Raw genomic sequence first — 546,428 nt, forward strand, 5'->3', positions numbered from 1 at the left:
CGTTTTTAATTGTTGATCTTCTCCACATAGCACAAACAACATAATAAAATCCATTCAAAATGAATATTATGCTGTATCATTGGTCACATATATTATACAGACTCATTGGAAACTGCAGCTGTTTTGGTATTTGATAAATCACCCGAGTTTATGAAATTTAAAGCTACCAGGTTCCTGAACTCCAGCCAATAAATAGAACTTAAACAAGAAAAAAGTGCTGATTATGTTTTTGATCAATCATTTTAATCAGTTTATTAAATGTTATAAAAATAAAGAAAATATTCCTCAATGTCTCCATGGTCTGATTTTACTGTCCAAACACTCCAAAAGCCACAAAAGGACGAGTTTGCTGACAGTAACAGAGCTTCAGTAATATTTCAGCTGATGCAGAAAGACGCTCCACAGTGTAAATGGATCATCTCCACAAACAAACAACAAAACAAACAAACAAACAAACCCAACCCTGTAGAGTGTGTACATTTTCTTCTTTAGCTATCGAGTTCATTTGAGAAAAAAAAAAAATCAATTTTCTTCCAGTCAGCACATTAATTAGCATTTTTATTTTTTTAATGTCAGCATTTTGTCTCTGTGTACTTTATAATCATATCAATTTGAACTTAGCTTGCAAAGGGAAGGAGATCAGTTTTCCCTCATTAATATGAAAATATATGCAGAACGATGCTTCACCATCTCCAAATAAAGAAGCTGTGGTGTGCGGGGTGTGATGTATGCTTTATATCATTTATGAGTTACTACAAGCATCAGGATGAGTCAGTTCATCAGTTTTAGTGATAGTTTATTTATTTAGTTTTCAATTTTTTTAATAGATAGTTTGGATAAAGAGCCCATGGCGGTGTCCTCCGAGGTTTATTTTACCAACCGAATACTTCAAAAATAAGAATGTGCACAAGAGGAACTCAGTCTTCTGGCTTATAGATTAACTAGAACTGTTGTGGCTTTCATTTTGGATGAAACCCCCAAAAGACATTTGTACCACTTGTCCTTCTGCACCAAAGCTTCCTTCTGTAGTCACCTATAGTCTTTCCAAATTGTAGGCTATCTGTTTCCGAGAGCTGCCTGTCTGGTGGGCATCGAGCCACTGAAGACATCCAGGGGAAATATGTGGAGTGAAGCTGGGGCTAATAAATGTAATTAATGAAGAAAAATGAGATAAACTTTTTATTTTATTAAAAATTTAATTTGGAACCTTGTCTTATTAGCAATGATTAGAAATGGGCTGTGGCAAAAAAAGAAGACAGAAAACAGCTCAAATTATTTTTAAAGTACTGAATGAATCTGTGACTGAAAGCACTTTAAAAGCTCCACATGAATGTGGTTCATTTACAGTTTAAAATCCCGCAGCTTCACTCTGTGCACAAAGCCATGAGTAAACAATATCTTCAAAGACTAAAGCGGGTCATTTTGCATGACTTACAGCTTCAAACAAGGTCAAGTCTCCATCCGTGTGCATGGAATATTTGACTCGGAAATCAGTGTGTTTGTTTAATTGTGCGCTGGGGGTGACTGGTGCCTGCCTCTACCTGCTGTAAGAGTTTGTTGCGAAATCAAACAAAGCTGACCTGAGCAATATAGGTTAGTCTTTAAAAAAAAATAGCCTGCCACACCTCTGAGCCAATCAGTCTGACTCTGATTGTAAAACACAGGCTGTGTACTGGAAGAGGGACTCAACAGGCTGAGTTTCTGATGGTGGAGGTGTCAGAAGAAAAGAGTGAAACGACACCGGCGAGGTTTTGATGAGCTGTCTGCAAAGCTTTGGGAGAAAAGCCGTCTACAGACACTGCAGGTTGTTTATTAACTTCACAAAGGATTGGTGCCTCCTGATCCTGTGTGAAGTTTCATCTTTAAGACAAAGTTCTTTACATTTCTAGTGACACAGTTTCAGCTTCAGTATCTGGTCTAAAGAAAAGAAAGAAAGAAAAACAGTGTTTAGGTGTAACATATTTACAGTGTCAAACTCTGAGATCTTTAATTAAGGCCATGGATGAGGGAGATGAATTAATCCAGTAAACATGTAAACATGCATCCAGACTGGGATTCTCTTTATTAATCCATAAATTAATCAATCTATGAATTACTATGAATAACTGCAATAATCAGTATCTGTTTACTACTCTTGACTTGAACGATATCAGCCTATGATCAGCTCAGATACACAACTGTGAGAACAAAAGTCCCGCCCACCTGAGTTTTAACAGTTCTGTTAGTGAGGGGCAGCCAATCAGGGCAAAATTGGTTCAAAAGAGGAGGAGCTAAAAGAGACCAGATCAACTAAGGGGCAGCACCAAGGCCAAGTATTAGATACGAAGGATTATTTTGAGCTTTACAACAGCAGCTTTGCATGATTCAGAGTCCAGGTTTTTAAGGTGGAAATGAGCAGAATATGTCCACTTTGATGTTCTTGAAACCAAAGCCACAATCTCTTTTTCAAACTCACAAATAACAACCCAGAAAACAATTGGATGCTGAATAAACTGTTGACTGGAAGTCTTTTCTTGACATCTAATTGCAATAATTCCACAATGAAAAGTTGTATCAAAAGTTTGGGTCAGATTTGATCTCCAGATGTCAAAGGTTGTTTTCCCCCAATGGTACAAAAGGTAAAGGAAAAACATGCAGCTCCACATGGAAATTCAGCGTCACTGGAAATTTAAAGGGAAAACGATGGTCACTTCTCATAAACAAAGACTGCTGCTGAGGTGTGATGAGGTGTGATGGGGTGTGATGAGGGGCTTCATCAGACTCGCCGCCTTGCTGAGCATCTCTGTTTGCTTAAGAAAAGCAATCAGCGCGTTATGAATAATAATGACCTCTTTCTGACCAGGAATAATGGGAAGGCTGCATGCCGAGCGCCTCGAGGTCAGAGCTTAGCCAGCGATGCTGTGTTTGGACAAGGAGCGTTTACCACCCATACACACACATGCATACATATAAGGGATGTCCTAACGTAAGCTCTGTATGCACAATTATTCCTACAGTCCTGAGCAAACGCTCCAAGACATAAACGCCGGGGCTTTTTTGTTACCAAATATTATACTCATTTACAAAAAATAGCAAATATTTAATGAATAAAATATGAAAGTTTAGTAACATTGCACTACTTAGCTCATTTGACCTTTATTTTCAAATATTTTAAGCTTCTGCTTTTGACAAACAAATCTGTGGGACGGCATTTATTGGGAGGGATTGTGTTCACATTGACGGACAGGTGACAGCTGCCTGTCACCTGTCAGTATCTGCTTGTAACAGCAATGTCTTTCTTTATATTTAGTTCCCGAGGATCCAATCTTTCTTGTAATTTAAAAAAAAAAAACAGTTTGGAGGAAGAGTCCTTCAGATTTTCTGAAGGTCAGTGAAAGATTTTCTCTGTCAGGCTGCTTCTTCACTCATTTTCATTCTAGTCCTCATACCTTTCAGATCAACGCTTTTTTGGTTGTTAAGCCACTTAACATTGACCTGTGAATCATTCAAGCATAACAAAAGCACCAAACTCACTGGACCAACCAGTCTTGTGTCGACACATAGCAGAAAACTTAACAAAGAATATTAAATCATTTAAAATGCTTCTTTAGACACATAACTGAGATAACATAATGAGAAATGTCAAAGTTGACTCAATTTGACAGCATAAAAAATATATTTTTGTACCTGCAGGAAAAGGAGGAGGTCAGGAAAGAGGTCCGACAGTGAGAGTCTGCAGTCATCTGTAAAAAAACAGTGGAGGCTCTGTGACGGTTTGAGCTGTATTTTGGTGGTGTTGGAGATCTAGTCAAAATTGATGGAATTATGAACACAGAAATGTGCATTTATGTGCAACACAGTGCCAACGCAGTAAAAGCATACCTGGATAGAAAAACACAATGTTTCAATGAATTGCTGCCCATATTTCCAATTTTCTCTCTAAAATGTAAAGATGTGAAGGGTGGCTCAGCACTTTTGCACAGTACTGTATTAATTTATGGCTTTCTGTGAGGTACAGACCTTTTAAGTATTTAGCACTCCACTTCTGGCTCAGGAAAAAAAAAAAAAGGGTGATGACCAAAACATGCAGAAATCAGTGGTCACAGTGGCTTTGTGCATCTTTTATATACAGTATCTGATTTCTTAGAGTGTGTGGAGTCCGTTTGCAGCACTTTAAGGCTGTTAATCCACTAAAGGGATTAGCTTGTGTGAACAACCCCTTAACTTCATTTAAAGTGGAACACCTTGTTTCAGAACAAAATTGTTTTATATTTGTTTTTTCTTGGTCCCTTTAAATCCATTAATCTTCTTTTTTCAGTCTTACGAAGCACTCCTGCAGAAGTCATTCCTCTACATCCTGACAGTTTTCAGCATTGATGGCGATCTGGAGGGAAATTTAAAGACTCGTGTGCTGCTTCTTTGTTTCTGAGTTTGGGTTCATTTGCCCAAATTCAGAGCCTGGTTTCATCTCTTTGTCTCCTTTGCCACCTCGGACCGCTGCTTCTCGGCCGAGCCTCTTCTGCTGTTGTCTGAGCATGTGTACACTGAGCAAACCTCCACATCTTCCTCATATTTGCGCTCAGCTTTATCGGGCCTGCGACCGGCTTCCAAAACACACTCAGGAGAAAAACACTACAGACGGGGTGAAGACCAGCAGACACGTCTCTTCTATAAGTTCGGGGACAGATTTTTTTGGTTTATTAAGGGTGTCTGAGCATGTGAGGTGGAGGGACATGATGCTGTGCTGCTGGCGGTCAGTGTGAGGTCGTATGGTGTCAGTTGTTTAGTTAGATATCAAATAAAAACAGTGAAAATGCATGACTTAATGCAAAATCTGATATCTCTGTGTTTGAAACCTTGAGCAGCAATGCAGCAGATGCACTGTGTATGGGATAATCTTCACCAAGCATATGAGACTTTTATCTTTACAATATTTTTGTGTAACATCCATAAAATTCAAACCAAACTGCAAATTATATAACATTAAAATAATTATATAAGTAAACCAAGTCTAGAAATAACAAATCAGAACTGACTTTTGGCTTTGTGCAGGACACAAACCTCAGTCTTCCATGTGAAATTGAGCTATATGTCCCATAATCTGCTCCTTATACTGATTATTTCAGCAAACCTGCCAGAAAGTCTAAAAGCCAAACTTTTCCAACAGTGGTGGTGCAGGTCAGAAGTGTGCAGGGGTGGACTAAAGTGAGCAAGAAAAATTAGATTTTACTGGCAAATAGAAAGAACACCAACAAAAGCTAAAGCTGTAAAACTAAACAGAAAGTCCAGCTGCAGAGCATGAGTCTGTGACATCACATCACAGTTAGTTGCTCTGATGGAACAAAACTAACATGGCGATATCACATTAGGTGTCGGACCACAAGTGAACGAGAGAGCAAAAAGACTGTATATAAAAGATGGACCAAGCTTTCAGGTTTGAAAAGTGAGCACAGCGTGGAAGCTGAGTTTTTGAAAAACATACTTTAAATGGTTGCCACACACCAAACTAAAACCAGGAGTGCAGGAGTGAAGTGTCAAATAAAGGACTTGAAGAAACAAAGGACACTTTTCAACAAGAAAAGACAGATCTCAGTTTTGTCCACCGTCCCCGACTTCCAGCCACCTGTATTTGCTCGGCGGGTTCCTCTCGCCTCAGCAGAGAGCACGGCAACAGCCGGATCATCCGAGGCTGCGTCCGTCTACAAAAGGCAGCAGGTTTTTAAGACGGTTAATCGTGATCTTTGCTCTGCTTTGCTCAGCGGCTCAACATAGGCGACGAGGATCTGCAGGGTCTCATGTTGGCTTCAGGGGTCAAAAGCCCAAAGCTGTCATGTTGACTGTGATCTGATGCGATGTATGCGGTGGCCTTCCAGGACAAAGCACATACAAGACTGAAAGACGTTACAGGAAATGCTCCAAATGCTGCGTGAAAACACAGAGAGCTGCAGGCCAATTTATGCTTCCTGCACACGCTTCAACAACCGAAAACCCACGTTTCTTCTTTGCAGTTTAAAACAGACTTTGTTATTTTATTTTTGGATATTTTTTTACTTGGCTTATTTATTTTATGTGTTTTATTTTTAACTATCATCTGTTGTTTCAGCCTTACAGAAAGTACTGGAATCACGGGTGTAGTGCAGTTCCTCGAATGTCCACTGGCTCCAACAGTGACTCGCGAGGCATTCCCCACAGACGCCCGTGTTAAAATGTCAAATAAATATGTTTACAGCCTGCCATAAAAACTAATCAAAAACAAAATGAAGCATATTTCTTGGCTTTCCGTGGGCAGCTTTGTCTTCACCCAACAGGATTTTGTTAAGGCTTAAAATTTTGGGGTCAAGGCTGCTTGGACTAGTTCACCCCAACGCTGGAGTTTCTTCGAGTGCCTTTTGGAACATTTTAACATAATTATCTGACAGATAATGTGCGTGTTGTGCAGTAATAAATATCAAAAAGTCTTTGGTGCAGCTTTGATGTTTTATTAGACTTTTACTTTGGTCTAATTAGCAGGAATCTGTGTCTGCGGGTGCAAACTTAGTAGCCCACCTGCCACCATCCAAATGTCGTGAACAACAGCAAAAAAGTCTGAAGACGGTGGAAGGTGTGTGAACATGTGGGCCAGCCTTTAAAGGCTTAAATGTCAGGTGATCTGCTTAACTACCACACCTCCCATGACAGTCAGAGTATGAGATGATAACAGGAATGAGAGACGCCCACTGTCTCCTGTAGTCAGTCACTAGCTGTAGATGGCTAAGAGAGTATATTTGAAAATTAAAATATACTAAAATATAAAAAAATATTTTTTATTGTTAACCATCAGCTTTATGAAGGCATTCTTCCCGCTTTGAGAAGTTTATAAGACAGAGCTACTGACTGTAGTTTATTTGCATCAATTTGTTAAGCTTGTTTCTAATGTTAGGAACAATTGAAATCAGATTTATCAAAAATTTGTCTTTATTACATTTTGTTTGTTTCAGCTCTGCAGAATGACTCAAAGGGTAAGGAGAAATCAGATTTATTGATCAGATTAAAATAAACTCGGGGGATATGTTCACATATGAACTGGACTTGAAGCAGTTTCAGCTGCCCGAGCTCTCCTGAAGCCAGACACTCAGGTCAGACTGCTGGATGCTGTCCGTAAAGTTTTGCCAAGTGCTGCTTTAAAGGGCCATTTCTCATCTTTGATCTCAGTATGAAAATAGTCGCCTGCTCTGATGAGAACTGTGAATTTGTGGTCTTGCGTTGGTGGAACGTCTTTGAAAAAAAAGGGTCCATCTTAGATAAACAGCAGTTTGCCATTCATGGAGATCTACAATGACGCTTTCTTAAGGCGAAAAAGAGCTTAAGCGTCAATCTGGGTGCCTTTCAGACCTCCAGCACGGCCACCCAGAGAGCTCCGAGTCTGGGCGTTTGGGTTGGGGATGGAAATTGGCAGGGCAACGGTCAACTATGGCTAAACGTCAGAGTTATTGGTCTAAACGTCATCTTCATTCTCACAACTTTGAAGTGCGAAAACACTCGATGAGAGACGAATATTTAGAGCTGAACTGCGGTGCCACGTGCAGCGCAGAGCTCAGCCAACCGCCTGGATGCCGACCAGCCTGATAAAGCAAGCGAGAGCAGGTCACCTGATGGTACAGTTTCACTGAGAAAAGGCTTTAAGTGACATGAAACCAGTTATATGTAGTGCTGTTTAATAGCTGGCGACGGAGACCCGCCACAACAAAAAGGCGCCTGAGACGGCGCCTTGATTCATGGGAACGCTGTGGCTCTGCCTTTGTGGCGGCTCCTCCACTAAGCAAATACTCCAAACTGTTCATTCCCCGCCGGCCCTTTCTCTACTCCGGCACATTGTTTGTGCCCTCGCATTTCATTCAGGCTGGGGGGAAGATTGCTCTCAGAGCCACTGAGCAAACAGTGGAGAAAAGAGCCTGCCATCTTTACTCTGTTCCCAGGAGAACTTGGCTTTTTTATTTTTTTATTTGAGCTCCAAGCTGTCACGCTGAGCCCGGAGTTTGATGTCAGAAAGCTGAATTAATTGCTTTAAGCCAAAGGGGCGGGCCACCCATCACCAAACGCTCCCTGAAATGTTTTATTGGAGATTATTAAAGCTTTCTCGATACACAAGGTGCACAAATATTGGGCAGCAGGGAGAGTCCAACTCTGTTTTCAGCCCTTTGTTTCTAGTTTTGAATCATTTCAAAGTAAAAATGTGAATGCTTTGCTCGCTCACAGTCAACAGTTTTTAAGGATTATGTCTAAAGATTATTTTAGCTGTGCCTTTTCCTCCAGAGACCGCCAGGTACACGAGGAGCTGAATATAGCTGGCAAAGGAGTCTAAGCATGGAGGAGCAACAAATCAGTGGCTCCCAGATTAAAGTTTCACAGCATTTCAGAACTTTTACTAGATTGCTTTTGTTTAACCACATAGACAACTTCTAAAGTTTGAAAATCTCTTTTTCAGGAACCTGATTTTACAGAAAATCACTAAAAGAAAAGTTTAATAACTTGGTAAAAGAAATTACATACAGGGCGGAGTCAAAGGTAATCCATACAAACAAAGACCTGTACTACTAACCAGTAACTATTTTTCTAGCAGATCTTTTCTCCACAGCTCTGCTCCCACAAACACATTTTAACACCACAGCCACCAATTTAAACAATACTTAGCCTATTTAGTTACTTTAATTTATCTAATAATTCAGGGTTACATAGAAAGTATATTGTTTATGTCTCAAATCAGCACCATTTTATTTCAGTATATAGTAAAATCCATATTAACATGTCTTATACCTACATTCTTTGCATTGGACAGCAGGGGGTGAGTTGTCAGGAAGCCTATAGGAAAAAAACACACTCTGCTGCTTTGCTCTGTGGCCTCTACTTTTGGGCCTTATTGAATACAAGTTAATTTTGTAGATTATGATCATGACAAAAACTAGAAAGTTGGATTACCTGGAGTAAACTGATCCGTGTGGTCACAGTCCACCCCTCGCCAGTCATCATGTCTTACTTTAAACACCAAGATGGTTGTAAAAGTGCTCAGCTTGAGGCTATGCTAACTTCACTAACCAAAAGGAGCATGGTACGGTGGCTATGTCCATCTTTTAAATACAGTCTATGATTTCACCCTACAACATCATGTTTTTCAAAACAAACAAGTAGTAAGTAAAAACGAAATGAATCTCAGGTGTGAATGGTGGACACATCCCACCTCTAAATTGGGACTACTCTCCCTTCACTTTGTGTACATGGCTATCAGTCAGTACATGATCATTATTTTATATCAGACTGATGTAAAATACATAGGTTAAGTCTCGTATATCAAATAAAAAGTAAATCAGGCAGGTTCGTTGTATTTTCTTGGTGTCTAGGTTGCCTGTCAGAGACCAGACAGAGACCACACATTTATATATTTTATACAGCTTTTTCTTTAAGGTCATTGAACCTTAGCTCATTCTTCCAGTGAAGACGAAAGTCCTCTAAAGGTCAGGAACCACAAAGTTTTAGGTTACCGTTGTAGATTTATCTACACAGAGCAATCAGATCAAAAAATGCTTCAATGCATTTTAATTTGGAGAACAAAACTAATAAAGTGGATTTTTTCCCCCTAAACGGTACTCGGAACAAAAAAAGAGCTCAAATTTCCAACAGCCACAAATAAAGAGCTCGTTTTGCATACAAAGATCTATCTTGCTCTAAACTCCCTGCTGCCTTGTTCCTGACCTCCACTTAAAACCCACGAGCAGGTCATTCAAAGTAAAGTACACAGTGGAGTGATAAACACATCTGGTGCTCTGTGCTATCAGCACATTAGTGGCTCTTTGTTAAGGAGGCCACAAACGCAGAGCAAGCTATGAAAAGCCTTGAACAAAGAATGCCAGAGCACAGAGGATAAAGCTGCGTCCTCTGGGGTTAAATATTAAAGAAACCCATTTGTTTGTGTCCTTAAAGAACAGGAAAAATAATATTTGATTGACATTCAAGAATATAAGTTTTGTGTAGCTGATAAATCAGTTTTAAAAGGACTGTGTTGCACTGTTTTCTATAAATGAGCTACTTTTGCTAAGATAAACAAAAAACGACCGTCTTTTAAATGGAGTCTGGTGGCGATTTTGCATGCGGGTTCTTCAAGGCAAAACCTAAAGAGAAAAATGACGCCTTTGTGTTTAAGCTCACAGGATGATCATGGAAATAAAAAGCTTGTTCTGCATCTTCTCAAGTTTAACCTGGAAAATCTTAAAATCTTCTGAGGATCATGGAGGGAAGATTCCTTCCAGCTGTGGCTTTAAATGACAGGAAGCCAGCTGTGGCTGCAGAATATCCCAAAAGATATCAATAATTCAAGCAGATTACACATCTATAAGATTCCAGATGATGCTTTGCTAACTATAAGGTTGGTTGTGGGAGAGCAGGGGCTAATATCATCAGCCTGTTTTGGTTATCTTTGCAATGCAGGAAACAAAATAAATATATCAAACTCTCCTGCAGTTAGTTCAAGTTCAATTTGAGAGACGAAGAGGAAGAGGAGTGAATGTCCAGATGAGCGGCGGCTCGTTGAGCCACAACAAACAGTCTGTTTATCTGCTGCTGCTGGAACTCATTCAGAGCTAACAGAGCTCAAATGTGACTCAGATATGTTCACTTTATTTCATTTCAGGGACATTTGGAGTTTTTGTTATATCAACTTGGATCCTTTTGGTTGTGATTGATAGAAATTGCGATGTTCATAGTGTGGTGTGGAGCATGTTGGATAAAGTTTTAGAAACACTGCCGCTTAACCCTTCCAGTCTAAAGCTCCCTGAATCTTAGACCAAGTCTTTGCCCAAAGGTTTAATGATTTAAATTATAGAGATTTGTTTTCGTGACGGTGCAAACCCCGTTTGTCAGAAGTAAGGCAGGCCAAATCCAGCTTGGTTGGTCTGATGATGAATTGTGGTCAGCTCAGTTTAAGCTGTGGTCTGTAAAGCAGTGCACGGCATGTAAAGCCATACTGAACAGACAGGTGTAAGCTGATGCTGAAGGCAGACAGTCTCAGGTGACAGAATGAGCAGTCCATGTGTGATTTCAGCTTTTAAATAACATATTCTGTGTCATAATGATGATCATGTTTGCATTCACACACACACACATTCACATGAACAGAGTACACTATAAAGAGGCATGTAACTGCACTAAAATATGTTTCTGTAATACAAATCTCAACATGACGGAGCTGTAAAGGCAGCTTTTGTTTTTATGTCGAGCCAGTTTGATTGCAAAAGGTCAGATTGTGTGTTAGAGGTAAACTGTCTACACAAACGCTGATTTATCTGATTTATTATGCTCAGGCCTGTAAAAACAGGTTGAGCAAGACTGACAGAGACACACGTGGTTAAGGAGCAGAACTAATTCTTTACTTGAATTTTACATTTTGACCCTGAGTTCACGAGCAGCCTTCATGGAGATCTGGAAAAAAAGAGTTTTTGTTGTTGTTGCTGTGTTTACAAACCGACATCGTAACATATTAATAACTTAGATTTAGCTGGTGTTGTTGTGCATATTAAAAATCAGTCATCAGGGAGTCTCAGCTGGTTTTATTTAAATTGTGGGGACAGAGGAGTCTTAACTTATATATCTGTAGCGTTTACAAGAATTCTTGTTTTTACGGTCAATGTCATCAAATTGCTTGAATTACATTAAATATTATACAATATACAGGTCATTTAAAAAGGACAGGATGACTGGTGGAAATAAAGAAGTACTTGTTTTATTTTCTCCTCTCTATTTCTAAACTGAAACATATTCAGGTGCATTAATTATTTATTCTCTTTATTATAGTTTCCTGTTATGCTGTCAGCTTCTTTTATGAATATTTAATGCTACTGTGTAACTTTCTTATAGATATAATTAATATAATAAATTTAACAGATATGAGCTAATGGGATTTAAAAAAAAAAAAAAAAGCTGCAGTGGATTGAGGAGCAGCGCAGTGGCACCATCTTCAGGCCAAAGTGCAGAAACACAGGTGAACAGCTGTGTTTCTGCAGAAATCACCACTGAAGTTCTGTTTAGTTGTTTTTGTTTTAACCCTGACATTACTGGAGACATGCTGCTTTAGTCGGTTTTTTATTAGACATTAATAAGAACTGCTGAGCAGAAACTGTTTCATGTTTTGACATCTTTGGATAAAGAGAATGGATGTGACAGAAAGAATGAATGGACAGAACCGGAGCATTTGCTGGGGGCTGGAGCATCCTCTAGCTACCAGTCATCAGATACAAAGTGATGTGTGACAAGAGGTCCATATGTGGACGAGCTTCAGGCTTTACATTCAGCCCAGCTTGCTGTTTAAGCTTCTCATGGTATAAATTCATCCACACATGCCGGACTCCTTCAGCTTAATGAAGGAACCTCTGTAAGCTTTAATGAGATGACACATTTTAGGGTTTTCACTTTAAAACAGTGAAAATAATCCATGTTAGGAAGCACACGAGGACTCTGGTGGGAGAAAGTATTAGGCTTAGTATGTGATTGCTGTCCTGATGGAGCTGTGCATTTTTGCTAATGTCCTGATTTCACTAAATGTGTACAACAAAAGTGAAAAATGCAAAATTATCCCAGCCAGTAAAGCTGCTTGTAGAGTTTACCAAATTTATTGTTCCACTGAAGTCAAGCAAAATTGGGAGAATGTTTTTGGTGCCATTTGTTTGGTGTGTTGTTGAGATTTTGCAAAAAGTTCCAGGGTAAATTTCAGAAGTTCAAAAGTCAGATCACTAGGGAATTATATGCCAGGACACTGGCCTTGGTGGGGAAACTTCAGGGAAACTTGGAGGTCTCCAAGGGATTACATGTGGCTCAAGAAGTAGACTGGGTTGTCTACTGATTGGAAGGTTGGTGATTTGATCCCCAGCTCCTCCAATCTGCAGGTCAAAGTATCCTTGGGCAAGATACTGAATCCCAGGTTGCCCTTGATGCATCCATCAGTGCATCCATCCAACATAGCGTGTTTAGTTAAAAATACATGTATGAGTAAATGAGGCTAGCAGTAAAAAAGGACTTCGCTCAAATTCATTAGAAAAGTGGTCCAAACACACCACAGCTGCCCTTTAGTTCCTCTCTTGCAGTTTTATAATGAACCTTTTCTCATTTGAAAGGGAAAAAAAGATCTTGTCATCATTCTGAGGTTTCCTGTCGTCTCATTCTGCATTCAGCAGCACGATGCAGCTGTCTGCCTTCCAAATGGGAATCTGGGGGAGAAATCCCTTTAAGTCAGAAACCCTGAGAAGTGATCGTGGGTGAGATGGCTCGTTACGGCGACCAGCTGCTGTGTCAGACTTCCAAATCGAGTCTTAATGTTCAAAAGCCTGAGAGTCATTTTCTGCCAGGGAGCGCAAAGCTTCTGTAAAGCCGTCAGCCTCGGCTCCGCTCGCCACAATAAGCTGCCGTGACCATATGTGCAGCGCCGACATACTAAAGATGGAAAGATGGAGGCTGACATCAGCAGCACTGGCACGTTTTTTACCTGAGTCACCTGTAAAGTTTAGATTAGGTTCTTCAGACAGGAAAAACAAACTATCAAAGCTATTGCTAACAGACGATAACTTCACAAAGATCATTAGAAAGACAATTTTGTATAATTAACAGTTTTATACGTGTCTGGAAAACATTTGTTCTTTTGGGTGCGACATTCAAGCAAGAGGTCAAAGATGATGATGAACACGCCAACGAGCGGTGATGGTTTGCTTGTGATCAGGAGCAGGACCATGACACTCAACTGAATATCACTTTTACAGTCCCATACAAACCTCAGGATCGATTACACTAATGTTAATGTGAGTTTGTTTATTGTGCTTCCTAAGCAGGTTTTGTTTGGTGGTGTCAAGTCAAACGTACGTTTGTTTTAAGGGGAAACGAGCAGACAGTTCACTCGTTAAGTTAAAAGAATGGTAATTTATTCACAGGGGCGTTTGGCCAGTGTAGTAACTTAACTTTAAACTCAGCCCTCATTTCATTTAGTACCCCTAATAACACAAATACTTGCACAAACAGGAAATACTCCTTGTGCTCTTTTTGTAGTAGTGTATGCCCTCTGAGTCTGTCACCTTTCTGTCTGTCCTGCACATTTCCCTTCTCTTGTTTTCTTTGTCTGTGATTGTAAAATAAAAGTATAACATGTATTTATAAAATAACTTGTGTTTTAATCCTGCAGCTTATCACACATTTGATTTCCATGCTTGAGAAATGCAAGTGTCCAGAGTCAGGACTGACTGAGAAACTCACTGCTGCAGATCATCTGTGATAATCTCTGTGGGAGAGCTGATGAGACAAAGGCCTTCCACCTGTGATGATCAGACAGGACAAACTCAGCAGTGTGTGAGGAAAAGGAATCATTCTTTTTAGCTAATGTTAAAATAATGTTATCATTAAAGTGTTTTCAGTGTGGGAGAAACTACTCAAGTTCTTCAAGTAAAAACTATATAAGGTAGTAAAAAATTATATATTCAGAAACTTAAAGTATGTAGGTATCAGCAGCAGAATGAAAATAAATGTCAGTATTTTGGATTAATAATACTGCTGTGTTTGTTGCATCATGCATTATATATTCTGAGGTAAGTTGGTCTATAGCAGGGGTGGGCAACTCCAGGCCCCGATGGCCGGTGTCCTGCACGTTTTAGATGTGTCCTTGATCCAACACAGCTGATTTAAATAGCTAAATTACCTCCACAACATGTCTTGTAGTTCAGGACACCGGCCCTCGAGGCCTGGAGTTGCCCACCCCTGGTCTATGTGTTTGTATCATTTCTGCCCAGTTTGACCCATTTAGCAAATGTCAGCCTGATTTTTGCTCTGATATCTATTCTATATGAATTAAGACAGTTATGACTGACAGGCCTGATTTTCTCCCCCAATAAAATAATATTTAATATATTACTCTACTTATTTTATTACATTTTTTACATCTTGGGATTTTTCTTTTTACCCATATCATATAAGTAAGCTTTCATTTTCAGACAAATGTAGTTGTGCCAATATATTAAAAGAACAATATTTATCTATTTGATAGATAATGCATCAATATATACAGTGTAAGATACATTTGTTTTTGAGATAAAAAAAAAAGATATAAAGTGATATGAAATAGAAATAATTGCACCTTCAGTGTTTGCTGAAGCTCAGTATTTAAAACATTTGACAAGTTAAAAGGTCAAAGGTCTACCTCCCCCTCTCTCTGCTTTTCCCTGCTGTGTGTGTCTGTGTCCAGATTCAGGAAAAGACAGTTCTCCCCAAATGTGCCTGCATCACTGCTGATATCACTTAAAGGCTCACACGAATACTAATCAAAAATGTAATTTTGAGTGTCATGTTTTTCAGCAATGTGTTGTTATACTTTTCTCATGTTAGCTGATTTTTGGGATAAAGTCAACTAATCATAATAAAATAATAATAAAAGCACTATGGACTAAATGACATTTTAGTGTCTTTAATTGTCCTTAACAAAAAGCACAACAATAAAAACAAAGGACTGGAGTCTTTAGAATACAGTCTCCAAATTTGATCCTATTACTGAAAATACTTTATTATTATTATTATATAGCTATAGGTGTGGGTGCTTTAGGGGCTACAGGTCCCTAGATATTGCTGCCAGTGCTTTTGATCCTCTTTGGATGATGGCTGTCTTTTGTTAACATTTTCTGTTGGTGTTCCATTGGTTGTCTTGCTTTCCTTTTGAATATAGTGTATACTACTTTTTGTGTCATTGATGTTCCAGTGCTTCTGCCCTATTTTTTGTGTCTGATCATTTATGATGTGTTTTACCACAGCTTTATTTAATGATATCTGAAAATCAAATATTAGCAATTTTACTGATCAATAAATCAGTCGATCAATCTTTATTGACAGACTTTACGTCCATAGTAAAAAAACAACAACCAAACAAACAAAACTAAACAAAAAAACAACACAACATGTAAGACTGCACTTAAAATGAACAGTGATAAGTCTGTGTGTTTGGCAGTTTTTGATCAGCAGGTGGCGAGGGAGGTCTGTGTGCACATGAAGCCTTGAGGAATAAACTCTTCTGCAATCAAATTGGCTGAAAGACTTCATGAAGCTTCATTTAGCTGTCACTAGCTCGAGCTGTTCCTTAAATACTGGATGCTCGATGAGTAACAGGTGTGACAGCTGAAGCGGGAACCTGAGGACTCCACCCAGTGGGTGGGGCTGGACAGGACCTGTCGAACACTTTCAGAAACAGCAGGTGAAGAGAACACAAAAACAGACAACATCCTTAACTATCCTGGCCATTTGTGGCCACTTCACTTTTCTTTTTTCAACCATTTTCGTTCTGTTAATGCAAATGGAATGAAACTTCCCAAAGGTGTGTATTTTTTTTCCAGATTTTTTAATTTTCAACATCAGCTCCTTAATAATGTCAATAATAATCACTATACACCAAATTGTTCCTCTTGGTTCTATCGTGGCCATTTTTGGCCAATTGAAACTCATTATAACCACCTTTTTTGATTCCTTGTTATTGACAGCGCTATATCATGCGATTTAGGTAAAATTGCTTTCATTCTAAACTCAACACATGAAAATTGTAGTTTTTCATGTTTTTTACCAAATTACATCATTTACCCATTTTTGGCCAAGCAAGCAATTTCATGTAATATTCCGAGTTTCTAGTAGCGGCCTTACCACACTCCAGTGGACCAAAATAATGAAACAATTTTGACATAGGTTTGATCTTAAGGATCCAATAGTTTGTGTTTGTGCATGACATTGCAGCACAAACATGTATTTGCAAGATAGACTGGAATAAATGACGCATCAAACATTACATAGGCTGCAGTGAATTTCTGTGGATGCAGGCTATTGAGCTTTGAGGTTCCCAGTCAAACTTAGCTTTGAAGCACATGTTAAAAGCACTTTTACTGATGTATTTTTCATAAAAAGATACCATACCCAAAATATTAACTCTAGAAACAAAAACAAAAATAAAAAAAACCCAATCACAGGACATTTTGCAGAGTTCAAACCTGCAGCTGCAGCGCAAACAACAACAAACACTGTTTGTAAACGTGTCCTGGAGTTTATGCAGGTGCAGACGTTGCTACTGCTGTAAGTAAGCCTAACAGCTTCCAGATCATTTATTCTGGCAATATGGCAATAAAGTAATCACTGCTTCAAGCACTGTCTGTATGATCTGGTCAGAGAGCAAGGACAGCAAGCAGTCCTCTGCCCTTGAAGAAAAGACATCTGCCCAAGATGAAGAAACTTCCTCTCCAGAAGATGAGGGGACAAACTCCAAAGAGGCTGACTGCATTACCACTGATGATGAGTACTAGCCAGTGCCTGAATCCTCTTCTTTGGGGGAGGATTGGGGTTGGGGGGCATGGAGGTGGAGGCCGAGCAACTGATGGAAAAGAACATAGGAGCATTTTCTGAGACCGAGGAGCCGGTGACTGAGTGGATCCCTCATGAAAGGAAAACCATGTGGGTCCCACCACTGAAGAGAGACTGCTCTACAATCCAGTACCCACTGGCATCAAACCAGGGCTCACCCTGTATGCAGTTCCCTGCATTAGCAGCCTGAGATCTACTTTTGACTTTTTTATAACAAAGGAGATCTTTTAGCTGCTGTGCACCCTTACAAACCTGCACGGGAGGCGAAGGTGTGAGAATTGGAGGATTATAGATGAAGTGGAGATAAAGCCTAGACCAGAATAAAGCAATACATAGCATGTTGGATGACAACACTGGAAGTTCTCAGGAAGTAAAAAATGGCATGGGGTTCAGACACCAACTGACGGAGGAGCTCCGAGGACAACGTCTTTACTTCGGTCACCTTGGCAGAGGAACTCCTCAGATGAAAACTGGCACAGGGGAAACCACCCAGAGCTTCCTCCCCAGCTCCTCTAGTTGCAACAGAGGAAGATTTTGTTGTCTGTCTTTGGCTTCACCAAAACTACCACGGCGATATCCCACATGCCAAAGCAACGGAGGAATGTGCTTCTTTTGACAGCAACACACAAGGAACCAGCAGTCAGTGATGGGGAATAAAGGACGCGTGAAAGCAAGAAGCAATCCTGGACTACAATAGGCACAAATATTGCTTGGATAACTTAGAGAGGATGTTGGCACCTCGAGTTGTTGAAGGAAAACTAACTGCTGGCTGCTGGCTCTTTTCTCCAATCTCCTGGATGTCTTGGGATACGATGTCTTTGTCCCGCCCGAAACAAATTCACTGAAGTGGGGGAGTCCTCTACAACCTACAAATGAAGAGTGATCCTGGGAGAGCTGGGGCACATGCTGGTGACCTCAACAACTGCAAGACACCCTTGTCCCTGATTCTCAGCCACTTCTGCCATTGATCTCAAGATACAGTTGTCTGAACCAGAGTTGACCCACACCCCACCAACAAAATGAGAAAAAGGTGCAAAAGGCGCACCTCCAGGATTGGAACAGTAGCCCCTTGCACCAGATGTAGAAAGTGTGCCTACAAAAACCACTCTAATGTGGTTAGTACATCTTGCTGCTAATGGGGATGCACACAGAAGCACACACACTGGAATATAAATTTTGATCATTTTATTGGTCATTTCAGTGGTTATTTGGTCAATAGATTGCCTTTCTGGCCACTAACACACCTTTTGTGATTTTCTTTTTGGCCATTTTTGGCCACCCCCCCCCCCTAAAAAATGTGAACTTTATTGCTATTTTCCCCCAAAAGCGTAGTAATAATACATAATCTGACTGGTATTCAAAGGGTATAATATCTGAATTTGAATTATATTTTGGTTTTCATGACTAGGACTGGTGCTAATTTAAAAAATCAAGTCAATGAAAGTAGAAAAATGTTTTAATATATATTAATTTTATAGTATTTGGTAAACATAAACAGGGGGTGGCCATTTTTGGCCACAAACAAGCTGAGAGGGATTTTTTTTGTTTTTCTGTCACTGCAAAAAACCCCAAAGATGCACAAAACTCATTGATACTTTTAATTATTACTATACATCTAACCTCCATCATGGTTAGAAAATAAATCAGTTTGCATGTATTATTTAGAAAAAAATGGGGATTTTATGCTTTTATCCCCATGTAAATCATTAAAATTATGTGATTTAACTGGTATTTAAAGGGTTAAAATTATGGATTTGATTGAAATTTTGGTCTTGATGAACAGCACTGATGCTAATTTGAAAAATCAAGTCAAAAAAAGTGAAAATATTTCTTAATATATATGAATTTTATAGCATTTTGTAAATGTAAACAAGGGGGCCACGAACAAGCTGAAAGGGAGTTTTGATTTTTTTTTGTCACTGCACAAAAAACCAAATATGCATAATACTCATTGATACTGTTAATTATCGTTATACATCTAACCTCCAGCATGGTTAGAAAATAAATGGCATGTTTTATTTGGAAAAAAATTGGGGTTTTATGATTTTTTCCATTTATGAGTTCCTAGGATTATTTGATTTAACTGGTATTTAAAGGGTTAAAATTCTGAATTTGAATGAAATTTTGATTTTCATGAACAGCGCTGATGCTAATCTAAAAAATCAAGTCAAAAAAAGTGGAAATTTTTCTTAATATATATGAATTTTATAGCATTTTGTAAATGTAAACAAGGGGTGGCCATTTTTGGCCACGAACAAGCTGAGAGAGAGGGGTTTTTTTGTTTTTTTTGTCACGGCACAAAAAAACAAAGATGTATAAAAGTCATTGATACTGTTAATTATTGCTATGCATCTAACCTCCATCATGGTTAGAAAATAAATCAGATGGCATGTTTTATTTGGAAAAAAATTGGGGTTTTATGATTTTTTTCCATTTATGAGTTCCTAGGATTATTTGATTTAACTGGTATTTAAAGGGTTAAAATTCTGAATTTGAATGAAATTTTGATTTTTATGAACAGCACTGATGCTAATCTAAAAAATCAAGTCAAAAAAAGTGGAAATTTTTCTTAATATATATGAATTTTATAGCATTTTGTAAACGTAAACAGGGGGTGGCCATTTTTGGCCACGAACAAGCTGAGAGGGAGTTTTTATGTTTTTGCTCTCCCAGCACAAAAATAACAATGCATTATAATCAATGTTGATGTGAATCAATTACATGCCCCAGACTCTACTATTAATAATACAAGAAATTTCAGTAGCAATGCAGTTATATAAAATTGCGAGATTTGAGGTTGTCTTCCAGCTGGTGCAGTGGACAAACAAACTGGTGTTTAAAGGGTTAAAAATTTAAAAGTAATAATTATTTTATATTTATGAAAAGAACTGCAGTTACTTAAAATCTTTATGCAGAAAAAATGGCAAAAAAACATAAAAATAATAAAAATTACAGACCTAATCTGTTGGTGGCCACTTTTGGCCACGAACAAGCTGAAAGGGTAGTGATTTTGAACAAACCCAGAGGGGTAAAAAGCCGGGGCCCATGAGACACTGTTTTACAGCTACAGCTGTCATACTTTCTGTGCTTTGGATCTTTATTATTGTCTGAGCCAAAACTCCCGCCTTGTCTTTATTACTGACTTCCATTGAAGAAACCCAAAACCCCAAACAGAGGCCAATACTGAAAAATATAAATCAATGACTGAAAACCGCAAAACACACAAACCATGAGAGAGCTGATGGTTAACATAAGGTTGTGGTGCAATCCAGTCTCTTAATACGTAATTTCTCTGCTTCTATGGAATGGAAAAGGGTCTTTCATTGTACTCAGTTTAAAGAAAACCACAAAGGGAGGGGACGCGAGTTTCATTTTACTGTAAACTGAGTGAAGTGTCGTTGTTAAGTCTCAGTCAAATATGACCAAGTGAAAGAATGAAGGGTACATCTGTACTGTGGCTGCTGTGTAAGTACACCACATATTTTTTTGTCAGATTAATGTGAGACTTAAACTAACAGAGTGTTATTCTATTTAGGGTTGATCTCCCTGCTGTGTGGCTCAACAAACCAAGGTTAGTTCACTTTGTTTTATTCTACCAGGAAACCACACTTTATACAATTACATGTTTAAATACAACATGGTGTACAAAAAACAAACGATGGCATTCCTCTTAATGTTTTACGATGTGCTTTCACTTACCAGAACATATAATTTCACAGGCCTCCGTAGCTTTCCCGTAAATTATTTCCATGTAGCTCATAACTAACTGAGCTGAGGCAGAAAAAGGTACAGAGATAAGCTAAAGGTTTAAGTATCAAGGTTAATACAATAAAAATAAATCAAATAAAAGCTAATTTCTGGTGGCAGTGTCAGTGGAAGCTGATTTAGAGACATAAATATAGATATGCATCTAAATCTAAATTCTTTAAAATGAAGGCTTCATAACAAAGATGTAATCAAATGCATAAAAGTTGCTTCCACAAGGTGCTCTTGGTTTATATGCTTACTGTGAGTGTGACTCTTGTTTTGATAACTACAATTCACAGATACAACCAATCATTAATTATTGGTTGAAAAAGCGTAAAGCTAGAAGGATATATGCTCACTGAATGTGCATGCATGATTATGTCTTTTTTTAAATCGTGGTTTGGTGAAGTGACTGATTCACAGGAAACCAAAGACAAAGACGCCTAAATGCAGTCATGTCCAGTTGTCTTTGTACAAACTAGTTTACATTTTAGGAATTCAAAGTGATGAAGGATTTTTTTCCTCTTACACTCTTTCAAAGGCCTATTTAAGGGGTTAAGACTTGGTTTTAGGGGTAACAGGTTTGGCAAAGCATTAATAAGAGTAAATGTCCTCACAAAGGTAGCCAGCCATAGATGCCTGTGTGTGTGTTTGTATAACCCTTCATGTAGACACAGCAGGCAGCAGCTGTCGTGGAGGAAGCAGCGGTAACAGAGGAACCTTTCGTCCAAATAACCTCAAACTCAAAATGGAACTTACTCACATCCACAAAATACCCCGACAGTTTTGTAGTGAATCTGATGAAGGGTTGTTGAGCTGAGCAAAGAAAAGATGTAATTAGAGACAGATTTCTCAAATCATTAGATGATATCCAGCTAAAAGGAGTTATTTAAAAAAGCGTCAGCAATTTTGCCCAATGTAATAATAAAAAATACCTGATGGAAAATTGCCCCCTTCATGATTGTTTCCTGTGAAATCCAGTGGTGTTGATACTGAAGTTTTGTATTTACACATAAAAGTACTGTCTCCACATTCATTTGAATTTCATTTTGAGGCTGAGCTGCTGCTGGGGGGGCAGTGGTGTGCATTGAATGCTTTGCTGTGGCCAAGAAACCCTCTTAAATGCATGCACAAGATCACAGTCACCACATTTCAGTTTGGTTAGCTCCTCACTGATGATATGACCCTGGGATACGAGTTTATAATACACAACCTCGTGAATGTTGAAAAAAAGAGTCACACTCGTCAGCTTCGGACTTCGACTGCAAACTTAAACTTATAGCTACTGTTTGGTCGGTGGGTTGTGGTTAGAGACCCAGCTTTCATCAGCAGTGATTAGCCTTGACAAAAAAGGCCACATTAGATGTGAACGTGGGTCATTCAGTAGTAAAATAACTAAAGCTCTGCAACATTTTACCTTTTATACTATGAATATTTTCTAGTTAAGAGGGCTCTGAAATTCTGCCTCATTTTATTTTTTTTCCAGCATTTCAGAGCCTTCTTAACAATGTCTGCATAAACGGACTGGCAGACTGACTCCATAACAACAAACCATCAAACACCACATAACCTTTTTTGACCTGCAGAAAGAAAGGTGACCACGATTGCACCTTCTGCAACAGCTGTTGCTCACTTACCCACAACATCCTGTTCAGCTTGATGACAGACGCTGTTTCCTGATTTTGAAGCATTTAGATAAGGAAACTGGGCATCTCTCATCTCAGAAAACATCCTGTGTAGATGGTGTTCTCTGCGCCTTGAATCTTGACCTAACCTGCTGCTCACCATCACCACAAACTGTATAGAAAAGTGTAACGTCTCTGATTGGTTTCTTGACTCTTGAAACCTCAAATGTATCAAATTTTCCCATTCCAAATAAGAAGTGAACATATTTAGACTTGACAATTGAGTGATAAATGAATGCTAGCATGCTTGGTTAGAAACCTGCATACACTGCAAAGACACTTATGTTTTAATTAATACTAAGTAACATACCGATACAAATACTACAACTTCAGTTACCAAAATTGAAAAACAACGCTCTGCACCACACAGGAGGCTCGATAACATAATTTAAATGCTTCATAGAGAGCCAGCAGCTCAAACATGCTTCAGAGGTTCAGTTGAGTGACTTTGATTAACTGAGGTAAAGCCATACAGACGTTGGCATCTATAGCAGCTGATATCACCATCGAGCTATCAGTCTAATGTGTCACACGTGGCCAATCGTCAACAAAATCCAAGTGGATTAGTTAAATAAAAGAATTTATAAAAGACAGAGTTATGAAAACAAGGGAAACTACCAAAAAAAACCCAGACATTTTTTGTAGCAGGCTGTAAACGTGTTTATTTCTGCTTTAAAGTTGGACATTTTAACATGTGATTGACCCACTTTTGGAGCCAGTCTCAGGTGGACATTAAAGGAACTGCAGCATTTGGCGGTTTCATTTCTCCGTTCTGAAGGATTCCACTTCAATGACATTCCATTTGGTGTGGATTTTTTTTAAACTCTAGCAACAATCACTCTGCACTATGAAGCTGCTGCAAATAACTGCAGTCACCCGAGTCATAAAGACCATGAAATGCCCCACAATGTCCTCAGGTTTCAACTGTGAAACTAAGGGCTGCACTACTCTATGACAAACCTATTATTCATTATAGCTTTACTACATGTTTTGGTTCTGACAAGTTCAGATATCATATTCAAAGATAATTGGCATACTTCCTCCAGGAGATATTTGAAGAGACTGAGGAGAATCCTTAATGAAAATAATACACTGTTATCCTCAGGAAAAGCTACAGGTTACCAAATTAATAGTTAAATAGGCACAAAATATCTTAAGTCCTTTTATCAATTAAATGACTGAGTAGTAACAGATGAAATTGTGAATGAGCGTTTGTATGTGTGTTATCTCATATGATGAGATTCCGAGACATTTCCCAAGGGAGATAAGAAATTCCAATCTAACCTAATGTAATCTAATGTAATCTAATCCTGAATAACTGTGGTGGAGCTTAACCATACCCTAGATAAACCTGGATAAATGGGAGTGATCCCAAACAACTACTGCCCTTAAAAAACACCTTCCAAACTTAAATGTTGGTGTTTGCAGATGGTTCTGTGTGCATTAATTGTTTCACTGTAATTCTCAGAGACAATCTGATGGCTGCCTCAGGGTTTTGTAAATGTGCATAATTCATATCTTCCCCACAGCTCGTCTGACTGTGAGCCCCAGCAGCTCTCAGCTGTTTGAAGGTGACCGTTTGTCTCTGAGCTGTGAGGGGGAGGACAGCGCTGCTGGATGGACTGTGAAGAGGAACACGCCCAAACGACAGAGGAGTCGGTGTGGAGATGGGTGGGGAAAACAAGTCGGTTCTTCTTGTACCATCACCTACATCTTCAAAAGGGACAGTGGTGTTTACTGGTGTGAGTGCAGAGAGGGAATAACCAGTAACACCGTCAACATCACTGTGACTGGTAAGAAGATTGTGTGTAGTTAGTGTTGATGAAGCTGTGTGTCAGTGGATGAAATGCTGTAGTTTGTGTCTGTGTTGAGGTGGCCCAGTGATCCTGCAGAGTCCTGTGCTTCCTGTGATGGAGGGAGAGACCATCACGCTGCTCTGTAAAGCAAAGTCCACACATTCAAACCTCCCAGCTGCTTTCTATAAAGATGGCTCCGTCATCAGGACTGAGTCGACAGGTCACATGACCATTCCTGATGTTTCCATGTCTGATGAAGGCCTCTACAAATGTCACATCAGTCATCATGGAGAGTCTCCACCCAGCTGGATCACTGTCACAGGTAATTTTCAGTATGATCAACATTTATTTCATCCATAGATGGACATAGATAGCACGAGGTCACCCATTAGTCAGTGAAGTCCCAATATGAGACCTCAAGCTTTTTAGCTATCACCACTTTGGTGTTTTCAAACCTGCAGGTCGGATCCAACCAAATACTTTAACTGGCTAAAGACTTCTAATGTGTTCTGTTTAACCTGAAACTACTCAGTAAAGTAATCAGGAAGGTGCTTAGTGAGGAAGCTGAGTTTCCCATAGACCTCTACACCATCCAAAGGTTTTTTTTCTGCTACCACAGGAGTTGCCCCCTGGTGGCCACTGGAAAGAATGCAGATTAAAGGCACTTCTCCGTTAGCGTCACTTTTCAGACGAGATCTGAAAGTTGCGTCCATCTAAGATTACCATCTAAGATTTCATCCATGAATCACCTGAACAGTGCCATTCTCTTTACAGGTAAACCAACAACTACAGCTCCGCCTTCCACATTATCCCCACCCTCTACATCAACTTTGCTTTCTGTCTCAACCCTAATGACCACACCGATCCAATCCACTGCCATGGCATCTCCTTCTGCCACAGCTCTGCCTACTGATTCGGCTCCACCCACTGTCTCCATTCACCTATCACTTGTCTTGAGAGTGGTCTGCCACCTGGTGGTGTTCTGTCCATATGTCATCACAACTGTCCTAATGGTGTCTTTATATCGACAAAGACCCTCAGGTAACGTTCACTGTCAGATGATCAATCTAAAGGGGATCTGTTGTGTTTTTGTTTATTTTCTGTCATAACTGTACACATGCAGCTACAGTGGTGGACTTTGCCATATATAAAGACTATTAGAGGCCTGAAACTGCCAAAGTTAGAACAAGTAATGAAGAGGGGACACAAACACAGGACAGAGAAGACCTGTTAAAAACAATACAAAATCTAAATCTTTATTTAAAAATTGGAAGCAGTTTGGCACAGGTAGGCAGACCGCATAGTTAGTAAAAAGAAAACAAACTGAGAAACAAGCATGGGATCATACATGGAAACACTGAAACTAGCTAACACACTGGGAATGCCGGGAGAGCCTCAAAATCCGAGATACTGTAAGAACAAAGACAATCTGATCTATCAATCTAATTCTCAGGTGTAAGTCAGACAAATTGAGCACAGGTGAAGCTGTTGATTATTTTGAAGTGTAAATCATGCAAAGCAACTTTAGAAGGGCCTTAGAAGAAAAATGCAGATGTGGAAATAGGTCCCCTTAAATTCTGATTGTTTTTTCTCACTTATTATTACCTGATTATGACTGGACCTGAACTCTTTGTCTTCATAGCAACAGCACCACACCCCTACCCTGAGCAGAAATTGACTGAGGACTTTGACGTCATGGAGGTCACCATCGAGCATCATTTCTAAACTGCACAGAACAGAGAAATATTTTTGTCATGTAAAAGTAATAAATATTAAATTAAATAGATCTGATATTTTATGGCAACACAAAGTCATGTATAATGTTGGAGGTAAACAAAGTGCAGTTTTTTTTACTGCATATTCATATCTGCCGGCACAGCTTATTACCAAAGACTGCTGCCAGTGATTGTACAAATGATAGAAAGAAACATTTAAAAACACTGTATGTGAGACTATAAAAGATTACTTTTACTGGTGTTTTTTTATCTGATGGTGGGTGCACCAGTTTTTGAGAAGTATCTGTCCATCTGTGGTGAGAATTCCACTTTAGAAAACAAGGGTGGATTGCTTGGTCCCTCTTCTCTGCACCAGGAACCTTTTCCTCATGTCCTGAACATTTGGGCTCAGGGTATAAATAAATCCTCATTTGTCTCCATCAGTGTATGAAGAACATGCACCTGTCGTTTGCTCTTTCCTGTCGAACAAAAACCAAAACACATAAGAAAACAGATGATCAGAGAGTCAGAGCCTGTGTCAGAGGTGACAGACTTCTATAGGAGCAAAAGTCATTTCGCAATGTAGTCTCCCCCTAGTGGCCTTCAGAAAGAATGCAGGTTTAAGGAAAACATTTTTCAACAGATTGAAAGATCATGACTACGTCAGGAAATGCCATGAGTGCCATGAAGCACTAAAGGAACCACTGAAGCACCTTTCCTCAGTCTGTGGACACTCTGAACAGCTCTTATTGTTGCTGCCAGTCACATAGATCAGGGTCGTGCCGCTCAGTGAGTATTTAAACACCTGTTCCTGTTGAACATTTCCAACTTCTGTGCTGTGTTTTGATTTTCTAATGAAAAAAAAAATGGCTAAATTAAGCTGCAGGGAAAAATGTTTCACATGTATGAAGCACTTTTCTTCTGTTACAAACTCCTACAAATTTATATATTACAATAAGTCATCTTTTTTCAGTTGAATTAAACTTGCTTTTTTGTGGCTCAAACTTGGCTGGGGGACTGAATTTTTGCCCTTCGATGAACAAAAAAATACTCTGAAACTGACTGAGTTGAGCCTGCCATAAAGAAAACTTGTTAAAAGCACACTCCTGTGCTTCCTTACGGCAGGTAAGAAAAAAATGTGACCATTTTAAATACAATCATTCATCAGATTGTATTTTGCCTATGTTCATAATTATCTATCCCGGGAGCAACGGCAGAGAAGCCCAGACCTCCGTCTCCCGAGCCACCTCCTCTAGCTTACTCAGGGGAACACCGAGGGGTTTCCAGGCCAGCAAACAGAAATAATCTCATTCCTTTGGTCACTACCTCGAGCTCGTGATCATCGGTGAGCTTGGGGAAAAACACTATGTGCCCCATTATTAGGCAAGTGAGTATTTTGACCTCATCAGTATTTCTATGCATATTTTCCAATTCCAAGCTACATAAACTGTAATAGTTGTTGGATTTACGCATTCTCAGATGATATGTATTTAAGGAATAAAGGCGTGACCAGGAGTGATGAACACCTCTATATGAGGTGTTCATCACTCTTGGCCCCACGTAACAGACACTGGTTAAAAAAAAAATTGCAAAAAGTCTTTCAGAAGGACTTTTCAGCACTCTTGAAATAGCTAAGCTATTCATTTTAATTTCCCAATAATTGTGCACACATGTGCTTCCCCCTGAGGATGTCCAGACTAACATTTCCTTTGCCAAACATTCCGGTTTATTAACATTTTGCATTGAGTAAGAACACAGGTTTTGTTCCATATTAAAGTTAATCCTCAAGAATACAACTTGCATAATAATTGTGCGCGTGGTGTAGATTGTCCGATAGATGCCACAGGCTGAGGTATGCCAAATTACACAAGAACTGGACTTCAAATAAATGGTAACACAAATCAAAACTTGAAACTTTTAGTTTGCATTATTGTCAATATGTACAGGGGAGGTCAGGAGAGGTACAACACTGAGGGTATACAGCCATCTGTTAAACATGGTGCTGTTAGAGGTCTTGTCAGAACTGATGGAATTATAAACCTAGAAAAGTCTCATTAGTTTTTCATTCACCATGAAATATCATCTGGAAAATATCTGAATGGCAGCAGCTTCACAATGATCCCAGGCACACAGCCAGTGCAGTGGATTGTCCTCCCCAGAGCCTGGACCTCAGCATTACTGAAGCAGTGTGGGATCATCCTGACAGAGAACTGAACAGAAACATCCAAAGAGGAGCTTGGAATGTCCTTCAAGAACCTGGAGAACTATTCCTGGAGATACTTAAAGAAATGACAGAAAGCTATCTCAGAGAGTTCAGACTGTGCTGAAGAATAAAGGTTTTCATATCAATTATTTACTTTCAAGCATTGCTGCACCTGCTGAATTTCCCATTTTTCCAAGCAAGATATAAAGAATTGATGGGTTGAAAAATAGTCAAGTAAAGCCATTCTGGAAACTACCTGAAACTAAACTTAACCTGGAAACTAAATAAAAAGAGAAACTAATGAAAAATAAAAAAAATACTTAAATCTGCTGTTAACAGATATTTTGAGGATATTGTAAATATAAACTCCGTATTAGCAAGTCTACAGATTAAGATAATTCTTAACTATGAACTAAAGTCAAATGCAAAATCAAACCATGTCTTAAAAAGATCTAATGAATGTATGCTAGCAAAACTAAATATATAGAAAATGTCCTTAACTTTTTTTTTTTTTTAAATCAACGTGATCCATTTTATCATTAGGAGGTTGGTATATATGTGTATCGTCACACCTATCCTGAAATTAGATCTTCCATTTGACAGTCCTCATATACTCAATTAAAAACTAAAACAGACACTGAAACTAACTGAAAGCTAAACATTTAAAGATAAAGTGAAACAAGTAAAAATGCTCTGGAACTTTGAACTGAAAGCAAAAATTTAAAGAGGAAACACAAATGTAAACTAATAAAAAAATAAAACGCTAATTCTGCTCTACATTATCTTTACGTGAACCATAAAGAGTCAACAAGAGCGGCACACTCAAGTGAAAGAATAAATAGATCTTTATTGGTCTCAGGGTCATGATTGTACAGAGCATGTACAGAACACACAAAACAAAGGAAGGCACTTGGAATGTTCCTTTGTAAAAAAAAAAAGCACAGTTCATAGCAATATAGAGACTCACAAAGTAAGAACAAATATTCAAAGTTTGTTTCAAGGCTTTAGTGGTCATCATGTCATCATCACAGTAAAAAGTATGGATGCTTTGTCCTTTGTGAAATACTAAACCCAAACATTTTTGGACCAAGGAATTAAAAACAAAAACAAAACAATGTTAAATAGTGTAACATAGGAAAGCACATTGAAAGACATGAGACTGTCATCATGTGATCATGTACCTGAAAACATCCATTTCAACAGTTAAAGGCCAGTTATTATTGCTACAAAAATGTATACTCTGTATGTGCCTAATGCATTTCTTCATGAGTCACAAAAAACATACAATATGGTCCCATAAATTCACTGTAATCGGGCCATGAAGCAGAAAACGACAGAAGATAAAAACATAAGGCGTGAATCACTTTTCTTTCCTTTAGTGATAAGCAGCTGGTAGCTGGTGACTATGATCCTTCACATTCAACTTTCAACACCTTGATAAAGTATCTAATAAAGTGCCCTAATGCTTAATGGGAACATTGTCTACCATACAGTATTTATCACAAAATACATAACTATATCTGGAATGCTACTCAATCTTAAAGGCTTCTATTATTCAGTATAATGCAGTGCTTTAGTGAAAATACAGTAATGCTTAAATACTTGAACAGCTTGGGGGCGACTGGCAACTTACTTTGTGAACTCTGTAAACATCTCCCAGACGAGTTCATGCTGTCAGTCACCGTTTTCTAGTCTTATGAAATAAACATGATGCTCACTTTGTAAAACATGATCCCCATGAGAGTCATAAGGGAGATGAAGCAGGGTAATACTTAAGCATGTGGGTACCCTGTAAGTAAACTCGGTTTCTCAGAGAGATCCATCCCTCGTTGTCATGTCCAGTTTGAAAACACCAAGACGGTGGCAGCAAAAGTCCCTCATAATCTAAATTTTACTAAACAATTTACAGGACTTTTCCCTCTTAGCACCACAACAGTGTTGTTTTTTGGCAACTAGAACAACCTAAAGACAAAATGGATCTACAAACATGAAAACATTATACTGGCAGAAAGTAACTTCAATAAAAAAAATTTCTCTTTTCAGGAAAGTTGTGCTTGGATGTAAAACACACAAAATTGTGTCTTTTTTTCATTTAGGAGTTTTAAAAGCACCTTTATACTAAAAACCAAATGAATAAATAAATAAGAAAACGTTTCAGTGCATTATAATAAATACTTTTGCACAAGGTTTACACATTTAGTGTATGACTTGTTAAGTTCATATTTTGAAGTAAAGCTTTGAAAGAAACTTAATTTGGACTCGTTCCAAATTTGGTGCATGAACTTGTTGCGCGCCATAATGTTTGCTCTGTCGACTTCGTTATGAAATATAAATTCTTTCGCTAATTTTTTTTTAACCAAAGTTGAAGTTTCATTCTCGATGGGCTCCACAGCGCTCTTAGTGGTAAATAGTGCATAGAAATCTCTTAAAAATCCCACCTCAGCTTTTAACTGTCATTTTAAGTTTTAGATGTTTGGAATAAATTTGAGGGTCTTTCTAATTTAGACATGTTGAGATGTTGATGTCATTTCATATTGGGGTGGAAGCTAAGGATCCATTGCATCTTTGGTACCCAATATAGAGAATACCAACCACCAGAATGATCCCTGCAATAACTGACAGTGACACAATGAGACCAAGATGGTTTCTTCCTGTAGCTGCGCCACTGCTGACTTCATCCCTGCTTCCTTCATCTGTCGAGAAAAAAAAAAATGCATTGGTGTGAATTGTCAGCAGTCAGGGAGGTGAAAACTCTTTTAAAGTGTCATCATTTGACATGAACACAAACTCACCTGACTGACTGGCATTCAGGTTTATGATGCTGAGGACTACACGGCCCATCCCTGATCTTCTCTGGAAGGCTATACACTCGTATGTTCCAATGTCAGCAGTCGTCATGTTCATCAGTATCATTGAGAGATTTCCATTCTGCATGTGGGTATTGGTCAGGTTTACCCGGCCCATATAAGACGGATCCTGGCCATCTGGATCAAGTTGGTCATCACGATAGTGCAGCACGTATTCTTCCAGGCCACGTCTGGACCACTGCATGGCGAGGACTTCCATATTTTCAGGAGCATTACATGGCAGAATGACCTGCTGGCCAAGTGAAGATATGATGTTTTTGTAGTCTGAAGGAGAGAGGAAACAAGACAGAGGTTTAAGAATAAAAATATACATCAGATATGCATGTACTAAACAAGAAGTACTCCAAGAGCGCAAACCTCCACCAAGGCAGCTCACTGTTTAGCCACTATTTACTTTTAAGGGAATAGTATGATATTTTTCATATATGAATGTTGTTTTCTTCTTTTAAAACATACCTTAAGAAGTTTGTAGTGCAGTAAAAGTTGATTATATCAATCGATACATATCATAATATCGCACAGCCATAGCAGGGAATGAGTGAGAGAAGAAGAGAGGTGTGAGGAATATGAGGGTGAAGGAAGAAATGACTTTATAACCTATTAATAAAGTCAGTTATAACTAATCTTGTTCTCAATTATAGCAATCTAATGTAACCGAAGATTTAACAGTAGTTTACAAACTTTTCAACAACACCTACTGTACTTACCCAGAGCGTCAACTATCGGAGTGAGCGCCAAAAAAAGCCATATGCAGATTTGAAGACACATCCTGAAGAAACAATAAAGACAAAGGGATAAATCCTTTAAATCACAAAGTGTTTCCTGGGTAAAGTTATTCGCTAGAAAAGCTGGTTTATTCTGCCACAAAAGAACTTTCAAACTAACAGTTTTAAAAATTTTCAGACATATGACAACTCTAATACTAAGTCTATCACAATAAATAACTTACTTCGAGAGGTTTTTGCACGATCTTTGTGGTGACAGAATTAAACCGCCTGTGAAAATCATCTTCTTCCTCTTGAGTGGCTATTGGCAGCTGAAGTGTGGAAATGGAGCATGGGCACAAGTGTCAGACTGCAGGAAATAAGAGAAAAAACGGTTTCATGTAAAATAATAAAAATACCCGCGGTTTTCAGGAGACAAAACAATGAAAAATCAGAGTGTCTTCCAAATGAGTAAAACAGCTGATTTGTCCGTTTTCTATTTTTTTGGCAGTAGTACAATGTTAAACTCCTTCTTCTTGGCTACTTGCCTGGTTTGTAATTAAAGACTCAGACCTGTCCTCAGATGTTATACCCGTTAACAGTGAAGGGAGGGAAGCAGGAAGTTTAAATGATGGAGCTCACATTACTCTGTGCTTCATACCAGCTCATCCCAAACTCATTAAATTTGATAGATTTGGCAAGTAAAGTCTGCTGTGATGCCGAGTGAATGTCCATAATGCCAAAATCAGCAGGCAACACATCACAAAATGACATTCAAGAAAACGCTCAGCATCTGTACACAGTTCCTAATATAATGACATTGGTGAGTCACAGTAAGCCACTCGTAGTGATTTAGCAGTGATTACTGCCAGTCTTTGATAAATGATCTGTGCTACAAACTCTCCGGCTCGTCAACACAAACACTGCTCGGTGCAGTCAGTTACAAACCTGTCACAGTCTGACTTTAAACGAGGCTACGAACTGCGTCACACAGAAAGGACAGAGCCACTGTCACAGCACATTAATACGCGGCGTGTACTCTTTGATTTACACAGCACATAATGAGTGCACGTTTTCTTTGTACAGTTGCGGAAATCGACACCGCTTAATATAAGTTAGCATCTTGGCTCGCTTCAGCCGGTCAGGTCAGGCGAGCTAACGTGTCTTAGTGTCGCTGGCACAGTCAGCTGTTACCGGTGTTAGAAAAATACTACCCAAAGGCAGGATTCCTGCCCTCATACGGGGTCTGTTTAAGCTAAAACTAGCAGACTACGCAACTGGCTGCTAGAACTTACTACTCTTCAGTGCAGATCCAAGATCCCGGAGTCCTTCAATAAATACAGGAGAAGAACCGGCCACACAGACCACCTCCAACCCGAGTGATGACACTCCGGGCTCAGGTTGCATCACCGAGTTGGTTTCACCCATTGACTGTTTTCTACAGTCCCCCTTCATAGGGGGGACGTGGACGCGGCCATAGGGACGTGATGATTGGTCAGTGGAGTACGCGCGCTCTTTGGGCTCGTACGTCATTGGCTCGTACTCAATCATACGTGTTGGTGACGTTTTCTACAGTCATTGGTGATTAGCAAAGCAGCCGAGAGGTGGCAACCCACCTGCTGGAACGTTCGCGGTGTTTCTTGATGTCTCTCTGTGTTTTTGTTGTTGTTGTTGTTGTTGCTTTTTTTCTTAAATTCCAATATCTTCCCTTATTTTGGCAGAAATCACCTGTTTTGCGAGTATATTTATAACTCATCATTATTGTACCGACACTGTGTTCTACATCCAAATAATAAGTCAAGTCATTTTTAGTCACTTAAAATATTTTTAGAAACTGTGATGTTATATTTGTTGCAATTTCGGCTGCCCCCTCGGGAAACTCTTTCTTTACCTGGATAAATGCCAACACATGTTGCAGCTTCTACCTTATTACCGGAATGCTCTTTCGGTCCCTAAATTACTTGATATAATTCATGATATCAACAGTTTAAAGACTGGCGATCATTTTCTGGCGAGCAGTCACTACATGAACAAATTCAGGTTCCCTTGGGTGCTTACCTATCCTATCAGCTGGAGTGCGATATTAACATGTGTGTCGTAGCCCAAGAAGAGAGATTTCTTCTTTTCCACTCCTGCCCGCCCAAAATCAACATGTTTTGGAATGTTGTATAGATTTCCTGTATCATTGATGTCTCAGCGCTCCTGCCATATTCCTTAGGTTTAAGTTCAGCTTTGCCTAATGGTATCTGTAAATTAAATGATTGTGATTTCACTGACTGTTTTGGCAATATGTGCAAATCCTCATTTCCTTCCACATATACAGGAACCCAAAAATCCAACATTTACATCCCCATTTCATAATCTTTGCAAACTTTGATATATTTCCTATATAATATCTAATCTATGTGATTTACCACATCTAACCCATCAGTGTTTATAAACTATCCAATGACTTCTGCTGCTTTTTGTATGTGTCCAGAGAATGCATGGCAAACACCCAAGCAGGGACTGTCAGACAACACTTTGTATTATATAAGCCTAGATGTTCACTCTTTAGATATGAAACACAACACCCAGCAATGAATGGAATTTGCGTGCATTCACATTCATTTACTCTATTGGAACTGCAGCCACTAGAAAACAGATCAGTCTGCAGGCTAATTATCAGCAACAATATCACTCAATAAAAATAAAAGTTCACTTTGATCTGTTGACAAGCTGCAGTGATTTCCTTTGTCTACTTTATGAAGCTACGGGACAGAATCAGACCTGAACGTTGACTAACATTTAATGTTCAAATGTATCAAAGGCTTCAGAGCTCGAACGAGCAGCTGTGAAATAAATATAACTCAAGATAATATTCTTTTGTGCTTTGATGATCTTTATTTCCCATGATTAATGATTGCATGCAGGATTATACTCTTGTCTTTATATTCTTTATAGAGGTCTCTCCCATTCATCTGATAATGTCTCTGATTTATCAGAAAGGGGTAACAGAGAAAGCTGATAACAACCTTCATGATACTAGTCATCTCTGGCGGGGTTTTAGGTTTATATATTGCTAGCCACTTATAGTATGCCACTCTGGTGGTGCAGGAGTTGTCACAGAGGTCTCTGGCACCCATGTTAGTTTTACCAATGTACAGCCTCGACAAAAATACTGGGATTTAAAGTCCTTTTTACTACTCTTAGCCTGGCATACTTTGCTATAGTGTGGCAACAATATAAAGAAAAAAACAGCTGAGTAAGTTTGCGGTTGACAAATGCTGACAATGATGGCCTTAAATATTAATCATTTGGCAGGAGCCAAAAACTGCAGTTTCTCTTATTGCCCATGAGTCAATCCCCATAGACCCCCATGTTAAAATGACCAAATTTGTGGCAGAATAAACACATTTACAGGCTAGTACAAAACAGTTTTTTTTCAGAAAAATTCATCACATCAAACAGCTCAAAGAATGACCCCCCCCCCAAAAAAAACCCCAAACAAAAAAACCAACACCCCCCCCCCCCCCGTCTCTTTAAAACAAGCATAACAGCACAGTTTGCAAAGTTGCTTCTGAACAAAACTCAGGACCTCTGGAACAATGTGCTTTGGACAGACGAGACCAAAGTGGAAACGTTTGGCTGCAATACACACCATCACAGCATTGCAGCACAAACATCTCCTGCCAGCTGCCAGCACGGTGGTGGAGGGCTGGTGATTTGGGCACCTTGCAGTCACTGAGATGACCATGAACATCTCTGCACACCAAAGTATTCTACAGTCAAATATGAGGCCATCTGCCTGACAGCTAGAGCTTGACCAAAACAGGTCATGAAACAGGACAATGATCCAAAGCACAGCAGCAAATCTCCATAAAAAGAGCTTAAAGAGAATCAAAGTGCTGCAGCGATCCAGTCAAAGTCCAGACCTCAACCCGATTGAAACATGGGATACAGGTTTCTTCAATGTTTGTTGAGTTTTGATCTCTTTTATGGGTTTGCTTTTTTCTTTTGTTTCTTTGTGTTTGTCTCCCTCTCTGGGAACTTCAGAGAGCTGTGCATAAATGAAAGTCTGCAAATCTCAATGAAATGAAGCAAAGCTGCAAAGAATGGGCCAAAACCCCAAACCAAATGTTTTGTTGTTCATCTGAGGTTGTTTTTACCTAATTTTAACACCTGCTGATGACCATCTTTTTAGTATGTGTGGAAACATACAAACAAAATCTTTCGTTTTTCTCTTATAGGAAACATAACAGTTAATATTCAAAGAAGAGGAAACTACATCAGGTCCTCAGTGAGGTGGGCGTAGAGCTTTGCTTGCGTCACTCTGAGACGAACATGCAGCAGAATGGCAGAAACATTTCTACTGTGGTTCTTCTGTGAGTGCGCTTCTGATGTAAAGTACTTCATCTGTCTTATTGTGTGTGAAACTTTAAATGAACCTGAGTGTCCTGTCTCTTTAGATCTGACCTCACTGCTGTGCCACACAACAAATCAAGGTTAGTACTTATTTTGTTGTAGCTACAGAGGCACATGTCTATCAAAATATGAAGTATTTACAGTTAGATTTTTTCTAAGCATCTACAAAAGCGTAGAGGCATTTAGATATGTGTCAGAGAGGGTAACACCGGGCGAACCATTCTTCAGAGCTCTAAATCGTGCTTCTTCAGTCTGAGAGCCACATCACAATCATACTTACTGCTAACTCAAAAGTCGCAGTCATTTCCTTTTTAAGCGCCAATGTGTTCCACAATATTGTTAATTATTGTTATTATTATTAGCTGAAACTGGCTTCAGAACAATAATCATAATTTATGACCCGCTGAAAGCTCGACCGTTTGATGATTTAGTCAAACTTCAAAAACATGAAAGATCCAGTATTATATGGTTAAATGTCACTCACAGTGATCATAGCTGGATATGTGCTGTAAGAGGTGTTGCTCATGTAACAATATTCTGTTCAAGCACCTTTCAGGTCACAGGTGACATTTCCTGTAATAGCGAGTTTGTTCATGTGAAGCTGGCCATCTCTCAACGTACCAAACATCCTGTGCTAACCATGCACCCTTTGTGCTGTGCATCTTACAGCAAATATGAAAATGATTGCATAAACATGATGATAAAAATAAAATTCCACAACAGATTCATCATTTTACATGTAGATATGGAAACTGAAATGGTAAATGGTAAATGGCCTGTATTTATATAGCGCTTTTATGGTCCCTAAGGACCCCAAAGCGCTTTACATATCCAGTCATTCACCCATTCACGCACACATTCACACACTGGTGATGGCCACAGTCACCCTGGGGCGCACTGACAGAGGCATCAATCTGGCCTATTATGTTTCTATTATACAATAATTGTGTTCAAAAGAATTAAAATATTATATTATTATGATTTACACTGCAAAAAAAAGGTGATTTAATTTTTTTTTCAATTATTTTTCCTGACAGTGCAAAAGTGCTGAGTGTTTTCACCCATCATCTCTGTGCTTGCAATGTTCTAGTTTATCCTTTTTTTAACTGGGCATAAGTTACAAACTGAACTTTATCTTGTGTTCAATAAGCCTCTAAAATAGCAACTGAAACTATAACCTCATCAGGAAAGTGTTTAGTGAAATCATAGAGGGCGGAGGGCCAATGTCCCCCAGACCTCTATACTACCAAAGTCAAGTCGCCCTCTGCTAGACGTTAGAAAAAAAGCAGATGCTGTCTCTCACTCTTCCCCACAGCTCGACTGACTGTGAGCCCCAGCAGCTCTCAGCTGTTTGAAGGTGACTTTTTGTCTGTGAGCTGTGAGGGGGAGGACGGCCCTGCTGGATGGACTGTGAGGAGGAACACGTCCAAACGACAGAGGAGTCGGTGTGGAGATGGGTGGGGAAAACAAGTCGGTTCTTCATGTACCATCACCTACATCTTCAGAAGGGACAGTGGTGTTTACTGGTGTGAGTGCGGAGAGGGAATAACCAGTAACACTGTCAACATCACTGTGACTGGTAAGAAGATTGTGTGTAGTTAGTGTTGATGAAGCTGTGTGTCAGTGGATGAAATGCTGTAGTTTGTGTCTGTGTTGAGGTGGCCCAGTGATCCTGCAGAGTCCTGTGCTTCCTGTGATGGAGGGAGACAGCATCACGCTCCTCTGTAAAGCAAAATCCACACATTCAAACCTCCCAGCTGCTTTCTATAAAGATGGCTCCTTCATTGGGACTGAGTTGACAGGTCACATGACCATTCCTCGTGTTTCCATGTCTGATGAAGGCCTCTACAAATGTCACATTAGTCATCATGGAGAGTCTCCACCCAGCTGGATCACTGTCACAGGTAATTTTCAGTATGATCAACATTTATTTCAAATTTTTTCACCCAAAGTCCTGTTTTGTTTTTTCAAACCAGGTGTTACACCTGGAAGGTGAAACCACAGACTGCACACTAATTGGCTAAAGACTTCTGATTTATTCAGTTTAATGTGAAACTACCCAATAAAGTATTTGGGAAGGTGCTGAGTTTCCCATAGACTTCTACTACACCCTCCAGAGGGGTTTTTTTGCAACCACGAGAGTTGCCCCTGGTGGCCACTGGAAAGACTGCAGATTAAAGGCACTTCTGCGTCAGCTTCACTTTTCAGACGAGACCTGAAAGCTGTGTTCTGTGTCTTTTATACCATCTATGATTTCATCCATGATTCACTCAAAAGGTGCCTTTCTCTATACCTAACCCCGCTCACTATATCAACCATGTTTCTTACCTCAGTTCTACTTTCTATCTTAGCCCCACTGACTACGCTGATCCCATCCACTGCTCAGCCTACAGATTCAGCTCCGCCCCCTGTCTTAGCTCACCTGCCACTTGTAGCGACCCCGGTCTTCCACCTGATGGTGTTCTGTTGATATTTTATCTCCACCGTCCTTATGTTGTTGTTACATCGACAAAGACCCTCAGGTAACATTCACTGTCAGATACTCAGCTGATCATTGTATCTGTTGTACTTTTCTTTTTTCTGTCTTATAGATACTGTTCATATGTAAAATAAAATAAAAATCACAAGAGAGTAGAAATCTTTATTGAAAATAGCCAGGGGTCATGTACAGGTAAGCAGTCAGCATGATGGACACACCACGTGAAGGCAGACAAGAGGCAAAAAAATAAGGAAGAGGCAATACACAAGGACATAAGGAAAAATCAGAAGAAATCTGAACCATGACACATTTCATTTCTGCTTTAGTATGCAGCTGCACATGTGCCTTCCTCATATGTTTATTTTTACTACTTCAAATTGAAATTTTTTGTCATTTGTTTCCTTATTTATTTTGCCAGTTTTGGTCCTCCATACAAAAAACAAACTTTTCAGCTCTCTATGATGTCAGTGAGAGTGGATATCCCTAATATGATGATCTCAGGATCAACACTTTCTATTAGCTCCACCAGCCAACTGTTCAAATCTTCTGTTTATGAGGGGCATCCAATCAGAAGAAAGCTGCCTTAAACAAAGAGGAAAAGAAATAAATATACCGATTTTTTTCTTTTTCGCAACGCAAACACTGCACATTATGATTGTGACTTGTTAATAGCTCCATGTTCATATTTTCTTTCTAATGCAGTTTGACTGGCCTCCATTGTAGGTGGGCAGCCAGCTAACAGTAGAGAATACTGGGTAGTCATTTCAGCTTAAGCATGTTTGAAAGAAAAATGCCCCACATTAGGACAGAGTTTTGTAGGATTGCTGCTTTTCTTAATTAGAGTTCTGCTAATTAGAAAACAATGAGTAATAACCTTTAATATGTGTGTTTAATATATGTGTGTGTGTGAGTTTGTGATATGTATCATTACAGAATAAACCGACTGTGTTAAAACCCTTGTTGGCTGTTGTATGTCTTGAATCCACTGTCCCACGAATTTTAGTCCTTCATTATTTATTCATTTTGAAGATCTTACTTCTTTTGTTTTTCTTTCTTAAATTCTGATTCTTTTTATGTAAATGTTTGCAAAAGTTTGGTTTCTGGGTTTGCAAATGATTTTATGTCATAGCTGTAATGGACTGTCTGCAGCAGGCAGGATTGGACCCAAACGCAGACTCTTAGACAGGACTTTAACACATAAACTCAGGTTTATTGCTCAAACAAAACAAAGAACAGAACACAGCTGGTATGAAGGAGAACATGACACTGAACAGAGGGAAACAGAGGGCTTAAATACACAACACAATGACGAGGCAACATAAAACACATGAGGAACACAGCTGAGATAAATTAGACACAACGAGACCAGGGAAGCAAAACTAAACACACTGAACATGGAAAGCAAAACTTTCACAATAAAACAGGAAACAACAGAATGCAGAACTGACACATGAGCTTGGCAGAGGAGTGGAGGAAAGGCAGACGAGAGAGGTAGTGAGGGAGCAGGGGAGAGAGAGGGGACAAGAGAGACATGATGGGCTGGGGAAACATGGATAAACATGATGGGTGGGGGGAACATAGAATGACACACAGGGAAGGGAACATGGGAACAGAAGAGGGAACCAAGACATGAAGACTCACATAAACATATATGAGCACAGACACACAAAGAGAAAGAGACAAAGGGCACAAGAGGGAGCCTAAACGTACAAGAAGCAAACATAGAATAAACTCAGGGTTACAAAAGGAACCTTAAATAATAAACCATAATACTAACTAACAGCAAAACACAGGAACTCAAAAACACTGGATCAAAATGACCCAGAACCATGACAACAGCAGCATGTGTTTTGTAAAAATATCATGGAGTAACTGAAACCAGTCAAAATCACTGTGGTTTACTGGACAGAGCTCTTTAACATACAGCAAAAAGAAAAGTGCAGTGTGGGTTTTCTGCTCTGATTCATGTGTACAATAAACATCAATACATCACATTTTATACTGCAGCTACCTTTTCTATTACATAGCTCATATATATACACACTGTAATATTTGAGTAATATGTGCAAACAAAAGCAAACCTTTAGTTTATTATTAAAAAACACTAAAAGGAATAAAAAAAACATGATGTGTCAAAATAATATTTCTTTCTCCTCAAGTCATTTTTATTTTTCTGAGAATCATGAAAATAACATAAATAAAATGTTATAGCTCCCAAAGGAGCCCTGAAGTTCAAGCAAAGCACTAACAATGCCAACGCTGCGGCTTTGACTCCTGCGAGAATATCTGCAGTCACGTTGGTGGAAACCTGGCAAGCAGTTCTCAGAGATATTTACCTCTGAAACCGCAGCATTATCCTGACCAGAAGCCAAGAAAAAATAAACACCGTCGTACTCAGAGATCTATTTTAGAACTCACTGAGGAGCGAGCTTTTTCAAAGAAACAGAGTTCACACTTTCCGAGACATGTCTGAACATATGACATCGCTTTCCACAAGAGCTTCAACGTGACACAAAAAATGTGCTCCTTTACGTGTTCAGCCTGGTGAAGTCCCTGATTTTTCACTTTTAGGTGTAGAGAAATGGCCCAGTGGCATCTGTAGGGTAGAGTGAATGGTGAAGAAAACAGCATCATAGTAAAGGACATGGCTAATGCCTGGAGGTGGTCTGCACTTTGAGTGCATCCACCTTAAAGTTAAACACACACTAAGTATCCGGGGTTTGTGTTTGGCAACACTAGTGAAATCTTTACAGCCTGATCTTATGTTCTCACCTTTTCTCATTTTTCAGCTCCTGTACTGTCCAGTACTGATCTTTGTATCTATTTAAATTTATAAATTATAAATATAAATAAATTATCTATAAATTAAGCTAACCCACCTTTAAAAACTAATAAGAGTAATCTCCATTAGTCTTAAACCCAGCTCACACTGCTGGGTTTAAAATCTTTTTTTAAAAATTAAAAACTTCACTGAAACAAACTGAGCCCAGTTTTGATGAGGAAAAATTGGGAGTTCATATTAATCATGTTGTGGTCATAAAGTGTTTAATGTGCACCAAGACTCTTAAAGCATTTTTCAGCTGCAAATAACTTCGACTAAGAATAAATGTGAAACTATTTAATGTCAAATAAGAATATTATAACCCACAGTAATAATAACCGTTAAAAAGTCACAATAAGCCATGGTTGTTGTGAATGCTTTGTAATGCCTAGCATGTAATTATGACATGTGGCGCTAGATGGCAGCACTCTGCAGATAATCGCCATCCATACTGTGACATTAAAGCAGGTATTTTTCACGATGCTTACATAAGGCCTATATCCAACCTCACAGGTTCACACCACCTGTGTGTGTGTGTGTGTGTGTGTGTGTGTGTGTGTGTGCGTGTGTGTGTGTGTGTGTTTCACACAGCTGACCATATAACTTTAAGTACATCTATTAATATAAATATATGTTTTTCTTACACTTCTTTTTACGCGACCTCTGTGGCTCCAGCTTTTAAAACCTTCCTTCTTGTTAATTCTTGTTTCATTTCAAACAACATTCGCTTCAGACAAAATTGGGAATGTAATTTGACTTTGTTCATAGATACAAGAATACAAATAGCGACACTGCAGAGTTTGTAGATGCAGATCATAGCTTAGTTATTTTCTCTTTCAGTGCTCTAACCTGCAGGTTTATTTAAAACCTGAGAATTTTTTGTCCTATTTGGCTTCTTTTTAATTTGGTGTGCTGCGAGTAACTGTGTAACCGAGATAAATAATGAACAAAAGTAAAAATTTAAGACCTGTGCAGTCCTATCTTATGTTAGGATGATTAAGCCTCGTCTCAAATATCTTTAACTTGAATTTCAGGTCAGTCGCTGCTGCATGAAGCAACTGTAACAGGAATCTGTGCCGCCCATGGATTCACCTCTGTATAGACAACAGCCCACCACCAGTTTAACTGCACCGCTGAGCGCACGCACACACACACACACACACACACACACACACACACACACACACACACACACACACACACACACACACACACACACAAACTGTTGGCTCACAAAGATAACCCTGTGGGCAAAGCACATTCAAATTCTCCACAGTGACTCAAAACCTCTTCCCAGAACAGTTCACAGCCCAGCAGCAGCCCTCCATATCTGATGTGTATGTTTGCATTGTCGGCTCTGCACCTTTAGCATGAAGAGGAAGAGCGTTTAACTGGGAAATGCACAACAGGTATGCCGGTCACCTGACCTGTCACTCTGTCCCACCTGTCCTCTTGCAGCTGAGCCCAGACCCACACCCCACAGAAATCCATTTTTTTTGTAGTTACATTTTATATTTTAATCTTTTTTTAAAAATGAACCACTATGTTTGTGGAGTTTGCACGTTCTCCCCGTGCCTGCGTGAGTTCTCAGGTACTCTGGGTACTCTGTTTGGTTAATTTTCATTTCTAAATGAACTTAAGTGTGAATCATTGTCTGTTTCTATGTGTCAGTCCTGTGATGGACAGGGTGTATCTCACCTCTCACCTGAAGTGGACTGAGTATCTGAAAACTTAGCTGAAAACTTTCTCAGAACTATTTTGAAGCTAAAACAAATAATCTAGCTGTGAAGGAAGAGCTAGCTAAACTGTAGCTGGAGATCAGGATGAAGACATGGTTCCTGGAATTCTATTCAGTTTCTTTAACAATGACATTGCGGGATATGGCTTGGCGGAGATCTGCGCTCTCTGAGGCTCTTCTAGGTTTGTGTTGTTCTTAGAGGATTGGTTTTTCACTAGTAAACTTAAATTAGCCCATCCATCAAAATAAAATCCAACAAAATGAGGCTACAGCACTTCTGTCTGAGATATTAAACCTTTTCTCTTCTCCTCTTTATGAGCTTCTCCGTTGTTTTCACAGCAGAGCAGAAAAAAAGAGACCGATCCACATGAAGTCACGGAGTCAGATCCACCCATGTGTGTTATTACTTCTGCCTGTTGTGTACAGTGAAGCAGCCCAGCCAACAGCCGGCCGTCTCTGATCTCCGTTATGCCGGTCCTGGAGGCCCGTAACCGCATCCTCGCCCCTCTGACGTCAAACCCCGACCGGTTGGTCCACCGTGACCGAACGCGGAGGGGACCGCAGACAAAACAGAGGCAAGAGAAGTCCCAGACCTCGATGTCTTTCACCATCTGTCCTCCTCCACCTCTAGTCTGGACACAGGTCTCCCAGGGGAGCACAGCCGCCGATGCAATGAGCTCAAGGCGGGCTTGGCAGCCATCTTGTTTTTGCAGCCTCTCCATCTACTGGAGTTCAAACCACATGACCTCAGCTTATAGCCTGACTCAAAACGATAAAACCAGGACCAAAAATGGGCACCGTGGGGTTATAGCTGATGACAACTTAGGCAACATCCCAACGAAAAGACTGGCCACCGAGAACTTTGCTCACGTCGTGTGAAAACGTCACCTGCATGTTGGTGATGATGAGCAACAGGAGGACAAAGATAACATAGTCCTCTTGGTGCCACAAGTAGACTGGTCAATTTCCCATATTTGATATTTTCCATGCACAATAGAACAAGTATCATCCCATCACTGTTCATTACAATCCACCTACTCTTAACTTGTCACTGCAGCACTGGCGGGTCATAAATCAGTCACAGGATTCAGTCTCTAGTAAACATTGTGCATGTTTTTCCAGGTGTGAAAAAAAGGTTTTGTCTAATAAATCAAACCTACAACAACTTTTCTCAGTAACACAGTGATTAGATACTTAGATTATTATTGGTATTTCAGGACACATCACTCAGAATTCTGGAATTACATCTAGTGTAACTGAGCTTTTAACACAACAAACCATAATCAACAAATCACAGACCTACTTACCTTTAATCACTTTTTATACATCACAAACTCATACACGCTTATGAATGCATAGAAACACTTCAAAGTACAGACCGAAGGAGCTAGATATTAAACCGGTGTTGTAGATGTACATTGTAGATTTCACATTGTTGAAAATGCAGCAGCAAGACTTCTTACAAGGACCAAGAAAAGTCAACATATTACTCAGATTTTAATAACACAGCTCTGACTTTCCATTTCTTTGAGATTCTTCTGAGTGCTTTAAAGACCTTCCCTCTTTAAATCACTTTTCTAGACTTATCTATATCTGTTAGCTTTCTTAAAAGTGTGAGTTTTAATTTTTTTGTTTATTTTATTAACATTCCCAGACATCCTCCATCAAACTATTGGCTTATATTATAATTTATCATTAGAGTTTGTAGTTTTGTTTTTGGTGCACTCTTATGTATATGATTTGTATTCTTTGTGCTCTCATAGAGCACTTGTAAAACTAGTTTTGATAAGTGTTATACAAATAAACTGCAGTATACTATTCTAGAAACAGAAGCAAGTAGAATGACGAGAGAAAATAACAGTCCGCAGAGACGCAAACTTAAATCTTCAAGCAAATGATTCACATGACAGCAACAAACTGTGGTGTGCGAGCCATACCTATTTAAAACAATGGAGTTTATTTTAAAGTTTATTCATCATTCAGTGTGTCTGTAAAGTTTCCACTACACTCGTTAAATAATATATTTTGACATGGTCATTGTTATGAAGGTTAGATGTATGAAATGACAGAAGCACAAAGAAAATTCATGTTAATAAAAAATAAAAACAATGAAACAAACTGCAGAGAATAAAGCACAGATCTCACTCAAATCCTTTATTTTATTTATTGGTTTTAAGTCAAATGTTTTCTAATGTTGGCTCATAAGTTTTCCACATTTTGAAGTTTTAGAAAGAGCTATCTTTATGTTTAAACAAAGCTCCTTTTTAAGTGTTTTTGTGTCTAATTAGTAGGAATGTGGCAGATTTTGAATGTTCACACTACATAAGCCTGCCTCTTGCAGGACAAGGATAAAAGAATAAAATCCAGTGCTTCAGACTTCTGCAGGAGAGCTTCTCTCATGAATTCAGACTCATGACAGATGGCTGCAAATGTCAGAAAACCCTCTGTGGGACTATTTCTTTGCGTGGTTGGACATTCTCCATGAGCGATGGCGTGATGATCTTGGCTATTTTCACATGCCTGCCCCTCGTCTGACACACCAAAGCGTCCCCGAGCTGCCGTAACTCATCTCAGAGGAGATTTATGAGCCTGTGCTGTCGGGCCTACGCTCTGCTTTGGAAGCTGAAATTGTTTATGAAGAGTCAGGAAAAGATGCTTTTCTGATCGGAGCTTTAAGTTTTAACTCCGTTTTCCTTTTTGCACAGCAGATGTCTTTGTTCAGCTGTAGCTTGAAGGCTTACACGCTGTCTTCTTCCTGGTTCACAAATTTAACAAGTCGGACATGAGTGACCTGTGGAAACAGAGTAACTGGCCTCTGTGGACCCAGTTTCAGCTCCGGCAGGGTGGGTGGTCCGTCCGCATTTCTCCATTACACATCGCTCTACAACGCCTGCAGAAAGATATCTGCAGAGGAGTCCGGCACAAAGGGGGGAGTGAGAGTTAGTGTGAGGGCAGTTTTATGTGGGTTTTGTGGTGTCACCTACGTCTTTTACATTTTAATAATCGTGTTGAATGACTGTACATGTTAAAGCCACAAAGTCAGCTTTGCGAGGAGGGCGTGGTGGATGGATGGGTCTGCAAAAGTGCTGAACTTCAACGCAGAAGAAGAATTCTGATGTGGCACTTTTTGTTTCAAGTTTTTGTTTTTTACCTAACCGCTCAGGTTAAGCTCAGAATACAACAAGTTGTGGTGTGAGGCTGCTGTTGCTATGCCTGCAGGACGTTATGTCTTTGGTAGTGTTTGCCTACATACCACGCTGTATGAGCATGATAGCTGGAAATGTTTTGAATGTATTCTGATAAAACTTTGTAGGGGTGTAGAGCGGGATCATGTTAACAATCAATTTAAATTTGGCTGACATCCACCGAGGTTTCAATGTCAGCTTTATAATTTGTTGGTCATAAATTGACAAAAAGCCTTATAACTAACTGTGGTGTGCATTATTATCATATAGAAAAGATTTAAAATATGTCACATTTGACCTCTGACCTCTCCTTTGAGGTAAAAATTGATCTGAAGGTCAAACTGATAATAAAGCTATATAGAGCTATTCTTTTAAACAAAATAAACTTGTGATCAAACACTTTTTCACTTCATATTTATTGCTAAACATTTGAATAAACGTACTAGAAACAAAACAAACTTTATTGGTCACATTCACAATCATACAAAGTACAACATGCAGTGAAACGTGTCGTGTCCGAGCTGCGGACAGGCTGCAGATGTAGCCACACCATTCCAGGGTTTGGTGTTTGGCATGGGGGGCCTAGCCAGGACCTTTACTGGATACTGGGAGGGAATTGAACGTGTGACTTTCGCTCCAAAGGTGTGTGGGCTTACCACTACACTATCCAGTTGCCTCAAAACAATGAAATGAATGCAACACATGCACTAAATCCTCATAAATAAAACAACAGTAACAGTACTCAAAACTAAGTACTGTATGCAAAAATGGGTTTCAACTAAAAACTTCTTAAACTATGTTTGAAAAGAGCAAAGAAAACAAAATGAATATACTGTATAGAAATACAACACTATTCCCTTAAATAAACACAATCAGAGCATTTATCCATTGCTCTTGCTCAAAGTTAAGGCAGATGTGTCTGAACAGCAGTTTAATTCCACCAAAGCTACATTTTTTGCTCACTGGTCACTTCCTTCAGTATCCAGTCAGTCATGACAGCGACTCACACAGAGTCTTCTTCACCGTGTCTGCCTGAGCATCACAAATATGGAAGAAATATGTTTTAAGTGACTTTTAACATGGCATCAGTGCCTGATGAGCTGGTCTCAGTATTCCAGGAACTGCTGATGTACTCTGACTTTCACTCACAACTCTCTACAGAGAATTAAAAAGTGAGTGACAGTCTAGCTCTGCTAGCTCTTATATTATGTCGCTTAGTCTTCCAAGTCTAGATGTTTTCATTCTAATGATAAAATCAGTATTTTTAAGTTCAATTTTCACGGCCTTGTTGAAATCAAGCACTTTGATGTTTCTACCTGGTACAATTGAAGGTTTAAGTGCATTTTTTGTACAGCATCAGCAAAGCCTCCATGTGAGTAGGAGCTGCACCTACAGTTTTGGTTCATTAATGAGACAACTTACTGGTTGTTGCACTGGAAACATTTAGTCACAATGATACTGGTACAATGCTTGATCTGGTTGGAAATCCAATATTTAACTTGCGCATTCAGGTGTTTCCACCAAAAGCACCTAAGTCTTTATTTTAAATTCATCTGGAATACAAGATTATCAGAAAACCCTCGGATGTGCTGCACCTACATTTCTGTTTTGTTTTGAGATACCAGCTGCAGTTTTTATTCCCAGTTGCAGCGCATACACTCTGAGCCATTACATCCACCCACAGGTCCAGTGTTTGGTTACTGTCCTGCTGATTTATGAGATAAATGGCGCCGTGTTTCCGGGCTCCACTCACCTTTGTAAAACCGGCTACATGCGACGTCAGATCAGAGCGTCAGCGACCTCATCTGCTGTTGATCAGTCGTCTCCTTTAATGTTGGACCACAGGTTTTACTGCAGGCCTCCATCCTGCAGAGCCTCAAGGAGTCAAGTTCAACAGGACGCTGCCTGTAAGCAGGTAGAGAGCGTATATATGAAGTGCAGAAGGGTTAACAAGGCCTGGCTATAAAAGCTGAACCTCACTGCAAGAGAAACAGAAGCAAAGACTTGAAATATGTCCTACACAAATTGTTTGTCATTATGAAATCTGACTTGTATCATTTGCTTCAGTCGTATCAGTGGGTACATTTAATACTGAGATTAAATGTGAATTAAATGATGGTGTTTGACCTTTGCAACAACAAAATGTGTAAATGTTTTGTTTTTTACAGGAAGAGTCCTATCATGTATTATAGCTATTTTTATATTAGTTATGTATTTTGATAAGTCAGCCATAATTTGGAGGAGTAAATTATTAGTAGAAAGATTTTAAAATAAGTTATTTTGTCTGTAGGCTCTGTTTTGTCATGAGTGCCAAACCCTGTGAAGTCATGAATACACCTTTCCACCTGTTAAGAGTTGATTAAAGTTCGTTTTCTGTCACCAGACATGATGGAAATGTTTGTGTAGAACAAAAAGCTGCCGCGAGTCCAACACACATCAGCATTTCTGCAGCTAATCAATCAGTCAACCTTTATTTATACAGCACCTGTCAAACTAATCAAATGCAATTCAAAAAGTAAATAAAAAAAATTACGCATGAACACACACACTTAAATGAGAAAATTAAGGGCTGCAAAAATAAAAGATATGAAATCAATAAAATTGGCAAACAATAAATATTACATGAAAAACTGAATAATGAAAATGTCAAGTGTTGATAAAACAAAACAGAATGAAGACGAGAAATAAGAAATGTATACTGAAAACATGTCGGTGCATGGTCATTCGAAAAAAGCAAAAAAATAATCAAATGAATGCAAATTGTTTGAAATTTTTGCACAAAATAAAGTATATTAAACAAATACATTTATTCAAAAGAAAGTTAAGAAAAAAAATAAAATTAAGAGTTAAAAATTAATCATCAGTAACTGAAAAACAGAATAAAGAAGATAAAAAAGAAATTACTGAAGTGTTTTATAACTGTCAAACAAGCAAACAATAAGATTAATTCAAAACTGTCTGTAAACATTGCATTAATAAATGATAGCATAACATTATTACACTTATACAACATACATTAAATGAAATGAAAATAAACAACAATCAAGTGCTATAAAACTCAATCAACTAGAATTAATTGTAACCAAAACAGATATATCATTGTTAATATATTTACAGACCAGTTACATTTTTCTTAACATTAATCACTAACAAAAAAATGTATATAATTTTTCTAACCTAAACATCCGAACAATTAATTGGTCAGGGAGTGAGAAACGTAAAAAAGATATAAAAAGGTAGAAAAATGTAAGATTATTGTCATTTTTAAATGTTATAATAAATAAACTGTTGAAATACAAGGTAAATACTGCTCCTCTCGACATGTTCCTCTGACCCCCTCTATAGAAAGCTGCTTCAGCAGTTGGAGCAGATCTGAGGGACCTGAGTGAGAGCTAGTCTGAGGCAGTACAGTGGCTTTTAAAACCAATCCAGAATCTAACAGGTAGCCCCTTTAAAGGCCCAGTGTAGGTGCAATTTGTGCTCCTCTATTGATGTAAGTCAGCATCCATGCAGCATAATTTTGGCTGAATTGCGACTGATTTATTGCACTCTTCAGTAACCCAGAGAGCAGGGCGGGACAGGAGTCTGGCCTCCTGTTATAAAGCGTGTTTCACTCGCTCTGATGCGTGCTATTATAACCTGCAGCAAAGCCACTGCACCGCTTTGGTGCAGGTGAGGAATTTTTACTGTTTTTCCAGACTTTAGATCAAGGTGACAATATTTTCATGCCAAAGAGAGCAGGACGCATTTTGATGTCGGTACCTGAGACGGAGATTTGCTTTAATCTCACAGATATTACAGATTTTCATATATTTTAATTATTTATTAATTATTTCTTTTTTATATTTTTAAGTTCTGAACAGCAGTTATTTTACTCGTGATGCTCTACACATATGTAACAAATCTGCAGTGAAGCTGGATGAGAACGTGTTTCTTTGCCTTTCAGTGTGATTCTAGCTTTCAGCAGCAGATTCAGTGTTTAAAGCTGAAACAGAAGCTTAAAAAGCTTCGTTAGGGAGCTGCTTTCTGTTTTGGTGAGTAAAATTTTACGATTTTATTAGTCTGTTGGACAATGGAGTCCAGAAATCAGTGGGTGAAATCATGGAAACATTAAATAAAAAATCTACTTTTTTTAATTAAATAGCATAACCCTGAATCTCAGTTGTGCAGGTAGTCAGAAGCAATTCGTGGCACAGGAAAAGTTTTTGTTTTGAGTGAGTCCAAAAAGAGATTTCTCTTCTTAAGTGGTTACATATTTACATAGTTACATGGATACACAGAAAGGAGCCCATTGAGGTGTTTTGGGTATGTTCAACTGGGAGGAGACACTGGGGTAGACCCGGGACATTCTTTGTTGTTTCTTGGAAATGAGCTGACCTCGTCTTAGAAGAGTTGGAGAAGTAGGAGGTGGCTGGGACAGGGAAACCTGGGCATTTCTGCTTAGACCAGGGGTGTCCAACTCCAGGTCTCAAGGCCCGGTGTCCTGCAGGTTTTAGATGTGTCCTTGATCCAACGCAGCTGATTTAAATGGCTAAATTGCCTCCTCAACATGTCTTGAAGTTCCCCAGAGGCCTGGCAATGAACTAATCATTTGATTCAGGTGTGTTGACCCAGGGTGAGATCTAAAACCTGCTGGATCCTTGCTCTTGAGGCCTGGAGTTGGACACCCCTGGCTTAGACTGCTGCCCCAACACCCACGTCCAGATAAGCGTCAGAAAATGGATGGATGGATGGATGGATGGATGGATAACCACATGTCAACGACACATCATGGATTGTTTCTGGGTTCGATTCTTGTCCAAGTGGACTTTGGCATGCAGACTTTAGGAGTGGTGTCTCTGAAACCAACAACTGCAACATTTAAGCCTGTTTATTCAGACTGATGCTGATAGATATAGATGATGCATCAGCTCCTGTTAAAAGTATGCACAGGTCAGAAAAAGAAGAAGAAGAAAAGGTTTTGTCTTCTGCACAAAGAGACAAGTGATGGAGGAAATCAGATGTTTTCCAGTATCACAAATGTTTCAGCACCTTCAGCCACTCATTGAAGACACTGATGCTGCATTCGTCTCTAAGCATAAGTCTTTTTCTCAGGTTAGCAGCACAGAAACAAATGCCTCTGAAAACAAACGGCTGATGTTAAATAGGAGCCGAGGGACTCTCCACATTAGAAACTCATAAAGAAACTCTCTGACATCTGTTTCATTCCCCACAGTGACTCCTAGAAGGTCACAGGGGGGTCATGAGCACCAGTAGGGGTCACACGTTGGGGAAACCCCACCAAAGGTATAGACCACCCATCAGAAGGCTGCAGGTTGATGAGAAAACCAGGTTTAAGTGTTAATCTAAATGGTTTTCTATGTGGGGCTTTTTTTCTCTTTTTTTTTAATTTTCAGAGATTGGTTTGTCATTGAGTACAGGCAGAAGTCAACTTCTTAGATTTATCATTCTATATGTTTGTTGCTCCCAGTCTGAGTAAACATCAAGGAGGATGTTCCAGGACAAGGCTGAGCTACACAGGACCCACCCCACAGGACCTTCAGGATCCGATCCCTTGTCCCTGCACGACAGACTAGAGCTATTTTGGGGCAGCATGGTGCCTAAAAAAACATCTGGCAGGTGTTGTGGTTCATCAGTACATGTCTCATAAATGTAACAAAACATTTTCTAAAAGCTTTACTAATGTTTTAAACAGGTGTTCCTATCATCATCTATGCTGCCCAACCTCACTCTTAATATTTCCACAAAATTTATCTAACACATTTTAAGCTAAAAGACTGGAAATAAAAATGCAAATAAATGAATCAATAAAAATCAGGCTTGCTTTATCTTCCTACTGCAATAACAGTAACTTTGTAGCATCATTGCCTAAAAGCTGTTTGTCTTTTCAGCAACGGAGCTTTTTTTAAAAAAATGTTATATTCGAACCAAACTTGCTGCATTGATAAAATGCAATAAAGATGATAACAAGTATCCTCCCCCAGAGGGGTGAAAATGTTTATTGATTCGATCTTTTCTCAGTGATTCCAACCCTGACATGTAAAACTGAAAGCTTGCCATATTATTAACAGTACAAGTTGTATAGCATTATTTTTGAAGAGCTTTCTCAGACTCTTTGATTTTATTTGGAGGAAAATTAAAAGACACTTATGGCTCTCTGGACCTCCAGAAATCAGAGAAAAAACCTATTCGGGGGTTGAAAAGATCCAAAAGACCATGAACCCTGAGAGGAAGGAAGCTGGCATGGCAGGTTTGGATACTGAAAGTGAGAAAGTGCAATTACTTGAAAGACTTTGTAAGTTTAATGCTATAATAAAGAAGAATTTTGAACAATTTTCTGTGTCAAGCTGATTTAACCTTGATGTAACCTTGAGTAAAACCAAAAATTCTCCATGCAGCTGCAGCTGCCTCCTGAATAAACCTAACATCTTATTTTCAGTCGTCTCTTACAAGCATTTTTCTTTTCCTAATTAAAATAAGGCTCACTGGTTAAACTAAGGTCTTACTGTAGATAACAGGAGTGTGTTTGGTTTCTTGAGGCCATTTTTAGTGATGCGCTGCTTCCTGACCTCGTCTTCCTCTGCTGGGAGCATTTAAACACCGGACACGCTGACACGAAGCCCTGTGTGGTCCAGACCTGAGAAGATGTGGGTGAAAGGTTGGGGTTCTCCCAGTGATGAACAGCTTCATTTTTCCGTTTACTACAACTTTCACAGCTAACTTTGCCATGATGTTATCTCTTTATTTAAAAATCTGAACTATTCCTTTAAGCTCCCCATTTGTCACTCGACTGCTTTTTCTTCCATCGCTCCGGCATTTTCTCTCTACACCACCCAGGTGTTTAATCTTTGTATATTTCAATGGACCCACATTCAGATACGCATTGTTTCATCTTGTGGGTTTTCCATTCAGTCCTTTCAGGGCTGCTGAGGCGGGCGGAAGGGCCATGATGTAATCTGCCACGACGTGACCGCAGATCTGTCAGTGCCCATCTCACGGCTTTCTAAACTCCCTGACAAGATCGTTTTATGCAGCCTGCAAGGCACATTTACAGATACATTTACAAAAATAAAGGTGCTAACTGGATCCTTGACATAGAGCAATATAAAAGTGGTGTCAAACATCTGGCATGGGGGTCAAACCCTGGCCACCAAAGGGTCCAGTGAGGTCACAAACGACTCCAAATTTTCATTGAAATATATTCTTCATTTTTATTGGTGATGCTAGTCTCACAGCACATTTATTTTTAGAGCTAGACAAGTTGTTTAAATCATAAAGAAGGAAGATATTGATGATTATTTACAAGAAAAGGGAAAAGACGACTTTTTTGAAAGAAGAAACAGTGGAGTGCTTTTCAACCCTGGGCAATTTTTTTAAACATTTAGTTATTTACACTTGAGATCAGTTTGTGACCCATGGCCTAAAATGAGTTTGACACACCTTCTTTAGTTTCAGCTTTTTGCAAGAGGTTCTTTAAAGATCCCCAGAGGAATAAATAAAGAAAAAAGGTTCCTTAAAGAGTCATTTTCAATAAAGTCCCAGCAAACACTGGCATTTATGTCCCAGGTCAGAAAAACAAAACATTCGATAGATTGATGCTGATTTGTTTCAATTTACAATCCAGTCAAATCATTCCTTACGAAGTAGGAGATATCAATCAAATTATTGCAATAAAGAATTTGATAAAGAATTTAAATTTGTTTTTTATTAACACAGACACTCAACATCCTCTACACACGCTTGTATCACAGGAGCTGTTAAAGAAATGATGAGCAGCACTTGAGTCATCCATAGTTTTCAGGATTTTCTCATTCTTATCTCAGTCAATTCACTTCAGTTTGATTCATACAGCATCAAATCACAACAACAGATTTACATTGTAAACTTACAATGATGCAGAGAAATTGCTGATGAGAGCCAGAGATTCATAATAACTAATGATTAAATGCAGAGTGTTGTCAGAATGTTTCGCAGTGTTTAATTTAATTTAATTTAATTAAATTTTGTTCTAATCCATAAAAAGATTTCATAAAACATGTTTTGAACACAATTCCTCTAATGTTGAACTTTGGAACATAAACAACAAAAAGAATGTCAACTAACTCTTAGCTAACTATTAATTAATTGCTAATAACCTATGAATGTTTGCTGCAACCACAGAACCTCTTCTAAATTATTCTTTAGCATCTTTAAGCATTAAAGCATTAAATCCCAATCTAACTATTATTCCCAGATTTAACTGTAATTTAATTCCAACTGGGTAGATTTGACGCTCCTAGTGGACATTTTGTGTCCTTATGCCAGAGGAGCTTTGGGATGCAGGGCACTGGTTATGTAAAGTTACACCAACGGCGCTCTGTAACTTTGACACTTCCTGGCTGAGTTGCTATGGTTCCTAACACTTCCCCTTTGCAATAATCCCACTTACAGTTGATCGTGGAATCTAGGAAGGAGAAAAACTTCACTCATTGCATCCAGAGTACCAGGCTCAAATTCGGTGAGCTAATTCGAACAACCCGTTCTTTACAAATGTTTCTAAATGCAGACTGCATAGGTGTTGAAAGCACGTGAATTCAAAGATTAAGAGGTGTGACACGGTGCTTTTGTCCATGTAATGTATCTGTGCTTGTGTATTAAACCTTGCCATCTGAGCTAGCAAGTCTAGTAGTCCTCTTTTTGTCCAAATATGCACAAGAAAACCAACATGGTAGTCGCCACGATGCTTTAAAATGTCCAAAACCAGTCGCAACCTCATTCAGCTTTTTCCACAGTCTGTAGTCACCAGTTTCTCACAGAGCTTCACTTGCAGTCACTCCTACTGTAAATCACAGTCAACAATCAACCTGACATATTCAGAAGCTCGTACAGGTTAAACTGGGCCGACCAAACACTGTTAGACCTGACTGGCTTTGAATGCTTCACTAGAAAGACTATATGCTGATCATCGACAACGTTCAGAATCTTAGTCCCTGGTTTCATTTGGCTCTTAATTTGACACTTACCAATCAGATAAAGTAAAGACCCCACAATAATCCAGCGAAAACCCCAACAATCTAAGCACTTTATGACTTCTACCTTGAAAACCACCTGCTGTTACCACCAGGTGTCGCCCAACCAACAAGGAACAACTCTAAACAGATTTTTACCTTTCCATCTGATTCTCTTGGAGATTACAGAATAGATGAGATTGATAGATGCCGTCTTGTGCTTTGAAACTTATAGGATTTTTAATTATACCGGCGTGTTTTTCTTTAAAAAAGAAAAAGAAAAACACAAGACACATAAAAGCAAGCCTGCAAACAACACAAAGTCACCACAAAACTGCTCAGTTATGGAACATAAATGAGCATATTTCACTTTCTTTTCCATGGTGTCCAAACCAGCTGCAACATGCCTGGCGAGCATCGGCGCACAGCAGCAGCTCGGCACGCTTCACTGGACCTTTAAAGAGGAAACCTGTGCAGGTGAAAAAAAGTCTTAACTCTCGTTGGAACAGATGAAAATGTCAGGAACAAGACACAACAATGCAATGTCTCTCAAACTGTACTTACACTAGTTACTAGTTAAACTGGTGAAATAAAGTTTTTACAAACGCAGGTCACAGTTTATGATATGTCAGCAGCATGGCATCTTTAACCAACAGGGGAAAGGTCCGTCACCTCCATTTTACCGTGAAACCCGAGATCTTCATTTAGCCTGAAAAACCGCTTCATCTCCCCCTCCACCCCCTCCCCTCTCCTCAACTATTTTAAAAGCCTTTCGATGTTAACCTAAAGGTCAAATATTGTGAGAGTTTCTGTTGATGTTTCTAAGCCCAGATCCTCCCATTAGATCTAAAGGGGGGATTAACAGATCAGCAGCACAGGTAAAAGATGTGCTGATAGGCAGAGACGCCCTGCAACCCACAGCCCAGGTTATTCTAACACTGACTTTAGACCGACTTTACCTAAAGAAAGAAAAGCATATATTGATTTTTTTTATAACTGGTGCTTGTTTGTTCATAGTTTAGGATATAAATCCTGTGAGGTATGTGAATACTCTTCTCCCCATTTATTTACCATATAACTGTGAACTTCAAGAAGCTGTTAATGGTATAAAAAAGTGTGATTAATTTATGACAAAAAAGTTAACATAATAAATTTATTCGAAGAAAAAAATCTCAAATTTAAGAAATACATTTATGAATTCATGAAAAAAATATGAGAAACAGATTAACATTTTCAGAAAAAATCTCATCTAAATCTGGAAGATAGAATCATACATTAGCAGGCAGCATAAATAGTAACATCAGTTATAATAGAAATAACATACGTTTTTTTAATCTCACAAATTTATGAGGGAAAAAAGTCAAAAATGCATGAGAACAAGTGTAAGGTGTATTGTTTGCTCTAAAGAAAGAGCAACAAAGTGTCAACAATATACAGTTACCAAAACCTTCTAAGGATGGCTTGGTTTAACATCTGTGCCTTCCTGCTGGAGACAAGAATACTCCATTTGATTGGGCAAGGTACACCCTGGACAGGTCGCCAGTCCTTTACAGGGTCAGCGCCAAAGGCTCCATACAAAACTGTCAGGTCACGCATTTGTTAGTGAGGTCTCATTATAAAGATTTGAGTGAAGTGTTTTTATTGTCACCGTGTTGGCATTTTTTAAGCGAAACTGAGCGAGAGGTGGATCTGACTGATCTGCACGTATGCATACGTTAGTGACTTATAGGCCCTCTCTTAGGCATACCAGGCATCATCCTCCTTTATGACTCTGTCAGATCCCAAATTGGCAGTAAAGACAAAAACAAAGTGGACCGACTCAAAGTTCAGTTCATTTATTGAATAATAACGACTATGCACAGGTGGCGATCCCAGCCAGGGGACTGTATGGGTCACTGTCAGAGAGGAGCGATAGATTATTCCAGGTGAGTCCACAGACAGAGGATTATATATGTGGTGAGTGAGGTGGTTAATTTGGTTTGTCTGTGGATGATAGCTGGAATGGAGCCACTGGTCTGTTTTCACAACCAAGAAAAAACAAACATGTTAAATTACAGTAAAGAATTGATTTTGCGAGCACTGAACCATTACTTTATGGCGTGCCAACCAGGTGATGGCTCTATACTGTATAGACTGTATAAAAGCTTCAGGTGTTTGGTTGAAATTATCCATCTACGCTTCATCAATGCAGCGTTACAGGGCAGGTACACCCTGGACAAGTCGCCAGTAGGGAATTGCAGGGCTATGATAATTGCAATTATATTGTTGTTTTAGCATTCCTACTGTAATCTTCATATATTACTTGAAAATAATTACATGTCATCACCCAGTTTTCTTGTCTTGACAGGTTCTTGCCTGCTCTTGGCACTGCCTGGATAAAAAAATGTGCTGTAGTCAACATTTAACTATCATGAACACGAACACTGACCTCTCAGTCATTGTGTGGCCTTTTGCTGCCTTAGATAATCCTTAACACAAGGTACAAAATACAAAATAACTGACACAAACATGCGATTGATGATTTGAACTCCAGCACTGATATTCCCATAAATCTAAAAGACTGTGACTGTGAAGTCTGTTGCCATAAAAGGGCAACAGACTTCACAGTTTTCATCTGTACTCATGACAACAGTTCAATTGCACGGAAAAATTTCTATATTTTGCTGCATTTTTGAAGGCAGTGAGGCTGGTCCCAACCCAAAATTCAATCTCAGCAAAATATCAACCAACCGTTCAACCTCGGTGCTTGGAAAACAAGCACCAAGATACCCACATGGCATTATCTATCACTAGCTGCCATCAGCAACAAATCAAAACGTTCACAGTAACACAAAGACAGGAGAAAAGTGCTGGCCAGAAAAACCTGGGTGGCAGCAGAGAACCACGCTGTGGGAGGGTTCAAGGTGAAAGATGGCACGGCAGCTGGGTGTGAGGAAAAACAGATGACCGTCAGATAGCTAAGATGGATCTGAGATTGCCCATCTGACGCATTTCCTCATCGCTCACAGATTTGTTATGTCTGTCTGCCTGTCAGCACCCTGCTGTACAAGCAGCTATTCATTAGAGATGCTATCAGACTGGAAAAAACAAAAGGTTTTTTGTTTTTTTTTTTCAAGAAGGAAGATGTCCAGGTGAGATCTATGGGAACCATCTCAAATCTGACTCTGTGTGCCAGTTATGTTTGCGATTTTCCAACGTCAATCATTGCATTATCATGCAATGCTTTGTCTACAAAGGGAATGCTTTCTCTTTTGATTCGTTTAAATTTGTAGTGTCATGCGGCTTTGTTCAGAGAACAGAAATTTGGCAAGTTATTTGTAAAGTAATGGTTTTAAAATGGGTTGGGCAGGCCCTTATAACACGCTTTTCTGCAAAATGTGCAAGCAATCAACTACCAAACGTCATTCAAAGTCAAAGATGCATTAAACGAACACTTACTTCTGCACAATGACGTTTGTCAGCCAACATACCGGTAGTCAGATAAGAGAACCAATATAAGTTTAATCTAAATAAATAGCACTGTGATGGACTGGTGACCTGTGTAGCCCCGCCTCTTACCCCAGTGACTGCTGTGATAGGCTCCCTAAACTAGGTAAGTTCATTGATGACTGGATCTCAGTAAGTAGTAATATACCTCTTGGATTAATTTGTTTAATTTGTGTAATTAATGTTTTTTTTAACATATTGGAAAGACTATTATTCCAACTAATAGACTAATATTCCGTTGTTGTCCATAGTTGTGACATCTATGGTTTTATGGATAAGTTTAGACAATTGAAAGAATTTGGATAGCTACATATTAGAAAATATTCAACTTTTTACATATTTTTCTAAAATTAAATAAAGAGTGAAAGAGTTTTAAACTTTATCTACTTTGCAAAGGTCTTGTTGACTTTATGAGGGGAAAATTGATTAAATCACCTGAATTAAGAGACGCAAACAAATCGTTTTTGAAAGCATCTCAAATATTACTATGGCTGAAAATTCCTGGATCCAGAAGGAGCTCTAGATTTCTCTCAGTTGTTGTTTTTCATTTGAATGTGTATTTGTGAAGTTTTCTGCCCTGACATGCAGCATTGAACTCTAACTGGGTCAAGTTCACTGTTGGTATAATTTTCATTCAAATAAATCTTTTTAACCAATCACATGATCTGTTTGATGGGATGTTCTACACATTATTCCAGAGGGGAAATTGAAGGGAGTCACTTCCACTCTAATAAAGATGAAGTCATTTCCTTTGGGCTTTAATAAAGCGTCAGGTTTGGACCAGTTCCAGTCTGGTCTCTGTAGCCTCTCAATACATGTTCATGAGTGCTGTTCAAAACCAGTAAAAAATTGAAGTGCAGCAAGTCTGCACTGACTTTTAGCCACACACTTCTTTCACCCCAACCAGTCGCCGGCAGATGGCTGCCCCTCCCTGAGCCTCCTGCTGCAGGTTTCTTCCTGTTAAAAGGGAGTTTTTCCTTCCCACTGTCGCCAAAGTGCTTGCTCATAAGGGGTCATATGATTGTTGAGTTTTTCTCCGTATGTATTATTGTAGGGTCTGCCTTACAATATAAAGCACCTTGAGGCAACTGTTGTTGTGATTTGGCACTATATAAATAAAATTGAATTGAATTGAATTGAATCTACACCATCCAATTATATAAACAAATAAATAAATAAAAGGAAAATGCCTGGTGGTTTTTTGCCAGCACATCATCCTTTAACAGAAAATCTTTATTTAAAACCAATGGCTGGTTGAAAAATACAGCAACTAAATAAATTAATTAATAACAAATAAATAATTAATCTTTTTTTTAATAAACTGAAAATTACTACAACAAAAATTTTAACAGTCAATTTGACTTTTTGCAGATTTTTTTAGCATAGGTTTATTAACCATAATTTTGTGTGTCATATGGATGAAACTACACTTACCAATTAACTAATTTGAGGACTATCTTAGTAAAAAAAAACATCAAAAATGACTGAAACTGTACAGGCCCATTTACCAGTGACTGATGGATACAATCCTAGTGCATCCATCTGGCAGTGGAATAAATATCAGAAGATGTTGATTCATGTTTCCGTTTACATCTGAGAAATTCAACATGTCCCAAAGCTTGCCAAAGTGTGTCTACTCTCTCTTATTTAGTTAGAGAATTTTCTTCACCAAATGGGAGAAAGGTGTCAAGGTGAAACTGAAACAGGGACTTTGTCACCAAAGGTTGTTTTTAATTGTAGTAAGATCTTATTACCCATCATTACAACTCCAATTTCAACCTCATTTCATTTGAGGCATCATATGCTAGTGTTTTGTCAAGGATGCCAAAAATGCTACAGGTTTTGGGAATGGCATGGTCTTGTCTGCAACAACGACAAAGTCTGCATGAAACTGTCGACCAGTAAACCGCAGTTTGTTCCTCATTTAGTTTAGTTTTGACCAGTTAGAATTGATGCAGGACTCAAGCCCCCAAGAGCAAAGCTGGACTGTACAGCTGTAATGGAAAATGCATCTGAGCTTTATAAAAAATACTCACATGAACCACACTGACCCAAAGACCAAAAGCATTTTTAGACACATGGACTAATTTGAAAATGAGCAGCTGTAAAACAAAACAGACATTTTTTCAAGAGCAAAATGACTTTATATATAATCAAGAGGCAACAGCTCAGCCAATAGGAGTTGGGGTCACATGTATGCTACATGGGTCAGCTGCGAAAATGTTCATGGGTATGGTCAGGGAGCTCTATAGTGTGTGGAATATCCTCACATGTATTAGAATTTTTTTGTTATTGTCATATGCATCGATAATTCTCCACGGCAGTTTCCTAGACCTCATTTTAGTAAGAAACCTATTACAGCATGAGGCCTAACAGTGAGCTGGGTAACCGGTTAAGAAAATGGATGAATGGATGTCCGACAGTAAAGATGAATTAATTCCCTTCACTTTGTGCCACAAAGAAAGCTTGCCTGTCTGGAATTACAGACATAACAAGAATATTAATGCACAGAAAGGTGACAGAAGAAACTCAAACAAAATCACGTAACAAAAGATCTAACACTAAAATAAAAATCTGTTCAGTGAAGGAGAAATCCTCCGCCACCTGAGAGAATAGAGGAGATTCGCCGTCTGACATGCTAAGCCGTCATAATTGATGACTTGACATTCAAAGTGTTGCAACATGAAGCAGACTGTTGTTGTTTTGCAATAATTAGCCCGCGATGGGCTTTGTGAAGGCTACGGTACACTGACAACAAAAGCAGACAGACAGAAGCAAAGCGCGTGGAGTCGCAAATAGGTATGAAAAGTTCAAAAAGCAAAATTCAGCTGCAGTTGCTATCTGCAGTGATGATGTCAGCATTTATGGATGACATGCCACGCGTGCACATTTACTGAAGCCTTTCCACATTCTTCTTAATGATATCTTGATCTTGAAGCTATGGTTAACTTGTAGGATTCATTGGAAAAAAACACCCATGAAATGTTTCCACCCACTTCAATTACGTTCACTATTATTATTTTTTAATCTACGGCTTTTGAAAACCATTAAAACATAACCGCATGTATGACGTGTGATGAAAACGTTCTAAGAACAGGCCGTAAAACTAAAGAATTTGGCCAATCTCGACTTTGAGGTCATCTTCCTGTGCACCGCTGCACCATTCTCCATCTTTCAGTAGTTTTGTTTGTGTCCCTGTGCTTCTGTGAGCGGTGGTGGATCTCCTCCAGTGTGGCTCCTCCAGCTAGATTTTCATTTTGAGGAAGAGAATGAAGTGTCAGGGAGGCAAATCTGACAGTGTGTGACAGCAGATAATGTGTCACGGCATGCACCAAAAATTCAGACAGACGTGGCTAGACATGAAAGATTTATTATTACACAGGAATTTGACATGTGGAATACTGAGCATAAACAGTAAACTATGGCAGGAATCAGGTGTTGCAACTGTGAACAGGAAACGGGCTCTACAAGTGGTTTAGGAAAAAGGGTTGTTGTTCGAGGGCCAGTAGGTTCAGTAGAGTTTATCTTGTCTTACTTGTCCGGAGGCAGGTGACGACATAGGGGGAGGCAGATGGTGAGGTCCGGGTGAATGCTCATTGGTTGTGGGTCCAAACAGAGAGTCCGGTGGGTCCAAGAGGGAAAGGCAGTGAGGAAGGCAGGTGAAGCAAAGAATCAGAATGGCAACGATGGTGGCTGCGAACCGACTGAGAAACCAGCGTCAGGGGAATGTGACAAATTGCAAGGGTGGCTGGATAATCTAAGGAGTACTAAATCACAGGAGACGAACAGTCAATACAACAAGAATACGATGGCTTAACATGAACAGCTTGGCACTAACCAGGGGTAGAGACAATCTAGCGAAGATTCTTTGAGAGCGCTGGACATAAAGAAGATAAGCAACAGGTGTAGACACTTGGGCTGCTGAGGTTCCACCTGTATGCAGAGACCAATCTAGTGGAAAACACACAGCCACTCACCCGGGCCATGATACATATTCTCTCAAGCTGGTTCTGGGTCTATCTTCTCTCAAAATCTCCAAAGACAGGCACCAATGATGCAGCCTAACCACATGCCCAAATCACCTCAACAAACTGAACCTCCTCACATGGACAAGTTGCATGTCCCCTGGCAGGGTTTCCCAAAGCGAATTGTACCCAGATCTCAATTAGGGCAGAGAACCACGCTGGGTTGGCTGGACATAGACTGAAGAAATAAAAGGGCTTGCCTCAGTGGGCCCCACCACCCATTGAGGCAGGCATGGTGGGTGCAGTGTAAGATGGGCGGTAGGCAAAGGTGGAGGGACTGGGTGTGTTGACATGATGATTTGCCATAAACTGTCTAATTCAGAATTGTTACACCTGTCTGTCTCTCTTTCACATACATGTTCTGTCTTGCTTCTACTGACTTTCAAAAAGGCCACTGCCCTGTCTCCTAGACATCTCCATACCTCCACAGGTATGTCATTGGGACCAGCCTCCTTTCCACTCCTAGCTGCCCTTACTTCCCTCCTTCTAATCCTCTGCACTTCCTGGTTTGCTAACTGTCCTCCTCTCTGACAATGTCTACATTCATCAACTCCTCAAAGTACTTCTTCTATCTCCTTATTAGTACATTTCCATCTCAATCCTTCATCACTTTAAGTTGCTGCACAGTCTTTCCAGTTTGATCTCTGCCTAACCAACTTATCCATGTTTTTCCTTCTTCCTTAGTGCCATTTCTCTGTCTACTGTCTAGTTATATCTCCCTGACTATCCTGCTTTTTCTTTTGCTAAACTCTTCTTTTGAATACTTTCCTGTATTTGCTCTTTCCACCACCAAGTCTCCTAGTCTTCTTCCTTGTGTCCAGAGGATACACCAAACACCTTCTTGGTAGTCTACCTTACCACACCAGTCATGTGATAGCTCTTCCCTACCACCCAGCCTGTCTCAACTCCTCCCTGAACTCAACATTCAACATTCTTCCTTCTTCTACTTCAACCATTTAATTCTGGCCTCGACTTTCACTCCGTTGCTCTTCTTGATTTCCAAACTCTTACAAACTACCATCCAGTGCTGCCAAGCTACATTCTCCCCTGCCACCCTCTTGCAGTCTGTCTCTTTCAGTTTGCATCTTCTGCACAACAAATGGTCCACTGTGCACCTTTCTTCACTCTTATATTTCACCCAATTTCCCTCCCCTTTCTTGTCCACAGTATGTGTCCTTCTAAATTTCTTTACCCACCCAACACTTCCTCATCACCCCTGCTCCCTTAACCTACATATCCATTAAATTTCTGATTGTCTGATGTGTCTCTTGGAAGATGTTTCTATAACCTAGGCTCAAAAACAAATTTTATACCATGACCTAAGTCACAAAAGTATGTTAACACAATTAAAACACTCTAAATTGCAGCCCATGTCATCACATTGCACTTCAGACATCCTCCTCTGCCTCCAAACTGACCCTCACTCTTTGAAGTTTTGAAGATTTCTAGTAACACTGCTGATAATCTACTGATCGCTATCTTCAATTGAACTCATTATTTACACTCAAGTTTCACCTGGACACACTCCTGGGAGTCTTTTACACTTCTGTACTGTTCATCAAAGCTGCATGTGTAAATGTGACCTGAAATGCTCGCAACATGAAATGGGCTTAAGATATTAAGTGTTTAATAGAAAAGTGGGTGTATAAACTATCTCTGGTATAATTACTGCCCTGGGTTTGTGATTTTGGCGGCTTACAGCGGTTTCACGCTGAGCTGCCTCTCTTCTTCGTGGCGCCTCCGTTCTGTAGGTGTGAGAGAGATGAGGCAACACGTACTGCGGTGCAACACGTTTGGCATGTCAAAGGTAACCAAAGGGTATGAAATACAATGAAACAAAAAGGTGAAAGCATGTCGCACAATACACGAAAGGGCGAGTTTGAACAGTTAAAGCACAAAAGACAGATTAACAGACAACAATACGCCCACTTTAATGCAAATGAATCCAGCCATAAATGGCCATAATTTTCCATTTCATAATTATTTTTTTTATCTATTTTTTATACGCTTTGGTTTTCTGTGTGAGAAGACAAAAATCGTGAGCAGCCCCACCTGCACAGACAGAAAGCTGCAGACTCAATGAGCAGCTCAAAGCAGATAATGGAAAAGACAAGTGGGACTCAAGTTGCTTCCTAAATGACTCAAAAGCTTCCTAAAGAGTTTTAAACAATGAGCCGCTGTTTGCTCTGTCAGCCTGGGTCTCAGAGGGACTCAGATTGTTCAGGCATTAATGGGCAGCTTCTGTTTACTTTGAGCTGTTTGCTGATGGATCATCTTACTTTTTTTTGTTGCTTACCTGCAGGAAGCTTCTCCTGACTGCAGCAGCAGCTCACGGGAATGAAACTGGACTTCTTTCCTGATTTAGGAGGTTTGTGCTTTTTCAACAAAAAAGAATTTTAGAACCAGTTAAAGATCAGTAATGTTTTGTTTTTTGTTTTTTTGCGAGTGAAGCATCAATTTCACATGAAACATGAGAAATTGAGTTTCACTGACAGCTGAGGTGCATAAAAATCACCCATTGTAATTTCATTACAATTTAGTGTTCAGCTGGGAGCCTCTGGATCCTTACATTCTGGTCAGTGTCACACACACACACCTAAACATGATGCACAACAAGCACAGCAGGGTCTCACAGTAGGACATTACTTCCCAGCAATTGCACCTTTCCTCTGACACACCTGTTAAAAAAAAGAATAGAGAAAAAACGTTTCCATTAATTCTGAGCATCAAACATTCTGACTTTTTGTGACATTTTCCTCTTTGCATCAATTTATAGAGGAAAACCACAAAATTCAGGGAGCAGGTGAGAATTCAAAATAAAATGAAATATAATACACTGAGGCTCCCAGGGATTCTTTATTGCTTTCAAATATTTACTCTCCTTTACTTTTCTCATTTCACGTTCTCCCTGCTGAGTCAACATGCACAGAGGCATGATATCTGTCCTCTTTTGTTTTGGTGGCATCCTCTTAAATGTGCATGTGGCACCTATTCATGCCGGCGATTCATCATTTTATTTTAATTAATATAATACAGATATTTTCAGAAGGTTTTTCGAAGCACTGGAAAGGAGAAAGTCTCAATTCCCCAATAAATACCTCCAGTTAGACGATGGTGCTTTGTGTGTGCCATAGTTTACACATTAATCATTTTAGTAAATAACACTTCACAAAGTAAAGTACAGAAAACTTCAGTAAATGATTTTCAACCTGCTTGATTTTTGAGACTTTTTGAAAGAATGCTCACGGTTAAATAAAACAATATATTACAAAGTTACAAAACATAAGAAATAATACTAATTTTTATATATTAGAGTTCGTTCTTATATTTTGTAACTTTGTAATATTATTGTATTAATTAATTTAGTTCAGTCTGTTACTGTTCTTACTGTCTTGAAGCAACTGTAACCACATAATTTGCTCAGGGATTAATAAAGTATTCTGATTCTGATTGTGGTTATAATCCTGCCTTTTGCCCTGTTATCGGCTAATCATTACTAACAGTTTAGAAAACGGCAGTAAAATGTCCGAAATGTTCACCGTGAGCTGCAGGGTGAGTCCATCTGACAGAAAACACAAATTTAAGCTTCTGGTTTGTAGTTCAGGAAATCCTGGACTGATCGGCAGTTGAAAAGAGGCTGTGTGAGACGTGTGTGAGACGTGTGTGAGACGTGTTTGATGGCAGCAGTGATTCTCGTTTGTTTGTTGCATCTTTCTGGAGAACTGCTCATTGGAACAATATGAGTGAGTCCCAAGAAACCAAAGAGAAAAATGTATAAAACTAATTTTGAAATAAATACAATGAGAAATGACAGAATTTTGCAAAAGTGAGAATTAAAAAAACATATTTCCACTTCTTCAAAGGCCACTTTAAAATTTGTTTTTATGTTTAAAGTTAAAATTTGGTTTATGCACGTTTTATTGTGGCACTCGGTTAGTGTCACTGAGCACAGCCATAGAAACATGCCTGTGAGTACATGCGTGCATGGCCGAGACGCTGATGTTATCTCAGAACTGGTCACAGTACGTAGAAAGAACTGCAGCACTGCTGATGCCGTTTCAACATGTGATGGCGGTTCAGTCAGACCTCTCCTTACACTGCAGTCAAATCACATCCATGTGTTTTTGTAACTTTTATTTCATTTAAATGTATATCTTTTAAATAAAATATGAATGACAGAACATTTGATCAGTAACTACTTGTGAAAAGACAGCCATGTATAATAGCCATAATACAATAAAAATATCAAATATAAAACTATAAATACACATAAATACAGTTCTGCTAAAAAGGATAAAAGGATATTGCACTTGTGCACAGACTAGTATTACCAAAATCTTGTTTTAAAATGATAAACAAAACGGTTTCTGATCTTCATGTCCATTAGATTCTGTGTTATTGTGTCGCACATCTCAGCTCTCAGACATCATCTCTCTGCTTCTCCGTGTCAGAAATATAAATAATATGGTCAGTGAAAAGTTTAACTGAGACTGTTCACTTTTGTTAGAAGGATAATACAAAATAATTATTGTAGAGACTTCCATTCACTATAAAATGCATCGGGACAACTTTCACCGTGAAGCTATTTTTCAAAACCAGCCAAGAGGAAGAAAAAAAGGACGGCCAACGGTTGTTCAGCGATGAAACATTTGCAGCAGGCAGCAGTTACTATGAGATAAGATGAAAAGGCAAGATATATTGTTATTGTCCCAAAGCCAGGGAATTCTACACAGGTGACAACTTTTAACTGAAAAATAAAAAGTGTGGAATTTACTCAGGCTCTCAGACACGCCAGGTATGTCTCAGGTGGGTCAGACGAAGGTATGTTTGGTTGCGTTCAAACAGACAGACGAAGATTTCATCAATTATTGGTGTTAAATGCAGAACTAAATGACATGGAGTAACCTCAGGCTGCATTTACATACATTCGATATTTAAGACAAAGCCAAGAAAAGAACAGACTTATTATCAAGTACTCTTAAATATATGCTGTGCTTAAGGTAAACAACAAAATCTACCTGTTATGTACTTATAAATAGTGTCAATAAACTTCAATTACAGGAGAGCCAAACACATTTAATGCATTTTAAATAAGACAAAACAATTTGGATAATAACACTAATTAATATCTACAGTTTTTTTAATGATAAGATCTTATCTGATCCATTTTAATATAATATGTTTAAAATATTTTCTCCCTAATGCTAAAATAAGCACAGATGCATTTTTTGTTGCATTATTAAATTTTTATTAAGCAAATTTATAGAAAAATATATGTACAGCTTTGCCAAAATACTTTACAAGATAACAGAATTCAAATGCAGCTTAAACTTTCTCTTTTGTGGCAACAACATCAAATTATATGGAAGACAAATTAGTTTTATTCAAGCAAAAAAATTTTTTTTAGGACTTTCTCTCGTGTATTTCCTGTTTTCTTCCTTCACCTTTTCGTCACTAAATAAAAGTCCCGATTCTGACAGATTTGGTTTATAGTTCCAGCACAGTCACAGCTCAGTTTGCCACTAATCTTCTAAAACATGACCCCGTTTAAACATCGCTCCAGTCCCTCTGCGTTTCCTCCACGTCGTCACGAGGCTGAAGATAATCTGTGAGCAGAGTGATGGTGTTTGTTCAGGGGAAGTTTCCCTTCCTCTGCAGAGGAAACACAAGAAATAACCCATTAGCAACATCGTGACCATGTTTCTCTTTTACCAGCATCCAGTTTATTTTATCGAGATTAAACAGCTCTTCTCTAATCAACGATGCACACAGTCGTATCAGCCTTACGAGGATGCCAACTTTATTTGTGGCCCATCAGTTTAGGAAAACCTTTGAATCCCAATTATTTGAAGGATTTTTAATAGACACTTGGTAGTCAAAGACTTCTCCCTAACGGAATTAGAAATCTAATCATAAAGAGATTTGTTGGCATGGATAAAAAGATTATCTATTTCATGTACGTAATCTAGTTTTGTATCAGTTTACATGGGTAACTTGGTGTTATTGTCATGACAACAGAGCTAGCATTGAAGTCCACGTGCAAGATAAATATACTCCTTCTACCATTGAAAGCACAGGTCACAACAGCCTTTAGCATCCACATAGTAGCAGACATAGAAATAATTATCCCACAAATAATTTGACCTGAATTGGGGCACTCATAAAATTGCCCATTAGTTGTGCAAAGTTGACAGAAACATCTAACAGTTGTGTGTTCAATATTTGGCCAGTTTGTTTGTTTTGGTCTAGTTCTTCTTAAAATGTACCACTTACAAAACACATTTTTTCTTAATGTCAGTTTTCATTGTACAAGCTGGGCAGAATAAATACTTTGGTGATGATAAGATGAAGTGTTAGCGTCAGTTCGGCAGCATCAGAAGTCATAAGTAGGACAGTGAAAGCATTAAAATACCCCAAAACTCTCATTAATTGACAAAGAACTTCACCAACTGCAAAAATGAATTATAGTTTGTGCATGGACTTGAACCCTGCACGCACGCCTCTCTATTCTTTGCTATTTTGAAAGCCATTTTAAAGAAACTTCACAGATAGCTCAATGGCTCAATTAAAATCAAGGCCTCAGATCAAAACACACCTTTACTCTAGGTACGAGTGTACAGACAGGAGAGAGAGTATATCTCATCTCCAGCTGATGGACAGAGATGCTACAGAAAGAATGACTGAGTTCTCTGTTTCAGTGATCATAACTATTTTATTCAACCTTCCTTCAAAGGTCGTCTCTGGGTTTTTAAATTCATTTTGAGTGTGTTGTACTGAACCCTGCTGCCCAGCCTGATCCTCCTTTAAAAAACCTAACTTCAAAGGGATATTTTGGTTAAACAAAGGATAAGTAGGAATGATCTGTTTGTTGAACGTTATCAGGAACTGGTTCTGTGGGCTTCGTGTTTTTCAGCAGCTTTAATAAGGCTTGACGCTGCTGGTGGGAAATCAGATTTGGCTTCATTATTTCAGACGTCTGCCCTTAAAATTTCAGAGTTTCATTTTCGTTTGGTTTTGTAGTACATTAATATTTTGTGTGGTTTTTTTATTGGGGTTTTTATTCCCCACTTGATTTGTTGGGCCAAGTCCTGAGGATGAAAAAAGGCAAACAGTTATCGAATTGATTAATTTATATCAAACCTAATCTGTTTTTGTTAGAAATGTACTGCTAACAACAGTTTACACAGAAAATGTGCGCATTATGTCAGTTTTTGAACAGGACAGCCAACTAACTATAAATGAAATGTTATTTATTCTATGAAAACCAGGAGCTATTTCTTCTGTGCAATTTGGGGCTGTTTTAATCTTAACATAACCAGCCGTGTTTCTTAAAAACGCACACACACATTAGTGGTTGTTGAGGAGGAAAATGCAGCTTTTAGCAGAAAATAAATCCTCTCAGATGTGTTTTTATAGCTTAAAACACTGGATAGAAGCACTGCGGCTTTTTAGAGAGACACTTTTATACATCTGTAGTTTTCAGCCAGGCCACAAAAGTCAACTTTCTCTTTAGCTTCCATCCTACAAAAGACTGAAATACTACTGAATATCAACAGTGGGCTGGCAGAGTAATTGGGAATCTGCGGGGCAAAGAAATACAGCACACTTTGAGAAACCAGTCATATTATTCCCCTAAAATAAGGTAGGAAAGAAGGAATAACTAAAGGCCAATTTCCAAATTATCCGGTTTGTCTAAGAGTATAATGTCTTTTCTACATAAAACGCATGCACTGTGGCATGTGTTTCATAAATCCAGATGAAGGCATGTATGCACTGCATTGTTTTGCTGTTATTTAGGTTCTGGATAAAGGCTTGGATAAGAAAAACACAAGGCTGCCAGATTTTTGGGCCAGATGATCATGGTTTGCGTGACAAACTTTTAAAATGGCGCCGGTTACTGTTCAGGAATTACTTGTCTGACCAGCAACAGTTAATAACAACGGAAGGCGTCCCACAAGGTTTTGTTCTAGGTCCACTTATTTTTGCAATTTACTAATAGAGCTAACGATGAGCTAATGATCTATAACTTGCACTAAATGAACATAAAATGTTCTCCAGAGCAGAACACAATGATGATCACATTGCTCAGTGATCTGACACTGAGACCATTCAACTGAACAATTTTGTTAAGATGACTGTTTTTGTTGTTTTGGAATTAGTACAAGTTTGCATGGTTTTCCCATGGTTGCATCGGTTATCTCTGGGTACCTCAGCTTCCTCCCACAGTCCAAATACATGTGGAGATCACATTAGCTGGTGATTTTAAAAATTGGCTGTATGTGTGAATGTGAGAGTGAAAGGTTGGCAGCCCTGCGACAAACCGGTGACCTCTCTAGAGCATACCCTGCCTTGACCTGATGGTCAATTTAAATTAGGGATTATAAACTGTTTGACTCTGTACCCATTTAAACTGTTTTGGTATATTGTCTTGTTTTAATGTGTTCTCTTTTATCTTATCTACATGATTTTTTATGCATCTCTTTACTTTTTTTACAATGGTTTCACTTTAAATTAAAGCCAATAGGTCATTAATATTTAGTCTCATAAATTCCCTTGTTTTTCATCACAGCAGTGGGGATCTGCTAGTTTATCAGTAACAGTAAAAACATCTGGATCTGGTGTTCAGATGTGGTGCTACACAGAACTGGCTCGAAGGCTATGTCTGAGTCAGTCTCACCTTCTCTCTGTGAAAGTTTGAAAGATGTGGAGTGGAAATCTGCAGCTTCCTGCAGTGCAGCTGAGCTGGGATGACTCAGACTCTGAGTCATTCCAGGGCTCAGACTGGGGGTCATTCTGGAATTCAAACTGGGACTTAGACTGGAGGACTGGGGCTGCCAGTGGTGTCCAGAGTTCATGTAGTTGGTTGCAGGTCCTCCATACACACAGTACTGGTTCGGCGGAGAATATGCACAAGCTGAGAGGTAACCAGGCAGGCCGGATGAAGACTGAGGAAAACAAGGAAAAAAGGAATGGCTTTAATCCCACTTGATTTGAAGTAACATTCCGATCAATCCATCATCTTTCAGGATGATTCGCATGCCGACCCTTTCCATCAACTAATCTTTGTTGTCAATTGATGTTTGGATCTGGTCTTACTTTAAATATATTGTCACTGACATTTTCTCTCAAATTACCTTGATGATGGCTTAAACATTCATTTTGCCCTTTAATAAATATTAAAAGGTTTTCTCATACGTGAGTCTTGTCATTACTCATTTTTGGAAAAGCCATTAGGCTAAAACGTATGTTTATTTTTAAAAAATAGTCCTGCATATCTCCCTGATCACAAACACCTTTAAAGCTTTACTTTTTTGAACTGATGTGATTTCTGGAGGACCTTTGAAGATCTTCCACTTCCTAATTTTTTTAAATTGCATAGTCAGAAACTCTCCTTAATTTACAAAAAAGATTAAAACAAAAATAAAATAAAAATACGTGAATAATAATTTACATTTTTTTAGAGAAAGAACTCTTTCTCTAAATGTCCTTGTTTTCCCTTTTGTTCCACAGTAAACAGTAAAATACTTGCTTTTGATTGGTCCACATTACAACAGCTGTTCTATAAGCTCTGTGCACATCAGCAGCTGTTAGAGGTTAACACACAGATGAAATTAATGAGCTAAAGACACTTGAGACAACCTTTTAAGAAAATCCAAGAATTTAGGCTCCTTCTTCAAAACTTCCAATGGAGTATTTCTAAGTCTCAGTTTAACAGCTGGTTCTAGTTTCCCCGAAAGAAACTGGAAAACATGAGAGGGGCTGGTGGATTGTAGCCAATCAGGGCTCTCCTTACAATCAGGACTGACAACTATCATCAGAGCAGAACAAGCAAATGGCAAAATAGCAGCAAGTAAAGCAAAATTCAGACATAGAAGGATTCTGCCTTTAATAAATTCATTTGTGTGCTGCAAATCACACTTTTATTTTCCAGTTCATGTAAAGCCTGTGACATGTTGACCAGTTTAATTTCAAAGTCAGAATTTATTCCTGTTTTACTGCCAAAATAAACATAAAAGTCATATTTTATTTGTACCTTCCTGCAGTTAAAAGTGTTCCTTGTACAAAAACACTTTGTTTACAGGTAATGTTCAGGTTACTTACCTGCTGTGGATATTTGATGTCCAGTTCATTGTTGGTTTTCTCGACTCCGTTGATTCCAGGCGGAAACGATCTGCTGCTCATACTGGTCATGCTGGGAACGCTGGTCCATTCCTCCATTTTGGCTGGATGTCCATCAGATCCAGGCACACCTTTAAAAAAATGTAAAACGATATAGCTCAGAAAAAAATTATACAGTCTTAATGTTTATCATTGCAAACTGATTCAGCAGAGATCAGTGGGACAAATCAAAAACCAATGTTCTAACAGTTATCTCTCTTTTTGTTTGTCAGCAAGTTTGTGCAAAAACTATGAAATCAAATTTCATAAACATGTTAGAGGAACAACACATTAAATATTGATGTAGGTCAATGTTTTTGAAAGTACGTGATAGGTAACTGGCCCGGCAAAGGATATTTGAGAAAGCACTTTCAAAAAGCAAAGTGGCTCATATCAAAAAATAAGATTAAATTAGCCCACTCAGAGTAAATTTAAAAAGTAAATAAAAACATAATAGTATTAAAAAGTTTAAGGTGGAATAAGAAGACAAGACGTGGAGCCACTTCTGGCCTGCTTCAGGTTAACATTAGCAATAATAACACACATTAGGTTTGTTGAAGGACAGCAGTCGAAGGCTTTTTTGTTATTGTTAAGCAAAACTCTTATGCACGATAAAATGGTTAATATTTTTCTGATTTCCACATTATCTCATTTTGGAGCAAAAACAGGAACGCACAGGATAAATATTACAGAAACAGATATAAATAAATATATATATATGTACATATATATATATATCTATAGATATATATATATATAGATATAGATATATAATAAATAAATATAAATAAAAAGAAATTGTGGGGAAAATTATAAAATTAAAAAAAAAAAAGGTGCTGAAAAGGGTGCTGTACAGACAAACGCTTTGATTAACAGCATCTCTGATGGATTTGAGGCAGTTCGTTCCTCTGTGGCTGCAGAACTTTAGCAGCTAAAAACATTTTTCTGTGGCACCTTTCACCCAAAAACAATAACTTCAAACTCTGCAGGAGAGCAACGAGCCCAAACATCCAGGCAGAGTCATAAAGAAGGACCATCATCCTCCAGAAGAACAAGAAGAGCTGCAGCAGATGGTCTGACCCCGCAGAGCCCTGAGCAGCAACATGGAAACAGTCTGGATCACACGCACACAGACTAAACCAACAGACGAGCGCTCTACCTGCCAACCACCTCAGAAACCTCCGTGCACTCCAGACTCCACTCTCTGATCATATCTCCTGGATCTGGTTTACATGCAGACATTGCTGATGTAGAGAGATAGAGTGGCTGGTTTATTGTTAGTTTGTGTGTCTCTAATCAAATGATGGAGGGAGCAAATAAAATAAGGAATAATTTAGTTTTTACTGCATGCTCACTTCTGTTTGTCCAGTGTTAGGTGTGGTAAGGCAAACATTTAAATGTATAATAGCTTGTTGCTTTAACGATAAATGTGCGCTGCGCAGAATTCGACAGGATGGATTTATTTGGCACGACAGTTTGATTGTTGAGGAGCATCACATTGTTTAGGCGCACCTTAAATGAAAGTACTGCGAATGGTTTTTTTAAAATGGCACGGATACATTTAAAATCATTGAGAGAAATAATGTGAAAGCATGAAGCCTCACGATCCAAAGGTTAAGACAGAAGGAGCAAAGACGTAACTGAATACACATGAAAATTGTATTTTTGAGGGTTACATGTGAGAATATTGCTGCTAGTTTGTTTGGCAGGGAACCTTTAATGATAACAATATAGGCCCGGCATAAATAGAAGCACCACTTCAGTCTGAGCCTGTTCAGTCATTATTTGTAAAATAGGCATGGATCTTATATGAATTGTTTCGTTTTTTTCAGTCTGTATAATATGTGATGACTGAATGAATAATATATATCAATACATTAAATCAAATATCAAAATGATCTCTGCGGCCTCGCATGTGTTGAATCAGTACGTGCTGCACATCTTTAGATAATAATACTGAAGAATTAACCTGACAGATAAAAGTGACGTTAACCTGAAACTTATCCACAATATGTTTGCACCCAAATGTTCATATATGCCTTCATATGACTAAAATTTACTTGGTTTAATGTCTGTATGTCTGCTGATATTTACGTCTTGAACTGTGAACAAACAGGAAGTGTTTTCATTTTCATTCTTTAATTTTTGTGCTTTACACAAGTTTAACTTCCTGCTTGAGTTTACCTTTCTTTAGAATTATTTTCCATCATATTAATGTTAAACACTGCACACGGGCTCATATTTAATGAGGTTGGTGGGGTGTGCAAACACCAGTGTCAGTGATGGATGAAGTCTGATATGCTTCACACAGTTTAGCACCCGTCCGTGAGTGCTGTCAGAAAGCTAAACCAAAGTTTTTACTGGGATCCGTTTCCTTAACTACACGTGTGTAGAAAACAGCTCTCAGTACATAATATTCAGCAGTTTTTGATTAGCTTTCAGATGAATCAGGGCGGTTGCTGTTACAGAGGAGCTTTGTGGATCGAGACGTTTCTGTGAGGAAAAATAAAGCAGAGCTGAAGAAGATTAATGATCTAGATCAGATGTGGAGGACGATGAGCTGCTCACAGACTTATTATAGTTTGTTTTTATTTAATAAATCTTTATATTTAGTCATTTCTTAAGTGCTTATTCGCTTCAGGCTGATTATGCCTCAGACAGGTAGGCAACCAACCATTAACGCTCACGTTCACACCTACGGCCAACGTAGAATCCCCGGTTAACCCTAAAGCTCGAGTGCCCAGAGAGAACAAACACACGGCCTACAAACATCACAGTTTGCCACAGAAAGGCCGGTCCACTGGATTCAAACATCAGACCTGGACTTGCTGTGAGACGACAGCATCAACCACTGAACCACTGTGTCACCTGAGAAAATTTGATCTCAAGCTTCGACAGTAGCTGCTGACAAAACACAAAAATATCACCTCATCTATATTCAACTGATTCCAAACCAGATACTTTCAACCAGAAATACGAGTGTTTAATATTTAACGTGTGATTCAGGAACAACACGACAGCACGATTAGATTGCAGTGAATGATGGTCTTTAGACTTTGTTAGTTTATCAAAGGTCACTGAGGTCACAGTGTATGAATAACTTATAATCTGCGCCTCTCATCTGTTGAAATGTACTCTCAGAGTCAAGATGATTTTGGAAATGAATATTTCGCAGTTTCATGTTGACAATTTAAATGTACAAGAATTATCTAGTGAGGAAATAAATAAACAAATTTTTTTTTATTTGTAATAACAATAATAATCTGCTGATTCACTCACCCACCCATTAAAGACATGTTAATTCATTTCACTTTTCCCCACATTTTTTTTTATTTAAACTAACTTTACAGAAAAATTCGTTTTAGTCTACAGTGGACTAAAGCTGTGTTTTCATTTAAAGTTGGGAGAACTTTAAGGTTTAGATTCAGACTTTTAAGGCTAAAATTAACAGGAGGATAACTATTATACTAATCAAACTTATTATTGTTATTATAAGATTATTTAAAAAGGTAAATGTTAATAATTTTCATCATGTAAAATCAAACCTTATCGATTTTTAAATATCTAATTTTACTGTATTAAAGATATAAGTAGAATAATTGGTTTGATTTATTTGAATAAACCAGGAGATCTTTTAAACATTATTTAAATGTTTTAATGCATAAATCCGATTTTTAAAATTACAAAATTAAAAATTAAAATATACTCAGTGTTAAGTGTGAAATATAAAGAGTCTCCACCAACCTCCCGGCTCCATGAAGGCTCTGATGCCCAGGAAGTTGTGCCAGCTCCGGGGCAGGCCGATGTGTCCCGCGGTGCCGCTGCCGGTTCTGGTCCCAGAGGGGCCCCCGGGCCCGCTGTAGGACGGGTACGGGTAAACAGGGCCGTACTGCAGCGGGGCCGGGCCCGCCTTGATGCCGTCGCACGGTCGCGGCTGAGAAAGAGTCCCGATTTTATTCCTGAGGATGCGGCTGATGGAGCTGACGGAGGGCACGTTGTACTTATCGCACACCCCGTCCGACAGCAGCCGGTCCCGGATCTCCCAGGCGAAGATGCCCGGGTCCCCCTGCTTGTAGTCCCGGATGCTCTTCACCACGGCAGGGGTGGTGACCCGAGGCTTGCTGCCGCCGATGGCCCCGGCAGGATGGATCCGGTCTCGTTGTAGCGAGCCAGGATCTTGGACACACAGCCGTGGGAGACTCGCAACTGGCGGCTGATGTCGCAGGGCCGCATACCAAGCTGCGCCAACTCCACGATCCGCAGGCGCACCGGGTTCGGCAGCGGGCGGCCGTTCACGAACACCCCGCCGAGCTGATTCACCTCCCCGTAGCTCTGCTCTGCAACACGGGGGAGAGGTGTGACCAAGCCGCTCGGGTGTAAAGCGGGAGCAGGTTTAAAGGCTTTGGAGGAAGCATCTTATTATTTTTTATTATTATTATTTTAAGAAGGTTATCAACCCTGTTCTCAAAATAAACGTCTCCGTTAAACGAAGTTAAATATGTGACCGTGTTAGTTTTTCCTGATTAAACATATATCAGATTTTAACTGTTATTGAAATAATAAACATTAAATGACTGAAGATGATTTAACCAGAATAATGATTAAATTTATTACGTCATCCACGGCATCAATACGTGTTATTAACATTAATTTAAAAACTTTTAGTATATTTTAATTTAATTCACTTATAAAATATTGAAATAAAACTAATCTTTTAAGCTTCTTTATGTGATATCTACTTGGAAAATAAATCCATAACAATAAACGTTTTATTAAAGTTTATCTCCGAAAAAACGACAAATTTGTAATTTGTTTCTGATCTTCTGTCTCAATCTCCAGCTTTTTTATACTAAACACGTCGATTAAATTAATTTAAGTGACTGAATGTTTAACGCATTAAATGATGCTGAGATTTTACAGCTGATGTGTGTTTGTGTGCACAGATTAAATCCACTCTTCAATTATAGATCAGATTTTCTTGCTAACTCTACACGCAGCTCAGCTGAGGATTCATCTGCGGTGTTAGTGCAGCGCTGCACTTCCTGTTTGTTTCTGCTCATCTGCTGTACTAAAAGAATCTTATAGCTTAAAATTCAGCCTTAAAACTTTTCTGGCTCCATTTGAGGAGATTTCTGAGTGTCAACAGGATAAAAAAGCTTGAGAATCACTGCTGAATGAACCAGTTTGTTCTCTTAATACTTCGTTTATGTTTTGGGGAAGTCGTGTGTTGCTCTGACAGTCGTGCACTGGAGTCTAGACTCTCACTTTGTCCTCACTGTTTGTGCACATTTATCATCAGTCAGAGGCATCTTTTATATCTTATTTTTATTGTTGTTGCTGCCCATCATTAACACGCGCTCTTCATTTCACCTGCAGCTTTCCTGGTTAGATAAATGAAGAAGGAAGGAATAATTTGACTGACTGCAGCAGACTAAAGCTCAGACATGTTTCTGCAAACACTGAGTGATAAATTCATAAACTTGCTTTAAAAAAGCTCATCTTTGGGAACTTCTCATCAACAGTGAAGTGAAGAACATGCTCCTTACTTTTCATGTTGTTAGTCTGTTTTTTATCAAATATAATTCTTGCCTTTACCCTGCATAATCTCCATTCTACTCTGGATTCTTTTATAGGTGTATGCATACTAACAGTTGTTTTTGTAACTCTGAAAACACTTTTAATATTTATTGAAAGTGTTATTAATGCACAACAAAAGTTTCAAGAGGCTGTAGCACACAGATCAGCTCATTTTAGTTTAAAAGCACCTCAGCGTCTTATTTTGTGTTCACTTTACTTGCGGCTGGTATAGCTACACCGTGTCACATTTTAAAAGATACTCAAGCACCAAAAATGCAGCTTTTCTTCAATAAAACACTCCGGAGAAGATGAAATCTCCCTTTCTCTTCTTCAGAGTCACCTTCAGGTTAAATCTGTATCAAACTCACCCATCAGCTGCCGTCCACAACGTCTCACCGTTCCACCATCCAACCCTCCGACTGCAGCCTGCAGCGATCTGAAGAGATTTGAACCACCACCTCCTCCTCCTCGTCCCCTTCCTTCTCCTCATTTCCTGGTTGCAGGCTGTCATCAGAAATACGAGAGTTCCTGAAGGGCTCTGAGAGCTGGATTTCTTTTCTCCCATGTTCACATGTTGACATTGAACTCATCTTGAGACTCAGAGGACAGCAGCAGCCAAAGGATCTGTTTAAAGGACGACACAACACAACAAACTTACGTCACTGGAAAGAGTTTGTTCAAAGCCAATCTGTGTGTGCATGTTAAACAGAACTGGCAAATAAATAATAAGATAATAAGGTTTCACATAGAATTTTAAAAGTCCAGAAATAAACAACAACAACAAAATCAGGCTAATTACAACTTTTATTTTATTTATAGTTTATTTATGATCATTGATTCAACTGCAAAATTAAACCCACCTGTGATGTAGGCAGTCCAAACGTGTAACTGAACACAGCAGGTCAAATTCCCATTGAGTCTCAAAGTGCACAGTAGTGCTAGACTGCTGTGCCACAAAATCAGTTCATTAATGTAATTAAAAACAAAACAAAGAAAAGGTTGTTTGGTACCAATCCTCATCCTCCTGCAAAACTAAACCAGCATCTAGTTAACAAAACGTGCAGTTCCCCTATTGCCCACTTGAGGTTGCCTCTGAAAACGAGTCATTCCCCACAAACTCCCTCATTAAAACACTCATTTACAGCTGAAGTAAACGTGTTTACAGCAGTGACCAGCACTGATTGTTTCCCGTTCGCAAAAAGTGTATAAAGTTTTTTTTAATTCATTTGATCTGAACCTGGTGGGCACTGCAGTGGTTGCTTTGACTGGCAGGTGAGCTGACACAGGCACGTGTAGCTGCAGTCGCCTGGTTGTCCTTCACTCAGTTAATGAGCATGTCAAAGTCTCTCTATGTTTGTGCTCTTGGAGTATTTTTATTGCAGCTGTCTGATTAATATTATGACCTGTGGAGTTTTATTAAACTGTTATTTTGCACTAATTAGCGACTATCTGTGTCTGTGTGCAACACCTGTACAGCTTTGTGAAGCAATTAGCACCTTCTTATTGATACGAGCCAACTTCTGGGTTTATTGAATGCAGCACGGCAGTGGCCAAAACACCAATCTTGAGGCTTCAAAATGCAGAGCCAAAAAACGACCGGTGACACGTTTTATATGAAATATAAAACATGAAAAAACCTTTTTTGGGCACTGCTTCAGTACACAGGCTGCACAGGAGCCTTGAAACCGTTGTTTCTCAGATTTTAAATATTCTGTTTAATCTTGTACTCAGATATATTTAACTACCGCTTTCTTCCTCATCTACACCGCACATTTCACTCACACCGGACTTTTGTTTCTTTGGTTTAGGAGCCAGGGTGCCACACTGAGCAATAAACACTAAATACTGCCTGACTGACTCTGGTTTCTAATGTAGCGGCGCCTCCTTTTGGAAGATTGTCTGCATTACAGCTCCGCTCCCACCTCACTGGAGACGAGATCCAATGTTACTGTCTGAACCTTTCAAACACCCAGTAGGGTTTCACTGGCCAGTTTTGTTTTGCCACATAATTAACAAGTTTTTCTCGTTACAAACCAAGTGTGTCTGCTATTTGGGATTTGTACAAATTTCTTAAACTGATGGTTTGCTGTAATAGTAAAATAGTTCCTACCAAACAGATCTCTTACACAAATCCAGACTTAATCAAGTATCAGATAAAGTTAGTGGAGTTAAAGAGTTCGCTTTGTGTTAGTAAGTTCACTGTAAGCAAAACACAACAAATCAACGCAATATAAACTTCCTATGTTACACTGAACTCAACTGTGCGAGGAGATGGTCCACACCGTGAATTTGCCATATTGAAAATATTCTGTGGTTCAGATCGATCCCTGATCTTCAGTTACTCATGTTAGGAAATGAATCTCTGAGTCTCTGGGAGGGTGTTGTTTGTCCTGAATGTTTTTAAATCCAGCATCAGTGGTACTAGCTGCAGATCCTTCCCTAGACAGCAGGGGGCAGTCTGAATTCATAATTGTGCAGCATTGGGCTGGATATCCATTTAAAGCTTCCAGCAGGAACTTTGGGACTCTCTCCTTCTCTAAAATGTTACATTTTACAGGTTTTAAAATGAATGCAGCTCAATTTGTGATTTACCTTTTTGTGCTTTTTGTATTAGGGAGCATCTGATGTTTTCCCCAGGTGTGTAAAGTCTCTGATATCCATGAGAAATTTTGCCTTCATAAGGAAAACAAAGACATGAAATATGACAGGGCGAAGAACGGTGGATCCAGGGTGAGCTTTAGTGCAAAAAGCCACACTCATTCAGCAGTGCTGCACTCCATATTTTAACCCCTTTTATTAGTGCACTGTGTCCCATCAGGGGCCGACCCACAATTTGAAAGAAAGAAACTAAAGGAAGAAAAAAAATGTATCAAAAAATAAATGTGACCCTCTCCTTTATGGATTTTTTTTTTTAAAATTCTGAATCAGATGCTGATTAAGAGATAAATCTAAAAATATAAATAAATAAATATTATATATAAATATAAGAAATAAATAACAGTTGAACCTGAATTATTGTGTTATCAGCTGACATTTTATTTAATTATATATCTACTTTTTAATTCACTGTTCGAGAAACTGCACTCTCATTTTATATTTTGTTATGATTTAACACTTCATGTTTTATTACCATTTATTTTCTTTTTAAAACAGAATTTCACTGTGAGTGTAATTTTATTCAAATTCATTGTATTTTATTTATTTATTTTAATCCATATGTGTGTGTGTTTTGTATTTTATTGTGATTTTGTTTATGTTTCAATTTGATTTTTTTTAATTTAACAGATTGTTACCAGTTTTTGCCTTTTTTAATTCATTTATTATTATTTTAATACATTTTATTATCACATTAAGATGAGTTTGGTTACCGGTTTTTACTGCAAATTATTTTTTAATCTTTTTTTTACTTTAATATTTTATTTTTTAGTTTAAATAAACAGAGGCTAATTGTAGATATTGACCACGGGAATGGGTTAAACTGCCGGGTGTGTGTGTGTGGTCATGAATAAAGAGGAGAGTCTATTGAAGGGAGCACGATGAATACCATGACAACTCCCAGCAGCCTCACATGTATTCCCAGCAGAAAAAGAGAGAGAGAGAGTGTGTGTGTGTGTGTGTGTGTGTGTGTGTGTGTCCATTATAAAGTGTTCGGGGGGAATAAATGGGATAAATGTGGATGCTGTGCGGTCTTTGTGGCTATGGGCTCGGCGTGTGTTTGTTTGCAGAATTCGACCACCCACCAGGAATTTACACACACACACACACACACACACACACACACACAGACACACACAGCTCATATCTTTGTCACACATCTCACACTCAAAAAACTGAAGACCAGGGCTCAATCAAACTAACAACTTTCAGAAATGATTCGGACAGTACCCTCCCTCATTTTAAATCTTCAATCTGATCCTTCATTTATCCGCTACAACTTGTTTTTAGCCATTTTAAAATACAAGGATTTATAAGGATTTGGATTAATTCCCACTAACACCTGTAGGTTTTCCAGGCCTATTAAAAAGGCAGAGAAAATAAAATCTTTTCATCCTGAAACACAAAAACAAATCAGTTCAAAAATGAAAAGCAAACAGCGCTTTGTGATATTACTGTGGTTACAAATCTTGACAGTGACTTTCCTTTTCAATATTCCCTTCAGCTGAAATTTTTTTTAATCTTTTAATTTTTTTTGTCAGTTTTGTAAAAATGTGTCAGCCTGAGGAGGCATTCAAGCATCTGTGGTTTTCTAACAAATACCACCCATATAAGAATTACTAAAACTAAACTATTAATAAATTATAACTAAATCAAAATAGCAAAACACATTTTGAAAAGGAACAGAAAGTAAACTGTACTAAAAACTAAATTTAAAACTAAATAGACAAATAAAAATAGACTGACTCGTTGGTGATGACATCGCCCTGCTCCCACTCATTAAATTAAATGAATCCACAGATATGTTAATAAACCAGAAATCAAACAGACTCTGAAGCACTCACTCTTTAATGATAAAGGACCTGAAATTATCAGCTAAATCTCCAAGCACCCTTCAGCTAATTAACAGGAAGTGTTTTTTCATTTGAAGCTTTTAATGATCCAAATCGCCACTAAAACCAAACCTAGCGATTAGCTGCATTATGCAACTCAACCACGAACAGACAGGTCAAAGGTTCAGCTGATGCTTCGAGAAGCTACGCAGGCTTCCCTCGGTTCACTCATCCAAACAGATATTCTTAAAGGAAAGAAACTCAGAGAAACTCAGAATTAAACATCTTCAGCCACTATAAGAACAATGGACCCCTCTAAAGATGCCATAGTCCCTGCAGAGATCCCATCTCACCATTACTGAGACAGTCTGAGGTTACACACTTGGTGCAGCAGCTGATGATGGCTCCTTATTGGTTTGTTTAGTGGGCTGTTGTGCATCACATGACATAGTGGATGTTTCATGTTCATCTTCAAGTGAGCGTGCCCTCTATTAGAGCCGTGGTCCACAAAGTCTACAGAGGCAGGAGGTCGGGGTGGATGAATGGGTCAGGTGCTCACTGGGAGATGTTGAACTGCACATTGGGACACTGCAGGGCTGCGGTCAGAATACCATCAGGAACTTTTTCTTTTACACCACTTGAACTTTAATTTCATTTTTTTCACCGGGTTTTTATTTTTGGTCTTACTTTTGGTTTGAGTTTCAGTAAAAAACAGAAATATTCTTTCACAGAGCTACAAAGTCTGTTTTAAGAAGCTGGGCAGGTGGTGCTGGTGATGTACGTCACATGAATATCAGCTAGGAGAAAATGATCAACTTTCACAGTTTTCTTTTTGTTTGTTTTTACTTGCTGTTATGTTTAGGCACTAAAAACTGTTTGTCATGGAGAGGAAAGGATTGTAATTTGGATTTTTGTCCCTAATAAAACCTAGACTCAATGATGAAAAGACCAAAAAAGGCTTTAAATTGACTTCTTAACCATAATGAAAATGATATTTTAAATAGTGAACATCATGTGGGGTTAAACAAAAAAGAATTCAAACACTCAGGAAAGTCTTTAGTGAGGTCACGGATCCAAGCAGCCAAGGGCCATTTTTAATTTAACTTCTACTACCAGACATCTTTTGGCCGTTTAAAAAAATTCAAGTTTAGACAGTTTAATTATTTTAATTTAGTTAATTACATGTATTTAAATTTAAGTTCATAATAATTGAACTTATGGCTGTCACAATATCTGATGACTCTGGTCAAAAAATATTCTCAATAAGACAAGAAATACTTTTTTTTGCCACATTCAAGAAATTCTACTCAAGAGAATATTTTTTAAAGGTCCCTTAAATCCATGTATAACTTCGTTTATTGGCTTTTTAAAAAAATTAAACAATTAAAGGTCCATGAAGGTGATAACAGTCTGCAGCTATAACTGTACAGAAACATACGAGATGGACTATTATAAAAATATTTATCATCTATGCAGTAATATCATTATTTCAATTTATCATCCCTGATTATTATCATGACAGTTACCATGACGCCCCCGACCACACCAAACTGAGTCATCTGAGAGAAACAGAACAGAAACAGTTTATTATTTTTCTAATTCAATCCAAACATCTCCTTAAAGAACCCCTGAAAATATTTAAAATTATTCAGAATAATGAAAGATTTCTCAAACTGCTCATCCAGAAAAAGTTCATTCTGTATTTTTGAATGGCATAAAAATTTAAGCACGTGTCAGTGTGAAATCTCGGGGGGAAAAACCCTCATATGATTGTTTATGCAGTTCTGCTTGTGCAGATGGAGGTGGCTCGGAGCTTCTCTCCGTCTCTGCGCTGGACTTCACTCTCAGCTCATCTCTGTAACATTTCTTTACTTCACTGACGGCACACGGATGATTTCATACAAACAAAATCCAACATGAACACATACACTGGCGCATTTCTATCCCTAAAGACATGATCCACAAGAATGCATCTCCAACGGTCAAATTACTGCACCTCATGGTAGTTATAAGCAGCTTTCTTAGTGCAGATCATGTGGTATCAGGAGACTAATAGAAATAAAGATAACTTATGTTAAAAATTTATTTTAGTCTTAGATTTTCAGCAGTCTGGGGGTGCAGATGCTCGCACTGTCGCCTCACCGGGTTTGACCTCAACTGTGAGCCATTCAGAGCTTTGAGTCTTCGGTAACACTCCATTTCTGGTCATTAATGAATCATAATAAACTCAAAATCATTTAATTGGTCCCAGTTTTGCATTTTTTTTATGACTGATCACAGAAACATCAAAACAAAGAAGAAATTAAATACCCCCTGTTGAGGCTATTTTTTATGCCTTTATTGATACAAATAATCTGACTGAGACTCAGCGTCTCATTTACAAGAGACAGCTTGGCAGATGTCCTACTTAAGGCACGGGTGTAGATTTGAAGAGAGACGTGCATTTCTGTATTTAGACAATACGAAGAAACTATTTAGAAAGCTGCTAAACTCAGTGTGTAACAATGCTGCTGATACAGGAGGGTCTTTTCTATACAACAATGAAGAAAATGTAAAAATAATAATATTATTTGATATAAAATACAAGTTTGGAACTCATTCGAGCGTTTTATGAACTTAATTTTTACAGACACATACATACAGTGCTGTGACCTCCGTCATGCACACAATGTGATAACCACAGAGGAGCCAGAAGAAAGGAGGAGGATGTTTCATATTAACACATTTTTCCCTCAGAAAGTTTGAAAAATGAGTAGGTTGTGAGCCAGTGAGTTGGTCTAAGTTTGATAACTAACACTGAGCAAATATGGTCTCATCTTCTAGATTTCAGTGAGATAGTTGTTCTTTTTCCATCTCAGAATACCGATATGTGTGACTCGTTTTGTTTTGAAAATGCAGAAAGTTTTATTCGTGTTTAAAAGTCGGAGATATTTGAAATTAAAATAACAGGACTTCTCATTAAAGGTGAATAGATGTAGATTAAAACAGCTTCCGACAAAAGACACAAAAACAGGTTAAAGTCTGGACCCGGGCAACACAGAAGAATAAGTCATGTTTATAGGTGTGTGTAGGTGGGTGTGTGTCCACTCAGTGGTCATGATATTAAATGACAAAAGCCGAGGATAAAATGGAAAAAAAGAAAAGTTCATCAAATCAATGGAGATTAAGTGTATTCCCGGTGGAAGACCTCGAGTCTTCTGAGCATTCAAACCAAACCTACAGACACAATAAGGCAATCGGGATAAAAACAGACAATGTTGCACATTTCACTGTATATGCAAGCAATAAAATAAACAGAAAAATATATCAGACATGTCAAAAAGTCATAATAGAGAAATCGTAGAAACTTCAAACCGATTGCATCGATCAGGCTTCAGGCAGAAAACACAGAGAGGATTAAAGCGGCGCAAATAAAGGATTACAAGAATTAAACAATAAGACAGTAACAAGCTGAAGTAATGAGCCTAAATGTGTTTGAATCACTGAGCCAATCAGCGAATGAGTCAACACTGACACAGACTCTTCATCCCAACGACAAACATGCTCGTCTTCCCCTCTGAGGGAATCATCATAAAATTATTCTCAGTGCAATTACTTTTTTATTTGGATTTTTATTACCAAGTTTGAAGACACGTGGTTGTGGAATTTTATTTCATTTTTATTCATTTATTGAAAGAAATTTTGAGTAGGTGGTGGACTGATCACAGTTCAACTTTTAAACACCAGAAAATTTAGAAACCACATTCGGAGGTTTTTAAGTCAATCTGCTCAGATTTGAACAGGTCAAATAAATAAAATGTTTCAACATTTTTGATTTTTTTTAAATGATGATTTACAAATTAACGATGTAAAAAAAAAATGGCAGATATTTTAAAAAATAAACAATATTATTAAAATTAAAGTCACTGTTTACAAAAAACAATACGATATTAAAAAGAATGATTTTGTGGCCAAGGGTTAAATCAATGAATATCAGTAAATCAGAGAAGTTATTAATGTAGTCATTCTGACTATATTTTTTTCTAAGATTCATTTAATCAATCTAAAAACATTTTTAATCTCTTTACTTGAATAAATTATTTATATTTCATACTTTTATAAAGTACAGCCAGCTTCTTTGATGCTTTGTATATTTTATTAGCTATAATGGATTGTTTATAGCTCTAATGTAGAAGGTTTAGGGATTTTTTCAGTTTACCGAGCTGATACTTATGGTCTTGCATATATAAATAAATAATCCCGAAATATTTTTGTTGTGTCTTTCTTCTCGCCGTTTGCTGTTCAGGCACCATGAGCGCATTTTGATGGAAATACTGGAGATTGTCTTTCTGCGGTAAACAGGAAGCGGATCAGTGGCTCTAACATGTGTAAATGCGTCGCTTCTTTCCTTCTAATCCTCCATCATTAATCATTCATCTCCTCCCTGAAGCTCCGACGTCTCTGTTAATGCACTGCTCCGTTTTTTTTCTACACACCCTCATCCACTTGACTCTCGGGACCCGCCTCCATCCTTTTTACCGTCACACACACGTTAAAAGGACGGTGCCACACTCTCTGAACGTCTTCCCTCATGTATTTTTCATGCTGTTAAACCCTCTCCGGTCGGCCCGTGCAGCTCCGGGCTCCCCTCTGACGGCATTCATGGACCTGAACCCTCCGCTGCCTGCTCCTGTTTAACGGCAGCTCTTCACCCTCCTGGATACGAGCCCGGCACTCTCCCCTTCTTCTCGTCTCTCCCGTCCTCCCCGGGTCATGCCGTTTGGCGCCAACACAAAGACGGGGTTCTCCGTGCGGGACATCCTGGACCTTCCCGACTCGACGGGGAGATGCGGGTCCGGGACCGAAGAGACCGAGGAGGACGACACCGAGGAGGCCTCCGCGGAGGTGTCAGGCGGCCGGGGCTTGTGTGAGCGCGCCGGTGAGCGTTTGGGAACGTGGAGCAGCGCATCCGGTAACCTGCACTTTTCACGTGAGAGACTTCTTTGATTTTAATGACTATAAAAGTTCACGCGTTCACACTGACCGCCTTCGTGTTTGGCTGCAGGTGTTTCTGACTGATAAACGAACTTGCTGCTCCAAATCTCAAAAATATGTGAGAATATGCTTAAATATGGATATTTACGTCAAATAATCGTCAAACAGCCTCCTAAAAACTGCGTTAAATATTTATTTATTTACGTTTTTGATCGTAACTGGATCGTTATCGTTTTTGCCTCATTATGTTCTTCTTTCTTATAAATAATGAGCTAAACTTCGAGTTCAGCTTCTGTGTCGGTAATTCAGCTCCTGACATTTTTAATTGCTAAAAGTGGCTTTGCTGGTTCTGGTTGTAAAAAAACACACCTGAGCTCAAACCATTCACGCCATCAATCTGCCACTGGGTCTCAGAGAGTAATCAGATTACTTTACTGTCTCTCTCCCTGCAGTGCATGGGCTGTCCTTGGAGCCTCGCGCCGATCCCAAATCCCCGGAGCTGTCCACGGATGAGTCCCCGGACGCAGAGCGGGACGCGCGGTGCGCTCGGGCGCAGAAGGCGCGCGGCAGGAAGCGGCGCGTGCTCTTCTCCAAGGCGCAGACCTTCGAGCTCGAGCGCCGCTTCCGACAGCAGCGCTACCTGTCCGCCCCGGAGAGGGAACATCTGGCCAGGCTGATCCGCCTCACGCCGAACCAGGTGAAGATCTGGTTCCAGAACCACCGCTACAAGATGAAGCGTGCACGCGCCGAGCGCAGCATGGACGCGCTGCAGCTGCTGCCGGCCCGCCGGGTCGCCATCCCGGTGCTGGTGCGGGACGGAAAGCCGTGCGGCCGGGCTGCAGCCAGCGAGCTGGAGACCACGCTGAGGTCTGGCCTGAGCCTGCCGCTCTGCGCCTACTCCCCCCTGCTGCACCCCGCTTACGGCCCGGAGCAGCACCCGGGGGTGCAGCAGCTGGCGCACGTGTACCACTGGAGCTGGTGAAGCCCGGCGCAAGACTTGTGCGTGCCCTCTTCATGAGCTCGTATTCGGCCTTCTGCCCTCTCAGAATATCCACGCGTAGATCATAAAAACAGCTTCGGCCTCGAAGTGAAATCCGTGTTTTTTGAAAGGAGTTTGGCACAAATTTTAGAGCGTTTAATTCTTGTAACCAAGGAAACGAGTTCACACATGTTCATCTTCTTTGGTGTCTTTGGTGACTTCGCTCAGACGCGCGAGCCGTCTAAAACTACCCCGCCCCCTGTAAGATAGAACTGACCACAGCAAATGTTTTAGCAGTTTTTGTGCGATTTATTCTGATGTCGTTTGCGTTGTTTGCGCTGCAAAAACAACAAAGTCACTTTTTTCTGAGAGATGTTTTTTGTATGTGTTTCATAAATCTATTTATAATGTTGCCCGGTGAGTTGGTTTGTAATAAACTGGTTATTTATGGCGGTAAATAAAAATCTGAACAGAGATGAGTCGTGTGATTTCAGCCTGCACTGGCCCCGCAGGGCGGATCCTTCAGATCTCAAAGGATGAACAGGATTTTTTTTTTTTTTTTTTTTTTTTACATGGGCTGCTGAAGCCGGGATGAGTAATTGCGGACCCCCTGCAAACAAATGAGTCATTTATTTATTTTTATTTTCTTATGTCTGTGATTTATATGCAGGACAAGTGTTCTTTTTATAAAAATGCACATTTTTCGGCCTTCTGGAACATTTTCTAAAATACAAATTACACTGAACTATCCAATTAATCCTTATTATCTTAAAAAAATATCTTATTTTTGAATGGGCTGAAACCGGGCTGACTGGGCCCCTGCAAACAAACGAATCAATCAAAATGAGTCATTTTGGACCATTTGGTCCTAAAGTGCCGCATTTTTTTTTTTTTTTTTTTTTTTAATTTTATTACTTTAAAAAAAAATTTTAATTATTACTTCAGTGATTTATCTGCAGGACAAATCTTGTTGTTGTTTAAAAAAAAAATGCTAATTTCAGCCCTTCTGGAACATTTTCTAAAATACAAATTCCCCTGAAGTATCCAAATTAATGCTCAATTATTTTAAAACACACAAAAAAAAATCCTTTGTACATATTGGAAAAGCTATGATTCAGGTTAATATACTTTGCTCTTTTACATGTTTTAATGACGATGGTGATTTTATAATGACCCAATTTTTTGGGACTTGTGAATCATAAACATCAGAGCAGCCCGAGGATCATAAGGAGTATTTAAGGCAGTGGTTTCCAGGCTGGGGGATTAGGACCCCCCAAGGGGTCCCAAGATAAATGTGATGGGTCACAACACAATCAAAAGGGAAGCAAGAAAAAGACTTATCCTTTTTTTCTTCTTAAGCTTTGCATGATCTTATTTTTAAAAAGATAAACATTTTCATCCCCGTGGTGAAACAATCTGCAAAGGCTGCAATCATTACAGCATTCAGCTCTAAACCATGAGACCCACAGAGGCTTCGTTTAGTCCTTTGAAATTAAAGCTGCATGACCATCTCTGCACAGCAGGCCATTTAAGACCTGCAGAGATTGGCCTCGGCTAATATGAGTAATAATCACTTTCTTTGGGAATATGAGCGACTTAAAAGCTGCTTTAAAGCAGGTCAGGATCTATAGGTCACAATTCAGCCTTAATAACATCACAATTTTAGCTGATATGGAGCTGAATTCTTTTATTAATAAAATCCCCAGCAGCTCATTTTCCAATGTGATCTGGTTCAATTTAAAGGAATGCTTTGGCACTGAGATTTGCAGAGAATTCAATAAGCAAGCGTTCAGTATGAGGGCATGCATACTCTCTGCAGTATTCTCCTGAACAATAGGTGTCACCACTCTGATAAAACCTCCACGTGAGCCCTGGTAAAAGAGGAGAGGAAGTCTAAACTGGAAGAAGAAAAAATTCTTTTTCTTTTTTTTCAAATTTTTTCTCAGAAAATCTCATAATTTCAAACTGTTGTGACATCACTACCTGTCTAACCTATGAAACTCTGAGCTTCTGCACTGACAGATCATTCAAATGGCACTAAAAAAACCCAACACAATCTGACACTCGTGCCTGCAACCCAGAACCTGCTCGAGGTTATGAAAACTGAGGCGCACGCCCGGCTCAAATGACACCAAAGAGCGACACATGCCAGCAGATGTGATTTTACGTCCAGCGACATCACAAGGGTGAGAACAGCGGGCGAGCTTATGGTCACCTCAACCTGACCAGGAAAACACTGGTGCTCTACAACGCTGCATTAGGAGGTTAAAATGGAATGGATGCTCTCTGGAAGAAATGCACTGCAAAGTAGCATGTTACTGTAATCACATTACATTTTTCAGTAATGCAGTAACGTAACACATTACTGTGCTAAATTCAGTAGTCACATCACTCAGGCTCCTCAGTTATCAGATATGAACATCACTTTTATTTTCACTGCATGAAAGAACAGCAGCTTCATGCTGACGTGAAAACTGCGTTCAGGACAGAAACAACTGCACTACTACTGCTAACACGAGCATCTGCACACAAGCTAACATGGAGCTAACCAAGAACACAGAGTGATGCTACAGCAGAGCGTATGCTGATCCCCAGCCCAGCAGTCAGAGCCCGATCCTCAGCCACTGATGTTTTGGCTAAGATGCGATCACATTTGGAAAAAGCAGCAAAAACGTGCCACGTTATTTATTTAATTATTTATTTATAAGGTGCCATTTTAAAAACTTTAGATCCGAAGGAAGTAAAACATTTATTTTAATAAAAGCAGTGTTTCAATCTTTAGAATCACTAAACAGATTCATGAGAAGAACCAACAGTTAGAACATGTAATAATAAACATTTTAAGAATTGAATCATTACCTAGAAACTAATGGTGTGCAGATCTTTCCTTTGCAACATACCATCCTGAGCAGCTGTAAGAACATTTACTCTATTTTAAGCATTTTTTTTGGCTTATTTTAAGCCTCACTACATATTTCTTACAGATTACAGGAGTTCAAATGAAGACGCCGTCTTGTGGTTGAGTGGGAAAGTGCACTTTAAGTGGACGTTGCTAATCTTGCAAATAATGAAAGACTCAAATACGTTTGCGTTTTTCAAGATATCCATCCATGAATATCAACCACCTCAGCTGGCTCCTACTCCTGGAGGAGTAGTGGCTCTACTCTGAGTACCCCCTGAATAACTGTATTATCACAATGGGAGAGCCCAGCCAGCCTTTGGAGGAAGCTCATTTCTTGTCACTACCCAGAGTCTGTGAATCCTTGGGTAGTCCCCCTCTACCCTGTCCCCTGACTCATGAAGAGTCACTGCCAATTGACTCATTTGTATTGGTATGAGGGCGTGCCTCACGAAGCCTTGCAAACTTTGAGCACCTGCATCGTGACACAGGCAGCTGCAGCTCATCAAGGTCTAGACCCACTTCCACCAATCAAAGTCACTGAAATAGCGGGTTTATGCAGTTGGTGAATTTTGGAACATTTTAAATAGATTATTGGAGAAATAATTGTGTGTGTGTTTACTCTATTTTACTAGTCTGTTAAATTGTTCAGAGGATTGGTTCTTGCATAGAGCTTTTCTACTACCCAAGTATGCAGTGCACTTTATACAACATGCCTCATTCACACATTCATACATGCACTTGTTTCTGACTGATAAACACAGACACACATCAGCCTACAGGCTGGATGAGCTAAGGGAGAAACAGCTGACCTTCCAGTCAGCAGACAGCCCACTTTACCAACTGAGCCACATTTGTTTCGACAGGTTATCTTTAATTCATACACGACAAACTATAAAAAGTTTGGAACATGTTTACCACAAAACCTATAAGAGAGGGAACTACTGATTCTGACCAAAGTTTGGATCAAATGATAAAAAGAATCTGGAGTAAAGTGGTGAAGAAATGTATTTCATATCTCAAAAAAGTCAAATGTTTAAATAAACATTTGCTTGAGTTTGTCATGTTTCCCAGTGAAGGAATAACATCTATTGCACCTGTTTTCTCGCCTTAATGTGGATGGCTGTAAGGTAGCGAGTTTATTCTCTAATAACTTAAATCCAATCACACAGTCCTCTTTATTCATTCACAGTTTTTTTTATAGATGTTATAACTTATTCTACACACCACAGACCATCAAAACACTGGTTAAATGGGCTGTGGTGGTTTTGGATTCCAGTTTTTACTTTACAATCAGAGCTAAACACAAAATATTTGAATATTAGGAGAAACTGAATTTTTTTCCCTGGTTTTGAAGTCTTAAGGCTGAACATCTTTGTTTTGACAGGATTACTGCAACAGACGACTTCATTCAGAGCAAGAAAACCAGCTATTTACTGTGTTGTGACAAAGAAAAAAAAGGCCCAACCCCCCCGTGAGAGAGTGTGTGTGTGTGTGTGTCTGTCAGAGGTCAGCTCATCTCACAGGGATGATGTCACGGGGTGGGGGTTTGGCTGGTTAAGCTTTGAGAAAGTTATAATGTGTCACCTGCTGCTATAAAAGGGCAGAAGAAGAGGAAGAAGAGGGGGAGGAACCCACGCTCGGACTTTAAAGGACTAGTCTGGAGGTTTTTTTAGCCCATTAAACAGCGACCGTGTGCTTGTTAGTTTGAGCAACTTTCGTGTGACTTACAAGAAGTCCAGCAAAAAGATCAAAATCAGCACCGTCTGATGTACTGAGCTCTAACATCACCTAGAACTTTTAAAAACAGCAGCGAGGCACAACTGATCAAACAAACTCATCCTGAACATGATTTTAATTAGTGTCCAAACTACACTTTGTTTTTTTCTAAAAACCTTTTGAATATTTATAACACAAAGATAAGCTACATTTATATTTCACTTTCACAAAAGGAAATACATCAAAAAATGTATTAAAAACAAGGCAAAAAATTAGGTTTTTGCATGTAAAATGTTCAAAAAAGCTACAATAATAAAAAATACAATAAAATTGTGATTAATGAAGAAAGGTTAATATGTGGATAAGTAAGAAAAATATGTGGTATGATGTTACTTAAATAGCTTCCTTTCACCTACACTTATAATAACCTTAAAAACTCCGCTTTAAATATTTCCATTTTTATAAGTCACTTTCAAAATTGGCGTAAAGATCTGTTATAATGAGATCTTTACGCCAGGGTTGCTTCTCGTCCCGCAGCCAGCAGGTGGCAGCAGAAGCCTGTTCAAAATATGTCTTTCCATACAGGCAAGTTTTCCCCCTCTCTGTACAAGTTTTCTTCTAAGGTATTAATATGACTTTATGTTAACCAGGTTTAAAAACATGAGCGATCACAACAATTTGCACCTAATATAAAAAGAAAGAAAGAAAAGAAACCCCTTCGGTTCTAAATCTGCTTGAATCATTTGTAACAGGATTTTTTTTTTTTTTTACAAGTTCTCGCCTCCATTAATTCTTGGATGGTTGAATTTCTCCTCTGCTTTCATAAAGGATCCTCCCACTGTGGCTGCTATGCTAAAGGAGGTAATAAAGGAGGCTCCTTTCCTAAATATCTGGAAAACATAACTTTGCAGATATCTCCAGGTGCGAGTTTAATTTCAGTGCATTTTTGATTAATATCTTTCACAGGGGAGATTTGACTCTATTATCTGAGAACAAACATGTAACTTTAGGGGGAAAACACTGACCTGAGTGACTCTGGAGGACTTTCAGTGCTCTGGGCTTCACCACATTAAACACACCAACCCAGCACAGCAAATTAACGATAACAATCAATGCCATAATAACTGTTTATCGCCCCCCTCTGGCCTGGAGGTGCACATTCCCAGAACCCAAAAAATCTTTTCTCCGCAGAGCAACCACCAGGAGAGGCAGGCGACTGCTGGGGGTCACAGACCAGTAGGGGGCGCCAGAAGGCTGACAAACTTTAAACTGCAGCAGTTGCTGTGTGCAAGGTTTGCAAGGACAGTTGAGACCAGGGGAGCTTCATCTGACTCCACCCACTCTCACTGAAAGTGGCGTTTTTGATCCTCTTTAAACAAACCTGATGACAAACAGTGAGGAGTTATGCTCCTGTCAGTGAAAACAGAAGAAAAGGGAAAGCAAGACAGCGGTGAGTTGAGCAGATAATGATGAAGTCTAATGCTGCCAGCCTGAATTATAACTCCCAGCAGCATCACATTATTCCGTTTGTTTACTTTGATATTTAATTTGAGTTAATGTGCCTACCAGAGCAGCCTGCTGTGTCCATGTGTGCTGGCTGTCATGTGAAGTCAGGTCCACACGGATGGGAGTCAAAGTCAGGATACCAGTAATAAGTGGTCCTGGTTGTTTATTCGCCAAAAAATGACATTGTCATACTAATTAATATTTTTATACTCTAACAACACGTAAAACATGTTAAAGTCCAAACATAAATAAAGTAAATAATTAGGTGCACGTGCATATTAAAGGAGATGCAAGGAGACATAAATTCAAAGTGTTGAGATGAATGACATCGAACTCTGCACATTCTTTCGTCTCACTGACTGTATTACACACTGAAGATTTATTACTGGTCTGCAGTACTTGTTCAAAGCTTGACTTTCAACAAAGCCAGGAGTGAAGGATGGTCTGTGACAGTTTGTGCTGAGGCATCTTCCTGGTGATGCAATCTGAAGTTTTCTGTTAAATACATATTTAAGATATTCTATCTGCCTGGATTTCCAAACAGAATTTTGATGTTTAAAGTACATCAGAGACTGTTTAAAGTCATCTGTTCAGTAGACATTCAGATTTATTTGCATTAAGAGACCTCCTGATGGCGCTCTGGAGTCTCAGCAGAGCCCTCTTCTCTCTCCCACACTCTCACACACTTTTTGTACTTCTATCTTTGTGAGGACGCTCACTGACATAATCCATTCCTGAGCCACTTTCCCCAACATGAACATCACATCAGGACGGTGCAGGATCTTAGTCACATCCTCGGGTCCTGCCCTGAGTTACAGACATTAAATAAAAACAAAAAGAAAAAGCTAAAATACACTAACAAATCTCCCATCAGTTAACTGTCTCCAGCTACCAAACAAAAACAATTTTCAGTCTATTTTATTCAGTGAACATTTTGAAAAGCACAAACCTAAAATGCAAATAAAAGCAGAATTCAGTAATGCAAAAACTCTTTAAACCTTCAAAACATTTTTAACAGTTTTTGAAAGATAATTTTGAATGATTTACTTCCTCTGTGGTTTTTATATGTAGCATTTGAGAAATTAATCAAAACAAACTTTTATTTTTTCACAAATCCAGCAAAAAAATACCTTAATAAACCTTCTTTATCAACAGACTCTCCTCTCTAAATCTGCCTTGTGTTGTACTTTTGGAAGCTGATTCTTTCTTTATTCTTGTTTGATAGAGCTGTCCTCTTTATCTTGTCATAAAGCTCCTAATGTTGGCAGGTCTGGACTGGAGGCAGGCCAGTTTAACACGTGAACTCCTTTCCTGTAGATTCCTGTTGCTGAAATAAGACAGATAATTATACTGTATTTAACTATAAAAGCTTAAACCCTAATTCCAAGCCATATTTAACCAAAAATGTGTACAGCCTTTACTCTACACACACTTAACCTAACATACCTGGTGGATGGAGGAAGGTGGCGGGCCTGCAGGAAAACTACGAAGGCACGTGGAGAAAGTGCAAACTGCACACAGAAACGCTCCAGTTTAAATAAAAGCAAATTAATATAGCCTACGACAGTGGAAACATGGGTGGGTAACATCACACCAGACCTGCAGGATTGGGAGATCTGCATCATGAAGCGCAATAAGGAGCAAACACAAAGTAATGATCCAGAGTTTGGTTATCAGTCGATGTGACCACGATAACTAAAGTGAAAGAAAAAGTACTGTTGGCTTCTTGGGAAATAGGGAGCAATAAGGGGAGTAATAAGTGCTAATAAGTATTAATGATATGTGTGATATGAATATATAAATATTAAAAAAGGAGAAAAAACAAAACCTGATTAGACCTGAAGCCTCAATCAGCCCTTCTGTACCGCAGTGACAACCAAATGCAAAAATTCACTCAGGTCCTTACAAAGATGACGCATACACACACGCACGCACACACACACACACACACAGATGTGAGTTTTCCATGTTTCTCATGTTTCTTAATGCGTCTTTAACTGCCAAGTGGTGCAGAGATGGCGCCTTGACCTGCGTCACCCTGCACACAGGCACACTGCATGATTTCTGAAGACCACTTCTGAACGCGTGACCTCTGACCTTTCTCTGTGCACTGTAACCACAGGTCAAGATGAAGCTTTTTTGTTTCCTCTCATGGTAACAGCCTGAAATGTGCGAGTGTGATAAAAGAAGAAACATCTCGGCATGTGTGACATAAAAACACGTTTAATATATGTTCGCCAGTCGTTTCTATCCATGAGTTCGGAAGGTTTACATCTCTGTTTTGATGTGTTTTCTCAGTGCTTATTATATGTAAGGTTTTCATGACACGATAAAGCAACAAAGTATGGATCAAAAAGTATTTTTATTTAAATAATATCCCCCACAAAATAAAGGAGTGAACAGGCATCCTGTTGAAACTGAAAACATTGCCATCGAATAGTCTCGGTACATTTCTAAGCAGTTTAACTAAATGAAACAACAAAACTTCGGATTTAAAGAGAGACTGACTAACACATTTTTTTGTTTAATATTTTCATAAAGTTTGCGAACGAACACGACCGCAGAGCAACATCAGCTTTGAGCTTTAATTCCAGAAAAGAAAGAAAGAGCGTGAGTCCAGACATTGTGCCGTCAAGTCCTCCTCCTCCTCCTCTCAGTGTGGAGTTATTGGCCGGTGGATTTTTCTGTGTCTCAGGAGCCAGGTGGTCTGAAACAGCCCCCCCACCCCACCTCCACCTCCCTCCTCGCCCTCCTGGTTAGAGTGGGCTGCCTTTTCAAGAGGCGTTCAGGGGGCCCCAGCTGCTTGCCCTAATGCTCCTCTGGAGAGCCGAGGATTAAACTGAGGGGAGAGGGACAGAGAGGAAGGCAGAGAACCTGGAGTCTGCAGAGGGGAAATAAAAGGACACGATGAGGCAGGAAATGTAAAGAGGGAAGGGGGGAAAGGATTCAAACAAATAGAGGTTGTAGTTAAGTGTCTCCTCCACCTCCTCCCCCCCACCTCTAGCCTCGGTCAGAGACATGAGTCGACGCCACAGGTGGTTTGGCTCAGAGCGACTCTGGGGGACCAGGTCTGGAGAAAAACAGAGAAATAAAAGAGGAATGATATTTGCTTAACAAGGAGGAAAGACATGTGAATCAGTGGGTTGTATAAATGAAATTCTAGTATTTTGTTTCTTTGCAGCTTTCTTCTTCTGTGACTGCACCTTCACAGTTTATCATGCAGCTGATAACTTGGCACTGCATTATCTCATTCAAATATGGACCAATAAACCAACATGGCAGGGGCCAAAAGACATCTGTGCATCCCTGAAATAAAATTTGAGACATTCTCAAATTTTATTTGAGAATTCTCCGAACAAAACTAAAAACCCCTTGTATGATCTGTACCACACACAGCAAGACATATAATCAATGTAACAATACAGCTAACTGTGAACAGAATGAATAGGATCTAACTTTTATAATAATTTCACGTAGAAAGAAAGAATATAACAAAAACACATTAGATAAATTATGACTTGCATTTCACTGAAGAAAATAAGTATTTGTCACCCTACAACCTGTCCAGAATTCTGGCTTCCACATTAGTGTACAAATCAGGCACACAGATTACCATCAATCAAACAATTATATGAATCACACGTGTCCATAAGCTCACTTTCTTCTATTCCAACCTCTCCACCACCATGAACAAGACCAAAGATGTGTCAGAGGATGTCAGGGACAAGGTTGTAGACCTGCACAAGGCTGTGATTGGGCTTCAAGACAATCAGCAAGAAGCTTTGTGAGAAGGTGACAACTGTTGGTGCGATTATTCGGAAATGGAAGAAATAAAAAAGACCGATGAGAAAGGTAGTGGATCAGCCCAAAATGAAATGATGTGAATGCAGTTGGGACCACACTTACCAAGAACACCATTGCTAACACTATGTTTTAATGCCAAAGGTCCCCTGCTCAAGCAGGCGCTGTACAGGCCTGTCTTAAGTTTCCCAGTGAACATCTAAATAATTCAGAGAAGGCTCGGGTGAAAGTTCTGTGGTCAGATAGAACCAAAATTGGGCTCTTTGGCATCGATTCAACCCGCTGTGTTTGCAGGAAGATAAATGCTGAGTATGACTGAAAGACCACCATCCCCATAGTCAAGGACGAAGGTGGAAACATTATGCTTTGGGGCTGTTTTGCTGATAAGGGTACAGGACGACTTCACCACATTGCAGGGCCAATGGCCATGGTCATGTGGAGTAAAATTTTGGATGAGTACCTCCTTCCCTCAGCCAGAACAGTGAAGGTGGGTCGTGGATGGGTCTTCCAGCGTGACAATGACCCAAAACATACCACCAAGGCAACAAAGTAGTGCCTAAAGAAGAAGCACATTAAGGCCATGAAGTGGTCTAGCCAGTCTCCGGACCTCAATCCTACAGAAAATCTCTGGAGGGAGCTGAAGCTTTGATTAGCCGAGCAGAAGGATTGAGAGAGTTTCTGTAAGGAGTGGGCCAAAGTCCTTCCTGAGATGTGAGCAAACCTGGTGACCAACTACCAGAAATGTCCTACCACTGTGCTTGCCAACAAGAGTTTCTCAACCAAGTACTAAGTCACATTTTTCTTGAGGATCAAACATTTATTTCCTTCAATGACATACAGATCCATTTATAACGTTTATGTAACGTGTTTCTGGATTTGTAGTTGATGTTCTGCTTCTCTCCATTGAAATTAAACTACAATAAAAATTAGAGACTGATCATTTTTGTTTAAGTGAGCCAAAGGAGATTAGATAATTATTTCATATACTATCATTAAAAATACACCAAAAGGCACTGGCATGAAGCCTAACAGCACCTAGAACTTGCTGTATATCATTAGCATTTTGGCTGCCACCATGTTGCTTTCTTCAGAGCCAGTGGCTCAGTCACCCAACACAACAAAGATCCCTCAAGCAGACACAAATCCCACAGTGGGTTGGATATTGGGTACAAAAGGGCACCTGGCGTAAAATGTGCCAAATCAAGCATATAGCTCCGTTGGCTGGGATGATCCATGTGAATAAGAGATCAACTGAAACAAGCTTCATTTGTAATGCACAGACACAAATACCAGCTAAATACTAGAGTAATAACACACTAGATACAAATCCTGAGACACAAACTTCTGGGATAGTATGCACCACACAGCAAGTGCTCAAAATGAAAGGTGAATGAGGCCTAGCAGACATGAAGGGGGAAAACGTTTTTTAGAAGCCAAAATGTTTTTGCATCAGACTGTAAACGTGCAAAGTTGGGCATTTTAACATGAGAGTTTATGGGTCTGACTCATTTTAGAACTGCTCCCAAGTGGCCATTAGAGGTACTACAGTTTTTATCCTTTTCACTGTCAGGGTTGACTTTAACAAAGCCAGACATCAATTTAAGAGACAGAACGATGAGGAGCAAATCAGTTAAAAGAAACCACATTGTTGCTCTTTCCAGCTGTTTTGCTGTTTACCATGCTACTACTGCCTACTCGCTGAGGAGCCGCGGTCTACAATAATGGTCATGTGATGTGATTTCAGCTTTGGTCTATTTTTAACAGTTGCAAATACGAATACGTACGAATACGTACGAATACATATGTACAAATATTCGAATACAAATGCGAACAACCCGGAAAAGTTTTGTTGGCACAACATCGCTGAAATGTTTGGAGAAAGCTGTTTCTTCAGATGTTTGCTGATCCTCCTCAGCTTGTGCCCACATTGGCCCATGAAGAACAGAAAGAAGTCAGGGTTAAAGTAGTGATGGAAGCACAAATTCAACATAATGAGGAGGTCGGGGTGGATCGATTGGTCATTTCGAATTCATAGTGGACATCCTTATCATTTAACAGTCTTAACTACGTGTCTATAACTGCTGCTGTGACGATAAAGGCTCATATTTTAACACAAACTCTGATCTCCACCTAAAAACCTCACCGGGGTGTCTTTTGTGCCTGAATTTAAAACAGTGTCATATTTTTAAAACGCTTGTCATATATTGGTTATGAAAAGTTGCTTAATTTGATGAGATAATCAAGTAAAATCATGAAATTTCCTTTGCAGTTAAGTTTTAGGCTTGCAGCTCACATCTTGCACAGGTTAAAATTGATGTTTATTAGCTTGTTGAATTAGGTGAAAATTAACTCGTTTTTTTTTATTTACTGCTTCTTATTCAGAGATCTCACAGAGGTCAGGGGCACTTCTTCACAGAGAAACAGATTCATGATTCGAAGGAAGATCTATTTTTAATGATCAGACATGAGTTCACTCACCCTCAGAGACCGATGCCATTAATCTCTATAGAGTCGAGTTAAGCAGCTTCAGACTGATGTAAATCAGAAGATGGAGTCTTTGAAAGGAAAGAAAGAAGCAAATGTGTTTCTGCCAGCAGATCTGACTTCTTTGTGTGCAGTCTGTTTATCGTTTTTCTGCCTTTTTATTTCATACATCAAACCAGACTGCAGGCAGAAGTGGTTCCACATGGACCTGTAGTTGTTTATTCTATTCACTGTGCCATCGAGGCTAATGAGAAGCACAGATTAAACACAGCAGGAATAAAATCTAAACTGCAAACCAAAATCTGTCTGTGAAACCCAACATAACCTCCAACCTCAGAGAAACTTCCCCAGGACACAAAAAGGTCTTCACAGGTTTGTGTTTGGTTGATTTAAATGTTCCAGATTGTGGTTTTAAAATCAAATAAATTTAATCTGTTTAGCCCCATTTTCCTCTCTCAAACAACCACGCACATATACAGTCTCCCAGCTTTACAAACCAGTATAATTTTTCCTTAATTCTATATTGAAGGTGGATAACTAAGAGTCCTTGAGTAAAAAGATTTGAATTTCCCAACCCCCTCACCGCCTCTTCTTCCAAGGTGAGGGTTACTGCTGTGGTAAATGAAAGAAGTCTGTCAGCAAGTCCCTTTGGACTGTTATAGAACAGAAGAATCAAATACTTTATTGTCATTATTTATCATCATTTATTAAAATAAATGTGTAAAATTACAGAAAGATTCTGGTACTTCATTGCTCACACTTCCTGTAATTATACTGTGAGTTATAAGTCTTGATTAATTCATATAAAATGTCCTTTTTAAATGTATTTATTTATCTAACTTTTTTTCTGCCACTTAATTGTTTATCTGTTAGTTCATTACTGTTGTACAAGTGGCTGTGGAGGAGGTCGGTGTCTGTAGGACAAGTTCAAATTTATCAAACAGTTAAAAGTTTTTTAAAAAGTAACGCACTCATTCACATTTTCCAACAACATCAGACTGTATATTAAAGATGGCCAGGCGTGCCCGTACAGGTCATTCATTTGTGGGGTCTGTAAACATTTTTTCAGTTGTGTGTTTGTTTGTTTTGCTTTCTGGAGTCTGGAAGGTGCATATTTGGACGAGAGGGGTGGAGTGATAAGTAGTCTGCTAGTACCAGCAAGCTAAGGCTGGCAAGCTGCATCCACAGACAGATACCTGCTAATAAGTGCTAAATAACAGACTAATACATTTAGGATTCATTAACAAAAGCACACTGGAGGTCTGTACTTCACACATAAGCATATTATTTGTCAGCCAGTTCCAGTAAAATTCTCCAGCAGCACAAACAGAGTTGCAGTTGTGTTCAGAGGCTCCGATTAGTGGATATTAGGACTCTGAAAGTGCCAGGAACTACAGTTCAATTCAATTTTATTCAGTTTTATGTATATAGAGCACCTTATATTGTAAGGTAAAGACCCTAAAATAAAAAATTTGCACACAAATAGATTAAAGCAGCTACAACTTTTTAGTGTTAGGGGTTTTTTTTGTTTTGTTTTGTTTTTGATGTCATGAAAAATTAAATTAGGATTAAATTACATCATTTTAAAATAGGAGTCTATGTGGATTGACTCACTTTTGGAGTCAGCCTCAAGTGGACATTAGAGAAGCTGCAGCTATGCTTGAATATCAACCTTTTCCTGGTAAAGAGGCCAAACACATCTTTGCACTTTATTTTTACATTCTTGTTCTTTGTGCAACACATTTGAAGAAATATGGACATACTTTCTCACTTTTACTGCTCACTTTTTGCAACCAGAGTGACATAACATTGGTTATCATTTGTGATGTGTTGAAAACATTTAGAAGCTGTAATAAATTAAAAATATTTCAGTGATTAGTGATCTGTTACCCTCAAACACAGACAATCCTGCAGCCATGCTCACCACACAGTGGTCTCAGGCTGCTTTGTACCTTAATCTGAATTTAGCCAATCAGAGCGATGGCTGATAAAGTGCATAGTTACTTTCATTTAACAGCAAAATTTGACCACCCGTAGCGGGGGCAAAATTATAAGCGTTACAATGTGGGGCTGGTAATTATGCTTTATTTCAGGTCATGATGATTTTATTTGGGCTTAAAAGCACTTTCCACCCTGGTATGAAAACAGTTCACTTAAAAAAACAAAGAAAAAAACAATAAAAGGGTCATCACTTATTTTACATTTTTATAAAAATAAAAGTAGTTGCTCATAGTTTATTAAAGTTTATTAAAAGTTTGTTAACATATCTTTGTACGTTTAAACCCACTGTGTTTCTTAGATATTTATATGTAATTAAACTGGATTAGCAAACACATTTGAAAGGAAAGTCAACTGTTACTAAATTATGTTTTTCCAAAATTGCAAAAGAGAAATATGAATTTATTTCGTTAACTATCATTGTGTTAATGAGTTCATCCTTTGCACAAAGTTGGAAAATAAACATTCACGCCAGTCTTTGCATTTTCCATAGCAGGTGGTGTATGCTTTGAGAAAAGTACAGATTAGCAAATGAAGCAAGTACGCACTACTGCATGCAGCTCCTCAGTATGCAGACAAAAAGCATGGCTAAGGTAGGTAAACCTTATTTACTCGTTTAAATTAAAGTAAGTAAAGACATTCTTTGTATTTACAGCTTACTGAGAAAGAAAAAGAAACTCCTGGTACAAAGCAAAAGATTAATGTTTTTTAAAAAACAGGAATGTTAAAAAATAATGTACATTTGTAGTCATTGTAATTTCAAATATTACAGGACTTTGAAGCAAAAACATTTTGTGCTTTAAAAATCCTGAGCTAAAGTAAAAACAGGAGATACGAGAATATGCTTTAAATATTCGCATAGTTTTGAAATTCCTTGTGATTCCTTATGATAATTCCTTATGATGATTATGATAATTAAAAGAGCAGATCAATCAAAACAGGAGAAAAAACCCCATTGAGTAGCTGACAGTTACCTTCTTTAAATAAAGATAAGTGAATCCGGGCTGTGAGTAAGATCACTGAGGGGCCTCAGCTGCCCCACTGCACCTGCCAGCTTCATAATCTAATTACGCATCCATAAAACAAGCAGGATGCTAAAGCATTAATGATTACTGGATTAATCACTTAGTAGACTGACACTAAAAAAGCAATCACTTTTGTGGAATTCTTTCACTAAACCAAAATCTTTGTATTTCACTTTTAGCGTGCTAAAAATTGAATTTCATTACTTTTCAACATTTTCTGACCTTGAACAAACTCTTATTTAAAAAAAATCTCGTTAATGTCCTTCAGAGAACCACAAACCTCCCTGTACTCTAAAAACGGATTAAACCACATTCATGACATAACTGTGGAGTGATTATAAATCAGGAGCTTGGACAGAGACGGTTCTCTGTGATGACATCGCAGGAGTTTAAAGAAAGAAAAGGGAAACTTCCTCTAAAGGAACACAAACCTCATGGAAATCCTCTCTAAAAACAAAACAAAACAAAACATGAAATAATTAATATTTTATTCACATTGTGGAAGAATTTGTTGTATTTTACATTTTTACTTTTTTTGTCGAAGATATTTTTACTTTACATTAAAAAAATGTTCATTAATATTCAGCAGGATCTCACATTTCAAACATTACTTTATGGTAATAGGTGACATTTTTTACACAATAAAACCCAACACATTGTTCTGAAAAAGGCATCTGATTGGGGCCCGTCGTCGCCGATGAGAGATTTCCCCCTGAAAACCTCGACTGTGGTTTTATTTAAATGACTGTAATTATCCCACATTTCACAACAAAATGAAGCAAAATTCGTGAAGCACTTTTTTTTACAGCATTAATCATCTGACGACCGCTCAGATTCATCTGTGACCTTTCAAAACGCTGTGCATAATAAATCAAACTTTTACTTCTTACGTTTTATATTTTATTTATATAAACTTACATTTATTTAATGCAGGATTTCATCTGTTTTCAAAGTCTGGTATTTTTTATTCCAAGCATAAATGTGAGAAAATAATGAACATTTAGTTTTACTACACAATAAATAAATCATGTGGATTATTACAGATAAACTGCTGTTTTAAATGCCAAAGGAAATATTATAGGATCGTTGTTTAAAAGATTATTTAGCAGAATAAAGAAGTAAACACCCAGTTAATTAGTTATGGGTAACAAACACCTTTCAGTTTAATTAATTCACCATAAAAATCACTTAACGGCAGCACAGATACACTAAATCTCTGCACAGCACTGCAGGGATTTCAATGTTAGAGTACAACACAGAGTCCCTTTTATTGGAAATAAACTGATCCGCATAATCACTGGTAATATATACATCATTTAAGTCCCTGTAGGAATTTAATTTAAAGGAATAAACCCACATTAGCTGGAATCAAAATAACAGAGCAGAGAACATTTGTATTGTGACACTAGATGACCTCTCATCGCATTTAAATGCTTTATATTGATGCATTCAAAGTCCCCGTGGGAATATTATCATATAACATTTTCAAAAGGCCTCTTTGGGTGAAGATTACATCAATAAACAATAAAATAGATCCACTGTACATACAAAGAGCACCAGAGGCCTGTTGTATAATAATTATATCACACTTCCTGTCTTATACTAAAGAGTTAAAGAAAAGCTGCTTTTAAAATTTGCTATAATGTCATTGAGATAGCATAGAATCACTAAACAACTAAATAATAGTCCCTATTATTTGGAAATGACCCGATCAGTATAATTACCTGTAACATTCACTATAAAAGAAATTCAGTTTAAAAACTAAAAACACATATGAGCCATAATGAATTTAAAATAAACTCATTGTAAATCTTACATTAGAGAACATGAGTATGGCGATGTTAGAGGGTGACCTTTTAGGGAATTTACATGAAATGTTTTCACCTTAAACACATCACAAATATCCTTGGACACATTAAAAGTCCCTGTGGGAATACTATACTTTTACAAGGTCTCTTAGGAAATATTAAAGTCAATAAACACCAAACTGGACACATTATGAGAAACCTGAGTACCAGAGGCTCGTAATTTTACCACAACACCACAGAGTATGTAGACTCATTGGGTGTAAACTATTACTATTATTTTAATTTTGTATTAAAAAAAAAGTTTTCATATAAAGTAATTAAAGTAGACTCACCAAGAGTCTGCACATACTGCAGTGATTATATATCTACCAACAAGTAATTGGAGGATTTTAAAGTATCTAACATACATTCATGTATCATGAGCTTAAACACATCATAAAGAGCCACAGACACAATTAAAGTCCATGTGGGAGAAATGAAAGTGTCTCTGAGGAGACCATAAAGTCAATACCCACAAAATCAGGCTGGATACACTATGAGTGGAATAACTAGAGCTCAGAGGCCTGAATGCTTTGGTGAAATCCCAGGATATACATGTTAGGTCATGTAAAATTAAATAAACAGCGAGACAAAAGGAGTCAGAAACCTGCAATGATATAAACATTTTAAAATATTAGCATGTAATATTTTAAAGCCTTGTGTGCCACTTGAAAATCATTAAAGTGGCACAGAGTCACTAAAACTACAATACTGCAGTGATTATACCATAAGACCAAAAGAATCTGATTGTACCAAGTTGACCTTAAACGCATCATAAAAGGTCTCAGACATATTCAGAGTTTCAGCGATGAGAAAAACAACCAACGATTTTAAAAAACTGTTTTAGGAAATAATAAAGTGAGTAAAACCTAAAACAGATTAATTATATGTGACCAGCCAAAGCACTCAAGGTCTGTATGTGACAAGTTTGAACAATTATTAAGATGGTGTGATAGTTTTTTTTTTTTTCTAAAGTCATTAAAGGAACATTAGATCGCTAAGTGCCTGTGATAGTATCAAAAAAGAGCTTTGGCATGTAGTGGTAAGATTTTAAAACGCCTCTCTGCATATTTGTAAGTATTACATTGACCTTAAATGCTTCATAAACAACCTCGGATACATTTAAAGTGTGAAGGTGTGTGAATAAGATTACAATGTAACATTTTAAAAGTTTTTTCTGGGTCACATTAAAGACAATAAATAGCAGAAAAGAAACAGCAGCAAACAGTATTATACTGATATCTAAGAAATTTTATATACCATAGTGTAATACTTCAAAATAGTTTTTCTATTAATTAATTACAGTAACACAGACAGCAGAAAACTCTGTAAAGTACTGCAGTGATTACAGCATAAAACAAAGGCGCCATGAGGAAGAGTAAGCCATTACATTACTTTAAAACGCATCTCTTCATATTCACGTATTTTGACCTTAAATACATCATAAAGTCACAGAGTCTCTGTGACAAAGTATATTAAAAAATATATGTGAGATTATATGTGAGAAACTAAACAGCCAGTATTCAGACAGTATTCAGAGACCCTGTAGGAACTTTATGACACTGCAGCATTTTTAAAAAGTCTCTTTTAGGTAAAAAGTAAATAAAAAGTAGAATAGAAGCATAAATTAAACACTAGACCCGCATCTAGTCTCCACAATATTAGAGTTTATATATAAAGGAGCAGCTGAAAAACCTTTAAGGCATCCTTTAAGTCGGCATAAACACATATCTTTACTGTAGTGATGTCATATTAGAGCACTATCACTCATTAATAATAGCGATAACGTCTCTCGTACAGGGGCTGGAAACATCTGTAGACACCATCAGGTCACTGAGAGCTCCAACTCCTCAAAGTAGAACCTTTCAGGTGGTTCCGGTGCTTCTGCACCCGCCGGGTTACCTCACTTACCGCCAGCAGTAGTTCTGAGCCCGGAGGAAGCTCCGGATCCTGGCCTCGGTCCTGGCCCGGCTGTTTCCCGGTCCCTCCTGCAACGGGGAAGCCTCGATCTGTGAAAACTCCAAAGAGGACGTGGCGTGACGTGGTGCTGCAGGTCAGCAGGTGATTGGCTCCTCGGACTGTTTACAGGATGGCTGAAGGTGCAGGTTTAAAGGTGGATTGTTTTCGGTCAGTGAGAACACTGAAGAGGTTTAAGATCAGGAGAAAAGTCTGGATATCCTCGCAGCTCTAGCGAGAAAAAGTAGAATTAAAGTGAAGGTCAGAGTCTCACTTCTACTGGAAAAAGAATTGAAAATCAACCAAAGCATTTATCTGGATGTAAAAATAAAGATTTTTTTTTTTATTTTTTTTTTAAAATTTGGGTCATTTCTTCTTCTTCGGCTCACACGCATGTAGCTCCATTTCGTGTTAGCGTTTTTCCAAAATAAATTACAAAAGAGCCAAAAGCCTCTCTGTAGTCTCATTTCTCTCATTGATAATTATAATCTTAAATATTTAATCTTAAACTCTTCGAAACTTTCATTTGGATGCATTATGTCATAAAAAAGGAAAAACAAACAAACGTGCAAATTGAGCAAATAAAACAATAAATGGATAAATTATTTACAGGCAAAGACTGTTAGATTAAAGACAGTGAAACAAAGATTTTTACATCATAAACACTTAACAATAAATACAGACTAAATAATTATGATTTGGGTTGATTTAATAGCTTCTTAATATTCTTTTATAGGATACGTTACACATAAAAAAAAATCAAGAAACAAAAGTTTAGCTCGGTTTATTTTTGTGAACTTTTGTAACGCGCAGAGTGAACAAAGAGAGCAGATTAGCTCGTGCGCAAAATTCATGTAGAGAGCGGGAAATACACGGGATTAAAACACGCGCAGATTAAACTCGCAGTGAGATTAAAGCTGTGGTTTGAACACGAAGCGGTAACCGCGCGTGGAAGTCTCACCGACTCTCAGATCCACTCGTGCGTAACTGGAAGATGAAACTGAGATAATAGACCTGCGCACTGTGGCTCGCGCGCAATAACAGAAGAAAACCGCGAAAGAGCTGCAGGTGTCACACGTTGAGGGGAGGGGGAGTGGGGCACATTTATGGTCACTTTAAATGAAAAAACATCAAATTCAGTTCCAATAAAGAGCGATCTGAAGGAAAGCCGCTGTGAGAACTCTGACAGGTGGCCGCTCTTTTTCTTCTTCTCCTCCGGGTAAATATGCGCCGTCGTAAATCAGGTGATGAGTTTGATGTTTGGAGGAATTTGGGCTTTGACTCTATCCAGCCTCGGAAACAGAATCCGCAGCAGCAGCAGGTCTGAACCATTTTCTCTGCTTACCTCTAATGTCAATTACCATTGTTGGCTGCTGTGTCCGCGTCGCTCCGCCCCTCCATGTGGGTCCAGCGGGATAAGGGCAACTGGTCTCCTCCTGCTGCCGATCAGCTGGACTTTTTCCCAGCGACACAGAGGAAGCAAGAAGCCGGAGGGAGGGAGGGGGACGCAGGCAGAGAGCCGCCAGAGAGAACCGAGCACATCCAGCCGCACGCAGCAGGAGGGCACGGGGTGGCCGCACCATGTCCTTGAGCCCAAAGCACTCCACTCCCTTCTCAGTCACAGACATCTTGAGCCCGATGGAGGACAGCTACCGCAGGTTCGGAGTGATGGACCCCGCAGCGGGGAGCCTCGGATCCCCGCTGGGAGCCTACCGGCAGCCGCAGGTCTCGCAGCCCGGTATGCAGCATCAGCAGCAGGCGCACCATCAGCAGCAGCCGCCTCACCTCCACCACCATCACCATCATCACCACCACCACCACCTGTCCTCGTCCTCTTCTTCATCATCCTCCTCCTCTTCATCAGGCTCGGCCAGCGCAGCAGCAGCCGCCGCTCTGGCCCCCGGCGGGCCCTACCACGTGCCCCACGGGGTACCGCAGTTCTCCGGAGCCGTCGGAGGGTTCTGCAACGGCGGCATCGGGAACGTCGGAGACCTGCCGTCCTACCAGGAGACGGTGAGAGGCGGAGGGGCGGCAGCGGCGGCGTGGTACAGCAACCCGGAGCCCCGATACCCGACAAGTAAGAGCGTCCCCGGCCCGGAGAGGCGAGCCTGAGTTAGACTGAAGCAATTGTTAGAGTTAAGTTATTTTATTATGATTTTTAGACATGTTAAAATAATCCGGCTTCCTCTTTCAAACGATTTGAAGGATTTAAAAACATTTATGTTTTATTAAACGTTTGTTTGTTGCTCCTAAACAAATTGAATCCGGATTAACTGCATTTTTAATGCCTTTAAATTAACGTCAACATGTTTGATCTTTTAAACTGAACTCACTGATTTATCCAATTAGACTCTCGCACCTGTCGGTCTGGTTTAAACGATAAAATCTTATAATATGATTAATTATTGAACAACAACAACAACAACAACAACAAACTTTTCCTATTTTTACACAAGACTTTGGGGCAATTTAACATTTTAATTTTTTTTCTACCGTTTTCACTTTTCCTCTCTAAACGAGTTTAGTTAATTATCATTATTTTTTCTTTTTAAAGCCAAACTCTGATTGTGATTTCTCCAAGTTTCCAGATTCATGGGCCCCTCCGCGGGGATGAACATGCCCGGGATGGTGGGCAGTCTGGCCGGGATGGACTCCACCGCCAAGTCTATGGTGACGCTGCACGCGGCACCGCGCAGGAAGCGACGCGTGCTCTTCTCGCAGGCGCAGGTGTACGAGCTGGAGCGGCGCTTTAAGCAGCAGAAGTACCTGTCCGCACCGGAGAGAGAGCACCTGGCCGGACTCATCCACCTCACCCCGAACCAGGTGAAGATCTGGTTTCAGAACCACCGCTACAAGCTGAAGCGGCAGGCCAAGGACAAGGCCGCGCAGCAGCTCCAGCAGGAAGGCGGCGGCGGGGGCGGAAGCTTGTGCGCAGCGACACGCAGGGCTTCGTCTGTGTCCCCGGTCCTCTCCAAGAACTCTAAGGGCTGCCGGACTGACTCGAGTGGGTCGAACCACAGCGGGAACAGGCAGAGCAGCGTGGGGGATGCCATGGCGGAGAGCGCGCAACAGCCGCAGGTGAACCAGCTGTCCTCCACCGAGGAGCTGGAGGATTTGTCCCCCAGCCCGCCGCTGGGACTGCACGGGCAGATCAACATGACGCAGACGGACGCTGCGCTTATTGAGTACACCAACAGCATGATCGGCTCCAACTTACTGTACGGCAGAACTTGGTAGTGATGCCGAGAGGAGGGCATCATTCCGAGTGGAGTTTTCTGCAGGACACGCGCCAATCTTTTTGTTTTCCTTCCGTGCGTAAAGGTGCGGCTCCTTCTGCACACGCAGTGACTCAAAGGCGGTTTTGAGCAATAAAAAGTGCACAAATCAAACTGTAAATTCGAGCCGCGGGCTCGCGCTGACTCTTGATGATGGCGCGTTTTCTTCTCACGTTTCTAAACGAAACATTTAAGTCTTTTCTCTCTCTATCTTTTTTTGGTATTTGCCAGACGTGACAGACTGAACGCAGAGAAACTTTAATTTAAGGAGCTTCAGGACGAGGCTTCCGGCGCCTCTCACATGTTTTTTTTTTTTCCATTTCCAGAACAAACTAAATTATTGCAGGTTCAACAAAGTGGAGCAATAGAAGCCGCTCATACAGACAAAAACGAACTGAGGCACATCATCAGAGATCCTTTGTTAAAGCTGATTTTCGTTTGTTTACAGTATTGAATAAATCATATTTTCATTTTGGACCTTTTTATTTTTCTAACGCATTTCCATCAATACAGCTGTAATTACCAACAGGACGGCATTTACTTGGGCATGGAATGGATTTCTATCAAATTTCCACCTTTAAATATCCCAAAATATTCACCAAAAAGTCTAAATGAACAACAATCTGCAGTGAAACTGGGTAAAATGAACTATTTTGCTTGTAAGACTATCCTGAGTCTATTAGGACAGTTATGTTTTTTTAATAAGTGACTTTACCTTTAATATTTAAACTAAATTTAAATGGGTTTATTTATTTATTTTTATTTTAAAAAAAAGAGATTTCTGCTCAGACAAATATACCAACATCACTGAGAAGAATTTATTTTCATTTTTGAAACACATGAGCCAACTTGGAGAGGTTCCTCTCAAAAACACAGCGGGACACTTTGTCCTTCACTCACTTGCATTTTACAAGTTTAAGAGGCTTCATCATAAAAATCAGAGATTACATAACACACTTTTTTTTTTCCAAAGTAGAACAATAAAGGAAAAAACATCCTTGTACAAGACAATAATATGAAATGTGGAAAAAAAAAGCTAGATGTTGACATTGATCCCCTAAAAACAGTTCCCCGTTCCATAAAATCCCAACATCATTAAGAGTTTAGTTCCAGTTGTATCTTCTGGATGGAGGAGGGAGAGGGTAACCTCTGCCGGAGCTGTAGCCCTGAAATAGACACAGAGGTTTAAAATAAGATTACAGCTTTACAACAATAAATATGGATCAGGTCAAATGAATAACTTTAACTTTAACAAGCACAACACTATTAAAACAGTATTAAAAGATTTAAGTAAGTAAAATGTATTCACAGAACACTTTTCACTGATAAATATCCCAAAGTGTTTCACAATGAAAGTATAGCATATAATATAACAACAGAAAAACTGGTTAATACAAAGATTTTCTCTGTAAAAATTTAATTGTTTTTTGTTTGTATTAAAACAGTCTACATGGTCACTGGTCAGACTTTTTTTTTTTTTTTAAAGTTATAGTGATATAAAGACAAGATGACACTGGGGGTTTTATTCCTAAATAGTCCACCCATTTAGCACGAGCAGTGCAAGTCTTGGCCACAAGCTTAAGAATTTAAACATCCGTCACATTTTTTTCTTGTTTTACTAAATGCTAAAATCAAATGAAATAAAACCTCACTGAAATCATTTTTAACTGAGAAAATAATTTAGATTAACACAGACTTTTAAAATAAGGTCTTGCTGTTTAAAAAAATAACTAAAAATAAATCTAAAACTTTCAATAAAATGAAGCACACTGTTGTTGGAATGTGTGTGATCTGATATTTTAACACATCAGACCCACAGATAAACTGAGCCAAAAAATTCTCTTTACTTTTCCATATTTTACACACTGAACTTTCTCTCGCTCTAGTTTTAAAAGAACGCCAGAAAACTGCAGTCTCCATGCTTTCCTTTCAGAATAAAAGCATGCTGACATGAATAACACTATTATACTGTAAAACAACTCTTTACTGAAACTATTTAAAGTTTCCGGTTAGAATTTCTACTAAACTCTGTTGGCCAATCAGAGGAGAGTTGCTAAAGTGTTCACGTAAAATGCTTCAGAAAGAAACTTTTATTGTCTGATGAGAATCAAAAGTTATCAAAACAGACATTCTGAAATTTCTGTTTTGGTTAAATTCTGATCAGTTATTCTGAATGATTAATATTTCTAGAAAAAACATAATTTCACTCTATAAAATTAAGCATTTTGATAATTTCTTAATTCTTCAAGTTTCAGCTTCTCATAAATTCATATAGAATTTTTATGTTTTGTCTGCTGATATTTGAGTGTTTCTGGGTTTTACAGCTCACACAGTACTTTCTTTCAAAGCACTGAATCAGGCACAAAGACACCAGACTTCTCCAAAGGTATTATGAAGTATTTCACAATTCAAAAGTATATAATTAAAAGGAAAATACTTAAAAATATTATAAAAATTATATATAATTAAATATTTTACAAAAATCCTAAAAAACAAACCCAAAAAGCAAAAAGTTTCCCGATTTCAATCTGAAGCAACTGAGCAACAACCAATCAGACTCTTTCTTCTGCATTTGCTTCACAGATCTGCCCAGAAACCGTTTAAGCCTCACTTTAACTTTTCCAAATAAAAACAAGCCAAAATAAAGTGAAGATAGAAGTTTTAGCCCTGCCCTCCACTTGTTGTAAACAAATCAGCATGCATGGAAACGTCGCATTTACCTGATGGTGCTGCCCCCGGTTGTCTCTGCGATCGTGCCAGTCGTCTCTACGACGATCATAGTGCTGCTGCTGCTGCTGCTGCTGCTGGTGCTGCTGCTGCTGGTGCTGCTGCTGGTAGCCGCCCGGCCCGAGCCTTCGCCACGGTTCCAGTTTTGCTGATACGCCGACTGCTGCGTCTGCATGGCCCGATCCCAGCCGTGACCCCCGCCCCTGTACTGCTGCTGCTGCCTGGAGACACATCAAATCTGCACGTCAAACTTTTAAAGCTCCAACACAATGAGTAAGAGACACCTTAGGTTAGAAAAGTAGAAATACTTTCCCACAGGTAACAACAAGGAGTCCTTTAAAAACACAGATGCACCGATAAACCAAATATCTGCCTCTAACCAGTGTTAGAGGGCAGAAATATTCACCTGACGGTTTAATTATATTTGGAATTTGCTAAAAGTTTAAAAATGACATGAAAGAGATGGAAAACTTTAAAAGTGTTCAGTTTTTTGTTATAATGAAGAGTAATATATTTTCCTGTCACTGTAAAAAATACAAATATACAAGAACTAAAATAAACAGAATGATTGACATAAGATGACATTTAATCACAATTTAAAAATCAGCAATATCATGATCAGTGCATCCCTATTATAAACCCTCACAACACATTTTATATCATTTTTGTTTAATAAGACTTGATAGTTTTTTTCCTAATTTGGACAAAAAGGAGTGAATATAATAATAATAATAATAATAATAATAATAATAATAATAACAACAACAACAACAGCAACAATAATAATAAGTTTTAAGAAAAACTTAAAAAATTTCAAATAGAGTGAACAAACACTCCACTTACTTCATTTGTAAGACCTTCATTAAGCAAGTTTTAGAGCAAGAATTGTTCTCTTTCAGCACCTTCAGCAGAACATTTGTAACATGTTCCTGTATATTAAACACCCCAAACTTCAATATTATAGTAACGCCACACAAAAGAATTTGAACTTATTAACTAGACAAGAATAAGCAATGATAAAGAATTAAACAGACTCATTTTCATTTTTCTTTCCTTTCTTGGGGATTTTAAACACATTATGTCTTTTTTGTTTTTCCATAACAAAAAAGCAGTAAACGTAATACTTAAATACCCTTTAATACCACATTAAATTAAATTTACGACCAAACTTGTGTGATAGACGAAAATATACTATTTTATTATAGTATTTCCAATCAAGATGTGATATGTTTAAAGTACTTTTCAGAATTATTATTTTTTCTTCACATAAGCTTCAAGCACTGGGTTTTATATCATATTAACAAAACAGCCTAAAATGACGAGTTAAATTAAAAAAGAATCCACAGAATTATTACGACTTATTTTCAGGTGTTCTGCTGATAGCCGTCCACTTACGCTCACTAATTACAGCAGTCTAAAATCAGTCACCGCTGTATGTGCACTGGGTTAACGCAGACTCTAATCTGCTGGTTTGGTCTCCTGAATCAGAGCGCCGAGCTGTCCTGTTCCATAAATAGCTGAATGATGCAGTGGCTTTACAATTTACAAAAGTGTGGAGGGAGTAAAAGCAGCATCGCTGTGGGCTTCAAATTCTGCCAAAACCTTCTGAACAGTTTAAAACCTTTTATTAGTAAACGTGTATTTGTGTGAACCTGCAGACAAAAAGACGAGAAGCAGGACATTTTAGTCCATTTTTCACTTACTGATCGAGTACCTGTTTTATCTGCACATTGTTTGATTAAAGCGATAAATGAAAACCACATAAGGACAACCTGTGTATTCTTTGCAGCAGTCTGAATCTTTTATTCATTAAAATGAGGAGAAAAAAATAATTTAGCTTTGACCAACTTCATAAACTTAAGAAGTTAAGATTAATTCATGTTTGGAAAATTTCCACCCGAGTGAGCCAAAAAGTCAGTTTTCAATTCTGCTTTGAAGTGGCCTCCTTAAAATCCCCATCGACTCGAGTTTACCGAGGGATCGAGCTGTCAAAGAGTCAAAACGGCCTCTCCTCAGAGACGACTTAGCATCGATGCACATGAAATGAAATGAACCATATTCCCATATGGCCCGAGTCGCCCTCACTCCTGAATTGAGGTGGCCGGGCTGCGTCCGTGGGACCGAGTGCAGAGCCAGTACGCCGCGGCCCTCCAAACAGCCACCGGACAATGTGCCGATCCAGCGGCGATATTAAATCTCTTCTGAGGAACAATGAAGAGAGCAGAAACTGAGAGCAGCAGCCCCATCCCTCATTACTGAACCATGTCACACTCTGGCCAGCGGCGGACTTAACCGAGCGCTGGAATCCATAATCCCTTCTCTCCAAGTTCCTCCTGCATTTCATTTGGTCCTGTCCTGAGTAGTTAAAGAAACTGTTTTCAGTCGCCGCTAATAACTACTGACCTGAGGTGACACGGAGCCACAATAGGCCTGAAAAGTTGAACGAGAGAACCTGATTAGGACTTTGGAGAGGTCTGGAGCCAGAATCAATAGCCAGTCTGTGCGGGCCAGGCCGAGGCGCAGGGAAACGCCGCGGTCGCCAACAGCATTAGTGATGCCTCATTAAGTTGCACAAACCTCCTCGAGAGAAATTTGTTTTAGAGCGACAAGAAAAAATCTTAATTCGGACGAAGCCCCCCAACGGAGGGAAGGCAGAGCGGACAGGCTGGAAATGTGGAGACCACACAGGCCTGGACATGTTTAATTCACACATGACTCACACCAATAAAACACACAAATCTGAGGAGCATTAGAGACGAGTGGAGGACCAAGTCCAGGACAAACCACCACAAAAAGCTGCTCGTATCCATCGACACAGGTGAAGTTAGCATGTTAAGTGCGAACTTTACTTCCCACGAAAACCAGTTAATGCAGGTTCACAAAGAGCACACTCACCTTGGAAACTGGGGCTGGTGGAAGGAGGGAGGCGCTCCCATCAGACTGTTCTGCCTGGAATCTGCAGGGAACAAAAGACGTGCTTGTGAGTGGTTCTGCTCAAATCTTTTTAAGAAGCACGGAGCTTCACTGAGCTGCATCTGAAGGCCTTTAACTCAACGTACAACTAAGCAGCGAAGAGGTGGTGTTTGGTGTGCTTTTGTGATTCAGTTTAAACGCTAAAATGTGTCAGATTCACATCAACGGGCGACTTTCACTGAGTTAAACTGTCATGAAACCTGAGAGAATCCTCCAGTTTGACTGTTTAAAAGCCAAACGCAGAAGACTTTGACATTAAACGTGGATACTAATTAACCCGCCTCATGCCTGCTTAATCCCCAGAGATTAAAAAAAACAAAATAAAGAAACACAATTAAACCAAAAAAAAAACCCCAACAAAAAAAGGAAAAACACCAACTCCTTCATTTCTGCCCTGCACAGAACGAATCAGTTGCCATGATAAAATTAGGATTTTACAAACGTCAAATCACACTGGGCTCTGGAAGGTGGAGGGTGGAGAGGGGAGACGCATGCGAGGAGGGAGCGGGAGCGCCACATTTGCATTTTTTGTTCAGAAAATGAAATAAGCATTCAGCCGGCAGCATTGTCGACGCCTCAAGTACCCTGGTTCCATCGCTGCAAGCCCTTCACAAAGACACACTTTAAAAAAAAAAAATTTAAAAAAAGGGAACGGCTTCTTCCAGATTCACTGTTGCCAAGGCGATGGCCAGCTGCGAGCCGTGGGGCTGTTTGTTTATAGGGGCAGGCCTGCTGAGTGGCTCAGCCCCGGGGTGGGTGAAGGGTGCTGTGAAAAAGGACCCAGAGGCTCACGTTTACAAACCTGGAAGCTTTAAAGTCGGAGTAAAGAAAAAAAAAAATGAACTGGGATGAGTTCGCAGGAGTGTCTGGGTGGAAGAGTGTGGGTATTAGATGAGAGTGGGGGCATTAATATTTGTTCATAAACAGGCTCAGTGATGTGACCGAACACCTGTATTAATAATTTTACATGCTCAGTCTGCATCGTAAAGTCGGTGAACCTGTGTTAACCTTGTTTGAAAGAAGCTTTCCTGTTTTTCTGAGCACGCAATCAGCACAAAATACCTACTGCATTCGAATAAATGAAGCTAAAATTTAAAAACGTATGGGTTTGTTACAATGTTGCTGATATGAATTTGGCTAAAACCTCATTGGTGGGTGACAAAAACCTGAGCTACTGTTAATACTTCGCACAGGAGGAGGTGGTGTTGGTGGACCCTGACATTTTTTGTGAATGTTTTCTCTGTAGAACCCCTGAAACACTCTGAGCTATGAAAGTGATGTAGTTTATCCCCTAACAGCTGTACATTTCATTTTTGGGCTTTATTAAGGCTATTTTAAAAGGAAATAAAAATGTGTGATGGCAACTATGTCTTAAACTTTGTTTCAAACTGTTTTTCTGTCTTCTTTACACTTCTTGGTACAAGTTACATATAACAAACTAGACAGTAATGTTTCTCTGGTTTACGACATAACAGTAACAACAATAGCAATATCAATAATAACAACAATAACAACAACTTGTAAAACACTTTTGAAAACACATTTACAAAGGGCTTCACAGTTCCAGCATACAGACACAGTCACACCATCATAAACCGATTCCAACATACACACTTTTATACACACTTCAGATGTAAACAATACAAAGACAACTGAGAAAGACGAAGGAAAAGTGAACCTATAAAAATTAGTTTTCAGCAATACAAGCCACATGATGAGCTGACCTGACTTTTCAGATGACCTGAAAGACCAAGTCTAGTTATACGGTCTCATAAGCAGAAGGCATTCCCTCCCATATCTTCTATAAGTTTAGCTTTAATGCTAATTAGCCAATGTCAGCATTCTATAGCGCCATCACTTTGTCCACATTAACATGCTGACATCAGCACGTAGTTTAACAAACCGCCGAGTCAATCGCAGTCTGATAGAGAGATTAACTTAAAATCTTACGTGGACTTGTTCCCACATTAGCATCAGTTTCTGTAGCTCTTTGGCTAAACAGAGAGAGGAATTATGGGAATTCAGCCAATGGAGAGGCTGCACAGGTGCACCTGAGAGCAAGGCATTGACACGGCCATCGGTTTAAAGGTTGGCTTGAAAAATACGGGAGAAGCGAATCAGCGGAGATCAAGACAAAGAGGAAAAAACTCAAAAATCAAACATTGCAAAAAAGATTATGACAGTGCACTGGCGCAAAGCTACATAAGCAACAACTACACCAACAGGCATGTGCGTTACCATCTTCTGCACATATTTTTCCAACATATAGATGTGGGTCTGCAAAGCTCTGAGCAGCACCAAACAACAACCAAACCAGACTCTTTTTGCTAGTTTTAATTATTGTGTTTAAATTTGAACTTCAAAGCGCCTCAGATATTTAAAATGACACTAACTTGTAAACTCTGAACTCCAGACATGTTAGTACCCACTTTAGGATCACAACAGGACACAAATCTGCCACTGAAAACTGAAACTTCCTGTTGGATTAGTAGAATAAATAAAATCTGCCTGACAATACTGGGGGATCAGGCAATCAGATAGAAATCCTGAGTTTGGGATGCTGATAAGATCTCCAGCCAACCGATGCTGATAAAAAAACAAAACAAAAACAACAACAACAAGAAAAAAACCCAAACAAATTAATCAGAATCACCTGATCAACTAAAGGCAAGTGGGAAATACTGCAGCCGTTCTCTGCTGACCACAGCAAAAAGCAGTAAAACACACAATTAGCAGCAAGCAGGCAGACTGCTGCTGACACATTCCCATTTTGTTTTTGTCATTCAGTTTTCATGTTTGATTATCTCCTCCACCAACAAACTTTAAGTGGACCACCCAGTTGGGCTCCAATTATAACTCCACAACCCTCTGGCCTCCCCCCCATCACCAGCGATGATTCAAAAGAGAGAATTACAAGTGGACACCTGTCAATCTCCTTAATTAACAATGATCTGAAAGTGTATAGACTTCCAGTCTGCGCCGGACAAAAGCCAACAAAGGATTACGCTTTAAATCCTTAAAACGCGCTGCGTCCACTGTATTAATGCAGGGATTACAAGCGCGCTAAACAACTAAACGTCTCTCTCCACATCGCTTCAATTAGTTCAGCGACTAGTTGACTCAGATCCCAGAAGCAGGACAGTAACTTTTCTATTAGCTGGACAAAACTTTAGCGACCTGCTCCTGCTGCTGCTCCACAAACTGAGAGGCAATTTCAGAAGAAAAATAAAAGACAAATGACTGCGACATGGCTGGAATCAGAATAAGAGCATTTTACTGGGACAGACATACATGAAGAATCATGAGGACCCGGTAATTTATACATTTACCAATACGTCAAGAAAAGATGCCACAAAATGTTATATTTAAAGATGTTAATCATACATTATCCACCAAAATCTGCCCAAAATAACTGGTTGAAAAATTAGAGTAAAACATGTTACTGACAGTTTCAAGTAGATTTGTGACGCTCTGGTTAAAATCCAGCCAGAACTGCAATCATACCATTAGCTTACTACTACATGAGTAGATGAATTTCAAATGTTCTATATTTTATTTGGTTTGTTTAGGATACGTGATTTTCACTAGTTTGTTTTAAATCCTTTTTGTTTCACGATTATACCACCGGTTGCTCTGGCTATGTCACACAGCCTCTGCAACCTCAGTGGGTTCTTTTTTATTATAGTTCGTGCTTACAAGGAATAACTTACTCAATAAGGAGTAAATGTATTTTTTAGAAAAGCAGCCGTTTCCATCACGGGGGGCAGATTCTGACTGTGGACAGCTGGAGACCGGACGGCTGAGCAGTCATTCTTGTCATATGTCTTTAAAGTCCGCTTGAAGTCAGAAGCCTGGGAGCTTCATGTGGTCGCAAAAAACAGGCAAGAACATGGACGTCATGATGAACTCTCATGCTAACCACCAGATGGCAAATTACGTCACTGGGACCCAAGCAGACCATAGTGGATTTGCCGACATCGAAAGTATAATGGTGATTTAAAAAAGCCTGGGGCTATTTTCCCAATAGACTACCTTGAGTCTTTTCCCAGCCACAGGAGTCACTCCAGCTGGCCATTAGAAACAATGCAAGTTCAGAGAGTTCTTCATTACTATTAGGTCTCAAACCATCAGTGTGAAGTTGCCATCTATCACATGTACCACGGAATTCACCTGACAATAACCTTAATGTCAATTTAGCATCTGGGCCAACGTGCACCGTCTCTTGGAAATGACTACTGAAGTTCATATCCGGAGTGCATGTGTGAAAACGCTTAAGTGTGTGTGACAGGTTTTTACATCTACATTTCAGAGGTTACAGAGTTTACGTTAAAGTGGACATAAAGCTAATCTTCAATAAAAATACTACTACTAATAATAATAATTTTGTTTAAATAAAAATGTTCTCCAACACAACTCGAAAAGCTTTAGAGAAACAAAGAACAAAGATACTCGAGGTCACATAAAATCCAATGACTTTATATTACTGAAGTCGATCGACCAGCCTGTGTGAGCAGCCATTATGTGTAGCTGCTACTCTGAAGTGGACTTTGGGAGGCTTATCGGCCACTGTGGCTGCTGGATCAAACAGTTACTTTGCTGCTCTGGTTAAAATTTGGTGTCACTGCGTGTCAAGACAATAATGGCCACCAGCAGAGACTCCCCTGGCTGGTTATTAAACACCAGCTGGTTTGGCTGTGGCACACAAAGCCCAGCAGCATGTTTCAGAGGCTGCGTGTTGACACATCACCGCAGGAGGTAGTCGCGTTGTCAAAGGGGCAAGTTAACTTTGGTTTCAACCCTCTTCACAGCGCATCACACACCCAATGGCACTGGAGCCTCCCGGATGCTTTTATCAGAGGGGGCCAGTGTCCAGCGGAGCCACTCGACAGTCTCATTATCGGCCCCCGGTCTCCCACAACACTAATCAGCAACCAAGCAAAGCCACCACACAAAAGCCCAGTGCAGCAAAGCCTGCAGTGATTACTGGGCGAGCAGAGGATTGGCCCTGAGAAAGTGTTACCAGGACAAAAGCAAGCCTCTGGCCTCCTGCTGCAGAATAAGGCCTACTTGTGTGGATAATCACATTCCAGGAGTCGCTGATATTAGAACTGGACCACGTTCGGTTTTTACCATAAAAATTAAAAAGAATCAGAAGGGATGAACAAATAATTTAATCACCTCTTATGAAAAAAAATCCACACTTTATATACAAATCTTATTTTGCTCCACACGGATGAAACTCAGAGCACATTTTATGCTGGAATCACTTCAGGTGCTCAATAAACTTTGCAGGTCTAGATATAAGCAAGCCAGTCAACACAGAATAGCACAAAAGGTGAGCTAATGCTGAAGGCAGCATATTTCACCTGAGGCAAGGGACTGAAAACATCTCAATGGAACATAACCAGAGGATCGTCTATCCACTCACAGTCAGTCAACCTCTGTTTTCAAAGAATATCAGCTACACCCTGGCACAGATATTAAATCGTGTCCTTCAAGAATTAACTCTGGCAATTCGGCAATCATGTTGCAACTTAGATCTCTGCGGTCAGGGAAGGGGTCAATCTGACGCATTTTCACAGACATCAAAAAGTCTGCAGACAATGTGGCATTTGTGACATATGCTTGGTGTAAACCTGCTCTAGGCGCCATCGGTGGACCTGCCTGTTCTGGTGTTCTTGAGCAAATGCCAATTGAGCTCCACGGTGCTGGGCTCCGAGTGTCGGCCCCACTAAAGGATGTGAGGCCCTGGTGCCTCGCTCAAGGAGTCTGACTCTGACAGTTTTGTCAGAAAGATGCTGGAGGTCACTTTGTAGAGCTCTGACAGTGTTCCTCTGCTCCTCCTTCCACAAAGGAGCAGATATCGGTCCTGCTGTTGGGTTGATGCTCTTCTACAGCCCTGTCCAGCACTCATCATGTAACGCCCACTTTCCTAGTATCTCCTCAAACATTCTTGAGGCTGTGCTGACAGCAAACCTTCACAAATAGCATTTATGGATGCGCCCCCATCCTGGAGGAGCTGGAGTCTCTCTGCAACCTGAATGGGCTGCAGGTACCGTGTCACACTACCAGCAGTGAGCAGGACACAGAATTTCACTTTGAGGGAGCCAAAGAAGGTGAAATAAATTCACAATGGTTTGTGTTTCATAATGTGACATATCGATACCCCCCTGAAGTTTAGCTGACTCTGTGTGATACCATGATCGAGTGTGCCATTAACTTTTTTTTTTTCATGAGCAGTACATTTGCAGATTGATCTTTAGTGAAACTGAGATTACCACACCGCATTAAATCAAAACTGAGCACAGAAAAGCTTTAAAACTTCAGGAGGAAAAAAAAAAAAAAAAAAAAATCGGCAAAAGTCGAATAAAATATAAATGCTACCTTTGTCAATGACATATTTCTATTTCAGGTACTTCAGCTGATACAATAAAAATCATCCTGTGTCACCAGAACCGGACGAGCAGGATTTAAAATAATTCCTTTTTATTGAAATAATGTCTCCATGAATGATAGGACAAATATAGAGCTGGGGGTGGGGGGCGGTGAACATCCCAGGCTGCTAATTGGCAAGTTTAACACTAAGAACGAGCAGCAGAGGCCAAGGGAGGTGCTGCCGCAATCCGGAGGAGCCAAAAGCCCCCCATTTGCATCAAGTGCCACCAGAATAGCCGAGACTCCCCCGCACACCATCAGTGGGCAGATGAGATTATTCATCTACTTGCAAATTGGCACATCAAAGTCAAACTGGAGGAGAGCTGGCAGAGGACCGCGGGGCCAGGGCCGAGGCCGAGCACAGACCGTGATTAGGAGCTGGGAGACGGATTCTGCCTCCATATGTGACGAGCTGTTCAACTGCATGTGATGAACATAATCATATAACACAATTATTTGTGTCTCCGTTTGGCAGCTGCAGCGCCCAATTTCCTCAGAGTGAAATGGCAACGGTGTCCGTTCCAGATGTGACCTGATTAGTCAATAACTAAATCAGTCCATCGGTGTAAAATTAAGATGTCATTTTTAAGATCAATTACTTTTCCATCACAAACATTCACAGCTGATTCGCTCAAAAACAAACTAGAAAAGATGCATCTTCCTCCTTTTTGTGCCATTTGGTACAAATAACCAATAAACTGCTTAAATAATTGTGACATGAATGGTTCACTGCAGCAGTCGCCTTCTTCTTCTGCCAGTTGAAAAAAGAAATTCAAAATGGCTTCATACACACATTTAATCCACTTTGAGGGACAGATGTTGGCTTAACTATAATGATGGCGATCAAAGATAGTCAGAGACATTACTTGAAGAAGAAAAAGTCACTTAAAATAGACTCAAAACCAAAGAAAGAACCAACCACCAGCTGACCTAGAAAATATCAGAGCCAATCATGCCTGGCATAAAATAGATAATAATGGGAAAAAGAAAGTACAACTTCTTCCACTTCTAAGGTTTAATGTATCAAAATTTATAACAAAGATCATCAATACATCATCAGATTAACACCAACGTACAACACATTACACAGACCTGTTTTTCACTTAACAACTAAACCAAAATGCAGAAGCAGTGTGTGAAAAACGAATTCCACCCCATGATTAAGCAGCTTGTAGAAACACCAAGTGCATGACCTAGTTCCGCCCAAGCTTCAGCTGTCAGGCAGATGGCCTCACATTTGACTCTAAAATAGTTTGGTATACGGAGGGGTTAAAAGTCGCCTCAATAACTGCAAGGTGATCGAATCAACACCTCTGTGCTGACAGCCAGTGTGAGGTATTTGCAGGCCAAAGGACATCAGACCATAAGTCTTGTTTTTTGTTCAGATCAGTCTGCTAAGATTCATGTGCTGTTGTTCATCTAAGGTCTACAGATGAGACGTATGATATATTTAACAGACTGGATATGTAAAACCTTACAACTTAAAGAGGTCACACTTCCTTTTTAACATGACTACAGTTCTTTGAAATCCACCTGAAGAGGCATTTTACCTTTTGCTGAATATTTTAGCTTTTCTTCATTTCTGCTAAAGGGATAAAAATATTTAGAATAACTTGTGAATGTCAAAGCCTCGTGATGAAAGCTTTACGCTCTGTCATGAAAAGCAAGGTCGTCGGGATGTGCAAAGAAAAAGAGCATTCCAGAGAGGAACGCCAAAAGAAAGTTTTTACTGTATTTAATGGAGCAGGTACTGTTGGTGGGGGGTGCAATAAAGCAAAACATCTCACTCCATTTTTTGAGCTCAAGGTTACAGCAGCAAACTCAACAATTCACCCAATTTCAAACGCTCATAGGTGACCTTACAGCAGCAGTTTGATGAGGTCCACTTACTTTTGATCAAACTTTGATCCGAGTGTGTCGTCATATTTACTCAGTGTGTTAAACTCAGATGTAAATACTTTTAATTTTTATATTAGAAAACTGTTTTTGTTTCTTTGTGTAGAGAAGGGATAAAGAAAAGTTTTAAAAACTACACTTGAAAAATATTTGCACTTTCTTAATTAGAATTAATCTAAAATTGATGTAAAAAATAAAAATAAAGACTGAAAATTTTAAAATGCTCCAAGATACTTACTTTTAAAATTACTAAAAAGGACTTTATTCCTTTGGTAAAGTCACATTTGACCAAAATTTCCAGGATGCTTTGGATTTAGTCAAGAATTTTAATAAAGAAAAAACAAAGCGCCATGAAGATTTTTGTCTTTATTTCTAAGTCTAAAATATTGTAATTATTAATTTTTAAGAAGGTCAAATTAATGGTAACAGGACAGGACAAAGCAGGAGTGCTGGACTATGAAACAGCATGTCCCCAATCCATGAACACGTTAGAGTCTGCTTGAGTGTAACGCATCTCCCACTGTTTTACTTAAAAGAGGACTCTTACTGCAGGACTGGCTCTTTCGTCTGCCTACACAGTTGCTTTTTTGAGGCCTTAGATTGTTAAATTGTAAACAGAGTCTTTCTGGCTCCCCAGTATGGAATAAATTTTAAACTCTCATCTATAATTTTATTTGCTTTTATATTGATGCAAACAGCCTTAAATACATCATTCTGAATCAAACTGTGAATTTTGTGAACTATTTATGAACCAGAAATGTTCCATCTTCATACTGAGGACATTTTTTTTTTTTAGATAGTGGCCATTCGAGGGGGCTTTAAAGATGACTCAGAGGGCTTCAGGTTAGGGCAGCGGTTTTCAAACTTGTGAGGCTTTGACAAAAACTGTGTGAGACAAAGTTGAATGGATGTTTGCTGGTGGAGTTGCTAATACTAATGCGCTAACCCTTATTTCTGTAAAATTCATTGTGGATCCTTTTTTTATTGTTAAAGACCACTAAAAAATCTTTACTGGTTTCTGAACAAAGAAAAACGTTCGGTTAAACACCGACTAGGGCAAAAATAAGGCCTTACATTACATCGGTGTGTGTTTGTGTGTGTCTTACGTTGAAAAGACTGGTGGCCACCGCTGTGTGAAGGTCGGTAGCTTCCTTGGTTGTAGCTGCTTGGCGGTGGAGTGTTGCTGTATTGTCCTCCACTGTGTTGGCTTCTGTTCAGATTGTGGCTGAAGAGAAAAGAAGAAGCTATGATGTTAAAAACTAATTTAGAAATAAAGAAAGTTCCACTGTAACCTTTACACACACCCGGTATTAACCTTAATGTCTGGGCAGTGTCTGGAGACTGAAGTGGGTAAAAATGGTCTGAATATGCTGAATATGAAACAAAGGAAGAAGATTGCTGGTTTCAACTTTTTAGTCTTAGCATTACTCATCAATTATGTTTGATAACACTTTTTTTCTTTTAAATGCAGGATAGAAGACAGAAGAGAAGAGCAAATGCCAGAGTAACATTGAATTACTTTTGAATTTTCCACCATACACTCACTGGCCAGCCTACCTGGGTACACTTTTGCTAGTACCAGGTTGGATCCCCTTTTGCTTTCAGAACCATCTTAGTTCTTTGTGGCACAGATTCAACAAGGTGCTGAAAACGTTGCTCAGAGGTTTTGGTCCAGGCAGGATATACCCATGCTTTCATGCTATACCAAAATAAGCATTAAAAGCAGGATTGACTGATTGATTGACTGGTTGATTGGTTGACAGCTGGGTGGACAACGTCGTCTCATGGTGGTAAAATTATCTTTACTCCCTGCACATCCATGAAAAGGCAAAAAAGCCAAAGCACTTAACACATAAGGGTTAAATGATTCAGTGACTTATTCTGCCCGGCCTTTTTCCACACAAGAGCCTGTGTCCTACCAGAAATGTCATATGACCTCTGGCCTCTTCCTAAACTGAACACACACCCATATCTGCACGATTTAAAAATCAAAGCAATAAAAAAAATTCATTTCCTTCAGGTTTTTCTGCTCGCCATCCTGTTCGCACCTGCCCGTGTGGTCCCATCAAGGCACATAACGGGCCGAATCACTGAATTAACAACTTAGTTTAGCAGGAAAAAAAAAAAAAAAAGAGGGAAAAAAAGGAATACATTATGTTTTTTCAAATCTGTGCATAATTAATTCCCACAGTCAGACCGAGCCAGATGTTCAATTATTCACATTTCCTTAATGATAATATCAATGTGTGGAGAAGAGAGCTTAGATCATAATCAAGGATGGCTGGTTAATGGGGGCCACTGTGGGGGGGAGGCAGTAAACATTTAAATACATCTTTGTTTTTAAAAATACTTAAAACTACTGTACTGAGTCACGGCAGACAGACTTGGATGCTGTAAAATGATCTCATCACACAGAGCGAGGAGCTTCAGAGACAGGTGTGTTTACAGAAGTTGATCAAACCACTTATGAACCATCAAAAAAGGTTTCAGGATGCAGTTATATTAAAAAGGCATCACTGTTTGCTGTTCAAAATAAAAGCATGGAAAACTACTCTGTAACAAAGATCTGGTTATGCACTGCTTAAAAAACAAACAAACCACAAAACAAACCCTGTCATTACAGTATGAAACAAAGCCCGTATAACTCCAGTTAAACCATCGACCGATTTTTCTCCAGTTTTGCTTTTTGCTAATGTCCTCATCAGTGCTGGGAGAATCAGGCGGTACCATTCAGGTCGCAGAGACAGTCCAGCTCCAGGTTTGCTTTGGCTCTCAGCACTGTCTCAAGAGTGGGAAGGAAATATCAGGAGAACAGGACTGTATCTTGCTTGTCTCTGTACGGAGGAACAGGAGGAGCCCTGCAACATGAATGCCAGGAACAGACTCCTTCCGGGTGGCATGACTCTCTTTGTAAATGAGAGCAAGTTCACAATGAACACACGTAACACACGGGAAAAAGCCGGGAGATGCCATTGTGAACATTATACCAGCCGCAACATCCCCCAGCATGACCAGTTTGGCAGTGGGTCTGTGGTCTGGGGAGATGTATCCCTGGAGTGTAGAGGACCTCCAGTATCCTGACTGAGATTCTCATCATATATGAATAAGGAATGCAGCACTGTACAACTGTTGTCCACACACCTACCAATTTCTGGACTAACTGGGGCCTGTTAGGAAATGTTAACAAACGACCCAACTCTAACAGCAGTCCTGATTTGCCTGACTGAGGTGAATGTGAAAATGCAAAAAGTCTGAACCACTTTCACTGGAAATTCGGGAAAACAGGAATGTTCTACTTTTTTTTTTTTTTTTTTACTGGTTTTAACATTGATTATATTAAAAATGTAAATATGAACATACCCCAGAGCCCTGAAGCCAGACTGGTCCAGGTGAGCTTGCTGCCTGTTTGGGTTGAAACCCAGCTGAGGCCTCCAAGGTTGTCCGTTCCCTCTCACCCAGTCCTCGGGTTTCAGAACCTTACTGGGAATCCTGGAGGACAGCATTATGATGTGAAAAAGGTTTTTGTTAATTTAATAAATATCATGTGTCATTCATATGAGGTTGTGTTTGTCTTGGCCTTTGTGTTAAAAAAAAAAAAAAAAAGCAAAAGAAATCCAAGCAAATTTTAATTCTTTTATATCTTAGTAGATTTATATTTACGGGGTGTTTGATAAAGGACTCATAATTTTACCCACAAACTTTGTGATTGTGATCTTAGTGCAGTTCTGTATTTTTCAGTAACAAAAAAACATCATTTTTTTTCTCTTTTTCTCCATCTCTGTCACAGCTGAAAATACACTTTTTTACCGCTCTTGTTGACAAACGTAAAGCAGTCTGGAAAGAATCTGTGTCTGTGACACAGTGTTGCTCTGTCATTTTCACAGTTTCAAGTCATGTCGGAGCACTTCAGAAGTGGAGGATTTAGTCTGGAAAGGGTTTTTTTTAAAAAACTTTTTAAAACAGCCTCTGTGCTCTTCCTGGCTCTGACTTCCTGCATCACTCTGGTATATGCTGACTGAGCAAGATCAGCTCCAGCGCCCAGTGTATATCAAAGGTCTCAAAGCACTTGCACAGTCAAGTCCTGCAACATAATTGTGTATTTTCTCCATCGTTTTCTGCAGTGTTAACATCTGCCAGCTTTCTTCCAGGAGCTTCCTTTAATATAAAGACACTGACTAGGCCAGTTAAAGCATAAAGACCTGCTAATAGTGATCATAATTTACAAATCTAATATTCTGTACAGAATAAGCCTTGAAACTGGGGATTGAGATTATAAACCCAATTTAGAAGTTTTTTTTTTAGGTTATAGATTAATGGTGTTCTGAAATCCTTTTTGCATAGACTCCAATAGAACTAACTACCTTTCTGCAAACAGTGCCACCACATGTTGTAACGGTTTATATAATTTCTAGGAACAAACGGACCTGAAGGATGCTGAGAGCCTGAGACAAATCAGACATTCACAACGTATTGAGAAATGAATCAACGCGTACTTGGTCTTGGTCTTTTCATGTAATTGTTACAATTAGAAAAATATATGAATCTAACTGCTGTATTCTTTAGGAATGACAAGGGCAAACGAAAAACTATTTCTGCACCTGAAATGAATAAAGCCTTTAATGTTCAACCAGGAATTCATGAGATAAATGCAAAAAAGGAAGAAAAATCCTCACTTTGCTCCAGGAAGGAGGACTGCCTTGAACACAAAGCCATCTGGATACGGGGGATCCTTGAACTTCACTCTGGAAAGAAAATGAAAATCATTTGCAATTGACCACAACAAGAGTTCCATTACCTCATACTTTTTAAAGCAAGAATTTCAGAGAGGCAAAATAAATCTCCGCCTCAACAGAGATCCTGAGACCATGATGGTTCAAATGTTGTCATTTTCTTCTTAACCTCCCTCGCCTACTTCGCTCAGTCATTTTCAACACGTGCCCAAATGTCTTTTCATCCTTGAAGAATGGCTCATATTACAGTAATGAAAGGGGGGATGGTGCGTACACAGCTCAAAACTATGAGGCAATAATAATGTGCTATCAAACAGCTTTGGAGCACCACTGAAAACGTGACGACGTCAGTGAAGCTTGTAATAAAAACGATGAGAGAAAAAGACTAATCTGGGATAGGTCTGTCATAACGTCCACCAGAATCAGATTTTTTAGCTTATTTTTGGAAGTGGGTGCAACAGTTTGTCATGTTTTTTGTGCGACATCTATGTTAAAGCTGGGATTCAACTCAAAACTGACATTTTTAAAAATAAAATATTTTCTCATCTAAATTTTTCAGGTCACAGTCTCATGCACTGCCGGCCTGCTTCCAGCACGGCTGCTATTGTTAGATCACATCCAATTTGGACTACTTGTAGACAGCAGATATCAACTCTTGTTTCCAAAAGATTTCACCACTGCTGATGAGAATCTGGCCTCCAACTTTGACTCCAAATGACAGTTTTCAGTGGACGAGTCAGCGGTGTTGAAGCCCAAAGGAATTGCATCAGGTCAGCAGTGAGACCAGGAGCGTACTTTTTACGTGTCAGATTATCAGGGATTCCAATTCCAATGCATTGTAACAGAGAAATATTTGCTCTATTTTGGTGCCTTCCATGCTGCACATGCTTACTCCATTTGTCTCAATATGACTTCCCTTTTTTCTGTAAAACTTAATTAAAGGGTTGTGGTTTTGATACCATGAAGGTCAGCATGCACTGCAGATGCACAAATGGAAATGAGCAGAATTGGACTTCCAGAGAGCGAAGTGGAGAAAAAAAAGAAAGAAAGAAAAATAAAAACAGCAGGAATGTTTGCTACAGTCCAGAAGGGCACAAGCAGACAAACCTGAAGCGGACATCAGCCAAATTCAAATCAGGTTTTTGCTTTTTATAAGTGGAGTTGTGGAATTTTCATACAAAAGGATTAAACAGAAAAAAACGACATGACCATCAATGATTAAAGACACCTCATGTGTGAACTATCACCAAGAAATAAGTAAAAAATTAAACAAATCTGAACATTTAACTTGGTGCCAAAAATATCTAATCTGAACATTTGCCTGCAATTGTAAAGGCGTTTCCTGTTCTTTGTTCGCCTCCAGCCATACGTGACATTATTGTCATTGTTGGTGTAATTTTAAGTTAAATCCAATGAGTCTTCCCGACATGTACAGTAAATATTCAATGCTACCAAAAAGTCTGTGTTGACTTACCCGATTGCAGTGTTCTGTGAAACATCTCGCAGCATTGGAACAGGCGACCTCACCGTACTGAAGGATAACCAAAAACAAATACATGAAGCAGATGTCACATTTACCCAGCTCTTCTTCCATTGGCTTAGAGCGGTGGCAACATGGGACAAGAGGCAGAGAAATGAGAATAAAGCCGGTGTTCCTTACTTATCTGGCAGAATAGGGTCGTCATCGAGATTTAATCTACCTTGGATTCCGTGGCACAGCTCTGCAGGGATCTCAGTGCCCTGATGGAGACAAAGCTGCAGTTTGATGGAGGTGGAGGCGTTTTTCACAATTCTCTAGCATCTTTTTAAAGAAGTCGTTTTAAAATACCATCATCTAGAAAATACTTGAGCTCCAAATAAATTCTTGAGGGTAAATATCTGTTACCATGACTCTGTGAATACATTACACACATTTTAAACTAGTGTCACCTGCCTTATATATGAGCAGCAGCAAATAAAACGTCAGTTCTCTACCTGAAAAACTGCTTTCTACGGGTCTCCAAATCTGCCGTTAGAGATCACACATCCAAATATTTCAGGGACTTCAAGCATCCACATTCTATGTTGACTTGAGTCCACACTCAAAGCCATAGTACCAGAAATTTACCCTAAAATGTGAAGGACCTACTTCAAGTAGTTTTATAGATAATGGAATTTTAAAATGGACCCTCAAAAAAGAAAAGGGAAAGAAAAAAAATGAATTTTTGTGGCCAAAACTGTGATGGTCAGGTGGGAAGATTTTCCTTTTAAACTGCATGTCTGCACAGGAGGTTGTTGTCAAATGTTTTTCAGTAGTTCGTCTCATCCTCATCTGACAGTTTTATTTATTTATCAAATCTGTACCTGTCGTCTAGACGGGCTACGTAAAAGCTCAAGTTCATGTAAGTGCAGGAGAAGAGGGTCCTCTGAGGTGAAGGCTTTTCTCTCGTGAAACGCAGCGATAAATAAAACCTGCATTATTCTTGCTGTCAGACTGCGAGGCCTCTGAAACTCTGAATCCTCTAAATGAACTAATTTTCCTTCGCATCAAATTCATTTCCTCGCTGAAAGCAAAGCACACAGAAGCTTGCTTGACTGTTCAGATGCACTCATTAAGAAGTATTTACCCAGCAAGTCTACGCATCGATTGCTTCGGTTTGCAAATGCATAATCAGTGAGACTAAACTCAAAGCAGGCGACACCTGCACAGCTTCAGCGCACATCTGCAGCACAGTGACGCAGCAGCATATCAAAGTTTGAGCCGCAGAAGAAGAAGACTGTTATTACAGACGCAAACCAGCTGACTGTGTGTGTGTGTGTGTGTGTGTGTGTGTGTATAATGATAACACTGAGCTAAAAAGAGTTTCCTTTGGATTGAAGTTAAAGTTAAGTTTTTTTATTTATTTATTTTAATTTTCATTTATTTTCATTTCCTTTTCATTTATTTACTGACACATTTTCACTACATTATTTGTTCACGTTTTTCCTCTTTTATTATATTTATGTCTCTATTCTTTCACATTACCTGCCTTTGTGTTTAACTTTCATTTATTTATTTTTTTATCTCCAGTGTTTCTGTATGATGGCTGGGTGTCTATGTATAGGTCATGGTGCAGGGACGGAGGGGTGATGAGAGGGTGTAGTCAAGGAGATCCATGTGTGTATTTTTGTTTATTTTCTGTTTTTAATGTGTACAGCACTTTGAGTTGAATCTTTATTGTATGAAAACAGGTAAATAAATATAGTTTTGATTGATTGATTTGACTGAAGCAAATGCTTACTGACGGCGTCGGGTTTCTTACCTCGTTAGATTCTGTGCGATACAGTTCATGGATGAAGTCAAAGAGTGGGTGAGACTTCCCCAGAAACAACACATCACTTCCCAGGCTGTTTCTCCTCTCTGAAACAGAGGACAGAAAGCACGTGTGGTCAGAAAGGAGAGAAAAATCAAGTGTTCACTCCACAAACTGCTACCCTGCTCACACAGGTCTGAGGGTAAACGGGAGAGAAGCCCATGATTAGAAAACAGAAAAGTAAAGAGATAAATTACCACATTTATGCCAGAACAATGAAAAGAAGGGCAAATAAGGGTCTTACTGCAAACTGTATGTTGTGAGGATGATGACTGAAAAACAGAATATCTGCATATATATGCAAATACATAAAAAGCACCTTTTGGACTATAAAACAGTTCTTTAGACCATTTAACCCTTTATCCACACATGGAGAGGAGCAGAGATGGCAGCACTGCAACCCTTTAACATTTTAACACTACAGCCAACCCCAGCTATTGGAGTGGTTTGTTACTGCATTATGGTGATAATGTCAGAATTACAAACATAAAGTGAGTTTTACATCAAACACCTTTATCACAGAAGGTAAAGTTCACCGAAAGAAAAATCCAGATGTTACATTTGATACGATGGGCTTTTACTCACTTTCCTCAGAAGTGAGGTCGGGGTAAACATCAGCCAAAGCCGCCCTCAGCCGACGTTCATCCACAAAAGGCAACAAGGCAACACCTATGAAAGTAGCACCATGATATAAAACAAGTGCACTTACAGTAATAAATATGTAATAGTACTGTATTACATTCTCTAAATCTGTTTTTAATGTGTGCTCGAGTTATATCTTCCCCTTTTTAAAACTTTTATTTTGAAGTCACAGCCTTCATATTCCCGCACTGAAACACTTTTAAAGTTTCTGCTGTTTGCACTGGGAATTTGAGCCCTTCATACCAAAATGAGCCGCATAGTTAGTATCAAATAAAAAAGTGTGTCGAATGAAACCTTGGCTTAAAAATATATTTCCATTTATTAACAATAAAGATTAAAGAAAAACAGCTGTAATAAATCTCTCTGTCCAGATTATTTAAATGTCACAGACTCACCCTGCCAGGCGTATTTCTTGCCGTTGAGATCAATGGCAAAGTCATCAGGGTAAAAGTCGATGATCGGGGAATCCTGCATCAAAGGAAGTGATTTATTTAATTATTTTTTCATTTTTCAAGTAAAACCCAAAAAGACACTGGTACAATTACCACAACTAAAAAGATCAGAGAGCAGCAATACTGCTGAGCTGTTTCATTCATGCTCGAAACTTACCGGACTGCTCATGAGATTCCTCCATGTTGGTGGCAGGAAGTTACCGCTGGCGGCAGGAAACACTCCCATCAGTTGCTCCAGCGGCTTGAACTGCACAAAACGCCCAACAAACAAGTCATGTCTGTGCATTAAACCCTGTAGAGTGAATGCTGTAGTGTGCCATGCTGCTGTATGATTTATATTTATGCACTGGTGTGTCTTGCATTGCTTTGACATGATCAGTTGATCATGTTGGATTTAAGATTTTTTTTTTTTGCCTTGTCTGTTGCACACAAAGTTCCAGCCAGAGTGAACGTTATATTATGTACAGCAGATGATAAGATATTTAAATTATTCCAGCACTCTCTTAATACGACTTCCTGTTTTTCAGCCTTTTGTAGCCTCTCCCAACTTTTTTAAGACATATCAAATTCAAAAGGAACTGGTACTGGTTGTATAATTATAGATTTTCTCAGTTTAAACCTTTGATGTGTTTTCTTTGTTCTACTGTGAATAAAATATGGATTTATGAAATTTGCAAATCATTGCGTTATGTTTTAATTTTCATTTTATAACACCAGCTTAATACTTAGAGAAGACGAACAGGTCAACTGAGGTGAACTTTTACAGTGTTTTAGTGAATTTCTTTAGTAACTTGAGCTGCTGTCAGTGGCTTTACAAGCAACAAGCTATAGCAGCATTTAGTTTAAAGGAACATGACTGATTTAACACACTTTCAGATTTCACTGCAGGAAAAACAACATTTCCCACTGAAAAGTCACAGAGAGAAAGACTGAGAATGAGGAGGAGAGAAATAAGTCCATTCTTACTGGTTTGGTGTTCTTCTCAAAGTCTGAGAACATGTCTTTGATGTCTTTGAAGTCAGAGGCGAACGGTGCGTAGTGGAACGGGAAGTACCACTTCCAAGAAGCACAGCCCTGCAAATCAACGCGTAAACAAGTCAAATCAACAACTTAGCTCTGAGCTTAAGATCAGTTAATGGGGCCAATGTTTGACTGAAAAAAAAGAAGCTTGTTGCATATAAAGTAATTAAACCTTTTTTTGTGGATCAGTAAAAAAAACAAACAAAAAAAACTATACACAGCTTAGTACTGAAGCAGTTTTAAACTTACATTTCACATATTTGCCCTAATATCATAAACTGCTTTTAGTGTAATGCTGGTGCACACATGGAAGTTATTCACAAACATGAAGAAGGAGCCACATCTCCCCAGTGTAGTTCTTAGTGGCTTTATCCCTTACCTGGATAATACATTTACTTCATAATAATAAAAATACATGAAAAATCCAAAAAATTAACCCATTTCAGTCACTCACATCAGGCATAACTCTCATAAAATCTGGTGACTCATTTTCTGCTCAGTTTAATCGTTGGTGTTAGTTTATTGTGGTTCCCTTCATTTAGCGTTAGCTCGTTTGGCACGATATCAACTCAAGCACCCAGATGAGGGGAAAAAACAATTAAAAGCAACTTTGAAATTGAAGCAGAAAGCTTTTCTCTGCCCTTTTTCTTTAGCGGCACAAAGCTTAAAATCCAATCTGACCAGTCTAAGGTGGCAGCGCTGACATTTTAAACCCTTCACTGAATCCTCAGACAGCTTTTGCTTTTTATTCAAACTTTCTACACTTTCAGATAAGCCAGATTTTTTTTTTTTAGTTTGTTTTTTGGGGGGGCTTGAAAGAGTGAAAAAAGAAAAGAAAAGAAAAACCTAGACTGTAGTTCAAACCACGATGCCTCTGAGAGAAAGAAAATATATAAATCTCTCCCACACCTGCTGAGAGGCTCTTGCATCTAAAATGTAATCACCTTCCTCTGTTCTGTGTTTCAGAAATGTTTGCTGACAAAGAAGAAGAAGAAAGCTCTGGGGAAAGAAAAAAAGTCGTCACTCTGCAGTTGGACCACTTATCCTTCCTGAGCAAACATGCCTCGCACCAAAGAACAACCTTCACTTCCCACAATCCACCTCTGAGAAAACGAGGTCCTCCGGTAAATCCACCAATCCTTGCATCTCAGCCAATCTCAGCTTTAAAGCCCAGCACTCTATTATTAAAGGTGGTCATTCAAATGATAATACAGCCCTTTACCATGATAAAAGGCAGAGGAGGCTCTGATCGCCACATTCGGACGATCGCACAGATCATTTATGGTAATATGACAAAATGTTTTGTCTCAAGGACTCGGTTCATTTGTGGCGGAGGCTGGCGGGGTCAAAGTTCACGAACCACAACAACAGGGGGGGAAAAAAACAAAAAAAGATACATTTACTGTCCTGATTCAGTGCAGCTGACAACAGGAAGTGAAAGTTGTTACCTCAACATGTTATTAAAGTACATGAAGGAGCCACAGATTCAACATACACAGACCTTTCAGTTTAAATACATAAATAGGTGATTTATTCACACTGTGTTCACATTGGTGAGTCAGATAATCAAAAATTCATTAGCAGACCATTTTTTAGATAAACTGAATTTACTGATTTAAAATCTACATGTTGAAAAGAAAACGATTTTCTGATGCTTAACTAAAATTATTAGGGAGGCACTGAAATATTCACAGAATATCATTTGTTCACTGGTTATTAACATCGACGTTGAGTGATCGATATATGATTTGTTTCTGAAACTGGAAAGTAGACAACTGTAAAATTGTGGGTCATTTATTTATGTAACCATTTTAAAATATGATATTTCATTGGTTCATAATCTGCACATGTTTAACGACTCCAAGTATGAAAGTACGTCTGAATCGGTTGACTTAGGATCCAGTTACTGTCCAGCTTCTCAAATAAGTTGTTTGTAATGTCATAACAAACAAAAAACAATAAAAATACTGAAGAAAAATGACAGATAACTCAAGAAAGATTACAGTAATATTACCCCAGTGATTAACACAGTTTGGAAAACGGGAACATTTTAAACTGATCATCTGCATTTTAAGTTATAAGAACAACAAAAGTCGCCCTGTATAATTATCACCACTGATGAGCAACATCAAATCCTTAAGGAGATTTGAAATGTGTCAGGGCTCACCACAAACATTCTGCTTATATTTATTTTGTAATATGCGCTCATTAGATAACTTTCATATAGTTTGGTTTTTGTACAGCTCAACTAAATCAGAAAAAAGGTCACAACGCTGGGAACACTCGGGTCCATCAGCCATGAAATGCAGAGAAATCAGGAAACAGCTCGACCGTCTTTAAACTGAAGAAATAAAGCTCAGCTTTCATTCAGCCTGAAATAAAATAACATGCTACTTTATTTTGGACACAGGTTTCTCCCTTCGTTGACTTTTACCCCGACAACTTTGCCCTTCAAAAATGCCAGAGTCAGTCCTTTAAATGTAAACCTGTAGAGCCCATTAACACCTGCATGCACCGCCGCAAATTACAATAAAAATACTAAATCACCAGTGTCAACAAAACATGAACATTCAAACTGCCATCAGAGAACAGCCTGCTAGTTGGAAAACTGTCATTTGTGGCCATTCGGTTGAAAAGAAATTAATTATTGGCAGAGGAGACCTTTTCTGTACATCCAACAGATTACTGGAGGAAAAAAAAAAAATCAGTTTTTCGCCCTTGTGATGAAAAGCAGAGAGAGAGCGGGGATAAACTGAGCTCGGTCTTCCCCGATCACTCGGTGAGGTGTGCCTGATGTTAACTCCGTCGGTGGCGAGGAGAAGCGTGAATGTGTGGCAGCGAAGAGCAGACACGTCTCCGTCCGTCGAGGGCCCGCTAATGAATTCACTCAGAGCGGCCCCTGAGACGGGCTTTGGATTGGCGAGCGTGTGGAGTCGACAGAGTGTGCATACGAGGGGAGCACAATCAGCCAGGACAAATCCCCCCCGGCTCAGCCTGAGGCGCCCTGGCTCTCCTGGAGAGGGCCCCCAGCTGATTATTTCATTTCAACATAAAGATCCATATTTTACAACACTACAATGATTAGTGTATAATCACACTGCAAACAACAGCAGCAGATCTCAGTGTGAGCTGAACACGAGTTTATTCCGTGCAAACAAATAAAACAAAAATAAAAACATAGTAAATCATAATAAAAGTGAGAGTCATTCATCTGGGGAAGCATCATCTAAATGCAACGAAACACATATTCATTTTTTTTCTTTTTAAAAAAAATCCCAACAATGGTCATGGACACATTTTTAAACAGTTAAGAGTAGTGCTGGGCGATATGGAAAAAATATTTATCATGATATGAATTATTTTATATCACGATAACAATATATATCACAATATACCACCTGACCTGTGGTCAACTGGAAAGTATGCAGTCTGGAAACAGCGAGTGGAGAGGGTGCAGTCTTTGTTTTGAGTTACCGTAAAGCAGCCGCAAATCCGGGTGCACGTAAAGCAGCACCATGTGTCAAAAACACAAGACAGAGTTTCTTTGCGAAAAATATCTTTTTTTATATACTTTATTTTCTCTTGCATAAAGTTAAGAGTATGTATAGTGAGAAGACAACACTAATATATTTGCCACAGGCTATTTAACCCTTTAAGACCTACCATAGAACCAAGTCCGCCAGAGCTTATCTTTACATTTTACATGCTGTAGTGCCATTTGTGGGTGCATTTCTAGTTGCTATACATCAATACAACCGTTATAGCCCAAATTTTAATAATATGTATGCATTAAGTCCATAGTAACTACATAAATTGCAAAAAAAGTGCAATAAACTACAAAAAAAAAAATTGAAAATCATTTTTGTTTTGTTTTTTACATATATTTCTAGTTAGAGAAATTTAAGAGGCTTATCCCTCAAAACTGTAAATACAAAAAAGTTGCACAAAACAGTTTCCAACCATGAGAAATTTATTTTGAGTGTCTTCATAGTTTTATTTTTGAGATACACTAATTTTTATATACTACAGGAAAAATGAAAATAAATAAATGCAAATTTGCAAGAACACAGCATGTGCATCAAAATAAACTATTTCCAACAGTGTAATTTGACTTCTAAGCATCCCAGAAACGATACAGAAAAGCATAAAGTCAAACATGACTTTTAAAAACACCAAAATAGGCTTTGAAGCTAGAAAACTACATTTTCCGCGAAAATGACGTCACTTCCGGTTTCGGACAGGTAATGGCGGACATGCGATAGTTCGCGCTGAGTTATATTCCAACGTAGGAAGTGTTATGAACAGCTGATCGGATCAGCAAAGCGTGTTTCTGGAATATTGTGTTTTTGTTGCTGGAAGTGCTTTTTATGCAATTTTTGCAAAGCTATATGTGGAAGGAAACCGTGACCTAGGGCAAGCTAATGGAATAAGATGTAAGTACAACTCCTACGGTTTCATATGCAAAAAAAAAAAAAATATTGCGCTACCTTACTTGGTTCCAGTTCTACAGGGTTTAAAAAATAGTTAGGCAAAACACAAAGTGCCTGCTCCGACCGGTTGTAAAGGGTTAATGATATATTTTATGTAATAATTTATAAAATTAGAGTTAGAAACGATAGAAGACAAATGGCACGATAGACACTTTTCTATCGTCCACACGATATATATGGTCATATCACCCAGCACTAGTTAAGAGTCCCTGGGTCAACTTCACTTGTGAGGACTTGTGAGGTGGATTTATCAGAGGACCTTGTTACCTCAGAGGTGAGTTGTGGGAAGTGAAGGTCGCTCTTCTGTCTCGGACATGTTTGCTCAGCAACAATAAGTGTACCGACTCCTCATTAAGGCTTTGGTTTACTTCCTATCAGGTGTGTGGACAGGCGGGATTAAAGATTAAGCTGTAGCGATCTTTTATTTTCATGTTTTCAATCATCACACATTTTTCCTCTGAGTCCTATTCAAATGCAAATCATCTTCAAAAACAACAAGCAAGTGGTTCTGATCTGATTCTGCTCATTTCCATATTTTGATTCTTGGATTCTACTAGAGTAGCTTTGCATAATTCACAGTTCAGAATAGTCCTTATTCTTATCGTTCCAATCAGTTCATCCTCTGACTGAAATAAGCCGTTTTAGTTGCTCTCCCTTAAACGAACTTCTTCTCACTGGCTGCTCCGTATAAACAAAAGGTTTTAACCACATTAAGGACATCCTTTCTCTGACTTCATACAAGACCACAAGTAGTTAAAGAAATGAAACCGAACAGTCAGACCAGTCTAGTTTAGGCTCTCCAACACACTATTAAATCTTTGTAAGGACAAAAGCACTTCCTTGAGGAAGAAATTAGGTTAGAAAAAAAACTTCTTATCAGAGATCATTTAACAGTTTGGTGAAATCAAATCGTCTAAAAATAAATCAGAAGAGCTCAGGGCTATGTTTAATAATAGTAAAAGTAAGAGCATTTCCACAAATACAATACGAATAGACCTCACGGTGTTGGGACTAAACACATGTGTACCCTTAAAACCAGCTATCAGTGAAGCTAACTGTTAAACAGGCTTGAAACTTTTAGGAAGCATAAAGACTGAACCCTGGAACAATTAGAAAAGGTCATGTGGGCTAATAAGCCCAGATATTCCCTGATTTAGAGTGACAGGAACATCACAGTGAAAAGAACATCAAATTAAGTTAAGCACATGCCTAGCAGCAACAATACAAGCATGCGAAAGGCAGTTTTATGAGTTGCTCACATCAAGGCTCAGCAATGTTAATTTCCTAAATAATTATGTCAGGTAAATACCTGAATATACTGAACAACCAGGTTTTACCATCAATGGAAGTTTCACAGGCCATGAAGCTCGTTTCCACACAGACCTGGAGAAGTCTTCACGCACTAGGCTGCCTCTCCCATTATCTCTACAAGCTTGTGGTGAAAAATGAAAGCAACTTATCTTTAATGTCCAGCAGGGGGCAACTCCTTTCACTGCATGAACAACTCCTGTTGTACCCAGATCTACAGGAAAGTCACCCTCCTGCACACTTTGTTTATGACCTCAGCAAAGTCCCTTCTGATTAGCTAACGCGCACAGCTGCTAGTTTAAAGTATATGTGAATACAACATGATGTTCATTTTGTGTATTTAAAGTAAAATCGAGGATACAGCAGAGGAAAAGTGTCAACATGCAGTGCCCTTCTCAGTCAGATCCACCCATTTCCTCTAATTCAGGTTTCAGCAAACAGCAACAAAAGCCAGAACGATCAAATGCTTCAGAAACTAATGAGTGATACTTAACCCTGATGCATCGAGCAGGACAGAGACTCCCAATCTCACTGTATGCTAAACACAATGACAAAGCTTTCTATTCTATTCTATTAATGGCTTTATCCATGTTACTCAGTCGATGTGCCTTACAGGATCACCTTCACCGAGAATGTGAGGTTTCTGAATGTGAGGTTTCTCAGAACACAGGGTTCTGATTAAGGTCGCGAAATGACAAGAAAAAGAAAAAAGCATCCTTATCCTTTAGCTTCACCTCAAAAACTTTAGTGAGTCTTTGTTTGCACTTTTAGCACAAAGTTCTGCTCAGTGCGTCATTCACCTTAAATTTTTCCCCTCAGTGTCTACATGAAAGCTAAAATATCCAAAAGTTAGAATTCACCTTGTGGCAGCCACACTCTTGATTTAATTTTACCAAAGCTATCGTTAACTTTTGTTAGCAAGAACTTAATGTGATTAATCTTTTTACACATGTATAAATAAGACCTTAACTTAAAAAAAAAAAAATGTTACAAAAAACCACTGAAAGACGAGTATGTGGAAGTTCAAGGAGAGAAGCACCGCCCTGAAAAATAAACTCTTAACCTTACCAGCAATATTTGGGAACTTAACATAATTTGATTCTCTAACTCAGAAACAGGATCAGAAAGGTTGATGTCGTGCATAAATTCATTAAAAAAAAGGACTAAATACACCTGCCTCTCCATTTGTAAAGGTGGAAATTTAGCTTGGATCGTGGTATGTAATGAAAGCTTGGGGTTCAAAGTTCAAAGAAAGCTATTAAAAGGTTTCTAAAGCTAGCATCTGGGTGAAGTAAAGGCTTTACAAACCAGTGAGAATATGTTTCTCAGCAGGGGGAAAAAAAAAAGGAGGAAAAAAAAAAGGAAAAAAAAGAGAACACATCGCTGCTGAGGACATGCTCGTTTGTACACAGTACTGAACCCACCGTGTGACTTCAGTGTTACCTGGTAATAGTAGCGCAGTACCCAGCAGAGACCCTCCACGTACGACTGGACCACCTTCCGCCTGAAATCCTCATCTGTCGCGTCCACGTCAAACTTGTTCTTGTAGTACCTCTGCTTCCAGCCTTCCTCCCACAACCTGCAGGACACACAGGGGTGGTCACACTCACTCAGAAGATTGAACTAACTTCTTCACCAACAGCACTAACCAAGAAAGACATTACACACAAGCCCAAACACTCTGAGAGTTAAGTCATCTCTTTGGAAACCACACTGTGGGGTTATTATTAAGTAATTCAGTCATCAGTTTCCTTAAGAATTCAAATGAATAATAATTAACAAGTATCTCTGTCAGTGTGCGTGCACAAATCAGTCTTATTTAGTAGTAGTACAGCCAGAAAATGTGGCACTGTGAAGTTGATGGTAAGTGCTCTGCATTTTGTTTTGCATGTTTTTCTTCCATCTTGAAATTTGTTTTGAGGTCACAGCAGTGCTAGTGTTTATTAGTGTGCCATTCCTCTCAGTTGGTCAGTAGAGAGCCGAATGGAGACACTTTATTTTTCTATTTTTTAATTTATTTTTTAAATACAGCACATTTAGTACAACAGGAAGTGATAAAACAGCAGAAAGACAACGCTTATAGTGAACTTGACAAAACCAGGAGCTCCTTAGACCTGAATAATAGAAAGAGTAATTTAGAAATATTTCCAGATAAAAACGTGCAACTGGGAATGTGCCATTCCACATATTTATATGTGCTTGGGGTAATAACAGTAAAGGACCGATAGCTCTTTAGGTGTTAGGTGAGAGAAGTTATTGTGAGGATAAGGTCAGTGACCTGAAAGCCAAATATGGAATTAAAAGACCCACATATATTGTGGAGCTGATCCATAAAACCAAGCACATGTATAACAGACAGCCAGTGGCACTGAGCCCAGTCGTGGCTATTTCCAGTTCCTTTAGAGACAAATAGAAAACAGAAGAGGACCCATAATGGATCCTTTTCTCTAAGCTGGGGATATTTGAACAGTTTCAGATATGTGGTAAAAAAGTAGGTCTTGACACATCACACCATGAGGTGGTCACCGTAAATCTATGTCACAAACCGCACAGCTCTGAAGTTCTTTCACAATGCAACATAAGACAACTGATTTTGCATCGTGAACAAAGATCTCACAGAAGTCACACAGTGGACTCTGCTAAGCTTAAAGCAGATTGTGACTGGAGATCAAACAGAACAGTGTCAACTACCACAGCCAATCAAATTTCATATTCACCAGTGGACTGTCCAAAAGGCCAGGAGATGACCTTTGGAGTAGTTAATTAGGCATCAACACCCACCTTCCCAATACTGACCTTTAAATAAAATCTCATTTGAGGGAATTCTGCCCAATGCAACATTTTGGGGGTTAAAATGTGGATTAATCTGCACACAGCTCCAGACTACAGACTTCCACTAACATGCTTTCATTCAACATCAGTAACATCTGTCTGAACCCCACCACATCCAACAACTTCACAATGTCTAATTTTTTTTAGACTGCTCCCACCTACTGATGTCCAGACAAAAGACGTCATATCTCAGTTAATAATAAAGATGGGAATATGGGAAATCAATTCCATTGGTACAAATCCTGCCAGTGGCCTAGAATTGTAAATCCATTGTTGATTATTGGCTGACACGAACAAATCTTTACAGTTTAGGTAAATCTGAACAACACATTAAAATAAATGGCTCCTCTATAGGCTGAAAAACCAGCTGGAACAGTTCAACGGCTATGACTTCGCGGTAGATTGGGGCGGCGATGCCGTTCTGCACACATAATCAGGGTCGTCCGGCATCTGCGCGCCGGCTCCTCGGAGCGGCCCGCGGGGAGCTGCCGACTCCTGAGAGAAAAGCCTCCATGAATACCAATTTAGCCCGATGGATTTAGCAGCTCTGACGAGTGCGTCACAGAGGAATTTACTCGAACGCTCCTGCTTTCCATATTAATCACGTGCAGAGGGGAAGTGGGAGCTGTTCAGCAGAGCAGCGAGTGTGTGTACAAATGTGCGTACTAATATGTGTGTGTGTGCGCAGTGGAGATGGCAGAGAGTTAAAGAGCTTGTGGTGCAGCTCGGTGGCATTAATGAGCACGTCTCTCCTCTTCTGTTTGTTAAAGCGACCTTTGCTGACTGAAGTTCATCTGCACAGATTTATTTTTAAGGCGTTTTATTAACTGCCCGCACACGGTTCCCTGGGCATTCAAATTACGGGTTATTTGTGGTTATGAAGGTGCTTCCAGTTATAAACAGCTTTAAGAAAACTCGACAGACAGCAGCCGATTTACAATAATGATGAAATAAATGACTGACCTCATAAACAAATAGTTTTGTTTTGCCTGTTTTCTGGTCACCGTGTGAACCCAGCAGAGACGCTAAATGTGCTGAGAAAGGAGCCAATGAGCAGCCTGTCTGACACGCCAGCTTTGTTACTTGCAGAGTATTATTCGGGTTGTGGTGGTTTTTAAAAGCAGGTTTAATTCAAGCATAGCTCTTTGGTGTGGGCACTTTGAGAGTTTGTTCCTGAGAAGTCAGTGAAAGTTGTGGTATGAAATGTTGTTTTCACTCCATAATTAATTGATTGTGATTAACTTTACTTATAATTAACTTAAACTAAAAAATGTCTTGCTCACAAAAGTTGTATGAGTTATTAAAATGATTAAAATCACATTTCTATGCGCTGTTGGGATACTTTAATCATAAAAAAGAATAAACCCAGTAAGACAGGGAGTCTTGACAGGCCTACAGCTGAGGTTTAAATTATGCCAAGCTTTAAATAAATATCTTTATTAATTCCACTGATAACCACTTTGGCTTTAAAGCCAAACATTCACTGACCTGTGTGCACATTCCTAATTGTAAATAAATACAGGGGGAAAAAAGTATGTTGAGTCAAAAGAGGGGTGCCCAAATACACCATGAGTGTTCATCACGAGTGTTCAGGCTTACTGGAGCTGTAGCCTCGGTTCTTTTTAATCTATATGTTGATGACTTATCAAAGAAGCTGAAAGTGGGTGGATGAATAGCAGCTTTCTAGTGAACCACATTATGTATGCAGATGATTTTGTGGTCTTTAGTCCTCTTTGCAGTGGTCTCCAGCAGCTCCTTCATATATGCTTTGCTTATGATGTGGAAAATGAGCAGAGCATAAGAGCGCTGTCGTGATTAATAGAGCCAAAGAGGAGAAACGGGGGGAAAATATATCCTGAAATTAAACCGTCAGTCTGGAATCTAACTGTCTGCAATAAGATTTAAGACTAAATAAGACTTTGGATCAAATAATGGATGACGAAGATATTTATAGGAAGATAATGTATGCACAAGCTAACATCCTGTTCTAAATGTTTATTGCATATACAGGTAGGATGAAGAAGTCTATCTAGAAGATAGTGTACACCTCTGCATGTTGCATACCTGTGATCAACAAACTACAGGAACATGAGTTTATGGATATAATGAAAACATGAAGTAGTTACAGAAGAGAACAAGATGATTCGGTGCACGTGAGAGGTTTGTTTGCTTGAATCGTCTAAAGGGGAACCAAGAACTCTTGTGGATAATTTATTTGTAGGCTTAATTATTCTAAAAATGAAATTAATGTGGGTTTAGCAAATATAAGAAATTGGGGGGAAGATTCTGTATTCACTTTAGATTAAAACACAGGAATCCCACCCTTTGCTGTGAGCCCGCCCACCTAGTTTGTAAGGATTTACCTGACGTTGTCTTCAGGCTCCGGCTCGCTATCGCTGTCATCAGCTTTCCTCTTCACCCCCCTGCTGTCTGCACCGTCACTGGGACCTGCAGACGACTACCGAGGGTGATTAAACCCCAACACACACGCGCATGCACACACACACAAAAAAAAAAAAAAAAAAAAAACAGAAGAAAATGTACAGATGAGACCGAGACCATGGCAGAAAATAATCAGGAACTTAAATTGCACTTCTCTACATAAAAACCCTGACTGGACTACTTGAGCATGAGTTGAAGCACTTTCAAACACAACAGGTTAGCGGTCTTTCCTTTCACACAGCAGCAGTGTTGTAGTGTTTGCACCGAGCTTTAACAGTTCTGCCTGTGCAGACGAAAACCTTCAAATTCTCCCCAAAGAAACAGTTTCATCAAACCGGGGTGTCGCTGGAAATAGCAGAATATTTTAAAATTTCCTGAACAAGCTTTATGGTCACTGAGCTGTGCTCCACAGCAGTCGGCGTTCATTCTTGATATCTGATGCAATCTAAAGCGATTGCTTTGCATTTTAATATTACTCAAAAACAAAAAAAAAAATCCTGTACAATGTCCGTTTTAGTTAAACACGTCTAAGCTGGTAATATCATTGTTTCATTTAAAGAGAACAGATTCTCAGGTCACTAATGTAATACTTTCAAAAATCTCTTATCCAAGTACTAGTATAGTAGTAAATTTTAAAGTCTATAAAAAATATTAAAATGCAGTAAGACGTCCTTCACAGCTCTGCGAAGCACAAGAAAAACTAAGTGCATCAGTTTTAAAATGTATTATTCAACCAACAGAAGCAACAAAATCTTTGAAAAGAAAAAACAAAAGAAAAAAAGATTGAACTGATCAATATTTCCTGTAGTTCAAATGAAGTGTAATTATTTTTTTAATCGTTTCAAAAAAGGGTATATAAATACTGCCTAATACACTGCTATAATGACAAACATTTTATATGAGAAACAAATATATTACATAGTAAATGCTGAGCATTATAAGACCTTTCTGCTGACAATGAGTCGACTATATGCTTTCACGTCCGGTAAAGCTGCTCCTGCATATACGTGTGTATTGTCTGTGTTTGAAGGACACTGAATCCGCTGCCTTAGCTACAAGCTTTCCTTTTTTTTGCCCCCCTGAAGCCTTTGTACTCTTCTCATTCATGTGCTAATGTATGGTCGCCTATTGACAGCCGATAAAATTTAACGCTGCACGACGGCAGGAAATTTACCAACTTGGGAGACACTTTAGAATACAGACGCTGGCGTTTTGTTCAGTTCAGGGCCGTGCGTCTGGTTTTTTTTTTTTTAAACAGGCTGCCATTTTCTCCAAATATAAATGATGGCAGAGAGGAAACGCATAAACTGACTGACAGAGCAGCATTTAAATCAAATTCATTTTTATATTTTACTGATAGAAGAATCTCTATGGAAAAAAAAAAGCCTTTTTCCCAATAATCTAAACAGCAGAATTAAACTCCCCCCCGAGTCCTTAAGTGGGTGTTTTCCAGCCCCTGCAGGTGTAAACAGACACACACTTGAGAGAAGAAGAGGAGGAGAGAAGATTGTGGAGAGACCATGAGATTATTCAGGGGATCGAAATGGTGAGGACACAAACTCTCCCGCGCATCAGTGGTTTGGTTTCTGTTGGTTATTTATGGCTCGACACACTTTAAAAAGATGCTGAACACATAAAAACCAGCACCACAGATAAAAATTCACAACTCATATTTTGGTCAACTTAGGCACACAGCTCTCAGTGTGACCTCCCACTTATATTCCACTTAAGAGGGGCAACCAATCAGAAGAAAGTTGGGCGTGGAGAAGAGCAAAGACGCTCGTTTCAAAAGAGGATAAACAGAGGGGGCTCCACTGAGGCTCAGTATAAGAGAAATAAGGATTATTTGGAAGCATAAAACATGCACAGCTCGAGTCCAAGAACAAAAAACATGGTGCTGGAAACTAACGCAGCGAGTCAATGTTAACACAGTGATATACATCTGCCAACTTACATTGCCTCCATTCTTCATCATGGCCTTCAAGGACTGAGCGGCATTCTGAGGGGAGAAAAGAAAAGGACTCCATGGCTCATTGCAATAAAATGTCAGGTTTCAAACAAAACAGTACAGGATACAATAATCACATGACTTATGGGTCCGTTATTCCTGCCATTCTCGCCCTCGCAAATGGTGCCACACAGCAGGAGTGACGTCACATCCACTGGCTGCAGTTTTGGTGTTATTTTGGCCGATTGTGCGCCTCTCACTCATTGTAACCTTGCGCGGGTTGAAGAAACTTCCGTCTTGACTTCTTCTCCTGCTACACGAGCACCCATGTGGTGGTTTGGTCTGAGTGGCGACACCCATCACTCAGAGTAATGCAAAGTGTACTCGCTCCCTCAGTGTTGGTATAAATGGCACAGACCCGAGGTCTGACTGTGCCCAACAAAACCAATACTGAGTGTAATGGACCCCTATGAAAAACACAATGCTGGATTGGACCACACCATGTATGGACTGCTGGTCTAGCTCAGTAGTAACTCGGATTTCTTCAGCGAGAAAAATCTCAGAATGACTGATCACGACAACATTACACAAGAATCAGTGAGAGTTTTGCCAAACTGTGACCATCAGTGCTTAAAGATTTTACACAAAACCAAACCAAACTATGTGATAGAAACACCCAGCTTTACCATGTTTGACTGCATCCTCATGTCACAGGCCTGGTGCCGAGCATTCTGGACAGCCTCGGGTCGGTCTCTTCTCCCCAGGGCATGAGGGGCAAACTGACCCGTGGTCAGGTAGGCAGGGCCCTGCTGCTGCGCCTGCAGAAACATGGAGAGAATATCTCAACTCAAGGGCATAACTTTAAGAATGAAACTATCACAACTCAAAACTAAAAAAGCCTGTGTAGTTTCAAATACTTTTAGGGAACATCAGGATGAGTGGAAATGCTAAGAGCAGCAGCTCTCGATGACTGATCAGGAACGTGGCATGCGTAAGTAAAACAGAAACACTGTCACACTTTGACTTCTACTCTAGGCTTTGTTTTTGGGTGAAGTTGATTCACACTGATTAAATCAGCTTCATTTTAATTGCATGCTGTGTTTATAGCTTTATAGTGTCTTTAGTAACCGTGAAAATGAGACTCTTGATATAAACTTCTCCATCTGAGTTCAACTCGAACTAGAAAGTGATACTGCTGATTAGGCAGAAAATGATACATTAAGTTTTCTGCACCTTCGGGGTGACTCTGCATTGAAAATAAAGGCTAAACATTAGCAGCAGAAACACCTGAAAAGTTTACTTGATACAAAGAGGAGAAGAGAAGTTTACAACAAAGATCCTATAAAATGAATTTAAACTATAAAGCCAAAATATCAGCATCATTTTCATCATACTCACTTTCATTCTTTTTCTTTTCTCTTTGTTTCTTCTCTTAAAGTTTTCCTAAAGAAAGAAGAGGACATCGTGAACGATAAAATAGATTCCTAAAGAGCAGAAATAATCGAACATTTCCTCGTCTTCTTCTCAGGTCTAAAAGTCTAAATCTGAGGAGAGAAAGTTATGAAAATCACATCATCGTCTTTGCGTTTCTTGAAGATGTTGTCCTCGGCAACGCCAACAGCTTGCATGATCATCTCAACTCGCTCCAGGTTGACGTATCCGTTCTGTGTCAGGTAGCCCTGCAGAAACACGCATGTACAGGGTGACTCTACACATTAAGTGCAATTGTTCAAAAACAATGATACCTATATCTATATATAACAATGATATCATTTTTCTTCCAGCATTGGTTAAAACCTCTGAGATAAAAGAAAAACCCTGGACACAGCTGCCTGCAGAGCTCAGATAAATGATGACACTCACTCCAGTTTTGTGAACAACGTCTTTGTAGATTCCGACCAGTCGATCTATCGCTCCCTCTCTGAGGAAAACAAAAAAACACCATGAGAAGAAGACGCAAACATAAGCTCCTCAACTTTCATTTCATTAATAGGGAAGGAAGACTGAACATACAAATCTCATTTTTATTTACACAACAGAAAAAAAAACCACCTTCTGTATATTGCACAAACAAATAACAGCATAAAAAGCTTTAAAACAATACGAGTATGAAAAACACGATAAAGATAATAATAGAGATACAGTGGATACAGCACTTAATATAACATTTCTGACAGTTGATTAGCTATGAGATGAACTTGTGGCTTTGTAATTACAGCCTATAATAAATAAATACATAAATAAAATACTCTCTCCAGGACATTTGTTAATTTTAATTTTATTCATTTCAGTTGTTTACATATTTGCCCATTTTTATATTTTAATTATTATTATGTTTTTACATATTTCATTAAATCTATTATTTAAATCACTTGATTTTTTTATATTTATTTGAAATTTATTATTTATTTATCAAGTGAAAAAACATGGATGGATTCTAATAAGATAAGGAATAAAAATATAAAAATCAATTCACCCGAATAAAGTCTTGGAGGAGACAGAAATTTGTGGCTTATTTGTAACCCAATAATTAAATAAGTCAGCCTACTGTTTTCTCTGATTCCCCTTTTACATCATGGTGAGTAACTGTATGTACATTCTGGGTATTATAAAAGTAAACTTATGACAGCGCTTCGTAATAAGTTCTTGAATAACCTTTCACTGCAGACATCCCTGTTACCACTTCCTGAATCGACACCACATTTAAACAGCATGTTTCAGATTGATTCCCTGATGAAAGAACTATATAAAGCAGTTTTTGGACGATGAACTAAGGCTCACCTGATTTCTAAGGACGGAAGATGTGGCAGGAAGTCATTTCCAACAAAGAAACACATAAAGACCCAGTCATCTACACTCCTCTCAAAGTCGAAGGGAAAAGGCAGGCTGGCCATGGTCAGCTCTCTGGCCAGGTACTAAAGAAAACATAAGAATTAATGGAGATGATTGAGAAGGTCATTTTATCAATGAAGCAACACTTTAGCTCCTGCTTTCAAGTTCAAATGCTGTTCATAAGAGATAGAGGCAGAACATTCCTCTACAGTCCGTCTTTGATTACTTCTAAGAAAAAAAGAAAAGCTGATGATTCAAAGAAAATGTTCAAGGTAAGGCTGAAATCTTACAGCAAAGCTGACCTATAAATCACTGAACAGAATATATTAAACACATGTAACTAATTTTCAAAACATTATTTCATATTCTTACTCTTCCTCAAACTTGTTTCACAGGTGCCCGAGGTTAGGAACCATCATTTTAAGCACCACAAAGGCAACACACTGGGTTTGTTTCTGTAAAACTCATTGAACCCTTCCAGTTGGATCACATAAATTTGATCGTTTTAGATCGATTTCATGTTTGCGAACAAAAGGTGAGATTTTGACCCTAAAATAAACAACTAAAAAGAAAGAAAGCTGAGTTTGAGTGACTGACCTCCCGCAGAACACACAGTCTGATGAATATGAACTCCTGCTCAGCCGCCGGCATCGTGTTTGCAAACTCATCATGCTGTAAAACAGACATAGGTTCAGTCCGCTGACAGAGTTTATACTGCGCACTTTAAATGGCAAATGCCAGCAATGGGACATCAAACATCAATTATTTTTCAGCAGTATTTTTTGAGCCAGAAATGACCATATTTGGACAAGAGGTGGAGTCCTAAGTTATTATGAAGTTATTATGAAGTTTTAAAGCTTCACCCGTAAACTGTGCAGGCGTAACAAAGATATAGAAACATGCTAATTGCATAATAACAGACTGATAAAATGTTAAAATCTCATTCAGCAAAACCAAACCACAAACTTCTAGGTCAGCGTGATAGTACAACTATCAGGTAATTTTACTAAAATGCTCCAAAAAGCACCACAAACGCGGTCGAGAGGTGGTTCCAGTTAAAATTCCTGTAGGACAACAAACATGGCCCATTTAAACAGCTCCTACACTGAAACCATGCACAGCTCATTTTGCAATGTGCACAAACAAATGTTCCAGTCAAAGACTTTCACTCAAATCGTGGATCTTCAAACTACGCTTTAAAGCTTTGTTTTTTTCAGACAGCAGTGCTAACAGGGACGTAAACTTGAGAGTCGTGTTTCTCACCTGCCCCTGCTTCTCTCTGGGCATCCCCTGGCAGGCCTTGATCTCGTGGCCCGTCTGTCCGCAGAGACCGCAAGGTCGCGGTTTGTTGGGTTTAAACTCCTCTCTGATGATCGTGAAGTTTGGCTCGTGCGTGGCCAGGCCCAGCATGATCAGGTCAGCTGACATGCAACGAAAACACACGGTCAAAGTGGGGACTACTTGGTTAAAATATAAATTAGTCATTCAGACAGCAAAACAAGATCTCTTGAATATGCTGGGTCAGAGGAGGTAAATGGCTTCTATTAAGAGCACTTATCCTGACTTTAAGAGGGCGAATCTGAAGGCTTACCGTCGGCTCCACACAGGCAGTGATGTGTGTTGGGGTCATGGTTGGGCTGACCTGCAAGAGTCGACCATAAACATCGAGTCAACAGAAGATCAGACAGAGTGTGTGTGTGTGTGTGTGTGTGTGTGTGTGTGTGTGTGCGTGCGTGTGTGTGTGTAGTGAAGACTCGTGCTTGATGTTTGGTCATCAAAGGTCACCTGTCAAATTTGACTTCAAGATAAAAGAGTCAACCTGATAATCAACAGCACTTTAACTTTGAACTGTGAATCTGTCACTACAGTTCAGAGTACTTAAAATGAATCCACTCAGAAGCATCCCATATTTTCGCTTTTTATATTTATGATTCTGCAGTACAGCTGCATTCAAGGGGAATTACTGTGCTTTTTTCTTTTCTTCTATCACAAACACGATCTTACATAAAAAATGGCTTCAAGGATTCAAACAATGAGGTCAACATATGTCAAAGCTCAGCTTCAGACTGCTCCAATCTATCCTGCTGCTGACTTTGTGCAATGTCACCGAGATGAGACATCCCTAATATGGTCATCTCAGACACAAACCTTCAGTTTGGGAGCGACAGCCAATCAGAACAAAGTTGGCTTAAAGAGGGAGGACCTAAAACACTGAGGCACTACACCAAGACCCAGTGAAAGATGAAGATTATTTTGAACATTAAGTATTGCAAAGCTTCTTCATTAAAGCCAACCATAAAAATGTGGAGGTGAAATAATCATAAAAGGTCCCTTTAATTAAATCATTGGAATTGCTCAGAGTGTTAATGCATGTACCTCTCTGTCTCCTGATGAAGTCCATAATCTTGTGTTCACCTTCACCTGGGACGCTGGCATCAGACAGGAAGACCTGGATAACAGAGAAACTGAAGATTAGCGCCTGAAAATGCAAAATACCACGAGCTGAAAACTACAAAAAAGAGGAAAGTAAGGATGATTAAACTGAGTCATTTTATTTTATAAAAGAAATAGTTGTGGACAGGTAACATCTGGCCATAAATTAGACTCACAACAATATTCTTCCATCCTGGATCGTTGGTGAGTCTTTCGGCCACGTAATATCGCAGACACTGAGCCAGGTTGTCCATGAACTCTGTTCCCTGCAGAGAAAAGTCACTGAATCATCCATTCAAGTACAAATCCTGTAACTACGTTGTTACAAGTAAATAAACGTTAGGCAAGATTTCACTGGATGGAGTAAACTTACTGGGGTGATGCAGTTGCTGTCAAACCTTTCTTTAATCTCCTCCGGAGGAAGATAACCTCCTGTAGATGGAAAAAAAAAAAATCTTATTATACTGAGAAGAAACTAGAGGGCGGAGTTACCCCCATGTGGCTGTATTCCCTATCCAAGCTGGGCACAGAGAGAAAGAGAGGGGAAATAAAACTCTGCAGACTTTTACACTGAGCTGAAATTGATCAAATCGGGTTTAAAAAACAACAAACAAAAAAAAAAAAAAAACAGAACTGAGGAGGTTTCACAGTGAGGAAGCCGCCACACTATTTACCAAAATTTTTTTTTAAAAAGGAAAGCTCATCACACAGGATATCACTGCTCCACTACTGTCTGTATAGGGCAAATTTATATTTGCTGCATTATTAATGTTCATCTCAAAGACTGCCTAGAGAATCTTTAATTAAGGACTTCTGCTGCTTCAGGATCTGACTGCAGGACTGTGCTATGACAATCTGTCTCCACGTGTGCCCTGAGAGATGGACACAATTTTAAATATGAACTTCCTGTTTAAAAAAAAAAAGTCTACAGTCTACAGTGTCTACAGTGTTTAATCTTTCCCCTTTAATGCCTGAACTATGAAATAATTGGCAGAAGATTTTTTTTTTCAACTGGAGTGTTTAATAAATCTTCTCATAATTAAAAAAAATCAAACAATCAATTAATCAATTTGCATATGCAAGTTTAATTTTGATCATATTTGGTATATCTGCCATTTCTTTGCAATTTATTGTTTAAAAATCAGTTAATTTAGGTTTTTTGGGGAAAAAATACACACAGATGATGCACAGCCCTCAAAAACCTACAAAAACCCCATGCATCAAATTTGACGCATTTAACATTACAGCGTTTTGAATATGACATTAAAATATATTGCCCATATTTTCAGTCCAGCAGTCAAAGAGGCAAATAAAACACACCTTTCTGGATGACCTCCTCTCTCACGCGACTCTTCTCCTCCACCAACTCGACCCCTTCTTTGGAGGCACGAAACCGTCGAGAGCGCTGCTGGTTCATTTTGGCACGCGGAGCCTGGGCAGAGTTAACTTTAGTTTACATCAAAGCTACTGTCAGATTGGCGTAACACTGAAAACAAGTTTACTTCACTCACAGTAAAACTTGTAAATGCTCATCAGTGAAAAAAGCTGCACGTTTCTGTTAATGGCAGCAGCTTACCACTCCGTCGATGGCCATGTAGAGAACTCTCCTCGGCCGCACGATATTGAACAGGCGGTCAATGTACTCGAAGATGGCAACCATCATTTCGTCCTCGTTTTTGGGAGCCGGTCTGTGGAGGAAGAGACAAAGTGAAGACTTGGTATGGTTTAATTTATGAACTTTTATATATGTATAAATTTGTATAATTATATCAAATTTAAAAAAAGACTGTTTCAATTAAATTATTAATTTCCAAATAAATTACACTGGAAACAAAAACCTCACAGGGAGTATGTTTCTGTTATATCAGAAATGAACTGAGCTGTAAACACAGAAGATCGGTCTTTTATGTCCAGATTAAACTGAGAACGGTTCCTACTTGTCTTCTGGATGCGTGCAGGGGTGAATGATCCCATTCATGTCCAAGTACAAATTGTCAAATTCCACCTCATTGGGGTTTGGCTTTGTTGTATCAACAGGAATACGAACTCCATTACACTCCTTCCCCTGTTAACATGAAAGGAAACAAAAAAATAACCTTATTTGCAACAGAGCTGCAACTCTGGACAAAAATACATCCTCAGCTGTTGTGAGCTGCACTCACACAGAACCTAGCGACATTTCTACAGACATGCATGTCAGGTTACAGCACAGATGTCAGAAAGCTTTGTGATTACGTAGGATATGTATGCTGTAGACAGTTTTTTACTTTTGTACGCAATGTTTATGGCAAATAGCTCTTTGTGAATCAGCTTGTTAGTGCAAAAAATGCCTAGGATATATAACATTTATTTGCAGATTCAGCTAAAGTCATAGGAACAAATGATCTGTTTTTGTAACAGGCTGGAGTAACAAACAGCATACAGATACAATTCAAAATTGGATCTATGCTTAATTGTCCATTATGTGTAGAAAACTCTGCTCCATCCCTTGACTTAGGTTCCTTCTATGCGCGATTGCTTCAGAGTCTTAACGAAGAAAAATTGAAAATGTTCAGGTACAAGGACTGAATTGAAAACAAAGTGCAAAAGCAGCCAATGTCCAAAGATAAACCTTGAAAGACCTTCAGAAAACCTAGAGAACAGCTGCTCAAGAGCACTTTTAAAGAAACTCTGGCTTCCTGGCAACAAAACATAAAGAAACGAGGGGTGGCTCAACGCATTTCAACAGTACTGTTTAACAGCAGACCAGTAAAATAATTATAACTATTGTTAATTTTAACAATACAAAAACAACGAATCCAAACACTTCGTGTGTTTGTTGTCTCAGGTTAAAGTTCCGCGTGCGTTTCAAACATTCACACAGCAGCAGTTTTGTTTACAGTGTCACGTGTAAGTAAACACAGACTGCACGAACTTTGATTTATTTATCGTCTCCGCTCTCGCCAAAACATTTCACATTGCCGTAGTAATTTCACCCGCTGTGTGCAGCGATTAAAACGCAGTCAAATGGGCGAGAAGAGTATTAAAAAGCTTCCCGATAATGTTCCTCGGACAGGCTGCTAGCTTTCAAAGCTAACCACTCACCTTTTCCTCCACACAGTGCACAATAATTGATGGATATTTTCGGCTCAGCCAACGGAAAAACGCCGGAACTCCCATCTCCGGTAAACAGTCGTTTCTATTTCAACGGTTAAAATACGAACAAGTACGAAATGATTAAAACAGCTTAATTAAAACAAGATCGTAACTGTAGATGCGTTGGCTACATGCTGCTGGCCGTAGCCATTGTGTACCTTTTCCGGTTTATGTCGAATATTTCCGGAGCATTCTGAAGAGTCTCGCAACTCCACAGTGACCCCATGGGTCAGAGACGGTACTGCAGGCGTCCAACGGTCCTGATAATGGAAACAACTGATTCACCTGGATTATAAATTAATAAATTAAATATTTATTCCTGGACTATATTCACCACTTATGTAAGTGGAATATAATGTTGAAAACTGGGATCTATATTTCCTCCTTAATACTTTATTTTTGTTATTAGGGATATTAATATGCAGAGCTTCAGGTATTTTAAAATTAACATGAGTATAAATCAACTCCTGAACAATCTTTGCTTCCTGAGAAAGTCTCTGAAGCTTGTCAGCGATAAGTTTCTGTTGCCACACAGATCATAATTTTTTGCTGTTCTTTATCAGTCTATTTGTTATTATTATATTTCTATATTTATTTATTCACATGCTTTTTGTTTTGTTGTTCAAAATGTCTCATTTATTTATTTTTACAAAACAGTTGTAGGATGTTCTCAGTTAATTTATTGAATATTCAGGCAGAAAAGCATCAAAATTCTATAAAATTATTACTTTTTAATTTCATTTACATCAAATCAGTATAAGCCGTTGTTATTTCTTCTCATGTTTATCAGTTTGTTCTTTGTTATACTTTGTAAACTGTCTACACGTTCATATTTTCTAAAGTTCTCTAATGCAGTCAATGAATTAATAATTTACTTTAAAACTTTTAACACAGAGAAAATGACAAATAAGCAACTTTAAGAAACACATTTAATAATTTCTAATATTTCAAAATAAAACATTTAGTTTTGTTCAGTTATCTGTTTTATCTGTTAAATGTGTTTATTGTATTTTATATTGTGTATATTTCACAGCACAAATACATCATCAGATGTGCGATGTAAAATGTTAGAATGTTATTTGTCGTGCATTTGTATTAATGGCTGTGTTTATTTACGATTTGGAGATTAAATGAAATAAGACATGCTTTACTTGGTCATGCTGAAAATCTAACATTTTGTACAACAAATTTTAATAATGACATCCTATGTTTTTATTGATACCTTACAAGACACTGATAAGCTCTTATACGACAGAGTTTATGGATGGTTTAAGGATATCAATAAAAGCTTTTTAAATTTATATTTAAACATTTACTATCAATTTAAATATGTGTACCAACATAAAAATGAAGGAAAACCACAGCCACAAAATACATAACAAATATGACTCATATTTAATTTCTAATGTAAAGTTTAAGACACTGAGCAGACTTATATGTAAATTTATGCATTTTGATATTGCAAATACTACTCTAATATTATTGTCACATATTATGAATTTTAATTTTAATATTGTTATAAACATGTACTTTCACTGAGGGGTATGTGCACTGTCACTCACTGTTTTTGTTCATATAAAATATTACATAATAATAATAATAATAATAACTTCTATAGTTGAGTTTTCATGTTAAAAGTGGGGACTGAAATGTAAACAGTGCTGTGAAGAAACCACCAAAAGCCAACAGGTGTGTGAGAGGTGTGATCCTCGCAGACTCTCACTCGTGTCCATATTCCCTATAATTGCGCTGTGGTTGATCTTACATGATGTTCCTTTAATGGGGACTCTCTGAACAGATGCCCTCTCGCTTCCCAGCCCTGCAGCAGCACATTTAAGGTGAATTAGATTTTTTCTACCCTCCCTCCTCTCCTCACTGGTTCATGCAGCGGGGGAAAGGGGCCATTAGCCTCCCCTCTTCAGGCAGGGTGGGTCTGACATCAACACTGCAGTATTATTACTGCAAAGAGCCGCTGATGGAAAACACTTGGCCTGCTCCGACGAGCCATTTCCATAAACATTTACGCTGGAGCTGCAGGTAATAGGACGGAGGCGTCGTTTTAGTGTTTGTGGAGAGAAATAGAGAAGATAAAGTGAAATCTGATGCAAATGGCAGATGTGAAAGCGCACGGAGGTGAAGCTCGGGAGTATGACACAAGAATACATTCCGGCACCTGCACACGATGAGTTGCTGAATTCATGGACAAATGGTCGCTCGTTCTGGGCTTTGACTGATTTCCATAAAGTTGTTCTGCTGAGATAAAGTGGGAATTTTGGTTTATCAAAACAATCTCACAGCAGAAGTTTTAGTTTAAGCATTTCAGAAGTTAAAAAAATATGTTTCATTCGAAGAGCTGGAAAAAAAATGGAAACGTGAAGGTTCAGTCTTTATCTCATCTCTCTGTGAGCTGATTGTTCAGGGGATTCTCTGGATTGATATTCCACACGCATGCAGGCGACTGAAAGAGGAAGAGCGCCCTCACCTGGTGGATCATCGCCCGAGTTATCTGGATATCACATCTAGATGAAATTCGACTTGATCATGCAGAAAAACCTGTATGTGTCCATGGACAGTAAATTTAATCAAGCTATTTACACTACAGGTTCAACAGTAAAGATTCTATATCCCAATGCATGTTTAAAAAAGGGCATATGTAATTATTTTTTCCAATCTTTTCTTTTGGAGCTTCACAGTAGGGTTCAGCTTTACTTTGTCTTATTCCAGCTGTTCTAGAGGAACAGCTGCTGCTAAATCTCAGAGAGTCTGACAGAGGAGGTCTGGGACATGAAAACATAAAACGAACAGGCTGGAGAGATCACATGTCTCGGAACACCTCGATGGAGGCGGTGGCTGAGTAGAGGGAGGCCTGGACCTCTCAGTTTATACTGCTCCCCACACTACCTGGACTCCAATAAGCATCAGAAAGTGAACGGACAGATGACAGTGTTTCTTTTGCAGAAATCTCAATGCATAAAAATTGTTAATTGAAATAATTGTTCCTTGATGATTTCCAACACATAAATTCAACAACAGAAATTCTGTAAATGAATCCCAGTGCCTTGTAAAAACAAGGTAAAAAGTCCACGTATAATTATTTACCTTTGTTCAACATCTTTTTTTCTTTTCTACATCATATTAAAATTGGAAATTCTACTGTATAACTTATTCTACATCTCCAAATGCAGTCATTAAGAGCTATAAAACTGTACAGTCAAAACAGTGAATGAAATTAGCTTATTATAAGCCAAGAGTGCAGTTTGAAAAACTCCACTGAATATTCACAACTGTACTTCCACCTAATCAAAATGGTAAATAAGAGAGTAAACAACAAGGCAGTGGGAAATTATGTTATTGAACCACTTCTAAAAATCTCAGCTGCAACTAATTTAAGCAACAGAAACAAAGCAAAAACAGTCCTGCATCCGTTTTAGTCGTAGCTGTAAATAGCAGGTGTCTTCTGTGAATGAGCTATGCTCTGCAACCTGAGGCCAGATGGGTTTTTATGCATTGCTGTCACAGGAAGAGTGTAAGCTAGATTGCAGATGTCCCCTAAACGCGTCACATGAAGGCACTCATCAAGATACTGTTTTAAAGAGAGGCTATAAGCATCACTCTGTTTTAATATTCTCCATTACTGACTGCTTTGGAAATGTTAGAACCGAGGACACGATAAACTCGAGCAAAGTCCTACAGATCTCACTACCTGCTGTTTATGAGCAGGAGGAAGTGCAAAAGACCGGCGAAGATGTGACGAGCCAGACCGAACCCCTGCACAGAGAATTTGAACTGTTTGCTTCAGGCTGCAGATACAGAACATGAAGAGTAAAATGTGGCAGGACAAAAAAACTCCTTTATTTTCTATGCAATAGTGTTAAAAAAAAAAAAATCAATTTGTGATAGCTGTACCTTTTTTTAAATTATACTGATATTTACTGGAGGATTATATCTTATGAGTTTTTTGGATGTGGATTTAATTTTCTGTATTTGTTATGTATTGTTTTTTCTTCTTTTTATATTGTTGATGGATTTCATGAGAGCATATCTGCAAACCAAATTTCCCAGTACGGCCATTAAACTGACTGAACTGAACTGAGTGAAGTCATTCATCAGTGGGAACCAAAGACAAAAAATGTGTGAAATTAAATAAAACTTTGTGAGAACAAGTTTATGTCCGATTAATGAATGTTGGAAAAATACCAGTTTGGCAGTTCTCATCTGAGACAGTTTGAGCCTCATTCGGACAAATGTGTTTCTATTTAATTCAATTTTATTTCATTTATGTAGCACCAAATCACAACAACAGTGAACAAGTTACCGGTATTGTGATGTGGTGCAGATTATTGTAAGGTGAACATCATACAGTAATGCAAACAGTTGATCCCCTATGAGTAAGCACTTGGTGACAGTGAGAAGGAAAAACTCCCTTTTAACAGGAAGAAATCCCCACGAGAACCAGGCTCAGCGAGGGGCCACGACTGGCTGGGGGTGAGGGGAGAAAGTCAGGTCAAGAGACGCACTTTAACATGTGCAGGGAACGCGAGTACAAATCAAAGAGATGTTTGTGACAGAGAAACAAACTTTTAACAACAATTAGGAGAGAAAATCACAGTGGTCGGTAAATTTTGCATAAAAACAGCTGATGATTAAAAGTAGAATGTCCTTCAAAGAGCTACGTCTTACTTCTATAAGCTGAATACATTTCAGAGCCTGTACTTTTGTTTTATTTAGGTAAAGGAGTTGGAACAGTACTTCAGTGCTTCAGAGCTTTTCTAACACAAGTATCTGCAGCTGCACTCGAGTGAAGAACGTGTGTCCTTTTGCCAAACAAACACGTGTTTGTGTATGTGAATTTCACTTTCATTCTTTAACTTTTGATTATGACATTACATTATTATATTATAATGCTACATGGCACATTTATAAACTGGGATTAGAGGCAGCTAAAACTTGAAGGATGAATTCAAACCAACTCTGAGACTAATTTCATTCATATGTTTAGACAAGCCCCATTGATGTATTTGGTGTAAAATACTGTTCTCACCAAAGCTCCCCGGGTCCAGAGCTTCTGTCTGATGTGGTGGTTTAAATTTTTTGCTAAAAAATGAAGAAAATTATCAAAAAGATGAAAGAAGTGTTGCAAAAAAAAAGCCACAAAAGAGACATAAACTACTGAAATTTACCACAAACAGCTGCAAAGAGACACAAAAAGAAAACACAGGAAGCAAAGCAGCTAAAAAGAGATGAATAAAGGAATAAAGATGTAAAATCACTGCAAACAGAGGCAGTAAAAGGATGTCTACTTACAAAATTACCAAAACACAAGAGACTTTAAAGAGACCACTATGACACCATGAGCTACACAAGACTTCAGAGAGATGCAAAGTAACTAAAAAGAGACAAAAAAGGAGCAAAGAGATGCAAACAAATCACAAAATCATTTCCACACCAGCACTGGAGTTGTGGACTTTTCTGATGGAGATGTACATACGAACCCAAATATCCAATAGTTCATGTTTAAAAATAGACAAATGCGAAGAAATAACCAATAAAGGCAAAAAAATCACTCAAGGAGATGGAGAATGAAAGGAAAATGCAAAATTATGAAAATAAAATGAAAAAAAAAACAGAGATTGAAACAGCCACAAAGGGCTATTACAAGATCTCAAAAAGACAGAAGGAGGTTAAAAAGAGGTGTAGAAGTAATTTTTAAGACAAAATAATTACAGAATCACAGAAGAACCACTTTTAGGTTGAAAATGGATAAAGAAGATTCAGAAAACCAGGCGGACACACAAAAACAAAGACACTAAAAACTGTTCACAGTCGTTTGTGTGTTTTTCAGACCACGTGTCGGTGTTTTTTTCCACAACTCCCTGCTGGCACCTCGGTTCATTACCAAAGCCTAAAGTGATTTCTGAAGCTGTGTTAACACCTTAAGCACAGACTTTATTTTAGAACAATCACTTCAAAGACAAACAGCTAAAGTGATCACACCACACAAGACCTCTGCTCGTTTAGACTGGAACCTCACTCAGAGTCTGAAGGTACAATCAGCAGTGTCTGAGCATGAACTTCACACCAGGTCGCTGTAGGTCCTACTTACATTCAAATATCATTTTATCTCATTCAGCCTCTGCTTTCAGCGTCTGATCCAGAAGCTGATTTGTGTTTTCATGTGTTAAATTCACACTTTCACTCTCCAGCACACATTAGATATGATCTGATAAACAGAAGCTTAATAAAGGCGCGACAAAAAAAAAGGTCTGTTGCGTTGGTCCAAAGACACTGGCTGGACGTGTTAGTGCGCCTTTGATTAGCTGATTCCTTTAGCCTACTCATGAAAAGCTCAGCAGGAATTCACATCGTACAACGGAGCAATTTGTGTCTCCAAGGTTGTGATGTGTCCTCCGCGGCTCGCACACTTCTTCATATCTGAGCCTCTTTGAGTCTGTTTCTGCCCATTGTGCTGCAGGAATAAAGACCTGCCGGGTTTCCGTTTTTCATCTCCTCTGAAGCGCTCACAGGCAGCTTTATGCATCTTATTTCCTCCTATTTTATCGGAATTTTTACTTTTACTGTTTGATTATTTGTTTGCCTGTTACGGTCATCGGTGGGAAGAACGTTTGAGTTCTTGTACCGCATGGAAATTTTTCATTATTTTAATAGTGAAGATCGTCATAAACAGCCAAAAGTCCGTCTCCAGTTATTTAAAAATACAGCCACCAGAATTTTAAAAGAATCAAAGAGGCTAGACTACATCATTCCCATCCCTGCTACCTGTGGGATATACAAATCTGGACTTCTGTTAAAGCCTGCTTCCTCTTGGCTCCGCCCCACAATTTGTGATGTGTTGATGTGTTGTGATTTAGAACTCACAACACATCAACAAAGGCACAGCCCGCTTTCCTCAGGTTAGACCCTCCTCGTAACATGACATGAAGCGATGACGGGCTGGTCCTGATGTTTCTGAACAGGAAAAGGAAGAAACTGGATTTCAGATTTAGATGTTAGTATTTACTTTAAAAAACGAAGAAGGGAGGGCCGGAAAAATGACGACGGGGAACATAACAAGCTGGACATGTAAGATGGATGTCGAGTCCATAGCTTAAAGGTGAATGGCCAGCAGGGGGCGACTCCTCTGGTAGCAAAAAACATTTGATTGTAAAGAGGTCTAAGGGAAAACAGTTGCTTCTATGACCTCGGTAACACTTTTCTGATGAGTTTATGGGTCAAATTACAAGTTTAAGATCACAGAGAGTAAAACATGATGCTCATTGGACTCAGAGAGGAGGATAATTGCTGTATGTTCATTGGCTACCAACCCGTGGTGTCCTTCGGTTTGCCAGTCAGATTCACCCCACACTCGTGACTTCAGCTTTTAGAAAGGTAAGAACTTCATCTTCACAGCAGGACTTCACAAACCAATCGGTGACCCTCCAGTGTTGTGAATGTTGACATCTTTGGTGTCTATCGCCTTCTGTGGCCAGCTTATTATCCCATCTATGGGTGGACTGGATCCCACTCCTACCACTGAGCTGGTTTCTCAGCACCTATCTTATCCTCTGGAGGCATTTGGCTGTGACTGACCTTCCCTGGCCTGTGGGATACCCAGCTGTGTGTATCCCTTCAGAATCCCTCTCTCTGTCACAGTTTGGTCACACTTGTCCACGTCGGACAATGCCCTGATGTCCTCACCATAAGAAAGAAAAAACAAGGTCACAGGGAAAGATCAAGAGTCAGTCGTGTGACACTTGCTGCTGAAAGTTTCTTACATCATCCTGATTGTGACTGTGGGTGCAGTTGGTCTGCGCGGTTCAGCGGTTTGCCCCATAATCTTTCCACTGAGTGTCTGATTATACCACTTAATACACTGATAAGTGTTTATTATAAAGGAAAATGTGAGTGCATTTCATCCTCTGGGAACCATTAATGTCTGTTAAGAAATTAATGTCAGTTGAGATGTTTCAGTCAGCAGAGCAGCAGTGCCCCGTGAGCGCCAGCCCACTAACATGGTTTAAAACTCACATGTTAATGAGGGGTCCTGAATGCCTGCCAGCACAACCCCACTCTGAAAATTTTGGGTCATTTATCTGCTAATGTATTTGTTTATTTATTCCTTTGTATATCTGTTTGTTTACTCGTGTTATTAAATGAGTTAAAATGTCCTTGAGCTCCATTATGGCCATCCCAGGTCTGCTGACGGAGCAGCAGCAGCAGCAGCAGCAGCAGCAGCAGCGGGTCTGTGACTCCGGCGGGCTCCAGCGCTCTCACAGTCCACACACCCAAACAGTCACAGGATCAGTGGTGAATCTGCTCACGGCAGCTAATTGAAAAGGCCGCTCCGCCGCTCTGAAACGCTCTTGGCAGAGGTAAAGCGGTTTAATTGAGCTAAATTTGTCTCAATTAAGGCGCTCACTTAAAAGCGAGAGACGGCCCTGGCAGCGAGCCTGGTGAGATGCAACGGTGAGGGGTCCTTACCTGCACATTAGAGAGGAAGGCATTTTAATAACAACACACACACACACACTCTCTCTCTCCCTCCTCCTCCCCCTCCTCCCTCTGTTAGTGACTCAGTGGAGTGGGACTCAATTATTGTTAATGGAAGTTCACTGCACATTATCAAAAGGGAACCCTTGTCTGCTGCAGATGGGCTGATCTGTTCACTGAGTTTCAGTTACACAAACAAGTTCAACTTCAGCTGGAGGATCCAAACAAAAAGGCTCTGATGTTGCCTTCAGGGCTCATTTTCTTGTTGTCTTTTCACCTGAGGTGGAAGGAATGTTCACACTTTTTATTTTTCAGGACAGATCTCAGAACTTAATTTTATTGCTATTATTTTAGGAGAGTGACAACAAAGGAATTCTATTATTTTTAATTACACCAGTTTTTAAAGAACAAGTGCGTCCACAGCAAATGACATGTAGTCCAGAAATAAATTCATTTATTTGTGAATCTGCCATCTCTTTTAGAGGCCCAAACCCTAATCTGATAACGTGGGAAACATGTAAGATATGGTGCGCGGAAGACCAGATAAAGGCTGTGTTGGTACCAGGATTAACCTCTTAGATGTGTGCACGTGATACCTATACAAACACATCTGGAATTTAATAATGCAGCACTCTGTTTTTGGCCTAGTTTGGGAAGAGCTGTCCTTGGTTTTGAAAACTAGTTGCAAATGCAAATGCACAAATGCATGCAGGGTTGGCGTTATGATCATTCCCAACATGTATGATTTGTTCACACCTGACTGATTGTTGTCTTAAAGCACAGTGGAAGAATACACAATGCCTTTATCCAGCTAACCCTAAATGACTCTTCCTGAGGAACTAGCCCCCAGTTTGGATACTTTTAAGATTAAGCTACAAACATCCCTTTTTAGCAAAGTTTATCATTAACGTTGGATCAAGTGACCCTGATCTGAACACAGCAAGCCATGCTGCCATGCTCTTTATAGAAAGAAGACGCTTTCTCCTGACACACCACACTAGGTCAGTCTTTTTCTAACTGTGCTGTCATGAACCTTTCAGCCTATAGCGTCCGAGACGGAGCTCACCTGGTTTGTGCGATTGCATGGGAATTAACCCTTTTGAGTGGGACCTTTTGTTTGGGGCTGCTCACAGGATCAGATTTATATGTTTGGCTCGTTATCTGATTTTTATTCATGCCTCTAAAACAGCTGACAGTTTTCCTATTTCAGGCCACTCTGGGATTTTTTCCTAGCATTGTAAAATCAAATTTATTTCAGGGACATTTAAACTTTCACCACTTTGGCCTTGAAAACAGCACAGTCAGCCACTATGGATGTCCTTTTCTCCTCTTTATCTGTTAGTATTGTTAGAAATAACAGGCATAAAATGACGATTTCGAGCTAGGAGCAATTCAACCAACATCCCATTAGACAGAGCTACACAGGCCTGAGGAAAGGCACTTGAGCTGCAGTGCTCCCATAAACTGCATCAAATGATTTGATTATTTGTTTATACCAGCGTTTGGCCCCATTCTGCTCAGGCTGATTGTGCCCGTTTATCTTATTAAAGCTGTGGAAGAGCCCATGTTTCCCGAAAAGGATAAAGAACCAACCTTTATTTTTAGTTTGGTTTGTAATAAACGATTGATTTTCTTTCTCTTTTTTTGTAAAGAAAAAAATTACCAATAGCACGTTGTAAAGGCTCTGGTTCTTTTGTTTGCCTGGTCAGCTGTGGAAAAACCTTCATACATGCTCACAGATGGATAGTATGTGATAGTAACAAAGCCAGAGATAGTTTGTTGCTCCTACAAAAACAGTATAAATGCAACACTGAGTAAAGTATCACAAAAAAGGTTATGTCTCAAATAGTGATTTTGAATAAATAAACCTCTGATTTCATGTTAGCTGCATTCCACGAAAGAGTTTTCCTTTGTGTTTATTTAGGGTGATAAATCATTCACTGAAGGCCTGGTGTGAGGTTTTATGTGTATTGTGTAACACAGTGATGCAATAAGATATAAGATGACCACTCTCAAGGGTCAAAGCCTTGCAGACTCTGGCTCCATAACTGCATCTACTCAGCTGTGTGGACTTCTCAGTGTTTTGTTGAGAAGCAGAATTTATAACAGTGAAGCTGGAAAACTGAAGCCACTTCCAAGAACGAGGCGTCTGACAGTAGGTCTTACTTGGTTCATACTGTAAATGGTTCTGACTGAAGATTCTCTTAAAGAGTGCACCTACTGCAACCTGCGTCTCATCTTGACTCGTGCTGCCTCCTGGTGGTGAAAGTCTGCAACAGCACCGTTTTATCCCCCAAAACGCTAAGGCCCAAGAGGTCTTAGGTTCAAATCCTGAGGAGGATTTGGCGTTACTGATTTGGTTTTTCATTAATAAGCTGCCTGGATGTGACTGAAGCCTGTCTGATCAAGTTTGAAGACTGCAGAGAGAAAAGGGCATGAACTGCGGTTATCATCATCAAAGAGCTTCAGAGCCTACCACTTACTCACATGGGCTTATTTTGCTGTGTGAACAGTTTTAGTGTCAGGATGGGGAACTGAACAGTGAACTTTTAAGTGAATTTCCAAATAATAAACAGCTTTAGCCACTGCCACAACACTCAGTTCAATATTTCTGTTCCAAAAGGTTATTACAGTTAACTAAAAATAACAAACCGAACTGAAACATAAACAGACTAGGACTAACTGCCCTAGAGGATTACATTACCCCTCAGATAATAATAAAAGAAACTTAGAGTGAAACTAATGAAAACTAAAGTAAAACTGAACATTTTAAAAGAGGAAAAAATCAACTGAAATGAAAAAACAAATGATTCAGAGAGTTTATAATGTCCAAGTACATCCATCCAAAGTCATCCTGTGAGCTTTGATCAGGCTGAACAGCGTCCAGGTTGAAAACAACAGCCATGTCTGTACTTTAGCATCAGAAGAGCTAAACATTCAGATATTAGATACATTTTTTATAAAATATTAAAAGAATTTGTATCAGTCTGAACTAGTCCTCAGTACTGGCTTTTTTCCTCTTTCCATTTTTATTTCTGTTTTGCTTTTATCAGACTTCATCCAGCAAAAGGTCTGAACTGCATCTCTCCATCTCGAGAACACTTGAGTACTAATTGTATTGTTACGTGCAGGACTTGTAATTGAGTATTCCTTAGCACTGTTTTCTTAACACTTTTAGTTTTGTGCTCTTCTTTTACCTCTTCAGAAAAACTTTCTCATTTGGATACATTGTTTTTGACTTTCTGAGCCACAAAAATATGAAAAACAGCAAAACATTTGTACATTAGAAACACACCAGCAACTTGTGTCAGCTTCCCTCAGCGGTGACAGCAGCAGCTCGGATGTTTTGATCTGTGTGTGGGATTTGTCCAGGCCTCCGCCTCATGCTGTGACATTCAAACAGAGCTGCGTGTCATTAGCCTGGAAGATCTTTGGCTGCCACATAAAAGCCGAAAGCCGGCTGATCAGCACCAGCTTCCCGGGGAGGGGGATGTCTGCTTGTGCCATAGGCCCGCGACCGCCACCACGGCTTCTCTTGTTTCCCCAAACGGGAGTCTGTTTTTCAGCCGACTTACAAATGACCAGGGTTGGTCTCGTTAGAAATGAGGCGAAGAGGGGGCGGCTTAACAACACCAGAGTCGCCTGTTTTTATTGGGCTCATTACTGATGGATAACACAAGTAGAGGGACAAAAGGCAACAGGGAGGAGAATCCTCTAATGAGAAAAAGAGAGCAGATACTATCATCTGCATTGGCTTTCATCTGCACAAGGAGATTCACCTGAGTAGAGCGAGGTGTGTGTGTGTACCTAGTTACCTAAGATAGTTTTACTACCAGTCACTTCTTTCCACCAGCTACCAAACATGTTTGCTTTTACAAAATGATCGTGCATCATGTTAAGCCAGGCGATCTTTAAAACTGAAATTCTAAACAGCAATCATCTGAACACATTCTGTAAACTTTAGGTGGAATACTGCCCAGACACAAGGTCTAAAAACAAAAGTCATCAAAAAATAAATCAGTAGATTAAAATCTGGCAGCATTCCCCAAATTCCCTGAAAGCCTAAAGTGGGATTTATATTCCCATGCTGATGTCAATTTGTGTATCAAAGAGAGAGAGGTTTGTGTGGGAATTCTGCCAATGCAGACACTATAGAAACAAATTGCAAACTGCGTGCTGACAGTGATGCAACAGTTTACCACAAAGTTCGGGAAGCACAGACAGAGGCCACAGTGGACAGTTTGGACTGTGTTTAACACTTGACTTCACTTCAGTTGACGAACTTCTTCCAATAATCAGACTTCTGTCTTCTCCACAGCTGGAGCTCAGATAAGGAACCAACCACAGTTCAAACAGAGCAGCCTATCCTGCTGGCCGTTCCATGTATCTTCAACACCCCCTCCTAGTGAATAGTTATATATGTATAGGGATTGTTGCACCTTTTACATTGACTTCACTCAAGCTCTACAGGTGCAACCCATTCAATACTATTAATTCATAAAATAACAGTATTGAAATGCTCGTGTTTGTGTGTTTTTAAAAGGTCAGCATGGGGACACATGGAGCCGCAGTGTGGGCACAAACACAGCAACCTGAACTCTGAAGCTGCGCACAGATTAAAGCCATCTCTCGGTCAAGCGAGAGACTCACAGTAGAAAGTAATTGGTGCCTCACAGCAGGATGCCAGACACAAACATTAATAAACAACAACTCTTACTTCTAAACTTGTTAGTCGGTGACATTATAAAGAAGAACAGCAACATTTCTGTGTGTGGACATACAGCGAGGGTACGTGAGAGCGGGTAAAACAACGCTGGTGATGTTTAATCACCTCTGCCACATTAAGATGTGATTTAAAGCAAAGAAAGAACGGATGGAGATCAAAAAGTGATATTTTAAATCCAGAACATCTGCTTTGCACGCCTGCATCGCCTTCTCATTTGTCAGGAAGGAAAACGAAGCTGCTTTAGTTGGATGTGTTAAACGGCCCCCTGCCCCCTTGGGGGCGGGGCACTGGGGCAGACCACCAACGCTTTTTTGGCCACCATGCTGCGTCGGCGCGGACAAACAAAAGCACAAAGCTGCAGCGGGGACCCTTTGTAGCTCGACTTTAATGTGCCCCGCCTCTTTCTCCTGGAAGCGGCGCAGCTATTGCAAAGACCTGCAGAGCACAAGCGTGCTCAGGAGAAATGATCGCTCCTCTGGCCTGACGTCGACCAAACTGCTATGGTTTGCATTTTTTATTATTTGAGCACAAAACAAACAATTTTGAAATGCCTGCTGAGTATTTTACAAATGATCCCTTCAGCCGTCAGTCCGCGTTCATCTCTGTGCAAAAAAACAACTTTAAACTCGTCTAACTTACATCAACTTTTAACCTTGTTTTTATGTGCATCATCAACTCCAGCAAAATGAGATGAAAACCTGCAAAAATACCTTAAATGATATATACAACGCAAAAATTCCTTTCAAGCTTTCTTCAGGATTTAAGCCTTTAATGGTGCTCTTTCAACAAAGTCATCTCATTGTGTCTTTGCAGTAATTTAACAGTCAGTATTTATTGGGATTATTTCTGCTAGATTTGGAAGAAAGTTTAGTTAATGTCACTTTCTTCTAGTTCAACATGAAGCATTGACTGAGTTTCTCAGCACAGTGTTAATCTCAGAGTTAGCTTTAAGGATAGCTCATAATGAAGCTTCACCAGTCCCACAGTTTTGCTTTGTGGACAATAAAAAGCCTACGTAAGACCCGTCTCGATGTATGCTCAATCAACCAGGTAAGTACATTCAAAAAAGTTGATTCTGTTCAACAGAATCAATTTGGGGATTTACATAAGAGCACCAGATATAAGTCCGATGTGTCATCTGTTGGGTACAGGCAGATTCTTGAGGGACGATTGTTGTGTGGAGCTGATCGATGTTCTGTTAGCTAACTGTCCTGCAGGTGTAAATGCTGCTGCTCAATTATTGCTGACAAGTTTTAAATTATTCTCTCGGATTCACAGACTAGATATTAAACGTAAAGATGAACGATTCCTGTACTTTTCATTCAGGCTGACTGGTTGGTCTGTGGTCGTGGTTGAACCACGAGCTCGGGGAAACCCGTTTCCTCGTCCATCTCTCTGGTGAACTCCAGGTCTACCGCTTCACCAATGACCACTTCAGCTGTGGTGAACACCTCCAGATCTCCCAGCACGTGACCTCCCACTGTCTTACCCTCGAAGTCTGACAGGCTGATGTGGACGTGGGCGTCTGGGTTGAGAGTGCCCACCAGGGAGACGATCTCAAAGTGCCCACTGAGGTGCACCACCTGAAGGAAAAGTTTAAAAGCTGACATCATGACGAGCCCACGTGTCTCAGAGCTCTATAAATACAACCCAACAACAGGCTGGTTCAACTACCTCGTTTGTTTTTGTTGCCGTGGCGTTCGCCAGCCGCAGCGTCGCCTTGGTGAGGCTGCCGACACACGTGACTATGAACGGTGCTCGGAGACGCTTCTCCTCCACGAAAGCCTGCAGAGTTCCCAGCAGCTCCTGACCCGGGCGGACCCTGATCGCATGGACCCGGAGGGCCGATCCTGCTCCCGCTGAACTCTGGGAGATAAAGACAGAATTATTTCTGTGGTTTTCATCTTCTTTCATTTAAAAAAAAAGGAGAATTAATTTATTATTTATCTCATGTCCTGTTTTATTTATGTTCTACAAATCAAACCCAGACTTTAAATAAATAAATAAGAAATTCATTAAAAAAAAAGCAACAGAAATGTGCGTTATTCCAGAGCGGACACAAATATCGTTTTTTGGTCTGTGTGTGTGTGAGTGAGTGTGTGTGTGGTCCATTCAGATCTTTAACAGGATCAGTGGGCTTATCCAAACACCAGGCTGACCTCTGACCTCTGCGGGGGTGAAAGAGGGCGTCACGTGCAGCCAACATTAATGGAGCAGCTTTACAAAGAGCCTTTTTTAAGAAAACAGCCAGAGGAGGTGGAGCACACATCACATTACTTTACATTTATTTACCCGACATGTTGACGAGCCAGACAGCGAACAAGCAGCCGTCTCGAACTTTAACAGAAGGTCGGATCTGATTTTGTTTTAAGAACAGGAGAAACTCCAGTTTCATGACAAGCTGCTGTAAAATGTTGAAGCCAGTCAGTCAGCTGAAATGTCAGTATTTAAGTGTGGAGTGACAGCAGCTTTAGACTTTAGCTTTATAGTATTTACTTTTAGCCTTTTCAACATTTATCATGCTACTCTTATTAGCGGACTACAAAACTGGGTTGGCATCACTGGCACTGCTCTCAAATGGTTTTCTTCATACTTATCAAACAGATATTTCAGAATTCATATTAATCAATGTATATCATCATTATTAATTGGATGTATTCTAATTTCCTCCATCTCAGTTCCTGTAGACCTGAGGTTCTAGTGCTCAGCCCAGACAGTTTCTCTAAGGAAGGTAGTCAGTACAACGGCCCCCTCGTCAATAATATACCTTGGTATCACTTTTGATCAGCACCTGAATTTTTAAAATCATATCTCAAAGGTTACCCGGTCTTGTTTCCTTCATCTGGGAAATATTGGGAAAATCAAACTTTTAATGTCAGTAAGTCATCTTAAACTTTTAGCAAACACTTTAATTTTCTCCCATCTTGATTATTGCAATTCACTTTTCATGTGCAACTCTCAGTCTTCCAAAAATCCAATTAGTTTGGAGAGCAGCAGCAATGGAGCTAATGAACACTAGCTGGTGGTGTCATATTACATCTATCCTTGCATCCCTTCACTGGCTTCCAGTGAAATTCAGAGTCTACTGTGAAATTCTGTTATTGACATATTTAGCTGCTTATTTACTTGAGCTTCTAACATCTTATCCATGCAGTCATCTAACCAGGGCCTTCTAACTGTCCCTCGCTATGATTTTAAAACCAGAGGTGATCTGTGCTTTTGAGGTTTTAGCACCCAAACTGTGGAACAGCCTTCCTCAGTCAATCAGGTCGGCCGACTCTGTTATTTGTTTTAAGTGAATGCTGAAAACTCTTTTTTATAGCGTTTCCTTAATCTGTTCCCTTCATTTGTTGCCATAGTTTAAAACCATCTGTGCATGTATGTGTGTATGTTGGAATAAACGTCTGTCGCTATGGCTGATTATGTGTGTATTTATGTGTTTGTATGTTTAAACATGTACATTTATCTTCAGTGTGTGGCTTTTATTTGAACTGTGAAGCATTTTGTAACTGTGTTTTGAAAAGTGCTATATAAATAAAGCTATTATCATTATTATTATTATTATTATCATCTTAGCATTTTATACCTATCATTTCATATCTTTACATAAAAAAAATCTAATATTCAGTGACCTCCTTTTAGTGTTTACACTATCTGACATATTACCTGACAAAATCAGCAATTTATCTTTCAGATTTATCAAAGTGATGGATTTTGGGGGGCATCTGGGCACATGTACATTCATGAAAACAGAACATCACTTAGAAACTAATATGCGATTAAAAAAAACCCCAAATCGTCAGTAAAATGTCAGGTATATGTATGGTTCTTTTTAATGCAGTTCTTTTCCTAAAGCTATCCTTTGTTGTCTCAGTGTCTCTGTGGCGTCTCTTTCAGGGGAAGGAAAACGTTCTCATGAACTGTCATTAGATTGTTAAATGTATACATGTGAATCACGTTTCCACTTATTTTCTGCTTTTAAATTTTAATTAAACTTTTTTTTCATGAAGTTTTGGAGCATCATCGTCCACTTGATGCTCTAAAGCTGAGTCAAGCCCCACAAACTCCCACGTTAAAATATCCAACTTTACAGTAGACATAAACACGTTTACAGCATGCTATAAAATTCTACTTTGGCCTCTGTGGATGGTTTCCTCCTTCACAACATCTTTATGGGAGTTTTTTTTTTTTTAATAACTCATCAATCAGAATAATGCTTAAGGCTTTGGTAAGTTAAGGGCATGGCTAGAATGGGTTAGATTTGAACCTTACAAAAACCCTACCCAGTTCAATGGTAACCTGGTGGTTGATAAAAGGTTAAAGTCCAGCAGGGAGTTGCTGTATCGGACTTTACAGATATCGACTATTACACATCTGTTGGCTTTTAATCAGGCGTGTGCTGAAACGTATTAATTACATATTTTATCTTAAGTAAACAATGGCTGACTTATTAGTAATAACATTTCCCCATATATTTGTGCAGCACTTTATCTGTTTTTTTGTGCTTTATAAATAAACTTGACTTTCTCGAGCGTAAATACATTTTGAAAAAAAAAAGAAAAGAAACAATGATGTGAGATGTGATATGTTGTTAAAGATATTTTGGTTTATTGTTGATCCGGTGATCCGTTTACCCCAGAAAGAAAACACTAAATATTCAGATAACTCGTAACATTTTTTCTCAGAGTCCAGTATCTCCACACACACACACACACACACACACACACACACACACACACACACACACACACACACAAAGAGATTTAACCCCAGTTGTTTCAGAATAAATAACAGAGTAAAAACTGAGATAATTCCACCCTGAGAGAAGTATAGAAATCCTGCTATGACTGTAAATGTAAAAATAAATTACAATGTGGTGTTCAAACTATGGTCTTGGCTTGCCCGTGTTTCCTGTCCCTGAACACAAATCTCCAGATTAAAAACAATCTAATAAACTGTTTCCAGACTGTTACGTGTATTTCTCTGAATGACCTTTTCACTCTTGTTTTTTCTATCTTTTGATTCTTAACAAAATGTTTTGTTTTTTTTACTGAAAATTCTAATTTCTACATGATGCTCCAAAACTGAGCCAATCCCAGCATCCCATGTTTAAATGTCCAACATTACAGTAGCAATAAACATGTTTACAGCCTGATATAAATTCTACTTTGGCCTCTATGAATAGTCTCCTTCATAATTTTTTTACTGGAAATTTATTTATTTATTTTTATTTGAATAATGGTAAGGCTTAAAGTACACCTATCTTACTAATAGTGTCACCGAACTGGACTTTTCCTCCATGTTTGTTGTTTTTGTGCCTTTTTAAAACACATTTAATGAAACTGTCTGACATTCTAGTTTTTATTACTCACAACCTATTAACATGTGTGTTGCACAAACAAAGCTGATAACTTACCTAACGGTAATTTAGCATGGGTGTAGCTGATAATTTAACACTCAACCATCTCACATTACTTCAGTCACCTCTGGCTCACAAACCAACGACTGACGTCACGGTGGCTTCTTCCATTTTGATGTAAAGTCGGTAGCTTTGGCATAACTTTATATGTGGTTTTACAGCAGAGATCAATGACAGGATCTTTACATGTGGTAAGCAGTTAAAAAAAAAAACCCCACACACCCTGTACAAGACAGTTTGGAGCCTAGACTAATATCACAGACTTAATATTTCATGGTTTCAATCCTTGGTTTCAAGTTGCTGGTCCTAAATTTTGAATCACTAATGTGAGCGGTGTGACATCTATGACAGGGGTAAGAAACATACCAGTGATTCACAGGATGTGATTTTCCTCTCACACACATTACTCTAACTTCTGTTAGTTAATATTTGGTTTTAAAACTTTAGTTCTCAGAAGGCACCAAAGCAGAACTGGGCCCAGCAGCGTGCTGACCAACTGATTCTGTCACAGGAGAGGAAAACCTCACAGAAACGAGGAAACTTCTTCCATTCACAGAAACAAAAGCAAAAAGCTAATTCTACCTGTAGTCAAATTTACAGCTGAACAGCTGTCTCTTTTAGAACAATTTAAAGCAATTTTTAATAAATGTTATAAAATGATTAAAATAACAACACAATAAAAACAAATGAAATGACTTTTATAATAATGTACTAATACTTACTTAAATTGTATTTATATAGCACCAAATCAAAACAATAATTGCCTCAAGGCAAATTATAGTGAGTATGATCCTTTATATACATTAATTTGATGAAATGGTGACAATGTTGAGCGACGCACTCACATTTGCTGCAATTTTGCAAGCCGCTTTGCAACACACCGCCATCCCAGCATCTCCATTCATGCAGGTAGAAAGAAAATCTTTTGACTACAGTGGTCTTGACTGAACTCATATTTTTCTAGGAGTACCAAACAACCATAGGAGAGTCAGCAGTCATAAAGCCAGGTTATAAATATCATCAAATACCTTGATAAAAAAATAAAAAAAAAAAAGACCAACAGGGTCTGGTTTTTATACCTTAGGACTATGACTGTGGCTGGCAGAGCTCATCAGAGGGTCATGAGAAGTTTTTAGGCCGAGCTGAGTGTCTGTAGCTGCTGTGTGAGCCACAAAATAACACGAGTATCTTTTCTTTTACAAAATAAGGAGCTGGTGTAATTTTATGTTTTTAACTTTATATTTTTGGAGGAAGACAGAAACAAACCTGTCTGGGACATTTAAAGAAATGCACATGTAAATGCAGCTTTAAAAGGAACCAAAGGTGATGAAGTAGAAGAAACTTACCATTCTGCACTGCGCTGAGGATCCTGAGAGACTAAAGTTCAGGTAAACATTTAAAGCCACACATACGCAGGCCTGTTACGCTGTGGACTGAACTGAGCATGCTCAGCAGCCAGAGAACCCTTCCAAACGTCTCACTTCCTGCTGAGTGTGGAGTTAGGGTTTTACTTTTCTTGTCTTTGACCGCCACCTGCTGGAGAATATGAAGCTCTGCATGGTGAAAATGATGATGATGAAAATGAAATGAGAGCTAAAAGAACACAAATAAACAGACAAATGAATGCACATAATAAAAGAGAAACTCAAATTCTGAACTCAAAATATAAGATATAAGATATACAATGCTTAACGAGTTTATGACGAGGTATATGCCAAAACTTTCCTAAGTTGTATTTAAATTGTAAAAAGTATTGGTAAGTACCAAAAAAGATTTTATATTTCTCTAATGCTTAATTCACCAGTATACAAAAGCTCTGCAATCGAAATTGCATTTTTAATGCTCAAATATAGATATCTTTGTTATCTATGGATTTTCAAATTTACTATTTTACAAACACGCAGAAAAAAATAAAACACATTATCACATTAAGATGCCAGATTACATTTAAACATTTACCCTCAAATTTGGGTATAAAACATAATTTCAATTTTTCATTTACCTAATAAATAATACTTTGTTTTTTGGTGGGGAGTGTTTGTTTTAAACATGTTTTTGACAGATCTGTAAAATATTTGTATAGCTGTCTTTTAATGACAGGTGGTCTAATAAATGTGTTAAATAAATGTGTTTTTCACTGAACTGAAAAATCCCAGCACTAATAATGTCATTTTCTTGATGGAGAAACAAAATCCAGCGTTACCCATCCTGATAAACATGCATATGCAGAATAACTTCAATAATTAAAACGCAGACCAGAAGAACATCATCGTCTCTGTGTAATTGTAATAAACAAAACCATTAGGTTTAAAATAAATAAATAAAATAAAATAAAATAAAATAAAATAAAATAAAATAAAATAAAATAAAATCCACATCCATATTTCTGTAATGACTCTGACTCTGTTTTTATTTTTCCACTGTCTCATTATCAGCCTGTCCACATTAATACACCTGTCAGAGTCATGGCTATGTATACATCTTGATCAGACCAAAAAAAATAAATTAATTAAAAAATAAAACAGGAATATTGTACACGTCATGTGTCAGTATATATATTTTTTATCATCATGCAGTGTGATCTGCTTTAAGTATGTTTTTTAAAATCCCTTATTTGCTTTATTATTTTTCCATTCATACACAGTTCTGTTCTCCTGCAATTAAAACCCGAGCATGCCCCGAACTCTCTATTTAGAAATCTTCAATGTGGAACTTTTTCGTTTGTACCTCTAGATGGCGCTGGAGTTTGTGAAATGACTCCACAGAGACTCCCACATAGCTGCACACACAGGATAATCTGGATACCTTTAACTCTTTGCACTGAAAAGACACACATAAATATTGTTTTTCTTTATAAAAGCGGCATGTGTGGAGATGCTCAGGACAATACTCAGTGTAGGTGTAACTACAGCTGCTAACTGAGCTGTCTTCTACAACAGACTGGATGCAGGATGCTGCTGGGGAATTTAAACTGGTGACAGATTTTTTAAAGAAAAATGAGATCAGAGTTTAATCCTCAGTGATCCTATTAGGCTCTATGCAGTTTTATTTTAAAGTGTGTGTCCTGATTGACTGTTTGCTGGAGCACAAAATGATAAAATGTGCAAACTGATGATAGTTTTGATTCTGTACCTGTATTTGGTCGTGCTAGGCAAGTTGTGTCTTATACTCACGGTGACCAGATCTGCCCGAAAAAACTGAATTTGTATGAAAGAGTATATTCAATAAGTACAGGAAGCCAACTAGAGGACATATTCCTTAACAAAAGGAGGACAAGACTATACACAGCCCACAAATTAACACCGTTGACACAGATGGGTACACGTAATCATCTTAAGTGAAGACAATCAGAGAAGGAGGACGCAAAACCCAAATCAAGACATAAGTGAAAACTTCCTACGTAAAAGAGGAAATGACCAACCAAAGACACAGGGAACACAGAAGGACAGCGTGTGGAGCGGTGGGCGAGGGAAACGCACAAAACCTTATTATCATGTGAACAATAATAAAGTTAAACAGGAACCAAGAGACTGTGACTAGGATAGACTTTGAAGTAAAATAAAATAGGAATCAAATACTCAAGAAATAGAACTCGTGACTTTACACACTACAACAACATTTATATTTATGTGGATATAGTACATATGTACTTTGTTTAGCACACAGCACAGCACACTTTCTGAGTTATAAAGCTTTTTGCCAGTTTTCTACCAATAAATCAAAGTCAAAGTTGACCTTGAAGATGGTGAATGTAAGGCAAATGTTCATGGACTGTTACCGTGACCCCGCTCTACACCCCATTTATTCAAAACAGTTCTATCATGTTTACAGACAGAGCAACACGCAAGCAACACTGCAAAAAACACAACCTCGTAGCGGAAGTAACAAGAAAACACAAACACAAACACAAAGACCTTCACCAAAAATCAAATACACAGAAAACCTCCAAGCCCGTGACACCAGGATCTGCTTTATTCACAGGCTGTCAATGAAAGCCAGACTTTAGGAGTTGAAGTGTTGCCTTTCAAAAATTACAGCCAGACAAAACGGGGCACATTGTCAGAGAGACGAGGGGCAAACAAGGAGCGACCCAAAGAAAGGATATGAGCTCGAACTGAAAAAAGATCTTTGAGACTCAGCTGAATGTGTTATGGATCTGATTTAGTGGAAATGAGTCAAAAAGAGGAACCTGGGGGGGGGGGCTCAGATCCTGTTTATTTTTATTAAAAAGCGACAAAGGGAGCAAAAGAGCAACAGAAGACAAGTTCAAGTGAAAAACACTTTTATTAATATTTGAGCAGGGATGACCAGAGCTGATCAAACTTTAACAACTGAAATACCTCCACAATGATTTTCTAGGTCTCAAACGGCACACAGTGATTACGAGATTACAAACACACGAACCGTGTATTTTTCAATAAAAGGGGGGAGAATGCAAATCACGGGGATAAATCCACGGATGTATTTTGTCTAAATTTTCCGTGTAATAATGAGCAGATTAAATCAGGGCTGTGTCGGGACCCCTGGGAGCCAATGAGGCCACGCTCGGGCGATTATTTCAAGTAGAGGTGCTCACATGTAAATTCCCCCTGCGAGGGCGTGATTACTATCAGGTTACAGCGTCCATGGCAACAACCTGCAGCATACAGAGCAACATAATGAGTATGAGGTCAGAGCAGGACAATCTGTGGAGTCATTTCTCCTCTTTACTTTATTCACTTGTTCAGCATATGATGCAAAATCAGTCAAAGGTAGCTTCACAGAATAGATAGATAGATAGATAGATAGATAGATAGATAGATAGATAGATAGATAGATACCACTTATATCAAAGCTTTACTTCCTATTTTGCAGATTTTATCATATAAACTGACAAATGCAGGATGTTGTGGTATTATAGCTGAAGCTACCCAGCAGTATATGTGTAGCTAAACCCATCAGGCCTTTTTATCAGCTTTGAGAACAAAGTTTTAAACTGCACTAGTGAACCAAACTGCAAACATCTGATAAACTGGGTTTTATTGTTAAAACAAAAACAGTGTTGGTATTTCTTCACAATAGATCAGCAAAAATTCCTTCAAACTGCTGCTTTGTTTATTTGAATCATGCACTGCCCTCTTTGGAGCAAAACTGCACAGCTGCTGGTTCGGTGGCTGTTTGTGCTTTTCACAACTGCACTCCTAGACGCAGAATTAAGAGATAAACCTTCTCTTTAGAGAGCAACAATGGAGCTTCACAAAACTCAACTTTTCATTGTTTTGCCGAGGCTTCCTTTTAATAGGATTTGGGCATTAAATCAGTATTTTTGGCAAATATGTGTGTGTTTACAGGAGTGTGTGTGTGTGTGTGTGTGTGTCCGTGTGTGTGAACTAATTAGGACCAGCAATTACCCCAAACTGTGGCTGCGTCTCCTGCTGAAGGAGGGGGTGAATGGAGGAGGTTTAGGGCAACAATGGCAGACTGTCACTGCCAACGCTGCCATGCATGACAGATGCATGTGGACACGGCAGACAAAGGCACGGCTGGCCGGGCCTGTGTGTGTGTGTAGAGGGTGTGTGTGTAACGAGGGTGTGTGTTGGGGGTGGGGGTCAGCTTGTGTCCGATGCAGAAGCAGTGGAGGAGCGCTACTGGCGGCTCAGGCATCGTTCCACTGCACCAGCAGCTCCCAGCAGCCCCTGCTGCCTCAGCCTTAACCACCTTGCCCACCACACACACACACACACACACAAACACCATAGACCTGTCAAACTCCCAGCAGCCCTTGCTGCAGCTCAGCCTACTAATGAAGGTACAACTCTGTTCATCATAATATCATAAACATGTTTTGTGCAGTGCTTCAGTCCAGATACCATCATACTGTCATTCCATCGATTGTAAACCTGATTCAGTTCAATAAAATGATTTTACATTCAGCAACAGTTCAAAAAAGCATCATCTCAAGGCACTCTCTATTATTATCTCACTATTATTATATATAAGAGAGACAACATCAAAAATGAGATGGTCCCCTATGAGGATCACTTGGAGACAGTGGGAATAAGAAACTCCCTTTTAACAGGACGTTTTCTCCAACAGAACCAGGCTCAAGGATGAGCAGTCATTTGCTTTGACCATTGGAAGTATACAAGTTGAACATAATTCTGAATCAGGAAAAATGAAGCCAATGCAAAAGTGCCTTAAAGCTTCATTCTGTCCAATGACAGCAGGGGGATATAACTCTATAACGACCTCAGTCAACCCTTTCCTGACAATTTTAGGTTAGGTCTTATTGGAAATAAATGATGTTTATTTTGTAAATTATGATCAATCTAAAGTTTAATTTGGACTTCTGGGTTTATGCAGAGTCTGCAACGCAGTGTACACATGTCTAACTTAATTTTGATCCATTCTGTGTCAAACTTATCAGGCCCATTACTATCCGTGTCATCAATCAAGAACACCATAGTGTTTCAGAAGAGTTTGCAATTATGACATATCAACAGTGCCGATTTAATGGAGTTAAAGTAAGCATGAAGCCCACTTCAGGCTGGTGGTGGCACAGCACAGGTGATCAGGGCGAGACCATCAACCAAGACAGGAAGTAAAAGTCACCTCAGTGTAAAGAGACCATAGATTACAAAATAAATCAACAGAAACACAACATTATGGTAAAAACCATCAGGTTAAAATTCAGCTGCTGTCACATTTTCAGAACTCTTTGAAGAGTCTCAACAATGTACAAGCCGCTGACAGTCATGAGAAAACAGGACAGTTTCTTTCTGTGATCCCACAGAAAGAAAGTTCATTTCTTTTTTATACTATTTCGCATTTTGCCATCATACCAAGCCAGAACATGTGTGAAGCTCCAAAGGTCAGAGAAACATATTTCCCCTCCAAACACACACACACACACACACACACACACACACACACACACACACACACACACACACACACACACGCAGAAGCCCTTAATGATGTTGGAGTTTATTCAACGAGCTCATTAGAGCTTTTGGCCACACTTGGTCCCCCCTGCTGCTTCTTGTTAATTCAGCTCGTACTGGCACAGTTCGTCCTCAGTCGTTAACTTTTTACCATGATGTCACATCGCATCCCAATTCTCTAATTAAAAGGAGCAATCCAATATTTTCAAGGTCAAACGCTGCTCTGCTGTCACCCTATCACAGAGTCAGAGAGGTCGCCATCTTGCATAAAAGAGTGCTGAAGGTGAGACGTACAATAAATGACTCATATTACTGCACATCAGCAGTCAAATACGTTGAGGGCTGCACTGGGATATGGAAAGATGCATACCATTTATTGATGTGTTTAACTTCCCAACCAGGCAACAAGCAAAGTTTAACAACCTTAAACCTTCAGAATATCTATTCAAGCAAAATGAAGCTGGAAGGCAACTCACAAGAACCTGAATTTTACCATCAGTGTGTTAAAAGCAAAGTAATGAAGCATTAAGATGGAGGAAGTTTGGCAGGAAAGAAATAAAGAATAAAGGCAGAAATCATCTCAAACACTTTGCCTATTTTTGACTTCCTGAATCCTGTTTGTGACTCCATATCTTTGCTGGTGTGTGATTTAAAACATCATCATCCAAATCATGCTTTTTTTTAAACAAAAGTTATCTCGTGGCAGGTTACTTTCTCTCTCCAGCTTCCCTGAATCAGCTGGTGTGTCAGCTTGCAGGGGCTGTGGGGGAGGTCTGGTGTTTGCTCGCTGTGTGGATCACAGCTACAGCCTGATTGGATCATTTAGTAAGTACCCAGATATATTATGTTTATGTTAGATATATTTATGTTTCTCTTAAACGCAGATAGATGGAAATGTTAAATTCAGCATTAGTAGAGAGAATATTTCTGCTTGTGCTGGTATTCAGCCTTCTTTAAGATCATTTCTATCTATTTTTTTTTTTTGTCTGAACTGATAGTCTGAACAGATGTTGACGCTCTTTGTGCTAAGTTTTTTAATATTAGGCTATAAGAATAAAAAACAGACCCCAGTGCATACACTAAAATACACGAAGAGACACACATACTCACACATGCACGTATATCTAAGGACTTACATATGTCTGCAGATGCTGTTCAGTCATGCTAACACACACACACACACACACACACACAGTCAGTAGCACACTGTGCTGCACAGTGGCTGTAATTACTTCACACATACACACATTTCCCAAGTGGTACCTGACACACACAGCTGCCTGCAGCTCAGACATGTTCATACATGTCATTCCAACATGCTGCAGAACGGGAGCTCAGACAAAAACATCCAAACACACACACACACACACGCACACAGACTCGGAAAGTTAAACCAGTATCAATTTAAACATTAGACCACAGAGATCATTTGACTTTGTGATGTATTTTTTTTTTCAAAACATCAATATTTTTAAGTGTGGACAGTCTCAAACATGAGGACTTTTGAACTGTTAACAGGGTTGATTTTATTTGATGTGAATGCGATTTTTCCCAGGCATTATTTGAAACTAATGTTTTTATGGTCTTATGTGAGCTGCTGGATCATTCCTTATGAAATGAGTCAAGTCTGAGAAACGTTCCCACACGAACAGCCTTAAATCAGCTGTACAATATCATTAGCACATATAAAGAAGCCATGCAAGGTTTAATCTTTATACTACTATTTGTTCCTTCTTACAGACGCTGAAGCTGTAGAGTTGGTTAAATGTAAATATGGCCCCTTTTTAATTCACAGTAAATATTGTCAGACAATCACCTAGGGCTCCAAATTTCTGAGTGTTAGAAAATGACTGTAACACATACAGAATCGTGGCTAGAAGACAAATGTAGATAAAAGGAGACCTTTCATATGCTACAACTTGTTTTGAGCAGCTAAGTGTCCCTACATGATGATATAAACCTTTAAAGTTTGCCAAAAAAACACTATTTAAATTTTTTTTGGTAAAATATCAGAAAAACGAAAGACACATCCAGGGTAGAAAAGCTGGTTTCTGTTCCTCTACATCATACATCATGAAACTGGTATTACTGTTCAAAGTATGATTTATGATGCTCATAGTTTGTCATAGAAGAAGAAAATCTTGCTCCACAGAATTTTTTTTTAAATTTAACTTTGTTTTTCAAGTCTATGATGTTATAAGGAATGGGGTTTCAAACATAAGCCCTGGGGGCCAGAATAGGCCCGGCAAAGCTCCAATCTGGCTCACTGGATGGCGCTGGAAAATGTGAAGGAAGGCATAATCTTTAGCCGCTTTTCTATTAGTACCTACTCGGGTCAACTCGCCACGGATTGACATGACTAGGATCGACTGGTTTTCCATTACAACCCAGTAGTACATTGTTTGCGTGCCTGTCGTTATAGCAACATGTCTGCGCGTCCCACAACGTATGCGACGTGAACGCTACAACAAAGGTGGACGTTGAAGCAAATATATACCTGCTGCTCGCTCTGTAGCATTTTGTCACACTTGGGGAACATGCCGTTGTTTTTTGTAGCTTTTCACGATTTTCAGGAATGAGACGCTCTCATGACTCATCAAGTGACACTACTGATCAGCCAATCGGTGGCATGCAGTCTAACAACGTCAAATTGATTGAAAGCTTAGAACCCCGGCTGAGCAGGTAGTAAAAAAGTGCTTGGTACCAGGAACTATGACCTAATGGAAAATCGTGGACACCGCGGCAAACCATGTCGAGTCAATTTGAGTACGTACTAACGGAAAAGGAGCTTTTGAACATCTAACTTCTCTGTCTATTCATCAGTTTTATCATTTTTCCCACTAATAAAGACCTTTCCCATGGCCATTTATGCTACACCAAAGCAATTCAGTAAAAAATAAACAATGAAATGACAGAAAAGTTCCTGGTTTTTTTTTACTATCTTCTGATTTTACACATTTATTTCGTACAATTGAAGCACAAAGACATGCTGACAGATTTCTTTCATTTACTACAACAGAATTTCTTAATCATGTTGAAAAACTGAGATGTGCTGTTGAAATTTTTAATATTAAGGCCTGGCCTTTTTTAAAAAAAAAAAAAAATCTCCCTTTTATAAGGGCTCCAAAAATGTGACATAAAAAGCACCAGATTTCAATCAAACCACTTTGAGGCTGGGGCAGAGATAACATTACCGTGGAACTTCTGGTCACCCACGTCAATTTATCCATCATGCCACATACAGGCTGATTTTTATCTGCAATCTTTGGGAGTTTGATGACATTTATAGCCAGTAAAAGAAAAATAAACCTTAGATATGAAGACCAAAGCACATAGACACAATTCTTAAAAGACGGACCATTTGTAAAACATTGATTTAGACCCTACTTTTGATGATGACAGCATTTTTGACCACGCAATAACTTTTTTTTTTACTTAAAAAGCATGAAAACTGCAGTTTCCTTTCTTCCACTTGATATCTGCACTGTCTTTGTCATTTCGAGTGTGGAGCTTTCTCCCCCATCCTTGTGAATTTATTGGCCTCACACCTCTGAAAAATCATTCCCCACCCTCCCAACCCCCATTTTTCAGGAGGTTCCACATTCTTTTGAAGAGGACCAGTAGCTGCTGGACGGACCTCTGTTCTGATTAAAGACCGAGATTAAGGAGCAGTGACCTTTTGTTATCATTGGATTCATCCTCCACGCCTCCTGAAATCAATAGACGCCTCTGTAGGCTTTCACACATCCATCTACTCTCACAGATCAATCCCTCTGCAATCCTCTCCAGCCCTCAGCAGGAGCACTGGGGGCTTTTAGGGTGAAATTATGTGGTAGTGCTTCTTGCTGCTGGTGGTAGTAGCCGTGGTGGTTCGGGAGGAAGTAATACGCCGACTTCAGGGCTTTCTATCACACCAAAATTGCTCTTCGTATTGATGCTACTATTAACGCTACCCTCGGCAAAGGCCCAAGCCATTAAAGCTTGCGGCCAGCACAGCACAAGATTGACTATGATAATGGAGCTGCTGTGAGCCTATTAGAGCCCAGTGTGGTTCAACCGCCCTCCACTGCAGGTGAGCTGAAGGGCGGAGAGCAAGCACTGCAAAAAATATCCCTCTCAGAAGCTCATATTGGCTTGAATTGAGAGACAAAGTGTTGCTTTTAACATGTTTCTGCCAGATTGTATATGTTCATTAGCCAAGTATAACCAGAGAGAACGTTTATAGAGAACATGGAAAGGTTATGACTTTAAAAAAATTAACTGCTGGATGTTACAAGCTTTTTTTCCTTTTTTTTTTTTTTTAGCTCCCTGTTCAAGACAGATTAACTGAAGAAATTTGCTTTAACAGGGAAAAATAAGACTGGCATGACTCCTGTGGTTGCAAAAAAAAAGTCAGACTGCATAGAAGTCAATGAGAAAAGTCTCTTCTCTTTACTTGATTCACACTCTCAATGATGAGTTAATGGTCTCAGTTGGAAGGTTTCAGGGTGATTTAATATAACAGGATGTTGATTTTGCAAAAGATCGTCCCATTTATACTGAAATAGAGGATGAACTAGGGTATGTTCTAAACCCTCAATGTAACACCATGATATCACAGTGTGGTTTCAAAGCCTCAAGATGAGCACTATGAAACTTTACGTAGCAAGTCAGGAGTAACTTAGAAAGGTAAAGACACTGTATGCATACCCTGCTTTATCCTGCATTATGACACTAATTGGGACCATAATATACAAAATAAACATCATGTATTCAATAAGACTTGAGATTAGCAACTAAGACCATATAAAAGAAAAGAAGAAAAAAGAGACATTTTTAAAAGTGACAATGAATTTTAAAGAGCACAAACAGACGATTTGAAATAGAAAAGAAACCCATCTTGGCTGTGCTGAAAGCAGCGTTAGGCTGATCCCAGCGTGACCAACTCTCTTTCATTCATCCTCTCAGGCCTGATATGAGGAACCTGGAACCTGGCTGACATACCTGCAGTATCCGAGCACTGCAGAGTGTAGTTATGGGTTTGTGGAGGAGGATTTAGGGGAACGGGGTATTGTGTGCATGGTGGTGATTGTCCTCCCTCCTCTGCCCACTCATCTCCCCACCCTCCCATCCTTCTCTGCTTTCCCTGCTGCCTGGCTTAAGCTAATCCCATTATCAGTGAGGCGGCCTGACGCTGATGTGGCCTGCTAACTGACCAGCTGCTCCGAGTCTGGCCACCACAACACACACTGCAAAAAATGTTGGACAGCTAAAGTCACGCCATCAGCCATGAAGCTGTGTGAAGAATCATAAAATGGCACTGAACTGAGTACTGAGCTCCAGAAGATGCGAAGAAAAGTGTTTGCTTGGAGGAAAAGGAAACCTCAAAGTTAGTCTTCAGAAAGGAAATATCTCAGAAAGGAAAGACAACCCTGTGGTATGAACTCTGATTGCTAATGCCTCACATTAATGCAGGTATGAAACCTGGAGTTCCACAGGGGTCTATTTTGGAGCCTGTTATTTTTTTTTTCTTTTTCATGGTCCCTTTGGGTCAAATTATTAATCAACATAACACCTCTTTTTGCTGCTATGCAGATGATTTACAACTGTATGGACCTTTGAATATTGGAAATCACTGTTCACAATGAGCATTCTTAAGGAACAGCATTTGGGATATGAAAACCGGATGTTGTGGAGTCACCTTGGTCAGTGCTCTTTCTTTTATCTCCCACATCAATAATATTTCATATTCATCCAACTTCCACCTACACATCACAGCACATCACCTCCTGTTTGAGGTAACAGGCTCAAGAAAAGAACCCCTTAAATCACACCCATTCTCATCCAGCTTCAGTGACACCCCCATATCTTTCAGACCTATCCTTACACCCCAGGGGTGAGCTTTCCCTACACTCAGTTTGTTTTATAGGTTTTACAATCATATTAATGGTAAATGGCCTGTATTTGTATAGCGCTTTACTAGTCCCTAAGGACCCCAAAGCGCTTTACACATTCAGTTATCCACCCATTCACACACACATTCACACACTGGTGATGGCAAGCTACATTGTAGCCACAGCTACAACATAGCCACCCTGGGGCGCACTGACAGACACTGGCGCCACCGCTACCACTAGTAGGGAACGGGTGAAGTGTCTTACCCAAGGACACAACGACCGAGACTGTCCAAGCCGGGGCTCGAAACGGCAACCTTCCGATTACATGGTGAACTCCCAACTCTTGAGCCACGATCGCCCCTAGATCATTCCTAGATTTCAAACCTCTTTAAATACGGTTCTGGTTGTTAACTTTTGTTCTAAGCTGACCTTGAGAAAGGTGCCAACAAATGAAATATTACAGTTAAAGGAGTCTAAAAAGGACTCCTTTAACCTAAGAAGGTCATATTGTTTGGCTGTCCACTATTAGCTGAGAGGCTGAAGGATAACTTGGGCTCTTTAAAGCCTTTGGATTATCTATAAAACAATTCTGAAACTCAACAAACAAATCAACACTGTGGTTTAACAATCTCCAGACTAAAATCCAGACTACTGTAATGCACTACATTCTGGAGTTAGTCAGTCATCTATTGTTTGTTACAGTCAGTCCAAAATGCTGCAGCCAAATTACAGACTGTGACACATTACATTAATCTGCATTGGCTCTCTGTGCATTACAGAATCTGGGATAAAATGCCACTTTTTCAGTTTAAAGCCTTAAACGGTCTTCCACCTTCATATGTGGCAGATATGCTGCATCCATAAACTCCCTCAGGATTATTAAGGTCTGCATCCAAGTCATTCTTGACCATCCTGTGGTCGAAGCTTAGTTCAAAAGGGCGTTGGGCCTTTGCTGTTGTTTCACCAAGATTCTGGATTGACCCCCCAAGAGACCTCAGACAAGCATCAGCTGCGAGTGTCTTTAAATCTGAGCTGAAAACATTCCTTTTTGTCAAGCTTTTGGAAGATGCTGATCTCTGGAGCTGTGGTTGGAGAGCAGGTTGTTGTTGTGCTTTTTACAGTTTATCTAAAAAGTGTGAACGTGTGTAGTGTGAAGTTTTAGGAACCCCTTTTTTCATTTATTTCATTTTTAAAGTGCTTTGGTTTTAAATGCGCTATAAAAATAAAACATATTTACTTTTAGTTGCAAATTTTGTTTTAATTATATTATTACAAAGGCATATTGCTGCTTATTAAGCATGACAAAAATGAGTATGGTGCTTCAAAAAGTTGCTACAGTTGCAGCAATTCAGTTTATGACATTTCATCCTGTTTAGATAGTCCATAATCAGCTGTAAGTGATATTATTGCACAGTGAAATCGTTTAGGAACACAGCAACAGTCCCAAAATGGCAGACCACATAAAGTTACAGAGCGGGGCTGTGCTGAGGCCAGAAGTGTCTAAAAATCTGCAGAGCTCCAAACCTCTGGCATTAAAATCAGCAGGAAAACTCTCAGCCGGGAGCTTCATTTCATGTGTTTCCATGGCCAAGGAACTCCTGTAGGTGTAATATGAAGGTGGCCTACTGTTTATGTCCATATAGTCTACTTCAGCTTCAGTTTTATAATGTGAGAAGAAGTATATTTATATCTTTATATTGACACCTTATGAGCTGGGCTATTAACTGAAAACTATTGAAAATGAAAACTATTTGCTTTTCTTTGTTTATCTGAGGTCTTTTCTCTATTACCAGTAAAATTCCTTCAAAATAAAAGCACCAAATAGGTCCGGTCTTATGAAAACAAACATGAAATCAGTATACATGAAAAATAAGACATTTAGGGACTATTTTTTTTTAACTCTTCTTCTTTTGGATGAAGACGCCCTTAAGGGGTCACCACAGCGACCACACCAACCCTCTGCATATCCTCTTTCACTGCATCCCTGAACCTCCCCTGCAGTCTTCCTCTTTGCCTCCTGCCGGTCAGCTCCATATTTAACATCATTTGTTTAGTATATTAATTATCCCTCCTCTGCACATCTCCAAACCATCTCAGACTGAGCTGTCCTTCTGACTTACTAATTTTTAACATTAGTAATCCTGGTCACTCCCAATTAAATTCTTCAGCTCTGCCACAGGTGGCTTAGGGCCACTGCCTGGAAAAAGAAAGTTTTTAAGATTAATCCCTGAGTTGGTGTGTATGGAAATTATCACAGTAGTGGAAGAAAAACATTGTAATACACTTTGTAGCTTTTGTTCTTGAAAAGTGCTATATGAATAAACTTTGCCTTCTTACTGAAACATCAGTGAGAATTATGCGACTGCTTGGATGTAATCCTGCTAAAGTCCTGGGTGATTTTTTGCAGTGTGCTCTGGCTCTGAGACCCAGCAGCCTGCCAGCCTATCAGCCTTGACACTGGCTCTCCTGCCCGCTAGCTAGCGTGCTAGCCTGGACAGCATGCGGCGTGGATCCCCCATGGAAAGGCGGTGTTGGAGTTCCACAACGCAACACAATAATGCAGAGTCACTCAGAGCGTCGCTAATCCAGCTTCCCAAACAATGTGAGAGGCCCGTTGGCTCTGAAGGCAGGTAGAAGCAGATTATTGAAACCTGGAGACAGTTTCTTTGTGTTAAGGCTGACGGGCAGGAAAGGCATCTGTTTTAGCAAGCAATCATCCTAAGTGGCAGTTTTATGAGACGATTGGGATTTCTGATTTCAATTTAATTAGACACATCTATATACAGGAACTATTTTAGGTGGACAATAAAAGGACAGCATACTGACTGACAGACTGACATCATACCTGTCCGCTAAGGTCAGCTTAAAGTTCAGAAGCCCTATTCTCTGAGAAGCTAATGTGACTGATTTATCTGGATCTTTTTCCACTTTCATGATGATAATTCTCTTGGGAAGTCTGTTCTTTACCATCCTCTCAAAATGATACAGAGCCACAAATTTTTATTTTATTCAGATTATTTTCAGCAAACGTTTTAGTTTAAAAAATATTTCAGTGCTCCTGGATACCAAAGAGTCTAACTGAAACCTTTTCCTCTAAATGCAGGCTTTCAGATTTGTGCTGTCAAAGATAATCCACTTTGATCTTGTTGACAGCAGTTGCCCTTTGCCAACTAAAGCAACACTATTTGGCATAAAGCCAACTAGATAGCAGCGTCCACACTTTCCCACACTCGGGACGTGTCACAGCTTGACACCCCTCCACATACATCCAGCCACCTGCAGAGTTGTGCTGCAACATATGTTTGCAAAACATATGTCAAAAGGGCAACAAACTGAAATGTGATTCGTTGTAATTCACAAATTCACTCATGTCAAGGTCAACTAGTAGAATTCCTGTGCCTTCCTTTATTAGGTACATCTGGGTTTGACCCTCCCATTTTGTCTTCAGACCAGCTTTAATTCTTCATGGCACAGATTCATCAAAGTGCTGGAAAAATTGCTCAGAGATTTTAGTCCTTATTGATCAATTGCTCAGTTGATACTAAGCGCTCCCCCCACACCATTACACCAGCAGCCTGAACCAGTGATGCAAGGCAGGATGGATCAACCCTTTCATGTTGTCTATGCCAGATTCTGATTCTACCATCTGAAGGTTGCACCAGAAATCAAGACTCTTCAGACCCAGCAATGTTTTTCCAGTCTTACTCTCTTGGGAATTCTAGCCTCAGTTTCCTGTTCTTAGCTGACAGGAGTGGCATCCTCTCAGCTAAGAAGCTTCTGGGCTCGATGTGTTGTGCATTCAGAGACGCTCTTCTTCACACCTTGGTTGTAACGAGTGTTTATTCGAGCTAAGGTTGCCTTACTATCAGCTTGAAATAGTCTGGCCCATCTCCTCTGACCTCTGACATCAACATTTCTCAGAGAGATGGAGTTACACCCTAGAGATGGTTATCCCGGAAAACTCTGATAGATGAGCGCAGCCTGTCTGGCAACAACAACCACACCACGTTCTTAAATCACCCTTTTCCCCTGCTATTCTTTTTGAAATTCAGCATGTCATCTTCACCATGTCTACATGCCTAAATGAGTTGCTGCCATGTGATTGGCTGATTAGCGATTTGTATTAATGAGCAATTCCTTCAAATAAAAACCTTTGCAAAGACATGCATTTCACTCTGCTGTTAATGTTCAGAGGGCACTACATGTGCATGAGTACATGTTTCACCAAACCCATAAAAATTAACTTTACGAATAAATCAGTAAAGAAAAGACTTGTTAAAGATGAGTCTTTTTTTAATCTGTCCATCTTCAGTTCAGTGTAATTCAGTTAGATTATATAGCGCCAACTCACAACAACAGCTGCCTCAAGGCGCTTTACTTTGAAGGATAAGGACCTGACAATATTTTAAGCAACTTTTTTTCATAGTCTACACCAGAGGTTTTACTTATTTTATTTCATAATCTTTGTTGGGTTTGTGCAGCGGTGATGTCAGCCATCCTCTGGGCTCAGCTCTAAACCCACACTGATTAATAATTTATGGATCATCCCATTATGCCACTTTACACAGTTCAAAGGCTGCGCATTTGCATCCCAATTTGTTCACTCTGGTATAAAGACACGCTCAGCCTTTTTGCATCAGTATTTCTCTTATAAATGGAATTTGGGACGGTCTGTCTTCACATCAGCGGATAAAGAAGATTAAAGTGTGGGCATCCTGCACTGCTTCCCTCCCTCCCTCCCTCCTCCTCCCCCCTTCCTCGCCTCCTTCCATCTCCAGCTCGGCCTCGGGGCTTTGATGTGTCTCGTGATGCCTCTGAGGGAGGCAGACATGAAATACGGCAGAGTTACATTCAGAGAGGACTCAGACATGTAGCATCAGGGTTTCTAAAGAGGGTTTTTATTCTGTCGATGAAACAGAAGCAAACAAAAAACAAATGGAAATCTGCAGCCGCTAGAAACGCTTTTACCGATCATTTCTTATTTTGAACACTGCAGAATCTGAGTGACTGCTTTTTAAATTACCCTCTGTGCTTCTTACATATCAGATAAAAAATATGTTTAAATATGTTATAAATATGTTTTAAAGCTTTAAATCCAAACACAAAATGGCAAAACGTATTTCTGTGCTAAGAGACTTTCACACATGACAAAGTCCGGCTACATACTGCCGATTTACAGTTTCGTACCTATTAAATTTCACAAAACTGTTTTAATATATGAAAAAATACACAATAACTAACAATCAGTTAGTCAATCAGAGTTTTCCTTTATTCCGAAAAGGTGCAGAATAAAGGAAAGCTCCAGTGTCCAAAGGAGAAGGGCACTGTTTGTACATGAGTCCCTTCACAATAAGGGCATTTCCATTAAATATACAATAGAGTGATTTTTAATATTCATGGCTGTAAAAAAATACCTGCTATCACACCTTATTGCTATATGTTCATTTGTGTTTGTCAGATTAGGCTTTACGTTTGTGCTTCATAATATAATGGCGGTGTTACAAGTTCAAATTTGAACTTTACATGTGTTACTTACTTTTTTCTTGCTGGATTGCATTCAACGTGACTGATTTTTTAAAAATTGTATTATTTTTTTAAATTTTATACAGCAAAATCAGCAGCTTTCCAAGTGATAAGCATTAAAAATGAGCAAACACTGACAGAAGTAACAGTGATGCTGATTAGTGGACCTTTAAAATAAAATAAAATAAAATGCTGTTTTAAGAAGTTCATTGGATTAAAAAATAGGTCATAAAATGTGTTTACTTGCAAGAGGACTTAAATTTTAAATGTGTCTCAACATATTTCTCCATCTAGTCAACATTATATGCTTTTTATTACTGCATTTTTAATATCTTAATATTAATCAATAAAAAAGCTGATTTTGACAATTATGCAGTAACCCTGTTTGCTGTAGATGATGCTCGGGAGATTTTCTGTTGCTGCTTTTGCATTTTGGGTTTAAAGATTTCACATTGTCTGACTTTAAGGTTAAAATTACTTTATGTTGCATATGGAATTGTTAAAAACACTCCAAGATATTTTAACTAGATGGTAATTCGAGCTAAAATGACAACAGTTTTCCACTTGTTACTTAAGCATTTATTTCTTTTTCTTTTAATGGAGACATCCTCGAGTGCACAAGATGAAGTTCATGGGATAAAACTTTTTTTCCCCCAAAATAAGAAAATCTACAAGAACAACAAAGCAACAGGAGGTCAGCAGAGAGAAGCACCATTAACATCCTGCTGAAAGGAGGCCGAGCTGCATTAAATGTCACTGCATACATCTGCTTTCTGCGCTTACAAATGACTATTGATTGCGAGCCTGACACATTTGGCCCAAACTCCTTTTATTTGCAGGTTTTGGTTTTCAGGCTGTTTTTACTGTGATAACGCTTCTGACGGCGGGGACGAACAAAAGCTGCCGCTCGCCGCTGCTGCTGGCTCGCCGCTTGTTTTGTTGAATCCCTCCACATCTCCAGTATCCGGGCAGATACGTACAGTCTCCCTGCCTGTCTCATTTCAATTGGCCTCCATCTGTTTTGTCTATCCATGAAAAGGTCTATTATGATCCTCTGCTCTTTGTACAAATGGACTACTAAGCGGATAGGGACCCCTGCCACCCCCCTCCTCCTCCCCACCCTCCTGAAACATTAGCCCTGGATTCCAAGGAGCTCGTCCTGCCTTTGCTTTAATTATCCAGCGCCGGTGGAGGGATCTTAATTTTAACGAGTTTTAAAATGCTCCGTCTCCAGATTCGCTGCAGAAAAGAAGCAGAAAGGGTGGAGGGAGGGCTAGCAGGCTCTTTATTAACCCTACAGTGACTAGCTAATGTGATTGAAGTGGAACCACCTGGCAGGGGGAACTGTATAGTCAGCTGCCACTGAAGGCCAGCGAATGGGGAGGACCAGGTGCTGCGCTCCAGCCTCTTAATTGTTGCCATGTAATAGCTTGCTTCAGTGCACAGTACGGCTTGGGGCTAGGATTAAAAAAAAAAAAAAGCTGTTGCTGCTAGCAAGCACACAGAAGTCCATTTTCTTTTGCCCCCCCCCCCCCCCCCCCCCCAAATGACAGACAGACAGACAGACAGACACTGCTTCAGTTGAAATGAAAGAAAAGGGAAGGGAGGAGGGGAGGAGGGGGTAAAAGGAGGAGAGGAGTGCTGTTTTTATTTAGTTATGTGGCTCGAGGAGGCTATCGAAGGTGAACAGCCGCAGCGTCCGGGGGTTTGGAGGCGTCTCTATCTGCTCCTGGATGACAACAGGGCTTAAAAGCTGCTGGATGGAGCAAAATATCAGCCACAAGCAAATCTGACTCCTGAAACCTCTGAGGCAGCAGTGGGCTGAACCACTGAGGCTGTGGCCAAGTTGTTCTTTGCACTCCTTCATCTAGAAAGGGAAACTAATGATAACTTTCACAGCCTTCAACACTGTACTTTTGTACAACAAACAAGCAGAAAAACCACTTGTTCCCTGAAGGCATCACCCAACACAGTCTTATAGCTCTTTATGAAATAGAGACAACTTTTAAAGTATTGGTTTGTGTTCCTGTGTAAGAGTTTTTCAGCACACTGGTCTCTGATTTATATCCATGCACATTAATTGAAGAATGTCTAATTTTAGGGGGTTCAGAGTCTGGAAGGTTTTTGGGCAAAATGTCTTCACATATCCATCTTTCCTCATGATTCCTTCCACCTTGTTAAGATTCCCAATTCCAGATTCACTGATGCATCTGTTGTGACTGGCTCAGTCTCACTTAAGTTAAAATTGGAATAATTGGTGGCTTCCTGGTGATTGGATGGAATTTTTCCACCATCAGTGGCTGATTGCACGTAGTTGCAGAAGTTAACTGGTCGCCCTGAGGTGGAGCGTGCAGCAGAACCCTTAACTACTTCTGGGTGACCTTTTTCACCTGATGGGAGGCAACCTGTCTCCAAACAGTTGTAGTCTGACTCTAGACAACTGCAATCACTGTCAGACAGATTGGGGAACACTTGCAAATAATCCCCCTCTAATCTGACAGAGTGTGCAGATGAGTAAGTTTGCAGCATCCTTTCCTAGCTAAATCACCATCCTGCAGTAACTACATTACTATTTGTGGAGGAATTTCTGTTTCACATCTGTGAGGTTCTGCCTGGACTCTGAATGCAAGCAGTCAATCTGAATTTTTGTGCATAACAGATTTATTATCATAAACAGATTGCCTGTAATTAGGAGCTTGACGTCATTCAATCACAACCTGATAGCAGACTGAATCCGTCTTGTTGGTGTTTTATTGCTGTCTCGACACAAACCTGCTACTTCAAAGCAGCTATTTTAAAGGCAATGAAGTTGCAGCAACTTTTGTCATGCAGAGGTCTCCAATCGCTGTTTTTCCCAGTGTGACCGTATCTTTAAACAATAAAACTGTGCTTTAGAAAAAGCTCACTGTTGAGGGTGAAATAGTTACAACTTGTGTTACAGTTTGTTTCACGTTCTGCAGATGCAAAACAACCATCCAGCTAAAATGCATACAGGGCAAAGTCATACCGACTGCAGTGATCGTCAGTGGATCGCTTCTTCACGACTACTTCTGGTTTTGGTGTGAAATTCGGCTGCTCTGCAACAATCACTGGCTCAAGTTAATATCTGGTAACTTTTCAAGCAGCTAAAAGACACTTCGGCCTTCATAAAGACAGCACAACTAAATAAGCTGACATTTGTAAGAAAAATGTTTTAAATCATTTATGCAGGTGACAGTATAAAAATAACAGCTTTGCTTAATTTTAAAGCAGACCTTATAGCAGGTCGCTATCTCAAACCACCTTGCTGCATTGTAGTTATGTTCCTATACAAGCTAAGTAGTTTAGTGACTGTAAAGTGCCAAGAAAGATAAAATAACAATAACAAACTTAATTTAAATTTCCTGAAAAAAGTTCTCGGTCGTCACCCAAGTCTTTCACCCAGACCAATCACTTATTGACATTAAATCTCTACTAAGTAATCCTGCTAACAAAAGACAAACATACCACAACCTTCTCAGTGGAGCTAATTAGAGACGTACGGTTTTAAACACTGGCTTCTTTTGTAGATTTCTAAGTGCCTTCATGTTATTTGAATGGCTCTGTTACTTTATCCACTCTTGAACAAGTAAAAAAGCCTCATTACCCACACTCTTATCATACTCCTCATTCAGGTAAAAAAATAAAGATGCATGTTTTCTCACCACATCTGGCATGCTCTGAATTTACTATTTAATTTATTATTGTGTTCATGTGTGAAGCAAAGTGCTCTGACAGTCTGTAGATGAAACATAATCTTCTTGAGTGCGACTGTGGCCGCAGATGGAGCTGATGCAGCGAGGAGGATCAGTGGGAGGAGGCTGAGTGCTGCTGTGTTCGGGGACCTTCAGCCTCCCCCGCTGCGCCGGCTGCCAGGTAACCGTCCACAGGGCCTGACCACCTGATCTCCTCCGGGGCACGAGGGCGGCAGCAGGAGCCCGGCTGGGACTTCAGCAGCAGCAGCAGGATTATTCTACTTACAGAACAACAGTTCTGTAGAGATGTTGATGCTGCAGTCTTATAAGTAAAAAGAGTAAATGATGCCAGTTTTTTGCTTTTTAAAATCCAGGTCTGATAAATATTACAAAGGTTAACATTTGCCAGCACAGTATGCATGACATGTGAGCAGTTAATACAAGTGTTAAAGTGTTAAAGCTGTAAACCTACATAATATAAAGGATTCATCAGCATATTAACTTCACTATTAAATGCTTACTCTGGAAAACATCGATCCAAATTTTATAGAATAATAAGCAATTTTGAGCTATGAGGACCTGAAGCCAGAGATTGATTATCCTTTTTATGGAAAAAAGACAAAAGTTGGCATAAACAAACACTCCTAAATGTGGATAAACCAAATGACCTTGAACAAAGAACCCAAATATACATGTGAGGCACTAAATAGAAAAAAATTAAGGTTTGATTTATTATCTATATGTCCAAATAAAGTACAACGGCAAAACAGACAATGGAAACAGAAGCTCTGTCACTGTACACACACTCAGAGGTGAGTGACAGCAAAACAGGTAGGAAGAATTAAGGCAGTATGATCTACAAAAGGTGTGAAACTACACAAGCTGACTTAACCTGCTGCTACTCCTCCGGCTTCATTACAGGGACTTTGTTGTTCTTTAGCGCAACGTTTGCTCTATTCTGCTCATTTCTTGTATTCTTGAAGTCTCCCAGACCAGTTTTACACGATTTACAGTTCAAAATCATCTTTTTAATCATCAGTTTATCCTTATTCTTGTCATTCTTCTGAACTTTCTTGATTAGCATTCTGTGATTGGCTGCCACCCAAGTTTGAATAGCAGGTGGGTGGGGCTAGAGTTTTATGTCTAGGTTGACCATTTTAATGGTGTTCATTACATTTGAGATCAAAAAGCCATCTAAAAGCTGACTGTTTAGAGCATTTTGTTTCTCAAGCTCTCAGGGATATCCCAAAAACCAAATTAATGCAAAGTGTTGGTGCACCTTCTTAGTCCATCTTGTGTCTGAGGCAAGCTATTTTAGCTCCTCCCCCTTTAAACCAATTTTCTTCTAATTAGCTGCACCTTGTAAAATTTGAAAAGCAGGTGGGTGAAGAAACAGATCCTCTGTTTACAATACTAAGGACATCTCCTCATGGCGATACAGAACCAATAGTACAAAAAACTATCTGAAAATACATTTTCCAAGTTTTTTTAGTCTGGAAGGAAGTGATAGACCAAGACACAAACACTGCAACCATCACAGCCAGCAGATCAGAGATTCCTGAAACCTCTGGGCAGACATGATTAATATGTGAATCTGAATGAATCAGCAAAAAATCTGTCTGCATCTGTAGATGTCCATCTTTCATTCAGAATCAAAACAATTAATATTTGATTCTGAATGAAAGTTGTACATCTACAGATGCAGACAGATTTATTAGGCCCCTGCAAAATGTTTAATTTTTGTCAAAAAAATTTCCCAAGTAACACTTATAAACATCCTAGTTTTTCTCTAGAAAAGCATTTTCACAAAATAACTCAAATGGCCAGGTCAATATTATTAGCCCCTAAAAAACTAAGCTTTTGATTGAGTTGCAGCCATACCTGGTACTGCCCTCTAATGATGTGCTTTAACTTCACTGTGATGCTCAAAGCTTTAAAATGAAGTTAAATCTGAGGATTATCTTCAGATTTACAGAGAATAGAAAAACTTCAGCAAAGGTTTGAGCTGTCATTTGAGAAAACAAAAACAAAAGAAATCAGTTCAGGCTTGTTCACAAAGCAGGAAATCAATATACAAAATTGCATTTGCAAACAGCATTTTTAAGTGTCAGGAAATGGACTGAGAAGTATTATCAAGAAATTCAAAGAAAGCCACAACAGTTCAGAAGAAGTCTGGCAGAGGCAGAAAGACTCTGGAAGGAAAACTAGTGAAAGATGTGTCTACAAAGCAGCTGCTATGTTTGGAGAAACAATGGAGAGATGTACAAACCCAAGAACAGTGAAACACGGAGTATTTGGGAGTATTATCCTGTGTGGATGCTTTAGTGCATCTGGAAGTGAGAATCTCGTCAACGTGGAAGGAATCGTGACAAAAGAAGCATATGTGAAGATTCTGAAAGAAAACAGTGCAGAGCAGTCAGCAGCAAAATTGGATCTTAATCAGTGCTTTGTCTTCCAACACGACAATGATCCAAAACATACGTCTCACTTGACTGGACCGCATAAAGCTCTGACGTCAATCCCACTGAAAATCTGCGGGGTGAACTGAACACCAAGGTCCATGCTAGAAGACCATCAAATCTGAAGAAGCACGAGTGATTCTCAGAAGAAGAATGGGCTGGAATTGCTCAGGAGACGCATGTGAGACTGCAGGCCGTTATCCAACAAGATTCAACTTTATTTATACAGCGCCAAATCACAACAACAGTCGCCTCAAGGCGCTTTATATTGTAAGGTAGACCCTAAAATAATACATACAGAGAAAAACCCAACAATCATATGACCCCTTAAGCACTTTGGTGACAGTGGGAGGGAAAAACTCCCTCTTAACAGGAAGGAACCTCCAGCAGAACCAGGCTCAGGGAGGGGCGGCTATCTTCCAGAAGAAGGAAGACAAGGTAAATGGAAAAAATGGATAAAAGATGAATTTGAACCCTCTAAGTTTTTGTGTTTCTGTATGCAAAATAAAATAAAACCCAAATATTTGGAAAACCGATGTTAAAATGCCTCGCTCTGTCTAACAGCACTTGGGAAACACACAACGTGGTCTGTTTGTCTGGTTCACATGTTAACATGACTTAAATCAATCAACAGAACTTATACATTTTATCAACTTCAACTTATGTGTGTGTGTGTGTGTGTGAATTTAAAATGAACATTTAAGTTGAGGTGAGCGCGCACATGCTGAGCTATATTGACTGATCACTAAAAATATATATTTCAGAGATTTTCAGAGCAGTTCTCTTCTAAAAAAATTATAACAAAAAACAAAACATTTGTTGAACTAAAACTTGAATCTGATGAAATTTTTAGAGCTCTCCAAAGCACTTCTATCATGTTGCTCGGGGTGTAATAAGGAATTAATTTGCTCGCCTGCTGGATCCTCGAACGACACACATGAAAGCATTTAATCAGAAAAAGTGGCAGCAAAAAATAACAACGAAGCTCAATAATAAAAATGAAACTGAACTTCAAATCCTCTCCGATGACCTCTGGGCTGTCTGTCAGTCAGATTTTTATTCATCGTTTACAAATGAACGAATGGAATATTTGCAGCCTTAATACTCTGAGCCTGCTTCATCCTGCCGGTGCTCAGCTGCCTTTGAGGGGAATGTATCTATAAAATGTCTCAGGGAGCCGTCTCTCCATTTGACAGCCCTTCGGGAGAACAAAGGCTCAGCACTAATGCAGCCCAGATCAACCGCCTGCTTTTCTATTGAGCAAGGTGCCAAGATGCACAGGCTTTTAATGCCGGAGCGCTCGACGCCGGCCACGAGGGACCGTCTTCAAAGCCTAATGCAAAGTGAGTCATCCGCCACCCGTCTCATAATACGTCCCCCTTTAATTCAGCTCCCTTTGGTTAATTGTTTGCTATTGTGTTTTACCCATCTGAGCCTGTGTCAACAATCAAAAAATTAGTTGGGGAAAAAAGGCCGGTTTGATGATCGAGGACGACCTAAAAGCACAGCAGCCTGGAAAAATGTGGAAGGGTGCGGGGGCTGTGCAGCCATCTGTGACCCCTGCGCCTCGCCAAACGCTGACAACTAGCAGGTCCCATATGGCGAAACGAGTTCTGCCGGGTGTCACCCTCTTGTTGCTATTTTGTTGTTGTTATTTATTTACAGAAGCAGTCAGATGAGATGAGCGAGACGAGGGTTTTGCCAGGGAGTTGCTGGAGGAGAAGGGTTTTTTTTTTTTTGAGATGATTTGGCACAGTCACGGCGTCCAGCAGAGCGCCGGTCCAGCCCTGCAGACAGAGGGAGAGCGGGGCCGGGCCATCTGTGGGACAGACATGGTAGACGTCGCCCAGCTTGTCTGTTTCTGTCTCGAACGGTGCCAGAAAGTCACGGCACTGTGGCTGATTTCATCTCAACCGGATCCACGTTTAGTCACACGTTTGTTCACACCTATTCATGGTGAAGAAGTCCATCTTTACATGTCGCAATACGTTAATCCCCCCAAAATCAGACCCATAGATCAGAGCCCACAGATATGAAATTGGTACATTAAAAAAAAATGACAAAAGTAAAAGATATTTACACCTCTCACATCACTGAAGAGGAATGTTGGCTCACTCATTTATGCACAGCTCTCTGAAGGTCCCACCACAGCATTTCAGTAGGATTGAAGTCTGAACCGTAACAGGATCATTGCAGCTAGATTTGCTGCCATGATTGGGATCATTGTGCTGCTGCATGACCCAGTTTCAACCAAGCTTCTGTCCAACAGACAGCCTCACATTTGACTCTAGAATACTTTGATGTACAGAGGAGTTCATGGTCAAATTCATAAATGCAGGATGCCCGGGTCCTGTGGTTGCAGAACAAGGCCAAGTAATCACACCTCCACCACCGTGCTGACAGATTTTATGAGGTATTTGTGCTGAAGTCTGGTGCTTTGTTCACATACAACTTTGCAGACTTATGCTGTGCAGCCAGGTGCTTATTTGAGAGAAAATGCCTTCTTCTGGCAACCCTTCCAAACAAGCCATAATCGATCAGTATTCTTCTCATTTTGCTGCCATGAACTTTAAGATTTATTATGATAACTGAAGCCTGTAGACTCTGAAATGTCCTTTTTGGTTTTCTGAAGTTTCTCTGAGCATTACATGGTCTGACCATGTCTTTATTTTGGTCGGATGTCCACTGCCTTGAATGTTTCCCAGGTGTGAATAATCGTTCTCACTGCAGAATGAGAATAAACCTAGCCAGATTCACAGGCAGCAACATTTGGTTCTCTCTGTGTTTTCTCCTCAGTATTCTGTTAACACACCTGAAAGCCACAGATGTGCTGGAAAAATGTTCATAGAGGTGCTCACATGACCTGATGATCAGTTAATCAAGCGCATCTGACTGGCGGTACCTGGTTGCTGCTTACCCTCTTAATTCCAATGGATGCACAAAGAATGAACTTATTTTTTTCACAGTTTCTGCATTTTGGAATAGTTTTAGTTAAATAAAATATAACGCAGTGTAACATGCTGTGGCTTGTAGCTCATCTGCATTTTCAGACCTTCTGATCAGATCACCAGTTTATTTTCAATCATAAAACCGTAGAATTTAAAGATGATGTATGTTTTACAGTATGAAGCATGTTGGTATGGTGAGTGTGAAGCTATTGCTTGCGGTTGGCTTCACATTAAACTGGGAAAAAATAGTCTTATGTTACTTTAGTGCTCCTTTACTTCATCCTTCTTTTTTCAGCTTTATTGTGTGCGGCATGTGGACACTTTAAACTAATTTAAAATCAATAAATAATAGAATAAAAGACTAGCATTTCACACACTAATGAGATATGGGATTGAAAATAAAACTTAAGCATAAAAAAATATGAAAATGTGGGTTTGTAAATGACATAATTATTTCATTATTAAGATTGGATATTTTATTTCTGTGATAAGCGGGCATTTTTTAGAGCCAACCTGCTGCTCAGTCAGAGTTTCATTATCAGAGAAATACCGACAAAGTGAAGTGACCGCTACTCCCATCACAGATGGTATCGAGCTGATGATCACCGGTCTGACTACACTTCAAATTCAGTCAACAAAATCAAGATGATCCCATCCCCCCGAAAAAAAAAACAACACAATGCCACATTAAACAGTCCCCGAGCAGCAGCAGCATGAAACTGAGTGTAACTTCAGGAGAGCAGAATGCTGATGAAGAGTGAGAGAATGTCCCAGAGGTTCAATTACCGAGCTGCCACAGGTCCTCTCAGCCTTCATTAGCTGCCTGCTGGAGCAGACACTCCTTCCACAGACCCGGTGTGGTTGTTGTATTGTGGCAAACCTCAGGGAGATGCCTTTCTCTCCTCTCCACTCTCTAATGATCACACCAAAAGCTTTCTCAGAACTCGGAGGTGCCGCCGTGTGCCGTTATGTGGATTGTTAATACTGCGGGGACGGTCTCGTCAGCCACCTCTGCATCTTCATGTCGCCTCGGCACGCACTGTTCCTGCCGTTCCCACCTGAGCGCCTAACTAGATGCCCAGGTGCTGGCATGCCCAGGCAAGGTGGAGGCTGATCAGTGCTCTGCAGGAAGCACAGAGGCTTACAAAGACTTTGAAAAGAAACTACAGTGCCACATTTACAACTGAATAAGCAAATCCAGTTATGCTGAAGTGAAGTACTTTAAATTGTGTCTTTAAATTTCTAAAAACCTTTGAGAATATACGGCTGACTGGAAAATAAATTAGCTGCTAAAACATCCATAAAACTTGCGGAACATGCGACATATAAAAAATTAGTTTCTTCCATATTATGGAAACAGAAGCGCCTCGTGGGTACCAAAACAATAAAAAAAATACGCCGTAATTTTCGCCGTCACTGAATCTCATCCATGAGAAACGCGGTGCAGACAATCACATTTAGCAGCAATCAGGCCTCATCTCTTTTACAGCACTGTCTTAATTTCCTAAACCCTAGATGCAGATGAAAATTTAATCTGCTCACTTATTTGGGTAATGGAGATGGAAATTAGATTATGCCGTATCTCAGCAGCAGGCCATCTGGGACAAGACTGCCGCCTTTGACTTTCAACACCTCAGTTTTTGCACCGCAGAGTCTTCATGCCGAGGAAACAATGGAAGAAAGAGTGAGAGAATTTTTTACATCCACGGTAGCATCAAGTACTTATTTTAGCATCTGTATGTAAAGCACATGTTGACAACATTATGGCTATGTCTACAATAATCCAGATAAATTTGAAAACTGCATTTTCGTCTAAAAACGCTCCGCATCCACACTATTGTCTTCAATCATTTCTGAACAGTTGTTCATCCACACTGAAACGACTGAAAACGACGTTCCTGTATTGCGCATGCGTGAAACTTAAGATGCGAAAATGGCATTTTCAAATGTATCCGCTTTGGAGAGCGTTTTCAAAAAGCTCAGTTTTCCTTGACCAAAAACTCATCTCAGTGTGGATGGAAGGCCAAAACAGGGAGAAAAAGATGCTTTTTTAAATGAAAACGTATTAGTGTGGACATGGCCTATAGCAGTGTCTACCAAATGGGAAACAGATAAAGTGTCAAATTTCACTCAAATTGAGCAAATCTGGAAATTAAAACGGGCTCCTACTTCATATATTTTAACTGCACTTAAATTATAAATACACATTCTGCTGGCTCTTCCACTCTGTGCTACTTGCTTGCTAATTTTTCACTTCCACCACTTATGGTACCCAAGGAGTTAGCTATCATTAAAATATCAGCAACTGTATATTGAGCCTCCACTTTCTTCTGTATGAAATCTTGCTCTTGCAAAAGACTGAGGCATCAGTTACACAGAGAGCGGTCAGTGATATCCTGGCAAGTATGTATTCCCCAACTGGTTGGCAAGTAGTTGCTGGTTGTTGCTGTGCTAAAAAGGGTGCTGCACAACAACCTTCTTCTGATTGCTTTGGTCACTAGCAGGCTGCTACAGTGGCCCCGAGTTTGCATAGAAGACTCAGACTCATCCGGAAACACTTGCCAAGTAATCACGGAGCGGCACTAAAACTTCATAAGTGTGTAAAGACTGTTCATATTCTTCAAAGTAAAAGTTGCGCCCTACTGCTGGAGCCACTGTGTTCTAACTTGGTCTCCGTTTTTGGGTTGCATCACATTTGCCTTAGTTTCAGAAAACTGCAAGCGTTAGCAGACAGAACTGCAGGTAAATGTAACAATGCACTGTAACCGAACTTAATAACTAACTGTAACTGTTAACGTAACTAAATCCAGAGTTATCAAAGACTTACAAAGTTCAAAAGGATGCAGAGAGTTTGACTCCCCTATCCTAACTTCCTGTCTCTGCCAGACTATCAAAATAAAAGGATACATTTTAAGTACAAGAAATCAAACTAAGAACTTATTCCATTATTCTTAATATGTCAATATGTAAGTATTACTTCCAATATAACACAATTCTAAGCAAGTGAGCCATAACTTTATAGTTTTAATCATTAACCCTAATTATGTTAATTATATAAACTTCCCAAACTGCATATCCACCTTTAACTTCATCATTTGTAGGTTTCCTGACATTGCAGTCAGGCATCAAAGCTTAGCGAGTCCTGCTCTAACACCATAGTCCAGTATTCTTATGTTACGTGGCTTTGTTGGTCTAGCATAATGTTTATATTTTTCTGTCAAAGTGATCATTAAGATCCAGGTGTGCTGATAGAGAGGAAGTAGCGAATGCAGCTGTGCACCTCTACGGCTGCACCATGCTGAGCCTGCTGTGAATGGCTTCATATTTACAGGCCAATTATCTGTCTGAGGGAGGGTCTGCGTGACCGCGGGCCTCTCGAGCGTGTTACAGGAAGGTCAGCGCGGCTGATGGGGGCTAATTAAGCAACTGTCGCTGAAGAGGCAGTCGAGTGCGAGCCACCGGGTGCTTTACCCATCAGAGGAATGTCTTGTTTCTTGAATTCAAGGACATATCTGCTTCTCAGAGTAGAGACAGTTTCCTCAAGCATGCTTGACCTGCTTGGTAACCACTTCAAAATGGCCCTGGTGGAATCGACTTCTTCGTTTCTTCGCACCACTTCTCTTTTACTCACGTTTACCGTTAAAATTGTGCAGGAAGGACTCTGAAGGTTAAAGAAAGCAGAAGCACTGCCCCCTCCATCAGTGACTGTCTCAAACGCCGGTGAAAGATAATGACCTGTCAAGAGCCGGGACTTTCTGTGTCCTTGCAACATCTTTGAGGTGAGGGACTTCTCGTCATGGTCTGCCATCGCAGTAATCCTTTAGCCCGCAGCTCCATTAGGCAATGAAACAAGTTGTCCAACTGTGGGGCTGGAGGGGGTTAATCCTGCAGCAGCTCCTCTGCAAAAGGCCTCAGCTGCCACCATCCAAACCTTTTGAAACCTCTGTCAGTTTATGGGGACTTCAGACGGCCTATTCTCCCTGACCCTTATTGATTCAGGTCTGCACTGTGCCCTCTTCAACTCCCCAGCCGCCCACACCCACTCACACATGCTGTCTCCAAAGAGCCCAGGCCCTCGAGCTACAGCGCCGGGGTGCCGTGATGTTTCAATTACTGATGGCTGTCATTGTTTGGGGGTGACACCAGAGATCCTTTTGAACAGTGCGACTCCTTTTTAGAGAAGAAAAATCATTCAAGGCAAGGCGTCTTACGTTCTAAGGTATGATTTGATCAATGCCCATCAATACTTTTAATATTTAATGACAAAGTAAAGTGAAGCACAAAGTGGCTCTCCAGCTATACTTTTATTGCTTAGAAAACAATAACAAAATACCACTGAAATGTCACAACGAACTTAGGAAGAGTACAATAAAGAGACACAACCACCGATCTGTGTGGAGCCATGAGAAAACTTACACGAGACAAATAAATGTGTGATGCTTTTACTTTAAGATCGATCAGCTGTAAATATTAATTCAATAACCAGTCACTGTTTGCATAATATTATTGAAAATGATGTGAATATTTTTGTATTTTCTTTTTTACTGCAAAGTTTTGAAAAAATGTGCATCATTAGTTGTGACTTTCGTTTTCTGTTTGTTTTCAGCAAAAACAAGAAAGTACCACAGTAGAACACGGAGAAGCTAAAAGCTGCTAATGAGTAGATTTACATGCATTTTAATACCCTGAGGGTGTTTTTTTTTAAATGTGGTCATATCTAACACTGGTGGAAGCACAGTAATCATACTCAGACAAGACGGCCCAGATCGAGACCACCAAAAACCTGCAGGGTTTTGTTTGTGGTGGAAATCTGACCTGACCTCAACTGGACCCAGCTATCAGCTCTATCGGATGCTCAGCTAACTGGCTCCTGTAGCAAAACTGACAATCTGTGGGGACTTTCCTCTTTAAAATAGGAATCTAAAAATTCCTCAAATAGAGAGGGGAAATAACAAAAAATAAACATAAAAACGCTTTTTCTTTTAACTGTCAATAAAATCTTTGGTACACAAGGCTGTCTGGTTTCCATTTGTAGTACTATTAACCAATCAGGTTTGCACAGAGATAAACAGTGTCAGCCTTTTAAAAATGTATCTCCAGTTGTGACTTCAGAGAAAACCAGAACTTTTGGCCAAAAAAGCTGCTGACGATCCTGAAAGTGCTGAAAACTGACCACACTGGTTGAATTACATTCTTGGTTCTGAGCTACAGCAGGCATAAAACTATAGCTTTGAAACAGATTTGATGACCAATAACATCGATCAGTGGTTATATAAATACATTTCTATTATCCTTCTATAGTGTGGAATTTTAAAGCTTGGCTCATTTTCTGTTGATGACTTTTAGACACATCTTTTATTTTAAGCAAACATTTAAAAAAAAAGTACCAGTATACCAACTGGACAATAATCTAGCAGTTCACCATTTTCACTTACATAATATATAATTTTCCTTTTTTCTTACAAACTCTACTTAATTACTAATAATTCAGGTGTTTTTATATAGCACTAAACAGTGGTATATAACAGCTGAACAGCACTAAACACTCACAACAACAGTGGCTTCAAGGTGTTTCGTATTGTAAGGTAAAGACTACAATGAGCGAGCACTAGACAACAGTGGGAAGAAAGAACTCCCTCATAACAGGAAGAAACCTGTTAGGACCAGGTTTAGGGAGGGGCAGCCATCTGCTGCAACCGGTTGGGCTGAGCGGAGTTAAACGACAAAAGACACACTATAGATGGAGGAGAGGTCAAAGTTAAAGAACCAGGTAAATTACTAATAGTTTCTCCATTTCCTTTATAATTTGTACCAAACTGTGTAAATATATTTGCAGTTTGGTATATTATCAGCTATTATCACCTATCAGCAATAAAATATCAACAACTAAGCGGGAAATGAAGAGTTAAATACAAACACCAAAGTACTAGAATTTAGAGATGCATGAACTGACCATCTAAAAACAAGAATTAGATGATTTCCAGCGTGCTTGGCCCTGCGCTGACCGGCCGGTTAGCCTCACATGTGTCTGATGACAAGCCGGTCTCTTTTACAATATGCGGACAGTGGTGCTAGCAAATAGTCATGTGCTCACTTACAGCAACACAATAACATGTTAGTAGCAAGCAAGTGTTTCATTGTGAGTGAAAAGTTCACCAAAGTAAACCATGGCGGGACACCAGGAGAAGGTTTGTAACAATAAACCTAACGGGACACGGAAATCACCCTCACCCAGCTCAACGTGAACATTTTATAGGCTAAAGCTAAAGTTATAAAGAAAATTATGAAGAGAAGTGAAAAGAAAAGGGTGATTCTTCCGTTATCAGGTGAACTTGCTGGAAGAATTATGTAAGAAGTAGAAACTGTTCTTTGTAACTGAGCAAATTTACAAATTCAACAGGAGATCGAATAATTATTTCCCCTACTGTACTGAGCTTTCTGAAACAATCACAGGTCTACTCACGTCTGCAGAGAGGTCAGAGGTCACGGACAGCCATCTGAGCAGGCGGAGGTTTCATCATCTTGCTCTAGGTAGCATTTGCAGAGTGGGATGTTTCTAGACAACATGGGAGTCTTCAGTAAAATATAACTCTGAGCGTAGTCACTTTAACAACTCCTCCAGCTGCTCTGTGAGCTGAGCAAGTTACAAACACGTGTACGTGACTTGAATGCCTCTCACTCTGATCAATGCTCACCCAAGGGACAGGAGCGGATCGTCACACTAATACTAAATCCACGTTACTGGACCTGACGGTCAGTTCAGTGACTCCCTTCTGTGAAATCTGAAAAGCCTCATTCCTATAGAGATAGAGGACCCAGGTTCATTTTGAAGTGAATTACTGCAGCTAGACGGATGCATGTGGGAAAATTGGCTGGCTAATTGGAGCTTGTCCGCCGTTACTTTTATAGCACAGATGGTTCGATGCTGAAAATTGAGGGTTTTTTTAAATACAAAGCTTTTAGGTTGACTCAAAACATAAAAGCAACCCCTTAATGTGTTCCAGTTTAATTCCAGCAACCATTTTGTTTGGAGTGGGTGTCAATTTTGTGAAAATGGTCATTTGTAAAGTTGTCATTCAGGCTTTTAATATAATTGCTGTAAAATGTTGTGGTACTGTATATTGTAAAAACGTGTGATTTGTGATGAGGCTTTGGTTGCATTAGCAGCTCAACTGGTGCTATAGTAATTGATTCATTCTGAAGCATTGGAGCGATGAAACATTAAGTCAGTAATGGACTCCGTTTTACAGAAGAGCTTTGCATTGAGAAATAAGGGGAAAAAACACTTTCCTAATTATGAGCCCAACTATTATTTTTTAATTATTTTGAGTGATAAAAAAGTATAAATAATTTTTATGTCTATTAAAGTCAAAAGGTCAAAGGTCTGGTAAAATTTTATGTGTTTCTTGCAACATATACAGTATGTGTGAAAGAAATTAAAGCAGAAATTTCAAAATAAAAGAGGAAGTAGTAATTCTAAAACAGATTTCATAGAAAACATGGATGTTGCCACAGCAAAGTGCCCCACTCTTTTTGCACTCCATGCTAAAATGCCTCGGTGTTAGCATTTTCAGGTCCACCATGCACGTTTTTAGAGTTCCAAAATGCTTGTTTTCCTCATCAAGCCAAAAGCATTTTTTGGCAATTGCTAGTATGAAATGCACCTGTATTCACAAACCTGACCTGAAATGAGTAACATTTCCAGTTCGGTGACACACAATCCAAGCAGGTGAATGATGAAAAAGATTCACCTACCACATCTACCGCTGCTATGAAGAATGACATTAGCTTTAGAGGCCAGAGCTGATTTGTCTGTAGCAGTAAATGTGTTTATTTCAGCTCTGAAGTTGGACTGTGTGTTGGAGTGTGTCTCACTTTTGGAACCTGCCTCGAGTGGACATTGGAGGAACTGCAATCTTTGGCACTTCCCCACTGCTTTCATGACTCAAGGCCATTATGTCATTACAGCGCTCTATTGCCTGATAAAACAGCGCTGTACAACTTGTCAAACCGCCATCTCTGCCAGTTGTGCACCTCTTGGTTTTTGTAACCTGGCAGCTTGTGGCACACCTGCTGCGGCTGGGTTGAAGGCACAAGTACAGAAGCTTAGAGATTCACAGATCATTCAGAAGGAGTTGGGCACACAGCAACCAATATCACGGGAGTAATAGAGTCCTTTACCCGGTGTTTTGGCTTGAATATGATGGTACTGCAGGATGAGGATTAGACTCCAGGTGTGGTTTGAGAAGTCTTTTGAAGCTTTGAATTCTATACTGACCACAGCCGCTGTTGCTCGGTGGTGAAAATATTAAAGACGTCACATCTCTTGCTAACGTAGGTGTTGTCATTTCTGTGTCCTTCAGTGGAGTGCAGGTCAACATAGATTTTGCTCTGACCAAAAGTTTTTTGTGATCAAACTGGTTTCCATTACTGGAGAAATTGGCGCTAAACCATTTAAACCACAAGCATGCTTGGGAGAAGGACAAAAGCACATTACTGCTTGTTTCTGCTAAATGCTGGCTTCCCATGGGCCTCGTGAATAAATACAAATTTTATTTATGTTGTATTTTTGTACACCTCTGAAGCACCTTTTATCCATGATGACCTTACTGCATAAACTTGCACATTAAAGAGAGGACACTTTCCCATAACTTATTTAAGCTCACGAGTTTCAATTGACAGATAAACTAATAACGAGTCGGTATGAAAAAGACCTTGGCTAAATAATGAATTGATTGGCATCTTTATAGCATACGTATACACTGCAGACTAACAGCACCGGTAGCCCATGTGGAGCAGATGATCTCATTAGAGTTTGGTGCCTCGCTGCATAAGTTTCCATATTAATGAGGTAAAACTGATGTTTTTCCACCTTTGTTAGCATTCTTGATGACAAACCCATCATGAGCACACCTCGCGCCTGTGTCACCAGACTGTTTGGACCTCTCCCTCCACCCTTGACCCTACCCCCCCCTCGCTGGCTCAGGTGTTCCTCTGTGGAGGTTTCTTTCAGCGATTCGTCACGCTCCGGCCGGGCTGCTGCGCCGGCACGTGCCAGCCAGCTCGCCAGACGGTCACTCGGCCCAACAGGCTGCCACTGTCAGCCAGGGGCCGGGAGTCAACGTCGGTTGGCCCTGGCAACCGGTCTTGGGCCCCGCCCCACCCAAGGATAAGAATAGGCAGCAAACACCCCCCGCCTGCTTCCTCCCTCTCACCAAGCTTTAGGACTGAAAGTGGAGGGATTTGAACACTCACAGAGTCAGAGCTAAAAGCTACTGACCAGTGACTGAAGTCAAGTTCTGCTGTTGAGGTTACCTACAAATTCCATTCTTACTTTTGTGTTTGACATTACTCTCACTCTTACTGCATTCTGTCAGTGCAGAATATTCACATGTACTACAAAATCCATTTTTATTCACTATTTAATGCTACCCGTTACTCTTTTTCATGTATATTGTTGCAGTAGTGGAATCTCATTTTAGCATGGCCAAAGTTTCATTGTCCAATTTATCGCAATATCAGACTTATCAGCTATAATATTATCATTATAACTGTTGGATATTAAAAAACTAAAACTTTGCATGTGTCTGACGTGTTTTTTTTAAAATGTAAGTTAAAATCTCAGTAAAGATCCTCAAGTCCATACAGTGAGTGTGGAGCTGCTTCCTGCAGTCGACTGGCTTGGATTAGCATAATAACTGGAAAAAAGTAGCTTTGTATTAGCTTGATTGTTCCTCTACTTCACTGTTCTTTGTGCATCAGGTCATTCAAACTTGACTAAGTGAAGGAAGTAATCCTAAATGATGACAAACTTGGTGTTTGGTTTTTGAAATAAATGATTTAGGAATTGCAAGTCCCAATTATTACTTGATAACCAGTCAGTTTATGATACTCTGATCACACAAATGCTGAGGTAACTCGTGTTACCAAAAGGTGCATGGTATAAAATGTTAGCATGTAAAGATGATGTGCCATGTTCTAAGTATTAAACACAATAAAGCACTGCTATCACTTTGTTTGTGAACAAGTACGGATGGAAAACTAAATACCCGAATGACAGTTTGTGTCCAGCAGTTGTGCAGCAGCAGAGGGCTTCCAGGCTCATTTAAATAATTATGAGGAGAGGAGCTGCTGTGACCTCTGACGACCTTCCATCAGCTGCTCTGGGGCTCAGACATCAGCCAAAAACCGACCCGAGCACCAGCAGCGTCCTGAAAAACAGTCAAAACTAGCTGCACGGCTTTCTGTGAATCTCCTCCATCTCTTAATAATCATGTCCCCATACAACTTTGTGAAAAATGCATTCTGTTATTTGTGTCATTGCAGAAATGCCATTATAATAATCATATAATGTTTTTTTTTCCTACTGTTGCACCTTTTCAAGTAACCTATAGTATATTATATACAATGGGACTTCTGACCTGGGGGTAAAGTTGTGAAGGATCTTTTTTTTAATCATAAATCATCATGTTTAAACCTAATCAAGGAATAACACAAAACTAAGATTAAACAAATTTAGTGGGTATAGAAGTGAGGTTTAGTCATATGGGAATATAATTTTTAGGAGGAAGGACTTTCCTCTATGAATGTTTCCAGTGACCTTGTGAATTTAAGTCCAGTAGTCCAACTTTTAGCTCTTTTTAGTTACATTTAGGCAACTCAGACACAACTATAGAGAAATTTGTTGTTTTGGGGTGTTTTTGGCTCTTGTTACATCATCATTTCATTTTGTTGCAGCACCTGGGTGTAGATCTTGAAGAGCCTGATAAAGAATTAGTTTATGTTCAACACAAATCTAATCAAATTAAGAGCAGAATCAGAGGATGAAAATGACAATGCTAGCTTGGAGATATCTTACTAGTCTCCCCTAGAGTCGTGAGCACTGGTTTCCATTGAACTGCACAGAGTTACCTCTTCTGCTGCCCATAAACACACAAATTATAGTCTGTGACACAAAAAGCAAAAACTTTGATGGAGGCTGTAAAAGTCTGAAATGTGATCAGAATTGGAACCACTTTTACATTTTCTCTACTAACTCATTTGGGTTTCTCATTGGCATTATTAGGCACTCAAAAATGCTAAAAGGAATGGGATCTGATTATATGGCTTAAACTGATATAAGTGACCCCTCTGATCTAAAATAAATAGGCTGAGTGCTGTCCCGTCTGCCTGTTTTTATCCAGTGCCATTGGTTTATCTGCTAATAGTAAACAGGCGCATTTGTTTCATTGCTATGAATCAGGTTTTCTCCTGAACCTGAATCAGGTTTCCAATGCTAAGAGGCTTCAGTGTGCTCATTAGAAATTCATTCTGAACAGCTTGTTATTATCTTTGGCCTCTGGATGTGTGAATAGATTTACAAGCATTAGGGCCAGGGCATTGTGTGGGGCATGTGCGGAGGAGGTCCTGGCCCCTTTGTGTTCACCAGGGCCCTCAAATCAGCTGCCCCCCCTGCAAACACAACCCTCCGGGCCCCACCCTTTTACCTCAACCCTCTGAACAAAAGCTTACAGAACACGCTGATGTTTTGAAGGATTTTAGGAATTACAGAACAGACTGTCCTTTCAACCACTGCAGATGCAAAAAGCTGTTGGCCAGTTTCCACCACAAGCATGTATTTGTAATGTGACGCATGCACATGTACAACGCTGAAGTGCAGGAAAATAAATGGAAAAGTTAACAGATAGTGTGTTAATGTATTTTAAAATAAAATGCCCTTTCCCCCAGTTTTTAATGATGATGCTTTATGCTTTTTTTTTTTTTTTTTTTTTAGTTAATCACTAGTTTTCCAGCAGTAATGGTTTGAAATGGCCGGTTCCATGTCGTGGATTTTGATTTATTCTGCAGCAACAGCAAACCTAAATATTCATCAACAGGACTATCTTAGCCATGAGAAGAATAGCAACAGATGGTATGGCCCGCCACAGAGCCCTGAGTCAGTACAAAACAAAGCTAGAAACAAATTTAAAATCTTTAAAATAAATTCAGATCAAAGTTCAGTCAACAACCAAGACCGAAGCCAAGTCTTAAACAAAGCCCAACATATCAGAATAAACTACCACCTTTGTTAATGTGGTTAAAATCAGAGCAAGACAGAAAATCTGATAGGCACAGAAATGTCTTTGTCACTAATGAAAAAAGCATTTTCTGAGTTTTTTAATCCTGTGTTTTAATGCTGGAATCACCACATCAAGAATAACGTACATTATATGAACAAAACTAATAATAAATGACTTCAGTCCTGTTTTCAAAGCCGTCCAGTGGCCTGAACTGCACTGCAGGATTGACAGCCTCAGTCTACACACCTCAGTGCTTTACACCTTGCAGTTTAAAATGGGAAAATCCAGCAGTGTCTCTCGCAATACTGAAATTGTTTCTTTTAATATTAAATTTAATCATGCATATTTCTCGAGTTTTGACTACAACTACTCTGCTGCCTCTCTGTGTCTGTGCTGTTGGGTCGAGTTAATTAGCTTTCCCACTTTGAGAGCCTTTCAAGTCAACAAGGCGATTAGGGTTTTACTTGAGCTCTGCTAATCAGAGGGGAGATGGGTATCAGAGCCCGCTGTATAGCGGTCTGTAAAGCCGATCAGCACTCATCTGCAGACCCTGACCTTGGAGATGATGTCACATGTCCCATTGGACTGATTATACCGACACAGCAGGAGATCAAGGAGAAAGTGCTTAATGGCACTGCTGTGATAAAGACAAGAGTGAAGAGTGTAACGTTAACACATGTCAGACATGCTGCTTTAGTACTTCAGCCCCCACGTATCTTGACAACAAAAGTCTGCGCAGGCAGCAAACCCTCCACCAGCTTAATCTGCACTTAAACACAATGTTCTGCTGTTTGCATCCGCCTCTTGTTGCTTGCACCACTCCATTTGTTGACTCTCGACGCCACGCTCGCCTGCCTCTGACACCAACACCTGCCAGCCCGGAAAATGCCCCCGAGCTTTGTTTGACTTACCTCGGCCTACGCAGAGACGCACAGAAGGCCTGTTTACACTGTCTGCTCCTGCTTTCCCTTTCTTTCTTCTTCTTTGTTTGAGTGTGCTGAAGATAAGAGGAGGTGTGGTGGCCATGATTGAGGGCAGAGCAGAGGAGGAGGTGGAGGTGGAAACATACAAGGTGATGTAAGACAAGACTTTAAAACCTGGGGCACCTGGTGTGACGTAATCCAGCACATCTCCAAATGAAAATGGAGAATTATTGAAGCTTTTAGATGCATGTAAAGTTGAGCTGTAGGCTCTTTACTCATTTTAATGTGTTGTAATGCAGCTGATTGGTATTTAATATACATTTTCGAATAATCTGCCCATGGATTGTCACAAATACATAAATACATTTGCATTCGCCTGCTACTAAAACGTAGTCTATCATGATAGATAAATTGACCGTGATTTGTGGATAGTTTTTTTGTTTCGTTTTCAGTTTTGAAATTTGGATGCTGGTTTTGTGTCTATGCTGATTTTCCACTGACACAGAAAACAGGCTTTAGCAGGAGTGTCAGATACACTGGGTTAATGCTCTGGTGAGATTAGGCTCTCACTTCCAACTTGTCTTTTTTTAAATGGAGATAATGTTGTGCAGAGGAGTCTTTTAACCTAAACCACAATCCTCATGAGATTGTTTCTTACTGCCTAAACATGTGAGTGAAAGTGGAACTTTAAAAGTCCATGAAAATGGAAGTGGGGAAAAAACACTAAACCTGTAGCTTCTCAACATAGATGCTGCACAGATATAAATCGGGGTCACAGTTGCTCCTAGGAGCAATCTGATTATTGGTTCAGTTCAGTTCAGTTTTATTTATATAGCCCTAAATCACAACAACATTTGCCTCAAGGTACTTTATATTTTGAGGTAAAGACCCTACAATAATGGAAAGAAAACAGAGGAAACCTAATCATATGACTCCCTGTGAGAAAGAGCGAAAGTGGGAAGAAAAAACTCCCTTTTAACAGGAACTTCCGGCAGACCCAGGCTCAGGGAGGAGCGGCCATCTCGGTTGGAGGTGAGGGGAGGAAGACAGGTCTTTATTTCATTATTTGAAACACCTTCATAACTGGTGACTGGTGCTATATGTATTAATTGTCCCGGTGTTTTAAATGCAGAGGCAGTCAGTAGAAACAAATACAATTCTGGAACTTTTCCCAACCAATCCGGTCTTTCAAGTCTGATGTCATTAGCCGTTTTAAACTCGGCTTCTGGTTCCAAAGTCAAACGAACACTACGGCATCAGTGAGAGTTACAAACTGTCTAAATTCTTTCATCTTTAATAAAATGATCAGCGTTGCTGCTTTACCAGGTGTAACAATTAAGTTTAACATCCAGGCATCCATGAAAACAGAATTTATGAAGTTTAACGCAGTTCGAAGTTTGCAGGGAGTTAGCTCGCTAGTGTCCATCTAAACATGATATACCATGTTCTGACTCAGGGATTTCTGAAAAATTAAAACGTACAGCTCTGCTATCACTTCCGACATAAGTGAAGACAGAAAACTAAACAGCAGTGACGTTTGTAGGGTTACTGAAGTTGGGCTAACTGGTCTATAATGCTGTGCTATGTGGTGGCTAGCTACACAGCTATAGTTAGCATAATATAAACACAGTGAAGCTGGAGGGTGAACGCTAACTTTTTTCCACTCGATAAAAGTTAACGTGTGGGTTCCTGATGGTTAGGGACAAATGGAATTGCATGGCAGGATGCTGTAAACGGACCAAACTTCAGTCACAATACGAGGTTAGTCATTAATAGTCATATATATTAGCAGTATATTAGTCATTAATATACTGCTGCATGGGCTGGGCTGTAGTTAAGGTTAAGGTTTTAAAACCTGAGCTTTAAAATGTGCTGCCGATGAATAGTAGTAATAAAAGAAGAGAGAGGCCAACAGTGATCACTGACTTTTTTATGGGCTTGTTCAGATTAAATAGAAAGCATTAAAGCATGTTAAAAACACAACAGCTTTAATAAACGCAGAGAAGCTTGTAACCGGTAGCAGGGTTCATATGTCATCACTTAACAACCGGAAAGGAATTTAATGTACAATAAAGAACAGACACAGACTTGTGCAATATATTTATATCTCTACAAAGCTCTGTATACACTTAGCCTTTGTACAAATGATTTTTTATAGTAATTTTGTTTTGAATACAACTTTTTTGTTTTTTGCACAGTTAGGACCAAGGCAACGCTGCCCTGTAATGTGTAAAACTGAGTGAAAATAATGTATGTTTGTGTGCCCAGTAAGCAGAGATGCCCACACCTCCCTCTCCTCAGCTTCCTCCTCCAGCTCTTCTGGGGTTCAGCAAGACATTCCCATCCAGCTCAGGCATAATCTCTCCAGTGCTTCCTGGGTCTGCATCAGGATCTCCTCCCAGTTGGTCATGCCAGAAATACTCCGAACACACTCAGAAGGCATCGTGTGGAGGAGTAATAGTTCTAACTCTGAGCCCCTCTTGACTGACCAAGCTCCTCACCCTAATCTCTAAGGTTGAGCCCAGACACCTTTCAGAGGAAGCTCATCATCCCTGCTAAACCTACATTCTCTTTTTATAATTATTCATCTTAAAGTAAAACTAAAACAAGACATGTGACCAAAAATAACCTTTGAAAGAAAACAGAAAGTAATCAGAAAACAAATAACCAACTCTAGCCTCGTATGACAGAGATTTGGGAAAAACAACAAAACAAAAAGCAAAACAAAAAACAACCTTCACACATGATTTCAGACACTGTCAGAATCTGATGCCCTAGGAATGATGTCGAGCTGATCTTTCTGAGTCATCATTTTAGATAACATATACATGTAACAGCATTGTCTGACTGCAGTGGTCAGGTTTGAGCCCGTGAGGGTGAGGGACGGGTTAATCCATGGACAGGAAGGACGAACAATTAGATCCACACTTATGGTCAATTTCAAATTACCAAATAACCCAACATTGGACATGCTGTTAAATTTTTTTTCTAGTGTGAGAAAGAAAGTTTTTTTTTTTTTACTTTTTATTTGCTTTTCACACAGGCAACAGCAAAACAGGGAAAAAAAGCTTTAACATTGCCGGTGATCCCACATGTGTACACGCTGCAGGCAAACACAAACACACAGGGTGTAACATTACTCCCCGTCCTCCCCTAACAGCATTACAGAGCTGCGGACGTCTGATTAAACCAGGAAAATCAAATCACGTCGTGTCACTTTCATGTCTGATAGAAAGTCGTCTGACGTGGGGAAGCGAGCGAGGGAGCAGGGCTGACGATGAAAAACACTTTGAGTCTTTTTCTTATTTTACTGATTCAACATATAAAGAAAGTGATGGGAGGAGGATTTCTGTGTCTGTCCTCTTTTACAAATGAGCACTGAATTTTCCAAACATCTTTTATTGATTAAAAATGACTCATTTGTCTTCATAAAGACTGGTCTACTTCAATCTAAACACCTTTGGGATGAGTCAGCGCGCCAATCGCTATCAACACCTGCTGCGAGAGAAAACCCCTGCAACAGGTTCAGCATCTGGATGAAGACACGAGGAAGCTGCTACGGCTACAGACAGATGCTTCTGGTTTTTATTAAAATCAGACTCGGTGTGCAAAACATGAACAAAAACACGATTTTAGTTCCTGAGATTGAGATGATGAAGAGCCGACACTCATCGGTGGGTGATAGGACAGACCGTAATGCACATTAATTCTTATCAGCTGAAACACAACGCTGCATTTGACGTCATTGTTTACATTGTCCAAGTTCTTTCTGATTGGCCGATCCTACCTCACAGTTATTTTACACGTTATTAATAGCTTTACTAAGAAAGGCAGGCGGTACCTCAGGATTTAACAGCTTTCTACTTTGAATCCAGGTTATCAGAGAATTCTTAAATGGGAGCAGTCCCAAGATCTTCTGGCTTCTTGGGGGAGATTTAATGGGGCCTGCAGCTGTAGTTCATGGGCCATCATTTGTTTTGATTCTTTTTCTGGAATTTTCACTATGCCAGACATGTTTATGGGGTATTCTCTAAGTATTAGGGATGTTACACCAGAATAAGCCACTTTACCGCATCCATCATATTTCAGATGCTGAACGAGCAGCAACAGAGAATTTCTACAGAGAATTTCTAGCAGCAGTGTCCTGACAAAGTTATCCTCTACCACCACAAGCAGCTGCTTCTTATACACACATGGAAGTTTCTGCTGTGGTTTAACTATACTTCAAATGTCTGTTGTACTCGTTTGGAAGTGAGTGTTTCTTAATTGAGCAATCTGCTTGCAAAAGCAGATGCTTTCACGTCATATTTTATCAGGCAGATTTGTGGCCTGACACTAACAGACTCTGATCGGGATAAAAAAAAATGCTGAATATAAAGGAACAGTTTTTATTCAGAGTATAGCAAACTTGTAAAATTAACCACAGGTACACTAGGGGGGACAGGAATGGGTTTAGTTGGAGGCCACTGACATTTTTTCCCTCCTCATCATTTCTGAGTGTTTTTTCCCCTAGTTTTGCATTTGGCTAGCGTCAGGATCACTACTGCTACCATGAGGTGATACTTGGACCCTACAGAGGATACATAGGTAGTCCAAATCAAGAAGGTTTGCTGTGTCTCCCTGCACAATCTCAAGAGCATTGAGGAGATTCCAGGACAGGTGATTGAGGGGGACAGGGCTGTAGAAGGCTCTTAACCCATCAGCAGGACTGGTATCTGCTCCTTTTGTTCAAGGAGGAACAGGATGAGCAGTGCCAGAGCTACAAAATGACCTCACGTAGCCAGTGGTGTGAATGTCTCTGACCAAACAATCAGAAACATACTCCGTGAGGGTGGTCTAAGGGTACAACGTCCTCTTGTGGACCCTGTGCTCTCTGCTCTCTCTCTGCACCATGGAGCCTGATTGGCGTTTGCCGTAGAAGGCCATAGCTGACAGGTTCATCACTGGTGCCTTGTGATTTTCAAAGATGAGAGCAGGTTCACTCTGAGCGCATGTGACAGATATGAAAGGGTTTGGAGAAGCTGTGGAAAACGTTCTGTTTCTTGTAACATTGTTCAGCATGACCGGTTTGGTGGTGGGTCAGTGATGGTCTGGGGAGGTAAATCCATGGAGGGACGCACAGACTAGAGGTCTGTGTAGAGGTCTGATACCACCAGAATGAAATGGCGGTTTCAACCATTTCATTCTGATACCACCATTGGGTATCAGAATGAAATGGTTGGATACATTGTCAGACCATTGCAGTGGGTCATGGTTCCTCCTTGTGCACAAGAGTATGAAAGCAGTTCCTGGAGGATGAAGGAATGAATATGACTGACTGCTCTGACTCGACCTCACGCTTGCCTGACCTAAATCCAACAAAACACCTCAGGGACACTATGTTTTGGTCTGTCCAATGGCGCTAAGTTGCACCTCAGACTGTCCAGGAGCTCAGTGATGCTCTGGTCCAGGTCTGGAAGGAGATCCCCCAGGACATCGTCCATAGTTTAATTATGAATTTGCCCAAACGTTGTCAGGCATGCATGCAAGCACGTGGAAGCCCAAAAAAAGTACCGAGTAACATTTTGAGTTGCTGCAATTAACTTTTGGTAAAATATACAAACCTTTTTTTCACTTTGATATTCGGGATGTGTTTGAATTCAGCTCTCTGTAGACTGAAAAATTTCATTTCCATCAAACAATATGGTGTCCCTTCATTCCTAACGCATTCTCCAATACAGATAACTCAGTACAGATAACTGTCACAATGTTTTTTTCCCCTAGTGAGATCTGACGTGTTTTTAAGTGTTCCTGTAATTTTTTAAACAGCGTACATGTATACATACACAGCTGCAGTTCGTGTTCGTATTCACTTACAGTGTGAGTCGTGTGGCTCTGACAGCTGCTGCTTTCAGTTCCGACTCTGGTCTCTTTATTTCTCTGGAAACGCTGCTGTGGTGCTCCATTATGGTTTGTGTGTGTGTTTGTGTGTGTGTGTGTTATCTGTAGCTCTTATCTGCAGTCTGTTCCCCAGCTGGCTTACACCTGTCAGAGCCACACAAGAAGAGACTGACTGATGTAAGTGTGTGTGTGTGTGTGTGACCGAAGGGTTAAGGTGAGGAAAAAGGTTTCCATCCAGATGTTGTGAAAATTCTCAGCACTTTTCCAGAAATGCAGACGAAAGACGAGGTGTTTCATTTTGCTGTTTAACAGAGTCGGGCTTCATTAATCTGTCCTGTCTGTCCGTGAGGCCGTTACACAGACGAACTGGACACTGAACTACAGCAGACACAAATCCTCTGCAGGTCTGCCAGTGGGACTGCGAGTAGCTTTGCAGTCGTCATGCCTCACTTCACCTTTCGTTTCCATCTATTTGTGTTCATATTGCGATTCTTTTTATCTGCTTCTGTCTTTTTCTGGTGTGTTTGCTTCTTGTTCTGGATGTTGTGTCCATTTTTCTGTTTGAACTGCTGGGTTTATCTCAAATTACACTTTAAGGTTCTGATGTTACTACATGAAGTGCATGGATGGCATGGATTTATATTGAATCTCTTCGTGGTTTCATTTGAGGTTATTTCCTTTCTCTCTGGGTCTCTGCTGTCGTTTACATTCTAGCAATTTTTGTGTGGTTTGAATGTCTTCGTGGCTCTTTTTTGGTTGTTTTGTCACTGTTGTTTTTTGTTGTTTAGTGTCTTTTTTATAGCTTGTTCATATTTAGTCTCCGTGTGGTTGTTTTTGGCTGTTTTCAGTCCTTCTGGGCTAGAGCTACAGTTTCTGCGGCCTATAGGTATTTGTGGTTTTTTTTAGATTTTAATTATTTTTGTGGTAAAATAAGCATTTGCTGGCCTAAAAAAATAATAACAGAATTGCAATGTGGTTTATAAGAGTGCGGTGAGGGTTCTTATGGCTTAAAATATATACAAATAATAAAACAAACATATAGTTTCTACTGCATAGATTTCATCTATGTTTTTAATCTTTATGTTATGTTTTTAGTCCTTTGCGCTCATTTTTGATCTCATGTCATGCTTCAGCTGCTATTTCCAGGATCAAAAGGTGCTTTGTCACAATTTTAATGCCAACATTGAGAAGAAGTCCTTTAAATTGAACATCTCCACAGACATCCCCACGTGTTGAGACAAATGAATAATGAGAGGTGCTGAAGCAGTGTTCATTTGTAAGTGAAAGTAAAGTAAAAAGCCTTCGAATAATTTAAAAGCCTTCAGATCAAGAATTAGAGTCCATTATTATCATTAATTTATTCACCACACAACACTCCAAAAAATATTGCCCCGACTTCAGGCAGTTTGATTACATGCCAACTTTCCGTGTAATTTTGTTACATAAGCACCATGTAAAATTCAGTGCAATCTGGATATTTACTTTTTAGTTTACACCAAACACATTTTCCTTTTAGATAAAAAACACTTTGATTCAATATATTTCAGTTCAAAATAACCATTTCATGTCTATAAAGGCCCAGAATAATTTTCTTTAGACACTTCTGGCTTTAGCAAAACCAATATTGTTGGTAAATGGCCTGTATTTGTATAGGGCTTTACTTAGTCCCTAAGGACCCCAAAGTGCTTTACACATCCAGTCATCCACACATTGGTGATGGAAAGCTACATTATAGCCACAGCTACCCTGCGGCGCACTGACAGAGGCAAGGCTGCCGGACACTGGCGCCACCGGGCCCCCTGACCACCACCAGTAGGCAAGAGGTGAAGTGTCTTGCCCAAGGACACAACAACCAAGACTGTCGGAGCCGGGGCTCGAACCGGCAACCTTCCGATTACAAGACGAGCTACCAACTCTTGGGCCACGATCGCCCCTCAAAAGCTCAAATCAAAGTGGTGGGTACAGCCATCTTTTATCTACAGTCTATTGACAAACCTCAAACTGTCACATAATAAAATAATAATCGATAAAAACACGTAGATCAAGGTTAGCTGCTGTACGGTAATTGCAAGCAACACAGATATCCAGCATGCGTGCAGGTTTGGTCTCCGTACGGTGGCGTAAAAGGCTTTTTGATGACACGTGACCAAGAAAACAGGACGGCGAGCAGCTGTATGTCGCCTTTCACAGCGCGTGAAAGAGAAGAAAGAGTTGGAGCGGGAGGAGGAGGAGTGGAACTGCAGGAATGTCTTTCACATGCAGAAATGCTTTGTGTGTGTGTTGCCCTGCAGCTGACCTCTGACCTTTCACCTCTGACACTGTCCTGTAATCAGACTTTTCTGTCCACATGAATGCCATATAAACTGAGCATAATGAAAAGCAAATCTTTGCTCTGTTGTAGTTCTTAAATCAATTTTCTTCTTTCCACTCATGGCCGGATTTACCTCCTGAGGGGCAAAGATTTCTTCTAGGGCCCCTCGTGACCCCCTTTTTATTATTTCCCCAGACGTCCACAAAGAAACCAGTATAGAAAGATTAATTGACGTGTCAATTGACAGAAAATCAATGTGCACCGCTGTGATAAGTGAATTATTGTTTAACCCTGATCATTCATCCCCTATTTCTTACTAACAAAGACCAGAATCTTGGGAGCAGTTTGTTCGTTGGGCTCTTACAGTGAAGACAGTGAACAGCAATCAAGAGGCTTTGTGCTTTCAGGTGATGCATAATTGAGACTGATGCTTGTAAAAATACAGCAGCTGAGTTTTCATCTGGCCTGTATTCAGCTTAGAAGCGTTAATGAATCATTTTTAAGGAGAAATGCCTCAAAATCACAGCTCTCTTCAGCCCCAATGAAGACTGATCTCCTCTCTTTGTTTTCTGTCTTTACACGTTTCCTTTCTGTGATCGTTTGAAGGAATGAATGCACAGAAAACCTGGGGAAACTTGTCCTGCAAAAAAGTATTGTTCAAATGCAAGACATGTCTTACCAACCTGTTTTGTGATAAAGAGAGAGAAGCCTAAAAGAGAAGCTGTCAATTTACCAATCGAACAACGTTACAGCCGTTGGCGATGACCGCGAGCTGCAGGCAGTGACTGAAGGAGTGAGCTCGTGTGTACAAGCAGCAGAAACTAGCTTCCTGTCCAGGTTCTCTCTTAGAGGTAGGGTGAGAAGCACAGACCTGCTCGTCCTCAACATCGACAGGAGCCAGATAAGGGGGATGAGGCATCTTAGATCTCGAGGCCTCCTGAGATCCTCCACGTGAGGGGTTTTGGGCACGTCTGGCTGCGAGGAGATCCCCTGATAGTTGGGTATTGTTCAAATTTAAGATGCATCTTCGGGTGCATCTAATTTTAGCCCTCTCTTGTTCATCTGGATTCTTAAATATTATAAATAGAGAAGCAGGTAGACGTGGGCTTCTGCACAAAGCAACAACAGAGTGAACATTTAGGTTCCTGAGGACACCCCGATGGGCGGGCTGCCACTGCTCTGTTTCTCTCCACGTGCTCAATACCCTTCTGCAAAGGATTAAACATGACTCCCCAGTAGAACGAATGAGAGCCATAATGCTTGTAGAGACAAAAATGTTGCACTTTACCCTCAAATTCTGCAAATGTATTTGCTGATATCTGTTAACTGAGCCACAGAAGAACCATACGCTTTCAATTACTATGTGCCACATGTTGCTTTTTAATTTTTGAAGTCCAGTAAAGAAGATTTTTCCAGGTGCTGGAGTGAGCGTTAACGGGAGAATCCCCAACTGGTTATAAGAAAATATATATTATATCTGAGTAAACACATTCCTGAAGTCAGAGTTTAGTATTATGATTAAAGAATGCAGAAGTATTAAATCTTTCCATTCAGGAAACTGTTTGCAGGCATTGTTTCCCCTGTAAAATAGTTTTTCAGTTAAGTTTCTGTAATTTAATTGCCTGATTACTGATTATTTCAGCTCTTGAGTGTTGATTAGTGTGCTTTTGGTATCTGTGGAAATAATGACATGTACAGTTGGGGTTCACAGGGGCAAACACATCCCTTTGGTGGGTTAATGCGGCTTCTGGTTTCAGGGTCGTAGTGACGTTTGATGAATGACCCTGAAGACTGAATTGAACCTGCAGGGGTGGGAGACTTTAATGCAGTGTAAAAATCCAAAAACTGTAGTTACGTTTTCACAAATTAAGCTGATGTCTGTGTTTTTGGGTGGATATAGTGCAGATGTTGACTTTTTGAGCAGGAGCTCATCTGACTGGCTTATATACTTTTAGGTAGTTTAATCTATAAAATTATATACAAATAATTAAGATTTTGTATATAAGAAACTAAAACTAATCTAGTGGAGTAAAACATTTCCTTTAAACGGTAATAAAATAAACTGTAAGAAATGTAACTTTCAAATTACAGGAGATTAAACTGTTGTTTTACAGGCACTCTAATCTACTGCTTTCTTACTGTTGTATAGTATTATATTGTCAGTGCACTGTAATAATACTGCAAAAATACTGTAAAATGTAAGTGCAATTCATCAGCCAAGTACCAGGAGTGTTCACAGGATTTTTATTTTTTTTTTGTCAGAGCTAAGTCCCAACCCAGAACACATGAGCACACTAGGTGAGAATGTGAGTGAGTTATACAGACCTCTGACTTCCATATGGATATGGTGTTATTGGAACTAAACGTAGTTTGGACACAGCTGTAAATATGTTTGATTTTATTGCACAGTAGAAGTAAAGAGAATTAAAAATGTCAAAATGTGCTGTTTTGTGCTGTAAAATGAGCAAAAAGCTTTCAGTACGTAATGATGTTATGTGCAGCGATTCTTTAACTCTTCATTGTTTCAAACAGAATGACAAAAAAGACATCCGGTTGCGTGAGAAAAAACAGTTTTCAGCTCCTTAATCTGTGACCTGAGAGAAAAACTTCTCAGTGAGTTTATGGTCTTATCTGGTAGTTTTAAGTTTTACTGAATCCAATATGGCATTTATTTTGTAGATTATGGTCCCAGTTAGAGTCAGATGGAAACGTAAAGGCATGTTCTTGCAGGTGTGACTTTTCCTTTGGTTTCACTTTCAGTTAAAGCAGAAATCCATAGTTTCGGGGCTCAGATGGGATTTTACCAACCAAGCTGTGTGCTGTCCCTGTGTGAGTCGTCCCTCGTTGTGCCCCCTTGCTAGCTGAACTAAACACAGCACAAGTGAAATCATAATACCTGTAAAATAGCCACTTAACATCCATGAAGTTATCAATAACCTGTCTGGGATTAAATTAAGGTCAACATAGAGTCTTTTCAGTCATCTTGGACAGAAGACCTTTAAGCCCAAAATGCACAAAAGAGTCATTTGAAAGCTCTGATCTTCCAGTTTCTTAAAAACGACAACCAAAACCTAAAGAGGTCACAGGTGACGTGATAGCAGTGATGTTGTTATTGTACAATTGTTTTTAAAATATTTTTTCTGATTTACGTGTTTAGAAAAATCATCTTAAATTGTGTCTTTAGTAAAAGAGGAGATGGGTAAGCCTGCTGGAAACATGAAAATGTTCGGTTTTCTTTGAAAACCACTGATCCTGGTCTCTAAAATGTAAAGATTTGAATTTACTTTAATGGAAACTTTTCATTTTTCCACGAAAAAAACATGTTAAACCCTTTTTTCTTTGAGGTGTTTAAAGGACTTGAAAAGATTAAATGTGCTTGTTTAAACCCTTTGAATTCAATTATTTGGCATGTAACTGAAGAGGAGACTCGAACCATCATTTAAGGAGATAAGCTGGAGGGATTTTGGTTTCATTTTCTTCAAAAAGCCACAATTTGAGGTGTAAATCGCTGTTACCTGCAGAAAACACACAAGAAGGCAAAGGAAGCTGTTTCTCAGTTTGGTCTTTATTTTTTATTTTTTTGGACATTTAGCAAAATACTGCAGAAACATCCAAAGCAGTATAACAGCTAAGGGTTACAACAAAACCAAAATAAATAATCATTATCATAATAATAAATTAAAACATGATTGCATTCGGTTTGTCTTCAGGAGCGGCTCACTGATTGCTATAATGCCACATGAACATGCCGCCCTCACATAAGTTAAAGGAAATAAAAAGGATTTGGCTACATGATGAAAAAACACAGCGACAGATCACAGGTTCGACCACACAGAGCAGTAACTTACACAAATAATTTAATAAATACATAAATAAATAGAAAAAAAGATTAGATATACTGTATACTGGTAATACAGAAGGCTTTGTAGAAAATAATTATCATCATATGCTCAGCCAGTGATAAATAAAAACAATCAGGTCAGTTTAAGGCAGTTTTACAGCAGGAGTCTCTAATCCAAAGGCATTACCGGCTACACTAGTTTTACTCTCTTTTGTTTTCAGGCGACAGCTACTGATCCACAGATCCACGAGCTATGTTAAAGCTAATCAGAGTGATGAGATAAGGTCTGTTCAGGCCTGCGAAGTCTGCTTTTTATCCTACAGGTCATCCCCTCTCTTAGGTCTAGGAGCTAATAGCACTTGTGCAGAGATGCTAGAAAAATAAATTAACAGTCTAACGTTTTTTTATTTTAAAAAGAGCTTTGAGGATCATTTTAAGTGATGTTGGGGTTTTCGTGGGTGTGGGTTATAGGCCAGGAGGAATCAAACACACACACACCCAGATGTTGCTGAAGTGTCCTCGAGCAAGGCACTGAAACCTTGCAAGCTGTGTGAGTGGATATGTGAGGGCATGCTTGGCTCTCTGTTTTCCACAGAAAATGTGAATTATTTGAAGATAATTTTTACTTGAAAAGACACAAATAAGCAAATTTTTCTCGTGTCTTTGAGGAAGATTGGACTTCGGTGTGGTTTTGTCCTTTAGAGATCTGTAGCTACAGTAAAACAGAATTACTCCCAGAGTTACAACTTCTCACAAACCTCTTTACATCTGTTACTCAGTTTAAGGAAGTGTGCTTTAGTGTACAGATGTTTTTTTTTTTGTTTTAGTTTTTCAGTGGAACTCTGAAATCCTCCTAAAAACAAAAAGAAACACGCGGGTGGACTCTTGATTCCCGGTGTGTGCCAGTCCACAGTCCGGGATCAGCAGGCGGGGCGGAGCGGCATCTGCAGCAGGATCACCTGCCGGTTCTCGGACGGGTGGCATTTGTTGATGTGCCTCGTGAGTCCCGGGGAGCTGTAGAAGACTGCGGGGCAGTATTTGCACGAGTACACCTGTGAGGAATGCAGCAGGCGGATGTGCCGCTCCTGGCTGCCTCTGCTGGTGAAGTTCTCCCCACACACGGGGCACAGGTGGCAGCAGGAGGCGCTCAGGTTGAGCGGCGCCGCGCTCTGCTCGCAGGCCGCCGTGTCCTCTTCCTCCGCCGCTTTTGGGGACCCGTGCTGCGACGCCAGGTGTTTCCGCAGGTAGGCTTGGCGCTTAAACCTCTTCCCGCACTGACTGCAGTCGTACAGTCCGTCCTCTGAACCAGACTCGGACGGCTCGGGGCTGGGTGTGTCCCTGTCACTAGAATCCTTTGCTTCATCCGAGGCCGTCTTCGACGCGGACACCTTGTCGCTCGGCGTATTTTGTGGCTTCGGTTTGTGCCAGCGCCGATGGGAGGCGAGGTTGGCTGGGCAGCTGAACACCTTGTCACACTCGGGACACCGATACTCAACCCGGACTATCCTGGAGCATTTGTGCTGCGCCAAAGCGAACGGGTCTGCGTACGCCTCCCGGCACAGCTGGCACACAAACTCCCCCAGCGGGACGTGGTCTCCTCCGGCCGGTGGCGCTCGGGGAGGTTTCTGGTCCACCGGTGCCTCTTTAATCTTCAGCCCGAGAACCGGAGACGTAGTGACATCATCCTCAAAGTGCAGTTTGCGGATGGCTTTGGTTTTCTTGGACGGCGGCTTGCCTTTGCGCTCGGCGTCGTTGGCGCAGCGCTTGGAGCCGCCGGTTGCAACGGCGGGGAGCGTCCCGGCGGATGACGAGCTGCTCTCGGGGCGGCTGCTGTTGCTGGAGCCGATCTTCAGGTCCACCGGGGCGAAGAGGTGATCCAGGGCGGTGATGGCTGCCGGTGTGGGGAAAGACTCCGCGGAAACCGGCGAGCCGAGGCTGAAGCGGGCCTCGGAGTAGGAGCGTTCGTGCTCGTGGCTGACGGGGCGGGTGGGGCTGTACAGGGCCTGATACACCGCCTCCGGGTTCCCAAACTGCACGGGCTTAGCATCCGGCTCCGGAGCCGTGGCCGCCGCCCCGCAGGTGGGCGTAGGCGTCCGCGCGCGCACCGGGATGGAGACAAGAGGCGCTGAAGAGGAGGAGGAGGAGGGCGGCAGCAGCGGCGGAGCATCTGCCGCCGTTTGCTCCGTTTCTTCGTCCTCAGAGCGGACCCGGTAGGACACCGGGTTGGTTTTCTTGTTCCTTTTTACCAGGAATCCTCTGGGCATGTTTGCGGGGAGCTGAAGGCACTTTGGGCGCTGCGGGAAGAAGAAAAGCACTTTCAGCCGCTCGCGCACAAAATCAAACCATCTGATGCGTCTTTTTTCTCTCTGTTTGTTTGTTTCCTCCTGCTATTGATCCCGTGTTCTCCTCCCGAGGTGCTTTCACCACAACATAGCTGCACTCTTTTTAAGGCGACATGATGACATTGTTCCCGTCCCCCCCTCGTTGCCTCATCCCCGACCAATCAGAAGGAGCCGAGGTCCCCTGTGGATTTGGGGAGTGGGTGTGGGAGGATGGAGAGGCTGATGGAAGCTAGGAGGAGGAGGGCGGATTTGCAGATTGCAAAGCAGATGTACCTGAGGGTTTTATTGTATTTCCCCCACCACACACACACACACACTCACTCTCCCTCCTCCTCGTCTCGACCCGGGCACACGCCAGGAGTCTCCTGCTTTTACGGTCTGATGAGTTTGTATAGAAATCTACACGTGCCTCGGCTTTATGTGTCTCTTTCTGGGGGTGGTGGGGGCTCTGGTTTGGCCACAAAGGGGGCATATCCGTCCACATAACGGCCCAAAATAACAATACAGAAAAATGGAAGGTAGAAGAAGAAACTTCAAGGGGATAAAATGCGCATAATAGGGAAATAAAGTACGAATGCTCAACATCATTTCAAGCAAATGTCAGTGAAAGCAGCTCCAGACTTTAACCGCTTCCATTCAAAACCTTCAGAATGTTTAAGACACTCAAAGACTTTCCGGGGAAACAAACTTCCCCGAGATCAGATCTGCATTCCGGCTTTTACGCACACGAAAGCGAGCTGAAATTCGACCTCAGCGGACAAATAACTAAACATCAACAATAAGAGGGACAGATTTGAAACCACCGTGGCCCTGCAGCATGTGCGCTGGCGTGACAGTTAACTCCGGACATATGAATCCGTCATTTTACGCATACATAATTAATGGCGAGCGGAGGGTGTCCTGCTTTGCATCACAATGGTCGCGCTTGTGCAAGCTGTAGACCCGTCCTGATTGAAAAGGAAATTGCACAGTTGAAAAAAATGGAAGATGGAGAAGAAGTGGGGGTCTACCCCCCCGCACAAAAAAAGCAATCTGGACCCTAGATACTGTCGGCGCGTGCTGCGCGTAATCAGCGCGCTTTTTCTGTCTCCAAATGGGGCAAAGCGAGATTATCTAGCCGTTAAACCACATCAAACCCCGCAGGTCCAGTCTGACCCGGTCAGTCGGATGTGAGTCTGTCCTGCACCGTGAGGGATGATGGGAAGTCTGTCGGTGCAGGGCTCGAGGACATGTTTGACAGGTGCAAGATTCAGGCGTAAAATGGAGATGTGAGTGAGAGATCTCCGGAAAGTATCAGATTTTTTTCACTAACCCATTTAAAATTTTGACTGTTGGCGTGTCCAAACTGAGAGCATCAATAAACACGCGGACACGGGTCGTTTCTTGTGTTCTGGTCTTTTTTATGAAAAAATCTACATCTTATCCGCCAGTCTGTCTTTTACGAATGTTTAAACCCACATTTTCCTAAAACAGCATTCAAAAATAACCAGTTTCAATGTGTTTCCCTTTAAAATCAACGTGTTTCGAGAACTTTCTCAAATCAGATGTTATCGTTTTTAATTTTTAAATGTTCCTCGGGTAGAAACAGGCACATGGCTCCAAATGTTTTAAGAGAACTCGATTTTCTGACAAAAAAGCACAAATCTTTTAAAAGTGAGATTCTTTATCCAGTGTGAGCTGTTTTTAAAAAAAGTATAGTTAAATTTTATTTATAGGTTATTTCACCCATAATGCTCATTTCATGATAACAGGGAGTGCAGGTGGAGAATTGTTTAGCAGTAACAGGTCAGCGCACAAAATGAACTAACATCTATACAAACACTGCAAAAAACTCATTGAGCGCCGTGAAAACCGAGTGTACGGTGCGTGTTTATTACCACGGACAGCGCATTGTGATATCCACGCAGTGAAGCTGACACTTAAAGTCACTCAGCGTTTCATGTCCTACAATCTGACTTCATATTTCCACACAAGCAGCGTGCTGTTTTCTCAGCTTGCGGGTTCAAGCATATGTTCTGTGTGTGCGTTAGTGAGCGTGCGTGTGTGTGTGAGAGTGTGTGTGTTATTTTCCCGACAGGCTTCAGCTCAGCCTCATTAGCATACAGCTGTAGAGTGACGCCCTCCTCCTTTTCCCTCCTCCTCCATCCAAAAAGCCACACATCCACTTTCATGTGCAGCCTCTATAGGGGCCTGTGATTGGTCACACTCCTGCAGAGTCACACTTACAGTTGGCACATTGTATAGAAGAAAAAACAAAACAAAACAGGAATGTAAAAGTATGCCAGACTCTCGTTCTCATCTTGTGTAAAACACCGCTCACACTCTGATTAATGAGAGATCTTAAGGATTAAAAAGGAAATGATCAGATGTCCATGCAAGAAAAATAAATGCAAGCATTAATTTAATGGTAATAACATTAAAAGTTTGCCAGAACTCTTACACAAAGAAAGTTTTACTGGATTACACCGCTCTCTCCCCCTCTCTCTCTGAAAACAATTAAAATAAAATTTATTTGATGGAAACATTTTGGATTATATTGATTAATCAAAGCAATCTAAGAAAACACATATTTTTTAACAATTTGATGGAAAACAAATCAGTAGTGTTAATCAGTGTTTTGGTGTGAGTAATCCAGTTTGGAGACGCTGGCTGTCTGTCTGCTTTCTCTGAACATAACAGGACTAAAAAATGTCATGTGACTCCTGACTGTGTTTTTGTGCTGAGCTGCTGATTTTAAAACTCCTCCAAGACTCTAAAGATCTGATATAATAATATATTTACACATAGCAGACACAGTGTCTCCACAGCATTCCTGAGCCAGCTCAAATGATTGGAGGTATCCAGTGACACACACACAATATAAACCAGTTACCACATCTCAAACAGAGTCTGATTTGTTTTAGTATTTTAACAGGTGTGAGGTCAGAGCTGGCCCGGGCAGGCGAACATGGGTAGCAGGTTTCGGTTGTAACTCAGATACTTCACAGCACTGCTCCTCAGAGCCGTTCGACTCTCCTCGTCTTTCAATTGGTCCGGAGGGCGGAGGTCCTGCAGAGACACACAGGTGGAGGGTAAAATCTCAGCACTGCACTGAGAGAGCTTCTTTTTTTCCACAGACCAGCAGGTTCTGATCGGTGTCCGACTCAAAGTGTGCCGGAGAACTCTCAGCTCGCGCTGAAGGTGTGATCGCTGTGGAGAACTGATCTGAAGAGACATGTAACTGACTCCATCCAACCGAGTACTTAGTGCTTCATTCACTAAGTTTTATTTCTATAGCACATTTAAAATCAAAGTATTTTACACTAAAATAAAATAAACAGGTTCCTAAAAAAGACGCTACAATCTGTCTGAGGACATCTGGGATGTCTTTCCAGGGTTTCAGTGTAACAACAGCAAAGGCACAAGCTCACTCTGACCGCTGGATGATGAGGAGTGACTGAAGAGCAGATCTTAATGATTTTATTCAGACAAAAGAAAGAAAGACTCACATGAGCTCTGACCAAAACACTGGTCCCAGGGTGAACGTCTCAACAGAGAAAACCTCCCTGATGTTACCACAGAGAACTTTAAGAAGTTTAAAACACGCTTCAGTCTGGAAATTTGCAGGAAAACATGAACGACTGTTTCACATGGACAGTAATAACAATCTGATTTCAGCCAGCAGGGCAGCGGGATCTGTCCTCCATGTGGAAGTTCCTGCCTCAGTTTCAAAATTCCTCACCTTCACAAAGGCCACGTAGAAAGCTTTAACCGTGCATCTGAACCAATACAGTTTAACCCTCAGAGGGGCGTAAGTGTGATGTAGGAGATGAGAAGTGGAGCACCAACCTTGAGTTTGAGGGTCTGCTGAAGCTCCTGCTCAAAATCGGAGAATCTGTCGTGGAAAACGGCCAAACAGCTGCTCTGTGTGAAGAAACTGGAGAGAAAACGTTTCAAATCTAGATTATGTCAGAAGCTTAAATCAGAATCTGATTGCATCGCCCTGCGTCTACATAATGTAATAATGTGGTTAATTTCCACCACTGGAAACTTTCTTTGTGTGAACCGACTGTTTACATAAAAGCTCAGTGAAGCTTTGAAATAAACACACACACGCACACTTCCAGAAGCTTCCCTAAGTGTGTCGGCTTAATAAGCCTCAGCCGCCACACGGTCAATCAATTATCTTAACGGCTCCTGATGCTCCGTCAGCCTCCACAATGACTTTACGAGTCAGATGACTGGGGAATCGGCCTCTGTGGTTGCGAGGCTCTAGCTTTGTCTCGTCCTGGATCGACCACAAAGACAGATTGGGGAGCTGCATAAACAGATTAGGAGGTGGTGGTGGTGGGGGGACAATAGACGTCCATGTCTGGGGGTCATTTGTGTTGAAACCTCAGAAGCAGGTCACCCACTGTTTGACAAATACCTACTCACTGGAAAGTCATGCCAACAAACACACACACACACACACACACACACACAAAGTGAGAGGACAAAGGCAGCGGAGGCCCGAATCTTCCTCGTGTGTTGAAGTGATCGGTCAGCGGTTACATGACGTCAAAGCGGCTTGTTTCTGTGCAGAACTCAGTCATGAAAACATGAAAACATCTGTTTTTACACAGCTGCCCACCTGCCGTCTGCCTCGTTTCAGCGCCAAAAATCACACATCAAAAAGTGAAAAGCAGCAGCGTGAGTTCTTCTGCAGTCACTTACATGCATACCTGAAATTATACTCCTGCAGAGGGCTGGACAAAATAACAGAAATGCTGTATAAAACACAATAACCATGTAGGAAACACCAATCTGCCGAAGCTGCTTTGTTATTCCGTCGGCGACAAACTAAAACCAGACATCGGGCTCTTCACCAAACTGCTCATTTCTGCCAGTCTAATCAGAGCGTGCGATGTTTTGCCGTTTGTTCGCCTGCTGCTGCATCAGTCCTGACAAAGACTCGAGCAAAAACACTGGAGAAAAGATCGGATTTTTATTTTTGTCCTCGTGAGGATTTGTTTTTTATAGTGCATAGCGAGCAACTGATTATGCTCCCTCGAATATGTTTGGGCACTATACTTAAAAAGTATAAGAATGAGAGTTAAAGAACAACCGTGGTTCGCTAAAAGAGATTGGCAGCAGAATGTAAACGACCTTCGAGGATAGTGGTGTTTGTTTGGAGGAGGAAATATTTCTTCTTTACTGAAACATAACAACAAATACTCGAAGAGCTCTCGCTTTAAGTTTGACCTCCACCTGCAGTCATGTAGATAATCCCAGCAGCCTTGCTGTGACCACAGTATTACTAAAGCTGCAAAAAGAACTTCAAACTAACAAAGTTTCACATGTAAGCAGGAAAAGAAAGTTGTGAAAGGTTAAACATGCTTCAACCCTGAGGGATGAAAATGAAAATACAGTAAACTGCAGTTCCTCTAATGACCACGAGAGCCTGGCTCCAAACACAAGTCAGTCTAGGTTTCCAGTAGAAATTATACATGTTTACTGCCTGATGTAAAACTGTTTGTATCTATAGACAGGCGGTGCTGGCTCGGCCTCATCTCAGCTGTCTGGAGTCAGTGAACTGGACCTCTGAATGGTGTTGGTTCTGTTGGGGCCTTTTTAGCCATTTTAACAGAATCTTAAAATGACATAATATGACTTCCTGTATTGCACAGACAACCCAGGGAGGTTGTGATTTAGTTTAGGAAAATCTGGAATTTTATTTGTATGTTACTTTGCACTAATCAGCAGGTGTGTGTGTGTGTGTGTGTATACATAGGTGTAGATTTTTGGGGGAGGTGCACGAATCCTGGTGAAAAATGATTTGGGGGTTTGTTTTTATATAAATTCAATGAAAACTGACCTGCTATGCTTTTACTTATTCATCATATATTTCAGGCTAGCGTGTATACAAATATTATGGGCAGATGTTCAGTAAAACAGTATCTGTCAGTGTTTGTCCCACCTGTACAGATCAGGGATCAGGCCCTGCTGGTAGCGGCTCAGCAGCTGGCCCAGCAGCTGCTGATGTTTCATGTAGAGACTCAGGTAATTGGAGACAGGGAGAGGCTTCAGGGACAAGCAGGTGAGCGTCTCCACAAGCTCATAGCAGTCAAGATGCAAGCAGAAGTAGTCGCCTCTCTCCGGCTGTCCCGTCACAATCGCTCTATCCTGTAACTTTGGATGGAGGAACACGAGCACTGATCTCTGGTTCCAAGTTATAATGCAAATCTTCAAAAGCAAATCAAAATCCTTGGATAGTCAATTCAAAATAATATCAGCTAAAAACACTGGAAGCTCATTAATATCGTGAAAAACAAAAGCCGATTAACAGCCACGTTAATTTTTAACCAATGAAAAAGAAAAAAGTGTGTTGTATTCAATAACAGAATTCAATTCAATTTTATTTATATACCACCGAATTACAAAAATGGTCGCCCCACGGTGCTTTGTATTGGATGATAAAGACTAAAATAATTCAGAGAAATCCCCAACAATCAGATGACTCCCTATGAGAAAGTACTTGGTGACACTGGGAAGGAAAAACTCCCTTTTATCAGGAAGAAACCTGTTGCTTTCTTCTTTCATTTTGCTTTTCAGTTTTAAGTTGAAAAAAGCTTCGGAACATGTTGTGTTAATCAGGAATTAAATTTCTTAATAAATATAATCATTCCCAGGTTTAATGTTTGACATGAAACACCCAGAGATTGAACTCCTGGGCAGTGAGTGCTTACCTGTTTAACATGAGGGCCTGTCAGGTCTGTGGGAGATGGTTTGGTCACATGCAGGTAGTGATATCCTCCAGGAAGCTTACCACCTGAGGAGAGAGCAAAACCCATGATAAACGTTAATATATGTCCAGATATTGATTTATTACGCCATTATTCCATGAGTATTACCAAGCTGTAATAACAGTATAAAGTACTCCCAATACCTCAGCTTTACCTCAGAGAACTTCTGATGCACATTTTATAATACGAACATTTAATCATAAAATTGTTTGCAGGATAAATATTATTTATAATCTATCAAAGCAACACTTAGAAAACACTGCAGTGAAAAGCCTGTGGTCTTATCAGCGGGAGATATCCCAGTAAGATTAGTTTCAGTGCTGAAAAATTCTGTGGCTTCGAAAATTGGACAGCAGCAAAAACATCATAACAGGCATTTCACTGTTAGCATCCACCCACTGAGGAAAACACAACTGAGACAATGAACTCAGATAACAGGCGCTGATATGGCGTCTGTGCTCTCCCTGAACGCTGAGATCCCTTTGAAAAGTTCACGTGTGTTTCATCTCTTTGAGGAGGGTGAAGCAGAGAGGCTGTCGTGTTTATGTAACCCGCCGAGTGGCCTTGGTCGCTCGGTGAATGCACCGCGGCACAATGCGGCATTGTTACGCCAGCTATAATTCGAGTGTCCACCACAATAACATCGGCGCTGGGTGGGTGGGTGAAAGATTGGAAAATGTTTCACAAACACATAATGAAAAACATTCTGGCGGTACGAATTCTCTCAGATAAAAGCAGGCGACAACAGGCGTGGACAGGAGGAAGGACAGCGAGGAGAACGTCGAGCTGAAGCGACAAACCCTGAAAGTATATGCAAAGCTGAGATCTGCCCATGAATGTGAAGGAATTTTAAGATGGGTCAGCTCTTCTGGGCCCACTGAGGAACCAGTTCAGTTGTAGTTTCCCAAGAAGATTCATTTCCATAATAAATAAACAGGGTCAGACCGGCAGAGCTGGCTCCTGTTGGGAACCAATAAACAAAACCACAAAAGTGAGAATTTTAACGTCACATTGTCAAGGGACGTGTTACCGATGAAAGTCTTTGAAAAGTATATATATATATGCATATATTGAATAAGTGGAAGAGGATGGATGGCACTAATTGTGGAAGAGCCCAGAGATGTTTCAAGATGGCTGTAGCTCAGGCAGGTAGAGCAGGTCATCTACTGATCGGAAGGTTGGTGGTTCGATTCCTGGCTTCCTAGTCTACATGCCAAATATCCTTGGGCAAGATACTAAACTTTTGAGGGGGCAGGGATAGGTCAGTAGGTGGAGTGGTCGCCCCATGATCGGAAGATCGGGGGTTTGAATCCACAGAACGGTTACCCTGAGGTACCCTTGAGCTAGGTACCGTCCCTACACACTGCTCCCCGGTGCGCTTGCTTAATGGCTGCCCACTGCTTCACTGGGTGAATGGGTCAAATTCAGAGAGAGTAATTTCCCCACGGGGGTCAATAAAGTATACATTATTATTATTATTGTTATTATTATTACTGCAGATGGAAATAAATCTTTTGCTGTCGTTAACTCTTTTCAATTCAAGACTAATTTGACCCATTCTGATTATTTTCAGCCCCATATTTTTACTTTTACTCACCTTTGCATGTTTCATGGGTCAAAATAATCCTCCAAAATTATTTTGCCTTTAAGGCGATTCCCTTAAGCTAAAGCTAAAGCTAAAGCTACTGCTTTCTGAAGCCAGTCTTCAGAAATACTGAGCATATTACAATAAAATTATCCATCAATCAAAACTAAACCTCGGTTCTAATCAGACCTTGAATTTTGGCCTGCTTGTACAGCAGTACCAGACGGTCTGTTTCAGGTGGAGGTGCCTCAGCAGGCTCCACGGTTGGATCAAACAGGGGCAACATCATGGCTGCCAGGTCCTGGCCCACTTCCTTGGAGTTAAAGTTGGCATGTGTCCATTCATCTATGTAGTAACGGCGGGAGAATTTGGTGAGAGGCCCAGCAGCCCAAATGGATGAATCGGCGGTTCTGAAGGTGGAGTTTATGACGAGCCTGCCATCAAATACCAGGAAGGACTTGTTGAAGCTGTTGAAGGCATCGTAGTCGACTCCTTTATTGGAGAGGTTGATGAACACCTGAAAGGACAAAAAGAGCCATCGTGTCTCGAGGTGGAATCTTTATTGGATTCACACTTTACACGATCCAACGTCTACCTGATGTTTTTACCTTTCTTCTTTTATGTATATGTATATGTGATAAATATGAGCTACAGACAGGGAAAAAACTGGGGGCAAGTCTTTGTAAGAACAGAGGAGTCGACCCCTGCTGGCCATTACAAAGAATGCAGGTTTAAAGCCACAGCTTCACTTTGCAAACACAAAACATACACATCCATTTTTTTTACATATTCAGTCTCTGCTTGAAATTAAACGTCCCAAATTAAGATGATAAATATAAGATGACTCTCGAGTGGTGATGCTTTCAGGAAGCTAAATACTGACACAGATGATGATTCATCCTGAAGTCCAAAAGCTGCTCAGAGTCAAGAGGCCTGAGTGATGAAGCTGCGATGATGCCAAAAAAACAAACCCATAATATGTTCTTTGAAAAAACAAAACTCTGGAGGTGGAATAAATAATCAGTTATTAAACTTATAGGCACTTTGGGGTTTTGCATTCATTATTTTCCTAAATACTTGTATGTCTGTCTCAGTGTTCCACAGTATGTGAAATACACACAGACTAATGACAACAGGACCTTGCACACAGCAGAATTTTAACAAGAAAATTCAACACAAACCCAGAAGCAGAATCATCTTCTTTCTGAGACAATGGAAGTGATGGAAATGGGAAACACACCAACATCATTTTGTGCTTGACAAACACAGTTTGCTTCCAGGAGGGAAATTAACATCCAACCAAGAGCCACAATCTGGAGAATTCAGCCGCTCAAGCTTTTCCAGCTCTACCAGGCACCTTGGCCAGTAACCCACCATTGTTTGGATATCATTTCTTTTTGTAAGAATTAATAACCCGTCTGGATGAGCACTGAAAGCATCCGGTGGATTTTGAAAGCATCAGAAATTCTGACTTACTCCACACTGCAGATGGAGAGGCTCTGCATCAGTGGTGAACGATGCCGATGTGAGAGGGTCGGGTTGTTTGCCATTGTTAAACTGGGCCAGCACACAGTTACGGTGGATCTGGACCATGGCGTTCTCCATGGCCATCGCCACGGCTTTTTCTACAGATGAGTCCAAGAAGCTGGAGACGCCTGGCTCAGGAGGGAAGAGGACAAGATGGATACGAGATCCACGAATGCCGAGTTTCAGCAGAGTCTCTACGGTGGTGTAGACGTCGATGTTGTTTCCGTAGACGATGGCATTATCTGAGAAGACGCAAAGAAGGAAAGGTTTCATAGTGAGAGTTCACTCACAAACTCCTATGTCAGGTTTGGCAGAAAAGAGAATTCCTCTTAAAAAACATACATAAACATTCATTGTTTATGTGAGGTGGTTAATGATTAAAGTTACTGGTTAAAGTTACTAAGCCGCATGATACACCTGCATAAATATGAGTACTTGGCCGTTTTCCTACGTGAACTTTGGACGGCTTCAGGACAGTCAGGTCGGGATGTTTTTTATCACATGTAGCACACGGGAGGAAATAACCAACTTCACAAATACTCGCATGATGCAGTAAAAGCACCAAAATATTGGTCAGTATTTTTATTGAAAACTGTGTGAATCGACCCAAAGTGCAAAAAGGACCAACAGAGAAGGCAGTGCAAATGACTGCAAGAGAAACACAAAACATGATGATGACCAAATCATGAAAATCACATAAAAGAGAAATATAATAAACTTATAATATAAAAATAACAAAATAAATAAACACAAAAACAGAATTAGAGAAAAATAAAAGAATAAAACAAAAATCATTGTTGAAATGTTGACAGTGGACTTGACAAATACCCTGAACTAGGTTGGGCATGAAGTGGACTTCACTTAGATGGTAATAACAATAACAGAAGAAGCCCGATCAGCTTCAATTTTTATGCAAGAGGTTGGATGTGGAGGGAGAATATGATGTTAACATATTGTGGAGCAGATCTACGGAGGGCTTTAACAACAAACAGGGACAAACAGCTGAGAGGTTATAAAAACACAGAAAACTTTTTCTACATCTTTAAACTGTCTCAGCGATGGTTTAAATGGTAAAAGCTGCTCTTCACGACATGACAGACCTCACTGTTAAAAGGCAAGAAACTATCCATAAAACACACACTAGCAGCTGTATTCACACTCAACAAAATTTTACCTACAAAGTTTGGGGAGCACAGTTGTTACCTTCCACTCTGAAATTGGTGAAAAATCAGCCGCTGTCATTTCATTAATAACAGACATGAAACGTGATGCATGAGAGGACTCAGATCCAAACAAAAAACTGCAGTAACAGCTTTCTGAAAACAAAAAATGAATTTACATGCATTTTTCTCCATTTAGGAGCTCTTGTATGCTTTTCTGATTGTGAGCACAACAGATGTTATTGTCCAAAGATACAATACAAATAATCTCTCTTTTTCAAACCAATGTTTTCCAGTCTACAGACAATAGCTCAGTCTGCTCAGGTTTTACAAACGGCCTTGAAAACGAAGGGAAAAGCTACACATTGTTCTACAAGAGGCCCTCGGCTTGCTGAACTCTGAACCACAGATGCATGAGGACAAATGAGAGCATCTGAATGAGTTTTCCTTCTACTTCAGCTCCTCGTGCTTTGCTGTTTGTAATGGACAGCACCTCGACCGGCAGGACTTTCATTCCAAATGTCCGACACACAAAGTGAGCACAAACTGAAATTTTATATGTGCGTGAATTCATGCCAACTCATGTAAACAGAGTTTTCCTAGTAATACTAAAACTAAGCTAACCGTGAAAAATCCTTTAATTAAAATAACAATACAATTGTTTTGAAAAGAGATAACAGGTGCTTACAAAATGTGTTTTTGGGGGGGCTTTTATATGATTATCTTCAATTTGCAAATATGTTTTTGCAAATGTAACAAATAAATAAAAGATCAAAATAACTGCCTGCTGTCCAGTGAGCCTGTGCCTGTGTGGATGGACTCAAACTAAGCTAAGACTTCTCAGAGAGTGGACCTGACCAGTGAATTACACGATATGGAAATACAACCTTGGAAGGCATCGGGTTAACCAATGCCTTCCAAATCATGTTCAGTTGAATATTCTTACAGTTGTTGTTCCTGTTTCATGCAGGTCACTGGTGAAAATATAACTTAATTACAGAGGTTAGAACTTTTTAAAAAAAGGGAGCAAAAGTAACAAGTAACAGCTCTGAACCTAACGTGAAAAAAAGGCTGGAAATACAAAAAACCTGAACTACAGCAAACCATAAAAGCACTTTGATCAATACATATTGCTCATAATCTTGACTTACATCTCAAAAAAGCAGATTTTATTACATAAGTGTGATGTTTTGAGTTCAGCTCTGGCTTTACCAGCCTGTTGCTGAAAAATCAAAGCTTATCAGCAGGTTATGGCGTGAAATAAAAAACACAGTGTTAATTAACATTTCGATGATCTGTGTGACTTGTCAGTTTTGTTGATGGTTTCAGTGAATGGTGGAATGATGTGTCAGTATGAATTATGGGATGTTATTATCTCCTTTCCTGTCATGAAAGATGGTTCAGCTGCAGGAGGTAATAAAGGAAGCACAGAAGCACCTTTCCTTAGTAATAAGAGAATTCAAACAGCTCTTATTGTGGCTGCCACACCTCTGGATCACTTCACTCAGTCAGGAACCTTCCAAAGGCTATTCAACTGCACCTGGACTGTGAAGAAAAACAGCTAATGCTACTGTGTGTTATCTGAGGTAGCTTTTTTTCCATCCTTTGTCTCTCTCTTATTAAACCAAAGTAAGGTCACATTGACCCAGTGGTCTTAGCTAATTATAGGCCAATCTGCTCTTGAAGGAGTAGTTGTAAAGCAGCTACCGGAAACCTGACTGAAACTCTTTAAAGAAGCCATTTATCTGCAGAAGATCAGAGCTCATCACAGTACAGAAACAGCTTTAGTCAACGTTACAATCTTCTTATCGCCTCTGACAGTGGACTCATCTCTTTGCTTGTCCTGCTAGACCTTTGCAGCGTTCGATACTGTCAACCATAATATCCTATTAGAACGATTACAGCATGCTGTAGGTATTACAGGTACTGCGCTGCAGTGGTTTGTATCATATCTATCTTATTGATTCCAATTTGTTCATGTAAATGGAGAGTCCTCTTCACACACTAAGGTTAATTATGGAGTTCCACAGGGTTCAGTGCTAGGACCAATTCTGTTTACATTATACATGCTTCCCTTAGGCAATATCATCAGAAGACATAGCATACATTTTCACTGCTGTGCAGATGACACACAACTTTATCTATACATGAAGCCAAATAACACACACCAATTAGTTAAACTGCAGGAATGTCTTAAAGACATAAAGATGTGGATGACCTCTAATTTTCTGATTTTAAATTCAGATAAGACTGAGGTTATTGTACTTGGCCCTATAAAATCTTAGAAACATTGTGTCTTACCAGACACTTAATCTAGATGGCATTACCTTGGCTTCCAGTAACACTGTGAGGAACCTTGGAGTCATTTTTGACCAAGGTATGTCCTTTAATGTACATATTAAACACATATGCAGGACTGCTTTCTTCCATTTGTATAATATCTCTAAAATTAGAAACTCTAAAAAGTCACTCTGTCTCAGAGTGATGCTGAAAAACTAGTTCATACATTAATTACTTGTAGCTCGGACGACTGTAATTCATTTTTTATCAGGATTTCCTAAAAACTCCGTGAAAAGCCTTCAGTTAATCGAAAAATGCTGCAGCAAGAGTACTGACAGGGACTAGAAAGCATATTTCTCTTCTCTATATTGGTTTGTCTTCATTGGCTCTATGTTAAATACAGAATCAAATTGCTGGGGTTATCTCTGTATTACTGTTGAATCTTTATCTAACAATATAAAGTGCCTCGAGGTGACTGTTTTTGTGATTATATTTATATATTTATATTATTATATTGTGATATAATTAAAACTGAATTGAAGTTGCTACATTTAATCTGAAATGTCTTTCTAGTCTAGTTTTATCAGCACAGGAGGAGGTGAAGGCTTTCACAGGTTGCTGTTCATGGCCTCTGTCCATGGTACTGAATGAGAGGAGCAGTATGATGAGTTAGATTTATATAAGCCATGATCACATGCTGCTAATATCATTGCTATTAACGGTAAAGAGCTTACACAAACACAGTAGTTTGTTTTGAAAAATTACCACATACTCTGACCATCTCATACAAATACACAAACAAAATGCAGCCAGGAGCGGTTGGGAGTGTTTTATCAGCTGAGCTCCTTTGGTTGCTATGATACACGATATCCACAAAAGTAAAGTGTTGCATGAACTCCACTCCACCTGACTGCTGCTTAACTGTTACACCCACAGGGAAACAAAATGCCACTTTAATCATGATCTTCCATATAATTACTCTGGTAGTTTGGGGATTTAATTTTGCTACAGGCAGCAATAACATCTTCTCCATTGTTGCTTAGCATTTAATGGTTGGACGGTGTAGTTTTTGTCTTGCCCCTCCTACACTGTGATTGGACAGCTGGGTTTTCCCAGAAGGTCAAAAATTTTCAACTCTCGGTGACCATAAACATTTAAAAACATGAAAAGTTTCCCTGCCCTGGAGAAAAAACCATAACAACACAAAACACAGACCCTCAGTCATCAAACATCGATTAGTATGCACAAAAAATAGACCCCGTTAAATGCAGTCTTTCCCTCTCATTGGATGTGTTTTTCCTAATTTTGTGAACACACTAATACGTTCAGTTAGCATGTCAGCTTTAGAATTTCTGTCATTGCACATGTTCATATGACTTCATGAATTCATAAATATCACCATATGTTTTTTTTTTTACTTGGAAACAGAGGAAACATTATATTTAATAGCTTAGAGCTGCACATGCTCATTTCGTGAATATTAATTGTCATGTTCATGCAGGACACATTAGTTACATAAACAACTGTCCCTGCTGACATCTTTGTGAAGTGCTAATAATCTCTGTGTTGGTGGAAATGAACCGAGCATGTTATATTAAAAATGATACCAAGTCGGTTATTCACCTGTAACACCTCCTGCCTCGGGAGTTGTCATTAAGTGTTTTTACCCCACTTGTTTGTCCGTATACAGTTTAAAAAAAAACTAGATATTTATTTAAATAATTTGCATGAACATTGCTGGAGCAGGATAATAAAATGTTTAAAGATCAACTGTAACATCTTTGTTTTTTATATTTTTGTTGGATTTGTGGCAAATCAGAGAAACTTCCCTGCACTCGAAGGCTGAGATTTACATACACTCTTTGTTTTCCTTCTGCTGTTATTATTAAAATATGGAAATAAACATGGTATCTGCAAAGGTCTGTCTCTGCAATTTGCATGTATTAATGGTTTTCCTTTATGACTGGAATCAGCTAATTAGTATGTATAAAAGCCTCACTCTAGATCACTGCACAATTCCTTCAGAGAGCAGATTAATTTTGCTTAATGACACTGTGCATTTTCCCTGCTCTGAAAAGCCGGCTCTCAGAAAGTGATATGATAATGGAAAATGGATGGAAGAGGCCGACCTGATTCACGGAGATGAAAGATTTCTCTGCAGCTAATTAGCTGCTAATTATACCAGGGCACTTCAGCAGTGACTGGCTGAGTAATGACATACTACTACAGATTAATTTTAGGTGTTCTGTGTATGTGTGTGTGTGTGTGTAGGCGAGGCTTTCCATTTACCCTCCAGCTCCAAAAAGTTGGCACAGAGCCAGCGGCGAGCAGCCATGCAGTCGTGGAGGTCGTTGAGGGTGAAGAGGTTGGAGGGCACGGGCCCAGTGTATCTGCTGTGAGTGGAGTGCAGCTGGCTGTTTGTGACAGGCTGGCTCACATCTACACCAGTGGGACACGGTACCTACACACACACACACACACACACACACACACACACACACACACACACACACACACACACACACACACACACAAAACAAATTAAATTTATTTCTTTAACTTCTCACATTTCAGTCATGTAATAGCAAACAGTTAAAAGGAGACATCATGAAAGGAATGCTGTGCGTCACCATTATGCACAAAGTGTCCTTCAGCACGGACAACAATCATATAACAAGACAGTGTGACAGACGTGTCGTGGTCCGAGGGTGTGGGGATGTTCGTGAGCTTTGGTTCTTTTATATTTATTGATTTGGATCACTGTTTTGATTGTTGTTTTTAATTTCTCATGCTGACAACGCTTTTTAGTTTTTGTGAGCTTTAAATTAAATTATTGAGTTCTGGTCCTTGTTTTTCATTCCGTTGTTGTATTAATCTCCCCAGTCTGTTCTCTCCCCTCTCTCATGAATGTGCCTTCTCGGTTAAACTTTCCCTGTTTATTCTGTCATTTGTATGTTTCCTGTTTTACTTTGACAGTTGGCTTTTTCTTGTGTGTTGTCTATGGTTTTTATTTCTGTGTCTTTTTCCTGCCCATTTCTTAGCCTCAGGTCAGAAACAAACATTTTGTTGTTGCCTGTCTGAGTGCTGCAGCTGTATCCTCTGTGTCAGCTTTAAAGAGATGTAAATAGCTTTTTTCTCCTCTTAAAGTTAGAACTAAATTATAATGCCAAAGGAACATCGGTGACCCGAGGACGTCATATTAAGTTGTTGTTGTTTGTAACTCAGTGTAGTCTGTGAATCCTGCTGATACTTATGCAAACAAAAAACTACTTAAACACTCATTGAGCACTTTATTAGGGACATCTCTGCTATCTAATGCAGTTAAATACAACTGTTCTATGATTAAAAACACTTCTCTAAAGCTCATGCTTCAATTTTCGTTGAATTTTTAAAAAAAGTTGATCATTCTGATTCATGGTTATTATTTAGTGTGTAGTGGGGGTGGTGCAGGTGGATGTGACTGCGTTGTAATGACATGTTTTTCAGCTATTTTCTCTAACCAAACAGCACACATAAGCCGGAAATATTTTTCACCATGTTTACACTGCAGTAACAGCTCTGCTGTCAGAGGGAAGACTTTTTACAACTCAAATTACAAGTACCAATCATCTCACCCGATACTGCAGGCCAGTACAGAGGATGAGGTGGTCGTAGGGCACCTTCTCCCCACTGGACAAAAGGACGTATTTGGACTTCCTTCTGATGCCCACCAACTTCCCCGTCACCACACTGATGAAGGAACGCACTGGGATCTGGGCCAAGTCTCTGCTGCTGTAGGCATGACTGCATGAAGACGAGAAGAAGAAACTTAAACTAGAAGAATTTTATTAATGCTAATTTTCTAATACAAGCCTCCACAATGCAACTGATGATGCACTTTCAGTTAGAAATCTGTATTTCTAATATGCACTGACAATGTCAGTGTCTGTCATCGTTTGTTGGCCGGTCTCCGGCACAGAATTCGGCTCAATTTAAAAAAAAATGTGTACAAATGTTCTTAATGTTTGTGGAAACGTGTACAAGAATCTGCAAATGTGTCTGATTCATTAATGTGAAAGAGGTTGCCTCACACAGTGGCAAATAGCATTGCTTTTAAAGTTTCTTTCATAATATTCTGAAATAATAATAATGTCATGTTGCGTTTACATTTTTCCTTCTAAAACACTGTTTTTAACTAAGTTTAATTACACTTAAAATAATCACACACTCTGGTGTTTTTCCAGCTGTCTGATGGTATGTCGATATATATCCAACATGTTTGGGAATGTGAGATGGCGCCACAAGGTTTTCCATTTTCATGTGCATGTTGTTCTGCTCACTCACCTTGTGGACAGAAATCCAGCGTCCTCGTGGTTATAGTCGCCGGGGAAACCGTGTGTTGAAATGAGGGTCAGGTTGTTGAACCTCAGGTGAGGGCTGTGAGAGAACAAACAGCAGCGAAAAGCATGAGTGCTGTTCCACATAATGCTTTGAACACACAGCGAGAGGAGGACCCTGGGAAGGACTTCACAGCTTTTGGAAATGCAATCACTGAAACATAAAACTCATGTTCCTACTTTAAGTGTGTGAAACTGGAAATTCTAGATAACACTTTGTACATTTTTATACTGTTTGTGTTTTTTATACTGTTTATTTCAGTCATTGGGACTTTATTTACCCCCATCTGATGGTATTTAATCACTAGCTTTTGAATGCCTCACTTAGATATTAGAACATTAAAGAGGTATAAAAGCATGATTTCTGCTGTTTTAAAGGAAAACAGAGGACAGTGGAGACACTGGGAAAACGTGATTTTCCTCCAGGCTGCTCTGGTTCACAATTGATTCATCGGCCAGCCACGATTTATTATTCTTTATTCTGCATGGCTATGGAGGGGTGTGACCCTTGTCTCCACGCGTGCAGGCAGTGGAGGATGCATGCGGAGAAGCATTCTCTCCAGAATATTCTTTCCTGGCTCGTCGGCCACAGTGAGCACTGCTTGTGATGTAGAGAAGGTGGTTTGGCCAGACTGAACAGCAGGCACCATGCTGCCCAGTTATTACAGTCTTACATTTTGCACTGTTGTGTCACATTTATGTATTTTATAGAAAAAAATGAATGCCTTTCTCAATTTTCTCCTGTTATATTTTATGTGAAATGGAAGCAAAAACATCTGTCTCTCTCTCTCTAACATGTATGTATATATATATATATATATATATATATATATATATATATATATATACATATATGTGCAGATATATGTTTCTATATCCATCTACCTTTTGCCACATCATAGAGTGAAAATGCATAAGGCATGAACTTGCTGATCAGTGTGCAGCAGTGTATTGTGTTGAGCAGATCATTGTGTTGTTGGCTGGCAGGGATATAAAAACATTTAGAAAAGCAGACTAAAGCTAGCCACAAAAAGAAGAACAATATTTAATAAAAGTCATAACTCAGTTGATATAGTGATGATTTTGTGTTAAGGGAATATAAGGCCAGGTAAAGACTCATAGATAAGACAACAAAGCCTTTATTGGTCCCACAGTTTGGAAATTCAAGGATACAATGACACAGATGACAGTTTAGATGCCGAGTAGCAGCAAAATGGAAGTGCAGTGGTTGGATAACAATAGCAGCAAGTACTGAGTATTGCATACTGAGCTATGAGCATATGTCTATTAACATGTTTACTTTTGACAAAAGAGAAGCTTTTTTATTTTTTCTCTACTCTTTCGACATTATTTATCCAGAAAGTTTGCATATGTATGAATAATCAAGAACATTACAGCTCCTTGGCAAGGAAAATAACAAAGTTAGTTTACAGCGGTCAAAGCTACCTTTATCGTAATGTTTAAATGTCTTGAACACCTGAGGAATAACAACCTTTCCATATTTTGCTTACTCAGGCTAATCAGTCTTTTTCTCAGGTCTGTGTGGGTGTGTCACCACTGACTGACAGATGTTCCCGACATTCACTTGTGGATACACAAACAGCTAAAGACACCTTGTAGCACACCTCTCGTATACCTTTGTCAAATTTAAGTATCCTCTGTGCTATCTAAGTGTAACAAAACTGCTTAACACTGATTTAACAATAACTAAACTATAACTAAACTTAAGTAACACTGAAACTGGGATGTTGTATAATGGGTCGAGGTTTTTAACCGGTTATTTAAATATGTATGCAGACACAGAAACTGCAACGCCAATATTAGACTGAAAAATGTTGCCTGCGTCTGAACTGTTGCACAAACAGCAGACTGTTATCCACCTTTAACCTGAGAACACAAACATAGCAGAATGGTTTTATGAACTGAAACGGCGGTGCATTGAAACGTTGTCATGATACCCCATCCTGCACCTTTAGCAGCTCATTTACTGTGGACACTGCGTTTTTAATACACTTGAGCTTGATTTAAAGCCGACTCCTGACACCATGATCCAAATGAGAAAACAAGTTCAAAATAGAAAAACTATAACAGATCTGAAAGTACTTGCAGGTTATTTATACCGCTGTCACACTGTCTGGTTTGGTTTTTGTTTTGGGGTTTTTTTTTAATCCTCAGTTTGCTGACAGGTATCCCTTTGTAGAGACTGACAAATGGAAATTACACGGGGTTATGTATTCTTGGCTAAAAAAGCAGGTCAGGAGCTTAGATTTAATCCAAAATTCAGTACACTGTTGAGATATTATGGTGCTTTTACATAAAACATAAACCTTTTAAAATCCCTCAGTTTACCAACGTAGGCATGTTTACAAAGTCTAAACCTTCTCAGGTGCACATTCTCCAGCCCGTTGATGCATTTGTGGTTCCTGAGCATGAAAAACCGGAGCCGTCCAAGCTCTTGTGAGTTTACTGTTGACAGTATAAACCATCTCTTGTGATGCAAATGGCCTCCTTTGTTGTGGCCTACAGGACATTACACAGCTGATAACAGCAGTTCCAGCTCCTACGCTCAGTGAATAGCAAAGTGTGTGTGTGTACCTCGCAGCGTCCAGCCTTATCACCCTGACACTCTGATCACCTCCTGCTCTGTTCTTATCTTTGCTTCCTGCTAAATTAACGCCCACCGATGCACATCGACAACACCAGACACCAAAATGCTGCTAAACCGATTGTACATGGGAAGGCTGTTGTTTCATATTAGTGAGCAGTTATAGCAGTAGATACATGCAGTGAGGCATGTGGTAAACACAGGATGGCTGTGCTTGGTTCCTCATATTGAAGAGGTACTTTAAGGTTATATCTGGTATACAGGATTGTTACAGGACTAGAACTACAGCCAAATAACCAAAAACAGACATTCCTGGGTACTTATTTTACCTGTAAAATATTACAGGTACTATTAAATATACTGCACCACAGCTCCACGGAGATAATAAAGAGAAGCTGATTCCAAAGACACCACCTGGTCAGCTGAATGAAAATCTGCTTAGCACTTTGACGTAAGCCAAAAGTTGCTGGTTTTTAAATAATGCTTTCATTAAATGACTCATTATACTGCACATTTTGTAAAGCTGGTCTCAGATCACACCTGGAGGCTGACTGCAGTATTAGTCATAAACTTTGCTGCTCCATCTTAGTGGGTGGTACTCAAATGCCAACCTATGGGGGTGAAAAAATGAGCGAAATAAGGGAAATTCCAGTTTTTATGAATCAGCATCTACACAAGACCGGCAAGTTGCTCTGTCACTGGCAGTTAGCTGCTAGCAGACGTTCAACCTCCAGCTCACTAAAACTCGAATGTATTTACCACCTTGTCATATGTCGATTATTAGTGTCCATCACTTTCATTTACATTTTTCAGGCTCTCGGTATCTGCCCACTTCACATTGGCAGTGATTATTTTGCCCATCACTGACTTTCTGGTCCTCACATTATTACTGATCCTTTTCTTCGTGGACACCACATTACTTACACTAACGAGCAGGTAATAGTATGATAAAGTAGAAGAGGTCATCTACAAATCAGAAGGTTGGTGGTTTGATCCCTGGCTGCTCCTGTTTGCATGCCAAAGATACTGAACTATGAGTTAGTCCTGACATGTTGATTAAAATGTGAATGTTAGGCTAGGAAGCATTTAGGCATATAAAAAAATGCTTTTGTTATTGAGGTGTTAACGTTACTGCTATAACTGTAATTTGGAATGTGATAACTAGCAAGCTGAGAGACCTTCCAGCTACTGAAGAAAAAAAACAAAGAAACAAAAAGGTAAAAATATAAATGATTTGATGAATTTTCAGTGGGCAGGTGTAAGGACCTCCACCTAAAATAACTTTTCGTTCCTTTAAAAGTTCTACATTGCTGACCTGTAGATATTAGCATAATAAACACATTTCCCAGCAAACAATATTTATAGCTGGATCAGATAAAAATGCCTCCGTGCTTTGTGTCAGCATTGGTTTAAGCGTTGCTTTCTGACATGAACATGCGAATAATAACAACAACACAATAACACAGCAACAATCTGACAGCGACCACAGTCAAACTTTCTTGTCAATCTGTGCCAGAAGATGGATTTTTGTTGCAGCGCTGAGGCATTATGGCCCATTACTGGCGTCTGGATGCGACAAAATCAGCAGCTCTGGATTTGCTCTGTTATCTGCCGGTGACAGACAGCCGTGGTGACCCTGCAGTCTGACCGCGGTGAGCAGAGGGCTGAGCTGCCGCAGAGCTCTTTATCTGCCTGACCCCGTCCCAGCCAGTAATGGAGTCGGGGGGGGGGGGGGGGGGCTGGACTCAATGAGCACAAGGAAATCTGTGTTGGTGTGGAGGCGGGTGGACATTTGGGCAGGGCTGATAAGGGGGGCCCCTCGCGGGCCGAAACTGACCCATCTTTCACCCTCTAAATGCGTTGCCGCCTCACCATTAGTCCAGTAGACACTAACTGCCTCATTAGTCAACTCATTAGTGACAGCAAACACAGATCGCTGCAGCAGATCCTGACAGGGGAAACAGTGGAGTGGCTAATTAAAGGGGGCCGGCTCTGGCCCCGCTGAATGCCAGGCCTCAGACAGCTGCGTGCGCCTGCCCCGGCACCGCCGCCGTGCCAGCCTCACCGGCTCTATGAGTGCTGAGAGATCTCGCTCTCTCAAAACAACAACCCTGGTTGCCTGGCAGCTATCAGCTGGCTCTGAATCAGCAGCCCTCTGCTTCTTATTATTTGCTGGAGCAGTTAATCTCAGAGAGCGAGGACAGAGGCAAACAGAAGACGCCCGAGCTGGAGTCAAGTGACATTTCCAGAGGTTTGGATTCCTGGCATGAAAGGCGATAAAGAAATGAAAGAAGCTCGAGTGAGAGGCTCTGGGCTACTCGGACGCATCAGCCCGTATTTTAACCAAGATTGCCTGAAAACGTTTCATTATAACATCTGCCAGATCTCTATTACAGCACCTGCATCATCACCGTGTTCTTCTTCTTTGCCACATGCAGTGTGACCTGTTTGTGCTTATAGCAGACATCATTGTCTGCAGACAGTTACTGATTCAGAAACATGAGGTGCATGTTTAAGTGTTTGTACTACAGGTTTCGCCACTTGATGATTCTGAGTGCATCGGGCTTTGGTTACACTTGTACGTGGCACATTTACATCCGCCTGTTCACCACAAACTACCTGACAGACAGAAACTCTTGGGAGCACTTTGAGTGTATAGGTGAGATTCTGAGCAGCTAATGAAGCTGTGTGCCGTGTGCAGCAGAGCTGTGTGCTCTGTGCTTGATGGGGACTTGGAGATGACAAGGTACATACACAATGCACAGATGGTGAGAGGTTTCTGCGAGAGGCTTAATAAGGGCTTGAGCAAATTTTTGCCCCGGGACACCAAACAGCTAATCGGATCAGAGTGAAACAGGGAAAACGCTGTCACTCCTGCCACAAATTTAGAAAGTACAGCCGCAATCAATCCTGGAGTTAGTTCAGAGGCAGACTCACCAGGAACAAAGCACCTCGAGGAAAGCTAAACCTGTGTCCGAAGCTCCCACCAGCACAATCCGGGTATTAATGGTGACCTTTGGCTCCATGGTCAACTTTCTGCTGACGAGGCTGAGAGCAAACGGCGCCTAAGAGAAACAAAGAGAGGAGACAGTCTGTCACGTTTACCCCCATCTGGAGGCGACACATCACTCCCAGAACGACTGACACCATTTTCTGGAAATTAAATAAATGCAGCAAATGTACTTATCATTACATAATGACCTGTCCAATTTCTCCCATTCACAGCTCAGCAGATTTCATCAGGGCGCCTCATCAGCCTGCAAGCTTTCAGCTTTTCTCTTTATACTCTGTGACATTCAAGCGCGACTCGTGCTGAATCTTAGGCCCGAAACGTCTGCGCTGGGTGAAACTTAATGGACACGCCATCAATCATGCTTTTCACCGGTTTTCAAAAAAGTTCACAAGTGTTTGAGCAGAAACGACTCAAAGCAAACATTTCACAAATGAGTTCAGCTTACTTAAAGGGATTTTGTTGCGTAAAAGGAAAAAGGAAATTACATTAAATGCTGCAAATTTCCAACAGCATATGAACTTTTTATACGTCTTTTTTCAATGGAAGAAGAATTTCAATGAGCTGACACGCAATCTGCCAAAATATGCAGAGTCCTGCCTCCCTGCATAAGCGTATAATTACAAATAGCATGAATAACATTTCGTGCAAAGCACATTTAATTTTAGCCAACACGGAAAGCCCGCAGGGATGGGATGGGATCAAATGTGTGACCTGAGAGTTAAGGAACCCTTTTCTCCGACAATCACAAAAGCGTCCCGCAGGAATTGGTCGAACACGCCGTTCCAATTTCCCAATTCTCCAAGGCCAATCGTCTCTCTCGCCTCCTCTCACTGTGATCTGAGGCAGCTAATGTCGCCTTCATTTTCTGTAATTAGGCAGATTGGCTCCACAATGCACCTTGTTGGATGAAAACAACACTGAGCAAAAAAAAAAAAAGTCAAAGAAAAAAAAGTGTGTGGGGGGGGCCATGGGTGGAATTAACCTTTGTGTGATATTCAAATAAATTTCCACGAGGGCATGTGAGCCCGACATCTGTCACATACACAGAGGTGTTTTGGCACAGGTTTGACTGTGGGAGGAAAACAAAAGAAGCCTTGGTTATTTTATATGATAAAAATTTGAAGCATCAAAAAGTCACAAAAATTAAACTTTGCGGGTTTGACTTTGACTTGTGTTTGGTAATTTAGTATATACCGAGCTGTTGTTTTGAAGCAACATGTTTCAATAAAGGCTGAGAGGTGTGTAATGCTTAAAAACACTTAATAGAACAACTAATTAAGTTAATTAGTAACATGATTGTGAATGAAAACTATCCCACAGAAGCTAAACCATGTGTATGCAGCCCTCCGGGTAATTTTAATTTTAGCAATACAATGCAAAACCACATTCTGCAATTATTCCAGCTGCATGAGCCTCTGAGTACTGACTATTTATAAAAATGTCTGTGATTACTAAACAATTAATGCCACATTTTGGTCCTCGAATTAAAGCTGAGAGCGTGCACTTTCATGTTATTTGAATGTTTTTGTACAGAGAGTTAAAACCTTAAAAATGTCCTCCAAAATAGATGGGTGTAACTGTATTTTTAAATTTTTTTCATTTGGTCTTTGTACAACATGTTGGAAACAGGGTTTCATCTCAGGAACTTATGTAAGCAGTAAAAGTCAATATGTCTTTATTTTAATTTTGAATGCACAGGCTCAGTATTATTTTTTTGCTTGACTGGAGATAAAGTAGCCTTAGAGTCAATATGTTATGTATATTGTGTGGTTGCTGCAGGTAATACTAGGTTAAATCATGCAGCAACCACTGATGCTGAAAAACAAAATTAATTTCATGCAATAATCTGCAGTTCCACTAACGTCCACATGAGGCAGGCTCCAAAGTAAGTCGATGCCCAGACATCTGGCTTAAACTGACTTACCAGTATTAAAAAAGCATGTTGAAAAACTGGTGCAAAAAGAGTTTTTTGGATAGTTTTATGCATAAAAACTTCACAGCGGGAAGTTTTTCATAACTGGATACTGAAGTTATGCGTATGGAGGTACTATGGTACTAGCTGCTATGACTGATTATATTATATTATGTGATGACTCACTGTGCAATGCAAACTGAGCCTGTGCTTATTTTGCTGAGTGAAACTTCAGTATTTTATAGGTTTGCTATTTTGCACTAATTATCAGACAGGTGTATGTTTGTGTGTTACATCCATGTAGTTTATGAATGCAGACTGATAACAAGTTTGTCAGAATTAGATGATGACTTAGAACTCCACCCTCTGGTCCAAATACGATCACTCAAAAAAACCAACATGGGTCCAACAATTTCCCACATACTACTCCTGAGAAGTTGTCTAAAGCTAATTTAAGCAAGTTTTATTACCTGAAAGATGATTAAGAAAAAGTATCACTTACATATTCAGACATCCTGTTTGAATATGTAAATGAATATGAAATGAGCAGCACACTGGCTCTGATAAGTCTGACAGCTTTTTGGTGATGACACTGACTTGCCAGTATCATGTGCACCCTAATTTTGAAGATAAGATCATGTCATGACCGTTTTCTGCCTTTACCCTGAAGAAAAAAAAACTTCTCATATTATTGTTTGCATGTATATCAAGTTTGTCTGTTCTATTAACTTTTAAAATAGATCAGACAAACAGTGATTTTTAAGCCGATGTCTCACGCAGCTGCTGCAGGTCAACATTTATTGAAACTGAGCTTTACTTTATATGTAAAAACCCTTCATGTGTTATCATATACAGGCAAAATTAAATGCCTAGATGCATCCATCTGAATACTGCAGGAATTAACCAGATGAGGTAATCAGATGAACAAAGCTCCCGTCTCATCTGCATGTGAGGTGGAGCAGGTGCAGCCGCTCTTATCGCCCTGGAGGTGCCTCACCTTTGCCGCACACAATGACCACGGCACTGCGTAACATGATCCCGTATTGACAGAGAGGGAACAGGTGCTTTAAATTTGATTAATCATCCCGGGGCCGACATCGGGAGGAGGCTGGGACAAAGATCTCGGAGGCGAAGCTGTTATCAGTATGGCAGCGTGGAAATCATGACTGGCATGGGGGTGGGGGGAGGGGAGGGGGGTGATGGAGTGAAATGAACATGTTAGTGTACATGGTGACGCCTCAGGTGGAAAGAGCGCTGCTGAACATGGGGTAAATATTTGAAGTGGAGGATGTTAAAATCAATCAGCCAGGCTTTAAGCCCCAAACGTGGCTGACAGCTGAAACCATGCCATTATTCACACAGGCTACTTTCACTGCTTTTCTCCACCTTTTACTGAAGTCATCTTAAGAAGCGGCACTTCATATTTACAGAAAAAAATATGCCTTAAGCAGAGTGACAAACCAAGGTACTAAAACCCAGGCTGTTAGTTTCATTTTGAAGTGACCGATCCTCAAACTTTCTCCTCAGGAAAGTTTGAGCATCACATTTCATTTTCTTTATTCTGTTGCACTTTTTCCCTTTACTGAATCAACTTATAGTGGACATCAGGCAGCAGGTGACAGCTCAGCATACACTGCATGTGGAAGATAATGCTGGTGTTTTCTCTCACTTTCAAATAATTAATCTCAGATTTTTATTATCATCAGTGCTGAGCTGACACAGATACAGGTGAGTATCACTCTTCAAAAAGCATCAAAGCTGATCTGAAGGAAAGTGATGGCCCGACACCTGCCTGAAACACTCTGTGCTGGTTTTCCTTTCATTTGTACGTTTAGTTACAAGAACAGACCTGCGACAGATGGTCTGACTCCCCTCAGGGGCATGGTCTCAACATCATGGAGTCAGTCTGGGATTACATGAACAGACAGAAGACTGAGACTATAAGACTGAAGCCACAGAAGATGCTGGAACAATGAACATACCAAAAACCTTAGTGCCATTCTCGGACCCAAATCACCGATGTCCTCGGCAGAATGTGTCATTCATTCAACAAAACCTTAAACCCTTTGCACTGAGTCAGACACAATCTGTCCTTCCCTAAAATACTCTAAACACATTCTCAAACACTAAAACACAAAAAAGCGAACCACAAAGATAGAATTGGAGGAAAACTACAACACAGAAGTCCGATCTTAAACGGTTCTCTGATGTAAATTAATCAATATATGCCGGTTCGGAGGGTGTCTGAGTTTGATTCTAGCAATGGATGGAAACACTGAGAGGCAGTGAAGTAATCGAAAGGGCAATCTGTGACACGGCATATTTGTTTACATGGAATCACAATGACAAGAAACAAAAGAAATGACCTCATTCCACATTTCTATAACAACAACATAACATTTACTTGATTCATGCTTCTTATAACCATGTTGGGGGAATGTGGAACTGACCACTTATAAAGTCTTATGAGCTATTCAATACAAGCAAATGTAAGTATATGTTCCTTCCACTTATCCAGTTCAGGGTCACAGTGGGGCTGAATGCTGTTTGTTTCATATCTGAATGAGGGAATTAGGACAAAGAAGTAGGAAGAACGACTGCAGCCACAATCTCAGGTCTTTACTGTATCCTGATATTTCATTTAATCTCATCAGTTTGTAAAACTGGAGCACAACTGGAAATACACACTACATTTTTTTGAATGGTGCAACAAATGCTGTAATCTTCACTGGTTCTAGGTGTTATCTGAATGATCATCTGTTATTTTGAGTGGAGGTTTAACAGTTTGGATGTGTTTGTGAGGTTTTACCTGAGAAGCCTTGGTTGTTTTGTGTACACAGCTTTGTGCCTGAGACAGTTAAATCCTCAAAGGATTTTCCTAAAAGTTAAAAGACTAAATCTCATCTTCTGAGCCAAACACTGTGTGCTGATTAGTCCATCGTGCTTTTTTGCACATGAATGTGGGAGGACTTTTGTAGTTAATCCTCAGTAGAGTAGTTTAAAAACATTTGTTTCAAAGTGAATGTGATAAACTGTTGTAGGTGTGGGGAAAAAAGCTGCTCAGAAGCATCTCTAAAACATGAACGTTCATTCCATCAAACTGTGCACTTCATCCTCCAGCAGTGAGTTTCTCCTGCATACCTACAGTTTGTATGAACTCTTTTGAAACAGCACCGCCTGGTGGCCACATGCGCACCCTGCTGTGCTCCCTCCCATCTAAACTCCCTGGCAGGAGGCTTCCTGTCAGCCTGCTGCTGCTGTGCCCACCTGGTCCTCTGTGAGCCGCCTAGACGGGGCGTTGATGCCAAGCTCCTCCAGCGGGTAGATGATCTGGCGTCGTGGGCAGACAGGGACGGCGCAGTTGAGGACATAATGCAGATGGTGGACGCAGGAATTCTGAGTGCAGAGAAAGAGGGCACGGAGTCAGTGAGCACAGAAAGAGAAAATCCCATCGGAGGTTAAACAGCAATCAGTTTGGGGCTTTGGGGGGGAGGGCAACTGGAAAGCTACGTGGTGATAACGAGCTCGGGTGAAGAGTTAGATGATGCAAGCACCACTGACACACACTGCCTGAGCACAGCTAATTCTCTGCTTATCTTCTGCCATTACTCCATTTTCACATCACGATCACCCAATCTGGTGCTTGTTTGTGGAAGGTAATTAGCAGAGGAAGTGGAGGTCTCTACACGTTGAGGAAATGTCTTATTATGGCGTGGAGAGGTTGAGCTGGCAGCGCTGTCGACACCTGCTGCCCCGACCTCAGGGACCGGCAGCCTGCTGTAAAAAATGACCTGCTGACAGGCGCAACACGACCACAAACCCATCTCTCTGATCAAGTTAGACGGCCACGGAGCACAATTCCATATCCAACCTGCTCTCTCCATAAATAAAAGTTTGCTGAATTACAGGAAATCATTAAATGAATAAAACTCAATATAAAAACATTTGGTTTTATTTATGTTTTTACCGGGTTGTGAAAAAATTGTTTCTCCTGGCTTTCAACAGCTTATTTTCCCTTCCTCCTGGAGGGATGATCTATTCTCACTCTGCCTTTATTCAGGGTTTCTGTGACTTAAGTCAAAGTAATCAGTGATAATCCAACACAGAACTAATGCAAACTGAATTACAATGCTTAGCAAATTTATTAGACCACTTGTCATAAAAACAAGAAGGGAAATGTTTTGTAAATCCATTAACATCAGAGAGCATTCAGCCAATGATTATGTCCTACTGTACATTTGCACCATTTTTAAACTCTATAGGTTATATATAACACTACAGGTCTTGGTAGACTTCTACACATTGCTGATAATAAATCTAGATCAGGCATGTCAAACTCATTTTACATTGTGGGTCCAGAGTATTCTCATTCCCAGCGCGTAACATACAGACGATTTGTACTCTTCCGTGTCCTTATGAGTCGATTCTCAATTGAATCCAACAGAATGCCACTCGTGACGGTAACATAAGCTTAGAGCAGAGGCTCCAGCCATCCATTCCATTCCTAACCTTATCCTTAACCCTAACCATAACCCTAATCCTATCAGATAGTGTTTTCCAAAGTGATTCATGATCAGAACGTAAAACACATTTACATGTGTAGTTCATTCCAAAGGGCTCTCATGCCTCTGAACTCGTAACATACCGACGATTTGTTACGTGATGGGATGAGGACATGTTGCGTGGGTCACATACAGCCTACTTTGATCTTAAGTGGGTTGAACCTGTGAAATACATGGTAAATGTCCAAAATTGAGAAAAAATTCTAGTAGTTCAAAGTGTAAAGTTTTCATTAATTTACACAAAATGTTGCACCTTTCTTTTGTTTTTTATTACTGTGGAATTACTGTAAAAAAACCCCCAGACATTTCCTTAGCATTTACTGGAAAAACAGGAACTTTCCTGTGCAGAGTATGAATGACACTGGGGAGGTGGTCTTCAAAAGCTGGCTTATGAAAATACGGTTAAAACCTAAAAATCTCTATGCACTCCTTTTCCAAAGCCAACCTGTGGGCCGGATTCCCAGGCTAAATCTGGCCTCTGGGCCTTATGTTTGACACCCCTCATCTAGACTGATTGTGTGCCTTTACTGACTACCTGTGCATGCACTATCTTGCTACCTAGACTGGGGTTTTATAGTCACATGATCTGTTTTAAATGGATTTATCTTTTTTTTTTTAAGCACTTTTTACAGCGTGCGCTCGTTAGTCTGTTACACTAATGAAAACATGTGTCAGAGCAGCCTTGCACCCCAGCTGGAAGTGGCCCAGTGGTTAAGGGCTAAGCGAGGACCTGGAAGCCCCGTGCACTCACCTCCTGGCTGTGGTAGGAGGGGTAAATTCGGAGGTACAGGCAGGATTTGCGAGCCAGCCGGAGAACCTCCTTAAAGAAGTTCTTGGAGAAGTGTTGGATGGTGGTTTTGAGGACGAAGTGGAGTATCTGAGCGTGCTCATCGTAGCCATGGTGGCTGAAGTAGATGAAGCTCTCGATGTTGTAGTGAGCACGGATGTACTCGATGTCCTGACAAAGACAGATTCATGTGAGCTTGATGACAGAGGAACAAATTTCAGGAGTAATATTTTAGGTTTTTCTCCTTTTATGTTGTACATTTTGCTTATTGCAGTTCTTTTGCCTTTGTTGCCTATTACTGTATTATTACACCATGATAAAGTATTGGTATGCCATGTTATATAATAGGTACATTATTAAGAATTATTTAAAGCTATTAATATAACTTTAATTAATTGTATTTGTACATTGTCTTTTTATTTATTGTTTTATTTCAAATTATTATTTTATTTAATAGAATATTTTCTTAATTATTTAAATTGTTTAACTGTTTTTACTGTTGTTGTTGAAGGTTTGCTTTTTTTGCAAGTATCCCATGTCCACAATGTGTCCTAATTGGCCATTGTGGACATTGGCAAATAATAAATAAAAACAAATAAAAGCAGATCGATGGAGCATAAAAATGAACATGAAGCGCAATTCCTAATGGAAAAAAAATTTCCAGACTTCATATAAAGCGCACCTCTTTAGTCAGAAAAGAAGTGAATAGCCAGGCTAGTGTTCAAAACAGCTCGCTGGCATCTCCATTTACCTTTTATTAGAAGTTTTTTTGCACCTTTAAGGCAGAATGGGGGTTTAAATGGTCAAACACTTCACACTTTTACTAATAAACCAGACTTCTAGTACCTGCTCGTCCCTGATGATGACTATCCCAACTATCTCAGCATCTGCCTGGGTGATGAAGGCCTGCAGTGGAACAGCATCCTGAGGAACAAGTGAACCAAACAAAAACACGTCAAATTTCCGTGATTCCACTGAACTGCACACGAGCAGAGTGCACTTTACTTGTAGCTGAGACCAGTGCCATGAATACACATGAAGTGGCTGCATTCTCATTTGAGAAGTAATTATCAGTGTTGGAGCTGCGGCAGTGACAGCTGGGGTGTCAGTCAGAGAGGAAAATCCGTTCAGCTGAATTCTCACCAATCTGTTCCCTGGCACACGAGCCGATATTCCTCGTTATTCCAAGACAATCATCACACCGCTCCAGTTACACTCGACGGTCCAAATTAATCACCATCTCATTTTTTAAAGTTAAGGGGAGCAAAAAGAGTCTCACCCGCCTTAAATTTACTATATTAACCCTTTGTTGACGTCTCTGGGTTTGGAGTCCTGTTTTGACTTTGTTTATCTCATGATGAGTTTCAGATTTTATGATATTGTTTTTTTAACTCTTGGTTTCTGTGTTGGTGCGCAGGGCGGAGTTTTCTGCCTGCCTGCCTCCACCTGTATTACCCCCTGTCTGCTCCTCTTACCTGTTTCCTGCTATCTGCCAACATTCCCTGTCTAACATCCATGTTTCTTAAATTTTGAAACTGAGGTCAAATAGTCAAGTTAGTTTAAGGAAGGTTTCTAATGGAATGAAACGACCCTGAAGTATCTGCATGGCAGCTGTAATAAGAGCTGTCTGACTTCTTTAAAGAGTAAGGAAAGGTGCTTTTATGCTTCCTTTAGCAGAGGACACACTGGAGCATCTTTAACGAAAGGAAAGCAGATACTACTGCTTCAGGATCATCATTAATTAGTTTTACTTCAGAGAGTTACACGAAGGCTGAAGAAAATCAGGAGAAAAAATTTATTTGATTTCACAGATGAGATGAAGTAGATGTTGCTCTGTGTTTAAAATACAACCGTGATATTTAAACAGAACTTGTTACAAGTTGTTTCAACTTGTAGTTGAAACTCATTTTCAGCAGATATATCTGAATGTGTGAATATTTGTCTGATCTAAAGCACAGCTGAGGTCTGTCTTTGTGAATCTGACTGCAGGTGTGTTAATAACAGTGTTTGTTGGCTGACCCGGTCACAGCCAGTCTCGTAGTAGCGGTCCAGGTCCTGCAGCAAAGACTCGTTCAGACTCAGATCCTTCACCAGAGCAGAGACAGCAGAGCGGTCCATAGCCACGGCCGGCCTCACGCTCAAAGACCTGTGGGGAAAAACACTTAAAGAGTCTGTGGAAATGCTTTGTATAGTGCTCTGAGCCTTCATAAATGATTTCATGGTACAATCACTATAAATGACTGAGCAGTTCATGCTCTGTATCGATGCTGTTTTAAAGAATGTGTTGATCTCTTGGGCTCAGCACTGCAGGAGTACATGGATGAGTTTTCCCACACAACCATTTCTAGGGTTTGCAGAAAATGTCAGAAAAAGAGAAAATATACAGTGAACTTCAGTTTTCTGAGTTAAACTCTCTTGTTGCTGTCAGGTGTCAGACTGGCCAGACTGCTTCGAACTGATTGGAAGGCAACAGTAATTTAATACAATGAGTTCAAATCAATACAAATAACCACTCAATACAACCAAGGTATGCAGCAGAGCGTCTCTGAATGCAAAATATGTTGAACCTTGAAGCAGAAGACGACACTAGTGGATATTAGAGGAACTGTAAATGTTAAAAGTGACAGAGTCATTAGGCTCAAATACACTATCGGTGTTGTTCATTTGTGATTTTGGGAAACACACAAAACTTGAGCTGTGAGATTTACCTGACTCCATCGCGGTGAAAGATATAGAGCTCATGTTGCGACAAGCTGGTGGGAATTGACGGCACCCTGATAAAGTTCTGCAACAGGGGGAACTCAGTGGACAGATTTGGAACTGTGATAACGCAGAAGTTCTGGTCCTGACACAAACAAAGATAACACACATCAACAACTGAACAATAATCCGTATATGGACAAAAACACTGGGCCACCTACAAATTACACCAACAGGAGCTGCTCGGCATAAAGCTCCTGGAGTGCAGTTTTCTGCTGATGTTAATGCCAGAGAAGGTTTGGGATGCAGTGCATTGGTGACTTTTATGCAATATATCGCTCAGCGCTGTAACTTTAGATGGTCCTCCACTTTGTCACTGAATCACTGTGGTTTCTAAACGACTTTGTTCGACTTTGCAATAATGCCACTTACAGCTGATCGTCTAAAATCTAGGAGGGAAGAAATTTCATGAACTGATTTGTTTCAATGGACGCATCCTGTTACAGTGCCTGTCCTACTGTGGAGCACCTATCAGAGCCATGCAGTGATTTCTGTTTGTTTTAGGAACGTAATACAATTTTTATTTATATACAGTTTTTAATGATCAAAAACCCCAAATCAAATTGATTCTTCTTCTCTCTCCAGGCCTCGCCATCAAAACAGCACAACTTCAAGGCAGGTTGGACCGAGCAGCTTAGAGATTTTTGTCTTCTGTTCAGAACAGACATCTAAGAAATTTGTACTTCGCTTTGTTGAGTGAAACTCTAGTATTTTAGTAGCTTGTTTCTAATTAGCACTTATTAGCAGTGCCTGTGGGTTGGACCCATGTGGTTTATGGAAGCTGACAACTAGTGTTAGCGCATAACTGAGGGTTAGCTGGTTACTGGCTGTGGCCAAAATGCTAATGTTAAGTTAGTTGCTACATTCGGTATAGCCACCTCTTAAGTACACTGTGTGAGTGGCTCGGAGTTGTTGACTAGTGGACTCCCAGACAAAGTTTCTCTGATTACCAACTGCAGTTGTTCCCTGCCCCTTTTTCTTGTTTTTCCACATCATCAATTACAAATCAACAGAAAGATTGCTAAAATTAAATAAATAAATAAATAAACGTCTTAATTGCCTGAAACATTTGGAAAGTTAATTTTCACTTGTTAAAAAAAAGCTTTAATGTACTTAAAAAAAAAAACATTTTCAGGCATGTGAACCACTCTCAGGTCTAGTGAAAAACCAGGGGTCACTGACATAATGTAGAGAACATCTGACAGAGCTTTAAACTTGCAAAGATGATACTCACGGGGAAAACCTGGAACAGAAAAGGAATAAAGTCCGCTGATCTGGAAGAGAAGAGGAAGAGGAAGGGGAAGTTAAGTGAAACTATGAGTCTGTGCCAAACTGGTGATCACTGTGGTGGAACAACTGTCCGACCAATCTGCCCGCTGCTTCCAGCTCGACTTCTCGCCTTCAGCTCTCTGTCACTTTAAGCGACGCTCTCATTAATAACGTGCTCACTCTCGGCAGGAAGCGACTCGACTCCATATTCAGTAACAGCTGGGAGGTAAGGCGGCGGTGAGGGGGGCTCAGCGGGAGCCAACTAACAGTCACTGTCCCTGCTTTAACGCGGCATATGACTGATGTAGCTCTGGACGGCTGCCACCAGCGCTGCCGAGTCACAGCCTCCAAAAAGCGAGAAACATATTTTAATTAAAAACATGGAATATTTCTGAATATTTTCCCCATTTTTAAACAGTGATATCTGACAGTCGACATCTGTGAATTTTGCAGAAGTTGCCTCATACCTTTTAATAACTTTAGCTGCCGTATTTACTTTACTTTTCTATGGCCTGCACATTACTTACATATCCAATATTCTTTACTAAACATTTTATTATATCTGGATTATGAATTAAAGTGTTTTATACTACAATTTCAGGTATTTACTTAAATGTACATAAATTTAGATGCTAATGATGAAAGCAAACACAAAAGGAATTGCAGTGACGCAAAATGTCTAAAATCCAAAAATGAACACAAGAAAATCAGAAAGCAGTGTTGGGAAAAATAAAGCAGGCAACACAACAAGCTGACAAAAAGTCAGGTGCGATGCACAGAACACAGCAGGGAGGATAACTTATGTAAATTAAATAAGTCAGTATAATAATTTATTTATAAAGTACAGTTTTCACACACCAAAGTGCTGTACAGGGTATGTACATCTATATGCACATGCACACATGCATACATGTAATTACACTACATATAAAAGGCTAATTAGGTCCACATCATGCGGACGTCTATGACAGGTGCAGGAAATTGACATAGTTAATAAATGTAATATTTTTTTATTTACAAATATCAACATTGTTGTTATCAATATGATACATATGAATATGGATTATGTATAAACAAACACAATTTATTATGTGTTAGCCTATCGATGTAGTCAGTGCATGTGGGTTTTTAAAAATATTTTTTTATTTATTTTACATTTGCCTGTTTTTCTTTAACTGCTTTATTTATTTTAATTAATCAACTTATTTGTTTGTAACCAGGTTAAAATGGTCATTTATTAAAATGAAATCCTAAAATTATTGAAATCCATGTTCAAAGGTGAAATTTACGGAAGAGGATTAGGGCCATTGGGGGGAAAAATTTTTTTGTTTGTTATACTGCAACACACGATACATATGGTGATATGGATTGTCTCTTTGTTTTGCAAGTTACCGCATTTTGTTCGACATCCTAACACTATCGCCATATTTTTCCCTATGTGGTAGTATATAAACCATACAAACATGCATGCTCAGCGCAGTGTGCTGGATAGAAAATGTTGCATTCGCACCATGTGGGAGGAAAAAAGGTCACAGTCAATCATGTGCAGACAGCTTAATATTTCCATGACAACCTATCCTCAATGGTTACGATAAAGCCATTTTAACCTTCTTACATGGAAAAACATGCGATATATCGAGTATACTCGATGTATCGCCCACCCCTAACTTTAAGTATTTATTTTATTCTGTGTTCTTACTGTGAATAAATTCACTGGCAGTGTGTGATCTCTCACTTTTCCTTCCCCATCTATGAAACTCAGGTTTAAATCCATTACACAAATTCACTGCAGATGTCCGCAGTGTCACAGCGGGGTACTTAAACAGGGTGGGAATGTGAATGTTGGGGATCATAGGTATACAATTTCAGCAACTACTTTTTAGAGAACATTGCTCAAATAGAAAGAAACAGTTGGGGACTATGTCAGCTGTGGACTAATCCACATTTGGTGGAACAGTGAGGATCTGTGATGGTAATACAGAAATGGATCGCTTAATCACAAGGTTGTTAAGTGTTTTTAAAGATTAGTTCTGAAGGCTTTGTGCCTTCATTGAAAAGAACCAGCGCAGGGAAATGGGGCACTTTCCTGGAGAGGAAGAAAGGGAATGAGGTGAGGATTCAAACGCAACTCAGCCACACTGATGTGGAGCTCAGAGTAATGATGTAATACATCAGGTTTTAAATACACACAGGACACTTATCTGAAGTATTTGCTGTCGGTTTTAAGGTTTTAACTGTCAGGTTCATTCTGAAAGCTTACCTCAGTTCATAATTCTTGTTAATAACAAAGATCTGAATACAGAAGGTGTTGGATTTTTCTGAAGCTGGCTGAGCTTCCTCCTGCTGAGATGTGAGTGACAACAAACACAAACAGACTTCAGACTGTACAGTACGACTGTGTTCACCTGTTCTCAAATGATCTGAGCAATACAAAAAAAAGGAAGGATTAGATAGACAGACAGAGAAGGGTGCTTCTTTCATTTCATCTTAATTTCCACATCTTTATATTGTTTTGAGCAGTGATCACATTTTGCTGTCCAACATCTTAGGAGTGTTTTGGAGCAATAGGAAAAGTTTAATCATTTCTCAGATATGAGATAGGTTTGGTTTATTTACCTGCTCTGCAGACCGCCTGTGTTCATCTTCATCAGACTGAGCAGGAACTTTATGATGTTTTGTTTTCTGCTCTCTGATCAAACCGTCAAACTCACTCAGCTCGAATCTGCCAAGGAGCAACTTCAGGTTGACCTCAGCACTGGCACAGATGAAGCCAACAGCGACTCCATTAATCTACAGAAGAATCACATGCTGTGTGATCATACTAATGTAGCACTGCTTTCTTATTCTCTCGGTGGTTTATCACTTCCTGTTTTATTCTGGTTTCTTTGTTCCCTCTGTTTTTCCTCCTTTTTTTCCTGCCAACACAAAAAGTCTGCATCTGAGGCTTGATTTACCTCTATCAAATGACCAGAAGAATGCTCAACCTTACATTTAATAAGATAACACAGACTCATAGCTTAACCTTTCTGTCTTGACCCCAAAGACCAGTTGTGAGCCAGGAGAAACCCTGATGTGTGTAAATAATCTCTGGAAGGTGCAGCGCAGAAACAGAAATTTCATCAGGTTTTTAAATTTTTTTACTTGTGTTCCTGAATGCACTCACCAGGCACTCAATAAATGAGACGTGCTTCATACTTAGGTTTAGAAATAATTCTGAGGTTCCTGACTTTACAAATAGCGTCTGAAAAAAACACCTAAAACTTCACGGAATAACTACTTTCAGATTTCCTGTTCTCAGCTTCAACGGGCCTGAAGATAAATTGCCTTTTTTCTGTGCACATCTGCATCAGCTACCGAGTTTGTCTTGCTGGTTTTGGTTGCTGATCAAAAGTAGACAAGCTTTTATCACTAACAGACTATCTAAACAGGATGTAAGCTGGAAATAACTGAACGACACATTCTGCAGCTTCACAAACAGCTTCTGGCGTGCGGTGGACTGAAGAGAAAAAAACCCTCTGGGACAATGTTGGATTGTGCTGAACATAATCAGACAAAAAGCCCAAAATGCTTCAGATGTCTGGACACAATATGTTCAGTGAGAGCATGCTTTGGCCGGGTATCAGCTCATATCTGCCATATGCTGCCACGAACACATGTCGGCCCAACGGGCAGGGAGGGGAGAGGAGGATCTGTCGTCTCCCAGGTCCCGAGGGAACGAACCCCAGCGGGGTTTCTGACAGTCACTCGTCATCACAAAGCTGCTATTACAATATTTTTAGACACACATGAAACACATGAGACACTTAGAACCACACACACAGGAGGGGATGAACTTAGTATTATCTCAAGTTAGATCAAGGATTAACCCAAAATTAAGAGTAGAAAAAAAATCTTTAACTTGGAACAAACCTCACAAACAGCGGTGTGATGCTCCTCGTCCTCGGCCTCAATGAGTGCTGCGAGGAAGAACGGCTGGTGACTGATAGACAGCAGGTTTGTCTGCTCATCTAACAGAGGTATAATGTCATTGTGATCCTCAACCCTGAAAAAGGGAAAAACGGAGACGCCTACACTTGAAAGGACCATCAGTCAATGTACTATTTCTATTATTCTATTTCTGCTGTGCAGTGTGAACGTGCTCACTGATGCCTGACAGTTATCGTCACCCCTGCAGCTGTACAAACACTCTTTATCCACTTTTAGATCATAGAGAGATTTTACATTTAGATTTAGCTTTGAGTTCACGTTATTCATTTGCACCTGTAGGCAGACCTGATTACTCATGCATTCACATATGTACATTTTTCAAAACGACACAGAAAACAGATAAAGATAACACAACACAGGGAAAAAACAACCGTAAAATATCATGTAAGATTGTAAAAGGTACAATTCATCAGGTAGACACAAATAAGAAGGTAATATCTTGTGGAAGTTTGATAAAGCAGTTCATTGCTAACATTTCAGTGCAGCTATGTAGTGTAGTGGTTTACACATTCAACTGACAGGCAAAAGACCTACAGCCCCAGATCCCTTTAGGATGTCTCAGGAAGGGTATCTGGTGCAAAAAGTCTACCAAAAAAACATGTGGAGCTGCCCTCTGTAGCTTCCTACTACTGAGAGAAAGTTCTTCTGCCACCTGGTGGCCAAAAAGAAAAGAAATTCAGCTTTAACTTTACCAGGTGTGCTGTCGAATGATCGCTTTTGCTCAGGGAGGTTCCCAATATATATATATATATATATATATATATATATATATATATATATATATATATATATATATATATATATATATATATGTTCACATATTGCATCAGTGAGTCCACTGGTGTCTGATGTAAATTTCATCGTCAGACAGTGAGTGTGAGCCTCTGGGCAAACATCCAGGTGCCTTTACAATATACAAACTACGCAAGTGCCCTTCAGGCAGACTTCAAGGAAGTGTAACAAGAAGGAATACTCTGCTGTGTTTGCCCGTGTCCATGCCCACAACCTTGTATAAGCCCTGCTTAACCACAGCCATGAAAAATTAAACATGCTTCAGGGCTTCCTTTATTACGTCCTTCAGTAGAGGATAGTTTATGAAAAATGGAGATAATACCATCCCTCAGTTCAAAGTGATGCACCATCAGAACAGTCACAATTCTCATATGCACATTTTTCAAAACTAAATTCATTGTAATTACTGTTGAATTTTCCATCACAGCTTGCTAATATGTCAAAGTGCTCTAAAGGTATATCAGCTTTATCAACTTATAAAGTTGTTTCCTTGTTAGAAGCACTTTATGACAGGTTTAGAAAAATCCTTATCAAAGGCAAGAATTAGGGGATCAGGAAAGCTATTTCATTTCCCCTTGTGACTGGAAAAGGTAACGAGCTGCCTCCACTGTTCTCCTGGAGTTCCTTCTTTCTGGGTTTTGCATTTTCTCTGTTTTCTCTGGCAGTTCTACGTTTAACACCACTAAAAACATCCTTGGTCCTTGCATCTTCTGTGGCATAACTCTTATGCATTATTTAATAGCCTATTGTAATTTCAATCATGAAATAAACTGTTGTGCTCATAGAATCTTAGTTCTTATGAGTTCTTCGTCACATCTTACATCAAAATTGATGTGAATAAATGTTTATTTATAGTACATCCATCTACACTCTTTTATTCACTCTACTGTTTAGTAGCCTGGGGAGGAATCAGTAGAAATCACCTGGCTGCGCGCACATGAGGCCGGGGACAGTGAGCTTTTCTGTGGCAGATCAATGCCAAGCACTGAGGCCCGGGGTCGGTCAGACGCTCCAACGGCTCAAATATTTCATCCAGTGCCGGCTCTGCAAGCACAAAAAACATCTGTCTGAGTCTCTTGGAAATTAATGCTTAAGTGAATTATAGACTTTAACTTGCTAAATCTAAATCACCTAAACCACCAACGTGTGGGCTGAGCAGACAGACGTATTCAAGCTCAGGAATGGCGTTAAAGATGGACCTGCGAAACAAAGCGCATCAAGAAAAATGATAATTTTACACATACTGCATTCACCTTTCAGGACACCTGCATACTGTGCTTGCTTCTAATCAAAGTGCATTGTAGTATCTACCTTGCACTGATATATGAATCTTATCGAATGATACAAGAATTTTTAAAAAAGGGGTCTTTGTTTGTTCATACCTCATTATCTCTTTCACACTTGCTGTGGTGAAATCCGTCCGTGCCACAAAAAGGTGGAGGAAAAGTGTGTTGAGAGGCTGCAGAAAGACAACAGTTTAATCCACTGCAGGTGTGAGCTCACTTCATTTCATTTCATCTAAGCAGAGTATGGGCACTTGGCCACATTCATTCCAGGTGATGTTAATTGCCTCTACTTAACGAAAACCTTATGTTAAAATCAGTAAATGAAAGGTACAGACTGTGCATTGTCCAGCACTGAAGTGTTCCTGCAGGAAAGCTTCCCACTGCGTCTGATCCACCAGATCTCCAATAGGGTGATCAAAGAAGGAAGCGTGGCCTAGGATGTCGCCCTTTTCATTGGTCAGAGTCACAGCCAGGTTAGCTTTCTCTCTGAATGAACATGACAAGAAAGCTCAGTGATGGTCTCTGTAAGTGTTTGAAATTAACTGAGAGCACAGACGTCTACATCAATCACCACATAATTGTGATGAGAGTTGCATCCACCACACGTTTTCAGAGGCAACTTGGTCCTCTTAGATCCTCCAAAGGAAAACTGAAAGAAGCAGTTTGAAGCAGTTGCTATGACCGTCAGGTGGAAGTGGGAGAGCTGAGAGAAGAGCACCAGTTAAGGTGGTTAAAGCATGTGAATCCCTCCTAGTTGAGGTGTTTTGGGGATGTATAAGCCCCCATAACAGAGACCACACTGCCCTTAGAACTAGAGGTGGGGAAAAAATCAGCATACTATCTTATTGCTAAATTTTCTGTGGCAATATTGTTTTGATAGAGGGAACCAAATATTGATATTTTATTAAATAAATTAAAATATTCTTTGAATACTATGAACAACAGGCGTAAGCCCACACACCACCATTCTCTCATAATGTTACATTTCAACTGCGTAATAAAAATAGAAACAAAATCTAACACAAAGTTACCTCCTAATTCACAGCAAGCTAATTCCTCATCACAAAGCATATGATCTACAAAACATAACAAACAAACAAACCATCTACAAAACACACACACACACACACCCTCCAAAGGAAAAAAACAAAACAAAACTAGATGGCTGTCTTATGATTGAATTTTTTTCACAAATGATTGCCTGGAGCTCTTACAATCACTTTTGATCACCAGGCGATTGCACAGGTCGCCTGATGGGAGGCAACCTTCCTGCAAACAGTTGTAGTCTGACTTTGACTGACTGCAATCATTCTCAGAGAGATTTTCGAGAGCTAACTCCCATCCCCTCCAACACTATAATTCTCCTACAGTTCTCAGCATGAAAACTGATGTGAGCAAATAAACAAGAATAGATACTGTGAAAACAATATAACCATTACACTTAAGACAAGAATAAACCACCATACAGTCGGTGGAGAACAAAAGTAATATTATAGCATAGCTATATATTAAAGAGATGATAGAATTCTTGCGTTTTCATGGAAGTTTATAATTATTTTTGACGTTTTAGAGACTACATAATTCAAACAAATTATCTAACAGTGATTAAAACAACTTATCCAGCTTGTAGGTGTGTTTGTGTTCAGAGAGCATCTAGTTTACGGTCTAAACTCTGCCGCTGAGATGTTTAAGAAGAAAAACTTTTCTCACAGCAGATGAATAACATTGACTCTTCCAAACACCGCCTGCGCAGAGGGACTAATGAGGCCGTCGATCTCTTCAGCGTCCGCGGACTCGCTTCTCCTCACGGTCACCGTTACCTCCCGGGCGCTGTCTGAGGTTACAGTCCGCATCGTCACCCGTATTATATGGACAAATAGTACTAATAAAACTACAGCAGACGAAAGACTGCCTTTTTGTAATAAACTGTAATATCAGGCTGGTGGATAGAAGAAGGTGAAATTTAATATAAATTTATTTAACTGAATTCAGCTCACTGTTTTCACCTATGAAGAGCTCAAACCCAGTTGCCATAGTAACGTGACGCCAGAACTCCCGCGGTTTAACCGGAAGTCATGAAGCAACTGTTTAAAGCACTAAAATCAGTCTAGAAACGAGTTTTTAGTCTTCATCAAAACTTCCTCAGACTGGACAAATGGACTCAACTGAAGTCTGTTATAGTGAATATATTCTCTATATCGGACAACGTATATATAAATTATTCAAATGGCATTGGCGAACAAACGGTAGATGGCAGCAACACGTCTGCGTTTTGAAGAAAAAGAAAAAGAAGAAGAAGACGCGGGGCATTGTGGTTACTGTCACGGTGGCTGGCGCTCGGTGAGACGGAAACGTTTCGCTGCCTGTTTGCGCCGTTTGGTAGTTGTCGTGACAGTTTAAGTGAGGTTTTTAACGTTGTTTGTTGGTTAAACCGGCCATCAAAATGGCGTCTACGGCAGCAGGCAAACAGCGGATACCGAAGGTGGCGAAGGTAAGTGAACAGAGCAGTATCAGCGCTCCAGGCTAATGCTAACATAGAACTCGGGCTAACGGAGCAAAATTAAAATCTAATCTCATCTTTTCACTGCCAAAGTTACTCACAAAAACGTGCTACACTGTAGTACATTTAGGGCTATTTTACCTGATGAACAGGTAGCTCTGTGGTCTGAGTTTCACACAAGTTACATTAGCTGTAAACTTTCACCACGCTCTGCTTTGTTTTGGCTTCCATGTGTTTTACGTGTCCTTAATTTAGTCTTGTTTATATTAGGATTTAAAATCTGGTACATTTGAGTTTCTTTGTGTCTTTAAAGTTAGAAGTGTGTTTAAAAATGACTATTATAGTAATAGTATGTGAAGGAGGAGTGGACTGTGATTGTGTTTACAGGCGACAATGTGATCTGTATTGAGAGTAGGGAGCTTCTGGAGGTATATGGAAGCAAGACAGAATACATGTGTGTAAATGAGAGGGAGGCGGGTGTACCAGTGAAGCTGAAAGGAGTAGAGGAATTGATGGTGGATGAGTTTAAGTATCCGAAGTGAACCATCCAAAGCAACGGACAGTGTGCGAGAGTGGTAAAGAAGAGAGTGCAAGCAGGTGGAGACGAATGTCAGGGGTGATTTCTGACATGATAGAGGCAACTGAGAAAGCTTACAAGATGGTAGTGAGACCTGCAGTGATGCATGGTTTGGAGACTGAAACTTACAGGAGGCCGAGCTGAAGGTCAGGGACAGCTCTCACCAGTTGCTTTGGAGACAAAGTTAGAGGCAGAGATGGTTCCAACATGTGCAGAGGAGGGCTAATGGATATACTGGTCAAAGGATGTTGAAGGTGGACCTGGCAAGCAGGAGGAAAAGAGAAAGACCTCAAAAGATTGATGGATGCAGTGAAGAAGGACATACAGAGGGTTGGTATGACAGAGGATGATGCTGGCATAGGGTGAAGTGGGGATAAATTTTGGTGACTCCTAAAGGGGGGAATCAAAAGAAGAATAAGATGATGATCAGTCACCTCAAGGTGCTTTATATTGTAAGGTAACATAAGCGATTAAAAACTCCAACAATCAGGAGAACTTGGTGTCTCTGGGGAGGAAGAACTCTATTTTAACAGGAAGCAGGTTCAGGGAGAGGCTGTCTGCTGTGACCAGTTGAGGGGAAGAGAGGAAAGACTAATTTTGTGCTCACGCTAATTGTATTTTGTGCTGTGTTTTAGGTGAAGAATAAAGCTCCGGCAGAGGTTCAGATTACTGCAGAGCAGCTGCTAAGGGAAGCCAAAGAGAGAGAGCTCGAACTCCTGCCACCACCACCGAAACAGAAGATCACCGATCAGGAGGAGCTCAATGACTACAAACTGAGGAAGAGGAAGGTAAGCACTTCCATCATATTTTCTCTCCTGGTAGTGTTCACATTGCTCTTACTCATACTGCCATTTTTGCAAGAATTTTTTCCCCCACTTTATTTATGTTTAAAAAGCCAGCATAAAATATATTTGAGGTGTGATGCTCTCTGGCTTTACTTCTGCTCTAATAGTTATGTTTAGTTAAACAAATGTGTTTGTAGTTTTAATCTAACAGGAAAATTTGAGATGTTTCCAGCACACAAAAATATGTTTTTATAGTTTTTGGACATGATGAATGTCTTTTTCTTTCAGAGCTTTGAGGACAACATCAGGAAGAACCGGACTGTCATCAGTAACTGGATTAAATACGCACAATGGGAGGAAAGTCTGAAGGAGATCCAGAGGTACTGAAGCAAAAACAGCTGAAAGTCAGAATATTAAATGGCTACAACTTCGCACGGGGTCAATCACAAACAACTTAGTCTTGGTTGTACTGAAATAAGTAGAATCGGTCTTCACATCTTTTAACATTTTAGTAAATGTTTTAGAATTTTTTCTCATGCCCATGTGTCTGCACTGTCCACTTTTACCTCACCAACGGTTACCCTCGTTTCAGAGCTCGTTCCATTTACGAGCGGGCGCTAGATGTCGATCATCGCAACATCACTCTGTGGCTAAAGTACGCCGAGATGGAGATGAAAAGCCGCCAGGTGAACCACGCCCGCAACATCTGGGACAGAGCCATCACCATCCTCCCACGAGTCAACCAGTTCTGGTAGGACTTAAAAATCATTTAATCGCCATATTTATTTCTTGATTGTTTTGTCTGTAAAATATCAGCAGGCTTTGGCAAGTGGCACAAGTCACAATTTTCAGTCCTTTTCTGTAGTTAAAAATTGAATAAATGTATTTGTTGGCTGATACTTTATTGACACTTATCTAACAATAGAGTAGCTGAAATGTAACCTGATGTAAATGATGTGTTTTAAACTTTGAAAAGTGCATCGTGTGTGAGTGTGAGTCTGCTTGTGATTGTACAGTTCTTATGGAGAGTCTTTGCTGTGCATTTGTTGTCTGTTTTTCTTAAATCTTCTGTGTTTCTTCATTAAGTGTGTAATATTTTGAATGCTGTTCCTTTGCACAGGTACAAGTACACCTACATGGAGGAGATGCTGGGAAACATCGCCGGCTGCAGGCAGGTCTTTGAGCGATGGATGGAATGGGAGCCTGAAGAGCAGGCCTGGCACTCTTACATCAACTTTGAGCTGCGCTACAAGGAGGTGGAGAAAGCCCGCACCATTTATGAGCGATATATCCTTTTGTTGCTTTTACTAACATGCAGGGAACTATGTGTTTCCCCACAGTTAAATTCAAACAATATAATAAAACTTTAAAATAAAGAAACAAAAAGCACGATCAGGGTGATGGTCTGAGTCGTCCCACAGAGCTTGAGTTCATTATTGTCAGGGCTGTTTTTGTCTCAAAGCTACAAATTATGTTCTCTGAAGGACAACAAAGGTTGCTGTCAGACTTCCTCTTTATACTTTTATGTAAACTATAACATCACTTTTTATCAACTCACCTTCAAGATCGCTGGGGTTAATTAACTGCTACTTTGAAACAATGTGCTTTGGGGCTTATTCTTCCAGATTATGTAACAAAAATAAGTCTGCAAAAATAAACGCTAAAACACTGATTAACCTTGAGGAATGCCTTTCCCTTGCCTCACCTGGTTCCCCGTCTCTGTGTGGTCGGGGCTTCTCAAGCCACACAGAACCATCTCTTCTGTTGGAGCATTTCTCCTCAGTTTTCTTCATCCTCCACCTCCATCTACCCGTCTTTACTGTTGCTGAACACTTTATTCATTCTAATATTTTATTCTGATTGTTTTATCTCACGACCTTTGGGATGGTGCGTTTGCCTTAACTCCGCTGCACTTGTCATCGTTCACCCTGAGGTGAAAAACTGGATCAAGTACGCTCGCTTCGAAGAGAAGCACGGCTACATCGCCCACGGCAGGAAGGTGTACGAGCGGGCGGTGGAGTTCTTTGGGGAGGAACATGTAGACGAAAACCTCTTCGTGGCCTTCGCCAGGTTTGAGGAGACTCAGAAGGAGGTGAATGCAGCTCAGACGTCTCAAATTTCTTTCTGGCATTCGTTTTGTTGGAGATCATATTGTGTAATGTATTTATTTACTTTTGTTCTCTACCTTTACAGTTCGAGCGAGTTCGGGTGATCTATAAGTACGCTTTGGACAGAATCCCTAAACATCAGGCACAGGAGCTCTTCAAAAACTACACCATGTTTGAGAAGAAGTTTGGAGACCGCAGAGGAATCGAGGATGTCATCGTCAGCAAGCGAAGGTTCCAGTACGAAGAGGAAGTTAAGGTATCAGTTTTAAGGAATTATGTCTGGAAATCTGTAGAAAGTGGAACAAAGGAGGAAGATGGGTTCATTTTCCTTTGTGCAGATACATTTCTGGCATATGTCTACAGATTTAACGCCCTGATTGGTTTGTTTTCTCTGTACTGGTGTAAGAAACAAAATAGGCTTCGTATTTGGGTTTTTTGCTTAATTGTTAACTTGCAGGTTTTATGTCACCTACTCTGCTTTTTGGGAAAGTTATGGGGAAAATGAAATGCTAAAAAAAAATACCATACACTCATAATCCCAGGCGAATCCACACAACTACGATGCCTGGTTCGATTACCTCCGTCTGGTGGAGAGCGACGCCGACGCAGATACAGTGAGAGATGTCTATGAAAGAGCCATCGCCAACATCCCGCCCATCCAGGAGAAGAGACACTGGAGGCGATACATCTACCTGTGGATCAACTACGGTCTGTATGAGGAGCTCGAGGTCAAGGTAGGTCCATCATTCGGCATCTTGTTAACCTCCAACAAAGTAAAGGATACAGATCTGAATCATGTTCTCAAGCAACAGGCATAACCAGGCTGTAAAGAAATGTAAAACCAGAAGTCTGACAGTGATGTGTGTGATTAAACAAAACTCTCTGATGGCAGGATCCCGAGAGAACGAGGCAAGTTTATCAGGCCTGTCTGGAACTCATCCCCCACAAGAAGGTAATTTACACTTTAAAGGCCGCATCTCTTCAGTGAAACCACTCATGCATTACAGTAAAGATGTTCTTGCTATTCTCACCTGATCGTGACTGTGGTTGTTTTGTTTCAGTTCACATTTGCTAAGATTTGGCTGCTCTTCGCTCAGTTTGAGATCCGACAGAAGAACCTGCAGGCAGCCAGAAAGATCATGGTAAGATTCCCCAGATGCACATGCAAAAGCACTGCATGTTGTGCAGTCAGATGTAAACTGAATGCACAGAGTGCTGTATTATGTTACATTTTGGGTGACTTAATAAGTAGTTTTAAAAAACGAGCTTCTGTTCATGCTTTCTTGTATCAGTCTTTTTGCAGAGGATGGGGATAGAGCAAAAAGTGTCTTTTAACGTAATAAAAGCAAAACTTAAAATCAGGCGAAAGAAAACGGAACGAGTCTGTAAAAAGAAAACTCTGGAGCTGCCGACACACAGCTCAGACTTTTCCAGAATAAAGGCCTCTGCTCTTTCTTGCCTTCAGTGCTCCTCGTGCTCTATGCCAAGTTCAGTCAGATGAGTGTAACTCACTGGCTCCACAGGAAGAATGGCACCAGTGTCTGTGTATGCTTTCTTCTTATCAGTATTTCTCTCCTTAGGGCACGGCGATCGGGAAATGCCCGAAGAACAAACTGCTGAAGGGCTACATCGAGCTGGAGCTGCAGCTGCGAGAGTTCGACCGCTGTAGAAAGCTGTACGAGAAATACCTCGAGTTCACCCCCGAAAACTGCACCACCTGGATCAAGTTTGCTGAGCTGGAGACCATTCTGGGAGACATCGAGCGGGCTCGGGCCATCTTCGAACTCGCCATCGGGCAGCCACGGCTGGACATGCCAGAGGTAACCGGAAACCTCTCGCACAAACGCTGCCCTCTGGTGGTGAAAGTTAAATAGCATTTTAATGATGGGAGGAAAAGAAATGCCTTCTTACCTATTTTTGGTATACTTTTAAATCGGGGGTCATGTGAAGGAAGAGGAGAAGAAGCCTGGTGAGTGAGATATAGTCTGTGCGTCACAGTGACGCACTCAAGTGTGGTGTTCAGGTTTTGAACTTATTCGACTGTTTTTAAAGCTTCTTATTGTGATTTTTGTGAACACCACATTTCATCATAAGTTTTTACTGTCACAGTAATTCATCTCCTACAGTGTAGTACATTCATAGCACAGGAAACCAGACTAAACCGTTGATAAGCAGCTTCACGTAATCCTGGATTAGTGTTCATGAAGCAAAGTGAGACCAAGGTCAAGCTAGGTTTCTGTTTAAAAATCTTAACATTTTGTAAAAGGATCCTTTATTTTAATTTCTTTTAAAAACCTTCCTGTAGCTTCATTTTCACTAAAATATGTTTGACTTCTTATGTCACGCTTCACATTGTTGCCCTGCTGATGAATTCAGTGCACTCAAGTCTGTTATGCCCTCAGGTTCTGTGGAAGTCCTACATCGACTTTGAGATTGAGCAGGAAGAGTTTGAAAACACCAGAAACCTTTACAAAAGGCTACTGCAGCGCACTCAGCACGTCAAGGTGAGAGCTGCACTCCACAAACCTGATCCTAGATCTAACGAACTGTCTATAGTAAAAATATTTCACGTCTTTCATGTGACCTGCCAGCCATCGAGCTCTGTGCTTACCATCTTCTTCTCCTGCAGGTTTGGATCAGCTACGCCAAGTTCGAGCTGTCGGTGGACGGCCCCGACCGACTGCAGAAGTGCCGGCAGATCTATGAGGAGGCCAACAGAAGCATGAGGAACTGCGAGGAGAAGGAGGAGCGGCTGATGCTGCTCGAGTCCTGGAGAGACTTCGAGAAGGAGTTCGGCACCGACAGCACCGGGGAGCGGGTGAGGAAGCTGCTGCCGGAGAAGGTGAAGAAGAGGAGGAAGCTGACGGCCGAGGATGGGGTAAGAGATGGACAATGTCACAGCTGGATGGTGACAGCCACCAGAAATGTTTTCTCAATTACTGAATTTTTTATACACAAAAATAACTAAATGATTAATCAAAAACCTGATTTACAATAATTGGATAATTCTTATTTGTCCTGAAATAATCAGTTATTCATCATCTGATAATCAGTTTAGTCACACGGAGGAAATATGCTGAACATTTTCTGCTTATTAATGAAAACATTACACTGAAATAGTGATGAGTTCTTTTCTCCATCCACTAATTAACCGTAGGTTTAGAAACTGCTCATTTTAAATTTCATAAAAATAGATTTTAGTTCAGCAGTTTGTTTGTTTTTCTATTGTAGTAAGTTCAGCCATTTTTATTTAAATTTAACATCAGTTAATCTAAAAAAAATCGAAGCAGTGTTTTGTTTTGTTTTTTTATCCAATGAGCCAGAAAAATGTGGACAATGTTCCTGGGCACGGTGATGGACACTGAGACTGTGTGGGACTGATAAGTCCAGTTATATTGATCAATAGTCAGATATGAATTAACTTGATGACATGAAAACGTCATGAAAAAATTTGCATTAATTGAAATGTTTTTTTTTTAATGGAGAACTTATCCTTTTAATTGAGTGGATATTCTTCAACATTTATTTTGACTTTTTTTTTTTAAATTGAATTAAACTTTAATGAAGTCAAACATAAATGACTAAAAACGTGAAGGTCCTGAAATCACATCCACCTAATTTTACCTAATTAAATTGGTTTAATAGCACATCTTGAATAGACAATAGCCTTTGAACAAATGCCAAAATATATTTTTTTAATCTTAGAATTTCTGATACTCAAAACCTGCACTTTATCATTCTTGATGTTATTTTAAGTCATTTATAATTATGTGATGTCTGTCTGGCTCCAGTTTTTGGTTTTCTTTGTAAACTGTCATCGTTAGAACTTTTCCACTGAGTTGGGATGATACCGACTCGCAGACAGTTTGGTTCAGTGATTTAAATAATCTCGTCTCTTCCATTCCGTCAGTCGGACGCTGGCTGGGAGGAGTACTACGATTACATCTTTCCAGAGGACGCCGCCAATCAGCCCAACCTCAAGCTGCTCGCCATGGCCAAGATGTGGAAGAAGCAGCAGGTCATCAAGGAAGACGACGAGACTCTTCCAGAAAACAGTCCGCCGGCAGCCGAAGAGACGACGAAACAGTCTGTGGAAGCAGCAGCTTCTCCCGAGAATCGGCCGACGACTGCGTCCAGCAGAGAAACTGTGGCTGAGACGGAACAGGAGAGCACGTACGACGACCGAGATGACGACAGCAGCAGCAGCAGCGAGAGTGAGGAGGAGGAGGAGGAGAAGAAGAAGAAAGGTGGAGAGAGGAAGGAGAGCAGGAGCAGCGAGGAAGATAAAGAATAAATTCCCCGCTCAGGGACTCGAGGGGAGGGGACAGTCTGGATTTTTCTAGTATTTTTTTTTAAAACACAAAAGCTGGAGGCTCAGGACGAGTCTTTATTGTATGTTTTCTTTGTGCGATTACACAAACATCAGCTCAAAGTCACGTGTGTTGTGTGTTCTTTTTCTAAATGTTCATTTAATATTTACAGTAGATGAAACTCTTTGTAGGACCAGTGGCTCTCTGAGGAATGACAGTTTATCAATGTACGTCATCAGAGTATCACAGAGTCAGAGAGCCACAGTCTGCTGTTATTCGATGTCCTCGGGTCTGACGGGGTGCGGCAGTGGGATGATCGACTTCTTCTCCGTGTCTCTGGACAGAGCTTTCCTCATGTCTGCAGGAGAAAGGCAGCAGGTTTTGTCCTTTAGTTACACACTTCGTAAATTAATAAAAAACATGTAAATTTATTTTAAGTTAATAGCAGAAGGCACAGAGCTGGCGGTGAGCTGAACAGGGCTGTATTAGAGTCTCTCACTGTTGTTTCAGCTATTTCAAGACTAACATCAGCAGTTAAATTAAAAGTTCAAGTATTCTGTCAGTGCACCAACATTTATGATCCACATCTGTGACACCGGTCACAGACTGACAGCAATCGGAAAACGATAAAACATCTGATGACGGAACACGGTACAGCACACCGGGGCTAAAGATGAACCTGAACGAGTGTCAAATGGTCTAATTTCTCAAGAGAGGCTGAACTTGAGACAGACCCCCATGTGGAACATCTGTCACATAAAAGATATTCAAGTCCTTACCAATTTGAAAACACAAATTTGGGTGGCTATGGCTCGGGAGGTAGAGCAGGTCATCTACTATCTCCAAGGTTAGTAGATAACCTGTAGTTGGTTGGTGATTTGAGGCACTTTTGGGGGTCAAATGCACTCTAATACAGATCAGATACATGCTGCTTCATGCAGATCATAAAAATCAGTCGTCTGCATCCTGCTGCAGAGGTGATCAGAATAATTCATGATGATGCTAAAAGCTTCAGTATATCTGTGCACCAATGCAAGTCTCCTGGATCGTTTTAATATTGTTCATTGCTATGGTAATGTCTCTGTGCAAATCACATCAGCTGTGAGTTTAACGGCTGGGGGAGGCAATAAAGGAAGCTCCTTTCTGATTGGCTGCAGATGCAGTTAGAAACCTTCCTGAGATAAAATGACTCTGCTGTGATCTTACCATAAGCATCTTCATCTGGCTCTCCATTGCTGGCAGAGTAATACTCTATGACTGTCCTGTACACGCTGTAGCCCAGACGTTTGTACATGTTCACTGCCACCTGGTTGGACACTCGTACGAACAGATCCACGAAGAATCCGCCTTTCCTACAACAGGGTCAAAGTCAAAAACGTCAAAAAATAAAGAGATTTTTAAAATGTGAGGGATAGGCTCGCACAGTTTTCCTCCCAGTCCTGATACGAACCTCTCTGAGATCTCCTCCAGCATTTCCATGAGTTTGGCAGCCAGGCCAAGCCGTCTAAACTCCGGGGCCACGGACAGAGCGGTGACATGGCCGTGCCACTCCTCGCGAGCCACAGATCCCTCCGCCTTCCCCATAACTGCAAGAAAGTTGCACACAAGCTCAGAGTCGGGCGAGAGTCATGGGATTTATTTTAAACCGTCCAGGATCTGTTCTAAATCTGCACCCTCTGTTCAAACAGGCCTGCGTATAGCTGCAGGTCTGCTTGAGCGTGCCACCTTCAGTGTCTAAATCATGTCAGAATCAAATGGTACCACATGCTGTACACCAAATAAATGAATCAATGCATAAACATCTTTAGTCCTCCATAACACACTTCCTTTGGAGGAGGCATCTGTAGCCTGTCTCCAAACCTTTGAAAAGGTAAGGAGGCGGTCTTTGGACGTTTAAAGCTCAATAAATGTGTGAGAAGGTTTCACAGCATCACAGAGCAGTCAGGTTAGGGCTCATCTTTCCATGGATCAGCCCTCTGTTATTCTAGGCTTTTTGAAGGCCTCCCTGTAAGATGACCTGCTGCTCTGACCTTTCTTTTTTTGTGTGGTACATGGAAAAGCTGCGCATGAATCAGGGTGGATATGGAACAAAACAGGATCAGAATCATGCCCCGCCCTTGTGGTGTCATCTCTGCACAGAAGTTTTGTTCTCATTTTAGTTTGAGGGGGAATGGACACATTTTGGACGCATCAGGGATAAAAAAGAAATGAATAAGGCAGAACCTATGTAGACCGACACCCCCATCCTTCTCCGCAAACTACACCCAGATGAGGTAAATACAAATATATGCATTTTCCTGTATGACTTATCATTATGTCATTTTAGAGGCTAGCATAGTTTCTCGAGGGTTAAAAGATGACCTTAGCCCCTGTGGAGGCAGGAGGACTTACTGTAGCCCATCAGTTCTCCTCCAGGAGCCTCAGCAACAATAAAGTACTCCGGCCAGTGAGCGAGGTACTGCAGGTAAAACGGGATCCCATACTGGAGGTCAAAGGTTAAAGAAAAATATCCAGAATAAGAGGAAACACACTTAAAATACGCTTTATATAATGTCAGGTATTCGTTATTATTACTGCATCGGTGTAATTAAATGTGGATGCCATCCACGGGTGGGCCCTGAAGCTTAAATAAGCAGAGCACAGTTAAAGGATACAGTCTCTGTGAGAGGATCCAGGTTTCTGATGGACAAAACACACAAAAACATCAGTGAGCCGTTAAAATTCAATCCAATTATCCATTTCCTACCAAGCCCTTTCGTTTTTCTAACATGGAGACAAACGAACAAAACTCAATACAAATAACGGCAAAAAATTTAGTTTTTAACATCACATAAGGGCATCTAAGTTACGTAAATAGCCTAAATGTTTCCTTTGTGTGAAAATTCGTCATGTCTTTGCTCGACTTACACCCACAGACTTTGTTTAATTCCACATATATATGTATACAGCTTCTTCTTAATCCTGCGTGGTCTCGGTGTGCCGAGTATGTAGCAGCTTTGCTAACAAACCTATAATTTTCAGTTATTAAACGTAGAAGGTTGTTTAACAACATGCTGAAAGTGTTGAGGTCTGCCAGTATGACCCGAGTCGCTAAATGATGTGATTTTTGCATGAAGTTTGGTCAGGAATGGCGCAGCCGCACACCGAACACACACAAGCTGCATCCATCCCCATCAGTCACCATCAGTCACACCGGAAACAGCGTTAAATTACAGCTTATGTGCTAAAAGAACGAAACCCTACTCACATATTGTTGAATTTAAACAAATCATCGCATGTGAACGGCCGCAGAGCTGTCATCTTTGCTCACTGTAGCGTGACCTTTCACCTCACAGAGACAACGAGACATCGGCTACTTTTAGGAGGTGATAAAAAAGGAGCAGCGTCCCCAAAGGGATAAGGCAGGTACTACACTATTGACGAAAACTATAGATTTTTAAGGGTTTGCAATTTTACCGTCGCAGAATCAGCTGATAATTTCAGAATATTTAAGGTTTGCCTTCATGCTATAAAAACTGTATTTGAAAAGTATTTTTACCCATGGCAGCTTATACGATGGGCCTGGTGTCAGAATGTATGTAAAAAAAAAAAAATCCTTTCATATGCTTTAACTTGTTTTGTTCAGCCAGCTATCCCACATGGTGATATGACCCTCAAACGTTTGTCCAAAATGCCCTTTTTAGACAAACGTTTTCTGCAGTGAATTGGCGAGCAGGTCAAACATCCAGAGTACCAGTTCCTCTGCACCACAGATGTTAAACGGGTGCAGTTCAGCTGTTAAACTATGACACTGATGATTAATGATACTCATATAAAAACAAATTGCAAAATTAAGTCTTTGCTTTGTGACTCTTGGGTTGCGTGTAGCATTTATTTGCAGTTTTTAACGGAGCATAAAGTTATTTTCAGTTGTTTTTAATTGTCCTTATGCATTTCAGCCCACTCCTATGTACTTTGAGGGCATGTAACTCAGAAAATCTTCATAATATGAATGTAAACTTTTGCATTAAATAAACTTCAGTAAAGTTATTATTCTTATTTATTCTGGGGGTGGTCACGTGGGAGCTTTTCTCATATTTGACTGATTTGAAAACTTCGAACAAAAGCAACAAAAAAATTATTTTCTTTCTTCTGCCAGGAGAGGGCGCCATATCCAAAGAAATCAACAGAGACTTGAGGACAGACAGACAGTGAACTCTCTGTAATCTATGTGCAAGGATTAATGAGACATTTAATCTTCTTAATAATGAGATATTGTTTGGAGCGCTTGTGTATCTGTGCAAAAATAAGAGGAAGGAGAATCCAGCAGGGAGCACTCTGAGAAACCTTCTGAGAATACATGTTTCTCTTGGCACAGACCTCCCGTTCATCTGCAGTTTCTGTTGGGTGGGTTCTTCTCTGTTGTCTGTTTTAATTCACCCAAGCGTGTCAAGGGACTCAGCCCCGGGCCAGTTCTGCTATCAGCCCACACCCACCACAGATCATTTAACACTTTAAAGTACCCAGATGAGCTGCAGCTCCCATCTGAATGAAAACCAACAGAAAAGAATCTGCTGTGTAAGATAACATGCTGCTTCTGTGATTAAACAGTGCTGAAAACCACAGAGAGAGAAAGAGAGAGAGTCACTGCTACCTGTCTGCATAAAATAACACGGATGCTGGAGAAATATTTAAGTAATAAGCAGCGGAGATAATGTGTCTGTGCTGCAGTGCTCCTGAGCTGATGAGAGCTTCTCAGCCTCCAGGAGGTGCTAAATAGTGCATTCTTCATTTCGTTGAACATGATGTAACAGCTGATTTTGTTGTAAAAATGGTGGTATGACAGACTTTAAGGTTATAACACAATACAATTTATTTCAAAACAACGTTGCTGCACTCCATTCCTGTACTTAAAGTACTTTTTGTTTAAAAGTAAAGTAACCAAATGTAATAAAATCTACCTTCGGCTGCTCCTGTGTCAAAAGAGGCCACCACAGTGGAACCGAACAAAAGCTAGACACCGAATGTGTAAAAATAACCACTTAACCTTTGAGTCAAAAAAATACCAAATGAAGGTAAACTAGGGCTGGACTGTACTTTTGTGTAATACCAATTTGCTCCACAAGATGGAGCAAGCAGGCGGTTGACACCCACTGGTCAAACATTGACCCCTCCTGGTGAAGGTTTTACTTCAGTTCTTATAAAAAGGTCCTTTAAATAACGTAGCAGCATTTTTGTTTTGTTACATATGCTAAATACAACACATGCCTGTCAATGTGACATGTAAATGTAACAGATTTTCTCACTACTATATATTGCCTTTTTGTCATATTGTTTATTGGTTTGAGACAAAAGTTTTTTGTAACATGTTAATCCTATTTTTCATCAGGTAGGGTTGTTACAAGCTCACATGTATACATTTGAGGGCTCTACAACTACCTTTAGATTAGTTGCGAGTTAAGATTTACTTTATCTTAAAGTTACAGTCAGTCTTTTTCGGGGTTTTTTTTTTTTTTGGTTATTTAACAGGAAAAAGCTTGTATACTCATAAATATTCAATTATTAGTGTGTATTTACATTTTTTGAAAAACTGATGTGCAGTTGTAGAATTAATCTATTAAAAATACATGCAGGCACTGGTTTGTGGAAGTCGCCACGTTGCCGCGGCTTCCACGTGGAGAAAATGAATACCATCATTCCGTCTAATTACGTTTTGGGTAGTTGCCTAGAGATGGACCACATATGTAGTACACCTTACAAGTTACTTTAAATATCAAGACCATAAATAGCTCCTTCCAACTATATATCCCCTGAACTGAAGCCAAGTCTCTACCACAAACATAAAATAAATAAATAGATAAATAAATAAATAATAACAATGATGTTATTTATATAGCACTCTTCAAAACACAGAGTTACAAAGTGCTTCACAGTTCAAATAAAAGCCACACACTGAAGATAAATGTACATGTTAAAACATACAAAAACATAAATACACACATAATCAGCCATACCGACAAACATTTATTCCAACATACACACATACATGCACACATGGTTTCAAATTATGTCAACAAATGAAGGGAGCAGATTAATGAAACGCTATAAAAAAGAGTTTTCAGCATTCGCTTAAAACAAATAACAGAGTCGGCCGACCTGATTGACTGAGGAAGGCTGTTCCACAGTTTGAGCGGTACAACCTCAAAAGCACAGATCACCTCTGGTATTAAAATCACAGCGAGGGACATAAGGTCCCGGTTAGACGATTGAGAGGTCGGCTGCATGGATAAGATGTTAGAAGCTCAGCTAAACAAGCAGCTAAATATGTTAATACCAGAATTTTATAGTAGATCCTGAATTACACTGAAAGCCAGTGAAGGGATGCAAGGATAGGTGTAATATGATACTGCCAGCTAGCTTTTGTTAGCAGCCTTGCTGCTGCCTATTGAAGATGAGTTTTGGAGGACTGAGAGACACTTGTGAAAAGTAAATTGCAATAATCAAAGTGTTTACTAAAAGTTTAGGATGAGTGACTGACACTAAAAGTTTGAATTTCACAATATTTCTCAAATGAAGGAAACAAGACTGGGTAACCTTTGAGATATGATTTTCAAAATGCAGGTGCTGATCAAAAGTGATACCAAGGTTTTTAGCAGATGATTGTATATTTTTGGTGAGGGGGCCGTTGTACTGACTACCTGCCTTAGAGAAACTGTCTGGGCTGAGAACTGGAACCTCAGGTCTACAGGAACTGAGATGGAGGAAATTAGAATAGATCCAATTAATAATGGCAAAAAACCCAAAACAAAACAGGAGGCAGGAGACATTGTTGGGCTCGACAGAAAAATATAACTGTGTGTCATCTGCATAGTAGTGGTAGGAGATTCCAATAAAACCATTAATTTGTTGGCTCACGGGTAACATATATATGAAACAGAACTGGTCCATGGATTGAGCCCTGGGGCACTCCACATACGAGCATTACAGATGACAATATACATCGATTAATATGAATTCTTAAATATCTGTTTGATAAGTATGAAGAAAACCATTTGAGAGCAGTGCCAGTGATGCCAACCCAGTTTTGTAGCCTGCTAATAAGAGTAGCATGATCAAAAGTACCAAAGGCTGCAGATAAGCCGAGCAGGACTAAACGGGAATGTTCACCCTCATCCGAGCGCATAAGGTTGTCGTTAGTAATTTTCAATAATGTCTGTAACCGGATTGGAATTTATCAAAGATGTTGTTTCCTTCAACAATCTGAAGGAACTGACAAGCATCAGCTTTCTCAAGGATTTTAGAAATAAACGATAGTTTGGAAATTTGCCTTTAATTATTTAAAACAGTGGGATCTAAGGAGGGTTTTTTTAGTAGAGGAAAGATGCCGGCTGTTTTAAAGTAATCTGGAACTGACAGATGAAAGGGACTGATTGACAATAGAGAGAAGCTGGAGGAGATGACAGGGAGAAACTCTTTAATGAATTTAGGAGTGATAATGTCCGTTTGGCAGGGTAAAGTGTGGATGTGTGAGACTATATCCAAAAGAGCTATTGAAGAAATGGTTTGAACTCAGACAACAGAAATGGGTGAGCGACTTGGGTGGTTAACGGGGTACAGACTCGAGCTGTGATCTGATACTGTTGATCTTGCCAGTGAATTTTTTCGCAGTCATTAGAAGATATTGGAGTGATAGCAGATTGAGGAGGATGAAGAAGTTTGTTGATGGTATCAAATAAAAACTTTAGATTATGTCTGTTATCGTTAATCAAACTAGAAAAATATATTACTACTACTACTACTACTAATAATAATAATACATTTTATTTATAGGCGCCTTTAAGACCCTCAAGGTCACCTTACAATAATACAATAACAGTAGCAATAGCAAAATAACATTTAGACATAAGGTAAAATATGCTGTCCTCACGTATTTTGTGAGTTGGTGGGTGTAAATAATAACTCTTTCATATGGAAATAGTGAACATGGAGATTAGTCTTTTTCCATCAACATTCAGCTCATGCTCATTTATTGCCAACATAATCAAAAGTACTTATTGTCAGGAGAATAGACATTCAACCCTGCCATCTGCAGACAGCTATGGGCCGGCTAAGCAACAACAACAACAACAACAGCTGGTTGTAAGCTAACATTTTGCCAGCTAATATTTTTTATTAAATCACACTTTTCCTCTCATATACAGTTTCACTGCATTCTTACATTATATAAGAGTTAATTCAGTGTGTCAGAGCCCAACAATTTTAGAGCCACTTTAAAGAAAGTTTTGTGTATAGGAGCTAACAGAGGCTAACAGAGGCTAAAACTGCAGCTGTTACCACCAGAAAAGTTCAGGACATCCCCACTCTCCTCCAATGACACCTTATTGCTATCACTGGACAGAACTGAGCTTTTCTTAATCATCTACTCCTATTCAAAGTTTAAAAGACCACTCCAGAGTAAATTGATGTGGAAACCCAGCATAATGACAGCTGAGGTAAACAGTGTGCTGATAGCCTACACTCACTATAGATGAACAGTGGCCAGACTAGTTTGACCCACAGCAACCACTGTAGTTAGGATTCTGTTGTTGTTGAAATGGGAGGAGTAAGAAAACAGAACTCAGTTGATTGCAATTTTTTGTCCATTGGTGAGGTTTTACACACTTTACCTTTGAAATCGTGAAAACTGGGATATTTTTGGAGGAGATATAACAAAAAATAATTTCATTGATACCCTTAAAAGTTGGAAAATATCAAAGTTCACAAAATCATTACTCAGGTTGCTGCGTTGAAAGTTTTGACAGACAGAAGTATTCTGTTGGGTTTAAAAAAAAAAAACTAATTAAAGAAGCACCATAAAAAAGGATAATGACAGCCAAGCAATTTCAGAGTTACTTTAACAAATTTTGGGAGTAAAAATGTTAGAAATAAGGGTGGAAATTTTGATGTGCTTTGACAAATTGTCAGTTACAGTATTTTGTGGTATCTACTGTACCAAATTATAGGTTCAATTGGAAATATTGGTGGCACCATCCCTCAGTGCCCTAATATTTTAGGACTCATAGAGTGCCGTATAAGACTAAAATCAATGATGGTCTAAGTGGAGTGTATGAACATGTAATAATGTGGGGGCAGTTAATAATTTTTCTGCACACCAGGACAGTGGATCAATATATAAAATGAAGTGCATTATTATTATTATTATTATTATTATTATTATTATTATTGTTATTATTATTATTATTATTATTATTATTATCATCATCATCATTATCCAAAAACGTACAGACCTCACCGTAGGATCACTGAACAATGTCAACTGCTGCCAGTATCATACAGTGGAGCTCATATGTTATACATTCCTGTACCAGCAGTTATTGTTGTAAAGTACAGCGAGTACACTATAAAATAGCACTTATAAGCTTTGACAGATTTTGGAGTGCCTCTAAAATCGAATTCTTGGATCTGGGGGAATGTGTTTTGATAATGTAACAATTTCTTTTGGATACCTTAAAAACAGATGAATGCTGGAAGCCCCAGATCAACTTTGGAGCTATTATAGTAAAATCTACATCCAATCCTTTTAAAAAATATAATAAATATCTGGACCTCCTTGAAGACACTGCATGTATATTCTTTATATTATGAGTAACTTTTCAGATCACAGAGTGGAACTGAGTTGAAGCAGCTGTTCCAGCTTAGTGAGCTCCTGCCGGGACCCCAGAAACTTCAGTTCCGGCCCTGGACTCCAGATTAAAAAGGAAAAGACTGACGCGAGGTTTCGTTTACTAGACTGTGTAATATTTTCCCGTTGATTCACAAAATTTAAACAGGGTAAAAACCTTTGACAGTTTCCCCCCACTAATCCCCGCGACCCCGCTCTGCTGCTGTCTCCTTGCGGCCGAGACGCACAGAAGCCCTCCATCACCGGAAAGGAATGCAGAAAACTATGTAAAAGTTTCCGAGTGTGTGAGTCCCTCCGTGCTGTGTGTGTGTGTCTCCCTGCATTTTCAGAGGTTACACATCACTTTTGGCACGGCTGGATGTCGTAAGAGCTCGCGGCGGGGCAGGCAGAGCTGGGAGCAGCCCCCCTGTTAAGTAGCAGATTGTGTGGAGACTCTTCCCACTTGGAAGGAGGCTCGCCGACGCGCCTGGGAAGCAGAAATCCGCGGAGCGCTCTGACTTCAACTCCGTACCACCTCACTCTCCCTTGTGTCGGGCTGGGGGTCTACAGCGAAGCCTTTATCCTTTTATTTTTCTTTTTTCTTTTAAAGCAAAACTAAAATTCAGCCAATCACCTCTATAGGTCAGTCCTGCATGGTTTTTACATTTTTGGTACCATCTGTGGGGGATTATTTTTTGTCACGACTTATTACAGACTCATTTCAGGTTTAAAAGTTGAGCTATCTGAATTCAATAATATTCCATTCATTTCTATATTTGTTTGGACTATTTTGTGAATGCGTGGATTATTTCTCGACATTGCGTGCGTAATTGCGCACGGCGCCACGGCTTAACTCGCCAATAAGATAAAGTGGAAAGACTTTGTGCCCGTTAGAGTGGGTAATTTTCATCAGGAGGAGATATTAAATACTTGATTGGAGTCTGCAGAGTTAATGCAACATAATTCGAGCTCCTTTAGACAGTGGAAAAACGGAATTTGACGGGGAAAGATGGGCTAATGATTTGCTTTTGTGGGACTCGTAAAAGTTTTAAAAGTTTCAATATGTAGATTTTGGCGAGTTTTAGACATTTATACATATGAAGTCTGTCAAGTCTTTTGTCGCTGCTTGTGGAACTTTTTCAATCGTCAGGATGATTTTCAGACTCATTCCTCTCTCCAAAGCTGCGTTTTCTAATAATTTTTCAGCCTGCTGTAGATTTGAATGAAGATTAATGAGCTCCGAGGTTTTCGTTCAGATAGGATTAACAGTTTTATGAAGCCCTGAGGGAGTTTAACCGCCTCCTTGGTTCCTCTCGCAGTTTCATTCATGCGCTGCTGAGACGAGCGGAGCTGAAGATGAAGAGTAGGCTCTCTCTGGCAGCGGTTGCTGCCGTCCTGGCACTGCTGCTGTCCTCCTCTCAGGCCCAGGAGCAAGGTAAAGCCGCTCCTCCTCCTCCACTTCTTTTAATTCAACACATCTGACTTCTTTCATCTCCTCTCACCTCTGTCTCTCCTCTGCCTGCTGTGTGTAGCTGCACTTTTAGTCTAAATGAATAAAAAAAATCACTGAAGCAAATGTGTGCCTGTGGATTGATTTGTTTGAACTTCTGATTTTAACTTCTGTTTGATGATTTTTTGTGATCCAGTGATTCACTTTTCCATCAGGAATTTCTGCTTGAAGAGAAAAACGACCTGAGCTTGAAATATATTGAGTTTGAGTTTCTAGACGGGAGGATTTTTTAATTCTTACTTTTGTTTTTAAAGCAGTTTAAACCGTGAAATTCAACTTAATGACAGCATGAATGCAGCTCAGATTTAATTGTGTAGTTAGATGTGGCTTCATGTTGGTGATTAACAAAAAAAAACAAACAAATCAGATATACGGTGAGAATATCATCACCTTTTTCCTGTAATTGAAAACCAAAACAGTCTTGTTCTTCAATGTTGAAAGACAGAAAAATGTGATTAAAATTAAATGCAGTCTAAGTTTTTAACGCCAGGAGGCACCATTGCTCGAAATCCCCGACTGCCTGTTACAACAGATTACATTCCTCCAGTTTCAAAGAAGTAAGAGAGAAAAAAGGAAAAAGCCCAGGCGACACATGGCCAAGTTTCCTCCCTACGTCTTTTCTCCTGATGGAACGGAAAGACAAAATATGAGTTTCACGTTATTTTCCAGAGGTTTCAGAGGTTAGGACAGGAGACAACTGGCTGCACTGAAGTCTGGATCATCTCAGAATTAAAGCAGAAGAAAGCACAGTTAAAAAAGAAAGAAGGAAAGTTTCTTTTTCTCTCCTTTCCAAGAGACTTTCTGACCTCCTGAGACTCCCTCTCTGTCTTTAATGTCTCAGTGGGGGCCCCTGGCTGCCTTTCCAGGGGTCACAGCACAGTAATGGGTCACATATATTCCACAATAGCTTGATGCTAGGGCCGGACTTAAAGGCTGAAACACCTTGAGCACGAAGAAGCCTCCAAACAGGAAGGGCTCGGCTCCAGTCACATTTCAGAGCAAGAACTGCAGAATAAAAGCAGTTTAGAGCCGAGCCCTGGATGTGTTTAAAATGTGGATGAATGTGCGTGTGGATGGTGACAGTGTGTGTCTGGATTAAAAGCTGAAGTTTGTCGGGTAGTTTTTGGCTCTCATACCCCGTTCGGAAACAGAAGCAGTGGCCCCCTCCCCCACACGGCCCTTGAATTGATTCACCAGGTTGGTGGTTCCTCCATTTTTAACGTCCTGTAACCTTCCCCGGTCAAGCCTTGACCCCCCAGTCTTGGCTTCACGACAATATTTTACAATGATATTCTTCACCCCTCCCCCACACTAACATGAAAACAACTGGTTGGTGGTCTAGAAATCCCGGCTAATCTATAAACTGTTGCTAGATCATCTGTATTTAGATTTATTTAATCCGTGCAGCTGCAAAGGTTGACGAGATGATTACAAACTCCGGAGCTCAGGTTACCCGCTGCGAACATGTGCTGATAAACTTCCTCCAGCATGAAAAGATTAAGAACTAGACAGAGTTTTTCCACCTGTTTGTTACATGCAGAGGTTTATCATGCATTTTTCTTTACAGTCAACCAATCCCACAAAAAAAGCCAAACTAACAGCGGACGTTTCCTTCTGGTAATAAGTCACCTTCTTTAATATTTCTATTTGCCATAGAACTCCACTGTAGACCTCGGAACACTGATGGACTCAGTTTTTGATTCTGGCAAATGTGGGCACCATATTTCTGTTAATCCGCCTCTAAATATAGTCCCAAATGTGTGCTCTCCTGTATGTTTGCCAAAATCTTCAGCTTTGAGCAGCTGTTTTTGGAAATTACTCAATCACTTTGAAAAATATAAACCACTTGGGAGCTTTGTGTGGGATTTATTGACAAGAAGGAAATAACTGAAAACCGTTATTCTCATTTGTCAGGAACAAAGTTACACTTCCTGTTATAGAAACAGATTTGTCTCTGCTTTTGTGCCTGAGCCAGACAGACAGTTGTGTTTATATTCAGCTATTTAAAGCCGTATCGTGACTGAATGCCTTTTTTGTAGCACCAAGTTAGAGTCAACATCTTTGTGTATTATCTTGATAGCAAGCTAGAGCGTCATAAATAAGCACCCCAACCTGAAGAATATCATTTTAAAATATTTCTTTAAAAACAGTCTGTGGTCCCTCGTGTACATGGAAACTTTTTGTCCATTGTCCTAAGTTGTTGTCAACAACTTTTCATGTACACATGCATGATCTGCTTGTTTTGTTGCTTGTGGAAAGAACTTGATAACATACGTTTAGAGACATGCTCTGTGAATAAATATAATTATTATCCTCCATGTCAGTTTGGTTTGCTGGTTAACATGACAAAGACCAGTGGTTCTTAAACTATGATCCGAATCCTAGAAGTATTCTTGGAGTCTTAACTGTATGGTAAATTTCCAACAAAGGTAGATTATGGATGCTTTTTTTTTTTAGACTTAAATAGTTTAAGAACCTCTGGTGTAGATTCTTTGGAAACATAAGAAAAAGATGTACACATGTCTGCACTGACATTGTGTATTCTTTTATGAGGTTTGCAATGGAGACAATGAGAGTGATGACTCCGGTCTTTATCCATTGTATAATCAGCACTTTCTTGGTCAATTCAACATCCTGTGTTGGATTGAGGTCATGGACAGACTGCTGGATGTCCGTCAGTCCATGTTGGAGTTAGCTGACAGGAGGAGATCGTGGCTGGTGATTTTCAAAATAAAAAAAAACCTTTCACCACGACATCACCAGCCACAAACATTTCAGGATTCAAAATGTTTAAAAGGCGTTGTTATCTATATCCATGAGAGGTACGGAAGCAAACACAGGCCAAAACAATTGAATGTTTTTTAAATATAATTATATTTTATCATTATTACTATTATTATCATTATTATTGTGGCTGTTCCCTGTAGGGATTGCTATGTAATTATGTAGTTAGGAAATACTGTGTGTTGACTTGTTAATGTTCAAATTTAAACACCAGGTAATAGCAGTGAAATCTTAATCAGAAAACAGTCATCATTCAAATTTTAATTCCTTAAAGGTTTTGTTCCTTAGGACCCCCATTTAAACTGAATCAATGCAATATTTTAAAAAATGAAGTTCATTTAATAAGATTGAATTAGCGATGTCAGGATATAAAAACAATAAAGCTATGTGGCTGAACAGAGGTGTCAGTAATACCATTTATGACTGATTATACTTCATGTCTTAGGTGTTTGATGTTGAATTTTCTATTTTAGATGCTGTTGTCTTAATTTTATAAATCTGGTTTTACCAATCAACAAAGATTTTAAAATGTTGTATAAAAGCTGGGAGGGTAAATCCCACACGAGGAGAATAAAGACTCAAGACTAAAAGACGTCAAACGCATTTTTTAAATACATGCCATCGCTTGTTGTTCTTAAAATTCATTTGACCTCTGTTTTTTGCTTCCGTATTCGTGATCACGCCTGAAATTCACCAGGTCTCATATATGAACCCTTTGTGTGTCCTTCCCAAGTGTTAGATACCGTTGTGTTGTGTTTGTTGTCTTGGTCTGTTGCCTGAGTTGTTGATTGTAGCCACACGAGCCAAACGGAGGTCATTTTTTTGTCTTCAAAATGGCTTTCCTCTCATTTGTAGTTTGGTGCGTCTCGTGTTGTTTGCGCCAACAGTGAACTTGTCTAACTTCACCTTGGAAGTGTTGACTGTTGGTCCTTTTATATAATGATCACTACAATACACTTGTCTCTTAAAGATAAAGCGCTAACTGCATTGATGTTTTTTTCTTCACAGTGGACCCTCCATCAGACTTAAGATTTAGGATTTTAAGTGAGAACTCAGTGGAAATGATGTGGAGGAGACCACGGTCGAGGATACAGGGTTACAGAATAGAAGTGACCTCAGACACAGGTTGGTGCTCATTAAACCTGCGGGTTCTGTCGTGCCATGCCCGTAACATTAAAAGTATCATAAAGATTTCACTCGACCTGACAGGACTCAGCACTTACCGCAATTATCTAAAGGTTTCTGCAGACACAAGTTTAGCTCCAGGAGCTTCTAATGATAAAAAAAGAAAAACGTTATGAATGGAGAAATCTTATCATCGGTTGCCAGCGTTGAACTTTGCCAGCACTGACATTGCAAACTGCAATCTGTGTTACTTTAGCTCAGGCATGCACATGTAAGACCTTTTATTTAATAGCTGAGATATTTATGCATAGATTTAAAAAGAAGAGCTATTATTTCAAATGATCCAAGACTTTATCCAAAATAACTCACCACTTTCAGAAAGACCATGTGCTGTTTCAACATGTTCACGAAGCACAGCCTTAGAGTATATATACTTGTACTATATTGTACTAACTTACTGATAGAACTAACATTAATTTGTATGCTGATAGTCACCAACTCATACTTCAGAATCATCATTCAGAACCCAGTAAAATGTCCTCAACTAAGACTTCTGTATTCTATTTAATTTCAAAAATTGTTAGTAAAAATTACGGGAGAACAAGTTTCTTCTTATGCATGGAAAAATAGCACTAACATATAGTCATACACTGACTAATAGAACTAACTTTAGCTTATATATATTTAAATGTTGCCAGGTGTAAGTGACTTATTGTTGCTAACTAAAATTAACATCAACTTATATACAATCAAACACAGACATACTTTTAATAGCTGACAGAGCTAACATCAGCTTACACAAAGTCAAATGTAGATAGTAAAAATATGTCATTTACACTTAACTAACATTCAAACATTCACAGGTGTATGCGATGTGCTGTTACTAACTAAAAGAATTAACGTCCACTTACATACAATCAAACGCAGATACTAATTAACAGAACTATTAAATCATTGACAGGTAAGGGACATACTGTTGCTAATTAACAAAACTAGCATCAGTTTAAATACAAACATGTAAGTAAAAGTAAGCGAAATAATTTTTTTATTAAACAGAGCTAATGTTGAGTTATTTATGGGCAATTGCTATTGAAAAGCCAACTTAAGAAAGTGTACTAAGTTAGTACCATATTACTTTCAAACAGATCTTTTCTGACAAGAAACAGGTACTGAGATTATTAGCTTTTCAACATGAAGGCTTTACAAGGACTAAATTGATGAGGCTATGATGTGAATGTGACATATCATTGCTATTGCTGAACGAGCTAACTAACAGAACTAATATTAGCTTTAATATGTATATTCATCAACAAAAAGTTGTAACAGCTACATACTATTAGCTAGCTGACCAAACTCCAAAACTGTAGCTTGCACTTCTATATTGACTAAGAATTAAGGGTAACAGTTACATACCTTGGCTGCCTGCCCATATAGCTAACTTTAACATTAGCCTTTCTATTCATGTCAATTAGTAAATAGATTAGCCAGTTAGCTTTTGGTTTTTTTTTGCTGAGATAGCAAAGGGATAGTCATTTTTGTTAAAAAGAAAAAAAAGGTCAACCTACAAAAAGGTCAACCTAGAAAAGTTTCAAACGATGTTAAAAATATACTAAATAAATAAGCTAGGATGGGTAAGTGATAAACACCAAGGTTGATATGTTTTGTCAAGAAATAGACCTAATATACAACAGTAAATATTTTTACATTTCTGTTTTTGGTTAAATAAAAAAGTAACTGATAATTAGTTTGTAAGCTTTACAGTTCGAGTTTCAGTAATTAGAGGAGAATTAGAGAAATTTTTGACATTAAATATAATCTGTTAATATTGTTCCTTTCTATTAACTGATGCTAAGATATTTTTTAACAAATAATTACCATTCATCTTATGGAACATTCAGGGGCATTAAAGGGTTAAAATAATGTGTGTTTTGGTTTATAGTAACACAGAAAGTTTTTTTTTATCAAATCGAATTATACTATTGTGTGTTTACATGGCTATTCCAGTCCCCGGGTCAGCAGTCGAAATCAGGTTTTTCTGAAGCCCTGTTTTGACTCTTGGAGAAATCAAGTCATGTAATAGTTTCCTAATGACTTCCCTCTGACTTTCTGCATTCTTGTAGAAGAACCAACAAAAGAATTTACTCTGCCTGCATCTGCCACTAAGACCTCCATTTCAGACCTGACTCCAGATGTGGATTATGTCGTAATGATAACTGCATATTCTGGATCAGAGCAGAGTCTGCCCATCTCCGGCCAGATCACACGTGAGTCACCGTGTCTCTGAATTTGTGTGCTTGTGGAAATCAATGCCGGATGTCCCGTAAAAAGCTTGTGAGGTTAATCTGCAGCTGGTCAGTTTCTGGCAGGAAGTCAGGATGGCCCACAAACTAACACCGAGTGTGGAAGATAACAGAGAGACACATAAGATTGCCAGGTGTTGCTCTTTTACCAGTATATGTTAATAACATTGCTCGGTTTCTACATTAGTTTCAGTATTTTGGTGTTTCAGTACAGCAGACTGTTCGTCATTCAAGGAAACAACCTCAAATTTATTTCTTTATTTAAATTGCTTTAATTTGACTTAAAAATAGGTTTGTATTTAATTCTTTATCCTGGAAACAGTAAATCACAAAGCAATCTCACCACAAGGTCCATTTAGCATGACATTTGGAGACAATTTTTAGCTTTGCCAAAGTTTAAAAACTGTAGACTAAAAGTCTGACTTGACAGATTTAAGCAAATCTGCAGCACAGGGAGCCACCCAGGACAGATTCCAGTTGTATACATTTTCCATTCTGCTGGTGAACACCATGTGATATGGTCAGAAGTTCTAGAAAAAAAACACCAAACAATCGTGCTTGTGAGCCTTTTTTCTCAACTGCTGCTTTTACTGGTTAGTAGTCTGACAGTTACTTAGGAGAGAGAGAAAACTGTCTTTGGCTTATTCATTGATACCATAAATTCAAAAGCAAAAACAAGACAATTGAAAACAGTCACGAGGAACAACACGAACAACACGACTTCAAAGGTGTTTTTTTTTAATGCAGAAGGGAGGGGTTTTACTATTTACAGAATTTTTTTAACAGTTTACCACTACCTAATTACAGAAAAAAGACACAAGGGCAGCTCAAATTGTATTGTACAAAAATAATGGCTACATTAAGTTGTGCAATGAGAATTTATAAGTAAACTTTTGACCCTTTTGCAATTCAAAAATAATTTGTTCCTAAGCACTTGGAAAACAGCAACCTGTAGCGTGTCTACCACAGATTTCCATCAACATTTTCCCTCTATATTACTTTACCATAATCAACAGTTCCAGCACCAAAAGATAAAATTTCATTATCCACTTTGGTCACTTGGCTGAAGACATTTTTGAATTATTACAGCCTGTTATTATTAAGGTAAAGGTCTCAGTGAGATTAAAAACCTATTTTGAAGCGTTACCTGGCCTAAAAGATAACAGATATAAGCATAAACACACAAATACAACTGTCAAATGCTACAGTCAGTGGACGCAACATCTACCAGTATTATTGTCTCAGTTCTGTAACACTGACTTAAATCCCCACATAGTAATCAGCTCAGATTTTTCCAGGAGATAGGGACAGCATAATTAAAGGTACTTTTTGCAATCACCCTTACAAACATGTTACTAAAATGTTCACCACTAGGGGGCAGATACCAAAGGATAACAGCAGCACACATTTCAACACATTGCTCCTGTTGGTGAAAGATTTATGCACATTTTGCAGAATGTAATTTTTGAAAAAGTACCTTCAAATAAAGTTAATGTATTAACATACTGCACCATCTTATTGCACTAAGAGGTATTAGATAATTTCTTTTTAGCCTGATTGTAGTTCAGACTCATTCAACACCGGATAAAGACACGTTTTATATTTTGGATCATTAAAAAAAGAAAGAAAGAAAGAAAGAAAGAAAGAAAGAAAGAAAGAATTTACAAAAAGTACCTTTTTACCTAATTCTGTTTCGAAACAAACAATTGTAAAATACAATGAGGATTAAAGTCATACTGGTTATGGTTTTTACTCATACATGAACAGCACTTAGAGGAAACCACTCCAAGGAGAGGTTTGTAGGTAAAAATCAACCAATAGAAAAGACTGAAGGCATTCAAAGATAACAACTTGTAAATAAAATGTAAAGCACTTTGGTGTTCAGAGGAAGGAAGGAAAGGTTTGGTATTGTCAAAACCAGGAATAGGCCTAATCCATGTTTATGATGTTTACATCATAAAGTATGAAATGGGACACTGACCCAGATTTCAAGCTTTCACTGACATCATGGCAGCAGTTTTTGGTGGGGACAACTGATGATCTGAGAAGCCCTCTGAGCTTGAGCTATGCTGGAAATCCTACACAAACTATGACATCAACCTGACAGTTTCTCCATTTGGGAGCTCATTTGGAAGTTTGTTGCATCGAGAAAAAGGAAAAATTGCTCAAGAAACCCTCTGATGAGAGGATAAATCCTACGTAGGGAAATTTAAAACACAAGACTTGGGCTGATTTCAGAGGTCTGCCTTCAGATGAAGAAAAACAGTGACAGAAAATGATTCATAACATGTCATCACTGTAAAGATATTGGGTTTCCTGAGGATAATTTCAGCACAATAGATGATATGAACCGTCTCAGACTTTTGTAATTACGCGATTGTTTCATTGTCTTTCAGTTGAATCTAGTGGAAGCACGAGAGGAACTTCCAGGAAACCAGACTCTTCAGATTCAGTCAGTGAGTACTTTTGTTCACTTATTACACGCCTTAGTTTGACCAGGGGTTTTACTTCCTACTCAGATAATGAGTCATAAATCCACTGCCGTACCTCCTCGACTTTTTGTTCGTGGGTTTTCTTCTGGGTGGCGTTCATCAGTGTGAGCTTAGCAGTGAAGGAAGGCTCTACAAACACCCCATTGTATAGCAATAATCAAAATTAGGCCCCCATAAATCTCTGAAGGATTTGGTCATCGATTTGGTTCCCTGCCGAGCAGTTATGCCAATACAGAGGAAGCTGCACATGCTCAGTGCGGCGGGGGTCGTAGGTGGGGTGGGAGGTTGCTGCTGTTGGAGCTGTGGGAGTGAGCTGAACCCAGCCCTGAAGTGCTGAGAGAAGTGGAAACCATTACAGATGCTGATTTACAAGAGCGCTGCTGCTGCCGCTGCTGCCCTGGCCCCCGTTCTGCACACGATGACGAGGTTGTGCAGATTTTTCCTTCTCTTCATGAGGGGAAAGTCACGAGGAAACTCCCAGAAAGCAGGGCAGAGGACAGACAATGAAGTCTGGTTGAACAAACAGTGTCTAAATTAACAAAAAATAATGCATCATGACTTTAAAACATGCTGAGTTGAGAAAAGTGAATGCGAGTAAATCCAACATCTTAACACCCCCAAGTAAAATTTTAGTGGTTAAGGTCTGTTTAAAAGTTTTGGATTAGGCAACTAAAAGTATGCCACGTTATACTGTAAGCTGAAGGTTCTACTGTTCTAATGTTAGAGAGAGGAACCCAAAAATCAGATGACACATCCACATTCAGGTCTACACAGTGGCAGGACTTGAACACCAGCACCGCTGAGCTGTTTGGCGTGATGATCCTTGACGTAGCCAACAACTTCTGAAGCCTCGTTGAGCCACTTGTTAGCAAATGCTTTTTCTGGCATATGTACAGGATTCAACTTCATGAGTGGGATATTTACTGACATCTTAGTTTAACCCCCAGGCCTTAATTTCAAGCATCAACCAAACAAATCCACTCAAATTGACTTTCAGACGACAGAGCCAAAAGTGGAACAATGCAAATCAGTTTTGGCTTTAGAACTCATTATTTAATTTAAAATAAGACTGAGTGGGTTTTTTTAGTCTCAACAAAGAACATTAACGTCATCGAGGAAGTACTGTCACTGAATAAGCCTAAAGTCCAAGGCTATTACTCACATACGGCAGCAGAAAAATGACATTTTTCGGATAAATCACCATCTTTAAAATGTGCAGCGCGTTCTTCCTTTTCACTCTTGAACTTTTTTTCCAGGATGCTCTGCCAGCATCATCGGCGATGTGGTGTTCTTGGTGGATGGCTCCTGGAGCGTGGGCAGGCCGAACTTCAAATACATACGCTCCTTCATCTCTGCGGCGGCCGGAGCCTTTCATATTGGCGAGGAAAAAACCCGGGTAGGCGTGGTCCAGTACAGTGATGACGCCAGGACTGAGTTCAACCTGAACGAACACCACACCAGACCGGCGCTTCTGCGGGCCATTGGCTCAATGCCGTACAAAGGAGGCAACACGAACACAGGTGACCTGTTGATGCTATTCAGTTCTTTGGGTTTTCTGTGGAGTTAAATTGACCTGGGACATTTTCAATCAGTACAGAAACACCCTTTTTAAGAGGGATGTTTATCTTTGGTAGCAAGCATAATTGTTTTTTAATACACGGCTATTAAAGAGTGATTTGTTTTTGTGAGGTGAGTGCTCATTTCACGTGTGCCTCGCTTGGCTCACTTGACAAATATGCAGGCAAATCTCTGGGATGTAAGGGAATTAAAAACACATCCATTAATGTACAGGGAAATAAAATTATAATCACATTACACACAGTTTAACTTGCTGAGAAAGTAATAAACGCAACCTTGTCAGGGACACTTGAGTCAAAACGGGATTGTTATTGCAAGTGAAGTCATTTAAATTTGGCGAGATCGCTCTGATCTGGGACCTCCACGCCCTTCCATGGGTGTACATGGAAAGAGAGCAGCAGCAGGACCCTCTGACAAAACAGAGCAGGCATTGATAATAAGAGAAATGACAATGATTAAGTCAGATACAGCATGAAATGAAAGAGCTGGATTAGAGTTGAGCTGCAAAGTATCTCACAGAGGTAGCGGTAACTGTATGCAGAGTGAAGTAGTGCCTGAATAGTGCATGCAAGATGAAATCAGAAATGCCAGGAGTGCCGCTGAATTTGAACCATATGCTGCTAAGACCATGCTCATTTTATATCCTCAAATTTTGAAACAGACCACATATGAAATGTTCAGAAGGCAGATCAAAAAAATTACAAGTAATATAAAATTTCATCAAGAAAAGAAAAAAAACAGCGTTTATATCAAACTTGAAGGAGAGCATGATCAATGAAGGTACCTCAGAGAGTTAAATGTCAAAAAGTTTGCTGGTGGATTTCTCATCATGATTTTGTGCTGTGTTTCATCCTTCTGTGATATCTGTGATTTTGCTGCTCGGTTTATTGCTGAGTTTGAGTTTTGGTCTACAAAAAGATTTCCTGAATCAAATAGTTGTTTTTCTCCTCATCATCCTACAATTTAAATCTAAGAACACCCAATGAAGTAAAACTTTTCTCCCTCTCATTGGTCCAGGTGATGCTCTGGACTACGTTCTGAGAAATGCTTTCAGTGAGGCGGCCGGCGCCAGAAACGGTCTTCCCAAAGTGCTGGTGATCATCACAGATGGCAAATCTGAGGATCCAGTGGCGAGTTATGCCAAGCAGCTCCGGAGCACGGGGGTGGAGATCTTTGTCCTCGGTACGCAGCCAGAGCAATTTTATTGCACTCCACATTACATTTTCCATTCGTATTTAATGCTTTTAGCAGGGGTTTGTAACAAAAGCAACCTGTGGTGACGTAGTAATGGAACAAGGTTAAATTCCTACATCGTTAACCTACAAGCAAGTGATAGCAGGTTTTATGTGTGTTTATGCTCCAGTTTCACTCAGACTTTCCACAAACTCAGATGAAGAAACACCACTGGGATGTTGCTATGGAGTTAAAGAGGCCTGGTGGTTCAGGAATAATAGCCCATCTTTTGCAGTCAGTGGAAACAGATCACTGATAGAAAACTGCTTAGCGAGACACGAATGGCTTTTAGTTTTTGTCAGAGGACTTCTGTAAACTTCCCGGTACGTTCCCTAAAGACAACTTATCTGGCTAGCCATCATGTTTCTGGAGGTTATCCCAGCTTTAAAAGGATTCTTAAAGGTGGAGTTTGGTGGAGTTGTCTTAAGGCTAAGCTTACAGTGACATGGCTTCTTTTGGCAAATATGACTTCTTAACTTTTGTGGGTCTACAGTCACGTGTTTTATAGAAACACTGAAAGGTGCAGGAAGTAATGGTAATTGCTCAGTGCCTCTTATCAAAAAGGTTGTTGGGTTTAAACCCCAGCCCCACCAAATAGGCACTTATGAAAGACCTTTAACCCATATCATAGCTAACCCTGTTTAAAAGCAATACAAATATTTATTAGTAAGTACCTCTCTCAATAAGAAAGTTCACAGGATACCAGCTTTCTTAGTCAAACTTAAATCTATGCATGGGTACAACTCTTCCAACAGTGTCAAAGTTTTACAGAGGAATATAGCATCATAAAGCCTTTTCATATTTACTGCCCATGTTGTCAGACTTTCCAACCAATGTGGAACAGAAAAGCTAGAGAGCATTTAATATGCAAACGTGGAAAATAAATGCTCACTTAACTTTGTTACAGATTGCTCATTTCATCCAGTATTTACAGACCTGGAGCAAATGCACCCGTTACCTCGTCAACAAATGCCAGTGAGTTTACAAGGATGGCTAAGAATTCACTGGTGTCGCCTCAGCTTAGCTCAAAATGAGGAATCATCTCTAAATTTGGCGGGCATTGAAAACCACAACAATTTCCACATGTTCATGAAGAACCATCCACTCTGCTTTTACCACAACTTTGAGTTTGTGGTTTGTCTTTTTTCCCCATAGGTATCCAACAGGCAGATGAAGAGGAGATGAGGCTAATGGCCTCTACCCCGTACAGCAGTCACATCCACAGTGTGGCCACCTTCGACATGATAAAGAACGTGCAAAAACAGCTCATTACTCGGATGTGCGCTGGTGTAGAAGATCAGCTCAATGTATTCGTCAGTGGAGATGAATGTGAGACATCTTTAAAACTACTACTTTTATGCCTAGTCTGAGTTGTAAAAAAAACATTCTCCTGAAGTTGCCATTTGTACCTTTGTTTTTACCCTTTAATATGGTTGAAACTGTAGCTTGATATAGATTGCAGTATACACTCTTATTTTTTGTCTCTTATCTTTTATTTAATTTTTCCAAATATATGACATTATAATTATGATTCCATCTCTGATTTTTGCAGTTGTTGAGCCAGCCTCCAATCTCCAGGTCCTGGAAGTAATCTCAAAGTCCATGCGGTTGACGTGGGACCCCTCTATCGGAGATGTTTCCGGATACAAGATTCAGTTGATCCCCATGATGACTGGCAGCATGCGTCAGGAACTGTATGTGGGCGCAGGCCAGACCTCGGTGGTGGTCCGAGGTCTCTCGGCAGATACAGAGTACCAAATCGTTCTGTTTGCCTTGAAGGGACTGACACCCAGTGAGCCCATCACGGCCATGCAGAAGACTCTGCCAGTTAGAGTCTCACTGGGTGAGTACCAAACAATGAAAGTAAAAGTTTATAGAGAGACTTCTCTTTGACTACCAGCATAGATTAATGAATAAAATGTCTGTAAGTGTATCAGTGGTTTAATTGTCATGCTCTGGCAAACTGTACTGACTCAACACTCTGCTGTAAATAATGCAAAGAAACCTGGAAACATTGTATCAGCTCACATGTCAGACTAAAAAAATTGCAGGTGACAATCAAAAAGTTCTGGGAACAGGTCCGTAAAAAAGCTTACCAAATTTAAACCAGCGATGTCTGAGTCATCACCTCTAGCTCTAGTCCTGAACACTAATTTTATATCTTAAAAACAAAAAAAATGTGATTCTTGGAATAAATGTTCATAGATTTCAATGCTTGTTAGTTAGAATACTTCCTTATTTTCTCCAATGATTGCCAAGACTTTGGATAGCAATTAAAAAAACAAAACAAATTCTGATAGCAGAGGGATAGAATTAGAGCTAGTATTATGCCTGATTAGACCTCAGGGGGCCTCAGAGTGGCTGATCTCAGTTTAATGGTCATCTGTTCTGGCATGTCCAATCACTCAAATGGCTCCCTGGATGTTCAGTTCTTCAAAAATTTGGAGTTTTCAGTCATGCTAGCAGCAAGTTGGGTAAGGAGCAAGACCAAGAGCATGGTCTTTCATGAGTTATGCACAGTAAATTTGTCCCCAGGGTGAGTGCATTAGCATAGAGTTGTACTGCAATGACCTGATTCTTCTGAGGTCGAACATTAAGACAAAGTGATCTGAGCTGTGGTATATACCACCTGGACTGAAGGATCACTGTTTTGACACAACTGAGGAGAATGAGCGTACATCGCATTTGGAGGTTGACACGCTGATTAAATAATACACTGTGGACTTGCAGCCACACTGGAAACTGTGCACTGCTGCCAATTTGACTAGAAAAACCAGCCAAATTCTAATCAATTATAGTTTTCACTTGTCTATGAGCGCCCTTGTAACATGTTGTTCAAATGTTGTATTATCTTTAGAGGACTAGCACATGCTATTAAATCTTTCTCAACACCACCATTCTTTAGCTCATTATCAACTTTCTACGAGAATAAACACCTTTAGATATCATATTCACTGAACAGTAAAGAATTTAACAGTCAACTTTGTACTTTTTTTCTTTCTATCCAGAGTGTTCCCTTGGTGTGGATGTGCAGGCTGATGTTGTCCTTCTGGTTGACGGATCCTATAGCATTGGTCTGGCAAATTTTGCCAAAGTAAAAGCCTTCCTAGAGGTGTTGGTCAATACTTTTGACATTGGGCCTGACAAAGTTCAGATCAGCTTGGTCCAGTACAGCAGGGATCCTCACCCTGAGTTCTACCTGAACACTCACCACGATCTAAATGCCGTGGTCAAGGCTGTGCGAAATTTCCCATACCGTGGCGGCTCCACCAACACTGGCAGGGCCATGGCTTATGTCAAGGAGAAGATATTCCAGGCTGCCAGAGGAGCGCGTGCCAATGTTCCTCGTGTCACCATCCTCATCACTGATGGAAAGTCATCCGATGCCTTCCAAGAGCCGGCCACCAAGCTGAGAAATGCTGATGTGGAGATCTTTGCTGTGGGTGTTAAGGATGCTGTGCGAAGTGAGCTTGAGGCCATTGCTAATTCACCTGCAGAGACCCATGTGTACACTGTAGAAGACTTTGATGCCTTCCAGAGGATTTCCAAAGAACTCATTCAGTCCATCTGCCTTCGGATTGAACAGGAACTCCGCAACATCCTCCAGAGACGTAAGTAATGTGGTTATAATCCTCTATGCAGATGACATTGTGCTATGCTGGGCTTTGTTTGACCAGTGTGCTTGTCTTTTGTGTTTAGGGTTATAGAGTTGCATAAGATTTAATTTTTTCTTTTGATGGATACATATATTATGTTTCTGCTTTTTGATTTTTTTTATGCAGTCTTTATTTGGACTGTATTATTTATGTAAGAAAAGAAAGCAATGCTCATTTTAATCTAATTCAGGTTGCTTTATGTAGTTGCGTACATCCTAGCTTTAACTGTAAAGCTGGATGTTAATCAGTTTTACACACTGAATCCCTATCAAACATGATCATGGTTGAAACAACAAACAACAACAAAATATCACAGAAGTCTATGTAATTTAATTAATTTGGCAACTGATTACTTTTAAACTAATGTGAACATTTGTCCTCTTTTATCTACATTATAAACTTGCAGATTAGAATAAATTCAGAAAGTTAATTGGAATGGGAAACAGTCAGAAATTGGAGGTTTGACATTCTTACTCTTCTTTTGATTGCGGATATCTGCTTTATGTCATTTTTTATAATCTATAATAATTGATTGTATAAAACAGTGACTGAACACAGTCTGAAAAGGACATCTAGGCAATGTCCAAGACGTATATCGTGAAGTCAGGGAACTTACTTTTGTTTCTTTTTTCAATTACAGCCAGAAATCAAGAGCATATTAAGGCTATTCAGTGTCATAATTATAGGATTTCTTTTAATGCCAAGCTGTAGTATACACTATGAATTGTATACCAATACTCCAGCATCAACATTATAATTCTGTAAAAACTAAGTTTGAAGGTTTGAACCATTCACTGTTGATCTTGAAATCACCAGTCTGCAACAAATGTACTGCTTTATGATTGATTTCAGCACATTTTTACCTCTTTGGCTTTTAATTCTGAGGCTTCCCAGTTACACTGGAGGATTCAGTTCACAGGATTCATGAGCTGAACACCTTCATTCAGATCAGATCAGCCCCTGTTACATTTGAGTACAGTGCAAAAGCTAAATAGCTCAGTGCTAAATATACAAAAATATATTTTTTTAAAACCTTGAAAACTTTTTTCACACAATTTTTATGCTGTTTTAGATGAATTCTGAATTCTGATTTCCTTTGCAGACAATGATATTCTTTATGTTGATGGATAGAAACAGATCTTTATCCTTCCGTTTCACATTTGCTAAATTACATTCAAAGGACATTATGAATAAACTTTGCTTAATTGTTGGCACAAGGTAGCTCAACAGAACCAACCATGGAGTATGAAACAGCCCACAGTTTATTAGTTTTATATATATATATATATATTATAAAATTTGCTTTCAAGCATTTCCATTTGTTCAGCAAGTATAGTTTTCAGTGTTCACACAATAATGAAAAAGAAGTACAACATCAAAAACTATAAACAAGTCCAGCATCCTGTTGGTCTCTATTTTGGGGTTAATTTTGGAGATTTATCTTGCTTTCTTTCTTTATTTGTTTTAAACAAGTTCAACACATGTTGTTAGTTTTTCAAGATTTTCCACACCAAACAACAGTTTCCTCCTCCTAACCACCAAACAGCTGAAGCTGCTTTCATTTATTTGCATACAGTGCTAAGAACAATGCCAATTCTTTTGATGAATCCATGGGTTTAGTACAATAATTAGAAATGTTTTTATTTTTTAAACTTTAGTTCTAAACCTACCAGTTAACTAATGTTATTGTTACACGTGCAGTCAAGAAATCAACATTTTAACAATTAACCACAGCAGCAGTCGATTGCAACTCTACCACCCTGTGAGGTCGATGAGAGTACACAACTGTACCATCAGCCATCCACATGGACATGATTACTTTCATGTCCCTTTTCTGAGCATGTCTTTATTAGCTAAAACCTTTTTTTTGCCTCAATGTGTAAAACATATGTCCACCTTTTGATCTTTCAAGGACAGGGAGAGTTTCTGCATGTGCAAATAGGGTCAAATAGTCCTTTGCAGAGATGTATTTGCATTTGTTTAAACTGAGCCAGAGCAGCAGATGACTCAGTGTGTTACCACACAAAGTCTATGCAGGCTGTCAGGTGTGTTGTCTGTCACATAAACAAAACTTTGAAGTGCAGTTCTTTGCACTGAAGTCATCACCCACCCCGAAACGTCTGGTAGTCGGGTTTAAACACCAAACATGTTAAATCACAAATGCTGTTTCATCCTCTTAGAAAAGGGCAATAATGATCGCTCAGCGTTTGCCAAAACGAGCTTCCACGTCTGGCGGTTTTAAATGTGACTCACACCAGCTTTGATTGCTGATTATATAATCCTTATATAATAATGACTTTATGTCAACAAAGAGAATGTGCAGGAGCCCAACTTAAAGAGCTCTGGTGGCGGGCTTCGGCCCTCCTGATGCTGAATGATGGCACTGTCAGATATTATCGGCCTTGTAGGTCAGCCATTTTTCTTCTACTTTTGTCTATTTCAGATGATGGTTTATGTGCGTGAACAACCATTTTAAACCGTGATAAAGCTCAGAGATCTGTGTTTGTGCCATCTGTCTCTAATGCTCTATGGATAACAGCCTTAGACAGGAAAAAAAGAGAGCTTCCAGAAAATACGAATTGTAGAACTGCTTTAGTTTTTCCACTAGAAAGACTGAGCTGATTGATGATGCAAGTCTGAGCCTGTTCGCCAGCTGCTTGAAGTAATGTGTTCATTGTGTCTGAAAAATCAATACCAGGGAGATAAGTTGCAAACTTCCATGAATAAATTAGTCAGGGTTGCTTGTGGTGGGTCTAATCTCAAATGACCTAGTGGGAAAACAAAATCTCGAGCAGCTCACCAAGTGTGGACTTTGAAATCTGCAACAACAGGACTCCTAAGGGACCCTTTTCACGACAGGGGACACTCATAGGTAATCACATCTGGGGCTGATTTAACAGATGCAGCATGTGACTATGAATCACCTTTAACTAACAGCCAGATTTGGAGAAAGATGCTGTTTTCCCCACTATATCAAAGATGTCAGACACATATTTTGGGCTACATACAGCCCAGTTTAATGTCAGAGCCAGACCAGGAATGTATTTCTTCTGATGACCGATCCATTTTGAAAACAGATGTCAAACCACCTGTAAATATCTCAGTTGTTCCACATTTAGTCAGTCAGTTTAGTTTGTGGAATTAAACACAAAATTGTATTTTAACTTCTGATAAAACACAAATCATGATAAAAAAAAAAGTTATCAAGATTTAAAAATGCTATAAAGAATTTCCACAGAGATGGATACCATACAAACAGTTTTGTATGATGATTTGAATACTTTACATTTTCATTCTAATAACCTAAGATAACATCTTTACCCTGACTTTGATGTAACATTTTACTATTTCTATTAAAATGAATTGTTGTTCTGTAACATGATCATCATTTCAGAACTGCTCAGCAATCCTGCAAACTTACCAAAATGTAATCTAATGCAATGCTGGCATTACTTAATATGGTTATTTTGAAAAGACTTTATATAAAATATTGGCTTACCTTCCAGGTCTGAAAACCTTAAACTTGCATTCTTCTCAATTACCAGCAGGGAGCAGCTCCTCTGGTTAAAGAAAGAAGTCAGATTATATAGAAGTCTAGTTCACAGTCTCAGTCACTAGTCTATTTAATAGAATGAAACATTAATGGGACCGACATGAAAAGAAAATCCACCTCCCAGTGCGAGGATAGCCTCAGAATTGGGGTGATGTTACCAGCCTTAACCTCAAATGTTAAGGTTGAGGTTAAGGCTAGTAACGCGTGATTACAGTTTATTGATGATTTTACCATTCACATCTGAGTTTATACGCACAATAATTTTCTTTCAGAGAATAATCATCTTTTATCTCAGAGCAATGTGCTGTATTGTTTTATTTTAATTATTTAACCATCTTCTTCTTCTCCTTAATTCGTAATGAAGACACTCTTTATGCCAAAAAAGGAACTAGCTGGTGAACCCTGTTAAGTTAAAAAAAATCTTCTTCCTCCTCCAGAACTGATCTCGCCGAAGGACCTGACCTTCTCAGAGATTGGCTCCAGAAGCTTTAGGACCTCATGGAAGACGGACGCCATCAATGTCGAGTCCTACCTGGTTCAGTTCAGGCCGGCGGATGACCCCGACGGGCATTTTGTGTCCATGTCTGTGCCCGGGGACTCCCTCACTGCCTTCCTGCCCTACCTCAACCCTTACACTCGCTACGAAGTCAACATCTACGCCCACTACGAGAAAGGGGAAAGCTTGCCTGTGACTGGCTATCAGACCACGTTAGAAGGTATTTAAACTGGCATAAAAAATTTATTTATGCTTTTCTTTTTCCACACTGCTAAGATATTTTGTTAATCAACATAAAAGTGTAGTACAGATATAAACAAGTTAAATGTAACTTTTGAAAACCTGTTTTTAATACCAAGACCAAACTTGTGATAGAAAAAGTTAAGTGATTAAGTGTAATATTGAACTGGAAGGTGTATTGATTGCTTCGCAACGTTGCTTGCTGCAGGTTACTGCAGAACAATAGGCTCAGGTTTTTAGACAGTGGCAGCATGAATGAGTAAAGATATGCAGTTAAAGCTGAGGGTGTCTGATTCACTTGTGCCGCAGAACAAGGCCCAGTTAGCAACCTCAGAGTATCTGAAGAGACCACAGACAGCTTCAGAGTGTCATGGGTAGCAGCTCCTGGACCGGTCATTCGCTACCGACTCAACTATGAACCGGTTGACGATGAGAGCCCGAGGATGGAGACGACCACCACTGGCACGGAGATAACCACCGTGCTCCACGAGCTTCGGCCTCAAACCACCTACCGCGTCACCGTCACTCCCGAATACCCGTCCGGTCCCGGAGCGCCGCTGCAGACTGTGGGCACTACCAAAGAAGGCAAGTCTGGTTATCGACATATGCAACAAAAACATAAAGAAGCATAAACTATAGTTAATAAAAAGTTAATGGACAATAACCTTTTTTATATCAGTTGTACACTTTTAGACTCTGCCGCATCAAAGGAAGAGTAGATTGTAGGGGGTTTAAAAGTTGGGCACCAAAGAAAAAAGATCATTAGCCCCATTTAATATCGGGTCTATGTACCCACAGACTGCAGAGGTAAATTAGCTAGCAGCTAAATCTGGTATATGGCATCTTTTTCACTATGGGATGAACGTCATTGTGTGTGCTTCCTGATAAAAACCAAATGAAAACAAATATGAACACAAGAGGAACCAGCAATTACTAAAAACTCTGTGGTAGCATTACACTTCCTGTCTGCCTTAGCCAAAGCATCTTGGGAACTGTAGTACCAAAGCTAAAGCTGAACAGTAAACGGTTCGGTTAGCTCAGCCTGATGCTGTGCCATAGATCTCCATGTAACAGTGTGAAAACTGAAAAAAACAAACAAACAAACAAAAAAACGGATAAAGGCTTCAAAGGGTTAACAGTTAATGGGCAACAGATGTTCTTATAAATAAGAGCTACATGAGTGAAGCTTCAGTTGAAGGAGATTTTTGTTGTTTTCGGGACAAACTGAGCCCAGAAGTCCAAGTAGTTGGCTCAGTGGCTCGTTGAGTCACCGGTTCTGATCCCTGGCAGGTGCCTGCAGACATCGTGTGATCATTTACTTGGTGCTAGGGGACTTTAAAAACTATGAAAATCTAATTGCACCTTTAAATCACAAAGGATTTGGGGATGATTAAAACTTAATGGGTCCAAGCTGTCGTTCCGGCTTAAAGAATGGGAATAAATCAGACTTTATTCTGATAGCATTAAGTGTCTTTTTAAAGTCATTGTGGTGCCTTGGAGTGTGGGGAGTGCGCACAGTTTTTGACCCCTGCGAGCCCTGCGAAGTTAGCGCAGCCTGCCTCCTGTTGAACTCCTCGTCAGATCTGTCCAGCCTTACAGGGAAAGGAATGAAAAACAGACATAAGCTCAGAGATAGAAATGGACCATGGTGTACTCAGAGGCGATAAACAACAAAGACAGGAAGCAAACCGAAGATGTTTTTCTCAAGTTTTGTAGATTCGAGCACAGGCGGATTTACTGCTTTTAGAGAGGAATGACGAATCTTCCAAAGACGCTTAAGATTATAATCTTTTATCCAAAACTGAAGACGGAGGCTGGAAATAAACAAATCATACTCCTTGGTGCCATGGAAACAGCTTTTCTTAGCGTTTACCTTTCACCTCCATCTCCTTTCAGCTCCTTCACATAGTGCAGCTGCGAGTCGACTCTATTTTTTGTTAGTTTTTTTGGAATTTGACAGTTTATAAAATGGGACAGGATTAATCCCAGCCTGCACCTCTTTGACATGAAACGCCCAGCTGGCCCTCAGATGGATTTATTCTCCCCCTCATTTGGCTTATAATATTGTTCCTATTAGAACATGACTTTACCTCAAAACTATAAATTGATGCAGAGCCTTGAGGTTTTGCATGCATTCTTCCTTTTTTGCTAGCAGTTTTCCCACCTCCCATAACACACAGTTACATAGGAGTCAGTTAACTCTTTGTCCCAGTTTTCCTGACTGATATCAGGGGGAAAGTTTTTGCTTAAAATACATCTACAGTAAGAAAAATGCACGCGCAGGAAGCTCTGCCCATGACTCACGGTTTATTTTAACAGTTATTTTTCAAAGAGGAAATTTTGAAACATACTTCACTTTTAGAGTCTCGTTGACTAATTGACATGCTGGTAGCTGCCCAGTAAAAACAATTTTCTTCTGCGCTGCTCCAGTGGAGCAACTGGGAGTTCGGTGTCTTAGTCAAGCAGTCCTCCAGCTCAGAGAGTGTTTCCCATCCAGTTTTTTTCTCCTCCAGTCACATGACGCATGATTAATGGGCCACAACACATTAATGATTAATGCGTCACATGACGCATGATTAATGGGCCACAACACATGCACCTTTTTGTCTGTTTGTTTGTCTCTTTCATCTGTTTCCATGAGAAAAGCTGTTTTTCTTTGTTTTTCAGACAAAAAAACCCCTCAAACACAGAGTGTAGACACTATTTTTTTAATTAAACCACACAGGTAGCAACGAGACGTCAGACTGTAAAGAAGTCTATGGGAAAATGTTCTCTGTTGATTTATGACCTCAGTAAATACTTTCCTTGTGAGTGTATAGTCTCAATTACTAGCTTCAAGTCTCATTTAATAAAACACGATGTTCGTTTAGTAAATTATGGTCTCCATTAGAGTCAAAAAGGACAATAAAGCTGTGTGTGCTTTAGGGTAGGTCTGTGTCGTGATTGACAGGTCTCTACCCCCAGACCTATCCCTCGTTTGTTACACATAGTTTAAAAACACCAAGACAGTGGCAGCAAAAATCCTCAGAGAGATTTCACCAACCAATGGGGGACATCATGGTGCATGGAGGTAGAGTAACCATTAGAGATGAAAAATTGAGCATGATCTGTGTAATTAAAGCAATTGCCAGTGTGAGTGACGGATACCATGCGATAGGGTAAACACATTGATGGGTTAGCTGTGTAACTGGAGCCTGAATCGCTGAGGTATATAATGGCAGCATAAACTATCACATGTCAGACACAAAGAGCAGTCTGTGGTGTATCATCAGCATTGTTTTGCTTCTGCTGGTGGTTAGGCTTATGCAGGCAGCCATCAAGGTAAAAAAAAAATCAACTAAAACAGAGAATTAGCATCAAGTCTACTGAGCATTTTAGCCTGACTTATCATTTTACACAAACTTGGATCATAAATATCTGAAGCATTTATTATTTTAAGTTCCTTTGGCTGAAAAGCAAAACTTAATCTCTAAATTAAAAGTGACTTTTGGTGGTAAAACATCAGATTCACCTGACAAAATATTTAATTTTCAGGTTAATTAGCATTTATTAATGCTCATTTGTATTCCATCTTCATTCTGGTCTGTATAGCTAACGTAGAGTCTGTAAAATAAACTGCAAGGATGTTTAAAGGTGCACACGATTTCTGTGTCAGCTTTTGCACACAGCTGCCGATCCCCCGTGATTAACCGATAATGCTTTTTTTATTACCGCCCAACAGCCACTGTTAATGTTTGAGGTTTTCCGTAATTGCTGTGACTAAACGCTGGAAGAGAACCAGATCATAACAAGGACTCTTAAAAAAAACATTTAATGGAAGTCTGTGTTTAACATGAGGCTCTTTTGCTCCAAAATATTGTAAATGATCTGATTTTCAATACCCGGCGAGGCTTGGAGGTCAGAATTATTGTTACTGGAGAGAAATAATAAACACTCAGAGCATAAGAGAGGGGAGAGGAGGAAACCTTCCAGTTTTCATAGAGGGTTATTGTTAGTGTTAAAAAATGGCTTCTTTTACCTCTTGGGTATTATTTTCGTGACTTTACCCATCACTTCTGATATCACTTAGGTTAATTGTTAAGAATATGTTAAGTCAAAACAACCTTAAATCTTAATGTAGGTAATGTTTTTGGCATTATTTGACAAAAAAGTCATAATAAGCTTTCAGCATTGCATTACATTGGAGCGAAAGTGGGAGGTAAACCTCTGTACCTCCTCTGGAGTCAGATTTTAGTCTTTAGGGAATCTAGCCAGTGAAGAGAGAGAGTGAGAGAGAGTTTAGCTAATCACATGGTTTTTTTTAGACTAGATCAGGTGGTTGCTCTGCTGTGTTATGAATACAATGAATGTCGGGTGAATTTGAGCATAGCATTAGTTCTGGTGTGTCACTGAGTAGAGCTGATCTCATTTAAAGCTCATTTCAGTTGTTTTGTCTGATGACTTATGAGACGCTTCAGTTCGGTAAACCTGATATATCAGGGTGCACTATTTAAGCTGCCTAAGCTGCCGGTGCTGCAAACCTCTTTGCAACCCACATGTGCTAAATAACATGCTTCATATTGTTCATGTGTGCTCTGACCTTTGAGAGGGTCCTGCTCTCCATGTTTGAACTATAATATTCAGCTTTGAATCTTACGTGAAACCATAGTATCAGAACAGCCTGCTTGTTTGAAGCACATGGATATGCCTGACTTAACTGGAGATTATGTATCGGAATTTCAGGAGCAGGACCACGTCTCCAAACATGCTCCTTCCGGTTCTCATCTATACAGGTTCCCTCAGTTCTGCAAGCTGTTCATTCTCGTTTATGTGCCCCACCTTTCCTCCCCTGGGGATCTGCCAGGCCTGTGACCCGTCGCCAGTCCCCTTCGAGGCCTTCCCGAAATCGCAGCTCAGTTCATGTCCAAGCATTCACCTTTACCTACTAAAACGCTCTCGAACCTAAAATGAGGACGTGGGCCCTAGTGAATCTGGTTTTAAGGGCATATGAGGTGTTCAAACCAAATACAAAGTATAGATTTTACAAGCTACAGTGGCAGACAAGTCTATTTAAAGATGTGAACAGAAGAAATTTGAAAATATTTTGTTAAAAATCTGGTCTTAGGCTGTCTTGCAAAAACCTATAAGACTGTGGAGAGATTAAAGAGCATTTTATTATCATCATCATGTAAAAAGGTTCTGCAAAAATGTGAATAGACACAATGCTGTGCTGGGCGACACGTATTTATTTATTTATTTAAATAAACTGCATCACTCTGTGTTGTGAAAACAGAATCACCAGCTGAAATTATTCCACTAGCTTCTCCTGACCCTCCTGACAAGTTTTTTTTCCACTTAATGGAATATTTTTGTACTTTAACATTAGTTATGAAACCTGCCTGCACGCAGGTCTGCTTACACATTCTCAGTTTTTGCATGTTTGTGCATGTTTGTCGGCACATATACGTTGGGGCTGCATGCAGATGGCCCTCTCAGAGCCTTGCAAGCATGGTCAGAGTTTACGGACGAGTTTTACTTTAGGCACACTCCTGTAGAGGCTTAACGCCATAGAAGTGAGCTACATCCTGGTGAACCAAAGGTTAAAGCACATAGCGTTTAACTGCAATGACCTCACTTTGATTACAGCTTGAAACATTTTTCCTAGAGGCAAAAATTCCCTCAATTCATACTCTGTGTGAGCCATTTAGTCAAGTTAGTTTATTAATATAGCAAATTTACACACATCAGCAAGCACCTGACATATCTTTCAAACCAATAAAATAAATTAAAAACAGATAAAATACTTAAAAAATTGCAGGGACTGTGCACTGAAATTCAAATCCAATCTTTTTTTATTGAGTCATAAAAAATGTTAGCATAAAACTTCTTCTTAAATTTTCTAAGTAGGACACAGCCTCTGATTGGTTGTCCCTGGCAAACAGAAGATTTTTTAAAGCATATGGGAGGAGCTTCTGTACTTTTTTATGACATCATACAGAGCCAAGAGTAGAAAAAATCAGAGTAATTTGAGTAGTTTGAGGCCTAATTTTTGCCTTATGAGTATTACTTGTTCATATACTGACATTATATTTCCAAACTTTGGGCATTTTTAACGTGAACACCTACCTGTGGAGCAGAACACAAGACTGAACATTAGGAGAAGTTGAACATGTCCACTTTAAGCCATGTTTGGACTCTTGGAGTGGAGTAGCTGCTCTCCAAAGCACTTACAGTAACACAGCAGTGGACAGAGCAGCAGACAGCCAGAGTGAGAGGTGGAGATGTGGAGATGAGGAGCAGCAAGACCAGACAGGAATGTAAGCCAGCTGAGAGCAAGGCTGGAAGGTTAGGAGGAGCAGGGAAGACTGACTCATGCCTGTCTCTCTGTCTGTCTTCACCGTTTCTCTCCCATTCTGTCTAGCTCCACTCGTCTGTCTCTCTCCTTCTCAACCTTTCGTGTTATTTCCCTCCTGCCTCGCGCTGTTGCTCTCTCTCTTTCTTTCTCTGCACCTTGTGAGGGCTTGCCTGGAATTTAATAGTGTTGTCCAAAGGCTCCAGATGCCTCCCCAGTTGCTGTGCCATGCCTTTTTTTCCAATGCTTCAGGTTGTTGGGTGCTTACTGGCGCAGTGTGGTGTAGAGTCCAAAAATTCCCTATGATGTCTTTTCTTAAACACGTTTCCTAGACCTTGATGGAAAAAGTCATGGGGTCAAGTTAAGATGTAAGATGTAAAGGAGAGTTCAGCGCTCACAGAGTCCAACTAAGATTTTTAATAATGTAATACAACCCTGCTTGATTACGTCAAAAATAATGATTACATTTATTTTGAACTGACAGCTATTTAACAAGATAAACTGAACTTTAAATCATCCTGATAAAGCTCGTATTATTTCATTCAGTTAAGAACACAGCCAAGGTCTTGGTCTGCTGGACTGTGAGGTAAAAACATTTCTTCTTTCTAAGTGATGGATGACTTTGGTTATTTTCTCTGTATAGAAAGTATATCAGCACAAATCCTCTATTTATTTGTTCTTATTTCAGTACTTTAAACCCTGGATATCTTCCAATACAACCATAGACTCCATGGAGGAGGGTGATCATTACCTTTGCGTCCTTTGCACTTGTAGGCTTAATGTTCTCAGATCAGCAGCGATCCTTTACCCACATTAAAACCACGTTAAAACTATAACTGTACAGTTACAGCCCGTGTTGGGTTTCATCAGGACCTTGTTTTCTGCACCGGAGATTTCCGTTTATGGATGCTAAAATGGAAAACTCGTCTCCAAGCCAGATTCAGCACAATGTTTTCTGCGATCCATCAAACCGAACTACTGCCTACTGCATGAATGCTGCACAGAGGCTTTGTTTTCATTGTTTCGAACTTGTTCAAACACTCACACAGCAGATCTCGGGATAAAGTCTAAAGACGTTTGCATAAGTGTGGCCCATCTCGCTCAGCTGTGTGACGCAAGCCTGTCCACAGCTGATATTTAAAAGAAGCTGCAGCTGCTTTCTGCTTCACTCCTGCATTTGGAAGAACTCCAGCGCGCTGACATTAACCAGGACTTCCTGATTGTGGAACTGGGGGAGCGTGATGCTGCTGTGGGATGGAAAACGGTTTTAATATGAAGGGAACATGTCACTTTTTTGTCAGATTGATGACTGTGCATATCCAGAGTTATATAATTCAATTTGAATGGTTTCCACAGAGCACTGAAAAAAAAGCTCCAAACTAGTAAAAACAAATGTCAGTAAAAGCTGCAAGAATGGGGATGATGAGGTGTATTTAAAGAGATTTTCCAGACAGTTTTTGTTTTATGCTTTTATGTTAATGCCTTTTAAGGATGATCTTTTATATTTTCACAACTTGGACTTCCATAAAACTCTAAATTTCAGCCTCATAAGATCTAAAAATACATATATAGAGGTTTAATTCTTGTAATGAGTTCTTTTCTTTGGCAGTTGCATCAGCTTGGGACACTAAATGTGTCGTAACCTTTGAAAATGACCTCAGCTTTCAGCAGGGGACTGGTTTCTTTGCAGCTTTTACACCTCAGGTGAGATTAAGTTGTGGTCTAGTCTACCAGCGTGTCCTTTGTTCAGTGAGTTTGGCTGACAATTGCTATAAAAGAGTGAACAAACATCTTTAGCCAAAGAAATTGAGGTGATAAAGTTTGAAAAGGGGGAAAAACCTGCTGTGGTTTGCTGTGGTCACACTGGCTGTGAACAAATATTTCCCTCTGAGTGTTTCATGAAAGTTTGGAAGCTACTGATCCAAAAACAAAAGTTTCCAGACGTTAAAATTAATCAGTTGATCAGTAAAACTTTATTTGGATAGCACATTTCATGCAGGTTAGTGCAGTTCAAAGTCCTTCACAGATGAATGACCAGCTGATAGTAATTAGAAAAAAAATATGTCGCAAGTATCAACTTGATAGAAATCAAAAAGACAACTAGGGAAAGAAATAAATACAAAATACAACTGCCTGTAAGTAAAATGAAAGTGTCTGGCAACAGATAGAAAAGAGATTTGGTAATATTAAACTAAAAATATACAAATAAAATAAATATTAAATAAAGTAGTGCTAGATAATCTATATTAGAAGAACCTACAAAAAGAACAGATGCATTTAAATATTTTAACTGTAATTGAATGTTAATGATGATTCGGGTTCTGACTTATTTTCCTGTTTTATCAGATTCTATTAGACTTGTTGTACAGGAGACTGACACAGCCAAAAATAAATAAAGACATAAATGTGACATGTGACAGTGTGGCAGACAGGATAAAGGACCCAAATGCAGGACTCACGAGAAATCAAGGAGTGAACTCAGGGAGGAAGCTTTAAAGCTGTGCCAACAAACTCAAATAATACAAACAGGAAAGGAAAGAAAACCTAAAAACTAGAAACTAAGAAAAAACTCAAAAGTAACCTGGGTAACAAGGAGCTCAGCAAAACATGCACAGTACACAGGGTAAACAGCAACAGCCAAAGGAAAACACAAGGCTTAAATACACCAGGGGGTAACAAGGGGATGAGAAACAGGAGGGAACCACAGCTGGGACTAATCTGACATAACAAGACGGGGAGGAAGCAAAACTGAAAACACAGGACACAGGAGGCAAGACTGTCAAAGTAAAATAGGAAATACAAAACAGGCACGGAGATGTAGACTTGACAGGGAGACCGGCTGACAGGGAAGACAGAGCGAACATGGAGCACAGAGACAAAAGTAACTAAACATGAGACGTGGTGCATGGAAAGGCAAGGTAACACAAACCTAAGGACTAGAATTAGGAATATAACATAAGCAGAAAACAATAATGAGAATCAAAACCACAAAAACCAACAAATCCAAACATATAACTAATCAAAAACACATCACACTGGGTCCCTGACAATAAATAAACATACAGATAAATTAATTAAAATTAAAAATTAAAAAAAGAGGAAATCAATAAATAACAAATTGAAATTGAAATGGGAATGTAAATAATGAGAAAATAAAAAGGGGGATAAATTTTAAAAAGCAAAATAAGAAATACATTTGTGTCAGATTTTGAAAATGAATGAATTCAGTGATGATGAGGCCTGATCACATTCTCATTTTAAGATTTCCAAAACTTCCTTTTGTCTTTTAGAGATCTGCAGATATCCTCGGTGCAGCTGCAATCCTTTCCTTTATAGTCTGTCAGAGACACACTGGGTCTTTTCACAGTCTTTGCTCCAAAAAAAGAAAAAAAAGTGGCTTGGACCCTGCAGGGTTAAATTAGATCCAGGATTTAACAGAGAGCCAATAAAGAAAAGCTAATATTGGAGAAATATGACCTCCCTGTCAGTTACTCTCTTTGTGGTGTTTTGAATCAGCTTCATGTACATGTCGTGTGACAGCACGAGCCCTTTAATGTGAACCCAGACACTCGGAGTGGAGACTCGGTTTCAGGGCAGTTCTTCTCTTATTCACTGAGCTAGACAGACTTTTTCTTGTGATATGAAACAGCACCAGCAACACCACCAGAATGAAGTTTTTATCTTCATCTAGGCCGCCCTGATGAAACTGCAGTGACTCTGCACACTTTGGTGGCTGATGGTCGATGGAACATGTCAAATAGCCAAGTTTATACAAGGCAGCGATCCAAGAGACTTTCCATTGTGACTGCAGGGAGTCCCAGACACAGCACAAAGAGGCCAGACCTGAGAGCACCTCAGACCCGCCTCAGTCACATGGCCTTTAGGTGCTGTTTCTGTTCACACTATGAGTGACGAAGGTGCTAGAAAACTAGCCCAAAACTCGGAACTTCCCTGGAAAAAGCTCAAAGCAGCTTGATTTTGATTTATATATAGTTAATAGATAGACAGTGGTAGAAATCAGCAATACTGTCTTTAATGTGGTTTTATTCCGATTTGCTTTGATGGACTGTGGAAAAAGACGTCTGAGAGTTTTCAGATATTCCACACTACATGTGACGGCTGTTATTTTCCAATTTTTCGAGCCAGAGCTCCTCCGGGAAGATAAAACAAATGGCAGCATTGGTAGCTTCCTGCTGATGGCAGAGGTGCAGTGCATTGAAAATGGGGTGACTGAAGCTGAGCACCAGTGACAGTTAAAAATAAACTAAGAAATACACGCTTGACAGTTTTTCCTGAATTCCTTTGGCACATTTCACATTCTTGAAGATTCTCCAAAAGCGAACCTGCAAAAGCCAAAGCCACTGAGAAATGCTTCAAAACCCAGAGCATTGAAAATTAAGCTTTGTAGTAACAGAAGATTAACCTTTTTCTTCTCAGAAATAAAAATTGATTGAAATGAGATGCAGACTGTCAAAATAAAAGCCTTAATTTGGGTAATCTGTACCTTGTACATCTTTCCTATGCTTTTGTGAGCACAGAACAATCTGCTGGTTCAGTCTTGTTTGTCCTGACATGCCGGAGAACTTGTTAGCGACTTAATTCACTAATAGAGCTTGTCTTTCTGTTTGGCCACATGTTTTGCACATTTAAAAAGACGATAAAAATGATATTTCCGCCATCATTTTGGCAGGAAATCAGTGGCCTGCTCTCAGTAACATTCAGGCTCCCTTTTAATTTGAGTTATTTCTCATTTTTTCTAATTATTTTGAGTTTGCACATACACGTTTTCAACATTAGATTTAAAAATATGCATTCTGAATTTTCTTCTTCTTTTGAATAGAGACCAGAAACATTTTTTCCTACTATAAATATTGTTGAGCAGGGAGTTTTCCTTTTTTTCCCTCCCTTCTCTCCAAAAATCTGTATCGACTGGCAAAAAAGCTTGAATGTGATTTATTTCACGCTCATCGCGCTGATTATATAGCTGGATTTAATATTTGGTGATAATTATCCTGTTGTGGAAACTTCATCGCCACAGACGAAGAGTTATAATTCAATATTGGCCCTCCCTCTTTCACTTTTCTATCCAGACACAGCAGATTGCTGGAAATATTTGTGAATGATGGAAGAAGAGGAGATTGTATGTCAGTAAGAGGCAACAGGCAACCCAACAGTGAGACGCAACACAAAGTAGATTTGTGGGGTTTGTGTATATCCGTCTGTATTATATGTGCCTGAGCTGTCATGAAGTTGAGTTAAGGTCCTAAAACATCTGAAAACTCTTTAACATGAACCAGTTTTACAGTCCGTGTCACTTCTACCATCACTGAGTTTATTAGCACTGTGCCAAAACATATTTGATCCCCAAAGTTCAGTTTGTTTAACTGGTGGGATCGGTCTATGCCTTGCCCTGGCTTGGTTGAAGAGGTGCTCGGCAGTCGAACTCAGACATGGTACACAAATATTCTGATCGCTGACCGCGCCCACACATGGAATCCAACGTTTCCTCAATGACTGCTGCCTCTTTGGAAATCCTATAAAACAATGAACCTCACTGCGCTGTGCAAGAGCGCTTTTCATGAGCAAATTAGTGTAAAGCAGAGAGGGTGTAGAGAGTTGAGCTGAGACAAAAGCACGCATGGGCCCAGGTATGCGTAGGTCAGCAGGGGGAGTGGGGAAGAAGGACAGTTTTATTTGTATAGTACAACATCACAGCAAAAGTTGCCTCAAGCCAAGTTGCCTTTATATTGTAAACTAAAGACCCTACAATAACACAGAGATATTCCCAAAAATCCGAAGCACAGAAGCACTTGGCATCAGTGGGAAGGAAAAACTCCCCTTTAACAGGAAGAACAAGGCTCAGGGAGGGGAAGCCATCTGCCACGATGTAAGGACAACGATGCTTAGTGTGACGATGCAATCAGAGTAAAAGGTTAACGTAACTCTATAAACCTCCCTTTATGTTTATTTATCTGCCTTTTTCATAGTTTTAGGACAGAATTGGTGTCTTATAACCTCAGGCTTTAAACGATCTCTGTAAAAACTCACTGCAGACATATTCACCCACACGTGTTTTATTTTGGTCATTTCAGTCACAGTCCTCTGGCAATGAGACACACCCATTTGTTGTTCAAACCTTCTGTTTGACAGATAAATAAGGTAATTTTGAAACGTGACTGATGCGAAGCCCCTCCAGGAAAGTCCAAGACCAAAAATCTGGAAAAATCCCGAAACTGTTTTGTTATTTCTGACAAATTTCCACGAAAAAAGACCAAAAACAAAGTTTACGAAGAAATCCCAGTAACAAGACAAATCTTATTCCTGTGCATCTCGAGCTCCACTGTTGGCACCCAGAAGCGGATCTGAAGCATTGCTGCCATGTTCCCTGGTTAAGGACTTCTACATTTATTGCAGTTGCATTTAAATATTTGTGAAAAAGAAAATGTGCTGTAGTTCAGGTTGCAGTATTATTTTTAACCCCACAGGTCTGGAAACAGGCAATAAAAAAAAAAAATTATGACTTCAACATTCAAGTTAGTCCGTGAGTATCCACAACAAATCTCCAGGTATCCAGTAATTAAAACTATGCTTGTAATGTTCCACAGTTCCACAATTAGCAAAGCAGAATTTGGACAGCTTTAATTACTGGAAAATTTCCCTTTATTGGTTGATTAATTTTATTGCTAAAAATAATATTGAACTCACTCAGGACTCAGGACATAAACAGTGGTCATTGATCAGCAGAGGAAAAGGAACTGTGAATGTGCCAGCGTTAATCAGAAGGGTTGATTTTCATCTGGATCTGATGTTTAAAGGCTTCCAAAAATATAATATAACTGATTTATATTCAATACGTAATAATTAATAGAAATTTAATCCACTCAGAGAGGGCTAGAAATAATAATAAGATATGTTACACATGGGAACAAGGCAAAATATGGAGTGAAAAAGGACTTTGCTGTTTGATAAATTGTTATAAAGGTTCATAAAACCCACAAGAGAGACATTCACGAACCATTAACTCTAGAGTAGCCAGCAAAAAGCTGAAAAAAGTGAGCTATCAAAGTGTTCAGCAGAAGATCTTCCAATAAAAGGAGAACTATAGTGATGATTTGATGAAGCAAAGACATCCAGTGAATTACATTAAAGAGATTTCCTGTTGGTGCTTGGACACTTTGAGGTCATGCGGTTCCCGACATGTTTTATGTCTTTCTTCTTTCCCCTATCCAATGCTCTGCACTCACTAATGATGCCGAAAAATCTCAAAATATCCCCAAAAACATGAACAAAAAGCACTGGACAGCTCTTCACATGTGTTTATGCCGTCCTCTCAGGCCTTTATGGCTGTGGTGATCGGTCCACTCGATTGCCTTTTAATAGTTTCCATTTTGAAAAATAATTTGATCTGGCAGCGCGTCCAATATGGTCCCTTTGTTTAAAAGGGAGGATGGTTTTAAATAATAGAAGTCACAAATACTGGAAAGAACATTAAAACATGTCTGCCAATGTGACTGTATGGTATAAAAAATGCTCACAGTCAAGTCTGAAAACATCTGCTATGATTTGAAAGGAAATTTAAGAGCTATGGTGTCCAAAACTAAAACTGTGGAATCAACAATCGCCATTTATATTTTATACACAGTATAAGTTATTGTGTCACGTTCCTTTGATTAATTCACTGCTTAACTGTTATTTCCAGAGGGGGGTCCTCCTAAAAACTTGGTCACCAGCGATGTAACTGACACCAGCTTCATGGCGTCTTGGACAGCGGCGCCTGGGAATGTGAATACGTATCGTGTTCAGTGGAAGTCGATGTTTTCCCAGGAGATCCAAGAAAAAACAGTGCCAGGAGATGAAACCAGCACCGTGCTGGAAGGTCTGACTCCAGAGACACTTTACCAGGTCTCTGTGGTTGCCGCCTACCCCCACAAAGAGAGCGAGCCACTCACGGGATCAGAAATCACAGATGGTAAGACCTTTAATAGACTCTTCAGTCTTTCATCTTTAGCAGTAAGAGAAAATGCATGCATGCACAAAAGGATGAACGCTGAAAAAATAAAGAAATTCATATATAATCAATGACAGTTACAGGAAATATTTATGAAAGAACAGACAAAATAATTGTTAACCGTGAGCAAACATATGTTTCTATTTGATCTGACTCTCATAACAAAAACCAGATCACAGATTGGACCAACCGGTAGTAAACAGAAAGCAAACCTTCCCGTGTGGTCTCACTTGTCATGGTGGAATAGGTCTTGATAGAGTGCTGGACGTAAGTGCTGTGACCTTGCCTGAACATCATGGTGTTACCCAACTTCTAATAGGAAGGTGGGACCTACAGTCAGCAGTGCCCTTTCTACTGACACCAAGATGGTCTGACATCTGACAACTGACATCCTGACATTAGGTAGTGACCAGAGTGTGATTTGAAAGTGTCCCACTCAGAGAAGACCATGCTAAACTTTAGGAGAGGGCATATCATACTGTCCCAACCATTATCTCCACTGACACCTCCGGTGCCGACAAACATGTTGTTAGTTACAGCTTCTCAGAACCCAAAAAAAGCAAATCTTGGTGATAGTTAAACCTTTAATTTTAGCTGCGAGGGGGGCGTTGGCCCACTTGGAGATAGAGGTGGGACTTGAGCATATTCTGTACATAAAAGGTGGATGCAGCAAAATGAGACCACCTGTTGGATTCTAGTTTCTTTGGTAGCCTCAAGTGGACGTTAGAGGAATTGCAGTTATTGGCGCTTCCACATTAGCTTTATGTCTTGATGATTGCAGCTTCACTTTCCGCAGTCACACAAGTAAATATTTGGCCCTTCTGTTACAAGCCACAAACATACAAAAGGCATTTTGGGGGGGGATCAGCTTTTTTTTCTGGAGCTGTCCGTTTGTCAGCGGCACATACTCACAAAATCTGGCAGCAGAGTTATGAAAAAAAGGATCATTAGTGCAGCTTGTAATGTGTCTTCTTTCTGGGTTAGAGCATCTTTGGGCCCAAGTTCCTCAGTCCAATATTCTGTTAACACACATTAACCCTCCAATTGTTTTAATGTCGAGTCCACCCTAACACCTCACCCTAACCCATGTCACACTAAACAAATACGGAGCTGGGAAACACTGGGAAATCGCTTCAGAGCATTGTTTTCCCTGTAAAACTTATTTTGTGCAAAAGGAGCCAGACTTGTCAACTGTTTGAATAGAGTTCAATATTAAATGACTTGATTTAATAAGTTATGAAATTGCCATAAAGGTCGTGGTAAACAAGATCAGCAGCTTTTGGCACATCACAGTGTGTCTGCTTCTTGGGCAGTGACCATCAGCTGGACTTCATTACTTTTCCTAGTATGTTGTGGGATACTTTAAGTAAAGCTTAACTCTAAACATATATAGGGTGAAAACGACAATGGCACACTCACTATTTAGGGTAATCTGTATAATAGGGTGAGTAATGAGTTACTTCAGATGTAGTTCATGTTTTATTTGGTCCCAAAAAAGTTATCTTTGCTCAACATGAGGGCTGCTCGGCGATGTCAGTCGTGTTTAACAATTTATACATTTTTAAAAAGGAGTCCAGAAATTTTTCTTCTCTCTGGCTGAAGCAGATCTAATTTTGAGATCAGTTCTTATCACCTGAAATTTACCCTCACCTGTGTATCCTCCTGTCTTTGAATGAATAAATAATCTTTATTTGGGGGTTAAAGTGCTTTGCTTGAGATCACAGTGATTAGTCACTCTGAGATCATCCGGTTAGCATCAGTCCAGATGTTTAAAAGGTAGCTTTCAGGCCACGAACCCGTGTTTTTAACCCTCAGAGGGGAAGTCAATGACATCCTCACTATTCTCAGACATTTGGCTGAAACTCGCTGTTCTGATTGCAAGCTCATGAACGTGAGCCAGAACAGATTCAATGCTTCCTTTTGTCAGGAAAAACAAAATCTATTTCTTACATAATCATACAGCTGGCACTCTCCAACGGGTTTCTGGTTCCTGGTTGGTGGAAGCTGTCCAAATTTAAATTAAAAATTTCAGTGTAGATTATTTTCAGGCCGAGATTTAAAGCGAAGCTGCAGTTCGGTGACAGAATTGCTTGTGCTGCGTTCTCAGTAATAACACGACTACAGCGTGGGTGTCCTGTGAACTGCATGCTCACTTATTGTGTCCGAGTTGAGGCACTCTCTAAAAATGTCAACGCGTCCCTCATTTCATTTGCACACATGGGAAATTAAACACACACACACACACACACACTTGCATACACACACACATGGGCCACCCAAAACAAAGAAGGCACAGATAAACTATCGCATCTTACTTCATGCTCTCCCTCTGCATCTTTCCAGCAGAAAATTTGAATCTCCTGTTTTAGATTTGTTTAAATCCATCAACACATGGAGAAGTTGGATTCAGTATTTTTTTCCACCTATAAAAATCCTCCAGAGTGAAATCAAGTAGTTTGAAAAACTTTCCCCGGGATCATTAAATATACATATTATTTCCTCGCAGAGTTTTTGTAATCGCTAGCAGTATTGTCAGAATGACTTAATTTTAATTCACAGGGCTTCTCTGTTGTTTCGGGGCAAAAAGGAAAATGTGGTTACCATTTCCTCCCAACCGATCACTTCTGGGTGAAAGCCTAATTTACAGCCAATTACATCTGGCAGGTAGCTGATAGTATTACTCAACATTTAGGCCCGCGGTTATGAATGCTAACGACGACTGAGGGAATACAGAGGGATATTTCACGTGGCCGAAAGAAGAGATGATTGCTGGAAAGGTTCAGATAAAGAAATATTGAATGAGCTTTATGGCAGCAATGCTGAGTGTTTTTGGAGGACATGAAATGTGGCAAAAAGTACATTTTACATGAAAAGAGCTTCAGGATGAAAGTGAACCTATGCTTCTCACGTCCAGTTTTTATTTTTTGGACTCTGCTAGAGTGGCTGTGCATTATTATTTATATTAAGCTGGGTCTGGGTTCTGAAACAAGCCTGGTTGGAAGTCCAGCTGAGACCAAAATTTTAGCTATACAGACTCAAAGAATGATCCTTCACCCAATTATTTTGAGTAAAATGAAGCTAAAATGTATAAAATCACAGGTTAATTTAATAATTAATCATTAAGGAAAATATGATTGGTATAAAGTGAATGTATACCAATCAAGTAAATTTCATTTGATCAGATTCTATTAAATTCAATTTTTCAATTCAGTTCAGTTTTTTTTAATATAGTGCCAAATCCTCAAGGCCCTTTATATTGTAAGATAGGCCCTACAATACTGCAAAGAAAACTGAGAAAACCCTAATAATCGCATGATCCCCTAAGAGCAAGTTCTTTGATGACAGTGAGAAGGAAAAGCTCCCTTTTAACAGGACAAAATCTCTAGCAGGTAAAAATCCTGAATCCAGGTTTTAGTAAATAGAACAGAGGTCGGACACCAAGGAGCAGCTGGAGCAGACTGAGGACAGGCAGTAAGACAAAGAGCAGAAACTATCCAGCGTTCCAAAAATAAAGAAAGCACAGAGACTTACAAGCAGTTTGGCAACAGCAGAGGTCAAAGATCACACACGAGAGGCGAGGAATGAACACTGGGAATATGACAGAGTCACATTATCTAATGATCAGACACAGGTGGAAAAGATAATAGTGGGAACATAAAGTAAGGAGAAAGCAGAAATAACTAAGGGGCATGACAAATCAAATGAAATAATTAAAAACACCATATGGAATTGCCCTTTCAGTGTGTGTGCTGTGATTGGCAGCCTTTAAAACAGAGCCTGGCTCCGTGCAGAGACTTCCTGGATGAAAAGGCCTGAGTCTAAAAATACTGACATCAAAGTGGACGTATCCACCTTGATGTCACCCACTAATTTGTGGGATCCTTTATGAACCCTCGATTTTAAGATAATGGCATTGCCAGCTGAGTTTTTGTGAAGCCACAAGTGACCATGTTTAGAAGAGATGGTGGAGTGAAAGCTGTGTTCATAGACTTAAACTAATTATTGCTAAGTAGCATGAATAAAACACTAGAAACACAAGAATTTCACTCAAACAAAACTAAAACACAGACTTAGTAGAAGGGCTGTTAGTTCAGTTAATGCCACAATAAGCCACATTATTTGTGATTATGCAAAGGCATGTTGCAAAAGGCAGTGATACCATAACCATGAGCCATTTACCATTTTGCACAACTTTAAACATCGATAAAATATAAACTGGGGAACTATAGAAAAAATAATCCTCAATACGTGTGTCATAAAGAGGGAAAGGCAAAAACTGTTTTTGGAGCAGCCTGTAAATGTGTTTATTTCAGCTGTTGGAGATTTTAACATGGGAGTCTGAGGGGACTGACTCGTTTTTGGAGCCAACCCCAAGTGGGCATCGGGGGAACTGCAGATTTTAGCATTTTTCAGCCCTGCAGGTTTCTGCTTTAAAACAAACCCTGGATAAGTCAAATATACTTTGATTACGTTTCCCCAGAACATATTTAAATGGGAACCGGTATAACTAGTTTTTCTTTAACGATACTGAATTGTGTTGTTGCAGTATTAAAAGTGCATTCTATGTTTTCAGCGTCTGCTGATGGGAAAAGACTGAGAGTGTCAGACGAGACAGAAAAAACCATGAGAGTCACGTGGACGCCGGCACCGGGCAAGTTGCTCAACTACCGGCTGAAGTACGTTCCCCACAATGGAGGCAAAGAAGTGGTCCAGAAAATCCCTGCAAAGGCCACTTCTACTGTCATGAAGAATCTGAAGCCCGCGACCACATACAATATCACCGTTCTACCCATCTACAAGCGCAGGGAAGGAAAAGCAAGGCAAGGAGTAGGAACGACACGTACGTTGGTCCATAATTCAACCCTCTGAGAGACAGCACACTGCAGAAACATGTCCATCTTAGCCAAGACGTTTAAACCTGTGCTCAGTCTAAAAATATGATCGCTGGTGGAACTGAACGATTAAAAAATCTGCTGCTGAGTGGCTCCTTACATTACACTTAAAAATGTAGTAGCTTAAAAAGTTCAAATCTACTGAGTTCAGACGAGTTTAGCTCAGGTGCTGGATGCAATGGGCACATAGTTACTCATTCAGTCATTTTTATAAGAAGAAATACTCCTGTAAGAAAGTTTTAATGTTATATTGCTCTAATTTTAAAGGAGCTTTTACATAATGAGAAAAAGTAAATTTGAGGCCCACTCTAAGGATGTGTGAGGATGTGTAGCCTCCAGGGTTTAATCCTCAGTACTGAAGTTAACTAGAGAATTGTCCATATTTTCCAGGCAGCGGATAAACCTGGTATATTTAAAGATTTATTCACATTTTTTCAGAGAAACCTCACACCAAGTCACGGTGCCTTGGAAAAAAATATGTTTCTTTGTTCCAAGTTGCAGATTTTTTTTCCCGTTTTCCCACCAAATATTTCATGGACTGACTTCAAGTTTAAATTACTTGTTAAGAGGAGTATTTTTCACACCACAGGTGCTGCAGCGCCTCCTCACGAGAACACTAAAATCACAGATAAACACGTGCTCAATCACACGCTAGCATTACTAACACATGGCATGACACTGGGCTTCCTAACGGTCGACACCGGGTTCAAGGAATTGTATTATGGACTAATGAGAAACTGGCTTGAATGTGGCGTGGCTGATCCTTAAAAACCTTCGCCAAGAGTTGGAGTTTAGTTCTAGGCGAGTTTGTCCTGAAGTTCCTGCTGATTTCTTCTATTTCAGTGTCACCGTACAAGAGTCCCAGGAACCTTCTGACCTCAGAGCCCACCAGGACCAGTTTCAGAGTGTCCTGGGATCCAGCACCTGGGGATGTCAGGGGCTACAAAGTCACCTTTCACCCCACAGGGAATGATATTGACCTTGGGGAGCTCCTTGTTGGCCCCTACGATAGCACAGTTGTTTTAGAGGAACTCAGGTAAGCTTTCAGAGTTATTTCATGGCTTACATAGAAAATTCCATTTAAAAGGAAACAACAAATATATAAGACAGTCAACAGGAAAAGGCTTAAATGGACACTGTGATAACAGAACTCATAATTTCTATAACTTGTCAACAATAGGATTTGGTCCAGAAAGTAGTTTGACCCAGCAGTATCAGGGAAAGTTGCAGTTAAATATCTGGGAACTGAGGATAGCCGCTACTGAATGTTTGGGAGAGGAATGTTGTCCCATTGTTGTCTGATAGAGGATTCTAGCTGCTCAGCAGTCCTGACTCTTCTTTGTTATATTGTTGGTTTCATGATGCTCCAAATGTTCTCAGCTGGTGGACTGCAGGCAGGTCAGTTTAGCACTGGACCCTTCTACTATGAAGTCGTGCTGTTGGAGTAGATGCAGTATGCAGTTTAGCATTGTTTTGCTGAAATATGAAGGCCTTCCCCGAAAAAGACATCTAGATTGGAGCATATGTTGTTCTAAAACTTGTAAATACCTTTCAGCATTGATGGTGCCTTTCCAGATGTGCAAGGTGCCAATTCCAAGGGCATCAATGCCTCCTCCTGTCAGAAATGCAGATTTTTGGACTGAGTACAGATAACATGTCAGATGGTCTCTTTCCTCTTAAGTCTGGAGAATATGATGTCCATGTTTTCCAAAAGATTTCCAATTCTCATTCGTCTGACCACAGAAAAGTTTTCCTCTTTGTCTCTTTCTATTTTAAATGAGCTTCAGCTGAGAGAGGAAAGCAGCATTTCTGTTAAGTTATGAATATTTCTTTGTATAGTAGAGATGAAAGGATGAAAAGAGGAAGTATAGACAAGTTTTATGGAGGACATACAGAGGGTTGGAGATGGAGGCAGATGGTCTGCTGTGGTGAAAAAATATTTAATGTGGTTAAAGATAAGGGATGCATGTTAGATATTGATTCTAACAACTTGCTATGAAAATACGGATTGTGGTATGGGTTTCTACTGGAAAGCTGTAGGGACCTGGATACAGTACAGGACCTTTTTTGACAGTATTCTTCTATATTACTACCTTACAATATAAAGCGCCTTGAGGCGACTGTTGTGATTTGGCGCTAGGTACATAAAATTGAATTGAAGTGAATTATTACTGCATGATTGCACAAAGACTGATAGAATTGTAAATGTTTGCACAAAAATCATTAATTTTGATGTGGGGAAGTTGTTTTTCTGCGCTTAGACTTTATGTATATGTGTTAAACACATAAACAGTGCTAACGTTTAGGTAGCAGCTTAACTAGCTGAATACATGGTATAAGGTTGATGCACAGTAGTAAAACTGTAAAGCTTTTCCAAAAAGAAACTTTTGTAGTCTACGTTGTATACAATGATTTCAGATTATATTCTGATTACAGCAGGCATGCTGTAAAAAAACAGGTAAAACCTGGTAAAACCAAGTCTGGCTAATAGCATTTTAAGCTAACATAACTTTTTACAGTGTATCTGCTAAACTTACAATTTGCTTTTGTCTGAGTAACACTGAACACAAACACATTGTTTTCAGAGAAAATTCCTTCAAAGGGAATCTCTTAATTTGAAATTCGAGGGTAAAGTTACATCTTAGTTTGGAATTCAACCCTTAATAAATCAAATAAAGCTTTGTTATGCTTTCAAACTAACATTTATTCTTGAATCAGTGCTGCGAATCTGACTGAAGTCAAACATTTAGGTTTCAGCACACCCTCCTACAGCTATGATGTCATCTGATTGTTTATGCTGTACAAAATTGCTTAGAACTGAGAGAAGCAGCAATCTTCACCACTGAGATGAAACAACTTGGTAAAGTTCCACGTCTTTGGTTAAAAAAAGTAAATATTAGTAAATGATTCAGCACTTAGCTGCTATTTTTTTTCTTTTTTGCTGTTGATTTTAGCAGCTTAGTTTTATAGATGTTATAATTCAACTTGGTGTGAGTTATTGTGTGTGTGTGTGTGTGTGTGTGTGTGTGTGTGTTTTACAGTGCAAAAATATAACAAAGCTTTTCTTTTTTAGTTTGAAAAACAGGAGCTGCATCTTTAAAGTCCCATTTCGACCTTTAGAGGCTGTGAACATGATGTTTGTTTGTCTCTTTTCCCCTTTATCCTCAGATCGGGAACAAAGTACTCTGTCGCTGTGTTTGGGATGTTTGATGGAGGAGAGAGTTTGCCTCTTGCAGGAGAGGAAAAGACAACTCTCAAGGATGAACCCGAATCTCCTCCTGTCACTCTTTCTGGTAAAAGCCGACAACAAACTTCTCACCGCGCTCGTTAGCAGGCCTGCAGAGCAGACGTTCTCTGATCTCTGACGTCTCAGTGTCGCTTAGATTAGTGCTAAAACTTTGATTTATATATTGTCACTGGGAATTGAAGTCGCCGTCGCTGTGGGACTGAAACTCGGCACAGATGATTATGATTCGCTGAAATTATTTAGAGATGCTTGGCTCACATTTTCTCAACTCCCTACTGTCTCAGTGGGAATGTAATGTGGAGCAGAGTTACATGCGATCAAGTGTTGACATGAACATATATAAACTGCACAAATGACCCCCTCACATGCTGCAGCACTGAGCTTTAATGGCATCACCATAAGAATATATCTTCATTAGCTCCCACAGATTACTACTGAGCTGAGGATCTGCTGACCAAATGTGTCTTTAGTCATGCAAAAGTAGATATTTCCCATTTATAAGGTGTCTCAAAGATCTCTGTTTGCAATTAGACTTTTTTATGATCCAGAGGGTTCGATGCTGGAGGGATGTATGCAGCTAGGAAAATGTTATGCTTCCCATCAGACCCCGAGGAGGTGCTGATCCTCGGCAGAAATTCCTGCTGTAATGCGGAGCAGACACAGTGACCGACTGCCCACCGAGCAGGGAACGCGCCAGGCCACTCCGAGATCCTTGCTTACTGAACTGCAGCTCTAACAGAGCAGGCTTTAATTCAGTGTTTTTGACAGGCCCATATGGTCTGGCAGAGCTTCTTTAATGCGTCCTTAATATGCTGCAGAAACATTATTTTTTACTGTCCATTAAATTTAATCCTTTTTAAATATTGCTCTTTAAACAAAGCTGGAAAAATCTGACATTGAAGCAAGAAAATGTGATTCAAATCATCTTTTCAGGATTTGGCTAATGGGAACGTTAACCTTCAATGCTAATTGCATCCACAAATGAGAGTGAGAGAAAAAGTGAGGGTGAAGTGTGTGTCATCGCAAACATAAAAAGGCAGGTTTTCTGTCAATTCTGGAAGAGTTGCCTGTTTAATAGCAGGATTACAGACAAAATTGCAACTTGGAGCAACAACTGGAAATTTTGTCATCACAAAAACGTATCAGATTGAACCAAGAACAATTTCGAGTCATCATGTAAATCTGAAGAAAACATTTCAAAGTAATTTGGAAGGATCTCATCTCATGCATGCTGTGCAGGGAGCTTTCAGCCTTAGTGGAGATATACAGGTTCAGACTCATGTTACTGTTGTTTACATGTAAACAATCAGCATCTTTTATGCAAATAATCTCAACTCCAGAAATAGTTACTTGCATTTTCTGAAACTTTCAAACATCTTGTTTATAGTGACACCACACAGTTCCTCCAACTGAAGCTTGGACACAAAAGCAACAACAATTCGGAGCTGCTACAGGTTTCGGCAGGACACAGCCACACTGGGCTGAATTTTCATTTGCTCTTCCTCAGAGACACTGATTCCAACAGTCGTCTGCAGCTTATTAGAAACCTATGAAAGCTGCCTCTGTTTATGACATCTGTTTTTATTAATGAACGGCACCGGGACATGAGCGCGTTGTTTATTGGCGGTGGTATAACTCAGACAGACCGCGGCCAAGCATCCAACTCGAGCATCAAGCATCTGTTTCTGCTGCCTGCTAAAAGAGCTAAAAAATGAAGTTGCTCGTCTCCTCTCATCTTTTTAATCACACACACAGGCGCCCTGTTTTTAACCGCTGGGCGTGTCGTCCTAAAAACATGGACGAGCGGCCATTTTTCACCCCCCACAGGTGCCTGGAGCAGGAATGCGCAGTAACTTTGGGGAGCAGTAGGCCTCGTAGATCACAGTATGGGAGAGGCTAATCGCTGCTGAGACCACAGCAGCACAAAACACCCCGAATGACTCGCTGTGCTGGAAGAAAGACACAGAGAGAAAAAAAGACCATGGAGAGAGCTCTTAATCCTGCACTGACAGCTGTTACACAACGTGTGAATTATTTGTGTTACATAATGTAAATCTGTTGTCTAAGCATCTTGTGATTGTGAGAATTTTCGTGATGTACCGCTTACTCCTCTCTCCTCCTGATGTATTTCCTCTCACTCTTTCACACTTTTCCCTCGCACAGTTAGACTAAACAGACACTTGTGGTGGGTATCTGTTGTGTACCAGGTGTCTGACTAACCTCCCTCCTCCCAACACCACCGTCTCTGCAGACAATCAGTGTAAGACCACAGCGAAGGCCGACATTGTGCTGCTGGTCGATGGCTCCTGGAGCATTGGACGCATTAACTTCAAAACCATCCGCAGCTTCATTGGTCGCATGGTCGGCGTGTTTGACATCGGCCCAGAAAGAGTCCAGATCGGTAAAGCTTTCACTATTGTTACTATAACGACACGAGTCACATGGAGGGATGTTTTCCTTCAGACAGCTGTCTCTTGGTATTCGCCTAACCTTAACCTCCTGTACTTAATGGGATCTTTAAACCTCAATGGAAGATATCCTGATCCATATTTTTATTTTGGGAATTTACTAGAGTAGCTTTGTGTGAGTAACAGTTCAGTCTAACCCTATCCTGTATCTGAAATAAGCTGTTTTACACCAAATCAGAGTTGCTGTATCCTTAGTGTTGTATTTTCTGCAGGTCTGGCTCAGTACAGCGGTGACCCAAAGACTGAATGGCACCTGAACGCCCACCCCACCAAAGCATCCCTGTTGAACGCTGTTGCCAACCTGCCATATAAAGGAGGAAACACCATGACAGGTGATTTTTTTTAGTACTTTGGCCCAGCTCTCACTGACCTGGGTGCCAGTCTGGGAGACAAATTTGATTCATTTTTATATACTGTGGCAAATCACAACGTATACAAAGTATAAAGTATAATTTCAAAGCACTTTACATACTGGGGCCAAAGCCTTGGTGTGAGACTCAGCCACAGTGGAGAATGAAAAGCTCACTTTTAAGAGGAAGAAACTTCAGACAGGTATGAGGAAGACGATGGACAAACTACCGGAGAGAGTAGACACAAAGTTAATGAGATGCAGAATGGAGCGTGAGAGCGAGGCGAGACACACTAAGTATAGATGGTAATAATTCAACAAGACTTTTATTTTATTACTCAGTTGTATCAGTTGAAGGAGAATGAGCTCTGAGAAGATATAAGCAGGACGATGAGGAAGAGGTGAACCAAGGAGAGATACAGAAGTAGTACAAGTTAATAGTGACAAAACACTTGGAGCAGAAGCTGAGCTTAGCATTGAACAGCTGGAAGGAAAAGCTGATATACTGCAAGATGATGGTCTTCCATGGGAATCCAAACCTACAGACAGACACATAGATTAATAAGGGGTTTAACTTTAAAGCGATCACAGTGAATAGGTAGAAAGGCTGCTCATCAGTTTGTTACCTGTTGAATCACACTTTTGTCCTTTTGTCCAATGAAAATAAAAGTAATGTTGATATCAACGCTGTAGACTGTACCACTGTTTTCCACCTCTGGCACATGAACTGAAATCAGCTAACTGTGGCGTTTGTGCAAGAGGAACGGATAAGTGGGGTCGATAGATAGAACCAGTTCTCGATTACTGTCTCTGATAATGGACATATTCAGTATCACATGATCCAGCTGTAAGCTTTCTGATGGGTCAGGTTAGTTTCAGAGGAGTTAAACAACAGAAAAGCAGCATGCAGTGCTTTGTTATCTGCACACATAACTGAAACTTCTTCCTCACTGTTGTACAGGAATGGCTCTGAACTTCATCCTTCAGAACAACTTCAAACCCAGCGTGGGGTTGCGTCCAGACTCCCGCAAAATAGGCGTCCTGATCACTGACGGAAAATCCCAGGATGAAGTCATCTTAACTTCACAGAACCTGAGAGACAGCGGCATCGAGCTCTATGCTATCGGTGAGTGAGCTTCACTGGTTTCAAGAAAAGGAAATGAAAACACGTTTGAACTTTTGGATGATTGCTACCTGCATGCAGCGATCAGGAAAAGTACCTGACTTTACTAGAATGGGCTGAAAATGATCAACCAGCAGCCACTTTAGTCATCTTCCTTCATCAAACTCATGGTTTATTTTTCTCACAGGTGTAAAAAACGCTGATGAGAATGAGCTGAGGTCCATCGCCTCTGACCCAGATAACATTCACATGTACAACGTCAACGACTTCAAGTTCCTGCTGGACATTGTTGACGAACTCTCTGAAAACCTGTGCAACAGCGTTAAGGGCTCAGGTAGGGAAGATGCCACATGCTCAGAACACTGACACAGATACCTGCTAATGAGCGCTAACTAAAAGATAAAATATGTGAGTAATCAGGTCATCTTAATTATTTAACGTTATCGAGGTGCATCCATGGAGCTAAACATAAACTAAGTATTGCTATGAACAACAAACTCACCAAAACTGAAGTACAGACTTCTGGGACAGTCTGTTAGTGTAATTAACCTCACAGCAGATAATTCCATTAAAATGCTCCAAGAAGTGCCAACAGCACAAAGCTGTTGTAGAGGTCCACTTTAGTGATTTGAATTAGCAGAGGTGAAGCCGAGCAGGGCTAGCAGCTACGACTGTTTGTGTCTGCACCATCCTGTTAGCCATAATGGCCACATCCTTAACTTTAAGCCTTAACAAAATCCAAAGGGGTGACTTATCCAAACATACGTTATCGACTTATCCCAAAGTTTCGTTGTACACATACAATGACAATATAAGGCTTTTCTATTCCGTTCACCACCTGTACAGGTGTTATGAAAGCGGAAACCATCCACAGGCCAAAGCTGGGGGTTTTTTGTATTGGTCTGTGAATCTCTTTATTTCTGCTGTAAAGTTGGACATTTTATCATGGCAGTCTATAGGGACTGACTCTGAGTCTGAGTCTGCCTCAAGTGGACACTAGTGGAAATGCGGCTTGGTATGACAAGGCAAACACATACAGTATGCATTGGCAGAATTTAAAACAAATGAAGCAGAAAGTCCAAAGCAGTGTGATTTAAATTTATTTATTATCACAATTTCATCATAAACTTCTTATTCCTGCTCATGAAAATGCTGCAGAACATGGCGATATGGTACGCTTTAGCTAAAGATTTAAGGCTCTGTACATTTTCACAAGTAAATAGCAGCTCACAGCTCTTTGTACAAATTATTCTTTAAAATTACTGTGGTGGTGGAAGCATCACAGTTTAAAAAAACAAACAGTTTTTAACGTGGACAATCAGACATTGGTTTTTATTTTCCTGCAGGCTTTCAGCAGGTTTTACAGGAACCTGAGCCTGTGAAATCTGCTGACAAAAACTTTTAGTCTAAATCAAAGACATCCTCTTCATTGGTAGAGCTTGAGAGATGAAACTAATGGCTGCTGACAAGTAGAGAGTAGAGATTACTTTGAGTGTTTTATTATCCACAGATCAACATTATCCAGACTTGGCTGAAAGATAAAAGAAAAAATGATAAATTTGTAGATATATTTGACTCAGCTCTGCCTGACAGTCTCAATTATTTGAGACCTTCAAAGGACGTTGCGACACATCCAAGCATCTGATGGAAACTTTCATAGTGGACGTACTTTATGTGTGTAAATCAATTTTAAGAGGAAACAATTTACAGCTGAGCCGGAGAAAACCAGTTTTTAAACGAAGCAGCCGGCCAGGAGCTTTACTGTCAGAGGAGCGAGGGCAGATTTGTGGATCCCAATATCTGTGCCGTTTGTTTCTTTTCAGATGATGAGTCAGTGGCAGCGCCCACCGACCTGGTGACCTCGGAGGTGACGCAGAGCTCTTTCCGCGCTACCTGGACCCCACCCGACGGTCCCGTGGACCAATTCCGCGTCACTTACGTGATGGCGGCCGGGGGACCCACTGAGGAGGTGAGATGAAGCTTGCCCTCCCTAAAACCAGGCAACAAGGTTTAACTCGTCAGATACCAGTCACAATAAAATTTAATTTAAGATTTAAAAAAAAAAAAAAAACTAAAGTAAGGAGACAGATATGAGGAAACAGGAAATTAAAGTTAAATAAAAGTTAAATAAAAGATACGTTCCAAGAAAATGATCTAACATAACACACTGTTTAAAGGTATGATGAGGATAAATGAGGAGAGAGGCAGTACCCTATTTTTTCTCTTCGCGTCCTCCACCTGGTTTCGGTATAAAGTTGGTTATTTCATTGTTGTCTGGCATCCATTCTATTGTTCCATCTCTAAATGGTCAAAAGACCTTCAGATAATTAGAGTATTTTACAGGACTTCATTAGAAGAATCCGCTCAGTCTGCTTCCTGTGATGGTAAACTTTATGTTTGCCAGCTGTTGGATCATTCTCTGAATATCAAACAGCAACTTGTTTTCTTATTAATTCCCTTTGGCTGCTATTAGCTAATTAGCTAATTCTTTTGTTTGTTTATAGGAAACCAAAACCACAGCTTCCTGTAAATTTCAGATAATGACAGTCGCACAAAAACAGACTAATTAACGCTAAATTCCCTCCCGCCCTCCCTCACACAAAAACAGACTCTCGGGTGAGTTTCCAAACACCCAGGTCTGGCTTTTATTCAAAGCTCCACTTTAGGTGGCCCCCAGGATCTGAAATGTGGATCCTGGCTGGTTTACTGAACCTCCGCTGAGTTTAGACGTGATCTGTTGTCAGTTGTGTCTTTAAAAACCCATCACTGGACCTTTTACTGGCTCAGGCAGATCCTGCAATGATTTCACTCCATCTATTTGGTTCAATGTTATAGACTTCACACTGAGCCAGGATGCCTCCCCTGCAGCCACTCTTCTTTAACATGTTTACATTGGACTGCTTGAACAGTGTTGGATATTAGTGCAGACCTTATCTGCTGGGATTTACACCCACTTCAGCAAGGAGGGAATTCCTAAACTACAATCAGCCCGTTACAAGGAGGGTCAGCATAGAGGCCATAGCATGCTGCCAAGAGGTGGAACTCGTATATCACTGTGTATATGCAAAAGGAAAAATAGAAATGCGCTAAATTAATAGACAAAGAAGGGGATGTGCGGTGAGTGAAGTGTGTTCTTGGCTTAATTTTAAGTCTTAAAAATGTAAGCTCAACCCGTGCAGCTGCTGTTTTAGGCAAAGACACTAAAAATCGATGCAGCTCAGTGGGATTTGTCTCTGAAAACCTGATGCTAGGATTGATACCATTATAACAAAACTATGTAATTGTTATTTTTTTAAAGGTTGGTTACAGAATCTCATATTCAGAGTGTCATTCATTTGCCAGAAAGAAGAAAAAAAGTACGCAATAAACAAAGTAAAGTTGACTCTAAAATTATTATTATTATAACTCAAATTTCCACTATTGTGAACATAAATTCCTTGGGTTATGATAAGCGAATGACTGATACTGTGACAGCTCAGAAGGAAGCAGGACACAAGAAAAACAAACACATACACTCATGAAAACCCAGCACAAACTTTTACAATTAGGTCCTGTTCAATCTGATCTCTGTGTCAGGAAAAATAATACACAATTAAGAAGATTACCCCTGCGTTTGGAGTTGCTTGTATGGATCCTGATGCTGTAGGGTTAAAGCTATAAAGCTACAGATGTTTTAAAAACTCAAAGGAAAGACTCCTATAAACAGCTGGAAGCAAGAAAAAGGTTTTCAGCTGCTGACCAGAGTGGATTGAACTGATGATCTCATTTGAGACTAAAACCGTGAGTGTTCATATCAGCTGAAACTCCCTTTATTTAATGTGCTACATGTATCCCAATGTGAACTCAGGTGGGTTGGACCTGAAAAACTATTGCAAAATAAACCTTTTTTTAATTTAAGGTATTGAAGTATGTTCATCAGTTACAAAGCAGATGAACAGACTGAGAGATGTTATAGGTATTATAGGCACATTACAGATCACAGTGGCTTCACCAGAGCAAGGGTTCACTGCTCTGCAAGCAAGTATAATCCTGGCTCCACACTGCAAACAAATATATCTTTATGCTCGCTTCCAGTAAATTAAATCTAAAGTTTGTGCTGAAAAATAAATAAATAAATAAAGAGAATATATCAGCTTGTTTCCCATCCTATTTTGATAATCTTGAGTGTCTGATTTAATAAAGATTAAGGTAAGGTCACACCAGTGGAGTCAAGAAAAACTGCGGTCGAGATCCATTGGAAACAGGTTGAGCTTAATCAATCACAGACACAAATAACTTGATAAGAGGGAGATATTTTCCAGATTACCAAACTGAAGAGTCCACCAGCCTGAGAAGCTGCAGACTCTTTGTGTTTGTTTGTTATTTCTCGGCTGGGTTTGATTTTCCAGCAGAATAGTGCAGGAATGTGACGCCATTTCGAAGCCAAGTTGAACATCCCGCACGAGGACTTTCCCACCAGCACAATAGATTCAGGCTCAACAGACTACAATTATCCAGGGGTGAAAAGACAGATGAAAGTTTTAATGACATCACGAAGAGATGCTTCTTTGGTTTTTAATCCCAGGCACTCTGCTTTTTGACTTTCTGAGGTGAAATTTACCAGCTACGGAATGTTAACCAGTCCTTTATCGTTTCAGGTGCTGGTCGACGGATCCGTGAACACCATAGTGCTGCAGAAACTGTCACATCTGACCGAGTACATTGTCAATGTTTACTCTGTGGTTGGCGAGATGGACAGCGAGCCTCTGAAGGGCACTGAGACCACATGTGAGTATTTCCTCTTCACCTCTGTACTTTCCTCTTCTGTGCCGGACGTAGTGTGCACTGCTGTTATGTTTCACGGGTGTTGGAGTGGTTGGACAGTTGAAGAGGGGCAGAGACAGTGAAAAGCACGTTTGCATCCACAAAAGTCCAATATTAGACTCCCGGTAAAAGTCTCAACTGGGCCCATTCTGGCCCCTGGACCTTATGTTTGATTCCCCTGCTCTAAGTCATTAATGATGATCTCATGATGGTCATCATTGGTGATGATCCCAGCCCTAAATCTAACTATGCTACACTAAAAGGGCAAAAGTACTGAGAAACAAAGCTTATTCTTTGAATTCAGGTGCTTTCAGTCCCATTGCCACTGGTGTATAAAATCAAGCACTGTCTGCCTTTACAAACCTTTCTGAGAGACATTGCCTCTGGCATTAACATCAGCACTAAAACTGTGTGCTGGGAGCTTCGATCTTAAACCTCAGAGGCTTAAGCAGGATTGTTTCTCTGCTCTCCAAAATTCAAAAATGGCTCTTGCCGAATGAGAGAAGAGCTGAGTTTTCATTCTTGTTGATTTTTTTTTTAAAACCTCTTAGTTCAAAGACATGATTAAAGAGGAGGTTTGAAGGCCGATAGTGTCATCGCATTGTGGTGCTTCACACTTGTGGGAAAGCGTTCTATTTCTTCCATATGGTTTGTGAGATAAACAGCTTGATTTCTCCGCTCATTATCCTGTTTCACACACATCCATGGAAGCCATCTGCCCGCCTTCATATCTGGTCCAGCATCTGTGTTTATACTACATATATTTAGCATCTGATCTGAGGTGGAAATATGTTTAACACAGTCCCATGATGCAATCCTGAGAGCGGATGTTAGTCTGAAGTAGGAAAAATGGGGCAACTGTTAAAATTAATCAGGCCTGCGGTCGTTGCATGTATCTCAGATAAACTGATAGGGTTTAACAACGTGTTAAGTGCACGGCTCTAAGTGATTTTATTTGCTCATTTGTCCTTTAAAGTTCCCTTTATTTGTGCTAAAATGTGTGATTGATTTTTACAACAAGCGGCTTCTCACTGTCATAAAACAATAACTGGCTCTTGTGTTGCTGTCGGTTTTATGGCGGCCAGCAGCTGTCAGATCACTGTGGCTTTGTTTACTGTAATTTTTAAACTAACACTCGATTAGGTCATAATGTCCTTCTTAAAACAGTGTCTATAAAGGTCTGGGGTCTGTGGGTTTGGGTGGGGGTGACATATATCATGATCTCACATAGTGCTAAAACAGTAAGGAGGTGGGATTTTGTTGCAAAGCCACACTCTTAAAAAGCCAAAATTCACACATTTGTGCGTGTTTAAAAGGTTACATCCAGTTTCAAAGCAAAAGTGTGAAATACTCATCCTCCTTTCTTCTCGCTTTCCAGTACAAAAAAATTGGCTCGAGTTTTAATGCGATTACCATAGACTGTAAATAAAAGATGGATATAGCCAGCTTCTCCCATTGGTTTGAAGCCTGTTAGCATTTTTGTTTCTGGGTCCTAAAAGTAACCTTATTTTGATGAGAGGCTTGGGTGCTAAGTCTTCAGCTAAAGGTAGTTAGTTTGGTTAGAAAGCTGCGTCCATAAACTGTGCGGGTGCACAGATCCCTGCTGGTCAGTGTTAAGTAACCTGATAAAATATTCACTCATCGAGACTGAAGCCCAAACTTCTTGAACAGTCTGTACCACAAAGCGAGCCATATTATCAGATAATTCCAAGAATAATGCTCCAAAAGGCACAAACACATCAGAAGTCCAGTTCAGCAGAGGTGAGGCCAAACCATAGACCTGAATAATGAATATAGCTTCTCGGTCTGAAATGTGAAGCCAGTGCAGATCTTCCATGGGAAAATCCACCTTTATACTGTCTACGAGCCTAGCAGACAGTAATCAGCTAGAGCTGCCTGTAATGTATCAGGATACCTGTAATTTAAAGTGGCCGTGCTCCTAATCAAGTTTCCAGATGGATGAGTTCACCCGCCATACAGTTGTTATGCAGGGAAAATATCCATAGAGACTAAAGCCGAGGCTGTAAACATGTTTAGTTCTGCAGTAAAGTTGGACTTTTTAACATGGCTTTCAGAGCCTCAGGCTGCCATTAGAGGAACTGCAGTTTCTTGGACTTTATTAATTCTAACTATGCACTATTTAAGATCAGGATTTACTAGCACACTGTTTTGTTTTTTTGTTTTTTTTAAACTCTCTTCTGGATTTATTAATCTTTTATCAAATAAAAGCACATTCAAAATTTTGAACTATTTTGACATCTGTGTGTCCAAGAAGCCAGATTTCTTCAGCAAATACCTTTCTGTGTTAACCTGGTTTTATCTTCTATATCTCTGTGTTTCCATGAAGCGTGCTGGTTAGCTTTTTTTTATACGACATCCAACAAAAAGTAACGAATAAGTCCTGAAAAATATCCTGAAAAAACAGAAGCCATCAAAAGCCCGAAGCTTTATGATCACTTTGGGACATTTTGGGTCTGTTGGGGTCATTATCCTGTTATTGTACCAAAACCTCGTCTGCATATTATAACTAAAAGGTCAAGGAGTGTTAATCCAGAAAATCTGAAAAAGTGAATTAATTTCGGTGCCTAAACCAACAAACACAGAGATTTGTGCACTCTGTTACTGTTTGGCAAAGCCAAAGAAGACCGTGGTTGTGCCGTGTGTTAAACTGACTGTTTCTGTCCCCTCAGTGCCGCTGTACACAGCGAAGAACATGAACGTGTATGATGAGACCTCAGTCTCCATGAGGGTCAGCTGGGACGGAGCAGTCGGCGCCACCGGCTACATGCTGCTGTACAATTCCGTCAATGCCTCCGAGCCTCAGCTGGAGAATGAGGTACACGAACACCAAGGTTACAGTACTTTATCCCTGACAGTGGTTTACGTCTGCAAACTGTATTTATGATCCCAGTCCCGACAATGTGAGAAAGTAAACTTAATAATGTTCCCACAATGTGACAAATTCACCACAACACAGGGACGCTCGCACGTAGATCGGCACAAATCTGACACATCTCTTTATTTGCGTGTTGAGGATTTCCACATTTACTTGATATCAGCCGGCTTCTGCTTGCATCACCTTACTACTTCCAGATGTGGATACAATGAGGAAGTAGACCTCTGCAGCCCGGCTCAGGCCAGGCCTACGAAGAGCAGAGCCCTCAGACACGCTGGGTAATGGGAAAGATTAGCTCATGGCCTGAAGTCATCGAGATGATATAAACAGAACAGATGGGACTGAATGCCTCTTTGGTGTTAACCTACATTTGCGATTATACAGCTGAGGAAAATTTAAAGGATGATTAAATGTACAGTGAGGTGGTCTTTACTGGAAATCAGACGGCAACTGTGAAGTAGAGGGGAGCATGAACTTACTTTGCAGCATATGTTATTTGACATACAATTTCGTGAAGACCTTTTATATCAAATTTCTCAAAATTTTCTTGCTTTTTTGTGTTTAATGTGTGATTTAAAAGAAGAAAAAAACATATTGAAAGGTTTAATGACTAATCAGTGAGGTTATCGACTTACGTTTAAAGACCCCAATGGTGACCCCGAAGTGTAAGAACAAAACCCCTCTGTTATATCCATGTATTCTACTTCTTACCTGTGCCATTGTTAAAGTTGCTATCATTAGGACTATTAGCTACTTATTGATTGTTTTTATTTATGATAAAAAATATTTTCACGGCTCTTTTGTCTGTGCACACCAAGTTCAGCCGTTCTTCCATTTTCAATGTATGCTAGTTCCGACGGTCACTTTCCTTCACCTCTGTCCCTGTGCAGCTACGTGTTGGAGGGGATGTAACCAGTACCCAGCTGGAGAAGCTGATACCAAACACAGCGTACAACATCAGAATTTACGCTCTGTACGGAGAAGCCACCAGCGAGTCTCTGGAGGGCATGGGAGTCACCTGTACGTAATGTTAAACTGATTTTTAACTGTTTAAAATGTGATCTCTGAGGATATTTAATACGGGCAGAGCTCCTGTAATGTCGGTGGATTAAAACTCCATCAGCAAGCCAAACACTGGACAGGTGAAGGTAGATGGAGTGTAGCTATCAGCCTGGGTGTCAAGTCACGATGGAAGAAAAATGCATTTAGAAACTCATTAAAAACTGTCCAGCAGCAGTATTTTAGCTGAAGGAAGAAGCAGGTCTTTAGAAGCTGCTTCAGTTCTTTTCAGTGATCCAAAAGCATAAAACAGTCAGCCTCAGTCGGACCGTGAGCCGTCTGCCTGTGAGTCAGTGCTAACCGCTGAACCACTGTGCTGCTGATTAGTTCATCATCCTCCAATTTACCTTCATATCCATCATCATCTTGATTTTCTGGAGCCGCAAATGTCCATATTTAGCTTTCTAGATTTCTTAGCAATCTATATCTATAAACTTTACAGGAGCAACAAAGAAATAGAAGTAGATATCTACTAGTTAGTGCAAAGCACCACACAAATAAAACAAGAAAGGTTGGTAAATTACAGTGGTTTAGTAGCCAACTCATATCGTACACTGGTCATGTTCTTATTTACCTCAAAGAGCTCAAATATGTTAAAGCTGTCCGCAGATCCGCTCTGCCTCAGAAAGAATTCAAATATTTAAAATCCCCCCCACTTTTCTAAAGTGTTTACTTGAAATCAGAACTTCCATCCTGGATTATTTTTTTCTCAGAAATGGTTTTTAGGAAAGGTAAGAGGTTTCGGAGTTTTATTTCATGTCAGCTGCTGTTTTATAAGAGCTGGATTGCATCTCCGAAATTTTGGATTGAGAACTTATCGATAGAAAACAGATGCACTACAAACCAAAGCAGCACCGCTTTCTTTAAAAAAAAAGAAAAAGAAAGAAAAAGAAAAAATAAACTGCTGTCTGTTTTTCAGCTCTTCAGTGCGTTTTGGCCTCACAGCGTCAGCCGGCAGTGTCTTTGAATGTCTTCACAACAATGCTGAGAGTGAGGAGATGTTGTTGAGCTTCACTCAGGGTGGTTAATGTTTCCTTTGCCCTGTCTTCCCGCAGTGCCCAGGCCGGCTGCCGGACAACTGAGAATCAGCGACGTTACTCACAGCACCATGAGGCTCAACTGGGATGCTGCTCCTGGACCCGTCCGCAAATACTACATCACCTACAAACCTGAGGAAGGAGAAGCAAAAGAGGTACAGCTGTGGTTGTATGATGGTGTGCTAGCTCCACTGCAGGGTTACATGACTAATACATGAAAAACCTCAGAGGGAGTGCGTATGCAGCAGTTGTTTAATTATGGGCTGAGTTATGATCAATATATTTCATGGTCGTGGTTTATTACACTTTATAGGTTTGAAAGTGCAAAATAATTGATTAGTCAGCTGATAAACAACTAATGTTTTAATAACAGTCATTTTTTAGGCACATACATTAGATATTCTCAGGTTTCAGCTCTGTAATGTCAGGATTTGCTGCTTTTCTCTGCTTCAACTCATTATAAACTGAATGGGCTTAGATTTTGGACAAAACTATTAATTCAGTTTATAGATTTGAATATTAATATTTAGATTTGTATAAGCTGTACAGTGTAAAATTATAATTTATAGATAAATCAGTGATAAAATAAGAACCAGCATGCCTCCCATTCATGTCAGTCTCATAGAAAGCACCAGTATGTGGCCTCCTAAGTCATCACCTTATTCAGTGCTGGTTGTTTGTTCATTGAAGGAAATAATGAGTTTCCTGTTTGATAGAAGAAGCAAAAATCAGCTTAAGGAGGATGAGGGGAAGTAGGCTTTAACCTACTTAAGACATGAAAACTACTTGGTTAAGCTCAGGAAAAGATCAGGGTTTAATTTAAAATAAAATGTAACCAAATGTAACCAGAATGTTGACTCCAACAATAGACACTTTTTCACACAAACTCCAAAGTTCTCCTACACAATCTCAGAGTCACTGATCAGAATGGATGATAAAGGGACTATGAGAGGGCACCTAGTGGCTATAACTCATGTCTGTCTGTTTCCAGAGTGCATTAAATTGGACGTCTTTATTTTAATTCAATATGATTCCATTTTATTCATATAGTCATACTTCACAATAAAAGTGCTCTCAAAGGCCTTCTATATTATAATGTGAAGACCTTACAACATTAAGAAAATAAGCACTTGCAAACAGTGGGGAGGAAAAACTCCCTTTTAACAGGAAGAAGATTCCCAGTAGAATCAGCTTCACCACAGCCTTTTATCACAGCTGGTTGGTGAACAGAACCAAAACACAAACTTCAAGAGGAGAGGAGGAGAAATGCTCAGTGCATCATGGGAAGTCCCCTGGCAGCCTGAGCCTATAGCTACATGAAGAAGGTACTGTTCAGGGTCACCTGAGCCAGCCCTAACTAGAAGTTTAAAGCCTATGGTAACAGTATAGAGGCCGTCTGTCTCCCGAAATGAAGCGGGGAGCTGGTTCCACAGCAGAGCGGCCTGAAAGCTGAGGCCTCTGCCTCCTAATCGGCTTTTAGAAACTCTGCAACTACAAATAAGCCTGCAGTCTGAAAGAGAAGTGGTCTGCTGGGATAAAATGATACTAAGAGGTCTTTAACATACGACGGAGCCTGATCGATCAGGACTTTATGTGTGAGGAGAAGCGTGACGTCCAACTTTTCTAAATCAGGCTCAGTAAGTGCAGCTGTGACCTTTTTCCACTGGCACGTATTATCTGTTACTCCCTCATCGAATAAAAAGATGCGTCTGTTTGAAAGTGCTTGTATTGTTTGTAAGGTCATTGAGGGTTGGCGTTGAACAATAAAGCCTCACAGAGAGCCTCGTATGGGTGAAGTTTTACTCAGCAGAGATATTTTCGTTCTGGGAAAGTGATGAGTTACGGCCGACCTTGCAGCTCCTCTTTGTTGGCCTGGTGCTTATGAGAAACGCAGTCTGCTGGCAGAGGTGCGCTGGCTGCTGCAGCCAGCCCAGCCTGACTCCAACATCCCAGCTCCACTCTCTCATAACTTCTCACTTGGATGTCAGCAGAGGACAAACAGTCTGGGATGACTCGGCAGCTGACGGTGCCGTCCATGGATACCTGACGTTTCCAGAAGATTCTGATAGATGACGCGAAACAGCTCAACTCCTCTTAAGGATTAGTGCTGAAGGCTTCTTGTCTCTATAGAGGAAGCCCACACATCTGGATGTATGCCCGAGTTCACTTCACTCTCTGCTGAAATGAAAAATCCGACTGTCTCTGTGCTTTAACACGTCAAAACTTTTCGCTGATTTATTTGATGACCCACCATTCTCTGACCCTACAAGTACACGTCTTTTACGTTCTTTGCTTTCATCTCAGTTGGTAAATATTTGAATCTGACTCATAAACTCAAAGCCTACTTTCAAAAACGTCTCAACTAAATCACACAATAAATCTGACGGCGCTGCTGAGGTGGCTGGCTATTAAAACAAGGCCACATGTAATCAAATGAGTCTTATTTAGTCATTTACTTTTGTCTATCTGGGGAGGATTATGACATTTAAAGTTCACCAAACAGTGACCCAAGCCATGAGGTCCATTTAGTAGATGTGAAATATAACAAATCTCCCTCCCTAGAGAGATCAAAAATGTTTTTGCCTCAGGCTGTACACGTGTATATAATATTGGACATTTTACCACTAGAGCCTATGGAGGCAAAGAGAACTGTATTAGTTTTTTAGTTTTGCATTAGAAATTAAACTGTAGTCACATTCATCAGTTCATGTGGTATTTTATTCAGTGGCTTTAGGGGGGTTTTTTTACCCATCAGGCATCAGGACAGTTTGGCATGCAGGGTGCAGGAACTGGTGATCAAAGCATTGACTATCCAGTTTGTAGACAGCTCTCTCTATCTTTTGAGCTACAAATGCCCCCACATTTTATTTACTGCAAAATCTGTGGGTATTTCAGGACTGTGGGTCTAAATGTAGCTTTCCACCCTCTGAGTGATTTAAAAAAAAAGGGTCACTAATAATTACATTTTGCCTTTGGCAGATCGAAGTTAATGGCGACATCACCACCCTGGAGCTGTCCAGCCTCATTTCCCAGACAGAATATGATGTAGCTGTCACCCCGATCTATGACGACGGTCCCGCGACTCCGATGCTCGGCAGCGCCATCACGGGTATGAATCTACCCTTTATTTTTTGGGGGTCATCCTGCACTCATGAAAGAAAGAGAACCAACTGGTTTACTTCTGGTTATAGCAAAAGTAGGAACAATCCTAACAGAGCATCCTCCACCTCAACAAAAAAACTGAAAGTTTGGGTTGAACAAATGAAGTGAAACAAAATCAGGGTGTTATTTAGGAAAATGCCAATCACATGAATGTTGGTCTACACTAAAAAGTATTTAGATGATGTGTAGGGTTATATTTTTAATTTAACATTAAGTGTTTTTACATCTTTAACTTTAACTCCTCTGTCTCATTTCGGTCCACGTGTACAGATGTTGTTCCTGCGCCCAAGAACCTGCGGTTCTCTGAGGTGACCCAGTCCTCATTCAGAGTCACGTGGGAACACGGAGGCCCCGATGTGTCCCTTTACCGTCTTGGCTGGTCCAAAAGGGGGGACTCAGACTTTCAGTATGTAAGTGGGCGATAATGCTACCAGCCTGGCCATGTCTGTAAAATGTCTGTGTTCAAATGAGTCGGGACAAAGACTGCAGCAGAAGAGGTTCTTTCCATCTCTGAATACAGAGTTTCTATTGGCAGCGACATCAGATTTTGAAGCTTTTTCCAGAACAATCGCATGTGTGTATGTGCTTGTTAAAAGATGACATGTAAACCATCCGATAACAGTGTTTATACAGATCTAAGTGTCTAGTGCATTGGCTGAGGCTTCATCATTTCAACACGCTGAAGTGCTTCATTACTTCTTTTGTTTTCATAGGCGTGAGTCCAGAAAGCTATTCAGTTGTCATTCTGCACTTGTGCAGCTTTTTGTCAGCATTGTTCATGTGTAGCACACCTTTAAGCTACACTTTCAAAACCTCAGAGTGTACACTACACGCAGTTTAACTGTGCACCTAACTAAGATAGCAGACTAGGATAATTACTTTTCATAGTGAGTAACATAATAATAACTAACCTTGTGTTGTGGTTGGGATCATCTCAGATCTTCTTGGCTGAAGTTTTGCACATGGTGTAGCTCCAGCCATGTGATGGTGTTTGTCTCTGCAGATAGTTTACCTCACAGACCGATACAGGCTGTGACTGTGGGTGCGTTTTTATTAATGTCTCATCTCTTTTTCAAGAGAGATCAGTGAACCTATGTATTAGGTGAACACTTTTTTAAAGATATCTCATGATAATTCAGCTCATTTAAATACATTTTTAATTTCTATGACATGAATTCACAACAACAGTCACCTCAAGGTTTTCTACATTGTACCTTCTACAAGGTAAAATGTTAGAGAGAGAATAGCAGCTGCCAGAAGATGCCCAGTGAGCAGTAATTGGTGATGGTGGGGGAGAAGAACTGCCTTTTAACAGGATGAAACTTCCAACAAAGCGAGGCTCAGGGAGGAACAGCCAGCTGCCACAGTTAATTTAGAGTGAAAGGAAAGAGAAGATGGAAAATAGACAAAAACAAACAAACTGTGTGCTGCGAGAAGGTGAACGATCTTGAAACGTTACGTCAGCTGGCTGAGGCCAAAGACACCTGGCATGTTAACTTCTATGATATCAGAATTTGTTTTTTTTTCATGTTACATTTGTATTTGTAATCAGCAGCTGGGTAAATAAACCCCCTTTAGTACTTTGTCTCAAAATATGCAAATGAGCTTTGCTTGGACAGCGCGGTCTGTCTGCAGCAGCGGTAAACATCTGCTTTCAGTTGTCTCATCCATGTCCAACCAATCAACCAGCTTTGTGAGTGTTTTTGCCTGTAGCTTAGTAGAGTTTTCTTTCTCCGATTAAAACTGAAGCATGAGCTTGAAGCAGCATTCGAGCACACCTGCAGTCGCTGAGTTCGCTGCTCTGATTTTCTCAGCTAGAAATAAAACCACCAACGTGTGGATCTCTGCCCAGCAAGCGTTGGTTACGTTACGATCATGAAACTGAATTACCCTGTCATTCTGAAGGGAAAAAATCTCAAGAACAATCCATTATGGTTTCACAGACTCCTCAAAACTGCCAAGATTAAGTGAAAACATCCAGTTCAACCACAGCAATAATAATGCTCCCTTTGTTTTCCACTGCTTAAGCTTCAGCCCTCCAAAGTTGTTTTTGGGCCCAACATGCACATCAGCACAAAAATCTGTGAATGAGATGAAGTCAGTGCCGGGTTCCAACTTTAAGCTATGAATTATGAAACTTTGTAAAATGGCAACATAAAACGGAAAGCTGTGGCAGACCAAGGTAGAGTTGTTCCCCATGTGACAGATTTAACCTTTGACCCAAGGAGCTGTCGTTTTCACTGTGCGCTCAGTCTTGTAGGTTTTTGCTTTGAAAGGCTAACATCATAACCCCAAGAACATCTTCTGGTTAGCAATACACACACACAGATACTTATGTATGTGCTGTTTTTACCCGTCACTAGGCTATCCTGAGTAGCGACGAAACCTCCAACGTTCTGGAGAACTTGGACCCTGACACCGAGTACTCTGTCACCGTCACGGCCATCTACCCAGATGAGTCAGAGAGCGAAGATCTGATGGGAAATGAACGCACATGTAAGTAAACCCCCGCTTCTTATCAGCGTCCAACAAATCATCCCAATGTTTTACTTTCACAGATGTGTCTGACTTTAAAATAACACTGTTGTCCTCTCAACGTCTCTTTCTAGTGTTAAAGTCGCCACTGTCCGGTATGTCGTATGAGAAGGACAGCTTCCTTTTCATTGTATTGTTCATGATTTGTGTGTGGAATGGTAACGTGGTCATACAGGACGATGTTAATGGGAACACACTTTCTTTTTTTCTTTCAGTCATCCTTCACTGCATGTCTATGCATTTTAGTGCTTTACTGTGCGTTCACACCACAACTCTCCAACTTCAAACCTGAGCAAAGAGTTCAGCAAATAAGACACGATGGTCACAGCTGCGTGGTTGACATAAATTATCACGAATGTACTGCAGGCTCAGCTCTGACTGATTCAAAACCATATAAACCAAAACAAAAAAGTAATTTCTGTTGGTTAAACATTTGCATTTGTGCACTTAGAGTGTAGTTTTACTTTTTACCCTAGCAGAAAAACTCACTCAAGATTTGAATATCAGGTAAAATCATGTCAACTTGCAGAGATCTGTTATTTACTAATCAAATACACAGTTCTATTATTTTAAAGAGAAGGCTGTAATGGATTTTGGTGGTCTTGTATTTCACTCTGTGTTTCTATTGCTGTAGAAAGTAATAGACCAATTTGAATTGGATGTGAAGAATGGAAATGTAAAAAAATATGATGCCCTTTTAAAGAATCTTTTAAAGAATAATATAATCAAAGTATGTTTGCAAGTGTGACATTTTTATAGAGAAAGTCTCACAGAGAAGTCATTCACAGATCCTTGAAGTCTACACTTTGTTTTTTTTGTCCATTATCGTTCATTTAATTCATAGCAGAGTCAGTGTGAGGAGGCTCTGTTGGTTTCACTTCTAGCAGTAGGTAGCACATTGTTCTGTTACACAGCACTAACTAAAGCAGTGTGGTATTAAATGCCATTATATATAAAATCTAAATATGTGCAAGGCAAAAAACAAAATCTAAGAGCTATTTATGTCATTGTATGATAGCTACAAAAGATAAGATATGATAAGCAATACATTTCAACAGAATAAATAACACATCTAACTAGTGTTGCTAGCTATCTAATTTAGGTAGCTAATTAATATTGCTAGCTAACTAATGTTGCTAGCTATCATGCAGCCAGTATCTGCTTAAAAACTTAAAATTACTGCTTAAAATATGAAATATTTTAAACCACTGCAGTTTTTTAATGCTATTTAAAAGCTAATTAGAAGCTATTTAAGTGATATATTAGACCAGAACATGTCTTTATAATGACTGAACTTCTTTCACTGATATTTATGACATCATACACATAGTTAGATTTCAACAAATCTGCTTTTTAAAAAAATTTCCCAGGTTTGGGGCAACACGGACGTGGACGATATTGTGGTGTGAACACAAATTCAGGGCTTTAAATGCAAGAAGTATGAAAAATTGACCAGTAACACGTCAACCTCCACAGACCTCCATCACTGTGAATGAGTGTCCTCGTTCCTGTTTCATCCTCCCAACATGTTTGTCATTCCTGCCGTCATGTTCATCTCACATTATAACGTCATTTTATTATGTCATCACATATTCACATCAGTTTAATGTTGTTCAGAGGTTCAGTAGTGGAGATGGTGGTCAGTGAACTAAATCTGATTTTTAAATAAAAATTTTAGCCACTCTCATTACCAAAAATGTGCTTTGATGCTCTTTACTCAAAAAGAAAAAACTTATATGAATGATCCACAAATTTGTCATATTTATTATTATGTCTACATTTCAGGGCCCTGGTTTGTTTCAGGGTGTCCAGCTGTTGCTAAATTTACCTTTTATGATCAACAAATGCGTTATCATAACCCAAAGACAGGTTGTCGCAAAACAGCTAATTGTTAACATCCCAAATTATTTTTAAGCACCCATTGCTTTATTTCTTGGAGTCTAAAAATGTGTGATTACTTCCCCTAATGCATTGGTTAAAAACTGCAGAATTTTCTATAATATTTGTCAAAGTTCGTTTTTGATAATTATGCTGTTGTTGTTGTTGCCATAATTTTATTTGTTACAAACCACAAATTAATCATAGTTCCCGCCCAGAATCATCATTTATAAAACTTGTTTCCATATTAATTGTGTTTTTCTGTTCTTGTGTCCAATTTTAGAATCCTTTTTATGCATTAGGATTTTTCCTTATGTAAAAATATATAACTTAGCTCCATATTTATGACGTTACCGAACTGAGACCAGTGATTTAATGAGACGTTCCTGACCTGCAACTCCACTCTGAACTGGTTTAAACCTCATCACTCTGCTGCTCTCATCCTAAAATTAACCCTTCCAGCTCCATGACCCGCTGGATTGTGAGAACATCATCATAACTGCCATCTTCATCATCCTCCTCATCAACATCATCATAATCATTTTCACTGATCGTTTCACGCACACATATACAGATGCTGTTTATCTCACTCCACATACCTGTGTGCTTTCAGTGCCTCCTGAGCCGCCCAAAAACCTGAGGGTTTTCAATGCCACCACCACCACACTGACGGCGAAGTGGGAGCCCGCCCCTGGCACCGTCCAGAATTACAAGATCACTTACAGACCAGTCGCTGGAGGCGAGGCCCTCACAGTAAGTTTGTGGATGAGAATACGATGGCATCATCAGTGTACAGATACATTAGAAAAGGGTGTCTACATGCCATATATTTAGGAGGTTTGCACAAATTAAATCATGGTTAGCATGAGAAAATGAAAAGGGAGCACATTAAAATATCTCTGTTTAAAAAAAATCCTTGGATGTTTCCAGAGGGCGCTGAGTGAAGTGATCACAACTGCAAGAACTGAAAATGAAAACTGTTTAAAACTCTGCCTCCTCTCCAACCCAGACTCGTGGCAATTTGTGAATCAGTTTCACAGTTTGATATATTTTGGTGTGTACATGAAGACAGCTGTATTTCAAGACATGTTAAACTTAGCAGTCCATCCAAACCTTTTTCTTAACCTGTCCCAGTGCTGCCATCCATCCATTTCCTTAACCAATTATCCAAAACAAGGTCAGTCATTTTCATAGGGCATTTCTTCTTCTTCTGCATTAATTGGAGATCAAGTATCGGAATTTCAGGAGCGGAACCACGCCTCCATACACGCTCTTTCCGGTTCTCATCTATATAGGTTCCCCCAGGCCTACAAGCCTTTCATTCTCGTTTACGTGCCCCACCCTCCCACCCGTTTTAAATTATTTAACTTCTTCACTTCTATTTAGTACATGGAGATCTGCCAGGCTGGGAGCTGCCACCAGTCCCTTTCGAGGCCTTCCCCAAACTGCAGCTCAATTCATGCCCAAGCCATTCACCTTTACCTACTAAAACGCTGTCAAACAAAAAATGAGGACGTGGGCCCAGCTGGTGAATTGTTTCTTAAGTAAAAATGGAGGACCACATTCTGCTTGGCCTGTTGGCATCTATCAGCTTCTTCCAAAGTCCCAAAGGCTAATGAATCCTGATAGATAGGACTCCTTCAGCTTGATAGCTCCCTTCACCTCAGATTTCCACCATCTGGTTCTGGGGTTACCACCTTGCAGCTGAAGCTCCTTGCAACAGCTTCAGCAATGGAGGTGCTGAACATGGTACATTTGGACTCAGTGTCCCCAGTCTCCCTCAGAATGCTGTCAAAGTTCTGCTGGAGGTGGGAGTTGCAGGTCTTATGGACCGGGGCCTATGCCAGGCATTCCCAGCACAACCTCACAATACTTTCAGGTATGCCAGGTCTGTCCAGCATCCTGCCCCGCCACCTGATCCAATTCACCACCAGGGTGGTAATCATTTGACAGCATGGCTCTTCATCCAAGTGTTCAGAGAACATACGGCAGCAGATCCAGATACGATTACAAAATTGTTCATCGACCTGTAGCCTAGAGTATCCTGGTGCCACGTGCACTTATGTACACCCTGATATTCCAACATGGTGTTTGTTATGGACAACCTAATTCACACAGAAGTCCAATAACAGAACACCACTCCCAAACATGACCCTCCAGGTCTTGCTGTCATTGACCACATGAACATGAAAATTAAGTCTCCCAATAGGATGACGGAATAACCAGACAAAGCACTCTCAAGCACCTCGCCCAGTGAGTAAAGGAAGCCTTGGTACTCTGAACTGTTCGGTGCATAAGCCCTGTTGCAGGGGAAACAACCCTCTCGTCCATTGGCAGGTTTTAGTGTTATTATTAATCACAGTGTCTTCCTTTGCATTTACACAAAACCAAGCAAACTGACCAGTGGCTTAAAGCACAGACTGGTCACTGCTGCACAAACGATGCTTGTTAGGTTGTTATCTCTGAATATTTAGGCCTCGATTTTAAAGGGTTAGGGTTTTTTTTTTTCTCCGTCTCTGAGTCTTAGAAAGTAAAAGTTCATACTGAGTTTATATAACCTCGGTATCGCAGCTTCAGTTAATCATTTAATGTGCAGGAAATGTGCACCAAGCAGCAGAATTCACATGAAATACGGCCTCTATGATATAACCACTTGGCTCTTTGTTGTATCAGGAGACCATAGCTGGAGCTGCTTCACTGACTCTGAACAAAAGGCGAATTCAGAGATTTCTAAAATGTTTATTCAAGTTTTTACACCCAAAATGGCCAAATTTCAATGATTGTTTAGTAAATTTGACATTTATGAGAAAACGGGTCCCTCTCTGCTGTCTTGTAAACCCACTCCTGTTTTGTTTGTTTGTCGAGGGATCGAAAGAACAACACGACTAAATTCCTTTCCTCACGCGCTCTTACAAAGCGAAGGTTTGTTCTGCTGTCGGGGCGCAGAGGTTCCCAGCTGTGCTGCTTTTTGACCAGTGGGAAGGTCTCCGGTTTGCTTCAGCCACTTGCTGACAAATCAGTGAATATCTCAAGATGATGTGGAGCCTTAAATCTGTCAGAAAAGTCAGCGAAACGAGCCCCAAAGCACATATAGAAACAAATCAATTATGAACTGCTGGATTTGATGGGAAGTTTGCTCTACCTCCTGAGATGGGACTTCAAGATCTATAAAACTGAGCAAAAAGGACATAAAACAGTGCAGAAGGAGAAGCTAAAGGCACTGAAGAGACAAAGGCTTTCTCATTCTCACACATAAAACACATCGTTACCAAGAAGGAATCTCTGAGTTCTTTAGATAAGGGACAATAAAGGTCAAATCGTCGTTCATAGTCATCATTGAGTCAGAGAATCTCATTTGTTATTGATAAATGAGCCTAAACTGGTGGCACCTGCCTTGTGATTTCCCTCCTGTGTAATGCAGCTTGAATAAATGTTTAGCTGTGAACCGTAAAGTAAACTGTGCAGGAGATGAGATCATCATCTCCAGTTTAATCTCTGTGAAAATGACTTCAAATCAGGGTGAATCAGGGATGTTTTTAAACAAGACACAGGTGGACCATGAACCAGGCACCAGGGGCCTACTGGGAATCAGAAAAATCTACCATAAATAAAAATTGGCTATAAATATTGTGAATGATTTTCTGGCTCTTGTGCAGCATCCTGTGCCCTCACACAGATTATATTACATAAAAAAGAGGCAGTGAGCATAAATAAAGGATCTGCTAGCAGTGAAAAATCTTTTAGGATCTAACTATCCTCAAAAAACCCAAAGTAAAAGCAGTCTTTGTGCAGAATCATGTACATGATATTACTGGATCTGAAGTTGTTGAATATTGCAGCTAATTTAATCACTTCATATGCTGGCTGGTAGTCGCTATAGAAAAACAACATCAGTTCTTAGTAGATCACTCTTTTACACTTATAATCTAAATCTGAATAATTAGTTTAAATAAGTAAATAAAGCTTTGAAATACAATCCATTTTGTTTTGAAAAACAAAAAACACAAAAAATCAGACGGGGAGTCAGAGCAGTCTAAGCAGGCCTCCTTCTGCCTGCCCACCTCCTACAACTCATGTGGGGGACACTGATCAGGTCGAGAGACGCGATCTCTCCAGGATGTCCTAAATCTGTCCACGGGTCTCCTCCCAGTTAGAGAAGCTAAAAACAACTTGGAGGCGTCCAGGATGTCTGAACCACCTCTGCTGGACCCTTTCAGCTCTACTCTGAGCTCCATGACCCACAGCTCATGTTCATAGGTGCGGGCGGGAGTGTAGACTACAGGAGACCACTATCAGTATCTCTGCAAACACTGTCCCAATCCTTCTCAGTCTCCTGCTCCAGACTCTGAGATGCTTGAAATCCTCCCCTGGAGGCCATGACTCGTTCCCACGCCACCCTTTTTTGGCTGAGGACCGTGCCCTCAGACGTGGACGTGTTGGTTCTCATCCCAGGAGCTTCTTCTCACCTGAAAAACTGACTCAGTGCTTGAAAAAGCCAACAAAAACACAAGCACCATATGAATGTGCATATATCACATTAGATTTGCCAAAAGCATAGACCAGTGCCCCTTTTTTCAATTTAGATTTTGTGCCAGTTCAGTTAATTATCTGTTCCACGCAAGTCTTCTTCTTCTTTGAGTCAATTTATCTCTCCGTCAACTTAACCCTCTTCGTTTCATACACACGGAGAGTGGTGAAGTGACTCCGGTAGTTCAAGCTAGTGAGAGAAACCAGAAAAATAATACCCTGACTTTGATGTACCTAAAAAACTGGTATGTGAGTAGTATAATTAATGTAAAGCTTTAATCTGTAGACTCATTTAGTGATGTACAAAGAGAAATATATTTCTAAACGGAGTAAAATGTAGAGTCTGAGAGTCGAGGTCTCCGACTGCACTGGAGCGATCTGTAATTTGATGTCTGGCTCACTTAAAAAGCTTTTGACAACAAAAACAGAACCAGCTGGATTTACAGTACGAGCTGGATTCGGTTTTAAATTTCACCTCCGTCTCGAGATGCACATCAATGATCTAAAGGAGGTCAGTGACACACCGCCAAAGATGTTTCCAGGCTCCTTCCTCACAGAGCAATTTAGCTTTTGCTTGGTGACAACATCCAGCAGCACGACGGTGAGTTTGAGGAGTCCCACGTTTGACTGCCGACACTGCATTCCCGCACGCTGACTCAATAATCATTAGCAGTGGAAACGAGTTGAAAAGAAGCTGCGAGCAGTATGAGAAGAATCTAGGGGGGGGGTCGCTGTGTCTCTGAGATGTTATGACAGTGTTCCCCCAAACAACGTGTCACAGCCGAGGCATGATGTCAGCGCTGCAAATCCGTCTAACGGAGCTCCGATCCACTCCCTGCATCAGATGTGTGCGCCAGAGGACCGAGAGCATCTGGTGTCGTGCGGCCTTGTTGTTCTTAGCATCAGTCATGTGATACCAGACGAGACGCTTGTTTGTTTTATGGATGAGCTCAGGGTTTCCTCTCAAGTTTGGGATCAGGGTGAAAAACCGGGGCTTCTTCATCAGTCCAGTTCTGGGCTAAGGCTGCTGTTTTTCATATGTATAGTAGAGAAAATAGGTCAGCTTTATACTGGGGTGAAAACTCTGAAGGTCTACAGACTGAAGTCTGATTAGTGATAAGCAATGGGATGATCCAACTGCCCTTTAGACATGCAAAATACAAAATAAAGCGGCAAAAAGGCAGATAGAGGGTAGAACACATGAGGAAACAATTAAAGGCAGGTGAAATCAATCAGGGAGGACCAGACGAGCACAACGGAAGGCAGGAAGTCAAGTTAGACCAAGACACCAGAGAAATCTCACCTTCAAAATAAAACAGGACACGGAGGCCAACGCTGGGGAGAATAAAATTAGCAATTCAAAACTCAGTAATGTCACAAGAGCCACAACTCCACATTACTAGAATGACAAGGAAATCTTTTCCTTCTCAGGCTTCACTTTATCTAATATCAGGATAAAATATCAAACAAAGGGACTTACCGGCTCGTTAAGTCAACCCATCATTCATCAGTCCATTCATCCGAGTTTACATGAAAGGTGGTGGCAGTACAATATGTGACCAATCACAAACATGGACAGGTATGCTGGTTGGACTAGATCATAATATCATATTGTCCACTTTAAAGAGAATTTGACAGCTTACAGCTGTTATTCCATTAAATTCACGTTTACATGTGTAATTAATTGAATAATAATTAAATAAAAAAGAATTCAAACATGTTTTAATTATTACAGAAAGCAGTTTTCAAACTGCAGCCACTGGTGCATTTCATAACCGTTGATCTCTTATCTCAAACATAACCTGGCTCGGAGGGAGTTACATCTGAAGCATGTTGCCATGGCACCACCTTCATAACACTGAAAACACAGAATTAACCTTCTAGTTTCTCTGCCAAGCTGCAAGTCATCCTTTGTTGGACAAGCCAAAATTTTGCAATATTAAACGAGAAAAACTTTTTTATGACTATTTGGCTCATTTACTGAGTGCTGTGTGAGAAGATGAGCAGCGAAGTTACCTCATATTTAAATAATTATCTGGTTAAAAAATTAAAAAAATGTCTCAAGTACAGTACCCACAGGAGTCACTGATTGTTTTATTAACACACTCCACTGTCTCTAAACAAGACACTGACCTTCTGTATGTTTCCCAGAATAAAATAAAACATCCAAATACCTAAAATACTGATGTAAATGGGATGTGATACCTCCAGTAATTTATCCCTTAGCTACCACAAACTGTTTATGCCCTCTGTGGATGTGTTTACAGCGCTGCATCCACTGTGTGATGGACTGCAGAGTTGTTTGCTCAGGATTTCTCAGTCTACTAGGATTCAAATCTCTCAGAGAAAGAAGTCTAAATGATGTAAATACTCTGCTGACATTATCCTAATAACCAGTGGATGCCTCTCCAAAACATGCCACGCTAAGAACCGCTGCACACTTAAGGGCTTTGCTTGAATTTTTAGAGTGCTGATGATCCGAGATCCGGATAAATGATCGCACATTTAGAGGCTGAAACATTTTGAGCAGGTGTGGCGACACCTGTGGTCAGTGGGGGTAACTGCAGAAGACATCAAACACTCGCCACAGACGATCAGCTGGTGTTTGTTTACAGCGCAGGCAAACAAACTCATGTTGATTTAATAAATAAGTCAGTCAATAATAATCTGTTTTCCATCGTTTCATAAGTGGCTGTGATGTGATTCATGCTGTGGTAGTTTTCCACACGAAGGCAGGACACAGATAAGCTGATAAGGAGGTGGAGGTGTCCAGCTTTTCGTTACTCTTCAAATATCTGAACCTGACCAGCTGCAAACAGTAAACAAATTGTCTTTCACGGCACATTGTTCCCCAAATGCTTTTATTTTCATGTGATCCGTGTTCCTGCAGAGGAACATCGAATATAAAGTAGCAGTAACCCAACACAACTCAAAAAATATACATATAAATCCATCCACTCCAACTGTGTGGAGTAAACTTGTGGCTTTTAAGGGGCAGAAATACAGAAGCAAACATTGGCATGCACTTGTCTTTCTGTCTCAGACACATGAAAACAGTAATCAGAACTATTAAGGAGCAAATAACTGGGATTTCCTTATTATCTCTGAGAGTTCATTTGTTATATAGTCAGTAGAAATCACACAGCCATCAAGTAAACACCTGTCAAAGTCCAGAAACCCCCCCAGCAACATTAAAAACATACCGAGTCATTTAAAAGATCAGTGTCAGCTGGGACAAACGAGTTTTGAGTGTGTTTGCTCTATACTTTGACATAATGTGCCTGTGACCAGGCAGGAACACGTTGAACTCCATCAGCGGCTACATCACCGTCACGTCTGTCACTTCCTGGAAATGCTCCCATTTTGTTTAAAATCAACGCAGGTGTTTTCTACGACATTTCCCAAATGCTCCCTCTAAATGCTCATCAGGTTACCTGGCAACCACTCAGTAGTAGGCTAAAATGGCCTGGTGTTTGCATTTATGGACCTATAACACCTTATCAAATTATCCAGTCATTTGAATTTCATTACAGTAAAATCTCATTTCAGTCCATACAAGCTCAATTCAGTTTTGTTTATATAGCGCCAAATCACATCAGATAGTCTCCTCAAATCGCTTTATACTGTGAGGCAGTGACTCTACAATAATAAAACGAATATCCCAATAATCAAACGATCCCCTTTGAGCCAAGCACTTGGTGACAGTGGGAAGAAAAAACTCAATTTTAACAGGAAGAACCCTCCAGCAGAACCAGGCTCAGGGAGGGGCAGCCATCTGCCATGACCGGTTGAGGTCCGTTGAATGTTGAATGTCAAAACATTAAAACATATAACAAACATTAAAAACAAAAACAAAAAGCTTTTTTATTTCACAGCTGGCAGCAAATGTTTCTCTCATTTGTGTTTGCCATTTGTGGCGTTCTTCTTCATGAGTCAGCCACCTGTCACTAAGCTCCGATAAACTACTGTGTTTCTCCGATTTGAGCACGAGTCTCACTGCCGACATGTTTCCTGTGAACAGACGCAGGTTGGAGGGAAGAAGACTAGCGTCATCCTGCAGAAGCTGGAGCCCGACACGCCGTACTCTGTCAGCGTCGCAGCGGTGTATCCCACCGGCATCAGCAAAGATATCTCCGAAGAAGGAAGAACTAGTAAGAGTCTAACGTCACATCCAGAGACAAAGAGTTTCACATTAAATATCTGCTGTAGTGAAAGCTGTTTCATACAAGAATACAAGTTACTTTCAGTTGTACAGATTTTTTTTGTGAAAAAAAGAAAAAATAGCATTCTCTTGGCTCAGAATTGGTCTTTTGGGGTTACGTAGTTAAGCCAATGAGTCTGTCTTACCTTACCTAGCAGGAGTCTGTACATTTCCCTGCTATCTCTGGCCTTTGGCTAAACAAAAGCACAAGTGCCACAGTAAAAGAAACCACAACTAGAAGAAAATCTTAGTCAAACACATTTTTAAAAACATCATTGTATTAAATTTTGTGATAGAAAGATCAAAAAATTATTATGAGGTTGCACTTCTTTTTAATCCCCTGAAAAATTAAGAAAAGCATGATTCAATTTATTGCAAGTGATATCTTTAAGCAGCTTGTTTTGTGCAGAATGCAACAACTACCCTGTTTCAACTCTAAAAACTGTATTCCCACACAGAAAAACTGAATTTTCAGTCACATTTTTGAGGGGAACGTTTTCTCCCAGAGAAACGCTCCTTGTGACTCCTTGTCGGCTTTGAAAGGAGCTAACTGAGGCTTTTGATCGCGATCCTCCAGGAAAAGATGGAGGACAGAAAAGTGAAAGCTCGCCCTGTTTCATCTGTGTTTGTGTTCCTGCAGAGCCTCTGGGTGGAGTCAGGAACCTGCAGGTGCTGAACCCGACCATGACCACCCTGAATGTGCGCTGGGAGCCCGCTGAGGGCCGAGTGAAGGAGTACAGAGTTATCTATGCTCCCGCTGCTGGAGGAGATGAGAGCATGGTAGGACGATCCTCAGCTTCCTGTCAGCCGTGACTTTGAATTACTCACCAATTTGCCTGATCATGTCTGAAACTTTTAAGCCTTTAAAGACCCATTTTAAACTTTTATAAAGCAATCTAATACATATTGTATAAAAAAACTTGACTCTTGCCCAATGTTACATGCAGCAACTACAGATAAATTACTGTGTTTCACAGCTGGCGAGGAGGATTTACCCTAAGCTCGATGTTATTTCTGAATATATGTTTGCATCAGAGCAGCTAATTTGTGTATTTTGTTGCTAAACTTAGGAAACTGTGTCAGCGGGCACAACCACCACCATCCTGCGAGCCCTGCAGCCCGACACTCTCTACACTGTGACCCTGGTGCCGGTTTATGCTGCAGGAGATGGAAAGAGGATGTCTGAAAATGGAAAGACAAGTAAGTCTGAACCCCTCACACCCCCAAAAAAACACCTCTGGGGATATTTATAGGTATCCATATAACTACAAAGAATTTACAACCCTGTCAGGACCCTTTTACACAGAGTCCATCTTCTCTAATATACCCCATCAATTTCAAACCATTTCGAGGACGGGTTCAGTTTTATCTGGAGAAAGGAATTTTATTCCAGACCAAACAGTTTTAGGGACAACCTGACGAGGCTTTCCTTCCGTTTTGTATTTGTGCCACTAATAGAAACTCTAAAATGATGTAATGCCCGGCCTGTGGTTTGTAGTGCAGCCTCCGCTCTTTTCTTCCTCTGTTTTCTTGTTATCCGGTCCAGGCTGCTTCATTTTCTCTCTTCACTGCTTTTGCATTGTGGTGGATCCATAGGATCAAGTTGAGAGAACTGCAAGCAAAGATTTTCATATTGTGCTCTGACAAGTCAAAAACTGGTGTTTGCTCCTTTGCATACAGGTTCTGTAACCTGATTTTTATAGCAGAGCCCGGTGCTCCAATCATATGCAACCAACATAACATAAAGTTATATTTGGACCAATCAGATTACACGTGCTTCCAAATCTCTTTTTTTATCGGGTCATATTTCTAGGGGAAACCCTGTGGCTCAAAGAGAATTCCTTTCTGAGCCCTGAAAATAATTACAGACACAACAAGAACTGAAATATCAGATTATCTGAAATAACAGATTTACCAGTTAATGCAGGGAACCCATGAGTGTCCTCTCTGCCCTGTGCTTAGTCTGCTGGGAGGTTGTTTTGAGACATGGAGACACTAAACAGCAGATGTCAGTTGTGCTCATTAAAGAAAGGATATCGTAAAAAAGAAGGAACAACACCAAAACCACCAGCACAAATAAATAACACCTTTGCTTTATAGATCGAGGAATAGCCCCGTTCCCCTCGTCTTTTCTTATTGTGAAAAACAAAATGAAATCATGATGGAAACGCGACAGATTGGAATCATTAATTCAGGCTCTTCATGTGGTCTAAATCTAAAAACACTTATTGTTTAGGACCTCTGGGAGGAGTAAAGAACCTGAGGGTGTCTGACCCCACAATGACCTCTCTGAATGTGAACTGGGATGCTGCTGACGGAGCTGTTCGTCTCTACAAGGTCTTCTATGTGCCCAAAGCTGGTGGCGAAGAGCAGATGGTGAGGCTCCATGCACGCCGTACCGCTTCCTTTCTCCAGGAAACAGCCAATTATGAGCCAGAAGCATTTAAGCAACCTTTTATTTCCTAATCTTGCCAAACAGGAACAAGTTCCTGCGAGCACCACAAACATCATCCTCAGGAACCTGATGCCTGATACTCCTTACACGGTGTCGGTGTTACCCGTTTACCCTGCCAGGGAAGGCAAACGCCAGTCTGAGGATGGAAAGACATGTAGGTCACTGTGGAAAATTTTTAAAATAAACCCTACGTAGAAACTCATTCTCATTTAATCACTCATCACATTTGCGCCCTCAGTGCCATTGAGCGGAGTACGTGGCATTAGTGTGACCAACCCGACCATCACCACCCTCACTGTGACCTGGGATCCTGCTGATGGCAACGTTCAGGGATATAATGTCATCTATGTTCCTGTGGATGGAGGCCTGGAGATTAAAGTAAGTTCTTCTCTCTTCATAGAATTTATCAGATAAATCCTGCTAACTGATTTGTTCTAAAGACTGCAGAAGGCTGTAAATGGATGTAGCCACGCAATGTCATTCACTGGTTTGTGGATTATCATTTTTTTTGACATGGTGTGCCCTGATCGCTCTGGGGGTTCTGTCAAAAACACTTGGCGGTGGAGAGATTTCTGAGATGATCCAATCTAAACAGTATTCGAATTATAGTTAAGTTATTTTTTTAAAAAAGCTCTCAAGAGACTATAATCATTTTTGCAGCAGGCTGTAAACATGTTTATTTGCACTGTAAAGCTGGAAGTTTAAACATGGGACTCTATGGGAATAACTCGGTTTTGGAGCCAGCCTCAAGTGACTGCAGTTTTTAGCACTTGCTCCTGGGCTTCATCTCTCTGTCTGAGGTTTAATGTCAGTCGGTGCAGATTCTAAAATGAGCAGTTTTTAGATTGACATTAGCTTATTAAACATCTGAGTCCTAATCAATGTGTTCGCTATTTTCTTTTCCTTTTGCTGACAGGATCATCGCTCTGTGACAAGCTCTCTGTCATCACGTGACACTGACAGACCTTTTTTATGCCTCTGAGGTGTTTTTACATTAGACAAAATGCTGGAGGGAGTTTGGTGAAACTCTTTTAAAGCTTGTAATAAAAAAGTCTGATCAATTTTCAAGGAAACGGCAAAAAAAAAAAAAATCCAAGATGCTCAGCAGAAGTTTACAAAAGACAAAACGATCAAAGGTCTCAGCAGAGATTTGGTGATGTCATGCTTTTTGACAGGATAATCCCGTCACGCAGTTGCCACACAAAACCGTCTAAATCCTTTCTGGCAATGTGAAGCTCGCATTGTTGCATGACATGTTTGTGGGTTTTATATTTCTGCAGTGCCATCAGCACTAAATAACAGCTGCGAATGCAGCCGACAGATGATTTGGCCACTCGGGTTTGTCTCCTCAGAAGCGGCTCATTCATCGTTGTTGATTGCACAACCTTCACCCCTCAATTAGCACATCAACGTTAGTTTTACAGAGGAATTTCAAACTGCTCGACCAAAAGAATCTGACTGCTGCTCGCGTGGTTTCGTCTCTGCTGTAAAAGTAAACAGCAAACAATCTGAAATCTGAAATGAATTCACAAACCAAAATGCTGCGCACACAAAATGTCAAATAAATCGTAAATTCCGGGAAGAAATATTTACCAGAGGAACAGGTGTTAAAGGTGTTATTTGTTTCTGCTGGTCTACGGTGGCCTTGAAAACAACAACAACAAGGAAACTAAAGCAACATTTCAGAAAATGCAATAAATAAAAAACTTGAGGAACGTACAAATATTTCTAGTGTTTAGATGTTTTTCAAACCGCTCCTGAAAGCGGAATAAAAACTGGACCACCGTAGAAATCTAGAGGCCTTGTGATGGTCCAGTTTCAGAAGATTCTTCTGCACTAAAAACAAAAAAGGGATTTTCTTTTTACAAGAAATATTTCAGCTTTTAAAAATTCCCATGTTAGGCATTAAGGTAAGCCATTTTGCGGTTTTCGTGAGACTCAGCTGCTTTCTCAGGAAGACTTTTATTTGTGTTTTGGCCTTGTTGAGGTCAAACATCTGGACTCTCTGGGATTTAGCTTCAGGTTAAATCTGATGCATCTTTTCGTAGGAGACCGTGTCTGAGAGTACCACCACATTCGTCATGAATAAACTGCTGCCGGACACCCGCTACACCGTCACCGTGGTCCCCGTCTACGCCGAGGGAGACGGACCAAGCCTGTCTGAGACGGGCAAGACGAGTGAGTATCGAGGCTTGAGGTAACATGACACCCATAGTATGTTGGTAAAGGTGCTCAGAAGGACATTAAAAAACACCCGAGCCTTAAAGAAACAATTAAACAGAGTCTGACTGAACTGAAAGTTGACTGAGGAGGAAGACTGGCTCGGCTTTGGCTTACTGCTCTTTGCCACATCAATCAATGAGAGACATTTTTAGCAGATTACAATCTTTTCAGAGGAACACGTAGCTGGCCTGAGCTATGTATTATCTTATAACATGTTAAATAGAGACCTGTTTCCAGTTGGGCATTCATCCTGGCAAAAGCAAATTCAAAGACACAGAATATCCCATTTTCTTCCATTTTGCCTCCCTCACCTGGCGGGATGCCTCGTTTGTATTGGCCGTGTGGGTGTTTGTCACAGTGAATAGCAATGAAAGCTTAAAAAAGCAGTGAAAAATGGTGAGGCAAGGTACAAACAACTGGAAATAATGGGTTCAGAGAGCAGCCAGTGCTGATCCCGGCCTTCAAGCCAGTCCAGACTAGACGTCACGTTAATGGAATATTTTCTGTCACTGACGGGAAAATGTGAAGGCAGTCTGCCATTTTCACAGGTTAGAACAGTGATGGTAGATCTACCATAGAGTTCAGTGATTCTCATGCAACATTTTTACGGACAGTACTTGCGACATCTCATTCTTAACATTAAACGTACATTGTAGAGTTGTTACTCCAGGGTCAGAGGTGCAGACGGAGGGCATACTGCAGGATTTTCTCTTTGGAAATTTGTGCAGCTTCACAAAGTTCCCTATTCAAAGACTTTGAAACTGATCACCAGAAACCACTTAACCTCTGACTACACTAAAGATATGTCACTCAGATCCAGGCACTGACTGACTTCCTGTTCTGGCTGTACTTCTGTTCAGAGCCACTGGGCTTTGTGAGGAACCTGCAGGTGACCGATCCCACCACCAGCACCTTGAACGTCCGCTGGCTGCCGCCTGAGGGGAATGTGCGCGAGTACATCGTGATCTGGGTGCCCACAGCTGGAGGAGAGCAGGATGTGGTAAGGATGTGGAAGTTTCTTCTTACTTTAATCACCTTAAAAATCCTTGTGGGCAAAAAGCCAGTGCAAAGTGCTCCTGTGTGTGTAAAATTGGACCTCTGATGAATCAAAGTGAGAAGTCTTGTCTTTAAGGGGAGATCAGGTTGCCATCTTATTTTTTCCTTTCGGCTCTCACTGCGGCGTCGAGTCAGCGGCGTGAGGTTGTTTCCAAGGCAGTTACACACCAGAACGTTCTTTTCTTGGGAAAAGTTGTAAGATCACGATATCAAAAAATGAAAACCACCAGATGATGTTGTTGACTTTTTTTTTTTTTTTTAAATGACGTTTTCTTGCAAATAATGGAAAACATTTGACAGAGGAATAAGATCTACTGAGTCAGGAGAAAGTTTGACTGTTTTCTGTGAAGTTGTGGTGATATCTTGTTTAGTTTCATTACCCCAAAGGTTATGTCAGAAAATGTCGTAAAATAAGATGATTTGATTTCTTTTATTTCATTATCTCAGCATGTTGGCACATTTTAGGAAAATTTGATTAAATGGACAAAGAAGAAGTAGAAATTTGAAAGTGCAGCAGAGGCCTGAAGGAGTGCATGCAAAGGAAGACTTGCTCTCGTTTTTTCTGTCTGAAGCTCCATCCTGTCCCAGGACAGCCTTTAAAGTGGTAGCCCTGTGCAGAAATCCATCTTTATCTCCAAGTTTTAACTGTTCCTGATACTGAGTGAAGCTGCGTCCAAGAAAACATTAAACGGTGACATTGCTCATTCTGAGAATCTGTCTGCGGCTGCCAAAGCGCTCATTTGTTCTCCAGATCAAGGAGTTCATCCAGTTCAAAGTCGTTTCTTCCTTCCCCCAACTCAGGACTCGGTTCCTGGAACCGCCACCAGCACCGTGCTCAAGAACCTGGATCCAAACACAGAGTACACTGTCACCGTGGTGCCCGTCTACCCCGAGATGGAGGGAAAGCCCATGTCCGAAAATGGGAAGACAAGTGAGTCCCGCTGACTGATTTACAGCTAAAACTTGTGGTTTGAAGTAATTTTACTTGTTTTTTTTGTCATATTTATAAAGAAAAATAATGAGCTGCTACATCTACATGGGCCCAAGACCTAATGAAGATGTCTGATTACAGTTGGAAACTCTGAAATTTTAAAATATGAAGTGATGAGAGACATAAATATAAAACTGAAGATTTCTGTCAGATGGTTTTTGTGGGAAAGCCAGCAGTTTACTTGAAAGCATCCTAAATAATGAAAGTACTTCAGATGATTAACAAAGTTTCTTTAACATCCAAAGCTAAATGGAAACACTAAATTTATGGCAGCTTAGTCAGGCTGTTAAACCCAAGTGGGCATTTTCTTTTTGTGCCAGCGCTGAAGACTAAACCCGATATATCACACACATATATCGCAAACAAGTCACATCAGATTTATCACAGACATAGCCTGTGTTAAATTCCACCAGTAAAAAGCAGCAGTCATTGCCCGATTTACATTTGCCTGATATTTCCTTCATGGTTCCCTCCATTCACCTGAATTTAACGGAAGGGGAATGTTCAGAAACGACTGAGCCCATGCACCGTCTTCAGGGTCGGACGCTGTGGCCTTACAGGCTGCTGTTAGGTTTCTGGGCCTTTGTAATGCTCTCAACGACAGCAGTGAACCTGGACATCAGAGTTATGATTAGCATCAGTGTCTAGAGAAGCAGAAAGAGGCCACACTGAAGGTGCAATCCAGCAAATTTAAATCAGGCATAGCAGGAGTCCTAATGACCCTTTGTAGAAATCACAGTTCTCAGAGTTAAACAGTGTTTTTCTTGCTCAGCAACTTTCATGAATGAAGCATGGACTTGATTTGATGTCAGGAACAATCCAAAGACAGTTCAAGTTTAAATCTAAGATCATTTCATGAGTCCCTAGGGCTGGATGCAGGTAGGAAATATTCAGGGAGATTTTAGATACCATGTAAGCGCTAAGTGCCTTTTCCTCCTTCTCAGATCCTTTGGGTGGAGTAAAGAACTTGAAGGTGATCGACCCGACCATCAACACTTTGACAGTGCGCTGGGATCCAGCAGTGGGCAACGTCCGGACCTACAAGGTCTTCTACACGCCCCAACCAGGAGGAGAAGAACGCATGGTACAAAACAAATGCAAACTGTTTTATGGACCAATTTCAGGGCCTTATCTTGGTTCAGTTACCCAGAAAAAGTAACGGTAATCAGGTAATCTGCTAATGAAGGCTTTGGCACTTTGTTAAACAGGAGGAGGTGTCTGGCGGCACCACCACCACCGTCCTGAGGAACCTGGACCCCGACACCGCGTACAAGGTGGCGGTCGTTCCAGTCTACCCAGACGTGGAGGGCATAAGGCAGGAGGAGAAGGGAAAGACAAGTGAGTGGATCACTCAGGGTTTTCACAAAGGGGAACAGCATTTTTCAGATTCCTGGAGGCATGTGTGTGTTGCTCCATAAAGATTCAGCTGACCAAATCTTGTTTCAGACAGACAGACAGGACCAAACAGGAACAGTGGGATTTTCTTAAACCACAGACTATGTAAAAGATGGCATTACCTGGAGGTTTTAGTCCTGGCATTTTGAATCCTCAATGTTAGCAGCGTTTGCAGGCAGTGAGCACGTCACAGTCAGACCTGGAGGAAATGATGACCTCGAGGCTTCTGAACAAGACTTCACAACCAATGGGTGATGTCACTACATCCAATTTTTATAGACGTTTCAGGATTTCTGTCAGTTTAGACAGATGTGGGGAAATTCGATTGCAGAGGAAGTCACATGACATTTCTTTGCACCAACATGGAACAACTACATCAACATAAAACACACTTACAGACATTCATTGCACCGTAGGAATGTTTTGGCCTGTCCACCTGGGCAACCGTTGATGGCATGAGCATCAAAAGGCAGTTTTTTTTTTTATTAGCCATTTCCACTTAGGCCCCGCCCTTTCTGAGTATTTCCCCAGCGATCCCACATGTTTTCATATTCACCATCCAGCGGTGGTTATGCAGTTATTAGCTTGGACTGCTTTGATAATCTGTCCCTGATGGTGCGTTCGAGAGCCCTCTCCAAAGAACGCGTGTTTTATTGCATCTATAAAATTGATTCTTTTCGTGCTATTGTTTGCAAGACTTATTTATTTACGGGATCTTTGTCTGTATTTGAACTTTATTTTTATTACAGCGCAGCACATGACGGAAACACTCACAGACACAGAGGAGGTCATTTTTACAGAAACAGAAAAAAATAGAAAATGAATGAAAAGTAAAACAATATGCTACTGCTGCCCATCTCTCCATAAGTAACATCTCCACTACATCGCCTGTGTCATGTCTTTGGACTGACACACTGGGTTTCCCATCATCATATATGAGTTTTTCCTCTGTTTTTGTGGGTTTACCACACTTTTCACTACACAGTAAGACCAAATGAAGCACAGCCAGTGAAGACAGATGACAGTTTTGTCAAATATGCGATCCTCACCTCCTGCATTTCTCAGAAGTTTATTTTGTCTTCTGTTAAACCTCATAAATCTTTTCTTCTTATATCAGTAGAGGTCGATGTTTTGACTACACATAAATGGTGTTGGCCTCACCGTGAGATTGAGGCTGTTTTTGCTCTTAAAAACAATAGAAAACTTGATTGATGCTTTCTAGCAGAAAGTCTTTACAGATAAGCTTGAGGTACTTCCTTCGATTTCTATCTGTCCTGCATTACCAGAACCATCTGATTGGCCCCAAGTTCATTCTGCACACTTACAGCCAGAGTGATGAAGAGTAAGCTGACTCATAGCACACACCACCAACTAAAAGTGCTTTTATTTAAGTGTTCTTCCCAATAATGTCCTTTTTTTTAACCATCATTTTTACCAGCTGCGTGGAAAACCTGCCAGCGATGTACGGTTTGCAGTCAAATCATGAGAAAAACCACCTTAAAGGTCTGATGTTTTCAGCCAGACAGCAAGAAAATAGTCCCTGTTTATATGAATGCTTGTGGCTCGCAAATGAATGCCAGAAAGTTTAGGCAACTTCCCTGAGTCTGACACATCTGGACACTCCTGATGTGGCAAACGCATCCATCTGGAGCACCCTGCAGGATAAAACAAATGCTAAGGGTTATTTGCAGCAGTTATTTAAACTTTTTTTTTATTGGAGGAATTCTTTAATGTCTAAAAAACAGTTTAATAGGGTTTCTTTATGGAATACCAGAAAGTTTAGACAGGCACAGGAAGGAAAGAAGACTCCTCTGTGACTGACAGCCTCCCCGGCTTTCGAACATCTGGTCCGTCCTGATGAGGTGAACTCCACCCGCCCGGATCGTGTCAGGCTGTGATGTGTCCCGTCTGTTTCAGAGCCTCTGGGCGGAGTGAAGAATCTCCAGGTGACCGACCCCACCGTCAACTCGCTGAGGGTCCGCTGGGACCCGGCCGAGGGCGACGTCAGACAGTACCAGATCATCTACGTCCCCGTCGCCGGAGGAACGGAGAGCGTGGTGAGCTTTTACTGACCTCATAATCCCATCAAAGAAGGCCGGTCAGGTTTTTATAAATGTTAGCAGCTGCTGGTTTTTAAATTATTTCTGTTATAAATGTCAAACCTGTTATGATGAAAGATGAATTGAATCAAATCTGACTAAATTCAGCTGAGTTCAGACTTTTCTCGGGAGCATACGAGTGCACCGAAGCCTTATAGCATCTTCCTTTCATGACACAAAAAACACAATCATAATTCTCACTGGGAGCACAAATTAAAACGCCACGGGATATTTTATGTGCCGCTAATCACTTAAGTCTTCTATAGTTTTATAGCGTCTTTGTTTGCGAGTTGATGCCTAGAACATTAGCAGAGAATGGGCGACTGTGACGAGCTGACGTGAGCAAACAGAGTTCAAGTTAGTTTATCCAAACCCATAAAACCATCGAAGTGCGTGTTTCTGTTTTGTTTTTTTTACAGTATTAGAATAAATGATGCTAGTTTCATTCTCACGCTGCGTGTGAGCTGATTTCAAGAGTTCTGGGAAAATTTAAACAAATGAGTAAGTGGAGACAGAGAAGAGCTGATCATCAGGGAGCCTGCTCACTTCCTGTTAATCCAGCTGTGCCGACCTCTACATCTCGGAGTGAGTTGGCCAAAGAGGATAAAAATAAGTAAGAAACCCCACTATTAAAAATGTACAAAGGCACCCATGTGAAGAAGAAGTGTCTAAAACCAGAAATGGAGACGCAGACTGGCACCAAACATCTTTTAGTGAGATGACCAGGAAGCTGAGTTACAGCTGAACCAGCCAAACACAGACAAGAGGAGAGGGCTTAATCCTTGCTTCGATTCAAAGTCTGAGATGATGACGTTATACTTCAGAATAACACAGATCACTCCTTTGTTTTGGTGAGGGACTCCCTCCACCATTCAGAAGCAGTCAACCATGAGGAGGCACTGAATGTCCTTTAGTTTCTGGCTTCACCGTCACAGAATTCCAAACGGCAGCTGTCGTGAAGTAGCTCACGGAAGTCTCAACGTGGAACTATATCTATAAAATAAATAAATAAATAACAACATGAAGATTGTTTAAAGAAAAACGTTTACCCCATGCAAAGAGGTTTTTGGCTGGAGCAGCTCCGTATGGCCCCATTCATTCTGGATTTCATGAGCAGCCCTCATGAGAGTGGGGGTTCTTTTGTATTTAGAAATTTATGGCAGTAAATGATGGACATTGGTTGGAAAAAAGCGAAGTAAAAACAGTATAATTTTGAGAATTGTGGCCCAAAGCACCTAAAAATATAAGTGCCTTGTTTAAGTTTTGGACTCCACTGAGCCTTGCTCAGAGCCACAGACTGCAAACTTTCCAAAGATGCCAACGTCTGTGGCTGGTTTGGGGGAAAAACCAATTTTAAAAGCTGCTTAATTCCCAGAATTATTGGGTGAGAATCCCTGACTGACTTTAAATGAACAAGTTAGAGCAGATTATATACAATATAATCCTGGACAGTGTTTAGCAAGATGATTTTTCTCACCTTACAGTGATAAATGGAATTACTTAAAGTCACACGTCGTTGCTGATATTTGGTTATTAATTTTCCCTTCACAGACTCAGGTGTCTGGGATTACGACCAACACGGTCCTGAGAGAGCTGCGTCCAGATACTGAGTACAAAGTGACGCTGGTTCCCATTTACCCCGACACGGAGGGAAAACGAGCATCGGAGAATGGAAAGACCAGTGAGTGCATCAAATTCTCTTAGCTTTAATGTATCAAAAACTAACATGACAGTTGCAGGAAGTTTAGCTAAAGAAGTATATGAAACTCAGCAGATGTTGCTTTTCTGTGACATTTGACACTCAAGGAAACTGGTCTGAAATTTAACCATCATGTTGTGCTCACAGAGGCTCTGGGAGGAGTGAAGAACCTCCAGGTCACTGATCCCACCACCAGCTCCCTGAAGGTGCGCTGGGAACCGGCGGAGGGCAACGTCCGGCAGTACCGCATCTTCTACGTGCCTGCATCCGGAGGCGCCGAGGACATGGTTAGAGATCACACTGACTTCCTGTCCTGTCATGTGTCAGAAAGGAGAACTGGGCATTAGCTCAGACAGACAAAGCAGATTCACATCAGCTCATCTGTTGTTGGATACCTTTTTCTGCATATTGGGCATTATTTACTCTGCTTTAACTTGCCCAAAGTTGCTAAACATATCTGCAAGCTGCCTTGCAGCCCACCTACACTTTGGCATTTGCTTTTAATGCTGTTTCTGATTCAACCAGTGTCATGTTTCTCATTACTCTGCCTGTTCTGTATAAGAGGTCCAGCAAGTTTTCCCCCAAAGTCTAATTTTCCTGTTTCTGTGGATGATTACTGCAGAATTAACGCCAGAATGATCTTCCTCAGATTCTCCACTTGTGCTTTCTTTTGACTGACAGCTGTGTTTCTGTGTACGAACAGGAGCAGGTGTCCGGCGGCACCACCAACACCATCCTAAGGAACCTGCTATCAAACACTCCCTACACGGTGACCGTGGTCCCAGTTTACCCCGAAGGAGAAGGTCTCCGCCAGTCAGACAAGGGAAAGACACGTAAGTCGTCAGAACAAGAGCGTTTACAGGTGAACTGCCGCCCTGCCTGTGATAAGGTTTTTGAATTATCTGCAGTAAACATCACAAACTACTAAGAAACAGAACAGCTGTCATTTAAAGTGGCAGTGCTGCAGCTCCAGATGTTGCCGTTTGACAGACATGTCAGTCAGAGCAGGCTTTAGAACTTTTCAGGGCGGCCTGGAAGAGACAAGAGAAAATATAAATGTTCCAGAATGATTTTAAACAGGTGCTGCTGCACATTTTTGGACATCAAAGCATGAAAACATAACTAAATACTAAAAATTATGAGGTTGTAGGGGCACTTTATAACTGCTGTCGGTATCTCAATGGTCTGGATGAAGAAACACTCTTCCTTGAAGAGGAAAAAAAGTTGCTTAAAAAATGTCAGCATCAGCGAATTTTGGTTTTTAAACTGATCACAGAAAACAGATCTGAGCAGCAGGTCAGAAGCGAATGAGTCGAGCTTTGAAGGTATAACTTTGACCTGTTGAGATTCTGCACAAGCGGTGAAGTCTGAGCTTCACTTGAGCAAGATTAAATCCATCACCAGCAGCAAACAAAGGCCAGAGGTCGTGGTTTTAATGGAGAGTTGTCAGTAAACCTTAAGTGGAAACAGAACATTCATGCCTTTGCTGAGATAAATAAAGGATAATATCATCATCTTATTATGTCTCCACTCTAATGCAACCAAGACACAGGTTTAGTGTGTTTGCTGGCCTGCAGTGAACATGAACCCCCTCAACTCTGGACACAAATTACAGCTTCTTTTTAAAGTTTGACACCAGATACATTAACTTTATAGAGAAACCCTATCTTCCAGGTAAACCTTCGTGGAAAAAGTAAAGTACTGCAATATGCAGAATTTGCCAGAACCTTTAAATCAGAACCACCCCCCCACACGCACCTCAGGAGAATTGGATGGAACATAAGAGAAGCTGAAGAAAGTGATTGATAGCAAGGAAGAAAACAAGTTTAAAACTACCGTTTGAAGAATCTGTCCTCCCAGACCCGGTCCTGCAAGCATTTGCAGAACTGCTGGTTTGTCTGCATCTCTGTGGTTTGATGTCCTGTTGGGTTCCTTGGGTTTGTTTCTGCCCACACGGCATGCCACGCTCTGTCAGCAGAAATGCATCCTGGGGTTTTGACATGTGATGCCACTGGAGTGAGGCATGGAAACAATTCCACAGACGAGTCCAGCAGCCAAACTGGAACTGAATATTTTCTGTCCTGTCAGGATAGTTTGGGCGGGGGGGTCGGGGTTTGCACAACCCTTGTCTCATTTTCGGTGTACATGGAGCCTTAACACTCATCGTTTCATTGCTTAGAAATGGTGTTGTGTTGAAATCTTGGAATATTTTTCCCTTACCATCCCTTCGCGGTTAGGTTATTATGGTTAGCTGTCACACACACATGCTGGTTGTGGCAGACAGAAGTTGGTGACTCAGGTTCAGGTAGGCGACGCTCCTTTTGTTTCACGGGTTGAATTCCCAGAAACTGACCCGCAAATACCCGGTTGGATGTTTTTTGTTTGTTAAAGCTGAAATATGAGACAGCAGGGACTAAAGGGTTGGAAGGGTTGTTTTAGTCCTCCGATCATTTACATATCAAGCACTTTATACAGACGTGCTGGCTGCTGCAATAAGCGAACCAGTAGCATCTGCATGCTGGGACATGACACCACCTCTCCATCACGGCGGCAGCAGCAGCAGTGACACACCGGACCTCGGAGTGAGTCACTATCAGAGAATATGAGCCCAAGAGTGACATTAATGAAGTTTTATTACCAGAGTTGGTCCAGTTTTACTGTTTTGCTCCCTGGAGAAATTTGTCACGTTTGGTCTGGACAGAAACAGCAAATTAAATGGCTGTTACAGATTACATAATCTCTCTGAAGGACAGAGTAATTTTGTCCCTGGATGACAGACTTTACAGAAAACAATGACTGTGAAGGTTTCACTCTGGAGGTTTTTACCTTATCAAGGAGGAGGCATCTAGTTTTCCTTTTACTGGCTAGAGCTCCAGATACCGGGGAATACGCACATCTGGTTTGGTTTAAAAGAGGCTTTTGCATAAACCCAAATCTGTGCTACTTCTCTCTCTACACATAGACATTGTAAACTGACTGTCCTGCAGATTTGTGCTGCACTCAGCATTTCATTTCAATCCCGTAGTTTCACAATGATATTAATCTTGGAACACAGATTTTTTCTTCATAAAAGACATTTGTTGTTGTGTTGAACCCATTTTACCAACAAAGTAAATCACATTCTAAAAATAAACACAAATTAAAACACGATTAACAGAATTTAGAAATGATTCAAATAACTTAAACGATGCAATTGTTATTATCTTGTTTGATTATGTAAAGGCTACGCTTCGGAGCATTTCACCACATAAGTTGTAGTCTTACAGCCCTTTGTGACATGTTTAGTTTAGTGTGCATTGAAACACCACAGTCACACAATAACACAAACAGACTAACCGCTGAAGTTAGCCGTAAACCAGCAGGTCTGAAAGCCCAATGAAGGGTTTCAGTTTCTAGTCGGAAAACACTTTAAACGTAACTTTGACTTCAACTGATCATTTTTCAGTTTGCTAATGCTAAAGTTGGTTGGAGACCACAGCCCGACCAAAATTATTGTCACTGTTTACAATGAACTATGATCTCGTTGCCTTTGAAGCGGTTGCTTCAAAGGCAGGCACCAGGTCTTCAACCACTTTGTTCAACCACTTCAACCGCATCGGTTCAGTTCAGTTTTATTTATATAGCACTAAATCACAACAACAGTCACCTAAGAGTGCTTTACATTGTAAAGTAAACACCCTGCAATAATAGAGAGAAAGCCCAACAATCAGATGACTCCCTATGAGCAAGCACTTGGCAACAGTGGGAAGAAAAAACCTCTGGCAGAAACAGACTCATGGAGGAGCGGACATCTGCATCGGGCATCAGTTTGCTATCAGTTTGCAGTTAAACGGAATCAAGTTGGCCATTACATGCAGCCTGTTTTTGATAAATATGGAGGAAATTACAAATCTGTTGCTGTTTACATGCACAGAAATTCCCAAAAACAAAAATCCAGATTAACTACTTACATTTAAAGTCCAACCAAGATTTGAAACAGAAATTCCGAAATTCCTATGCACACACTCAAGACAGCAATTTACCTTCAAAACAGGCAACCTTGTTTTTATAAAGAATCCCCTACCGGTCACGGCATAAAGTAAAAAGTTCTAACTGGGTTTTAAAACCACTCGAGACAATGGAAAAGGAAAGATGCTAACGTACCTGGGACATAAAAAAAGACTACAAGAAACATAAAGATGAAACTCAGAGACCAAAGCCCAAACTATAACATCTGCCTGTTGAAAAGAAGTGAATTCATTTGCGCTTGTAACAGAATACAATAATTCGAAGTCCACTGCATTTCTGAGCTGCTTGAAGAATGTTTTGAAAAAGTTCATTGCTTTTTAAAACTCTAAACTTAAACCAAGGATCCAATCCTCCCTGTTCTGTTCGGCTCTTCACTTACTGACACTGACATTTAAAGGAATGTAATCTCTTCTAAATCCATTAGTTGTCCCGTCAGTTTTAGGCAATAAAGTGAGATGTACTTGGAACAAGCCCTTAGTTTTGATGTTGTGTTGCTAAGTGAGGAAAGCTAACACCTCTCCCTTGTTCCTAACTTCACTTTCTCTTCACCTCTCTCCCCTTTGCAGTTCCACGCATGCCACCCAGGAATATCCAGGTGTACAACCCCACCACCAACACCCTGAATGTGCGCTGGGAGCCAGCCACAGGCCAGGTTCAGCAGTACCGGGTGGTTTACGCTCCCTTTACCGGTGCAAGACCATCCGAGTCGGTGAGTAGCTTTCTGCAGGCAGTTAAAACACAAACTGTCATTAGCTGCAGAATTCTCCTTGAGGGGAGGAAAATCTCTCTGTCTGGTCATGAGGAGCGAAGAATGTGAAGACACAAAAATAACAACCTCTTGTGTCATTTAACAGTCATAAAAGAGTGAGGTTGGATAATATTTTTTTCCAGTGCAAGTCATCATGTTCCAAAAGCTGCAGGTCAGCTCTTGTTAGATATGATGTGCCTCCAGGAAATTCCTGAGATAAGTGGAATTACACTGGAAAAATAGGGAATGATCTTATCCTGTTTTTTTTTTTGTTTGTTTTTAGATAAAGGAGAGATTATGGCTGATAATCATTTTCTTCAATATCAACTAATCGGTCAGCTATTTTTATTTTTAATCAATAGTTTATAAAATTACAAGAAGTATCAGGATTACCCAGAACTCAAGATATCTCTACGGATCATGTTTTTTTCCCCAAAAAGTAGTCCAAACCCAAAATTTAAGGGAATGTAATACATAAAAGCAAATTGACCTTTATAAAACCAGCGTATATTTATACTTTAGCAGAGGTATGCACACGACACGGTCACAAAAAGACTTGGCTTTACCAACGTGAGTCTGCACTTTCTCTTACTTTTTCTCTTGATGTATTATAATGTAAAGTAATAATCCAATCATTTTGTGTTTTGCATTTTCCATCAATGGAAAATCAGCTATATTCTCTAGATTTTTGTCTTTAATTCAGATTTCTGAACATCCCATTTTATTTGATGGCTTGTTTAGGACACCAAACCCAAAGTCTCTGACTTCACTTTGGCTTTCTTCTTCTGGAAAATGCCATTCTTGACATTTGACATGCTGATCTTACTTGGGTTGGTATATCTTTGTGTTCACTTAAATGTCAACTAAGGACTTGGGAATTCAACGTATTTTTGTATTATTGTATTTTTGCTGTTTGTACTCGACTTTCTTTGTTTGCACACCTGCGGTGTTTAGTCCAACTCGATTCGTTTTCCCCCTTGGTGTGGTTCATTTGTGCAGATATGAACACGGTAATCACACTTGGGTGTGGTCCAAAACAACCGTGACCACAACCTCCAAAGGGTCTCAGCGCAGGTAAAAATGAACTCTGGAGCTGTAAGTTTATGGTTTCGACGTGACCTCAATCAAAAGAAACTACCAGGTGTACGTTCCTCGTTCGAGCTATGAAACATCCCGTAGCTACATATGTTTTTTCTTTTGAATGTGGCGAGGTAAATATAGATGTGTGGAGGTCTATACAGCTTGCGATTATCCAAGAAATAAAATGTAAATTCTCCACTAGTCCACAACACAGCACCTTCATCCTGTATTTGCTTTTGTTGCTCCTGCCCCAGACACATCTGGCCAATAAGCAAACCAAACTTCTCACGTGGGTTGTGAGCCTCACTTGGATTTTTCTCAGTGTGAAAAAGAAACCAAACCACATGGAAAAGCTACAAGTTTACAAACTCATCAACTGATTCAAACCAGAGTAAATGAGCCATAGGTGAGAGAACGCACTTAGTTACCACCTTAAGATCTAGGAAGGCTCAGTTCTGGTTTGAGACTTGTTGACTTGACTCGGGACCTCCTTTTCTGTCCTTTTTCCTGACCTTGCTCTGGATTTGTTGTGTTGTTGGATCTTAGTGGTCCTGATTTGGTCTTTTACTTGTGACTTGTGGGTCTCTACTCGGGCCTTGTTGTTTTTGACTCTTCAGAAAGTCTTTTGACCTAAGAGTCTTGACTTAGCTATAAATGCTGGTTCTTGACCTTGTTGTTATTTTTAGCTTGGTACTCATTGCTATTTATTTAGGACATGAATGGAAATCCCTAAACAAGACTTAACTTCTGCTTGTACAAACAAATGTCTTTCACATCACATCACCATACATCTGGCTTTTCTCTAAACTGCACACTATTCCTGTATATTGGATGTGAACTAAATAACCAAACTTACTGTATTTGTTTGCAGTAATTTTGGTAGTTAAGTCATTTTTATCTGTGTTCTCTACATCTGATTTTAAAAAAGTGAAATCAAAGCGGCAGTGTTGCTTTCATTGGGCCGGTCTGTTTCATGCAAACAACAGGTGGTCTCTTTCGCTCGTTCCTATTTGTTTCACCAAGTGCTGATGTTGCGCAGATGTGTGCACAGCAGTAATTATGGTAATGCTCTTAAATATGGAAATCATGACTTGTCGGCTTTTCATACGTCTCCATCAGCACTGATTTAATGCACCAGTGCAAATGTCTGGGTCTCAGGGAGAGAGAAAAAGAAGTTTATTTCCCCACAGAAAGTTTGAACTCTGTGACTGAAGTTTGGAAACGCTGCATGCCGGACGCATCTGTGACTGACGTCACAGATACGGTCGGAGTTCCTGGGGGCCTTAAGGCTGTAATCTAACAAGGCTGTTTTGATGATTAGGATCAGCTTTGAAGATGCTGTGAAGTTAGTGTTGTGTAGTTTATTCCCTGTGGTCTCTGTTTCCTTCTATTTTCACGTTTGTTGTACTTTCGTTTAATTAACTTTGATTTTGTTTTGGTCTGAGAGGAAGTTGGTTTGGCCACAATTGGCCACAGAAAGAAGACACAAAGATGAGTTCAGAAGTACAAAGATTTACAACTCTTGATGACTAATTCAGTCTAAATTATCTAATTTTACATCACAGATTTGTGATTTCAGGCACTGGAGCTCCTCTGAGTATGTTATCATTATTATTATTAGAACTGAGAGGCAGAGATGCTCTTTAAAAGTATATTTTATTCTGGTTAAACTTCAGTGGTTTGCATTAAACAAGTGCTCTATAGAAGGAATAAAATAAGACCAAAGGTATGAGGATGCTTTAATGTTGTTTCCAGATGTGATTTTTTTGTCCTCCAAACACCAATCTAAAGCTGTGGTCAAAACTTCAGTGCTATGGCTGCAGGAGTTTGTTCACATTGAAGAATATCAGTAAGGTCCAGCACTGATGGTGCTGGATGAGAGCAGCCACCTACACCTGACTGGGAATTAACTGGAAGCACATGTTTGTTTAAAATATCGGTATGTGCTGTAGCACTATTAATCTAAGAAACACGTCTATTTACCTTTAGGGATCCCAGTATGCGAACCCATTGGCTAGTTTGCTGACTTGGTCTTTGGGGAACTGGTTGTTAAGAGCTCCCTGTTTAGCCAGCAAATATCCAAGCCAAGATTTCAGTTTCTGTCTGCTGGTCATCATTTAAAAATGCTAATAAATCATCCATCCATTTGGTAAGCACTCATCCAACCTGCTGTTGTAGCTAGAGTCTGTCCTGGCTGTCTTTGAGTACATTCTGGTCAGGTCACCTGTCCATTACAGGACTGGCTAATAAAACCTGACAAAGTGGAATCAGGCGATGTTCATGCTTCTGAATTGCGTTCCTGCAAATCCCATCCCTCCAGACAGAATGTTTAGCTTCATGCTACCAAAGCTTGCACGTACGGATTAATCAGTACGTTAAAATTGGAAACCAAAAAGCTTTTGGTACCAAAACTCATGTTCCTTGACTACAGATTCTGCATATTCATATGAATAAATCTGTTTGTAGAAATTAATGGGATCATGACTGCCTATGAAAGTGCACCAGATGCCTTCCTTAGACATCATCTAGGATGTTATTGGGCATCACTTTGTAGCTGATGGTTGGGAGATAACCCTGTACTGTAATTATCTCCCTCATCATATTTTATTAATGGTATAATTCACTCCCATTGGCAATATCTACAGTTGCTTACATGAAAGTTGAGATACATTTTTATTTGGGACCATTTTTTTTTGCCTGCCATCCTGTTCCGCTTGTCATCTCTATAAGGAGCTCAGTTTCACTGACATGTTGTGATCTCTGGATCATTGCTAATCTCTGCCTGTATAAAAGTAAAATAATTTAAAGCTGGATTAACAACCTTAGCATTGTGAAAGAACATTTAAAAGTTTTTTGTTATTAGTTTTTTGCAGTTATATAGATACATCAGAATTCAAACATCAGTAATGACATCCTGGGAAACTTCTTTTCATGGGCTTCATCTTGAATTACTTACAAATCTATAAATGCCGTATCACCAGCTTGTTCAGTTTGACTCTACTTCTTAAAACAATGAATGCGTCCCATTCAAAAGCCCATCAGTTACCCAGAACAACTGCATACTTTGGCCTCATCATTCAGGTTTACTTCAGCCGATGAAGTACATCCCAGCCCTCGAGAGCAGTACTGCTTTCAGGAAATGACTATAACCTCCAGTCTCGTTTATAATGTTTTAAAAGGTCCGTGTCCAATCCATTGTCCTCACTTTAGAGTTTACTGGTGGGCTTTAACCCCAGGCTAACAGTTGTGCGTGTGTAGGTGTGTGTGTGCTTCCAGTTGTGGGATCTTAGCCACTACATCATCGCTGTGAAACCTATTTCATGCTCCAACATGCCAAAACCTTTGGGCCCAAAACATTTGCTGCAACCAAACCAGTCTCAAGATGAGGGGGAACTCGAGTCCAAGCAGAAGATATATTTCCCATGATGTAACGGCAGAGACTTTAATGGCCCACAAACCAGCTAATAGATGATGTGATAATCCCAGTGACAAGTGACAGTCTGCAGTCACTCGTGTTGTTAGAACACGTCTCCCGCTGACCGATGGTTTGTTTAGCATTTCACCTTCCAAGCCTTTGTTAGTGTTTGAGGAACCATTTGGCAGAAGAAACCTTGGAGAACACTGGATGCAAGATGAGCACTGAGGTCATTATGTAGATTACTCCGGCCAGATCTGTATGTAATGCATGAAGAGGCTCATTTGAATAGGCAGAGCCTCTTTGATGATTATATCAATATGTATTTTGACTCCTGCGTTTCTTCTCCGAAAAGGTCCTGGTTCCTGGAAGTATTAACAACGCCTTCCTGGACAACCTGATACCGGATACTCCCTACTCCGTCAGTGTCACTGCTCTGTACGCCGACGGCGAGGGATCGCTGGTGAAGGACAATGGCAAAACACGTAAGCACAACGACAATCTCACATTCCGATGGTGTGTAGAATCAGATGACTTACTCGCAATAGTTTACATCTGTCGCATGCAGTGATGCAAAACACAATAAGTACAAGCAGATTTAAATTTCTGGTTGCTAACTGCACTCCTCTTAGCAAATATTGGATCATATCATTGGTGATGATCGTAAAACTCCGACTATAATGAACAAATGAGCCCAGAGAGTGCAACACACTCAGCTTTGTATGGAAAAGTAATTATTTAATACCTTTTATAGAAATCCAAAAATGTAAATAAAGACAGAATGTGATAATTTTTTAAATCTCGTAAGCCCATATTTGAACCATAATAGAAAATAGAAAACATATCAGATGCTTAAATTGAGATATTTTACTATTTCATAAAAATCTTTAGCTCATTTAGAATTTTTATGGCAGCAACACATCTGAAAAAAGTTGGGATGGAAAAACAAAAGGCTGGAAAATTAAGTGGTACTAAGAAGAAACAGCTGTGTGAGCATTTTATAGCTTATTGGATTACCTGGAAACAAGTCAGTGATATGAGTGGCACCTTAGAGATTTAGAGTAAAGATCGACAAAGTTTAATATGAAAAACTTTAAATTTAGCTTTTCTAATTTTAGTAGTCATGCAACTGACATATTCTTTGTATTCAGGTTTATTAGTCTCCTTCATCTTTTAGATATTAAAAGCAAACCATGGCATTTAATATAATTTGGTATGAAACAGACAAGTTTACAGAAGTTATGTTAGCATTAGCCAGCTAACATAAGTACACCTTCACTCCCTCCATAGAAGAATAGAGGATAAGAAGCCAAATGCTGATATTTAAGTGCACTTGATTAATTGATCATGAGCAAGTGTGAGCACCTTTATAAAGGCTGAAGTTTTGGCAGGTCTGGAGCATTCAGGTGTGTTAACTCAATGCCACGGTCCTATCAGGGGTGGACGTCCCAGCAAATTCACCCCAGTCTGTCGGGCCATCTGTCCCACAGCTAATGCTCGACCCAAACTGCACAATGATCCCAAGCATGGAAGCAAATGACTGAAAAAAGAAAAGAAATGGCCCAGGCAGAGTCCAGACCTCAACCTGATCAAAGTGCTGTGGTGGGACTTTAAAGAGAGCTGTGCATAAACAAATACTCACAAAAGTCAATGAAGTGAATCAGTGCTGTAAAAAAAAGAGGGCCAGAAGTCCTCAACAATGTTAATGTGTCCAGTTCGTGTGGAAGGGCCTGTACTGATAAATTATATTTTACATTATTGCTGTAAAAAACTACTGAATCATGAGGCGTACTCAGTTTTTCACAGGTCTGTTAATGTGTTGATTCTCGAGTGTAGTTAAAATGTTTTTTCTTCCTTTGGTCATTTTATTTATTCCTTTCTTTATTCTGAGAAAACAGAAAAAAGTGGGCTTTCAGGGAGGGGGCCCTTAAAGAGAAAGAATCTAGTATAACTAAATGCCTTCGTGGGCATCATTATATGTAAATGAGGATTCAACTCTGGATCAAGTAAAAGGTGCTGCGGTAAAGTAAAACTTCAGAACTAGAAATGATCATAGAGGTTAAGTGAGTATATGTATATAGTGTAGCTATAGAAGGATTTAAAGCTATATAGAAATCAAATAATCTTTTATTCATGAATTAGAAAAATATATTTCTGTTTATACATTTACATCTGCTACACTGCTTCTGTTTGATTTGGTGCAGTGCCCCGTGCTGGTCCCAGGAACATGCGCGTGTTTGACGCCACCACAAGCACCCTGACCATCGGCTGGGATCACGCCGAAGGACCCGTAAGACAATACAGGATCGCCTACGCACCCATGACTGGAGACCCCATCACAGAGTTTGTAAGTGAAACTTCAAGCTCATTGACGTCCACGATACCAAATGATCTCAGATAACATCAACACGTTACTGGTAACAGTGCTAAAGTAGAGCAGTCGTCCCAGAGAAGGAGCCAGTCAGTACAAATTTAAAATCAGGCATTTGTGATGGCCACATTTCCAACATGGTTTAGTGGCCTGTTTGGGGGTAAATATACTTTCCTTCGCACTCTGATTACCTGCCTGTATTGTCTGAAGGAAAGCTGGTTTTACCCTTGCAGAAACTAAACTACGCACACTGATGAAAAAATTTTTAAAAACTACCTCAGAGGCTGAGAGATTTTGGTGAAGTCATTTCGGAGGAAATGCATCAGACCCACTAACCTCAAGTGTATTTCTTACTCTCTGTTTAACCCATAAAAAGGGATTAATCTCAGGTGGTGATGTGTTTTGTTTTGGATAAACTGGCCGCAAACCCTCGCCATTCACCGCTCGCTGTGACGTCCTCCTCGGACTATGCGGTGAAGTCACATCTCAGGATTCCCTCGCCTCATTCAGGATATAAATCACAGATTAGGGAGACTAATTACAGGCTCAGTTAAACAAACAGTATAATTTGGGGCATAATAGCGTTATTAATAGTTCTGAATAATAAGTTGGAACGATGGTGGAGAGCGGAGATGGCCCAGCTGTGCTTTCCTTCTGCTCTGAGTGAGTCAGCTAACTACAGCAGAGGGACGCCGATGAAAGGAGTTCTCCAGACTGGGACTGACCAAAGAGCCCACGATTATTATTTATACTGATGTTGGTACACAGTTTCTATAATCCCACCGAGAAGCAATTTTCTGCCTCACGAGGCTGAAGAAATTATTATTTCCTGTTTATTGGAGAAGTAGTCTTCTAAAATATTAAAGCCTAAAATGTAAAATTGTGCACCACCAAAACTGTTTGTATTTTTCAGGCTCTTCTCTGTATCTTACTGCACAAACCAAATTTATTAGCATTAAAATTTGGAATAAAAGTCGGCTTAACCCAAATTTAACTTTAATTTAATTGATTTTGATTACCATTTCTCATTTAAACTAATATTTGGGTCCTTGATTCAAATTCCAGGTGAATCCAAATGGGTTTCTATTATTTTACTTTTATTTAAACAGGGCATGTACAGAGCATGACACCCTTTGTCCTCAGATCTTTGATTTAGAAAAGAGGAAAACTCCCCAAAAACTGAATAACAGAGAAAAAGAAGCAGAAATCTCCAAAATCATACATACACAGACGTGTGTGGAAGGAACTCTGTGGAAAGCAGGTGTGGCAGTTTTTCCTGTGACTGGGAGCGCTGGGTCAGCTCCGCTCACCAATTACACATACCATGTGCAGCAGATGTGCAGACAGCAAAGCAACTCAGGACTCTCTGGGTGTAAATCTTTGCTGACTGATTTATGCTTTTTCTTCTTCGGCTACTGAAAATCTCTGACTTTGTGCCGTTTGGATCTTCAGACTGTGGTTCCAGGAAACAGAAACAATGCCATGCTTCAGAATCTGCTCCCAGACACCCCATACAACATCACTGTGGAGGCCATCTACGCCGAGGGGCCTGGAGGATCCCTCAACGGGAACGGACGTACAAGTAATAAAAACCTCTCTGAGTTTTCTAGCAAACGCAGATTTTCAGAAATGCTGGTTGTCTTGTGATATTACACAATTCCCTGCAGCTGTCACAGGGTTTCTGCACATTTGGCCTCATAGCTGGGCTGATTCTAGTAAACAACAGGCTTTCTCTAGAAGGCAAATTTTACCCCTCAGCAGCCATCTTCCAAGTTATTTAAAAGCTTCCAACTAAATTAACAAGGAGAGATCCATGACTTTAACTGCAATAGCCAGCAGTATGTAAAAACTCCACGTATAGAATCAACAGTCAAGTTTGATTTAAACAGAAAGCTCAATATTTTGTTTTTGTTTTACCCAAAATAAAGTTTTTAAATCTTTTTCCTGCAGGTTATTCTGTATGTCTGCTACACATGCTGAAGCCTTACAACATGGCTGTTTCATTAACAGAGCAGATGTAGCTACCTGTATCACTGCTACAGTAACAAGTAGATATACCTGCTGCTTGCCTACTGTGTCGAAACAAAGTGATTAGCTCAGATGTTTTCTGTGGCGGCCCCTGATTGGCTCTTTGCGGGCAGAGAGGGGAATGCTTCCATCTTTGGTCTTACAGAGTTCTCCTTAGATATACATTTTTAAACTTTCTTTCATTACTTGTTTTCAAACATGATATTAATCTAGTTTGATTAAGTCTATCAACCATCTATCGGAGAGTAGCAAAAAAATCCCCCTTTTATATTTCCTACTTTTGACTTTGATATTGACCGTCTGTTAGGTGTGGGTTAGGTGTGGGTCAGTTATCAGGGTCTGCATGTGTTAGTGTGAAGAGTTTGGACTTAAAGGGGAGAGCACTCGATCGGCGAGCAGTAGGCTTAGTTATACAAAGAGCAGACACTCAGAGTGTGTGTGTGTATGTACCTGTTTCAATATCTTTGTGGGGACCAAAAATTGGAACATTACTGTGGGGACCAACAGTCACTTGTGAGGACAAAGGTGACATAAGTCATTTTTGAGACTCAAAATGTGGTTTTAGTGTCAGGGTTACATTTATTTTATGGTTAGGTTTAGGCTGAGGGTTAGGGTTAGGCATTCATTTTTGATGGTTGGAGTTAGGGTAAGCGGCTAGGAAGGCATTATGTCAATTGGATGTCCTCACTAAGATATCAAAACGAGAATGTGTGTGTGAGGCACTTTCAGGCATCTGTCCAATTCTGGACACACACCAACTGGCTTCTTCAACAAAGCTAAGACCCAAATCTAAACACCTCTATTACATAGGATGAATTTTATAACCTGACTTAAGGTTAAGGCTCATTCCCGACAGCCAGAAAGGAAGAGGCTGATTTTTATTATTACTGAGAAAATGTCCCTCTTTTTTTTTTTTTAATAATGCTCTGTGGTTTTAAACAACCTACAGGTATCAAGTTAATGAAAGGCTAGGGGGTTGTTCTAGCGTTTAACAGCAGCGAGAAGACGGCGTGACAGCTTCCAAACTCTGAGCTCACTGAAAACTTTGCCACAGTAGGTGTAAAAGGCTCCCTGGTGTGTGGACGGCTGATATTTACGGTTCAGTTAAAGGAAAGAAAAACAGCCAAAATAAAGTTCTGTGTCATTTAAATGCAAGCTACAAATTAGAAATTCATTAGTGCTTCTGTTTCTGTTTTGTTGCGCATGAAGCTGCAGTGGATTTAGTTAAAAAAGCCAGAAATTCTCCTGCTGCTCTCCCCTCTCCACCCAAATGATAAACCTCCTTTCTGACTTTATGGGGCCATAATTTACTAAATTAGCTTTAAGTTTTATTAAAAATGACTTGAAACTTGCGATTCAAGGCTCATCAGGAAAGTCAAAGAGTTTAAGCTGGCAGAGTCACTTTTGCAGCCAGTCTAAGTGGCCGCTAGAGGAACTGCAGTTTTTTGGTACTCGCACATTAGCATCATGTTTTAGGTCTGCATGGTGATGCTTACCATGTCTAAAATTCGATGCCTCCTCCGTGTCACAGTCGACATGTTGGGTCCCAGAAACCTTCGAATCTCAGACGAGTGGTACACACGCTTCAGGGTGGCCTGGGACCCCGTGTCTGCACCCATCCAGGGATACCGGCTGATCTACACCCCTGCAGGTGAGCGTTAACAAAACCATTGCGGTTAATCAAACATGTTTCTCTGCACACACATTGTGAATAATGTCTTGGTTCCTAAAAGCTGTCACCTGATTTTTACTTCTCGTCAGTTTCTCACTCACTTCTCATTCCCCGCTCTGTGTTTCCAGGCATGAACCAGCCCATCGACTTCTTCGTTGGAGACGTGAGCTCTTACACTCTGACCAACCTGCAGCCTGGAACCACCTACGACGTCAAAGTGCTGGCACAGTACACCAGCGGCGTGAGCGCGCCGCTCATTGGCCAGGGGACGACACGTACGTACAGGAACCGTATTTAGACGCACAAACTGCTGATTTATTTCAAATGTCGCTCATAATTGTTTCTTAAAAAACTCACTGGACCTCAGCGTCCTCTCGTTAACCCCTCCTGACGTCCGGTCACTTCTGACACTTTAACTTCAGACCAGAGAAAAATCCCAGGATTTATCTGATGTCTTTTCAGTTGTTCAGATTTATTTCTGGCTGACTGAGATTTGGACTTAAAGGCATGTTCACACCTCTTTACTCTTTAGTCTGGTTATATTGGCCTCAGGTGTTTTTTTTGTTTGGGCCGGAGACAGTAATCACTCTCAGGTGTGGAACAAAACAGCTACACCAGGAGCCCGGAAAAGAAATGGAATCATGAAGTGAAATACCAGTCAAGTTTCTCTCTACCTAAAGTTACTCACCTGGTTCCCTCAGGCAGTGCAGCTAACAGATTATCAGGTGTACTTCCTTTTTTAAATTTTTTTTTATTAGCTAAACAGTTCCTGTCTCATAGAGAATCTCTATTTTTCATCAGTTGTTAAAAGACCTTAAAAAAACATGAATCATCCGACATATGAACAACCTAAACCTCCACTGTGCTTAAACTCTGACTTTTTTTTTGCAGTCTACCTGAACGTAACCAACATTGAGACCTACAACGTCGGCCACGACAAGTTCTGCATCAAGTGGACACCACACAGAGCGGCCACATCGTACCGCATTAAACTCAACCCAGCGGACCGTAAGTCACCTCAAATCACTTTTTAAATATCATAACCAGCTTTTGTGTGTAATAATAGTAATGTTATAATAATAGCACTTAGACCATTTCTATGTAAGTCTCTAAATGATCTAAAACCACATGGTTGTGTAACATGTCCTCGGATAGATCACGGAAGAGAACCTGCAGTGATTTTCATCAGAAGTTTCTGATATTTCATTTCCCTGCAGATGCATTAATCTTGTGGTGTGGTCCTATCTGCCAGTGATCCTAATTCAGGGTGACATATTTAAATTGATGCATGTGGTAAAGTGTGCAATAAGACTCCCATCAGATGTCTGAAAACATATCTGCAGATGAGATCATCTCTGCAGATGCTGCAGAGACTATGTTGACTCAAACGTTTTCTTGTAATTTCCTCCCTGAGGCTGTTTAAGCTCAGGCTGCCTATTTTCGATTATTGATCCAAAAAGATGCACGTTTTGGCCAAGACCGAAGCCGCCCGACCACCAAGCTTTAACTCCATCTCTGTTTGCAAAGATTACATCCTTTTCAATGACTTTGGAGTGTCTGAGGTCCATCTGGTTCATACTCGAACATGGAGATAGAGCATCCATGTTTAAATATCTATATGGCAGTCATTAGGCGTTTGGGCCACTGTGACATGCTGCCAGAACAAACACGGGTCTGTTAGCGTGAAGCAGATGGTGGTTAACCGCTACCAGAGGAGCCGTCCCAGTGAGACGCAGCAGACGCTCGAGTCAACAAATCAGTCGACTGTTTGTTCTCAAGTGGAAATGCAAACACCGGTCGGAGCCAGCGGTGAGATGAGTGGGTGGAAAAACGGTGAGCGCGGGTCTTCTGCCTCCATGTTTTAACATCCGTGGTAAGGAGAGGAACATGTGGTTCAGACACTCGGCTATCTGATATCCTGCTGAAAAGTCTGAGGGCTTTTATTTTGCCAACGCACTCTCAGCTCAGACCTGAGTGCATCTTTGCTCCTGATGAATGAGGGCCACCGATCTGGAGTCGATCTCGCTGAGAGGTGTGCGTGTTTTCACAACATAATTTACGTGATCGATCACGACTTGTTGATGTTACTGAGCTTATTCTGAAGATATCTGCAGCAGCGGAGCTGCGGGGAGCGTTGAATCCGACTTACTTGAAGTGCATTCAGGACAGCTAAACGCCCGTGTGATAAACACGCTTTGTTTGTTTGCTCTCGCTGAAGCGCTCAGAGTAAATAGGAAATCTTATCATCAATTTATCAGCAGCCGAGACAAGCGGAGAGATAAACATTTAACTGGAAGGGTCAGGGTGCTGTGTGTGTAAAGTAATATTTATTTTCTTCCTTTAGCAACAAAAAGCCCCCCCAAAAGACATGGAGAGAACATTAAACTTAAAGGGTGAAAGGCTCAAATTGACCATTTCCCTGCACAATGACACCTGTAAAACTGACAAAAGCTGAAGATTCCTAATCATGTGGTTTTTTACATCAAGAACTTCCCAGTAAATCAATATTTTCTGCACTTTCAGTAGTGGTTTGTCTATTTTCAAGGCTCCAAGTGGTGCTACAAACCTCCACCTGTCAGCCTGTGAATTAAAATCCGTGTTTGTATGGTGTTTTCAAAAGGTAAATTTCATTAAACACAAGCGAGTGGTGGGGCAGGGCTTAGTCTATTTTGGTGCAGATCTGGATTGTTTGGTCAAAATTGTAAAATACAGTATAAGCAGAGGTCAGCTGTCCACTAAACTACAGACAACAGTCCTGAAGTGACTGTGAAGTCATAAATCCTGCAGGGGCTTTCAGGTAGTTTAAGACGTGCTCAAAGAAACTTTCCCTCTTTAGGAAACTTTCTGCAGTCCTTTGAGACTCACTGCTTGTGTGCATGAGCAGAGAACATGCTCACCCACCGTCTTAAGCTCTCAGCTGGAGCCCATCCCAGCTGTCAGTGGGGAAGAGGTGCAATATTAGAAGTGGTAGACTACCCGGAGCTGCCCAACATGTATACTAAAATGTACAGTGATATTAATTTGTAAGTGTTGGTGAAGTGATTGGACCAGACTGTCTTTAATATGGAATTGATTTCAAATACAAACAGATGGTTTGAAATGGAACTAGAACCATGAAAATGCTGCAGAATAAACCTTCTTTGTCCCTCATGAGGCTGAAACGGACACCGGGAGTGCCAGCGTCACAAGCCAGCAGGCTTTGGTGTTAATTTAAAAGCCAGAAACATAAGCACCTGGGGAAGTAATCTTTGACTCATTAGTAATAATTATTAATGCTGTCATACCCAGGAGATGTATGAAGTGAGTAAAAATCTTAGTTTTCATCACAGGAAAATTTCAACATGATTCAGGGCTCCAAACTGTGTAAAAGTCACTGGTGTGTTTTACAAGGGCACGAAGTTTCAGCCATCTTGAACAAACTCAGTGACTGAAGAACATGAGTCAGTGTTTCCCTCTGACAGGAACCAAGCACACTGAGCCCACAGCACCTGGAAATAAACTCTAAATGAGCCTATCAGGAGGTCGAACCTTATTAAACCTCGATGAAGCTTTTGAGCATGTTCAGAAAAGTTGACCATCGTTTAATTGAAGACCACTCCACTTTACTGTGATGTGTTTACATGTGTTTTTGATTCCTCTGTAGCATCCAGTAAAGGACAGCATGAAATCACCATTCCTGCCGGCCTGCCTCAGTACTGCTTTGACGGACTCTCTCCCGATGCTCTGTACACCGCCACCGTCTTCGTTCAGACACCAAATCTTGAAGGTCCAGGAGTCAGCACCAAAGAGAGGACCTGTAAGTACTAAGAAAGCTGTGCAGTGAGGAGGAAAACTCTAGAAAATTGAGAGAATTCTGCCCTTAGTAAATGCACCCAAACTAGAGTGTGTTTGAAATGTGACCGGTCTGGTTCACTGGTGTGAAAACGTGAAGTCCAGTATTTTAATCACAGAATCAAACCAGTGGCAGGAGCACAACCGTCAAAAGAGAGGTCCACCCTCACTTCCTCAAAGAAATTAATTTGAATTTCTACTACAGATTCAAACTCCACTGCCTTGAAGTGCAGGAAGTGATGCTAGTCTTTAACTCTGTGGCAAAGCATGAATTTGTTCTTTGGGCTCAGAGAGGAAGGACTCTGCAGAAAGGCTCACTTCCTGCAGCTCGAGATGTTGACGTCAGAGCCGCCTAGCCGCCGCAGCAGAGGGCTGCCAACCAGTAAAGGAAACATGAGATTGGAAAGCTGGTTAGCAGCAACTGAACTTTGTAGGTTGGTTGTTCAGATCTCTGGGTTAAACACTGCAGAGTCCAAAATTAGAAAGACAACCAGAAAATGCTGCTCTAGTTTTATTTATTTACATTTTTTTTAATGTAACCAGGATAATTATTACACACACACACACACACACACACACACACACACACACACACACACACACACACACACGCACGCGCGCGCGCACACGAACGCACATGCATGCGCGTTGGGTATTTATATCTTGTGGGGACATCTACTTGACATAATGCTTACCCTAACCATGAAAAATGAATGCCTAAACCTAACTACAACCAAATTGTAACCCTATCACTAAATCCACATTTTGAGTCTCAAAAATGCCTTGAAACTTGTGGGGATCAGGATTTTGGTCCCCACAAAGATATGAATACACACTCACAAACACACACATACACACAATACATGAAACAAACATAAAGAAGAGAAACACCAGTGTACTGGAGATAACAAATCAAACTTAAACTCAAAATATATGAACTTCAAGACAGCATGGTCTTAGGGAAAACAGGTGTAGTTATAATCAGGCAGAACATCTGAAGCCTTGAGATCATTTTTAAAATTCCCTTTCTTTCACTGAATGAGACCACATCCTGAATTTGGGTCGATTTGCAGCCGAATCTGAGCAGCGCGACAAACAAGAATAACTTCCTGCACTTTAATAATTAAATTAAGATGGGCGCAAAGCATCATCTTCAGGGTTTTTGATCTGGAAATATAATTTCACCAGTTATTTAAATAGTGATAAAATACTTTGTGGTGTAAATGTCCTGTGAGTGACATTGTCCACTTCAGCTGTCTCAAGTTTTTCATTTTGACGTTTTAACTTATTTATAAAATGCAACAAAAATATTTAAAGAATAAAAACACTGAATGTAAAGAAGAATGTAAAGCACTGCATGCAGTGCCGCATGTGGCAGTCGTTACATGATTGGCTGGAAAAATCCTTTGTGTCAGGTAGACAGCTCAAAGGGTTTTAAAGTAATCCAACCTGTTTAAGATGTCATCTTATATTGAAGGGAATATAAATAAAAATGAGTTTAAACTTGCATTAATCTGTCCTTCATGTATCCTTAGTACAAACCAACAGCATCTGCATCACTGACGGAAAAACGCATAAAAACATGTCCCGAGCGGATCGGCCCACAGAGAACACGATCGTAGTAACAGCTGCGTGGCTCCGACACGCCCGCTCACAGCATGATCGTGGTGTCTGAGACATGAAGCACGATTCCAACTGCGAGTTGCATCATCTCGCAGCACGGCTCCAAAACAATGACTTCATCACGCGCCGTGTTTACGCCGATTCTGTATTTATTACAGATATGTTGATAACAGGTTTTTTTTTGTCCCTCATAGTGGAGGAGCCAACTCCAGTCCCAACACTCCCGCCTACTCCAACACCTCCACCCACCATCCCCCCTGGATGGGCAGGTAAGCTTCTAATGGCATCCATAATCCAGCTGAAGGCGAGCTGAATCTGAAATGCATTCATGTGTTTTGGTTGATGAGAGTGATTTTTTTTTTTGTATGGTACCCAAAGACAATTTTTAATGCATTCAGGTCAAAAAACATGTAGAAAGCTTAGAGCAGCCATAACATTATATATATTATATATATGTATATATGTATATATGTATATATATGTATATATATATGTATACACCTTTCCTGTTCAAGCAGTGCAGAAATTCAGCTCAGCCACATGAAGCCTCCAACATGATCTCAACCAGCTCAGGTGGAGAAGGGAGAAAAATATACAGACAGACACGTTGTTTTCAGTATTTGTGCAGTAAATGGGCACCTGTATTTGAATGTAACATCCATTGAGTCTAACTCGCATACAACTCAAGCAGCCGTTGCTGTGTATAAAAGTCTATCCTAAACTTTTACATAAAGCCTTCTCCATATTGTGGGCCTTTAATTTAATGCTGATTGTTGATTGTGAAAATCTTTATAAAAACTCACCCTGCATACAGACATCATAGAGGTGGAAATTTTTCAGGTTGTGTACGTGGTTTTTTTTTTCTGCTTTACTCTAAGGACTTTTGTAGTCTACCTCAAGTGGCCATTAGTGGAACTTCAGTTTCAGCACACCCTTTTAGCTGCTTGTTGTTCCAGGTAGATGGGATGTCCCTCCAGCCTGTTTTTGGGTCTCCTCTCAACTGGGCATGCTCAGAAGAAGCAGCTTTTTTTCAGTGACTGTCTTAGCAAACACCAGCAGCTGTTAACTGTTGCTTTACATGTCAAACGTCAAAGCCCGTTTTCCCTGAGTCTCACTGCTTCTGCTGACTCTGCTGTTTCATTAGGCGTGCGTGCTGCCTTGCAATCTCAGACGTTTGGAGACTAAAGGTGCATTTTGGAATCTGTCTCCAGAATCTTTGACTTTTTTTCCTAATAAAACAATATAAAAAATACAAATAATAATGAATTTTGACAGCAAAAGTTACAAAATGAAAGTTCAGCTTGGGTTAATAAGGCTTCCATCTGTCGGCTTCTCACTGGGCCAATTCTGTGTGAATCATCTGCCAATATTTCCCCAAGAAACTCTCCCAGGACTGAACGGATCAAGTCCTTTCATTCAAGCTCAGCCGTGTTTGGAAAATCCTCGACGGTGACTTTGCGAATGCCGAGTCCTCCTGGATCCAGCTCGGGCTAGCGGTGGATTAATGGCCGCCACATGTGGGCCCCGCAGGGGAGCGCGCCCGTTAAGAACCAACAGCTCAGGTGTTGAAAAAGAAAGCGAGTGCAGTCCAGAGAATTTGTTTGTGTCATTTGGTGCTGTGTGAAAGTTGTTTATAGAGCTCAGAGCAGGCGGAGAAGATAAAGAGGAGTGCATCACATGAGGCCAAGATTATTTAAAGCTTTTCGCCCAATTCGTTTTCATGTGAGAGGAACGCATTAGGGAGAGCTCGGTCCTTATGCAGACCAAATGTTCCCGGTTTTATTTTGCCAGTTTGTTTTTTTTATCAGTGGAACCCATAATTAACGCGAACGGTTCTATCACGTCATTTGTCTCAGGCGTTTTGTTTTGTTGCACACTGTCAGCTGACTTTTTTTAATGCGCTCCAGCTTGCTAATTATGCCATGTTATGATGCAACAACTGGCCTGTGGACTCACTGACTCTTTTTTTTTTTTGCCTCAGTCTGCAAAGGCGCCAAAGCAGATGTGTTGTTCCTCATCGATGGCTCATGGAGTATCGGCGAGGAGAGCTTCACCAAGGTGGTGCACTTTGTCTCTGACATGATTGGCGCTTTTGATGTCATCGGACCCTCAGGGATGCAGGTATGTGCTTAAAACACTGACAGTTATTCCCTCTGACAGGGAGGAGTAGTGCACCTGGTGCAGTTCTGTGTTATTTATACAACAATTACCTCACAGAGATTTATATAGTGAGACCCTGCAATAAAAAGTGCAAAATCTTTGTGAAGTCAAATGGGCCATGCAAGGCCAGTGCAGGCTATAACATGCTCTACCTACTGCACCTCCACTCAGGTAGCTCCCTCACATCAACCACTACTGCACCATTTGCAGTAGTCAGAGCAGCCATCTACTCTGACCGGTTGACAGTTGAGGGGTGAAAAGGCAGAAAAGGAGAAAATAGAGAGACGAGGAGTAAAAAAGAAACGCTCAGTGTGTCACAGGAAGTCCTCCCAGCAGTCTGAGCTTATAGCAGCATGGCTAAGGGAGAATTCAGAGTCACATGATCCAGCCCTAACTATATGCTTTAGCAAAAAGGAAAGTTTGAAGCCTAACTATAAAAGTAGAGATAGTGTCTGTCTCCTGAATCCAAACTGGGAGCTGGTTCAACAGAAGAGGGGCCTGAAAGCTGAAGGCTCTGCCTCCTATTCTACTTTTAAATACTCTTGGAACCAGAGAACACAGAGAATACGTACCAAGCCAATGAGTTAGCATCTAACTAGCGGTGCATGAAGGTGTCTTGGCTACATAGGGATGTAAATTAGCATGTCTTGTGGAGATGGTGATGCTAAAAAGTCTTTAAGATCATTTAGAGGAGACACTCAAAAACTTATATTAAAATACAAAAAAAATCTGCTTATTTTTCTGATCTGATTCCAAGAAAATGATTCATTCAATAAAAATTCACCTTTTCTGTTTGTCTGAATTAATGAAGTGCCCCCAAATCCTGCCAGAAGCTCTCATCTGCACTGAGTTGCAGCTGAACAAGCAAGTATGTGACAGTGCTTAAAACCCAGACCCAAATAAAAATGGCTTAAACCGAGCTGGGGAGGCAATGCCATGAATGAAGCTGAGCTCTGCAGTGAATGAGAGGCTCTTTGTGGATTTTGAGATGTCTCATTAATTCAGAAACCTTTTTTTTTTCTCTCGAGTGAATGCATTACACTTCCGTACCCCAACATCATCCTGTGGTGGTTTTGTTTTTATTTTCACAATGGAAACCTCATGATAAAAGAACTTCACCTCAACAGGAGGCCAGGGGCTTATAAAACATCCGCCCTAATACGAGAATTCAATCAAGTGTAATCACTAACAGCCGACAACAAGACAAAACAAGAAGAAGGAGGAGATGCAAATGAAATAAAGGCTAAAAAAGCTTTCTTGGCGACGCGGAATATTTTCCGACTGGGTTTTGCAGGCATTTAAAGAATCGGTGATTATATATAAACCTGTCCCAGAGAGAGGGAGCTCTGGATTTAAAGGTACATTCATCCTGACAAGTGTGACAGCATCGTATAAAGATATGATTAAAAGCCTGATTCGGTCCAAAACCTCTGTAGCTGTCTTAATCATTTCACATTGACACAAACCTCTTCTTCTTTAAAGTCATCCCGTGATGATGGGATGGCTCAGTAGCATCCCAATCAGGATAAAATGAACAATCCTTGAGTCTAAGATAGTATTCATTGGGATTCTTTTGCTTCTATTTGTATTATATTTGAGCCACAGAGGCAAGCATCTGTTTCACTAAAAAAGTAAATCCATTAGGTTTATATTATTACCTTGTTTGACATCCCTTAAGGCAGTTTCTTCCAAGAATCCTCAAAGAGTACTTGGTCCATCTGGATGAGAAAACATTTTGTTTGCTGCACAATAAACCGGATTTGCATCCTCTTACAAAAAATACTAGTTTCTTAATCCATAAAAGATGGTTATGAGAGAAATCTCTGTGTTCTCCATGCTCCACTCGCTGCATGTAAGCTGAAATATTTCACTATCAGGGGTCAGCAGTCCATGGGTGTATTCCTTGAAATTGATTTAAATAGATCTATGAAATTGGTCAGTGTATGACTGTGTGCGAGGGGAGACAGCAGTGCATGTGCACATTTTCTTTAGAAACATGTATGTTCTGTGTTGTATAATGATGCTGTAGCCAAATGTCTGCCTGCGATGCATTTGTGGGATGGGGGAAAGAAAGCATGTGTAAGTTCTTATCTGAACAACAAAGTCAAACTCGAGCCAGTGTCTGGTGGCCACATATTTTTGTTGGAGAGCCAGTTTTTTCCCCTCACTGGACCATTTACTTTTTAATTTCTCGAGTCATTTCTTTGTCTGTCAACAAGATTACACAAAAACGAGATTTCATAAAAGTTTGTGCGGAAGTGAAACAAGAGGAGCCCGTTAAATTCTGGATACAGACAGCTTTCTGTAGGAATTTCAAAATGACCCCCTTAACTGGATGTGTTCTCTGAGTCCCCTTCAAGTTATTCAGTGTTTTTATACATAAAGTGCCATCTTAAGCTTGTTTGAAAGTCCTTATTCCCCCGTCGCTGTGCTGCGTAATGCTGTTTACACTGACACTCATGCGCTGAAGTGTCTGCATTGCTCTCCCATCACGAGTGAAAGTCGGCTGATCGGGTCGATCTTGGAGCTCATAAGTGTTGAACAGTTCTCATACTTCTCATTCTTTAGCACTGTGAGCAAGCTAGATGCACAGTTACAGCCCATGAAGTTTATAATTCATGTCACTCCCAGTCAGACCAAACTCAGTCTTTGCACTTTGACCACTTTTTTTGGGAAAGTGCACATTGGGCTATGGTGTAGATCAGGGGTGGGGGAACCTTCAGACCTCAAGGACCGGTGTCCAGCAGGTTTTAGATGTGTCCTTGATCCAACACAGCTGATTCAAATGGCTATGTTACCTCCTCAACATGCTTTAAAGTTCTCCAGGGGCCTGGTAATGAACTAGTCATTTAATTTAGGTGTGTTGACCCAGGGTGATATCTTAAACCTGCAGGACTCGGCACGTGAGGCCTGGAGTTCCCCACCCATGCTGTAGATTGTGCAGTGATGTATAGCTGCCATAGATGCCATAGATTCCACCCATCCATCCATCTCTGCTTATCTGGAGCCAGATAAGCAGAGAGCCAGAGCCTGTCAAAGGGTGAGAGGCCGAGCGTACACCCTGGACAGATTAGGAGACCGTCACAGGGTTAACACAGAGACACACAACTATTCACACTCACGTTCACACCTGCTGTCAATGTAGAATCACAGGTTAACCTAACATTCATGTTTGTGGACTGTGGAGTACCTGAAGAGAACCCACACAGGCATGGGAAGAACATCCGCTGAATTTGAACCCAAGACCTTCTTACTGTGGGCGATGTCACTGCTGTCCTGACCAAGGCTGTACATTTAGACTTTTAATCAAACCTAAACAAGAAAACAAACTCCTGCAAATCAATTTGATTATTTTCCTATATGACACTTTTGTAAATATGTATAAGACTGCTACTGTATCAAGAAATGTCGAGTAACAAGAAAATATCACAGATCATATTGTTAAAAGCAGCAATAGTAGCTCAGAGGGTTACACAGTTGCTTCACAGGAAGAAGGTCCTGACTTCAAACCCTGGTAGGGTGTCTTGTTCTGGAGCTTTGGTTTCTCCCACCAGTGAAAAACATTCTCACAGAAGAGGCTTAATCTTGAGAGTTTCTCCAAAATGTGTCTGTTAAACTTTATTGAACCAGCAAGTCAAAGAGACGAAGCTGAGATATTTGGACGTTTGCAGAGAGGGGATAATGGGTGTACTGGACACAGGAAGTTTAATGTGGAACACCACCGAGGAAGTTCATGGATGCAGTGAAGGAGGGTTGATGTGACAGAGAGGATGATAAGTCCCTAATTTTCTCATTATTTTCCACACAGGTGTCGTTTGTGCAGTACAGCGACAACGCTAAGACCGAGTTCAAGCTGAACGCTTACCAGGACAAAGGCATCGCCATGGCCGCGCTTCCTTACATTCGTTACCGAGGAGGAAACACCAAAACAGGTTTGATCTCATGCTACAGGCTACAGGTACAGATCCAAACAAGCAGCTGCTGATCTGACACAGTTTTCCTCTGAGCAGGAGAGGCGCTGAAACACACTTATGAGAAGGCCTTCTCTCTTGAAAACGGGATGAGGAGAAATGTCCCCAAAGTGGTGGTAGCCATCACTGACGGACGCTCTCAGGATGAGGTGAAGAAGAACGCCGCCAGGCTCCAACACGCAGGTAGATGTCACACAAACACGTATCACCAGAATTTACTACAGCATCTCCATGCGAGTGTGTCCCAGATGAGCTCTCTTACAAACAGCTGTAAACAGACTGCTTACAGACCAAACAGAAGCAGCTGGCTCTCATCAGAATTAATGAAACTGTGCTGGATAGAATTTTCAATAATGTTTTGTATCCATTTTTGGATGTTTTTACCTCTTTAGACTCTTACTGGAAGAATAAATGAAGCCGATAAGCCAAGAGTCTGTTTGTGTTCTTACTGCCTTGGTTTGTGCCGTCCTCAGGTTACAGCGTCTTCGCCATCGGTGTCGCTGATGTGGATTTCATCGAGCTGCAGGAGATTGGCAGCAAACCCAGCGAGAGACATGTTTTCGTCGTGGACGACTTTGACGCTTTCAACACCATCAAAGAAAACCTGATCACCTTCATCTGCGAAACTGCAACTTCCTGTTAGTTTAGAACAAAAAAGACAAATGTTGCTTTAACATGTGTTTCAGTTGATTAATTTCTGTGTGTTTTTGTCCACAGCGTGCCCCTTGATTTTTGTGAATGGATTTACTTCACCTGGTAAATACAAACTTTAGAGAAATTCATGACTTATTCACTGTTCATCTGGATGATCTTGCAGTTAAGGGCAAGCTTCTGATTGGTTGTTTCAGGCTTCAGGATGCTGGAGGCATTCAACCTGACGGAGAAGACCTACAGTTACATCAAAGGTGTCTCCATGGAACCCGGCTCCTTCAACAGCTACACAGCATACAGACTTCATAAGAACGCCTTCCTGACTCAGCCTACCACGTGAGTCTCACGGGTCACGGGCTTATATGCGCCCATATGTTTCACATCACTCCTCATTTACCTTTGCTCCTTACAGTCTGGAACCTACTAAGGTTTTGTCACTCATTTCTATTTGAGCACCTTCTCTTTTAACTTTGAGCTCTATTTCATAGACTTTGAAAGCACCGTGGTATAGACTTTGAGATCTATATCACGGCGCTGGAGAGGACAGTCAGCCTGTTAGCTGAACCTCAGATTCAGGACGATCAGTGGTTTTCGTCCTGGTTGTGGAACGTTGGACCAGCTTTCTATCGTCTCAAAATTGTGTGAGAGTGCGTGGGAGTTTCCCCAACTAGTCTGCATGTGTTTTGTGGACTTGGAGAAGGCATTTGACCGCATCTGTCAGGGCATCCTGTGGTGGGCACTTCGGGAGTATGGGGTGACCGACCTATGGCTATGAGCCATTTGTCCGTGTACAACTGTAGTGAGAGCTTAGTTCGCATTGCCGGTAATAAGTCAGACCCGTTCCCAGTGAGAGTTGGTCTCTGCCAGCCCTGCTCTTTGTCACAATTCTCTTCATAAGTTTTATGGATAGAATTTCTAGGCAGAGACAGGTGGCAGAAGGTTTCCGCTTTCATCAGAATCTGGACTCTGTTCTTCACAGATGATGTTGTACTTTTGGCCTTATTAGGTGATGAAATAGGGTGGTTTGCAGCCAAGTGTGAAGCAGCTGGGATGAAAATTCGCACCTCTGAAGATGGAGTTCCCACTCTAGGTCAGGGATGAGTAGTTGTTTAAATATCTCGGGGTCTTGTTGATGAGTGACAGTAGAGTGGATTGGGAGGTTGACAGATGGACTGAAGCAGCATCTGTGTTGATGTGTTGAACAATGTATTGTGGTGGAGAGGGAGAGCTGAGCGCAAAACAAAGCTGTCCATTTACCTGTCGATACTGGTGCCTCCTAGGTTAGGGATTTCAAACCTATCCCACCAGAAAAAGGCCCTGGGGCAGACCCAGGATACGCTGGAGAGATTATACTGTGCCTCTTGGATGGCTTGGGACTGCCTCAGTGACACCCTGGATCACTCGGATTGTGAGCACACACCTGGAGCCTGAAGTAGAAAGCCCAGCTTAACAAGGAAGCTGATGACAACCATCAGAATACGTGTTATATCTGACTGAAGTTTGAGGTTTTGTGAAACTAGTGTATTGAACTTCCTTCATAGTCTGTGCAGTGCTGGGATCAGCAGAGTTTTCCAGGTTTTCTGTGACATGGCCTGATTGAGTTACCAGTTTCTGCTGGAGCTTCCCAGAGTTTCTCCAGATTTGCTGTCTTTCGAATGCTTCCATGTTGTTCTCGTCTCCAACGGGACGAAAGTAACCAGCTGCATTCAAACTTTTTGAGCCCAGCTGTGGGGTCAGACTGAGCTGCAGGTCATGACGGAGAGCAGACTGCCCATAAAATGGCTTTTCAGTTCTTTCTAAAGCTGTTTCACACTGTGAGCCTCCATCAGGCCACTGAGTGCAGACGCAACCGCAAACTAGACTGTAAAAACTGGCCACCACCCAGCACTGGCGTCCCATACCCAGAATATCACATGCAACAGCAGCGAGATGGAAAACAGCTTGGGTTTTGACTGTTTACCAAAACTGGCTTAACAAAATGTGTATTGACATCACAGGGACAAATGAGAAGCATCCTGCAGCGATGTGAAAAGGAGAGGAAGAAGAGCCAGTGGATGGAAAATTATTAAAATCACTGCTAACAGACAACATGTTATTTTTACAGTTGTGCCTATAATTACTTGGAAATAGCACAATGTTTGTGTTAGTGGATTTTTAATCTAAGAACAAAGATGTGATTGAAAAACAGATTGTTTTTATTCAGTAGGTTTTAGATAGTTCCTCACTCAAAAATAGGCTCCAAAATAACTGGAGAAGTAAGAAACCTGATCGCAGCCTAATAGAGCAGCATTTGGTTCCTGAAGACAAAACTGAATGCAGAGAGACCCACAAACAAGCAGCAACTGAGGGCAGATGCAGTAAAGGCCTGGGTGTGAATCTTGAGGGAGGAAACGCAGCATTTTCTGATGTTCATGGGTTTTATACCTCAGGCAGTCACTGACTGCAAAGTATTAAAAACAATCCTTGTGTTTAAAATCATGTAAGCTAGCGTGTTACTTTCCAGCCTCTGTGAAGCTGTTCTATATATCCTTGAACCCAAGACCAGAGTTCTGTTTAAGCTTTAAGCTGTGTTTAACCTGTCCTCGCTCTGTCCAGACAACTCTCAAATTTAACGCGCTGTTTTGTTTTTTTCTTTTTTCTTTTTTCAGAGACATCCACCCTCTTGGTCTTCCCCACGCCTACACCATCATCATAATGTTCCGCCTCCTGCCCGACACGCCCAAGGAGGCCTTCGACATCTGGCAGGTGTCGAGCAAAGATCACAAACCAGAGACCGGCGTCACCCTTGACCGTAAGTATCGCTCTCTATTCTTATCCTGTGCTGCCTGTGTGAAAACAGGGAAAGGCAGCAAGGAAACGTGTGATGTGGAGCAGCTGTGCCTCACTGCGTCATATCTGATCGCTGACAGAGAAGAGTATGTAATGTAATCAACTGGCCGTGCCCTCTGGCTGCTTCGGTCTGAGCTGATCGCAGACTCCCTTTGCCGCACAACTGTTGTGTCATCGAGCAGCTCAGCTGGCTCTCGTAAAGCCTGTGTTTCTGTCTGTCAGCAGGATTTCAACAAAAATCCACCAGTGACAAACATTTGTATTCTTGAGTTATTACTATGAATTATAACTGTGCATGATTAAAGGTTTGACATCATGAGAGAAACCTTCTGGCAGAAAGTTGCACAACAAAGCACCAACAAAGCGAAAGTTGGTCTTCCTGTTTCCAGTGTTTGTGCTGAGAGAACTTTCTCCTGACAGCTCCACAGAAACTCAAACATATGAAAGTCGTGTCAGTCGTTGTGTTTGGCAGGTTCAGGTAAAGTATTTTGTCACTAATGAAGCTGTGCTAACTCTGTAAGGAACAGACTATATTCACTTTAACTGCCCTGTACTAAAACAGCAAGTTCAACATATCTAGGATATATTTCTTTATCTGGCTTCATTAAACCTAATACATCATAATAATATAAAAAAATATGAAGAGAAATATGAAGAGGTTAGCACATATTTCAAGTTAAATAATGGGTGAACTGAAACAGCAGAGCCAGGAGCCATTCTGCCCCCAACTTTTCAAGATCTGCTAAGGCTACACCCTTAAAAACTCTTCATAGCAAATACTAACACACAGAGCTGTACTCATGAAAACAGCTGGCTTACACTAGAGGGTAAATCAAGTCTTTGAAATAACTGACACACACAACAAAGTTAAAAATAAGCTACAGCATTTCAGACAGGATCAGTGTTTTATTTTGTTTTTTGAAGGAGAGAGGCTTTCAGGTGCTTCTTTTATCCTCAGATGCATTAATATATCGCCTGTAGGAGATAGTGACAGTTATGATGACTGAGCGGTCCATCTACATTCATTCTAACTTTTATAATGTTGCTTCTAAAATTCATGGCAGGCTAAAATTCTTAGGACTGCAGGAATTCCCTGGTGCTCCCAATGGGCTGAAAGCAGCCCAGTTGCTTTAAGGACATCCAGATGATAAGGAATTACAGCAGCCTAGAAGTGCATACATGGAATAGTTTTGCAGCATCAGTCTGAGAGAGGATGTTTCTAATTTTGGCAATATTACACAGATGAAAGAAGGTCGGCCAAGATCAAATCCAAGAGATCTGATCAAGATGAGAGTTGAATTACACATCCTGGTCAAAAAGAAGTGGAACTGGAAGATATCCAGTAATGCATCTGATTAGATGTGCTTCAGAGATTTGAGTGGTGGCAACTGAGAGAAAGTATCTGGTTAGACAGACAGATTTTTGGGATAAACACAAAAAAAACTTCAGTTTTGTCTGAGTTTAAAAGTGGAAAATTACAGATCATCCAGGCCTTTATGTCTTTATGACATGCCTGTAGTGATGTGTCATCTGTTTTCAGAGATACATAAAATGGGGTGTCATTTGTATAGAAACGAACATGAGTGTGAATGAGTGTTTTTCGACGAGTTCAGTTGAAAAGCTCAAGGGAAGATTTCTTTGAGAACCTGAGTATTCCTACAACTTAATTCTAATGTAATTTATTCTTCTGTCCCTGCTCAGCAACCAGCCAGACCGTTTCATTCTACAACAAAGACGAAAGAGGCGAGCTACAGAGAGTCACATTTGACACAAGGGAAGTGAAGAAGATCTTCCATGGAAGCTTCCACAAGGTAAGCAGAAGTCATTAATCATTCAGTGGAGGCTGTCCACATGTGCATTCTAACATACTGCATATCTAAATTGAGGAGAATGAAGCCAAATTTGTCTTTAATGTTTGAGTTATGTAACTTTTTTCGGTCCATGGCTTGACTGAGGCTTGACACATGAATCGAAGCACTCCTCTTTGATCTCGCTGGACGTCTCGAGGTCATACAGAACCCGCACATGCCTGAGATTCCAAATATGCTGTATATTACAGCCAAAACACCTCACACGCAAACTGCAGACGTGTTCCTGAGGAGTTATGTTGGCTCACATGAACAGATGGTCCTCTGCAGGTTGTAAAACGCAGAGCAGCGACTGCTTGTGATTACACGCCATCTGCATCTCCTGGATGTTATAAAATGATCAATAGACAGCCTGCCATGAGCTGAGCAGGTCTGATGGTGAGGTGGAGGTATGATGTAGCTCTGTATGTGGGGTGGTTTGTTATTCAATCTTTAAAACCCCTTTGAAAACAAATGAGATCATTCATGAGGATCTTCTGCTGTGGCGCTTAAGTAACCGTTATTTTCACCTTTGAGATTATGGTTCTTTGCAATTTGAGTTACACACAGTTAAAGGCTCCTTTTCCCTCAAGCTAAACATTAAAAAGACAACTCCTCAAACGCTAACAAAATGTGTTGGCTCAGAAAAATGTCCATCAATTAGCCAATGAAACGGGAGAAGTCACCTGGAAGAGGGACGAAACGTTCCTCCCACTGAACAGAACATTTTGGGATTTCCTTACCTGGACAATGGAGCATCCAACCACTCAAAAGGCTGATGGATTCGGGCTTCTGAACTTACTCATTACTGAAATAACAGAACTGCGGGTGAATCCTAGGGCAACCAATAACTTGTAAAGAAAGTTGCAAACAATAACCGAGGTATAATGTCGGTGCTGGTGGAGGAGAGAGCAAGCCGAGAGCGCATGTTCCAACTTATGTATGATTGCATGTAGGCGAACTTTGACAGCCAATCAGAGAAGAGAGAGTAGATTAAATATGTAGGTTGTACATGAAAAGAAAAAAATGCAGTAACTGGATGATTGATGTGCCAGCACATGCAAGATATTACTACTTATTATAGTTGGGTTTCTAACTAGCAAATGAGCCACCTGAAGAAATGGTGAAAAAATGTTTTACTTTTTCTACTCAGCAATGAATCCTCTGATCTCAGGCCAGTCAAAATAGGGACATACCCACTTTGTGTTTTGTAACACTGCTCAGAAAATGTTGGTTTTTGGTTGATCATTGTCAATTTTGTACTGGTGTATAGCTGTTTTATAACCATAAAAGAGGCGATAAGAAATGCCACCAGCTGTATTTGTTAATATCCTGAGGTTCAGCCTTCTGTGGTGACTACAATGCCTTTTATGTACAGCATTTTTAGATATGTCAGTATCTGCAAATTTTCACCGTAGAATAATCATGACGTAATCGACTGATCTGGCACATCTGGTCTGAGAATCCCGCAAGACAAAAGCCAGTCCGGCTGGATTGTCTGGCTCTCTTCTCCTTCTGGCTCATCCTAATCAGTGGATGTCTACACTTGCACATGAGGAGGCAGTTTAAAATCACAAACAGAACAAAGAACAAAGCACATGCTCCCAACAAACTTTACACAGACACGCACCGCATCTGAAAAATTAAAGCAAACACCACCACTTTCACGTTATGAAACATAGGGCAAACGCAGGGCACGAGGACGATGCCAAAAAACCTTTACCTGAATGCAGCACAAGCCTCTTTTTTTTCCCTCTCATCATCATGGCCTCACTCCCAGGCCACAACATACGTGTTAGTGACTGAATTACAATAAGATAGGAGTTAGAAGACAAAAATGAAATATGCTGTGCGACTGTTGAGAGCATAAACTAAACAACACCAAGAAAGGATTGTGCAGACAATGATGAGGATGAGGCAGAGTCTGAGAGAGCTGGACAGCTTTTGTCTTCCTGGATTCTCAGCCGATTACTGCAGCTCTGCTGACCCTGGTACCTTCAGGCCCACCAACGAAGACCGATTTGTCATCAGCATCACACTTCAGCAGTTCGAACCTGATGTAAGAGATTTTCTTAGTGTGCCGTTGGCTTTAAAGACACTTTCCACTCAGAGCTACTGTGTTTCATGCTCTAGATTATGTCTGAGCTGTGGTGCTGATAGCAACACATTTACAGGAAGCACTGCTGGGAGAAGCGGTGTGGACAGTCCTTTCAACAATATCACGAAGTTTCATGAGGATCCATAAGCTCCTCTTAGAGGGGGAGATCTTTGAAAGCGCACTGCAGTCCCCGCTGGGATGCTCGACTGGAAAATACTGGGTCACTGCTATTTCTATTAAACAATTACATCAGTGCAGCTGAAGAGTGCCAGCAGGGAGGCGGGACCAGGAGGAGTTTAAGGAGGCACCGCTCGGTTTTACCTCTTCTGGTAGCTGACCGCAACTCTGCGGTTTTACCTCCCAGGGTGGGATAAGAGTGTCAGCAGGAAGGCTTTAAGGCCTCTCGCTCTGAACTGTACTAACAGTGGAGAGTGTGATTGATTTTAGTCTGTAGATTATCTTCACTACATGTGATAATACTGAGAAATGGCTCCTTTTTTTTTTTGTCATAGAAAAAAAAGAAAAAAGTTGCAGTTTTGGAGCAGACTTCTATAGATTTCATGCCAAATCTGCACCCTCACACACAGGAACCAGACTGATGATTTAACAGATGTGAATGCAAAGGTCAGAAAGATGTAACAGGAAACCTTTAAAAAAATAAATAGTGACCTGGCTATTTTGGAGTTCAGGAGGTCACCATTTCACCACAAAGATTTCTGCTTTAAAAAAATTTAAGTAGATTGTTCATTTCAAAGTGTCCAAATGGTGTTTTGGAGAGCTGTGGGAGTGTTTCAGACACAATTTATTTCTGTAATATGCAAACAATGTATTTTTATAAATGAATAACTCTTTGCATGCAAGGGAAAAAAAGAAGGGAAACCCAGGCTGTTTTTGCAGTTGCCAGATGGCATGGATTTTCAGAGGGTGATGTATCTAAGGATTTAACTGATGCGAGATAATAAGAAGCAGAAAACACTGTAAACGCTACCCGTCCTTTAGTTTCAGCCGGACCAGAGCGCCAGCACCTGTCAGCTACACGGAGGCGGATCTCACGATGTTAACCTTGGCATCGTGTTGTGTGAAAGTGTACTGATGATGTGAAAAAGCTGAGATATGCTAACGGATGGGGTGGCACGGACTCAGGAAAAGTGCCTTCATCAGGCAATATGAAAAATGAATAGAAAACACAAAAAAGGGCTGATCTGCAGATGTGAAGCTGTGTCCTGAAATTTGAGGCAAAACCCAGAGCATCATAATTAATTGCATCTGCAGATGGGGTTGCTTGTGTGCTGGATTTACAGTCTGACAGACCAGTTATTCCAGAATCTTCACATTTAAAGGCTTTTTGTAGCCAAAGCACACAGAAGAGAAAGCCAAATATTTTAAGACAAAACTGTATTTGTATCTGCAATAAGGGCATCTGCTCTTTTCTTATCTTGATAACGCTGATGAAGAATCTTTGGATCTTTGCATCACATCTGCATAGTGCACTAGAAACCTGGCTCCTTTGTATTATCAGATACGTTTACTCAGCTTGACTGTGTTTCAGAGTTGCAGCAGGTCAAGTTTCTTTTAGAAGGAAGGTTTGTTTCTAAGTGCCTCTTTAGTGTACTTAGGACCATGACAGCATTAGCCAACTTCTCCTGACACTCAGGCTGAGGGCTGTTAACGTCCTCTGATGATGCCCACCATCTGGGAGCTGTGCAAAAGGCTTGGGGTTCATTGAAAAAGAACATTTTGTAAAAACTAAAAAAATAAGATATAGATTAGTTTGTTTTGTTTTTTTAATCTGAATTGAAGAATAAGTGGTTGGCAAAGCTAGTATAGTAATTAAGTTTCTATTTGTCAAGTTCTGTATTGCAATATTAATGTGCGGTTGACACAAATGCCACTCCTTTATGGTATTTGGTGAGTCTTCAACTTGCGACAAAGTTGAGATGTGTTTACCTCCCCTGTCATTGATTTTGATGAAATATGAAGGTTTCCCATCACCACAGTGCTGCTGCTGAGCTCTTCTTGTGTGATCAGTAATTGGAGCTCAGACATGGCGAAAACACAGCTTGACTTCAGGATGCTTCTCATGCCTGCAGTACACTGGAGCCAGTTTGGAAAGACTGGAGTCTGGCACCGTCTCAGATCTAAAGATGAGTCAGAGTTTGGTTTTTGGGGAGGCCAGCGATCATGCAGGGCCACTGCTTGCAACGCTATGGTCAGATTCCTTTTGAGATTTTTTCCCGTCATGCTGTTGGTGGAAATTTACATGAAGAAAAACAATTTACAAACGAAGCAGAAACAGAAGGAGCGCATGGCTTTGATCTGGCAAAGAAAACAAAAGGGAAAAAGGGAAGGCGCCTCGACCGGACGCGGTGCTGCCTGAGAGCATGGAGAGAGCTCTCCTATTGGTTACTGATGTTCATGTGATCGAACTGCACTATTTACCCAAGCCAAGACAAAAAAGTCTTTAATTAGAATTAGAGTTCGTTAGAATGACTATCAGTTGATCATGATAATGGGAGTGTGCCACAACTTTATCATGATTGTATGGTGACCTTTAACCTCTGTTGAAAAGTCACTTGGTGCTGGGATACATGTGGACTGTATCCTGGACTTTTAAGTCAGCTTTTCTTTAACAGAAGGCATAAAAATTATGTCTTTTAAAATGCAGATTCACAGAGTCAGAGTCTTTACATGTGCTTAGTGTAATAAAACCCTTAAAACATGCAGAACTGGATCTTGAGGGGAAATTCTTCTTCTTTGAAGCGGTCAGAGGTCAATTTTAGCTCGGGGATATATGCTCTACTGCGTGGTGGACACATGGACAACACAATGGCTTTTAGGTCTCTCCAGCAGCAGCAATTAAAACCAGCTGAACTGAAGAAACTTTAAGATTTAAAAGCTTGTCAGAGACAGGAGTTGATTTAAAATTGTGCTTTAGCCTGAGCGCAGCTGTTGCTGAACCAGATTTACTGAGCTGTTGTCAGTAAAAGACGTCGGCCACATCACCACGCTGAGACTCCACTAATCCTTTTCCCCTCTCAGCGCTTCACCAACCAGCTTGCTCAGCACTGGAAGCATCCCTGAAATCAGATGTGTTTAACAGCAGAGATCCATCAAAGCGTCAGCTCTGTTGCAGATACCTTAAGGGTTTAAAGCACCGCTGCCCCTCGTTGGGCCCAAATAACGTTTGCATTAGCGAGTAAACGAGCCATCATCAAATGATCTGCGCCAAGTAACTGCAGAGAAATCGATTAACGCGCCAGCCAGTAGCTGTAGCTCTGACAGGAAGACACGACATGAAATAAAGACAGGAAATAAAGATGCTCTGACTAATAGAAACATCTCAGAGATTATACGGCTGGAGCCAGATGGATAAAACTGAATTCAGGGAAGAAAAGTGCATAAATATTCTATTCTATGCCTGACATATGTGTGTGTGTGTGTGTGTGTGTGTGTGTGTGTGTTTGGTTTTTTTTTTTACTATCCTGAAACTCTGCACATGTGCACAAACCTCATTTCTACTTTCCAAAGAAGTGAATGTTGCCTCAGCAGAGAAGGGAAATGTCAGTTTGTTGGTCTCGAGGCTGAAGTCGTGACCAGAAGAAAAGGATAAAGTAACGTAGGACCATCCATGAGCAGGACGATGGTGAAAGAGAAGACGGGAGAAGAAAAACGATCAAACTGTGTACTCACTAAACTTTAGTGAGGTTATTTTCCATCTTCACTTCAACATATCAGCTTTAACTCGCCCAATATTAGTCAGTTTATTAACTTAGCTTTCAGCTCTCTGGACCTGAGTTGTTCTTCAAACTGCAGTTCCTCTAATGGCCACTCGAGGCAGGCTCCAACACTAAGTCAATCCCTACAGACATTAATGTTAAAACGTCTGATACAAACAGCAGAAATGAGCATGTTTACAGACTGAGGGAAAAAGCAGTTTTCTCTCGGCGGAGAGCTTCATCCCACTAAAGTTGAGTCCAAAAACCACAGAGTGATGTCACTCATCTATATCGTCTATGATCAGTAGTACTAGCATTACTGAGCACATCCACAGAGGATGTTGTTAGTAAAGTGATTTGTATAGGGACACTCCTGAAATCACCCCTTTACTACCAGGTATCACATACCCAGCTGTTCAAAGCATTATAAGGACAGGCTTCAGTGTCCCTGTGTGCCTCGTGGTGTCGAAATAAATTCAACTCCAGGGACGGCACATAAATGTGGAACTTGTCCTGCTGACCTGAGGTCAGATGAACAGAGCGAGGGCGTGTACGGCCTCGGCACATGCTTTCATCTCGGCTTGTGTAAACATCGTCACGTAACAGCCTGGAGCTCAAACGTTACATCCAGACTTTGGTATGAATGGTTTAAGGGGCTTTCCAACAATGGCCGAGGAGCCTGTAAACCGGCAGCTGTAATTGGTCCATTTTTCATCCTAAGTAAAGGAGGGAGGAAGAGCGTTTAGTCAGACACTCTGGTTTTATGACTTGTTGTTGCTACGATTTACTGCTGTTACCAAACTTTGAGTATTTTGTAAAGAATAAGGAAGGTTGCTGGATTGTCTGTTACTCTCTGCACCTCCTGAAGATAAATCTCTTGAAAGAAACCCATAAAACTAATGACATAGATGCTTTCCAAACAAAGCCTGCACATCTTTAATGTTTAGAAAGATGAACAAAACATTCATAGATCACATCACAATAAAACACACGCGCATGTTTCTACAGAGTGGCGTGTACAGGGTTAATCATGTATGGAATTAAAGCTTAATGGAACCATGTTTCAGCTTCAAACATGAAGTCCCGTCTTCAGCAGGGCCTTTATTTTGGCAGGTCTCCTTCCTGTAATAGCTGATATTAACCACAACAGCATCCACACGAGGCCAATACATCAGCTCGTGTTTTACAGGAACCATGTACGAGACTTTCCTCTGAATCTCTGAGGATTTTTCCAGCCTGAAGAGAATGAAATACTGAATGCTCTCACTTTTGGCACAAAGCTGTTCATGTTTCAATACTGGCAGCTTCAGTGTGATCATATCAGTGCTCTTTTAAAATCCTTTAAATTTAACAGAAGAGCGAGTCCAGTTAAAGCGTTGACATCCTGAAGCTTTAATGGTACCTGCTGACTTCATGAAAAGCAGATAAATGTCTCAAACGCTGTGTTTCCCTCCATGAAGTGTTTCTTGGATACCTCGGTGCTTCTGCGTTCTTTTAAACATGACTGACCACAAGCAGCGAGCCGCCGCCGCCGCCGCTGCCACTCTGTGGCTTCGTAGAGGTCACGTTTTTCCTCCATGCAGCCCGACTCGCTTCGAGGAAAAGCCGCTGCAAGGGCGGCGCTGATGCTCCACCACAAAATGACGACACGATGCGGCGAGGGTGACGTGACTGAGGAGAAATGCAAATTGTGGTGTTGTGTGTACAGCGGAGCTGCCGCAGTTATTTTACTGTTTTGAGTTGTACGAAGTCCATCGGTGAGATAGAAGGAAAGAATTCAGGGCAGATTTTGCCTCTCGATGAGCATTTCCAGCTGAATCTGGAATATTTCAATTAGATGGAGGAATCTTTGAAACGATTTGTTCACAAGTCTCCGGACCTGCATCTGCACCGAAGCTGACCTTTAAAAATTCTCCGGTTTACAGTGAACGACTTTAATTTTGTAAACCTGCTGACTTCACAGTATTCTGGTATAAATAATGATGCCAGTGGTGGGTATTTATCAGAAAAGCAAAAAGTTACTGAATGAAATGCTTCCAGTGTTTGGACAGCTGAAAGCTGAGAGAGACATTTTCTTTGTGGTTATTAATTAACCCACAATAGTTCAACTTGATTGAAAATAATCTGTTTAATATCTTCAAAAAGTAAGAAAATGTAGCATGAATGTCAGAAATATTTAGGTGTCGTGTTGAAGTGAAACAAATGTTTTACAATTTAAAAAAAAAAAATAGGCGTTACTGCCACAGCTGTTAGAACATCGGGGCCTAAAGGCACCTTCGCACCTTGGGTCTAATGGTTTTTGGTTTGGTTTCACATTTTTCCCCTGGTGTTGGCCAGAACTGCACAAAACTCAGACTGACATTCATCTTTCAGACACATTCTATGCAGCTGCAGTTAACCAATTGCTGAGGAGCTCATTAGCAGCTGAGTTTTATGTAGATGCTTGTAATTAAGTGGATTAGGTTTAATTATTGAAGGCTTTAGCTTTAACGTCGCCTCTGACTACCAGAGTGCAGCGTCAGCGAAGAGCCCTCCAGTTTGTTCAGTTTAGCAGGATGACTCGTCTGTCAGGATACGGTAAAAAAGGTTTAATAACAGAGTTTAATAGTTTAATAATAATCTTGTAAATAGGTTGAAACTATTTAAAATGAGAGAGGACGGTGGTGGTTTAGATGGTTACCATTTACCCAAATGTTCCATAGACTTCCTGTGCAAAATAAACCTGTATTATAAACGCATGGGACGTTTTAAATGTAAGTGGTGAATATTTAGTTTATTATTTGGGAGTTTCAACACATTCTCATTCTTGGCATGTCACGAAGTAACAGATTTTTCCAGAAAATGGAAGCAACATTGATAAAAGTTAAAGGGTTTCCTTTTATTTGGCATCTTTAAACACGAGCCTGTCAGGACATGGAAAATGGAAAACTCATGTTTCCTTGTGAAATACTCATATTTGCAGGGCATTAACAAGAAAGAGTTTAAAAGGTCAAAATTCAAAGCAGTGCAGGGATGTCTTTATAACATGATGGAGAATCCCCTCTTTCTGAATGGACAGAGGTGCTGTTTTCCCTCCATGTGAGCGCTCATATACTTCTGCATGATCGAGCCTGTTCACCCGCAGCCTCCGCCATGGGCTCGGCAAACCTAATAATGTGCAGGCTGCGAGGATGAAAACCAGACATGGCACATGGTCGTAGAACAAAGAATGCGTCAATAAAATCTCTCCTTCCTTTCTCTTTCTGTCTGAAGCTGCACGTCCTGGTTTCACCCACCAACGTCCAGCTCAACATCGACTGCCAGGTAGTGGCCGAGAAGCCGATCAAGGCCGCTGGAAACACGTCCAGCGATGGCTACCAGGTCCTGGGCAAGATGTCCAAATCCATCGGCTCCAAAGGAGAATCGGCAACTGTAAGTGAACTCTGCGTTCACACAAACGGGAGACTGACTTTATCTACCGACACAAATGATTTTATCTCTATTTTACTTTAACTGCAAATAGTACAAAAATTTCAAATCAAATTAAATTTACACAGATTTCATCTCTTTCTTTATATAATCCAGGAAACCAATAAGAGTTTGTAGTTCTGGTCTTTGAAAACATATCTTCCTATGTTTAGCATCTCTTGGTCCTACTTTTAAAGTAGGGTTGGGTGATACAGTAAGACTTTTCTAACACGCCATCAGCCAAAAAAAACAGCCTTTGTTTGCAGCCTGCTTTCCCTTACTGCTCACATACTTCATATGCAAAATCATCTGTTCAGGTTTCTTCAGTTGGAGCATGCCCTCCAGTCTAAATCAGTTACCAGTAGTTACATATTAAACAATCAGGGTGCACAGTTTATAAACTGGGTGACAGAAGAGTTTAGCAATACGTGGCTAACTGAACTAGCCGTCGAGACGACTCATTACATCGGAGAGTTACAAGAAACAGGAAGTGAGGCTTGCACCTTAGTGTCAGTTCTCTGCAGCACTACATTCACCATCATGCTGATGTCTGTGTTTGTGTTTGAACTCTCTGTTTAAAGGAGCTTTGTTCAGCAGCCTCACAAGTTCACTTTTTACAGTGTTGAATTCTCACTAAACTGGCAAAAAATAACAACAACAACAAAATTTTGCCTTAAAACTAAAACTGGGTTTTATTTACTAGTTTAGTCACCCAATCGTCCCAACACCATCCATCCATTCGCTTCTGCTTATCCTTTTCAGAGTTGTGGGGGGTGCTGGAGCCTATCCCAGCTGTCCTAGGGCGAGAGGCAGGGTACACCCTGGACAGGTTTCCTGTCTGTCGCAGGACTAACACATAGACAAAGACAACCATTCACACTCACATTAACACCTGTGGGCAATTCAGATATTCCAGTTAACCTATCCCCACTAAGTGCAAGTCTTTGGACTGTGGGAGGAAGCCTGAGGACCCAGGGAGAACCCACGCAAACACGGGAGAACATGCAAACTCCACACAAAAAGACCCCAGGCTGATTGTGGAATTGAACTCAGGACCTCCTTGCTGTGAGGCAATCACCCTGCCAACACGTTCTATGAAATTCAGCCTAGTAGATTTGTGTTATCTTGGTGAATGACAGACAAAAATCGTGAACCAAGGTGAAAGCTGAGGTTGAGAAAAATGAAGTAGCCCAATTAAAAAACTGCTGACTTTATCAGCACAAAACAAACAGTGCAGCTTTTTACCTCAGCTGTAAAAGGCTGGTGGGGTATTGTCGTCGCCCCTAAGTTTGTGAATGTGATAACTAGAGCAGGAAGTCACGTAGGATTTTTAAATTGACACAATCAGCTACCAAAAATTGTCTGAATCTCAGTTTTCTGAGAATCTTGTAGATTTGATAACGATGTAGGATTTTGAAATTGACACTTGAGGTGTGTCTGCTAGGGGGCTGAGGCGTAACACTGCTGTCAGCAGTATTCTTATTAATTGCTGTACATTTAGTTTGAATACTGAACAAACTTTAATGAGCACAGAGTGAACTGAACACAATCCACAGCATTTCGAGCATTTTGTAATTAATTTAAAGTTTTTTGGGGAAAAAATACAGAGAGGTTGTAGATAATCCAAACAGACAGTGAAATGAGTGCATTTTACATGGCGCCACATGTGAATCCATCAGCAGGGTTGTAATGTGAGCCTTTCTCCCCGAGGCTGATGGGACTCGGCTGTGCCGCATTCTCTGCTGTTTTTCTGCGTGTCCTCTGGGCGCTGTGGAGGGTGTATCACAGACACATGTAACACTACGCCATATCCATGTTTTTGTTTTTTTTCTCCCCTCCTTCTCCACAGTTCCAGCTCCAGATGTTCGACATTGTCTGCAGCTTGGCCTGGACCAGCCGAGACAGATGTTGTGACCTCCCATCGATGGTAAGGGAACCCCGACCTCCACAAAGCCTTTGAGCCTAACATATTTAGCATGTGCCCACCCCACCGGCAGCTGAGTGATGACAATAAACTGGCGCTAGCTTCGACTCCAGATAATCAGCTGTGCTGGGGAGCATCTCCTCCGAACGTCTAGTGGGATTAAAGAATATAGAAACAGCTGATGAAGTTTTGGCCGATATAGTGCAAAGATTTTTTTTCCAAGATATAATTTTTTTTATTCAACCCTGAAAACCCCACACCAAAAAACCCATCTAAATTATTGGAAAAATAAAGTGTTTGCTGTTTTCACAGCCTGATTGGACACATGCACACTTTGGGTTTTCTTTAAATCTGAAAGTAAAGAAGATATCGGCGCCATAGTGAAGTCGTCTTGATACACGAAGGTCTGTTTAATTTCTACGTCCAGCAAAAAACGACCCATATATCTCAGAAACTCACACTGGCTTGTAAGTGTACACTTTTCTGTGTTTGGCTTTTTTTTCCATCTATGGAGCATCTTGGGGATGTTGATCATCTCATAAAGGGGTGCTATCAGGCCAGCTGGTTCTCCTCTGACAGAAACCAGACCAAGGAACAATGCACAAAAAACTTTATTGATGCATTTAGTCACAGTTAAAAATGACGGTAAAACACAGACGAGTGTGTTTGTACTATAACACTCAGCAGGCAGAAGTGTGACCTTGATTTGCCTTTGAAGGGATTTTTAGACCCAGCAGCAGATGAAAGCAGAGGACTCGTAATCAGAGTCAGAACTGGCTCGAATCACAGAGCAAAATAAACTGGGTATATATGATATGCAGTGGTGTGTGAGCCAGCTAAAAAAAACAAAACACAGTGCACCGTGGGAATACGAAATGTTTTCAGAGCACACATAAAATGCTGATTTATTTATTAATCTAAGCTGAATTATGTTCAGTACTTACATTTTATAAAAAAAAACCCAAAACAAGATGAACTGGGTGTCCCGTTATTATAGCTAGGTTTCCAAAGAAACTGAAGCATCATTTAAAACATGAGCAAGAGCAAATAACATTGATTCGACATGTAATTTAAACCTCTTATTTAATTAAAAATTGAATGTTAAAAAGACAAAAAAAGAAAAAAAGATATATATATATATAGGAGCGAGATTCAGAAATGAAACCATCTTTTGTGGACTTATCCCATTTAACACGGACTCAAAATTTAAAAACATTTTTTAAAAAGTCCTGTGGTCGATCAGATCGTTCATAGACGCTGCATCCTCTTCAAAGTTCAAAGTATGGTACAGTACGAGTAACTTGCACATCTATGAAGGTACCATTAATGCTACATGACAAGAGACCTTGGAGAAAATCTTGATGAATTTCAGCAGGACGGTGCCAAACCACATTCTGCATCTACTCCAAATGTGTGCTTTAGTGAGCACCAACTCACAAATCAGTCCTCTCAAACGGTTTTACACTGTATGCTGAAGACCCGGCAATATTAGCGAGAGAACAGTCCAACAAACAGACGATCTACTGTGAGCAGCACTTCCTTTTTTAACAGGTAGGGTTTGCCCCATCCTTAGCCTCATTCTGATGGCGGACAGTTAGATGGTGACTCTATTAGAGAACTCGAGAACATGTGAATCTCATTCATCCAGGGCAGGTCCAAACGTTGTTTGTGAAAATGCTTCCTGGTGTTTGTCAAGCTCTCTGTGGGGTGAAAATCTGTGGGCATCCCCAGCAGCTACAGTAAGAACATCTCAGGCTGTGGTTAAGCGTCTGGCCTCTCTCAGCGTGAAGGTTTCTCACTTCGGTCCCAGCAGAGATCTCCAGAGACGCAGTAACAAATGGAGCTTTGTGTGAGTGCAGTACGTCTGCAACTGGATGTCCAAAACATTTTGAAAAGTGTTTCAACTCCAGCGGATTATTATCTAAATTGCTGCCGAGCACGGACAGCTGCTTGATTGGTTAAATGATCCAAACTGAGGTGATCTGTGCGGACTCAGTGGAAATATCCACCCAGACAAGAAGAGTTTCACATCCATGTGAAAATCCTGCGTGAGCTGTAATATCCACACACCAGGTCCAAGATGAGTGTTTAGCAAATGCTTTAAATCCAAGCAACTCTGTGAACATCATAGTTAGCATTCCCATTCGGCATGAATAAGAAAGGATGTCATCATTATTCAGAAATACTCACAACACAGGATTTTTCCTATCAGTTGTACTATGGGCCATGCTAACTCTATATCTTCACTTACACTGATGGGATTTTAGAGCTTTGTGAACAGAAAGTTCATATAAGATGCTTATATGAAATAGATGAAGGCTGTAGTTTACTTTTACTGTCTTTGTCGGTAAAGCCGATACCAATAAATGATACCACAGGGCGCCACACAACACAGTTTTGTCTCTGCTCACCGCCTCGTAGAAGACTTTTTACCTGCAGACATCCTGTGAAGAGTCTTTGTGCGATGAGAGTCATGTGACTGTTCAGCAGCGATTTCAAAAGGAATTTTATTTGACCTCGTATGATTCGCAATCAGTGCCTTACCTTTGCATTTTTACCATCGTTTTGACAGTTGAATTGTTTGCTTCTTTCACAAACAGAGAGATGAGATGAAGTGTCCGTCTCTTCCTAATGCCTGCACCTGCACCTCGGAGGCCAACGGGCCGCCAGGACCTCAGGGACCAGTGGTGAGAACAAACTCTGTTATCTGTTTCTTTTTAGGGCTCTTTTCTGTTCTAAAGACAACTGTGAATGTTAACCAGTGTACACAAATGAAATGCATAAAAATGAGAACGTAGGACAGGTGGATGGTGTCCTACACTGATCTTGATGGCCAGAGTTAAATCCTGAGCTTTCTCGCCAGCCTAACAAAAACAGAAATCAGAGATAGGAACAGCAGCTCTGAGCCATGTGAGGTCTCTTCGGTGCAATCAGTTATAAATGAAGAACCAGACAGCAGGTAACATGTCAGCTCCCTGATGGTGAAACTCAGGGCCTGGAGAAATTGGAAAGTCATTCAAAAGCAGGTACTGTTTCTGGGGCTCTAATTTGATTGGATCACTGCCCCAGTCCTGTGGTCCAATCAGCTTTGGTGGATGGCAGGATGAGGAAAGAGCTGTCAAGGGGGCAAGGCAGCTTTAAGTGGTTTGGTAGATATAGTAGAGATAATGCTTTTATTGTGAAATCTTTTGGCCTTTATGAGGACACTAATGTGAGCAAAGAAGCAAACACCTGCTGAAGTTAGCAAAAACACTCACAAATGGCTACACGTATAAAATCCTTAAAGGTGATTTGCTACGCCCAGTTAGCCTCTAACGCAGTCATGGTGATGGTAAAAGCAGTGCTCAGTTTCTAATTTAAATTAACTTGGGCTTTTAAATTACGTTTCAGGCACAATTTTTTTTTTTTTTAATTTATCATTTACTGCTTCAAACATTATCACTCAGGGCAGCTTTTTACAGAGTCAGGACCACCTTATCGCAGCAGAACTCACTGATATTCATACAGAATGGTATGAGGCTTTTACAGTTTCAGACTCATGGAAGTCGCAGGCAGAGCAGGGAAGTGGGGGAGTACTGCAATAAAAAGGAATGTATAGAGAAACGTCAGCTGTTATCCTCACGTACAAGCAGTCAGGGGGAGGAGGCGGCTGCTGTAGGTTCATCCATCAGCTGTCAGACAGGCACCACAGTTTACCTTCTCCACTCTCTTAAAAGATTTTATGAGGCATTGCAAAGAGGTTTCCTGTGGTTAATGTGCTTCAGGACGCAGTATTCTCCCTCGTACAACATACAGCGCATAAGTGGCCATAAATAACCAGGAAAGCCAGAGCTTTGACTTATGCGTTACATGGTAGCACAACCACTGTGGAAACGTGTTTCATTACAGAATACAAGCCCTGCATTACTTCTCTCAGGGAAGATGCTTTTTAGTTTGAATAGATTTCACTTTAAAAAAGGTAAACGTACTCATCGTTAAATCGCCCGATAAATGGACTGAGGGCTTGAAACAGAATGCTTTTCTGCAGGGTCTGAAAATGCTGTTAAAACTGTACGAGGCTGGAAATTCATTATTTATCTAACGTTGAATACGAAATCTGAAACTAGTTTGTTTATAAAAAGCTAATTAGTAACAGAAAAATCCATGAAAATAAACGTAAAGCTGCCAAGATGTGCGTGGGGTTTTTTTTGTTGTTGTTTTTAAATGAACCTCAGGAGGAAATGTTCTTCGTGCATTTATCTGCAGAGTCACGAAATATTTACATATCTGCAAAACATTAGCTGTCGTTGTGTTTCTGTGGCATGATGGTGGCAGCTAAAGCATGAAATCAGTTCATGGCTCTGCTCGGGCAGCTCAAAGTGCTCTTTAACCAAAACCACATTTCTCTCTGAAAGGGAAACTTCACACAGCTCGCTCTGCAGACACCGAGCTCCATCTGTCAGACCAACGTCCTCCAGCGACGTCTCATCACTCGCCGTCTGTCACTCTGACAAACGTACAAGTCTGAGAAAAAAAATAAAAGGTGGAGAGTTAGAAGTTAGGAGCTGACACCACCGAATTCTAGCTACACTCAATCTCAGTTCTGACCAAAATGTTCCCAGTTCTTTTTTAATTGATTGAATGTAAACTTTGGACATTTAAACATTCAGATGAAAATAAAAACATATAGTAGGTTCCATGGTTTCCTAACAGCAAACAAAAAACCACAACATTGCACAGGAATCTGTTACACAGCCCCACCTGAACCCTCACTGAGCTGTCGATGCATGTTGGGTAATGTAGGAGAAAAGAGATCATGGAATTAAACAAGAGATGTGGAAAAGAATCATTCTTAACCATATATTTTTTATTCTTGGATGGTATTAGAATAGCTTTGCACAAGTCACAGTTCAATAATAATCCTTCTTTATCTCATCCTGGGCCTCCTCTACCTTCAAGTCGACTTTCTTCTGACTGGCTGCCCCTCGTAAATGAAAAGTCTGAAAATGACAGAAAATAAAGAAAAGCCGAATTGGTTCTCAAGAGGCAACGGTTATTGTTTGGATTAAAATGTCCCCTTTCAACAGCATTAACGATTCCTTACTGTGCATTCAGACCAATGTTATAGTTATTATATTTAGCTAAAGTAAAAACTAGACTTCTGAGAAAAAAATCTGAAAGTAATTGAAAGATTTTGAGAACTTGGAAAATTAAGATAAAATACAAATAAAGGAAACTGGACATGTTTTCGAGATCCTCGATGTCTGCAAGACTGAGTTGGCTGCTTTCAAAAAAGTTCTATCTCTTGTCCTTTGGGAGGAAGCAGTTCTCCCACAGGTTGTTAGGGGCTAGTGTCTGTGGGTTGTGACTGCATTCATGTAAGGCCTAACTCTGCTTCACATTTGTCCTCAGGGTTTTCTTCCAGACAGGCTCCCTTGTGGCATGTTCAGACTAATTTCCCCCATGTGCATCTCTTGTGTCCTTCTTATCCTTGTTTTGTTAACTAGAAAATCTTTTTCTTTTCAGGGCGCCCCCGGCAGCAAAGGTCCCCGAGGTGAAAGAGGAGAGCCCGGTTCTGCTGTAAGTTCCTGGGGAAAAAATTTTCCTGTATTGCATTTCCCTTCAACACTTGCTGTTTTACATTTCCTTGCAGTCTGAAGAAAATAAAAGATGGTACAAGTGCAGGAGCTTTGAGGAGCACATCTGATTCCACTTACTGATTGAGTGTTTGTGCTCTCCGTGTCCTTGATATGAAGGCTCGGTTCTATTAGCATTCCTTGTCTCCTGCCGGTCTTTTCCACACATTTCAACAGTAGTACACTTCAACTGGGACAAGAGATATCAACAATAAATTCCTCCCGTGTTCAAATATTTCTCTTGTCTGTATTTTGCAGGGACCGTTGGGCCCGCGGGGAGATATTGGACCACCTGGGCCCATGGGTCTGCCCGGCCCTCAAGGACCAAGCGGGCTGTCGATTCCAGGAGAAGCTGTAAGTCTGTAAACACACCTGACATTAACACACACACACAGAGCAGAGCGGGGGGGATTACTTGGTGATTTGTTATAGAGAGAATTTACAAGCTGGGGAGTATCTGTGGCGAAGACTCACATTCTTTCATGTCTGAGGGAAAGAAGCGATACCAAGAAGCCCCTGAACGTCAGTATCACTGAATGTTAATAAATCACAGCTTGGATTTACGTCTCAGAGATTAGATGTACCCAGATTAAACTGAGATGTTCCCTCATTCAGTTTCCAGAAAGGTCCCACGAGATAGAGGTTTGATAGGTTTGATTTCAGATGCTGGGGGACACAGCTGATTCTTTTTTTTTTACCTTCAAACTTCAAAACTCTTGTGAAACTATAAATCTTAATGTAGTTTAAATATTTATATTTCACTTCTGAGTTTCCAGATAGTCGTAACAGTAACACTACCTTTCTGATTGATGGAGGTTGACCTACCAAGGCTTCATGTGGCTGAAGAGGCAAAATCCGCAGTGAAAAAGCAGTCACCAATACATTGCTTATAAATCTTATTGATTCTCAAGCATAAGCGAAAAACAGAAGGTATTTTGTCCACAAGCTTAAAAAGAATTAAGTCACAGGAGATATTAAATGTTGAGTATATCCAGATGTTTTTCATAAACTACTTGATCTGAACATCAGAGAAATAAGGACAGTAGCTTTGGAATTCAAAAAGAAAGAATTCAGTTTTATTTATATAGCACCAAATCATAACACCTGTTGCCTTAAAACCCTTTATACTGTAAAGCAGGGGTGGGGAACTCCAGGCCTAAAGGACTGGTGTCCTGTAGGTTTTATATCACCCTGGGTCAACACACCTGACTCAAATGATTAGTTCATTACCAGGCATCTGGAGAACTTAAAGACATGTTGAGGATGTAATTTAATCGTTTAAATCAGCTGTGTTGGATCAAGGACACATCTAAAACCTGCAGTACACTGGCCCTTAAGGCCTGGAGATCCCCCACCACTACTGTAAAGTAAAGACCCTACAATAATATAGAGAAAATGCCGACAATCAGAAGTGTGAGCAAGCACTTGGCAACAGTGGAAAGGAAAAGCTCAATTTTAACAGGAATAACCCTCCATCAGAACCAGGCAAGGGAGGTTAGAACAAATGATAAGTTTTTGTCAGAGAAGAAGATGAAAAGAGACCAAAACTGAAGCTAAATCTAACCGAAGCCAATGTGCAAAAAACTGCAGTTCCTCTAATGTCCTCTGGGGAGTCAGTCCCCATTGATGCCCATGTTAACTTTACAGTACTAGTAAGTTTACAGCCAATGAAAATGCTTTTGGTCTTTAAGGATGGTTTGCTCCTTGTAACATCTGTACAGGGTGGAATTTGTGGAAAGCACATTTGGCATATGTGCTTGAGTTTATTCTAAATATGGTCAGTTCTAGTTCCAGAAACAATCATTATGGTGGCCCAAAAATGCAGCACCACGATATTTACTAGTCTAATGATTATTATATTGGCTATATATACGTTTTGAGTTTTGATTTATTTAGCAAGTCTGAATCTGGTTATTATTGCTATCATCTACATCAGTCACAGCTCCGTCTCTAATTGTTCTGTCCCTCCGAGTCACCGTCTTCATTAAATTAATGGTGTTGCTTTCTGTTTTCAGGGCCGTCCTGGACCAAAGGGAGACCCCGGTGATTCAGGCTTACCTGGGCAGAAAGTAAGTGCAGCTCAGTTTGTGTTTGAAAGCAGGAAACTGGGGATAATTCACATTTTGACTACTGGTCTGGCGCATGGCCACGTTGGCTGCACGCAGATGCTTTTCCAGCTGGGGAGAATTCAGAGAGAGAAGAGGCAGAGCGTGCCTCCGCTGCAGGTTTCTGAATATTACTTTTAAATTAAGTTTTTGCGCAAAATCGAGCCAAGAACAAGTCGCCTTGATTAACAGTGCTGGGTAAGTGTCGACCCGCGGTCAGCCACTACATCCTCCTCTCACTGAAAACTGTTTTATCTGGGAACGCAGGAGCTGCCTGAAGACAGACGTGACACCTAAACTTCGTTGGCATGAAAGCGAAAGCAGTCTGTGTGAAATATTAAGTTACAGATATCAGATGGTGCTTTCATTTCTTTCTGGAAGGAAGCATCTCTCTTGTAGGCTGAATTGAAAAGAAGAATCCAGGCCAAACAGACAGAAGGTAAAGAAATGTGATACTGACCAGAGGTCAAAGGTGTGCTTGTGTTAAGATGAAGCCATAAGCAGGTAGACCCCTGAAATGCCTAAAAGCCTATAATCGGTTTCCTCCAGGCCGTCTTCGGCCTCAGTTTGGTTGACCTGCTCAGGTGTCCCTGGCTTAAATGTGGAATGGTGTTTGTTTATAGCTTCAAGCTCGACCTTTAAAGGACTTCAGAAGAATTTCAAGAGAGTGCAGCTTCCAACCTTAAAGGTTCCATGTCAAACTGCAAAAAAACCTTTTTGAAGCAAAGCTGCAGCAAAGGCGTGATCAACCAATCGAGTGCAGGTTCCGCTAACAGCTGAAACGTGCAAAAAGTTGTACAATAATCAATGGTTGACAAATTATTTCCAATAGCTATCAGGAAAAATAAAGGTTCAGACAAAGTGGAACAATCATTTAAAGAATAATTGTGGTTTATTTCATGGTAACTTTATGCTCTCTTCCTCTGTTGTAGAAATTCGGGGAAACCAAAAGTTTGTTTATAGTCTGATTGAAAGAAAACAAGGAAATCAGCAGCTTGGAACGGATGTTTGGCTCTCCATCCGTCCATGCTTGCCTTCTGACTTAATCACAAACATATTCTTCCCCCATTGAACGGTTAGATAAAACGTTATCCTAAATGATAGGGATATAATGAATAGTTTGCAGCAAGCTCACCTCCTTGGGTCATCCTCTCTGAAATTCCCTCTAATCCGTTATGTTTTCTTATCTACTGGAACCCCCAAAATTTAAAGACGCACACAGAAAAAAAAACAAAAAACCCTTTTCTCTACTTGTCTTGAAATTTGGAGTAAGATAATCTCATCATATGGGCAATGTGGAAATTATTACCATCAGATTTATTTATTTTTGGTCTACTGAGATTTGGCTGCACAAACCTGGTGGAAAATTGTTAGTTGCTTTGTTCAAAACAGTGTTGTAAATCAAATAAAGTGGACCTATTATGTTTTTTTGTTCCCCCTTATAGTCGTTATTTTCATCCTTGGACCTACCAGAGTAGCTTTACATGATTCACAGTTCAGAATAATCCATCTTTAGTTTATATTGGGCCTCAATGCAGCTACTTAGATCATCCTCTGTCTGAAGCAAATCATCAACGCCTCTCCATTATGGCCATCTGATTGGCTGCCCCTGATAAACAAAAGGTTGGTTGTTGCTTCTGTGAGATGACCATATTCTTTGACATCATACAGATCCAAGACTAAAAATAAAACCAGTCTTAAACTGATGTTTGAGCTTTGTGATCACAGGGACTATGTGTACCTGCACAGGTCTTTTCTTGTGTTTAATAAGAACTGAATCCAAACCTGGGTAGACTGGTGGAGAATCCATCCAGTCCAAGTTTTAAAAAAATGACCGCTTTGCCAAAACACCGAAATCTACCGTTTTATCAAAGCCGTTACTATTCTGAGATAAGATGTTCCTTAGTGTTGGTCTTGTGTGAATGTGCAACCAACTTGTGTAGAAAGGAAGGGGATGAATTTACAGGGTTATGAAACAGCTGGACACCGCTTTATTTTTACTCACACAAAGGTTATGATTAAGTGTCGCGAATGGGCCTAACTGTAAATTTTGATAGATGAGGCTGAATGGTACCTGGAACATTTAAATGCAGTACCAATGGATCTTGAGCAAGTGTTGGGATGTGACAAGTGTTGGGAATAAAATCAGGTCAAAAATTCACAGTTGCTGCTCTTGGTTGGAAATCAGAGCTTCATGTCCAAGGTTGAACTTGGAAGGCCTTGAAATAACAGATTAAAGTGTCAGTTTTTTAGATCATTTCTGGTAAACTTTTGTTAGGTTTGTCACTGAAAACTCATCTGAGAGTTTTTAATAAACTCTGGGTCACCTTCAAAAACTTGGAAACAATAGGTTTGTTTTGTAAATCTTGAACTATTTACCAGCATGTGTGCCACTGAATGTGTCACACATGCTGGCATGTGTGCCACTGAATGTGTCACTTTGTAATGTGTCACTGAAAGCTCATGACACATTACAAAAACCAAATCTCACAACAGACGCTCCAGACTGTTGCGTTAAGAAAAGGAGGTGATGTGTGTGCCACCTTATGTCATTTGTAGTTTCAGGCATGATTTTGTACTTTTTGGGTAATGTGGGTAATGTGTCAGCGAGTTCAACACGCTGAACGCCACCTGTGTGATGACAACTTTATTTAAAAGCCCTTGCTTACTTATTTTATTTCAACGAATTCAGTGTTTATAGGTAGAATTTCCAAAAAGACAACGAATTAGATGGAAAAACAAGAGTAATTAGTGCTACCTACTTCAAATCCTTTATTCAGTAATTTATTTCTTCCAGTCAGCTCAACTAGTTAAAGGACTGGAACAATTTACTGCCCTGCTCAAAGTGTTGTTGCACTGGAACAGCACGCACGATTGGGAATTAAACCTTCAACCCTTCAGCCGCAGTCTTCATGCAGAGCTTCAGACTCATGAGTAAGACTGATTAATCAGCTCTTTATGCCAGTAAAACAAACTCCACGTGGACCGTATTGGTGGAGCGACGAGGCTGCAGGTGACCATGTTGGAGCAGATGCTATAGCAACATGCATTTAATGAGTTGCAGACCATGCGGTCCTGGTTTATAATGGCCAATAAAACGGTTCTGGAATATATTATGTTCCTTGTAAATCTTATGCCAAGGCATCAAAGACCAGAGACAATAAAAATAGTGAGCAGGGTTTCTGAGCAAATGAGCACGGGGGGGGGGAGAGAAAAAGAAGTTTACTGTCCGGCACGACGCTGAAACAAACCAGCTCGAGTTGGTCAATCGGAGCAAAGGTGGACTTTCTGTTACAGATGATGAGCATAAAATACTTTTTTCTGAGGGGTCTTCTCATGTTTGCAGGGTTCTCGTGGTCCTTCTGGTCCTGTTGGCCCAATGGGACCCGCCGGAGTGAGGGTGAGTATAGCCAGGCTGCTTTTAATGGCATCCATGCACTCTGAATTCTTTAAACATGAACGGTATGCCTTTAGGGTTTCAGTCCTGATCTTATATTTCCAGGGCCCTCAAGGAAAGGAAGGCCCAGCTGGACCTAGAGGAGCCCCAGGGCCCATGGTAAGACTTCTAATGGTTTGACATATGTACACCTCAGAGCTGCAAACCGCGTGAACAATTGAGGCATTTAATTTCCTTTCCAAAGAGCTTTGTACTACCAAGTCTTTGCAGGCATATTTCCCAAGAGACATCTTTGTCCTCTTTCCCACTCATTGATATTTTTCTTACCTTTCTCTTTTTCCTTGCAGGGACCTCCAGGATCTCCTGGAGTACCAGGTACCACAGGAAAACCAGGAAATCCTGGAGACTCTGGTCCTCCTGTAAGTTTGCTGGCAGGGTTGTGTGTTCATTGAGCAGCATGTTGGGCCTGAAGACTTCTTAACAGTTTTGTTTTTCTGGTTCTAGGGTCCCAGTGGTCTAAAGGGAGACAAGGGAGAGAGAGTGAGTAAACCTGCAAATGTTTTTGTCCAAACATGATGATACTGAAAATATCCTACAACATGTCAACAACAAGCTGATGAAAACAAGAGGCTAGATTCCCTGTCCAGTTTCACGTTTCAGGAAATTTCTAGTAATACATTTACATAGAAGTGATTTGAGAAATGACAAATGGGGCAAACTGTAATACAGTAGGAAATGCTGGGAACTTATCACTGAGCATAACGACTTGTTTGGAGTAATTTCTTTATGTACAACATGTGACCACAAAAGTCCATGAAAGAAACTGTACCATTTTAAATGTGGCTGCTTCTAGATCGTCTTCATGTGCATGTCCAGCTGGCGTCCAGTCTGGCTGCCATTCTAAATTTTAGTCTGAAGTCTATGTTGAAATCGGGCAATTTTAACTTCAGGTTCAGAGAGAGATGAGGAATCTAGTCTTTTTGGACATTCATTGGATTGTGCACTGTGAATTCCCTCAGGATGAGTCTGTCAGTGCTGAGCTGTTGAAATGCTCTGAGGCGTCTAAAGGAGAACATTCAACAGAAACCAAAAATATACACACAGAAATTGGACGCCATCCTCGAAGTAGTCATCTTGTCCAGAGCTGCTGTGCTTCCAACACTGGGAACACTTCCTGGAAGTGCTGTTCTGTCAGGACGTCAAGCACCATCTGCAGTGCATGTTGGATCCACTTAAGTTTGCCGACCTTCAACTTGAATTTCAATTTATTGAAAAGCGAAATAGCAGGGAACGAATGGAGATATTCATATTAGTGCACCCCATATTCTCCATAATGGAGCACCCATTTGCATCGCAACACTGTTGAGGTTGTTTGTGCAATAGGTACTCCTAGGATGTTAAAGTAGAACTTGGCATGGACAATCCAAAGCTTCATGTGGGACGAATTCACTGAACCACCTGGAGAAAAACGAGGAGCCAGCTTCTGTTAGAGCTCCCAGCTCTGCAAACCTTTAGACCAGGACTTTAGACTTTAGACAGCTCTTCCCCTGCAGACTGCTGTTTGGTCTCTCTGTCATAGCTACAGCCTCAATCTTTGAGATAAAGGTGGGGGTCATTCCAGCCTTTGCAAATGCTCCTTAGTGCAAAAGGAGCACTAAGGAGGTGGTCACAAAAATCCTGATTGAGCCATGTTTCATTGAAAAGTTTCAGAGGAACATTTTTCTGACTCATATAAAGTCCATGCACAATGACAATAAAGAGCTATTCTATTCCATTCTTTACTGTTTTCCAATTTTAAATCCTGCCTGTCTGCACCCAGGGCGACTTTGCTCCTCAGAACATGATGCGATCCATTGCCAGACAGGTTTGCGGACAGTTAGTCCAAGGTACGTAGAACACATTTTCCCCCTCCTGACATGGATTTAGAAATCTCTGCCTCTTGGCTTTCATGATGTTGCAAGTTTACCGCTTGCGGTTTGTAATGTTCTCGTTTTCTATTTGCCCTGCTGTTGCAGAACAAATGACTCGGGTCAACTCGTTATTGAATCAAATCCCCAGCGGCATCTACCGCAACAATAACCCAGGCCCTCCGGGCCCTCCTGGACCTCCTGGCAATCAGGGACCCCGCGGGGAGCCGGGCGCCACAGGAAGGAACGGATTCCCCGGAAGTCCCGGATTGCCTGGCCAGCAGGGAGAGAGAGGTACGACCCACCCTCAAGAAGCTGCTGCACGGCAGGAGAGGCTGACATCATGAACAAATGGAGTTAGAAAAATAAACATGAAGTCAAATGATTTCTAAAATGGGAGCACAGAAGGCAGCAAAGTAATTATTTACTCTGCAGAACGTTTACCTAAGACGCACCAAACCATCACAGAATGCTAGAAAGGCTTGGCATCATCGTTAATCTGAATTTCAGTCCAGATCGAAGCAAATAAAGCTGCTGATGCCAAACTGTTAAAATACTGCAGTGAAAAAAGTACTTCTTATGACCCAGAGACACTTTTTTACATCATTAAAAAAACATTTCTCATTTGACAAGATTTTTTTGATCCACAAACAGCAAATTGTAATCTGAAACTGATTGTTTCATTTATCCAGATAAACTGCTGGCACTGGCACTCGGTCAACAAAACTTAGAAACCTCTGATCTAAATGATCATGAACATGGCTGCTAGTGCATTCATCCCTGTGTTCAGTCTTATTGAAGAAAACAGAATAACTTCTGAAGATATAGCCAGGCAGAAGTAGAAATTAAATCTATTTGCATTGCACCCTCACCTTCTGCTCATTAAGCACCCCTTTCTGAAGTCTGACTTTCCTGTCTCACTTTATGTAACAAAAATGAAGGAAACATATTTCAGAAGAGGCAAAAAAAAAAAAGTTCCAAAGCCAAGTTCTACCACAGGGAGGAGCTTTTAAGTAGGAGCTCTTATGTAAGGGGAGACAAAAAAATGTCTTATTTTATTCTGCAACTACAGAATTGAGACCTCCGAGCTCCCAGCCTAATGATACTTGACTTTCCCCCACTTCAGGTCCCCCAGGAGAGAAAGGCGATCGAGGAACTTCAGTAGTTGGACCAAAAGGACTGAGGGGACCTCCAGGTACGTATTCTTTAACAAGACACCAAAAATACTTAAAATGTCGGTGAGGTAGCTGACAGGTAAAGTTAACAGGCAAAGCCGATTCCTGAGTCCATGATTTATCATCTTTGATGAAGCCATCGGCTGAACTGCCCCTACAGATTTTTAAGGATTAAAAAAGATAAGTAATTTGTGTTTCAGCAAAACAGAACTCTTGTCTCGCCACGTGTGCCACTAAAAATCCAAACACACTCGATATTTGAGCCAAGATGATGGAAATGGAGCCTTTGCATATAACGATGGACCTTGATGAAGTAAACCTTGATTTTTAGCTGCCTTTGACTCCGGATTATTGAGTGTCTCACTTTATTCACACCCCACACTCCACCCACTCAGAGATGTCGGCTGATTCAAATGCTTAAAGCTTTGATTGCTGCCCTTCCTGTTAGTCTCTGGCACCAGTGTTGTGACATGTTGACACATATTTGACAGCAAGATACTCCCCGTCCCTTCTCCTATGAGTATATTTAACTGAGAGGTTTGAATTTGTCTCAGTTAACCATGTCTTCTTGCTCCTTGAGACTGCACTTAGTTGCCCTTAAAGTGGTGATTTAGCCAGGTGGTGGTGCAGCATTGTTAAAGAAAAACACAAACTTTGGTCCTGAGAAAAGCAGTTTCACCAGCAACTGGTTATGTAATCGCACTCCATCCTCCGCGACTGCAGCCCTGCAGCTTTGTGATGGTCCCGGCTGTCAGACAGAAGCAGTTAGAGTCGAGGAGGGAAAGGAGAGCAGTGAGTCAGCCTGGAGGACATGCTGAGGACGGCGAGGAGACAGTCGGGCAGGAAACTTTCCAATCTTTGTCTGTCCAAGTCTAGACAAAATTCAGAGGGGAGGATCAGCACATCCTACTTCTTTTTCCCCCATCATAGTTTACTTCATTTCATTCTGTGTCCGGGACAGTCAGCAGCAGCTCGACACCTTTTCAATTCATTTTGTTTCCAGCTGCGTTGAGTCGCAGCGGTCTAACAACAATATCATAAAAAGTTCTCATCTCTGTTTACATCAAATACAAGAGTGGAACTGTAGTTTTTATTAGTTCTAATGGTACAAAGCCACATGGAAGGCTTTTAAAAATTCTGATTCTCAGAAACACGCTGGCTCAAAGCAAAAGGCACTTCATGAAAGCGTTCACATGTGAGAAAATGAAAACGCAGCCGGTCTTTGATCTGCACCGTTTGAACAGTTTCATCTTTTTATTTTTATAAACGTTGCTTTTACTGGAGAATCAGTCCCGCCCTTCCTTTGAGGCAAAGTTTATAAAAATAAAAGACATGTTGCTCCCACCTTTGTCCGTGCTGCATTATGCTGATGTGATTTATCCATGTAGGTTGGATGTAGGGTTTGGTAACCATTTGCAGACATCCCATTATCCCCCTGTGTGATCTCCAATATCTGCACCACTGGGGTTGGGGCTGCAGATGAAGTTGAAGTGAATCCCTTAAGGCAGTTTTTTTTTTTTTTTAGTAATAAACAGACCCAGAGGGGGAAAAAAGATGATAGACCTGCCCCTGTTTTTGTATTGTTCTGAGATGATGAACGTTTGTTTCTGAAAGAGAAGCGGTTCAAGCACGAACTTGTGACTACACGCACATTTGTGTCTAAAGCCATGTCATGGAACTATAGTGAGGAAGAGTACAAATAATCTGAATGTCAGGATGATAAAATTCATTCCATGTATTAATGGAATAATCACTCCAATCACTCTGATCATCATCTATCCCCGAGATCATGGTCCATTGCTATGACCCCAGTTATCTTATATGTAAGGCTGTTCTTGGTCTGTACCACGTTAATTATTGGCTCCCAGCAACAGTTCTTATTTAGAGACCGCTATCCTTGGTTATGATTCTGGCTTGTGGCCTAATCAGGACTGTCGCAGGACAGGTACAGAGCTGTAACCTATTATCCATACAGGATGGGAGTGTGTGAAGCTGAGTTAGAAAACTCTATTCCACCTCATGTCAAAAGTCATGTGGCTATTGGCTATTATGGAATTATATTTATATCATAACAAGGCGAAGCAAATTTCATTTCACATGCACAAAGAAGCCTTGGTGCATGCGAGAGAGTCTGCTCTGTGCAGAGGCTTCAGAACTTGCCTAAATAACTGTTAATAATTAATTCAGAAAACTTTATTTTTCAGATCATAAACAAATGCAGCTTAAAATAGCGTTCCTGTCGCTGCCACAGTGTAACTGAGTTTAATGCAGTAACCTGAAGTGTCCAATGACATTAGGACCCTGTCCTTATTTGGGCTCCTCCTCCAGACAGTCAAAAGTAAGTTTATCCAAACGAGCAGGATTTCTTTCAGAGTGCAGAGTGCTATCAGTGACAGCGTGAAACTGTAGCAGCGCATGTAAAGGTGACACACTCGTATGTGCGGCTGCGCATTGTTGAATTTACGCACGAGGAATTTAATTGCGTCTGTGAAATGGAATTATTTGCTGGGATTATGTTTTTGCTCTCACACATATGATGATATAAATATGATTCCATAAACTATCTTCAGCCTGCTGTGATTGCAGTCTGGTAACACTGACAGTTGAACACAAATGGGTGTGTTGTCCATTTCCTCCCTCTTTGAAATGTTACTGATCATGATAACTTTTTTTTTTTTTAATTAAACACATCAGGTCCACCAGGAGAGAGCAGGACTGGACCCCCAGGCCCTTCAGGCTCTGCCGGATCTCGTGGACCACCTGGACGTCCAGGATACGCCGGAGTCCGCGGGCCTCCTGGACCTCCTGGATACTGCGATTCCTCTCAGTGTGTCGGTATTCCTTACAACGGGCAGGGATACATAGGTATGTAAAGCATCCTGTCTGTGATTGGAGACATTAGTTCTGTTTGGCAATCTGGGATTAAATGCAACAGTAAAAGAACACGCCAACATTTTGGGAGATGCACTTTCCTGTTCGTGAGTCCGGGATGTGATGACTTTAGAATAACTGAAAAACAGAAACTCAAGGGTTAGGATGATGGATTCTGACAGGGCATGGTATAAAATGATACCTGCATGCTTTGTGATAACTCACGAAAAGACTCATGTTGGTCAGACCACCCATCAGGGCCTATATGCTGAATTGGTTGCAGCAAAGTTGTCTCTGCAGATTAATATAGCAAAAAAGGTATAAGATAGAAAGTAATTTATAAAAACAATACCAAAAAATAGGTTAAAATAAGTTTTCTCCAAAAGAGGGAGTCTGGGCTGCCCCTTTGTGTCAAAAGGAGCCAGTTGTTTTGGGCATCTGCTAAAGATGCCTCCTGGGCACATTCAACTGGACAGAAACCCTGGAGTAGACCAGAGCCCATTGGAGAGATTCTATCTCTCACCTGGCCTGGGAATTCCTCGGGATTTCTCAAGATGAGCTGGGAAGTATCGCTGCGGAAAAGGACATGAGCTTGATGTGAAGCAATTACTTCAAACCACCTCAACAGCTTAAACCTGCTTCCAGTCTTTATTCTAAGCTGGGCTAATACTCCCTGACTCTGGTTTATAAAAAGGGAGAAAATGCACTTCCCAAAATGTCTGAGCACTCTGTTGTGGGGGGATTAGTGCATGTGTGAAACTTGTAGTCAACTAATAAGCACATAGAGGTTATTGATTTGCTGTCTTCTGCTCTGACCTGACTGACACCTTCCATCCTCTTTGGCCCGTTTCAGGTTCACCATAGTAGACTTTTTATACCGCCTGTGCTGCTTTCACTGACCATCTGAAAACACAAAACAAAAAGTCCTGTAACTGAATCACTCATATGCTCTAAAGCTGTTTAAAGGGATAACCACCAAAGGAAACAATTAACAAACTGTGCTGAAAACATCACAACAACAAAGAGGGAACGAGTACTAACGACTCACAGCCAGTAGAGCAAAACACCAGCAGCAGCGGTGATGGCACCGACCTCTTTAGTGGCCTGTTTGCATCTTGAAGCCAAAGACCAAACAAAGAAGCCTTGTTCAGTGGAGGAGCATGCAGCAAACAACACCACCGACAAGCCAAAACAAATACTAACAAAGGTGGACTTGTACCAGAGAAACCAGTGCAGCCACCTCAGCATCACCACCCACAGCAGCAGCAGCAACTCTGTTAACAGCATTTCTCTCCATGTGACATGTAAATAAACTAATTTGTGCCTTGTAAATGATGTTTGAATCAAGTCCACTAAATTTAGTCTTAACATCTGTAGTTTTAAAGCTTGTGCCTTGCAAAACAAACCTGCTGCTTGCTCAAACGCCGACAGAACACTTGTGTTATTTGTATTTTTTTTGGTTGTTTTTTTTTTTGTTTGTTTGTTTGTTTTTTTTCTTCAAGTCTTCCCGCCCATGTGCTTGTAGCCATTTTAAACTGCTCAGGGTCATGCTGGTCTGTCCTGCACGTGTGACCCTGCAGGCTTAGATTCACCACTTCATGTTTTCATGTATCAGGAAAAAAATAAGAAACAGATAAAAATATGTAGCTTTTCCTTTTTTCCTGTAGCCCCCCTTCCCCAAAAAACCCCAACAACAACAACAAAGAAACCCCACCCACACTACATCTGGTTTAAAATACTAACAAAGCTTTCACAAATTCTCTTTCTAGTCGGGTGGTTGAAGATCTCATGTTTTGTTACATTTTGTAAATGTATGTGATGGAATTGATTGCTGGTAATGCTTGTGGTGATCAGACTAACACCTAAAATTCTAACAACACAAAGGGAGAATATGAATGCACTGAAATGTATAGCAGGGGCGTGCCCAAAGGGTGCCTTGGGTGACCTGAGCCGTGTTTAAGTGATAAAAACAGTCTCATAAAGGCTTTTTTGTAGTGCAGATACTTTTTTTTGAAGTAACGTTTACTTCGCCTGCAAATTTATTGGTTTACCAAGATAAATATTGGCAAACCTTCCCTGTTGAGACCTCCCCTCTAAAGAATGAATAAATTACACTATGATGATAAGACAAACTCAAACCAGTTTGTTGCTGTGTAGCTTTGCTGGTGACAACCATTTCCCCCTCTGTGTCACACAAGCCACCTATGACAATGCCCCCAATACTGGCCACACCCCTGCTGTTTACTAACTAGCTGTGTCAGTGCTTTAGGTGGAATCAGAAAGAAACACCACTTTTAACCAGTTCTTCTTGTGCATGTTGAGAAAAACCAAGAGAAAATGTGCCAACTTACTTTGCCAATTGGCCCAAATGCTATCTCCAAGCAGGCCAATACCCATCTGAACCTGACACCCAAGTAGTCCGGTTCCCCGAGGAGGACGGCGAGTTGCAAAACCAGCGTCAAAAGAGATCACTACCAAGAAAGACAACCAGCAGGCTAACATCATAAAGACAAGTAGTGTTTTCTTTATCTGTTTAATTTTCTTCACCTTAACCTGTGTTCGTTCATGAAATTATAAATAAAAATGGGGTTTGATACCTCAAATTTATTGGGTAATACATTTCAGTGCCTTAAAATCTATGTGAATATTCTTTTTTGTGTCAGGTGAAGGGTTTAGACTGATCAGAGGGAAGGACATGGTTCGGGGGTGACTGGCACAATTTTAAAATAGGCAAAAAACAAACTACAAAAACCTGTGAGATTTCCTTTTCCATTTGGCTTTTTGCTTGTAACATATTTGCATTGAGTTTGTATTGACTAGCAGTGTTCAACAGTGTACTCATTGTAACAAGGCTAGCAATAGTACAGCAGGAAGGAAAATGTTCAGTGTCAGGACATCACATATGAAATGTTTATTGTTTTGCTTTCACACTTCATCCAGTATGTTCAGTATAACCTTTCTCATTCAGTTCATCTTTTAGGAGGTTCAGTTAAACACCGCTTTCATTTTGTATCTTTATATTTATCAGTTTTCCTTTATTCTGTCACAGCTAATTTTACCAAAGGTGGAATTGCATGTCTGTGGTGTATATTTAGTACATGTTCACTACATTTCATCTTGTTTTAATCAGAATATAGTTGTCATCGTCATTCTCATCGTATCAAATGCGGTCAAAACCTGCGTGCAAGACTATGGAAATGGTATTGCTGCTTCATGTTTTAACTGCAGATTGTGAATTCCACAGCCTTATTTTCTTATTTATTTCTGAAAACAGAAGAGGCATTTTTCAATAAAACTACTGAAAATCTACTTTGATGTGTTCATTTTTGAGTCTTGGGGATATCCAAAATCATGGTAAGGGACAGAAGCCAAAAGTTTCCTATTGTACACTGACTTGAAGGATACCTTGACCACCAACAACTATCCTAAGTTGTTTATGCTCTAACCCACTAAGAAGAGTTAGTCCTTGGACTGATACAAGGGGCATTTTGAACAACCGAAAGTGTACAATGTGGTAGAAGGGTTAGGATTACTTGGGCTAAGTAGATAAGGACTTTGATTCACTTAAGTGACCTTGGTGCACTTTTGATACACAGTGGTGGCTTAAACTGGGACACGATGACTAGAGTGGTACCTGGGCCAACTTAAGGAAAAGACTCTTTGACTAAGCAGAAGTAGACATAAGGTAAGAGAAACATTGAAGAGTAAAAGGAGTTTCTGCACTGATACTTGGGCTAATACAATTACTTGGATCAATTTGCACGTTTTGGAAAGCAAGTGAGATCAATAGGTTCACTTGAGCATTTGGACTAATCAAGGGGTAGGAAAGAGTGTGAAGTTACTTGTGAGGCCAAGGAACAAGAGCTAAACTAAAGGGTGAAGCTTTCCATCACAGCAAAGTGGATTGCTTTGACTAAGTTACTTGGTAATGAGTTTGGGAGATTTGGCGGATTAACTTGAAGGACACATGGGCTATCAGGAACAGCACTAGATGAGCACTTGAAGATTGGCGATTTGTTAGAGCAGCTAGAACCACTTGGGCCGACTATACATGGACTTTGCCTTTTGATACTACAAGTACTGCTCCAAAAGTGTAAATAAATGAAAACTTCTCTAGCCAGGCCAGACTGGAAAATGCTACCAAGAACTGCAGAGGCATTGGTTTCAGTGTCTCAAAGTGGAATGGGTTTGACCATCAGGCTATTGAACTACACTGACTCGATCAAATATTAAAAGGGCATTTTGAAAGTAGACTGGAAGGGCATCTCAGTGGAACAGCGCCAGTTGGACAATTGAAGGCAAATCTAGCAGACTTTAAAAAAATTATCCATATTGGGATTGACTCAAGGATCATGTGATTAACCTTAAGGGTACCAGGTGAGTAGACAAGGACTTGGATCAACTCTAGGACTTGGATCAAGTGCCCTTTTGATATACATTGGGGGTAAGTTCTAGAGCAATACTTATACTAACTACAACAAGAACTCTAAAATAAGACACAGCTTACCAAAAGGGGAAATGGCAACTTCAGGATACTGTAAAGGTCTTAAAAGGCTTTGTACCTAGAGCAAATGCTTCAAGTTTCTTAGTAGTTGGCCTAGATTTCTTTCTGATGAGTTTGTCTCCACTCATTGTCTTAGTGCATTATGGCCATTCATAAGACACTACACCTGGTGAAATGAGCACTTCCCAGAAAACTCTGTGCCCCTGGCTTGATTTATGACCTCCTGGGGTAATTAGAAGGGCATCTGGGGGTGATTAGACTATAGCCTGCTTAATGGTTCCAAATTTAGCGATTCCCTTATTGGTTAGTCAAAAGTGTCCATGAACCCCAGAGGAACATGTGCAGCTTCATTGTTGCTGTATGTCCAAACCTGAAGCTCCAACAGGGACTCAGACCTGGTTTCAGCAGAAAGCTTTTTAAAAACAGAATCAGCAGTCTGGGATGGAGCTGATAATCCAGCTGTTTCATCTCCCTCAGGGCAAAGACCTCCATCTTTGAGTGGAAACTTGGAAAGGCAGACAAGAATATAGCAATCAGGAAATTGGGGAAAGTGTCATAAAGTGCTGTTCTCTTCAGCCTCTTTGAATACTCACTTTTTACAACCCCGAAGCCAGGAGCATTTGAGAATCAGCTAACTTCACTTCCTTGATTTACTCACTGCTATTTTCTCTTCAGATATTTTCCCCCTGAATCATTGCCACAAACATGAAGCTTAATAGCCAAGCACATGAGTGAGAGGTACTAATTATCTATAAGCTGTAAACATCAGTTCTGGGCCATGGAAACACCTCATCATCGGTGTTTGACTGTTCAGATGAGTTCATCTCTACTCGAGTGTGACTCATCTGGAGCTACCAGTTATAACACTCTTCCCAAGAAGACAGTTTAAATTATTGAAAGGGAAAGAATGAATGATGGCTGCTGGCTTTAACATCACGTCTGTGCTCAGGGTTGTAGAACCAGTAAAACAATGCTGGATTACAAAAAACAAATTCCTTCTCTTGTCTGCCAGATTAGCCACTGAAAAATGCATTTTTTTAACCAATTTATGCTTTTATAGAAAAGGTGTTAGTAATTACTTTTATAATTACTTCTTTTTTCAAAAGATATATCAGAATGGATGTTTAAAGAGCTTGTATGTGCTGAGGTGGCTTCATCTCATATGGAAAGCTGAGGCAACAAGAACAGCCAGCCAATCAACAATCAGCGTTTGGCTGAACTTTTGATTAGTGCTCATCGCCAAACTCAAATCTCTGATTGATACTAGATGGTAGTTACGACTGTAAACTCAAAAAAGTTTTAAGCCACAGGGAATGACCGCCCGAGAATGAATAAAGTTTGAACTTTCGATGAGCCTAAATAAGTTATGCTTTCTGTTATTGTTAATTATTCACAACATTTACTTCCCATTTTAAAAGGAATAAATAAATCATAGCCATCAGTTGGTCATGTAAGCGCCATTCTTGGAGTAAATATGCACATAAAATTTATTGAAAATGGGTTTTGCAAGTGGACAATCTTTAAATATTACAGCTTTTGCCAGCCTAACACACTTTAATGGCTTCATATATGCAAATGACTGATTAGAATGAACTCTCCTGCAGTCTGTGTGATGTCTGAATGAACCAATGTGCAAACAGTTCAGCTAGCGTCCCTGTGTTACGATCTCCTTGCAAATGGATGTCACATATCCTGGAAGCTCCCTCTACTACATCAGAATATTTCCATAAAATTAAATGTGTCTGACATACCTGAATAATGATGGGAGAATCAGGTTGGAACAATTCATAATAAAAAAAAGACTATTTTTTTAAAGCAGGGCTGTAAATAAAGTATGGAGGTTTTCTGGAGAATGAGAGTCATGGCTAAGGTTTTCAGACTAAACAGCAGCTTACATACTTTCCTTACTTGTTGAGTCAGAAAACCAAGAACGGTGACCACAGCAGAAAAGCATCTGGAAATAAAGGAAACCAAGTGCTGTAGAAAATGCACTTTCTGCTGTTTCTAATCAGAAACCTCCTGCAGTCTAATTAGAGCCGGATGAAGTGGGCGGAACACCTTTATTCCCTCCCACGGTTAAGCTTATCAGCAGCTTTGATGTTCCTACTCGGACCTTGCAGAAGGCTCAGATACGACCTTTGATGGTGGAAGAATTTAAAAAATGTTCTGGGACTTTAAAAAAAGATGAATAAACTGAACTGCATGCACATTCCCCTCAACCTGTCGAGTAAAAAACTGACAAAAAAAAGTACGTTGTGACCCAAATAAAGAGGGAAATGGGACTTTCTACTGCATTAAACCGCAACAAATCTAACAGAGCTGAAAATGACTGACAGCTGTTGTTATCACTAGCAGCGCTCATTAATCTGCAAAATTAAGGCAACTTTGCATAAACCTCGTTTCAACTTTGAAGGAGGCTCTCTGGTTCTTTGAATCAGGGGTTTCCGTTTGAGTTTGTGGTGGAAATGCTGACATGTTTATTCTTTTTTTTTTTTTTTTTTTCTTTTTTTTTAGCTTGGATTCTTTAACAGAAAGCAAGTTCTGCACAGTGGCATGTCAAAATCAAGAACCACAGGAGTTGGGAGCTTGAAGGGCGCGCTGGCAGAATATAACAGTTCTTAGTAGGACTGATTCACAGGGAAACCACAAGGATGTGTAGTACTTGGTGACACCTTGGGCTGACTAGACAATGACTCTGAGAGATTCTGGCAAGTCTATTGTATTGTACTACTACTTGCATCCATGCAAAAAAAAAAAAAAAAGCAAAACAACCCAATCTCATATTTATGAGGACATCCAGATTACTCATTTTATTGTTTTAAAACCCACTGATGCCACTTTTTGTGCTTCCTCCCGTTTTGTTTATAACCCATCTTTGTATTTGATGTCTCCATCGTCTTCCACCAGAGAAGTCTGAACTATCTGGAAGGTGAAAACGTAAGACGATCAATCCAGATCCGTTTGACGCCTTGCTGTGTTCAGAGTGCAGCGTTAATGCGGAAAGAACATAGTAGACCACTGTTTATGTTGCTGTTAAGTGCAATAAAAACTCATCTTCCAGTCGCTTTTTCAAGCTCTTAGCAGGACCATAAACCCAGAGAGGTTGACTGGCCAGAGATGACCTCATGGAAAGTCTGGCAGCTGCAGCAGTTTCCTCAGTTTGAGGTGTCCAGCCAGCCGCCACCATTCAGAAACCAAACCGGTATCTCTCCAGTCAACAGCTTTATTTATGTCAGAGGTTTGTCTACTAAGAAACACGAGACGCTCTGTAGTTTAATTTGTAGTATTTCTAGCAGGCAGAGCCATAAATAATAAAAGCAGACACACATTAAGGATCGAGAGTTTGTACTTCATCCAATGACTGTTGAATTAACCGCTGACATCATTTATTTGTGAGACAGATTTATTATGTTGATTTGTCAGGATTTACTGGATTAGTCCAAAAGAGACTTTTACCAATAAATATTCAATGAGAAGAAGTTTTCCGTACAAATACATTGATATGTTTCCACACATCGCAATCAAATGCATGTTACTGTGCACTTTAAAAAAAATTAATATATATGTCACTGTAATCCAGCTTCACTTAGTTCTGTAATTTCTGGTACAAATGATAATAAAGTCAGCTCGATTATCCATTTTTCCATTCTGCTGTGTCAAAAGTCCAACACTGGGCAGGACCCCACGACTGCAAATACTGATTTTCATTATAGAAAATCAGTATTTGCTATAATACTGATTTAAAATATTTTAAATCAGTATTTAAAATATTTTTTTCCCCATTTCAGTTTTGTAGCGTTTTTATGCCGTCTTCTTGATGTTTAACAGACTATTGTTTTTAGAAACCATCATGTTGAAAAGAGTGTTGAGCTTTGGCGGAGTTAAAATAGCATTTCATCACTCAGAGGACCTCAGAGAGCCAGCAGGGCTGATAACAACAGTGCTGAGAAAGACTGAAGGAACGGACACCAACTAAATACATGCCAGGAAGGGTAATCAGGAGCAGGCAAACTAATGAAGGCGGGAAAAGCAAAAAGCAGGAAATTAAAAACCAGAAAGCCATGGGAAACGGTTGAGATTTTTATTTTTTAAAATCTTAGTTTCAGAAAAGTATGAAACAATTAACACACAACACAGACATATTTATGGCTGTGTGCTTTCTGTGCTGATGTTTATTTCCTAGGCGATAGTCTGCAAAAAATCTGTCCCACAACCTAATCACGGAAACGTGAAAATCACTGTAGATATTCTTCATGCATGTTCTGTATTCCAAAAGCTGAAGTTTCAGCAGCGTCAGAGAGACCTGGTAGCAAATTAGAATCATTCATGCATGTCTGCATCATCAAATGAATAGAAGGACATTCCTGTGACACAGTGTGTACTGCTGTAACTGTACCTGTTAGTAAAGTACAGTATACCAGACTGTAAATTCTCTGCCTGGGAGGGAGAATAAAATATGCTATAAATAATAGAATTGGTGAAATGAGGCATTTCCGATCATCTTTAAATTGAAACCCTAAACATAACCTGTTGTCTGTGTTGTGGAAGTTTTCCATTAAATAAAGCCTGCAGATGAGCGGTGAGCAGTAGCTAACATTCTTTAATCAAAACACACAGAACAGACAACCAAGCTTGTGGAGAGCCTGCATGACCGCGGGGCAGGGTCAGCAGAGTCTCTCTGAGCCTAGCATGGCTCTCAGTTAAATACCTTCTCCAGGAACAAAAGGCAGTACAGCTGTTTCACACCTTAAGGTTCACACTCCCTTGCTACCTCCCAGAGTCCTCAAAGAGACAAAAGACTCTTCCTGTGGAGTGGTCTGCTTCCCCCTAAGTTCCTTCTTACAGTATGGGTGTCAGACATGTTAAAATCCAGTGGCACCAAGGCATTATACAATAAAATAATGTGATTAGTACATAAATAAAAGAAATTCCTATACATCTGTTATTTAAAGGAATACATTGGAGGGGCTGTGACGCTAATAAATGATCTGAGTGCTGTGTGTGCACAGCAGGTTTAAGAACAAAGACCGTGCTCAGCCTCTGGGAAAGCTCGTTAGTGCTGACACTAGCAAAGCACAAGAACACAGACTTCCACACTGCTGCTTTGTTCTACAGTACTTCCACTATCAACTACACAGTGCTAGGTTTCCAAGACAAAAAGTAGACACCACATTGTGGCACTCTTCACCAATCACACTTCAAAGGATTTTGTCTGTTCAAATTCTAAAGAAAGACTACTTAATTGGCAAAATAACAAAGACCAAGACCCAAAAATTACATTTATTTCCAGGTTTCTTTCTTTTTTCTTTAGGTAGTAAATGGATGACTCTATTAACAGAGCGTCAGCAAGAGAAAATGAGGGGTGACGATGGCCAAAGGCTGAGTGAAAAGATGCAGATTAAATGCACACCGGGGAGGGAAGTTTTACAAGGAACAGGTAGAAATCAGACTCTAACGAGGGCGAGAAAATGAGGGGAGTAAACACCCAAAGAATCCAACAGGAAATAAACTGGATGAGGGAACCAGCTTCAACTCTGAGGGGAAAACCGGGGAACTGAAACTAACACAAATCCAAGACTTCATTTACCTTTACCATAAAATATAAAATGCTTTGAGACGACCGTTGTTGTGATTGGGGCATATATAAATTGAATTAAGGGGAAAACACTACATCTAGATGAAGAGAATCAACTTTTTGGTATTCGCTGAGCTGTACAGGCATTGATAGGCACCTGAGCAACCTAATAAAAGACGTCCCTCTTGGGTTTTTTTAATTTTTGGAGTAGACTGAGCTGAGCTGTTTTTTTTTTTCCAGGAATTTCTTTTTAATATCAAACATGTTTTTGATAGCAGGGGACATGACAGGAGACGTTCCAGGCAAAACAACGTCTCGGCTGGAAACACTGAACTGTTTGCAAAATTTTACAGTTGTTTGTGATTTGTAATATTTTGACAGATGCTTGAAAAAAAAAAAAACCCTTACATTTATAACAAATGGCACACATCTGCATCTTGAGCACGTCATTTTTCCAAGGAAAAAATCCTCAGCAACTAATTAGCGACTTACCCATAAATCACAGGGGGAGTTCAAGGCAATGATGTAAAGTAATGATGTGCAAGTGGAACGTAGCATTAACCGAGAGACAGGAGTCACTGCTAATTTTCCAAGGAAAACTCAGGGTAAATTAATGTTTTATTCAGATTTTATCTGACAAACTCTCCACAGTCTGCAAGAAATCTTTCAGTCTCCATCAGGTCACCAGTGACCTGTTCAGGGTTGGGGTATGGTTCACATCTAGCTCTTTATATGGTAAGGAGATTGAAAAAGGAAGTAAGACAAAGTCATTAAAGATATATGGTGTACAAATATTCCAGCCTGGAAAAATAACAAATAAACAATTTAAAGCCCCAAATTACAATGATAATAACGCTCATGATGAATATTAAAACTTTTGAGCTCAACTATAAATGATGATGTGAGATACTCTGAAAGTCTCCTGGATCATCAAGAACAATTTGATACGAGCGAGTCTCCGTGTTTAAACAGATCTCTGCTGTTTCACAGCTCAGTTTGAAAAGATAAACTTAAAAAACTTGAAGGTAAGGTGAGAAACAAACACAGAGCCCAGCCTAAAGTGGACATTAGATACGGCTGCTAACGTCAGCAGGTGTTCGAAAGTGTCTAATAAAATTCACAAAGCCTTTTGTTTAACAGTAGACTGATGGTTCTGTTCTTCATGGAGTGAGAGGAGGTGTTACTCCATTTCTCTGAGGTCTCTGATGTGGCAGCAGCTTGGACGCATGCCGGCTCTTGCTTTACTGCCAGATGTCGTCATCGCTGCTGGAATATCGTGAAAACTCATCAAAGAGAAGGAAAGCATTTCACAAGCCGAGCTATCGCCATCATCACTCTTTCCCTGGAAATGTCTCAATTTGCACGACTTATCGACTTCACAGATCAGGGAAACCTCACTATGGTACATGCAGTTGTCGTCTAACAGCAGAATACGACACCTGACAGCTGTTTAACACGTCTTATTATGCAAAGACCGAGATAACAGATCAGTTCCAGGTCTACCCTTGTTCCTTATGGATTCCTGGTGCTCTTGCTTCCTCCTCAGCTTTCTCTGACTTTTCTGCTGTTTCAGTGATTGCAAATTCCGCCTGGTCATCTCTGATTATCAGTAAAGTATTCAAAGGGAATTTAAACAGTACCTCTGCCTCAGTTTGGCTGAGATTTTGGTGCAGATCACTTCTGGGTTTGTTCAAAATCACTACCCTTTCAGCTTGTTCGTGGCCACCAACAGATTAGGTCTGTAATTTTTATTATTTTTATGTCTTTTTGCCATTTTTTCTGCATAAAGCTTTTAACTAACTTCAGTTCTTTTCATAAATATAAAATAGTTATTACTTTTTAAATTTTTAACCCTTTAAACACCAGTTTGTTTGTCCACTGCACTAGCTGGAAGACAACCTCAAATCTCACAATTTTATATAATTGCAGTGCTAGTGGAATTTCTTGTTTTCAGTGGGCTGGTTTCAGTCATTATGCAAATGTACTGTTTATAAGGTTGGGGAAACCTGCAGTCAGCTGAGACTGAAGAAGTCACTTGGATGAGTGACGAAACGTTTCTCCCACCAAACGCTACGTCCAGATGAACAGATTCAACTTTTGGAGAATTTCTTGTTTTATTAATAGTAGAGTCTGGGCATGTAATTGATTCACATCAACATTGATTATAATGCATTGTTATTTTTGTGCAAGGAGAGCAAAAACATAAAAACTCCCTCTCAGCTTGTTAGTGGCCAAAAATGGCCACCCCCTGTTTACGTTTACAAAATGCTATAAAATTAATATATATTTAAAAAAAACTTCCACTTTCATTGACTTAATTTTTTAAATTGGCATCAGTGCTGTTCATAAAAATCAAAATTTCATTCAAATTCAGAATTTTAACCCTTTAAATACCAGTTAGATCACATAATCCTAGGAACTCATAAATGGAAAAAATCATAAAACCCCAATTTTTCTCCAAATAATACATGCCATCTGATTTATTTTCTAAACATGATGGAGGTTAGATGTATAGCAATAATTAAAAGTATCAATGACTTTTATGCATCTTTGTTTTTTTGTGCAGTGACAGAAAAACAAAAAAACTCCCTCTCAGCTTGTTCATGGCCAAAAATGGCCACCCCCGTTTACGTTTACAAAATGCTATAAAAGTCATATATATTAAAACATTTTTCTACTTTCATTGACTTGATTTTTTAAATTAGCATGAGTGCTTTTCATCAAGACCAAAATTTCATTCAAATTCAGAATTTTAACCCTTTAAATACCAGTAGCTTTGATTAAGCTTTAAGTAGTTGGATTAGATTGAAACATTTGTTTTATACATTTTACATAGAAGTCAAGATCGGCACACACAGGATGGCCTTAGCCTGGTTGCCTAAGTTGAGGTTAGACATACAGACACATATAGTTTCAGCTGTGTACGTGCGCAGGCCTTACGTCTGAAGATGACTAGAGGTGTAAGGTGAGCCGGGGTGCAGGAGAGGTCATGACACGTACACAGCACACACACACCCACACACACACAGTATTAGACTCATTTGAGTAGGTAAGAGTTTAATCATGTTTTGCTTGCGACTGCAAAATTGTGCCTGCATGAGTGACAGTTTGTGCAGAACGTGTGCCTGATGTTCCAGACAGATAAGCGAGCGTCCGGGGACAACAGAAAGACACCTGGGTTCGAGCCGAAGACGATGTTCTTTTTAAACTATGTCAAAGTTAATTGAACAGTTGTGGTTTTGGATTGACGCATGCTGTATTGTGTCTGAGGGGGGGAGCAGTATCACCCCAACCCTATAAAGTCTTTGTTCTGACTATTGTAAGACAGTTCAACACTGAATCTGCACAAGTGTTGGACTCCACATATGTATTCATTAAAATCTTCGTCTAATTGCACCCGGCAGGATCAGTGGTCATTATTTTTGGTCTTCCTCCTCAATTTCTGAACCCTAACAGGACCCACATGGTTTTCCTTTCATGAGGGATCCACTCAGTCACCGGCTCCTCGGTCTCAGAAAATGCTCCTATGTTCTTTTCCATCAGCTGCTCGGCCTCCACCTCCATGCCCCCCAACCCCAATCTTCCCCCAAAGAAGAGGATTCAGGCACTGGCTAGTACTCATCATCAGTGGTAATGCAGTTAGCCTCTTTGGAGTTTGTCCCCTCATCTTCTGGAGAGGAAGTTTCTTCATCTTGGGCAGATGTCTTTTCTTCAAGGGCAGAGGACTGCTTGATGTCCTTGCTCTCTGATCAGATCATACAGATAGTGCTTGAAGCAGTGATGACCTTCTTGCCATATTGCCAGAATAAATGATCTGGAAGCTGTTAGGCTTACTTACAGCAGTAGCAACGTCTGCACCTGCATAAACTCCAGGACACGTTTACAAACAGTGTTGTTGTCATTTGCTGCAGCTGCAGGTTTGAACTCTGCAAAATGTCATGTGATTGGGTTTTGGTTTTTTTTAGAGTTAATATTTTGGGTATGGTATCTTTTTATGAAAAATACATCAGTAAAAGTGCTTTTAGCATGTGCTTCAAAACTAAGTTTGACTGGGAACCTCGAAGCTCAATAGCCTGCATCGACAGAAATTCACTGCAGCTTATGTAATATTTGATGCGTCATTATTTATTCCAGTCTATCTTGCAAATACATGTTTGTGCTGCAATGTCATGCACAAACACAAACTATTGGATCCTTAAGATCAAACCTATGTCAAAATTGTTTCATTATTTTGGTCCATTGGAGTGTGGTAAGCCATCAAAGGCCGCTACTAGAAACTAGGAATATTACATGAAATTGCTTGCTTGGCCAAAAATGGGTAAATGATGTAATTTGGTAAAAAACATGAAAAACTACAATTTTCATGTGTTGAGTTTAGAATGAAAGCAATTTTACCTAAATTGCATGATTTAGTACTGTCAATAACAAGGAATCAGAAAAGGTGGTTATAATGAGTTTCAATTGGCCAAAAATGGCCACGATAGAGCCAAGAGGAACAATTTGGTGTATAGTGATTATTATTGACATTATTAAGGAGCTGATGTTGAAAATTTTAAAAATCTGAAAAAAATACACACCTTTGGGAAGTTTCATTCCATTTGCATTAACAGAACGAAAATGGTTGAAAAAAGAAAAGTGAAGTGGCCACAAATGGCCAGGATAGAGCCCAGAGGGTAAATTAGACTTTTTCTGCTTTTCTTTATTTTCTGTCAAATCTCTTGTTCCATCTTCAGATCGACGATGGCCGTGGTTTCAAATCACCAGCTCAATGTACGTACAAGTATTCAATGAACTTGAGGAAACCTTAAAGTGGGCCTACTGTGTTAATATTAGTGCTGTCAGCATTAAAATGACGTTAATGTCAAAACCGCATTAAGGCAGCAAAACTCAGTTAGCCAGTTAGCGCGGATCGCCCCGTGCATGGGGCTGCACGGCGTCAACGCGTTACCGCAGTTAGCTCGTTAAAGTGTTAGTGCCGTGCAGCTCCACGCAAGGGGTGATCCGTGCTAATTCGCTAACTGAGATTTGCCGCCTTAATCCGGTTATGACATTAACGTCATTTTAACGAGATTAACGCTGACAGCACTAGTTAATATTTTTATTTTTTGATTCTAGAGTGGCTTTGCATGATTCTGTTGAAAATAATCCTCATTTATCTTAATCTGACCTAGCTGCAGCCCTTCAGTTCATCCTCTGCCTGTACCTCCCATCCCTCTCCCTTTAAGGCAGCTTTGTTCTGACTGGCTGCACCTAGCAAACAGAAGATTTGAGCAGCTCGTGTGTTTAGGGGTTGTACGAACCCTGATCTGATTATGGCCATGTTTAATGTAAAATTATTTCCTAAATTCTATTTTTGACAAATTCATAAAGCTATTAAACAAGCAGTGAATCAACATTATTTCCCTCAGCCTTGTAGGTGCCGTCGGGTTCCAGCACACATCTGAACCAGAACTGTCTGTTCTTTGTTTGAACCTATGCTAACCTAGTCACCAGGTGCTTATCGAGTTAGCGTGTTACATCAAGACACAGATCATTAAAGCCTGGACTACAAATGAATATTTCAGGCAGTTGAGCAGTGGTGTTTCCTGTGGGAGAAGAAAACTAAATGTTTTTCACTCTGACCACAGGTTAGGGCTCCACAATTACATTTGAAATCTCAAACACAATTTTTAGATTCACACAATTAATGATTCTGATCTAGCGATATTGAAAATGCAGAAGGAAGTCAAGCGCTCCCTAAATCACTGCCCGACTATGTGCCTACATCAGCCAATCACAGCTGTTTCTTCCGCAGCACGGCCTGCAGTTTCCCAGATTAGTGTTACACCACCACACTGCAACAAAATTCAAATGGTTTCCACACCAGAAGGCGAGGCCCATGTTCCCCAAAGTGGATCATAATATGTTGTATGGAAATGTTAATGCAGCAGTCACTAAGTTGTTTATTTTCCTTGTCCTTCATGCATGAATTATACTTCAGTTTGTGAGGTGATTTCAGGAGGTAAACTAAAAGTCAAGGAATAATTATGACAACTGATCAAAATAATTGTGATAAACATTTAGGCCATAATCCTACAGCCCTGCCAAAGGTCTTTAAAATCTCTTAAATTGTCTTTTTTTCCCCTTCTACTAGGAAATGTGTGTCTTAAACTCAGTTGGGATAGGATTTTAGTCCAGTCACAGAGAATTAAAACTGCAGTTTAGAAAGTTGAATCATGGTTAACCCTATTCTTATAAAGCTACAAGTCATTTATCCTGAAAAATCACTGAACATAATTGGAAGCACATCAGCTGAACTGAAGATTAAAGTATGTAAATTTGCCTGGTTCCTGGCTGCATTTTTATGAGCACTTACATTTACAAAGTAAATATAAAGCGCCTCGAGGCAATTGTTGAAAAAAATCGAATTACAAAGTTGTTTAGACAGCTACAATGTCAGTCAGGCCAGCTTTGTATATAAAAAAACTACTTAGATTCAAATGTATTATTACACCATGTTTCATAAAAAATAAAACAGATATTTTAGAAATCTGTCAAAAACTTGTGGAAAATGACAAAATTCACATATTAAAGACCCAAATTTGAGCCGGCACTTTGGATTTCTGAGGAGCCAAAAAATTAATCATACACAGTGTTCAATGTCTAAAACCAATTTTTCTGTTTGTGATTGCAAAACATATATTGATTACATGCCAAATTGCAGTTATGCATTTGCAAAGCAGTACATTTGAAAATTCATGGACAAAACAATTTATGTGTTTACATTAAAAACATCACTTTGACTAAAAGGCTTGTGCTAACTGGAGGATTAACAATTACAGAAACATAAATTTTGATAAACTGTTGTATAAACTGTAGTTTGGTGGTGGTCTAATGAAATGTGTTTCTAGCTTACGTCTAATAATTCTGTAATAAACCTGCGAAAATCCTCAGGATGAATACAGAAAAACAGTTGGTAGCTGGTCTGCCCGTTAGTTTAATCATAAATGGCTTGGAAATAAGGAATTACTTTTGGTGATTAAAGCCCGTGTCTGGAAAATCTTCCAAAGCAAGTGCGTGTCGAAGGTGTTTTACCTTAAAACAAACAAGGTTGAAGAGCGTTTCATTTACTCAAGGTCCTAAAAGGCTGTAAACACACTGATCAGACATGAACTTTAGGCTTTAAAAGTTTGTAAAAATTAACTACTTGCACGTAGATGCAGTTTGTGTTGTGTGAAAAGTGTTACATGGAAAACACCACAACACAATCCAGAAAGGCAGCCCGTGCGATTTATCTATTACCTTCCCGAGACACAAAGTCTTCACTGCTAAAAATAAAGTTAATGTCAAGCAGGTTATTTTGGTGTAATTTTTCCAATCAGGCCACGTTATTCTTTCAGCAATCTGATCAGCTGGAGCACCTCAGGAGGGATTATGCAGTTTTCCACACTTAATGCGCTCCTGTGTTATTTACTGAGCAGTTATGGCTGCTAAAACCCGTTAATTTATCAGTGAAATAAAACTGCCTGACACAGAGCCCAAAGAAAACCTCTGCTGGCGTTGTGCGTTTCGTCGAATGATAGTCATTAATGAACTTTCACCAAATGAGTCAAATCAGCAGCTGCAGCTCCAAAGAAAAGTCAAATGATCTCCAGAGGAAATTAACAAACGTCGGCTCAGTATTTACATTTGTATTTATGGGAAATCACCCACGTCTTCCACATCTGATAACAACATATTCAGGGTCTTTGAAACAACTCTGGTGGTTGTCATAGCAAAGAGATCCTACCTTTTCATGAATTCAATCTAATTAAAAAAATGAATTAAAAAAAGAAAAACCATCTCCTGATCTTATTTGTTCAGCAGATATTACTTTTGTGAATCACTTGAGTATTTCATCTAGTAAAGCCACACAGTCCACCCAGCAAAAACAACGTTGAAGTTTAGTGAAAAAGTGAAAACCTGTTCAAAACCCCTACGACGATTGGCATATTCAAACCCGGTGACCATCTGCTGTGAGGCACCAGTGAGCTGCCTCTTAGGGTCATGTGAATAAACACAAGAATGAACACAAGGTGTGTACAGTAGACGTGGGAATTCAATTCAATTCAATTTTATTTATACAGCGCCAAATCACAACAACAGTCGCCTCAAGGCGCTTTATATTGTACAGTAGATTCCACAATAATACATACAGAGAAAAACCCAACAATCATATGACCCCCTATGAGCAAACACTTTGGCGACAGTGGGAAGGAAAAAGTGTCTTTTAACAGGAAGAAACCTCAATGAACTCCCTGAGCCTGGCAGAACCAGGCTCAGGGAGGGGCGGCCATCTGCTGCGACCGGTTGGGGTGAGAGAAGGAAGACAGGATACAGACATGCTGTGGAAGAGAGACAGAGATTAATAGTAGGTACGAGTCAATGCAGAGAGGTCTATTAACACATAGTGAGTGAAAAAGGTGACTGAAAAGGAAAAACTCAATGCATCATGGGAGTCCCCCAGCAGCCTATGCCTATTGCAGCATAACTAAGGCAGGATTCTACTGGACTTTAATTTTTTAACCAGTTTAAAAACATTTTAGCCTGGAGGCCAACTTGGACATCTTGGGTTTTGAGCTGTAGGTCAAACAAAGAACATCTTGCACTGTGAAATATTACGATCAGGATGATAGAAAAAGTCAAGGAAATGATCAGATCAAGAATAATTTGAATATTTTGTTGGACATGATATAAACTAGTTCATTGTCTTCTATATTGGCATTAATGTCGTTTCAGGCATTAAAAGGACACTCTGGATGCATTTTAAGTGTGCGTGTAGGCCGATATCTTAAAAGCTTCACTGTCATCCAAAACCTATTAAAAATACATCAGTGAGTCATAGTGCTGACACATGCAGCGTTTACTTTGAGTCAGTCACCATCCTGCAGCTACAAATAAAACCAAAAGGTTGATTAATTTACTACTTAAAATAAACCCTAACCAAAACACCGTTCCATCCTGTTTGGATGAAAAGTGGACCGTATTCCTGGAAATGTGAAACTTGCGCATTTGAGAGCTTTCAATCAACACGGGTTAGTTTTGTTGTTTTAGTGAATCCAGACTCGCGCATTTTACCAGTATGGTGTTGGAAACTGCACTTAAAGCATTTTGTAAAACTAAAAACATAATTTAATCATTTAAATTTGTTTACAAGTCATTTTAAAACCATTTAATTTGCATTGCAGCTGGTGATAAAATTCCCCGTTCTGTGGGATGAGGTTTCTGCTTCTGAAAGACCTGGTAACACAGCAGGTAAATGTCACGTCTCTTAAGTTTGAACAGCATTAAAGACATGAAGAATTATCTGTAAACTCTGATCTGAGATGAACAAAAATGTGGAAATCATGTGCACAAGAACATGTGTCCATTTTCTGTTTGTGCAAACACAACCCCAAAAAAACAACAACAACAAAACAACAGCTACACCGAATTTGAAATCATCAGATAAGCTGAAAAACAACAACAAAAAGTTTTTTGTTATTATTTTTTATGTTTTGTTTTATTTTTATGTTCACACTGCACCCAAACCCAATGCCCCCAATGGTGGTGGGCCAATAGGGTATGTAAAAAAGAGCCAGTTGAGGTGGTTTGATTGTCCCCCCAAAAATTAAGCAGTTTCATTGTGGCATGGAAGTTTGACTCTAGGATATGAAAACGTAAAAATTTAGCTGCAGCATTAGCCAAAAAGTACAGAATACACACAACATGAACGGGCCCAGATAGCAAAAGACCAAAGTACATAGAAAATGAGTCTGTGATAAGTCTGGAAGGCCATCTGAGGCCAAGAGAGCCCTTACTGCAGAGACTCTCTGGCCTTCAGCCTAAAGGGGGAAAATAGGAGTGGGAGGGAGGGGAAAAAAGCAGAAATGTGAACAACGATGGAAGAGAAATGGATGCAAGCACCAGCTGTGTGTCAGCTTACTGTGACTAAGGTTTGTGGATTTTTGAGCTGAGGGGTCTGATGTATGATGAAGAGGCTGAAGATGACCAGCAGCCTAGTTATTCAAAAGGAAATGCACTACATGGCTGCTGAAGTAGCAGTGCCTATTCTAAAAGAGTGGCCTGAATATAATTTAGGGCCAAGAGGGTACCTGAGAAACACTCGATTGAAATAGCGAATAGACCAGGATTCTGACATGGGGATAAAGGGAGAAGACGGTAACTTTCCTGAGGTTAAGAAATAAAGAAAACTTTGATTGCTGGAATACAGTTCAGACCAAGATGTAACAAACTACAATGCAAGAAAGGCTTCAGACTATATACATTTTTACTATGCCATATATTTGGCATTATAGAAACTGGAATTGCACAGGACTCTAGAAATTTGGATGGGATGAAGTGACATGCCAACCAAGAGTCAGGAAGACTCTTGTGAAATTATAGGAATCTAAGAGAAGACGTTAAACCTTTTCTCTTGGTGTCATGTGGAAGTAAATCTGATACAAGGAGGTCAGTTAAGACAGGACTAGAGCTGAAAAGGGATGAATGACTGATGGAAATGGATTGGCATCTAGGCACAGGATGTTGAAAAGCTGAGAAAGATCAGTTGTGGCTATAGAAATGTGGAGAAACAGAATCTGGGAAAGCATCAAAGGGTATTATGGCAGGAGAAGAGTCGGTTTTACTCATCTAGCCAACAGCAGTTTCACTGTCATTTGAATTGCCAACTCTTTAGAAACAGACACCAAATATAGCATTGCTATGTCTTTGTGAAATATATCACTGGGTAGAAGATTGAGATGAAGGAAACCAGTTTCCTATGTGCAAATCACATTTCTATGGTGGCTAGATCGTCACCAATTGACAGATTTCTAAACAGATGATGAGGACAGCTGCTATGTTAGCATTAGAAGTAACCTCACATTTGTAGAATGAGAAAAGGAGACAAATTAATTTCTTTGACTGTGCACAAACATTCTCCAAGGTAAAGACGCTTGCAAAGTGAGGATTGTAAGGGTGACCCAATGAAGGAGGAAATGCAGATGCTAGAGTCAACTTTGGCAAGCATGTAAAGCCATGGAGGCCCAGGAAGCCTATGAGCAGGAGAGTTAGAAGATTTATGGATGCGGTGCACGCTCCATAGCTTGCAGGCTTGCATTGATGGCATGTAGAGACGGCCTGGTGGGACACTGTTGATGGCAGATTGAAGTTGCCCGGAGCTTACAATTTCCCTGAGAAAGGGAATCCATTCTGACTTCTAGGTTCGTTCAAAGGGGTCACACTTGTACCTCATTATTTGAAACTTTGGTTATGTTTAATCTTACATCTGGACTTGGGTCATCCATTGGACTTCCTCTACATTGACACTAGCTCTGCCTCTCTTGGCCTTGCTGCCTTCTTACATACCTTCCCCCTTTGCCTATTCCATCGTCTTCCACCACCAGGAGCAGTGCTTCCATCGGCACCCTGTTGGCCGCAGGAGCAGTCGGTCGTTGTAAACCTGGGGAAGACCAAACCGTTTGGACATCTTTTTCCAACAGTCACTTTCCAGGTGCTTCAGCCAGTTTGCCATAACATTAACGCACGTCAGGGGCAGACTTGATGCCAACAAATACACCTTAGTTGTTTCATTGAAAATCCATTGCAGTTGTTAGGGCCTGGCAGCTTATGCATACATCTATTGTGCCTTTTCCTATAGACATTTGAAGATGTTCATCCGTCATGACATTAAGCACATAAACCATCATGGACGTAAACTCTTTCTCCCTCTATCCCAGTGTTTCGTCCCTCTGCAGAACCACCACCAGGCTTCAGGGTATTCAAGGTCAGCGCCTGGCTTCTCTTCCTGTTCTCGTGTTTATGAGTTTTAGTTTACTGCTCATATAGGATCAACACTGCAGCTCCAATAAATGCTCATATTAAACAAACAGGCAGAGTTTTAATGGCTGTATATTTTTGTCCATTATCATTTATGGCCTCCTGTCATAATCTGAGGGGAGGCTGACAGACGCCTCACATTCCTGGCAGATCATAGCACACAGACTGTAAATGGAACTGACACACTGCAGGTAAACACTTGGGAGTTTTATTTGCCAATAAAATGTGGTTAAAGTGATGACATTAAGGTTTTTTGGAGTTTCAGTCAAAGTTTTACGTCTTCTTTCCATAAAGTGCGACTGGCAGATCGACTGTAATGAAGTCACCTTTGTAAGTGTAATTTCACACAAATGTGTTTAAATCCTTACAGAGTAGAAAACAGCTTGGAGCTTCTAACAAACAGGACAAACTGCAGATCACCCGCTAATCATAAAAGTCAGTATAAATCCATTTTTACTACCAACAAAGGCGTTAAAGTTACAAATTATAAACATTTAACTCTGGACATCTGGGGATCACAACATTGTATAATCCAAACATTTCAGCAAAATGTCCAGTGTAATTGTTTGTTTTTAATACTTTCATACCAGCTTTTATTGCTTCTCCACCACCAGGGGCCTCTTGCCCAGCAACCACAAATAAAAATGACCTTTTAGCTGTATCTCTGTATTATGCATTGTCCCTGACAAACTAATTAGACATAATTTAACAGAATTTCAAGAGCTGGACCAAACCCCCAAACCTCAATCACATATGAATGACTAACTCCATGCCCAGCTGTTCCCTTTCCTTTGCTCCACCTTCCTTTCCCTTTTTCCCGGTTGGTCACCCTCTTAAAAAGGGATGAGGGCAATCTGCCAGGCCAGGGAGCCATGCAAACCATCTGCTAGCAACTAAAGCAATCACAAGTGCAGCACCATATACTTCTTATAACCAATTTTGCCTTGCAAAACCAGCAACCTCCACCAACTAGCCAACTGGCTAACAAATACACGTTTGTCCCTAGCCACAGGTGGCTGCTGCTTCACATAACCCTATAGCAGTCTGTCCTCCTAAGACAGCGATGCCTTCTTCACTTGTTAATACTGCTGGATGATCACCTTGTTCTTATTTTAGAGGTAGCTCTTACTGGCCAAGTCACCATTGTGAGTTCAATATAGTTCAGCTGCTTCCTCAGAGACACAAAACACTGAAGAGGAAACAATTTGTAAAAAGCAGAAAGTGAAGAATATATGCAGACAGAATTTTTACTTATGAAGTATTGAATGGCAAATTTAAAGTAAATTTCTAATGTACTGTAAAATAAAAGAATATGACAAAGTCATAAGATTTTAAAAGTTAAATTTCCTCAGCCTTTTTTTCCCTTAATGCTGACCTTTTTTTGTTGTGTACACTCCACCACAGCTTTTAAGGACCCTGTTACAATGCACCATTTAGCTGGGGAAACCTTGACTCCTGGCATTTGTCTGGCGGTTACGCTGTCAAATGCCACCCACGTTAACGCTTTTGCAGAGCAAGCACACCAACCACTGCAACGATCTCCTACAGTGGAACAATCCACTTCCACCACACCACAAAGGCTTTCAGCCTCCCGAGATCTGATCGAGCAGATGCAGGATGCACTGGAACAAGCCCAACCCACAGTACTCAGAAGATCTGCTGCAAACCTCCTTCTGCCAGACACCACAGGACGTCACCGGAGAGTTTGTCTTTATTCTTGTGAGCCGTTTGTTTTCATTTACGACTTTGTATGTTACATTTAAACCTGTAAACTGGCATGAACAACAGTGACGAAGGTCAGCAAACCCAACAGTCAGTATGTTGTTATCCTGCTGTAGATTCTGCAAATGTGGTGACAGTGTGCCAGGACACATGTTAACCATGACTAAAGGAGAAAGTCACTTCTCAACTGATTAATGCAGAGGATTGGAAAACACCATTCCAAGTCCAAATTATTAGTGAATCACCCCTGAAAAAACACCCACTGATGCCCGGTTCACAACTTTTACCTCCCACCCGTCTTTCATTGGCAGCTGGTGCCTGGACGACTTGGATTCTCAGTTCAGACTCGTGCTGCTCTTGCACTCGTGCTGCTCATGCACGAGTCTGACCTGAGAAGGTTATAAAGCTTAAAGAATTTCAGCTCTGGAAAGTTGTTCGTATTACCTCTAAAAAATATTTTACCAGAGGAAAAATATCTGAAAATTTTAACATGCATAAAGTAAACAGAATCCCCAACATTGTCAGTTTGTTTTTTTCTCTTCAGTATTGAAGATGAAACATGACAGGGTAAACAATTTAATTTACAAGGATGTCAGTGAGTAGAAGCTTTTTTCAAACAACCTTTGAAAAGCTGTATTAAATAGTAAAGCAGCTGTGGCCTGTCTTTCAGGTTGGAGCAGAAAATGTTACAAAGTCCTCTATACAAGAGGACTTTTTTATACTCGTTCCAAAGTGAAACTTGAGGTGGAGAAACTTCTCTTTTGGAATGTGAAACAACTGAACTTAAATGTATTTTTTAACAAATGTTTGGGTGATTGCCTCTCACAGCTCTGTCATTGTGGTGGTCTAATGTACAAAGCTCCAATATCTCTGGTTGCTGGGAGACAGGAAGGAAAATGAAGCCACAATAAGGAAGAACCAAACATGAAGAAATAATCTAGCAGGCCTAATAAGCATAGGCAGTTAAAATGAGATTTAGAGTTACTAAAGATCATTTCAAGCCTGCTGCAGTTTTAGCAAGGGCCAGGGTTTCAGACTCTAAAGACTCAGAGGTCATACACTGACCCAGAGCTATCATTGCATTCTAGACAGAATGTGTGCGATATATGTTTTCCCACATACATTGCACACAGCATCATTTCTATGCTGAAGGTAAATGCAGTCATGATCTGTGAACAAAGTCAAGATTGCGTGTTTTGTGATCTAATGTTTTGTGCCTCGGGTTTCTCATTGGGTTTCACTCTTGCGGAGCCGTAGCAGGCACATGAATGACAGGTGGAAGGCGATTGTAGTTCCTATTAACATGGTATTACTGACTATCACGCTAATTGCAAAGTTTACTTTTGTCTGTATGTCATATTTACAACTAAAAACAAGTTCAATCAAATTAGATATTGATATTTTTATATGGGAATTGATCCTGCAACATGAAACGCTTGTAATGGAAGTATTGATATTTCAGGATCGCTTGGCACATAAATACCCCTCAGTCAGTGGGTGAGACGGTAGACAGCGGTGAGGAGGAGAGTGCTAGTGCGTTGCATAAACATACAAATATGACTGACACCCGTAAACCAAGCAGCATCTGGCTGCAGTTTAAAGAAGAAGCAGATACTAACTAAGAGGAGAAACCTCATCAGCTCGTCCAAGCTGAGGCATTTGATTTTTATGAATGTCAACCTGAACTGAGGACATACTGTTTGCCGACTGAGTTTGGGTCTGTTTCTGTTCTGTGGATTTGTTTTCAGTGTTTTGTTTTTCTGTTGAATTAATATTAAAAGTTTGATTAAAATATTAAACAAAAGTAAGAATGCCTGCTTTTGTAACAGAACAAATACACAAAATTAGGCAATTACTGCTTCTCATAAAAACACTACATTCAAAAGGGTTTATCAACACACAAAGCATTCATATTTGCAAAGTAAAGCTAAAATATGAGGCTACAGATGATAATAAAGTAAGAGCCATTTGGGAGCCAAAAGAGCCAGCTCTTCTTTGGGAGCCATGCCACAAGAGCTGGATCTCTGAAAAGAGCCGAACTTCCCATCACTAAGTTATAGTCATCTGCTTCAATCACTCTGAAAACCTACTGTATGAGCAGAGTAGACCCCTATGAGATATTCAACAGTGTACTGGTTAGGTTTATTGTTAGATTAACTAATCACATAGCTTAATGCATACCTCCTATGTTGTAGCTTGATCATGTTGTTCCTCTAATGGGAATCAGAGGCACAGGTATAGGTGTCTCCAAAAGTTGAATCTGTTCATCTGGACGTAGCGTTTTGTGGGAGAAACCTTTCGTCACTCATCGAAGTGACTTCTTCAGTCTCAGCTGACTGCAGGTTTCCCCAATCTTATAAACAGTACATATGCATAATGACTGAAACCAGCCCACTGAAGGAACAATGGGCTGGGAGGTCAGTTCCTTAATCATAATTTTGCAAATTCTCATAACCATTGATCAACAACCTCTGATCAAGGCCAACTGATCAAAGACCACTGATCAATGGCCATGAGTACCATCCACAGAGAGTTGGGGAATGGAATGTATAGGTGATTAGAGAAAGCCAATCTTGAAAAAAGAAAAGTATATATAAAAGTCCAGCTTTCCTTGAGATCAAGCTCAACTGGATCTTCCATGAAGGGTGATCCCATTTTCCAAGAGAACTGACTGCTTTTATACTAGGGGCGGATTTCAATAATCAAGTTTCCAATTAAAATCGATTTTAGCTTGAATTAAGCAATATCAATTCATAAAAATCCTGAATCCATTTTTAAATATAAATGTATTTAGCCAGACACGTCAGAATGAAATGAATGAAATCTCACAAAACTATTTCAACAACCACGCACGCGGACCCCCCCCAATGGTCCGTTTTTTGCGCTAGATTCTGAAGCTCAAGTTTCTCTGTGTTTAACCTTTAGTTACTTTGACACAAAGTCATATGCTGTGATGCTTATAACTCTGATGAAGCCTCACAAGTGTCAGTGATAAATGATTAGAATTATAATATTCCTGACTGTCTGAGGCAAAATTTCCCTGATTCAAATCAAATTGAATTGAATAGAAATCATGGATCAAATCAAATCAGGACCTTGTGAATAGATTTGTAAAGTAGCATTTGTGTACCTTTTTCACTGTGTATATATTGTTCAGTGCAGCAGCCCGGTAGGCATGAGGGGCATTGCTCACTGCTGAAGCAAATAAATGACTGCTTAGCACTTTGAAAGGTACTACTGTTTTTACTCTTTCTTGGGTGGTGCGTGAGTGGGGCAAATTTCTTGTTGCATTCAATGCACGCCTAGACTTAGAACATAACTACATACATACAGACAGAAAACTATTACTTTATCACTGCTAATGGTGGTATCACTGGCCACTGAATCATAGGTGTACTTTGTTTTTCACAACTGCATAAAATCCTGTGAAAACTTTCATGTGCCAGATTTACTGGCACAGCTGCCTCTGAACAGACCTAATCTAGTAGATATTTTTTTACCTCCATCTAACTACAACGTAAAAATCAAAGTAGAAAATGATGAACAAGCAAAAAATCAGTGAGAAAAGAAGCTGCACATCACACAAGAGATCCAAATGGGATGAAAATCAAGACTCAATTTTATAATCTGTTTACTTAAGGTTGTAGAGGTGGTGATGGTTAAACACTTGTAATCAACAAATATGAATACATGGACCCCAGCCCTGACCCCAAATGTATTGTATTTCTATTTTCAGGTTAAGACATTAAAAAGTCTTTATGGCAGATTTCCTGCTTTGCTGATGCTCCTCTGTGTGCTGCAACCAGTTAGTCCATTCAGTTATTTGATGGATAGAACTCTTTATAATCTACTCGTGATTTTGGCCATATTTTCACCCAGAAAAAACAAGAAAAACAAAACAAATCTTCTGGTTGAAGCTTCTTTAAACTGTTCTCTGTATGATTGATGAACCCAAAGATTTTTAGTTTACAAAAAAAGATCTGGCCTTTTGCAAATGGGTGGTGGACATTTCTCTTAACATTATTTAAAACCAAAAAATCACTTAATGAAAATAATGTTAGTTAAAGAACTAATCAGAAGCCAATAACATAAACATAAATAATGCTTAAGTGGAAGATTAGAAGGGTGCCGCTTCCCTACCTGTCTTGTAAATTTCATGGTTTGGCTTAAAAGCAGAGTGGTATTAATCACGCAGCTTTTAAGGGTTACACAGACAAAAAAAACAAAACAAAACGTTGTGTTGTGTGAAGTTGGTCAAGCTTCCAGGACATCTTTGTGTTGTAATGTGATGCTGAGTGTGAGGAGGCAGCAGCGTTACATCACTTCCAGATGTTTTTGGTTTCAGAGCTACTGACCTTACAGCCACAGACAGGCCATTTTTCAACTCCATCCACTCAGTGGTTTGTAGATTTTGATAAACAAATGACACAATTAATTTCTAACAGAATGGTTTTGACCTTCAACAAAGTTAAGCCAGTAAAAATTGCTCTGCTACTTAGCTAATATATACAGTCTCTTGTTGACTACGGGAGTAATGTGATTTCACCCTTTGATGCTTCAAAATGCAGTCCAATCCAAAGTTACTGTACTGACCATCATGGTGGTGATCACATGTAAATGAAAAGGTAGGAGTGACAAGTCATCATGTAATGCTAGCTAGCATTGTTATCAAGCTGCATCCCTAAACTAAGTCTGCAAAAGCACAATGCACTTATCTGCTAATTAGTGCTCAGTAGTGGTGATTAATTGTCAATATCAATTTAAACACTTGGAAGTTTTATTTAAATATTTTGTTACGCTTTATTGGAAGTTATTAAAAACTTTTTCAAACTGCTCACACTAGCTGTGTTTCCACAAAGTGTAGATTGTAATTGATCTCAGACCAATGAAAGCAAAACAGGACTCCGCTTGTCTAATATGCTAATATCCCATCAATCTTCTGTGAAAAGCCCAGAGATTTATCTAGAATGCACAAACAACCAGAGAAAAAGCTGATTGCCTCTCAACCTAAGCTCCAGTCATTGTTAGCAAGAGACAGACATGCCCATGAAATGGAGACAGCTACAGTTTCTAATGGGATCCAAAGCAAGTGTTTCCAGTGGCATTCCAATGTAAAGGATGGACACAAACGGGCAAGAAGCTTCATGACAATTTGCTTGCTCATTTTAATTAATGTCTGTGTTTTAGATTTGACTAGGCAAGCAGTGCTTGCCTTGCTTGTCCTGATGGAACATCACAGACATAGGAGGTAGCGAGTTAAAAAGGATCCTCTCCTCACTCATACCTGGTTTCACGGAAGTTAAGATGGAGAAAGAAATCCCCAAGTAGGTAACATCACAGAGGCTATGCCAGTGTTTTATATGCAGTTTGTGGTTTTGGTCAGTGTTAAATATAAGTTATTCAATGAAAATTTGTTCAGGTGAAAACCAACCAATCCCTCAGCCTGAGACTGAGACCACAGCAGTCGTTGTATGCAATCAGTTTAGATTTCTGTTATTCCCCCTAAGATACCTGCCCTCTTCATCCCATGCTGTACATTTGAATGAATAGCGACCTGTCTGAGGTTTTGTTTTCACTCACCTGTGGTCACCTCATTCCTCTCATGACCTTTCACAAGACCCATTTATGTGATTAATGAGCTTCTTTGAGCTAATGGCAATGATTCACTGCTGACCAAGCCACAGGCTGAGACCACAGGGCTGGTAGATATTATCTCAAATAATCCAGACGTGCTGGATTGTGTCAGTGCTTGAACACTCAAGGGTTTATTGTGTTAAACTCTCAACTCTTGAGCACGCTCTCAGTGATTGTGTAGATTTAGTTGCCATGTGTAGTATGAGGAAAAAAAACAAAACAAAACAAAAAAACACAGACGCCCTCTCATCCCCACTTCCTCTCATGAACCTGCCGCCAAAGGGAAACCTCCCAGGCTGACCTCCCAGGAGAAGCCGGCTGTTGCGTCTCTGGACAGAGCTGACAGAGTCCAGATCTGCAGTGGGGGTGGTGGTGGTGGGGGCAGCTCATAACCTCCTCGTGCTGCAGCTGCATCAAGGAGCTGCAGTGGTCTCATCTGATAAGGGCAGTACACACTGGCGTTAATTTCCTGTAACCAATTCTGGCAAACCCCAGTTAGTTTGCTGCAGATAACATTTGTGTTTTGGTATGCTAGAGCTTGGAAAACAGAACTAGTCCTGATGCAATCAGGTGATCAATCACGTACCCTGGCTGCAATTTCTGTAATTGATTCATTGTTTAATTCATTCATCAAGAGGAAAAAAGATGGCTGACATCTCTGTGTTCTCAAGTGTGAGGCCTTGCTGCCGTTTTGTTTTACATGCTTGTAATCTGATTTTCCTTCCAAAAAGCAAAGATAATGATGTGAAGATGTTATTTTATGTTCTGGCTTTCAGATTTTATAAACTAAAACATTAAATCAAAATCAAAAGATGGAATATTTCTGAAGCCAGGGTTTCCCCCCCTGCAAAGTAGAACAAAAGTTAAGGAACATCTGGTGGATTCACCTTTTACCAACATGTTCCAATTAAAGTTAGTCCTGGATAGCTGATTAAGCTAAACTTTAAAAAACAGGATAAATCTTAGTTGAAAAGAAGCTATATAGGGGATTGTTGGTTATCCCCTATATAAGTTTAAACCGATATTGCCCATTTTTGTGGAATAAAACAAAATAAAAAATATGGAGCTGAAAATGAGCAGAATAGATTCACTTCAAACCCCCGGAACAATAAATATAAGTAAAGCATAGACCATTTTCAAAGCCAAGCCTTCACTTCCTGATAACCAGTCACTATTGGCTTTCTGGTCTTCAAAACATGCCTAGACCCATGGATATAGAGATGGGCACGTACATGTAAACAGGGTCGTGGTTTGGGAAGAGATAGCATTCACATGAATCCACCCAACGCATAAGTGGAGAAAACCCACAGTGCAAAAACATTTCACTGTTATTCACCTCTCAGTAACTTAATGTATACCAGTTTGAAATTCTTCAAAATGCTGAGAACAAGATGCCCCGTCTTCTTTATAACTACATCTGGGATTTAAATCCTTCCGTAATGCAGACTTCTTGATATCTGTGCTTATGCAATCAGTTTTTATACCTCTGCCTTGGGCTGGAAAGTCTACAAGTTAAATTTCCACCAACAATACAAGAGAAACTGATGTAAACATGTACAACTAAAACCACACTGTTACAAAAAAGGTGGGTCATATCAGGTTCAGCGCCAGCTATCAGGAATATCATCAGCACTAAAGAATTCAGCAATCAGCAGTGGATATGCAAGCCAATTGAAGGCAACCGACTCCTCAAGAGAATAAATCACTGACTGGATGTCCAAACTGCAGGTGCATCAGTCAAGAAAAGATTAATATCAAGAGACCAGCCCGGAAAATTAGGACAACTTTTGCCAAACCACATTTTTCACTTCTGGCACATAAAAACGTCACATTAAAAGACATAATATTATTATCAGAGAAAAAAAATCATGGCAGCAACATTGGCTCTGAAAATGTTAAACTTTTATTTAGTTTCATCATCTCTGTACACTTTCAGAGTTTACCCTCAGGTATTTATCATTCTGTAAACGGAGAACACACCTGGAATGAGCTTGCACTCGATTAAAGAAAAGATGACTCCTACCCAGAGTCCGACTAGTCTGAAAAGCTTCATTGCTGGTGAGTTTTAATACCAGTGGGACAAACACAGCTGTTTGGATGCAGTAAATGCCAGATGTTGCTCTTCTTGGCCTTAATTGATCAGTGTCTCCATGATGATGGGTTGCATTCAGGCGCCTCCTTGTCTTTTGTAATTGCAGTCATAAAATAGACCTGCAGCTGGCACAATGCTCACTAAAAGTGGCTCTTTAATCTGCTTTAATCTGAACTAAAATTAGATGCAATTAATAGTTTGAAAAAAGAAAAGGTGTTGATATTAAATCCATCTCTTTTGCCCATTACGTCATGAAGATGTGCTTGGGTCTTTTTTTATGTAAACCTTGAGGCTGTTCTGAAAGGTCAAACTTCTGGGAGGCCCTCACTATGTTGTTCTAGTTTAACTGAAAAGTTGTTGAGTGAACTAAATAGATTATAATAGTTCAGGAAATTGGCACAATGGAAGGTTGTGACTATCTGTCCAAAACTACTCTCTTCTCCAGCAGGAGCGAAAAATAAATCTGAGGGTATGTTACATCCTTTCCCTTCTGCAGTAATGTACCCACAGATGTGACTCACAAGGACCTCTTTCTGACTTCATACTGTAATACAATCCTTTCAGTGATTGTACCGTCTGTGCTTGAATGATATGTTGTTCTAATTTTGTCCAAAGTAAATAAATATGTGTAATATAAGCTTCACATTTGCCAGATCAATCTTAAAGTCTTATTTGATGTGGTAAAAGTAATCAGGCAGTCTGTACTGCAGTACTGATTAGGTGTCTAAAAAGCTCATAGTCAAAAGCAATATTTCTATTGCCAGGGTTGAGTGATTGTACGGAGACATTGGCCATCTGCTCCTGACCGACTTGGTGATTTTTGCCATCTCATTTTGCAGATTTAGCAGTCTTCCTCATAAAGAATACATCCATCCATAAATCCAAGTTATCCAAGTCTTGGTCATGAGTCTTTCTGACCACCTACTCTAGAGTTTCTTTAGTTTCAGTCAATTTTGAGTACTTCGAGTCTACTGGCTGGAATATTAAATGTTTGACTCTGGGAGAACCGAGATAAAGAAAGGCGTCTCCACTATGACCTGGATTGGTTGCTTCCTGGAGATTTAAGGTTTGCGTGTACTCCCCTTGTATTTTGCTCTGGGGATAACAGTGAAACAATTGATTTTGAATGGCACCCCATCATGTACCAACAACAGGTAAAACAGCACCAATTTCCTCCTGGTAGGCGTACATTAACCCCACTCATTTGTAGTAAGTATATCTAATACATCAAGACTATGATAGACGGCCGTTTCTGAGGATGGAGGTCAGAGTTGGTTTCAAGTTCATCATTTGTGTCAATCATCATTTTTCATGCAAAAAATTGTTGGTTTTAGCTTGAAGCCAAAGGAAAACCAAAAAAACTCAACCATGTAATGCTGACTTTATGCAGACATAAAAGGCATTTTGTTTAACAAATAGTCAGAAGTAACTAAAGAATACATAATTCATCAAAATGACTGATTGCGTTCATTTTACAAAGACCAGTCCTGTGAGATCGCATTCTGAGCCAGGAAAAATCCTCCCAATTAGCGCAGTGTAAACATTATCAGTACTCACATCACAAACTGACCAGAGCGTTCTCTCTATGATACATTTTTCAACATAAACTGAACATTTTTACCTTCAGGAAAACCGTGATTTATTGCCAGGCTGATGGATTACACTGCACGAGCAGATATTGATATTAACTGACAAAAATTAACATGACTGATGTTGTTTTGACAGATCACACAGCCAAATCAAGCATGAACATAACCCCACAGCTGCACACTGTGCAGTCATGCAAATACTACTTCTATACACAGAACAGCTTATCATATCATTTCATAGGATAAACAGTTGCCGAGCTTCTCTACCTGACTTTTTTGGTGTTTTTTAGTTCACCATGTTAACACTTTGTTTATCTGCTCTGTAAATAAGCAAAGTTGTTCATTCTACACCATCTGAGAGCATCGCCTCATGACCCGTGCTGACCCGGACTGGACCACCTGTGCAGCGGCAGCACTCACAAACACATATCCATAACAGCTTGTCAGGGGGAGACAAATTGAGATGGATGGAGAAGCTCTTAACATTTTGAGATGTGATGTCTGTAAATATGTTCAGCCTCTCTTTGATTCTAATGTTTGAGTTTGTGGACTCCTATGTTTCCCAAGAGGGATGAAGGAACTCTTTTTGCCTTCAAGTGGTTTGACCATAAGAGCGCTTTTCAGCAGCATGTTAATGTGAGATGTTTATGAAAATTTGAAGATTGAGTTGTCACTGGAAACTACGTTTTATAATTTGGATTTTCCTCTTTGAAATTGTACAGCTACTAAAAGTGATCATTATTTGGCTTTGATTTTAGTAGCAGCTCAGTTTTGTGGGTGGTTGGTGCAGATTAGTCCCACTTCTCCAGAGAGGTTTTTTCTGCACACCAACAGTGACATCCTTTCAACAAACCAGTCTCACTTTGAGGTTTGTACGGTTAATGGTTTATTAAATAGACGCATGATGCATTTGACTTTCACTGGCCCAAATATTGTGCATGCATGACCCAATGCATCTATTCTGTATGTGGGCTCACAACTTTTGTCCAACTCTGACTCAAGCTGTTTATTTGCTCCAAGGTACAGTGACACCCCGAGTGGGTGGGGCTTACCACAACAGAGAGGGGTGAGGTGAAATGACAATTGGAGAAAAGTAAGTTAAATTGAGCTTGAATTGCTTTGCTGTGGTTGACCGAATTTTTTTGCTTGAGCTGCAGTGTAAACATAAACTAGCGTGTGGCTCCACCACAATGAGGAGCAGCGATGAAAGGAACTTCCCTCAGCTGAACCAGTAAGTACATCAGATTACAGCCATGGGAGTTAAAGGGAACAATCAGATATTTAGAGCCAGTATTCATACTAACATTTGTGTTCTTTGAAAAACACCTCAGACATTTTAACATCTTTCATATTTTAATGGACAAGGCATGTGGGCGTGGCAAAATGTCTTCTTTCCCTTAAACTATGGGTACCCAAAACCTGGCAACTTGACAACAACCCAAAATGTTAAGACTTTAGTTCAAACAGGTGCTTGAATTATCCCATTCAGGTGATATGAAGGGTCAAATCATCTATAGGAGGTTAAAACAGCTTTATTAGCAGGTTTATTTCTGGTGTAAACTTGGACATTTTAACATGTTAGTCTTTGGGGACTGACTGGAGACGGACTCAAGGGGTGTCTTTTTTAAATGAGAATAAAAGGGGGATTTGTAAAATGAATTTAAGCTTTGGAGCACAAAGTGTTTCCACCTTTTGGACATGTGATCACTGTGTGTGAGGGTACAGTACATACAATAACATTTAAATGTTTATCCAAGCGGTATTTCACACAGTCCAGTGATGATTTATGATCTTTGTATATATGTCTGGCACCTCAGCAAGAGCAACAAGCTCATTATGCTTAAATCTGAGCTTCTTTGGCTGTTGTACATCAAATTTGCTTTGCTGAGGACGAGTTAAACGTGGAAATAATGAGATTGCATGCCAACAAGTCCGCAGCTGGTTTGCCTTGAATCTGTGAGTGACGCTGATCACTGAAATTTACACTGTGTGCTTCCAAACTGGACACGATATCACTGGAAACATTTACTTTTTTAAATGAATGGGCCTCTTGGATAAAGGATGCCCCTCTCTTCTCTGCTGAGGTCCAGTGAAAATAAGTCAATTTTGATTTACTGCTAAGGGACTCACTGATGTGCAGAAGCAGTGAAAGTATCCCTAATGAAGATTCAGATGTTTTCTGTTGAATATTTCTGTGATGATCCCATTATTATTTCAGTTTCAGTGAGATACGGCTGTTGGAGACCACTCCCATGTCAATTTTTATTAAGGAGGGAAAAAAGTCAGCTTGGTAAGATGCATGGTGAATACATGCATCCTGGCCAAACAGACATCACCACCGGAACCCTGGAGTGATGACAGCAATCGTGACACATCGGCATGGTGGAGGTGTAGTCCATCTCTGCAGAGCTCCATGTCGCTTGAGTCAGTGTGGGGGAAAGATGTTGAACCACTGCAATCTTAGACTGCTGATATCAGCAATGAGGCATCCACCTGCAGTTCCACTCAGACAAGCAAACCTTGTTTTAAACACCTGACTAGGATGCTGGAGGTCTGCTGTGGTTATTGGTCTACTGTCCATGTAAAAAAAAAAAAGGTCAAGTGGCTCCATTTATTATATCTATTTCTTGGAACTGCACTATTGTACATTGGTATTGATTTTATATATTCTGTCAGTCTCTCTTCATTAAAATGAACAAATTAGAGACTGTTAATTTTTTTTGTAAGTGATGAATCAAGCGTGGACTGTAACGTCTGAAACATCTATGGTGAATACCCTCAAATAAACAAGAGGCTGACCCTGTGACACCTCAAACCAATGAATGCAACTGCCATGCATGGAGTTGCCCATTTTTAAGTTGCTGTGGGGCAAATACAAAAACCTTCACCTCAGCTTTGCTGACATGAATGAAGACGAGTTAGATCACTTCCACAAATCAGAGGTTGATTTATTCTGGAGAAACAAATATGAACCTCTGAGGGATAGGGCCCATGCAACCATGTGTGCCCTCATGGTGGAGGTCATCCTTGTCACAAACCATTAAGAGTTCATTCTGATCACTGGTGAATAAAATGTTTTAAGTGAAAAGTCGGACCAACCCAAGAGGGATACCATTTACTCAAGTTTGACCTGCTGTGTATGATCTCCAGTGGTGAACGACTGTAGATATCTTGTGTTATACTGCAGACCTCCATAGAAGAAATGTATCAGTAAATGGTGCAGGGACCCTCTGGTCTTAAAGTTTGGTACCAGAAATGAAAAACAGGTGGGCAGGTCCTTGGTCTGTTGCAGAGTGAACACAGACAGGCAACCAGCCAAGCTTATATTCGAAAGTAACAGACTACAGTAGGAACTGTACACAGAAGGATTCATTGCATGAACATAATGCAAGGCCAATATCACAATAGTATTCTCAGTTGAAGTAGTTAGTGTGTTATCCACCCCAATGTGCCTCTACCCCAGTGACGAGCCACTGCACTGGTAAAAACATTTATTTAGTTTTTATTTTATTTTGTTAAAGTACTCCCAGAAAATTCTTTTCTGTTTTTACCCCCTTAAGTTAAAATGACTTTAAACCACAGAGGTGGGTTAAGAAAACAGATAAATATCCATCTCCAATATTTTTGGAAACATAAGCAGTCACTCTGGGGGTTGATGTTGACATTTCAGACATGCCTGTAGCTACCTTCCCCTCTAATGAGACGACAGCGGGTGAATGAAACCAAATACTACTGGCAGTATAACTTACGGTCAGGTTTGTTTTTTCAATATCCCAAATTCCATAAGATTTCAACTTTAAGTGACAGACCTACCAGAAATATTTAAACATCATCTGTAAACTACAGTAAGTGTTTAAAACACAGAAGGTGGCGTTTGTAACGGAGAAGAACAAGATGCTTTACAAGCAGAAGAGGAGAGAAAGATAAATCAGGATCAGGACAATGACACAGATTTCCTGACTTAACATGAAGACTTGTGGGGAAAGAAATATTTGTCATCTGTTCCTTCAGCACATTACACTATAAATTCATGTAATTATTCTGCACACACACACACACACACACACACTGTAGACTCCACAGGTCTTTTCAGTTTTTTCTAAACTTGCTTAAAGGTGGATGGGGTCCAACCCATAAGACCAACATGTAATGATCACTGGGGCTAATAATCCAAATTCAGCATAACAACTTTTCTCTCTGTAGCTGTCTTGTGCACAACATTTCTAGTAAATGACATGGAACCAGTTAAGGAAAAAAAAGGCCAATCATGCTAGCACTGTTAATTACATTCAGTATAAACCATGCTATAATCCAGCTGCTGTCTAGTTCCCCATCATGAAGGCAGCAGCTCTCTGCTTTGTTTTACCATGTGACTCTTCTCTGTATTACTCCCTTTACAAAGCAAACCTTTGCCGTCATATCGATGTTTAGTGTGTTAAACGGTTTCTTTAATCAATGTAGAGTTAGGGGGCTAAAAATCCAGCTGCACCATTTATTCCATCTTTTCTTTCCAGTCTCTTCACTGCAACAGTCAAATGTTTCACTGGGACTTATGCTTCTGTGGCAAGTTCATACCATATGTAATTGTAACCGCAAATTCCTTCTGAAACACTACACCGTGACCTCATGCGCACCTCCCTAGAGATGCAACTACGTCATGCAAATGCAGCCGGCAACAACCGATTGGCTCGCTTGGTACTACCGTTTCCCCCTACGCTGCAGTTTTTCCAACTCCACTGGAAGCTGTATGCTCACCGTCAGCATTACTGAAATATCGGCTGTGAAACTATAATGTTTAGCAATATTAGATCAGGGGACAAGAGTAGAGCTTGTGAGAGAGCTTCTTGATCTTAAACTCCAAATATGAACCAGCCGGGAAAAGGTCATGATTAAGAGACCTACAGGATAAAGGTTAAAGTTTAATATTGTCTTTGCTCGTACATGCTCATTAGACAACTTCACTGTAAATGAGTTTCAGAATTTTAACCATCTTTACTCTATAATGAAATACACAGATGGTACCACACGGTAAACTTTTTTCCTAAGAACACAGATGAATTATGTCTTGCATGGTTTTGAGAAGAGGCACATTTGTTAATTGGCTTTTTTAAATATACAACTCCAACAGTCACTCTATATCTTGTCCAACCCTCATTTCTTCCTCCATATTTCCTGACTTTTTGTTCATAAAGTGCCTTCAGTGTTTCTCAAGCCTTTATTCGCTGCTCTTTCGGGAATGACAGCTTAATATATCCTAGAACAACACAGCTTAAGGGTCAGTCAGTGAGGAAAAACACTCATGGGAGCCCAATGGACAAAGACACTCTATGGCAGCCATCTAAGAGGTTGATTAAACCATAACAGGAACAAACAGAGAAAGGCTACAGAGGGAGAAGCTTTATGCTCCGAGGGCCTGATTCCAACCAAACACAGGTGAAACTAAAGAGGCAGAGCAGACAGTCACAAAGAAAACTCCAGCATGAGGAAAGAAAATAAAACCGGAGGTGAGAACAAGGCGTGAGAATGAAACTGACTCCACGGGAGTGACGACCATTTAAAAAATATTTAATAGGCACACTCGAGCTGAAATATTTTCCACATTTTATTTCACACTGACACTCTCACTGTGACTTCACTTCAAAGTTGATATGGAAAAACAGATTTAACAGTCTACAAGAAAAAGAAGAAAACAGGAGGACAACGAGTACGTGATGCATCGGTACCACAGGATTAGCTCACTGCGACAAGAATAAAATAAAATAAATAATGCAGATTCTACTGCGTCTCTGAAATGGTACCAAGAAATTAGAATCATGACAAGCAGCAATGACAGAAGTCATTTTAATGACAGATATGATCATTTAAAAGGAGAGAAGTTATATGTTTAAATTAAAATGTTAAAACAGACACCTGTCCATTTAGGGTTTATTTTCTCAATTTAGTTTTTGTTATTTAATTGATATTGATGAGCATTTTCTGGCTTATGTTTTGGAAAACTGCAAATAATCATCAAAAGGTCAAGATGATGATGATGATGATGATTATAAATCTTATTAGTAGTAGTGTTGAATTTTAAATGTCCTATTACAGACAGGTTGATATTTGTTCGTGAAGCATGAAAGCATACAAATCTGTGATTTGAACGTGGAACATTGTGTGTATACTGTACACACAGATCTGTGCACGTGGACTGTTAGGAAGGTCAGAAGAGATATTTCTGTCCTGATGACATCATCCACCCATGTTTTCATTTTATAACCTTAAAAGTTTGATTTGTTTGTACTTGCTCCAGATTTTAGACACAGCCGATTTATCTTCTTCCACACTCCGTGTTGGGCTTCACTCGTAATGATGTAGTCAGATGTAACAGGTGTAACAGCCAGCACAACAGCCTCATTGTACAAGACGTTTCCATTTTTTGCCTTCCGCTTCAACTTGGAAAAAATATGATTTTAATCATTTACATTGTTTGAGGTTTGTCTAATATTAAAAAAAATGTTATTTAATATCTGTGGTGTGTTTGACACTGAGAGTCAGAAGGCAGACGCAAAAAAGTGTTTAAAATGATCCCATCCGTAACAGTTGAGTCATTAATCTTTGCTGCATGGTTTGGATTATTTGGCTCCAAGAAAAAAAAAAAATCAAGATAATGAGCTTAATCTGCACGCTGAAGCCTTTGGCCACACAGTGAGTCATCATTACTTAAGTGTTAAAATATCTGGTGTCTGGAGCACCTGCAAAACTGTACTGCGATATGAGCGTGACAACTTATTTAAAGAAAAACAAAAAAAAGCAATAAGGCAGACGCTGGGGCAAGGACATGGGATTATTGAAGGGCCTGTAATTCATCATTTAACAAGAGGGACACAGCACTTACATAAACTTCCATGTAGAAGGTGTGTCTCAAGTAATAAGATTAATATAAAATGGTAACCTTGGTGCCTTTCTTTGAAATGGAGGCCCAAAAGGGCTCTTGAAAAATGTCCCCAGACCACATATACCTGTCCGCATACTTTGTTCGTTTATATTGTGCAATTCATGTAATGTTTTTTCTTCTTCTTTTTTTAAAGACTGGCGCTCACATATAAATCCCGAGTAAACTGAGTACCAAACATTTTCTTCTAAATGAAGTGTGAAACCGCTCACAGCGTGATGGCAATGTGCTTCTAATCTGCTCTAAAAAAATAAAAATAATAAATCTATCAAGTTTCTAAGAAATAAAGAGGATGCAGATGGTAAAAGAACTTCATCCATCAATGACTTGCTCGAGTAGCATCCATATATCATCATAATATTACCCAGAGACAAAAACAGAACATCTTTATTATTTTGAAAATTTCAAGCACTCTTCAGACAATAAAAGGAGACGGGAAGAGTCCGTATCCACTGCTAAATACTTTCAAAACATGATTTATTTCAGCGTTTCTTCTGCTTTTAGTGAAATTAATGCTTGTAAAATGACACATCTGGAAAGCAGAAGTAACACCACAGAAAGTTAAAGCGACGATAAAACTGAAAACTTCAAAACAAGCTGAACATAAGCAAAGCGAGTAATTCATTTAAAACGTTTTCCTAATTAAGAAATTAAGAAAACAAAGATTTAGTAGTTTCACTACAAGTGAAATATTTAATTAAAAGTTACTTTTAGCTGTTTATGCTTTGCAGAAAACTCAATCTAAACGGTCGGGTCGTCCAAAGTGTGATGGGATGAATATGAGGGGTAGTGAGGTGATTGATGGGACAGGAAAGAAGGAAAACCAACCAGAACGTCTGCACACTTTGACTTACAGAGGAAATAAAAAGCAGCCTTGGTCTATATGTATTTAATATTCCAAACACAAAAAAGTTTGTTTGTTTTTAAGGTTGCAAAAGAGACAGTAAACTAAAATAAAAAGAAAAAAAAACAGACACATAATACCCAAAAAGATGTAAAACAACAAAATATGGAAATAGATGATGACTGGGACCAAACAGCCAAACGCAAAAAAGAATTAAAAAAAAAACTTTAAACCTGAGAAATAGGGATGGGTACCGGTTCTGACATAAACGGTAGTAACCAGACTGAAAAGCAGCGCACATTTCGGTGCTTTATTTCGGTGCTTTTTTTCCTGAGATGTCATACACTTTGGATTCTAGCCAATCATTTTACCTTTGCAAGCGTAGTAGGCGGGCCCAGGTACGTACGTTCTTTTAGAGCAGAGCTACAGATTAAAAATGCTCAAGGCCAAGCGGTCAAAGTCTGGCTGTACTTCACAGCAAAAGATGGAAACTCAGCAGCCTGCAACAAGTGCTTTAAGGTGATACTGTGCAAAGGAGGTAACACCTCGAATCTGATGAAACACCTGGTGACGCATAGCGCTTTAATTAAAAGCCGAGAAATGCGCCGTGTTTGATAGCTTGCTGCGAGACCTCACACCGTGCACGTCTACTGTGGGTGTGGTGCCTGTTATTGGACCCGGAGTTAGCAACATCCCCCAAAACCCCGAAGAGGAGAGTCCTGGCCCCTAGCCCTGCCAGCGTAGCAGAAATGATGACGGATGATGATGGCAGCAGCAGCCGTTCTCCTCTGGGTTAGTAGCTTAATGTTGTTCGTGTGTAATTTACGTTGAGTAGGCTAACCACGTTATTAAATTAATGCATGTAAGGTGAACTAGCAAACACCGTCGTAGTTACATGCGGCTGTCTTCTTGTTTGATGGCAGATACTCCCTTCACCCTGGCCAAAAAGGCTAAAATGACCAAAGAAAAAGTGGAAAACAGTTAAACATGAGAGGTTTTTGGACAAAGTTTGTGTTTTTTCCATTGTTTAAGCACTGCTTCCAGCCAAGAGTGAAACCATAAATCCCCTATAGCTGCAGAAAAGGCTAACATTGTTATCTTTTTACAAAAAAACAGCTGAACATGAGAGGTTTTTGGACAAAGTTTGTGTTCTCCATTCTTTAAGCACCGGTTCGAGCACCGTTTAAGCACCGGCACCGTTTCAAAAGTACCGGTTTGGTACTGGTATCGGATAAAACCTAAACGATACCCATCCCTACTGAGAAATTTACTTAGAAAGAATGAAAACACACAAAAACAACCATGTTGAACATCTATGAAAAATAACCACAAATAGACACAAAACTTTAACATCATTAGTTTTCAGTTTTTGTAACAAAAAGAAAAACAGTGTAAATGCACAACTGTGTCAGAGATAGAGAGACTGGGAATCACAATATCCCCATGTCAGACGTTTGGAGGCATAAAGCAGAACATTTTTGTTTATTTTTTCGAAATGTCTTTTTTGTGGAGTAAAACACCAGTGAGCCACCGCTGGCAACAGCGGGAAAGAAAAACTCCCTTTTAACAGGAAGAAACCTCCAGCAGAACCAGGCTCAGGGGGACAGCCGTCTGCCACAACCCGTTGAGGGTGATGGGAGGGAAACGAGACAAAAAGCAGACTATGGCAGAAAGAGCTGTAGAGATGAATAATTGCTAACAACTGGATGCAGTAGGGGTGTGTAAATGTAAAGCGTGCAAAGACACGAGTGAAGAAACTTCAAATTTGGAGAATTCAAGCAGCTCTCATTGTTGCTGCAGGTACTTCAGGGTTGCGTTACTAAGGAAGTGTCTTTGACTAAACGCTGTCTAGACCTCACTTTTATTACTAGCTAAACTTAATCTTGTCTTGACCCATGAAAACTCATTTAAACCTGCACAAAGAAGTATTGAACACAACACGGCACTTTAAATCCACACCTCAAACAATAACATCGGCATTTTTAACTCTGTTACAGATATCTCTTATTCTGTGTCAACAAATTTGAAACTTTTTCAAGCCATGTTTTCAAATACTCAGATACTTTTAACTGCAAAAAGTCAAATGGTAATGATGTTTCAGACTGCAGTGCATTTGCTTTTGGGCCTGCTTGGTGTTTTGTTTGTTGTGTTGTAATCAAACAGTTGAATAATTGAAGCCAAATGATAAATTTAAATTCAGGAGAGAGCTGCCTTTTGCAAGGAAAAGTGAAATCTGATAAAAGGCCCCAGTGAGACAAAGTGTTTTGTGAGCTCAGATTTTTTTTTGTGGTCAACCTTTATCTGGAAATAACCCGCAGGTGTCAGATGACGTGGAAATTTTTACAGGAAATGAGGCCGTGTTTACATTAGGACACAACAAAGCTTAGTTACACAGAATTTGAGTCTGTTATAGTTTCCGACTGCTCTGGAGTCCATTCCCATCTGCTGCGAGTTAAACACAGAACTGCTGAGTAAACCCAAGTCGAGTCAGGTGTTTAGCAGTCTCCATGGAGACCAAAGCTCCCAAACAAAACTGGTGAACACGCTACCTGTGGAGATGCTTGTGGTCCGACCGCTCCGTCGGTGACTCATGGTTTACTTACAGCGCGTTCAGTTTCTGACCGCACACCCACCACAAATGGCTTCACTGGACTGAACGTTTTCAACATAAAAGGATTGGAGGGAAAGCTCAGAAGCAACTGCGGACACATTTCCAGAAAAAGCCAGAAAAAATTACACTTTCTTCTCATAAACTTATGATTCAGCGCTGCACATGCTGAAAAAAGTGAAGCTAACGTGGAAGTGCCAAAAAAACCCCAACAACAACAAAAAACTGCAGAGGCCACTTATGGCTGGACCCAAAAATGAGTCAATCCCCCAAAACACCCATGTTTAAATGTTCAACTGTACAGTAGAATAACTGTAATAACTTACAACCGCCACAAAAAGCTGTTTTTTGTCCTGAGGGTGGCCGTCCCCCTCACTGATAACTGTCGATTCCATTTTATTTATACACCACCAAATCACAACAGCAGTCGCCCCAAAGTGCTTTATATTGTAAGGTAGACCCTACAACAATACATACAGAGAAAAACCCAACAATCATGTGTCCCCCCCTATGAGCAAGCACTTTGGCGACAGTGGGAAGGAAAAACTCCCTTTTAACAGGAAGAAACCTCCAGCAGAACCAGGCTCAGGGAGGGGCGGCCATCTGCTGCGAAAAGTTGGGGTGAGAGAAGGAAAACGGGATAAAAGACATGCTGCTGTAGAGAGCCAGAGAATAATAACAAGTATGATTCAGTGCAGTAATAATAATAAGAAGAAGAATAATGCAAAGATGCTTTACAACTGCTTTGACATAAAAACAAACATTACGAAAAACTAAATCCAAGCATTGTATTAAAATACAACATACAAATCGTCAGCATGCTAAATATAAATGAAAGAATAAAGAAAGCAGTTCTAAAAGAAAAAAATAAGCTGTTAAAAAATTAAAAATTACACATAAATGTTTCTTTTTAGGTTCAGACTACTTTCAGCAGGGTATTTGATCCACATCTGGTGTAGTTGCAGGTTCTTGCTGACCGAGGTTTCATCGTTATAGTCTGTATCCTTTCATAAGGCTTCTACAATGCAGCAGTATAAATTATGGGAAATTTGGAGAGATGAATGTGTGGGAAGTGAAATCAGACAGATGTTTAATGGGTTTTCACGAATGTCGTTCCTGTGATGAAACGATGTTATAGAAGAACACAAAGTCGGCATTTGGACTGTTTAAAACTAAAATGTAATCCCCACCATCTGACCTGCCGGTTACTCAGATGAGAACCCAGAGTGGGTTCCTGTGAAGTTTTCATTTTAGACCTTCCATCATTGCATAGTTATGCATATGATGATAGGAAAAGCTGCCTTTTTTCCTCAGGTTTGAACAAACTGTCATCATAAATTCCAGCAAACAAACAAATAAGCTCAAATCAGCCGTCACCCGATGAGTAAACCTCCATCTGGGATTTCCAGTTCGCTAATTTGGATCATGTGTGACACAGGTGCCACACATAGACAAGAAATAAGAAGTGAGATCACATTACTGCAGAGGGGAAAGTTTGCATGTGTTTGAAATTAGATCAAAGGTTAAGATAAGGAATCCGACAGGCCGTGAAAGTCTGTGTTAATGTAAATTAAATCAAGAAAATTAGAAGAGCAACCTAGAGCTGAAAGAAGATGAAAGCAAGTCTTTCACAACCATGTCTGAGTTATTCTTTCACATGTGGGGGCTGTTACCAGATGGTGTTCATATCTTCTCAGTGGTTTTGTCATTTTGTGGAACCGTTCCTAAAAATACTCTTTCTACCAGTTAATGAAAGGTTGGCAGACACTGAGCTGATTACAGAGTTGGCACTAAAAGAAAAGTCAAAGAATCTCCTGAATCATAACACATAAATTAAAGTGCTGATTCAATTTTTTTGTACTTTTTTGTTTTAGTAGTAGCAGTTTTAGTTCCTTCTGTTTCTGCATTTTTTCAGTGCTGTTTCATTAAGTTTTATTTATACAGCACCAAATCACAGCAAAAGTCACCTCAAGGTGCCTAAGGTAAGGTAAAGACCCCACAATAATACAGAGAAATCCCAACAATCAGATGATACCCAATGAGCAAGCACCTATCAACAGTGGGAAGATAAAACTCCCTTTTAACAGGAAGCAACCTCCAGCGGAACCAGGTTCAGGGAGGTGCGGATCGGTTGGGGGCGAGGGAAGGATGAGAACAAAAGACATGAATTTTCCCTTTCTTCATGTTGGACTTATCTCCACTTAAAACTTTCTTTTTCCTCTAAAATATTCAGACAACATTCAGCCAATTCTTGGCTTTAAGTGTCAAAGTTGATTCAAAAACTCTGAAAATGTGAATTAAGTTTATCTCATATCAGAGAAAACGTGATTCAGTTGACATTAAGAACTTAAGCTGACTTCGAATACACCTTCATCGTTTCCACCATAGTGATTCATCTTTTGGGAACGGACCCCAGACCTGTTAGGAAATTAGCTGATTTAATTTAACAGGAATGAAAGACAACAGCTTTCCACTGAATATCGTGAGGTTTGTGTAGACTCCCAAGCACCAGATGTATCACTCTCAGCCAAGGTTTATTGGGGTGGTACAGTAACATTCAGCCTCTCACTCCCACACCAAGTTTAGTTTAAATAAGTCAGCGGAATATTGCAAAAACATTTAAAAATTACATATTTTTAGCCCCTTGTAACTAAATAATTAGATAATAAATTGTACTCCTCCTACTTAAGGTTTAAGAAATTTGAGAGGAGCTACTATTTTACGTCACTCAAAACCAAACAAAAATTTAATCTTAAACAGAGCAAAAACACATAAAAGGCAATCGTATTGGTGTATCCATCGCCAGTGCTTATCACAAAGGTGCATCGTTTATAGTACTATGATGAAAGTAAGACAGGAGAGGAAGAGGAGATGAAGACTGCTCAATGATGTCATTTTAAATAAATATTGGATTGATACACAGCATGTTGCTAAATTATGTTTTATCCTTATTCTTAATATTCATGCAAAAGAAACTGAAGGATACTCACATGTTGTTGTTCTAAATGCATGAAACTGCTGAGCAAACTGCTGGTTTTGAGTGTTGTGATGTTTGAGGGTTTTTCTGGTTTTGTACTTTTGATGTGTTTTGGGGTTTTTTTTTTTCCTTAATCCTCGTACCAGTCCCATTCACTGCTGTGGTTTCATGCCTTTAGTTCTGAGTTTCTAACTCCTTAGGTCAGCCCCTCTGGTGTTCCCATTCTGTTCCCTCGGTCTTCTCTGTGTTTTTTCTGCCTGTGTCAAGCTTGTGTGTCTCGGTATGGGTCTCAGTGTCAGTCATTTCCTGTTTTATTTTGGTGACCGCCTGTCTATTTTTCTTTGTATTACGTTCTCTCTTCTCTTCAGTAATTGGTTTCAGCTTTTCTCCCACCTGTTGCATGTTCCCTCATTATTGTGTGTGTGTGTTGTTTCAGTCTTCCTTTGTCGTGTTGTCCTTCGTGCTGTGTGCGTCGTGTGTTCCTTGTTTCCCTCAACATTTGATAGTTTTGGGTTCTGTGTTTGACCTCCATTATTTTGTACCTTGTTAAAGTTGCTTTTAGTTCTTCCTTCGTTCTGCATTGTGAGTCCTGCTCCTGCCCGCCACACAGCCAGCCTTAAAACAAAGCCGCTGTGTTCTTCATCATCAGTGTTAGGTTACGTAGCAGACATCAATTTGAATTAAAACTGATGATGCTGATTAGAGACATTCATTGTTTTCCCATTTTATTCCAGCTCTACACTGCCCGGGGCTGGGAAATCATGATGGTTTGTTAAACATCTGCTTTTATCTTGTCGAATTCACTTGGCTAAATCCACAAAAGCCAGTAGCAGCTCAGCACAGCACAGCCTGTACACAAAATCTGCTGAAGGTCACAGTAGAAATGCTTTGCTACTTACTGTGTGATTTTTTTTTTTTTTTAATCCACCACTACAACCGATCTTAGGTTTCCCACACATGTCAAACCTGTTTGGCTGTGGAGACAAAGTCATCTACAATGTAGGCAACAGCAAATATAGCTCTTTTTTAATTCCCTTTTTTCTTTGTTTGTGTTCTGGATACCAGATGTTCAAACTGAAGAATTTCAATTTAGGATGAAATACAGTTTGTATTTTCTTGTACTGGCGTTCATTTTACTACTTTATTAATATGGCATGAGGTCCAGTTAGCTGGGCAGCCATTACCTGAAACGAATATCCTCCAAAGAGCTGCTGTTTACTTTTCTATGTTGGGTTCAGAGCCTGATTTTTTTCACTGACCAGAGTATTTTAACATTAGTTTCTGTACTTGTAGTGATTGTATATAGTTTTGCCTTCTCTTATTAGCAATATGAGACATCCTTTAGCATGCTGTGCTGAGATTCATTTACAGATCACAGGCAGGAGGAGAGAGGAAGCAAGTCAGAGAAACAGCAGAATAACTGTTTCTGACTTGGATGAAACAACAAGGACAAGATTATGATTGGATACAATCAAGAACGATTAGCTATTCATAATAAAAATGTTGTATTCAATATATTTTCTTCTAATTACTATTCATCTTGGGAAGTTGAATCTCCTCAGGTTTTTTAATACTGTGCTAACCCTCAGCCTCCTAGTAGATGTATCTATGGTATGAACTTGAAAGTTCTCAGTGACCCATGATGCATTGAGTATTTTTTCTTTAGTCACCTTTCTCACTCACTATGTGTTAATAGACTTCTCGGCACTGGATCATACTTGTTACTAATCTCTGGCTCTCTTCCACAGCATGTATTATTGTAGGATCTACCTTACGATATAAAGCACCTTGAGGTGACTGTTGTTGCGATTTGATGCTGTATAAATCAAATCAAATTGAAATGAATTTTCAGAAAAGTTGACCTCTGACCTTGTCAGTGTCACTGGGATTCAAACTCATCTATCCATTATTTTCCACTTATCTGGGGCCAGGTTGCTGGAGCAGCAGCCTAAGAAAAGAAGCTCAGACTTCCCTCTCCACCTCCTCCAGCTTATCTAGGGGAACGCCTTGGCGCCTTGGCGTTCCCAGGCCAGCTGAGAAATATAATCTCTCCAGCAGGTCCTAGGTCTGCCCTGGGGCAGGAGCACATCACCCAGGAGGCATCCTTGTCAGATGCTCGAACCAACTAAAATGGCTCCTTTCGATGTGGAGGAGCAACGCCTCTACTCTGAGCAACTCCCGGATGGCCAAACCCGATCCACCCTTCGGAGAAAGCTCATTTCTGCTGTTCGCATCCGTGATACTTAAAATCCTCCATTTGGGACCTGGAGTGGGTACTCAGATTGAGGTGCTGATTCTCATTCCCGCAACTTCAGACTCGACTGCAAACCACTCAAGGGCAAGGTGGAAGCCACCACCTGAAGCCAACAGAACAACATCATTGGTAAAGAGCAGAGGCAAGATTTTGAGATATTCTAAATGGAAGCCTTCCACCAATTAACTATATACCTAGAATATACCTAGAAATTCTGTCCAGCTGGGGATGTATACACAAAAACAGTGTGTAAGTTAAAAATCCATACTCTTACAACTGTAAATGTTTACAACATAAAGTAACCTTATACATAAAATTTAATAAATGTACTTTCTGTCACACAAAATATTTAAACATGTCCTTATGTTCATCATAAACATACCTTGTGCCTGTATTAAGGGGGCTGCTAATGACAAAATAAATCTCCATGGGCTCCGTTACACCCCCTCAGTTGAAGTCAGCAGCACTCCACCTGCACTATACACAATGCAGGTAGAGCACCACTTTTTCCAGTTTGCCAGAATCTCTTCCAGGGAGTCCAAAAGTCTTTTTCCCTGCCCTCTCCGAACTCCTCCCACACCCAAATCTTTGCTTCAGCCACTGCCTGAGCTGCGTTTCGCTTGTTCTGCCAATAACTATCTGTATAAAATGAATTTCAAAATCCCAAGTCACCTTGTTATCACTTTCACAAACTTGGGTGTCTGTGATGACATACCTCATCAGCTTTTTATAGCCGAAAGGTAAATCCGTAAATGACTGGGTAAACTCAGCAGTTCATTAAGTCAAAAGAGAGGTTTGTATTTTCAGATTATTCCAGAAGTTTATTTGCATTTTTTACCTGCTGAACGATTGAAACTACAGTTGTGCTCCATTATCAACCATAATTATCTCCACATGAAACTATAACTCATTCTGAGTGGAACATCCTGCTCTGGAGCTCAGTGCTCTTCAAAGGTTTCCCGGCATTAAGGCAGAATTAAGTGGAAACTTTTTGCTCCTGACAGCAATCGATATCATGCCAGGTTTGAAATATCATTCAGTACTTTTATCTAATGCTGTTTTATTAGATTATTGCACGACTTCATTTCACACTTTCTCCTGCTGTTTTGATATTTTATTGGAGCATTTTGTCTTTTGGGGTTTTTTTTCCCTAATGTGCCACATTTTTCCTTGTCTGGTTAATGTTGTTTGGCTGCAGTAACAGGCCAGTTTCCCAATTCATCTTTATTTCATTAGATATTCACATTTTGCAAAAAAAAAAAAAAAAGAGACTAATATCACCTTGTATCCACCACTACCACCTTTACTTCATTTGCCAATTAAATATATTTAAATTCAACCAAAATCATTTGAACACACTGTAGCCAAATTTCAGACTATGCTGGGTGCCAATCATGGAACAGGAAAATTGAGGCTACACTTCACACACACCAAAATTGGACAACAGAAGACTGGAAAAAATTGCCTTATCTGAATCTTAATTTCTGCTGCAGCATTCAGATGGTATCGTCAAAATTTGGCGTAAGGAGCATGGATCCATTGTGCCTTTTATCAATGGTTTGGTTGGCTGATGTAATGATGTGGAGGATATTTTCTTAGTATCAGCTGCCCTTTATGCTTCCCATAAGGGCAGGATTCCAGCAAGATCTCAAAATTATTTACCCAAAAACCTCCACAGTGTCCAGATCTCAATCTAGTAGAGGACCTTTGTGACGTGGTAGAATTGGAGTTTTTCACCGTAGATGTGCAGCCGTGTAAACTGCACAACAACTGTGATGTTTTCATGTCAATATCAACGGAAACCTTGGTCCATATTGACATGATAGCAGCTTGTTGAATCTGTGCCCAATGACATGACTGAGTGTATATTCAAAGCACAGTAAAATCAACTTCACTAACTGCATGATGTTTAAGTTGATCAACAATTGTGCTACACAATTGAGATCATAATACAGACCGACATAATCATGATTAATCACAATTCAACACATGGCAGTTTGTGACATAGTCATTGTCACCTGTTTTTGTGTCCCTAAATATAACTTCATCAGATTGATCTCATATTTACTGATGGTGATGATCATGATGATGACGTTCACAAAATGAATGAGCAACTCCCGGATGGCCAAACTTTCCACTTTTAAAAGGCACAAGTTCCAATTTGGAGCAAACCATCTCACCATTCACATCAGAGACCAAAGCTCATAGACATCACAAATTTTCTCAGACCATTTGCATCGTTTTTAAATATGTTAAAATAATGTCACATGGTTAAGTGTACTGATTTTAGTGATTGGGGTAAGGAACTAAAAACTACTGATTAGTTTTAGAAAAAGATCATTCAGGGGCACGTAGAGAGAGAAAGATGCACCAAAATGCACCAGATTCACCTCTGGAGAACCAGGGAAAGAAAAACTAGATGATGAAAAATTGAACCTACTCCTAATTCTAATACATGCCCCAAAAAAATCAAATGGTAAAATTGTAATATAATAAAGTCTGCGAGTAGATAAAACCACCCACCTGTTTCCTCGTGCAGCCTGTATAATATAGTAAACTGACTTTATGGCTTCCAATGTAAACAATAGTTATGTGGCTTTCATGATGTGTTTATGTTGTTTGTTTTTATGATGTAATAAAGTTGTGGTATGTCATATTGTGCATGTTATGGAGTCTTTACTGCATAGCACCTTGTAACTCTGCAGCACATATATACAATAAAAACAGCAGAATGTTTGTTACATAAATGAGTCAGTGCTGTTTATGTAATGGAGGCTTTTACTTTTGCATTGTTATCTTGTTTGGCTGCCAAGGAAGTGCTCATAAAAACCCTTAAAGAATTAAAATGTTAATTTTCTAGGGTTCATTTAGGGTTTATGATTTAAACTGCTTATCCAAGGCTCCAGAAATCTGCAGACAGACTTTATCAGCTGGATCAGCACCGAGAAGAGATAAGGCTTCAGGAAACTGATGCTTTCAGTCACTCTGAGTTTTGGCTCGATCTTTTAAATCCCTGAGTTTAAATCATCCAGTCTGCTATCTCGGATCAGTGTCTAGACTATAATAAACACAAAACTTTGTTTGGCTTTGTCACCGTGAGGCTGCGCACAGGGTGACAATCAGATAACCACCCAGCAAAACCTTTCATGTTAAATCATAAGTCTGGTGATATACTATATTTCTTAAAGTCAACAAACTCATTAAAAGGAGGTTTCTATTTGAATTGGTCACAATAACAGAAAAAAACTAAGTTTCAACATTTTTTTTATGTAGATAAAACATCTTCTTTTTCTTTTTTTTAATGGGTTGAAATGTGAAAATACATCAGAATATGTACACATTGTACTGGACATACATGCCATGCATACACTGCATTGACATATAAAGGTATTTTAGAAAATACAAATAAAGAATATGTAAAAAATACAAACAAAAACTCCCCAAAATTAACAAAAAGATACAAAACAATAATAACGAAACCCCAAACCTCCAAATACAGATATTAACTTACCAAAAATAGACAAAGGATTACCAATTTCCAAGAATTTGTATTTACTGTAGATCAGTGAACATCAAAGTTTCCAGTAAGCCAATCAAAGGATGGAGGGAAGATAAAAAGTGTACCGTTCATTTAGCAGCTGGAATAATTGTCAGTATATTGAGTTTGTTCCAGTGACTGATGCAAACAACATATTGTCATCAGTTGTAAACTTTGTACCAGCAGCAGAATGCTTTCAGCTGTGACAAATACATTTAATTTATTGAAGCATCTGCAGCGCAGCAGCACTGTGAACCATACTGGCGTGGTTCAGCTGACAGGGATGTCTCTGCAGTGGCCAAACAACACAAACTGGAGTCCCCACCAAGCAGGTTCAGCTTCAGGTTACTCTACGTGTAGCTGTGGGTACATTTGGTCTGCAGTAGTGATTGAGTTATCTGTCCGTGATGCAAATAAATAACCGAGAATCCACACAGCATCACGTAGGACAGCAAAGTGGGATTTGTTCATCTGAGTGATATCTGCTGGAAGAAAGCTATTTTTACACCACATTGCTCTGTACTTTGGGGCTGGGAACATTCATCCAGGGGGAAGAAACTGAAACTATGCAAAGAATGCAGGTCATCAAGTTAAATCGAACCAGCCAGCCGCTGTAACTGTCTGGTATACAGGGATGCTGGGCTCAGCTGTGACTCGCTAATTAGCCTGTTATACGGTTTAACAGTTTGAGTGAGTCTCTGTTCTTTACAGATAAATATCTAAACCATGACACCAAAGAAAAGGATAAAAAAAAGATTAATTAAAAGCACGATCAAACAAATCATCATGGTTTTATCATTGTGGAAAACACAAACACAAAGTGTAGTCCTTAGCCACCATTCATTTCTTATACAGCTATATTAATAACTTTATATAAATATATTTTATATATATTTAAATATATTTTCTTATATAGATATATATCTTCTCAAGCACTTTTATAGCAAAATATAAAGAAGCAGTGTATTTAGCATTTAAAACAGAGTTTGTGGAATTCAAATAACCTTGAAATCTAACAATTTAGTATAGACTATTTAGTACAGAGCATATAATAGTTCTCCAGGCTTCTGGAAGGACATTCAAAGCTATTCTTTGGATGATATGGATCAATAATCCTGAAGTTTGGGACTGATAGTGATCCATTGTGTGGTTTTTCTTTCCAGGTATGATTTTACTTCATTGCCAGCATGTTTCAGGTCATTGCCATGCTAAGCTTTTGCCAGTCAGGTGCCTTCCAGATGGTATTAATATCCCTTTTTTTCTAATATCTTGCAGATTGTGATAGAAGATGAGGACCGCCCTCTGAAAAAAAGTAAGCTTTAATGCTGAAAATCTGTAATAACAAAGTCTAAATACGAGCCATACATTCAAAAATCCAAAAAATTCTAATCTAAGGCAGCAATTTAAGTCTCCACAATCTTGGTAAGATAGGCATCTAAGGGGCAATTCTAGGAACGGATCTTTAGGGAGGGTCAGCCCCTAGTCAAATCATCATGTAAGCAATGCAATTCATGTATTAATAACACAAGAATAGTTAACAACTTACTTATGCAACACATTATTTTGGGAATATGGAATCTTCTGCTTTCGAACACATTCAAGCCTTTTCAACTTTGCTAACCTACATACCACATACATTTTATATTAAACTGCATGAGTGTGAAGAATTTAAAGATCCACGTCTTCAGTGAGAACCGTGAAGTTGAAGCTAAGAGCTACACATTATAAAAGATGGACAGAAACATTTAATGTTGGTGTTTTTGTGAAATTAGACTGTAAACAATATAAAATATGAACAGCTTTATCCTTTAATACAGCAGCCAACATCTGTTGTTGAAAACATGAAAACTGTATGTCCCCCCAATCACAGCAGGTGGTGGTTTAACAACACAGAATGGAACCTTTAGAAATTAGTTTTATGGTTTTCAACTCAAAGACACAACAAATTTATAGATTTCCCATATCAAAGCATCACAGGGTAAAAACAGGAGTAACTGAATCTCGTTTTGGTATTTTTGTTTTTACCTCATCATTTCTGTCCAACAAGCGGCAATCTTTGACCAGCTGGCAAACAGCGAGCTCGCCACAGCAAAATATTGTGAGTTTATCCCAAAAGCTGAACACCAGCTTAATTTGTTTGTTTGTTTGTTTGTTTGTTTAACATAGAAGAAATACCCCCGTCTATTATGTAACGCTTACTAAGGTTTGAGTGAAACACAATCACGGATGCCAATTTATTCATTTACATTAACACGATTTTCCATCAAACTAATGTGATATCTACTAATTCAGATCAATTATGTGGGGGGGGGGTTATATTATTTTTTAATAAAACATGGCAAATTTGGAGGCTGGCTGAGACTTAACTTGGTGAAAATTTGAGTCCAACATGAAACTAACCGTTTTTACATACTCTTTAATAATTCTATTCATTATTCGGGTTTTGGCACCTAAAAGTATTCAGTTAGGTTTACAAAAAGAAACCAAAAATAAATAAAAATTGATTTTAGAAAATCAGAAAATTCAGCAGTTATAGAAGATGTTGGGAGTGACGTTGTCGAGTGCTAACCCTGAGGTCAGCATTTTAGGTCACTTGTTTCGAGGACTAAAAGACACCGAATTGCTTTTATTCCAGGTGTTACTGGTATACTTATTAGGAAATTAGCAATGGTCATATTTTTAGTGATACTCTAGAATTTTTTTTTTTTGCATATTTGGGAAGAGTTGTCTGTTTTCTTGGTTTTGCTTAGACTCTTGAAACCTACATGATGGTGATTTTAAAGGCATCATACTGTGAATGACCAACTCGGAGCTACAGGAATGAAACAAAAGCTTTTAGATTCTTCGGACAAACTCATGAAAATACCCAATCTAATGTTAGTAAAGCCTATGCCACACACCATCTCAACCACAGACATGTCTGAGCATGTATCAATGGGAAGTAGCAGCAGAGAGGATCTCTTTTATCCAGTCTGGTGAAAGAACTCTCTAATGAGGTTGTAAATTCAAGCATCTGGTATCAAAATGGCTGTTCTTTTAAATTCTAAGAAATTCTTCTCACCAAACCTGCGTCCTGCTGAGAGTAAAGCTCAGCCTGCAAGTGTGCAAATCAAACATTTAGTTTAACTCCAGACAGCCTCCAGGGAAACCAGAGACAGGATTTCTTATATTAGATACTCACACAGTGTGTTTTCTTTTGAGATTGAGTCAAATAGTCTCCTCCTCATTTTTTTACCAGTTTAGTCAGAAAATAGCAACCTGATTGTGCAGGAGTGACCCAGGTGCTGTTTTACCTCTGTTACAATAAATCGCACACGATCCTCTTATTTAAACAGTAACTGTATCAGTCTTTAATGAAAGATGACACAAAGCAAAGAAACTACCTGAACAGAAGTCTGTATGACTTTAATGTCACAGAGCTGCTAAAACTGCTAAAGGTAAACTCTGCAAATGAGGTTACTGCACGTTTTGAAATAAAGCCTTTGTTTTGAACCAGCAGAGAAAAAGTTGAGCTTCTTCACTGAACTGAGCTTTTAAAACAGCTCTAAGATTTCATTGGTACATATTACTAAGATGAAGATTTAAAGTGGCAAATTATTGTTGTACAGAGGGATTATGTGTCCAGTAAAGGACATTTGCATACAACTAATCATTAACAGCAGACGCATGTTTAAACTTGTCTTCTGTTAGCCATTACTAAACTACAAAGGCTGATTCGTAGTCATATCATGATTTCATGTCTGTTCCTTGAAGGAATTTAACAGGTGGACATCGTGCCTAGTCCTACGTTTTAAGCTTTGTTTCTAGTTATTATATTTAAGTTTGAGTTTCAGATGTTTATATTTTCCTCCTGTTTTCTCTTGTATTTTTTTTACAGAGTTTTAGCATTTTACTCTGGTGATGAGTTTTCAGTCTTGTAATGTTATTCCTCCTTGGTTTCTTTCATGACTTTGTTATTCTAGCTTCCTGTGTGTTCCCTCTGCGTCATGTTTCAGTGGGAGTCTCTGTGTAGTAGCGGATATATATTTTTGGTTATTTCCCATTTTACTTTGAAAGTTTATTTCTCATGCCTCCCTTTCAATTTTTCTAAGCTCCTTGTGTTGTTGTCTAGATTTGATTCAGCTGTGCTTCGTTACCCTCCTGTTTCCACTTCCCCTTTTGATTAAAAATAGCCTTTTTGTCACAGTCTACAGTGGCAGACTGTGGAGTAGCAGGGTGAAGGAGGACCCAAAATGCTTGACTCTTATGATGAGCAGTGAATTTATTAATAAGTATATACAAATCCCAACACTGTGGCTCCTGTGGCAATTCTCCCTGAATCCCACACACAGTACAGATGTGTATGAAAGGTGAAAAAGCAGCAACTCCTAAAACTCCAGTTCCCACACCGTGACTCCAAAAACAAACTCCTCTCCCCGATTCCTGGGATCACACAAACACACTCAGGTTAGCAGGATTATCTACGATTGCAAGGGTTTTCATACAAAGTCCACAGCTGTACTAGCGAGTTTTGACTTGAGGATCCAGCGCCGCCTGGAGCTCAGCCACACTCCTAAATAGGGCGCTCCTAAAGATGCCATCAGTTGCAGCCGGTGACGGCTGATGAGCAGCAGATGTGGTAGCCTCCTGTGCGGGAACACTTCCGGTTTCTATCAACCTGCGTCTGACTCAGTTTCGTTCAAACCTTAGTTTACTTCAAATTATACAAGGAGGGTTTCACAAATGGAGCATCAAGTTTTCACAAGGTCTTATTCTGAAAATCCAATGATCTTGGATGCTCCTGTGCCCAACTTCCTGCCCTCTTCCTACCATCTGTTTCAGCTGCTTGACTTCACTAATGTTTGGGGAAGAAAAAATAGACGTGGTGCTGTTTAAGAGATGTGGAACAGAGGGCCACTCTTTAAACATGCTGACGTGAGTGGGCGCTACGGAATTCAGTGCAGCCGCCGTGTGTTTTAGAGGTTAACACATGACATCACAAGACCCTGGTTCTTTCTCAAGCCTGTGTTAACGTGTAAAAACATTTAATCTGAACCAGCACCTCATTAGAAACATTAGCCAAGTTCCCAGTTTTATCTTTTGTCAGAACCCTCTGCATTTTCAGGCTAGTGGGGGCCGTCATACACTTGTAATAAACTGAAAGAGTGTACAAAGACTGTTGTTTGTGAGGTCAATGTGATCTTTTGACCACCAAAGAAATACAGTATCTGTGCCAAATTTAAGGAAGTTCCTTGAAGTTATTCAAGAGTAGAAAGACAGATCAACTAAAGTGCCTCAAATGATTAAAAACATACATTATTTTTAACACTTATTATTATTATTATTATTATTATTATTATTATTATATAAAGTTTTGCAAATAAAGTTCTAATGAGAGATTATGAGAGAGATTTTTCATTTTTTATCACATCCATTTATTTTTTCTCTTTAACTGGAGGCCATCACTTTCACTTTCCAAATTTAAAGCTTTCACATATGCCATCAATTTTACAAAGCATTTCTCTTGGTAACAAAAGTGTAATTTATTTCCCACCAGCGGCAGTGCTGCTTTCAATTTTTTTAAATTTTAATACCCAAGAAAAAGATTGTATTTTTTTGACATTACAGTTTTATTATCTGGATGGTTGCAATAATTTTACCCTGTTTTCTTTTGTTTTGGGGTCTCTGTTGTTTTTCCTCCCTCAAGTCTAAGTTGGGTTGGGCAGGCAGGGCTTCACCTTTGACCTCTCTGGTGTTACCTTGAGTGTGTGTGGATTTGAGTACGCCTATTGCTATCTCCTCCTTGTCCACACTGAAACGCTGCTGGCAGCCTACATCAGGGTCTTCAGAAAGGGGTTGGCATGAGTACGCACTATCACCCAGCGGGTAGCCTGTGTTTGAAGTAGATACATTTTAATATTGTTTAAAGATTGAAAATAGTGATGTGATACCCTCAAGCACTGAGACGGGTCATGTGGTTTCAGCAGTTATGATTAAATTTGCCGCATCACAGCAATCTTAGTGGTGTACACACTGAGAGTAATAAGTTGCAGTTTATTTGAATAAATACGACATATAGTCCTACGTTACTGAAGGAACAGCGATGGGGATGAGAGTGCCATCAATGCAGCCAATTACATTGGGAAACCAATGCTTAATTTGGGTTTAACTACTGATCCCATTCTGAGACTTCAGCAGAAGGAACATAAGATCATTTCATATATGATAATTAACAAATAATATTTATATTTTTAAATAAATGATTATATTTTAAATGTAATGGTATAATAATTTGTACATCTTTTGCTATCCAGTAGAATTCCTCTTACTGGCTTATGGCCATCGAATCCTACAAAACTTTGTAGCAGGTGTTTTAGGGGCAAACCATTCTCACTGCTCTACAGTCCATATGCTCTGCATCACATATCACACAGGAAACTCCTGCTGGCAACAAAGGGAAGTGCCACACAAAGAATTCGCTCTGATGTGAGAGCACAACTGTCATGGTCCGCCGTATGCTGCTCTGGTGGTTGTGCTCACCTTCTCCACAAGGACGGTGCTTGGGGTTCTGTGCCATCCTGGATTCTTCCTGTAATCTCCTGGCTTGTTTCCTAATTGTTGTTCTCCGTCTTCTTTGTATTGACCCTCCTGGACCCCGGCTTGTTGCCCTGGACCCTGCCTGGATGAGTGAGAATGTGAGTGAGGCACAGCATGGATTTCTGGACTGAGTGTAGTGATTATCACGGATTGATCGGAGAGGAGCGTAAGCAAGTGTCCCTTCATTGTGTTACGAAATCAGTTTTTACCCTGGTTCTTTATTCGTCGAGGGATCCAGAAACAGCACCGGAACTCAGTAGTTATTTTTACAAAATCTTTATTCATCTTCATTTAAGCATGCACTTCTAGAAGGGAAGACGAGGCCGGTGTCCCTCTGAAACAATCTTCACCCCTTTGTTAGTTCCAGGCAGCTTTATAGAGGCGACCCCATCATAAATCCCTCACAGTGTGCTGCAAACTCTGTGTCTGTGTCTATGTACACGAGCACATGAGTGCCTGTGTGTGCGCATACCCGCGTGTCTATGTGAGTGCTCGTGAGTGACTGTGTGTGCATACCTGGTATGTGCGTACACGTGAGTGAGTGTGCATGTGGATGTGTGAGTATATCAGTTAAAACACTGTGGGTGTGTGTCTCTTCCTAGGGGCCATAAATACCATCTCCCCTCCAGACCACAGTCATCCAGTTAAATGTTGAGACCCCCACACAGGTATCCTCTGGGGAATTTCCACTCAGCATTAACTCCTCTTTGTCTTACTTTCACAGTTCAACTGGGGGAGGGTCTCCTAAGATCTACTCCTAAGTTCATGACACAGTCAGGCCTTTATTTATATCCAGGGCAGTGTCAGTGTCTCTACCATAATTCTACATTCTATCTTAACACATTTCTAAACTCTAAAGCAAACTAAACATTCCTACATGTCTAAATTCTAAAATAAGCTAAACATTTCTACAATTGGCTTCCTGTTAAACCCAGAACTGAATTTAAAATCCTGCTCCTCACATACAAGGTCTTAAATAATCAGGTCCCATCTTATCTTAATGACCTTATAGTACCATATCACCCCATTAGAGCACTTCGCTCTCGCACTGCAGGCTTACTTGCTGTTCCTAGAGTATTTAAAAGTAGAATGGGAGGGAGAGCCTTCAGTTTTCAGGCCCCTCTTCTGTGGAACCAGTTGGGATTCAGGACACAGACACTATCTCTACTTTCATGATTAGGCTTCACACTTTCTTTTTTACTAAAGCATACAGTTAGGGTTGGATCAGGTGACCCTGAAGCTTCCCTTAGTTATGGTGCTGCATGCTGAATCCAGCCTCTCTGGGTCACCAATCGATCTTATAAAAAAAAGTAATAGAATGTTTGGCCTCTGAAAAATCTGCCAAAAAGTGTTTTGTTTCCTTTGAGATTCAGTTCCTGTGTTCAGCGATCTGCTCCAGACATGAAGTAATCCTTTTTTCTTTTTTTTAAGCTACCTTATTTGTTGATAATACATGCCTGCTGACTGAAATTGAGATTTAAATTTAAAAGCGTTTTCAGACAATGAAGCACTTTTTCCTTCACGGTGTTGAACTTCACGCTGAGCTGAATAATGATCTTAGTTTCCTGAAACCAAAACAGTGATTCCACCATGGAAACTGAGGGGGAGAGAAACCGGATGCACCTTTTAATAGTGAGTTTGTTATACTGGTTTAAATATTTGTCTTCAGCAATTCATCCATGATTCGATAATGAGATGAAATTGAATATTAATATGAAGGGCACAAAATGTGTTTTTATTTAGTGAATTCAAGTCATATACAAATAATCACTGGTATTTTTCTGAAATGGCAAGAAAAATGTGTTTTATTCCTCTTGACTTGGACTGAGATCAGTGAGTAACAATGCTTTTTGGGGTTCCTCCCACAGAGCCATCACCTGAGTTTGAGATCAGAGTAAGTGGTGTTCCCACGGACAAGCTGGAGGAGGTGGCCAGGGAGAGGGAGGTCTGGGCCTCTCTGCTTAAGCAGAAGAAGATGGATGAATGGATATTTAAATGAATTCTTCCGTTGTAATGTGACAGGACAAAAAGTAGGTGACACAAACTGAAGAAATCGTTCTTCCTTGTTCAAGTGTCCCTTTCCTCACTTTGACCCACCAGAGAGTTTTCTCTCTGTAAAACTCATGATGGATCCTAATATTACGGCCAACAGAGAGAGACATGGTCAACTGGTTCAGCTGAGCGTAGAAGCAGTCTTTCAGAAGTTTGTAGAGGTCAAAACTGCTTTTCAGGAAAGTGCAACACTTCTCTGACGAGGCGTGCTGCCTCATCAGACACTGACATGGATGTCTTCAAAATCTTTTGGCCTCTGTTTCCAAAACCTTATCCCCTGTGATATCGGACTGAGAAGTTTGCTGAGCTTTGACAAGGCAGTTCCAAGATTGAGGGAATTTTGTATTTGTCAGTACTTTCATCATATCCACATGTCATTTTTTTTACAGCCTGTATAAACCTCCCTATATCTCCTTGGATTAATGCATTTTTCCATTGTCTTCAGGGTGGTTATGCATTGTGCACTGACCAGCTTGGAATGATGTACCCTGACTCTTCAAAGCTTCCGTCTGGTGTGAGTTTACAGCAAATCTGATGTTTCTTTTTTTTGTTGAACAAGTGTCAGAGTACTCCTGGCATTTTTCTTGTTGTTGCTTGCTGGGACTGTCATTGTCACATGTGTGACTTTCATTTATGTTGTAAGTGAAATTAACCTTCAATTCCTGAAAATAAATATAAATTAAGATGGCAATATAACAAAAACTGAGTGTCTAGCAGGGCTGGACTGGTGCAAAATAATGAGCCCTGGCATTGTTGGTTCAGGTGGCTCAACCAATCAGTAATATCACATGTACGCATGTTTATATATGTCATTTCTAATCAGGTTGGTATTGTTGTTGTTGGGTTAGTTCTTAGTTGCACTGCACTATTAGGAGTGTCTCATGCTCAACGTATCCATTCATTTTTTTCACATATTTTGCTGCATTTAATTTGTTCTTTTTCTCTATTAGCTGTGATGGTCACTCAGGGAAACACAGCTGTGCACATCTAGCTGCACAGCTCCACTGTAATACTTCATACTCCAATACTGCAGATTCCCTATCTGAGGAGTGGCCAGAGAAGAGGATGTGACAGGCTAACTATTTACAACACATGACAACAGTGTGTAGCTCATTTGTCTAACATGAACTTGTGGCTGATAAAACAGTTGTTGCTATCATGTTGTGTAAAGGATCTGAGAACTTTATTACACTTAAGTTTTTGTGCTTTGCAGTTATCTAACCAGCAGATTAACTTTAATATAATTTAGTGTACACTGAGGGCCCTGGGAGCATTGAAATTTCAAATTCCTGTGCATGATCTGTATGTATGGTTTTTGACAATAAAGCTGACTTTGACTTGCCTTTGACTAATATGGTTTAAACCAGCGATTATGTTGCTGCCACGGCATAAACTGGTTTAGCACAGTAACCTGAACTTTTCAGTCTAATTGATCAATCACACTGCAGCTCTGCCCTACAAAAGAACAAAAATCAGTTGATTTGTGAGAGCAGGATTCAGCTTCAAGAGCACAGCGTTACCTGTGGGAGCGTGAAGCTGCTGCAGCAAGCGCTGAGCACACACTTGGCTGCTGAGCTCAGTTTACATGTGAGAAATTGTTTTGCTCTTATTGATTTGTTTTCATAATTAAGGCTTGAGGGAGAGCATAAGGGGTGCGATTAATTTGATTCCAGAAAGCAGGTTTAATGAAAATTGACTGTTTTAAGCTTGAGTTGAAGGACAGTTACTGTTCTCTGTTCCAGAAAGAGGCTGACCTTTGAGTCCATTACTGGGGTAACAGATGAAAACCATCATTGTTTCTGCCCTGTGCTTTTTTTCATGCTGTGTGTTAAATTTTGTAAATGGAAAAAAGGTAAATAAAGTGGTTGGAAAATAAAATTTATATAGACTTGACTCCAAGGACTTAAATACCTTTTGTTTGGTTGTCATAAATAAACAACGCTGCTCATGACATGTGGACATTTGACTCATTCTTAGTAGATTATTTAAAAGTTCAGCTTTGCTTTCTCGTTACTGGAAACCGATGATCATCCTGCTTTTTCTTTGTGATAAACCAGTTTGAACATTAACTTTACTTTGCTGTTTTTCTATGCTTTGTTAATTAAATTATGTTAATTAGTAAAGAGCACTTTACAAGGTAGGGAGCAAACAAAACCCAACGTTAATCAGGACTGAATCACTCAAGATGTCCGATGTGTTTTGAGTTTTGCCGCTGGCATTAAATGAAAGAGTTGCTGTGAGCAGTTAGGATTTTCTCTCTTTTATAGGACATGAAAAAGGAATTCAGATTGTCAGATTCGTGCTGTTTAATCACACGTGGAAACGCTCCAGACTCAACTCGATAATTATTGACAGCACATTGGAACAAAGACGTGACGTGACAAAGTTCATCAGACAACGCTTTATTTATTTATGTTTTTGCAGCATGTGTGCAGCTGATTGGTAAACACTGATGATGATGCATCAACTTTAAAACGGGGGGGAGGGTGCTTTGTACGTGTGAGTTAGCGAGTGAGGGTCTGCGATGTTCCTGCTTTCAACACTCCAAAGTCTCCAAACAACATGTAGTCAAGCCCAAACCTCAGTAACTAAAAACTGAACCCATAGCTGAGGCTGGCTCCAAATCACTTCCAATCACCTCTCGTGCTAATGTCCAGCTTTCACATGTTTACAGCATGGTGCTAAAAATGCTGTGGCTGTGAATCCTAACCATCTGTAAGGCCCAGCCTCACCGGGTCGGTTCACTGGCCTAAACCTCTGAACATGAGAAAACACACTTTGTGATACTACAGTAAATTATGTAGTATCAGAACTACAGGTACAGCCTCACTTGTATTTTTGTGTGTTTCTGGATGGTTTTGGGGTTGAGAGGGCATGACAGGCACAAAAACAAAATATAACACAGGGAAAAACAATTAAAAAGTCCCTGAAATATTAAAAATACACAATCTCAGAAATACTAGTCTCTTGCTTAGCACTGGTTAGAAGGTAAACTAAAATGTATGCATGCACATTTATGAATAACCATGGTATCTAAGCTTATAACTTAGTGCCATCCAAAAACTGAAGTTTTGGGTGACAGTATTGTGGTCATCAAAACGATGATAAAGAAGTTTTAAAATGATGTCATAAAAGCTGGTGACAGGTGACAATATAACAGCATTTTTTTATGGTCACAAAAAAGGTATACGAGGAAAACATTTGTTGCCCAGTTCTTTCTTTAGATTTCTCTCCCCAACACAGGATGAGGTCAGTGTGGTCAAAGTTGTGCAACATTTACAGACATCTGCCTGCAGAGCAGTCACATTTTAAGAGTCCATTGTCCTTTTTCAAAATTAAACTGATCAAGTTTTATGGAGCAAGTCTTGTGTTTCTTTTTGAAAACAGATTTATAGTGTTTTGAATAAAACCCCATCAGCGAACACCTGCCACACTCTCCGTATCAAAGCGATCATCAGATGCTTTCTGCATGAAGTCCTTTAAAACTTTTATCTTCTTCTTCTTCTTCTATCTTTTCCTCATGGTTTGTTGATGCCTAGAAACACCTTTTCTTAAACGTACAGGTGCGCAGAACCAGCTTATCACACATCTGTGCAGATAAATGACAGAGCAGCATGGCAAAAGTCATCACTCAATTAAACCTCATTTGGAGTTTTCTGTGTTTAATTGTGTAAGTGGTGACAGCCGACGTCCAAACAACTCTTTCATGAGGGAGGGTGAGCGTCTGTCCTCCTCCTCTTCCTTACTGCAGGACATCTGCATCCTGTTTTTGCTCTGCAGGCTTGTTGGTCTTCATGCTAATTCCAACATTTTATTTTATCATTATTTTCACTTTGTTTGTGATAAATCACATGGAAAAAAGACTCGGATAAAGTAAAAAAAAAAACAGTTTCTGTTAAAGATTAATTTTTACAGAGATCAATTTTCTAGTTCTGCTTTTCGGTCTGCACTCAGTAACATTAAATAACAAACTGGAAATATGCTTCTATCAGGTTTTTGCACATTTAATAAAGCTCATATTTAAAATGTATATAAACTAAGAATAAATGGAGCCTGTTTGAACTCCATGTGAAACTGCCAATCATCCCTCCATCTGTGAATATTTTAGTTTAAAAATGACCACACCCTGAAATCCCAGCAGTTCCATAATTTAAAAAAGGCACAGAAATTATCCAAATCCTATCATATCGCTTACAAATATAGAGAAATTTTTAAAAGCTAATAAGAAAGCTAAACTATCGTAAAATGACAACAGATGGTTTCACATTTTGGCAAAGGCCCTCTCTTGTGTTTATGCAAAACCTGCTAAAAGAAAATTAGTGAACACAACAAAATGTTAAATTACAGCCGAAACGTACATGCTGACAGCCCACAGATAAATGTGTACAAGTACTACAGCATTATTTGGTCTAGACAACATGCAAAATGAAAGTTCAGTGGATATAAATTAAATGTTGTAAAATTATTTTACTTGTAAAATACTTCATGATAAATAGATAAAAAGGGGTCATTTTAGCTCACTGGTATGTGTTACTAGGCTTAATTATGATTATGATAAGGACACTTCAGGGTCTTAAGATGTGCAAATTGTGGTAGTTCATTTTGTGACGCTTGTAGCGTCCGCATAGCAGGATTTGTGCTCATCCAAAAAGGATACTGTGGCTTTTCTGCACTGTTGTTCATTAAAAAATAAAATGTGTACTGTCCGATGCGTTCTCTGGAAAATAGCATCATCATTCCTGAAAGCTCCCTCAGACCTCCATGTGCAGATAGGACGGTCTGAAGTTTATCCATAGCAAATATTTGTTTTTCCCAGGTGAGGATCAATAATAAATATAAATTCAACATTCAAGCTAAACAATTTTATACGAGTTGATTGTTTTATAAGCATTAATGACAAATAGTGACAAAAAGAAGACGATGGATTTTTGGTCTGCTACAGATGTGCCACACATCTGTGGACCTGTATTGTGATGATAGTTCATTAGTCTGAATAAATATGCAGTATTAAAAATGATGCATCACCGAATCATTTAGTTTATAACTTTGATGGTGAAGTCTCAGCCTGTGTAAAAACAGGTCCAAAGACAGTTTGACAGGATTTGGTTACCTGCATATCTCCAAGGATCAGACATAATTGCCATCATTTTGTTCTCAGAATATCTGATGCTGAACTTCTCAACCTCAGTCATTTGCATGCAGAGCTTTCATCCTTCAGCACACACAAGTACAAAGAAGGTGAATCAAAGGGGCTCGACAAATATAGCCTACGCAGAATAATCTCTACCTGTTTGGTTTGTTGGTTTAAACACGAGAAGGCTGTGGAAACCTGACCTGGGGCATTCCTCATCCTTTCCCCATCATAAGTGAGGCGTCAGAAAGACAGGCCTGAGAAAACATGGATTAAAGTAAGCTCCTACGGCTTTACCTGGTCACCTGTCAGTCATCTTCACGTTGTCTCTGTAACAGATTATGCTGTCGAGCTGGCAGCAGCACAACCGGCCAGAGGCAATAAGATAAAGATAAGATAAGATGGCCTTTATTAGTCCCACAGGTGGGAAATTTGTTTTGTTACAGCAAAAGTGCAAAGTTATGTAGCAGAAATTAGAAAACACTGGAATGCAATAAAATACAATAAAATAAAATAAAATACTATATACAATAGAATAAAATAGAATAGAATAATATATACAATAGAATAAAATAGAAATACAAATACTATATACAACTGAGTAGGAAAATACAAAAACACAACTTCGTCAGAAGAAGAATTGCACGTATAGCAGTCTTATTGCACATGTGTGGGTTTGTGTGTTTGATCAGCTGCAAAAGTCTTTATTGTAGAGTCTGACAGCAGTGGGGAGGAAAGACCTGCGAAATCTCTCCGTCCCACACCGTGGGTGCCGCAGTCTCCCACTGAAGGAGCTGCTCAGTGCCTTCACAGTCTCATGCATGGGGTGGGAGATGTTGTCCAACAGGGATGACAGCTTAGCCACCATTCTCCTGTCACTCACCACCTCCACTGGGTCCAGAGGGCATCCTAGAACAGAGCTGGCCCTTCGGATCAGCCTGTTCAGTCTCTTCCTGTCCCCAGCAGAGATGCTGCCCCCCCAGCAGACCACACCATAAAAGATGGCTGAGGCCACCACAGAGTCATAGAAGGTCTTCAGGAGTGGGCCCTCCACTCCAAACGACCTGAGTCTCCGAAGCAGGTACAGCCTGCTCTGCCCTTTCCTGTAGAGGGCGTCTGAGTTATGAGTCCAGTCCAGTTTGTTGTTCAGATGAACACCAAGGTACCTGTAGCTGTCCACAGCCTCGATGTCCATACCTTGGATGTTCAGTGGTTGCAGTGGAGGATGTTTGTGCCTGCGGAAGTCTACCACCAGCTCCTTGGTTTTACTGGCGTTGATCTGGAGGTAGTTCAGCTGGCACCAGTCCACAAAGTCCTGAGTCAGTCCTCTGTACTCCTTGTCGTCCCCATCAGTGATCAGGCCGACTATTGCAGAGTCATCAGAGAACTTCTGCAGGAAGCACTGGGTGGAGTTGTGGGAGAAGTCTGCAGTGTAGATGGTGAAGAGGAACGGAGCCAGAACCGTTCCCTGTGGGGCCCCCGTACTGCAGACGACCCTGTCCGACACACAGCCCTGAGTCCTCACATACTGTGGTCGGTCGGTGAGGTAGTCCAAAATCCAGGTAGTGAGGTGATGGTCCACTCCAGAGTTCTCCAGCTTGTCCTTCAGAACCGAGGGAAGAATGGTGTTGAAGGCACTGGAGAAATCAAAGAACATGATTCTCACAGTGCTCCCAGCGGTCTCCAGGTGAGCGAGGGAACGATGTAGGAGGTGAATGATGGCATCATCCGCTCCAATGCCAGGCTGATAGGCAAACTGAAGTGGGTCCAGTGATGAGCTCACAAGGCGCCGAAGCTGAGCCAGGACCAGCCGCTCCAGGGTCTTCATCAGGTGGGATGTCAGAGCCACCGGCCTGTAGCTGTTGAGGTCCTTGGGGCGTGAAGTCTTTGGCACTGGAACAACACAGGAGGTTTTCCAGAGCTGTGGGACTCTTCCCAGCCTCAGGCTCAGGTTGAAGAGGTGCTCCATCACACCACACAGTTGGTCCGCGCAGGACCTGACGACCCTCGAGCTGATGCCATCTGGACCCGCTGCCTTCTTGGCTTTAATCCTCCTCAGTTCCCTCCTAACCTGGGTGGTTGAGAGAGACAGGCTGGAGCCTTGTGTTGAGTGTGTATTGGATGCTGTTGTTGGGGGTGGGGAGGAGTGAGCAGGGTGAATAGAGGAGGTGTGAAGTGTCTGAGGTGTCAGAGGTGTAAGACTTTTTTTTCCCCCAACTAAAACTGTAGAGGACATGTTGGTTCATAAACCCTTAAAAGCATTTTAAAAAACCCAGAAATATGAAAAGAAGAAAAGCTTAAAAGAATTTCAGTGTTTACCTGTACGTAACGCAGTGTAAAGACTGTTGATTGTAATAATGGTTTCTTGTTAACGTAGATGGACTACTTCCAGTTGATGTGGTTAGAAAATCTTTTTCAACACATTTTTCCCCCTTTGTCTGAGGTTCCTGTTTATTGTGGTAATCCTTATGAACATACGGTAAAAACAAAAACGAGCCTTTCCCTTTTCATGTGTTTTCGGTTTCCTCTGTCTGCACGGATTGCGATTTGTCCCCTTTTCATTTTATTTCCTGCTTCATCTTGAAGGTTATTTCCTTTATGTGGCTGTTCTGCATTTTTGTCCCCTTCTTTGTTCCTTCTCCTGCTCTTATTATTGTCTAGATTGAGTTCACCTGGGCCTCATTATCCCTCTCGCTGATGTGTGCACAAAATCTCCAAGTCCTCAGGCTTTCTCATTTCTCTAATTTGTGCTTTGTGCTTTTAATTTTTGTGTCCTCCTGTCTGTGACCCAGAAATGAGTCTCAGCACATGACGCAGAACAACAAGGATGTCTCACTACAATGGAGGATGCACAGGTGTATTCGTTTTCAGAAGCTTTTTTTTTCACCTAATGTGTGTGTGTGTGTGTGTGTGTGTGTGTGTGTGTGTGTGTGTGTATATTTATTGTGTTTATTGTGTCTCGCATTGTCTGGGCAGTATGGTCTTGCATTAAGAAACAGGGTTCCTGTTAGCCACTGTCTTTGCACAATTTACCCTTTAAGTTTTGAATGCCCCCTTTTGTTAATGCACACAGACTCTGAGGCAGAAAACTTGGGTTAACAGAGAAAGTTGATAACCATCATTGTGATACCCATCATCGACGAATGGAGTGTTGGTGAACTAGTTTCATAGTATAGACCTCATGGTGGAGGAAGGAAGAATAATAATTACATTTTGTGGGGGGGTCAAATGTTTTCAATTCTGATGATGTGCAATCACTGGAAAAGGCACGGCTATAAACTAGTGGCTTATGTCTGAAAGGAAAAAAGAAAAACCTCCCATCATTCCCTCCATGCCACTTTCCACAGCCTTGAACACTTTGATTTTTACCCCCTCACAGACATTTCCATGATTTAAAAAAAGCGTTGCCTGAATCCTGTAAAATGGAAACACCTCTCCAGGTCTGCAAAGAAAAGACAGAAAAGCAAAGACATCCAGTGGTGGTTTCACTTTCCCTTATCTGATGTCACTCTCTACATGGACACCTTTTTAAAATAACCTGCGACATGAAGCCAAGAACAAGCACATGTGTAGAACTATGCTAATTTGATAATTGCTTCAACTTAGACATGATAAAACAAGAACATGTGGCTGACTGGTTTTCTTTGAGGAGGGGAAAAGCACTTTCTGTCCAGGATGATAATGACTCCCAGCATCTTTGAAAAGTCTGCGTGTGACTTGGAAAACAGTTCTCTGGATTATCAAATCAGCAGTCAGCGTGACAAGAGGGACACTGATGCTGAATAAGGAGGATAATAATGTATGTAGTGTCTGTGAGAGAGCTGCTTTTGGTTCAGGTTTAATCACAATCAGAGGGCTTTAATGTCACTGCACAACAAAGCATCAAGTCAGACACTGATGTCTCCACATTACTGCAAACAGGCATGACAAGAGAAAATGTTACATATTTTATCTCATGTACCATAAAATATGTAACATTTCATGGTACCTGGTTTTCAGGTTGCTACACATGAACAGTGTGACGTAAACATAAGAGTTAGTGGTGTAGTCTTGAGATAATGATGTGGTAGTAAAAGGTTTGAGTGTTTCTGGGACTTCGGGACAGTGATGGCTCTCGAGAGGAAGCTGTTTCAGCCAGGAGGTGCAGGCGATCAAAGCCCTGTAGTGTCTTCCAGATGTCATAATCGTTTCTGTTGTCTGCACACCAGTCAGTCAGTTTGCAGATTTCATTCCTGTACGCTGCTTCATTGTTGTTAGAAATGAGACACAGCTCTGCTGGCATTGGCGCTGCTTAGGAGCAGCAGTGGCATTGTAGCTGAATGAACAGACAGAGAACAGGAAAACACAAACTGCTGAGGTGGATTGAGTTGTGTTACAAGTCCAAGGCCATTTTCACACCTATAGTTTGTTTACTCTGGTGCAAATCAGCTGATGAGTTTGTAAATTTGTAGCTTTTTCCTTGTGGCTTGGTTTGCTTCCACACAGAGAAAACCCAGGTGAACTCCAAATGTGAGAATATTCAGTAGGTTTATTGGCCAGATGTGTCTATGGGGGGAGCAGCAGAAGTAAATACAGGAAGAACGTGTTATTTTTTGGACTATTAGAGAACATGGAGAATGTTCTCTGATAGTCCAGGGCTAGTTGCTACACACCTTTACACATCTATAGTATATTGCGGCATCCCAAAATATAAAGCATACATGGGTAATGCCGTTTTTTTAGCTCAGATTTGCCACGTACACCTGTTAGTTGGTTTGGATTGAGGTTGGGTCATGGTCACACCATAAACAAAGCGCTCTATAACCGCATCGTTGTTTCTGTCCGCACCACACCAAGGGGAGAAACTAAGCTTGATTTAAACGGACTGAAACCTATGTATGAAAACACCCGTGGTGGGTATCATCTGCATATTGATGAAAATGCAGGGTTTTTCTAATCATGCTCCTTAAGTAAAGCATGTCTAATGTAAATAGAATAGGTCCCAGCACAGAACCCTGTGCAACTCCAGGACTAACTTGTGTTTGGGGAAGCCTCCTCGTTTACATGAACAGATTGGAATCTGTCAGATAGCTATGATTCAAACCAGTGCATCACTTTATCTATAATACTAACTTATTCTAATCGCTGGAGTAACATTTTCCTATCAGCAGTATCGAATGCTGCACTGATTTCTAGCAGAAGCACAGAGATGATGATCATTAGGATTCCCAATTAGAGCTGATTGCATCTTGTGGACATCTGATCAGGCAGCTGACTGTGCTGTTCAGTCCATTTACCCGACCTGATGATGAAAAAATAAAGCACAGAGGGTGTCGACTTCAGCTTGTTGGTCCAGTGAATCATCAGTGCACCTGACTGAAACAGGCACTCCTCCACACAGTTCTCCGACCACCTTACACTGCTTTTTTGTTTTAGTCTAATTGTTTTCCATTGAGCTGTGGTTAGCACCAACCAACCAGCCAATGTACTGGCACAAGATGGTGCTGCACATGCTCTGGAAACTTTAAATAATTCTAAATCTGTGACATTTTTCACAGGAGGGCTCCACGGTGTGAATGAGCCTTTATACATGTAGTGTTTCATAACCAACAGTGAAAAACTAACACATATTTAAATAACTGACAAGACAATGCAACAAATCAGCACATCCTATCATGAAAAATGAAATAACTATGAAAATGATTTTAATTTAACAGTAGAAGCATAAAGTAGCATGGCATGTAAACACCAAAGAAAAGTCCAAAGGTCCCAAATCAGTACACAGGTAGAGGTGCCCTTTTGTTTTGCCTTTTGTTGGATGCGTTTTGAGGCCGCACAGTGACTCAGTTTAGCGTCTGTCATCATGTCCTGACACTCTGCACTGTCTGAAATCCTGTTTGTATTATATGTCAGTAAACATGCTGTCAGTGCCCCAGCTGTGACGAATTTCCCATTCATCAACAAGGCTTCAGGTTTTGTCCCATCGCTGTGTGCCACATTTAATTTGACTCTGCTTAACTCACTTCTGTCTTCCTCAGCATCTTTTTTCAGTTAGTGATATCAGATCAAAGGTCTGCTCAGATTAGAAGAGAAACAGCTGCACGTAAAGGTGGTAAATAGGAAATTGCAGTGATGCAAACACTGAAACGACCCTAGTGTGCCACAGTAGAGGCCTTGTGATGATCTTTAGCCAACAGATAAAAAGTCTCACGCTTTTGCTTCCAGGTAATTTTTAAAGTGGTCTTGACTGAAAAAGCAGGTAATTTCCAAAGACTTTGAAAGACCTTCAGAAAGCCTGGAGGAGAAGTTTTGCTCATTTTCAGCTGAGTCCTTGAACACAATTTTCAGAGGAATGTCTTTTGTTTGTTTGCTAATCAGCTATGAATCATTCAAGCCATCCAACAAAAAGCATCTAACGCTCAGGATGAAGTGTTGTGTCTACACATGACAGACAGCTTAGTAACGAATCAATTTTAAATTGTATATTTAGACACTTTGTTACTAGCAGTCTGACTTCAAAACAAATATTTTTTTCCAATTTCTTTAGTTAATCTATGAAAAATCCCAGAGTTTGACATGTATAAAATAGTATTTTGGCACAAACAAGGTGAATTCCAAAATGTTATTAGCTAAAGACATGGGAATGTCTCTGCATGGTGTGGTTGGACACATTGGGCACAAAAGAAGTGGCAAGCCTAAAGTATCGGGAAATCAAGTTTTGTTTTGTTTTTTGGTTTTTTGGGGTGGGGGGGGGTAATGGGGACAAAAAGGCTGAGATGTTCCAAATTACACAAGAAGTGGACTGAACATCAGTGACAACGGGCCTTTTGGGGTTATGAAAATAAAAGTATGTGCGGAGAAGTTCAGCAGAGAGGGTAGCAGTGACAGCCTACAGCCACCATCACATCACTGAGAAAGGACTGAAAGAGTGTGGGATCATCTTGACAGAGAACAGAACAAGGACATTCAGAGTTCTTCTTCTGTTGACTGCCTAACATCCAAAGAAGAGCTCTGAATGTCCTTTAAGAAGCTCAGAGAACTATTGCTGAAGAAGTTACAAGAAATTTGCTTGAGTTCAGGTTTTGTTGAAGGACAAAGGATTGTAAGAATTGTACAAATTCTCTTAAGTACCAGATGTGCACTGGTCTAATCTAGATCATGGAACTGGTGTAAAAGACACATTAATTCAAAAATCATGTTACAGTATAATTATTATAGCTTCCCCTTTGAAAGGCAGAGCCCTGAAGTATCTAAGTCGAACAAGCCAAATTTGTTGGACTGGGTGTTTATTTAACAATGTAGCTGGTATCAGTCGATCAATGATCTTTCTGTATTCACCAATCAAAACTCTTTCCGACTTCAACACCTTCCAAAAAGACCTCACCATCAAAGATTATTTTCTTCATCTTGGCTTAAGCTGAGTTTGTGCAACAATGCAACACTGTCAATGAAAGGATTGCGTCTGATTTATAAGATGAGACAAAAATGCAAGGTTTGTGATGAAAATGGTGGTGTTTTGACACTCATTACAAGCCAAAATCAGTGAATAAAACCAGCTGAGTTGCTTCAGGCATCTTATAAGGTGAAGTCTTTTTACATTGTCCAAGTGGGAGGAGACCCTGGGGTGGGCCCAGGATATGCTGGAGGTATTATTTCTCTCAGCTGGCTTGGGAACAGCATTTTTCCCCTCTTTAATAGAGCTGAAACTGGCTGGTTGGATCTGTGCACCGTGGCTGAGACTGCTTCCCCCCACAACTCTGGATAAGTGATAGCAAATGCACAGATGATAGAGAAGTACAGGTGAATTATCTAAACAAATATGTCTTGTGTTATTCCAGCTTAATCTTGAAAATTTGCTGTAAGTTCTGCTGTCTAATGGGCTATTCATCAGATTTTTCTTGTTTGAACTCAAACAACCCAAAGACTTTACTGTACTTTCAACCCTGTGTAGTCCAGGTGTGAGGCACATGTTTCAAAGAAAAAACCTGATCAGACACTGTTAGTCTTGGTCAAACTCACGGTCTGAGTTTTGACAACGTAACCTGGACTCCTGCAATCGGCGTACAGTTAGCTGGTGGAGTGTTTCTACCTGTACATGTGTTTGCAGGCTGTGAATGAACACCTGCCAGCCGAACCACGAGAATGTGGGCAGAAATCAACAGTGGCAGGTAATGTTGTCAGGTTCACAGCCAACTTGGCAGGAGATGAATTGGGCTCTCAATTTGCTGCCTATTTCAAAGGTGGACTCTACTACACTTGAAGACTGCACTTTTCTATCCCGCAGCTCCAAGTCTAAAGAAACACTAAACAGCAACAGCAGAGAAACTCATGTAGAAACGTACAACAAGAAAAAATGTTTTTGTTCTCTTAGTGAGTTGTAATGCTAGTGTCACTCACCAACAGTCAGGCCGATTTGTGTAGTATCTGCTCATCTTAAGTTCAGTCGACTAAGTCCAGAAAGAGCAGTAAAAATCAGACAAGTACCAGCAAAACAGGTCATCTGATCACATCCTCTACACAAAGACAACAAATCCACTGGGACTCACAGCACATTCATGACATTTCCAAGAGAGATCCCCCCCCCAAAAGATTCAACACCACACTGGAACTCAGGGTTCTTCCACTGGCCAAATTCCACTTTAACCACTGGGTAGCAACTTGTCAGTCACAAGGTACTCATGCCTTAAGGTATACCCTGCATTATCTTCTTTTACTTTAATGGGGACCACAGTTTTATGCAAACCTTGGATCTTTGGTGTTTCCACCACGTTACACAGACATCATGCTTTAGTCAGTTACGGTTGAAATTACCGACTGAGACCATCATCGGGAAAGTGTTTAATGAAGTCCCACATCAAAGGAGATGCTCAGGTTTTCAGACTTCTATGTGATGTGCAAGTTTAAGGTGCTTTAGCACGGGCTTCATACACATCTTTAAATATGGACTTTGCTGATCAGTGGGCGAGACCACAGTAGCGAGCCATCTTTTAAGTCTTAACTAAGTGTGCTTGCAAACTCTACAGACATAAAAAAACTAGAAAGAAACATAATGAATACATAGAGTTGCAAAGGTTGCTACAAAGAGAAAGAACACAATCTATGAGGAGATGACAGAGAGACAAGGAGATGAAAAACCTCTTCAGTGCAAAGTAAAACAACTGCAGTGACCTTTTTTCTGGGGGAACAACTTATTCTTTTGCTTTTTCCTTTACGTTGCCACCCATGCATGTTGCTCTTTAAAACACACTTGCTACTTTAAAGCGTTTGTTCACTTTGAGGTTTATCATCCGATATGATGAGGTCTCGGTTATGGTCTGGAAAACATTATCTAGGATTCCTGGTTAAAAGTTTCCAATAACAAATGCTACAGATTTGTCTCACTCAGACTTGCATACAACTATCTCAGACTGGTTTGAGAAGAAGTGATATCATGTGGAATAGTTTACGTTATTTCAGGCTAAAATGGCTCTTGTGAAAGTTTATTATAGCTTTATTTTGTTTTGATGATTTAGATTGAGTCCATCAGTTTATGTGAAAAATATATCTCGAAAGCAAGTAGCAGGTGACATTTGTAGACTTGTGTAACAGTTTATCTGAAGTCAGGTAGCAAAGCAGGGTATTCTGACCTCCTCCTGTCCAGCAAAATTTTCTGAGCCTTCCTATGAGATCCCAGGGTGTTTCCGGGCCAGGCTCAGTGTATGATGTCCCCAGTGGGTAAATTAACAATACTGCTAATTACACACTGGTTAATTCACCAGTGAGAGCAAGCTCTTCAATCAAAATTATGTTTTGAATGCTAAAATATAAATGTTGTTGTCATCCATGAATTAAAATTTAATTGTTTAACTAAAAAAAGCAATAAAAAATAATAAATCACTTTTTTAATGCCTAATTATTGTTATTTATTTACATTTCTGAACAGAACATTTAGTTTTAGTTGATTAAATGTTACACATGATTAATTCCAGTGTGCCGGATCAGACTCAAATATGAAAACATTACAAAGTCGATGCAAAGAAGCAAACTGTCTCTGACAGTTTGCTTCTTCCTACCGGCTGATGTGAAGCTGCAGTCATTTCACTGACAGCTGGAGAAATATGATTCAACTTCACTTCAAGTCCTCAAAATGTTTCTGTATCTTAATTCCAGCTGCTGGTTGTACTTCAACTTGTCCTGCAAATATTCATGTCTTTCCGACAAAGTGGGTAACGCAGGGTGAAGCTTCGCTTTATGTTTGGTGTGGACTCACAGGGAAGCCGAGCCCAGACGTCCACTGGGGAAAACTAATTTTGGCCGTTTGTATTTGCGACCTTACTCTTTCAGTCATCACCCAGATCTCCTGACATTAGGGTGTGGTGGGGATGTGGATCAGGTGGCTGACTGGCAGTTTCACCTTCTGGTTGAGCTCTCTCTTCACCTCAGCAGTTTGGTACACTGCCTTCATCACTGCTGATGTCACACCAGTCCACAGAAAACTTCACCTTTTCATCACCTGTGAATAAAAGTTCATTTTTACAACAAAAGCCAACTCACAACGGTAATAATTAAACATTACTTATTTTGCTTGACTAAATGGTAAAATTCCAAAAAGATTGTTGAATTTTTGTACAATAGGTGAGATGTTTATACTTACATGAAGTTGTATGTTTGAAGCCTAGATGAGACATTAAAAAATATTATCCAGGATACTTAAAGTTTTATTATTAAAGCATGTCAAAGCACCAACTGGTTAAGACCGTATCACAGTGAAGCCTCTCAAAACAAGTCAAAACTTCAAGTAAGTACTCCATGTTGAAATAATCTTAAAATGATCCATTAATGCTGTTGGATAGTATTTCTTTTCTCATGTGCCTCTAAAAAATAGACTTTTGTGCCCACGCTGGCACACGAGTGACGCGTTGCATAACCATCTTAGTTCAAGTAGCTATGAGCCAGCTCATCTGGCATATCAAATACCAAATTATCTGGCACTGGGCAGAGGGAGGACCGACAATACGACAAAGACAATAAGTGAAGTTGTTGAAAAGTTTTGGAGGTTGGTCAGACTGGATAAAGAGGGGGAAAAAAATAGCCTCCAGGGACAGTCTGGGAAGAAAAAGGTGGAAGAAATAAAGCCTCAGCTGTTTCAGAGAGCTGGGCTGAGCTGTGCTGGTGAATTCACAGCGGAGGTCTGTCTGCTTGCTGGAAAAAAAAAAAGAGAACTATTCAGGAAGGAAGAGGTTGTACATGTGAGGATGGAGATTTTGCGGTTTTGCCTTGTTTCTTGTGACACTGGCATTACCCCAGTCTGTCTTTAGAAACAAATGTTTTTATTTTAACCAATACTGATTCCCAGCTCTTCTCCTGCACATGAGTAAAATGTTTAGTGTTCCTTGGTTTGCTTTCTAAATACCCCGTCAGATGAAAAGGTTGTGCTGCACCAGAGTCGCCCACTGAGCTTTTGTAAAATAAGAACACGGAGGGTTGGAGGGGTCGGAGGTCCGGGAAGTAAATGTGCTGCTCACATCAGAGATGGTTCATGCTTCAAGAGTGACATTTTACACTACTTAGTTTGATTTTGGTATAAACAGTTCCTTGGTTAGATTTAGGTAACTACTGTGCACTCACCCGGGGGGGCGGGACCTGTTCCAATTCTTTTTATTGATAGGACTACTTTCTGCTGCAACGGTTCATTGGAGTCCAGTCACCAAATACTTTTTTCTTTTTTTTTTTTCACCAAATAGTCACCAAATACTTTAATACTATAAATAATCCTGCATATCAAAATCACAAGCATGTGAACACAATTCAGTTTTTGTTTGTGCGGGCCTCCAAAAGAACACACCGTGGTCTGCAGTTCAAAGACAAAGTTCGAGATGGGCACCATGGACTAAATGAAAAAGCATAATTTATATATATATAGCCCCTTATGTTTGGTCATTTCCAGAGAAACCTTCAATTTATTGTATAATACATATTGTTCTTAAATTGTATGTGTATTTACAGTACTGTGTAAGAATTTTCGGCAGGTGTGAAAAAAATGCTGTAAACAAAGAATGCTTTCATAAATAGAAATGATTGTTTATTGGCCTCAGATGTATTCTGCTGCAGGACAGAATACAGAATATGACCCCAAACATACAGCCAAAGTTATTAAAAACTATCTTCAGCGTAAAGAAGAACAAGAAGTACTGTAAGTGATTGTATGGCCCCCACAGAACCCTGATCTCAACATCATCGAGTGTGTCTGGGATTACATGAAGAGACAGAAGGATGTGAGGACGCCGACATCCACAGAAGTTCTGTGGTTAGTTCTACAAGATGTTTGGAACAACCACCAGCTGAGTTCCTTCAAAGACTGTGTGCAAGTGTACCTAGAAGAAGGCAAAGGGTGGTCACACCAAATATTGATTTGATTTAGATTTCTCTTTTGTTCATTCACTGAATTGTGTTGATTGCTGAAAATGAATGATTAACACTTCCATTTTTGAAAGCCTAAAACTTTTGCACAGTACTATATATCTTTACTAGTTGTACTTAAAAGGTTGATTACTACAGGTAAGTTTGGGTTCAATCTTCCTGCTCAGCCCGATACTGCTCTCCACAGGGACAGCGAGACAGACTTAGGGTCTAGGGTTCACTGTGAACTAATCACCAGGTCAGGCTCCAGAGGCAGTGACGGTGTGTGGTCACTGTTGGGTCAGTCGGTCACCCCTAAAAAGCACTTTCATTGGATGGCTGCGCTCTTCTCACATGGAATTGGAGTTCTGACAGCTGGTTCTCTTTTTATTATGTATAAGATGTAACTCCTCTGACCATAGTGGCAATAAAACATGAAAGAAGCTTTAATGAATATTTAAGCAAACTGAAAACAAACATCTGAACAATATTTTCCTGCTTTTTCTTGTAGACATCATCCTTCAAACTAACAATAAATTAAACAGAATAAAAACACACAGCGAATGAAAGACATTCCAGAGAAGTGTCGGCATGTGTTTGGAGAACTTATTTCTGTCATGGTGCTGAATCTAATGTTAATATAAGTCGAGCCATTTCAGGATGTAACGCCACCACAGTTGGACAAGTGAAGCGTCTGTAACGTACATACGCACTGAATCGTTCCTCTTTATGCGGACGCCATGTTTCACCTCCCAGGCCTCTCCGAGCGCTTTGCCGCTCATTTGTTATGAATTATCAGAACAAAGGCAGATTAATGTCGGCAGCGACAGCTGAACCGCAGAGAAGAAGCTTTCACAGATGGCGATTCGTGTATGACATTTGTCCGCAGCTTTTATGTCGATGCCACAAACAGTCTGAACATTTTCATTAGAACCCACTGTTTCATCCTTTCAGACTCACGTTGGTTGACTTTATTCTCAGCTGCAGCGCAGAGCAGCCGCTCCATTGCAACTCATCTCTTCAGACAGAGTTCCAGTTTAACATCAGTCCTTGATCTTTTATCAGCTTTGCTTACCCGCTTAATTTCGCATGAAACAACAAGGGAGCAGGCCTCACCTGGCCATGAGTCTTTAGTGAATTGTCTGATTACTCCTGAGCCTCTGAAAACAGGAGACTATGCTAAGCTAACAGTTTTGTTCAACTAGATGCTCACGGGCCTGACTGCTGTGGAGACTTTAAAACTGAAAAACAGTTTTACTCTCGTCAGCAAACTTTAAAGTTCTGCAAAAATTTGGGTGAGTTTATTCAGCGATTTGGCTTTTTTTTTTTTTCTCCAGTATGGACAAAAACAAAATCTCGACCCAGACTTCTGCAGCCTGCGTGAATCCCAGCAGCTGTCAGTTACGTAACATCTGTCAAACTGTCATGCTCGCATGAAGGAAAACAGTCTGAACCTCAAACTGTCATTTAAAGAAAACAGTTTGGTTATCCCTCAGCAGCTCGCTGATGTTGTGCCGGAGCAGATGCTGGGAATACTGGGACGTGTGTTCGGCAGCTTTGCTCCCAGAGCCGCAGACCAGTGACGCAGTCGCATTTTCATCCTGACAACCGAGAGAAACATTTGTCAGTCGGGGGAAAAGGAAAGTAGGTTTTTTTTAAAAAAAGAAATTCTCAGTGTTTGGACGTCACTGACAGTTTCGTCACCGATCAACAATTCATGCTTATGTGATAACCTGCCGCTCCAACAGTGCAGCAGAGGGGGGAGAATTTGTGGGGGCTGTTTGGATGTAATGGAGCTAAAAGCGATCTTTGTGTAACACACGCTCCATGAACACACGCTGCACTCCCTGCATGTTGTAAGCCGCTCTCCAGACAGGAATCACTGGCACTCTGTCGTTAGGCTGAATCTGACTGATGACCTCTTTTCTGCAGATATTGTCTTTCCAGACGCGGTCGCCCGGAGGTGAAGTGTGGTAGTGGAAAAAATCTCCTCCTCCCCCTCGTCCTCCTCCTCCTCACCACCTCATCTGTTCGGCGGCTGCTGCTGCCTTTTGCGAGGAGGTAGAGGAACTGATGGAAAATGATATCACCGTGGACCAGCGGCCCCTCCACCACCTCCGCACACAAGGTGAAGCAATGCAGAGAGCTCTGCTGACCCCTAATGGCAGCTGACTGAGGAAAAAATCAGTTCACACCAAACTTGACCTGATTCTGAATGTGATGGCAGTGAAAAAGAGACAAAACAGCAACTATCAGCACTAAAGCCGCTGATTGTAAAAACTGCATTTTTCCTTTAAAAGAACGTTCATGAGAATCCCTGAACTCCAAGCAGGTCTTGTACAGAGCAGGAGGACATGCCGCGGTTAGAAAAATCAAATCAGGAAAATGAATTAACTTATCATTAGATTTTCTGCCGTGGCCGCTGTTCACACAGAGTCACAGGATCCAAGACCACAGCGGGTCCAGAACAGCTCGTACAGAACACAAATCAATTCAAAGATTTCTCTTTTAGTGCATTTTAATTGGCATCCATCTGTCACAGATGAAACACATGATCATGCTGGATCAGTGAAAGCCTCTTGCGCCAACCTTCAACCTTTCCTGACATTAGGGCTAAAAGACACAGAGGCACCTTTCATTATTAAATTTAAACCTCTGAAAGCTTGCCAGAGGGTTTAAGGGACACTGAAATTGTAGACAGATGTAGATTTTAACAAAATCTTAGCCCCATAGCTCCTTGGTAGTTTCTTCTTTGTTGCTTAAAATAAAATAAAAAAAAATCTTCCTGGATTCTGACCTTGTGAAAGCCACTTCAGGAGAAGTTAAGAGCTAAACAATAAATCTGTCAAACTCATTTTACATCAAGGGCGACATACAGCCCCACTTTCATCTTATGTGGGCCAGACCGGTGAAACTCTGCTGTCAGTGTAAGAAAGTTTAACTACACATATGAATCCTGAGATATCTTTATATGAGACAAAGAAGCACAATTTCAACAGTTTATCTCAGTTTTTCTACGTTATAAAGAAATGCTGCTGTAGAAAGTAGAAGAAATGTCAGGATGACCCATTGTACAGAAATCTATAATGTTTCTTGGTGTAGTATCCGTGGCCTTTGGGTTAAAAAGTACAGTTAAAAGTCCAAAATGTGTGCCGCCCTTCACATTTTCCCAAAAAATGGGCTGGATTGGAGTCTTCACGGTCCGATTCTGGCCCCTGGGCCTTATGTTTGACACACCTGCGTTAACCTGTTGATCTGATTTTATCAGGCTTACAGTTGGAGAAGCAGCACGAGACACACAACAGAAAAATAGTGGAGACTTGATTTAAAGACCCCTCTCTGATATTTGTATTTATGAGCCTGTAAAGCCCCAGCAATGAGATGCCAACTCTGTGACTCTGATAGATTACCTGTTTCAAGCCTCTACAGGTTAGAAATGATCTAAAACTCTAAAGCAAGATGCCTTCAAGGAAGAAAAAAAACCTAAGCTGTGATGAGATGTCAGGGTGAAGACACGTCCGCCATCCCGAGTTTAAATAAAGAGTGAGACTGACAACAGCTTTAACTCTCCACTGGCTCAGTCTCCAAATACATTAAACATGTAAGGTTTGCACTCAGGCTCAGACAAGAACAATAGGTAAATGGACAGCCTGTTGCCTGAAGGCTCCACACCTGGATGGATGGTTATTACTGGGAGTCTCAGGTGTCTGTGTGACTTCCAAGGCATAAACATATCCTTTAAACCTTTGACCTTAAAGTCGAGGCGTCAGCAGACAGACGAAAAGACGGACTGGTGGGTTGGACAGATTGGGGTGAAGAGAGACCTGAGTGTGAAAGCAAAACTGTTGATGGTTGATTTGTATTCTTATCCTCACCCCTGGGTGTATATATTCTCAGGCCACTTCATTAGTTACACCTTGCTGGTATCCAGTTAGACCCACTTTTGTCTTCAGAACTCTTCATAATTCTTTGCAGCACAGAGTCAAGAAGGTGCCAGAAATATTCCTCAGATTTTGATCCATATTGACCAGATTTATTCATGATATGGATCTCATGTAATATCACATCCCAAAGGTGCTCTATTAGCTTGAGATCTGGTGACTGCGGAGGTCACCTGACTACAGTGAACTTATTTTCATGTTCAAGAAAACCAGTTTGAGATGATCTGAGCTTTGTGACATGGTGTATGGAAGCGGCCATCAGAAGATCCGTACACTGGATGGACCCAGTCAGCAACAGTACTCCAGTAGGTTGTGCAGTTTAAATTATAGTAAAAAGTAAGCAAAAGTAAATATCCCCCATACCATTACACCACCAACGCCAGCATGAATGGTTAAGACATGGCAGGATGGATCCATGCTTTTATGGTGTTTACACCAAAATCTGAATCGACCATCCGAATGTTTCAAAATGAGGCTCAGAGTCTGAGTAGCCTCAGTTTCCTGTTCTCAGCCGACATGAGTGGCACTCAGTCGATTGTACCGACTGATTATTCGAGTTATGAATATCTTCCTGTCAGCTGAAAGCAGCAGCAGTTGCTGCTGTGTGATTGGCTGATTAGATATTTGAAAAAAAAAGTAGGTGAAGAGGTGTACCTAATAAAATGCCCAGTGAGTGTATATTTCAACATGTAACTTATTTCCATTAATCCAGTGGAGTGAAACCACCTCAAGCCAAATAAAGTTAAGCATCGATGCAACTGAAATATAATAAAAAAGATGAACTGACAACAGGTTGCAGCTGCAAAACAAATGAGATTTTCTCTAGCAGTCCAGGAAATTTAAACTGAGCCTATTTCATGTATTTTGGCAACATTAGCAAACATGTACAGCATTTTCTGGAAAATAAACACAAGTCTGCGTCACTTGCAGCTTTTATAATCATGGGAAACTGTTCTCTGGGGAATTTAGATGTTCAACCAAAACAAAACCCAAAAAAGGCAGCAAATCAGCAAAGTGACGCGGACGCACCGTCTCACCTTCAGCTGGCTGCTCTCTGTGCGCCAACGCCACCACTTTGTTTCCCAGCATTCCCCACATTCCTGATTTTGTGGGTGTGTGCCGGGTGTGTTCGAGGGACCTCTCCTCCTCTCGCACCATGCTGCTGAGTAAGACTCAGATGACATGATCACAAAAACCACAAACCAAACTTTTTCTCATGAAACCAAAGCTAAACACTGATGATGTGCATGTTTTTATTATGTTTCATGTGACATTTCTTCACATAGTCATCATCCCCAGAATTACCTTATCAAGGACAAGGGTTCCAGAGGGGTGTCTGAACTTCAACATGTCTTAAAAAAATTTAAATTCATCTGTCAGTCTGTGTTCAGTCAAATATACTTTATTTACTGAGTTTATCCCTCTATAAAACATGCAGGTGTTTGTGCAGCTGTTTATTAAACAGACGGAGGCTGCGTGTGACAGGAGTATCTACTGCCTGTAGTAGTTGTGATGGGAACAGAAAAGAGGAGGTCAGGGCAGAAGGATAGGTTGATACAGCAAAAGATCCACTGTTGTAACCCAAAGCCTGAGTACCCTGCAACATCCTCAAATAGCTTGGAGACAAACAGCTGTGTCTTGGCTGTATATAAAAGGTGGATATAATTCTTGTGTCACCACCCGTCGGTTTCTACACTTCGCATTTTACAGCCTCATAATTGTTGTCAATGGGATTTTGTTTCTTTGGAGCCAGAACTTATTTGGATGAGAGGGTGGAGTGCCCAATAATCAGGAAAGTAACCTAATAAAATACTAACATTTACTGCATCATATGTGATATTTCTAATTTATGATGCATCTTTTTAATGTTCATTTATCCATTTTTATTTAATATTAAATTAGAAAATAAATGAAAAAATGATTTCATGAACCCTTGTTGTACTTGTAGGATATTTACATTTTTAATGTTTTCCTTTAATGTCTCTTTTAAATCTTAAATTGCTTTCGTTTATTTAAAAATAGTCTAAATTTTTCAGACTTCTTAAATAGATTGAAACTACTGATAAAGACTCATCTTACCTTTAGTTGTATCAGGCTATGAACAGGTGCATTTCTGCTGTAAAACCAGATTACACAGCAGAGCCTCTGCTGAGTTTTCAATTTTAAAATCAGTATTTTGGTAGAATTAACATTGTGGTGGGTTTAAGGGGTTAGAAATTCTCTGACTGAGTCTTTAGAGTCTGACTCTTTTGGCACCCCTGCTGTACTTTTGAAAGAGAACCCAGTTTTATTCCTTATTTTTACCTCCTTATACTACATTATTACTACATTACATTACATCTGCACTGCATTTTCATTCTTGAAGTGTCAGGCGTTGTAGAATTACAACCCAAATGCAGACTGGGTAACAAAAAGAAAGACTCAGCCAAAATAAAGGCCAAGTCCAACAGAGCAAAAGAGCCCACAGGCAAAAAGGACACACTGCGAGGTCAGACAGACATCATGACAAAACACACACACACACACACACACACACACACACACACACACACACAGGGTAAGTGAAGACAGCTGGGAAAAACGAGGCACAGGTGAAAGCAATCAGGGAAAATGACAAGCCACAAGTAAAATTTGAGACAAGGTACAAGAGAGAGACTAACAAAGTAAAACAGGAAGTGGCAAACACGATGCACACAGCAACTTGACACTAAGGAATCCTTTGGAAGGCTCAAAATAACAAATTCAGGAACCACGTCTGCAACTACATGCAGTCAGCTGTTGTCTTCAAAGCAGCTTTGGTGAATCAAAACAGCAATAACGCAGTAATAAGTCTGCTGTCTGTTTGGAATTGAATGGGGTCAAGTTGGGAATTACATGCAATCTGTGATAAAAAAAAGAAAAAAATCACAAATCTATTGTCCTGCCAGAACCTCATTCAATCGAAACATAAATTCAACAATAAATAGAGGTGCAGTTGCTGTAGGACGGCAACTTAAGAGCAAAATGACAGCAGCTTTGCTCTTATGGAGATATATAACCACAATGCAACCAGGTGAATCCAGTCCAACCAGTTGAACTGAATCAATGAGTCATTAAGTCACTGACTTGGGTTGACTGCAGTGTGTTGGTGTTTGATGAGTTCAGCCAGTCTGAGTCGGGACACACTTGTTTGGAAACATGTTGCCTTGTGATCAAAAGTGCAATATCTTCATCGCCTGGGTAACCAGTCGGTCACTGCAACTACTTGCAATCAGTCCCTGACAGTAGAAGAAATAAAAATTTGGTGCAATCATGCATTTCTTTCCTAGTCACGAGGAGGCAGCCATCCTTTTGTGTGAGAGCTGCAGTGTGCAGCCACATTAAAGTGCAGTGTCATGGCCTCAGTTCTTCAGCTCTGGCCTTTGTTTTCATCTGTGTTTATTTTTACAGTTGCCCAAGTTTAACTGATGAACTTTTAAACAGATGCACTAACATCTGTGTCACTGACTCATAATTGTTATTCATGCTCTATTTACCATGGTGATTAGGTGGAATTAAAATTGATGCTTGAGTTTTTCAGCTCTCACGATGAGCTCCGATTTGTCCTGTCTAGATATCAGGGCAAGATGACTTACTGTATTTTAAAATCATTTAGAAAAGACGTTGTTACTGGCTGAAACTGAGAAAGATTTTCCAATGGAGAAATATTCTGCGGCTTAAAGGATTTACCAAATTTGTGGAAATACATGGGCCATAGACAGGACTGAAGCACATGCACTGAATGAGCGTTCACGGGAAGTCACCTGTTTAAAGTTTGTGTTTAGTGCAGTACGAGCCTTTTATTCTTCTAGCCTTAGTTTGTAGCTCCATTACAAGCTAGCCTCTGTGGTTTATTAACGTGCATTTCAAAAAATAGCAATATTAAGCAACGATTAAGCAAACAAACTGTGTCTATATACTGAGATTTATAGTCATATCATTACAGAATTGTTTTTGAACCCAGCGTCACAATACTGCTGCGGTTTGCTCAGTAAAAAACAAAGTCGGCATTGTCTTCATTGAGACTCGAGTTCCTGTTATGAAGCAACTGAGTGTTTGCTGGTTTGAATGTCACCGCTCGCAGACCACACATATTTCAACATGAAGCATAACAGCTCGTAAGTGTCAGAACGATCGTGCTGGAGGTCCTCTGTCCTCCCTGAAGAAACCTCCTCAAACAAGGGTAGGAATTCATTCAATGTCTATAAGGCTTTCAATGCATTTAATTAATCCGCAGCTATAAAATTAGTTTTTGATGGAGTATTGCTCCGCATTTATGGCTGACGCATCCTGCAGAGCTCAGCCTTCCAGCAGCTCTCTGCCTGAAGCTGGAAAAAATGCTTCAAATAAAGTGCAGAAGTGGATTTTCACCTTTGTCTACATATGGTCAACATATTTTTATTCTTCTAAACAAGAACCAAAGAACAGATTTTTCTTCCAATAACTTAATAACTGCATGGACTGTAAATAAAAGTTAGACATTGTTAGATCATCTGTGGGTTTGGATGTTAAATGTTAGCCTTTCTTTCAGCCATCATGTTGTTTCTTTTTGGAACCAGGAGTAACCATATTTGGACAAGACGGTGATGTTGTAAAAATTCTCCCTTCAGGCTGGTTGTTGAAGGAGGGAACTATCCACAAAGGACAAATGAGTTTTTTGTAGCAGGTTGCAAATATATTTCTGCTGTTGGACATTTTAATGTGGAAGTCTATAGGGATCGACTCGCTTTTGGAGCCAGCCTCAAGTGGCCACTAAAGGAACTTCAGTTTTTGGTACTCTACACTAACACTGATACATTGAGTGAGAGCTTATGTGCACTGAGTTTTGGGTTGTAACACCAAAAATGATAAGCGAGAGCAATGTTTAGCACATCCTCATTCCGAAGGGTCTACAAATACTGACGTCAGTTCACTGGCATCATAAAGATTCACCAACAGCTGTTCCCTACACCTACAAAAATCATCCCTATAATAAATAAACAGAAACCCAAAACTTCATAAGACAAGAATGCTCACAAATATTACACACCAATCGAACTCAAACATTTTAACTGAGACTGAAAAACAAGAATCTGAGACCGAAGAAACGCACAACCCAGGGACCGTGGCATGGAGCAGAAGCTGCAAATATTCTGGTGACAGTGTTGTGATTTATGGCCCGCTCTCATTTTACGACTTGTAGAAACTTCACTTTAAGTGTCGAGTTACTGATCTTCGTTTTTTGACAAACTCATAAACCTTTACGACTGAACTAATTTGCATATTAGTTCTGGAACAGAATGGTTACCTTCAGGCAAATATCACACTATTAACATTCAGCTGCGCCAACTGATGTTCGAGTTTTTATCGTACCATCACAGATTTACACATTTGCTCATTTATACGATTTAACTGAAAAATAAGAATATATGTCGCTGATGTTATTGCTGCTTTTATGTCTCTATGACATAAAAGCCTAACAATTTCTCTCGGGGACAACACATCAGTCACCTCGTCCTGGTTCTCATCTTCCTGATTTATGACGTCCTTCAGATGTCAGAAAGTTCACATTTCTAAATATTTTAAAGTCTTCTTGGCAAACGAACAGCTGCATTTTTTTTTTTAAATGTGGGGCTTGAACCGAACTTGAAGGCCCTGCAGTCATGAATCCATAAAATCATCTAAACATGACAAGTATGTTAAGCACCGGTGTTTTTTTACTTCCATGACTCCAGCTGAAGCACAAATCAGATCAAGTAATGAACGTTTCAAATCTAAGTAAATATACATTAACGTGAAAATACTAAATAAAGTCAAAGTCATGACGTGGGTTTGCTTGTAATGATGGAAATTCAGCGCTTACATATCAAGGAAAAGTTTTAGAGTTTAATGAAATGTATGTGTCTATTTCTGAGGAGAAATCTGAGCCTGGAGATTGTAAAAAGGCTTCCAAGCTCTCAGACATTCCTGCTCTTTAGCACTGCCGTCAGAAGAGTTTTACATGTCATGACTGTGCAGCCTGCATCCCCTCTCTCTGAGGCTGAACTATGAGCAACAGTTTCCTGCTCGTTAATCCATATTACAGGCATCAACAGTGGCGTCACCATCCGTCTGAGCCAAGAAAGCTGATACGAGCGCAACTTTTTAAAGTTCTGGTCTAACATTTATGAAATAAGTCCTGATCAGAGTCTGAAGAAGCCCATCATAGTAACCTAAGGACTACTTTTGACTGCTGGTTACTGGAAAAACATAAGCATCTGATCCAGCTTAAATAATTATCCTAGAACGAATGACTTTAATCTAATAAACTAAGTTTATTAGAGCTGGTAGAATCAGAATCCTGTTTCCCTCCCCAGCCTTTCACTGAGCCTGGTTCTGCTGGAGGTTTCTTCCTGTTAAAGGTGAGTTTTTCCTTCCCACTTTCTCCAAATGTTTGCTCATAGGAGTTGTCTGATTGTCGTCTGTTTCTCTCCATTATTGTAGGGTTTTAATATTACAATAGAAAGCACCTTGACACAACTGTTGTGATTGGACACTATATAAATAAGAAATAAATCCTCCCAGTTGTCCCGGCCCCAGTGTTTTCTGTGCTCAGCACTGTTCACCTGCAGCTCAGGACCACAGACTTTCTGTTAAACTCCTTCTTTTCTCTGTCAGCTGGCTTAGAAGAATGCCTGAGGCAATATCATGTGCTTCAGCCATCATTTGACTAAACTTTCCCACATAATCCTGATAGGAGTCTCGACACTGCTTTCTTTCTATCACAAACAAACAAGTCTGTTGAACCCTGAGTGGCCTACCACAACAAAACCTGTGCAGAGAAGCTTCTGTCTTCAGAACAATACACTACAGGCACGTATGACCTCTGGGAGATTTCTTTTTCAGTAGCCTTTTTGTGGCTGGCTCCATCCTCGTTTATCCTCAGTTAACCCTGGGAATAAGATGTAGTATATTCCATGTCCACAAAGGCGATATTGCTGCGCCAGCTCAGCAAGCCATCTCAGGATCTGCTGTCTGCATTTGGAGTGTGAAGCCTGAACTGCTCCCCGACTGTCATTCCTGTCGCTTAAACGCTGTAGAAGTTGGCGATTGAAACGAGCCTTCATGCTTTATGTACTTGTTTTTAGTTTATTTTTGTTTATTTTTTATAGCATCATTTTTTTTTTGTTCTACAACTACAGCTTGTTAGGATTTGGGGAAGGCCTGAGGCCTCTTCCTCTGAAGAAAGAAAGGCCTTTACATACTGAGCATGAGACATTTGTACAAATGTTTCATGGTTTTTTTGGACCGACTGCGTAATTTTGCTGAATAAATCTGGAACATTCATTTTTTTTGGAATAAGCTTGGGGTTTTTTTGCGTCTGCCAAACGCAGTGGTCTGGTCGCAGGTCAAAACATGCACTGGTACTGAACATACTGTGACTGTTGTGATTTGGCGCTGTATAAATAAAATTGAATTGAATATGGAAAATAATATCATTTTACCTCAGATACACAGCTGGACGCTGCTGCGGGTCGATCAGCTCTCTGGATTGATTCCTCTGCCTCCTCAGATGTGGTCAAACTCTGCCAACAGGAGCTCAAACTGCCCCACTGACATGTTGAAATATGTACGACAGCTTCAACTCATGGAGCAAACCAGCTTCTGAGAATTGGATGAACCCAGAATCTCAGGTTCTTCTTTTTATTTAGAAACATCAGGACCAGCTTGTCATCGCTTGATGTCCAGTTCATTTTTTTCACAGTGCGTTTGTTGAGGACAAGTTTTCCATAAAAATGCAACACTGCCAGTGTTGTGTGTAAACCTTAGACGACAAGGTTGCATCCAGAAAATTTGAATTTTGTATCTTTTTTTTTTTTTGGCAATACGCTCAGTATATAATAGCCTTCACTCTTAGGTGGCAAGTGGGTAGATTATCCATCCTGCATTACCTTCATTATTGCTGTGTATCTCTGAAACAGCTGAGGCAGCGATTTGCCAGATCACCACCTCCACTCTGGTAACAAATCGGCAAACCTCATTTGACTGATTTTGATAGTTCTGATCAGTAACCCTTGTCTCCTTCAAGGTTACCTACATGGAGTTGCTGCTTCACATCCTGAGTAGTTCAGCATCAGTATTCAGGTTTTATGATTCATTCCGGAAAAAAGAACTTACCTGAAATCACCTGCCAACCTACCAAACTCTCCGACCCTCAGCCCCAGCCTACCCGCCTGCTACCCCTCCCACAGCTCAACATTTATCTTTGACGAGCAGTTGCATCCTTCCTCTCATCACTGGCACTTGTTAACAACCTCTCTCCCTCCCTCTCACCTGAGTAATCACCTGTCCTTATTCAGTCAGATCCTGCTGTTAATCAACCTTTCAAACACTTCATCGGTTGTGAGTCAGCTTCTTAAGTCCAGTCTTTGTGAAACCATGACAGACCTCCTATAATCGAGTACACCATGTACCACATTTATTATATTAAAAACATAACATGCTGTCACCTACTCTTATATAAACTTTGGTTTCTCATTGAAAACCCTGAGAACCTCTCCAGATGTGTGCTGATGTACTGACATGTGGATTTCAAACTGACTGCAGGGTGGTGCTCCAAAGTGTCAAAATGTTAATAAATCACAGTTTTACATGGATGGGAATTACAGGCTTGGGGACGAAATCTCATGTGTCATTATAGTGGTTATAAATGTATAATTCAATGATGTATATTATACCCAAGTGTCTGTGAAATGCACTAAATCCCATCCTTTTGCAGCAGATGGAGGCCCCGTGAAGCCACGCCACTGCAGAAAGAATCTCGTGATGAAATCATACAGACAGGATTTCGTCCCAAAGGCCTCATGTGACTTTTTCAAGCTAAACCGAGTCTTTAATTTCTTTAATCGTGAAGTATGCTCTTGTGAGAGCACACACCATAAAAACTTTCCATTTTTTGTCTAAAAATATTATAAAACAGCGTAACGAAGACGGAAACGATGACAAGAGAAAACTACGATCCCAACTGAAATGGATTCTGGAAATCTGGCTCTCAAATCTCCTGATTGCTGGTAATCATGCTAATTTATGAAGAATGTACCCATGCAATAACTTCAAGACTTGCAAAACTTCAGGTTAACAATAACACAGTGCAGTGATTATCTTGGAGAAGCAGAACTGTTTCCTGCGCTTTAAACACCAGAATAGGGTTATCAAGTGAGGCTTAACATGACAGTAAATATTTTTTTAAAAGGAGTTGCTCAAACCACAGTTTATGTAGCTAAAGTGGAAAATATTCCAACACCTCAGGCGATTGGAAAAGCCCCCAGCGTCCATAAAAAATGCTGGCATTAAACGCAGCGGGGAAAGGAAAATGTTTGTTCTCTCGTGCCTGTGTGCGAACATAAACGCTGATCTCCTGATCACAGAGCAGTAAATGTTGGACACTTTTCTGTCAGTAATGGAGATGTAAAACATTTCTGGTTCACACCCTGCCATGGCTGTACAAATGTCAGTTTAATGCCTCAAGTTTTCCCTGTCATGATCCCAAAATTTACTCTGTGTCATTATCTGGACATAATTTCACTGATTTTGAACAATAAAGTACAATTTTGACCACCTCCTGCCTTTTTTCCCCTGCTGCTGTAAAAGGACTACACACTCAGTTTACAAACTGTGCCTCTGTGGATCATGCTAAACTCTCTGTGCCAGTGTTGGAGATCCTCATTCAGGCGGGTCAAACGTACAGAAAAGGGTCCGGTCTTACATCCTGGATGGAAAATGTGGAAATTGCACAGAAGTAGGGAACGGATGTTCAGCTTTTAGCAGCATTTCTGTGAATTTTACAGTCATTTTACTGACAAAAGCATCACTCACCGAATATCATATTTTACATTTTCTGTGAATTGACACGTTTTCTGTTTTTTATTAAAATGACAGTCTGGTAATGAGTCGCCATCAATAATTATTTTACAGCTGTGCTGATGGGTTTCTTTAGTTTACCACAGTGGCATTTCTATATAATATGGAAAGACTGAGACAGCTTGTTCCAAGGCAGCGATCATTTGTAGGCTTTTTACAAAGGTTAGAATTTCACTGGCACGTCCGCAGAGTAAAATTAGTAAGATTAACAAAATAGTGAAAAATATTTTAAGAAATAATCAAAAAATCTCTTATATGGAAAAACTATGTAACATCAAAGAAAGTGGCAGCTGTCCTCAAACAGCCAATCAGCCGCCCAAGTTCTGAAACGAGAGTCAGTTGCGTTGTTTTGACCACAACAGTTTTGAGTGTGAGTGAGTGTGTGAGGCTGTAGTCTAAGGTGTGTTACCTGGTATTTAAGTGTTTCAGTAAAGCTGGTGAAAACCAACACAAAGAGCTTCATATCAAAGTGAGACCACAGTGATCTTATAGTAACACATACATGTTGTTATGGTGTGTGTGCACCACTGCCTTTTTGCAGATGCTCCACGTTAGCAGCAGTGAATCTGGTCTGAGTCCTCATCCCATCTACACAGGCTGAGACAGTATCCACAGTCTCCTTCGATCATTACCAACAGCTCATGGCCACCATGTCTGCCTTCCCAACCAGCTCTCTTAACCTTGACTGTGTCTGTTGGTCTGTTACAAAAAGACAGGAGGCAAAACTGAAGCTGTCAAGATTTTCATTGGGATTGAGGGTGGATGAGATCAGAAATGAACACATAAGAGGGTAGAGGCTCGGGTAGAGCGTTTTAGAGACAAAGGCTGATGGATGCCTTGGACATACTGAACAAAGGATGTTGAGGATGGAGCTGGCAGGCAGAAGGAAAAGAGGAAGACCTCAGACGAGGTTTGGAACCATGAAGGGTTTTCTAGAAAAGTGAAGGCTATTTATTTTGTAATTATTCCAGGAATGCACTGGCATAAAAACAGAAAAACAGACCAAACAGCATTTGTGACACCCACTCCATGCTGGTGTATTAATAAGAGATCCTTTCCTCCATCTGAGTAAAACGCATTGATCATAATTAGAGGGTCTGAAGGGGGAGGAGCGGAGCTACTCTCATACATTTTTTCCATAAAGTGAATAATTTATATGAAGAGTGACTACATCAGTCACATCCATTTAAGAAATAAATTACCTCATGTCATTCTGGTAACCGAATGTTTACGCACTGTCACATTTCACCAAAACCAGTAACAGTTTCGATCTAAAGGGAAAAGTATGACACCGAAATGATGATTGGTTTTCCATGTGCTGCAGGTATAAAGTGTTCAAATGGCTGCCGGGCTACATGAGCACATTTAATCCTTCTAGCAGGCAGATAAATGAGGTCACCTTTGTTGCTTTGCTGGAAGTGGTGAAATGTTTCAAGTTGACTTTTAAAAACTGCAGCCCTGCAGAAACTAAAATAAACCCACATTTGACGCATGCATTTGAAACTGTGAAAGATTCAAATTCTAGTTTCAAGACTAGCAAACAATTTCTTTTTTTGTTTGGCTCATATGCTTGCATAAGGCCACTCCACCCTCTTCCAAAGCATGACTTTACCCTTTGGGTGTAAGCCACCCACCTGAAGCTTTTATTTCCCTTGGGGAGTTTATTTTCTCAAATTAACTTAAGTGCAACTTAACCTTTAGCTCTGAGCCCAACTGGATGATTCTGGAAAATGCTAAAAGGTTTGGAAAGGGCAGAGTGTAAGCGTGGCGAGGGACTGACATGGATGTGTGAGGCAGGTGATGCTCTGGGATCTTCAGCCCCATGAGAAACTCCCCTCCAGAATCTTCTGAGGAGGGGAAGGATGAGTCTGAGCTTTTGGATTTCTCTCTGTTAGTATTAGACTGCCCTGTCTTCTGTAGATGGTTGCACGGAGACGCATCACCTGTTTATCAGGTGCAAACAGGACTTACACCTAGAGCAGTTCACCCCTGAAGAACGAGAGAACATCAAATCAAATTCAAACTTGGATAAAAATACAGTTTTTATGAAGAAAGAAGCACAGGACTTCATATTTTGTAATAGTTCTCTGTTTTCCCGTAACATTCTCTCCCTTGGATATTATCTGGTGTGATTCAACACATAAATTTGTAATTAATTGTCAGACGATAGAATTTTCCTGCCCACCCACACACAGACACAAGGGACAAAACGCCGCAGCACATTAAAAACACAAGAAGCTCATGCACGCCAAGAGAAATGGGGTCGATATGTCATCACTGACAAAGTGGATAGTTTCATGCTTTCTGTGGCACAGTGAGTCCCATTGCAAAACTCCTCAATACAATAGGACAGTCCAGTTTATCAAACCCTTGATCCTCCTGATGCAGGTATGCAGAGCTTGACTGAGTGCAACATCAGGAATAACCTTCATGTTTACCATGTGTCCAATTACTGGGTGTCATTAAGACCCCGCAATGCTGTTCATAATGAGACCCAGTGTTGCATTATCACTTATTTTGTGTTGAGTGCTTCATAAGTAGATGCATCTGCTCCAAGTGTCACAATCTCTGTCGCCTCTGTCAGTGCGCCTCAGGGCAGCTGTGGCTGCAATGTAGCTTGCCATCACCAGTGTGTGAATGAGTGAATGACTAAACGTAGTGTAAAGCGCTTTGGGGTCCTTAGGGACAAAGTAAAGCGCTATACAAATACAGGCCATTTACCATTTACAATCTAAAAACAAAATCTGTGGGGTTTTTTCAGAACTATTTTTTCTATCATCATTTTTGAGCATCAGTATCTGGGATATATCATAGTTTTAATAGTACCTGCTTCAATCCATGTCTCCTTTTTACCCACATTTGGACATCAAGTTCATGTTCCAGTTGTGATTAAATGTGGTTGAAAACAAATGTGAACAAAGACACTGATAACACTGGTAAACTAGTAACAGAGAGGAAAAAAATCATGGCACGAGGAACATAATGAAAAAAAAAACGAAGACCGAAAGCTTAGGAAACAGATAATGACAAAAGAAAAGGCATTGCTATAAATACACAGGAAAGTGATATGAAATAAGACACATCTGGAACAGTGGGCAGGTAAGATAAGTCAGATAAAAGTCAATAAAAACACAAGGGAAGGCAATCACAAAGCAAGGAAAAGGAAAGTTAAATTAAGACATGAAAGAACTCTGACTTAAGTGAAAACAGGACCGAAAGGCAAATAATACTGAGACCTGGAGGCCACTCTAACAAGGAGCCTGTGAGGATAAAAAGACATTAAGACACACAAAAAGGGCAATGAACCGGTAAAAACAGTGAAAGAAAAAATGAACAACATAGAAAAACACCAAGAAATGAGAGAATTTTTAAAAAAGATCACTAGAACAGAGAGGGGTACGATCATTAATAAGTGAACTATGTGGAGCTTAAACTTAGATTTTTATGTGTTAAAACATGATTCTTTTACTGCTTTAAATTACCTCCTGTGGTAACAACTGTAATAATCTAAGGTTAAAGTCAGGAGAAAGTCAGAGACAGTTTCAGTTTAACAGCAGCTGGAAGTGCAGCGTCTCACTGACTCTGTTTTTTAGCAGGTTTCAAATGTTGTACAGATTTTCTGCTGGGGGAGTCTGTTTCAAATGTTACAACATGCCAAGCCATAGCTTCCTAAAACCAGTGAAACCCAGCTATCATTGGCTGCCCTCTGCCCCCCCCCCAGAGATCCTCTCGTCTCAGGTAAACCAGGGTCTGTTTGGTCCGCTGCCCTCTGGTCAGCGCTTCAGGTCAATCAGGTCCCGCGCCTACACAGTTGGCATGAAGCACCTAGAAAATGCAGAAAATAGGAAATGTTTTTATTCTTATTTCTAATCTGCTGCTATGTCTCTTTTACTCTGCTGGAATTGTAGCTACTAGAAGAAACACCAAGGATGCTTGTTCAATCAATAAAATACTAAAGCGATTTCCATGTCTCCTTTATTACGCTGTGTGACATTAAATTTAAGTTTTAGAGCTCTAATCTGAAGTCATATGAGAAATGATAATATATTACATAAAAAATTGTAATAACACTGCTGTTTAAGGTAAAGGTAAATTTCTCTCTTGCATTTTATTTTCTTTATATATCATCATAATATATCTCTGTACCGGGTGGCGCTCATAGGGATCATTTTGTGTGAATAAAGTGTAACATAACATCATAAGGACCACCTTTTTTTCCCCCCTGAGACATGGACATTTTTTCCATCGAGCCTGACCAACTAAGCAAATGATATTCACATCAGACTCACAGTAGCTGCAATTTGTGTCAGTGAGCAGATGTTAAGATCATAATACAAGTAAACACCGTAAATGTTGTACCTTCTGATCACTGATACGCTTTCAATGTGGAAAAAAAAAAAATCACCAAATCTCCCACTCGCAGCTTCTTTTTAAGCCAGGGGTCGGCAACCTGCGGCTCTTTAGTCCTTAAAGTGCGGCTCCGCGTGGTTTGGGCAAATTAGAAGTATTTAGCTGAAGTGTATTTTATTTATGTTAGTTCTTTTTAACTCGTAGTTCTAAATTGGAAGATTATTGTGATATTGAAATATAAAAATAAAATTATATTCTATTATTTTTTTCATCGCTCAAAATAAGAGTCACACTCGCGGAAGCCGGTGTACCCGCCGAAACGCCGTGCATTTATCGAGACTTTCAACCCCAGGTAGGCCAATTATGGATCTTCGGATCCACATTATGTCAGTAGCTGTTCTCCACCGTGAACTATGTTAAAGACAAACACCGTTCACGCCTGACAGATGACAGCTTACAGTCCTGCGTAAACTGACTTCGTATAGCCCCGATTTGCGGACTCTGTGCGCAGAGGTTCAGGAGCAGAAGTCCCATTGTAAACAAATCACGGCCATGAGCATGCTTTTGAGCATCTCTTTATTGAGCACTTTTCACACACGGTTGCTGTACGCATACAGCCGGCTGTAGCTTTTCAGCTCACAGCCCGACATACACCACCAACACAGCACAGATAGCGCAGACATAAAGGCAGCGAGGCGTGATTGCGGGTGTCGCTCAGGTGCGTCCGCCTCCCCTGCAGCGGCGCTGCAAACCACGCCCCGCCGCACGCATTAACCAGGTAAAATACATATTTAGGCAGAATTTTGCAAATATCTACTTTTCATTTTTCAGCAGCATAGAGCTTTTTTCCAATTATTTTTTAAGAGTCAGGTCAAGGCTCCAACAGCCCAAAGGCGATATAAGGGTGGCGGCTGACAACAGTTTTTGTTTGCTACATGGATCATTTTAGTTCAGGTTGGTGTCTTTCCTTTTGTTATATTTCTTTAAGAGTTCAAAATGTGTTGATTACATAAATATAATTTAATTTTCTCTGTAGCACTTCATGGATTTCATAAGCAGCACACCTTAGTTGTTCACACAAAGCATAAAGATAAAAAACAATATATACAGTGTTATCTTCATTTTAGATGTCAAAAAGTATTTGCGGCTCCCAGTGTTTTCTTTTGCGTGGAAACCGGGTCCAAATGGCTCTTTGGGTGTAAAAGGTTGCTGACCCCTGTTTTAAGCGTTACTTCATTGTGGTTTTAAAATGATGAGGTATTGTTTTGATGCTCTTCTTCACCCTCCTCCTCCTCTGTTCTGACTCTCTAAAAGAATATAAAACAACAAGCATATGTCTGCTTATTGATACCATTTGCACAAAGCACTGCTTTCAATTACGGCTTTTAAAAAGGTCACACAAAGCCAGTGAAAGCTAATTGGTCTTACGGCATGTTTGTTCAGACGAGGAGCTCGTTTCCAGAATTATGCATTCATTTCAGAGAACAATCATTGCCTGAGGTTCATCACTGAATCTATCAACTTCAACTAGAGAACTTCAGAGAAAGTTCATTCAATAAAAGATAAGGTTGGATGAGTCTTTTCTGACAGCAGTTGACAATTTAAAGGCCACAATGCTGAAGTTTTTTTTTTTAAATCAGCACTATTCACATGTAGCGAGACATTAGGTTAAACTTTTAAAATCCCAGGATCATGATTTATTGGTAGGAAAATAATTAAGACCACATATCAGTGTATTCATGACTAAACTTGTGTGTGGGATCATCTCACACTCTCAAAAGAGCTTAAAAAAAAACCGTTAAAAACACTCTCCGTAACCAGAGTTTGAATTTTCTCATTCAAGAGCCTCAGTCTCTCAGAACGGCTGGACCTCCTACATCATCACTCTGTGCACAGGAGCTCTGCAGGCCAGTGTGCTGACCCTCGACTGCACAGTGATGCACAACACCAACCACATCATCAGGTTCACGGATTATATTATTCCCCTGGGACTGCTTTGCAGCAATGATGAGTCAGCATACAGAGTAGGTGGAACCGCTCTCAGTTTAGTGCCGAGACAACAATCTGTGTCTCACCATCAACAAGAATAATGAGATTTCAGAAAAATATGTCCTACTCGTCCTTAATGGCACTGCTGTGGTGATTGTTCCTCGGTATGCACATAACTAAGAACCTCACATGGACAAACAACTACACCTCATTATCCAAGAAAGGCCAGCATAGAACACATTCCCTTCCCATCCTCACAACATCTACAGAGCATCCAGACCAGTAATCAAAGAAATACATACTGTCACGAATCACTAACAGACCAATCAGCATGCATTAGCAGAAAGAAACTGGCTTCACTGTTGTTGGACTGAGATTACAAAAGAGAGGCCTTTCATTTAGACAGTAATATGTGCAAAACCCTGCAGTAGATCAGGAGGGCAACAAACAGTGGGATGAATAGTAGGAGGAATAATTCCCCTAGATCTTCTCTGAATACTCATGTTTCCTTTTTTGGTGTCTTCTTCCTGCTGTGATGATGATTAATGTGAACTTTTATTTATGACAATTTAAACTCAACCCTCATCCTGTAACTTCTGAAAACGTGCCTTGTGCTGCCTGTGTTTACATGAGCTAACCATGAAGTGGCAGCACTCATGTGGTAACATCACAAATCCTGTTGTCATGGATCTGCTGACATCATATGGTCACTGATAACACTGTGGGACTGCTGTATCTACTACTATCAACGCCCTCACACACTCCATTAAACTTCATACTGCCAATGTTACGCCCCCCCCCCCACACACACACACACACACAGGCAGACAGGGCGATCCTTCTATTTCCACAAAGTAAAACTCTGTCAAAAAATACATTATCCATAATGCTACCTTCTTACAGGCTCTGTCTGTAACACTACCAGTTGTTCCGTAGTATATTTGTTCAGCATGTTGTCATCCCCAGGGCATCAATTATTTCTGTTTTCTAAAAAAAGGGGGACACTGGGGGACGATGAGTTTGTTTATTTTTAGGAGGGCCGTAATCTTAACTAAGTAGTTCTTCATTCCTGAGCCTAACTTGGTAGTTTCATGTTCCTAAAACTTACCAAGAAGTGAAAAACAAACCAGTCTAAAGGGAAAACATGGTCATATTATGGTGCAAACATGAGCTCCTATGATTTAGGTGAGCATCACCTCCTCTCCATCCTCCTAATCCGGATTATGTCGAGCTCACCAGGACACCAACAGCAAAGAAAAATTTGTACCTCATGGGTGGATGCAGGAGGTGTCTGACAAAACCACATCATGCTGAAATGAGACTCCACTGGTTTTTTGTTGTTGTTGTTGTTGTTTTTTTCTTGCTTTTGAGAAATATATAAGCTTTAGGACTCAGAAATAGCTTATTATCAAAACAGTATCAGCATAAAGATAATTAACCTAAAAAATGTGATTACACCTCTGTTAAAGTGCTTAATTATGATACAAATATGATAATTATCTGGCAACACTGATTGGAACCATGTGAGCCTCTTTCTCCTCGTCTCTGTTCGGTCGCAGCAGGCTTGTTTCACTGGAGTGACGTGAGTCTGGGTGACTAAAACATCCACCTGTATTTCACTGCATTTCTACACTGTTATTTTCCTTAATTCTTTTTCAGCAAGATTAAATAAGGGTAAGATTTGAATGATTGCTTTCACACTATAAGTTATCGCTACCGAGAGAACCAAACCGAGCTTTCTCAGTTTCACTTGGCTTTTAAACACTTTTCTGGGCAAACAGCTGAATAAATGGAATCGTTAATTCTTTAACAGGAGTTTTGGGAAACATGGAGCTAATGTTGTCAAAATCCTGCTTAATTATGTCCCCTGCTATTACTGATTGAGGCCTCGCTGTGAAGCTGTACAGCTTTATTTTCCCTTGTACTTTCTACACATTCTCACTCTGAATGACAGCGAGCTGTCTGCGAGGAGCTTCATTCAGCAGCGTTCACTTTTTCCATCCGTTTTCACACTCGCATGCAAACTGGAGACACGTGACTCTGAAAATAAGCATTGCAGCCTGCTTCTCATTACTCTAATTGGTGATTTAGTAAGTCTATGGCAGCTGACTACATATAAACCCATGCTGGGCTCAAGCTGAATATAAACGCCAGCTCTTCTGCTAATAGGTATTTGGCTTTAGCCGGGGCTCTCCAGCAGTTTCCGTCGTCTGGCAGTGACTGAGGCTCTGACGAATAGGAGAGATAATCTGTCCTGAAGTAATGTCATAAACACACAGTTCAGCATGTACAGATGCATCTGTCCTTTGTCCTGTTTAAAAGACAGCGGGAGAGTGAGGTGGATGTTAGAGTGCTAGTTATTTTCACTCAAATAGAAGACTATAGGGAAATTAGTAGTAACACATCATCACCACCCATATGGAAAAGAAATAGTAAAAACTTATAAAAGACTTGCATAAGATGTGGCCGACTTTATATAGTGAGTCATATAAGGCTTGTATGATTTACTCATGAAAGTGGCCACTTTCTCATTACTTTCATATATTGTTTCAGTAAGTATCCAAAACATACAAGTTTCATTTATATATTTTTTCAAGGGATCTTATATCTGTTTTCACTCTTGTATGCTTTTCATACAAGTTTCACACAAGACAGATACAAACTTTATAAGATTTATATATATCTTTTCCATATGGGCATTTTTAAACTCCTGTATTAAAAATAAGAATCATTTGTGTTTAAGAGGACCTACTATGCTCATTTCAAACTCCATTTTTTAATTCTTAAAATCTACTAGAGTAGTTTTGAATGACTCACAGTTCAAAATAATCCTTATCTTATACTGGACCTCACTTCTGAAACAAGCGGTTATAGCACCATATGGCTGCCCTCGTGCCAAACAGAAGGTTTCACAGACTCTATGACATCAGACAAAACCAAGGATGGGAAAAAAAAGTAGTGTTTAAAGCAGGAAGATTTTGGCTCACATGGATTACTTGTACGTCTGCTGATCTTTGATGCTTTGCCCACATGTAACATTGGAATAGGACATAAAGTGCTGTGCAAAATGATCTGCTCACTTCCTGATTTCTTAGTTTTGTGCATATATGTCACATGTACATGTTTCAGATCATTGAACAAAGTTTAATAATAGTTAAAGATATCCTGAGTAATTACAAAATGCAGTTTTTAAACGATGATTTTACTTATTAAGGGAGAAAAGCTGGCCAATCTAACCAGGCCAAGTGTGAAAAAGTAATTGCCGCTCTTGTTAAATCATGAATTAACAGTGATTGCCCACATTTTTTGGAAAGCTGAAACAATTTCACTACCACACCTGGGCCCGATTACTGCCAGACCTGCTGAATCCAGAAAATCACTTAAATAGAAGCTGTCTGGCAAAGTGAAGCAGGCTGAAAGATCTCAGAGAGAAGTACATCACAGCAAGATGTAAAGAAGCTGAGAAACAAAGTCATCAACATCTATCAGTCTGGAGAGGGTTACAGAGCCATTTCTCGGGCTTTGGGATTCCAGTGAAACACACTGAGAGCCATTATGGAGAAACATGGAGACAACTCGGAATGGTGCCAAACCTTTCCCAGGAGCGGCCGGCCTACAAAAATTACTCCGAGAGAGCGTCAACGACTCAACCAGGAGCTCACAGAAGAACCCAGAACAACATCTAAAGAACCTAACTTTATTTTGGTTATCTGACCAACAATATAGTCTGTGAGGTACTGACACTCCAGCTTAAGTAAAGAGTTAAATACTTGCTGTTCAGTATTCATTATGAGGCCACAGTTCTGCCCATGACTGTAAAAAATCACAATTTGTACACCAGCTGACTGAACTGTGATTTCCTGAGAAATACTGCTTTGTTCTTGGTCCCTGTCATGCCACCTGAGTTCAAAACAAAATCCTGGAAAAGTCCATGTTAAAAGTCTTAAAGTGTGCCAAGAAACACACAATTACAAAGTCAAGCAGCGTGGACATATTTGTCCATAATTTCATTCTGTTAATACCAAATTCATAAGGCCACCTGTCTAGATTTGGTGTTCATGTTGATGGCCTTTTGATGTTGCAGCCCTTCCATCTTAGTATCTGCATAATTGTTTTACTGTCAGCTGATTGCATGAATAACATTCCCCAGAAAAAGCTGTGCAAGTTTAGTTTGCATATAAATGACAGCTGGAAATTTAAAACCCATCATGTTACCCAGCACTGAATGTCCTGGGATGACTTTGGGACTATAGGTACAGCTGCCTGCTAAATTGCTTTGCTCACATATTACAACATTTCGGTTAAAGAAAGTCTTCTTTTCTTTTGCATTGGACTGTAAAATTGTAAATTTGCAAACTGCAAACATGTGTTAATCATTAGATCTCCGAACAGTTTACATGTGTGTGTGAATTCCTTCCAGGAGAAAGTCTGTGTTTATTAAGACATAGCTGTAATTTACAGTAATGTTGTGTTGTAGCGTTTCATTTTTAATTTTTTGGACATTAGATGACTCACATAGCATGGAAAATACCTTCTCATTAACATACATGGTTACAAAACAAAGCCACTAAACAAATAGGCACTCATCAACTTTACTTATCTGTTTTTCTCGCCGGTCTTACTGACTAATGGAAATACTGATTTCAAGCAACAGCGCAATCTTTTAAATGTTTGCACTTGTCATTCATTTGTAGAACATCTTTAAGCTAAGTTTTTTAAAACGCTGTAGCCCGTGTCCCAGCCACCAAATATTTAAATGCTTCACAAATAATCGCTCTCAGCTGACTGAGATTTCAATGTGGACATTAAGAGACCTTTCCCGAAACCACACAGCAACATATCAATAATCATGCCATATCTATCAAAGACAAATGTGGCTTTTGAGTCTGGAAACTGACAGATTTTGTTATGAAGTCAGTGTACCTCTCCTGGGGAGAGATGGGGAGGAAACTGACCAGGAGGAAGACTCAGCTGATTGTGAAGGCAAGTGGCTTAGGGTTTGAGCTAAGAGGGGTTTTTGTTGGTCGGTGGCTCGTTGGAAGTAGGAGCACTGAGTGGGATCTGACACAAGAAGACAAGAAACTTGAGGAAGTAATCAGACTTCAGTCACATGCTAAATACTTGCAAAGCTGGTAAGCGCAGGTAATGACATGATGAGATGCAGGTGTGCCAGGGAGGAAGAGCTGGGCTGCTTCGAAGACATCCCTCATCTCCTTGAGGCGCTGATGTAGACTGGGTATGAAAAGTAAAGCTAGCAAGCAGGTGCCTTGAACATGACTTCTAATGGCCAGCAGGGGGCGACTCCTATGGTTACAAAAATAAATTTACAGTTTCCCACAGTCCACAGTTGAGGGCTGTGGGAAAACAGCCCTCGACTCACTCGCTCTGTGACCTCATCATCACTTCCGGGTGAGCTCAGTTTTAGTTTCAAGTTTTAATGAATAAAACATGAAGTTCATTTTGTGAAATATGAGTATTGTACAAGTCTGGAGGATAAAACAGGGTATAGCAGCTTTGTTAACAACATGAGAATTGCAAGTCTGAGCTTGCAGTGTCCTTCGGTTCCTCTGTGAGATCCAGCCGTCTCTCATCGTGTTCACTTTCAAAACACCAGCATGGCAACAGCAATTAATGGATGTCATGAATAAAGTAAGCAAACACAGTAGACTTATTGTCAGTGGAGAAATGTCTGAAATTCTCTTTCAGATTCAGGTTCTGGGTGGGCTCTAATGTGAATGCCTATGTATGAAGACATCAACAGATTTGTGATTTTCATCACTTCATCACGGTTAATTGCTGTGTCACAAACATCACAAAGAGACTGCATGTAACTGCCAACCTCATTCCACCTTACTGCCTCTTTATCGCTGTGTTGCCGTGCAAAAGTGATGTTGGAGAAGGCGCCTGTCTGCGAGTAACTGTAAACCCTGTCTTTGAAGCAACTGTTTCAGAGGCAACGAGACTGGAAGGTCATCGCACATGCTCAGAAACATTTTGGTTTCTCCAACCTCTGTTTTCTCATGTGTGACTGTAGCATAAGCTTGCCTGTCTGTGAAGGTTCTCACTCATCCAGGTCATCGTAGTCAAAGGAGTTTGCAAAGAAAAGCGTTCTTTGAGCGCTACCTATCATACCCGGCATATTTTCCCATTAACATGCCTGTTGTCTATTAAAAATAAGAGTTATTCTTTTATGTAGAGACATGACTTGCCTAATCTGAAGTCAAGCTACTTCTATCTGGCAGTATACTTTGTAAGAGTGCATCAAATTTTTAATCAGCTAACTTTATTTTTATATGTAAATCTACACATATAAAGAGCGTAATAAAGCCCCAGTACACCTTCCAACAAAGACACTGCATGAATGAATGTTTATACAGAAGTGAAAATGTTTTTTTAAGACTATTTGAACTCTCAGCAGATTTCATGCGATTGTGCTGCCAGCAGCCAGCTTGGCAGGTGAAACGTTCATGCTGTTGTCCTCCGACTGCTGCAGCATGAAAACGAATTCTTCCCCTGCAGACTTATGTAACTTAATGCAGAGTAATCATTTCCAATTCAGTAACTTCACCACATAAATCATTAGTTACTCTCCTTCCAGCCAGCCTGAGCTTTTCAGACCATGTTTGAGCTGCCACACAATCACTTCTCCGTCCGAACGCTTTTTTTCTTGGAGATCTCGACGAGTCCGATTCATTGTGCCCTTTGGTCAAATGTTCTCAGCAAACACGAAAGCTCTGTTTTTATAAGGAAATCATAAATATTTCATTTGATCTCAAGGCAGAGGGCAGCCGTAGAGCGCCTCGCATCACTGTGACATAAACATAGAGTAATAAGACTTTGCTGTGGTGACTACGTAAGGATCAGCCAAGTGTTAATGCGTGCAACACTTAATGCAACGTAGTTTACTTGCAGGAAAACATTATACCCAGCTCTTTAGTGACTGAAGAGTTGCCAGAACAAATAATAGGTCTGTGCTCATCCTACTTTAATCTGATTCATCAGCACATTTTCATGTTATGAGTTTGATTAAGAAGTTGACTCATGTGTTCTGCAAACTCATGTTTGCAGAACACATGAGTCATCTTCTTTAATCAGTCATTAGGAGGGTTTTATGAGCCGTTTTGCATTAACTGTGTTTCCCCCAATAATAATTGCTAAATTATATTTAAGTGATTGTTGAGCTCTTTAGATTTGAAGTTTTCTATTTTCCACTAATTTAACATTTATCTTTAATTTATTTTGACCGTCTGAAGAGCTCCAGTGTTATTATTATGTTACAGGATTAGTCTAAACTGTGGCTTTCTGTTTCTTTTCCTTTTCTCTTGCACAAATCTGGATATATAAAATAAGAAAAACCACAGTGTCTATGTGGATGATTCCAAATGAACATCTCTTTATTGGTCAAATAAATATGTTTATTGATTAATTTAAAAATATATAGTTTTACATTTTAATTTCAAGATAATGTTTAAGTTGGATGTCAGTGAATCACTCTTGGTAGTTTTCCTTCGCTTCCTGTTGGTAGAAGAAGCTCTATCCTAAGAATATCTGGAGATTCCCAGTTAGGAGTGGAATGCTGCCCATTGATTGGCAGCAGAAAATGGATGCATTGTCATCCCTTTTCAAATACTAATAAATGAACCACTGAAAGGTTTCCAAACGATAGATCCAAGATCTACATTTAAATTGAAAAGAGCTTATTTATTTTTATTTTCATGGATGCTGGGAGGTGCTGCTGATGGACTGATTGGTGAATTTTTTTTTTCCAGTCAGTTTATGATCTATGGCTAAGAAGAAGAGTAATCAGATTTATGTCAAACTAACAAAAACTCCATTCAGACAGGATGATGTGTTGCCAAATATAGTGAGCCAAATCTCATTTTGATTTACAACTCCTAATTGGTCAGTGTGAAGCTGAAGAAACCCAGAAAACCGCTTTTGATTTAGACCGAACAAAACAAACCATAGATCAGACTGAGAGAGTCATCAGACTGTTGGTCAGATCCAGGTCACGCAGGAACTACCCGACGCTCTGTTAGCCAACTCCAACAGCCAGCAGACGCTGGCTAAAACACAAGCCTGACAACAAAGAGGCAGTTGGGTGTCTGAGGTTACACATTTACCCCTAAGCATGAAGCCAAATGTGACAACTCCGTAGCACCGTGATTTACATTTCCTGCAGCAGGACCAAAGCCCTGTGAAGATTAAGCCAATTATCCTGCTGATCATATTTATACATTCTTTTTACAAAATTGTTGAAAGCCTGTTGAGCCTTTACTCATAAAATCTTTCTGGCTCATTGTTGTCCTCAAACTACAATCAGAACAACCTGTTTTCAGGAGCAAATGTTCCAAAGGTCAAGTCTATGAGGGGAAATCGATCAGTTCTGAAAACCCCACCCTGGACCTTTAGAAAGAGTTTCACTGTGGGACCAAAAGGTTTCTAGAATCCACATTTTGAGGACTCTCCCAAGATGTCGGTGTTCTGCTTGCTGCAGTGTTGCTTGTCTGGAGCCAGAGGTGCTTTGAGCTAATGCTAGCTAGTTGAGCTATAAGTTCTGGTTTCACCCTGAGGTGCCCAGGACACTAGTGACCTTCTGAAGTCATATATCACCAGTAGGATTGTCAGGTCTTCTGATCAGAGTTTATTGTCCTTCCCCAAATATAGACAACAAACACTAGAGGTGGTAGAGCCTTTAAAATAGTTCTTTAAAATAGTTGCCCTCTTTGTGTGGAAAACACCGGCCCTCAGCTGAAGCTTATCTTTTTAAACAGGCATTTTTTTGCACTCAGTCCAAAACACAAGGTTGGATAGCTGCTAACTAGAGCTAAATATCAGACAAATCAAACTGTAGAATTTCACCCTGCATAACTGAAGCACAGACTTCTTGGAGAGGCTGCAGCTTGGAATGCTGCATGAAGAGAAATGACGAGTGTGTCTCATCCTCATCACCAGACTTCAGGCTCACGCTTGTATAACAACTTTCTTAGCTTTGACCTCATCCTCTCGGGGGGCCACTTCATGGACCTCAGCCTGTTGAATGTGCATTCACACTGCAAAGCAAGCTTTAAAAAGAAGAAGAAGGGAGAGAGAAAAAAGCAGCTGGGTTTACAGACAACATGAGCATATAATTATACACCAAGGCTATTTTGCTTGGAATTTCACTTTGAAACAATAACGGGTTATAATAAAAAATGGCTTTGAGTGCGTTTATGTGCTCAAAAGTGAGACTGTCACCTTTTAAATCTCGGTGAATGCAAAGATTTGTTGTTGGTTGTGGTGTAACTTATCTTTCTCAGCATGTCGGGCTACATTACTCTGAGCAGAATAACTATCCCCCCCATTTGACAGCGACAGAGCAAAATATACAATGAGCATCACGTCTGCCTGCTTGTGTGAAACCTCCACTGATTCCATACTTCCCTCATTAGTCTGAAACGTTTCGAGCCAGGTCCATCTGCCTCCCATTAACGGTGGCAGCCAGAGAGGCTCTGTGCTCAAACAGCCTCGATGTACGCAGCTCATGTGAAAGCCTCTATAAAAAGTTTCCCGTTGATACCTTTGTGTCATGGAAAGTTGCAGATTTTGAGAGGGGTGGGGGCGGGCGTTGAGTTGTTTTTTAGCTAAGGCAATCCTGCCACCTACTGGTGAAGATGGGAACAATGGAAGCATTTTTTCTGTGTGCGTGTTTTTGACTGACAGTTATATATGTATAAAATTATCCGTGCATTACACTTCTTTATATATGACTTCATTATAAAGCATGAACTTGTTTGTGTCCTGCTACAGCTTCTCATTTTGTACATGAACCGTCCCACCAGTGCTGCAAGGCTAATAGAACGTGTTGTGCAAATACAGAAATACAGTCTTGAGTCACTGCTCAAAATTAAAAAAAAAAAAAAAATCTCCCTTTCATCCACCCAGAGGGTGGTGTGTGTGTTCCTCAAGCTCGGGTCCTCTACCAGAGGTGTGGGTGTTTGAGGGTTCTGCATAGTGGATCTTAGCGGTTTCTCATGCTGCACTCATCAATGATGCTGGACAGAGACTTCTGATTGTGTGCCTGGAATCTGCTGCAGTGCAGGATCATCCTGACAGAGGGCAAAAGAAAAGACAGTTAAAGAGCTTTGAATGTACTACAGCAAACCTGGGGAACTGTTCCTAAAGACTGCTCAAAGAAAAGGGGAAAAGAGACTTAATTATTTAGGGACAAACATTTGAAGCATTTTTTTAAATTTTATCTCTGTGTAGTTTTTGTGTCCCATGTGACTACTGAAATTACATTTACGGCTCTCGTTCTCTATTGACCCACAGCCTGCTCAAAATAACTGCTCAGTAACTGCCCTGGTGGTTCAAAGATGGCTTCACAGTGGTGTCATTTTTATGACTTTGGCTATAATTTGACTGTTTTGCTTATACAGAGCAGACAGAGAAAATTTAGTTAATCTCATCACTTTTACATTAAGACTGAGGGTATGTGTGGGAACAGTCTTATATGTGAAGGGCTGGGGTATAGGGAGGTCTTGGGCCCAATATGCATGACTCTGAACTCAGAAAAGTGAGTCTTTATTTTGGCTGAACTAAAATTAAAGAGTCCACAATG

General features: G+C 40.2%; 13 protein-coding genes and 3 long non-coding RNA genes across 30 annotated transcripts; 6 read left to right on the top strand and 10 right to left on the bottom strand.

The window, feature by feature from the left end:
* The first annotated feature begins 20,699 nt into the window (after positions 1–20,699).
* LOC100695925 (low affinity immunoglobulin gamma Fc region receptor II) lies at positions 20,700–27,314 on the top strand. 2 transcript variants are annotated; one of them, XM_003446620.5, is made up of 6 exons: positions 20,700–20,832; positions 20,903–20,938; positions 24,329–24,592; positions 24,672–24,917; positions 25,496–25,636; positions 26,238–27,314. In XM_003446620.5, the coding sequence occupies exons 1-6, from the start codon at positions 20,802–20,804 to the stop codon at positions 26,318–26,320; spliced, it is 801 nt and encodes a 266-aa protein (XP_003446668.2). In that variant the 5' UTR covers positions 20,700–20,801; the 3' UTR covers positions 26,321–27,314. The 2 variants fall into 2 exon arrangements, with proteins under 2 accessions (XP_003446668.2, XP_005452473.1); XM_005452416.4 differs by having other exon boundaries at positions 20,701–20,832; positions 25,370–25,636.
* A 2,026-nt stretch (positions 27,315–29,340) lies between these two features.
* On the bottom strand, positions 29,341–33,552 carry LOC102076702 (CD276 antigen homolog). The gene is made up of 5 exons (XM_005452417.4): positions 33,380–33,552; positions 32,330–32,454; positions 32,088–32,149; positions 31,306–31,644; positions 29,341–31,206 (listed from the first exon to the last, which is right to left on the bottom strand). Exons 2-5 carry the CDS (start codon positions 32,386–32,388, stop codon positions 31,043–31,045), a joined length of 624 nt encoding a protein of 207 aa, XP_005452474.1. The 5' UTR covers positions 32,389–32,454; positions 33,380–33,552; the 3' UTR covers positions 29,341–31,042.
* A 2,795-nt stretch (positions 33,553–36,347) lies between these two features.
* LOC112842497 (low affinity immunoglobulin gamma Fc region receptor II-like) lies at positions 36,348–39,415 on the top strand. The gene is made up of 5 exons (XM_025899184.1): positions 36,348–36,448; positions 36,533–36,568; positions 37,804–38,067; positions 38,147–38,392; positions 38,840–39,415. The coding sequence occupies exons 1-5, from the start codon at positions 36,418–36,420 to the stop codon at positions 38,956–38,958; spliced, it is 696 nt and encodes a 231-aa protein (XP_025754969.1). The 5' UTR covers positions 36,348–36,417; the 3' UTR covers positions 38,959–39,415.
* A 29,018-nt stretch (positions 39,416–68,433) lies between these two features.
* Positions 68,434–79,448, bottom strand: pax1b (paired box 1b). The gene is given in 6 exon segments (XM_019346329.2): positions 68,434–68,861; positions 71,887–72,154; positions 73,311–73,459; positions 77,112–77,504; positions 77,507–77,704; positions 79,313–79,448. Coding segments are annotated over 6 exon segments (1,077 nt in total). The 5' UTR covers positions 79,317–79,448; the 3' UTR covers positions 68,434–68,796.
* Positions 79,449–87,613: 8,165 nt separating this feature from the next.
* nkx2.2b (NK2 homeobox 2b) lies at positions 87,614–89,877 on the top strand. Its single transcript, XM_005452418.4, has 2 exons — positions 87,614–88,400; positions 88,858–89,877. Exons 1-2 carry the CDS (start codon positions 88,184–88,186, stop codon positions 89,385–89,387), a joined length of 747 nt encoding a protein of 248 aa, XP_005452475.1. The 5' UTR covers positions 87,614–88,183; the 3' UTR covers positions 89,388–89,877.
* Positions 89,878–108,837: 18,960 nt separating this feature from the next.
* On the top strand, positions 108,838–112,915 carry nkx2.4b (NK2 homeobox 4b). 2 transcript variants are annotated; one of them, XM_025898961.1, is made up of 3 exons: positions 108,838–110,357; positions 110,484–110,696; positions 111,201–112,915. In XM_025898961.1, exons 1-3 carry the CDS (start codon positions 110,201–110,203, stop codon positions 111,854–111,856), a joined length of 1,026 nt encoding a protein of 341 aa, XP_025754746.1. In that variant the 5' UTR covers positions 108,838–110,200; the 3' UTR covers positions 111,857–112,915. The 2 variants fall into 2 exon arrangements, with proteins under 2 accessions (XP_025754746.1, XP_005452478.1); XM_005452421.4 differs by having other exon boundaries at positions 108,838–110,696.
* Positions 112,691–157,700, bottom strand: xrn2 (5'-3' exoribonuclease 2). Its single transcript, XM_005452420.4, has 31 exons — positions 157,471–157,700; positions 156,324–156,451; positions 155,963–156,074; positions 155,707–155,818; positions 154,760–154,818; positions 154,563–154,652; positions 154,330–154,402; positions 153,545–153,595; positions 153,217–153,374; positions 152,551–152,625; positions 151,903–152,036; positions 150,985–151,042; positions 150,693–150,800; positions 150,520–150,564; positions 149,808–149,939; positions 149,128–149,172; positions 147,095–147,189; positions 143,343–143,478; positions 136,048–136,155; positions 135,239–135,328; positions 135,025–135,097; positions 134,573–134,656; positions 133,937–134,034; positions 132,316–132,395; positions 132,130–132,186; positions 130,599–130,667; positions 129,286–129,414; positions 127,032–127,150; positions 117,517–117,577; positions 114,615–114,842; positions 112,691–113,060 (listed from the first exon to the last, which is right to left on the bottom strand). The coding sequence occupies exons 1-31, from the start codon at positions 157,543–157,545 to the stop codon at positions 112,952–112,954; spliced, it is 2,991 nt and encodes a 996-aa protein (XP_005452477.2). The 5' UTR covers positions 157,546–157,700; the 3' UTR covers positions 112,691–112,951.
* A 13,864-nt stretch (positions 157,701–171,564) lies between these two features.
* LOC106098344 (bifunctional protein GlmU) lies at positions 171,565–177,655 on the bottom strand. Its single transcript, XM_013272204.3, has 3 exons — positions 177,500–177,655; positions 172,409–172,600; positions 171,565–172,317 (listed from the first exon to the last, which is right to left on the bottom strand). Exons 1-3 carry the CDS (start codon positions 177,500–177,502, stop codon positions 172,057–172,059), a joined length of 456 nt encoding a protein of 151 aa, XP_013127658.1. The 5' UTR covers positions 177,503–177,655; the 3' UTR covers positions 171,565–172,056.
* Positions 177,656–228,314: 50,659 nt separating this feature from the next.
* insm1a (insulinoma-associated 1a) lies at positions 228,315–232,322 on the bottom strand. The gene has a single exon (XM_005452422.4). It carries the CDS (start codon positions 230,871–230,873, stop codon positions 229,530–229,532), a length of 1,344 nt encoding a protein of 447 aa, XP_005452479.1. The 5' UTR covers positions 230,874–232,322; the 3' UTR covers positions 228,315–229,529.
* Positions 232,323–233,333: 1,011 nt separating this feature from the next.
* Positions 233,334–273,650, bottom strand: cfap61 (cilia and flagella associated protein 61). Of its 2 annotated transcripts, none has more exons than XM_025899231.1 (24): positions 273,327–273,650; positions 271,952–272,102; positions 271,713–271,789; positions 271,462–271,529; positions 271,254–271,374; positions 269,461–269,593; positions 268,168–268,341; positions 267,812–267,894; positions 265,517–265,556; positions 264,231–264,367; positions 263,542–263,668; positions 262,369–262,446; positions 261,487–261,693; positions 259,441–259,569; positions 254,186–254,313; positions 248,591–248,683; positions 247,882–248,050; positions 246,557–246,728; positions 240,777–241,069; positions 239,490–239,817; positions 237,659–237,741; positions 236,890–237,155; positions 234,780–234,867; positions 233,334–233,999 (listed from the first exon to the last, which is right to left on the bottom strand). In XM_025899231.1, exons 1-24 carry the CDS (start codon positions 273,467–273,469, stop codon positions 233,874–233,876), a joined length of 3,414 nt encoding a protein of 1,137 aa, XP_025755016.1. In that variant the 5' UTR covers positions 273,470–273,650; the 3' UTR covers positions 233,334–233,873. The 2 variants fall into 2 exon arrangements, with proteins under 2 accessions (XP_025755016.1, XP_003446709.1); XM_003446661.5 differs by having other exon boundaries at positions 236,890–237,101; positions 273,327–273,649.
* A 265-nt stretch (positions 273,651–273,915) lies between these two features.
* crnkl1 (crooked neck pre-mRNA splicing factor 1) lies at positions 273,916–282,018 on the top strand. The gene is made up of 14 exons (XM_003446662.5): positions 273,916–274,107; positions 275,329–275,481; positions 275,767–275,858; positions 276,071–276,229; positions 276,599–276,765; positions 277,392–277,570; positions 277,672–277,842; positions 278,129–278,320; positions 278,479–278,538; positions 278,648–278,728; positions 279,167–279,406; positions 279,989–280,090; positions 280,216–280,464; positions 281,497–282,018. Exons 1-14 carry the CDS (start codon positions 274,060–274,062, stop codon positions 281,878–281,880), a joined length of 2,277 nt encoding a protein of 758 aa, XP_003446710.1. The 5' UTR covers positions 273,916–274,059; the 3' UTR covers positions 281,881–282,018.
* On the bottom strand, positions 281,957–285,293 carry naa20 (N-alpha-acetyltransferase 20, NatB catalytic subunit). The gene is made up of 6 exons (XM_003446625.5): positions 285,144–285,293; positions 284,551–284,575; positions 284,288–284,378; positions 283,347–283,482; positions 283,103–283,248; positions 281,957–282,254 (listed from the first exon to the last, which is right to left on the bottom strand). Exons 1-6 carry the CDS (start codon positions 285,194–285,196, stop codon positions 282,169–282,171), a joined length of 537 nt encoding a protein of 178 aa, XP_003446673.1. The 5' UTR covers positions 285,197–285,293; the 3' UTR covers positions 281,957–282,168.
* Positions 285,294–291,980: 6,687 nt separating this feature from the next.
* col12a1b (collagen, type XII, alpha 1b) lies at positions 291,981–440,735 on the top strand. 4 transcript variants are annotated; one of them, XM_013272239.3, is made up of 77 exons: positions 291,981–292,178; positions 292,856–292,971; positions 296,839–296,955; positions 299,076–299,219; positions 301,652–301,711; positions 303,004–303,267; positions 304,343–304,507; positions 305,714–305,887; positions 306,111–306,401; positions 307,567–308,169; positions 312,205–312,483; positions 312,813–313,088; positions 326,534–326,803; positions 331,416–331,682; positions 332,578–332,770; positions 334,903–335,027; positions 337,233–337,382; positions 337,662–337,781; positions 338,760–338,924; positions 339,109–339,255; positions 340,745–340,890; positions 343,559–343,688; positions 346,415–346,560; positions 347,511–347,640; positions 348,735–348,871; positions 351,696–351,825; positions 352,149–352,288; positions 354,242–354,374; positions 354,488–354,508; positions 356,905–357,044; positions 364,840–364,969; positions 365,660–365,799; positions 366,090–366,219; positions 367,256–367,395; positions 367,499–367,628; positions 367,713–367,852; positions 369,523–369,652; positions 370,558–370,697; positions 371,555–371,684; positions 372,689–372,828; positions 372,953–373,082; positions 375,057–375,196; positions 376,790–376,919; positions 377,085–377,224; positions 377,641–377,770; positions 381,512–381,654; positions 386,544–386,673; positions 388,393–388,535; positions 390,012–390,141; positions 392,119–392,238; positions 392,388–392,534; positions 393,151–393,267; positions 395,903–396,055; positions 397,908–397,982; positions 399,695–399,834; positions 403,682–403,805; positions 403,884–404,027; positions 404,318–404,482; positions 404,562–404,600; positions 404,693–404,831; positions 407,144–407,286; positions 409,026–409,135; positions 418,238–418,396; positions 420,282–420,359; positions 422,957–423,043; positions 425,862–425,915; positions 426,230–426,325; positions 427,987–428,040; positions 431,423–431,476; positions 431,579–431,632; positions 431,821–431,892; positions 431,978–432,013; positions 433,293–433,359; positions 433,489–433,674; positions 434,507–434,575; positions 437,250–437,420; positions 438,280–440,735. In XM_013272239.3, the coding sequence occupies exons 2-77, from the start codon at positions 292,893–292,895 to the stop codon at positions 438,288–438,290; spliced, it is 10,572 nt and encodes a 3,523-aa protein (XP_013127693.1). In that variant the 5' UTR covers positions 291,981–292,178; positions 292,856–292,892; the 3' UTR covers positions 438,291–440,735. The 4 variants fall into 4 exon arrangements, with proteins under 4 accessions (XP_013127693.1, XP_013127691.1, XP_013127692.1 ...); XM_013272237.3 differs by having other exon boundaries at positions 439,809–440,735; XM_013272238.3 differs by lacking the exon at positions 354,488–354,508 and having other exon boundaries at positions 439,809–440,735.
* LOC106098352 (uncharacterized) lies at positions 306,298–314,512 on the bottom strand. Its single transcript, XR_001224557.2, has 4 exons — positions 313,169–314,512; positions 313,016–313,076; positions 311,714–311,774; positions 306,298–306,397 (listed from the first exon to the last, which is right to left on the bottom strand). It is a non-coding gene; the product is annotated as an uncharacterized LOC106098352 (long non-coding RNA).
* LOC106098351 (uncharacterized) lies at positions 376,929–392,921 on the bottom strand. 7 transcript variants are annotated; one of them, XR_001224554.3, is made up of 5 exons: positions 392,617–392,921; positions 392,328–392,479; positions 392,084–392,232; positions 387,554–387,728; positions 385,787–386,648 (listed from the first exon to the last, which is right to left on the bottom strand). It is a non-coding gene; the product is annotated as an uncharacterized LOC106098351 (long non-coding RNA). The 7 variants fall into 7 exon arrangements; XR_003214327.1 differs by having other exon boundaries at positions 392,361–392,479; positions 392,617–392,917; XR_003214325.1 differs by lacking the exons at positions 385,787–386,648; positions 392,617–392,921 and adding an exon at positions 376,929–377,250 and having other exon boundaries at positions 392,328–392,465.
* A 59,859-nt stretch (positions 440,736–500,594) lies between the features above and the next one.
* On the bottom strand, positions 500,595–506,103 carry LOC102077790 (uncharacterized). Of its 3 annotated transcripts, none has more exons than XR_001224550.3 (3): positions 505,614–506,103; positions 503,451–503,551; positions 500,595–501,752 (listed from the first exon to the last, which is right to left on the bottom strand). It is a non-coding gene; the product is annotated as an uncharacterized LOC102077790 (long non-coding RNA). The 3 variants fall into 3 exon arrangements; XR_266238.4 differs by lacking the exon at positions 500,595–501,752 and adding an exon at positions 501,766–501,960; XR_003214289.1 differs by lacking the exon at positions 500,595–501,752 and adding an exon at positions 502,296–503,375.
* Positions 506,104–546,428: the final 40,325 nt, after the last annotated feature.

The sequence above is a fragment of the Oreochromis niloticus genome, linkage group LG15, assembly GCF_001858045.2.
Source record: "Oreochromis niloticus isolate F11D_XX linkage group LG15, O_niloticus_UMD_NMBU, whole genome shotgun sequence".
NCBI lineage: Eukaryota > Metazoa > Chordata > Actinopteri > Cichliformes > Cichlidae > Oreochromis > Oreochromis niloticus.

Bases quoted from the DNA above. Each gene is read 5' to 3' on its own strand.
- LOC100695925 (XM_005452416.4), top strand. From the start codon at position 20,802: ATGAAGGGTACATCTGTACTGTGGCTGCTGT. The intron at 24,593-24,671 runs GTAAGAAGATTG...GTCTGTGTTGAG, and splicing joins CGTCAACATCACTGTGACTG to GTGGCCCAGTGATCCTGCAG. The intron at 25,637-26,237 runs GTAACGTTCACT...TTGTCTTCATAG, and splicing joins ATATCGACAAAGACCCTCAG to CAACAGCACCACACCCCTAC.
- LOC102076702 (XM_005452417.4), bottom strand. From the start codon at position 32,388: ATGATTTTCACAGGCGGTTTAATTCTGTCACCACAAAGATCGTGCAAA. The intron at 32,150-32,329 runs GTAAGTTATTTA...TTGTTTCTTCAG, and splicing joins TCGTGCAAAAACCTCTCGAA to GATGTGTCTTCAAATCTGCA. The intron at 31,207-31,305 runs GTGAGTTTGTGT...TTTTCTCGACAG, and splicing joins CCTGAATGCCAGTCAGTCAG to ATGAAGGAAGCAGGGATGAA.
- cfap61 (XM_025899231.1), bottom strand. From the start codon at position 273,469: ATGCGGACTGTAACCTCAGACAGCGCCCGGGAGGTAACGGTGACCGTG. The intron at 271,790-271,951 runs GTCTGTACCTTT...GTCTTTCTGCAG, and splicing joins TCAGTGCTGGACAATGCACA to CCTCTCAACACACTTTTCCT. The intron at 263,669-264,230 runs GTAAATCTCACA...TTTTCCCCACAG, and splicing joins TTTCACCGCGATGGAGTCAG to GTCTTTGAGCGTGAGGCCGG.
- insm1a (XM_005452422.4), bottom strand. From the start codon at position 230,873: ATGCCCAGAGGATTCCTGGTAAAAAGGAACAAGAAAACCAACCCGGTG.
- nkx2.2b (XM_005452418.4), top strand. From the start codon at position 88,184: ATGCCGTTTGGCGCCAACACAAAGACGGGGTTCTCCGTGCGGGACATC. The intron at 88,401-88,857 runs GTGAGAGACTTC...CTCTCCCTGCAG, and splicing joins CGGTAACCTGCACTTTTCAC to TGCATGGGCTGTCCTTGGAG.
- naa20 (XM_003446625.5), bottom strand. From the start codon at position 285,196: ATGACAGCTCTGCGGCCGTTCACATGCGATGATTTGTTTAAATTCAAC. The intron at 284,576-285,143 runs GTGAGTAGGGTT...TTTGTCCATCAG, and splicing joins TTGTTTAAATTCAACAATAT to AAACCTGGATCCTCTCACAG. The intron at 284,379-284,550 runs GTATCCTTTAAC...TTTGACCTCCAG, and splicing joins TGGATCCTCTCACAGAGACT to TATGGGATCCCGTTTTACCT.
- LOC106098344 (XM_013272204.3), bottom strand. The intron at 172,318-172,408 runs GTAGTTGAACCA...CTTTTCCTTCAG, and splicing joins CGGCAACAAAAACAAACGAG to GTGGTGCACCTCAGTGGGCA.
- col12a1b (XM_013272237.3), top strand. From the start codon at position 292,893: ATGAAGAGTAGGCTCTCTCTGGCAGCGGTTGCTGCCGTCCTGGCACTG. The intron at 343,689-346,414 runs GTGAGTATTTCC...CTGTCCCCTCAG, and splicing joins GAAGGGCACTGAGACCACAT to TGCCGCTGTACACAGCGAAG. The intron at 399,835-403,681 runs GTATGTGCTTAA...TTTTCCACACAG, and splicing joins TCGGACCCTCAGGGATGCAG to GTGTCGTTTGTGCAGTACAG.
- LOC112842497 (XM_025899184.1), top strand. From the start codon at position 36,418: ATGGCAGAAACATTTCTACTGTGGTTCTTCT. The intron at 38,068-38,146 runs GTAAGAAGATTG...GTCTGTGTTGAG, and splicing joins TGTCAACATCACTGTGACTG to GTGGCCCAGTGATCCTGCAG. The intron at 38,393-38,839 runs GTAATTTTCAGT...TTTCTATCTTAG, and splicing joins CAGCTGGATCACTGTCACAG to CCCCACTGACTACGCTGATC.
- nkx2.4b (XM_005452421.4), top strand. From the start codon at position 110,201: ATGTCCTTGAGCCCAAAGCACTCCACTCCCTTCTCAGTCACAGACATC. The intron at 110,697-111,200 runs GTAAGAGCGTCC...GATTTCTCCAAG, and splicing joins GGAGCCCCGATACCCGACAA to TTTCCAGATTCATGGGCCCC.
- crnkl1 (XM_003446662.5), top strand. From the start codon at position 274,060: ATGGCGTCTACGGCAGCAGGCAAACAGCGGATACCGAAGGTGGCGAAG. The intron at 274,108-275,328 runs GTAAGTGAACAG...GCTGTGTTTTAG, and splicing joins GGATACCGAAGGTGGCGAAG to GTGAAGAATAAAGCTCCGGC. The intron at 276,766-277,391 runs ATATCCTTTTGT...ACTCCGCTGCAC, and splicing joins CCGCACCATTTATGAGCGAT to TTGTCATCGTTCACCCTGAG.
- xrn2 (XM_005452420.4), bottom strand. From the start codon at position 157,545: ATGGGAGTTCCGGCGTTTTTCCGTTGGCTGAGCCGAAAATATCCATCA. The intron at 132,396-133,936 runs GTAAGAAACCCG...TGTCTCCATCAG, and splicing joins ATCGCACAGAATCTAACGAG to GGCACTGAGATCCCTGCAGA. The intron at 129,415-130,598 runs GTGAGGATTTTT...GCTGTCCTCCAG, and splicing joins GTCCTCCTTCCTGGAGCAAA to GATTCCCAGTAAGGTTCTGA.